Source organism: Saccopteryx leptura, chromosome 1, assembly GCF_036850995.1.
Source record: "Saccopteryx leptura isolate mSacLep1 chromosome 1, mSacLep1_pri_phased_curated, whole genome shotgun sequence".
Taxonomy (NCBI): Eukaryota; Metazoa; Chordata; class Mammalia; order Chiroptera; family Emballonuridae; genus Saccopteryx; species Saccopteryx leptura.
The window spans coordinates 294,231,712-294,808,427 of NC_089503.1; the positions used below are offsets into that span (position 1 = coordinate 294,231,712).

Consider the following 576,716-nt stretch of genomic DNA (forward strand, 5'->3'; position numbering starts at 1 on the left):
AGTCTCAAATATACTCTTAAATGACACTTAACATAGAAGTTTCACTAAATTTGGAGAACTTCTGATTTGGTGAACACATGGAGGTGCTGGGAGAGGGGTGCACCAGGAAAGGGCATGGAAGTTCCTCACCCTTTGCCACACCTTGACCTGTGCATCTCTTCCATTTGCCTGTTCCTGCATTCAGCTGTTGATGTTAAGAACATCCAAATCTACCTCTCTCCTTTCTTTTACTTCTACTCCCTTAATTATTAAGCCACCAGGACCATTAGGTTGTGTGTTAGCATCAGTCTTAGGAACAAGGTCTTGAGTCTTAATGACATGACTACTTTTCTTCCTCCCTCCCTCCCTCCCTCCCTCCCTCCCTCCCTCTTTCCTTCCTTCCTTCCTTCCTTCCTTCCTTCCTTCCTTCCTTCCTTCCTTCCTTCCTTCCTTCCTTCCTTCCTTCCTTCCTTCCTTCCTCCTTTCCTTCCTTCCTCTCTTTCTCTTTTTCTTTCTTTTTTTTCTCTTTCTTTTCCTTTCTCTCTCTCTTTCTCTATTTCTTTCTTCTTTTTTGTGTTTTTGCAACTTCCCAAAATCTCCCAAAATATCAGATTTGCTTATTTCTTGTTTAATGGTTTGAATCTGATATCATATAGACAGAATCACAGCATTTTTTCTTAATTCAAGTGAAGCCAGTTGTGGGTTTAGAAGTTGTCTATATCTTCCAAATGAGTCCTCTGGTTAACAATGAATAAATGGAATTTTTAGCCATTCTTTCCTTTATACAATTGAAATCCCTTATTAATGGCAATGCAACAGTAACATGAACAAATTCATAGGGTGATGTCTTGAACAAAGAACTTCTGTTGTCTTGCAGCTTGGGGCCCTGGCATGATGGCAAGTAAAAGCATTCTGATCCCTCCTTTTATATTGCTTTTTTTTCAATTTTAAAGATTTTACTTATTCGTTTTAGAAAAAGAAGAGAGACAGAGAGAGAGAGAGAAAGAGAGAGAAGGGAGGAGGAGCAGGAAGCATCAACTCCTATATGTGCCTTGACTAGGCAAGCCTAGGGCTTCAAACCAGTGACCTTAGCGTTTTAGGTCAATGCTTTATCTACTGTGCCACCACAGGTCAGGCCTCCTCTTATATTTCTTGATTGTTTCTTTGTATAAGTTTGGCTATAACAGCAAATGGGAACTATATATTAACTGAAATAAAAGTGGCATTGACAGTGAGTGTTTATGGTGCTGTTAATATTTCTCTAAATATTAGAATGTAGTATTGGAGAGATCCAAGGTGGAGTATGTAGAAGCTACACTTACCTCCTCCCAGGTCTAAACTAGAATTAAAACTAAAATATAGGCTAATCAACCTGAATCACCAACCAAAAACTAACTGAAGTCTTATAACCAAGGATTTACAGACGAAGCCACATCAAGACTGGTAGAAAGGATGGAAGTGTGAAAAGGGCTAGCTCTGCTCCCATGGGCAGCTGCTGAGATCCCAGAGGGATGTCTCAGCTGCAAAGGTTCCACCTGAGGAGTGTGGGTTCGCAACCCCATGCCAGGCTCCTTCACCCAAAGTCCCAAAGCTTGGAAGAGGCACTCACATAACATCTGGCAGTGAAAATTAGTGGGGATCTGTCTACCAGTAGAGAGGGGAGTCTACTAGAGACACAGGCATCCTCTTAAAGGCAAGTTGCACAAAATCTCACTTGCAGCCACTTACCTTGGGCTCTGGTAGAGGGAGAGTAGAGTGGACTAGAGTCATGCAAAGACAGACTGGGGATTTTGGCTCTGAGAAAGAGCTGTAGGGACAGCTGCAAGGATCCTGTGCCTAGTCTCTCTTCCACACTACAGATGACTTCTTTCTTGGTAGAACACTCACCTCTTACCACATCAGTCTGGCAGAATGCAAAGCCCCACCCTGCTGAGGAGTCCATTGCCTGGGAAGGGATATAGAAGTGCTGGCATACTCTGAGAGTGTCAGTGAATGAATTGTGTGGCTCTGAGATGGAGGCCACACCTCTCCCCTTCTCCCAAGCCTGACCAACGCTACCCCCATACAGTAAACCAGCCCCACCCGCCTGACTCCTGGCAGCCTCACCCTGCCAAGCTCTGGAACAAACTGAGTTGTGTGACTCTAGAATGGGCACTGCTAGGTACCCATAGACCTCTGTGGTAGGGAAGGGTCCCAGGGAATTGTCAGAGTGAGGACAGCAGAATATCAGGCCCAAACAGACCAAGATTTTGTCATGAAAAAAACAGCTCCCATTCTGAAGTCTCAGCAATGTGTTAATAGAGGGAACATGACAATCCCATTGCCAACATCATATTCAGTGGGCAAAAACTTAAGAGTTTCCCTTAAGATTAGGAACAAGACAGGGATGTTCTCTTTCTCCAGTCTTATTCAACATAGTACTGGAAATCTTAGCCACAGAAATCAGAGAAGAAGGGCTCTGGCCGGCTGGCTCAGTGGCAGTGTTGACCCGGTGTGTGGAAGTCCCAGGTTTGATTCCTAGCCAGGGCACACAGGAGAAGTGCCCATCTGCTTCTCCACCCCTCCCCTTCTCCTTTTTCTCTATTTCTTTCTTCCCTTTCCTCAGCCAAGGCTCCATGGGAGCAAAGTTGGCCTGAGCTCTGAGGATGGCTCCATGACCTCCGCTTCAGGAGCTAGAGCAGCTCCGCTTGCAATGGAGCAACACCCCAGGTGGGCAGAGCATCGCTCCCTAGTGGGCATGCCAGGTGGGTCCTGGCCGAGTGCACACAGGAGTCTGTTTCTCTGCCTCCCTGCTTCTCACTTCAGAAAAGTACCCCCCCAAAAAAGGAAAGAAATCAGAGAAGAAGAAGAAATAAAATATATTCAAATTGGAAAGGAAGAAGTAAAACTGATTATTTGCAGATGACATGATACTGTATGTGGAAACCCCCAAAGATTCCACCAAATAACTACTAGATCTGATAAATGAATTTATTAAAGTAGCTGGATACAAAATAAATATTCAGAAATTGGTTGCATTCATATATACCTATAATGAACTATCAAGAGCAGGAAACTAAGAAAATCCCATTGACAACTGCATACAAATAGTGAATTTTTTTTTTCTGAAGTTAGAAATGGGGAGTCAGTCACAGACTCCCCCATGTGCCCGATTGGGATCCACCTGGCATGCCCACCAGGGGGCAATGCTCTGCCCATCCGGGGTGTTGCTCTGTTGCAACCAGAGCCATTCTAGCACTTGAGGCAGAGGCCATAGAGCCATCCCCAGCACCCGGGCCAACTTTGTTCCAATGGAGCCTTGGCTGCGGGAAGGGAAGAGAGAGACAGAGAGAAAGAAGAGGGGGAGGGGTGGAGAAGCAGATGGGCGCTTCTCCTGTGTGCCCTGGCCGGGAATCAAACCCGGGACTCCTGCACACCAGGCCGACGCTCTACCACTGAGCCAACCGGCCAGGGGACAACTGCATACAAATAAATAAAACCTATGAACAAATTTAACCAAGAATATTAAAGACCTGTACTTGGAAAATGATAAGACAATGAAGAAATTGAAGAAGATACAAATAAGTGGAAGCATATACCATGTTCATAGATAAGAAGAAGTAACATCATGAAAATGTTCATACTACCAAAAGCAATCTATAGATTCCGTGGAATTACTATCAAGATACCAATGGCATATTTCAACAGAACTAGAACAAATAACTCAAAAATTTGTATGGAATCACAAACGACCACAAATAGCAATAGCAATCTTGAAAAAGAAGAACAAAGTTGAAGGAATCACACTACTTGATATTAGACTATACTACAAAGCCATAGTAATCAAAACAGCATGGTACTACCATAAAAACAAGTATAAATTAGTGGAACAGAATAGGGAGTCCAGAAATAAACCCATGCCTTTATGGTTAATTAGTAGTCAACAAAGGAGGTAAGAACACACAATGGGGTAAAGACAGTTTATTTAATAAATAATGCTAGGCCCTGGCCGGTTGGCTCAGTGGTAGAGCGTCGGCCTGGCGTGCGGGGGACCCGGGTTCGATTCCCGGCCAGGGCACATAGGAGAAGCGCCCATTTGCTTTTCCACCCCCCACCTTCCTCTCTGTCTTTCTCTTCCCCTCCCACAGCCAAGGCTCCATTGGAGCAAAGATGGCCCAGGCGCTGGGGATGGCTCCTTGGCCTCTGTCCCAGGCGCTAGAGTGGCTCTGGTCGTGGCAGAGCAACGCCCCGGAGGGGCAGAGCATCGCCCCCTGGTGGGCAGAGCGTTGCCCCTGGTGGGCGTGCCGGGTGGATCCCGGTCAGGCGCATGCGGGAGTCTGTCTGACTGTCTCTCCCCGTTTCCAGCTTCAGAAAAATACAAAAAATAATAATAAATAAATAAATAAATAATGCTAGAAAAATTGGACAAATACATACAAAAAAAAATTAGACCACCTTCTGATACCACACATAAGAATAAACTAAAATGGGGTAAGGACTTAAATGTAAGTCTTAAAACTATAAGAATCCTAGAAAACAGGCAGTAAAATATTGGACATTTCTTGTAGCAATGTATTTTTCTGTTGTATCTCCTCAGGCAAGGGAAACAAAAGAAAAAATAAACAAGTGGGACTACATTTGTAAAACTAAAATTTTTTGCACAGCAAAGGAAACCAACAAAATGAAAAGACAACCCACTAAATGGGAGAACATATTTACCAAAGATACATCTGATAAGGGGTTAATATCCAAAAATTATAAATAACTTATACAACTTAACAACAAAAAACAATATCCAATTAAAAAATGGGCTGAGGATCTGAGCAGACACTTCTCCAAAGAGGACATACAGATGGCCAATAGACATATGAAAAGATGCTCAATGTCACTAATCATTAGAGAAATGCAAATTAAGACCACAATGATATATATTATATATAGCCTCATTCATACCTGTCAGAATGGCTCTCATCAATAAACCAACAAGTGTTGATGAGGATGTGGAGAAAAGGGAACCCTCCTGTACTGTTGTTGGCAATGCAGATTGGTTCAGCCACTGTGGAAACAGTATGGAGCTTCCACAAAAATTAAAAAGGGAACTGTCTTATATCCCAGTGAATCCAGTTCTGGGAATATATCCAAAGAAACCAGAAACACTAATTAGAAAATATACGCACCCCTATGTTCATTGCAGTGTTATTTACCATAGCCAAGATTTGGAAGCAGTCCAAGTGCCCACCAGTGGACGAGTGGATAAAAAAGATGTACATTTACACAATGAAATACTATGCGACCATGAAAAAGAAGGAAATCTTACCTTTTGTGACAGCAGGAATGGACCTGGAGATTACTATGCTAAGTGTAATAACCAGTCAGAGAAAGACAAATACCATATGATTTTACTTATATGTGGAATCTAATGAACAAAATAAAGTAGAAACATACAGATACAGAAAACAGACTGACAACTGTCAGAGGGGTGGGGGTGTGGTTTGGACTGGGTGGAAAAGGTGAAGGGATTAAGCAAAACAAAACAAAAAAAACATAGACACAGACAACAGTATGGTGATTACTAGAGGGAAGGGGAGTTGAAGAGGGTAAAGTGAGAGTAAATGGTGACAGAAAGAGACTTGAATTGGGCTGGTGAACGTACAATACAATATTCAGAGGATGTCATATAGAGTTGTATACTTGAAACCTATATAATTTTATTAACCAATTTAGCCCAATAAATTCAATAAAAATTCTAAAAAGTACTATTTGTTAGGTTAATAAATTAAGTTGTATTTAGTTGAAAATATTTAAAATGTGAAGTTCTTTTGGAATTGTGTACATAATAAAATTCTAACAGTTGTGACTTGGACTGTCACAATTTCTCTACCTCCAAATTTGAGAAACCATGTCAGCATTTAATTTTTCTTATAAAGCCTATTTTATATTTAAAGGTAACTGAAAAATTTAAATGAGCAGTGTTATGGATTGAATTGTGTCTGCTTGAAAAGATGTTGCAGTTCTAACCCTCAGTGCAGGTGAATGTGACCTTATTTAGGAATGGGGTCTTCTTTGCAAATGTAACTGAGTTAAAATGAGGTCATTAGGGTAGGCTCTAATCCAATGTGAATGTTTATAACAGAAGAGGAAAATGCTACTGAAAGACAGACACAGGGAGACTGCCATGAGACAACAGAGGCAAAGATTGGAGTGATGCAGCTACAAGCCAGAGAACACTAAGGATTCAGGGCCCCCACCAGAAGCTAGGACGAGGCAAGGAAGGATTCTACCCAGAGTCTCAGAGCATGGCCCTACTGACACCTGGATTTCAGACTTCTGGCCTCCTGAACTGAGAGAATCAATTTCTGTTGCCTTAAGCCACCCAGTTTGTGGTATTTTGCTGTGGTGGCAGCCCTTGCAAACTAACTTCAACTCTTTTTTTGAGTCTAAATACAGAACAAAGGTAATTTATAGAGCAGTTTGCTTTTTGTTTAGGGCTATTTTTCCAAAAGAAGTTTTTCAAAATTCTGCATTCTCAAAGATAATGTCTAGGCTCACTTCTTAGTCAGTTAGCAAATGCTACATGACATAGTTCTTCAGGGGTCAATGTTGAAATCTTAAATATTATATCCCTAGATGCACGCAAATCACTTTTGTTTTACTCTTCATATTAAATACCCTTTTTCAGTTTAATAGTATAAAGCAACTAAACAGAATGGCTTATTGTCAGCCTTATATACAAGCTCACTCTTTTCTGTTGCCATGTCACATTATCACATGCTTCCAGCACAAAAGAGGATCAACAATTGTCAATGACAGGTGAGCAGGAGCCCACCCTAGGAAAAGGGCTGGGATTCTGAGAAAAGTTTTTAGTTGAGAATGCTTACTGTTTGCTATTTTATTTACTATGACCTTGTGTATGAGATGTACCTTCTCTGGATCAAGTTAGTTATGATTAATTGAATACTTTTTTCTTTAAAAATATGTGCACTTTGCAAATGCTGAAGCTTGCCACAGCTGCCATTTATATCAGACTGGGAGTTTGACTTTTTAAAATTAAAGGTATTAAAAAATGGGTTCCTACCCTGATAACATTATACTGAGTGAAATAAGTAAATCAGAAAAAACTAAGAACTATATGATTCCATACATAGGTGGGACATAAAAATGAGACTCAGGGACATGGACAGGAGTGTGGTGGTTACTGGGGGTGGGCAGGGAAAGAGAGGGGTGTGGGGAGAGGAGGGGCACAAAGAAAACCAGATGGAAGGTGACAGAAGACTATATGACTTTGGGTGATGGGTATGCAACATAATCAAATGTCAAAATAACCTGGAGATGTTTTCTCTAAACCCATGTACCCTGATTGATTAATGTCACCCCATTATTATTAATAAAAAAAGAAAAAATGGGTTCCTAAACACCAATTCAGTAATTCTAATCTAGGTGCCTAACTTCCTCAAATTGGAATTCCAGAAATTTCAGGTAGCATACTTGATTTAGTATAAATCAAAAATAAAATTGTTTTTTAGACTCTGAATTTGTTTCAGCAATTGAATTTGCTAGGTTGAGTTTTTCTCATTGCTAGATTAACATTGTCAAATGCTAGTTCTCCACAAACCTCAGTATATAAACACCAAATTAGTGCACTTTGATGATGTGTATTGTAGATACCAGTGAGGATCTCATTGCTCTCCAGAATGAAGTATGAGGGCATTGCTCACCCTTTGCACGAAGAGCGTTCTGGCCCCATGGGCCAGCTTGTGCACAAAGGGAGGACCATTATGCTGTGGATGAATGCAGTGGACCATACTTTAAAAGCACTCCCCCTGGCCTGACCAGGCAGTGGCGCAGTGGATAGAGCGTTGGACTAGGATGCAGAGGACCCAGGTTTGAGAACCTGAGGTTGCCAGCTTGAGCGTGGGCTCATCTGGTTTGAGCAAAAGTTCACCAGCTTTAACCCAAGGTTGCTGCCTTGAGCAAGGGGTTACTTGGTCTGCTGAAGGCCCGCGGTCAAGGCACATATGAAAAAGCAATCAATGAACAACTAAGGTGTCGCAATGAAAAACTAATGATGCTTCTCATCTCTCCATTCCTGTCTGTTTGTCCCTATCTCTGACTCTCTCTCTGTCTCTGTAAAAAAAACAACAAAAAAACACTCCCTCTGGCCCATACCTACCTTTCTTTATAGGTACAGAGAGATTGGTCTGGCTATTGAGGAAGAGTCATGATTTGAACCTGATTTTCCTAGAAGACAATGGCTTCTTGAAGGTGAAAACTAATTTTATAGTATTAAAATAGTTTACCTAAGAAATAGCATTATTTCAATAATTGCCGATTCTTTTTTCTTTGAAGTTGACCTCTGTTGTGAAAAATATACATTGTGTTGGGCTTAGGAATGTCATCCAGATTTCCCAAGAAAAGGCTTGTGGCCCAGATGCTGGAAGCCATCCGTGAGCCGCCTTCAGTGGTTACCTCCTGCACAGACTACCTCAGGTGGCCTTACTCAAAGTCACACCTCTTGGAGGGGCCTGTATCTGATGACTGATGTGGTAGAAGGCCATCATTTCAGCACAGCACAGAGCGGGTGATCAACTCTGAGGGGCTGCTTTAGCTCCACAACTCCCCACAGCATTGACCAAGTCTGTCTTTGGACCTGCATTGCAGCTCAGCTTCTCCTTCTGCTCAATCCCATGTCCTGTCTTCCACAAGTGTTATCTAAGAGCACTCCTTAATAAACATCCTGTATACTAAACTCCATCTCAGTGCTTCCCAGCGAACCCAATATGACATATACAACCCCAAAACTAAGTAGTATTCGATTATTCCTTAAAAACTGTGTGTGTGTGTGGGGGGGGCAAGACAGACTAGTTGCAACCTATTTGGTAATTTATAGTTACTGTGCAAAGTATTTGACATACTGCCTTTTTTTAACCAAAAACTGAGGAGGAGTGGGTGCTTTTTATGCTTCCTGCTGGAAACAGTGGAAATTCAGAATTTATAATTTGAAGATTCCGAGAAACACATTTCAGATGTCACTACTTAATGCAACCCAAGGCTTTAACTTATGTAGTAGCAATTTTCATTAAACTGGTAATTTATTGTGGTAAAAAATGGGAAATGTAACTATAAATAACAAACACTTATGAAAATAAGCTTATACCTTCATTATGGCATGTTTCTTTGGCTGAGCTCCCATTTTATTTCTTATAAGGGAAAAGCAGCTGCGCAGATTTTTAAAATAAATACATTTAAGTAGCAATTAGTTAGAAATTTCAAAATTATTGCAGATGAAACCTGGAAAAACAGCTTGGGGAGAGGGAATGGTAAGCATGCAATGAACAGAACAATTCCAGAAAGTCATCCTAGATTATCAGGAAAGTTGTGATATCCCTAACAAAACTTCCTAGTACATAAAATTAGTTTTTTTAACATACTCATGATATTTGAATATGAACTGAATATTTTCTCTTCTTGGCTGGTTAAAAAAAAAAAAAAAAAAGTACCATTTTGAATGGTTATATAACTAGTGAAATTAGAGAACTATCCCATGAATCAGTGGTCCCCAACCTTTTTTGGGCCATGGACTGGTTTAATGTCAGAAAATATTTTCACGGGCCGGCCTTTAGGGTGGGACGGATAAATGTATCACGTGACCGAGTCAAGAGTGAGTCTTAGACGGATGTAACAGGGAATCTGGTCATTTTTAAAAAATAAAACATCGTTCAAACTTAATATAAATAAAACAGTAATAATGTAAGTTATTCTTTCTCTGTGGACCGGTCATTTCAAAAGAAATGGATAGCTCAATGAGTATCTTAATATGTATAGATATCTCTGTGGTAGGATTATGGGAGATTTTTTAGATTGCTTTATTTTGGGGTAAGTTTAAATTTATAGAGAAATTAGTACAGTTCCTGTAGAACTTTCCCCATTCCTGTGAACACTATCATCATAAATTACCTTATTACATGTCAAAGCTAAGGAACCAATTAACTCTAGATCAGCCTTTATTGGGACTTTTAATGCAGGGTACTGCACTTCAGTTAGTTGTCCAGTCTCCTTAAATTTGTGACTTCCCTTGGTTTTGGCATTGAAACTTTTGAAGAGTACTGTTCACATATTCTAGGTTTGTCTGATATTTTTCTCATATGGTAAAGACTATGGATTTTGGGGAAGACTAGGAGGTGAAATGCCCTTATCACATCATGTAAGAGGGCACAGGACATCACTATTGATACTAACCTTGATCACTTAGTTAAGGTAGTGTCTGCCAGGTTTCTCTGCTATGAGATCACTATTTTCACCTTTCCAACTTGATTCTTGAGAAGACAGTCACTGAGTCGGGCCCACACTCAAAAGATTAAGTTCTACTTCCTGGAAAGTGGAACATCTACATATATATTTGGAATTCTTCTGTAAGGAGAATTATCTTTCCTCTATATTGACTTAACATACTTCTTTGAATTAAAGAAAAAGGCAAGACACAAATATTTGGGATCTTTTTTATTTTTATACACATGACAAGATTTTACACCAATAGTCAGTTAAATAGTACAAATTTACATTCATGAGGAATGTTAAAAAAAAAATTCAACTAAAAAACCCTCTTCTTCCTGTGACCCACGATGTCAACAATTTACAGTGCAGGGGAAGGGGAGCTGGGGGAAGCATCCACAACAAGTCTCTCCCAAAAGAAATGACTTAAATTTCACATTCCTTCTCCATACAGGATCCACATGGTGAGAGTGCAATTTACAATTCATCTTTCTCAGCTGTAGATTTCTGTGAAAACAAAAATCAGAAGATATTAAAAGCTAGTGGAAATAAAACCCTTAGCTCCCAGGTTTATATGGAAAAAACACAATAGGCTACATCTATTTCCATTATTTCAGCTGTAGACTAAAACCTCACCTTGCTAATTTGCAGAAAATTTTAGATAATTAGAGCCCACTAAGATCAATGGCCCCTGAATACAAACAACCAAAAACTTAAAACACACCCTAACATTATTATATAGTAAGGCAGAGCAAATGGCAGAGTCTAGAAGCACTGTGGGCTAAGGAAAATCTGTTCAAAAACTTCTCAGGAATGGATGACTAAAAGAAAAGTTGGGAGATCAAAATATACACTTTAAAGAAAAACTGTGATTTGCTCCAGCTTTTGATTTTGAGATGAGACACTTAATCAGGACTAGGTTTCTGTAAGCCTGACCTCTCTGCAGTCCTGACTTTGCCAGAAGTAAGAACGCAAGGCCCACTCCCGATCTGTTTTATACCTCTGCTGTTTCTTGTTCCTCTTCATCTGTGCCGGCATCCATTTCTTCCTCTTCGTCTTGTTCTGTATCTTCTGTGGTGTCGTCTGTTGTTTCTTCAGGTTCTTCTTCGGGTTCTTCTTCGACCTAAGGGTAACATTTATGAGCCCATTAATGGATCTATTTTCACCTTGCCCATTTAAATGTATACTATCATAATTTCATAATCCTCGAATCAGTTAATAGTCAAGCTAACAGGCAGGTTAGACCCAAAAAACCCCCAACCAAAAATGTAAAAGAATTTGTTTAATTTCTAGCATAGTGCATGACACTGGGGAGTCAAACATTTAGTAATTTCTAAAAAGTAGAAATTAGTCCAACTTCTCAGAGCTACATCACTTAATCATGGGAAACCTATCTTAAATGAAGAACAAAAAAATTAAGCCTATGTGGGAAGGTTGGGAATACAAACCTTTGCATCAGGGTCAATGTTTAAACTGAGGCGAAGCATTCTTTCTATTCTATCTCCATATGCTTTTGTGTCTGGTAAAAGATACCCTGACCTCAGTGTTGCCGTTTCAAACAAAACCACAGCAAGATCTGAAACTGTTTTGTCATCTTCATCTTCCTGAAACAGAAGAAATCACACTTGATTAAAAGGTACAAAGTATTCAAGATGAAGGAGTATGCATGGCTGTAATATTACTCACCTTAACTCGTCGAAGCATGTCTTTGATAAGCGGATGTCTAGGATTGATTTCAAATGTTTTCTTCTGGCTGGCATAATAACTGTTAAAGGATAAAAATGAACATCAACAAATATCACATTTCAGGGTCCATATATTTTTTTTTCTTTTTGTGTCAGAGGACAGATAGGGACAGACAGGAAGGGAGAGAGATGAGAAGCATCAGTTCTTTGTTGTGGCACCTTAGTTATTGATTGCTTTCTCATACGTGCCTTGACTGGGTGGGTGGGGGGCTGCAGCTGAGCCAGTGATACCTTGCTTAAGCCAGCGACTTTGGGCTCAAGTGCAAGCTCAAGCAGGTGACTTCGGGGTTTCGAACCTGGGTACTCCGTGTCCCGGTCCAACACTCTATCCACTGTGCCACTGCCGGGTCAGGCTACATTTCCTTTTTTCTATTGCTAACTTTCATAATGTACTTACAGTGCTACATCATGCCTTGCCTTTTAAAGGGCATGGTTAGACGAAAGAGTTACATAAAGAGAATTACTTTATTTACTAATGAATCCCAAGCACTAGGATAGTTTGTTGAGTGGATGAAATGATTTAATGTCTTGTTCATCCCCACATAATTTATTTTCACGACTTTAATTCCTGCTGTCTCTCAAAGTTCTGAAGTCATCTAGGCAGCCTCTGGGTGTTGCTCAAATAGCATCTTCTCCATGATGACTTCACCAATATGGTTCTAAGAAAAACTAATTGCTTCTTTTATCTAAACTCAGTTCTCAATTCTAAACATACTTTCATAACCTTTAGCATTTTATCATCAGCTATGACTGTTCTCTCTCCTACAGCTGCATGCTGAGGACAGGGAGGAACAACATATGTCCCCATCTTGGTATATACCCATGATCTGGGTGTGCTGGGCTTAGAAGATGACTTGATTTGTCACCCTGACTAGAATGAATGTCACAAAGATAGCAGTAATGTCTACTTTAGACCATCAATGTGTAAACCTAGTAGATGCTCAAATGTTTGTTGAATGAAAGGTAACTTCCTATAATGAATGACGGAAACAAATGGACATTTATTAAACGAGTACTATAGTGTTGCAATGGATAAGCAGAAACCTGTTCTCCACTTGAAGTTTATAATCTAGTTAGGAGACAAAAATATAAGCAAGATAGCACATTAACATTTTATTGTGTAAACGCATATTGGTTAATCATCCTAATTATGAAGTGTATATGTGTGTGTAAGTAATGTCCACATTTATTTTTATAAATACATTTGTGAAAAGAATCCTTAAGCTAGGCCTTGGGAAAAAGAGTATGACAACTAGGTAGCAAATATGTTATTCTAGTGGAAGAAAAAAGAATAAAAGCAGGAAGAAAGTAATTTTTAAGGCCACTGATATGACAATAAAACAAACTGGAAATATTTCTTAAAAATAGAAGGTACCAAAGACCCACTTACCTCCAGTATTTGGAGTTCAAATACTTGTTAACTCATGGGTCATATTTCACCTTTAATTCTGTGGAGCATACTATTTGGGGGAGGGGTTTGGTGGCTAAAAACAAGATTTAACTCATTTGAGAAGTACAATTGTCATTGACTTCACTGCCAGCAAATTGTCTAATGAAAAAGACAATTTGTGTAGCAGATTAAGAAAATTTGCATTTGTATATAAAATACTATAAATCATGAGTCCAAGATCTTTATCAATATATAAAGAACCCCTTTATAATCTTGTTGTCTACCTAATATATTGTGACACTTAAAACACATTAGTCCTTTTCTTTTTCTTGTGGGAGAGACAGAGTCAGAGAGAGGGACAGATAGGGACAGACAGGAAGTGAGAGAGATGAGAAACATCAATTCTTCATTGCAGCTACTTAGTTGTTCATTGATTGATTGATTGCTTATATGTGCCTTGAGGGGGGGGCTACAGCAGACTGAGTGACCCTACGCGTGAGCCAGTGACCTTGGGCTCAAGCTGGCGACCTCAGGGTCTCGAACCTGGGTCCTCCACATCCCAGTCTGACGCTCTATCCACTGCACCACCGTCTGATCAGGCAAAACACATCAGTTCTTAATGTCAGCCTCTAGACTCAAGGAAGGCTAGACAAAAGCCAAGACCCTGGCAGGGACTTTCCCAAGGACACTTACTTCGTAGAGATGTCCTTGCCTGTTTGGTATGCTTGAGCTTTCATGATTCTCTCCATGTTGCCAGACCACCCATACTGGCTGGCTACGAGAGCACACGGAGATTCTGTCAGGCGCTGAGACACCACAGCCTTTTCAATCTTAGGATGAGAAATCAAAGTTAGAGACATGTAAATATCAAGAGTTAAGGCCATTCAATAACTGCATTTCAACTCTTCACAGATTTATCACTTAAGCTTATAAACATAGAGGTAGGCCATTAAAGTAACTCTCATTCAGATCATAGAAGACACTGTCATTTAATAATCTGAATTCTTCAGACAGAAATACTTAAACACCAACTTGTTATATAAAATTTAAAACAATGTGTAAAAACTTATTATAAGAGCAATATTAAACTACAGAAAACCTTCAATTATAAAGGAAAAAACCCTCAGCACCTACATATAGAATAATCAGCTTAATCCTTGTAATCTTTGTAGTTCCTAAAGTTTAAGCTTGTCCTCCCAATAATTTAATTATAATAGTAAATGTTGTCTTGTAAGTTTTAATGGTTACAAAGTAACCAGTTGCAAAGTTTAATTTGATAAAACAAAACAAAAAGAAATACAGATACTAAAATTTTCACTTTCTAATTTCCATAATACCTTGTCCTTGAGGGCTTTATCTTTCATCCAATTGAGCAGAGGCTCAAATTCTTTCTCTATTGCTTCACGATTCTCCTTAGTTTTCTCACTTTCATCAAACTTGACTCCTTCCTTGGCAACATTCTGGAACCTCTTCCCGTCAAATTCAGGAAGAGCCTGAATGCAGTATTCGTCCACAGGTTCTGTGAGATAAATCACTTCATAGCCCTTTTTCAGAAGTCGCTCAACAAATGGAGAAGATTCCGCCTACAAAGTAAAGGGAATGTAAGTTTTCCAAGTCTAGCCGTGATGTATTTATTTATTCATTCAGTAACTATGTTTAAATAGTAGTAACAACCTCATTTACAGATGGAGAATAAAGAGATTTACAAAATATAAGTGACTGTCCAGGCCTCATAACTATATGTTCAAAACTACAATGAAGTTCTTTTTGTTCTCAAGAGTTGGCTGTAACTTTATAGCTACAAACCACAATCCCTGACAGTTGAAGTTCATCTCACCTCTTTTCTGTTGGACCCAGCCATGAAGTAGATTTTGTCCTGTTTCTCCTTCATTCTTTCCACATACTGGTCTAGACTAGTAATGTCACTTGGATGATGAGAAGTCTGGAATCTAAGAAGTTTAGCAAGACGTGTGCGATTTGAATGGTCTTCAATCACACCAAGCTTGATGTTGGTACCAAATTCTTTCCAAAAAGTATCATTGTATTTCTCATCAGCAATCTTTTTGATCATGTCGAGAGTCTTACGGACAAGCTTCTTTCTAATTACCTAAACAAAATGAAAGAATGACTGATTAGAGAACCTCAGCTCAAACTCTTGAGAACCTACAAGCTGTAAGGTAGCAGGAATGGTGAACACCCTGATGGTGGACTGAGTAAAACTTAAGTGGTCCAGTGGAAACAGTCACAAGATTGCTTTAATGTTTACATACTAACTTTAGACTAGGAAGTATGTGTGTATTGTATGTATATGTGTTCTCTATATAACTATTTTGACTCTTCAATATGTTTGAAAATTTTTTGGGATGATGTAATCAGAATTTCAAGATTTCAGAAATCCAGAGTGAAATTAAATTTATTTGAACAGCCAAAGACTAGTCTCAAAATCTGGTGACTCTACTAATGCAAACTGTCCTCTGTGGTCCAATCAAAGAGCAAAGCAGCCGGTCTCTCCTCAGAGACACTCACCTTCAGCAGTTTATGTTGCTGAAGAGTCTCACGGGAAACATTCAAGGGGAGATCATCTGAGTCCACCTACATATGGCAAAAGAAAGGTCAGTGAGCAACAGAAACTCTGGAAAAAACCCCACACAAACCAAACCAAACCGATTAGCCCCCACTCTAACCCTCCCTCCTCCCAATCTTCAGACACTTACAACACCCTTGACAAAATTCAGGTACTTGGGCATCATGTCATGGAAGTCGTCTGTGATGAACACTCGGCGCACGTACAGCTGAGCAAAGACAGAAAACGGTCACTTTCTGGAAACTGTACCTTTCAAATTTTAAATTGTTTAAATTACTTAAAAAACTCACCTTAATGTAATCGCTCTTCTTAGATCCATATTCATCAAACAGACCACGTGGTGCAGATGTGGGTACAAATAAAATTGACTTGAAGGTAACTTCCCCTTCAGCAGTAAAGTGGATATAAGCCATGGGGTCATCGCTTTCCTATAGAGTTGGTACTGAGTTACTCAACAGGCACCAAAAAAGGCAGTACAAAAGGCTAAACTATTTATTACACAGTACAGTTAGTTCCATTTAACATTTAACTAATAAAAGGCAGAGGGCCTGGAGGGAAGAAGAAACAATTAAGATTGCAATTTTAACTGGCTAGACATGTTTTTTGCTTTTTTTGTATTTTTCTGAAGTTGGAAACGGGGAGGCAGACTCCCACATGCGCCCCACCGGGATCCACCTGGCACGCCCACCAGGGGGTGATGCTCTGCCCATCTGGGGCGTTGCTCTGCTGCAACCAGAGCCATTCTAGCACCTGAGGCAGAGGCCAAGGAGCCATCCTCAGAGCCCAGGCCAACTTTGCTCCAAAGGAGCCTTGGCTACGGGAGAGGAAGAAAGAGACAGAGAGGAAGGAGAGGGGGAGGGGTAGAGAAGCAGATGAGCGCTTCTCCTGTGTGCCCTGGTCGGGAATTGAACCCGGGACTCTTGCACACCAGGCCGATGCTCTACCACTGAGCCAACCGGCCAGAGCCAGACATGGTTGTTTTGATGGTGACTGTCAATAAGGATACTCCACACTTGGGAAGGATGGATGAATCTAGGTTCCATATGTGTGAGAACATCATGGGAAAACTACTATTGTGCCTAAATGATAAAGTCACATGTAACACTTCATGAGTGTACTGGTCAACCATGAAAACTTCTCAGGAACAGATTTCTCTCATGTAATCTGGATTATGGCAGTAGACATAGAAGTATGTAAACAGGCACAAAAGAATAAAGATGGAAATTTCCTAGATCACATTGTCCATTACTGTACCCACATGTGGCTCGTTTGAACTGAGATGTGATGTTAGGTTTAAAACACACAGCCAGACTTTGAAGATATCGTATAAAAACACCCCAAAAAGTAAATTATGATTTTTTATATAGATTATGTGTTGAAATAATACTATTTTGGGTATGTTGGGTTAATAAAATATATTAACAATTAAATTCACCTGTTTTATCTTTTTAAAAAAATGTGACTTCTAAAAGCATTTAAGATATTATGTGGCTCACATTATATTTCTAATATAACTGCCCTCAGTCAAAGTATCTTTATATAAACTAGGACTTTAGAGAATCAAAGTAAAGTTTAAAGAATGGTTAGATGTTATAACATAGGGAAAACAAAGATTAAGTAATAAATCAACAGCTGGAATAAAGAGCAAAGGACAAATACATCATAGCCCTCGCTGGATAGCTTGGTTGGTTAGACTAGAGCACTGTGCTGATATGCAAAGGTTGTGGTTTCAATACCCGGTCAGGGAACATACATCAATGTTTCTGTCTCTCCCCTTCCTCTCTCTCTCTCAACTCAATAAAATAAAGTTTTTTAAAAAAAGAACAAATACAATCACAACATACTAAATTTTATCTAGTTATGTAAAGTCCATTAAATGATTCTGTTTTGTACAAAATGAGGTTTGGGAAACATTAACTTGAAATAATCTTAATCTTTGCTAGTTTTGGATTCTTAAGAGTTACAAGAAGGAACAGTAAAAAGCAGAGTTAGTAATTATTCCTACCTAGGTGTACCTCACAGTAACTATTTGATGTTCTTGTAAACAAGCTCTCTAAAGACTGCATTGAAAGCTATGCAGCACAGCTTTGTTTCATGGGCTGTACAGCGGAAACAAACACGTCCCCATGTAGGTAACATTGTTGTAACACAGACCCCTTAGCCATCTGGTGAAGCCTACAGCTTTCTGCTCAGAATCACTGTTTTAATGCAAAATATAAAATACATGGGATTAAAAAATGAAGCAACTGTTTAAAACAATAAATTGTTTTAAATTTATTTTGAAATTTAGTATTTTATTATCTCATTCTATATAATATTTACCTTTGAAAATGATTTGTAGAAAGCTTTATATTCATCATCTTCAACTTCTTTTGATGGTCTCTGCCATATTGGTTTGATATCATTCATAAGTTCCCAATCCCAGACAGTTTTTTCAACCTGAAGTTAATAATATTTCATAAGTCTCTCTGCACTAGTGGAAACCATAGCTTTATGACCATTCAAAAGAGAACATGGGAGGAACCTCTAATCTAGTATGGTAACTGGCAACTATACTGCTCACAAAAATTAGGGGATGTTTTATCGCTTCATATTCATTTTGAAATATTTCCTAATTTTTGTGAGCAGTATACTGGTATATATAAAATAAAAAGTGTTTCTCAACATTTAAGACTGACTTAAAATTGATATTTAATACAAAAAAAAGCAAATGGTTATTATAATGGATAAAAAACCAATTTTTTCATTATTTTTAGCTAAAATGTTATTTCTTAAAAATATATTTTGAGGTTAAAATGATGTTATATATTTCATGACATCGAAATCCAACATTTTAAAATAAGTATTTCTCAAAATCCATAACCATAACAGCTTCTACCAACTCTGCTTCCTAAGCAAGTCAGAGCTACTTCTATAGTTAATACCTACATGACAGAAGGTGCAGAATGCTTTTAAAAGATAAGATTCAAAACGTACTACAAGCTACCAGTCCTAAGCAATATATGTAAGTCAGAATTGCATAAAAACGAGTTGTGTTTGATGTAACTTTGCTGAAGAGGAGAAACACACAGAGTCCTTATTTTTAAAAGATGGACTTACCATTTGGAAAACAACAAACTTTAAGAATTGGAGCTTGCCTCAAATCAGTGCATACTTAGGTTTTCATGTTTTCTCTAACATAGCCTGAACAATTCTTTAAGTAGGGGCATAAACTAGACTTACTTTTTTAGTTTTCGGTTTCTTTTCTTCTTCTTCTTCTTCTACTGCAGCCTCATCATCAGATTCTTCTTTTTCTTCTTTTGCCGTTTCTTCTTCTTCTATGGGTTCCTCAACAGTTTCAGTCTGTTGAAGCAGAAAGTTGAATTATGGTTAAACTCATGCCTTGAACGATTCAGATTTCATCTACAGAATATGGAACAAAAATGATAGCTTAACAAAGTAGGTCTTCTGTAAGAAAACCCCAAGTATCCTGAACTGGAAAAAACCACATTTAAGTTTCCTTAAATATTATGTGCCAAGGTAACACATATAAATTTTTAGCAATATAGATTTACCTTGCTGCTCCATACATAAATAGGAAAGTTTATGAACTGTGAGTACTTTTTGACGAGATTTTTAATTGTATCCAATTCAAGGTAATCAGATGCTTCTTCTTTCAAAACAAGGCTGCAAGGGAAATAAGACACTTACAAAGAGATATCCATGGTTTAGAAGAGCTGATTATAAATTCTGCTTCATGATACTAATAGCCAGCAGTTCTCTTTAATCCAAGATATCCTGTTATTCAAGTTAAGAACTCTCTTCAACCAATAAGGGTTTGTGAGCTAAATACACCAAATATGGGTATGATAAAAGGAGGAATCTTCCCTGCATTCCCTCAAATGGAGAATATCCTTAGTTCCAAGTAGAAAATGAAAATGTTTTCAACCTGTAAATATGTTGGTTTTTTTCATTCAAGAACTGAAATCTTAAGCTCGTACAAGGTGAGAAAACATTCTGGAGAAAAGTGAAATTATACGCACTCTGAAAGAATCTAGAAATCAAATGATTATTTGATTAGTGGACCCCTAATAAAAACATTTCTTAAAAGCTAGAAAATTAATCTGAACTATTGTTATATCTAAACCATTCAAAACAGTAACCACCAATCAAATATAAGTATTCAAATATAATTTCAAGTTAGTTCTTTAGATACACGGCCATATTCCAAGTAGTCAACAGTCACGCGTGGCTGATGGCTGCCATATTGACAATGCAGACACAGAGCATTTCCACCAGAGTTCTACTGGACAGTACCAGTTTAGCTAACTTCAACACTGAAAACTGTAGCACTGCTTCCTCTTCTTCCTTACTGTCCCTTCTGCAAACCCTTCCCTCCTCTCACCAGAATTAACAAATCACAACATATATTGCCTGACCAGGCAGTGGCACAGAGGATAGAGTGTCAGACAGAGACGCAGAGGACCCAGGTTCAAAACCTTGAGGTTGCAGGCTTGAGCGCAGGCTCATCCTGCTTGAGCATGGGATCATAGACAAGGACCCCATGGTCGCTGGCTTGAGCAAGGGGTCACTCGCTCTGCCATAGCCCCCTGGTCAAGGCACAAATGAGAAAACAATCAATGAACAACTAAAGTGGCTATAATGAAGAATTGATGCTTCTCATCTCTCTCCATTCCCATCTGTCCCTATCTGACCCTCTCTGACTCTTTCTGTAAAAAATAAAAACCAAATCACATCATATTCACAAACACAGTAGGTAGGTACCCCGTATCTTGATGTCTGTGCTCTCCCCCAAAATGAAGGATGTTGTATCCACGGTTCCCTTCCTGCCTCAAAATGTTAATAGTTTAACAGCATTTGCCAATAAGCAGACAGACAGTATATATAACACAGATTAATGAGGTGACTGAGTCTCTGGTCTCAGAGCAGAGTATTTTTTTTGAGAGATGCTGGGTTGTAAAAGAGTTCAATTTTGGATGCAAGCTGAAGCTGATGGTTTGACATCTTAGAGATATTTATTTATTTTTTTCTTTTTCTTTTTCTTTTCTGAAGCTGGAAACGGGGAGAGACAGTCAGACAGACTCCCGCGCCTGACCGGGATCCACCCGGCACGCCCCTGTGGGCGATGCTCTGCCCACCAGGGGGTGATGCTCTGCCCCTCCAGGGCGTCGCTCTGCCGCGACCAGAGCCACTCTAGCGCCTGGGGTAGAGGCCAAGGAGCCATCCCTGGCGCCCGGGAGGGGAAGAGAGAGACAGAGAGGAAGGAGGGGGTGGGGTGGAGAAGCAAATGGGCGCTTCTCCTATGTGCCCTGGCCGGGAATCGAACCCGGGTCCCCCGCACGCCAGGCTGATGCTCTACTGCTGAGCCAACCGGCCAGGGCCCTTAGAGATATTTAAATGGCAATTAGATATATGAACAGTGTCCATTACTGAGATACAGATCAGAAGTTGAAACTATGGATGGCTGGGGTCCATAAGAAATATTATCGGGACACAACCTTGTCATATATTGTCTATGGTTGCTTTCAGCTAGAACAGCAGAGTTGTGACATGTGACAGATACTACAGTCCACAAACTTAGCTGGCCCTTTAAAAAAAAGTTTGCCGATTTCTGTTCTACATTAACAATATAGATTTGAGAGTCCTGAGAAAAATCTGGAACCTGAATCTATGACAGTGGTTAAGAGTAAATGAGGAACACAAAGATAATGAGAAAAGGACTGTAACTTAACTTTTAGAGAAGGAGAATACCAACATTTAAGAAATGAACAAAGTTACATATAAAAAGATATATAAGGTCATGGAAGCTAGGCAGTAGACTGTCTTAAAGAGTGTGTAGCAAAAAGCCAATTCTGTAGACTAAACCACAGAAAAACTAAGAAAAAAAAAAAGAGAATCTATTGCTGGGAGCAGTGTCAGTTAAAAAAAACCCTGAATCCACTGGATTTAGCAACAAGGATTACTGGTGACTTAGTTCATGTAATGGTGGTGGATTAGAAACACAGTGGGCCAAGGCATGACAGCAGATGAAGTAGCAGCAAAGACAAGTACAGTGTACTTCTTTAAGCTCAACTGTGAAGGGGGAGAGCAACTGAGTGTGTGCCCCACAGGAGGGCAGATGGCACCACTGCCAGCCCTTTAAACCAGAGTCCAGGACATGCTTACACTTTGATGGCAAAGAGGGAGGTGTATAGGAAATGCTGACTTTAAAAGATGGTGTAGGTTGTCTGACCAGGTGGTGGTGCAGTGGATAGAGCGTCGGACTGGGATGCTGAGGACCCAGGTTCGAGACCCTGAGGTCGCCAGCTTGAGCATGGGCTCATCTGGTTTGAGCAAAGTTCACCAGCTTGGATCCAAGGTCACTGGCTTGAGCAAAGGGTTACTCGGTCTGCTGAAGGCCCGCGGTCAAGGCACATATAAGAAAGCAATCAATGAACTAAGGTGTTGCAATGAAAAACTAATGATTGATGTTTCTCAACTCTCTCTGTTCCTATCTGTCTGTCCCTAACTATCCCTCTCTCTGACTCTCTGTCTCTGTAAAAACAAAACAAAACAAAAACAAAAAAGATAGGGTAGGATATAATTTTTGCTTAGTCTCTGAGAAGATGAGAGATCTTAAGTGGAGACTAGCTTTAGGGAAAAATATAGAATACCGCCCTCATTATGGTAGGAGAGGCAACTGAATCAGTTAGCATTTATTGGATACTAATTTCATGTTCTCATTTAATCCTCACAAAATTTCTCATATGGATACATCAGAGGTTAACAGGGGTACAAATAAGGCAGGGTCTTGACCTTGTCACTTCCTTGCCTTCACTCTCCCATTTTCCTTTGGCCACTCTAGACATTCAGTTCCTCAAATGGGCTTGTCTGAAACTTTCAACATGCTGTGCTTGCTGCCTGGAATAGCTGAACCTACTGCTATTTCAGAAAGGCCTCTGGTAAGGGAGGTATCCCAAGCTCATTTTTAGCACTTTGAAACAATGACTTCATGTCTCCCCTCCCCCCACTAGAATGAGCCATGTGAAAGCAGGGACCACATCTGTCTTATTCTCTACTGTAGCCTTATACCCTAGCAGGTAATAGGCACTCAAATGAGCATCTGTTGAGCCTGATGATGCACAGTGGACAGAGTCTTGACCCAGAGAGCAGAGGTCCCTGGCTCAGTTCTATTGCCAGTCAAGGCACATATGAGAAGCAATCAATGAATGCACAACTATGTGGAACAATGAATTGATGTCTCTCTCTCCCATATAAAAAAAAAAATCAAAAAAGGTATGAGTACTGTTGAGTGAATAGTGGGGCAGGAAGACTTGAAGGAAAAGGGCAATTTTGCCCAGGGAAAGCAGAACCTGTTGTCAAGTTTCATTTAATTATCAAACAGTCATTACCTTATTGATTTATGCAAATATTGCCGGTCAAGGGTTACGCTACAGGAATAGAGAGCTGTCAACAAAATTTTTTGCTTCCATGAAGCTTATGTCTAGGTCATCTTGACTGTCTCTCGGTACCCTAAAACATCAGCACCTCTTGGGACATCATTTTCTATCTCTTTCTAGTTAAGAGCTGTGATTTACTTACACTCTAACATCTAATGAGAGAGGGCACTGGGGTATGACTATTAACGATGCCTCCTGATGAGACTGGGAAATGTCCATGTTAATAACAAAGGCAGGGAAACATAAATCAGGAAAAATAAATTAGTAAAAGCACAAAAACGCAGTCCTCTAATTAGCCTTCATTAAAGGAACATCTGTGAGCATGAAGACAAGATGAAGAAAATTGGTCAAAATGGTAAGATATATGCTTCTTTCCTTCTTGAATACTTAATGTTAAGAAACTTTAGAGTTGAATTATGGGGAAAAAAGTGCCTGGTTTACTTCACAGTGCAGTTATAAGCACCAAATACTGGGCATAAGATCTGTATCATTATACAAACAATAGTTATTGGCATAAATTAAATTTCAATTATTTCCAATTATCCTCAAATGAGACATTTTCTTCCAAAAAAATTTTCTTTCATGAATTTTCTTCAAGCCCTTTATCTCTACAACCCACCCCTACCTTGGTTAGTACCTCAGATCTTGAATACAGTGGTCACCCAAAGGGTCTCTTCTTGTCCAGCCCTGTTGTCCTTCGGAAAACTTTAATCCTGTGGACACGCTGTTCCGCGAAACCATGGACCAAGCCACTTCTTCTCTGTGAGGCCCCCAATTTGCCTTCTCCCCTGGAAGAGCTAACCCTTCCTACTTATGCCCTCTGTATAGCAGCCATCATAACTCTTTGTGTCTGGACCATTGCAGGTTCTCAAAAACATTTAAGGAAATTAAAGCCCAGAATAAGCCACTTGCTCAAAGAGCCTGAACTGGACCTGGAGAGTCAAGATCCTCATTACAACTATTAATTACTATTATTATAAGGAATTAGTAACACTCACGTAATTGTCGTTCCCCGTCCGAGAGTGTTTCCTCTTGGGTCAGCAATTACAGAGAATTCATTGGAGTCAGATTCCCAGATGTGCTGGGTATCGTTGTTGTGTTTTGATGTGACAATAACCTTATCTGCTACAAGGAAGGCAGAATAAAAGCCGACACCAAACTGGCCAATCAATTCAGAAGTTGACCGGCCATCTTCTTGTGCCTCAGTCATTTTGTTTAAAAACTCGCTTGTTCCAGATTTGGCTATAGTACCAAGATTTTTAACCAACTCTTCTCTGGTCATTCCTACGCCAGTATCTGTAACATGTAGCAAGTTCTTCTCCTTGTCACACTAAAGAAAGACAAAAAACAAGATAGCTGCATTTGCTTAACATTCACGGTATGACAAGTAAATACTGAGTTATATACTGAAAAAAGTCCCAGCTTTGGGCAACATCAATTCCAATACAGAAAACTAAAATGAATTATTTTCCTTCCTATAGTATCTTATGGTCTGTACAGAAAATGCACATTGTAAGTATAAGCATCTATCTTGATAGAGAATAATTTTAAGTTTTGTATATTAATATAAAGAGGGAAAAGACTGATCTAAATGTCAAAGGGCAAAGACAGTCTAAAGAAAACAATTTTTTTGAAAAAAAATTAAGAAAAATATACTATTGTTTTGCCTATTTCTTAGATAGAAAATAAAAATTCAAAACGTAAATGACTTCTACATTTAGGATCTGTGATGATCAATGTTCTTCTGTGAATATTCCCAACTGTCTGCCCTCCCAAAACATAATGGGAATATGCTTCCTCCATTTATGATTGGGTGGGGCCATATCACTAGGTCTGGCTAATAAGTTGCAGGAGAGCATGACTCTCAGGGTGGAGCCTTCAATGGATGCAAGACCCTCCTCAAGCTGTCTCCATACCATGGCAACCAGATATACTCCAGACATAAGGATGATATAAAGCAAAGGCCGCAGGCAGCCTGTGATTGATTTAAATGAGAGTGGCAAACTTTCTTTGTGAAAGGGCCAGAAAATAAATACTTTGGACTTTGTGGGACATGTGGGCTATGTCACAACTACTCAACTCTATCATACAGCACAGAAGCAGTCACAGATAAAATACAAGCAGGAATGGCAATATTCCAACAAAACTTTATGTATAAAGACAGGCAACAGGTTGGATTTGGCCCACAGGCAATATTTTGCTGACACTTGATTTAACTCCCTGAGACTTGGGGAGTTAGTTACTTGTTACTACAGCATAACCTAGTCAACCATGATTAATATGGATTCTCCAAGGATTCTTTTTATTAAAAAAAAAACCAAAACCCCAAAACAAAAAAACCCACTTATTTAAACTTACCTTAATTTTGACTGTTAGTTCCTCATTTCCAGAAAGAGCATTTTCATCAGTCAGTGATATTAACCTTATCTTATCTAAAGCATCAGAAGCATTTGAAATCAGTTCTCTCAGGAAAATCTAAATGGAAGCCAGATTTAATACAGTTAGATTAGCCTCAAGATACACAAGACAACAAAAGGAAGAGATATACAAGACATAAAATTTAATATCAAACTTATTTCTCCTCTGTACTCTGATAAAGCACTTTACAGTAAAGAGGTGGCTTTACTATCTTGGTAAATGGAGATACAGCTCTTTACACAAAGGACTGGAGTAACTAGAAGGGACACCTGAATAGGTAAGAGCAGTACCACTATTCTACTAGTGATCTTTAGGTATGCAATACAGGAAGCTTGGTTAGTAATGGTCCTAAAGACGCACAACTGTTTAGCAGGCCATGAGCATATTTGAAGGGGAAAGGAAAAAGAAGGGAAAATCTGTAACATACTCCCCTCAACCATCTCTCATCACTCTCTCACACTCACACACTCTAGATCTAGCAGCAATTCTTGTACATACAGTACAGGGTACTTAAACTCACTACTTACTTAGACTTACTATTTAAGTATACTACTATGAAAGTAAACAAGCATGCTACCACGTAGAGAAAAAAATCATCCTAGGCACATGTTGCTTACCTCCTTATTTTTATACAGTGAATTGATGATAAGTTTCATCATTCTGTTTACTTCAGCTTGGAAGGCAAACTTTTCTGATTTCTCTCTAAGTTCTCTTATTTGGGATGCATTTAATCCATCCAATTGAATAGCTTCTTCCTCTCTAAGAAAGTAAATTTGATTAACAAATATTGCACTGCTTAGTTCTCTCCAAAAATACAGGATCTGTGATGACTGCACAGTGGTCTCTTAAGATGGTCTTAAAAAAAGAGTAAGAGACCTTGATAAAATATTACTATTATCTAGCTCATTAGTATTTTAACACGGTAGTAGGTTACTTTTAACACTTTCCTCTATTAAAAAACAAAGCCATACTCATCTATGTTCCCTCATATGTGGAACCACCCTTTTGCCTGGGAAGCTTTGGCTTCTACGGGATCTACAAAATGACGTCCTAAGAGGTCAATTTTTAAAACTGTTCAATCGACAGAAATCCTCTTTTAAAAATCATTAAGTGTATAAACTTACTGAGTACAAAACCAACTAAAAATATTTTCCAAATCTTAAGAAGGTTATAGTGCTAGTATTCTGCAATATACTATAGCACTGCTCACAAAAATTAGGGGACATTTCAAAAGGAATATGAAGCGTTGAAATATCCCCTAATTTTTGTGTGCAGTATAGTTATCAATGAAATTCATTCAAGTTTGACCATTCTTAGGGCAAGTTAGTAGATATGTATGTGTGCACATGCTTGCTACATTTTCTCTGCCCATTCAGTAAGCTATTTAAATTCAGGGTGTTAAACTTCATCTGGACGTTTGGAGACACAAATGAAGACACTATGTTGCACAGGATTCAGAAGGCTTATCTGAGTAGTTTTACATGGACACAAACCTCTGTACTACTTCATCATCTGTCCTTGAGCCTTCTCTACTTTTACCCAGATCCTCTTCTACTGTGCCATCCACATCGACTTCATCATCAGCATGCACCGACCCTGAAGGAAGATTTAACACCAAAACCTCGTAAAACATCGTTTTGTGCACTTCTCAGAAGGAAAATAAACAGGGCAAGGGCAGGGGTTGTAAAATTCGGTGGGTAAAGTAAATACGGGGGGGGGGGGGAGATAGAATGGCTCTCCTGGTTTAACTACCCAATGTAAACCCAAGTCGGCCTATTTCTTATTTAAGTTCAGATACTGAGGTTCCCCAGTTGATTCTGAAATACGGAGGCAGCTATCACTTCTAAAAAACCGCCCTCGATCCTTTGTAACGTTTAGCAGATTTGATACCAGGTCCCTTCTAGTCGCACGTGTTGCACGTAGGCCAAGAGAAGGCCTCCAAACTGCACATGCCAAACCTAGGCTTTCAACACCACAGGTCACAATACACACAGAACTCCGTGCAACCTCTGGCGAGGGGAAACGAAATTGGGCCCAGGGGCCTGAAATGGGGAAGAGACGGGAAGATGTTAAGGAGCTGGAGCACAAGTGAATCAAAACACGCTGACTTTGCCTTTGAGATGACCGGCACCTAAGAAAGGAGACGAGTGCTCACCAGGAGTCAGAAGTCAGGGGGCGGGGGTCCTCAACCTCCGACGGCCACAAACACTGAGGCGTCGGCAGGAGCCCTTGCGCCGGGCGCCCGCAATGCTCTCCGGGGAGCGAGAGCCCCAGAGGTCCCACCTCGAGATGGCTGAGATCCCCAGGCGCGCACACTAGATCAGTAAGGGATCTAAATAACTGTTCTCTTTTTTTCTTTCCGGAAGAGGAACAGTAAACGGAAGCCCCTAAGCCTCTTTCGAGGAAAGGCGATGGTCCCCATCGGCCCAGCGTAGGTCCTGTTATTTTATCCCCCTTTGAGGATCAACGGACCAAGAACCTTCGAGAAGAGGCCGCGATAGAGAGGGGTCATCCGGGGGTGCCCGCTCCTCCGGGATCACTCACCGAAGGTCAGCAGTACGCAGCAGAGGCCCAACACCCACAGGGCCCTCATGGCGCGTGGCCGGTAAGTCTCAAGTTCCTCTTAATCGCAGGAGCCGCCTCCGCCTAGCCACTCCAGGACTCCGAAGCTCACACCTTACGCCGCGCGGTCCGCCCACTACCCCCAAGCTCGTCCGGCCGCTTTTCACCCCACTTCTTGAGGGCGGGGGACGGGAAACACGAACCCGCCAATCATACCGCACCACGCACTCTCTTTACCCAATAGGGACTCGTGGGGGGGACCGCAGTACACCAATCGGACCTGTCCAGGTGCGGTGCCTATTGCCTGAAGCGTGGCTCCTCCCGATTGGTCATCTATAGCCTCTTTTCTCCAATCAAGTGGCTCCGCGGCCCCCTCTTACGCGGGACCGCCCCTTTGCTTGGGAATCTTTGGCTTCTACGGGAAACCGTCCAATAAACGTCAACTCAGAACACATCCCTCTTTTTGGAGAGGTCGCAAAGTAACTACTTCCGTATTCTAGAGCGCGTATATTCCGTGACCAGGGGAAACGGTAGCCATGGCAACGCGTTCTTCACCTTTTTTCCCTCTCTACGCGTGGGGTCACGTAGAGGATTCCAGTGCGACTTTATTCAGCTTTCTATTTGGCAGTGCATCTCGGAAAAAAGAGAAGCACGTGAGAAGCTGAAAATCTCCTGAGTGCTTCTAAATAGATGGGAGTGGTGGTAGTGATAATGTGTCTGTGTGTGTGCTTGTGAGTGTATCTACATATATATCGCTCCCGGCATGCAACGTACCAGGGATACCTGCATTGAATTCTGGGAATAGTAGTCTTTGACCAGCTGCGTAGTTTAGCTCTTTCCCAGCGTGTCTTTGAAACTCTGCGTGCTTTAGGACCTACTTTTTGTTCTTATTGCAGTAGCTCTGTGTACTTATTCCAGGACTCTCCAGAGTACACACCCTTAAGAAGCAGGACTAGAAAGGAGCCGGGGCCAAGGCAACCCTGTGTTATACGGCTCGGCCTCTCTGAGTCTGGGTTTGCCACCCCTTCCGAAACGCGCGTGTGGGAATATGGCTTCACGTGACACAGGTGTGCAGCCTAATCCTTCATTTCGAGGCCTTCCTGATTTTACTTAAGAGGGTAATGGGGTTTTTATGTTTTTTCTTTCTTTCCTTTGAGTGAAATTGCGAGCAACTTTGATGCCCTCAACTTCCTCATGAATTAGGGGTCCTAGAGTCCTAGAGTCGCTGTTGTAAGTCAGGTCGTGAAGTCCGGTCTAGCACAGAAGAGGAAAAAAAAAAACACTCTTAGATTAACCGGTGCGGGAGGATACACCTGCAGGTATTTGAAAGCAAAACCTGTGGGGCTGCAAATGAAAGGAGTACAGCTTTGTAACTTCATGGAAATACCCAGCCATAAAGCGTGAAACACCAGGTGTCTTTTCTGTGAGGGAAGTCCTTCGCACTCAGCTTGAGCCTTTGGACATATTTTCTATCTCTTTAACCTAGTCTTTACATACCCCTTACCCCGATGCACTCTCCCCACCCCGTTTCTAATAAAAACACTCCCTTTCTTATTGCTAGGAAAATTGAACTTTGAATTCATTTTCAGATAATCATCCAAATGCCTGAAGACAAGCTTTTCAGTGACAGCCTATCATAATCTTTTATAACTTCCCCTATTTACGTTTGCCAGTCTTAATTCTGTGGTTGGTGTTTACACATTGTGGTGGTGCCTTATTTACATTTGCCCAAATTACTACATTTGTTATTAGTAAGCAAAGGTAGTTTACAAAGCATTTTTTTTTGTGTGTGACAGAGAGGGACAGATAGGGACGGACAGGAAGGGAGAGAGATGAGAAGCATCAATTCTTTGATGCAGTTCCTTAGTTCATTGATTGCTTACTCATATGTGCTTTGACGTGTGCGTGCATGTGTGTGTGTGTGTGTGTGTGTGTGTGTGTGTGGGCAGTTTACTCAGTTCCCAGCCTTGCTATTTCTCACTTGTTCTCTCCTCCTCTTCTAACTTTTGATCTAGTATTTTATTGTCAGTTCAGATCTTCATCTGTCTTCTTCAGATATTACATTCCATATTGAATATCTTTGGATCTGATTCTCATGTTTCCTAATTTAATTTGTCCTTTTGACACTATATGTCTATGGACACTACTGGAAACAGCTACCTCTGTTTTATGGTTGTTAAGCATCCTCTTGGAAGAAAAAAAGCAGATAGACAAAGGGGTGCCATTAGGGAGAGTGAGTCACTCACCTGCTACAAATGGGTAGTCTGGCAGTGAGGAGTCAGGGAGAATTCAGGGGATGATGGCAGGAAAGCAGCTGGTATCAGGGAGCATGAAGGACTGGGGCGGAGCACCAGGGTGAATTTATTGGTTGGTGGTTAGGTTTGCTCATTCATTCACTTACTAACTCAGTGTATGTGCCAGGTATTATCCAAGGTGCTGGCAATGTAGGGGTAAGCAATACAGATATGGCTTCTATTCATACGGAGCTTGAACAAATATTGGCAGTGCAGTTGCATCATAAGTGCATGTGTCTTATTTAAACTAAAGCAAAAATATAAAAGAATGACTGTAAAAGAGTATGAGGGAACTTTTTTGGGTGATGGAAATGCTCTTGATCTAGATTTTGGTGGTTACAACTCATCAAACTGTACATTTAAAAAAGTGCATTTTCTGACATGTAAGTTATACCTCAAACAAACGAACAACCCCCCAAACTAAAAGCAACTATCATTCTAAACAACAAAACACTAAAACCCATTTTAGTAGGAATCAGGAATTAGAGATGCCCACTGTTGTCCGTATTGTCCCATACTGCTAAGTGTCAACAGTATGACAAGGATATGAAGTAATTTTAGAAAAGTTGAAGTCTTTTATTTTGAAATTTCTTCTTACTGGTGAAATTATTGCATTTCCCAGAAACCCAGGAGATTTTATTTAGAAAAAAATATATACATACACACGCACACACACACGCACACACACACTCACACACATGGGTTGGGGCCCAGGACCTGGTAAGTTATTGACTATAAGACAAATATATAAATATCAATAGACTTGCTCTAATCTTGCAAAAGTACATGAGTAGAAATTTTTAATTTTAATTCATTTTAGAAACAAAACCGATTAAATACGTAGGAGTAAACTTGATAAGAAAGACATATTTTTTGTATGAAGAAAACTATGAAATCTTATTGAAGAATATGAAACAAATGCAGAGCTTGGATCAGGTGCCATATCCTACATATTATCTATTGCTGGGTAACAAATTACCCCAAAACTATGCAGGTTAAACCACAAGCACTTATTGCCTCACACAGTATGTGTGGGTCAGGAATCCAGGAGCACTTACCTGAATCGTTTTTGTTGGAATCCATGGGAGTCCGAAAGACCAGAGTAACAGGCTTTATTGAAAGGAAGAAAGGAACCCTGCCGGGCACTTCTCCTGGGGGAGAAGAGCACTGGTACAAGCTAGGGGGACAAATTATATGGGATCAGGAAGAATTTTGATCATGTGGGTGTTGAATCAAAAATCCTGGTATGTCTGGAGCTCCTCCTTGGGGCGGCTTGTCAGCTTTTGGAATTCCTCTGTCTCAGGGACCATAATCCAGTAAGGATGAGGTCTGACAGATATGCGGAACATCAAGAGGGCAGTTTGGAATACACATATCTATCAGTTTTGGCCCAGGGTCTCTGAAGATCAAGGCTTGACTGGCTGGAGGATGTGCTTCCACGATGGCTCGCTCAGATAGCTATGTGCAGGAGGTCTCAGTTCCTCATCACACGGACCTCTCCAGAGGGTTGCTTGAGTGTGTTCATGGTGTGGCATCTGGCTTTCTCCAGACTAAGTGCTGATCCACGTCAGAAAACAGGGCAGAAGCTACAACAACTCATGACTAACCCTAGAAATCACATACCATCATTTCTGCAATAACCTTACACAGTGAGAGAAGGGAATTACACAAGGATGTGAATACCGGGAGTCAGAGATCACTGGGGCCGTGTTTTAGAAGCTGACTGCTGCCACATTCTTGCTTCAAAGGGAAGCTGAGACAGGCTCTGACATTTTCAGTTTCTTTTGTAAGGGATGGGCTCATAAGTTGGGGGTAAGACTCAAAAGGTGGGGATTTCCTCAAATACAGGAAGGGGGTTCATATGCTGCAAAGTCTAAAAGAATAGTAAATATTCACTACATGTTTGAATATATTATATAAACAGGTCAGTACAGCAAAACAGAAAATACAGAAATAGGTGGTGTCCAATTTAATATGTGACAGAGGGGAAGTTTCAATTTAGAGGGGAAAGGATAGTTTGTTTCATAAATGATGCTAGCCTTGCCTGGTTATCCATCTCTAGGAAAATAAAGTTGACTCCTATCTTACACCATATGAAAATAAATCCAGTTTAGAAGAAAATAAGAGAGCCTGTGGATATATGGTTAAGAGAGATCTTAACCAATATTGAGTGAGCATCCAGACAGGCCTCCTCATTGGTTGAACTCCATTTTTGTCTTTCTAGCACTAGCATTATGAGGCGGTACTTGGAGGGGAAAAGTGACAGAGAATGTAGGGCTCATGTCTCTTAATTTTCTCTTCTCTCTGGAATCTTGTCTCCTCGACTTCATGTTGCCTGGGTCTCCTCAAATTCTGGTTACCTCAGTAGCTATCTGATGCCTTTAAATAAATTCTCAAGTATATTATCCAGCTTCCTTGTTATTTTGGCAGAAGGGTTAGTCTGCTTCAAATTGTCCATCATAGTACAGTTGACCTTTGAGCAATATGGAGGTTGGGGCACTGATCCCCTGCCAAGTAAAAAATCTGTCCATGTCTTTTGACTCCTCCAAAATTTTAACTACTAAGAGCCTACCACTGACCAGAAGAAGCCTTACCATTAGCGTAATGTTTTGTATGTTATATGTATTATGTACTGTATAATAAAGTGAGCTACAGAAAATGAAATGTTATTAAGAAAATCAAAGGAAGAGGAAACTATACTCTATATATTTATTGAAGAAATATCTGCATATAAACGAGCCCATGCAGTTCAAACCAGTGTTGTTCAAGGGTCAACTGTAGAATGCAGAAGTAGATCTACATAGTAATGGAAGTCCTTGGTCCTATTTTAATGTTTTAAAAATATGAAAATTTCAACTAAGACATTAAACAACCATAGTTATTTTCCCATGTTAACCTTTTGATGGCTTTTCATTAAAGAATTTATATGATGTTTAATGTTTCCAAACTACAGAACTTGTATTATTTTTGGCTATAGAACAATAAATGTGTTTCTAGATCTTTAATGTAATTTTAACTATAGTTTATATATCTTCTTTTTGACTAGTTTATCTGCAATTTTGGATTCTTTGTGATCTCCTTATCCCTTGCTCCAACTCACACTACGTTACCCTGCTTGAGAATTGTCTTTGAATTTGTAAAAGGGTTACCTGCATTTCCTAATAAAATCCCTGGGTAGTGTAACTCCCTTATATGCAATCAGAAAGTTTAAACCTGTTGTAAATTAAATTCACCCGCAGTCTTAGAGTTTACATTTTATTTTATATTAATTAAAAACAAACATCTTCCTAGAGTCTCCCTTAATTGAATTTCAAATAAGAGATTTATTCAGTTTTTAAAAAAATTTTATTTAGACAATTAATTTTAATGAATTACATAGATTCAGAGAAAACATCTCCAGATCATTTTGACATTTGTATACCTGTCATCCAAAGTCAAATTGTCCTCCGTTACCTTTTATTTGGTTTTCTTTATGCCCTTCCCCTCCCCCCACACCCTCCCTCACCTCCCTTCCCCTCCCCCTGGTAACCACTGCACTCTTAAACATGTCTGTGAGTCTCAGTTTTGTGCCCACCTATGTATGGAATCATACAGTTCTTAGTTTTTCTGATTTACTTATTTCACTCAGTATAATGTTATCAACGTCCATCCATGTTGTCGTAAATGACCCTATGTCATTTCTTATGGCTGAGTAGTATTCCATAGTATATATGAACCACATCTTCTTTATCCAGAGATTTGTTCAATTTTAAATTTGATATTTTGCAAGATGAAATCAGCCATGTTGATGATAATTTGCTATAGGAACTTATCAGAGTTTTAAAGCTGGAAGGAATCTTAGGAATCATGTAGTTTCACAACTGTCCCTTTTGGTTTTAAATTATAAAACAATTGGTATAGAAAACTATAAGATCAAAGGTAAAAGTTACAGGTTCTTCCCACCCAACTGTTCCCATTCGTCACCATTGATAGAGGTTCCTTATGCTTCCTTCTAGAAATGTGTGTGTGTGTGTGTGTGTGTGTGTGTGTATGTATGTATTGTATAATAAAACTAAAAAGGAAATGCTTCATTTTTTAAACACAAATGAAACACACTCCTCACATATTAGCTTATTCCATTTAACATATCTCAGATATCTCATTTCTTTTTATCTACTTCCCAATTTGATGGGCATTTGTCTTTGTCTAGTTTGTTACTATAGTCAGTGCATTGGGAAATGTACTATGCGCAAGTTTTCTTATTTGCACAAGTTTATCAGGAGGATGATTTTTCAGTTTTTGAATAGTTATCTCAAAGACTATGTGCATTTAAAATTCCATGGATATTTAGTAATTCCTTTACAAAAGGGCTCTACCAATTTATACTCCCATCACAACACAAGCCTCCCCAGCCTCCCATTAAAAAAATAAAAAGCTTAAGAAATTTGAGGTCCAGAGAAATTAAATGAGGTCCCAGACTTAAGAAATGGCAGAACAAAGTGCATCTCATATTTAAAAAATTTCTTATGTTGTTCTAGCTACCACTTACTTCTTGACTACTTGAAAGTTTTAAATCATTTTTGAAAAAGAAATTTAGTCTTTATGATTTTGTCTTGATGATTACACAAATATGTATTATAAAAAATTTGGAGCCTGACCAGGTGGTGGCGCAGTGGATAGAGCGTCGGATGGGATGCGGAAGGACCCAGGTTTGAGACCCCGAGGTCGCCAGCTTGAGCGTGGGCTCATCTGGCTTGAGCAAAGAGCTCACCAGCTTAGACCCAAGGTTGCTGGCTCCAGCAAGGGGTTACTCAGTCTGCTGAAGGCCCGCGGTTAAGGCACATGTGAGAAAGCAATCAATGAACAACTAAGAAGTCGCAACGCGCAACGAGAAACTGATGATTGATGCTTCTCATCTCTCTCCGTTCCTGTCTGTCTGTCCCTATCTCTGCCTCTGTAAAAAAAAATAAAATAAAATAAAAATTGGAAATTAGCCTGACCAGGTGGTGGTGTAGTGAATAGAGCATCAGACTGGGACATGGAGGACCCAGGTTGAAACCCCGAGGTCGCTGGCTTGAGCACGCGCTCACCTGGTTTGAAGCTCAACCAGCTTGAGCCCAAGATTGCTGGCTTGAGGAAGGGGTCACTCGGTCTGCTGTAGCCCCCAGTCAAGGCACATATGAGAAAACAATCAATGAACAACTAAGGTGCCACAACAAAGAATTGATGCTTCTCATCTCTTCCTTCCTGTCTGTCTGTCCCTATCTGTCCCTCTGTCACACACAAAAAAATTTGGAAATTAAAAAATTTCAAAGGAAGAAATTAAAATAACCTATATTATTTTATTAGCTATATCACTATTAACATCTTGGTGCCTTTATTAATATTTAATGTATATATTTTTAAACTGAATTAGGATCACACAATAACTGTCTTTTTCACTTGCCAGAATATGGTAAACATTATTAGAAATAACTATATATATATTTTTGGTAATTTTTCTGAAGTGAGAAGCAGGGAGGCAGAGAAACAGACTCCCGCATGTGCCTGACTGGGATCTACCAGTCATGCCCACCAGGGGGCAATGCTCTCACCATCTGGGGTGTTGCAACCAGAGCCATTCTAGTGCCTGAGGCAAGGCCGTGGTGCCCTCCTTAGTGCCCAGGCCAACTTTGCTCCAATGGAACTTGGCTGCGAGAGGGGAAAAGAGAGAGAGAGAAAAAGAGAGAAAGAGAAGGGAGAGGGGGAGGGATGGAGAAGCAGATGGGCGCTTCTCCTGTGTGCCCTGGTTGGGAATCGAACCCAGGACTTCCACACACCGGTGGACGCTCTACCACTGAGCTAACCGGCCAGGGCCCTAGAAATTACTATTTTTTACAAAGTAGCTTTCAATGGGTGTGCGCTATCTCATGCCATGACTATGTCATAATTATCCAATTAAATTTTTTAAATTTATTTTTATTTTTGACAGAGACAGAAAAAGTCAGAGAGAGGGACAGATAGAAACAGATAGGAAGGGAGAGAGGTGAGAAGCATCAATTCTTTGTTGCAGCTCCTTAGTTATTCATTGACTGCTTTCTCATATGTGCCTTATAGGGGGGCTACAGCAGAGTGAGTGACCCCTTGCTCAAGCCAATGACCTTGGACTTAAGCCAGTGACCTTGGGCTTCAGACCCGAGACCTTTGGGGTCAGGCCAGCAACCATGGGTGTCACGTCTATGATCCCACACTCAAGCTGGTGAGCCTGCACTCAAGCTGAATGAGCCCGCGCTCAAGCCAGCAACCTCAGGGTTTCAAACCTGGGTCCTCAGCATCCCAATCTGATGCTCTATCCACTGCGCCACTGCCAGGTCAGGCTATCCAACTTATTATTATTAGAATTTAGTTTGTTACCAATTTTTAATCCATTATAAATGTTGCTGTAGTAAAAATCCTGAGATAAATCCTTATAGACAGCTAGAATAACCTAAAATTGGAATGCTTGGTAAAAATATATGACTTGTTTTAAAAGGCTTTTGATATACACTGACAAATTACTCTTGAGGAAAGTTGTAACAATTTACATTCCCACTGATTTTCATTTTAAGTATAAAAAACTTTTAAAAAAGAAAAGAAAAAGTATAATCTTGAGCTTTCAGTAAAAATCACTAAGTTAGATGCTGTGGTCATTGGGGATAGGGGGGGTGTTGTGGCATTTGAATACAGAAATTTCAAAGCCTTAAAATATCGAGGGAAATTTCTGAAAAAGGTCAGAGGGACATTTGACCAGTTAACTTTTATAACTTTTAGTTATAAACTAAAATGATAAGTAGAATGATATCACTGAGGCTGCTTTATCGCAAAATATGAAGTCAAACATTTGTGGTAGAGGTAATATTAGCATTGACGACGACAATAGCAATAGCAAACATTTACTGAGGGCTTAGTATGTACCTGGCAGATTTTAAAATGTAAATTAAACAGTGTTAACCAGCTTAAGAAATCTGTTGGGAAGAATATTTCTTAATGAGTCCACCTTAGCAGTGTTAAAAGAAAGCAAATCTTTTTTTAATAAGTTTATTAGGTGTCTATTATGCTAAGTCTCATTAAATCCTACCACATGGGTATGGTTATTATTTTCAGATTTCCAGCTGCAGGAAGTAGTGACAGAGTCAGACCTTGAGGCAGGGTTTATATGTCTCCAAAGCCCACGCTCAGTCTCTGGGACTGTGCCCAATGTGGGAGGTAGCACTGTGACGCTACTTGCTGCAGTCAGGTGGGCCAGGGATAGGCCTTAATAACTTTGACTCCTTTGTGCGGATGTTGGATCCTTTCAATTCTGTATCAGTCTTTCTGATTATGTCAAGAGAAAGTCAGTTTGGTACAACTTTGTCTTAAATTTCTCTCTAATAAGTGCATATTAATCTATGTTTTTAATAAGAGAACTGTATCTAACTAGAATTTAGTCACACTGTTTGCTTTTTAATGCATTTATTTTTACGACTACTATGTATTTGTGGAATATGATTAAGGTTTTCCACTTATGGTAATAATGACAAGTTCCTAGTTAATTTTTTTGACTTACATTGTTTTAAAGAAAAAAATAGAAAGGCATTTCTTACTTTTCTGTGTCTTCCTTCCACTCAAAAATAACTCTTCTTTCACTTATGTCTGCCATGTTTTTCCCACTTAATTCTCTCTTTCTTTAAAAACTCTATAGCAGTTGTGGAGCAAGGTATGAAGATTATTATTTTTAAGTTAATATTTTTATTATAAGATAATATAATTATAATTTACAGTCATTTTGATTAGAAAAACAGATATCCCATAAAATCATTCTAACACAGCTACTATATCATTTTTCTTTCCTGTTTTTTCCTCATGTGCCTTTGTTCTAATTAGGATAGTTAGCATTCATTAAATATTTGTTAATAGGCACTGTTCTTAGCATTCTGCATCTAATAACTTGTTTAATCTTCTCAACCATTTTTTGATATAGATATTATTATCCCTGTGGATTTAAGAAACTTATTGTAAGGACCCAAATTCAAAGAATTTTTCTTCTGAGCTTGTACTTTTCACCTCTATACTATGCTGTTTCCCATACTTAGCTGTGTCTTATTAACACTATTGTTGTCATTATTAAGGTGACCAATCGTCCTCCTTTAGAGAGAACAGCCCTTCTTTTGTAAGTTCTGTCCTCCCTTAAAAAGTGTCCTCCTCGTCTGGTTTGAACAAAAAAAGCTCACCAGCTTGAGCCCAAGGTTGCTGGCTCGAGCAAGGGGTTACTCGGTCTGCTGAAGGCCCGCGGTCAAGGCACATATGAGAAAGCAATCAATGAACAACTAAGGTGTTGCAACGCGCAACAAAAAACTAATGATTGATGCTTCTCATCTCTCTCCGTTCCTGTCTATCCCTCTCTCTGACTCTCTCTCTGTCTCTGTTAAACATAAATAAATAAATAAATAAATAAATAACGTGTCCTTCTACATGTCCTCCTTTTTGATATTGGTAGACTAATCTGTAAATGTCCGTATTCAATCGATGCAGAGTTGATCCATTGCGTGTGATGTGACATATTTGTATTTGACTTGATGTACAGTGCAGTGAGATGAGATTATGAGACTCATGCACTCCGCATGGGAGACCTTGAGAGAGAGCACAATACACCAGGCATGAAAATGGCTTTGTGTACTTCTTACTGAAACATGACACGGCACATACAACATTGTAGACTCATGATTATTTCTTTCTCAGTGAATATTCAATCATAGACAGGTAAGCACAATTCATGTTTTATTAATTCATTATTTAATGATTTCCAAATACATATAATTTTATTTACAAATATTTTCCCAAAATTTGAGTTTTAAAGTGGAAATCTAACCTCAAACTATGTCTATTAATAATGCATTTTGATTAAATAGTTGCATAAAACAGATGTTTTTAAATTAGAAAATGATAAATATACCCAAATATCAGTCCAAATTAGTGGTTTTGTTTGATAATTTAGTTTTACTAAATGAGTACTCTTTTCTTACAATTACTATTAAAAGTTAATAGTCATGTAAGCATAATTACAATATAAAATATTACAAATGTTTTTATTATGCATTTATCATATTATAGTGTATTATTGTTACGATGAATAAAATGTTTCTTTTACTTACGATATTGTTTTCTTCAATTTATTTTTGTCCTACTTTTCATTGTAAAAAAGTTGGTCACCTTATTATTATGGTCTATACTTATTTATTTTGCTTTTCACTGAACCCTTACTTATAAACTTTTTCCTCTTGCTATGTAGTTCTCAATTTTTTTTTTAAAAAAGTTAACTTTATTTTGGTATAACTTACATAAAAGAAAATTCACCCATTTTAGGTGTTCAGTTGATAAGTTTTGATGAATGGCCTATACCTAACCACCACTATAAAATAGAACATTCTCATTGCCCTAAAGCAGTGGTTCTCAAACTTTTTGAAGTCGGGGCACATTTAAAATCCTACAAATAATTGTAGGCGCACTATATACAAATTTCTGAGAAATATGTTATAATAATTAAGTCAGATATTAAAGAAAAAAATATAAAGTCCAAGCATGCTTTTATGGTAATTAAATGAAATAAATACAACAAAATTAAATTTATTCTGACATTAAAAAACATTTTTATGTTACATTTTTTGAGTTATGCTTTTTAGAATTCGTAAAAAAGAGGCATTAAAAAATAAAAAAAATCACAAAAAAGTTATCTTTTTATATATATAGATACAATCTTAGTAAGATTTCGTAATTTGGCAGGTCCCGGCGCGAATGTGTTAAGTTTTTTCATTCTTGTGTTTATAAGAAACATGAGGCTGATGTGTCCTAGCGATTTCTTTAATGTTTGGGCATATATTTGAAAGGCAAACTCTCACTTCTTCGTCAATACATTGAAGAATTCCTCTCTTTTTACTCCTGTGTTGAAGGTAGAAAATCCTAATTCACATATATAGGGTGTTGAAAATTGTAGTAAAATGTTTAAAGCTTTTTTAGATATTGCCACATATTCTTCTTTTATAGAAAACCAAAAGGCTTCAAGAGACAATTCCTTATGTTTAATCATTAATCCAAAACCCCCTCCATACATATTATCTTAACTTGACACCAAACAAAGGATAGAAGAAACTTGCCTCCAGTCTTTCTGGGGAACATGGGGGGTAGTGTAAACAATCCAGCACCACAGCTTAACAGCCTTTTGCAACCTAATCAAGCAAGTGAGGTGGGGAGTTGGGCAGACTGTCAGCTTCCAGCCAATTCCCCACCTCTCTGTCCCCCAAACATCTAAACTCCAAAAACCCTGTTGGTTTTTTGGTCCCCAACAGGCACATATTTCTCTGGAATACCATAGGGCGCACCTGGAAATCTTCTAGGGTGCACACTTTGAGAACCACTGCCCTAAAGAGTTTCCTTGTGACACTTCCCAATATTTTCTTCCCCCTGTCCTTTTGTAACTATGCTAGTATTTCTTTTGACTTCCTCTTCAAACCATGAATTATTTAGAAATATAATTTTAATTTCCAAAACTGGTGAATGTTCAGGTATCTTTCTGTTATCAGTTTCTAATTTAATTCCATTGTGGTTAGAGAACATAATGTATATAATTTAGGTTCTTTCATATTTCTTGAGTTTTTGGTTTATGGCCTAGAATGGAGGTTGGCAAATTTATTGTTTAAAAGGCCAGATAGAAGATATTTTAGGCATTTTGGGCTATATGATCTTTGTTGCGGCACCTTAGTTGTTCATTGATTGCTTTCTCATATGTGCCTTGACTGGGGAGCTCCAGCAAAGCAAATGACCCCTTGCTCAAGCCAGCGACCTTGGACTTCAAGCCAGTGACCTTTGGGCTCAAGCCATCGACCATGGGGTCATGTCTATGATCTCATGCTTAAGCCAGCCACCCCGGGGTTTTGAACTTGGATCCTCAGCATCTCAGGCTGATGCTCTATCCACTGTGCAACCACCTGGTTAGGCCCAAAATATTTCTTATAATAATAGCTAACAGTAGGCTTTGGCCTTCAGGCTATATTTTGCTAACCTCTGGTCTACAATATGATCCTTGTTCTGGTGCTTGGAAATAATCTATAGTCTATTGTTGGGTGATATGTTCTAAAAATGTAAGTAAAATCAAGTTATTTTGATACTGTTTCCCAGATCTAGTATATCCTTGATGATTATCTGTCTAAAATCAGTTACTGGGAGAGAAATGTTGAAATCTCTAACTATATTAAGGGTTTGTCTATTTCTCCTTTTATTTCTACCATTTAAAAAAATTTATTTTTGAGAGAAAGAGAATCAGAGAGAGGGATAGACAGGGATAGACAGACAGGAAGAGAGATGAGAAGCATCAATTTTTCATTGTGGCACTTTAGTTGTTCATTGATTGCTTTCTCATATGTGCCTTGACCATGGGCCTTCAGCTGACCGACAAACCCCTTGCTCAAGCCAGTGACCTTGGGTCCAAGCTGGTGAGCTTTGCTCAAACCAGATGAACCTGTGCTCAAGCTGGTGACCTCAAGGTCTCGAACCTGGGTCCTCTGCATCTCAGTTTGCTGCTCTATCCACTGCGCCACTGCCTGGTCAGGCTCTACCAGTGTTTATTTTTATTTTTTTATTTGCTTCTTTTTTTAAAATTATTTTTATTTATTTATTCATTTTAGAGGAGAGAGAGAGAGAGAGAGAGAAGGGGGGAGGAGCAGGAAGCATCAACTCCCATATGTGCCTTGACCAGGCAAGCCCCGGGTTATGAACCAGCAACCTCAGTGTTCCAGGTCGATGCTTGATCCACTGCGCCACTATAGGTCAGGCTCTACCAGTTTTTGATTTGTGCATTTTGAAGCTCTGCTGTTAGGTGCATATACCTTTAGGATTGTTATATCTTCTGGTGGAGTACTTTATCATTATGTAATGTTATTATGCAGTCCGAGTAATGAAGTCCACTTTTTCTCATAATAAATAATATAGCTCTTCTAGTTTACTTCTCTTGGGGGTCACTCCTGTATTGTCTGATGTCTGGAAATAGATTTATTAATTTAGCACCCACGATGCCTTTTCTGTTATCTTCTTTTTTTTTTTTTTTAAATTATTTTTATTTATTTATTCATTTTAGAGGAGAGAGAGAGAGAGAGAAGGGGGGAGGAGCAGGAAGCTTCAACTCCCATATGTGCCTTGACTGGGCAAGCCCAGGGTTTTGAACCAACAACCTCAGCATTCCAGGTCAACGCTTTATCCACTGCGCCACCACAGGTCAGGCTTTAAAATTATTTTTATTTATTTATTCATTTTAGAGGAGAGTCTGTTATCTTCTAAAAAATTTTTTTTTGGTATTATAGTATGAGACTATGGTCTTAATTATTTTTTTTTTCAAATTGCCACCTATTTATGACATTGTTTATTGGATAGGGGTTTCCTACCCATTGATTTATGGTATCTTCATGACCTAGAATAGTTTTTATTTATTTTTAGAGAGGGGTGAGGAGGGAGAGCAGGAAGCATCAACTTCCATATGTGTCTTGACCAGGCAAGCTTGCAGTTTCGAACCGGCGACCTCAGAGTTCCAGGTTGATGCTTTATCCACTGTGCCACCACAGGTCAGGCTAGATTCTTACCTCTCTAATATGGAGGCGGTGTAGTGTACAGTATATGTTCTGGATCAGGCTGACCCCTGTTTAGATCGTGGCTTTCCACTTACTAGCCAACTCACTTCTGACAGGTTGCATATCCTGTCTGAACTTCTGCTTTTTTTTATCTGTAAAGTAGGATGGTAATATTATCTATCATAGGATTATTGTGACAATTAAATGCAAAAGGTTTAACACCTTTTAAAAAGCTATGGCATTATTATGTAATTGTCAGGTGATCTTGAAAAATTGGCTGTATACATTATATAACATGTTTCTCTCTAGGTGAAAGCAACACACATAACCAAAACATTTGGTATGACAATGAGTTGCATCAAGAAGTTCTTTCATCTAGGTAGTTTTCTGAGCTAGATGCAAACATATCTTCCTTCACACAGTCTCAGCATGACCCCTTCGTCTTTGTTGAAGGGTATGTGTTTTACCATGAGCTCAGTGGCATTGAATTCCCAGTGCATGCAGGTGAATGGAATGTTGTGTGAACCTGCATAAATTAATATTTAAAGAAAAGCACAGAACTCTGTTAGACTTTTTCTGTGTGGCAGAGACAGAGAGAGGGACAGATAGGGACAGACAGACAGGAAGGGAGAGAGATGAGAAGCATCAGTTCTTTGTTGCGGCTTCTTAGTTGTTCATTGATTACTTTCTCATATATGCCTTGACCAGGGGGCTACAGCAGACCGAGTAACCCCTTGCTCAAGCCAGTGACCTTGGGCTCAAGCTGGTGAGCCCTGCTCAAACCAGATGAGCCCGTGCTCAAGCCGACAACCTTGGGGTTTTGAACCTGGGTCTTCTGCATCCCAGTCTGATGGTCTATCCACTGCGCCACCGCCTGGTCAGGCTCCATCAGACTCTTACAGCCAGACTTCTTTGCCTCTCAGGTGCTCGGAGGTCTTGGGTCTTACCCTACTTTGATTTGTTTCTGTTGTCCTAACAGCAATGCATACCTATTTTCATTCTTGCTTCTGGTCACAGTTAGAGGTCTCGGCTTGTCCTACTCCTAGCTATATGTTAGGTTCCTTTTCTAGATCTGTCTTCTTTTTCACATTCTCAGCAAGACCCCTTCCATCATTTTCGAATTCATAGGAGGCAGAGTAACAGCAAGCTGAAGGAACACTGGGCCAGTGGATGGGCGGTGGGGAAAAGAGGGAGGGCTTTGTGTCCAGTGCCCATTCACCTTGTGGTTCTCAGATCTTCAGCAAAAGCTTTGAGAACAGCAAATTCGGGAACTCCTGTCATCCTAAATGAATGTGGTTTTCTTTTTTAGTCCTAACTTAAACTAGATTGTTTTCAACTCTAATCTGTCTGTTCATTGGTTAGCATCTTAACCTTCAAATATCAATAGGAAAGAAGCAATCCTGGGGAAACATTTCAATCTGTTTGTAGCAGACGTAATTAGGAGGAAGTCGTAGAAGCAGTGAAGGTCGGTGGCTGCTCCAGGGTGAAAATTCTTGTTTTAAGTGTGATGTCATCCTGAGCAAAGTGACATGAGCCAGATGGCGAATGAGAATGTAGACAGGTATGCCCAATTCATCTGGAAGCCCCAGAAACCCGTTCAGCCTTACCTCTCTGCTCGACTCCGAATGGTTTTCAAGAAGAAAGAGACACTTTGGCAAACTACATCTTCCCTCAGCTCAATAAACTCCGCCATTCCCAGGGCACATATTGCAGAGCTGTGGACCTGAGGTGGCCAGCGTTGGGGGCCCAGGCACTTTTACCTTCAGCTGGTTTAAACAGCGTGTTTGTCTCCACTCCCAATAGCTGAAGCTCTGTCTTAACTATGTGAACAGTTGCTTTCCCTTTTTCATCTGCATGCTGGGCCAGACATATGGGGACTTTCTCTCTGCTGACTCACCTTTCATGTTCACTGAAGCCACTGACTTGCCAAGTTTATCCAGCATGGAACAGAATCTCTATGTTGCTGCAGAAAAATGGTTAATCCCTGGGTCCTGGATAACCCCCGCTGCAGGCTGACGAAGTTTGAGGTCATCCAAGCAGCACTTCTGAATGAGTCTGAATCTCAGTATTTTTACTTTGGGACCGGAATCACACTGCTGAAGGCTGTAGATGAGGAAAAGGAAGAAAAGCTGTCCTCAGGTTCTCTGCCTAGCAAGGAAGAAAAATTAAGGATTGGAAAGCTTAAGGCTAAGATTATTACCAAAGGGCTCCCTGTCAGATTTTATAAAGATCTCCAGGAATTGGGTGAGCTAATTTTCAAGGACTGGTCGGTTGTGTTAAAAAAACTTGACTCAGTTGCTTTCATGACTGAAAACATAGGTTAGTAAACATGATGATGGCTAAGTCTATTATCAACGCAAGGTTAATATATTTTGTATGTCTTCCTTGTGAATGGAATTTTAAAATGATTGAATATATTTCTTAAGCATTTAAAATTGTTACCATATTCCTGTAACACGTATTTCTCCATTTGAAGTTTTTTGAAACTCAAAATAGTATCATGGAAGATTATTGAGGAAGTTAAGGACCTCACAGAAGGCCTAAATATTGTAGATAAATAAAATATGGTAGATATTTTATGTATATTTAGAACAGAAGTTCTCAACCAGGGCCGATTTTGCTCCTAAAGGGACATGTGTCCATGTCCGAAGACATTTATGGTGTCCTGCTTGGAGTGCTAGCGGCATCTAGTGGGCGGAGGTCAGGGATACTGCCAACCGTTCTACAGTGCCCAGGAGAGTCCCCCATAAAAAGGAATTATCCAACCCCAAAGGCCATAGTGCCAAGGGTGAGAGACCTGACCTAAAGGTATGAGAACTAAGTTTTATTAATCATCTGATGCTTTTGTTATCATATTTAATCGTCAAGGTTTAGCCTTGCAAGGTAGGTACCATAATTCCCGTTTTAAAGATGATCAAATGAAAGCTGCTGTATAACAGTCAAGTGACTCATCTAATGTCACATAGTTAGTGAGGGATCATTTCAGAATTTGAACCTAGGTCCTTCTGACTACAAAACCCATTCTTGTTCTCCTTCACCCTTACTACTCAGAGGGTGATCATCCATGGACCAGTATCACCTCAGCTTCACCTGGGAGCTTGTTAGCAATGCAGCATCTTGGGCCCCATTCCAGGTCTACTGAATTAAAGTTTGCATTTTAGTAAGCTTTAGGCACATTGCAGTTGGAGAAGTACCACCTAATATCATATTGCCTCCACATGAAGTGATTCCCTTTATTTTTGAAAATGGTGTCATGTAGGCACGCACCAGATTAAAAAAAGGGAAGAGCAATATTAAAGCTTGACAGCGCTGCTTTACCTAGGCAGACTTCAGGAGGGATCTGTGATGCCCCTAAAATTATTTGAAGAGTAGAATATTTATATGTAATGTGCGTTTTGGGGGTAGGGAGTTGGCCTCTGTCTTTGATTATCGTCTCAAAAGGTTCAGTGAATTACTGTTGTAAAGGCCCAATTATTGTGGGAATGCACATTGAAAGGCAGGTGGTGCATTCAAATGCTTTCAGGGACTAGGCAGGTGACAGTCCTTGTAATATGATAGGAAGCAGATGTATCTGTGATGAAAGGAGAGAGTTGACCCACCTAAAGTCATTCAAATACAGTGTTGTGTGTGTGTGTGGGTAAGCAGCGGGGTGTGTGTGTGTGTGTGTGTGTGTGTGTGTGTGTGTGAAATCTCACCTGCGCTGGTCAAACAAAACTGCCAACAAACCAAATCAATTTGGAGCCCCAAAAAAGACTGTTGTAGCAATCGTAATTCTTTTGGTTTTAAATGACTTTTGGCTCCTCCATTATGAAAGGAAGACAGCTGTAGCAGCTCCAGGTTCAAGTCCAGCAGAAATGGCTCAAAGTCCTAATACTGAGTCTTTCTGTCTGATTAGCCTGACCTGGACCATATTCTTGTATCCGTCTCAATTGCTGGTACCAAGCGAATGAGAAGCTCTGATTCGCTAATGCTGGATCATATGCCGCCTTTGGAGCTGGAGGTGGAGTCAGACTCACTGGAATTACATGAACCGAGAACTAGGACAGGATGGAGTCTCAAATGATAATCTGGGGATGTTACTGAAACTAGGGTAAGGCCAGTGGATGTCAGGCAGCCAAAAAATATAAATATTTACCACAGGCTTGGAATTCTAGACTGTCTAAGGACAGACATTCTCTCAGATCCCAGATTTTTGAGTTTCTATCGTATTGAGGAGCCACTGAGCCATTTCACCTGCAGGTGTTGTAAAGTACCAAAAGGCTACAGAATTAATATTAATATTTTAGGAGGCTTGGAGAACATTTTATTAATTTGGGTTAAGGTGTGCAGAGAAATTGTGAGAATAGTCTCTGTACTGTGTGATTAGCATAACCAGGATGGCTCTTGCCATTGTATTGTAAATGAAAAGGGAAGGAAAGCATAGATTCCCTGACATTCCACCACACCTGTGGGGAAAGGAGTGAATAGCTAGGCAGGAAGGGAAAAGCCAAAATAAACCTTTTCTTATAACTATGAGCCATTTGCGAGCATTTGTCCCCACAGAAACTACCTCTCTTATGTAAATGCATGTGGTTAATACGTCTGACAGAGAGATGGCGGATGAACACTAGAAAATATAGGAAGGCCTTTTAATATGTAAAGAGATATCTTTCTACCATTGTGTTGACTTGTAAATTTTGTTTTCTCCAAAATGATGTATGGTTTGCAAATTGAACGTGGTCCTATCATGTTAAAGGACATATGGCTATAACCAATAGCGGTAAGGGGCTCCTAATTGCAATTTTTGCTTCTGTACTTCCCACTTACAAAACTATAAAAACTAAGTAGAACAAAGGGCCAGCGCGCTCTCCGTCAGATTTCTGTCGGAGTTCCCGCCACTTGGCCAAGCTAGACAATAAAACTTTAATGTGTAAACTACGGACCTTGCTCCTGTCTTCCATATTTCGGGTCCCTCCGAATTTGGATTAACAGTATGACCTTGAGCAAATGACTTAATATGGGTAAGCCTTAGTTTCTTTTCCCATATAATGTGTTAACATTAGCCACCTTGAGAGTAATAATGTGTGTAAAGAACCTAAAAACAGTGTCTGACACAGATAAGGCACAGGGTAAATAGCAATTGGGAATAAATAATAACAAGTCCTGGAAGAATATGTACACTTGGTCAAAGCCTGAAATATATTTAATAGTGATATTCTTTGACTAATATCAATGAACTGCATCTGTTGATTAATAGTTAGAATCAAGCCTTTCTGTGTATTTGGGTTAGGGAAAGATCATTTCTTCCTAGTATTAGCCTTTGTCTTTGGTTTTGGTTATTATTGAAAGATTAGCTTGTTTTAGACTTTATTTTTGAATGCTTAATACTATGTGGACTGAATGTCTGAATTAGGAGGCACAGAATAGATGGATTATAAAACAATGTGTTAGAAAGAAGTCCTAAATTATTATTGTTATTTTTTGGATATTCAATAACCTTTAACCATCCAGCTCATTCTAAAATCTCACAGCTTGGGTAGCAATAGGCTATTTGGGTAGCTATAGTTGTAAGGCAATGTAGAGCTATCAGTGAATATTCTTCACTCTTAGAAGTACTTCTGAGGTCCTTGAAGATACCTGAGATTAGTAGGTGAGGTTCAGGATTGGCTCAAGAGACCCATTGGACTATGGGGTCATTCCAAATTCTGTCTAGGGTTTTGAAATTTGAAGATGATCTCAGACTGTAGGTCTTCCAGGTCTATTCTGGCCCTAACATGAACCATGGGACAGCCCCGTTAACTATGGAGGTACAATTTAAATATCTTGGGAAATTACCAGGCTAAGCTACTTGGTGTTTGTTCCTTTTTCTGTATAACAGCTTTTCCCTTCCCCCCACATTAATTAAAAATAAAAACCCTGAGGAATATAGGGTCTCCAGAAATAGTAGAGTGTTTTGGCAATGTGGAACACCCTGACTTTAATTTGGCAATGAGTTTAGAGTCACAGTAAGTTGACACTGGAAGGAACCTCAGAGATGATCTAATTATCTTGCCAGCTCCTACAGTATTTTACCAGAAAGATGAAGGGACTTGTCCAGTAGCAGAGTTGCAACTGTACCTATGGTTGTCAGTGTATTAGGGTCTCTTATCCTAAAAATATATCCTACTTCCCCAACCCCTGCCATGGATAGATACACATATGTACCTAACAAGATTTAGCTAGGTATCTTCATTCTTAGCTGACAATCTGAAAAGATGAGGTAATATATAGAGCAAATCTATTTTTTTTCTTTTTGCTCTTATCATTCTGAAGTCATGAAATAACCTGGAATCTTAAGTAGGATTTCATGTACACATACCATTAGGAAGATTAAACCACTTGCCTATAGTTTGTTTTCATTAGAATATATGTTGGGTTGTGATATGTGGTGGCAACATGGAAAGAAGGTGACATAGATACAGAAGGGTGAATGCCTTCCTAGGTATTTATAATAACCATGTGCAACGGAAAATGGGAAACTACAGATCTAAGATATTAAAATTTATCTTTTTGACCACAAAGACTACAAGCACAACTTTGAGTATTTCTATCATGAAGAGTTAACTGAGAAGTGCCAGCAAATGTTGGCTGTTTCCAAGGAATCAGAATAAACCTTTGAAATCTTGGAGAGATTTGCCCTAAAGGATTTGGAATTGGATGCAACGGTAGCAGGTTCAAGTTCAGACTGTGTTCTCAGGGAGGATGCCAAGAAATCCCAAGCCTTTCTCTGGGCTCGAGCAACACAGCCTGGCTTTAAATAAATGTGACCTACCCCCAAATTTGGAGTGCCTTCTTTCACTTGCCCTATTCTGTGCCCATCCCTTCCTGCACAAGAGGTCCCCTGAGAGCCACCCCTGGCTTAGAATTTCCTCATCAGATATCACTCTGCATTTCCAAAGGTTTCCTGGCTATTTTGTGAACTGTCTCCCAGTCTCCTCAAGAAGATTATAAACTTTTGGAGGGCAGGTTGTTTGCCTCTTTTTTCACCCATAGATCAAAATTGGTCCAGGTAATTCCTGACAATGATGGACTAACTTTAAGGAGAAGAAATTGGATTAGGAAATATGAATAATTTACCTGTACAGTAATGTGTATTTTACAGACAGCTTCACACACATCATGAGCCCATTGTAAATTACATTAAGATCCTCTGCCGGCACTGATTAAATGCCTACTAAGGGTCATCTCATTATTTGTGGTTATGTGTAAGGAAGAGAGTTACCCGACATGGGCACTCCTTTAGTTCGTGTCTTCTCCATTAAAACTCCCATCACCTTGGGTGATGACATGCGCTGTTCACCACCCACAGTCATGAAGGCACTGAGGTGTGAAGTAAAAACTGGGGTTGTTTATGGTGTTCCTCCATCTCATCCCTAGAAATAGGGAGGTTTGGGGACACTTTCATTTTTTCTGTCCTCATTCTCCAGTTCTTACCACCAACCTCATTTATTCTGTGAGAGCTTTGTGGTTTGAGATAAACCCAGTGGCTGGATGGCTCAGGGCTGTCCATCATCTCTGGCCCCCTCTCAGCACTCACCAGTTCAGCCCACCAAGACATGGAGCTACCAACATTCTTATGGTTCTGGAAACCCATGCCAGCCAAGAGGAAGACAAGTTATTTGGTTAGTATAACATGATGCTCAGTCAAGGTTTTTAAGACTATAGGATTTGAAATGTACAGATCATATGTTACAAATTCTTAGGTTTGAATAGGCAAAGCCATAGTGACAGAAAGTAGGTCAGTGGCTGCCAGGGGAGGAGGGTAGAGAGGAAACACAGAGTAACTTTTAACAGGATGGAAGTGTCTTTTCTGGTGTGAAAATGTTCGTGAATTAGATAGTGGTGATATTTGAACAACCTTGTGAATATACTGAAAACCTTTGAATTAATCACATAAAAATGGTGATTTGGGGGGGAGGGTGTGTGAATTATATCTCACTCAGGTTATAATTTTAAGTATTTCAGAGTAGATGATACATTTAATACATTTTAGTGCACTTAAACAACTCCAGTTGTGCCCATTAAAGATACAATTAAATAAGTCCTTTACAATGAGCTATGTGGAATAGTTCAGGGCTTTGTTTGCTGATTGGAAACAATGCCATGTGCTGTAAGCTCCTGAATAGTATGTACAGGTAACAGAAAAAGGCATTCTCTTGTAGTTTCAAAGCATTGTTTTAATAACCAATCATCTAGAGCAAATAGCATTCCTTCCCCCCCCCCCTTATTTTGAAAGGAGCCACAAAATGCTTTGCAGTGTTCTCATTTTCTATTTGTTTTTGGGAAGAAATCATTAAGACCCTAGCCTGATTATGTAGATGCGTTATTTTTGTATTTTTTCTTCATTTATTTTTATTGTTAAGTGCCCAAAAGAGTTCTAGACACAGGGCACAGAAGAGACAAAAGCCCTTGTAATTATTTCCCAATATATACATATATCAGGTCATTATGTTGTACCTATAAAACTAATAAAGGGTATATGTCAATTTAAAAAAGCTAACAGAATTACATATCTATAGATATTCTATATATGTTATATATATATTCTATGACCTACTATGTAAAAGGAAAATGCATAGAAAAAGATGAAAGGAAAATAGGATGAAAAAAACAGAGAGATAAGAATCCTTGCCTCCATAGCACTTACATATGGAGACAGGTAGTAAACATAATGTGTAAAAAATGTAATAGGTCAGATGCCTTTAAGTGGTATGAGCAAAATGAAACCTTGCACGGGAATAGGCCATCTGGTAGGAGAGAAGGTAGCATTTGGGTACCTACTGGGGATAGGTGAGAGAGGAAGCTACGTGAATATGGGTTAGCAAAATGGTCCAGACAGGGGAACCAGTGAGCACAGAGGTCCTGGGGCTGGAGGAATGGCAGGGAATGCAAGCAGGTGGAAGGACGTCAGAGCTGTGGGAAAGTGGTAGGGGTGGGGTTGGAGATGTGGATGGGCAGGATGTGTGGTTTTGTCTGGTCTCACAGGTCATTGTGAGGACTTGGGCTTTCTCTGCTTTTGAGCTGAGGAATGAGCTACCTATATGACACATTTGACAGGCTTACTCTGGCAGCTTGGCTGAGGATAGACTGAAAGGAGGCAAAGGTGGAAGTGGGAAAATTCTGCCAATTAAAGCAATAAGACACAAAATCAAATTCTGCCAATTAAAGCAATAAGACACTGGTTTCTAATTCATATTAACATTCTTATGGAGTAGCTAGTAATTAAGGATCCTGCTATAGGTTTCCTGTCTTAGTGGGTGTTCAGACTGATCTTCTTGCTTTGGTAAAACTGACTATCAGGCTTATTTGTTTTATTTCATTCACTCATTCAACAGTTTATGATCAGGTACTATGCTAGTCACTAACTATCCAATAATGAATAAAATAAACCTGGTGTCTGCCCTCATGGAACTTACAGTAATGAAAAACCACTAGACACATATTTATTAAATTACAGTATATAAGGAACAGGTCTAGAGTCCATATTCAGTGATATCCACAGGCCTGGGAATCCTCTGCATATTCAGAAACTTTTCACCAAAAAATAAAGCAATGGGTCAAGTTATATTATGCTCATGTCCATTCAGAGAAGAAGTCATGTTTCTGCTGTACTACAAGCCAAAATACCATAGTGGAAGAGCAGGCTGATCCTCAATGAGTCACTAAGAATTATTGTCCCCTTATTGAGTTTCCAATGTCATGGTCATCAGGATTGATGGGTATCCTTGGCATATGAGGGCTTCAATTTTTTATTCTCTCCTAACATGATGTTATGTGGAGGACCATTCTGGTGGCGGCGGCTGTGGTTCTGGGGAGGAATAAGCTGGGCAGATACAAGGGAAGTGGACTGATTTGGTGGAGTCTCCATTCCTGGGCCATTGATGTGACCTCAGGGTCATACTGGACAACTCTTGGACTTCTGATGTTACCATCTCTCTACTGTCCTAATTTTAAATAGGGCAAAGCTAGAGCCCAGTGAGTAAATGACTTGTCTGGTGCCAACTGAGGCCAAAGTTGAGAGACTAGATTTCATATCTCTTAGAGACAAACATATGTGGGAAAATTTCCCCTCCTTCCCTCATTTCCTTAGTAAATATTCTCGATTCTATTTTATGCCTTTATTTTTTGAACAAATTCTCTTCGAACCTACAAGTCTATTTTGCTCTTGTCTGGAGAATGTGGTTTTGGAAAGTCCACGCTGATTGCCAACTGGGTGAATTATTTCAGAAAGAAATATCCGAGTATGCCGATGATCCCTCACATTGTGGGCAGCACCTGTGAAAGCAGTGACAGCATGTCTATGATACATTACTTCATCACAGAATTTCAGTACAGAAACTATGGTAATGGAACCAAACTTTCAAATTTATTCTGTCTTCTGCTCATGTGGCTGTTTTCTCTTGTTCCAATCTAAACCCTATATTTTCTCAGCTACATATGTACCCATATCTTCTCATAGAATTAGTTTTCCTTTCCTTTCTTTTCTTACTCTCTCACCCTCTCTTTCTTCCTTTTCCATTCTCACTTCCTTTTTCCCTCCCTCCCTCCCTCCCCTTTTCCTTCCCTCTTTCTTCCTTCCTCCTCCCCCCATTCCCTCTTATTTACTTATTTATTTATTTTTAAATTTTTAATTTTTTTTATAGAGACAGAGAGAGAGTCAGAGAGAGGGATAGACAGGGACAGACAGGAACAGAGAGATGAGAAGCATCAATCATTAGGTTTTTGTTGCGCGTTGCAACACCTTAGTTGTTCATTGATTGCTTTCTCATATGTGCCTTGACCGTGGGCTTTCAGCAGACCAAGTAACCCCTTGCTTGAGCCAGCGACCTTGAGTCCAAGCTGGTGAGCTTTTGCTCAAACCAGATGAGCCTGCGCTCAAGCTGGCGACCTTGGGGTCTTGAACCTGGGTCCTCTGCATCCCAGTCCGACGCTCTATCCACTGCACCACCACCTGGTCAGGCCTCCCCCATTCCCTCTTATTTCCTCTTTTCCTCCTTCCTTCTTTCACCAAATATTGAGTACTTTTATGTGCCAGGGCACTATTCTAGGCAGTGGGGATGCAACAGTGAACAAAATGGACAGAAGTCCTTACCCTCACGGAATTTTCATGTTACTGGGGAGGAATGAGCTGGTCAGGTACAAGGGAAGTGGACTGATTTGGTGGTCTCCCTCCCTGGGCCATTGACGTGATCCCAGGGTCCTACTGGACAGCTCTTAGACAGCGAGCTAAATAAAAGATATAGAATGTTTGATGCTAAGTTCTATGAAGAAAAATAAAGCAGAGAAAGAAGGGAGGTAGTATGTATGCATTGAACTGTTAGGATTTTAAAACTGTCGTCTGGGTAAACCTCATTGGACAAGAAATACTTGAATAAATACCTGAAGGAGGAAGCCAGGCCGCTGTCTCGGGGGTAGCCTTCCAGTCAAAGGAAGCAAGTCCAAGGCCTCTAAGGTGGGATGTACCTTTCAGCTATTGCTCCTCCTTCTCAATTCAAGAACCACTTATTGAGCACATTCATTTACTCATTCTTCATTCATTCATTCATTCATTCTAGAATATTTATTGGTTGCCTGTTCTCTGTCAGATACTGCTCTGAGTTCTGGGTGTATGTAAGTGAGTCAGGCAGATGAGGTCATAGCTCCCATAGATACAATGTCCCAGTTGAGAAAGGTAGAAAAATAAACAAGAAATATATAAAATTGTGATAAATGCCCTGCAAAGTGATGTGATAAGGTGACGGGTGGCTATTTAGGTTGAGTGATCAGGGACTATATCTCTGTGTTAGTTAAAGTAATTCTGGGTAATGTAACAAATGAATCCCATTTCAGTGGCTTCTCAAATCCAGTTTCTCACTCAGGGAACAGTCCAGTATGGGATTCCTAGTTAAGTAACAAGTGGCTTTCCCTCATGTAGTGATTTAGGGACACAGGCTCCTTCCATTTTGAGGTTGTGTCATCCCCTAAGGCCTCAGAATCCTCTGCTTTTGGCTAAAGCAAGAGGGGAAAAAAGTCGAAAAGACATACCTATTCCTTTAAAGTTGCAACCTGACAGTCTCGTTCTCTCGGCAAGAACTTGGCTACCCTGAGTCTGCATGGCCAACCTGGGAATCAGGTGAGGATAGAAAGCTAACACCATGCTCTGGAAGAGGGATCATGAGCTTTTGTAGGACAGGCAACCATCTCTGCAAGACTCCTGGGACATCTCCTGGGCACAGAGGTAATCACAAGAGAGAATATTCCAGGCAAAGGGAACAGTTAGGGTAATACAAGTCGTGAGCTGGAAACGGAGTTGAGTGAGTGAGGGAGGGAAAGAAGGCCGGTATGCCCGGTCTGTGGTGGGCTGCAAGGGCAGTCGTGCCGGGGGGAGGCAAGTGGGGAGGGCCTGCTGTGGGTTTGTGGGACAGAGCGTTAGGTTTGGATTCTACTGAGTGCTATGAACTCAAAACAAGAGGCCAGAGTGAAAGGCAACAAGCATTTATTTGAGATAAAAAAAAAAGAATAGCTATTTGGGAAGTACTGATTCAGTCAGAAGTCCGAAATAGTGCTCTGAATAGGAGACAAAGGCAAGGGGCACTTCTGAGAAAGGACAGGGGAGCACTTACAGCAACAGAGGGAGGCATTTCTTTTGGTGCAGATGAGCTAACACAGTGACGCTAATTCTAAACATTATTTTAAATTTCAAGTCAGGTAGACATCAGTCCAATAGTCATAATGTCTGCTTTCTTGTTATCCTTGCCAACAATTCTTTGGGATACAATGTTGCTTTAGGCTCAATCCAAAGTTTATTTTTTGCCTATTTTAACATTCCACAGGTTTGAGGTATAGATATGCAAGGCAGTTCCTCAGGGATAGCAACTCTGACTCCATTTTAAAATGGCTCCATTTGCCATATATATATGACCAGTCAAAATATATGTATATACAGTGTGTCCATAAAGTCATGGTGCACTTTTGACTGGTCACAGGAAAGCAGCAAAAGATGATAGAAATGTGAAATCTGCACCAAATAAAAGGAAAACCCTCCCAGTTTCTGTAGGATGATGTGGCAGCATGTGCGCATGCGCAGACGATGACGTATCACCGTGTATACAGCGGAGCAGCCCACGGCCATGCCAGTCGAGATGTGGACGGTACAGAGGAAAGTTCAGTGTGTTCTGTGGCTCACTAAATTCGAATCCGTGACCAAAGTGCAACGTGAATATCGGCGCATTTATAGCGAAGCACCACCACATAGGAATAACATTACTCGGTGGGATAAGCAGTTGAAGGAAACCGGCAGTTTGGTGGAGAAACCCCGTTCTGGTAGGCCATCAGTCAGTGATGAGTCTGTAGAGGCTATATGGGATAGCTACCTAAGGAGCCCTAAAAAGTCTGTGCATGAGCCCACATCGAACTGCACTGAATAGGTATGAAACTGGGAGAGTTTTCCTTTTATTTGGTGCAGATTTCACATTTCTATCGTCTTTTGTTGCTTTCCTGTGACCGGTCAAAAGTGCACCATGACTTTACGGACACACTGTGTGTGTGTGTGTGTGTGTGTGTGTGTGTGTGTTTCTTTTTTAACAGTGCAACAGGAGGTCAGTGGAAGCCTTTAAATTGGGGTGTGACATCATTTCCCTGATATTTTTGAAATATCAGTGTCTCAGGCTTTGGATGGATTGAGAATTTGCTGAGGAATTAAATGTCAGGTTGAAGGAAAGGGAGGCAGTGAGGATAGCTCCTGTGTTTTGGCTTTAGGAAACTAGACGGATGGCGAGGGCTGTTCACTGAGATGAGACAACATTGGTGGGCGGGGACAGTGGGTTCTGAGGGGAATCAGAAGTTCTGCTTTGAATATGAGGTATTAAGATCAAGCAAGGTATGTACAGGGAGTGAGAACAGTCATGTGGGGTCTACCTCTGTTCTAGCAGCAGTTGGGAAGCTTCACTGCTACTTAGCTTGTGTGACCTTGAGCGAGTTATTTTAACTCTCTGTGGTTCAATTTTCCCATCTGTAAAATGTGGTTAATAAAATGTATCTTATAGGTCGCTGAGAGGATGAATTAAGATAAAGTATGAAAAACAAAGACAATTAGCACAGTGCTTGGCATGTAGTAAGCACGGATAAACATTAGCTGTTATTATCACCATCATCATCATCAGGTGCCCACCGTGCATTTACATGTCTGTATGTATCTGACTACTTTCCTTTGGAAAGGCATCTGTTCTCATGTGGGGCTTGTGCCCACGTGTGCCTCTGGGCACAGAGTGAGTGTGCGGGGCACAGTGTGAATTGTGAAGGACGTAGGTTATCTTTGTATGAGAGGACAGATATCTGAGCTTCTTCCTCTGTGTATGGTGGGTGTCTGTGAGTAAGTAGGGTGAACATGTGGGCATGAGCTCTCTCTGGCTGCTTCTCTCTGAGCGTGTGAAGTGGATGAAGTCACAATCAGCAGCAGCAGGTGGGACTGGCTTTCGGAGAAGACAGCTGAACCCTCCTCAGCACATCCCGAAGCTGTGCAGTCTGGCCAGGCCCAAGGCAGAGACTCAACCGGACATGCCCAATTATGATTTTATTTCCAAAGCATATTATTAGTTCAGTGAGTGTGGTTTTAGGTGCTGAAAGCTTCTAATAAAAACAGTTTCTATCTTTCAAACAAATAGATCTTTAGGGTGACAAAGTAGAATAAATTCAGGGACAGCCTATGACTACTTGAGAGCCTGGTGGCACCTTCTGTCCCTGAGGACCACCCCTCCTTATTGGCAGCAGGAGGCTGAGGGGAGAGCTGTTGTTCTGGACTTGGCTACTTGTGTGACCATGGGCAGTTTATCTGTGCCTCAGTTTCTCATGTGTGAAATGAGGATGCGATTAAGAGTGCCTACATAACGCTTTAATTCCTTGAGTTTATATTACAGATCATTTTATCTCCTCTCTCTCCAAGTCATCTAGCACAGAACCTTTCACATAATAGTCAACCATTCAAAATTTGTCAAACATAATTACTTCAAATTACTCTAACAGAATCTTAATACATTTGAGAGACTTAATCCATTAAAGCTTCTTTGTATAACTTGATTTTCTAGATTCTAATATGCCTAAGTTTCTACAGAAAATGTTTTTGAAAAAAAAAGAAAAGCAAGTTGAAGTCGTGTGTAGTAAAATGCTCTTAGAAAATTAGGTAGTTGAGCCTGACCAGGTGTTGGTGCAGTGGATAGAGCATCAGACTGGGATGCAGTGGACCCAGGTTCAAAACCCTGAGGTCTCCGGCTTGAGTGTGGGCTCATCAGCTTGAATGCAGGGTCACTGGTTTGAGTGTGTGATTGTAGACATGACCCCATGGTCACTGGCTTGAGCCCAAAGGTCACTGGCTTGACGCCAAGGTCACTGGCTTGATCAAGGGGTCACTTGCTCTGCTGTAGCCCTCGGTCAAGGCACATATAAGAAAAAAAATCAATGAACAACTAAGATGCTACAACCTAGAATTGATGCTTTTTATCTCTCTCCCTTCCTATCTGTCCATATCTATCCCTTTCTCTGTCTCTCTCTCTGTCTCTGTAAAAAAAAAAAAAAAAAGAAAATTAGGTAGTTGATTATAATTTTGGGTTGCTGCTACTAGTGTATGTCACTTCATCACAGTTCAGAAGTTATTATTTTCAAATGACTTCCTTTAACCTTTGCTGGTTCATAACTTAATTCTCCCTTGTGATTCAGAATCCAGGGTTTGGGGCCCCCTAGTGTGGGTTGAGGAGTTTAGGATTGGTTATGTTAGTTTGAAGATAGACTAAGCAATGGGTGGGAGATGTTGTATGCATGCACTTGCTCGGTCACGCAGGGTGGTGGCTGTGACCTCTACACAGGCACTCAATGTTAAGGAGCTGCAGAAACTTCACAGATCACAATAGCCTGACTTCTTTCTCTTCCTTCCCATCCAACTCTTTGTCACATGATTTTTGCATTTTGAAAAATGAAAGTAATGCTTTGGATCATACAAAATATATTTTTATATAAAATCCTGAAAATGTATAGGTGACGTCTGGTGGAAAATAGCATTATCTCTTTTGTGTTGAGTATTTTGAGGCTGCTAATCACATGTATACATACATGTGTCAGCTGATAGCTGTTACAGTGTATTAGCATCCATGGCTCCCAACCCCTTCCACTTCTCCATCCTATTACCATATTCTAGCAATGATGGAATCATTTCCACCTAATTTAAGAAAATCTCTCTGCTGTACGTACTCAGCTGGAAACTGACATTCTTAACGAAGACTCGAATGTCCTGGTCTTTTCACTTCTTGTAGAAGTGTTCGTTGCTTCCATCAGTTTAAAGCCATGCATACTTGTACTAGATGGAATTGAAGAATTGATTGGCACTTATGGGATTTCGGGACAGAAGGTAATATCTTTTTAAAAAATAACACCTGGCCCTGGCCGGTTGGTTCAGTGGTAGAGCGTTGGCCTGGTGTGTAGGAGTCCCGGGTTCGATTCCCGGCCAGGGCACACAGGAGAAGCGCCCATCTGCTTCTCCACCCCTCCCCCTCTCTTTCCTCTCTATCTCTCTCTTCCCCTCCCCCAGCCAAGGCTCCATTGGAGCAAAGTTTGCCGGGGTGCTGAGGATGGCTCTGTGGCCTCTGCTTCAGGCGCTAGAATGGCTCTGATTGCGGCAGAGCGACGCCCCAAGATGGGCAGAGCATCGCCCCCTGGTGGGCATGCTGGGTGGATCCCGGTTGGGCGCATGTGGGAGTCTGTCTGACTGCCTCCCCGTTTCCAGCTTCGGGAAAAATACAAAAAAAAAAAAAAAAAAAAAAAAAAAAGGCCCTGGCCGGTTGGCTCAGTGGTAGAGTGTCAGCCTGGCATGCAGAAGTCCCGGGTTTGATTCCCAGACAGGGCACACAGGAGAAGTGCCCATCTGCTTCTCCACCCCTCCCCCTCTCCTTCCTCTCTGTCTCTCTCTTCCCCTCCCGCAGTGAGGCTCCATTGGAGCAAAGATGGCCTGGGCGCTGGGGATAGTTCCTTGGCCTCTGCCCCAGGCGCTAGAGTGGCTCTGGTCTGGACAGAGCGATGCCCCGGAGGGGCAGAGCATCGCCCCCTGGTGGGCAGAGCATCACCCCCTGGTGGGCGTGCCGGGTGGATCCCGGTCGGGCGCATGCGGGAGTCTGTCAGACTGTCTCTCCCCGTTTCCAGCTTCAGAAAAATACAAAAAAAAAAAAAAAAAGGAAAAAATAACACCTGCCTGACCAGGCGTTGGCGCAGTGGATAGAGCGTCAGACTGGGATGCGGAGGATCCAGGTTCAAGACCCCAAGGTCTCCAGCTTGAGCATGGGCTCATCTGGTTTGAGCAAAAGCTCACCAACTTGGACCCAAAGTCGCTGGCTCGAGCAAGGGATTACTCAGTCTGCTGAAGGCCCGTGGTCAAGGCACACAAGAGAAAACAATCAATGAACAACTAAGGTGTCACAGAGAAAAACTGATGATTGATGCTTCTCATCTCTCTCCATTCCTGTCTGTCTGTCCCTATCTATCTCTCTCTCTGACTCTCTCTCTGTCTCTGAAACAAACAAACAAACAAACTATTTTATAAGAAGAAAACTCCATAATTTAGAGTGCACATAACACCTTTCCATTGCATTGCATATCTGTAACTAAAGCCAGCCTTGCTTACAGTTACTGCCACACATGTTGTGGAACAGCACTTAGAGCAGGGGTCCCCAAACTACGGCCCGCGGGCCACATGTGGCCCCCTGAGGCCATTTATCTGGCCCCCGCCGCATTCCAGAAGGGGCACCTCTTCATTGGTGGTCAGTGAGACCACCGCAAAGCGTGGCGTCGCTCACATACAGTACTACTTCTGGTGACGCGGGACGCACGCCTCACGGCTCTGGAAGCGCGTCATATCACTTGTTACGGCTAGCAGTGACAAATATGGAACCGGACATTGACCAGCTCATTAGCCAAAAGCAGGCCCATAGTTCCCATTGAAATACTGGCCAGTTTGTTGATTTAAATTTACTTGTTCTTTATTTTAAATATTGTATTTGTTCCCGTTTTTTTTTTTTTACTTTAAAATAAGATATCTGCAATATGCAAAGGGATTTGTTCATAGTTTTTTTTTAATTTTATAGTCTGGCCCTCCCTCACAGTCTGAGGGACAGTGAACTGGCCCCCTGTGTAAAAAGTTTGGGGACCCCTGACTTAGAGCATACTTACAGTGAGCCAGGCACCATTCTAGGAACCTGAGGAATCTCAACACATTTAATTCTCACAATAACCCTATGAGAGAAAGTCTGTGATCATCACCCCTGTTTACACAGAGGGGACTGAGCACGGAGATGTTAGGTGGCTTGTCAAAGGCCCTAAGATAGTGGTGGACTTGGAGCTCAGACATGGGAAGTCTGGTTCTGGAAACTGTGACCTTTACTCCTGCACAGTTCTGTCCCCTTATTTTATGCTCTTAGCAGGCTTTTATTTGGCCCCTGTTGTGTTCTTTATGTTGTATATTTTGATCTGTCTCATTGATACTGATTTTGCGCTCACCAAATCCCATTGTTTCTTTAATTTTTTCACTGTTTGAAATAATGTTGGATTAATGGAACCTATAATACTTCTTGGTATCAATCATTACTTTAGGAAGCATTTTCTCTAAAACTTTAAACTGTATGTGTTTATAAATTATGTAAGCAACAAATGTTTCTCAGAGAAAATGTGGTAAAGAAGAGGAAAATAGAAAATTTAATGTACTCACAATCTCACCACTGTTAAACTTGTATAGCCCTTTTCCTATGCATGCCTATATACACGTTATAATTGTACTCATGTAAATGAAGTTACATGCCATATTGTTTTGTAATTTGCTTTTTAATTTAATACGTGGCAACCATGGTACATTCAACAAATAAATGTAGACCACTTACTTGGGGAGAGGCACTCTAAGCAGAAACGAACATGGTTCCTTCAAAGAAATGGAGCTTTCATTCTGGTAGGAAATGGCAGATATTAATGATACGACCACACAGATAAGTATAAAATTGCAACTGTGACAAGTGCTGCCAGAGATCAGTATGTGGTGTCATGAGAGCCTCTAATGAAGGGACTTGACCTTTGGGGAAGGCTCCCTGGAAGAAGAGCACGGCTCTGCGGGAGGCGAGGGGCTGCCCAGGCAGTTAGCTGAAGCAGTTCAGTGCAGTGGTTAGAATCTGCCCCTGGAGCCAGGCCCTCAGCTTGGATCCCTGCTCTGCTTACTAGCAGAGCGAGTCAGATAAGACGCTTAGCCCCTTTGGGCTTCAGTTTCCTCCTCTGCCTTTCGAGAGGGTTGTTAGGAGGACTGAGTTAATGTATTAAAATTGTACCCAGGGGTGACTGAATGGCAGTACGGACAAGCCAGTGTCATTGAAAGAATTTATCGTTGACAGTTCCTGAGAGAAGAAGACATACTATTCAGCACAGGAAGTACCAGGTGGTCAGGAGGCAAGAGGACTGGAGTCCGAGAAAAGCAGATACCGAAGTCCTGATTGGGGTTTGCATAAGAAAAGTGAGGACAGAGTGGGCATTTAAGGACTAGACAGTGTAATTCCGGTGCTTTGTTGTGTGGTACCCGGCCCTGGGATGACTTATGGCAGGGGAGATATGGGCTTGGTGAGGGAGAGTTAGATAAGAAGGTGGGTCAGGGTGCAGCCTTAGACTAGGTGGTCTGCACATGAAAGGCACCATCCAGGCAAGCTGTCCGCCACCCCTAGGAATTAGCTGGCCTTGGGAGGAGCACTCTCTCTCTGAATGTATTAGGCCCCCAACAAACGTCAAAACATCATGTGAGAGACAAAATAAAAAAATAAGTAGTACAGTTAGTACCTGAAGAGACACACAACACAGGGCGGGGCTCAGAGTAAGCCGTCAGAATACGATAGTTGCCATTATTAGACAAAGAGAGATGGGAAAGGCTGTTAAAGGAATTTAGAAGGGCCTGACCAAGTAGTGGCGCAGTGGATAGAGCATTAGATTGGGATGCGGAGGACCCAGGTTCGAAGCCCTGAGGTCACCAGCTTGAGTGCAGGCTCATCTGGCTTGAGTGCAGGTTCACCAGCTTGAGCACAGGGTTGCTGGCTTGAACACAGGATCATAGACATGACCCCATGGTCACTGGCTTGAGCTGTCCGCCACCCCTAGGTATTAGCTGGTCCAGGCAAGCTGTCCTGGTCACTAACTCTGCTGTAGCCCCGTGGGTCAAGGTATATATGAGAAGCAATCAATGAACAACTAAGGTGCTGCAATGAAGAATTGATGCTTCTCATCTCTCTCCCTTCCTGTCTGTCTGCCCCTATCTGTCCCTCTTCTGTCTCTGTCACACACACACACACACACATACACACACACACACAAGTAATTTAGAAGGATCTTATTAGGTGTTTATTTTATTCCAAAGTAAAGTCATTTAACTTAAGATAGTATCACTGAACAAAGTTACAATTCTTAAGTATAAAGCAGTTTCTGTCTTCTTTGTCAACAGAGAATGGTTCAGTTTGCACTCTTTTAGGCCCCTTTGGCCATCACTATAGTCCATTCTTCAGAAGTCTATGCTTTTGTTAAAGTACTTGCTTTTAGGAACCTCTTCTTAGAGTCCATATTTCTACTATAAAATTTATAATAGATGGGTGTCAGTCCACTATGGTTCTGTGGAGTGTGAATTGGTATTTTCCTATCAACCATAAGGCTGACTATCCATGATTCTATTCAGTATCCTTAACTCCAATACCTGTCCTATATTCTACCAACTCTTAAGTTTAAAAGCCATCAGCAGAGTAGCTTTAAAGTCTTTAAACTTTTTAAATGTCTTTGACTCCTTCAGGCAAAAGACTTTTATTGGCTGCCATGCTCGCTGTCCCCTCATTGCAAATTCATCATGAGGACCGTCTCCTCCAGTCTGTCCCACAAGTCACTGTGTGCCCGCCTGGATGTGAGGTTGGTGGAGCTCACTAGCGTAGGAGACGAAGAAGTGAAATTAAACCTCTTCAGACCGTATTTCTCCATTTCCAACAAAGACGCTTTCCAGCAGAGCAGTCCAACTTTGAGCAAAAAAACCCCGAACAACCTGAACCCTTTAAAATTCACAATCCTTGCAAATGAATGGAAAGAATGTAGACTCTACCACGATGAGTCTCAATGTCTGAGGAAGTACTTGGAGGGGCCTCTCTTCAGGAGCTCTGGGGCTGATTCTGAAACGCTGAATTGAAGCTTTAGTTGGACTTTTAAAGGAAAAAAGACAAACTCAGACACCATGTCTTCACGAGAAGGTAGGCTCTGACAACTTGTAAGTGTTCACAGGGAGAAAGCTGTGTGGTGGACCCCCAGCCCAGGCAGGAGGGCTAAGGACATGGTTGTCAGAGAAAATAGAGGATACCCACTTATCTTTGAACTTTAAATAAACAACAAATAATTTTTTAGTATAAGCATGTTCTAGATAGTGTGTAGGATGTTCTTCTACTAAAAGTTCTTTGACAGATAAACAACAATTAACACTAAGGATAAGTATATCCCCAATATTTCATGGGACATACTTCTACCAACAATTAATTTGTTGTTTATCTGAAATTCAGATTTAACTGAGTGCCCTGTATTTTTATTTGCTAAATCTGAGGAGCTCTGTGTTTTGATTGTAAGGAAAATTAGGCACACATTTCAGTCACATTTTTCAAGGTGTGTAAGAAATGGTGTGTATTTCTACAACCAGATTTAATCTCTATTGAGCCTATAGTCCAGTGGTAGTCAACCTGGTACCTCCCGCCCACTAGTGGGCGTTCCAGCTTTCATGGTGGGAGGTAGTGGAGCAACCAAAGTATAAATAAAAAGATAGATTTAACTATAGTAAGTTGTTTTATAAAGATTTATTCTGCCAAACTTAGCAAAAATCCGACATAAAGTACTTGGAAAGTAATTATTATTATTATATGCTTTAACTTGCTGTAACTCTGCTTTATAAAATTTATAAAGTACAGTTACTTCTCTACTTTATAAATCAGCATTACTGTGGAACTGGTGGGCGGTTAGAAAACTTTACTACTAACAGAGATACAAAAGTGGGCAGTAGGTATAAAAAGGTTGACTACCCCTGCTATAATCCAACTGATGGCAGAAAATCCAATTAATTTAGATTAATTCCATCAGTTTAATTTATTTTCAATTAATTCAGGGACTTTTCAGTTGAGTGAGGGTTTGTGTTGGGTTAGGCTTAGATCCGAGGGCTTCAGTGCTGGGTGTCCTTGATTATTATCTGTCCCTTCTGTCTTTCGCTCAAGTGGTCATGGTCCCAGGTGGCCCAAAGACACTGACGTCTCTCCATTTCTGGCATCCTTTAGGGTGCCTGTTTTCCCCTCTGTTCCCATCTATGCTGCCATTTGCTGCCGTATTCCCTCGTTCTTGTGTGAGGAGGACCCTCCTCTCAGCTGACTTGTGCACTCTTCGTGAGCCTACGGTCTTGTAGCTGCTCGACATTCCTGCTGTCCCCCTGCTCACAGCTAGTTTGGGGTTGGGAGGACACAGGCCCCTGCTCAGAAACCCCCCTGAGCGATGACATCGTTCTCTTCTCTCACTTCTGTACCTTTCTTGGTTCAGCAAACTAGGTGTGTTTTAGATCATCCTGTGATGGTCTGAATCTTGTTTCTGAAAAAAAATATTCCATGAGTTGGCCAGGAATTTGTCTTTTGATGTTCAACAATCAGGCTTTTAAGAGTCAAAGTTTGTTGTCACAAATCACTGTTTGCTATGAGCCTCACCAGCCTTTTTGGGAACGTGAGTTGTCCTCTCTTCTTTCTGCTATAACAGCCTCTGGTAGGGGTAGTGAATTTAGGGTGGAGCAGGGATGGGGACATAGGGCGGGGAGAGAGGAGCAGACAGCACTTGGAATGAAGGACACGTTGCTTGGTACTGCAGCAAGTGATCTTCCCCAATTTTTGCTCTAGAGTTGGCATTTTGGGGAAGAAAATTGGCTTCAAATTTAGTGTGCCCTCCACCACCTGCAAGCAGGTGGGAACAAGGCCCCTGTGTCCCTGAGATTCACTCAGGCCGAGTGGCCCAGAGCTGTGCCCATGGCCATCTCTACAACTTCAGGATTGTGCAGGGAAGTCCATCTTCTCCTCTCCCCCAGTGACTGTCCTTTCCCAGTAACTGTCTTCCTCCCAACACCGCCCACTGAGCCCTCACTCAGGTTGCTCAGCCACGGGTACAGGAAGAACCTGGTCAAACTGGGGTGAACCTCAGAGGAAGCTCATACAGCCAGGGCCGAACAGCTGCCTCTGTTTGAAGATTGCAGGTATTTTGGGCTCATTCCCCAATCTTAGCATAGAAAACCAATTTAGAGGGGGTGCCTTATTGTCATTTCTCTCCACGGTCTGGGGATCTCTTTAGAGTTGGTTGATCATAAAGCCAGTGGGAAATCCAGTTGTGGTGGAAAAATCTGAGGGTCAGGTGAGTAATTAACAGCTGGCTCAAGTTGATGCCTGCAGATGAGCGGCAGGACAGCAGGCACACAGAGAAAGCACTCACACCTGCACATGCGAGTCTGAGGTTTGGAAATCTTAATAGGGACTGATCAGCAGAAATACTGTGTGTAATAATTGGTGAGCTTGCCAGCTGGCAACCACAGCTGATATAGATTAATTGTGATAATATAGGTGACAACTTAGGGTTAAGAATATGGGCTCTGAAGCCAGGCTGTCTGCATTCAAACCCCAGAGCTGCACTTATTCCTGTGTGACCCGGGCTACATGATTTACTCCGTAAGTCCTCTGGGCTTCATCTCTCTCATTTGTGAGACGGGAAGTTAGAGTATCTGCTATACGATGATGGAGAGGAACAAGTTAGTCATGGAAGACATTTAGAATGGAAGCTGGCACCTGTGAGCTGTTCTTTTGCCGTCACCGGCACTGTGTTGTCCACACAGGGCTGGACGGCTGGGTGGCCGACACCCTGTGCTTACTGAGCATCTCACACTGTGGTCAGGCCGAGGATGAGATAGTGCAGCTTTTAGACATGCTGGGCTACAGGAATCATTACAAAGTGACCATGTTGCACTGGCCTGCCTTCTGCAACGCCACCAGGGTGTGGGTTCAGGAGCAGCCCGCAGGCTGTACTTCCGGCACCAGTCCCTGCGAACCGCTGTGGAGCGTAGGCTTCTCGGTAAGACTTGAGTCTGCGCAGCTTCCTGCTGGTGAAGGGGAGGTCAGGGTCGCGCACAGGGAAAGCTTGTCGCTGGGATTTCTCAAGTAGAGATGAATCTGTAAGCATGTATTAAAAATGGTTCTATACATTAAGACTTGGTTGGCTGACTGTAGTGGCTGAACAGCCCAGGGTTTATTCTTTCATCTGAGAGATTTCTGGAGGCAGGCAGTCCAGGGCTCTGGTGGCTCCAGAGTCATCAGGGACCCTGCTCCTTGAATGTCCCTGGCTCTCATTCTCCAAGTCACCTTATGCTCATGACTGCTAGAAGCAGCATGGCTGCTGCAGCTCCAGCCATTGCATTTCAGATGACAGGAAGGAGGAAGGGAAAAAGAATTGGTTGTTTTTCCTTTTGAGGAGCTTTCCAAAAAGTTTTCCACCAACATTTCTACTTGTGTCTTTTTGATCCAGAACTTTGTCATTTGGCTACATCTAGATACAGGGGAAGTGGGGAATAGGGGTTTTAAGTGGTGCGCTGCTACCTTGAGCCAAGGTGGGGGTCTGCTATTAACAGTGGAAGGAAATGGATATTCGGTAGGAATTAGCAGTCTCTGCCCTAATTCTGAAAACAAATTCTTATCCCCTTTTGAAAAAGACTACAAGTCTGCATCCGAGAAACTGGCAACCACAGACCCTGACAGAGCAGAGCACTCCGTGACGATTACTCTTAACTTGGGTCTGAGGACTTTAAACACCTTTAAATCACAGCCTCTGGAAGAAGTCTAAGCTCCGTGCAAATTTCCTTTTAGATTTACTATGTTCTCTTTTACTTAAAAACAGAAAAGCCTGACCTATGGTGGCGCAGTGGATAAAGCATCAACCTGGAAATGCTGAGGTCGCCAGTTCGAAACCCTGGGCTTGCCTGGTCAAGGCACATATGGGAGTTGATGCTTCCAGCTCCTCCCCCCCTTCTCTCTCTCTGTCTCTCCTCTCCCTCTCTCTCTCTCTCTCTCTCTCTCTCTCTCTGTCTCTCCCTCTCCTCTCTAAAATGAATAAATAAAACAACAACAACAACAAAAAACAGAAAAGATAAATTCTTTCTACTGTTTCCCTCATACACTGTAATTCTTCCCACCACTTCCTAAGTTACATAATTCAGGAAGAGAACATGGCGAGGAATGAGGATGTTTTTCAATGTAATGTCAGCTCTTCTGTCCACTTGCTCCGTGATGGGTTGCAATGCACACAATTTCTCTACTTTCCCAAGGATGATAACAATCTTGGAAATGCAGGGACAAAAGCATCACGATGGGGCTCTTAAAATTTTTGGATACACACCGTACATCCTCTCTGTCCCATGAGCCCCAGAATAAAGCACCGCTGGCAATATTCACTACTGTCAGAAAAAAATCAACATGTTTACATGCTGTAGAATCAGGCTGTGATATCAGTCTCTGCTAGTGGCGCCAGGAATTGTAATTGCCATAATTCACCTCCATGTTAACTGGGCATGAGACCCAGGCCCATCACACAGGGATGAAAAAGATTCAAAATCTAGGGCTATAGGACTTGAGTCACATTCCACATGTAATCAGAGGACTATAAGTGAGTGAGAAGGCTGGAATCCTGCTTCTATAGTTACAAGTCATGTGCTGACCAGAGAGAGTCCAGCCACCTGGTCTCCCTGGTTTTACATAGCTCTGTTTGCCATGTGGGGATTGTATCAGTCAGGGTTCTCCAGAGAAACAGGACCACTAGGAGATATACAGAAAAAGATGTATGACGGGGGATTGGCTCACAGTATTATGGAGACTGAGGAGCCCCGGGATCTTGCTGTCTGCTCAGGAAAGCTGGTCATGTAGATCCGGTCCAAGTTCAAAGGCCTGAGAACCAGAGGAGCCAATGATGTAAGTCCTAGTCCACGTCCGAAGGTCTGAGAACCAGAGGTGCTGAGAAGATAGATGTTCCAGCTCAAACAGAGAGCAAATCCACCCTTCCTCTGCCTCCCTCCCCCCTCAGTGTGGGCCTTCCACAGATTGGATGATGTCCATCTGCATTGGTGAAGGGGACCTTTATTCAGTCCACAGGTTCCATTGCTAATCTCATCCAGATATACCCTCACAGACACACCCAGAAGTAATATCTTACCAGCAATCTGGGCATCCCTTAGCCCAGTCAAGCAGACATGTAAAATGAACCAACACAGGGATTTTCATATCCTCCTCACTAGACTGTTTGTGAAAAGATAAAGTTGAACATGATGCTGTATAATAAAATGTTTTGCACACTTTAAGCATTGTGTTTAACACTCCAAATCTTAGACACAAGGTAATGGTTGTCACAGCTCCCTTCCTCTCTCATTCCCCAGCCCACTTTCCCAGCTCGTGACCCACAGAAATACCTGAGCCACACACATTGGGGGAGGGGAGTTTCCTCCCATGGCTTTCGTAAGCACTGCACATGCCACCTGGGCAAATTGGCACACTTTAGACCAGCCATTACAGCGTCTCCCCAAAGAGGCAGATCAATAGAAGTCATTTCAACAGAAGTGCAGAGTGGTTATTTGAGCAATGGGCTCCCCTTTCACTGTAGGTCTAACGAGCAGCTTGGCTTGGTGTGCCAGGCAGCTGTGTGATCTGCAAGAAAAAGTGTCAAGCAGAAAATTAAAAATACTTCTATTTCAGTTTTCAAGAATGGTTATCTCCAGGATTTAATGAAACAAAACGTGTTTGTTTTTGAGAAGCTTGCATATGGGTAAGATGATCTCTTGGAACTGTTTTTCTTTAGAAATGATGGTATAGTAATCTTGACTACAACATCCAATTTGCCATCACTTTGCCCAGCTACCCCTTGGCCTATGTGAGATCCAGGCAGTGGGTCCCTCAAATATGTGAGAGTACTTATGTAAGCAGGAACCGTGGTGTATATTTAAAATAGAAAAGTAGGTCACAAATACTTCTTTAGGGGAGGGAGAAGATGCAATGTGAAAAATCAACATGCTCACAAGCCTCTTCAAATCTAGGTCAGGGATCATAACTGTAACTAATTCTTTGGTAAGTTCAGACTGATTTATCGGGAGATACATTTTTAACATTTCAGTATTTTTTTTCAAGCTACCTTCTTGTCTCTACTTATGGCCACAAAATTGTTCATCTGTTTGCTGCTGTGTTTTCATCTACTACAAAGTCAGATGCGTTCAACTGCAATTGGTTTTTTCAAATAGGTGTAATCACCCCTGTCTGAGAAAGCAGTCCACATGCCTTTCAGAACCCAGCAAATCAGAAGAAAACACAGTTTCACCAAATCTTGGTCCCATACTTCCAGCGGCAAACCGCTTTCTGGAGGGTGTACCAAGAGCTGCCGCGGCACGGGAAAAGCAGCGGCTCCGGGGGGAGGGGGAGGGGAGTGGGGGGGGGGGGAGGGGTGCAGCTTCCTCTCAAGTCCCAGGTAAGCTGCATCGTTTTCACATTGTGCTTGGCAGCTTGCTCTTTTCCTTTTGCTAGCTCTACATTTAGTGGCCCATGGTTCCCTTGGGCAGGACACATTCGTTCGGAAGGGACCATCATTTGGTATCAACTTCTATGGCCGATGGACCCCCAGCTTGCTCCATGTGATCATCTGGCTCTGCAGAATCTTCTGTGCCCTTCTTGACTCCCTGTGGATTCCTCTCAAAGTTAAGAGGCATTCTGGAGAGAGGAGGACTGGTAGCTGGGCAGGGATAAAGGACTGGCCCTATTCTCTGGCTAGACCCTCCTTCCTTCCTGCCTTCCCTTCCTTTTTCCCCCCCTCCCCTCCATCCTTCTTCTTGTCCTCTTGTCCTCATTCCTTCTGCAGACATCTATCATTGACCCACTCTGTCTCCCATGCTATTGTAGGCTCTGGGGGAAGCATGAGTGACTGAGATACCGCCCAAGTCCTTAGGTGCTTTCCAGGGAGTGGTAACACGTGTGTGCGGCCTCACTGGAGCAACCGCACAGAGCCGCGCATGCCCAGAAGACGGAGGGCTCGCTCCGCCTGGCAGATCCCGGAGCCCGCTCGGAGAAGGGGCCTCCTGGACGGATGAGCGGCATTGTCCTTGACTGCTGAAGGGTGACAGGCTCGTATTTATCTGTTGGCAGACCCAAGTCATATGAGTTAACACATTTATGAATAGGCTCATGGAATGTAGATAGAAGACTAGCTCCCTTCAAGGCATGAAATACTAAAATGACTTATATTAGTGCATTGTGTTACAAGTCTCACAGACTTTCTATCAAAGATCCCAAGGCCGAGCTTCTGGACAAGGCTCCACTACTGGAGTGTGTTATTGGAAGCTGGGTGTGAGCCTGCTGGGGCCTACTTCCTCTCCGTGGCCAAGATTAAAGAAGATAAGTGTCATAGATGAGGAAGAGATGCACACTCTCAGGTACAGTGAGCAGTGATGTTTCCCTCACCTGTGTTGCTGGGATGTGGAGTGGCCAAGAATGACCGCTTTCTCGTGTCATTCTGATCCACGCTGCAGACCTCTCGAGTACTCCTCCCCGCAACGTAAGCCAAAAATTTCTGAAGACAGAAAATTGGGAAACTGTTAATTTTGAAATGGCTCCTCTTTATTGTTTTGCGGCTGTTTTCCAAGGATGTGTCCTTAGCATTTTCTCTCCGTGTATTCCGGTGCTTTCTCATGGCTTCATTCACCCCCAACATCTTCCCTCTTTATCTGCATTTCCCGCCTCAACCTCCAGTGGTGAGATTCAAATGATTTAACAGCTGGTTCTCTGCCCTAATCATCATTTTAAATATAAAAAAGATATACCAAAAGGTAGTTGATTATTTCATGCATTTAATACTTAAATAAGAACAATAAAAGAGGTACACAAAACTAGATTATGTTATAAGAAAGTTTTAAAATATTAATGAAAATATTAAATAATACCTGACAAAAAAAACAATAAAAATGTTAAGATATTTCCGTATTGCTTCTTGATTGGTGTTCTCACTTGCAATTTTTTTCACCTAGAGACAGAATGAACATTAATTACTATGGGCACTTAGAATACACAGATGAACATTAAAAAAGAGTAAGGAACTTAAGTTTGTGATTTCCACATTGGGCAGCTGCCCAGGCACCCACCTTAGAGAGAACAAGTGCCATTTTAACAACCAGTTCACTGAACTCAACAAAAAATAAGGTATCAGTTTTCCAAACCAGTGTGAACTGGCTCAATCCCACCACTGTTAACCTCCCTTTGAAACGTCAGGGTCCATACCCCACTTCCTCAGAGCTATCAATAGTATTATTGCTTCATCAACAGCTCTCCTGAGTGACCAGTGGCCAGGTCAAATTAAGTAAGTGCAAAGCCTAAATTATTTCAGGTTTTCCCCTAAAACTTGTTCTTCTGGAGCCTGACCAGGAGGTGGCGCAGTGGATAGAGCGTCGGATTGGGATGCGGAAGACCCAGGTTCAAGACCCGGAGGTTGCCAGCTTGAGCGCCAGCTCATCTGGTTTGAGCAAAAGCTCACCAGCTTGGCCCCAAGGTCACTGGCTCGAGCAAGGGGTTACTCGATCTGCTGAAGGCCCACGGTCAAGGCATATATGAGAAAGCAATCAATGAACAACTAAGGTGTTGCAACAAAAAACTGATGATTGATGCTTCTCATCTCTCTCTGTTCCTGTCTGTCTGTCCCTATCTATCCCTCTCTCTGACTCTCTCTCTGTCCCTGTAAAATAAAAACAAACAAACAAACAAAAAAACTTGTTCTTCTGTGTACTCTCAGTCTACTGATGGTGCCACTAACTTTCTCCTTCACTCAGTCCTGGAAATGTATAATTACTGTGGAGGGTAACCTCAATCCAAATTGAGACAACTTTTAGTGAGAGAGGAAGTGGGGGAGGGGGAGAGAGAGAGAGAGAGAGAGACAGAAACATGGATCTGTTCCTGTATGTGCCCTGACAGGGGATTGAACTGACAACCTCTGCGCTTCTAGACCATGCTCCAACCAACCAAGCTATCTGGCTAGGGCTTTTTTTTTTTTTTTTTTTTTAATGTCAAAGCATATTTTTTATTTTCCAATTACATTTTACATTTAATTCTTTTTGTATTAGTTCCAGGTGGCAGCATAGTGGTTGGACAACCAGGGGCCATTCTTCTTTGATATTCTGCCTGATGTCTTCGGTTTGGACAGCACTTTGATGAATATTTCCTCTCTTTGCTCTCCTGTCTCTCCCTCTCTTTCATTTCTTCTTTCGACAGATAGTAACTGCACACCTTCCCTGGGCCGTGAAACTCACTGGGTACTGCTGACGAAGTAAACAGAAGCCTTGCCCTCATGGGGTTTACAGTAGGGACCTTAATCACAGACTTTGAGCATTTGTCCTATGCCAGGCTCTAAGTCAACTACTCTGTATGTATTATTTTATTTAATTCTCATAAAACCTCAATAATACCTTTGGTAGTTTGATTAAAATGGACAGTCTCAAAGAGGTGAGGTGAGTAGCCCATGGTCTCCCAGGCAGTTAGGAACAGATGAGGGCACATACCTCCATCCATTTTGGTCCTCAAACATGTAGCCTTTATCTTTATTCTTTTTTGGGGGGGCATTTTTTTGTTTGTTTGTATTTTTCTGAAGTTGGAAACAGGGAGGCAGTCAAACAGACTCCCGCATGCGCCCGACCGGGATCCACCCGGCATGCCCACCAGGGGGCGATGCTCTGCCCATCTGGGGCATCGCTCTGTTGCAACCAGAGCCATTCTAGCGCCTGAGGCAGAAGCCACAGAGCCATCCTCAGTGCCCGGGCCAACTTTGCTCCAATGGAGCCTTGGCTGTGGGAGGGGAAGAGAGAGACAGAGAGGAAGGAGAGGGGGAGGGGTGGAGAAGCAAATGGAAGCAGATGGGTGCTTCTCCTGTGTGCCCTGGCCGGGAATCAAACCCGCAATTCCTGCACGCCAGGCCAACGCTCTACCACTGAGCCAACCGGCCAGGGCTTTATCTTTATTCTTATTACCATGTATGACTTACGTAATTTTGGAATTTGTCTGATCCACTGATCCTCCATGTGGAAGGACTCAAGGGATGCTTGTAAGGATGCCAGAGTGTTGAATAGAACCAGGACCCTGGAAACATGTCAGTGCTCAGGGACAGGGGGAAGAGGAAGGAGATGGGGGTGAGAAATGGGGTGGGGGAGTTCTGTATGCCAGAGGAAGCTGACAGTTAACCAGAGAAAGATTAGATCTCCACGGTGGGGGCAAAAATCCTTCTTAATGATGCCACAACTGCTGTCATAACATGGTTGTTATGGTGATGGAAGGGGCTGGGTTTGAACATGGGAGGAAATCACCTCGCATTTCAATGTGTGAGGGTTTTCTGGATGTGTCCAAGGTCAGAATGTGTCCCTGTGACTTAGATGCCCACAGGACTGTTCTGGTGATTCTAGCAGCAAGTAAGCAAGTTGCCTGCCACGGCCTACAATCCTCTAAGATGCTGCTGGTTAGTCTTTGTGTTACTCTAGTCCCCAGCAGCCGCTCAGCAGGGAGTCCTGGCCTCCTGTGTCACCTCTGACATCTCCCATCTTCCTCCCCACTTGTGGTCAGTCATGACCAAGTCCTGTGGTTGTGCCTGCATACGGTCTCTCACACTCACTCTCTCATATCCACTGGGTCCTCACTCCTCTCTGATCAACCTTCAGAACAAGGCTGTGACCAAGTCACTCTGCACATCGCTGTCCACTTCCTGTCTTACCTGCCTCCCTGGCTGGCTGGTCAGCCCATGGCCAGTGGAGGGGGGGGCGCTCCCCGAGGTCTGTCCCTCAGGACTGTGTTAGGTTCACTTTTCTTCCTTTTGTGTTGCTGAAAGTAGAGGTCACAAGACCAAGTACTTGTCACCAAAGCCATAGAAAATCTATTTATTGGAACTAAGTTTAATTATAGCAGGAATCCTCATTCTTCATTATCTCCATTTTGTTCTGAAAGCTAAACGGGATACTTACATTTTTGACCCCTGTCTGCTTCTGGAAAGGCAGTGAGAGTTTCCAAGGGCGCCCAGTCTGTTCAGTTTCAGTGGACTGAAGGAGAATGAATGTATTATAGTTCCACCTGCAGGAGGCTGTTGGTACGGGACTGAACGCATGCCCAGCTTCTCAGTTCCGCTCTCCAGTTTATGTGGTTTGGCTCCCCCTTGTGGCAGCAACGAGAACAAGCAGCTTAACTTTTTAGGTTCATGGGAAGATGAACAGTTTTGAATCTGGAACTCTTTTCTTTCTGGTGCTTGATGGCACTTGAGCTTGCCAGTCCTTGCTAGACGCACCCAGGGAAGCTGTGTCTCTGATTGATGGCCAGGAGAGAGGTCTTTGAGCCTAGAGCGCAACTTCTGTGGTCGAATCAGCCTTTATAGATTATTGAGACACGATACTCTTGTTTTTGTCTGGAGCCCTGGGTCACATCAAAGTGAAGAAAACCCATTCTGGCTGCAAACACACCTTTTGGACAATGTTGAAGATGAGAAGACACAGAATAAGAGCAGATGTGGCAGAAGGATGGGTTCCCAAGTGGCTCTGTCTTGACAGAGGCTGGCGGCTCTAGGTGATGGATGTGTGTGTGGGGGGGTAGGTAGGGAGAATCACCTTGTCTTTTAGGAGCAGGCTTTCTTATTAGGGCAAACGGTAAATGCATTACATTACAGGATCTTGTCAGAAGGTTGTAGTAAATGGGACAATAGCAGCTTTTCATGACTAATGTATGGAGTTTCCCTTGGTACCTTCTGAAACCTCTAAACATTTTAAGCAAATGGAACAAAATTGTTCATTGAAAAATTAAAAAAATAGCTCTATAGAAAAATAAAAAGAACAAAAGACACAATTCACAGTGGCCACAGAAAACATGAACTATCTAAGAATAAATTTAACAAGAAATGTACAGACCTTGTATTTTTCTAAAATTGTCAAAGTACTGTAAAGAGGCTTTTGGGATGTAGAGACATATGCCATATTCCTGGTTGGGGCAACTCAGTGGTGTCAAGCTGTTGATCTTCCCCAATCAATTTATAGACATCAGACAATTCCAGCGGATATTCCAATGGGTTTAAAACATTCATACATTTTCAAAACGATTCTAAAGTTCTCGGAGGAAAAAATATGTGAGAATAACAACTTAAAATAATGAGGGCAGTTTGCACAACAAGTTATTTAAACCTATTATGAAGCTATAGTAATTAAAAAAATACTACAGGGAGCAAAAATAGACAGCTCAGTGGGACGAAATGGACAGCTCAGGCCCAGATGGGGCTGTGGGGATGAGAAATTAGTAAGTTGCAGAAGTGTTTCAAGTCAGATGCACTGTGGAACGAATAGCTCTGTGATAATGGTGTACTGCTTGGTAAAAAGTTAAGTTACCTGAAACAGTATACCAAAATAAATCCCAGAAAAATTAGAGTTAAATATAGGGAAATGAAATTTTTATCTACAAAAAACAGAAAATGTAGGTGAGTCTAAGCAAGAAAGCAAAAGAGTAAATCATAAAAGAGAAGATAACTGATAAATCTGTCTAAATATATACGTGAAATTTCTTTTTCTTTTTTTGTGTGAGTGAGATAGAGAGACAGAGACAGATAGGGACAGACAGACAGGAAGGAGAGAGATGAGAAGCATCAATTCTTTGTTATGGCACCTTAGTTATTCATTGATTGCTTTCTCATATGTGCCTTGACGGGGGGTGAGTTGGGGGCTCCAGCCGAGCCAGTGACCCCTTGAGCCAGTGCCCTTGGGCTCAAGCCAGCGACCTAGGGCTTCAAGCCAGTGACCTTTGGGCTCAAGCCAGTAACCATGGGGTCATGTCTATGATTCTATGCTCAAGCCATTAACCCTGCACTCAAGCCGGTGAGCCCAGAAATTTCTATATATAAAACAAAACTAAAAGAAGTAACACAAAACAACTCTGAGGAAACCAGAAGCACAATTAAAAGGCAGGTGAGTAACTGGGGAAATGTTTGTAATATAAACTGGCAAAGGATTAATAGCTCTACACTTGATATTAGCCAAAAAGTTGCTCTTAAAATCAGTAAGAAAATGACAAACACTTCAGTAGAAACAGACAAGGTCAAGAGCAGGCATTCCAAAGAACATTTTCAGTCCTTGCTTGACTTTACTCTTCAGTATCAATGGATATTTTTTGACAATGCCCTCTTCTTCCAAATAGTCTGGTCTCTTGGCCTTGCTAACGCACATTCCTCGGGTTCATTCTCCATCTATCTGGCTGCATCTTCTCTGTCTCTTGTTACCTCCCCTTCTGCCTGGCTTCTAAGTGTTAAGAGTTCCTTATGGCACTTCTCTCAGGCTTTAATATCACAGTAAGGACCTTGGCTGATTGGCTCAGTGGTAGAGCGTCGGCCTGGCATGTGAAAGTCCTGGGTTTGATTCCCAGCCAGGGCACACAGGAGAAGCGCCCATCTGCTTCTCCACCCTTCCCCCTCTCCTTTCTTTCTCTCTCTCTCTTCCCCTCCCATAGCCAAGGCTCCACTGGAGCAAAGTTGACCCAGGCGCTGAGAATGGTTCCATGGCCTCCACCTCAGGTGCTAGAGTGGCTCCGGCACCAACAGAGCAATGCTCAAGATGGACAGAGCATCGCCCCCTGGTGGGCATGCCGGGTGGATACCAGTCGGGCGCATGTAGGAGTCTGTCTGACTGACTCCCCGCTTCTAACTTCGGAAAAATACAAAAAAAAAAACCCCAAATCACGGTAAGCATATTATCTATGTCCATGGCTTCAGTAATTGTCTGTGTGTATCTGAGCCCCAGATCCATATATCCAATTGCCTATTTAACTCTCCACTTGAACAATGTCTCCAAAGCTCCTCAAACCCAAACCCAACACGCGTAAAACTGAACTCAGGAACATCCCTCCAAAATCAGGATCTCTTCCAGGGATCGTCTCTCATTTTACCACCTTGGAGTAACCCGTGACATTTTTTTCTCTTTTACTGCCTCCCTAAATTCCTTTCATCACTGAGTCCTGACATTTTTTACTTCCTAAAAGTTTTTCAAATTTGTTCACCTCCACCACCGCTGCCCATCTTTAAGCTGTCAGGACTGCTGTATAGAGTTGTGAAAATTACTAATCTGCATTTAAGGTTCTTCTGTGTCTTTTCATGGCCTGCTATCTCATTTCTTTTTATTGCTGAATAATACTCTGTTGTATGAATGCACTCAGTTTGTTTGTCTATTCACTTATTGAAGGACATTTTGATTGCTTCCAGCTTTTGGTGATTGTGAATAAAGCTGCCAAAAATGCTTGTACTTAAGTTTTTATATGTACAAAAGTTTTTAAGGTAGTTGGGTAAATACCTAGGAGCACGATTGCTGGATCATATACTTAGCTTTATAAGAAACTGCCAGATTGTCTTCCAAACTGCCAACTGTCTTTCAAAGTGGCTTTACCATTTTGCATTCCCACCAGCAGTGAATGAGGGTTACTGTTGTTCTGAATTTTCATTAGCATTTGGTTTTGTCAGTTTTGAAAATTCTAGCCATTCTAATAGATGTGTAGTGGTATGTTGTAGTTGTTTTAATTTGCAATTCTGTAATGACGGTGTTCTGCATCTTTATTATTGTTGAGCTTTAAGAGTTCTTTGTATATTTTGGATAGAAGTCCTATATCAGACACATATTTTACAAATATTTTCTCCTAAACTGTAGCTTGTTCTTTCATTCTCTTAACAGTGCCTTTCATAGAGCATTCTCTCTGTCTTGGCCCCAATTTCATTTTTGTTCTCCAACTTGAGGCACCATAGCTATGGTTCAAAGCCTCCCAGCCTCCTGCAGGCTGAGGGTTGTAACCACATCTGCTGTGCTCGTGAACCTAGAATGCTGTATCACACACAGCTACTCCATAAATATTGACTCCATATGGGAATGGTGGTCCACAGAAGAGTCGGCAGGGGGAAAGCAGGAGAGGACTCAGGTCTGGGGGGCCTGCAGCGTGTGCAAAGGATTGGCGGAGGAATAGGAACATATTCGTGTCAAACACATTAGGTGCAATAATTTGAAATGTAACGGTTGGACAGTTATAGGAGTTTAGGTACTAGAACATTTGGAAAGAGAAATTCCAAAAATGATGACTTTGTAGTACCATGTATTTGATTGGGTCTTCAAGTTAAAAAATTCTATATATTTTCATTTGTGTTTAGTAAGGTATATAACCACACACACACATACACACACACACACACACACACACATACACACACGCACAGTAGCTCCTTATTTTGTTCTTTTCATATTTTTTTTTCTGTTAAAGCCAGTAATTCAAGATAGTTGCAACAGAGGGCAGAATTGTGTAAGAAATTAAAACGCTTTTTTCTTCTTGCCTGAAAATCACCCCCAATTACAAATTACAGCAGCATACAGATTGAGCTATAGCAATACTCTTCTTTGACCTTCTGGTTTTCAAAATTTACATAGTGAAGTTATTTAAAAGCACTAGACTTATTTTTCATGTCACTGTTTAAAATACTTGGTGACGTATGTAAACCTTAATCAACACGGAGTGCTGACACTGTGAGAGAGAACACTAAAACATGGAGAATGTATTCAACTGCTGCATCAAGATTCAGGGACGGGGCACTCTGTTCCTTCCCGAACGTGTGTCAGGCTCACTGGCTCTTCTTTCCCACCAGTGCTGGAATGCAGGCCTCTTGAAGTCACTGCCACTGACAAATGCCGGTTACTGTTCTTTATTGCAAGGTTTTTAAGCTTACGGGCAAGACCAAAGAAGCAGAAGAGCTGCTCTCGAGTGTCGAGAACATGTTAGTGCAGGTAACGTGAGAAATACTGTATAGTCTTTCAAGTATTATTCCTTCTGTTATTTTGTTAGACAGTTTTAGATATCGTTTTACCTTTGCTTCTCTGCAGTTTAGTCCACCAATGGAGAAATCGATGAATTATGTTCATCTATGAGGGAGCAATGGTTTTAATCTGTGTCCCAATTGTATATGAATGACAAGAAGCAGTAACTAAATGAGAGTCAATATAGAATGAAGGAATACTAATAGGTGTCATTTTGGGGGGAGAAAAGGATGTTCATAAAGAAAAGAGAAACTGAGTAGTGGACTGAAGTGAATGAATAAAAGACTGGTTACAGACTTGATTATCTTGTCTATATTATTTAGTTTTCTAAAATGAACTTTTGGTTTTATCGAATACAATGAAATTTTCACTCATAACGTATAACCATTAGCCATTCTTAGGATGACATTTATCTACCCTTAAAGGAAATTATAAATGTTCACTGATTTTAGTATAATTTCTGGATCAAAGATAGTAAAACCCAAGACAAAACTGTCTTTATTTTAAAGCAAACACCTTTGAATTTTCATAAAAGACTGCGTGCACTCAGCTGACACACGTCTCTATAGAAGGAATTCCAGCTAAAGCGATTTGTAAGATTCAGTATTGCAAGTCCCTTTATGACAGAAACTATTCTTATCTACCATTTTTTGTATCTTCCATGGTATATTACAACCTTTGGGGGCTTAAGAAATGTGACAGATGAATCCATGAATCAGTTTGCATTGGCAAATACTTCGTGTCCTTAGAAGGTAGTAAAGAGAGTACAGGCTGTTTTCAGACTCACCCAGATTTAAAGTTCTGCAGCCCTGACTGCTGAGTGACCTTGGCAAGAGTGTTAACCTCTGAGTCAGAGTTCTCACTGTTGAGGATTCTACTGTCTGTCTCCTGGGGCTGTTACCATGTGGAACCAAGACTGTGCACAGAGCACTTCATACGTGTGGCACATAGTGAGACCTTAAGAACTGGCAGCCATTTAGCCATTACCATCTATGGGTTACAAAGTAATTGAGGTGTAGGTATAAACAGTAAGAGAGTTTGATTAAAACTATTTTGAGGCCTGACCTGTGGTGGCGCAGTGGGTAAAGTGTCGACTTGGAACGCTGGGGTTGCCAGTTTGAAACCCTGGGCTTCCCTGGTCAAGGCACATATGGGAGTTGATGCTTCCTGCTCCTCCCCCTTTCTCTCTTTCTCTTTCCTCTCAAAAAAAAAAAAGAATAAATAAAGTCTTAAAAAAAAACCCCAACTATTTTGACCCCTCTTTCATCTTGTGGAGAGTAGAGTCCAGTGAGTCTCTGGTGTCTAGTTTTGATTGTGGGATTTCCCCCATACCAGATGATTCCTTCCCCTGTCCGTGTTTCCACCACGGACATGTGTCTGTGTGTACAACACTGGTTATTTTGTTAGGTTGTCACCGAGGGTCTGCCTGCAGTGTCACCCCCTCCTCCCTTCACTCCGCTAGCATTCACGGGGGGCCCTGCCGGACCCGAGCACTGTGCCAGGAGTTGGGGTGATAGCACATGCTGGGCTGGCTCTTCTGCTGCCCTCAGGGAGCCCCCAGCCACCCCGAAAGACCCTGCTGACGTCTCCGTCAGTGATGAAGCGTGACTTGCTACGGACACTGGCCATGAAGGGACAAGGCTGGCTTCATCAGAGGCGTGCCGAAGCTTAGACATTCAGACAGCTTCCACTCCCGAGCTCTCCTGTGGAGGCAGCAGGCTCAGGATTCCATTCTCAAGATATTTCTGAAACAGTTCTTTGCGACCAGCCACCATGGAGACTAATACAGCAGTTTTCTTTAGGCTCTGAAAGGCGCTTCCAAAAGAAGTTCTCATACTATTTTGGGCAGTACCAGCTTCTTTGGACTATGTGCTCGAGGGCACAGATCTCATTATTTGTGATGTATATACATTCTGTACCATCCCACTTTTATTTATACTTTCTTCAGCTTAGGGTATTTAAAGAGTTTAATGCAGTGGTTTTCAACCGAGAGGCAGTTTTGTTCTCCCGGGAATATTTGGCAATGCTGGACACCATCTTGTTGTCGCAACTCAGTGGGGGCCCAGCTGGCACCTTGTGGGCAGAGGTGTGGGGTGCTGCTGAGCACCCCCTGGCGCCCAGGCCAGCCTCCCTGCGCAGTGTCCTGCCCAGGTGTCGGTGCTGAGAAGCTCTGATTTGAATGGCATGTGCACCATTCACAGCAGGTGTCTCAGGCAGCAGGAAAGCCAAAGGATACATTTATGGAGCCTCCGTCTGTGTCTCAGAGGGTCACTTGTTAAGCAGATGTATAGAGCAGAGCGTTGGAGTTAGGCTGGTCTGGGGGCGGGAGGACACCTTCACTCTCCTCCTTGTTAACTATGTGAGCTCGAGCCTCAGTTTCCCCCAGCTGTAGTAGAGGGACTAATAATCCCCATATCCTAGGGTTTCTGTAAATATCCATAGAGGTCATGCCTGGCTGGAGCTTAGCTCAGTCAGTGCTACAGAGATGGTGATGGTGAGTACGAACCGCAACCTGAGAACAAAACTGAATCTGCGCTTTGCAATCTCTGTTGAGTGTTTGACAGATATTTACTGAAGGCCCACTTAGCCCAGAGCTCAGGGGTTTACTTGTGGTGCCCCCGCCCTCAGGAAATAGGTGATCTGGAGTAGGAGGAGAATATAAGGCGTGTTTCACTATAATCAGTCCTTTATAAATGCTTAGAATTTGCTGAGAAGGGCTGTAAATCTTACAGTCTTTTGCACGCTGACTGTGAAACAGGCCTTTGGGGTGGGTGTGTGGCCACTGGGCCTGCGCTCATGCTGTGCCCCTCAGGAGTGGTGTCCTTTTCATCTTCTACAGGCTCAGTCCATGACAGAAATGCTTCGCAGAGTACAGGCTGCTATTGGAGAGCTCTACCTTGAAATCGGAGTGACCCAGAAAGCATTCCAATATTTCCAGAAAGCATGGTGGAAACTGATGGAATTTTCATCCAGCGACTTAAAAGACAACCAGGACTTGGTGAAGCAAAAAGGTAAGGCGGCTATGAGCAGAGTCAGACTCCCGGGAGCCCCGCCGCGAAGGAGAGGGGAGTGAAGGCGTGCGTTCTGTTCATTTCATTGATTTGACAGGTAGGTGGATGTGAGAGGGGGACCATAAAGTGCTCCTCATGTGACAGGCCACCTTTTCGAATGTCAAAGGCTGTTGTGAGGAGCCACAGGAAAGAAGGCCTTGAGCAGTAAAGGAGAAATTCAGGGCTTAACTCTAAAGCCAGCCTCTTTAGGTCCAAATCCACCTTTCCACTTAACTAGCCCTGTGCGTTTAGACTCATGATGTAAACTTTCTGGGTCACAGTTTCCGTATGCGTGAGGGAGGGATAAAAATAGCATCTATATTGCACATTGCGCTGAGATTGAAAGTGTTCCCAGGAGACTGTAAAGCACACGGAAGTAAACCATTACTTTATTTGCCGGTATTTTGTGCCTGAGGCCACAGTGGCACCACGGATAGAGCAGCGAAAAGGAATGTCCAGTTAATGCGATATTAAGCATTTTGGACCCCTGACTGTCAGCCTAAACTAAAGGACTCTGGACTTATATTTGATTTAAATGGCTATGTCAAAACCACTCATAACTCAGCCACTTTAAACAACAGCCACTTATTATTTTTCATAGGCCTGGGGAGCTGGAGATCGCACCAGTCCAGGCTGGGCTCAGGCCAGCCTCTCAGGTCAGCTGCCATGCCGACGGGCTGTCTGTCTGAGAGGGCTTCCCTTAGACGTCTGGTGGTTGTCCGGCTGAGGTGACTTGGGTGGCCAGGTGTGTGTTCCTCACCCTTCAGGGGGCTCTCCTGGCCTGTTTGCTTGGCAGCTGGCAGGACCCCCAGAAAGAACAGAAGCCAGGGTCTCACTTCAGAACCGGCACAGCGGGCTCTTCTCTGCCTTCCATTGGTCTCAGCATTTGGGCAAGCATTTGGATTTTATTCTCAGTGTGAGAGGAAGCCATTGCAGGAGTTTAGGGTGGGGATGACATCATCTGATTCGTGTTTTGAGATCCCTTTTGCTGCTGTATGGTGGGTAAGTGTGGACATAGGGAGACCAGGTGTGTGGTTGTCCCTCCCTGATGCCCAAGTGCAAAGTGCAAGGCGCTGGATGGATGACAGGGGAGGAGTGCAGTGGGCCCGGGGCCATGAACGAGGCACCAAGAGGATGGGGAAGGGGCTTCTTCACTATTTAATGGTAGTTCTTTTTTAATTTTTTTTTTTTTTTTTGTATTTTTCTGAAGCTGGAAACGTGGAAACGGGGAGAGACAGTCAGACAGACTCCCGCATGCGCCCGACCGGGATCCACCCGGAACGCCCACCAGGGGCAACGCTCTGCCCACCAGGGGGCGATGCTCTGCCCATCCGGGGCGTCGCTCTGATGCGACCAGAGCCACTCTAGCGCCTGGGGCAGAGGCCAAGGAGCCATTCCCAGCGCCCGGGCCATCTTTGCTCCAATGGAGCCTTGGCTGCGGGAGGGGAAGAGAGAGACAGAGAGGAAGGAGAGGGGGAGGGGTGGAGAAGCAGATGGGCGCTTCTCCTGTGTGCCCTGGCTGGGAATCGAACCCGGGACTTCTGCACGCCAGGCTGACGCTCTACCACTGAGCCAACCGGCCAGGGCCTAATGGTAGTTCTTTTTTTTTTTTTTTTTTTTTTATAATAAATTTTTATTAATGGTAATGGGATGACATTAATAAATCAGGGTACATATATTCAAAGAAAACATGTCTAGGTTATTTTGTCATTAAATTATGTTGCATACCCCTCGCCCAAAGTCAGACTGTCCTCCGCCACCCTCTATCTAGTTCTCTGTGCCCCTCCCCCTCCCCCTAACTCTCTCCCTCCCTCCCTCCCATGTCCTCCCTCCCCCCACCCTTGGTAACCACCACACTCTTGTCCATGTCTCTTAGTCTCATTTTTATGTTCCACCAATGTATGGAATCATGTAGTTCTTGTTTTTTTCTGATTTACTTATTTCACTCCTTATAATGTTATCAAGATCCCACCATTTTGCTGTAAATGATCTGATGTCATCATTTCTTATGGCTGAGTAGTATTCCATAGTGTATATGTGCCACATCTTCTTTATCCAGTCTTCTATTGAAGGGCTTTTTGGTTGTTTCCATGTCTTGGCCACTGTGAACAGTGCTGCAATGAACATGGGGCTACATGTGTCTTCACGTATCAATGTTCTGAGGTTTTGGGGTATATACCCAGTAGAGGGATTGCTGGGTCATAAGGTAGTTCTATTTGCAGTTTTTTGAGGAACCACCATACTTTCCTCCATAATGGTTGTACTACTTTACATTCCCACCAACAGTGAATGAGGGTTCCTTTTTCTCCACAGCCTCTCCAACATTTGCTATTACCCGTCTTGTTGATAATAGCTAATCTAACAGGAGTGAGGTGGTATCTCATTGTAGTTTTGATTTGCATTTCTCTAATAACTAATGAAGTTGAGCATCTTTTCATATATCTGTTGGCCATTTGTATCTCTTCCTGGGAGAAGTGTCTGTTCATGTCCTCTTCCCATTTTTTTATTGGATTGTTTGTTTGTTTGTTGTTGAGTTTTATGAGTTCTTTGTAAATTTTGGATATTAGGCCCTTATCTGAGCTGTTGTTTGAAAATATCATTTCCCATTTAGTTGGCTGTCTGTTTATTTTGATATCAGTTTCTCTTGCTGAGCAAAAACTTTTTATTCTGATGTAGTCCCATTCATTTATCTTTGCCTTCACTTCTCTTGCCATTGGAGTCAAGTTCATAAAATGTTCTTTAAAACCCAGGTCCATGATTTTAGTACCTATGTCTTCTTCTATGTACTTTATTGTTTCAGGTCTTATATTTAGGTCTTTGATCCATTTTGAATTAATTTTAGTACACGGGGACAGGCTGTAGTCGAGTTTCATTCTTTTGCATGTGGCTTTCCAGTTTTCCCAACACCATTTGTTGAAGAGGCTTTCTTTTCTCCATTGTGTGTTGTTGGCCCCTTTATCAAAGATTATTTGACCATATATATGTGGTTTTATTTCTGGGCTTTCTATTCTGTTCCATTGGTCTGAGTGTCTATTTTTCTGCCAATACCATGCTGTTTTGATTATCGTGGCCCTATAATATAGTTTAAAGTCAGGTATTGTAATGCCCCCAGCTTCATTCTTTTTCCTTAGGATTGTTTTGGCTATTCGGGGTTTTTTATAGTTCCATATAAATCTGATGATTTTTTGTTCCATTTCTTTAAAAAATCTCATAGGGATTTTGATGGGAATTGCTTTAAATTTGTATATTGCTTTGGGTAATATGGCCATTTTGATTATATTTATTCTTCCTATCCAAGAACAAGGAATATTTTTCCATCTCATTGTATCTTTTTCGATTTCTCTTAACAATGCTTTGTAATTTTCATTATATAGGTCCTTTACGTTCTTTGTTATGTTTATTCCTAGGTATTTTATTTTTTTTGTTGCAATCGTGAAGGGGATTATTTTTTTGAGTTCGTTTTCTAATATTTCATTGTTGGCATATAGAAAGGCTATGGACTTTTGTATGTTAATTTTGTATCCTGCGACCTTACTGTATTGGTTTATTGTTTCTAATAATCTTTTTGTGGAGTCCTTCGGGTTTTCGATGTATAGGATCATATCATCAGCAAAAAGTGATACCTTTACTTCTTCTTTTCCGATATGGATGCCTTTTATTTCTTTGTCTTGTCTGATTGCTCTGGCCAGAACTTCTAGCACCACGTTAAATAAGAGTGGAGAGAGTGGACAACCCTGTCTTGTTCCTGATTTAAGGTAGAAAGTCCTCAGTTTTATGCCTTTTAATAGGATGTTGGCTGATGGTTTATCATATATGGCCTTTATCATGTTGAGATATTTTCCTTCTATACCCATTTTGTTGAGAGTCTTAAACATAAAATTGTGTTGTATTTTATCAAAAGCCTTTTCTTCATCTATTGATAAGATCATGTGGTTTTTGTTCTTTGTTTTGTTGATATGGTGTATTACGTTAACCATTTTGCGTATGTTGAACCATCCTTGAGATTCTGGGATGAATCCCACTTGATCATGATGTATTATTTTTTTAATATGTTGTTGTATTCGGTTTGCCAGTATTTTGTTTAGTATTTTAGCATCTGTATTCATTAGAGATATTGGTCTGTAGTTTTCTTTCTTTGTGCCATCCTTGCCAGGTTTTGGTATGAGGGTTATGTTGGCCTCATAAAATGTGTTTGGAAGTATTGCTTCTTCTTCAATTTTTTGGAAGACTTTGAGTAGAATAGGAACCAAGTCTTCTTTGAATGTTTGATAGAATTCACTAGTATAACCGTCTGGGCCTGGACTTTTATTTTTGGGGAGGTTTTTAATAGTTTTTTCTATTTCCTCCCTGCTGATTGGTCTGTTTAGGCTTTCTGCTTCTTCATGACTCAGTCTAGGAAGGTTGTATTGTTCTAGGAATTTATCCATTTCTTCTAGATTGTTGTATTTGGTGGCATATAATTTTTCATAGTATTCTACAATAATTCTTTGTATATCTATGATGTCTGTGGTGATCTGTCCTCTTTCATTTTGGATTTTATTTATTTGAGTCCTGTGCCTTTTTTCCTTGGTGAGTCTTGCCAAGGGTTTGTCAATTTTGTTAATCTTTTCAAAGAACCAGCTCCTTGTTTTATTGATTTTTTCTATAGTTTTTCTGTTCTCTATTTCATTTATTTCTGCTCTGATTTTTATTATCTCCTTTCTTTGGCTGGTTTTGGGTTGTCTTTGTTCTTCTTTTTCTAGTTCCTTAAGGTGTGAAGTTAAGTGGTTTACTTCGGCTCTCTCTTGTTTGTTCATATAGGCCTGAAGTGATATGAACTTTCCTCTTATTACTGCTTTTGCTGCATCCCAGAGATTCTGATATGTTGTATTTTCATTTTCATTTGTCTGTATATATCTTTTGATCTCTGCGCTTATTTCTTCTTTGACCCATTCATTTTTTAGAAGTATGTTGTTTAGTTTCCACATTTTTGTGGGTTTTCCCCCCTCTTTTTTGCAGTTGAATTCTAGTTTCAAGGCTTTATGATCAGAAAATATGCTTGGTACAATTTCAATTTTTCTAAATTTGCTGATATTGTCTTTGTGGCCCAACATATGGTCAATTCTTGAGAATGTTCCATGTACACTAGAGAAAAATGTATACTCTGTCGCTTTGGGATGAAGTGTCCTGTAGATGTCTATCATATCCAGGTGTTCTAGTATTTCGTTTAAGGCCACTATGTCTTTGTTGATTCTCTGTTTGGATGACCGATCTAGAGCCGTCAGCGGTGTATTGAGGTCTCCAAGTATGATTGTATTTTTGTTAGTTTTTGTTTTAAGGTCAATAAGTAGCTGTCTTATATATTTTGGTGCTCCTTGGTTTGGTGCATATATATTAAGGATTGTTATGTCTTCTCGATTCAACTTCCCCTTAATCATTATGAAATGACCATTTTTGTCTCTGAGTACTTTTTCTGTCTTGTAGTCAGCATTATCAGATATGAGTATTGCTACACCTGCTTTTTTTTGGGTGTTGTTTGCTTGGAGTATTGTTTTCCAGCCTTTCACTTTGAATTTGTTTTTATCCTTGTTGCTTAGATGTGTTTCTTGTAGGCAGCATATAGTTGGATTTTCTTTTTTAATCCATTCTGCTACTCTGTGTCTTTTTATTGGTAAGTTTAATCCATTTACATTTAGTGTAATTATTGACACTTGTGGGTTCCCTACTGCCATTTTATAAATTGCTTTCTGTTAGTTTTGTATCTAGTTTGATTCTTCTCTTTTGTTTTTCTATCATTTGTTTTTGTTTGTTTGTGTTCCATACTTCTTTCCTCTGTTGCTACCTTTTTTAAGTCAAGTGTTTTTGTGGTGGTTTTTTCAAGGGTGGTTACCATTAAGTAATGAAAAGGGTACCTACCATATTCATTGTAGTACCCTATCTTATAAGTAATTCTGCACTTCATCGTCCTTTGCTACTGTTAATCTCCATCCTCTCCCCCCTTTTTTTCCTTTGTTGTCACAGTTTAAGTTTGGTTTTATTGTGTTTTGGTGGAGCTGTTACTTGTGGTGTTGTTTTCTTTTGTTCTTTGAATCTGGTTGGAAAACCCCCTTTAGTATTTCCTGGAGTGGGGGCTTTCTGTTGATAAATTCTCTCATTTTTTCTGTATTTGTGAATGTTTTTATATCTCCTTCATACTTGAAGGATAGCTTTGATGGGTATAGTATTCTTGGCTGAAAGTTCCTCTCTTTCAGGGCTTTAAATATTGGGGTCCACTCTCTTCTAGCTTGTAGAGTTTCTGCTGAGAAATCTGATGATAATCTAATAGGCCTTCCTTTATATGTTGTACTCTTCTTTTCCCTGGCTGCCTTGAGAATTTTTTCTTTGTCATTGGTTTGTGTCATCTTTATTATGATGTACCTTGGAGTGGGTTTGTTGGGGTTAAGAAAACTCGGTGTTCTGTTTGCTTCTTGAATTTGAGGCTTTAGTTCTTTCCACAGGCTTGGGAAGTTCTCGTCTATTATTTGTTTGAGTATATTCTCCATTCCATTTTCTTTTTCTTCTCCCTCTGATATACCTATTATTCTTATGTTATTCTTTCTGATGGAGTCAGACAATTCCTGTAGGGCTTTCTCGTTTTTTATTATTTTTGAGTCTCTTTCTTCTTCTCTCTGTTGTGCCTCAAGTTGTTTGTCTTCTATTTCACTAATCCTATCTTCAATCTGGGCTGTTCTGTTAGCTAAGCTTGTTACCTTGTTTTTCAGCTCGTGAATTGAGTTTTTCATTTCTGTTTGATTTGTTTTTATAGTTTCAATTTCCTTGGTAATATATTCTTTGTGTTCATTGAGTTGTTTTCTGATCTCCCTATATTGCCTTTCTGTGTTTTCTTGTATATCTCTGAGTATTTTTAAGATTTCTATTTTAAATTCTCTGTCATTTAGCTCCAAGGCTTCCAATATGTTAAGTCTTTTCTCCATAGATTTTTCCACATCTATTTGTGTTACCTCTCTTTCTTTTGTATCCATAATATTCGATTTCCTCTTTCTTATCGGCATCTGAGGGTGGTCTTGTTGATAGCACTAATTAGAATTAATAAAGAGTAAAAAGTAAAAAAAAAAAAAAAAGGTAAAACACCCCACAAAAAAAAAAACTAATAATTTATTATTTCCCCCTTTTTTCTTTCTTCTCTTTCCCTCCTCTCCCCTCCTCAGGGAAATATCGTGCCTATAATGGAGGGCCTGATTTGGGGTGAATAGTTCAAGGGGCAAAAAAAGGGAGTAGGGACCTACTAAATGCAAAAAAAAAAAAAAGGAAGAAAATCTTAGACAAGCATAAGATGATTTGCTTGTAAGTGATGGTCAACTAAGAGATATAATGAGAGGGATAAGAGGGAACCAGAAAAAAGGACCAAAAAAGAATAATAAAGAAGAAAAAAATAAAAATAATAAGTAAAAATCTGTTGTATTAAGTGGAGCGAAGACTAAATACAATGGAGACCTTGGGTTGGGAGGACCCAAAATGCCACAAAAATAAACAAACAAGAAAAAAAATAAAAACAAAAGCAAAAAAGAAAAATAAAGCCAAAAAAAGCCTTGAGTCCCAAATTAACTAATTTGTTCGTGATTGAGGATTAAATGGGAGGAAAGTAAAATGAGAAAAGAAAAAACGAATAGAAAGGAAAAAATAAGAAAAAGAGAAAAACGAAGGAAGAAATAAAATAGGAAGAGAAAAAAAACAAAATAAAGCAAGACAGAAAAAAAAAACAAAAGAGGAGAGAGTGAGAGTTAAGTGTTTTGGAGTATAACCTTAAAGGAGGGTGAGGATGAAGAAGAGAAATAAAATGTAACACTCATGGGTAGTGTAGTTCAAGAAAAGGGAAGCATAAGATGGGCAGAGAATAGAAGGACCGAGGTGGAGGAAATAAAGGCAATAAGATAGAAGAAACAAACAACAACAACAACAACAAAAAATTAGTGGAACAAGTTGTAAAGTCTGTGGATTTTTCTTGATTTTGAGAGGTTAACTTCTTCCTTTTTCTTTTCTCTCCCTCTTCCTGGTCGGTGACTCTGTACCCCAGGCTCTGCCCCTGCGTCACACTTAGGTAGGGATTTGCAGTTGATGGGATTCTATGGCAATGTCATATAATTGGCTTTAATCTTGCTGGTAGTCAAGGCTTGTTGGCGTTTGCAGGGTCCAACGATGAGAGAGTTTGCTTTCCTGGATTCTCTCTCCTAGTCCCCCCTTCCTGAATTAGCAGCCTGGTGATCCAGCTATAAGGCTGCAACTGCTTCTGCCTGGGGAGTAAGAGGCTCAAAGAGCTGGGAAATCCCCACTCTATCCCCACTCAGTGCAAGGCTTTGGGAAAGGCTCTGGCAGTCAGGGCCTCCAGTGTAATCAGGTGGGGGTGGGAGTCAATTGTTGTCAAGGTGACTGTTCAGTGCCTATCATTCAGTTGGACCTCTCAACCCAGGCTTTCCACACTTTGTAGCCTGTTTTTGCTGGGAAGAAGAGGCACTAGTCTCTGCTTGCGACTAGTGTAGTATAGATCTTATTATCTGCCAAGTCCTTCTTGTTAGCGTTTATCCCTGAATATGGAGGCTCTATCAATCAGAAGTTGCCCCCGCCCCTTTAGCGAGAGGCACTAAAAAATATCACGCCTCTTGTCTTGGATCGCTGAACTGAGAGAGATCTTATCAATTAGAACCGAGGGTGCGCAGATTTCATGGGTTAAGTTAATTTCAGTGATTGGGTCACAGCTGTGCTCCAGAAGGTATTTTAGGCTGCCTGCGTGCGCCCCTCCCCCAATGCTTGATTGTTAGCTTGAATGGCTGGGTGAGGTGCCCCGCCCACGGAGAGAATCTCCCAAGCCTCTCCCGCTTGCCCTGCCGCTGGCGGCTGGATTGCACCGGGCGCAGGATAATGGAGCACCCTGGGTGTGCGGGCCAGTAGGGCGCTCTGGACGCGTGGAATGCCCAGGGCACGCGCGCGAATGGGGTGCTCCGGGCACCGGTGGCTGGCGACTCTCACTCGTAGTGCGCGGGCCGCTGGGAACGTAAGCGGTGCTCGCTCTGCAACCGGACCGGGCGCGCGCCCGGCGGCTCGCGGCGGCTCCCGAGTGTGGGCTGACTCACATCAGGCGCACTTCCTCGCGGCTTGAATGAACGTCCCTGCGGTAGCTTCCTCCACACCCTCGTCTCTCAGATTCAAGTGATAACAGTCCTTTCGCTATCAGTTTGTGTGGAATTCCGGAATGCTCCGAGGATAGATTTTTCTGTTTCTAGTTGATAAATTTGTTGTGATTTAGGGGAGAGCTGTCGGACGCGCTGCTCACGGCGCCATTTCCGTGACGTCACTCTCATGGTAGTTCTTTTTAATTAAGACTGGCTTCATAGCATCGAGAGTTAAATCTGCTTTGAGTAATGCTGTAACAATACCTTCTAGGAATATTATTATGGTTTTTTTCTCTTCCTAACAAAGCGTGGCTTAGAAAACACTTTCTACTCTTTAGAAGTCTATATTATTGTCAGAACATGTAACCCTCAATAAAGGGGCAAACCGCTGGGCCTCTGCAGAGGGGGTGTTCTCCAGCGGTCAGTGTCTAGGCAGAGCCCACTATTTGCGGATTGGGTTTGCGGGGCTTATTTGTGTGCCGAGCTGTGCAGGGCCACATTGTTTCACTGTTTCTTCCTACAGGACTGCACTGGCCACACTTTTCCGGGCTCGATTGCCCCAGTGACGACTGGTTTTACTGCATCTATGTCCTCAGTCTGTGACTGACCCACTCGTTTGTGAAACAGACTCAGAATTGAGTTTCAATCTGTTGTCTTAGCTCTTTGGCCCGGTAACTGCTGTGTACGCACAACTGCGTTCTATGAAAACCAAGCCCCATGCAGTGTAGGTTGGTAACTGATTTAGTAAAAAATAAAAATCAATTGGCAATGATGAAGAAATGATATTAAATGTGCTGCCTATTGTCATCTTGGCTCTTTTGTGGAAAAGAGAACTGTGTCATCTTTTTTTTTTTTTTTTCATTTTTCTGAAGCTGGAAACAGGGAGAGACAGTCAGACAGACTCCCGCATGCGCCCGACCGGGATCCACCCGGCACGCCCACCAGGGGGCGACGCTCTGCACACCAGGGGGCGATGCTCTGCCCATCCTGGGAGTCGCCATGTTGCGACCAGAGCCACTCTAGCGCCTGAGGCAGAGGCCACAGAGCCATCCCCAGCGCCCGGGCCATCTTTGCTCCAGTGGAGCCTTGGCTGCGGGAGGGGAAGAGAGAGACAGAGAGGAAGGAGAGGGGGAAGGGTGGAGAAGCAAATGGGCGCTTCTCCTGTGTGCCCTGGCCGGGAATCAACCCGGGTCCTCCGCACGCTAGGCCAACACTCTACCGCTGAGCCAACTGGCCAGGGCCTGTGTCATCTTCTTTGCCAAAATTTCTTCGCTGCAGGCAGAGTCCTGAACAACCTGGCAGAGTCCGCGTCTGGGGAGTACTTGACAGAAAACCATGTTTTGGAACGTGCTACTGAACTTTCCAGCTTCCTGGACAGCCACCCCTGCGACCGGGCTACCGTGAAATACACAGAAGGTGTTCTCAAGTAAACATGTATTTCTTTTTTTCTAAGTTATTATTGCATTGATTTTAGAGAGAAAGAGCAGAAGAGCGAGAGGGAGAGAAACAGGAATACTGATCTGCTCCTGGCGGTGCCCTGACTGGAGATCCAAGCAGCAACCTCTGCACTTAGGGATGATGCTCCAACCAACTGAGCCATCCGGCCAGGGCAACAGGTATGTTTTCCTTGAAAAAAAATCTGCTTTCTTTACTAGCTTTTATTGTCATGATTAATATACTTAACTCACACTCATGAATCCGTTTTTCACCTCACTGATTGGGTTGAGAAATGCTCAACTTAAGTATTTCCATCCTCTGGCTCAGTGGTTCTCAACCAACGGCACACTTGCCCTCAATGGGAACTTTGCCAACATCTGGAGACATTTTTTTGTTTTTGGCTGTCCCGACTGGGGGGCTTGCTATTGGCATCTAGTGGGAAAAGGCAAGATGTTGCTTAATATCCTACAATGCACAGGACAGCCCCACAACAAATTATCCAGCCATAATGTCAGTGGTGCTGAGGTTGGGCGTAGTGCTCTAGTTTCTTATAAAGATGTACAAACGTTTTCTTATAAGTCACGCTGAAGGTCTTGAATCTCTGCTATTGTGAACAGCTCTGCTGTTTAGTATGTTCCTATACACAAGATAGGATGTTTAGGAGAATCATTTTTGGTAGCACAATGAATGTAACACATGTGTTTTATTGTCAGATTTGCTGCTGGAAACAGTTCCCTTGCAAAAACAAAATTTCAAGAATGCTTAAATATCAGAAGAAGTTTGTTTGGGGAGAAAAGCATCTTAGTTGGAGAAATTATGGAATTTTTAGCAGATTTACTAATTATTCCACTGAGAAAGAGTGCAAGGCAGGTATCTGTGGAGTGTATCCAGCGGTGTATTGTCTCCCCTCCCCCTCAAACCTCGCCTGTGTCAGGGAGGTCTGGGGCCGTCCGTCGGGGGCGTCTTACTTCTTTGGAGATTGGGGCCGTCCGTCAGGGGCGTCTTACTTCTTTGGAGATTGGGGCCGTCCGTCAGGGGCATCTTACTTCTTTGGAGGTCTGGGGCCGTCCGTCAGGGGCGTCTTACTTCTTTGGTTCCAGTCCGGAGGGACTCACCATGCCTGAGAGTTCTGTCCCTATTGATTTGTCAGGACACTGACCATAATGTGTTTGCAAAGAGCTCTGAGCCCACAAATGGTGCAGAGGTTTCAGCAGCAGGAAAAGTACAAAGGAGCACGATGTCACGGTGACTGTTTCCCAGTGTCACTCACAGGCCTTGTGAGGACGACGCACCTACTCCAGGCCTCTGCAGGCCTCAGACGTTGTCTGTGGGACCCACAGCCTGCTGGTCTTTCTTCTGCAAGACCTGGGCCAGAGCCTGTAATGTCTCCAGTCACGCTTTCCTGCTACCTCTCCCGGGGCGGGGGATGTCCTCTTGCTTTCTTGTGAGGTGTGGGACTTTCCTCAGCTCCCCACACAAGGCGTTGCTAAAGCTGTTAGAGACAAAACTCTTCATGACACTTGTTACAGAAAGGTAAGGCAGCCGTTATTCTAACCCTTTGTGATGGGTGTAGGGCCCACTGTAAAGGGATTTTGCAGAAGGGGAGAGACATTAGATCAACTCGGAATACAAGGGAAAGTGGGGTGGTGTATCAGTGGGTAGAACATTACTAAGGGGGGCACTGGGGAACACAGGGGGGGTCCTGGCTAAATGGACTAACAGGAGTCCTGCTGAAGGCAGACCAGGCTGAGCAGCGTCACCTGGGGCGGAGGACGGGGAGTGTGACGGGATGCCTACCTGACGGGGTCAGACCGCGAGGATGGCCTGACTGACTTAGCAGGATGCTTACTCAGGTTGGACAATGCAGGGATGAACTCAGACGTTGAAATTTGAGGCCTGGTGCAGAAACAGCTCAGATGAGCCTGAATAGAGTTTGGTCAAGGAGAAACTCTTTGTCAGCGTCTGTGTTCAAAGGAGGGCTGTAGGTGTCACCCGCCGGATGTAATCAGTGTTAGCATCTGTCAGGTGTGACCGCTTCCCCTGACAGGCTGGTATGGGAGAAGGTTCTTTGTGAGTCCACAGAGGCCACGCCCTTCCTATGGCCTGGCTTATCCCCTTCTGTAGCCAATCCAGCCCAGCAAATGGCCGGGGAAGCTCAAGGTTCAGTTGTGAAATCGTGAAGGTTTGTGTTTATAGCTTCTCTCCCTCCCCTCCATTTCCGCTCTTGCTTTTTTCACTTGAGCTTTCCACTTTTCCCGAGATAGTGTTCCTCTCCTCTCTCCCCAGAAAACAGGCCTCTTCCTGCTCTTGCTCCTGGGAAGAATGTGATGTTGGTAATCTCTAACTTTCAATACTCTCAGAGTATTTTCCTTGAAAAGAGTAGCCCCAATAAAGGCGTGTCTAAGGGTGAAGTTCCTGGCGCTGTATAGTAGTGCTGAGATGGTGCGCTCTGGGGTCCAGCCGTCTGGGTCCAGTTAGGAACAGTGAGAACGAGGCAGTACTAAACATGTTGGTATCTCGTCCATTTCCTCTTCGGTAGAGTTTGAGTGGTAATAGTGCCTCCCTCGCAGGCGGATTGTGAGGACTTAGAGAGCCCTTGTGTAAAGAGCTGAGCAGAGTGCCTGGCACATACCAGAAGAGTTGGTAACTTGGGCTCATAGTGTTATTTCGCTCCTCAGAAGATAATTTTTTTTAGGCACTTGACACTGTATAAGCCTCCTTTTGTTTCTCTTAAGACCAGCACTGTGAGCAGAGAGCAGGGCTTTCTTTAGAGAAGCGAAAAGCTTGACAGTAGAGTCCATGCCTCGTAGAAAGATTTGAACGTGGGCACACTGAGTCATGTCTCCTGCCGGGGCTGCCCCGCCATAAAGCCAGAGACTGAGGGGCGTGAGTCACAGACACTCAGGGACGTTGCCGTTCCACAAGGGTGGCCTCTGTGTCAGGACCTGCTGTGCTCGGATGCCTTCTTCCCAGGCCTTGTTGCCAGCGGTCCGTCTTCCGGAACAACTGAGAAGCCGTTTTCCTTGTTGAAGGTTGTTCTTTGGTGACCATATACCCTCCACCTTGGTTAAGATTGGAAGATATTTTGCTGTGCAACTGGACTCACCTGTTGGATGTGTCCAGGTGGCAAGGGCCCCTTGAGATAGCTCTCACACACTATGGAAATGGTCCAAGGGACCCTGAGGGCCTTGTAGAATGGGATGATAGGGATGAATAAGTGAGCTCAAATTTAAAAACTAAAAGTAGAAAAAAAAAGCGGGACAGAGAAGAGTGAACAGCTGTCTTAAGAGGAACAGCAGTGCATTGTCAGTGACATAAATGTCACCTCTTCTAGGTTTGTGTCTATTTGTTCCCATTGTCGTTCACCAGCGTCCTCTTCACAGACAAGTTTCTGTCCTTCCTCATTTCTCATTTACTGTCACTTGACATCTACTCTCACCGACTCCATTTTCTCCACTCCTGTGGAAGCCATCAGGAACATCCTCAGTGTGCCTTTGCGCTTCCATTATGTTGGTCCTCTTGGCTGAAGTGTCTGAGGGCTGATTTATCCCCCTGGTTTCTGAGACACGCCCCTTCATGGATATCTTCTCTGGTTATGCCTTTCCACTTCCTTCTGTGGGTCTCCTCTTCCTCTCCCTGACTCTTGTCCAGTGGTGGTGCTTGCTTTCTCTCTCTCTCCTTCCTTCCTTCCTTCCTTCCTTCCTTCCTTCCTTCCTTCCTTCCTTCCTTCCTTCTTTCCTTCTTTCCTTCCTCTTTCTCTCTCTCTCTTTCTCTTCTTTCTTTATTTTTTAGAGAGAGGAGAGAGAGAGAGAGAGAGAGAGATCAGAGGGAGAAGCAGGAAACATCAACTCATAGTAGTTGCTTCTTGTATGTGCCTTTACTGGGCAAGCCTGGGGTTTTGAACTGGTGACCTCAGTATTCCAGCTTGATACTTTATCCACTGTGCCACCACAGGTCAAGTGCTTGTTTTAATTATAACATCTCAAACCTCACCTGTGCTAGGGCTTCAGGCATCATTCTATAAGGTGATGGTTCCTCGTCTCCATCTCCTCAGACCTCTGTCACCAGCTGCGCACACATGCGTCCATTGACCTACTGGGCATCTCCATTGGGTGATTCCAGAGTATTTGGGCATTTTAGAGTCGACAGTCTGAAGCCTGAACACATACATCCCCTCTTCTGACAAAATGCTTCTCCTGTCTCACTCAGTGCAGACACCAGGACATCGTCCTAATCATCCATCCATCTTAAGGATATTTATTATCAGTCACCATGTTAAACACAGTCCATACAGTTTTTCTCATTTAATCATCACAATAACTCTGTTGACCTCATTTTCAGTGTGAGAAAACTGGGGTTTAAGAGACGAAGATGCTCGCCCATCCCTGAGGTGGCGGAGGCAGGATTAGCACCCGGGAGGTCTGACTGCAGAGCCTCTGTGCCTACCCACCGTGCCACTACCACGCCTGCCTGCCTTTAGAGCCCCCGCTCCTGGCCAGGCCACTCCACTGCACGTGCGGGTGCCCACGCTCCAGCACCAGCACCACCTCATTCAAGGAGACGCCCTGCCTTGAAGATCTCTCTTCAGATCTGTGGCCACTGCAGTAGCTCAGACAGACCCTCCTCATTTTTCCTCTGGACTAAATGGCCTCACTGCCTATAGCCTTGCCTGCTTCAATTTATTCTCCATATATCCAGGCAGATGAATTTTCTAAAATGCAAACTAGATCACATCATTCTCTTAATAAAAACTGTTCAATAGTAAAGTCCCAAACCCCTAGGTTTGTGCTGAATGCCCTTCCTAAACGATCAGTCCTCTCTTCCACTCTCCCATCTCTCCTCCTGCCTCAGGAAATTCTGAGGGCAAGGATTAGCCTTACTCATGTTTTCACTCCGGCCCTAGTGCCAGAATTCAGTGAATGTTTGTTGAGTGAATGAACGACGGCAATGCTTCTTTTTTTTTTTTTGTATTTTTCTGAAGCTGGAAACGGGGAGAGACAGTCAGACAGACTCCCACATGCGCCCAACCGGGATCCACCCTGCACACCCACCAGGGGCAACGCTCTGCCCACCAGGGGGCGATGCTCTGCCCCTCCTGGGCGTCGCTCTGCCGTGACCAGAGCCACTCTAGCGCCTGGGGCAGAGGCCAAGGAGCCATCCCCAGCGCCCGGGCCATCTTTGCTCCAATGGAGCCTTGGCTGCGGGAGGGGAAGAGAGAAACAGAGAGGAAGGGGGGGGTGGAGAAGCAAATGGGTGCTTCTCCTATGTGCCCTGGCCGGGAATCGAGGAATCGAACCCGAGTCCCCCCGCACACCAGGCTGACGCTCTACCGCTGAGCCAACCGGCCAGGGCTGGCAATGCTTTTTCAATGCAAAACTTGAATTAAATTTCTCTTTTCTAGACTCCAAAGGAAGAAAGCAATTGAATATTACAAACAAGTGACACAAATAAAGAAAACTGTGAGTGCTCTGGCCAACTGTCCACTCATCAGGAAGCAGCTGAGCATCAGCTTGAGTGATACTTATTGTAAATTAGGTTATTGCTCTGATCTAGCTCTTTTAGAAGTAGGCAACTTTTCCCATTGTTTCATCTGCATACTTTGCTTATTTAAAGGATGTCTTCATTTCGGAAGCGAGCAACCATTCCACATGCTTTCAACGTTTTTTGCTACCTATTTGCCTTCCCTCATTAGGAAACTGTTTTAGTCTGCTTGAGCTGCTTCAACAGTAGGTGGCTTAAACAATAGAAATCTATTTCTCACAGTTTCAGAGGTAGGGAAGTCCAAGATCAAGGCACCAGCAGATTCATTTTCAGGTGGGGGACCTTTCTCTGGCTCATAAATTGTTGTTTTCCTGATGAGTTCTCATATGGTAGAAGGAAGGGGCTGAGAGCAATTTGGGGGTCTCTTTTATAATAAGGGCACTAATTATATTCACAAGAGTCCCACCCTTATGATCTAATCATCTTCTATAAGCCACACCTTTTATCATTTCACGGTTTATAATTTCAACATAAGAATTTTAGGGAGGACACAAACACTCAGTCCATCAGAAATTCAGATATCTTTTAAAAGTATTTTCCATCCTATTTCTCATTCTTTTGTAGGCAGAACACCATGCCCAAACCATACTTCTCTCCTGTCAGTATAGGTTCTTTCTTAAAGTCTGTTTAAGACACTGTATAGGAATAGCCTTTTCACACTTATACCCATGACGGTAGCACGTGACCTGAAGTAACAAATGGCTTGTCACATGGGCCCAGCTTTGATATTACTTATAGAACTAGGACTCAGTGCCTCAGACCTGGCCCAGAGATTTAAAGGTACTTTCTGATTAAAGATAAAAATTAAAAACTTAAAATGCCCTGGCCAGAGAGCATTGTCCTGATACACCAAGGTTGCAGTTTTGATCCCTGGTCAGGGCACATACAAGAATCAACCAATGAATGCATCAATAAGTAGAATGACAAATCGATGTTTCTCTCTCTCTCTTTCTCTCTCTTTCTCTCTTTCATCAATCAAAAAAATGAAAAAAATGGAAGTAAAGTTAAAAGTTGAAGTTAACAATCTGGCTTTACGTCTTATCAGGAGGGGAATTCGGGTCCATCTACTCCTTTTGCTGCTTGTCGCTTCTGTTACTCCCGTTTACTCTCTTTCGTGGGAGAGGTTTCCGTTCTTTCTTTGAGTTTCTTCCACCAGAATGTTGATATTATTACCTGTGGTTTATAGTAAATGTTTGGTTTCTTCTTCACTGGTACTAGCTCAATTCAGTGGAATTTATTCACATTCTAAGGGCGGTCTTCCAAGGTCACTGTTAAAGAACTCCTCAGAGGTCTCATGAGAGGCGAGGCTATGCTCCTGGCTCTGCTATTGCCAGGACCAGATAGGCTGGACCTTCTTTTCCTGCCTCCGTACTCACTTGGCCCAGTAGGCCATTAACTTGTTCTGCAAATAGTGGCCACTCAGTGTGTTCTGTCATTTGCCTGGCATGTTGCCGCCAAACTTGGGAATAGGGGAGAATGAAGAGTTGAATTGGAGGCTGCAAACTGTGCTCGGACAGCAAACTGGAGACAGGTCATGGCTAGAGAGTCAGGTGGGGGCAGCCAGAGGTGTGTGTCCCGAGGCAGTGCCTCTGCTGAGCGAGTTACTGCTGTGCCAAATAGAGACCCCTGAGCCCTTGGGTGGTTTTGTTCATTTCTTCCACTGGGCTACACAAGAAATCTCATTTTCTGTAAGTGCCTTCAGGCTTCAAAGGGGAAGAAGGTCGTTGCTGGATGCTAAGAAGAGCAGCAGGCCTGCCCTATAGATAAGTCAGAAAGGTTATCTCTGATAATCTCTGGTTATGGACAAGGCCCCTAATTCAAATTCTTCTAGGTAGGTAAGGGGGGGGGGATGCAGAAGTTTCTCTTGAGTCTGAAGATCTCAGTTGCCTTTAGCTGAAAATAATCCACATACCCTAGAGGCGCATCTTGAGTCACATAAGAGAGTTCTAATAAATATGCTGAAATAATCTGGAGTCACAAAGGAGCTGGAAGGACCGTTTTATGACACTCATTTTCTACTTCTTTCCCATATGAGTATTTTGACTTCTCAGACAGACTGAGCAGGGACCTTGTGATTTATTCTTTACCTTTACAAAGCATCAAAACAAATGGTTTTCTGGCAATGAGGAGGTGGAGAAATAGGTTCTTTCTGGGTGTTTACACAATGTGCCTGGGTATTCAAACAGACATGTTGGCTGTGCTCCAGGCCAATAACATTGAAAGAAATGGCCTAAATTGTATTTTAACCAATTGAAAGAAATCATCTTTAGTTGATTTTTCAGAATTTGGTTTGGATTATTGATTAACAACAGAATTGCTTCCTTGAAAAGCCTCAGCACCTCCCTTAGTCTTGTGTTATTACATTAGACCAACATGTAGGAAACAGTTCAGTCCTCCAAGGGGTAGGCACATAGTAGGCTTTTCTGGCTATGATAATGCAGATTTTAATTATACATTTAATTATAATGTAACATTTTTATGCATGCGATTATAGTAAGCATGTATTAAAATGATGGATTTGTGAGAGGTTGTTAAATCCTAACTCTTGTTTCTTCTGATCACAGCTTTGTGAGGCACTTACTAAAAAATAAAATCTCTTTCTGTTACACAGGCCCTTTATAGCTCATCTCATCTCAGCTGCGATTCAGTTTCAGGAACAAATCTTAACTTAATCAAAATCTTAATTCTGGAGATTTTCATACTAATCGAGGGTTTTTGTGGTCTATGTTCCAAGCTACCTCTGGCACAGTGGTCTTATTATTCTCCTTCTCTAGTAACTGTTTAAATTTGCCTGTTGAGAAATCATTTCCGTGGGAGGAAAACCAAACCAAACCAGAAAGGCAGATTTTCATGTTCTCTTAACTCAAGCTGAGAGTTCTGCATTATTTTAGATGAAGTACAGTAGATGAACATGATGTGACTTCCCTCTTCCTGGGGTTCTTTAAAAAATAAAAAGAAATGCCAACCATCTCAGTCAGTCAAACGTGGAAGGAAGAAATCAAACAAAGGCTCTAGTGGGTGACTTTCAGTAGGGTGAGTCAGTCCTTTTCTCCTCATTTGCTTTTAGAGTGCTGGGCTGAGCCAGAGACCTCTTCTCTACAGCGGGAGGGCCCTTAAACCTAAAAGTAAGACAAGTGATATAGACAGACTCCGCATTTTAATTTTAACTTAAACATATCAATGTAATTCTTTCCCCCCAATTTTAAATTCAGAATTGAAGTATTTTTCTTAATGGGCCTCTTGATTGGTATTAAGTGTCACCTTTTCCAAAATGCTTCATCTATACAATTTCTAATTTTGGCTTCTGCAGGGTGAGAAGCTAGACAATGGTGATGCAGTATGTGCAGTATCCTTCCAGATTGCTACCTTTTCCTCTCTGTTTTAATAGACAATCTTTCGTGCTTGTCTTGTCCTTTCATTTTTTAAAGACTTTATTCATTTTAGAGAGAGAGAGAGAGAGAGAAAGGGAGAAGGGGGGGAGGAGCAGGAAGCTTCAACTCCCATACTTGCCTTGACTGGGCAAGCCCAGGGTTTTGAACCAGCAACCTCCAGGTCGACGTTTTACCCACTGTGCCACCACAGGTCAGACACCTTGCCCTTTCATAATTTGAAAGAATTTCAAAGCATTCAGCCTGTTTTTTGTAGAAAAGAACTCCCTTTCACTTCATGCTTGTAACTTATTAGTTTGTACTAGACTTAATTCAATTACCAGAATTAGACTGCAAACCCATCGATTCTAGGGCATGCTAGAACCCAGCAGACGGGAACAGGTGTATGCCAGCCTGGTAGAGATGAGCCTGCTAGCTGAAGCTTTGGTGTGCCTTGGGTATCAGGTAGTATGCAGAGGGAATAGAGGGCCTGGTCAACCCAGCATTCCAGTGTATGTCTGTTAACAGAGCTTCCTTTTTACTTGTGTAGGTTTAACCAATTTTAATCGGTCATAAATTTCTAAATGCTCATGCTTGCAGGAATAAGTCAGATAGCTCTCAGAAACTGAGAAACCTTTTAAACCTGAGAGGGACTCTAGATAATTCTTCAGCTAAATTTAAAGCCGAAGAAATAGCAGATATGTCGTATGACCCACCCCAGTGCCGATGATCAGAGAATCCTGCGCTGAATTAGATACTAAAATCACCGAGGCTCAGAAAGACCAAGTGGCACTCTAGAACCTTGAAGGGAGTCAGTAGACTTAGGTCTTGGAACCCTGTGCTCTGACCTCAACCCTATGCTCTTTCCACTGTTTGTGGGCTCTCGGAGTTTGTGGTCTTGTTGGAAACATAAGCACCTAAGAGCTGACTGAAGTCCAACAGGATACGAGTTGCGACAGACACCGCTAGCGGATATGGGGAGGCACGCACGTACAAGAGGAAACAGGAGGACTTTCCCTAGAAAGTGACGTGGCTGTCAGTCCTGACAGGTGATTGTCTGCTGAAGAAGGCGAAGAAGAGCATTTCAAGCTGAAGAATCAGCATGAGAAAAGGCAAAGGAGGGTGATTCAGGGTGTTGTTTTTTCCCCCAGAGGAAATAGCAAAGCTACCACTTTATTTATTAAATGCTGAAAGAAAGGGAGAAACTAGGAAAAGTCACCCTTTAAAATTTGAGAATAGATTTTCAAGGAAGTTAGTGGACCTTTCCCCTTTTTCCACCCCTAGTTCATACTTGGTTGGAAATATGGTGGGCGTGGCTCCGTGGAGTAGTTCAAAAGGGAAATGGTCGTGGATGATCCCTTCTTAGTTGTACTTTTTTTGGGGGAAAAATCTCCTAAGGAACCAATGTAACTTCTAGAAATTATGGTCCTTGGATCCTAGGGACCTGGATTTGAATCCCACTTCTGCTATTTTCTGGGCTTGTGGACATAACCTCTCTACCAGCCAAAGAGGATAATAATGTCTGCCTGAAGGGTTACCTGAAGGTTTAATGAGATGCTGTCTGCAAAGCAACCGACAGCCTACACATCCACTGTGTGTACCTGTCTCCCACTGAAACGGGCCCATCCTGGTCTTTCCTTTGCCCTGGGTTGGGAGGGCTAACCAGGCTGAATAGTGCCCAGCTGGTACCAAACCTGAGAGGGGATGGAGTGGACTGGGGTTGGGCCCAAGGCAAAGATGTCCTTTCCCGGCGACTACTGTGCTTCAGCCAGAAAGGACCATCAGATTGTGTGCAAGAATGTTCTGGAGTCAAAGCTGTAGGCACAGGTTCATAATGGGTCATGTGGGCACAGGTCCCGAGGAGCTCAGATGTGTGGCTAAGAGAGAGATGAGGGAGCACAAGGTTGAAACAGCGTGTTCCAGGGGCGCCAGCTGCTGGCCCATGTGACAGTCTCATCCTACAGCGAGTCCGAGCCTCTTACAGGGCAGAACAGACAGTCTGAGGGATCTGGTTTTTGCCGTCCCTGGGAATGAGTTCTGGCTCAGCCAGCACACGAGACATCTTGGTTCTGGTTTTCCTCACTCTTACCTTTTAAGCCAGCGCGATGTGGCCCTCCTGAGCAGGGGACCCCACAAGAATGTTCTGCTGAGCCAGACTGGGGCAACTGAGAACATCGTAGGGAGTCATGAAAATAATTCAAAAAGAAGAAAAATGGCCACAGATTGCTAAGAGGAGACAATACCCTGAACTCTCTGTCAGATTTCCAGCAGAAGCTGCGCACAATCTGTGACCTGGACTATGACTCAAGGAGCAGAGAGAACATCTCCACAGACAGCAGCCACACCTGTACTCAAGAGGACAGCCACGGGGAAGAGGCCGCCTAATGTAGTGGTCAAGGGCAGGGGCGTGGGGGTGAGGCCAACCTGGGGTTGTTTCCCATGAACCCGAGCAAGTTACTTAACTTCTTTGTTTGCTCATCTTTAAAAGACATTGAACATATACTGAAAATTCTCTGGATGGACACACAGTTTAGCAGTTGATTGCACAGGTGCAGAGTGAGATCGGAGAGACACTTTTTACTTTATTTCTTTATATGTTTTCATTTTTGAACCATGTGGATGTGTGTCCTATTAAAAAGAGTAAATAGCCTGACCAGGCGGTAGAGCAGTGGATAGAGTGTTGGACTGGGATACGGAGGACCCAGGTTTGAGACCTGGAGGTTGCCAGCTTGAGTGCAGGCTCATCTGGCTTGAGCAAAAAGCTCACCAGCTTGGACCCAAGGTCGCTGGCTCGAGCAACGGGTTACTCGGTCTGCTGCAGGCCCGCGGTCAAGGCACATATGAGAAAGCAATCAATGAGCAACTAAGATGTCGAATGATGATTGATGTTTCTCATCTCTCTCTATTCCTGTCTATCTGTCCCTGTCTATCCCTCTCTCTGACTCTCTCTCTCTTCCTGTAAAGAAAATAAAAAAATGAGTAAATAAATAAATAAAATAGGACAGGAGATGATAATTTATTTCTCATAGCAGGGGTCGGGAACCTATGGCTTGTGAGCCAGATGTGGCTCTTTTGATGGCTGCATCTGGCTCGCAGACAAATCTTTAATAAAAAAATTAACGTTAAAAATACAAAACATTCTCATGTATTACAATCCATTCATTTCCTACTGCTCATGTTCATGGTTGTGGGTGGCTGGAGCCAATAACAGCTGTCTTCTGGGACAACACCAAATTTTTATTGGATAATGCATAACATACACAGGTCGTTGTGAGATCAGGAAATAAACTTCCCTCCTTTTAATCAAGTAGTCAGCTAGCTAATTGCAGAAACCCTTTTGACAAATAAGATGGCTAAAAGAAAAAAGATGAGGAGTATCGTACTTTTCAGCAGGAATGGACAGAGGAATTCACCTTTGTGGAGAGAGCAGGTTCTGCAGTGTGTCTAATATGCAGTGATAAAATTGCATCGATGAAACGGTTAAATATAAAGCTGCACTTCGACACATGCCGCTTTTGCATCAAAATATCCAGTGGGGGACAGCAGGAAGAAAGCATGTCAAGAACTACTGTGCAGAGTGCAAGCTAGTCAGTAGCAACTCTGTGTTTGGACCCAACAAGGTGACTGGAATTCAGCTAGCTTTACTGGTGCTTTAGCAATTGTGAGAAACGGAAAGCCATTCACAGATGGGGAGTATGCCAAAACATTCATGCTTGATGTTGCCAATGAACTTTTTGACGACTTTTTGGATAAAGACAAGATAATCAAACAAATAAAAGACATGCCTCTGTCGGCAAGAACTGTTCACGATCGTACCATCATGATGGCAAATCAAATTGAGGCAACACAAGTGAAAGACATAAATGCAGCACCATTCTTTTCTCTCCCTTTGGATGAGTCAACAGATATAAGCCATTTATCCCAGTTCAGCGTGATTGCAAGGTATGCTGTCGGTGACGCACTATGTGAGGAAAGTCTTGCTGTTTTGCCTATGAAAGAGACCAAAAGAGGGGAGGATTTATTCAAGTCTTTCACTGAGTTCACTAAAGAAAAAATCAACCGATGGATAAACTTATTTTGGTGTGTACTGATTGTGCTCTGTGCATGGTGGGGAGAAACAGAGGATTCATAGCACTTCTTTGTGAACATGAACAGAGACCCATCCTAAGTTTTCACTGCATCCTACATCAGGAGGTGCTTTGCACTCAGATATGTGGCGAGCAGCTTGGTGAGATGATGTTGTTGGTCATTCAGGTGGTCAACTTTATTGTTGCCCAAGCTTTAAGTGATCGCCAGTTTAAAACAGTGCTAGATGAAGTTGGGAATAATTATCCTGGTCTGCTTCTGCACAGCAAGGTGCGTTTGTTGTCAAGAGGGAAGGTGCTCAGCTGTTTCGTGGCTTGTCTGAGCAAAGTCTGGACTTTTCATGAAGTGAAAAACATCGAGCATCCTGAGTTAGCTAACACTGAGTGGTTCCTGAAGTTCTATCTCATGGACATGACTGAACATCTGAACCAGCTCAATGTGAAAATGCAAGGCATCGGAAATACAGTGTTATCCCTTCAACAAGCAGTGTTTGCATTTGAAAACAAGCTGGAACTCTTCATCAACAACATTGAAACAGGTCGTTTACTACACTTTGAAAAACTGAGAGAGTTTAAAGATGCATGCACAGTAAGTGACCCTGCTTAACATCTCAATCTCTATCAGCTGCAGTCATTCCAAGTGTGCTTTGGAGAATTTCGTGAGTGCACTTGTCTTTTTAAGTTCATCACCCATCCACACGAGTGTGCAGTGGACAGCGCTGACCTGAGTTACATCCCTGATGTCTCCGTCAGAGATTTTGAGCTACAAGCTGCTGACCTGAAGGCCTCAGACATGTGGGTGAATGAGTTCAAGTCACTGAATGAAGATTTGGAAAGACTTGCACGACAGCAAGCAGAGTTGGTGAGCAAACATAAGTGGGGAGAAATGAAAAATCTTCAACTGCGGACCAGCTGATTGTCAAAACTTGGAATGCACTTCCCGTCACATACTACACACTGTAGCATGTGAGTATTGCTGTACTGACAATGTTTGGCTCTACGTATGCATGTGAGCAGTCTTTCTCACATCTAAAGAATGTTAAGACCAACCTATGATCACATTTAACGGATGGAAGTCTCAATGCCTGCATGAAGCTTAACCTCATCACGTATCAACCAGACTACAAAGCCATCAGCAAAACCATGCAGCACCAGAAGTCGCATTAATGGTAAGAAGTACATTATTCATCATTGATTAGCAACAGCATAACAACGTTATTAAAAAGAATCAGAGACTTATTGTACTTTAAAAGTGTTAGTCTTACATAAAATGCACACATTTACTTGTATTTAGTGTTAAACATATTGTATGGCTCTCACGGAATTACATTTTAAAATATATGGTGTTCATGGCTCTCTCAGCCAAAAAGGTTCCTGACCCCTGTCTTACAGGATATGCAGGCCTGACGGATGGTAATTACTCACATAAATTTGCTGTTACTGTTATAAATACAGGGACTCTGGCTGGGCCATCTGTCTGTGATTTTTGTCCTATGTACCCAGCAGTCTCTATCACACACCCAGACTGATGCCCTACATGCATTAGCTTTACATTACATTTGAATCAATGGTATAATTTCAGTTGTGTAAATGGCTAAATTGAATAAATGAGTACCACTTGCAAATTAGTTTGTAAAATTCATATTTTTTACTCTTAACACATTATAGAGAATTATATTAAATTATTGACATTGGCCCCTGGCAATGTATAAAGAACACCTATGTAACCTTCACCTATACTCAGCAATTGTTAACCTTTTTACCACATCTGCATTCTCTTTCATATGCACACAAACACATACATAGTTTTATCTGAACCACTTGAATGTTGCAGATATGACATTTTATCTCTGAAATACTTCAGCACCTTCTGAGTACAAGCACATTCTCCTATACAGTGACAATGCAATGATCAAACCCTAGAGATTTAATTATGTAAGACTGTGTATAGTCCATATTCAAATGTCACCAACTGTGCTAACTTTACTTTTCGATCTAGAACCCTATATAAGATCGTTCCTTGCATTTGGTTGTGACCTTTAGCGCATTTAAGCAGGCTTATTTTGTCTTTCATGACTTTGTATATTTGAAAGGTCTAGGTCAACTTCTGTCTTACCCTCCTTGCTCCAATGTCCTTCAATTTGCATCTGTCTGTTTCCTTATAAGTAGACTCAAATAAATTTTATTTTTTTTGGCAGGGATACTACAATAGGTGATGTTTCAATGCTACCTTTGATAATTTTTTTTCTAATCCTTTTTAATGTGTGAAGTCAGGAGTAATTTTTAAACATCCAAATATTATTATTTTCAAATATCTAGCAGGTCAGTTATTGATAAGTGACTCTTGTCATCACTCCATGATGGAAGCACTGGGGGGCTATTTGTACAGATCACTTGACTTAAGGACGACTTAGTTGGGATCTTCTCATTCATCAGCCCATGGAATCCTGCAGTGACTTCCCATCCTGTATCTCCTAAAGAAATATGCTTCTGGTTATTCATGTTCTATGCATGACCTCATGACAACTTTTGATCTTTTGCAGCCTTCTGAGGGAAATTGAGCTGATCCGGGGTAGGAGCTGCTGGCCTCAAGGTGTGAGCCAACAATATTCCCAGGGTTCTCAAAATGGCACCCCATTATGAGAGCACCTGCTGAAATTAAACTACTAAAGTGCCCAGACTTCTAATACAGTGAGTTCTTCAATGTGCATGATTAGGTAAGTTTCAGGGGGCTAAAAGCACAGACCTGGCACCTCAGACAACTTCAGATAAATCAAAAGCTACTTCCGGAAAAGGGAAAAAGGTCTGGAGACCCATTTTTTCTGTATCTGCTGAAGATAAGATGCAACAGCATACACAAAATAATGTTAAAATATGGACTGGCCTAGAAAAAGAAGCATCAAAGAAAAAGAAAGATTATTTCTCTAAGATTTTATCTACGGGTACAATGAATGCTGTAGTAAAGCTTCCACGACAGAGGATTTCATCACTGAAGTGGGGCTGAAACAGAATATCACCACAGTTGACCAGCATCGCCTGCCAAGGCCCATCAGCACAAAGAATCCCTGGGAATCCATAACTGAGCTCATCTCAGAAAAGTGGCTTTTTCACAGCCCAGATTACAGTTCAGGTCGTCAGAAGTGGTTTCTGCTGAGATCTCAGTTTGAAAGACATTCGTTGAAGACCACCAGTGCTACTAATACAGAGTAAAAATGATCATGTGCTCTTCCATGTCTGTCATTTTTCTCTATTTGCCTCTTTTTAGGACACTGATGAAATATTTTATTTTGTAATTCCTAGAAGTGATCTTAATCAAGGTCTAGGGATTTGATTTTTAGCTGCTTAGAAATGATATAATAGATGTTCGCTATGAAGAACAGTTTTTAAGTGCTTCACATTTCTATGGTAGTTATGTGGTAGCAGATCTCACAGGGTTTTATATCTAAAAGTATAGTGAAGCGATGTTATAAAGTTCTAATTTGTGTTACTTTTATGTTGCTGTAGTTAATCTATTTTGAATTTATGAATTAGTTTTTTCATGTAAACAATTGCTATTATCAAAACTTTTTAATGAAACACGAATAAGAAAAGATGTAAATTAGAATGAACTAAGACTGTTAAGTAAGCTTAAAGTACCAGAGTCCATGAACTTGATATCAGATGTTTGAAACATTTTAATTCATACACATTTTATCAGTGATGTGTATGATAATACCCATTAACTGGTAAGGATTACTTACTATTGGCTACCTTCCTAACACCCAACTAAATACTACCTAGTACTATAGGAAGCCAGGCTTAGTATAATGGAAGAATAGGCTCAGCTGTGTGACCTTAGGAAAGTTATTTCACTTCTCTTAGCTTCAGTTTTATGATTTATGAAATGGGAGAAATTATGCACCCACTTTTCAGGATTACTGAGAGGATTGCATGAGATAATGCACACAGCATATCCTTCAATAAATAGTAGTTATTATTTGTCACGCTTTAATCCAGAGGGCCACCTTTTTCCATGAAGCACCTTCTGACCCCTCCCGCCCACAACTTAAGCCTACATTAATGCTTTGTGTTGTTTTACATCGTTACCCAGATTTCACATATGATAGTATGGTCTCCTAGGCAGAGTACCAGCCTCGAGATTAATTACCTGTACTTCACCCAGCCCTGCTCAACAGTAATGAGTAACCAACAGTTTGGGAAGTCCTTGCAGTTTAGTGATTCTCAAGTCATGCCCTGGGTGGGAAAGACTGATCTTTCCCGCGGGAGCAGAGACTGGGTCAGATACACGGACATACCGCATAGTGGGAGTTACTATTTATTTGACTTTGTGGAACCACAATGCATAGAACACATACAGCCTAACAGGTCCGTGCCAGTGAATGTGGACTGGAACAGGAGCTGGGTGGCAGTGTCCGGAGGGGCACCCTAGCGAGGCAGAAATCTCGAGAGAGGCACGGGCCTTCTAGGCTGTGCATGGGGTGGGGGGATGCCCTTCAAACGTATCAGCCCAGGTGTGGGGCCTGGGCCCAGCTGCCACCTCATGGGGCAGCACTGGAAGGATCCAAGCTGGGGATCTGGGGTCGTCCCAGACCCATCCCCGCGATCCAGAGGAGATCCAGAATTCAGAGCCAATAAATGCGCAGAGAGATCACCTCCTGAAGAGCAGCCAGAGGCACTGTTAGTGCAGCCAGATTGAGGGGTCAGGCACAGACCTCGGGAGGCAGGTGCCGCGGAGACTGGCGGGCGGCGCCAGGGTCATGTTTAGCGGTTCAGGGCTGGCAACGAGTCATCCTTTTTCCTGTGGCCGCAGCCTGACGGGGTGTCCGCCCAACCGCGCCACCACTTCGGTGCACCGCAGGGTCAATAATTGACTGCAGCCAACTACCGCGCGTGGCCCCCGCCGCCCAGGCCGGGCCGGGCTCTGGCTCCAGACAGGCTGAATCAGGCTCGACCCACTCCCCCGCACAGCCCCGCCCCCGCACAGGCTCCGCCTCCACCGCGGCCTAAGGGGTGGACCGCGCCGCCACGTGCTCAGACGCAGGGAACTGCCTGCCTGCCGGGCTGAGCGCGAGTGGAGCTGTGGCCCCGCGGTGTCAGTCGGAGCAGGGCGGAGGCAAGCATGGCCACAGCAGCGGTGGCGGCGGCGGCGCTAATGACCCGTGGGGCCCGGGCGAAGGCGACGGCGGCCCTGCGGAGCGGATGCGGGACTGCAGCCAGGGGGCGGCTGCGCGCGGGCTCCGCGCGGCCCTTGTGCACAGCACCTGGAGCCGCCCCGGACATGAAGCGCTACCTGTGGGAGCGCTACCGGGAGGCGAAGAGGAGCACGGAAGGTGAGTGCGACGGTGATCCCCGAGTCCCCTGCACCCAGGCCTCCTCCCACGCGGTCAGCGGGGAAGCGTGCATCCTCGGACCCGCGGATCCGCTGCTAATCTCCATGGCCCCCAGTCGTGACCCTCGGTTGCGCTGGTCGTCCCCAACCGCGGGCAACATCGCCTCTGCATTGCGATTCGGGGAATCGCGGAAAAATGCGCCTCAAGAAACTTTTCAACTCTACCTTTCTCTTGTTGGGAAAGCTGTTTTATAAATTCTTGGGATTTTTAGCCAGAAATCTGCATCGAAAGCGCTTTGGGCTCTCTGGGTTTGGGGTGGGGACCGGTCATCGATGTCGTTTGGAGATGGTCATCACCAGCACCATTATATATTGTTATTAACGAACACTAATAATAGCTGGAATTTGACAGGCAGAGGATTGCTTTGGAGCTGGGCTGCTGGGCAGGTGGCAGTGTCCAGAGACTACTCTGTTTTCCTTCTTTGTTTTAGGGGGTAGGTAGGATTCACTGTATTTGAAATATGAAGGGATACAGGTTGGCAGTGTTATGGGTTATCTACAAACCTCAGTGAGGAAGGGATTCCAAGGAGTGACTACTCTGTGGCCTGGTGAACTTAAAATTAGCTTTGTCCTGTTGTTACTAAGGGAAATGAGGAGAAACAGAAAGAGGACCTAGTATCTATTAGTGCCAGACACGTAGATGGTCTCCCTGGATTCTTCCCATGTCTCTGAGGGAGGTGCCACATCCCATTCTATAGATGGGAAAAGTGAGACAGAAGTTCAGGGAACCTGGCCAAAACCACGTCTTGACTAGATTTGTCTCAGCTCCTAACCCAGTTTTATTTCCTGCTTTGCTCTGCCTTCCAGTGGTAGCCGATCATTTGGGAACTGGTGTGAAGGGCCAGTGATATTGGTGATGCTTATTTCAAGGAAGATTTAGAAGAAAATTTAAACAGATTTTTTTTTTTGAAGGGGTAGAGGTGGCACATAGAGATAAGATGAGTTTATTTGGTGGAGGAGAACATTTTGTAGAATCACATTTTCCATTTTTTGGCTAAAAGTGACTTTAATGAAAGAAATCAATTGGGATACTTTCCTAAGGGAACTCAAAGTGGCCAGCAATGAAGAATGCTATGTATTAGAGCAGGGGTCCCCAAACTTTTTACACAGGGGGCCAGTTCACTGTCCCTCAGACCGTTGGAGGGCCGGACTATAAAAAAAACTATGAACAAATCCCTATGCACACTGCACATATCTTATTTTAAAGTAAAAAAACAAAACGATAACAAATACAATATTTAAAATAAAGAACAAGTAAATTTAAATCAACAAACTGACCAATATTTTAATGAGAACTATGCTCCTCTCACTGACCACCAATGAAAGAGGTGCCCCTTCCGGAAGTGCGGCGGGGGCTGGATAAATGGCCTTAGGGGGCTGTAGTTTGGGGACCCCTGTATTAGAGCCTTATTTTCTTAGTTTTTCTTTGCTCAGGGTTAATTTTGCATTGATTTTTGAAGTGGTTGTGTACTGTAGTAGAAAAGGGACTGGCTTTGGAGACATTGAAAATTGTAGATTTTCTGTGAAAGAAATATAGATCATGTAGCCCAGCTTGGTGGGCAGGCAAGATTTTTTTTTTTTTAAATATTTTTCTGAAATGAGAAGCAAGGAGACAGAGAGACAGACTCCCGCATACCCTGACTGGGATCCACCCAGCAAACCCGCTATGGATAGATGCTCTGCCCATCTGGGCCGTTGCTCTGTTGCAACTGGAGCCATTCTAGCGCCTGAGGCGGAGGCCATGGAGCCATCCTCAGTGCCTGGGCCAACTTTGCTCCAATGGAGCCTTGGCTGTGGCAGGGGAAGAGAGAGAGAGAGGAGGGGGGAAGTGTGGAGATGCAGATGGGTGCTTTTCCTGTGTGCCCTGGCCTGGAATCGAACCCGGGATTTCCACATGTACAGCTGATGCTCTACCACTGAGCCAACCAGCCAGGGCCAACAGGGAAGACTTTTTAAAATTGAAACTCCTAATTGAGGTAACAATATACAATTGTAAGAATTATTACAGGGAGATATGGCATACCCTTTGCCAGTTTCTCCCAATAATAACATTTTGTAAACAGTAAATAATACAGCATCACAACTAGTATATTGATTTGACACATTACATCCTCCTGTTAAAAGTCCCCTAGTTTCTCTTGTCCTTGTGTGTGTATTTAGTTCTACATAGTTTTAGCACTTGTAGATTCCTGTATCCAGCACCAGTCAAGATAAAGAACAGTTTACTACCAGAATCTTCATACTGTCTTTCTAACTATACTCTCTTGGATCTCTGGGGCATTATCCATTTCAAAAATGTTATATAAATGGAATCATACAATGTGTAACCTTTTCAAATTGGCTTTTTTCACTTAATGCGCTTCCTTGAGGAGTCATTCAGGTTATGTGTAGGATCTTTTTATTGCCGAGTAGCATTCCGTAGTATGGGTATACCCCGGCTTAACCTTGTTTAACCACAGTTCACTCATTTGACGACATGTGCCTTGCTCCCAATGTTTGGCCATCACAGTAAAGCTGCCATATAGGCCTTTTGTGTGAACGAACATGTGTTCATTTCTCTAAATGCTATGCCATTACTTGGTTTAATGGTAATTGTATGTTTACTTTTATAAAAAACTACAGGCAAAAATTTTGCCATTCTTATATCATGGATGAGGTTTGCTGCTTGCAGACTGTGAGACCCTGGGGATGCCACAAAGCCTTTGTTTCCTCATCTGTAAAATGGGATGCTGGTAGTAGTACCAGCATTATAGGGATGTGGCCAGCGATGAGTGAATCCACCCATGAAAGGTGTTTAGAGAAGTGCCTGTGAATGAGACAGTGGAAGAGTTGGGTTGTAAAGATCAGCATTAGGCCAGAGTTTGGGCTTTAGTGTACGATAATCCCAGGAGGATTTTGGAGTTGACAGTTTGGGGGAGATTTTGAGATTTATTAGCTATGTGACCTTGGTGGCAAGTTGTTTTTCTCTCTGATCTCAGTTTTTGTAACTGTAATCCAAGGATAATTTCAGTATTTTTAGTGTGGGCTTGGCACACAGCAGCAGATGCTCAGTAGATAGTAGCTAATGTTACTAGTTATTAAATAACTCTTTCAGTCTTAGGTTTAGTGAGGGTGGAGGTGGGCTAGCCAGCTCTGGAGTCTAGGTCTCCTTCACTTAGTCCAGTGCTATAACTAACTGTGTGGCCTTGAACAAGCCACCTGACCTCTAGCTTTGGTTTCTTCCTTTGTAGAATGAGGCCACTAAATGTGTATAGCTTTTCAAGGCCTGCAAATCAGGTATTTATATGCCCTGTCCCATCTTCACACCCCAGCACATGGTCCCTCTCGCCCCTGAGAACACAGGGACTTGAATATCACTTTTCTTTCCTTGCCCTGTATGAGGCTGCACCATTCCTACCCCCTTTAGCTAAGGTCAGTATAAGTGTATGTATGTGCCCAACCTGCGTTCACTCACCAAGCATTTATTAAGCACCTAGCAGGGGGTATAAAGGCTATTGATTGACAGATGGTCGGGTCTGAGAGGGACTGACCCACAGTGGCTGAGCCCTTGTCTGTGCCAAGCATGGGACCTGTGTTGCGTGAAGGGGGAGACTGGTAAACAGATAAGTGACAGTCCAGCTTGGGGAGATAACCAACAGGCCCTAGGGACTCTGACACCAAGGCAAATAACTGCTCAGGGATGCAGGAAATATTTGCTGAGAACTGTGGGAATGAGAAGTCAAAAGAAATACAAAAGCATGTAGTGTTTTTGTTTTGTTTTGTTTTGTTTCAGTTTACAAGAAGACAAAAGAATTTTGTTTTCTCATTTCCTGATTATTTCTTTCTGGCCATTTGATCTCTTGCTGTAATCCAATCAGACTCTTTGGAGGGTACCTTCCCTTTGAAAAGGCTCCCAGAACGAAGCCTGCTCCAGAAGAGGTGATTTTTATTCTTTGTTTTCCTCTTTGTCTTCCATCCTTTTTTAAATTTTTGTTTTAATTTTTAAAAAGTTTTATTTTTACAAGCTTTATTTTTTAGATCAGTTTTAGATTTACAGAAAATTGTGGCCCTGGCTGATTGGCTCAGTGGCAGAGCGTCGGCCCCGTGTATGGAAGTCCTGGGTTTGATTCCTGGTCAGGACACACAAGAGGAGTGACCATCTACTTCTCTACTCCCCCTCCTCTCTCTCTTTCTTTCTCCCTGTCTCTCTCTCCTGTAGCAATGGGTCATTTGAGCAAGTTGGCCCTGGTGCTGAGGATGGCACCAAGGCCTCCCCTCAGGCGCTAAAATAGCTCTGTTGCTGAGCAATGGAGCAACGGTCCTAGATGGGTAGAGCATCGCCCCACAGCAGGCTTGTCGGGTGGGTCCTGGTTGGGGTGCATGCGGTAGTCTGCCTTCCTGCCTGCCAGCCTCTCACTTAATAAAAAAGAAAAAAAAAAGGAAAGAAAAATTGCTGTTTCTATAACCCTATTAATTTCTCACACGACTGTGGAACATTTGTCACAGTTAATGAACCAATATCAATATGTTGTCAATATGTATCACTATTAACCACAATCAATACTTAATTCAGATTTTTTTAGTTTTTAACCTAAGTAGTGTCCTTCACTACTCCAGGGTCCCATCTAGAAGAGCACACTGCGTTTAGTTGTCCTATCTCCTTGGGCTCTTTGGCTGTGACAGTTTCTCTTGAGTTTCCATGTTTTTAATGACATTGACAGTTTTGAGGAGTAGTGGTTACATTGAAGAATGCCCCTTATTTGGAAGTTCTTCCTTTTTTTTTATTTGAAAATTTTGCAAGTGTGATATTTGTGCATCTTGTATCAAAATCAGCTCAATTAAAAGGTTCTTTGTTATTTTTAGGGAAAGAAATAGTAGTTTATAACCTCTAGCAAAAATTTCCTGTAGAGCTATGGTTCTCAACCGTAGTTGGGGGTAGGGGGCATTCCCCCTGCTCCCAGTGGACATTTGGTGATGTTTGGAGACCTCTTCTGGGTGAAAGGGGAGGCTGCTGGCCTCTAGAGGGTGGAGGCCAGGGATGCTGTTAACATCCTACCATGCACAGCACAGGCCCCCCACAGCAAAGGTTATCCAGCCCCAATGCCAGTTGTGCCAAGACTGAGAAATACTGTCCTAAGATGATGAATTCTAAGAAATCATTGTGCAGTTATAATTTAAAGGGATGGATGTATTTGTATGTGGTCTGTTCTTTCCTGTTATGCTACCTATCATGTGCATCTTCGAGCTTGATCCCTGGCCTTTCCTGTGCACTGATCAGCTACTAGCCTGCCCTGTTCGGTACAGAATGGAAGCATTCCTGTTCCAGCAGGAGCTGCTCCTGCCCCACATTTGGAGAGTGTGGTGGGCTTTCCTCCTTCAAAGTCACCTCAGAGCCTGAGAGGAAAAGTGATTATTTTCCAAAATAAAAGAACCTTAGAAGAATGCCTAAACTTTGTGCAAGAACTTCAGAAAAACTTTGAATTTTGGCAGATGTCTGTAATGTCTGGATTAACAGGAGGCAGCTAGATTGTCAGATCTGATTTGCTTCATTCTGTTGCAGTGTCAGACATGCAGACTCTGGAAAACTCCACTGTCCACTGGTGAGAACAAGCGTGAAAAAGGTAGATGCTCTCTGTGTTACATTCTTATCACCCCTGTAACAGATTACCATGATTTAGTGACTTAAAACAATACACATTTGTTTGATTGTTCTGGATATCAGCAGTCTGCAATGGGCCTTGCTGGGTGAAAGTAAGGTGTTGGAGGGGCTGTGTCCTTTCAGAGGTTCTGATGGAGAACATTGCCTTGCCTTTTTCTGTTTCTAGAGGTTACCACAGTCCTTGGCTTATTGCCCCTTCCATTTTCAAAGCCAGCAATGGCCAGTTGGTCTTTCTGAGTCTTCTGCCTTCCTCTTCCACACTTAAGGATTTGTGATTACATTTAACCCACCTGGATAATCCGGAATACTCTCTATTTTATTCTTTTTTTAAAAATTTTTTTTTTTTTTTTTTTGTATTTTTCTGAAGCTGGAAACGGGGAGAGACAGTCAGACAAGACTCCCGCATGCGCCCGACCGGGATCCACCCGGCACGCCCACCAGGGGCGATGCTCTGCCCACCAGGGGGGGCGATGCTCTGCCCCTCCGGGGCGTCGCTCTGCCGCGACCAGAGCCACTCTAGCGCCTGGGGCAGAGGCCAAGGAGCCATCCCCAGCGCCCGGGCCATCTTTGCTCCAATGGAGCCTTGGCTGCGGGAGGGGAAGAGAGAGACAGAGAGGAAGGAGGGGGGTGGGGGTGGAGAAGTAAATGGGTGCTTCTCCTATGTGCCCTGGCCAGGAATTGAACCCGGGTCCCCCGCACGCCAGGCCGATGCTCTACCGCTGAGCCAACCGGCCAGGGCCAATACTCTCTATTTTAAAGTCAGCTGATGAGCAGCCATAATTCCATAGGCAACCTTAATTTCCCCTTTGCTATGTAAAATAGCATATTCACAGGTCCCAGGGATTAGGGTGTCTTTGGTCTTACTATGAAAATAGTTTTGACCTCAAAGATCCCTCAAAAGGATTGGTGGTGGTGGTTGGGGGGAGGGTCCTGGATTATGCTGGTCTAGGAAAAATATTACTTGAATGGGTGAGTTAGGGAAAAGGAGAAGGAACTGACTGGCATTTGTGAAGCACCTACTGTGTGCCAAGTAATACGTCAGGCATTCAGCCTACATTTTATTGTTTGATAACTGTAATGTTGGACCAGTTACTTAACTTCTCAGCCTTACTTTCTCAGCTGCAAATTGGGGATAACAGTATTTACCTCCTGGAATTTTGGGGACATTCATTGAGAAAACAAATGAGAAGTGCCCAGTGCATGGCATTTGGAAGGCACTGATATTTATTACTTTTCTATGTTCTCTATACTTTTCTCATTCTTTTTATTGATTTGAGAGAGAGTGGGGAGGAAGGTAGATAGAGGGGAAAGGAGAGAGAGAAGAGAAGCACTGACCCATTGTTCCACTTAGTTCCATTTAGTTGTGCACTCATTAGTTGCTTCTTATATGTGCCTTGCAACGTGCTGGGATGATGCTTTATCCACTGAGCCACCCTCAACGTGTTGGGATGATGCTTTATCCACTGAGCCACCCGGCCAGGGCTTCTATGTTCTCTATGCTTTGATAAAAAATTCTTGATAGTTTGTCTCATGTTTCATCTTTTGATATAGTTGACTTTTCTTTTTCTAAGAAGTTTTTCTCTTTCTTTTGAGCAGTTAAATTTATTTGTTTTTTAAATGACCAATCTTAAGGTTAGGTTATCATTAAATGATTGCTATACATAATTTTATTTCAAACGTAGTTACATTTAGTTTTATTTTTGGAACTTTAGGAAGCAGGTTGGGTTTTTACGGAGCAGTCAGAATTATAGGTATTACTTACAGAGTAATAAGAGATATAATTTTAACTTTTGGTGGGAGTAGTATAAATGTCATATGTATTATTAATTATTCAGATGAGTAATTCTATTTGTCACTGCTTGATCTTCCCTGGAGATGATGCAAAATATCTAAACTAGTGAAAAAAATGGAAGCTGTTTTTTTAGATTAATAAATACAATAAAGATAGCTTTTGAATTGCCACCCCCTCTGGGGGCAGGCCCAGCCCTGTGTTACGTTCTTCCTGTCTCCACCTATCAGGGTGCCATTTCTTGGTCTTTCTCACTACCTGTGATGTTGCTCATTACATTTTGTGCTTTACTACTATTTTATTTATAATCTCTGCATAGTTTCCCATACCATGTTTGGCACATAGTAGGTGTACAGTAAGTGCTTATTGAAAAAACTCCTGAGAGTTTAGTAAATGGGAAAACCAATTTAGTAAAATACTACATGCTCTATGGTTTCATTGATATAAAATCCTAATAAATGCAAACAAATCTGATCAGTAAACAGTAGTTGCCTGGGAATAGGCAGGGTGCAAGAGAGGAGAGGTGGAATTCAAAGGGGTGCACAGAAATCTTTGGGATATTAGATTTGTTTATTGTCTTTTTTTTTGTATTTTTCTGAGGTGAGAAGCAGGGAGACAGAGAAACAGATTCCTGCATGTGCTCAACTGGGATCCACCCGGCATGCCCACTAGGGGGCGATGCTCTGCCCATCTGGGGTGTTGCTTCATTGGAACCGGAGCCATTCTAGCTCCTGAGGCAGAGGTCATGGAGCCATCCTCAGTACCCGGGCCAACTTTGCTCTAGTGGAGCCTTGGCTGTGGGAGGGGAAGAGAGAGACAGAGAGAAAGGAGAGGGGGAGGGGTGGAGAAGCAGTTGGACACTTCTCCTGTGTGCCCTGGCCGGGAATCAAACTCGGGACTTCCACATGGCAGGTCGACACTCGACCGCTGAGCCAACTGGCCAGGGCCTTACTTACTGTCTTTATTGGGCTGATGGCTCCACTGGTATTTATGTATGTCAAACCTCATCTGACTTTATACGCTATGCACGATTTATTATACATCCTTGGTACCTCCATAAAGGTATAAAGAAGAGACACAGAAATGAGGGGAGGACTTTGTTTTAGCCTGGCTTAAAGTAGTACCTAGCGGATGGGACCCTAGGAGTGGCCCAGCATGAGTCATGTGTTCTATTCTGGACCAACAACTGGGGATTGAGGGGTGGGCAGAGTCTAGAAGAGCCCCAATATATGTGTTTAGAGGTGGGAAAGGGCAATTTCTTATCCGAGGGTAGGAGTGTGCTGGGCTGATATCTGCAGATCTTCACCTTCAAAGTGAAAAGGACACCTTGGCCGTGTTGACATCTGTTACTGGGCTACTGCAGAAGTAAAAGTGACTTACAACTGAATGGTTGTTGGAGATACTGGAGAAGACAGACAGTTTCTGGCTAAGAATAGTTGTATTTAAGTCTCTAAGGTCTGGGGGATAAATGGTGACAGAGGAGACTTGACTTGAGGTGGTAAACACACACTACAGTGAACAGATGATGGGTGTGGAATCGTGCATGTGAAATCTGTATAATTTTGTTAACCAGTGTCACCTCAATAAATTCAATAAAAAGGGGAAAACCCCCCAAATCTCTAAGGCCTACTAGTAGCACACTTTTATGAATTGTCTGTATCTCAAGTCATACTTTCTACTCATCTTGATTTCCCTTACTGTAAATCCTTATTAGAAGAAAGGATATTAAATGAATACAACCATACCAAATAATATTAGTTGGCAGGAAACATAACTTTCTTATGTTTGGCCAGGCCTGGTCATATGCTTTCCTTCCAGAATGAGGAACCCTCACTGAGATTATACAGTCTGAATGTTGGAGGGGGACGGTTTCCCACAGAAATCTAGCATACTAGAGCAGTAAAAGGTGTATCAGTCAGGTTAGACAAGGTTTTGCTGCAGTGACAAGCAACACCAAAATCTCAGTGGCTTAGTAGACAGATGTCACCAAAGTTTGTTTCTCATTCATGCACAGTCTTCTGGGGCCTCGGGCAGCTCTCCAGGGCAGTTGCCCTCCAGCTGGTGGCTTAGCTTACCCAGCTTGTTCCATCTTGTGGGGTCTCCGTAGCACATTTCCATGAAAGGCTCAGTAGGAAAAGGGAAGTGTGCTCTGGTCTGGAAATAACACTTGTCACACCTGCCCTCAGCCTGTTGGCCAGAGCTGGCCAGAGCCAGGGTGGAGAGGGGAGGGGGGATTGTAATCTTTCCCATGCGCCTGGGTGAGAGATGAACTGAATGTTGTGAGCATGGGATAGGCAGCCACACAGAACGAGGACTACACCCAGTGCCCACACCATGGCTTAACACAGCCTGCCTTTAGGACCTCGTCTTGTCAGACCCTTCCCTTACACCCCTCCTGTCTATATCTGAGCTGGGGGAATGCTGAGCACAAGAACTATGCTTGGTCAACATTTAGACCTTACAGTGCTGGGGACCCAAGGACTGAAAAACAGTCACGTGATATTCTTTAGCATTTCTGAACAGTGAAGGGACGAAGTACTTGGCAAAGATTCTATTTCCCAAACTTAGATCTTTACACGGTTTAAAAAAAAGTTCTAAGTTTAAAAAAACTTAGATCTTTCCTTGACGAGGTGGGAAAGTCTGACATCTGTACCTAAGTTTTGACTTCATTCATATTCTCTGTCAGTAGTAAAGATAAAATGTAGGCAAGGAAAGAATTCTTTTGGGGTGGTCTTAAAATAAAATCAAAACAGAAGATGGCACAGTGACTGTGGAACAGTACAGAAGATCCTCAAAAAAAAAGAAAAACGAAATCACCGTGGGATCCAGCAATTCCAGTTCTGGGTGTAACCTCTGGAGAAGTGAAAGCCGGCTGAGAGGTGTCCGCATTCTGTGCAGGGCAGCATTACTCACAGTAGCCAAGAGGTGGGAGTGACCCAGGTGTCCATCCGTAGATGAGTAGGTAAACAAAAGGCTCTGTACACACACAATGGACTATGATTCAGACTTCAGAAGGAAAGAAATTCTGACACATGCTATGACGTGCATTAACCTTGAGGCCGTTATGCTAAATAAAACGAGTCAGGAACAAAATGATATGACACGATTCCCCTTTTATAAGGTACCTGGAACAAACTCATAGACAGAAAGTAGAGTGCTTGTTGCCAGAGGCAGGGGTTGGGGTAGAGTGGAGTTATAGTTTAAAGGGCACGGAGTTTCAGTCTTGCAAGATGAGAAGAGTTCTGGAGGTGGATAGGCTGATGGTTGCACAATATAAATGAACTTGAGGTCACTGAACTGTGCATTTAAAAATGGTTAAGATGGTAAATTTTATGTTATACATATTTTACTACAGTAGAAATGAGTAAACAACCCCTGCCCCCTGAAAGCTTATATATTTTGTTTTCAATATAGGTTGCTCACCAAATTTCCCAGTGCTTCATGGGATTAGCAGATCAAAAACCGGAGTGGCTAAGTGTGCCAGGGGGCCACACTGTCCCCTGAAAGGCACTCGGGTTCTAGCCAGGGTGGCTGCCTTGGAACTGGGCTTCAGCCCATCTCTCCATTTCTTTGTACAGTTGTATAGTCTTGCTGTCATCATCCATTAGGTGCAAAAGGCACTCACTGTCTAGATTCATACCCACTTTTGTTTCCTCTTTGGGAAAGTACATAACTGAAGAGTCAAGGGCCCTTCCATTTACATTTTAGAGCCTGCAGTTTAGACAGACTGTTTCTCTCTTTGTGAGTGGTTGCCATTCTTTTCTTTTGCCTTGTAAGTATTTGTTTTATTCTTAGCACTTTTTTGAAGTGGTTGCGTGGTGTGTTGAGATTCCTTTTAAGCTTTATTTTGAGTGATGACAAATTAAACGGCCGCGTTTTCCGGTGATGATGTTTATGTGATTAATTTACCTTGGGCTTTCAGTCCAGCGGAGGGTGGTGGGGGTGTGTGAATTTTTGGGCAGTTTTCGGAGATGTGCTGGCTAGTAGTGATTTTCCATTGTGGAAGCTTTTCCTTGAGAGCTTCACATAGTCTTCTCGGCTAGTAGAAGGGAGAGAGTCTTTATTGCCAACACCATTTCTAAATATAAACTTCTTATTAAACAGGCTGTTAGAACTTCCCTTGGAAAGTTCATTAGTGAAAGCAGAGCTTTTAGGCACTCTGTAAGTGATCCTGCTTCCCTTACTTTGTATGGACGATGTCAGGGGGTCACATTCAGAAAATAGCGTCATGTGCGATGGCCCACGGTTTACATGAGGCCAGAACGTCTTGAGTGTTAGAGGGCCCCGAGTTTGGGACTACTGACTTCTCCCTTTCTCATGACTAGTTCTTGCCAACTGTCTGTCTTCAGAGTTCTTCAAATGTTACAGTTTCCTGTCCTCAGCATGGTTTTATTTGTAAAAGAAATAAAAAAGCCAAGGTTATTGTTTCATTCGTTTCTTTGTCAAAATCAATGGAGAAACTTGGTGAATCTTGACTATTTGGGTTTTCAGTTGAGTCAGCCATAGCTAGGTTGTCAATGGGAAATTCATTTACCATCATTCATTCATTCATGCAGTTACCTTCATTGGATATTCTGTGTGGGGATGTAAAATAAAGGCTTGGTTTGAAGTTACAGTGGTCTCTCATCTACTATGGGGGTTAGGTTCCAGAATACCCCACAATAGGTGAAAATCCACAAAATAGTGAACTTATATTTATTTTATTATTTATATATATCTTAAGGCTTTATAAACCGTCCCCACACTCTTATAAACCTTTCCCACACTGTTATTAACCATTCCCACACTCTTATAAATACTTCCTATGCTCTTAAATACTTTCTACACTCTTAAACCTATGTAATTTTAACAACATATAAAATTCTATATGGGTACTCACCAGTGAATGGACTACAGCTTGAATGATGAGATGGTGATGAATTAGCTGTGCAGTACTGATGATGATGAAAGTGATGACGATGAGATGAATGTACTGCACAGCCAAGAAGAGCATTACTGCTAATCTGCTGTACACTATGTATTTTATCTTGATTTAATATTCTTTTAATATAATTAATATTTTTATATTGTTTTCAATTTTTTAGGCTAGAAAATGCTTATTTTACCGCAAAAATAATTAAAATAATAAATATATAAAAATACCTATATACTGCAAAATCCCGTGATATAGCGAAAAACTCTACAATACAAAATTAGATACATACAGTTTAAAAATCCATGATACAGTGAGACCGCGAAAAGTGAACCATGATATGGTGAGGGACGATTATAGTGTAACGTGGCAACTGAATTGGAGACCATGATTAGGGTTCAGGGGTCAGTCTCCCTGAAATTTTCTGCAAAGTCTCTACTTTTTGTGGGGAGAGGAGTCTATAGCTTCTGTTAGGTTTTCAAGGGATGCAAGCCCTGAAACTATAAGGGGTTTTCTGAAATGCTCAGAATTGCTCTTGGGACTGTCCCCTGATTGGCGCTGTCAGCCTGCTAGGTTAGTACCTTCTGAGTATTTCAGGTGGTCCTGAGAATGCAAGTGGATAACAGGGGCCATTCAAGTCAGAAAGAAGTGAGCAGAGGGGGAAAGGGGGAGCATCGTGGACTCTTAAGACACTGAAATTTTGCAGGGTTGAATCCATTTTATTTTTGGAAGAGAACACACCGTTCTCTGACGCTTGTTGATTCCCATAATCCTGGGGAGGGGAGCCAAGAGTGTGTATTCTGGAGCTTGACTTCCTGGGTTCCGAGCCCAGCTCTGCCCTGGCATGAGTGTGTGTCCTTCAGCAGATAACATTCAATATAATTTCTGTGTGACTCTAGGGTCCTCACATATAAAATGGGATAATAGAGTATTTGCCTCATAAGGTTGTTGTAAGGATTAAATGAGGTAACATAAAGTGCTTATGACAGCATGTAGTGCGTGGTAAGAATCAGTACTAGCTTCTATAGTGGACCCGGGAGGTTGTCCTTAGTAATGTCAAGAATAATAAAATACAGTTCCATTTAGTAGTAAGATGGACTGTTGTTTTTGTGTGCATGAGGCTGGTTGTTTTGTACCTTCAGAAAGTCACCTGCCTTCAGCATTTGTTTACTTGCTCATCAGCTGTTTCAAGTAAATTCTGGTGCCCAAACATAGTAAAAGTTGAAGGAATGCCATTACATATCCTTGTAGCAAAATAACATGGTTTGTGTTCCTGTCACAAAATGTCATATGATGTTCTTCCTGTTCAATGACTGCCTGTGAGAACTGATGAGATGATCAGATCTCCTTTTTGTCTTTTAGAAATACGGGGGTGGGCCAAAGTAGGGATATAGTTCTGAGTACATGAAACAGAGCTTATTCTTGTATTATTATTTATTTATTAATTATTGTATTTATTATTATTACCTTACTTTTGCCCATCCTTCTTGAAAGTGATGTAATACTTTGGGCAGTGCAGTGAGGAAACCAAGAATGATGTTGTAGTGAGGATTTATTTCTCTCATTATTGTCCCATCTCAAACGATCACCTCTCATTCTCCTTTCTTAATTTAGTCATTTTAAAAAATCATAGGTGGGGATAATCCATGGGTAATGACGAAAAAACTTATGCAGTGATAAAATAGCAAAATGTTTCAAGATGTTGGAAAAATAAGATCACTAACATTCCGTATTGCAGCTTAGATTTTTTTAAAAAGATCTATTGGACTCACTGAAACTTTAAGGTAAATGAGTTTTTGGAAGAGCTCCAATAAAGAGTAACTTAACTTTAAGCAAGCAGAATTGCTCAAAAAAGAAACGCTAAACTATTATTAGATCCAGGGGACACTGGGAATTAATCACACTTCTGATAAACCATCTGAAGGAAGTAATGTGAAGGAAAAATTAACCTGTGAAATACTTATTGCAGTGTTATTTTTTAACATAGGGAAAATAACCTAATAGAGTAATAGGTTGATTTGGCATAGTATAACCCAAATCTTATGTCATGATTTAAAGTTATAGTCTCAGAAAGTCTAATATAGGAGAAATACAGTCATGATATAAAATTAAATTTAGTGTATACACAGTGTAAATAAAGTCAGCTGTGTGAAATAAATACCGAGAACCAATATTGGCAGCTAATACACAAAGTGGTAATAGGTTTTTTTTTTTATGGGTGATGACAAGATTTATGATATTTAAATTTAATTATCTGTTTATCTTCTAAATTCTGTAACTGACCTGCATTATTTTATAAACAAAACATCTCTTTATGATTTGAAGCTAATATTCTTTTTTAATTAAGGTTTAGTAAGATATTATTTACATACCATAAATCCATCCACTTGAAGTATCCCATTCAGGTTTCTAGTGTATTCACCACAATTCTTCAACTATCTCCATAATCAATTTTAGAACATTTTCATCACCCCGAAAAGAAGTTCTGTACTCATTACCGATCTCTCTGTTTCTCCCTACCCTACAATCCTAGGCAACCACTGCTCTTATTTCTGTCTGTGGGTTCGCCTATTCTCGACATTTCAAGTAAGTGGAATTACACACATGTGGTCCTTTGCGACTGGCTTCTTTAACTCGGCCTAATGTTTCCAAAGCAAAGCAGATCACTCTCGCACTTTTGTTTGCTCAATTTATTTGGAAATCATATGAACCCTTATTAATAATGTGGTGTAATGTGTTTCTTTTCCTTCTAGAATTGGTTCCTTCAATTATGAGCAACTTGCTGAATCCGGATGCCATTTTCTCAAACAACGAGATGAGCCTGTCAGACATTGAGATCTATGGCTTTGATTACGACTACACCTTGGTGTTCTATTCAAAGCACCTCCACACACTGATATTCAGTGCTGCTCGGGACCTTCTCATTAATGAACACCGGGTAAGAGTGCAGGGACATTTCAGTCTCCCTTCCTTGTCACGTAGACATTGAAGAACAGCCATGAGCTGACCTGGCCTCATGCCTGACACAGCGATGATGGCATTTAGGAAACTGTGGCTGAATGAATGAGTATGTTTTGTTCCATTCCACATGACCCTGATCTGAAAGATAATTTCATTAATTAATTACTTTATTGAGGTATGATTGACAGGTAAAAAGCTGTACATATTTAATGTAAGCATTTCCATAAGTTTGGGGATAAAATATACACCTGTGAAACCATCACCCCCGTTAAGGCCATAAACTGTCCACCACCTCCCAAAGTTTCCTCCTGCCCCTTTATTATTATTATTATTATTATTATTAATTGTTATTTGGGTGTGTGCTAGAACACTTCACATGAAATCTACCCTCTTAGCAATTTTTAGGTGTATAGTACAATATTGGCTATAGGTATCGTGCTGTGTAATAGAGCTTTGGAACTTACCATCTTGCGTAACTGAAACTTGGTATCCAAAAGACTGTTTTTTTTATGCCTATGTGCCTATTAGCAGAGATTCACTTGCAGACGTTCATACTGTGAATGTCTTGCAGAGCAGTGACATAGCTTCTCCCAAAGTCTGAGGAAATGGCAGTCTGTTGAGTTCTGGTTAGAAGGAATTCTTCAAATGATAGGCACTGTGTGTTGTACTGGTTTCAGTTTATAATAACCAGTGTTGTGGCTAGACCAGCCTGTGTGGTTCTTATTATGATTGCAAGACACCCTTTTGCAGTAACCATCAGAAAATGTCTAAAAGATACAGGCTTATTCTTTATAAGATCTGGAAATTACACTGTGTATCTGGGGCCACACAGCAAGGTGGAGGGTAGAGAGAGCATGTGTGCCTGGGCCTGGGGTTCTGCTTTTATTAGGGTTGACGGTGGGGGACCTACAGTGTTTGGGTTCATTTTTTTTTAATTGAGAGACAGGGAGGCAGAGACAGACTCCTACATGCACCCCAACTGGGATCCACCTGGCAAGCCCCCTGCTGGGTGATGCTCTGCCAGTCTGGGCTGCTGCTCCATTGCTTGGCAAAAGAGCTATTTTAGCACCTGAAGTGGAGGCCATGGAGCCATCTTTAGTGCCCAGACCAACTTTGCTTCAATGGGACCTTGGCTGCAGGAGAGGAAGAGAGAGAAAGAGAGAAAGGAGAGGGGGAGGGGTGGAGAAACAGATGGGTGCTTTTTCTGTGTGCCCTGGCTGGGAATCAAACCTGGGACTTCCACATGCTGGACTGATGCTCTACTGCTGAGCAAGCCAGCCAGAGCCTGGGCTCACTCTTTATTGGTGAATTTAGAACATATGAGCCAGAATTTAAAGCACAGGAAGAGAAAACAAGTAGCCCAAATGGCCATTTATTGAAATCAGCCACAATCTCTGAAACAAAGGCAGTACTGTGGGGGAGGCGGCCTGGCTCTTTATCTAGGCCTGCGGCTGGCAGCATCTCTATTCGGGATTTGCAGGGGATGCCTCCGAAATCAAACTTTAAGTCAGGCACTTGTATTACAAAAAAGAAAAATAATGTCAGGGCTTGTTCTATACAATGTTTTACTCTCATCACTGATTGGAATTGTGTTCTTTTATAAAGAAGATTTGAATGTCCTCTGATGGTTTTGTTGAGATCTTAGAATAAAGAAGGAGAAAAGAAACACTCAAAGCCTAGGATGTTCTTCTGTAGTCTGGTTTGAGTACACCTTTTAGGAGCCGGGATGAGAAGTATTCTTGGGGGTCATCTGGACTGTGAGCTTGGGGAACCCCCACGGCATCCCGAGAAGTACTGCTCAAACCTCCATCTTGTTACTCTGGGAGGGGGCTCTGATTTGGGGGAGATTCTTCCAGGAGTTAAAAATTCTGCCTTCAGAGAGCTTTCTCCATCCATCTCTTTTCTTCCTTCATTCCTTCACACAGTCTTTATCCCTCGGCTAAGTGGCTCCTCTGTCCCACGCCCTGTAACAAGCAGGGAGGATAGGGATGAGAAGGACCCAGCACTGCCCTTGGAGACCCAGCAGTCTGGTGGGGTCAGCCGTGCAGGTGGATGAGTTATGAAGCCACATGGTGGAGGCCTCTGCAGACATATAATGGGGGAGATGTATGGAGGATGGTTGGAACAACTTTCTCTGCCCGAGGGAATTGGGAAAACATCAAAGATAGTGATATTTCAGTGGAGTCTGGAAGGAGTTTGTTAACAAAGGTGGGCTGGGGGAGCGGAGGGGTGGCTGTGAGTAGCTTAGAAGCCTAAGACTTGACTGTTGGAGTAATAAGTAGTTGGGTGTTGTGCAGCCACTGTGCTCTCCAGGGCTTCTCTTTTCCTGGGCCAGTCGTTCTTAGTTCTTCCAGCCATTCTCATGTGGGCTCCTTTGATCACCTTGGCACCCTCCTTTGTGTGTGCTCTGGTTTGTTCCTCTCATGAGAGGCCCTGAACTGGAGATGTTACTATGGGTGGGCCTGACTGGTGGGGAGTAGAAGGAGACCATCTCCTCCCTGGTCTGGACGTCATACTTTTATTAATACTGCCAAAAATTTCCATTAGTTTTGTATCCTCACCATTTGCAGTATATTCCCTTTAGCTTTTGGTTATCAGTGGATTTAATAAGCAACTCATTTTGTTCATATTCAAAATGCAGAAATGGTATTGGCCAAAGATAATTGACCTCTGTCACTAAACCATTGGTCATCTTTCTTTAGTTATGGCCACCTTGCCAGACCTCAGCCCGTCTAGCCACTTGCCATCCAGCACCATTTCTCCATTTGTTGGAGAGACTCTCTTGTGTCTAACTCACGGCCTCTCCCCTGCCTGTGAGGACGGAAGCAGGAGAAGAGCCAGGTGGGCCTGGCCTTGCTCTCCCCTCTGTCAGCCTACACTGCCTCTCCAGCTCCCCACTGGGAGGCTGAGCTGAAAGGCTGTGGTGTGGGTGTTGGCATTCTCATCCCAGGCCATCTTCTGTGACTCTGATGTCACTTCTGAAACTAAGGTCATTTGTAACAGCTCTGTCTGTTGTTTATCTGCAAGGTACCGAAAGCACACAGGTTCTAAAATCTGACTGCGGGGGTTTCAATCCTGGCTTTCATTTCTCATCTGCATGACAACCCTGCAAATACATAGATATTGTCTCTGTTTTTCTGTTGAGGAAACCGAGGCTTATGGAGTTAAAGCCAGTAGTTCCAAGGTTGTGGGACCAGTGGGAGGCAGAACCAGGATTTGAGCTTAGATCAGTCCATTTCCAAGGTGCACATGCTCTCTCCTTTATTCCATGTTCTTCCTTGTGGGGTTAAATAACACCTGTCATTTCTACTCTGTGGGGTTATTGTTCATATGGAAATAAAATACTTACGAAGATGAAAAATTAGGGAGATAAAAATTTATGAAATTTGGGGGACAAGGGAGGTGAAATAGATGGGAGGAAAAGGTTACAGTGATTATGATTAGAAAAGCTTCTAGATTTAAGATCATTGAAATTTCATTCCCTTTAGGTGTATGTGTTGCTTGATGAAAGAAATCTGTCATAACCCTAATTGTATCAGGCATATTAATAGAGTCAGTTATGCTTATGCAGATATTTCTGTTGCTTTGGATTTGAAAATAACTCTTCTAAGATGCATTTGGAAGCGTTGACTTTGGTGCCGTTTTTCCTGCCAAAGACTTACACGCATGTGTAGGGTTGACGTTTGCTTTTGAGAAGCTCAGTCACAGAAGAGTAAGTGGGCAGTTTAGCATCTTCCCAAAAAGTGAATGTAAATGTTTCAGCTCCTTAATTACGCTTTTTTTTTCTTTATTTTTAACAAAAAACAAGTTTTTACAAAAATAGAAATAGAAATTCCTCAGTAATAATTGTGTCTGTACCTTCATTTTATAAGTCCACTGAATAATTGAAAGGGAGTGTTTAGAAGAGCTCTTGATTTCATTTCCTAAATGCACACCCCAGGAGTGTTTCTTATTCTTTCTCTTCTCTTCTCTTCTCTTCTCTTCTCTTCTCTTCTCTTCTCTTCTCTTCTCTTCTCTTCTCTTCTCTTCTCTTCTCTTCTCTTTTCTTTTCTTTTCTTAAGTAAGAGGTAGGGAGTCAGAGAGACAGACTCCCGCACATGCCCCGACTGGGATCCACCTGGCGATGCTCTGCACATCTGGGGTGTTGCTCTATTGCTCGGCAACCGAGCTATTTTAGTGCCTGAGGTGATGCAATGGAGCCATCCTCAGTGCCTGGGTCAACTTGCTCAAACCATTTGAGCCATGGCTGCAGGAAGGGAAGGGAGAGAGAAAAAGGATGAGGGGAGTGGAGAAGCTGATCATTGCTTTTCCTGTGTGCCCTGACCAGGAATCGAATTCAGGACATCCACATGCTGGGCCCATACTCTACGGTTGAGCCAACTGGCCAGGGCCCCCATCAGCATTTCTAGTCATCAGATGACACCGATGTTCATATGGATTTTCAATCGAAAGTCTAACGTGCCACGACCCCTGACACTCTCCTGTCTACCACATCTGACCTCTCAGCAAATGCTGCGGATCCACTCTCTCTCCCTCTTTTAAGTTAATCTTTTAATTTTATTATTTTTTATTTATTTTTATTTTTTTGTGAGAGAGGGACAGATAGGGACAGATGGAATGACAGAGAAGCCTTCAGGAACTGAGAGAAATGAGAAGCATTAATTCTTTTGTTGTAGCACCTTAGTTGTTCATTTGCTTGCTTTCTCATATGTGCCTTGGCCAGGGGTTTAGTTACAACAGAGCAAGTGACCCCTTGCTCAAGCCAGCAACCCTGTGCAAGCTGGGGAGCCTGCGCTCAAGCCAGATGAGCCCGCGCTCAAGCTGGCGACCTCAGGGCTCGACCTGGGTCCTCTGTGTCCCAGTCCAGCGCTCTATCCACTGTGCCACCACCTGGTCAGGCTAAATTAATCTTTTAATTTTAGAAGAGCTTTAGGTTTACGGAAAAGTTGTGAAAGTAATTCAGAGAGCTCCTCTCTATAGACCTCACACCTGGTTTCTCCTAATGTGAATGTTACAGTACCATGGTACATTTATCACAGCTAAAGGCCCAGTGTTGATCAATTATTGTTAACTGAAGTCTGTACTTGATTCAGACTTCCTTAGTTTTTACTTAATATGCTTTCCCTGGTCCCAGATCCCATCCAGGACACCACACTGCATTTAGTTGTCATGGCTCCTCTGGCTCCTATTGGGTTTGGCAGTTTTCCAGACTTTTCTTGTTTTTGACTTTGACAGTTTGATGGTTAGGTATTTTTTAGGGTGCCCTGCTCTTGGGATTTGTCAGATGTTTTTTGTATGGTTAGACTGGGGGCATGGGTTTGGGGGAGGGCCACCACAGAGGTAAAGTGCAGTTGTTGTCACCTCTTGTCCAGGGTACATACCTCAACGTGGCTTACCTGTGCTGTTGGCCTTGACTGTCTGGCAGAGTTCAAGTTTATCCTGTCTCTCCACTGTCAAGTTTCCCTTTCTCGCCTTCCCATGCTGTACTCTTTGGGAGGATGTCGCTCTGAGCACCAGTGAGCTTTCTTTCTTTTTTTTTTTTTGTATTTTTCTGAAGCTGGAAACGGGGAGGCAGTCAGACAGACTCCCGCATGCGCCTGACCGGGATCCACCCGGCATGCCCACCAGGGGGCGATGCTCTGCCCATCTTGGGGCATCGCTCTGCAGCAACCAGAGCCATTCCAGCACCTGAGGCAGAGGCCACAGAGCCATCCCCAGCGTCCGGGCAAACTTTGCTCCAATGGAGCCTCGGCTGCAGGAGGGGAAGAGAGAGACAGAGAGGAAGGAGAGGGGGAGGGGTGGAGAAGCAGATGGGTGCTTCTGTGTGCCCTGGCCGGGAATCGAACCCAGACTCCTGCATGCCAGGCCAACACTCTACCACTGAGCCAACCGGCCAGGGCAGCAGTGAGCTCTCATGTCACTCATTCAGAAGATATTCATTCAGCATGTGTCCTGTCTGCATCCACTTCTCACAGCCCCCGGGCCCATCACCATCACCTCCCACCCGCCAGTGCTGTAGCCTCCTAATGGGTCTCCCTGCTTCTCTGTTCTTTTTTTTTCTTTTTCTTTTTCCAAGTGAGAGGAAGGGAAATAGACAGACTCCCACATGCACCCCGACCAGGATTCACTTGGCAGCCCCCATCTGGGGCCATCCTCACAACCAAGCTATTTTTAGCACCTGAGGCCTGATGCTCGAATCAATTGAGCCATGGCTGTGGGAGGAGAAGAGAGAGCAGTGGACGAGGAGGGGTGGAGAAGCAGATGGGCGCTTCTCCTGTGTGCCCTGACTGGGGATCGTACCTGGAATATTCATATGCTGTGCTGATGCTCTGCCACTGAGCCAATAGGCCAGGGCAACTGCTTCTCTGTTCTGGCTCCTTTGTCTGCTATCTGTGCTGCAGCAAGAGTGAACCTTTAAATATTAATCATGCCACTCCTGGGCTCAGCCCCCCTCGAGCCTCCACGTCACACTTGGAATGACAGAGAAGCCTCCAGGTCCCTCCTTCCTCATCAGCCTCTCCTCCCAGCTGCCGTCACTCTGCTCCAGCCATACCAGCCTGCTTGCTGCTCCTTCAACTCCCAGACACCTTTCTGCCTTTGGGACTTTGCACAAATATCTCCTCTGCTTCAGAATGTCCGTCCTGGCCCCAGGCAGCCCAAGCCCTTGCTTCTTATATAGTTTTTTCAGAGTTCTAAGCCCTTGGATTGCTTTTTTTTTTCAGAGACACAGACAGGAACAGACAGGAAGGGAGAGAGATGAGAAGCATCAATTCTTTGTTGTGGCACCTTAGTTGTTCATTGATTGCTTTCTTATATGTGCCTTGACCAAGGGGCTACAGCAGAGTGAGTGATCCCTTGCTCAAGCCAGCAACCTTGGGCTTTAAGCCAGTGACCTTTGGGCTTCAAGCCAGTGACCATGAGGTCATGTCTGTGGTCTCATGATCAAGTCAGCGACCCCTTGCTCAAGCTGGTGAGCCTGTGCTCAATCAAGCTGGTGACCTTGGGGCTTTGAACCTGGGTCCTCTGCGTCCCAGTCCGATGCTCTATCCACTGCGCCACTGCCTGGTCAGGTGGATTGTATTTTCTTTGCAGTACTCGTCACCACTAGGCATGGTATTGTATGTTTGTTTATTTGTAAACTTCTTAGGGGCAGAGACTGGGTCAGTTGTGTTCATGGCCCTATTCCCAGGCCCTGGCACAATGTATGTGCTTAGTAAAATACTTGACGTTTTTGCTGAATTGCACAGTTAAGTGAGTGTATTGTGCTTGGTGTGGAACTGCTCTTATGATGCAGTCATTTGCCCTCACTGCCTGTTCCATGTAGATTTCAGAGAGCTTTGCTTTTATGCCCTTCTGCCCTGCCTATAATTAGGCTCATTATTTAGGCTCCTTTAAATAGCAAACTGAGACTTCTGAAAAATGGATATATTTATAGGCATCTGGACGTCAAGAGCTCACGGGCAGTGTTTTTACCCCGAGGTCACTAGCTGTGGCCAGAGCGCTGTAATTAGCTGGGAAGAAGCACATGGTCAAGCCGTAGGTGTGTTGGAATGGCACACACAAGGACTGCTGGGTTCTTCGTAGTGTTTTAGTCTTAGCTTTCATCGAAGCTGTAAGGGACATTTCTGTAGCACTTTCAGGGGAAACCTTGATTTTTCTTGGTTGGCACACACCGGCCTGCCCAGACTGCATTCAGAATTGGAACAAATCCAGGTGCTGAGGGAGACCAGACTGGGCCCACCTAAGAAGATTTTAAAATAAAAAATACCAAGTGAAAGTGTTTTATTGTCTAAATTTCTTCCTGTTTTGGGGGATACCAGTAATCTTCTGGACACATCATGTTTTTCAGAATGGTGGAAAGTTTCCAGAAAAATCTAGCCATAGGCCAGTGGAGATAAGTGTGACCTCCTCTTGGACGATGTGAGCAGCTTTGACTTCCCCACCCAGATCTTACTGTGACTGGTTATTTCTAGAGATGCCTGTGCATGTGTGCGTGTGTGCGTGTGTGTGTGTGTTGGAAAGGGCCCATCATGGGGACATTTGCAGCTTGGCTGCTTGTATGGAGAATGACAGTTTAGGGGCAGGAGTGGAGCACAAAAGTCACCCAGATCCACTGGTTCATTTTCCATACAAAGGAAGAGGCCTGGAAGGGTTAAGTGACTCACTGAAAGTCCTCCAGCATGTGGCTGAGGCCAGGGGCGGGACCTAGAAGCCCAGGGCTCCCCACTCCCCGTCCAGTAAAGCGGCTTGTTTTCTTGAGCTCCTACTGTGTGCCGGAGACTGCCCTGACTGCACATAGGCGATGTGTGACTGAGTCCTGTTTTCACGGAGGGTAGGACTCTTGTTACCCTTACCTTAGAGATGGGAAAATCTAAGCTCAGAGAGACAGATAGATGACCTTGCCTGAGGTCACCCAGCTAGATAGAACATGGTAGGACTGGAATTTAACACCTGGTCCCTCAGCCCTGTGGCCTGTACTTTTCATCAGAGGATGTCCCCAGTGTCCTGAGGAGGCTCTTCAGCTGCTTCTGTCCATTCTCCTGGCCACCTCCTATGCTCTGGACCATTTGAAAACCATTGTGTATCTATCAGGAGTGGCTCCCCAAGAAACAGCTAGCTGGAGTGACAGATAAGCCCAGTAAGGGAGTGACAGAAGGAGCCCAGATAAGCCTTGTTCCAGGAAGGAGTTGCCAGACTTTTTTGAGCATTCCGTGTACCGAGTATACGTGCTCTCTTACGCACGTCTCAGCTAAAATAGTCAGCACCCCCTCATCACCGTGAGTCCTCTGAGCAGACTCATTTTGCCCTCTGAGTCGGCTGGCACTGCTGTCCCGGGAGGCGATGAGCGTCTAGTATGTGGCTCAGGGTGGGTTCAGAATTGATTGTGGGGTGGTAGGCTTGGGCCTGGGTTCGAGTACTGGCCTGACCTTTGTTTACATTTGTGAGCCAGGGCAGTCTCCTTGACTCTACCCATCAGATTATTCAGCGGGAAGCCAGACACGAGGTGTTCTTCATGCTGGGGGAGTGAATGACATAAATGGCCGCAGAAAGCGTCTGGAACAGTGTGGCATGTGGCTCCGTGAAAGCCCCTCTCTTGGTAGCATGTTAAATACCTCCCTCCTGTCCTCTCCCTTATTTGTCACTCCACAGTTAAAAGGAGACTGCAGTGGTGTGGAGTCCTGTGGCCTCACTTTGCTAATTAAGCAGGGCCGTGGTGTGCGTTGGGTTCTGGGTGTGTGTGTTTGTATATGAACTATGTACAGTGTTCTGAATTCTTGGGAACACTCATGAGGAGAAATATCATTTAGTGATTTCTTGGAACGCATGGCAGCTGTTAGATAAATGAGCCGAAATGTGACATTTGAGTCAGTGCTTTGTGCAGCTTGAATTAAAAGCTTGCCGCCTGTTCAGCCTGGTGGTACCAGGAAATGTTCTCATGCTAATGTGACTTTGGCCATCGAAAATCAGCAGGGCGGCCTTGCAGAGAGGTTTTCTGCGCATCTTGATTATTACCTGTTTACTTAAGCGGTTTACATCGTGATTGGAAGATCCTGGTGACACTGCCTCTCTGAACATAGGACTAGATTTTCTGTCCTGCAGGTCTGTGCTCTGAGGGCAGAGGGTGTGGGGAGAGCAGAGGTCAGAGTCTGACCTCCCACCCACCATGCCCCAGCTGTGTGGCCCAGGCCAGGTTGTTTCCTCTGGTGCCTCTGATGTCCCATCTGTGAAATGGGCATGGCAGGGCCTGTAGTGCTCAGTATACGGGTGCTGTCAGTCCGGTAGCTGGTGTTCTATCTAGGCTTGGGGAGGAGGGAGGTACTGGGATGCCTGGTGCAGTAGATAAGGAGGGCGCTGGGATTTTTGCCTGGCTTGAGAAATGGTTTAATAACTGAGAAATACCAGGGGAGGTGCGCTGCCTCTCAAAGCCATGCACATTCGAGTCAGCGTTGGAGCAGTAACTGGGAGCCATGTGTTGAGAAAGGCCCCTCCATGCCCGAGTGTGTGTGGGGGTGCTGTACTGGGTCCCCCCAGCCCATGGAGGGTGAGCAGTGGTCTGCTGTCCAGATAAGAAAAGTAATGACAGCTACAGAAATGTAATGAGAGGGGTCCCTGTGAAACTTTTTCAACTTGGGTCTCTTCATGAAACTGAGGAATGGGTCCATCTGGGGGCTGCAATATGGAGGTGCCGTTTGAGTGGAGAGCATGGCTGACAGTGTATTAATGGAGGTAGAAGCAGAATCGCATCTGGGGTCTCAGGGAGTGGGAGTCCAGGGGCGGAAGGAGGGGGGCAGGCATGACAATGAGAGAAGCTGAGGGGAGATACACAGGCAGTGGGCTGGACCAGGGCTCCGGGGCCGGGTGGGAGGGGGGCGGGGGCGGGGGTGCTAGGTCCAGAAGCAGAGGGACAGGGTGTGATTTGTCCCTTCTGACCCCAACTTCCACCAGAGTGTGTCGACCACCTCGGCCTTTGTACAAGGACCAAATCTGGACACCAACTTGAACCTCGTACAGCTAGTGCTTGACTTATGACCACGATTGGTTCCTACAGACCGGTTGTAACACGATTTGGTCATAAGTTGAGTAGGCTATATATACAGTACTGTGAAATGATGTTATAAAAATCTTTTTATTTTTTACCTTTTATTTTTTTTATTATTAATTTTATTAGGGTGACATTGATAAATCAGGGTACATATGTTCAGAGAAAACATCTCCAGATTATTTTGACATTTGATTATGTTGCATACCCCTCACCCAAAGTCAAATTGTCTTCTATCACCTTCTATCTGGTTTTCTTTGTACCCCTCCCCTCCCCACCCTCCTTCTCCTCCCCCCGCCCCCCGTAACCATCACATTCTTGTCCATGTCTCTGAGTCTCATTTTTATGTCCCATCTATGTATGGAATCATATAGTTCTTAGTTTTTTCTGATTTACTTATTTCACTCAGTATAATGTTATCAAGGTCCATCCATGTTGTTGTAAATGATCCGATGTCATCATTTCTTATGGCTGAGTAGTATTCCATAGTATATATGTACCAAAGCTTTTTTTTTTAATCTTATTTTTATTAATTTTAATGCAGTGACATTGATAAATCAGGGTATATATGTTCCGAGAAAACATCTCCAGATTATTTTGACCTTTGATTATGCTGCATACCCCTCACCCAAAGTCAAATTGTCTTCTGACACCTTCTATCTGGTTTTCTTTGTGCCCTTCCCCTCCCCCTCCCCCCTCCCTCTCCTTCCTTGCCCCCTCCCCACCCCTCCGCCCCACTCCCTGTTACCATCACATTCTTGTCCATGTCTCTGAGTCTCATTTTTATGTTTCATCTATGCATGGGTTCATATAGTTCTTAGTTTTTTTCTGATTTACTTATTTCATTCCGTATAATGTTATCAAGGTCCATCCATGTTGTTGTAAATGATCCGATATCATTTTTTATGGCTGAGTAGTATTCCATAGTATAGATGTACCAAAGCTTTTTAATCCACTCATCCACTGACGGACACTTTGGCTGTTTCCAGATCTTCGCTATTGTGAACAATGATGCCATAAACATGGGGGTGTATTTCTTCTTTTGAAACAGTCCTATGGTGTTCTTGAGGTATATTCCTAAAAGTTGGATAGCTGGGTCAAAAGGCAGTTTAATTTTTAATTTTTTGAGGAATCTCCATACTGTTTTCCACAGTGGCTGCACCAGTCTGCATTCCCACCAGCAGTGCAGGAGGGTTCCCTTTTCTCCACATCCTCGCCAGCACTTATTCTGTGTTTTGTTGATGAGTGCCATTCTGACTGGTGTGAGGTGATATCTCATTGTGGTTTTAATTTTCATTTCTCTAATAATTAGTGATGTTGAGCATTATTTCATATGCCTATTGGCCATCTGTATGTCCTCTTTGGAGAAGTGTCTATTCATTTCTTTTGCACATTTTTTGATTGGATTGTTTTCCTGGTATTGAGTTTTACAAGTTCTTTATAAATTTTGGTTATTAACCCCTTATCAGACGTATTGTCAAATATGTTCTCCCATTGTGTAGTTTGTCTTTTTATTCTGTTCTTACTGTCTTTAGCTGTGCAAAAGCTTTTTAGTTTGATATAGTCCCATTTGTTTATCCTGTCTTTTATTTCACTTGCCCTTGGAGATAAATCGGCAAATATATTGCTGCGAGAGATGTCAGAGAGCTTACTTTACTGCCTATGTTTTCTTCTAAGATGCTTATGGTTTTACGGCTTACATTTAAGTCTTTTATCCATTTTGAATTGATTTTTGTGAATGGTGTAAGTTGGTGGGGTCTAGTTTCATTTTTTTGCAGGTAGCTGTCCAATTTTCCCAACACCATTTGTTGAAGAGGCTGTCTTTACTCCAATGTATGCTCTTACCTCCTTTGTCAAATATCAGTTGTCCATAAAGGTGTGGGTTTATTTCTGGGTTCTCAGTTCTGTTCCATTGATCTATATGCCAGTTCTTATGCCAGTACCAGGCTGTTTTGAGTATAATGGCCTTGTAGTATAACTTGATATCCGGAAGTGTGATACCTCCCACTTTATTCTTCCTTTTCAAGATTGCTGAGGCTATTCATGTTCTCTTTTGGTTCCATATAAATTTTTGAAATATGTGTTCTATATCTTTGAAGTAAGTCATTGGTCAGGGGTCCCCAAACTACGGCCCCGCGGGCCGCATGCGGCCCCCAGAGGCCATTTATCTGGCCCCCACCGCACTTCCGGAAGGGGCACCTCTTTCATTGGTGGTCAGTGAGAGGAGCACATTGACCATCCCATTAGCCAAAAGCAGGCCCATAGTTCCCACTGAAATACTGGTCAGTTTGTTGATTTAAATTTATTTGTTCTTTATTTTAAATATTGTATTTGTTCCCGTTTTGTTTTTTACTTTAAAATAAGATATGTGCAGTGTGCATAGGGATTTGCTCATAGTTTTTTTTATAGTCTGGCCCTCCAATGGTCTGAGGGACAGTGAACTGGCCCCCTGTGTAAAAAATTTGGGGACCCCTGTCATTGGTATTGCATTGAATTTATAAATTGCTTTGGGTAATATAGACATTTTATAATGATGTTTATTCTTCCTAACCATGAGCACAGTATATGCTTCCACTTGTTTGTATCTTCCTTGATTTCTTTTATCAATGTTTTATAATTTTCCGAGTACAAATCTTTAATGTCCCTGGTTAAATTTATTCCTAGGTACTTTATTTTTTTGGTTGCAATGGTGAAGGGGATTGCTTCCTTAATTTCTCTTTCTGACAGTTCATTGTTAGTGTATAAAAATGCCTCTGACTTCTGAGTATTAATTTTATATCCTGCCACCTTGCTGAATTCATTTATCAGGTCCAGTAGTTTTTTGACTGAGACTTTAGGGTATTCTATATACAATATCGTATCATCTGCAAATAATGATAGTTTTACTTCTTCTTTTCCAATTTGGATGCATTTATTTCTTCTTCTTGTCTGATTGCTGTGGCTAGGACTTCCAGAACTATGTTGAATAAAAATGGTGAAAGAGGGCACTCCTGCCTTGTTCCTGATCTTAAGGGGATTGCTTTTAATTTTTGTCCATTAAGTATGTTGGCTGTGGGTTTGTCATGGATGGCCTTTATCATATTGAGGTATGTTCCCTGTATTCCCACTTTGCTGAGAGTTTTGATCATGAATGAGTGCTGGATTTTATCAAATGCTTTTTCTGCATCTATTGAAATTATCATGTGGTTTTTCTCCTTTTGTTTATGTGATGAATTACATTGATTGATTTGTGAATATTGTACCATCCTTGCCTCCCAAGAATAAATCCCACTTGATCATGGTGTATGATTTTTTTCATATATTGCTGAATTCAGTTTGCTAATATTTTGTTGAGGATTTTAGCATCTAAATTCATCAGGGATATTGGCCTATAATTTTCTTTCTTTGTGTTGTCTTTGTCTGGTTTTGGAATCAGAATTATACTGGCCTCATAAAAGGAGCTTGGAAGTCTTCCTTCCTCTTGAATTTTTTGAAATAGCTTGAGAAGGATAGGAGTTAGTTCTTCCTTGAATATTTGGTAGAATTCACTTGTAAAGCCCAGAACTTTTCTTTTTTGGGAGTTTTTTGATATGTTCTTTTTTTTTTTTTTGCTTTTTTCCGAAGCTGGAAACGGGGAGGCAGTCAGACAGACTCCCGCATGCACCCGACCGGGATCCACCTGGCATGCCCACCAGGGGGCAATGCTCTGCCCATCTGGGACGTCGCTCTGTTGCATCCAGAGCCATCCTAGCGCCTGAGGCAGAGGCCACAGAGCCATCCTCAGCGCCTGGGCCATCTTTGCTCCAATGGAGCCTCGGCTTTGGGAGGGGAAGAGAGAAACAGAGTGGAAGGAGGTGGGGGGTTGGAGAAGCAGATGGGCGCTTCTCCTGTGTGCCCTGGCTGGGAATCGAACCCAGGAGTTCTGCATGCCAGGCCGACGAGCCAACTGGACAGGTCCGGGAGTTTTTTGATAACTGTTTCAATCTCATTTGTTGTAATTGGTCTGTTTAGGTTTTCTGATTCTTCCAGATTGATTTTTGGAAGATTATATGTTTCAAGGAATTTGTCCATTTTATCTAGGTTGTCTAGTTTTTTGGCATATAGTTCTTCATAGTATTTTCTTACAATATTTTGTATTTTTGTTGTGTCAGTTGTTATTTCTCCACTCTCTTTCTAATTTTATTTATTTGAGTCCTCTCTCTTTTTTTCTTGGTGAGTCTGGTTAAAGGTTCATAGATCTTGTTACCTTTTCAAAGAACCAGCTCCTAGTTTCATTGATCCTCTGTATTGTTTCTTTAGCCTCTATGTCATTTATTTCTGCTCTGATCTTTATTATTTCCTTCCTTCTACTACCTCTGGGCTTTACTTGCTGTTCTTTTTCTAGTTCTTTTAGATGCAGCGTCAAGTTGTTTATTTGATCTTTTTCTAGCTTCTTAAGGTATTCCTGTAATGCTATGAACTTCCCTCTCAGGACTGCTTTTGCTGTGTCCCATAAATTTTGAGTTGATGTATGCTCATTATCGTTCGTTTCTAGGAATTTTAAAATTTCTTCTTTGATCTCATTGTTAACCCATTCATTATTTAATAACATGCTATTTAGTTTCCAAATGTTTGAGTAGTTTTTAGTTTTTCTGTTGTGGTTGATTTCTAGTTTCATGCCATTGTGATCAGAAAAATTGCTCGATATGATTTCAATCTTCTTAAATTTGTTGAGACCACTTTTGTGCCCTAACATGTGGTCTATCCTAGAGAATGTACCATGATCACTTGAAAAGAATGTATATTCTGTTGCTTTAGGGTAAAAGGTTCTGAAGATACCTATTAAATCGAGTTGATCTAGTGTATCCTTTAAGTCTGCTGTTTCTTCGTTAATTTTCTTTCTTGAGGATCTATCTAGTGATGTTAGTGGGGTATTGAAATCCCCTATTATTATAGTATAGCTGTTGATCTCGCCCTTTAAGTACATCAAAGTCTGCTTTATATATTTAGGTGCTCCTATATTAAGTGCGTAGATATTTATAACGGTTATATCTTCCTGTTGGATTGTTCCCTTTATCATTATGTAGTGACCTTCTTTATCTCTTACTATAGCCTTTGTTTTCAAGTCTATTTTGTCTGATATAAGTATTGCTACCCCAGCTTTATTTTCATTTCCATTTGCATGAAATATTTTTTTCCATCCTTTTCTCTTCAGTCTGTGTGCATCTTTTGTTTTAAGGTGTGTCTCTTATAGACAGTATATGTATGGGTCCTGTTTTCTTATCCACGTAGCTACCCTATGTCTTTTGATCGGATCATTTAATCCATTTACATTTAAGGTTATTATTGATATGTAGTTGTTTATTGCCATTTTATTCTTTAAAACTGTATTCCTCTTTTGCTATATTCTTTTTCCCCTTTGATTTGTTTACAACAGGTCCATTAGCATTTCTTGCAGCATTGGTTTGGTTGTAGTGAATTCCTTGAGGTTTTTGTTTTTTTTTTGTCTGGAAAGCATTTTATTTCTCCTTCAATTTTAAATGATAGCCTTGCTGGATAAATTTGTCTTGGTTTTAGGCTCTTGTTCTGCATTACTTTGAATATTTGTTGCCATTCCCTTCTGGCCTCAAGTGTTTCTGTTGAGAAGTCGGATGTCATCCTTATGGGGGCTCCTTTGTAGGTGATAGTCTTTTTTTCTCTAGCAGCTTTTAATATTTTCTTTAACACTTAGCTTTGGTATTTTAATTATGATGTGTCTTGGTATAGATTTCTTTGAGTTTCTCTTTAATGGAGTTCTCTGTGCTTCTTAAACTTCTGAGACGTTTTCCTGCCTTAATTGAGGGAAGTTTTCAGCTATGATATGTGTGAACAAAGTCTCTACCCCTTGTTCTTTCTCTTCCTCAGGAACCCCTATGATGCAGATGTTATTTCTCTTCATGTTGTCACAGAGCTCTCTTAGAGTTTCCTCAGACTTTTTGAGTCTCTTTTCTTTTTTCTGCTCTGCTTCCGTGCCTTCATTTATCTTGTCCTTTAACTCGCTGATTCGATTCTCAGCTTCATCCATCCTGCTTTTAATTCCTTCTATTGTATTCTTCATTTCTGATATTGTATTTGTCATTTCTGACTGATTCTTTTTTATTATTTCAATGTCCATTTTTATATTTGCTATCTCTTTATTTAGGTGTTCATAATGACCATCTATTGTTGTTCTAAGATCTTTGAACATCCTAACAATCATTATTTTAAACTCTGCATCTGGTAATTTGGTTATATCTGACTCATTCAGGTCCTTTTCTGGGGATTTCTCTTGATTCATTTGTGTTGCATTTCTCTGTCTTCTCATTTTGTCTGTATAAAAGAAGGTTTTGGTCACTGGAGTCCACTGGGTGTGGCCTCTGTGTTCCCTAGGTGTGGTTTGTCTGCAGGTCCACTACCCCCTCTGCTGCTGCTGCCTAGGGCATTCGGGTATGGGCGTTGCCGGTGCCAGCCCACTGGGGCTGTTGCTGTGGTTTCTGCCTCTTCTTCACGGGAGGGGCTGTGATCACGTGCTCGGGTGTACAAGCCTTGGTGGCCTCCCCCTTCGCCTGCCCCCGTGGATGGTAGTATGTACCGCACCCTGGCTGCAAGCATTGGCCCTGAGGGCAGGGGTGAGCACCTTTGCCCAGCTATGGGTCTCTGCCTGATTCTGGGCTTTCGCCCCACCCCTGCAGGAGGAGCCGGCTCCTGGGACAGCTGCAAGCCTTGGCTCCACTGGCCGGGGTGGGCTGCGTGCCCGCAATCAGTTGCGGGACTCTGTCTGTTCTGGGCTTTTGCTCCACCCCCGTGGGAGGAGCCGGCTTCCACGTCAGACCACAAGCCTCGGTTCCACGGGCAGGTGGGGTGAGGCGAGGCTCTGCCCCTGCACCCTTGCTCAAGGGTGGGTCTCTGCCCCTTCCAGGGCTCCTGCCCTTCCCCCGCAGGCTGGATTGCAGGCAGCCCGCAGCTGGGCTTGACCACTTTTGCACGTCCCCTCCTCCCCAGCCAGGCAAGACCGAGCTCACACCTGGGCCTCAGTGGTGGCCAGCCGGCTTCCACCCTTGCAGACCGAACCCCGCCTCCGCATCCTGCCGCCGCCCACCCTCCAGTGAGCCCTCAGCCGTGTGGGTGTGGGCGCTGCAGCTCAGACCCTAAGACTCACTACTGTAGTCCCGAAAGCTCCCTCCTTCTAAGCGACTCTGCTCTGAGTGCCGTGGGAGAGCTTGTTTGACTGGTGTCCCTTTGCTGGTATTGCTTTTTCCAGGAGAAATATTCACTTCAGATTTGGGGAGTGACTCGTTCCAGGGGTTAGGGTGGCTGTCTCTCAAAGTGTTTCTCCCTGTGCCTCCTAGATTACACTCTCTTCCTGCTGCTCCAGTCCTCTCCTCTCTCCCTGTCCCCTGGAGCCCCAGGTGAGTGGTTGTGAGAGAGGTTTTCTGCGCAGTCCCTTTAAGAAGAAACCTGGGTCTGAGAAATCAGTCTCTTTCCCACAAACAGTATCCTGACTTGTTTCCAGCTGAATACTGTCCATTCGCCTCTTCTAGGCTCTGGTGATGCAGGCTGGGGCTTTGTTCCTGGGGCTCAGGACCCTCCCCTCTCTGCTAAACTCACTTCCTGCCACGCGAGTCTCTCCAAGTTGCCGTTCACTCCGGGGAGCTGGGCAGCCCTCTCCGCGTTTCCGCTTTTCCTACCAGTCTCAGTGTGGCTTCTTCAGTGTTCCTTGGTTGAAGAGTCCTCTTAGTTTAGTCCAAAGTTGGTTTTTCCAGATGATGGTTCTTAAAATTAAGTTGTAATCCACTTTGGTTCTGGGAGGTGGAAGTTGGTACGTCCGCCTACTCCATCACCATCTTGTCCCCCTATAAAAATTTTTAAGTCATATTTTATCATAATTTTCTTTCATTATTGTTATATATCATAATTTTCTTTGTTCATTTTATGCCATTTGTATCATCTCTACACCATTTTGTTTTTTATTTTTATATTCGTCAGGTTTAAGTAAAACACTGCATTACCAGTACAACTGGTTTAATATTTGCAAAGACAATTTCCTCTTGGTAGACATCTTGGGAGGGGTTTGATGAAAAATATCCAGGACACAAAACACAAATTGCTGTACCGAGTCTGGGATAACAGTTGAAATGGTGCACGCGGAGATGGTAGTGCTGCCGGAAGCTGGTCCTCACTGTCGTACGCCCAGCTGGGCAACGCTTGCGCTGCCAGACGCGGAGCTGTCGTGGCTAGCGATTGTGGTCGTAAAGTCAAATGGTCATAAGTTGCATAGGTCTAAGTCGATCAATATTTGTACCTTGTTAGCTAAAACTGGTTTCTTTCTTTTTTCTTAGTATCCCATGGAGATCAGAAAGTATGAATACGACCCAAATTTTGCAATTCGCGGACTTCATTATGACGTGCAGCGGGTAGGTTTGCTCCTCGTGTTTTTCTAGTTCAGCTCTGTTTGGGGATGAAATGTACTGTTAGTGCTTTTCTCTGCTCTACACATTAATTGATTTTAACTTCATGTTCTTTGGGGACGCAGAGCTGAATTCTTCAAGAAATTGCTTTGGAGAAAGTGTTTTGGAGAAAGTGTTTTTCAAGAGACTATGCATTAGAAAAGCATAAGTACCTTTAGCAATTTGGGAGATAGCGTTTGTTTCCCCGCAGTCCTTTTGATGTTTTGAGGAAGAGCCAGTTTTCATATCTTTGTTTTGCAGATAGGCCATTCTTTAATGAGTCCACAGTGATTTAATCAGCAAGCAGTTCTTTCAGAAACACACAGGCGCTGCCTTGTTGTGACAACTTGATGTTGGTAGGATTTTTTTTTTTTTTTTTTTTTTCATTTTTCTGAAGCTGGAAACAGGGAGAGACAGTCAGACAGACTCCCACATGCGCCCGACCGGGATCCACCCGGCACGCCCACCATGGGGCGATGCTCTGCCCACCAGGGGGCGATGCTCTGCCCATCCTGGGCGTCGCCATGTTGCGACCAGAGCCACTCTAGCGCCTGAGGCAGAGGCCACAGAGCCATCCCCAGCGCCCGGGCCATCTTTGCTCCAATGGAGCCTTGGCTGCGGGAGGGGAAGAGAGAGACAGAGAGGAAAGCGCGGCGGAGGGGTGGAGAAGCAAATGGGCGCTTCTCCTATGTGCCCTGGCCGGGAATCGAACCCGGGTCCTCCGCACGCTAGGCCGACGCTCTACCGCTGAGCCAACCGGCCAGGGCGATGTCGGTAGGATTTATAATGACTCCTGGAGTTCTCACACAGTATGCAAATTGTCACGCATTATTTACCTGTGCTTGTGTTTATGTTTTTGAAGGCAATATTGATGAAGATTGATGCCTTTCATTACATTCAGCTGGGAACTGTCTACAGGTAAGAGTCAGCTCCCTGGCTCAGACACTCACTCCTTCTCTCCTAGGCTCCGTTTTCTGCAGAGTAGTTTGTCCTGGACATTGTTGCTCAACTGATTTACCTAAAGCACTTTCCTTGACCACCCCCTTCTTTCTTCTGAAATCCAGGATGGCTCCCCACTGTCTAGAGACCGAGAGCCCACACCTCTTAGGTGTTCCGGCAGCCTCCAAACCCTTAGCTTCCTCTTTCTGCACATCCAGCTCCCTCACTTCCTAGGCTGGGTGAGACTCTTAGTTGCAGGTGGCTGAAAGCCGGCTCAAACTGGCTTCAACAAGAGCACAGCACTGGCTCACTCATTGTATAAGTCCAGGGACAGTGTCCGCTGCAGGTGTGGCTGGCCCTGGGGACAAATTGATGTCACAACTCTTGCCATGTCTTGGCTCTCTTGCTCGCAGGGTTCGCTTCCTCTTGGGCAGGCTCCTAGTGTGGTGACCCCTGGAATTACCAGGCTTTCATCCCCCCAGCTCCGGGTTGAGAGGAGGAGGGGTGTGTCTGCTCCCTGCAGTTTCATCCAGTCACAGAGGGAGTGGATGCTGGCAGGTACAAACAGCAGGGGTATTCCTTTCCTCTGAGTTCCCTTGTCTCCTTGCTCAGCGCCTGCTCATGCTGGCGGCCACCTACCAGGATAGTTTTTCTTCCTTTCTTGAAATCCCAGCCCTTCTTCAGGGCTGACTTGTGGAGAGAGAGGCCTTGCCTCGCCCCTCAGCCTGAAATGGGCTTTTTCTTTACTCTTCTGTGGTCACGTGATCTCACGGCTCCTAATTGCCTTGTTTCTTTTGTAGATAAATTAGCTGTGGTGTTAAAGTGTTCGTGTGGTTGGGGCCAGGCAGGAGGAGCCAACTGAAGTGTTTATAGGGGAAGGAGTGTCCAGCTTTTAGGCTGGGGGCCGGTCGCTGTGGCCACAGTGTTGGAGGAAGGTGTGGCTGGGCCAGTGGAGGTGGAGTGTGGGCTCTGGGGTCCCACTTCCTGTGTGGGAACTCAGACCCCACCACTTACATGTGTGGCCTTGAGCAAGTGCCCCACCATCTCAAAGCCTTGTTTGCCCCTGTGTCATGACTCTAGTGCCCTCCTTAAGGGTGGCTTGTCATGCAGATTGAAGCATGCTTGGAACAGAGCCCAAAGCACTGTAGGCACAAATAAATGTCACTTGTATTCTCTTACCCCTCAAAAGGGGTAATGAGTGAGGCAATGGCTAGGAAGAATGCTTCCCCCTCAGCCTCACTCATTTCTAGACCTGAGACCTGCTGTGGGACCACAGTTTCTGTACCGAGTTGAATTTTATGGGCCGTCGGAGTGGGTGCCACTTGGCAGGAGGTGGCAGCCTGCTTTCCACTGCAGTCCTATTTTGTACCCACGGTTTCACTTCTTAAATAAAACCTTTGTGAAAAGCTAGGGCTGTTCCCATCACAGCCCACCAGCCTTTACCATGTCCCAGTCACTGTTCCTGTACAGTAACTCATTTAGTCTTTGCATTAACGCCAGGAGGTAGGTCCTGTCATTGTTCCCAGTTTAAAAATGACATTGAGACCCAGCGAGTTAAATTTCCTGTCCAGGTAATACCCATAGTCATTTAAATACAGGAGCTGGGATTTGAATCCTGGGCAGACTTGTTCAGATCTGTGCTCCTAACTTTTGTATCTTTCATAACCATATAGGGCCATGTAAAGTCGTTTTCAACACGAGTGTTGGCTGCAGTCATGTGCGGTGACAGTCCAGCTGAGCCTGTCACAGCCGTTCTGCGTGGAGTGGGGCGTCATCTGCAGGAGCTGCCTCCGTGAAATTCAGCCGACTGTAGCAGACTGACCGCTCGGCTGCTTTTGAGCTGACGTTTAGTTTCTTGTGCCAGCCGTAAGGATGGAGTCTGTGTGGCCAGGCGCCTGTGACTGTGTAGCGTAGTGGTGGCTTCCGAGGGACTGGGTTTAGTGTAGAGGCAGGGAACTCACCCTGCAGAATTCTGTTGCTCTGTCTTTCCCTTCCCAGTGTTAGAGCCTTAGGGGTGTGCACACCTGATTGCTGCTGCTGCCTTAGCAAGAGCTGCTTTCCAAGGTCACTGTCTAGAATGATCTGGTTTAGTACCTGTGTCTTATCTGATTTCTGGAGCAAAGATTAAATGGAAATATAGTGCCTCCTTTGTTTTCAAAGGGTAGTAGCTGTAACAAGTTAATCAAGATCGGGGGACAAATGTTAATGAATCCACTGGGGTATTTATACAAGTAACATGAGGGTAGAGAATGGAGGAGAGCGGCTGACATGGAATTTTCATTAAAGTTACATACCACACATGTTATTTATTGTATGTACTGTATTTTAATATTGCCCAAGCGATGTTGTATTTTAAACAACCTAGTTGTATCAGTGACTAAAATTCTTATTGAGTAATTTATATTCCTGTTGTGGCAGAGTGTGCTGTCCCATCATTCATTCTGTTTCTCAGGCGTCTTCTCTTCTAGACAAGGGGGTAGAGGAGCAGACATTTCCCCTTGTAGCACTCTAGAGTGGGCAATTCCAGGGGAGGAAATACAAGACCACTGAGCCCTGGGTGGAAGTGTCGGCTCCCAGCACTGATGGCAGAGGGAGGGCTGAAATCCAGGCACTCTGACTCCAGCATGTATTTTTTTCCTGTGTGCATTTTACAGATTTTCCCACAGCACAGGTGGATGGTGGGTGTCACCTTGGCTTTTACTGATGAGAAAGTATCCTTCACTGTCACGTAGCATTTGGGTCACCCTTCTCAGAGGGGGTGCCCAGGCATCCTGCCCTGTGTCACAGGGTTTAGTCTTGCTGAGCCTTGTGCATGACTTTTTCCATCTTGACACTGACTTGAGGGTAGAGTATCAGAGGGCAGAAGGAGAGTAGAAACAGAACCAGCCTTTCTCTCTTTAATGCATTAAAAACATTAAAAACCCACCCCAAAGTAAGGCATTGGGAGGCCTTGTACCTTGTTGAGGGAGGCAGTATAATGTAGTGGTTGAGGAGCCACAAAGCCTGGGACCCAGTCCTACCTACCACTTTCTCCTTTGGTGACCTTGAGAAAGGTGCACGACCCTGTTGTGCCTCAGTTGCCTCTGCTGAGAAAAGGGGGCAATAGTGCCAGTCTCTTAGGATTGCTGAGAAGTAAGTGAAGGACAGTGTGCAGTTCGTATGTGGCATATCCTAGGTGCCATGGGATATTAGTTATTATTTTTCTGCCCTTATTTCTAATAGAATGGCGGTAGTAGCAATAGTAACAGCGTTTTGCCTGTCATTTGTAGCAAACGCTGGTGACACGTCTTGCCTCCTTGTGACTGCATCTTTACACCTTGATTGAAAAACCCCGGCAGTCGCCAGAGGTGTGACAATCACTGCTGTCGCTGGTTGAGCTCTTAAACTGAGCTGTTTGTCCTTTTCCCAGAGGCCTCAGTGTGGTCCCCGATGAAGAAGTCATTGAAATGTACGAGGGGTCCCACGTGCCTTTGGAACAGATGAGCGACTTTTATGGAAAGGTAATGTGGAATGCTTTATTTATTTAAAGCAGCCCGTTTTTTTTCCTGCTTAAAACGTGGCCTAGTAGATTTAGGAGCTTGACTTTTCCTAGACTCTGCATGTAGGGAAGTGACAAGGAACTTTGGTATTGTGCTTTGAGTGTGATCAGTATGTTATACAGGCTCCGAGGGTTCCTTCATGGTTTGCTTCCCTAGCCCTCCTTACCTGACGAAGGCTCTTTACACCTGCCTTGTACCTACTCCTGTTGGCCTTGACCTCCCTGACGTGTCCTCACTCTCGGGGTTATGTATCACTGGGGGGCTGTTAGTGCAGCAGCTTGTCACCTCCCCTGAGATTGGGGGCAAGCAAGGGAAACCGGCTTTTCTAACTTACGTGGTTTATTCGTTCTTCGCAGTTTTGCTTCTTGTCTTATTTGCTGCATTGTCTTGCTTGCGCTGTCATGGTGCAGTGGCAGATACTCGCTCAGCTGGTCAACTGTTATAATTTGCAGGCATTCAGAGAGAGGCTCTTTTTCAAGCTCACGCATAGGCTTGTGAGGCGCTCAGCTCCAAGGGAGTGAAGTGGCTTTTTCTGTCATTCCAAGGGCAGTGACCTATTTCCCAACTCTTCTCTGAGCTTGATGAGAGTGTGAGCTGGGGGTTGGATGGAACACAAAGTGGAGTGGAAAGGTAGGGTGGTTAGATTTGGGGGGAATTGGGGCTTTTCCTTGGATGTGTCAGTTACACTTAAGAGTGAGATGTCAGCTCTGCCTTGATGAATAGTAAGAACAAGGAAATATTTTTCTTTTTATTGTTAGAATTTTTCTTTTCTCGTGGAGAAGGATGCAGAGGTTGACCTGAATTCCCTTTGTAAAGGTCAAGTCTGGCCCTGCTAGGTTGTTGGCCTCCATTCCTAACATGTGCTCCCCGCCCACAGAGTTCCCATGGCAACACTATGAAGCAGTTCATGGACATCTTCTCCCTGCCGGAGATGAGCCTGCTGTCCTGCGTGAATGAATACTTTCTGAAGAACAACATCGACTATGAGCCTGTGCATCTGTACAAAGATGTCAAGGTTGTATCAACGATGAGAGCTCATAGCTTCGCATTCTTGTCAGCTTTTCCCGGAACTAACAGAGCCCATAGGCTCCTTTGTAGGTTAGGTGTTTGAAATAGCCCTTCAGCTAGGAGCTCTTGTATTTACGGCTTATCTCTGAAGATTCTAAGAAAGTTGTTACCTTAGGAGAATTGGAAGTCAAAGAAGAGAGTGGTCATATTGTTACCTGGATACCTTTATTCTTTCTGACCAAAGGCCAGGGCCAGGGCACGTGGTCGGAGAGGCGGGTACTGACTGAGGTCCAGCCTGTACCCAGCTCATCCCCAAGCCTGGCCACGGGCTGGGGTGACTCTTTACACAAAGATGTGGTATTCACATCTCAGGCTGTGGCCCAAGGACTGAGGTGCCCACAGGAGGAGCTATTTATCTCTTGCACGCAAAGGTTCTATGTAGGTTTTCTGAGGCCCTGCAGAAGCTGTATGAAAATCCATTCGGAATGGGAGATGGATAAATATAAGTATTTCTGTGCACACACACACACACACACACACACACATACACACACACTTCATTTACATAACTGTGTATTTATATATTTTAATTAACGTGTGTATGTTCTTTAATTAACTAACTTTTGTATTTTTCTGAAATAAGAAGCAGGGAGGCACAGAGACAGACTCCTGCATGTGCCCAACCGGAATCCACCAGGCAAGCCCACTAGGGGGCGATGCTCTGCCCATTTGGGGTGTTGCTCAATTGCAGCCAGAGCCATTCTAGTGCCTGAGGCAGAGGCCACAGAGCCATCCTCAGAGCCCGGGACAACTTTGCTCCAATGGAGCCTTGGCTGTGGGAGGGGAAGAGAGAGACAGAGAGGAAAGAGAAGGTGAAGGGTAGAGAAGCAGATGGGTGCTTCTCCTGTGTGCTCTGGCTGGCTGGTAATTAAACCCAGGACTTCCACATGCCAGGCCAATGTTCTATCACTGAGCCAACTGGCCAGGGCCTGTATGTTCTTTAAACTGAACTTTTTCAGTACTTAAAAATGTTTAAAGGCCCTGGCCAGTTGGCTCAGTGGTAGAGCGTTGGCCTGGCATGCAGGAGTCCCGGGTTCGATTCCCGGCCAGGGCACACAGGAGAGGCGCCCATCTGCTTCTCCACCCCTCCCCCTCTCCTTCCTCTCTGTCTCTCTCTTCCCCTCCCGCAGCCAAGGCTCCATTGGAGCAAAGTTGGCCCGGGAGCTGAGGATGGCTCTGTGGCCTCTGCCTCAGGCGCTAGAATAGCTCTGGTTGCAACAGAGCGACGCCTCAGATAGGCGGAGCATCGCCCCCTGGTGGGCATGCCGGGTGGATCCTGCTCAGGCGCATGCGGGAGTCTGTCTGACTGCCTCCCCGTTTCCAACTTCAGAAAAATACAAAAAAAAAAAATGTTTACATATTATTTACTTAATATATTTTTTGATATTTCTAAGCATGTTATAAATGTTTATTTGTAGAAAATATTTATATATAATACAGATTTATATAAGCATATGTATTTTTATAAGATTCATATTCATATACTACCATGTTTTTTTATTATATGTTTATGGCTAATTTAAAATTTTGACTACCCTGAATCTTGGGTTTTAGGCAGATAAAAGATGAATTATAGTTTCTCAGTAACAGTATGGTGTTATGTGAACTGAAGTATTTAGTCTCCTTCTTGTGCACACACATACTTCATTATTAAGAATCTTTAAGAAACCCTATAGTTATGCAACCCCCTGTACTCACAAGGAGAGCTGTTCAGTATTACAACCAACAATAGTGAACACGTGTGCAGAGGCTTCTGTGTTCCAGGCACTATTTTTCTGAGTGCCTTATGCACATTACTAATTAAATCGTTTACATTAATGCCTTGAGGTAGATACTATTATTAACTGCCCTTATTTTATAGATAAATTGAGGCACAGAGAGGTTGAGTAACTTGCTCACGGTCACACAGCTAATAAATAGCAGACCCTAAATTTCAAGCCAGGAAGTTTGGCTCCAGCTTGCTCTTAACCACTGCCTTCTGCCCATGTGACGTTGAAACAAGCCGGTGCTAGAAGGTGATTGAGGTTGTGTGTGAAGTCCAGAGTGCTCACACTTGATGGAAATCTCCTACCAGTTTTTTAAGGGTTGTGGCCCAGTTTTCTAAGGCTTACGCAGCCCAGCCCCCTGCCACAGGCTCTGCAAGTTTCCATGTGCCTCTAGGAGTGCCACCAATGTAGAAGAGCTGCTCAGCGCCACCTGAGAGCGGGGCTGTGCTCTGACACCCGCCACACATCAGGCCATCACACCTCGGGGCCTGCCAAAGGCTTAGCCACTTCCTTCCCCCTGTATGGGCGGGCTGGACCACACCTCTGCCTCAGTTACTGTTCCATCGGCAGTTCTCACCTCACTGGCAGCACTGAAGGGAGGAGGGTCCGTCTTGTCATTGGTCTCTGCCTCTTTTTCTAAATGAATAAGTCTGCTCTTGGGACTTAAGGATGGTGCAAAGATGAGAAGAACAGTAATGCCCTTTGCCCAGCTGACCTGGAATCATTTGTTCATGATGCTGCCTATAAATGATAGGTTATCATGTGGGACTTTTTATCTACGTTATCCACATAAATTACCTCCTCCCATTGACCCTTTTGCAAATTGCATTGAAAACTGCCACTGTCACCATGGAAACAAGTTTTCCTTCCAGGGAAACCTATGAAAAATGGGCCTGAATGTAGATTTCATTTAGTGCTTGGATAGCCAGACTCCTAATGACCGGCGTTCCCATGAATGCCGTTTCACTTGCGTTGTTACTCAGGTTAATACGGTCCCTGATTAAAAACATATCTTTTGACAGGATGCAATTCGAGATGTGCACATCAAAGGAATCATGTACCGAGCCATTGAAGCAGATATTGGTATGTACTCAGCATTACCCTGAAGGTTGTCTCAGGCTTGCCCTTTGCCATGGAGCCGTGTGGGACTTTTCCTTTCATTGCAGGTGCCAAGCAGAGGCTGTAAGCATCTTTCTGAATGCCGTGCAAGGATGCTGCATCCTTGTGTCTCAGCCATCTCCCTCCCTTTGCCTTAGAAGTTGACATTATTCCGACTCAGAGGGAAAGGCGCTGGCGGCTGCAGCCCCTTAGTTTTGTCCCCTCCTGATACATCGGACACTAATAGAGCATCTTGAGCCAGGCTTCCTTAAGACTCCTTTCTCTTCGTCCATGTGCCCTGCCTGGACAGTGCTGGGCCCGCAGACCCCATTTAGTAAGCACTTTCAGATTGAGTGACCTCACCCTGCTTCTCTCTATGTGACTTTTTCTCCTGCTTTTTTAGAAAAGTACATCTGCTACGCTGAGCAGACCCGTGCAGTGCTAGCCAAACTGGCCGATCACGGCAAGAAGATGTTTCTCATCACCAACAGCCCCAGCAGCTTTGTGTAAGTGGTTCTGTGCTTCTTGGCTTGCTCCCTGCTCACTTCCTGTGTTGCAGTTAACGGTTGGGAATGTGCAAGAGAAAGTTGTGAAAACTGTTAGTCCCTCCAGTGTTAGACTAACCTGGCTGATGTGTTGTTTAGGGACAAAGGGATGAGGTACATCGTTGGGAAAGACTGGCGGGACCTGTTTGATGTGGTCATCGTTCAGGCCGAGAAGCCAAACTTCTTTAATGATAAACGCAGGTGAGTGCCTGCCTCTCTAGGGGACTAGATTTTGCTCATTTGCTGCGGTGAATGCTTGAGACGCAGCATGTCTTGGTGAAACCCAGTTGGAAATCATGAGCTTCTGACATTAAAGCTTTTGATTTTTAACTCTTCTAGCAAATACTTGCAAGGCGGTGGGGATTGGTGCAGAGCAGACACCTTACACGTGTTGCAGTCGTTCTCAGTTCAACCTGGGCTGCTTCGGTCCTGTTAGGTAGGCTTTCAGAAGTGACTGATAGCAAGAGAAAATGCAAACTTATTATCACATAGTATATTAGGTCTCTTGATGCAGGTGCTTTCAAACTACTTGGTGGGCAGCTCTTTGTATAGAGCTCGGAATGGTACCTTTAAAATCTCAGTTGGATGCTGCAAAACTTCTCTGCAGCACGTTTTGCATCAGGTGGAATAAATTTCTAACAAGACTGATAGAATGTCTTTCTGCCCCAGTAGCCTTGGGACATAAGGGGGCCCGGAAGTTTTGGGTTGTGATGGTGACTGGAGTATGCTCTTAGGATTTACTGGGTGGAGCTCAGAGGTCCCGAAATGTCTTTTAACATGTGGGACAGACATGTTCACCAGGAATTGTCCCCCACCAATGTCAGTAGTGTTGAGAGTTAGTGCACTAGGTATATAGAAATAACTCTTATTTGTAGAATAAGGACCTATTTTTGAAACACTAATCTATTCTGCAGTTGGTAACCAGGAAGCCTTCCTCTCCTCTAGGGGACGTATGTATCAGAGTGTGGTGCCCTGTAGTCAGTGTAGAGTGGCTTAAATTCCTCTTGCGGTGCTCAATTCTAGTTTTCCAGGTGTTACAGTGACTCCTGGAAAAAGAGGCAGACAAACCTGAGAACCATGTTTAGAGACTGAGGATTCGGGAGAAGGAAGGAAGAACTACAGTGTCCATCAGAGTGGCTGTAAACACTGGCTTGCTGCCTGGTCACTGAAAAACGTCTTCCCTTACTGGATTCTGGGCTGTGCTCAGGGGAGAGGCCTCAGCTCTCCTTTCACCATGGACCTCCTCCTCTCAGTCGTCTTTGTACACAGAGGCAGAAATGGTGTCTTGGGCTAGTTTTGTTGGGGGGAGGTTGTGGGGGTCCTGGGGGATCCTAACCCAGCACTCTCCCTGACTGCAGCCATTTATTTGGCCTTTGTTCTGGATGCCTGGCGTAGAGCTGAGTAGTCCTTCCCCATATCCATGCCTGTGCTATTTTATAATGATGGAAGGTCAGCAACAGTCTAAAGCAGCGGTTCTCAACCTGTGGGTCGCGACCCACAGGTTGAGAACTGCTGGTCTAAAGGAACATCCACATGATTGTATGCAGCTATAAAGATGATATATTGGGGGGGAAAAAAGCAGTGAGTATGCATTATGATGGTAAAAAATGGTGTATGAAGAATATGTAATCACACGGGAAATTTCCACATTAGAGAAAAAAAAAAAGATACAATCAGTGTACACAAATGATCCTCATTAAAAAAGAGAAAGATAACAGATGTAAAAAGACCGAAAGACATCTACTGAAACGTGTTTATGATTAGGTCCTAGAATTATGGGCGATTTTCCTTTTCTCCATTATACTTTTTTGCATTTTCCAGGTTTTTTTTTTTTTTCAGTGAGTTTATATTTTCTAATCAGAAAAACAGTTCAGGTAAGTATTACCTTAAAAAATGAAACCCTTTGTCCTTTAGACTAGCACCCCCAGGTGAGGAGTGAGGCCACATTCTTATTTCTCATCACAAAATAGTATACCTTTCCTCCGATTGGTTTTTATGTCTAGAGTGGCTGAATTTCAAGTATAAAGCTGGATAAATATACTAAGACAGTATTTGCTTTTTTTTCTTTTCTCTCTTGTGAAGCAAGAATTTGTTTTTGCAGGAACAAACACTTCCTGTACGGTCAGATAAACTTGGAAGATCTGGATTAAAGACAAATTCTTTATCAGACAGCTTTTCACAGCCATCAGTAACTTTTTTAAAAGGGACCTGCATAGCACACAGTGTTTTCCAAATGTACTTGACCCTGCAGTTCTTTTTCGATGACACATCCTTGGACCACGGGGGCCACGTGTTGGGGACATTGCGCTGGGCCAGGGAGTGCGGTGGAGTTGGTTTTGGGGCTCTCTGAGGTTTATGTAGGTCCTTTCTGTTCCCAGAGAGTAACCGTGTGGTATTCCATGCAACAGACAGCCTGCTTGACCACCGCATGTCGTAACGCTTCCTGTTTCTGTCCTTAGACCTTTCCGAAAGGTGAATGAGAAAGGCGTCTTACTCTGGGATAAAATCCACAAGTTGCAGAAAGGCCAGATTTACAAGCAGGTATCTCGTGACCAGTTCATCCTTTTTGTTGCTTTGCTTTTTGTGGACAGTAATAATGGCAACAGCGAATGTTCCCTGAGGCTCACTCTGTGCCAGGGACAGTTTTCAGTGCTCTGCTGGAATGGACTGTTTATTACTTGGTGGCAAAATTTAAGCTAAAGTCAATATCTAAATTAACTCAGAATTGAACAGTTTCTTAAAGCATTGCTTTTTAGAGTACATAACATTCACCATACCAGTAGCGAAGCTTGGATATTTCTCTTTAAGAAGCATTTAATCACATGGTACATTACTTGCCTAAATTAGTAATTATTTCTCCACAAGCTATGTTTTATCTACAGTCTTAATACGGTTTGGTATTAAATGATTGAATTGATATCTATTATTGTGTTGCTGAATTTGTTTTTTTTTTAATATATATTGATACATTCCTGGTGGGATTATTATATTAACTTGCTAGATTTGGCATTTATATTATTTTCCAGGCCTTGAAAAATTAGCTATGAAACAGCCATTCCACTTCTAGGAAGTTAGCCTTAGAAAATGATCAGGATGTACCCAGAACCCTGTTATACGAATGAAGCTACTTACAAAGTGGATAACAAAGTAAAGGACAACAGAGTAAATGTCCAACCTCAGGGAGCTGGTGAAATGAATTGGAGTACTTCTTAGGAACGGGAATTACACGGCGGAATAATATGGACCTGGAAAGATGGTCAGAGCATAAGTATAAACAGAGTGTTACAAAGGGGCATGAACACTGCAAATCCTTTTTGAAAAGTACATTTGACTTAGAACAGCGGTTCTCAACCTGTGGGTCGCGACCCCGGCGGGGGTTGAACAGCCAAAACACAGGGGTCACCTAAAGCCATCGGAAAGGCTTTAGGCGACCCCTGTGTTTTGGCCGTTCGACCCCTGCGGGGGTCACGACCCCACAGGTTGAAAACCGTTGACTTAGAGGAAAGTCGCGAAAAATTTCATGCAAAGGTGTTTGTATCTTTATATTTTGTTATTGAAAATAAACTATAAAAGCAAAATATTTTTTTTGAAGTTTAAGAAAGGTATTTGGAGTTATAAGTTATACACAGGTCTCTACCTATCACAGGATATAATGTCTGTATTGTTTTTCTTATTGCAGGGCAATTTATATGAATTTTTGAAGCTTACTGGATGGAGAGGATCCAAAGTGTTGTATTTTGGTGACCATATATACAGCGACCTGGCGGTGAGGGGGAGCCTTTATTCCCATTTCTTCTTTGGAGGGCAGACATGCTTATCCCGCTTATTATGGACTTTCTCTGTCGGTTTAGACCATTTTTATGCTTTCATAAAAATGAGGAGTAGGCCACATTTTTTTTTTTAATGTCTCGTATTTTACAGAACTGGATGGAGCAGTCATGAAAGAGATATATTGTTAGGGGAAATGATACAAGTTAGCAGTTGACTCAGAGTTGGTCAGAACAGTCTTTCCATTAAGGAATGGTGAGAAATAAAACACCAGAGGTCTTTCCTTTTCCTTATGCTCACACGTCAGTTTAGGAACACTCGGCTGCATGTGAAAGCTCAGAGATGTTCACTGCCAGCCTGTCACTTCCAAAGTGTCCCAAACTGGTCTCTCTGGGAAACAGCTATTATGTGGAATGGGGCTTTTCAGGCCTCTCCGAACGATGAGAGAGGTACCGCGGGACTTGAATTGTGATTCAGTCTATCATAGGACTCTATAATCAGAGGTAAAGGGGGTCAGTTTCCATGCCCGGGTTTAGGGACACCCTTCCCAGGTGACTCCTGCACACACCTGTGTAATCACACCTGTCCAGTGGGTTGAAGTCTCGTGGAAGGAACCGTGGGCTCAGAATTAGAGGGCAGAGGTTTTTATCCTAGCCCTATTGTTCATTAGGGCTGATACGCGTGACTGTGAACACTTCCCTCAAGCTCTGATGTCCTCATTTGTAAAAAGAGTGAAATAAGATAACGTACAAAAGAGTGCTTAGTCAACTTGAAATATAAAGTGCTACTGCCAGGATGTGGGCACTCCCAGAATGTTAGGCCACGTGACATGGCATCCTGGGCACTTGTCTCTTGCTAAGTGGGTTCTTCGGGCCCTGGTGAGATACTGGGAGCTAGCCCTAAGTCATGTGGGGTCATGGCCCTGTGAGGTGACATGCACACACACGGAGGTCTTAGCATTATGAGAGGTACTCACAAAGCAGGAGTCCTTCAAGTGTGGTCCCCTGGCATCAGCATCACCTGGGGCCTTGTTAGAAATGCCAGTTCTCAGGCCTCCCCCCAGACCTTCCGAGCCAGCAACTCTGGGGGCGGGACCCGGCCAGCTCTGGTTTAACCAGCTTTCCATACTAAATTGGATATCAGGGTAGTGCTGGCCTCAGAAAAAGGAAGTGTTCCCTCCTCTTCCATTTTTAGATGAGTTTGAAAGGGATTGATGTTAATTCATCTGTAAGTGTTGGGTAGAATTATAAGTGAAGCCATCTGATTCTGGGCTTCTCCTGGTTGGCAGTGTTTTGATGACTCATTCTCTGTCCTCACTAGTTTGAGGTCTACTCAGATTTCCTTTTTCTTCGTGATTCAGCCTTGGTGGGTTATTTGTTTAGGAATTTGTCTAGCTCGTCTAGGTTGTCCAAGTTATTGGGATACAGCAGCCCACTGTGTTCTTTTTACTCCTTTTTATTTCTGTAGCACACATAGTAACGGTACCACACTACATTCCTGATCTTACTAAATTGAGTTTCCTCTCTTTTTTCGTGATGAAGCTCTAAGTTTGTCAATTTCGTTGATCTTTTTGAAGAACCAACTCTCGGTTTCGATTTTTTTTTTCTGTTCTCTATCTCTGATCTATATATTTTTTTCTTTGTTCTGCCAGCTTTCAGTTTAGTTTTTCTAGCTCCTTAAGGTGTAAGTTTAGATTGATTTGGGACCTTTTGTAATGTCAGTGTTTATAGCTAGAGGTCTCATTCTCACACTGCTGTTGCAGCCTCCCCTATGTTTGGGTATATTGGTTGCATTTGCAATGTGATTTGTCTCAAGGTATTTTCTAACTTTCCTTGTGCTCTCTTTGACCTATTGATTAAGAGTGTGTTGTTTAATGTCCACGTATTTTAGAATTTTTCATTTTTTCCTTCTGTTGTTGAGTTCTAGTTTCATTCCTTGTGAGCTAAAAAGATATTTTGGCTAATTTCAATCTTTTAAATTTATTAAGATCACTTGACACTATTTTTCCTTGCTTATTTGTTGTTTGTATTTCCCACGAGGGCAGGGAGGTGTCAGTTTTTGTTTATTGTTTTATTCTTAGTATCTAGAACAGGGCCTGGCATATAGTACTTGATAAATGTTTGCCAAATGAGAAAGGGAACGACCTTTTAGCACAGTGATTATATATTGATAGCTTAGATTTTCTAGGACACAAGTGACATCAGATAGTTTGGCCTGTTGTCAAATCATGGGGTTATATAATACTTGAATGAAAAATGTGCTCATATGTGTTTATGTTGTATGATTGTTCCAAGTCTGATACTCCATGGCCATCTGTGGATAAATGGAACGAAGACCTTCAGTAGCCTCTTGGTCCAGCCTCTTTCTGCCCCTGACCTAATGGTTACAGGCTGTGGTTAATGATTCCTGACCCAGTGTTTCTGCAAGTGCTCTGACTCACAGCAGTTATTTCCAGAACAGAAATTCTCTTGGGGTGAAATGATCAAAGCCTTGGGCTAACTTAGTGTTAATGAACTGTAATTCATTGAATTTGGCTTGGTTAATAACTAACCATTACCATGAAAAAGTAATTCAGTGAGTGCCTCTTGTATCTGGGAGAGGTAATGGAATGGTTTGAATTCTGTTGCGGTCCCTGTTGACTTTCTGTGATCTATCTTTGTGGGCAGGATTTGACCCTGAAGCATGGCTGGAGGACTGGTGCCATTATCCCGGAGTTACGATCTGAGCTCAGAATCATGAATACGGAGCAGTACATTCAAACCATGACCTGGCTGCAGACCCTGACCGGGTTACTGGAGCAAATGCAGGTTTGGGATCTTTTTTCTCTCCTACTTTTTCTTTAAGCCTGAAGTTAGTCCACTGGTCGGAGTTACTTTGGATATTTTCTACTTACTTGTGGTTATAAAGTATGAGGTGTAGTCCTCCTGCAGAATAACTTTTGGGATTATTTTGCCCCTAAGAATTTTGCCCATTTCCCTGAAGAGACCTTTCAAACCACCCCCAAAGCCATTTGGGAAAGGGCTTTGTAGGGCCTGAGTGAACTCGGTGTTGGTTTGCCTTCCTCTGTCTGGAAATCCGGCATCCTCACCTTCCCACTAAAGCCCTTTGGGAGACGTCCCGTGGGGCAGTAGGATTCGAGAACCCAGCCCCCATTTGGATCTAGTCCTGCGTCTGCCATTAGCCTAGTCTTCTCCATTCTGGGCCTCAGTTTCCCCTAAAATGGAGGGTCCTGTGGGATGAACACTTCAGGCTAGGCACCACGGCCTGCTGGAAGGTCTCAAAGCAGGAGTCAGGTTCCTGCATGCAGTCCCCATTTGATTTTGACAACAACACCTGTAATGTGCTGGCTCACCGGAGAGAGCAGTGGCGGTTTATTCTTCCCGTAAATTAAGCAGACAGTTTTGGACAGTTGGTTCTGTTTTTGGTGATTTCCCAGCCCGTGAGGATGCTCCTCTGTGGCAGCTAGGACCCCCTTTCCAGGCTCCAGGCACTTGCTTTCTCGCCGGGTGCAGCTGCTGGGCCTGCAGCCTTCCCAGTGTGAGTGCTGGCTGTCTGGTTAAGGGGCACTGATGCCGCTTCTTTGGCTGACACCCCTGCAGCCTCTGGCCACGGCCCGCTGCCCATGGCCCGCCAGCCCACTTTAGAAGTGGCCCAGGAGCTGCCTTGCCCGGCCCAGCTGGCAGCCTGTGTGGGGGCAGCTGGCTGTGAGCTCAGGCAGAACCACGAGGGGTGGTGGCCTGGTCCTCACTCCAGGACAGGCATACTGCAGAGCCCGGGGCTGCACGTCCCCCAGGTCTTGCTTCTACATGCTGTAGCTCCCGTGGTTCTTGGCTCATCACTGACAAGGATGCTTCTATTTCCTTACCATGCTTTTCTGTGAGATGATTTTCTAAAAATAAAAGGCATTGATTCTGGGTTAATGTAGCCTGGAGTCTGTATAGGTCACCCAGTAAGAATAGTTACTCTGTGTACCAGACATTGTTGTGTTAAGCAGTGCCTAGTCCCAGCTGTCCTATGTGGGCGGGTACAATTGTTTCCATTGTAGAATAAGGAAACTGGGTGTTTGGCAGGTTAGGTAGCATGTTGAGGTCATAAGATGACACAGAAGAGCCTGACCAGGCAGTGGCGCAGTGGACAAAGCATCGGACTGGGACACAGAGGACCCAGGTTTGAAACCCCGAGGTTTCTGGCTTGAGTGCAGGCTCACCAGCTTGAGTGTGGGATCATAGACATGACCCCATGGTCACTGGTTTGAGCCCAAAGATTGCTGGCTTGAGCCCAAGGTCGCTGGCTTGAGCAAGGGGTCACTCGCTCTGCTGGAGCACCCCCCCCCCCCCCCGCAAGGCACGTATGAAAAAGCAATCAATGAATAACTAAGGAGCTAAATGAAGAATTGATGATTGATGCTTCTCAACTCTCTCTCTTCCTGTCTGTCTGTCCCTATTTGCCCCCCCCCCTCTGTCTCTGTCACAGAAAAAAAAAAAAAAAAGATGACAAAGGAAGAACTTGAATTTAGGATTGTGTGATGCCACACTTCTGCGCTGCATTAGTACGTCTCTGTGTGGTGCAGAGGTCACAGGTGTGGCTGATTCCTCACCTGGTGCCATCACTCCATGATGCTGGCATCTGGCCAGATACGCAAACAGCCTGCATGTAGATGGTGTCACTACAGTTTAGTTTGGAGGACAGTTTTTTTGTTTTCTTCTCTCTGACCTATATAAAACATTCCCTGATTCAAGGGGGTATGTTTTAGAGATTGTAAATGCTGACAATATTTTTGTCATTTAATAGAGTTAATTATGCAAGGCATAAGGTCAGGGAAGGCTGCTTGTACCTGCATCCCTGTAACTTTATTGGTGGACACTGAAATTTGAATTTTCTATCATTTTCATGTGTCATGAAATTTTTATTCTTTTGATATTTTCCCCAATCATTTAAAAAGGAAAACCCATTCTTAAGCACATGGGCTGATAGAACAGTGGGTGGTGGGCTTGATGTGGCCTTCTTGGTGTGGCCTGTCGCAGCTGGTGATTATAATATCTCCGTCCATGCAGGGGAGGAAGGGCAAGAATGGAGTATGCTAATTAGTGATTGGGACTAAAGATGGCTGAAATGTCTGGAGGCTTAGCCTCTACTATGGGTTTCTGGTAGGTCTATTGTGATGCTAACCATCCACTCTGGGGTGTGTGGTTTCACTTTAAGGCTAATCATAACTAATTAAAAGACTAATTTTTGACGTATGTGGTGGCACAGTGGATAAAGCGTCGACCTGGAAATGCTGAGGTCGCTGGTTCAAAACCCTGGGCTTGCCTGGTCAAGGCACATATGGGAGTTGATGCTTCCAGCTCCTCCCCCCTTCTCTCTCTCTGTCTCTCTCTCTCTCTCCTCTCTGAAAATGAATAAAATAAATAAAAAAAAAATAACAAAAATTTGACATATTTTAGAGTAGATTACAGACGGGTAAGACTGTTGTTTTCTGAAGTGTGACCTGGTAGGGGGAGCAGAGCTGGAGAAAGGGGGGTAGCTGGAGAGAAAATCATTTCTTTAATGGAAGAGACATTAGCTTATTTAAAGGCCGATGGGATGGATCCAGGTGAGGAGGTTGATAGTATGGGGGAGATGGTAAGTGATGGCGAAAGGTTCACGGGAGGGCAGGTGGGAGGGAGCCACGTGCTGCGTGGGTCTTTATTGGAAGGGCCCGAGGGGCGCTGGGTTAAGGTATGCGCGCATGCATGTGGTGTGGGCTCGCGCACGTATACACGTGGAGCTCAGATGCCCCTCCCCTGGGAGTGCTCCGCTTGCCTCTGATCTCTGGGGCCTTCCTCCTTTGCGTGTCCCCTTCAGCAGCCCTGGGCTCTGCTGGCGATGATCCATCATCCTTGGCAGCCCTCCGCTCTGGAAAGACTAGCCTGGAGAACGTGGCTTGAACTTGGAGACTCAGGTTAGCTCTTCATGTCTGGAGAGCCTGCCTTGGGTTGAGGGAGGTCTCCTGAGGGGCAGGAGTGGAGGGGAGCCTTCACATGGCCTGTGGCAACTAGTTTCAGAAAGGAGAGAGTAAGCAGATTAGTTTTGGTAATCTTTATTCTGGTCACCAATCAGAGAATTCTCTCCTGCCAAGTATAAGGTGGACTAGAAGTTTCTCTTTCATACTGGACACAGGTGCCTAGTTCGTGGGCTTGAAAGGGTGTGTGGGCAGAGGTGAGTGGGGGATTCCTGTTCTGTTTTATCTTCAGCATCTGGCACGGTGCTCAGCACACAGTAGATGCTGCATATATACATGTATTTGTATGTGAAAATGTGTATATATGTGTATGTGCATATGTATATATGTGTGTGCCTAAATAAATTACTTATGACAACCTATAGATTTTTTTACCCAGTCACAAACTTTGTAGAGTTTAAATTCTGTAGTGTGTAATTTGTTGATTAAAATGTCAAAGCTAATTAAAACTGCTCACAAAGCTGGCAGTGCCTCCCCAAGTGCTGGGCCAGGTTCCGGCGCTCCTGTGACACACCTCAGGGGGTGGCCAGGGCAGCTGCTTCCTGGTGAGGTAGGCGGTGCTGTCGGGCCAGATCGCAAGCTCAGGGTTTTGTCTGAGTGGCAGAGGCCCTGAGTGGGTGCCTGTCAGTCAGGCTGGTGAACTGGGCAGACGGGGTAAACAGAAGGGCCTTGGCTCCCACATCAACAGCAGATGGTTTGCTTGTTTGGTCTTTTCCTCTGGGTCCTAAGGCTGCCCCGTGACCGAATTGCAGAGAGTCACCCGTCCCCTGTGACCACGTGCACCTCTGACTCTAGCCTAGAGTTTCTGTTCAGGCACAGGAGCCTTCCAGAGAGACTTGTGTGTGGGCAATTGCCTTTTTTTTTTTTTTTTTTTTTTTTTTTTGGTGCCTTTTGGTCATATTTCAGCCCAGCCAGTGAATTCTCTGCTTTTCCATCTGGTTAAGGTGCTATACCTTTTTGTCTTTTGCCAGAAACATTTTTTTTCCTCCTTAAACATTTTTAAAGATAACATAATATTAAGGAAGACAGTTTAAAACAAAATATAATTCTACTACCCTTGCACAGATTAAAGAAAAATTTCCATGTTAACTTCTTAATATATACATATATTTTACATGTTTTCAATTAGTGGATGTACCTGCTATTTCCACCTAGCTGCCATTTTTATGTGGATGCATATATAATAGGTTGTATGTAATAAGTATATGTTTATGTAGCTAATACATATGTGTAATGGATACATTACACACATATATAGTATATACATATATTTCACATGGAGACATGTGCATTATGTTTATAGGTACCCTTTAACAACACTTTAATACCTGTAGTTTAGTAGGGTTCCTGTTGAGTACCTTCATAGTCTTCCATTTCATTTGTTAAATCATATTTCTGCTGTCAGACACCCAGAACTGTGTATTTTGGTAAAGAAGGGAGGGTTGCGACTAGGAAGTCTGAAAATCTATTTCATGCAAGTAAGTGCCTGTCTCTTAGTCTGAACACAATGTCTCCAAGAAAAGCTGCCCATTAAAAAATTCTTATTGCCTAATGAGTTTATTTGCATCCAGAACATTCTCGGTAATGATCAGCTTGTGTCCTGCAGGTTCACAGAGATGCAGAGTCCCAGCTGGTGCTGCAGGAGTGGAAAAAGGAGAGGAAGGAGATGAGGTAAGAGCAGCCCATTTTGGACGTAGGCCATCCACCACCCTGTGTGCGTATGCTCAGCCCACACACCTGCCTCAGGCATCCTTCCAAACGTCCTTTTTTAGCTCCCAGGTACAGATGTGACCGTCCCAGTGTCCAGAACCACCCACCTGCTGTTTTCCCTTGAGGCAGTGTGACATCCCTCACACCTCCTGCCGTTGCGTTTGTTTCTTTTTATAAAACCAAGCAAGTGTGCTCTCATTTCTCTCACCTACACAGACATGCAGTATGTGTCTCGATTCCACATTCCCTGCCAGGCCCCGGGAGAAGGAGCCTTTCCTTCCATCCCTGCCTGCTTGACTTTGCCATTCGGGCTGCTGGTGGCCCCCCTGTTGGTACTAACGGCCTCACAGTGTGGCTGCTGGGGTAGTAGTGGAGGCGGGTGTGGACCACAGTGAATTCCTGGGCTCTTCCCAGGTGCTTATTGTAGCTGCTGCTGTTTCAGGAATGTGCCCGCACTCAGAATCATCTGGGGATTGGTGAAGGCCCGCCTGCTGTCAGGGAGGTGTGGCAGGGGTGTGTCTTAAGGGACCGGTTGTTCAGGAGGCCCTTGGACAGCTGTGCTTCCCTGAGAGCATGCCGCTACGTGGGCACTGCTTATGTGGTCATTTCTGCTCCTGTGCTTGGCCTTTGCCCAGGCACAGCGGTCTCTAAAGTTTGGAAGGAGTGGCCACTGCCTGGGTTCTTTCCTCTGAGCTGTGGACACCCGGATTTGGTGGCAGGGCATGGAAAGGGGACAGAGACCCTCTGTCGGGGCTCCCATGGATATACTGACTCAATCCATCTTCCTCCCTTCCTGGGTCTTGGTGGTTGGGCGCTTATTCTAACTGATCACGCTAACATTAGTATAAAAAATGTTGGGTAGGGGAGGGGGCGATGGGCATATAATGTGATTTGACTCTGGGCCCCTTGCCCTGGAAGGCCATACCTGGGTCCTGTACTCACGGGACCTCAAATTATTAGATAAAGGACTCATTTCACCTATCAGAGAATTTCTGTTTTGATTTCAAGTTTCTAACAACTTCACATCTCAATGAGATATTTTTTTTTTTAGTAGTTTAAATACCATTAATGTCACTCCACCCACCGACCTTTACTTTTCTGCTTCCTGGTCATCAGCATCTGCTGTTATTGTATGATGACAGGCACCTACTACCAGCTGGTGGCTTTTATCACAGTTTTGTAAATGATTATATTTTTTCACTGTGTTTGTTACTGATGAACAGTCAAATGGAGATGTATAGTTATTGTGCTGGAATAGTCTGTGTCCAGGGGTCCTAGCCATCAGATGGTGTGCACAGTCTGTATGTGTGGGGTGTGTTTATACACAGATGCCTGGGGTGGGGTGAACAACCTTGCAAAATGCTTGTCACCTAGGCTTCCAGGAGGGAGTGAGGTGTTGGAGCCGAGTAATGGATGCTGGAGACTTGATTGACATCACTATGAAAGCGTCCTTAATTTCTCAGCTGTCGAAGTACTTTGGCTTTTATATGCTTTCACTTTTCTTCGCTTACTCAGTTTTTGCTACCTTATTAAAAGTGAGGGGTCTGGATCCCACTCTGTAGATGAGGGGTTTGGAGACCCTGAGGACACTCTGCATCTCTCTGTGTACCGTCAGAAGCAGCTCCTGCTTCTCTGTTTTGCCTGAAAGTGTGGTACGCAGAGTGAGAGGGGCCTGCACATCGCCACGCGGCCTCAACAGTGCTCTCCGGAGGCCCCGTGGGGGGTGTGAGCAGTCATTTGGTTGGATGGATGAACAGACTGTTTTTCTGATTGGAAGGCGGGGCTGCTTCTAGGCTAATTTTCCTCTCACATGATTCCTATGAGAATGTAAAAGTGGCTTTGATTTCAGTGACTTTAAACAGACTTTCGAATCATTCTCTGCTGTGCTCTCTCTCTTCTTGCTTCTTCAGAGAAATGACCAAAAGTTTCTTCAATGCCCAGTTTGGAAGCTTGTTCCGCACAGACCAGAACCCGACTTACTTCCTGAGGCGCCTGTTGCGGTTTGCTGACATCTACATGGCGTCTCTGAGCTGCCTGCTGAACTACGACGTCAGCCACACATTCTACCCCAGGAGGACTCCGCTGCAGCACGAACTCCCCGCATGGTCCGATGCGCCCCCCACCTGCAGACTGCCCCTCCTGCAGGAGGCCCAGGCCAAGTAACCCGGTGCTCACCTGGGGACAAAGCTAGAAAGCAGCCCTGGTCCCGGATTGGGCGGACGCCACAGGGTTGACTGTGTGTGGATATGAGGGTTTTGATATTTATTTCGTACTTTCTGGAGGTTACCCCCAGGTTGTTAAGACAGAAGCCAGCAGCACACCTGTCCCGCCACCTGCACACATCGGGTTGAAAGGCAAGCTTCGCATGGAAACTCGGTGATCAGTCTTGTTGACCAAGGTACTGTAAGTGGTGACGGTTTTTCAGGGACAGGGGAGACTTCTTGATGCTATCTTCATATCCCAGCAGGTGAAGTTTTGAAACTATTCCTGACTCTTCCCTGGAAAACATACTGAACATTCACAGGCCGGGCACTGGGAACAGGGCAGGGTGGGGGCACGGTGGAGTGCAGCAATGAGCTGCTCACACAGAGCTGATACTTAGTGAGCTCTGCAGGACGTAATCCTACAGGAAGTAGCAGAAGCGATCCCCAAACAGCAGCCGGTTCCCAGCCATCTGGTGTACCAGGGCTTTGGTGCTCTGGTGTGTCACGTGAGAGAAAAGAGAAAGGTCAAGAGGAGGTGCAAGTCCTCAGCCCTGGATGTCCTCAGTATCCGCTTCCTGTGTCCTGCCCGGGCAGGGGAAGGACAGATGGCGCTGCAGGGGGTGGGCGGGTCCTCCCTTTCCCCAGAGGAGGAGAGGAGAGCTCTGGTTCCCTTTCCAGCTGGCAGAGCAGACTGTGTAGAATGATGCTGAGTTAAACAAGCTGGTCTAGCCCATGCCTGGTGGTGGGTCCCCTGAAAATGTGACCCGAGCATTGTGCTCATCGGACAACAGAAAATGAAACAAAACAAAAAAATCCTTGTAATGAAATGCCATGTCATGACCCTCACTGGGTTGTGTTGGTATCTGGCTAAAACGTAAGCATGACCAGAAACCTTTCTGGAGGGCAACAGATGTGTGTGCCTGCCTCACTCAGGAGTTACCAGGGAGAAGAGGGCTTACTCTCAGCAGGGGAGGAGGGAGGCAGCCCTCACCGCTTACCCACCCCACCCCCTGCTCCCTTTGGCTTTCTTTCCTGCCACGTTTATGTGGCTATTCTGGGAGCCTGGGGGGGGGGGGTTGCTTTAGGTGTCTGTATTTAAGGCGGGAGAGGATAAAGGGCATTCCAATGAAGAGAAGGGTTAGTAATGACTTAGCTAACAGTATTGCTCATGTCTTTCTAAGGACAATGCAGGTGACACCGTATATCCTTAAACCTAATGTGTGGCAGGCACAGGAAGGGGCCTTGTGAAGAGTGCTTGCTAATTCAGTGTCTTGATTGTAATCAGTGTATCAGACAGCTATAGCCAAAATGCTAGCATCCCACAGGCTGCCTGCCAGAGACAGAAACTGAGTGCGTTCCGCAGCATGCTCTGTAACGCCGCTTATGATAATGGGGCTTTACTTGTAGTACCTCCTCGTGCTTAACTATGATAGTGAAGGTGACCCTTTAGACCAGGGGTAGTCAGCCTTTTTACACCTACCGCCCACTTTTGTATCTCTGTTAGTAGTAAAATTTTCTAACCGCCCACTGGTTCCATAGTAATGGTGATTTATAAAGTAGGGAAGTAACTTTACTTTATAAAATTTATAAAGCAGAGTTACAGCAAGTTAAAGCATATAATAATAATTATTACCAAGTATTTTATGTCGGATTTTTGCTAAGTTTGGCAGAATAAATCTTTATAAAACAACTTACTATAGTAAATCTATCTTTTTATTTATACTTTGGTTGCTCCACTAGAGCCCACCATGAAAGCTGGAATGCCCCCTAGTGGGCGGTAGGGACCAGGTTGACTACCACTGACTTAGACCCGGTAGCCCAATCACTTAGACCCCTTTTTTTCCTGCTAAATTTTATTATAAGCACAGTGGTCCATTCCTTTTCTGGAATGGGGTAGGCCTTTTGTTTACTGTTTGTTAGCTCCTGGTGTCTTAAGCATCAGAGTTCATTGAAATCTGGCATTTAAGGAGTGCTGTGTCTCTCTGTGTTGGGTCCTCAAAGGACACACTGGTGCTTTTGGCTTTCATTGTGGAGAAGCTGAGTGAGGAAGTGGTTATTATTATCTTTTTAAATTTCTTAGTTTTTATCAAATCAGATAGTCATTGGATTGCTCCTTGGTGCCAGTTACAGTATGTTTTGTTTACTCAAGAATGAAGTAGACCATTTTTAAAACCTGCTTTCATGGGTATCTGGGTTGCGTGAACCAGCCCTCGGAGGAGAAATACGTTTTCTGGGTATGATTAATGAATCGCACCGTTTATCACCAATGAGTCTCCAGCCTCTGGGCCGTGGGACACGGCAGTATTGGGATCTGCCCCATGGCAGAAGCCTGGCCTCGGTCTCAGCAGGGCTCCCAAGCGTGTGTCCAGCCCACGGCCGAGGCGTGCCGGGCCAGCAGCACGGGTCAGGACAGCGCGTCCTCGTGAAGGACAGAGGTGTCCCCTGGGGTCTGCGTTCAGCCACTCTCAGGACTCAGCTGGGAGTGGGCACACCGCACGGGCATTTTGTTCTCTCCAGCGTTCTCTGGTGCCCACGCTGGCGAATGTTGGTACAAGGGAGGTGAGTCTCTTTTCCACCCTTCAAAATAACAATTTCGGAAGTAAACAGAGTACAGTTAGTTTGCACTTTAAGAAGAAAACATTTTCCATTTTTAGTATTGGTTAGACTGATTTTCTAAGAATTATGTGAACAGAAATTCGTAGTCCAGGGCCAACCCATGCCAGCCGATGGAAGGCGCGTGGCACCCGCGCAGGTCGCCTTGGAAGGGACCTGAGCAATTGGTTTTCCAGAGCTGCTTCTGTAGAGAAACCTGGCTTTTATGGTATTTTAGGAGTCTGGCTTAGAGCTCCCACCTTCCTCCTAGCATAGCCGCCCCGGGCCATTAATGCCAAGTAACATAAACCACCTGTTACTGATTCGGGGGCGTCTCAGGCTAAATTGCTAGTTGCTTTGGCTGCATGGGCCCTCTTCATTATTGCAAAGGCGAAATGAAAAGTAATCTTTCTTCCTTGCTAATTTAGCTTTGGATGATATAAACGGCTTTCCTCCCTCTTCCTCTGGAAGACGTTTGAAGCAGTCGAGAGCTGCTTCAGAGTACTGGAACTGAAATCTGTGCGAACACTCATTTGCTGCCAAAAACACATTTGGGGACCCTTGTCTAGAATGCTGTAAAATTAATTTGGCTAGAGATGGGGCTCTTTGATTGCTTTATTCAACTGCGAGGGAGCCTATGTTTTGCCCTCTTTTTTCTTTTTTTCTTTTTTCTTTTATTAAAGCTGGAAACGGGGAGAGACAGTCAGACAGACTCCCGCATGCCCCTGACCGGGATCCACCTGGCACGCCCACCAGGGGCGATGCTCTGCCCACCAGGGGGTGACGCCTCGCCCCTCCGGGGCGTCGCCCTGCCGCGACCAGAGCCATTCTAGCCCCTGGGGCAGAGGCCAAGGAGCCATCCCCAGCGCCTGGGCCATCCTTGCTCCAATGGAGTTCCAGCTGTGGAAGGGGAAGAGAGAGACAGAGAGGAAGGAGGGGGGGTGGAGAAGCAAATGGGTGCCTTTCCTATGTGCCCTGGCCGGGAATCGAACCCGGGTCCCCCGCATGCCAGGCCGACGCTCCACCGCCGAGCCAACCGGCCAGGGCCATGTTTTGCCCTCTTATCAATTTTCTCTTTTGCCAATCTTCTCTTTTATTTGCCTTAACATTTGGGACCTTGGCTCCACGGTCAGCTAACCTTCAACACCCTAATGGGTTAAGGAAAGAGGGTGAAATTTCTTTAATTTCAGCAAAGGTTTCCTGTTAAGGGTCAGAGAGTATTTTTGGCTCTGCAGACCCCTTTCTGTTGCTGCTGCTCTGGGGAGGGACACAGCTCTGTCTGATTACAGTCTGATTTATAAAAACGGGCTGCAGGCTACACTTGCTCTCAGGTGGTCGTTTGCCGCAGCCCGATAGTGGGTGCAGACAGTAGGAAGGAGTTCTGTAGGTAAGTGAACGGTATCTCCCTGGACTCTCTAGGCACATTTACTTACGGGGCCAGTGGTGAGACTGTGTCTAGCACAGGGCATTGTCCCGTGTGATTGAGCTGGCAGGCTCAGGCACCAGTTGAATATACCTCTCGTTGTAGTTACTTGTGACCATGCTTGTCCTGGGTGATGGGCTCAGCTGCCCAGAAAACCTTTTAGGACTGAAGGACGTAGTCCTGGGGCGGTCAGCCCTCTCTGGGACTTTCCCCGGCTGGAAAGCCTGCCTCGGATGAGGTTGCGCCCCCTTTCTGAGCAGCTCTCTTCTCTTCCCCTCCCTTCCCTTTCCAGGTGTGGATCCCAAAACACACCCCATAAACTTCCTGCACGTGACTCTCCATCTCGTGTCTGCTTTCTGGGGACCCACCCCGCGCCTGCGCTTCTGCACTTTGCTGGTCCTGCAGGCTTGACCTCTGACTTAGGAAACTGTTTTCTAGTTGTTTAGTAGAATGACACATTGTGCCTCTGTGGGAGCAGGCACCATAAATGCAGACTAGGTAGACCTACTATTTATTCTGAATGTGAGTTTGCTATTTATTTGAAATGTTGATTTTGTTACATGTTAATTTGTTGGTAAATAAAAGAGAACTGTGTCATCCAGTTGATTGCAAGTCATTGGTTTTTGTGTGCTTAAGGTAGTGGCGAAGTCATAACAAATTCAAATAAAACTACAACCAAAAAATACGCCTATGAAAGGGGTGGGAGATTGAGGGTTCCTGTCTCACCACCCTCGTGCCATCGTGGCCAGCAAAGCACACTGCTTGCTTTTGGAGCTTGGAGACTGTCATTAAGCCGCAGATGGAAAGATGGTGTGAGCTTAGCTGTAGGTGGGCAGCAGGGAACCCACCTGGAAGTTTTTTCCCTCAGATAATTCCCTCCTTGAGAAACAGGGAAAAGGTGGTGATCAACATGTTTGTCTGCCATCAGATTACCTGGAAAGCTGGGAATTGGACGCAGTGATTTAAGGGAAGAAAATAATAATACTGAATTAGGAGTGAGTGTTATGATCAAGTCACTACGGGGTTTTGGATAAATTTCAATATTTTGAAGAGCTTTTTTTAAAATAAGTGTTTAAGCATATGTGTGCCCATGTGTGTGTGTGTTTGTATTTAAACACTTTGGTATACTTGACCTCTCATTGTGCTAGGACCTTGGTGTCACTCACTTTTCCCACGGAGAGCCTGCTGTTGTTCCTTCCCGAACTTGCCCTTTGGTGCCTGTGATGGCGGTATTGGCGGACCCACTAGCAAATCTGTCCCTCACTTTCTGGGGAGCGACGTCCTGGAAACGTGGCATTCTTCCCACCATGGCATGTCGTCCTAGAAGAGATGGTAAGGTGTTCCTTTGCCTGAAACTGGGACTTCTTCCCTTTCCTGGAGTTGTGACAAGCTTACAAGACACTCTGGGGCTTCCAGAACTTCGGAGTTGGCTCAGCTAAAAGCCTGATGATGGGGGACAAAGTAATGTGGGCTCTGAGGGCAACAAAGAGGAATCTGAGATCTGCTCAGCCCAGCCTGTCGCTTCTCTGTCCCCACAGAGACACCGTGCTTAGCCCAGTACTGCCCCCCTAGCCACGTTTGGACATGTTGGAGGTGGGTTGCAGGGTGTTCGGTTGTCTTGGTCATGGGGGTCTCTCCTGGCATCGTGAGGGCAGGAGCCTGGTGTCGTGGACATTCTGCAGTGCATGGAGAGTCCTGTGTATCACCACTAAAATTCCAGAACGTTTTCATCACCAACAGGAAACCACACCTCTTAGCAGTTAATTCCATGCTTCCCTTCCCCAGTCACCGGTAACCACTAATTAATCTACTTTCTGTCTCTGAATTTGCCTATTCTGAAAATTTCATCTATTTGGAATTATGCAATATGTGGTCTTTTGCGTCTGGCTTCTTTCACTTAGCATAATATGTTCAAGGTTCCTCCATGTCGCTGTGTGTTTCAGTACTTAGGTCCCTTTTAGTGTGGAATGACATTCCGTTATAAGGATATACAGTGCCACAATTTGGTTATCCAGTCATCTGCTGATGGGCATTGGGGTTGCTTCCGTTTTTTGGCTATTATGAATAATGCTCCTCTGAACATGTGTAGATACACATATAAGTTTTTATGTGGACATGTTTTCATTTCTCTTGGGTATATGCTTTGGAGTGATGTTTCTGGATCAAGTGGTAACTTTGTGTTTAACTTTTGGAGGAACTGCTAACCTTTTCCACAGTGGCTGCACCATTTTACAATCCCACCGGCAACGTATGAGGGCTCCAATTTATCCACATCCTAGTCAGCACTTGTTATTATCTGCCTGTCTGATTACAGCCATCCTGGTGGTTGGGAAGTGCTGTCTCATGTCTTCTTAATACATACACAAACAAAGCAGAATTAAGAAATCAGTCATAAGGCGGATGCTTGCACCCAAAAGACCCTATTTAGGTCAAACAAGTGAATTTTATCTTCCAAGCTTGACCCCTTCTGCGGCAAACAGTATTTTTGTTTCTCAAAACGCTAGATTTGTTCCATTAAATTTATTTCTGTTCCATAAATGTTTATGGGGCACATTCCATGTGCCAGACACTGTGCTCAGAGCTGAGAGACAAGACAGAGTCGGCGAGCCCCTGCCTTCGGGAGCTCGCCACCTGACGGGGAAAGAAGTCAAGGTCACAGTTACCATTGAGTTGGGTAGAATGTAGTGAGTGCCATCAGAAGGTACACAGGAAGGACAGCGACAGGTCAGAGGAGGGAGCAGTCCCCCTGAGTTGGTGGCTAATTTCACATGGCCTCTCACCCACAGAAATAAAAGAATCCCCCAAATCAACGAAAGAGATGAAGTACGTCTTGAGTGCTTCACGCTTCCTACAGTTAGAGGACCCGATGTTCCCCCCGGGGAGCCGGGGCTGAGGATGCACAGTTGACAGAGGAGCTGGTGCAGGGGCCCGGATGGCTGTGGGTGAGGGCTGGCGGCCCAGGTCTGGGCCCTACAGCGCTCCCAGGGGGTCACTGCTCTCCAGCAGCTGGTCTTCAGAGTCCTGGAAAAGAGAGGCCAGTGAAACCCATGGGCAGGGCCCAGGACCTCCCACTTGTTGAACCGTTCCAGGTTGAGCATTTCCTTTTTTTTAATTTAATTTTTTTAATGTTTATTTTATTGATTTTAGAGAGAGGAAAGGAGAGAGAGAGAGACAGACACAACAGGAACATTGATTTGTTCCTGTATGTGCCCTGACTGGGGATCGAACTGACAACTTCTGTGCTTCATTCAGCATGATGCTCTGGCCAACCAAGCCATCCAGTCAGGGCCAGGTTGCGCATTTCTTTTGGCCATTGGTCAGAGGCCTAGATGGGGTTCAGGACATGCTACTCCAAACTATGGCACCTTAGCGTATTAAATTTCTTAAATGGGAGGAATAAAAAAAGCCAGCAGAAGCAGAAAGGTCACTCTGACCTCTTCCACTCCCTCCTCCATCTTCCCTGAAACAGGTCATAGAACTCCCATGGGAAGGTCCCCTCCTTGTACTGGGAGGAAAGATGACGATCTTAGCACGAGAGGCCAGGAAATCAGGACAAACCTTGTTGAAGTGACTGAATCTTCCCAGTTACATCTTCACCTAAGGACCCCCGCCCAAACCTCTTTGTCTTGTCAGTTCTTCACAGATATATCGTTTCTCTGTCTAAAAGGCAGACACGCTTCCTGCTCTGTTCACTGCTTCGGGTCTTCATTCTCTTGTGAAGCCTCTCATTTTACATGCAGACATTCAGTACAATTTGTATGCTTTTTCTCTGTGAATCTGTCTTTGTCAGTTCACTTTTCAGACCCAGCCAGGGATCCTAAGAGGGATGAAGGAAAACTTTTCCCTCCCTTGAAGCCTAAAGTACAGTTCTTCCCCAAGTGCCCCATGGACACACATGTGGCGGGAACCTTCCTTCACATGGCCATCTTGTGTCTCATGGTGGGAGGCAGGATGGTGTGGCACTGAAGGCCCCTGTTCTGGGGACAGTCACTGCTGTTGGAAACTTGTGTGCCCTGGACAGATCACTTAAACTCTGCTGTAGTTTCCTCATCTATCAAGAGTCCTAATAGGTGTGAGGATTAAATTAGATATTACATTAAGGAAGGTATATGCACCCCACAAAGAGTGACTATTCATATTGATTACTATAAAACTCCCTTTAGGTTGAACGTTCATCTTGAGCCAGGGGTGGCCCTTGAGTATCTGAGAGAGTCTATCAGAAGCCATGCTCCGGGATCAGCCACCCCAAGCTTTCCACTGTCTTTAGCTCTCATCAGCACCCAGACCTTGTTAACCAGCATAATGGATGTGTTCAAGCTGTCTGGGTTCGCTACACATATTCTATAGGCACTCCCCCCCTCCCCAATATTAAAGGCATGAGATTCTAGCATGTCACTTTTGGGGATGGCACTGCTGGCTTAGGATTGCTGTTACTGGGAACGTTTTTGTCACCTGGTCTGAGTACAAACTCTAGCTGGTCCTGCACCTAGGATACTCCCTCACCTGCCTCAGGTGAATATCTTGTGCACAGTGCTGAGAAAGCATGAAGCACATTGAACAGGGTGGGTCACTTTTTCTCCTCTGCTTTTCAAATGAGGTTGATTTCAACATAATGCTTGCAGAAGTAAAATATTAATAAATGCAATCTAGCCAAACTTACCCTTGCAATTTGGAATAGAAACGCTTACACAGGTTTGATTAAAAAACAAAATAGGATTTATGATCTGGCTACTTTTCAGGCTGTTGTGATGATAGTACACCTGCTACCAGAGGCACTCAGAAAAACCACAAGGGATTTGTTGGGTTCACTGCAGAAAAGTAACATCTATTGTACTATCCAAGCTTACAATGGTGCAATGAAATTTTTTGTGTTGTTTCAGTGCAACTTACAAACACTCAACAGCCATAATACAGTCTTGTGGGAACGGACAGCATATGTCCACACAAGAGACAATGACTCTAGCTCTCTGGCGTTGGTTACTATTGCAGGAAGGTGCTAGACCCACACAAGCTAAGATCCACATGTTTTCCCTGGACCCAAGTAATGCCATCTGCTTAGTCTGCTGAGGTACAAAAAGGCGTTCAGCACAATGGCTGTCAGTTTTTATCTTTATATAAAAGGGAGTATTACATTTTATCCCCAGCTTCTCAGTCCAGACGTGGCAATACAGGTGTGGTGTACCTTCCACACTGAGTGTGAATGGGGTCCCCTGCCACAGGGTCCCCCTGGGTTGAGGTCAGTAGAGGCCCCATCTAAGCTCAAGGATCACCCACTCTCCAGAAATGAGCGCCCCCCTCTCAGAAAACCAAGGCAGAGCACACACCCCTTGATGTAAAAGAGCTCGTCAAGGGAACAAAGTCCCCAAAGCAAGCAGCAGCTCTGAGAACAGGCAGAACCATCTTGAACCGACAAGGCCAACACAAGCTTAAAGTAGAACCAGAGGAAACACCTTTTAAAGCAGCGGTTCTCAACCTGTGGGTCGCAACCCCAGCAGGGTCACCTAAAGCCATTGGAAAATACATAATGCATATCAGGTATTTACATTCCGAATCATAACTGTAGCAAAATTACGGTTATGAAGTAGCCACCAAAATTATTTTTTGGTTTGGGGTCACCGCAACATGAGGAACTGTATTGCGGGGTCACGGCATTAGAAAGGTTGAGAACCACTGTTTTAAAGAAAGGCTCCATGTCTTATTTTGCAGCAGCCATCTCATAAATGTGGCAGAATTTAGCCCATTTCTTCTTGTGATGTGTCACCTGATGATGAGCTTGGCGTGGGGGAACCCCTGGCTCTCCCCTATCTCTCATCGCCGGGGCTTCTATCACTCACCCGAAAGAACCCAGGGGCACTGACAACCACACGGCTGTCCTCCACTTGCAAGGGCGGCTTGTAGGCTTGTTTGTCTGAAGCTGCCCACTGAGGTTTGCTGAAAGACATCGTTCCCCGGTGCCCCAGGGGACCTGTTCCCGGGTGAGAGATGCAGACTCACCGTGAGGGGGTCGTAGGAAGGTTCTGGGGGAGCCGAGGTCGCGCTCTCGTACAGGGGGTTTGCGATGTTCTCAGGCGGCTGCTTGCCAAGAGCTGTGACATCAATGTCCTCTTCAGACTGCTCGGTAGACAGGCACCAGGGCTGAGAGCCGGGAGTCCCCAGGGCGGGAGCATCTCATCCCAATGGGCCGGTAAAGCAGACCCCGCCCCTACCTCTACCTGGGGACCTTTTTCTTTTAAACGGTACTTGAACATGCACCAATCTTAAGTGTTCAGCTCCATCACCTCTTAAAATGTCCACCCAGGAGTGACCACCACCCAAATCCACACACAGGGCATCTCCATCTCCCCCCTTCCCAGGAAATACTCTCCTGCCCCCCCCGCATTACACGGTCCCATCCAGCATAACTACTGTTCTGACTTCCATCATCCTGGAGTGTTTTTGCCTGTTTTTAAACTTAATATCAAAGGATTTGTGCAGTGTGTACACTTATGCTAAAAGTCATGTTTCTGAGCTTTGCCCTGGAGCTTATGCATGGGCTTGTCTGGAGGAGGCAGCTGTGGAGGAGAGGACAGGCCAGGGAGGGGTCCGAAGCTCCTACGGGAGGGTGCCCAGCTGCTGTGTCACCCCACGGTCAGCCAAGACCGCTGACCTAGATGTGGGCTCAACAGTTCAAACAGGGTGAAACGTGTTTTACTGGCTGCGGCGAGAGGCCCCACTGTGCAGGTCCCGACGCTGTCCCCCACCTCCCACTGAGCCTCGAGGCCCACATTAGTCACGGTGGGCACCTGTCTCGTGAGCCCTCCAGGGCGAGCGCACCTCCTGGGCCCTGGTGCATTGACTTCTGAGTATAGAGGCGAAGGGTCTGTGCTGTTGGCGGCCCATCACCCTCCTCACCAAACCCTGTCTCAGCCGGGAAGAGGGGCTCTCTGCTGCCATGCTGCTCTTAGGGGCAGAGGCCCCACCCCCAAGGCAGGAATTTCGTGCATGCACCCAGCAGCTGGTGGCCTCCAGGAAGCAGCCAGCCAGCTGATGTGGCCCGGGGCCAGGCTGGGCTGCAGAGAGAATCCCCAACACCAGGTTCCCATTTCTCTCATTCTTACCTCAAAATGCTGGAAGCCAATTGTTCTTCGGTTTAGTCGGAAGTAAGAATATGCAGCTAAAGCGATGGCACCAATGACCAGGATGATGGCAAAGAAAATCCCTGTTCCCAAGCCAGTGTGGACTGAAGTCTGAACACAGAAAGGGGAGGGGTCGGTACTGAAATCAGGTGACTTCCCCGAAGAGGGGTGTTTTCTGGAGCCAATCCCGTGCTTGCCGGCCTGGCCATCTTGGAGCAAGTTGGGATAAAGTTAATGATAAAATGGTTAACATGTACCTGCCCTTACTACTGCCAGAGTTTGTTCTATGCCCCTTACATGAAATAATCCATTTAAATGTGGCCTGGAGAGATAGGGACAATATCAATATTGTTTCCATTTTTACATGAGGTAACCAAAGCACAGAGAGGTTAAGCTTTTGCCTGATATCACACAGCCAGTGAGTGGTGGAGCTGGGCTTTGAGGCCAGCTTGACTTTGGAACTTGTGCACTCACCTCCTGTGCTGTGGAACTTCCAGCATCGCTGTGCTCATCCTCCCTCATACTTTTAAACAAAGTTAGGATACGAACACCACCAACCATCCAACTCTTACATAGCATGTACCGTGTGGCAGGGACTGTCCTAGTTATTTTATATTAACTCAGTCCTCCCAAGAGCTCAGGGAGGAAGGCATTATGACCCCAATTATGTAGGTAAGCAAAATGGGGCTCAGAGATGTTCTGGGACCTGTTCGAGGTCACACAGCTCTTAAGTGGAGGGGCTCAGGATTTCTTACTCCCCTTCCAGTGGTTTCTCTGTTGGCCCACCCTGTCCCTTTCATTTACAAGCATTAATGGTGACAGGTATTGTTTTGCTAATGCACAGGAGTGGGGGCAACATGAACCAGGGCCAGGCATCTCCAAGGCCAGCTCACATGCTTGGGGGAGGCTCCTCCAGTCTCCAGGGGAGGGGTGTTTAGAGCTTCCAGCAAGTTTGTCTCTGGGAGACTGGACATTGGGCTCCTCCTGGCTCCTCTTCAGGAAGCCTGGATACTCACCACTGGGGCAGGGGGTGCTTTTAAAGGCCTGGAAATGACATGAATGATCCCATTGGAGGCAAAGATGTCCCACTGCAGAATGGCTCTTCCGTCAACAAACCTGGTCTCCTAGGGAAATGAGGAGAGGGCTGATGGAGATCGGTGGTCACCTGGCTCTTTCTCCCCATGTGGTGGCCCTTCCATGGAAGCAAGCTGTTCTTCTTGCCTAGGGTCTCAGAGCTTGCGTTTCAGGCCTATCTCCAATAGGCAGCACAGGACGCTGCTCACCATCTGGACAGCCCAGAACACATGAGTTGCCCTCGTGCAAACAACTGATCTGAGAGCTTCAGAGAACCTAAGGAGTCATCTGTCCAGTCTACTTGTCCAATAGGTGAGGGTTCAGGAGGAAAATGGTTTGTCCAAGATCACCCATGCCTCTGGGCCCCAGATCCATTGCTCTGAACATCACACCACACTGTAGAAAAACAATTTTAAGTGATCTAATCCCTTGCTGATCAAAATGTGACCCACTGGCTTGTGGGTGCACTGGAGACACAGACCTGAGGCCCCACACTCCACCTGCTGAATGACAACCTGAATTTTAACAGGTTGCAGCTGACTTAAATGCCTGTTAAATTGTGATAAGCACTGGTCTAAACTGCTGATCTTTATTAATAGAAATCTTTTATTAGGTAAAAATTAGAAAGTAATACTTAACATTTGCTATATGCCAGGCACTGTTCTCACACATCACAATCCTTGACTCACTGAATTCCCACAAAAGCCTATGATTGACATCATGGTTGTCATGGTCATCATTACCACCACCACCACCACCTTGTCTAATATTATAACCATCACCGCCACCATCATCATCATCATCAAAATAACCATCACCAGCCTGACCTGTGGTGGCGCAGTGGATAAGGCATCGGCCTGGAGTGCTGTGGTCACCAGTTCAAGGCCCAGGGCTTGCCCGGTCAAGGCACATGTGGGAAGCAACTACTATGAGTTGGTGCTTCCTACTCCTCCCCCACCCCCTTTCTCTCCTCTCTCTAATAAATCAATAAATGAAATCTTAAAAATATTAACCATCTCCATCACCATTAATATCACCACCACTATTATCATCAACATCAGTACCATCACCTCAACACTATCACCATGATCACCATTGACAAAATAATACCACTATCGTCACTGTCACCATCAACATCAACACATCCCATCATTGTCCCCATTTTTCAGGTGAGGAGGTTGGGACACAGAGAAGTTAGATGGCTTGTCTAAGTTCCTATATCTAGCAAGTGGCAGAAGTAGTTTCATAGCAGGGTCATTTGACTTCAAGACTCACAGGTTAACATCTGGGACAGGCTGACACTGACAGAGACAAAGGTGATTGATAAATCAGACAACTTTAAAGTGGTTTCATTCATAGTTCCTCAGTATTGGCTACTGAGGCTGGGAGTCACTAATGGCTTATTTCCTAAGAGGCAATGGCATCCTAAGAGTGTGGTGTGCAGCTAGTCCTACCCCATGCTGCAGGCTTAGAGTATCCTTTCACATTCGAATAGTTGCTATCTATTAAGCACCTACTGTATGCCAGGAGCTTTGCATGCATTATCTCCAGTTCTAGTGAGCCCAGGAGGCTTTCCATACCAGTTGGCTCGGGTCCTGGCCGGAGGTGATGAGCAGCTGGCTTCCCAGCCGAGTTCGCAGTGTGGTACCGTTGACAAGGTCATTGTAAAAAAAGATGCTGCTGTTGGAGAAGTGCTGCTCGATGTCCCGCCCAGACAGCGTCTGCGGGGGAGGGAGAATCATGGGAGTTGTCTCTACAGGCCAAGCAATAGTTTTTCTTTCTGATGATAAGGATGACACAGGAAAAATATCATCACTTCTCATGGCCTTGGCTTTTCTGCCTCGTGGCCTCGTGTGGTCATCAGGAAAGGTCATGTTTTTCTCAGGCTTTTGATTGTCTGGGCTCGGCCAGAGGTTCCCCTCTAGCTGGGATGTGGCATTGAGAGTCATCCTTATGATCTAGGCAGAGCTTCCCAGTGGTGTCCTGGGAATAGTGGGTCTTGGGTGGGTGATGAGTGGGCAGAGAGGATGCTCCACTCAGCCCTGGGGGTGGGTGGAAGGGAGGGGTCTGGGGCCCTCAGGACCTGCAGGACACCCATCAGCGGGAGGGCTGAGTGAACATGGCAACCCCTCTGTGCCCTGGCGTGCTGAGGCATGGTGCGGTGGACTGGCTGCACCGTGGCTCTGGTTCCTCAGCCTTCCCTGTATCCTTGACCTTTGCCATGTAACTCTGAGGGCCTCCCCCTCTGCTCTGGGCTCAGTGTGTGACTTAACTGCACCAGTGGCATGTTAGCACTTGTGCCCAGACAAGGATTTGAAAAGTGCTAGCAGGACCACGTTCTGCCGTCACCGTGAGAACATGGCCGGCCAGCCTGCTGGAGGGTGAGAGCCCTGAGGCGTGCAGAGCCCGGACTCGGCAGCCTAGATCAGCTCGCCGGCAGCCGGCCCGTCTCAGACACGCGAGCAGGCCTGGCCACAACCAGAACTCACTTCCAGCTGAGGGGCAGATGTCAGAGCTAAATAAACATGTAGCTACTGAGTTTTGAGGTGCCCTGTGACATGGCATTGTGGTGATGGGTAACTGATACTGTTTAGAAGGATCAGTTTACAGCACAGACACCAGAGACCCAACTTACCTCATTTTCCCCCAGCCCACTGTTGTGTGGCACAAAGAGGGTGCCGCGGATTGACAGGTCAGTCAGGCGGTGCAGAAACGCCCGGCCTCTGGCTGAGCTGTTGGAGTAGGTCAGCACTTCCTGGGGAGGGGAAGGGAGTGATCAGATGGCCCCGCGGTGTGCAAGGACTGGGCTGGCAGAGGGGATCCCACCACCTGTCTGGGAATAGTTCTGGTCTTAGCCCCAACTCAGGGGCTTCCGACTGCAGCTTGGCAGACTTTCAGGAATGCTTTTCCTTTCTTCAGTGAATCCTGCGGTCCTAAATCACAGCCACGGCACAGACCATTCTCAACGTGGCGTCCTGCACAGTCCTTTAAAACGTTGTCAAATCTCAAGTCTCCCATGGTCAAAACCCTGCAATGGCCCCCACTTCACCCAGAGGAAAAGTCCAAGTCCTTACAATGTCCTCTGAGGCCCTAACCTGGACAACTGTAGCTCCTCTGACCCCAAACCCAGCTGTCCTCTCTGTCACTCACTCTGGTGCAGCCACACTGGCTTCCTCGCTGTTGCTCCCATGAGTCTGGCATAGTCCTGCCTTTCATCTGTTGCCCCCAGATCTGCATGTCTCACTTGTCCTCATCACTCTATGCAAAATGGAAACTAGTGCTGTCCCTTCCCCTCCCCACCCCACCTCCCTGCTCGACTTTCCCCTACACATCACCTTCCAGCATTCAATACTGTTTACTTAATTCTGTTTGTGTATTTTGTTTACTAATATAGCTCAAGCACATAGTAAAAGCTCAATGAATATTCACTGAACAAATTAATGAGAAATCACACTACCCAGCTCAACTTAGTTATTGGGCAGACAGGACTACTAATGCCCACAGAAGTTAATTAATTTGCTGAAGGGCACATAGCCAGTGGGTTTTATTCTGATGCTGTCTTTTCTCTGAAATGCTGTCACACGCCAAGCTCCCCCATAACAGAAATGTTGGTTTGGGTGATTATCTTTAGAGTATTAATGGTAACCCTGATTTTTATACCAGTTAGATGGATCTCTGTCCATTGGTCTGTGGACAGATTCACCATTTTGGGGTCCTTGGTCTAACTTCTGCCCTGATCCTGAAGGCCTTATATTTATGCCTAGTCTATTTTTGTTGGCTGTGTCCATGACCTTGCTAAGCCTCAGTTTCTTTATCTACAAAATGGGAATAATAGCAGAAGTGACCTCATAAAGTTGCATGAAGATCTATTCCTTCTAACAAGGATTTATGGAGCATCCACTACACACAAGCCACAAGGCAGAGAAAGTCCTTCCCCTTATCGAGCTCACATTCTGCGGACTGAGTGAAAAGTGCTCTGAAAGTGCTCAGTGCAAAGTAAATGCTCAGGAAATGTTAGCTTTCTTGTTATTGTTGTTATTATTAGCTCAGATCTTTAATCAGTCAACCTCAAGTCCTTCTCCAGTTGGGGCTTTCTCTTCATTGGACATAACTGGTGGACCGTGGACAAGACATTAAGTGCAGTGCAAAATACAAGCTGACACCATGTTCACAGCTTGGTTCACAGGGCGATCACCAGGCCGGCTTAGCTCACTGTGTCCCAGCCTGTCTGTGAAGACCAAAGAGCGTCTCATTTCTGCAGACCAGACCCTGAAGATGCTCTAGGTGCAGAGATAGTAACACCAGCTAACCCTACATCGCACTTTTCATGTGCTGGCCTCAGGTCTAAGCGCTTTACAAATACTGACTCATTTAATTCTCACTGTGTGAGGTTAGTGCTATCATCATCATCTTCATTTTGTAGATGAGAAAACTGAAGCCCAGAGAAGAAAGCGACTTTAAGATGATGCAACAAGTGGCAAACCCAAGCTTCAAATTCAGGCAGCGTGGTTCAGAGCCCGTGCTCTTAGCCATGGCTGTAAACCTCTGCCTTCTTTCAAGGACTCACCTCTCTGATACCTGCTTTGGGGCAACCCCTCCTTCCCTGAGGTGAACACGGGCAGACATGGTACATACCGTCAGGAAGTTTGTGAGCGAGGGGAAGGACATCAGGACCTGCAACAGATTCCCACTGCACGAGAAGCCATCTCCCACGTAGCCGACCTTGCAGGTACAGTTCACATCTGGAAGGCAGGAGCACAAAGGGTCCCACTCCAGTGAGGCAGTGGCTCGGCTGCCCACCCCATTCCTTGGAGATTGGCCGGCCAGGCAGAGGGCCAGGCGGAGGAGGGCTCAGCCACTGTATGGCCTGGAATCTGAAGTGTAGCCGAGATAATTACCTTTCATCCGGAAGCAGAAGACATCCCACATTTCACTCTTGTTGTTTCTCAGCCCGTAGTCCACTATCCCAACAACACCAGAGCCACAATTCTGGGAGGCGAAGGCTGTGGGGTAGGCAACCTGCCCACTCTCAAGCCACCCTGCCGAACAGAGGTGATACTTGGCCTGCAGGGACACAGATGTGGCCATGGGTCAGCTGCAGCTATATTTGTCGCAGAGTCCTTTGGTTAATGTCCGATTCTGCCCTCAGACTGTAAACTCTATGGAGTCAGGGGTCATGGCTCATTTTGCCTGGTACCCCTCTGCCTATAACATAGTAGGTACTCATTAAGTGTTTGTTGATTGAGCTATTGGATAGATGAAAGCGGTGCCCTCTCTTTATCACAGGTATCTGAGTCCTTCACACTCATTTCTCCTCTCTCTGCTCTTTAGACAGAATCTGGTCTCAGCCATTTTCCCCTGGGTGCAAATCCTTCTGCTTATGCATTAGTAGAACTCTAATTGATCATCATCTAATTGGCCGCTATCATCATCAATCATCACCCTTACCATGATCACCATAATTATCACCAACATCATCATCATAACACATTAAGAACTTATCTGGGCCAGGTTCTGTTCCAAGGACTTTTCACATGTCAAGACCTTTAACCCTCACATCAGCCCTTTGAGATAGGAACTTAAAAAATTTCCCTATAATATAACCGAGAAAATGGAGGTAAAGCGGAATTAAGTAAGTTATCCAAAGTCATACAGACAGCACGTAGCAGAGCTGAGATTCAAACGCAGGCGGTCCACTTCAGAGCTCTCTTAAAAATCAAGTTCCTACTGTACGCCAGTCACTGTGCTGTATTCCCTTTAGTCCTTATACAAACATGCCATGGAGGACAGAGGTTTCAATGGCTTGATCAAGGCCACACAACCCGCAAGCGAGAGAGCAGAAATTCCAGCCCTCTAATGCTGGGTCCTGGCAGCAAAGGCTCTGTTTCTCAATAAAGAAACATCAGGTGTGAGGAAAGGTCGTGAGATTTGGTAGTGATATAAGTTGGAGGTAGAGTCCTAAAATTATACCGTGTAGGCAGTTACCTCCTCCGCTCCTACTGAGTGATTGCTAGGTAACTCCAAGGTGCTAGCCTTTCCAAATGGCCAGGACTTCTGGTTTTTGAGGCTGAGAAAATAGCTTTGGTCAGAGGCCCACTTCCTACCGGGCTGTGGCTGAGAGCTGGGCCCACCCCCACTTCTCAGCCCCTCCAGACACAGAGAAATCCAACTAGTCCAGAGAAACTCGACGGCTCTGTGGGTTCTGGGAGGCCCCAGGCGGGTGGTCACTGACCTCTGTCGGGTCTCCAGCTGTGAGCTGTGCACTTGGGGTCTGTGCCTCCACCTTGGCAGTTGAATGTCGTGGTTGAGAACAGACTTCTGGAGTCAGAGCTACATTTGAATACTGGCTCTGCCACTTCTTGGCTAGGTCACACTGGACATATGACTTGATCTTTCAGAGCCTCAGCTGCCCTATCTGTACCTCCAGGGATGTTATAAGGATGGACGATCATGTCAAAAAACTACCCTTCAGCCTGACCAGGCGGTGGCACAGTGGATAGAATGTCAGGCTGGGATGCGGAAGACCCAGGTTCGAGACCCCGAGGTCGCCAGCTTGAGCGTGGGCTCATCTGGTTTGAGCAAAATATTCACCAGCTTGGACCCAAGGTTGCTGGCTCCAGCAAGGGGTTACTCAGTCTGCTGAAGGCCCGTGGTCAAGGCACATACGAGAAAGCAATTAATGAACAACCAAGGTGTCGCAATGCACAACGAAAAAACTAATGATTGATGCTTCTCATCTCTCCGTTCCTGTCTGTCTGTCCCTGTCTATCCCTCACTCTGACTCTGTCTCTGTAAAAAAATAAAATAAAATAAATAAAAATAATAAAAACAAAACAGAACAAAAAACTATCCTTCATAGTGCCTGACACGTAGGAGACACCCAATTGATGTGACAAATGTTATTATAGCTCCAGGAGCTTCCTGCACTTCCCTCCAAGAAGGCAACAGCCTGAGTGTCCCCCTGTAAAGAAGAGCCTGTAGCTCCTCCCCAGCAGGCCCTGACTGCATGGTGCCCACTAACTGGGGTCCCACCTTCTGAGCATAGGAGAGCTGGTTGTAGGTTGCCATGGTTGCAGCTTCATTTGCACAGGCCTCTTTGGCTTTGTCGAAGGTCAGCTTATACTGTCCCAGTGGGGAGCGTAGATGGAACACGCCAACAGTGGTATCTAGAGAGGGAAGGAGAGGACACACCCTGCTCAGTACTTCCTGCAGAGAACTTTGAAGGACATTCAAAGCAGAAGGCAGCTGAGTCTCTGTATGTAGAATCACACATTTGTCCTTTTGTGTCTGGCTTATTTCATGCAGCGCAATGTTTTTAAGGTTTGTTTATGTTGCAGCATGCATCAGAATTTCATTCCTTTTCAAAGCTGAATAATATCCCATTGCATGGATAGACTACATTTTATTTATCCATTCATTTGTTGATGGTCACCTGGGTTGTTTCTACCTTTTGGCTATTCTAAGTAATGCTTGCCCTGGCCCAGAACTGGTTTATGGGCCCTTTATGGCTTTCCTCCATCAGATTTCAAGATGGCCTCATAGTACCTCTGTAGTTCTTAGTTTTATTATACCTGTGGGTTTATTATAAGCCATTCAAATCATCCTTGGAAGTAACGGGGGGCCTATGCCAGTCAGTATGCTACTATCAAAAGAACTACTAAGAAATTGCTTTTGGCCCTGGCTGGTTGGCTCAGTGGTAGAGCGTTGGCCTGGTGTGCAGAAGTCCCGGGTTCGATTCCCAGCCAGGGCACACAGGTGAAGCGCCCATTTGCTTCTCCACCCCTCCCCCTCTCCTTCCTCTTTGTCTCTCTCTTCCCCTCCCGCAGCCGAGGCTCCATTGGAGCAAAGATGGCCCGGGCGCTGGGGATGGCTCCTTGGCCTCTGCCCCAGGCGCTAGAGTGGCTCTGGTCGCGGCAGAGCGACGCCCTGGAGGGGCAGAGCATCACCCCCTCGTGGGCAGAGCATCGCCCCCTGGTGGGCATGCTGGGTGGATCCTGGTTGGGCACATGCGGGAGTCTGTCTGACTGTCTCTCCCCGTTTCCAGCTTCAGAAAAAATACAAAAAAAAAAAAAGAAATTGCTTCTGCATGTGGCAGGCACTTCCTCTTTGTTATTTTGTTATTTATACCCTAAACCAGTGGTCGGCAAACTCATTAGTCAACAGAGCCAAATGTCAACAGTACAACGATTGAAATTTCTTTTGAGAGCCAAAATTTTTAAACTTAAACTATATAGGTAGGTACATTCTTTATTGAGGTAGCGCCTGCATGTGGTATTTTGTGGAAGAGCCACACTCAAGGGGCCAAAGAGCCACATATGACTTGTGAGCCGTAGTTTGCTGACCAGGGCCCTAAACTATGCTCCTTGGTGTCAAACCCAGTTAAGCTTTGCAGGGATTACTAAGCCACTTGAGAAAAACAAGTAGCAGGAAAATTCACGATGAAAGACCTTTGAGCATCCTTCCAGTTCTCATGGCTCAGGGTCCAGTTCTGAGTTCACTCACTTGCCTGCCACAGAAGTCACTGACTGCTGGGCACTGGGTCCTGGACTGGGCATGGGCTGTGTGACCCCTAACCTTTTATTTTTAAGTTTTTACTTTAAAAAAGTTTATTGGGATGACATGGTTTGCCAAACCGTACAGATTTCACATGTAAAATATTTTTTCTTTTGCTCTTGCACAGATCCCTTCCCAAGCCTGTAGACCAGGCGCATTGGGCCCACAGCCTCTAGCCACACTGACCCTGGAAGTGGAGGTCGGCGCAGTTGGCATCGGCGTTGCACTGCCCGTTGTCCTGCAGGCAGCGGTCGATAGGCAGCTGCTCCGGCTCACAGTTCATCCCGTCTCCCACGTAATGACTTTTGCATTCACACTTGTGCCTGCCCTGGTGTGGGGGGGGGATGGGTAAGGTGATAAAGCCCCTCGTCTAGGCCCCCGGGCCCTCAGGTGCTCTGCGGGTCACCGTCTAGCACAGGAGATGTTCAGAAGGATCAAGAATATATGCCTCTCCTGTCCAGTGGGCCTTAAGTGACTGCCATGTCACATGTTTGCACAGGGCGTGATGAAATGTCATCCTTTACATCTCAGCTCACTGTCGCTTGCTCAGGGACAGCCTCCTTGAGCCCCTACATAAGGCAGCTCTCCCAACCCCTTCTGCTGCCCTGGCCTGTTTATGTTCTTCCTGACTTTGGTGCTCTCTGAGGGCATCCTGTGTGTTCATTTCTCCAGGGAGCATCACCTCTCCTTCTGCTTGTGCATAAGCTTTTTATTGCGACCATCGCTGGCCCCTGCAACTGCACATAGGGGGCGCTTGATCACCAGTTGAATCAATGAATGATCTCATTTAACCCCCACAACAATCCTATGAGATCTGCATTATCATTAGGCCCACTTTGCAAATGAAGATACTGAGGATCACAGAGATTAAGGTAGCCAGCCCCTGGCTACACAGCAGGTAAGCCCAGGCGCTAAGGCTCGAAGGCTGTCTGACTTGAAGTTCATGTTCATAATCACAGTGGACGTCATCTCCCACCATCTTCTCTGCCCACTGGATAAACAGGGCAACAGGGCGCTGATTCCATTCTGAAAAGACTTGAGGCAGTGCCCAAACCTGCAGTTTTCCTGCCACTTCCTACCAACTCTTTTTGCTATTAATCAACTTTTCAGTTTGAATAATTTTAGGGTTATAGACAAGTTGCAAAGAAAGCAGAGAGAGTTCTTCCTGTATACTGTATTCCCCACCTGGGTTCCCCTAATGCAAACATCTGACATCACTGCAGTGCATCTGTCAAAGCTAAGAAGTGAGTGCTGGCACCTGTTAACGAAACAATAGCCTTTATGTGGATCTCACCACTTTTCCCACTAATGTCCTTGTCTGGTTTAGGACCCCACCTTGCAGTTATCTTACTGATTTAACAAGAAATAGACCGAGGTGGGAAGACAGCTTAGGAAGAGGCCGAATGGGAGCGGAGTGGAGGAGCAAGGTTAAGCGAGGTACTGATCTCATATTCTCCTAGGGAAGAGAAACTCACCGGGCCGGTCATCCTGCAGGTGGCGTGCTCATGACACCCACCATTGAGGCCGTCCGCACAAGGGTCTATCTCTGAGCAGCTGTGGCCGTCCCCCTGGTAGCCCTTCGGGCAGCTGCAGGAGACCTTTGTGCCCTTCTGGGAGCACTTGGCGACGCTGGCGCAGCCCCCGTTGTTCTGCTTGCAGAAATCCACCACTGCAGGATCAGAGAGGAGAGGGCCCAGTGAGCCCCTGTCTGTGTGCTGGGGCCCAGTGAGCCCCTGTCTGTGTGCCTGGGGCCCAGTGAGCCCCTGTCTGTGTGCCTGGGGCTTCAGACAGGGGTGTGGGACTAGTGGCACTGGGGTGAGTCAATGGGCCCCGACATGTTAGTGCCCTCTCTCCCTGTGGCCTCTGTGCTTGCCTTTACGAACACTAATATCCTGTGGCTAATCCCCTCATAGACCAGGCCTGATGGCATCTGTAACCTCTGCACCTTTGTCACATACTTCTAGGCTCCACTTTGGTAGCACTTTTCTGCGCGAGTTTGGGTTTTTAATGTCAAGACAGTTATGTGTGGAGATGTATGTGTAGAGTCGGCACAGAGCCTGGAACACCTGTGAGGTGGATGTTGTACCCTATTCTACAGATGAGCAAACTGAGACTCAGAGAGCTAGAATGTGGCGGGCTTGGAATTTAAACCCAGGTTGGTTTGACTCTGAAGCCCCGCTGTGTTGTACTGCCTCTTAGGACCTTGTTTTCACCCCAAAATTCCAATCCAATAATAGATTAGGTCTAGCCTGCAGAGTGGCTGGAGGGCCGTCTGATTTCTCTTGCCTGCCTTTTCGCCTTGGGTTGTGGCCACATGAGACTGTGAGAGGATGGACATTAGGACCAAAGGCCTCACCATAAGGACAGTGCAATAGAAAGACAGACCTGGGACTTCGCTGCCATTGTTGGTGCTGACCCACTGCTGGACTGCCTTGTGGCAGATTACAGAACAGCGGAATAGCCAGATCTTATTTTTGTAAAGAAAGTCTATATCTCTGTGAATAATTATTCATGCAAAAAGAAAGTACTTGTGGCCAAGACTGGTCACTTTCCCCTAGTACCTGTTGTCTCCTTTATCTATAGTAATAAATTTTTAGCTGGGCTCATGGTTGCCCAGTGAAAGACTACATTTCCCAGGCTCCCTTGCTGTTAGATGTGACAGATAATGAACATCTAATCAAGGGGATAGGAGCAGAGAAATTTTAGCAATAACTAGGTATGTCCTTAAATGTCCTCCTCTTCCTGCCTGAGATGTGCTATGGTGGTGGCCACCTTAGGGTCTGGCAACTGAGTGACAGCAGAGCAACAAGATAAAAGGAGTCTGGGCTCCCCCATGACCTTTCAGAGGGATACCCTATGTCAGCCCTGGGTGCCTTCACCCAGACAGACCGTTATATGAGATAAAAACAAACACCTAAACATCAGCCTTATTTACACTACTGTTTCTTTGGTTCTTTGTGTGGCTGAACCCATATCCTAACTACTAAAGACAGACATTGCAATGTTCAGAGTGGTCCTCACTCAGTGGTGAGAGTATGTGTAAGTTCAACTTTTTTTTTTAAGTACTGCAATATGTCTTCTAAATATTTTGAAGTAAGACTGGATTACTCATAGAGTTAGAAAGACACTGTAAAATAAAGTGCATCACAGTTTGTAAAGCAATTTCAAACCATGACTTGGGAGGTGGATAGATCAGGTCTAAGCAAACCCAGAGGGTAGGCATGGCCAGGTGGCCCAGGCAGGAGGTTGAAGGGCCAGGGTGGGGCCCAGATGCTGTGACCGAGTCCCACTCCCCTCTGTACCACGCTACTGCTTCACATGCCCCGAGGGCACCCACCTACCTGTGCACGTTATTCCGTCGCCTTCATAATGCAGGTTACATTCACACGTGTTGTTCTCCTTACAGGTAGCGTGAGCAGAGCAAGCGGGTGTGCACACTGGGGGCAGACCTGCGAAGGAAAGGGTCACCATTCATTCAGTATCATGGGGAGATGAGTGGACAACCACCTAAGGCGTCTCCCCAAGCCTCTCCCTGGCCTGCCGCTGTGTTCCAAAAGTGTCTGCTTACAGCGGGAGGACGGGCTGATTTGCTAGCATCCCTGCTCTGAGCCTGGAGATTCTGAGATTCTGGAATTACTCCTTTATACGAAGACATCATCTCTGCAGTGGTCATCAGATTAAAATGCAAATGTGTTCTCTCTGGGGGCAACCAATTAAAACTTGATACTTCAAAATTTGCCAGCAGAGATGAATGTGGCGGATGAGCAGTCTGGTCCTAAGGGCTTGGGGTTCTGGACAGAGATGGTTAAATTGGAGGGGAAATTCCATGGCCTTCTGAGGGGGAAGTGTGTGGTGCTGGTGACTGGGCAGGGGGCAGCAGCAGCAGGCTGCAGGAAGCCACGTGGCCATCAGGAGTTAGGGAGTGCGGGCGGTGGGGGAGGGGAGGCACCGAGGTTCGGGGGTACTGCTGGAATTGAGGCCCTGCAGGCTGCCAGAGCCCAGCGGAAGAGCTCCGTCTGCCCTTCTGACCTGAGGGAGGATGGGATGACAGCAATTCACATTAGATAATCCAGGCATTCTATCTCAGACTTCGGGCACAAGGGGATGCCTCATAAGACTGATTGCTCAGGAAGGATCAAGATACTGATGACAATGATAATGATGACACGATAACGGCAGCTATTGTTTTTAAGGGCCCACATACACCGGGCACTCGCAACAATCCTCCCCCTGCAACACGGGTAACACACACTTCCTTCTGAGGATGAGTGTGTGAAGACTGAGAGCGATGGCTCATCTAAGGCCATTCGTCCAGTATTGTAAGTAGCAGAATCAAGGGTCATATCTGGGTTTTCTATGAAACCACTCAGACTCCGGGCCAGGGACCACAATCCCAAGGGACCCTCCTGCCTGTCCTGTGTTCTTTGCCTAAAGTGGGCCTCCCATGATTGCACAGAATGCATGCTGGTTTCATGGGTGTGAATGAAATATTTTCATCCACTTTTCCTTCAAGTCACTGCATCTCCTGAGGCCTGGGCCACACAGTCACGTCCTCATTTCCATGTGGAAAAGGGAACACCTGCTGTGTTGTCTTTTTTCCTTTTTCATGTGTTGTTCAGATCCAACCTCAGTTGGATGCTCTTGGCAGGGTCCACTGCGGCTCAGTGCTGCCGGTGGCTGCCTGCTCCCACCACAGACCTGCCTGCGTGTCGCAGAAGCGGCCGGTCCACCCTGCTTCACAGAGGCACTGCCCGGAGCCCGTGATGCCCTCATCGCACTGTCCATGGTCTGAGCAGCCACAGGCTGTAAAGCAAATTGGAGGGTGATCAGTAATCAGTGATCCGGGACCGAAATCCCCTCACCTGTTGGCTGGGTCATCAGTGTGGGAGGCACCCTGCTTGTGCCATAGTCGTTCATTCATTCACTCATCCGTCCATTCATAAACTGACTTATTCAGTGGCTATCATGGGGAAGAGACACTGCTAGGCCATGAGGTTACACAGGGAAACATAAGACATAGGGTCCCTGTTGTCATGGAGCTTACAGCCTAGGAGTAACCAGCTAGTGAACATGTAATTAATTGTAAGTATGGTGAGTGTCATAAACACAACAGTAGAGAACATGATGGGAATGTAACAGGATAGAAGGGGAGAGAACTTTATCTGGGGCCTCCTAACAGCAAAATCTGTTCTACAGGAACATCTTCAAAATACTACCATGCCCTCCACTTCTCCCCACCCACAGCACTGCCACCATAGCCCCAGGCAACACGTGCTCTCACTTTGATTGTGTCATTAGCTTCCCTAAAGGTGGCTCTGCTTCTACGCTTACTCCCCTGCAGTGTGTTCTCCATAGGGCAGCTGGAGCGACCCTTTCTAATCTGCTCATGACACTCCTCCTTTCATAACTTTCCACAGGCCACCCATCTTCCCCAGAATAGGTGCTATAGATCTTTCTCTGGCTGAGAAGCTTCCATGTGATTTGGTCCCTGATGACCTTCAGAGTTCATTTCTTCCTCCCTTCTTCTTTGCTCACTCTGCTCAGCCACCAGTCTTCTTTGCTGTTTGTTTCATGCCAAGCTTGCTTCTGCCTCAGGGCCTTTGCACTTGCTTGTCTCTCTTTCACCATTCCCTTTACCTGCTTTTATATATATATATACCTTTAAAACTACTTTTGTTTCTTCAGTTTTTATCTGCTCCCTCCCTCTGAGAGCTGGGATTTTGCCTCCTCCTTACTGTATCCTTTCAACTTAGCAAGTCATCGAGCCTCTTTGTGCCTCTGTCTTTTCATCTGCTAAGTGGGAATAATAACAGTACTGACCTCAAAGGGTTGCTGTGAGGATTAAATGGTAAAACACATCTGCCTGGCACACAGTAGGCACTCCGTAAGTTGTTAGCTATCAGTGTTTGTAAGGACTGAGTCACACATGTTGGTCGAATAATTGGATGGATGATGTCCAGCCATAGCTTGCCTTGGTGGCTGCAGGGGATGTGAGCTTCACCGTTAGAGATGAAGCTCTTTGAGTGGATGGAGACTGGAAATACATCCAAGGAGGGAAAAAGCATGTAGGGGCAGGCAGGTAGGGGTGGATGGCCGGGAGACAAGGGAAGAGGGTATTTCCAGGTCAGGAGGACAGTGTGGGAGAGGACAGGGAGCACAGAGCGGAGCAATGGGCTGCACATGGGGAGGGGCGCCACCTACGCTGACAGTCAGGCCCGAATCTCCCTGGCCAGCACAGCTCACACGCCGTCCCGTTGAAGCCGGTGTTGCATTTACACTCTCCCGTGGCCGAGTACTGATCGAGGCAGATACCCCGGTTATTACACGGGGTATCCGGTCCTCCAGGGCAGGCTGGAAGAGAAGAAATAGCAGGGACTCCACAGTCTCCCCAGCATTGTAAATGGGCTGCTAATCCGTCCTCAGCTGTGGTTCCGACTTGCATAAACCCAGAGGGACTGTGGTCCTGGGGACATACCCACACAGTGTCTCGATGGTTAGGGCAAGCCACTGGCCTATAGGACATGAACTTAAATGTGTCTGATGGAGTTCTACCTTGGCAGGGTGCTACATGGGACTGTGCACTGGTTTTGGGGGGAGGAGACCTGGCTTGTTTAGATCTAGGCTGAATAATGAACTTGTATAGATCTGGGTTGGACTGAAGCGAAGAGCTTCAGTTCTCTTAGCTCTCAAAGATGATGATGATGATGATGATGATGATGTTGATGATGATGGTGATATAATGCCCCATATCACATTGTGACATAAGGATCACATGAAATACTATGACTGAGAACATTAAAAAAATATAAAGCACTAAACAAATATAAGGGATGACACTGGTTTTTGTGAATGGTCCACACTTCAGTGACAGCGAGTGGAGGCTGGATGATCGTGGGGACTTCCAGTCCCGAGTTTTCTCAGCTGAGCCAGAATAAATGGACCATGCCTGGTAGTTAAAATCATGGCTTTTAGAAACACATTGTGGGACCTTGCGCTTGCTTCTTATCCTCTCTGTGCCTCCATGCTCTCATCTGTAAAATGGGCATAATGTAATTTACTTCCGAGGGGTGGTTTCGAGGTTTAACTATAGTTATATATATATGGGAAGTAGCACTCAATTAGTGTGCTTACTTAACACAATGCATGACTGATGGAAGGGCCATGGCATTTGTTACACTGACGTTGTTGATATATTATTATTGGCTAGAAGTTCTATCTACACACAGGGATTTCAGGATGGAACTGAATGCCTTTGTAAGGAGCCATTTCCTGGTGAACTAAGGGAGAGTGAGATTATATATCCAATAACAGGAGGGTTTTCAGAAAATGATGGCCCCCATATATCATATTAGTATAGCAAACTGCCAGGGTAGAATTCTATTAGATGCATTGAAACTCATGTGCTTATCAGTATCAAGGACTAGAATAAAAATAAAATATGGTGTTTCTAGCACCATAGGAAATGCCTTATTCTATAATGGTAAGCAAAAAAGCATGATACACAATCACAATTTGTGCACAGTAGACTCTCAACTTTATGAAAAACAAAATCTGACAAAATAAAAAAGTAAAAACAAAGCTACTCAACTCTTCCGAATGATGGTTTTGGGATCTTTTCTTAGCAGAGTCTTTAGAAGGCTGTACCCTCCTGCTCCCTGCTCTCAAACATGCACTTTATAATCTCAGTACTTTCAAAACTTTCAAATGCTGCATATTGATGGTACGATCCATTTGAAATCTCAAGGCAGTAAGAGGTGCCCTCACCCTGACAGTCTCTCCCGAAGTAGCCCTTGCAGCACCTGGGGAGCTGAATCACCAGGGCACACAGCTGCCGGCAGCCTTCCAGGTTCCTCTTGTAGGACAGGTTGTAGAGACACTTCTGCTTCACGCCCTAAAGGAAGACAGTGAACCACTCCTCTGCCTTCTGCTGCCTGAACTTGGGCTCTCAGACTCGAGCCCGTTCCCAGTAGGGGTTGGGGTACTGGCCAAGTCGAAATGGGACTAAATGGCCTTCACCAGGAATTCTTTTCTTGGGGGTGTAACTAGGCAAAGGAATGGGGGAGGGCACAGAACTAGAAAGAATTTTCTTCAGTCTTAAGACCTTTCAAGTTTTTGCAAAGGGTGAGGTTGCTGAGTGAACGAGTTGGGAGAAGTAGCTTTCTGTCCCGGGAGGGATCATTCTACCACGGCAAGACACCAATTACATTTTGTTTCGCAGGGTGTTTCTGTGGGAGGGTTTCCTAGTAGAAGAGAAAGAACTCGGCTTTGGAATAATTAGTAACACCAATATTTAATGAACACTTACTATGTGGCAGGCTCTGTACTCACATTTTAAAACTTATGTTTCTTAAGAGCCACGTACTGAAGAGTTATTAGCTGCATTTTACAGAGGCAAGAATGTCTAGATCAGCGGTTTTCAACCTGTGGGTTGCGACCCCGGCGGGGTCGCCTAAAGCCATCAGAAAATACATAATGCATATCAGGTATTTACATTCCGAATCATAACTGTAGCAAAATTACAGTTATGAAGTAGCCACCAAAATTATTTTTTGGTTTGGGGTCACAGCAACATGAGGAACTGTATTGCAGGGTCATGGCATTAGAAAGGTTGAGAACCACTGGTCTAGATTATGTGATTTGCCAGAGATCACCCACTGGAATTTGACCCCATAATCTACGAACTCCAAAGTTCATTGGCTTAAGCATTACTTTGATGTTGCTTTCTGGGCTCCGCTCCTAGCTTTCCTCCTTACTAGGTTGTGTGACCTCGGCTGGTGGCTTACACTCTCTGACACTCACATTTTTCATAAATGGAGGTGATAATATCTCCTTATGAGGAAGAATGTCTAAGGAAAGAGCCCAGCATAGCTCCAGGGACATGAATAGCAGACAACAAAATCCAGCTATTATTTTTATCATAATTATCTCTGAAGTCCCTTCTGGGTCTATACTCCCATGCCTTTTCTGGATAGTTCCTAGCAGATGGGTAGGGGGTTGAGAGGTTGCCTGGGTTAAGAATGTTCCTCTCTCACCCATTGGCCTGGTGGTTGAGAGAATGGCAGAAATGACAGTTAGGGACCCACACACAGACGCACACACATGTGCACATACCTACACCTACCAGAAGGCTGGGGTCTGATAGTGAAACAAACCTATTGCTCTCCAGATGACATCACTGCATTCATAATTACCTTTGGTTTTGTCCACCTTGGGCAGTTGGGAGTATAAATACAGCTCCCACAATCCCCCTAGTAGTCAAGAAAAGAAACATGTAAAAATCAAGAATGTTGAGAAACACAAGGAAATGCCCCTGGTGAGTGTCTCAATGAGTTGACTAAGAATTAACCTTGATTAAGGTCCTGGCTATGATTAAGAATATCACTGCAACTTTGCCATGGAGGATTCTGAAGGTCTGTCTTGGACCTCAGCTCCTTGGGTTAGTTCTTAGAGATGAAAAGTCCCGTAATGCAGTGGTGAACCAGGGCAGCGTCTCAGGCAGGCACAGGGTATAGCAGGAGTGGGCAATGTGGAAGCAGGTGTTACTACCATTGTAAATCAGCTGTGATACTTTTGGCCAATCACATTCTTTGATCTTTACCCTTATGATCTATAAAATAGGGAATAACAATTCTTAATGCTCTTTATTTTCAAGGGGTTGGTGAGGAAAAATGATTAACTGATAAAAATGTGTGTGAATATACTTTAGAGGTTAAGAAGGTCACCACCCCTGTAGCAGAAAGGACAGCTGGGTTTTCATCTCCTGCTTTGGCTGAATTTGGGATATTTATTGAATGCCTACAAGTTGCCAGATACCAAAATCAACTGGTGACAGACTTTGCCATGTGAATCACTTCACCAGTTTGAGACTCAATTTCCAAATCTATATAACAGCACCAATGATAACTACTTCTACCATTGGGTTATTTAAGGGATAAGATTAGCATCAAGCCGAACAAAAGAAATGGTACTGGGTGGAGGAATAAGTGTGAGGTATGAAAATGCCTCCTTCAGTGCAGGGCCTAGGATAGAAGTTTAATCAGTGTTGTTAATGCCTGAACAATTGAATGGGAGGTGTGAGTGGCACAAAATATTAAGTTGAACCATGTTAAATTGCCATGTTTGTAGTCAGAGCCTGTCAAATACAGCACTTTATATGGTTTAATATAGCAGAAGCCCAGATGCTTGTTGAGTGAATGAGCAAACCATTGAATGGATGGGTGGATTTGAAAGGGATGGGCAGGGCACACAGTTGGTACCCAACTACTGGTTCCATAATGGCGAGGGATGAATGGATGGGTGGACAAGTAAAAATATGTATAGCCTGTGCCAGGCTAGGTGGGGGCTTATTGATTGGGAATCTGAAGAATGCTGTCACTTGGTCTCTGATCCTTCGGTCCCAGGCTCAGGAGCACCAGCCCTCAGTCGTTCACAGCAGAGCCCACACTGGATTGTGAGGGCTGTTACTGGGCTCAGGGTTCTCTTACCACTAACTGTTGTGTTTTTAGGACTGACCGAGACATTGAATGTAGTAAATGTGTCACAGCGGCCCCCTAGGGTAGGATCAATCAGTAGACAGTCAATGCCATAGGCCACACCCAGGTCAAATAAGAGCTCCCGTTGTATAATTCTGCACGTTTGGCCGTTCAGGAAGAGTTCACCCTGAGAAAAAGAGAGAGAGAGAGAGAGAGAGAGAGAGAGAGATATCAAACTCCTGACTCCTCTTCTTCCCAGGCCATATAATGTAGTTTTGCTTCTGGAGAGTTATCACGTGCAAGACTCAGAAAGAACTGAGATATAGATTTATATATTTCAAATGCTCAGCATGTACATTATTATGTGACCAGAATGATTCTATGTGCTTTACCTGTGCAAATTTTATTCCTCACAATAACCCATTAGGTGTAGGAACCATTGCTACCATTCCCATTTACAGATGAGGAAACTGAGGCAAGTTACTCGCCCAAGGTCTCGCAGCCAGGAAGTGGTGGTGCAGGCATTCACAGCAGGCGGAGAGCCCCGAGCCCACACTGGTGGCCACTCTGCAGCACGGGCTCTGCCCAAGTAGCAACAGCGGCAGCAGGGGGAACAGGATGGAGCCGGGGTGAGCTGGCCGTGCTTCGGGACAAGCATATGCCGGAACCCAGTTATCTTATTTCGTGCCAGCACCCAGGATAGTGCCTGACACAACTTTCTTTCCAGGATATTCAAGTGATGGGCTTTACCTTTATAATGGTGACAATCACTTCTTTTTTTTTCCATGTGTATTAAGCATTAAAATTGTGCTTTAGACACAGTGTTTCACTCTATGCTGCAACAATGCTAGCACTTTTCTTTGCTAAGGTCCACCCAGCAAAGTTGATGTGTCTATCTTTACCCCCAGGAAGCAGCATGTTTTTATAAAGTTCTATGGAGAGAAAGATAGATCTCAGCATCTATTGATGGGATGGACACTGTGTGATTCAGTGGAAAGAACACTGGAAAACTGGCTAAATCCCCACATTTCTACTTATGCACTGTGTGACTGGGCAAGCCGGCAGACATCTCTGAGGTTTCATTTTCCTCATCAGGTAAGTGGGATTAATGACTCCATTGCATAGGATTGTTATAAAGATCAAACTAAATAATACATTGTAAAATGTCTGAAAGCTGCAATAGCTCACAGAATGAGCAGTGGGCATTCTTATACTTCTTTGCTAGGTGTCTGGTTTGGTCCATGGAGACAGTACAACTGATCTCAAGTATAAGTACTTTGGGTGACTTTCCACAAGCTGGATTGTAAAGATGCTAACATTCCTCATATTTAGTTATAAAGTCAATGCAACTCCAATCCAAACACCAAAGAGATTCTGGCTGGTCCTAAGTTGTGAACAGAAAGTTATATGGGACTTCTCAGCAGGCTCCTTGAAGGGAATCAAGCCAGTTGAGAACTACATCCCTTTTGCCCTTTCTCCTTCCTACTGCCTGGAAAGTGGACGTGGTGGCCGGAGCTCCAGCAGCTCTGTTGGACCTTGAGATAAGATTGAGGCTCTAAACATGTGCTGAAGAGCAAAGAGACAAAGGACCTCCCCCCATGAGGCATCATACTAGCTCTAGAAGGGCCACCTCCTGATTTCTTTTATAAGAGAGATAAAACCTTATATATTTAAGCCACTGTCATTTTGGGTTTTCCTTTATACACAGGATATAAGATGTAGCTACTATTATCCCATCAGATCTATTCATTGTTTGGAATTACAGGAAGGTAAAATTGTTCAGGAACTAGTAAGGGAAGGTGAAGATTGCAGTTTCTCTCTGTTGCCTGACTTTAGAAGCTACAGCCCAAAGCTGGTTTTGACCACCAAGAAAGGGCTGGAGATGAGGTCACCGTGGAGCCAGGAAGGCGGGACCGTGTAGCCAGGAAGGTGGGACCGGTGACAGTCTACTTTCCTGCTTCAGGGAGGTGTCTCACACTGGAAAATAAATGCCTCACCAATAACTGAGTGACTAACCAGCTAGCTAAAAAAACCTAAGAGCTGCTCTCCACATGTGTGAGGGGAAGGGGGCTCCTTAACACCTGCCCCCAGGGCTTTGGTGGGCCAGGATCCATCAGATTTCTCATATCCACTTACTCTCAGGGGAGATACCTCTCAAGGCAGTGAGGAAGAGAGCTTGCCCTTGAATGGGCAGTGGTTGGGGAATGCACATAATGTGTTCCCAACCGCCACCTGTGTGACAATCAATACTCACGATGTCACTGTCAGCTCCGCACTGAACACTCAGCTCCGAACCTTGCAGGGTCTTCCAGGTAGCAGATCTGGGGAGGTCCACTGCTAGCACCTGCAGAAGCGAGGGTGCCACATAAATACCCCACACTGGGCTGGGGAAGGGCCCAAAGGAGCTTTGCCAACAAACCAAATTCAGACACAAGGTTTTCCAAGTGTTCTAATAATTCTTCCTTTACAATGACAGTAAGTATAATCAAAAGGAAGAATAGCCACAGGCCCTCTAGGAGCTTGGACATTCTTTCTGCAGGCAAAGTTTCACCATCTGGACTGGGTTCAGTCACACTTCTGTCTCCCGTGTATGCGTGGGAGTCCATGGGAGATGCTCTCTTAGTGTATAAAGCCAATGACAGGATGAGTGGGTTAGGGAAATGACACAAAGTGCTGTTAGGTTGAATTATGTCCCTCCCCCCACCAAAGTTAGAGTCCTGACCCCCATTATTTTTTAATGTGACCCTACTTAGAAATAAGATCATGGCACATGTAATTAGCTAAGATGAAGTCATACTGGAGTAGAGTGGGCCTTTCTTCCAATATGACTGGTGTCCTTATAAGAAGAGAAAAGAGAATGCCATGTGAAGGCACAGAGATTTTCAGGGGGAAGACAGCTTTGCGACAACAGAGCAGAGAGAATGGAGGGATGCAGCTGCAAGCCAAGAGATGCCAAGGACTTCCAGCACCCACTAGAGGCGGAGAGAAGCATGGGGCAGAGTCTCCATTGGAGTCCGGAGGAAAAACAACTTTGTCAGCAACCTTGATTTCAGACTTCCAGCCTCATAACTGTTGTTTCAAGACAGTGTGTGGTAATTTGTTAAGGCAACCCTGGGAAACTAATGCAGATCCCACGAGTTAACCACCGTTTAGACATTTGGCATTTTTGGATTAGTCTCCTGAAGAGACTCCTGTTGAAGGTCTCAGAGCGACAGGGTTTTAGCAAGACCTGCCATGTTCCTACAGGATCTCGATTCCCTGAGCACAGCAGGCGGTTCAGGAATGAACAACTAATTAACTGGTCACAGCTGAATGAATCAGTTCTTTGCCTAGAAATTCTGGAATCGGGAGAGAAAGAGTCCATCTGGAGAGACGTGGGGACTGCTGTTGGCAGCTGCTCCACCATGTGGATGACAGAGCTGGAAAAGCTGACCTGCTAGACAGACAGGAATGCTGCTGTTAGGTGTTGGTGAAAGTTAGAAAAAGAAAAGGCAGGTTGGAGAAGCAGAACGAGGGGTGGTATACCACAGGGGCCAATAATGACGGCCAGTGAGAGGACACAGAGGGACAGGGGCTGCTCAGGGCTCTGGTGGACACACAGATTTCCTGGATTGCATCTTTCCTGCACTCAGCTCTGCATGGAAACAAAATACCTTGGCATCTCGGATCACATGGAACTTTAAGTACTCCTTCAGCTTGTCTTTGTTGTCTTGGTTGAACAGGAAAGCCTGCTGTTCAGGGGGCAGGGCTTGGAGGGCTTGGTCCGAGGGCCAGAAGAGGGTGACCGGAGTGTGGATTGGATCAGCGATGACCCTCAGCAAGCCGGCATCCTGAAACAGGTTGGTCAGATACTCAGGAAAACCCAGTCGTGAGGAACTGAAGGCACTGGGGGTCCCCTTGGTAACCACCCTGTGACCCAGTCAGAAACTAGAGGCCCGTCGCACTCCAGCCATTTGGGCCCTTCTTTTCTTAGAAAGCAAAATAGGGAAGTCAAATTTTGGGCTTTCGTTAACAGGAAAATAAACGTTAGTGAGTATCTTAATTTCTTTTTTTTTTACTACTGTATTTCTGCCCAAATATTTTAATTTTCGGAAGACCCATTGAGCTCTTCTCTCATATTTCATTTAAAAAAAGTGAAACCTATCCAATACTGATGCTTCTGTGTGTTTATAAGATTTCTGGATCACATAGACCCACAAAGAAACTGCCAGATGAATGGGGAAGGATCATTTTGAGAGCCTTCTACAACCTGGGTGCATCATATGCATTTTTTCTCATAATGTTTCCAACAGCCTTGTGAAGTAGGCTTTAGTATTCTTTCATTGAGCCCCAAGGGTTTCCTAACTTGCTTTAAAAGCCTATGTTGAACCAGACCTAATACCCAGGTATGGGGGGACCGTAAGGTTTTGGGAGTGGGTGGGTGGGGAAAGATGGCTTATCTGTAACATCTGGGAGAGTCTCATTTGGAACATCTTGAAATCTCCATTTCTTAAAAGTTGCCCAGAGGGTCTGAGCCCCAGACCACTTTGAAAATCATTGGTCAAGGGGACCTTGGAAAACCTTGATCCTTCCTGATGCTCCTCTGCAATATTTGTTTGCACATAAGTTTTTCTACTCAATTTGTGCACACAGTCTCGGAAGCCAGAAAGATAAGGTTTTAATGCAACCTCTAACCATCTCATGGGCACGGATATTTAGCTCCCCACCTCAGCTTCCCCATTGCTATAATGGAGGTGATAATTCCAGATGCCAAGCACCTAATTCAGGGGCTGGCAAACCCAAGTTCTTCTCCTTGTTCCAGCCGCATGGACTTTGATTTCTAACTTGGCCATTGTACACTGTACAGCTGACAAATCATACAACATTTTAGGGATAGAGTGGCAGAGAACGACTTTGTTCCCTAGAAAATCTGGACTTCCCCAAAAGGATCCCAGAACAGCTGGCTGGTGCCCCAAGCAAACAAAAGAATAAAAAACCAAACCAACAACAAAAAACAGAAACAAACAAAACCTCTCTAAAAACTAAACCTCTATCCCCTGAGGTAACTTTTCTTCTAAGTTTTTACCTGTATTAAGTTGCTAAATTTGACGTAGCCGTGGTTCACTGCCACTGTCGTAAGGTTTTGCTGCAAAGATAATAAGAATGGGAATGATACCTTTCCTCACGCAGTTCACAAAGCACTTTAACAAAAGCTCAACTGAATACAGTGAGGGGACGATAACATGGCAGGAACCGTGGATTAGCTCATTGGCACCCACCCCCGCTCAGGTCTACCCCTGACTTTCTGTATTACAGAGGCTGGAAGGCTAAGCACTGCATTTCCCAGACTGCCTTGCAGCTAGAGCCCCATGTAATATAGGGTCCTCTAAGGAGAAGCACTTGTGCAAGACTTATTGGTGGAAAGAAAAACAAAAGGTAGCGGTGGCTGCTGGCAGGGAGATCATAAGATGTAGACATCTGTTTCTAGACCCCTGTGTCCTAGGTGGCAAGGCTGGAGACAGGTGGCACTGGCAGCTGTTACAGTGGGGAAATCAGGAGTTCTCCCTCTGCAGGTGTCCCTGGGCTGCTCTGTACCCAGCTGTGAGGCATCTGAATTAGGCTCTCTGGCTTTCTAGATCTGGGGTTGTCAATATCTTAAGACACTCCTTTTGGCCCTGGCTGGTTGGCTCAGTGGTAGAGCGTCGGCCTGGTGTGCGGAAGTCCCAGGTTCGATTCCCGGCCAGGGCACACAGGAGAAGCGCCCATCTGCTTCTCCACCTCTCCCCCTCTCCTTCCTCTCTGTTTCTCTCTTCCCCTCCCGCAGCCAAGGCTCCATTGGAGCAAAAGATTGCCCGGGCGCTGGGGATGGCTCCTTGGCCTCTGCCTCAGGCGCTAGAGTGGCTCTGGTAGCGACAGAGTGATGCCCCGGAGGGGCAGAGCATCGCCCCCTGGTGGGTGTGCTGGGTGGATCCCGGTCGGGTGCATGCGGGAGTCTGTCTGACTGCCTCCCCGTTTCCAGCTTCAGAAAAATACAAAAAAAAAAAAAAAAAAAAAAAAAAAAAAAAAAAAGACACTCCATTTTGTTTAAGTTAAATATAGCGGATTCTGTTGTCTACAATGAAGAACCCTGGCCAGTGTGAATAATAGCAACAAAAGTTAAAATTGTCTTTTCTGTCAATTGAGAAGATGTTTTACTTCAGGTCTAATTTCAGTGATATCTATTTATCTATCCGTTCATCTCCTATCCACCTATGTAATTTCTCCATCTTCCAAATCTATGCAAGACCACCTGCCATTGTGGACACTAAAGAAAACTGATGAAATCCATTTATCTATTTAAAATAGACTAAATTAGTCTGACCTGTGGTGGCACAGTGGATAAAGTGTCAACCTGGAAAGCTGAGGTCGCTGGTTCAAAACCCTGGGCTTACCGGGTCAAGGCACATATGGAAGTTGATGCTTCCTGCTCCTCCCCCCTTGTGTCTCCCTTCTCTCTCTCTCTCCTCTCACAAATAAATAAATAAAATCTTAAAAAAAAATAAAAAAATAGACTGGATTATTTGCTTCTTACTCAGAATAATATTTACTAGTCTTTTAATAGTTCAAGATTGAAGCAGCAAAATTCAACTGTCTCAAAATGATGCCTCAAAATCTGAACTGAGATAATAAATTATTAGGATTATAAGTCACTCTGTGCTGAGAGTGTGACAGTGAGTTCACCCACCAGAACCCTTCCAGAGGCATCTCTAGGGGTGATAAACAAGTTTTGGGGAGAGAGCAGTTTGTCTATGATGTGGATGACACCATTTGAGCTGATGATATCACTGGATACGATCCTCGCTTTATTATTTATAAACACTGTGTCCTGAAATCAACCAAAAAAGAAAAAAAATGAGCAGAAGCAGAAATAGACATAAAATTACTTCTTTCTGAATGTTCATCAACATGTTAAATTGTCACAGAAGTGAACGTTTACACAGTTCTGTGGGCAAAATCTGAAGATCCAAGTTTAGAACACTTTTTTTTATTATGGTTATAAAAAGGAAATTGAGACAAGAAGGTACTTTTCACCTGGAGAAGTTAATAGCAAATAATCAACTAAAACATTTCACTGTGATTCTTAAATATGAAATAACAAACAGATCAACATTGGCTTCTTGTTCACCTGTTCTATGTCACCAGCTGTCCCCTTCTGCCCTACCGCACACACCCACCCCTTTGCAATGACTTAGAGCCACCACTGGTTTCTGTGCTGTGGGGAGGGAGTGGACCAGCATGATCAAGTGGCTTTGATAAAAGCTTTGTCCCTGTCTAGCTTCTGAACAACACTGCTGAAAGCGTTCTGGTGACCTCCGGAAACTGCCTTGCCTTTGAGTTTGAATTCCAGCTCTATTATTTACTTACTGTGTGACCTTGGACAAGTTATTTAACTCCTCTGAGCTCAGTTTCCTAATTTACAAATCGAGGAAAATAACGGTATCTCTATTATGGGATTATTTTGAGGATTAGATGAGTTAGTGCTTATGAAACAGTACCTGGCATACAGAAATCACTCAACATGTGTTTTTGATTGTTGTTGTCATTCTTTTTATGACTCCTGGTACTACTCTAAGGGTGAGGAGGGGAACAGAGGCCTAAGGAAAATGAGCACCTTCCAGAAGGGGCCTCCCTTACCCGAGAGATGGAGAAGACAATTGACTCCCCTTGGAGAGAAGTAGCATTTGAGGTCACTTTCAGGTTTTCCAGGAGCAGCTGGTAGCAGGCAATCACGTGATAGCGGAGAACCTGGGACATTTGGCCTTGTTTGTCCCAGTCTTTAATCTGCAGTAGAATATCAGAGGGTTCCTGTGGAGCCACGAGCCTTCTCTCCTACTCTCCCTTTCACGGTCCTATACTCCTGGCACTCCCCAAGCTCCCCCACCCACCCTGGGGGAGTCAGCGTTGGCTTGTGGTCAGAGTGACAGGCCAGAGACTGTTCAGGCAAGAGGGAGAAAGTGCTTTCGTTGCAGAATCTCACATGGAAGGGAACTTGGAGGCCCTTTGGTCCAGCATTTCATAGCACATGTGGCAAGGATCCCAAGTCCTGTGAAATGCTACTCAGAAAAATTTCTTGGGACAGCTACTGGGAGACACTGAATTTGTTTCCCCTCTTGGAGTTTCCCAGGGCCAGACTTAAACCTTTACAACGTGTAAGATCATTATGCTTCTTCATTTGTGAATCAAAATGCAAGCCAGATTAACTGTAAGGTAGGTACAATAGAAAGCCCACACGCTTCTCACTGTTTTATAACTTCTTTGATGATTAAAAAAAACCCATCAAATGTCAAGTTTTTTCAAAAATTACTTTTGTGTCCCCACTTTGTTAGTGTCCAAAATATGTGCCTAGAGAGGCAGTCTGTGCGGCGGTCAGGAACACAGACTCTGGGGTCTGTCTGAGTTCTTGTGCCACCACTGAGAAGTCAGGGGACCTTGGGAAAGTTATTCTCTAAGGGTCCTCACCCAGAAATGGCCATAATCATAGCACTCAGTTCACAGGATTGTCATGAAGGCTAAATAGGTTAATCTAGACCAGGCACTAGAAACAGTGTCAGATACACTCAATATAGGTTTGCTACATTGTAATAAATTCATGGGCAACCCAGCAGGAAGAATCCCCGTGAATGTCAGAACATTAAAGGTTCTGATAAATCCTGCAAGGAAACAAAACAAAACCCGTATTTAAATCTTTATAAGCCAGTATTTCTTTTTCTTTTTCTTTTTTTGGCTATGAGATGTTTGGATCTTGTAAGAATTGCTGATCTTTTTCAACCTCCTGGTCTATTCTGGAATGTCCTATAGAGCAGTGGTCCCCAACCCCCGGGGCCACGGACTGGTTCCGGTCTGTGGGCCATTTGGTATCAGTCCGCAGAGAAAGAATAAATAACTTACATTATTTCCATTTTATTTATAATTAAGTCTGAACGATGTTTTATTTTTAAAAAAATGACCAGATTCCCTCTGTTACATCCATCTAAGACCCACTCTTGACGCTTGTCTCGGTCACGTGATACATTTTTACGTCCCACCCTAAAGGCTGGTCCATGAAAATATTTTCTGATATTAAACCGGTCCGTGGCCCAAAAAAGGTTGGGGACCACTGCTATAGAGTGTCTCTGGCCACTGCTCACTCCAAATCCACTTGAAGGCTTCCCCTGATAGGGCTCCCTGTGCGGAGAGGCAGCCCCTTCCCTTGCTGGTCAGCTCGAGCTGATCCTAAACCTCCTGCCCCAAAACGATTCCACTGTTGGTTCTGGGGTGCCACTGCAAGACTGCGTCCCAGTTCCAGATGCCGTCCACCTGCCCAGGCTTCACACTTACCCGAGGTTCCTCATCAAAGGCTGTAGACAAAGGTGCAAAAACAGTGAAGGGGCCTGGACCAACCAGGTCTCGTATGGAATGCTCCTGCAGGAAGGAAGGTGGGGGCCATGTGCCACATCCTTAACATAATACAGGAAGGGGCTCTGACAAAGAGCAGAGGGTAGATGGGGAAGCAGAGGGGGTTGAATATGGATGGGGAGATCTGTGCTTCATTGAACCTCAGATCAAATTCATTCAGATTTGCTGTCATTGAAATAATGTTTTTTTGTTCGCTTGTTTTTGTATTTTCCCAAAGTGAGAAGTGGGGGGCGGCAGACAGACTCCTGCATGCTCCAGACCAGGATCCACCCGGCATGCCCACCAGGGGGCGATGCTCTGCCCATCTGGGCCATTGCTCTGCTGTAGCCGGAGCCATTCTAGTGCCTGAGGTGTTGGCCAAGGAGCCGTCCTCAGAGCCTGGGCCAACTTTGCTCCCATGGAGCCTTGACTGCAGAAGGGGAAGAGAGAGATAGAGAGGAAGGAGAGGGGGAGGGGTGGAGAAGCATATGGGCGCTTCTCCTGTGTGCCCTGGCTGGGAATCGAACCAGGACTTCCACATGCTGGGCCGCTGCTCTACTGCTGAGCCAACTGGCCAGGGCCAAAATAATGTTTATTTTTATCTGATGATTCAAACCACATACGCTTATTGAATTAAAGATTTGAAAATACAGCCTAAAGAAGAAAATAATTACCCACAATCCTACCACTGAGAAGTAACCCCTGATATTTTTAGGCATTCCTTTCCAGCGTCTCCTCTTTATGTAAAAATTTTTCATAATTGGGATAATAATACAAATATAAATCGTAAGATGATTTACTTAACTGTTCTAATTGTCTTGTTGCCAACACTAACATCCTATGGTTATATTTTCTTCAAGATTTTATGATGTTGTTCTCTGGATTTTTATCTTTTATTCTTAATATATCTAGAACTTATTCAGATGTGTGATGTGCAGAAAGCTCTAACGTAATATTTTCACCCAAAGAGTTAACCAGCTAGGCCCTGGCCGGTTGGCTCAGTGGTAGAGCGTCGGCCTGGCGTGTGGAAGTCCCGGGTTCGATTCCCGGCCAGGGCACACAGGAGAAGCACCCATTTGCTTCTCCACCCCTCCCCCTCTCCTTCCTCTCTGTCTCTCTCTTCCCCTCCCGCAGCCGAGGCTCCATTGGAGCAAAGATGGCCCGGGCGCTGAGGATGGCTCCTTGGCCTCTGCCCCAGGTGCTAGAGTGGCTCTGGTCTCGGCAGAGCAACGCCCCGGAGGGGCAGAGCATCGCCCCCTGGTGGGCAGAGCATCGCCCCCTGGTGGGCGTGCCGGGTGGATCCCGGTCAGGCGCATGCGGGAGTCTGTCTGACTGTCTCTCCCGGTTTCTAGCTTCAGAAAAATACAAAAAAAAAAAAAAAAAAAAGAGTTAACCAGTTGTCCTAGTAATGCTTCTTTTTCCCCCTGGTATAGTGGCAGTTTCTTCTTCTACCACATTTTTATGTGGAGAATGGGCCCCTGTGACATTTTTCACTCTTCCGTGCTGCCAACCTGCAGCCTGAAAAGTTCACAAATGACCAACACAGGGCCCACTCCAGACACCCAGCTTTCCAGACTTTATTCTACCTTCACCCCCTCCACAGGCAACAACCTCATCTAGTATCTGGCTAGAGACTCAGCTCTTTAAGTGAGAAAGACACACATATTCTTACCATCAGCTGAAAGAAGTACTGGGAAGTTCTGGGGTTCTTGGGAAGCTCCTGCAAACGAAGGAAGGAAGGCAGGTTGACCCAATGCCTGTGAATTCTGTCCAAGAACAACCCAGGGTTATTGCAGGACAATTGTTCCAAGATCAAGAGCATCCACCATCCTTTCAACCAGGAATCTGCTGCCCTGAGCCTTTTTCAAGCCTACCTATAGGCTTGCGACTGATGCTCGGAATGACTCTGTGGACATACTGTTGAGTTCCAAAACGTTTTTGGAGTCACCATCTGATTTATTAGAGAAAGGTCTAGCCATTTCCAGAAGCATCTGTGTTTTAAGAGTACTTTTAAAAGTTCAAATACTTCTCTTTTTATTATTTTTTAAATCAACAATGGAACCCCCCCCCCCCCAACAATTCTAGAAGTTCAAGATCAAGGTGTCAGTAGGTTTGGTTTCTTCTGAGGCCTCCCTTCTTGGTTTGCAGAAACCCATAGCCTCCTTCCTTACTGTGTCCTTACATGGTCTTTTCTCTGCCTGTCTGTCCTTGGCATCTCTTTTTGTGTGTTAAAAGTTTAATATTTTTTCAAAGTGGGTTATAGGTTTATGGCAGGTTGAGTTTCTCTATTAACATGGATTTTGGATCAGCTAGAATGCTCTAGCCCAGGGGTCCCCAAACTACGGCCCGCGGGCCGCATGTGGCCCCCTGAGGCCATTTATCCGGCCCCCGCCGCACTTCCGGAAGGGGCACCTCTTTCATTGGTGGTCAGTGAGAGGAGCATAGTCCCCACTGAAATACTGGTCAGTTTGTTGATTTAAATTTACTTGTTCTTTATTTTAAATATTGTATTTGTTCTTTTTTTTTTTTTTTACTTTAAAACAAGATATGTGCAGTGTGCATAGGGATTTGCTCGTAGTTTTTTTTATAGTCTGGCCCTCCAACGATCTGAGGGACAGTGAACTGGCCCCCTGTGTAAAAAGTTTGGGGACCCCTGCTCTAGCCTCTCTGTAAGTCAAATAACGAAAGGTTCGCTTTATAATAGGTAGAAATTTACAAGTATCCTACGGCCTCATCCTCTCTGCCCAGTGCAGATACACACACTCTCCAACAGCAACCGCATCATGGTCAGAGAGAGGGACAGACAGGGACAGACAGACAGGAAGGGAGAGAGGTGAGAAGCATCAGTTCTTCATTGCGGCTCCCTAGCTGTTCCTTTGAGTTACTGTGTGCTCTGTGTCTGCTGTACATGTAATCTCCTTTAATACTTATAACAACCCGATGGGGCTGGTGCCAGTGTTATCCTTTACAGATGATAAAACTGATGCATAGAGAAGTGATATAATCTGCCCAAAGTCACGTTACTAATTGTCAGAGCTGTATCCAAACCCAGATGTTTTTGACTCTGGAACTGTTGATCTGAATCACTATATTTCAGGTCAAATGAATTCTCACCGGTTCCTTAGGAACCTGGATTCTTAGCACAGTGAGGGAAGCAGCATTTACCACATTTTTGTAGTTTTGTAAGCATGCCTTGCCTTACCTGATGGATGTTGCCACGGCAGGTAAACCCATCCCCGATGTAGTTTGGCTTGCAAGTACAGGTCCTTTCTTCTCCAGTGTGATTGCAGATAGCAAATTCACTACAGCCGCCATTTTTCTGGTAAAATTTCCAAGGAGTGAGGGAGAGGAGTCAGATCATTTAACTTGCCAGCTTTGTCAATATTCACAAAGCGATTTTGTATTGTTTATTTTTTGCTTCCTCTCTGACGGACTAGTTTGCATTATATGCCCTATTCCTGAACTTGCTTTCCAATTCCCTACAGTAGTAGGGACTACTTTCTCCACCAGCCTTGCATCCCAAGGTGGCAGGTCCCTCTGAGCAGGTCCCCAGGCCAGAATTGCCATGTGGGAAATTTCTTGAGACCTGGGGGTTAACTAGAAAGGTCCCGATCTTATTTGACACTTCCCAGCTTTAGGCTAAACTTTGATCCCATCATAGCAAACGTTAAGGTCATCAGCTAGAAGGAAATAGGTGTAAAGTGATAGACAACATTGTCCTTGTCTGCAAAGAGCTTATAAACTGTGGATGATGGGGCAGAGTCTTAAGATATGAACAAAGCAAAGTGCAGTTCAAAGCCGACATCCCGGGGAACACCCAGAAGGGCTCTGCGAGCCTAGGCAAGTTCCTTAGGGGACAGAATGGAAAGCTTCAGGAAAAACACCTGTTTAAGTTGAACAGAGAAGGAGGTCAACAAAAAGGCCAGCTTCAAAACCTCCCCTCCCAATCCCCACTCCCTCCCAAACTACTTGCGGAGCACCAGGTTTTGTCCAGGAGGGCTCTGCCACTCCGGACTCCTGCCCGGAGCTGACACGACTCCATGAGCTGTTTGAGAAAGCTGACTCCCACTACCATGAGCCACCGCCTCAGGGCTCTGGGTTTTCCAGGTAAATTCCCTGGTTTTACTTATCCCAATACCCTGCATGCTCTAAGATCATGAAGATGAATTCCCTCTTTCCCAACTTCCTGTTTATCTTCATCAACAGTAGAGGTCCAGGAGTCCTAGGTGACCCCCTACCCCATGGACACTCCCCTCCATGTTGCTGTATACACCCATGGTCTGATCCTGTACCCCACCTCTTCCACCCCCACAAATTTCTTCCTGTGTGTTCTGAAACTCCCTGCCATTAGCAAACTCCTGACAGTCTCTACCTATTCTCTGAAAACTCCTCTCACCTTCTACCGAACAGGTGTCTGTCTCCTACAAACACTGTTACTCTTGTGCCCCCCCCCAGGAGAAGACATTTCACTCCTTCCCCTCTCTCCTCAACTTTCAGTCACTGCCTGCTTTCTCTTAGTTCATGAGCTCAACCCATACCTCATGGAAAAAATAGACATAGAGACAAGAACCTCCTCATCTTCTTGTCCTGAGTTTACCACCTGCCTAACCCTGAACTTACAGTGAATTCCCAGTGCCTAACGCAGTGCCTGGTGTCTAGTGAATCCTCATCAACCCATGTGTGTCATGCTGTACCAGGTTTTCCATGGCATGTATAGAGTGTATATGGCTTCTGTCTTCATAGAACTAATGACTTAGGATGGCCAGACATAGACATTTTTTTTTTGTGTGTGTGTGTGTGTGTCAGAGATGGAGAGAGTCAGAGAGAGGGACAGATAGGGACAGACAGACAGGAAGGGAGATGAGAAACATCAATTCGTTATGGCTCCCTAGCTGTTTATTGATTGATCTCTCATATGTGCCTTGACCAGGGGGCTACAGCAGACCGAGTGACCCCTTGCTCGAGTCAGTGACCTTGGGTCCAAGCTGGTGAGCTCTACTCAAACCAGATGATCCCACGCTCAAGCTGGTGACCTTGGGGTCTCGAACCTGGGTCTTCCACATCCAAGTCCAACGATCTATCCACTGTGCTACCGCCTGGTCAGGTCAGACATAAACATTTTAAAGTTACTTCATAGTCAAGGGCCCCATGAAGTAAGTAACCATGAGTGACTCATTAAGGTGACTAGTTGACTGACTAACTAACTAACTGACTGCTTGACTGACAAAGTAATGGACTGATGGACTGACTGAGTACCTACCTACCTACCTAGCTACCACTTCCCCTGCTCCTGTGTGAGGCCCACCTCTCTACCAGTGGGCTCTGGATCCCCTTCCCCTCACCCACTCATGTACTGCCCTTCTGTAACAACCCACCTTCTCTCCTTCGGTATCAATTTCCTTCTCTCTATTGCATTATACTCAGTGGCATAAACACATGCCTTAATTCTACTCTCATCTTGCAAGAAAACAAACTTCCTTTCTCCATGAAGAGAATCCAGCGGGTGGTGGCAGTCATGGGTACAGATGGAAGAAGAGTGGCTGTGAGTTGACGACTCTAGTACCTGAGTGTCTGCTACGAATGTTTTCATTGCATTAGCTGCCAAGACTAGGTAGCCATTTTGTGGGGGGAAATGGAAATAGCCACTGGAACATCTGCTGCTAAAATCAATTTGGCTTTAGTATGAGTTGCAACAACTCCATACCCCAGCCCCCTGCCTGCTGCAGCTTCTTCCTTATTGTCTCTACACGATCATTTCATGTGAGGACATTGTTCTCCTGAGGAGCTTGCCACACCCTCACCAGGGACAGTAGGGACCTCGGAGGAAAGGGCTTTAATTACGGGGTGTCTGTGTGCTGTTCTCATGTCTGCAGCTGGAGGCTTTCAGGTGGGCAGTGATATGAACAAGGACAGTAAGGTGTGTCCGTGGGGCCTTTGTGGGGGTCACTGTCGTGGGAGGAACAAACTCCCCAAGAAGTGGTCGAGACTGGCCTTCGAGTCAGAGAGATATGGGTTCAAGTTCTGACTGCACCTGTGCTGGCTCTGATCTTGGGCAAGGACCCTCATTCTTCCCAGTTTGAAGTGGGTTGAATTTTGGCCCCCCAAAAGGTATGTCTACCTCCTAACCCCTGGTACCTATAAATGTGACCTAGCTTAGAAAAAGGGCATTTGCAGATGTCATTACAGGTCTTGAGATGAGATCACCTTAGGTTAACCAGGTGGGCCTGAAGTCCACCAGTGTGCTCATTAGGAAAGGAGACACAGACACAGGTGACGGCCACATGAAGACAGAGGCAGGGACTGGCGTTTCCCCAACATTCCTGGTACATGAGGGAGTGATGAGCCTCCAGCCCCAGGCTTCTCTGAGGAGATCACTCCCACACCACAGCTCCTAGAAGGGGTGTAGAAGGAGCCCCACGCCTGACTTCAGAGGCCCCGACCCCAGAGCTGTACTCACGGTTAAGCAGGTGTTGATGAGTATGCAGACCTTCCCATCTCCCGTGTATCTTGGCAAACAGTTACAGACGGCCTATCAGCAAGGAGAGGGACAGGTCATTTCACTGATAGGTTCTGCTGGCTCTCACACTTGAATTCCATATGGTCATGGTAATGTTAGAAGATATTGGTGATATCTCTTCTATAATGATGACTGGCATCTACATTTTAGCACCTTTGGCATACTTTACTCTAGCACTGGGATCTCCTACCTATCCTATCTTTGCTACCAAGATACTGTATTTTTAAAAAACTTTGTTACCTTATCTAGTCCCTTGCTTTCTGGATACTGAGATCTCTTCTCTCTTGCCTACTCCCATTCATACTCAGTTCTTGCTTATCTCCATCCAGGTCGGGCCCCACGCATGAACACTAGGGGACCCAGGTGATGGCTTTGCAGTCAGATCAGTTGCACACATGAAAAAAATCAGTCAAACCCACTGTTTGACCAAGGAAGTCGGTTGGGTGCTTTAAGTTGAGGGAGGGAGCACTGTCTACACCAGGGGTCGGGAATCTTTTTGGATGAGAGAGCCATGAACGCCACATATTTTAAAATGTAATTCTGTGAGAGCCATATAACGACCCGTGTACGTTAAGCATTATCCAATAAAAATTTGGTGTTGTCCCGGAGGACAGCTGTGATTGGCTCCAGCCACCCACAACCATGAACATTAGTGGTAGGAAATGAATGGATTGTAATACATGAGAATGTTTCATATTTTTAATATTATTATTATTTTTATTAAAGATTTGTCTGTGAGCCAGATGCAGCCATCAAAAGAGCCACATCTGGCTTGCGAGCCATAGGTCCCCGACCCCTGGTCTACAGGAAGCTGGGGACTGTCTACCTTACTCCTGTGCCCCACGTGCCCTGCTCAGGAACACCTTGGCACAGACGTGACTAGGGTTGAAACCAGCTATGCTTTATTCACCAAGCCGTGTGTCCACAGGAAGAGGCCCTATTCCTGGCATAGCCTCTAAGGGGTGGCTTTTCTAATTTATATGAAAGCATCCTGCACAAGAGATGTGGCTCTGGTCTGACATCTACTTATTAGAATTTGAACTCATTGGCCGAGCCAGTCAGGGCCAAGGGATGGGTTTTCATGGATTCTCCTCTTCAACCTTCATTACAGGCCCTGATCTGGGCTCAAACCTTTCACAAAATGTCCACCAGTCACCCCTCCTGGGCTATGGTCCTGTGTTAGAGGCCAGCCCTGTGTCCCTCTCATTGCCTTCTAGATCCGGAGGAGGACTTTTAGAGGTCTTGAGCACCAAAAAGCTTATAGGTTTTCCCCATCTCATATGTAGAAATAACTCTATTGAACCCCAAAATATGTATAAGGTAGGCCAACACTGTTTTGATTTTCCCTATGACTATATATGGAAACACACACATAGATAATTCTTTAAAAATAAATGGTTTTCTTTTTACTTTTGGGTGCTCTAGGCGCTTGCTTGATTTGCCCATTGGGGACCTGACACCGAGGTCTCTGAATAGCTTAACAAGGTCAATAGAACATTCCTTGGGGAACTTAACCTCATCATCCAGTTTCTGAGGTATGTAATCTCCTGCCTGACTGTTGTGCTGTTTACAGTGTGACAGAGACTGAGGGAGGCAGAGCTTGGGTCCCTGAGCCACCAGTTTCTCTGTGTCTTTTCACCTGTGACCTCTCCTCTCCTTTGGAACTCTCAGATTTTTCCACCTGCCCAAACCGGCTCATTTGGGAGGCCCTGCAAGGTTCACTGTGTTAGGGATTAGATGACCAATAGAGGGCCTAAAAGTGGTATCTTCTGCTGTGGCATATGCATTTCAGAGCCTCAGGCCAAAAAAAAAAAAAAATTGTGGGATTCTGGGGATCAGAAAGCTGAAAGAAAGAGGAACATTGTTGGAGCCCTTCTAGGTGCTTCTGGAACCATGCAGTGTTTGGAGAAGTCTGCTTCTTCCCACTCTAGGGAAGTCCCTTCTCCTAAATATCCTTTGCCTCCCCCTCCCATTTCTCCTCATTCCCAAAGAATGGCTCTTTGGGAATGCTTTCAGAGTCTCCCCTAAAGTATTTATTTTCTGCTGAGGTCTATTCTCAGCCCCCTTCTATCAGACCTGGGTCTAAAGACCGTTAGTTTGTCCCAAGAGGTGGAGCTCACCTGGTTAGGTCCTGTCTGCGTGCACTCTGCATGCCTGTGGCAGCCACCGTGGTTCTCCAAACATGGGTTGATCTCTTTAAAACAAAAAGCCAACTCCTAGCATGAGAATCGGGCCTTATTTTTAAGTAAAGTCATATTGAGAGACCAACCAGGGTGACTGACTGACTGAGGAGAACAGGTGTCAAAGTGTGATTCAGGTTTCTGAGAACTCTGAGGCAGAAGTAACCTAAGGGAGGCTACCAGATATGGTTTCTCAAAATTGACTCTCTGGGATGGGGCTGGGCCAGCAGAGGCAGAGTCTGTGGGCTTGAATCTGTCCTCTACTGAATGAATATAAACATTTGCAGCCAAAGACTTGAAATAATAGAATCTTGGAGTCCAATCCAACATACTGTGAATGATGAAATTTATGAATCCAAATATTTGTTGCAATCATCATAGTAGAATTGGTTCAGGGACAAATCATTATTAGATGCTAATTTTAGGTGATATTTTGATGAAGAGCAAGATGTTTGCTTAGTATGATATTAAAGTATCTCCCACTGACTGCTTAAGTAGCAAAGGAGAAGGAAGTGACAGTACCAGAGAGAAGTCAGACAACATCCTGACCAAGTAGTCAAAATTAACACAACACATGAGAAGCAGGTAGAAACCACAAGCTTCCAGTGTGATGTCCTGAGAAGGACACGCTGTACTAGTGTGATATTGGGTCTGGGGTGCAAAACCTGAATATAATCATACAAAAACATCAGACAAACCCCAAATGAAGGACATGCTAGCAAAAACAATGATAAAAATTGATGTGGTGAATGGTATTGTGCCAAGATATCAATGTCATCAAAGACAAAACAAGGCTGAAGAACCATCCCAGGTCAAAGGAGACCAAGGAGACATGATAGCTAAATGTAATACCCAGCCCTAGCCTGGATCCGGCACTAGAGGAAAAACTGTCAAAAAAAGACATTAAGTCACTTGATAACATTAGAATACAAATAGTAATTAGACAAAAGTATTACATTGATAATAAACTTCCTGAAGTTGATAAGTGTTGTGGTAAGAGTCTATGCCATTCCTAATTATGCTCAAGTCTTTAAGGATAAAGGAAATATTATATATATATATATATATATATATATATATATATATATATATATATATATATAAAATCATATCTAGCTTATTCTTACATGGTTTGGAATATATATATGTATATATACATACATGCATATATATTTATATATAGAGAGAAAAAAGATAAAGCAAATAGGGAAAAATATTAAGAATAAATGAACATAGGTAAAGAGAAAACTGGCCTTTTTTTGCACTACTCTTGCAACTCTTCTGTGTGTATTTTTTTTACAACTAAAAAGTTAAAGTTTAGACAGCTTACAATGGCATATCTTTATAGAAGAACAATGAGTAGCCATTAGAATACTAATTCGGAGGTATACATAATTTTTAGAGAGGGTTGTTCCTTCATATTGCTAAGCACTGTAAATATTATATATCATAATTACAATTTTTGTTTTTTTTAAAAAAAAATACATGTAGACATAGCAAAATGGAGTAATATAATAGTAGTAAGAGTGATTATCTCCAGATTTCTGCCCTAGCTTATATGTAGCCTCTAATTTTTCTATATTGAGAATGAATATATATACAAAACTAAGAAATCATCATAATAATGTTTAACCAGAAAAAGTTTCTCCCCTTTCTCCTTCCAAAGTGATCTTTGGATCACACCCTCTTTCATTCCCCTTCATGTCTTCACCCCATCATCCCTTCCTGTGCAGACAAACTGAAAGATGGCCCAGCAGTGTCCACAGGTTAGGATAATCTAACAGGGTTCTGACTCTCACCATTGCCCCCGGATGGATGAGGGCCGGCACATACCTAGACACACGATGCCATCGCCAGCATAGCCTGCCTTGCACATACACTCTCGGCTTCCGGGGGAGGTTCTTTTACAGTCAGCCTTGGCAGAGCAACCTCCATTGCTGATCTCACAGGCATTGATTGCTACAGAAGGGAGAGATGACACAGAGCAGAGCAGGGGGAGAGGGGAAAGAATATCAGTGCATTTTTACTTGAGTCATTGAGAAATGGAATACTTCAAAATGGCAGACACTGGATTAAATGTGGATAATTCAGAAGAGTGCAAAGCATCAGATATTTTCTCTGGTGGAGTCTACCAAACATTAAAAGAAGAATGAATACCAAATTTTCACAAACTCTTCCAAAAACCAGAAGATAAGGGAAGATTCCCAATTCATTTTATGAGGCCAGTCTTTCCCTGATATCAAAACCAGACGAAGCTGTCACAAGCAAACTACAAACCAATATCCTTTATGAAATATAGACACAAAAACTTCTCAAGGAAATACTTGCAAGTCAAACTCAGCAATATATAGAAAGAATTACAGAGCGGTCCCCCCTTATTCATGGGGAATATGTTTCAAGACTCCCAGTGGATGGTCAAAACTGTGGATTATATCAAACCTTATGTATACCATTTTTCCTAACACATGCATACCTATGATAAAGTTTAATTTAAAAATTAGACACAGTAGGAAATTAAAAATAACTAATAATAAAATGAACAATATTAACAATATACTGTAATAAAAGTTATGTGAATATGGTCTCTCTCTCTCTCTCTTTCTTCAAATATCTTGAATTTTCCATTTAATATTTTCAGACTGGTTGACCACAGGTAACTGAAACCGTGGAAAGTGAAACTGTGAATAAAGGGGACTACTCACACAATAGCCTAGCCAAGTAGGATTTATACAGGAACACAATGTAATTTAACATCCAAAAGTCAATTAATCTAATACAGAATTTCAATAGAATTAAAGACAAAAGCCTCATGATCATCTCAATAGAAAGAGCAAAAGCATTTGACAAAATTCAACACCTTTAATGATAAAAATAATCAGCAGACTAGGATTAGAGGGGAATTTTCTTAATCTGATAAAGGGTGTCTATGAAAACCCCACAGCTAAGACCATATTTAAGGGTGAAAGACTGCGTGCTTTCCCCTGTGATCAGGAACAAGGCAAGGATGTCTTCTCTTGCCACTACTATTCAACATTGTACTGGGGGTCCCAGACACAACAATTAGGCAAGAAAAGGAAATATAAGACATCCAGATTGGAAAAGAAGAAGTAAAACCATCTCTATTGGCAGATGATGTGATGTTGTATTCAAAAGTCCTAAGGAATCCACTAAAAACCTATTAGAACTAATAAACAAGTTTGACAAGGTTGCAGGATATCAGCTCAACAGACAAAAATCAATTGTACTTTTATATCATAGCAATGATCAAACTGAAGATGAGATTAAGAAAACAATTCCATTTATAATAGCACAAAGAAGAATAAAATACTTTGGGATACATTTAACAAAGTATAAAACCTACATCTTAAAAGTTGCAAACTTTTGTTAGAAGAAGTTTTAGAAGACCTAAATAAATGAAAGATGTTCTATGTTCAAAATCTCATTCACCTTCTATACTGAAATTGGCAAGATGATCCTAAAATTCATATGTAAATTAAAAGGGCCCAGAATAGTCAAAACAATCCTGAAAAAGGACGAAGTTGGAGATCTCATATTCCCTAATTTCAAAACACCACAGAACTTTAGTAATAAAGATAGTGTGGAACTAATGTAAGAACATATTTAAAAATATACAATCTTCTTATATCCTTATATTTCAACTATCTATATGCCATAGAATTGAGATTCCAGAAATAAACCTATACATCTATGGTCAATTGATTTTCCAAAGATGTGCCAAGATTTTTCAATGGGGAAAGGAATAATCTTTATAACAAATGAAACTGAAACACTGTATATCCACATGCAAAAGAATGAATTAGGACCTCAAACTCTCAACATACCAAAAATTAATTCAAAGTGGATTAAAGACCTAGACTCACTTGGTTTCCTAAGGTGTGTGTTTAAGTCTTGGCCTGGCCTTTCTTACTGTATGACTTTGGACCTGTCATTTAATTAATATAAACGTTGGGGTCCACCAACAGAAGTGTATTTATAGGCTTGGGGACTCATACCTGATAATCTATATGAAAGCATTATAGAAAGCATTATTGGTTGTTCTCATATGAACTTATGCCTTCTGCTTTTGCTCTTTGTCCCAAAAACTGAAGGCAAGAAAAACATTCCAATTGTTTCTCCTATCCAAGCTCACTAGGATACTGTACACTTCTAGTGCAGGGAACATCTGGGACCAGGGTCAGGGTACCTGCATGCTGGGAGAACCCTAGGGTAAGACGGTCTAGAGAGCAGACTGGTGTGACTATGGTCCAGCTCCGCCACAGTCTGGACCTCAGCCTGCCTGGACCCAGGGCTCCAGAGAAAAACCACGCTGACCATTTCCATTCTCTAGTACCAAACAGTGTTGGGCACCATAAAACTATTAGCTCGTGCTTATTGAGGGTTCTGTGCCAGGGCTGTTCTAAGCCTTCACAGGTATTTGTTCAAGTTATCACCCAACCATCCAGTAAGGGAGAGTTTTTTATGAGCTACAACTTACACAGGAAACGATGGTGTAGAGCCGTTAAACCACTTCCCCAGGGTAACACACATTATCAGAACATTTGATTCAAACTGAGGGAGTCTGATGCTGGAGCTGGTTTAACACAGCTCCATTGCACAGACAGGTCATTTCACCCACAAACCAATGCTGCAAGGGAGATAGTTTTGTTTCCTTTACAAATGAGCTACGGGGGCTCCGAGCTAAGAGACCCACTCAAGGCCATGCAGGGAGTAAGGGGAAGAAGCAAACAGAGCTCAAGTCCCTTTCTGCCCCACTCCAGAGTCCCCATGCCGAGGCCACACCCCAGGTCAATCAAATCAGTGCTTTTTAAGGCTCTCCAGTTGTGGTCCAGGTAGTGAACCACAGCTCAGAGGAAATGGCTGCAGCCCCTCGACAGTGGTTTCCCGCCCCGGGCACAGCCCACTGCCCCAGTCTACCAGGTTCACCAGCCATGGTTGGTAGCAGCGGCCATTCAGCCTGCAGGAGCACAGATCTCTCCATAGCTCCTGCTAGTCTCACGTCCCCAGAGCAGATTCCTTCTCCACTTGCCTGTGCAGATGGTCCCATTCCCTTGGAATCCTGCTGCACATCTGCACGAGGCTGTGCCATCCGGATTGAGAAGGCAGCTGCCAGGAGGAAGGGCAAATGCTGTTTGTAGAGAAACACACAACACCCACACGCCATACGGCCAGTGCTCCAGCTCCTGCCCGGGGGTACGCAGAGGTCCTGCCTGAGGACTCAGGACGAAAGTCCATTGCTAGTTTGGCCACTGGCAGCTAAAATTGCAGTCATTATCTGGCAAGCTAGAGTGTGTGCATGTGGACAGGGGCCCTGGGATGAGGGCTAGCTACCCATCTTCAGAGTTTCCCATGTGTTAGGGGCTGCACTTCACACATTACTTCACGCAACTTACACAATATCCAGTAATCCCTACAAGTAGGTACTATTACTATTATTCCCATTTAGGGACCAAGGCTTAGGGGCATGCAATCATCAAGTCAAGGTCATTTAGCCAGTGACGATGACAGAAGCCCATTTGAATTCACATCTGGCTCCAGGTGTAAGGCTCCGTGTTGAGGAAACCACTTGGAGCTTTGATGACAGCCAGAGGCCACGGGCTCCCTCTGCCTCTGTGAAGGTGTCCCTCCCCTGAACTGGGGTAATGACTGGCCTGTTGCCAACATGCCAGGTGACTTGGGGGGCAGCTTGTTCAAAAGGCTGGATCTGGCAAGTTGATGGTGGCCCCTATGGAAACATTTCTAGTTTCCCATTAAGTTTATCCTAAATCCTCAGAAATGGTCTCAGAAAACCACTCCTGTCAGGATAGGGCCTGGGGTGCACACCATTAGGAGAGTCCCCTTCTCATCGTCTCCGGAGGAGGCCCAGTGTACCTACTTGGCGCTGGTGTGGCATGTCCCATTGCAGTTGTCTTTTGTGATCTCTGAAGAAAAAACAACAGTTGCTTGGTCAGCCCTCTTTTATTACACCTCATCCAAGACCTTTCTTTTGGTACTTGGGGCTAGGAAAAGATGTACTCTCCTGATGTAAATGCTACACATCATGTTTACTATGTAAACTATGGGACTAGGTAGATTTAAAAAAATATTTAAAAATTTTCTTCAGTTACAGTTGATGTATTGTACAATATCATATTAGTATTAAGTGTACAATCAGTGATTAGATTTTTATATAACTTACGAAGTGATCACCTCAATTAACCTAGTGCCTATCTGACACCATATACAGTTATTATAATATTATTGGCTATATTCCATGTGCTGTACTTTACATTCCCACCACTATCAACTTGTACTTCTTAATCCCTTCACCCTTTTCATCCATTCCTCAACCCCTCCCTCCCATCTGGTAACCATCATAGGCATCATGTGGCTCTTTTTTTTTATATTGGCTGCCAGGGAGCTCAGAGCCAGAGCTGAAGGTCAGATATACTGACAGAGTGTCTCCTGTGTGCCAGGCCCTGTGCTCTACGGTGAGGCTGCCAGAATGGGCGACACTCAGCACCCTCCCTTCGGGCTGGGCATTGATGCAAGTCCTTCCCCATAGCTTTATTCTCTAATTCATTTACATTTCCCATGTTCTTTATTCTTTCCAGGTTTTCATCACTATTATTTATTATATAAATAAGCAAACACCTAATCACCTAATTATAACCAGTATTAAAAGGTTTATTGTTTTTTGTTTGTTTTTCAGTATATGCAGAAATATCTCAGGGTTTGGCATACAGGAGGCACTCACAATTTATTTGTTGAATTAATGCCTAAATTTCCTGGAACAGTATACATTCTTGCTCTTGAGTGCCTCACTTTTCGGATGCTCCTGGCAGGGGAGGATCCAGCAAGAGGTTGCTAGAGATGAGGACAGAATACCCTTTGCGCAGGGTGCTCATGCCAAGTGCTTTTAGGAGAGAAATCTCATTTGACCTGGCAAGTCACACAGAAGGTCCTCAAATAGGCTTGGCTGTGACAGTGGTCTGCTCCGTGTCAGAGGGAACGTTCACAGGCTCAGATGGGATCATGGGGTGCAATGCAGTTTTGTGCCTTTATGTGGGCTATACCTCGAGCCTGGGAGTCTGTCTTTCCATTCACTGTCAACTGAAACCCAATCATCTTTTAGGTCCTCCTCTCCGAAACCTGCTCTGAACCTTTGAGCCAACTTCAATTAATTGCTAGTGACTACAGGTGTGCTCTTTTAAACATTCTCTATTTATATTTAATTGAATTGATTGGGGTACAGGTTTCAGGTGTGCGACTCAATAAAACATCTTCTGCACACTGCATTGTGCACCCGCTGCCCCAAGCAGTCTCTTTTGTTCCCATTCCCCCCTTTGCCCACCCCTACCTACCTTCCACTCCTCTTTCTGTCTGCTTATACCACACTGTTGTCTGGATTTATGTGATATATATATATATATATATGCTTTTTTTTTTTTGCTTAATCCCTTCACCTTTGGTCATCCAAGTCCCACCCCCTCTCCTCTGACAGTTGTCAGTCTGTTCCATGTGTCCATGTCTGTGTTTCTATTTTGTTCATCAGTTTAATATGTTCACTAGATTCCACATATCAGTGAGATCATATGGTATTTGTCTTTCTCTGACTGGTTATTTCACTTAGCATAGTAATCTTAAGGTCCATCCATGCTGTTGCAAAAGGTAAGATTTCTTTCTTTTTTATCTTTGTGTAGTATTCCATTATGTATATGTCCCACAGCTTTTTTATCCACTCATCTACAGATTGGCACTTGAACTGCTTACAGATCTTGGTTATTGTAAACAATGCTGCAATGAACATAGGAGGGGTACATATATTCTTTAAAATCAGAGTTTTGGAATCCTTAGGATGTATTCCTAGAAGTGGAAAAACCAGGTCAAAAGGAAGTTCATTTTTAATTTTTTGAGTAATCTCCATACTGTTTTCCACAGTGGCTGCACAAGTCTGCATTCCCACCAGCAGTGCAGGAGGGTTCCCTTTTCTCCACATCCTGGCCAGCACCTATCATGTGTTGTTTTGTTAATGAGCGCACATTCTGGCTGGTATGAGGTGGTATCTCATTGTGGTTTTAATTTGCATTTCTCTAATGATTAGTGATGTTGAGCTTTTTTTTCATGTCTATTGGCCATCTGTATGTCCTCTTTGGGGAAGTGTCTATCTAGGTCCTTTGCCCATTTTTAAATTGGATTTTTGTCTTCCTAGTATTGAGTTGTATGACCCCCCCTCCCCCATCTGCCCTCAGAGGGAAGGAGTGCAATGATTGATTAGGGATGTCTGCCATGGGCTTGGAAGTAAGCAGTTTGCACACAGAGAGAATTGTTTTTCTTGCTCTAATCTAGAGGCTCTTTGCTCTATAGTCCCACACTACTATTCTTGGAACACCACTGAGCATTAATTTCCATTACTAGTCTGGAAGCTCCTTGTGCAGAGTGTGCTCTGGAGGCCAGGCTGGAAAACCAGGCACATACTAACTGGAGGATAGCTCTGCACTCCACCTTGCTAAGGGGTTCCTCCTGGAGGCAATGAGCAGTCAGAGCGGGCTGTCCAGTACTGGGGAGGAGGTGAGAAACATGATCTGATCTATTGCTATAGACTGAATGTTTGCGCCCTTCCCTAATCTATATGTTGAAACTAATCTGCGATGTGATGGTATTTGGAGGTGGGGGTCTTTGGGAGGTGACTAGGTCATGAGGATGGACTCTCAAGAATGATATTAGTCCCTTATTAAAGAGACCCCAGAGAGCTCCCAAGCCTCTCTTTCCATAACACAAGGGAATGGCAGTCTGCAACCCAGAAGAGGGCCTTCTTCACCTGACCCTGACCATGAACTTGGATTTCCAGTCTCCAGAACTAGGAGATATTAATTTCTGTTGTTTATAAAACACCTAGTCTATAATACTTTTGTTACATAAGCCTGAACAGGCTAAGACATTTGTGTTTGGGAAAGTTTTCTCTGGCTGCAATGTGCAGTATGGAATGGAAGGAAATATAACAAGAGGCATCTTGATGTATCACAAGGCTACTGGTGAGAGGGGGAGCTGGAGGGAGGGATAAGACAAATGTAAAATGATGTATACTGTATTTCCCATGTATAAGACACACCTCTTTGTGAAAAATTTGGGGTTTAAAACCTGGGTGTGTCTTATACAGTGGTTGTAGTTTTTCTATTTGCATTTCTCACTTTTTTGCTCTTGTTTTGGGCTCATTGTTGAAGACAGTGCATCATCATCAGACATGGATGAGGACAAGCTAATGGATAGGAGTTTTTTTTTATTTTATTTATTTTATTTTTTTATTTCTCTGAAGCTGGAAATGGGGAGAGACAGCCAGACAGACTCCCGCATGCGCCTGACCGGGATCCACCCGGCACGCCCACCAGGGGCGACGCTCTGCCCACCAGGGGGCGATGCTCTGCCCCTCCGGGGCGTCGCTCTGCCGCGACCAGAGCCACTCTAGCGCCTGGGGCAGAGGCCAAGGAGCCATCCCCAGTGCCCGGGCCATCTTTGCTCCAATGGAGCCTTGGCTGCAGGAGGGGCAGAGAGAGACAGAGAGGAAGGAGGGGTGGGGGTGGAGAAGCAAATGGGTGCTTCTCCTATGTGCCCTGGCCGGGAATCGAACCCGGGTTCCCCACACGCCAGGCCGACGCTCTACCGCTGAGCCAACCGGCCAGGGCCTGGATAGGAGTTTTGACAGTGATGAGGAGTTGTATGAATTCTATGATGAATAAAACTTGTGTTCAATAACTTTATGTAATATATTTTTTTTTCAAAATTTGAGCCCCCAAATTAAGGTGTGTCTTATACATGGGAGCATCTTATACATGGGGAAATACTGTATGTGAGCTGCTCATTTCAATGTTGTTTATGGTAGCAAAAAATTGGTTTCCAAAAGCTTGGTACAGTCATATAATAGAACTATATAGAATTTAAGAAAATAATGATATTTACCTATATTTATTCACATGGGAAGATAACCATTATATATATATTGTGAAGTGAGACGGCAGTGTGTAGGATACAGCCCTGTACACCTATCCAAAATGCCTAGAAAAATGTTGGAAGGCTAATACAAAATATCCATGATAGCTTTTTCTTGCCAGGGAGTATGAGTACTATTTATTTTCTTCTTTCTGCTTTTCTTTATTTTACAAATTTCTGCTGCAACTAGGTATTACTTTTATTGCTCAAGGAAGAAATAAAGGTTTCACTTCTATTTTAGAAAGGAAAAAACTGTAGCTGCTGAGAAAGGAGACCGAGAACGGGTCATGGGGCTGAAGGGCTGGCTCTTACCACTGTCACATTTCACTCCTCGCCAGCCAGCGTCACATTCACAGGAGCCGTCCCCCAAGGGTCCTTGGCTGCATCTCCCATGGACACAGGAGCACACTAGGTAAAAAAAAAAGTCCACACATTGTTAGAATTTGGAGCCGTGTTCAATATCTCATTGACCATTTACCAAAGCAGGCTCACTTTAGTGCACTCAGTTCTCCAACTTGTTTTCAGAGAATAGCTCTTTGATGGATGAGGATCCACAGGAGGGCAGAAGTGTAGGAGGTAGAGGTGAGTAGACTACAGATGAATCAGGTCATGCCTCAATAAGGACTATGGTTTTGAGACTGTGCAGAACTGTGGTCAGTGATCCAAGCAGTGAGGATCCAGGGTTAGGTGGGACCCACTGGGATCCCTGAGAGTAGAATTTAAAAGAAGCCCATTTACTGCTAGGTTTGTATAGACCTTGTATGGCACTGGCCTCTTCAACAGCCTAGAAATGCCAATTCCTCTGTTACGCAGTGGTGTCGTGAGCCTCACTGAGAACTGGAAGAAAGCTAGGATGCCTTCCCCAGGAAAAAGCATTCAGCGGGAGGGTTATCTATGATCCCAGGGTAGGAGCTCCTGCACAAGTACAAGCAGATAATCTTCCACATATCACTGACAAACTCAGCACTGTAATGTCAGTTATATATCTAATGACCCCATTATAAGAGTCAACTATGTATTTATTGATTTTGCCTTGTTTGGACCATCTGATGATAAAAGAGTGATAGCCAGGGCAAATTTATGGTTTTTAGCACAAGGTTAAAAACACATTTTGTTTTCTCATCATGAATTAGGAAAACCTTCCTCCCAAGTCAACCACATGTATGTCCCTGGCCATAAGAAAGTCAGGGTGAGAGTATGCAGATGCTTTGGTTCAAACAGAGCACATTCTTTTTTTGTGTGTGTATGAAAACAAATTAAAGCACGCGGCTTTTTGAGGGCAAATCAATAGAGTGATCTTCAAATAAAAGACAACATCATTCAAGAGCAAAGCTTTGGAGTGAAGCAAATTGTGCATTCAAATCTCAGTTCTACCTCTTTTAGGTATGACCTTGGGGAAAGTTATTCAACCTCTTTGCCTTAATATTCTCATCTGTAAAATGGGCATGGCAATGCCATAAGTATATAAGGTTCTTATGTGGATTAAATGAGATAATGTGCACCAATCTGCTTTCAGACTATCAAGCACTGCTTAAAACCAAGAGTGTGACTGTGAGGACCACCAGTGTGTACAGGTGAATGCAGAAATGTGGTTAGGATGGGGAGTCATTGAACAGACTGGGGGGGAGGTTGGTAGGTCTAGGTTAGTGACTGAAATGTTGGGAAACTCTGGCCTATGCAAATTGCACAACACAGATGATCTTATAATTCACATGATCACAGAGGTAGGATTCCAGCCAGCCTGGGAGAAGTTAGGTATGACCTTGGGGAAAGTTATTCAACCTCTTTGCCTTAATATTCTCATCTGTAAAATGGGCAGTGCCGAGTGGCTCTTCTCTGGCACTGAGGCCTGGAGGGTGGGGTGCGCACCTTGGTCACAGTGGATGCCGTACTTGCCCTCCGTGCAGGTCTCACAGGCTGTCCCATTGAAGCCCTCTCCACACTGGCACATGCCCGTGCCATTCACTCCGTCCAAGCAGATGCCGTTTCCAAAGCAGATGTTCTCAGCCTTCCCAGGGCAGGGCTGGCACTGGGGGCCGAAGAAGCCCGCACAGCATTCTCTTGTCTGAAACGAAAGGCCGATGCTGGGCCCGCACTTCCATCTCCTGGTTTCATCCAGCCCCAGTGCAGAGATCCTGCGGGGGCGCTAGCACTGTGCCCCGGGCTCTGACCCCACCACGGAGGGGTTGCAGGAACCGCTGACAACCAGGGAGGCTAAGCTATTTATAGGGGTGTCAGGAATGGACAGAGGCCTCCACTAAGGAGGCAGGAACGAGGGAAAAGAAACAGGCAAGTAAGAGAAGAGTATGAAACAAAGTAAGAGAAAAGGAGGGGCAGCCGGGTCGGAGTGAAGAACAGTATGAGTGACGGCTGAGGGGCCCGGCCCCCAGGGCTGCTCCCAGCCCAAGCCTGAGCCCTTGCCTGTGATTCCACCCGGTGCTGAAGGTGGGAGGCCAGGCTGCGGAGGCTTTCGCCTCTTCTAGTCCAGGGAAGCCTTGTGGGATGTCTGCTGGGCTTGGGTTGCTTTTATTCTTGAGAGCATTAAAACCCACCATCTCTCACAGCCCCAAGCTCTGCAGCTTAATGGCTAAACCACCTTGCCCCATCAGACAGGCAGAGGTTAGGTTTGGTCTTCTGGGAAAGAAGCAAGACAGGAAGTTACAAAGAATTTTCCTGCAGATTCCAAAGCAGCAGCCAGAGGAACTTAGCTCCGGGTCCTGTTCTCTGAATGCCCACATGCACCTTCTCTTTCCTGAGGGAGTTGGCCATGTCTCTGTCTCTTCTGCTTGCAAGCATGCTCACAGGGCATTTCACCTCCGAACTTCTCAGTCCCTTGAGTTCTTTATCATCTGACTAGTTCGTGCAGAATTTACCTATTTGCTGACTGACAGGGCTGTCCTGAGCTTTATGGGTACACTACTACTTTCAGTGACAATGATAACAGGACGGCAGAAGGCATATGTGTAAAGATACTTAGAAAAATTTCCTGATGCCACCATTATAACTAGAAGAATGATTAAATCATGATACTCACAATGACAGTTTTCACACATTTTGGCTGGCACCCAATGAATACGGAGCGCTTGCCCATGAAATAAATGGTATAGATACATTTCTTTGTCTCATCCCCCTGTGAAATAATAATGATTACATCAGCTCTTTAGTTAGGAAAATGTCTTTGATCTCTGAAAGCAAGTAGGGGGGTGACACATGGCAGTCTTTCTGACCAAAATGTTCAGGTAGGGGTGGTTTTTTAGAGTGGCTTTGTAAGACAGAAAGCATATAAACATGCTATTGGCTGCCTAAACACCAGGTGGCAAAATCCAGAGGGCACCAGGTGGCAAAATTCATAAGGTGGTATTCTGTAACAAGAACTTTTCTTTCTTTTTTTTTTTTCTGGTATTTTTCTGAAGTTGGAAACGGGGAGGCAATCAGACAGACTCCCACATGTGCCCGACCGGGATCCACCAGGAGGCAATGCTCTGCCCATCTTGGGGCATCGCTCTGCCGCAATCAGAGCCATTCTAGTGCCTGAGGCAGAGGCCACAGAGCCATCCTCAGTGCCCGGGCCAACTTTGCTCCAATGGAGCCTTGGCTGCGGGAGGTGAAGAGAGAGACAGAGAGGAGAGGGGAAGGGGTGGAGAAGCAGATGGGCGCTTCTCCTGTGTGCCCTGGCCAGGAATCAAACCCGGGACTCCTGTACGCCAGGCCGATGCTCTACCACTGAGCCAACTGGCCAGGGCCAAGAACTTTTCTTTAAACGAGCAAGTCAAGTTAGGAAAAAATTCATAGAGTAAACCAAACAAAAATGTCCTACCAGTACTGTACATTGGTTGATCAGAGCCTTGATTCCTATCTATTTATTTATTTCTATTCTGCCTTAATCTGAGAAAAGATTAAGGCTGCTAACAAAGACCTATAATGCACAAGATTAAATTAAAACCTAAGTGAGAGAATCAGCACTGTGGCCATTATAAATTATTATTATCACCCTCTGTAAGGTACGTGAGTGTTTATTCTTTCTAATGGTTGGAACATGATCAGGATTAGCTTTCGCAATATATAGCTACAAGAAATGGAGGTTGGTAATTCATTCAAAGACACACCCACCTCCCCCAAGTCTGCCACCTGTTTCTTAGAGAAAATTAATTGTATTCTTGATTGTGAAAGGAGGTCAGGCAGGTGGAGCTCATCTAGGCGTAAGATGGTTTGGGATATGGAAGCTGCCTTCTATGATAGGATGTCTTGCTCCTGGCCTCAGCTGGCTACTGGACTATGTAGAAAGGGAAAAGTCTCTTTCTGCATGGTGTGTCGATTGAGATGAACCTCTGTTTCTATTTATTTATTAATTAAGGCTTTGCTTTGGTCTGAAAGAGATGGATTCAAGACTTCAGAAAGATGCACACAACATAAGGTAAAATTAAATCAAAACCTGTGAAGGGGCCCTGGCCGGTTGGCTCAGTGGTAGAGCATTGGCCTGGTGTGCAGGAGTCCTGGGTTCGATTTCCAGCCAGGGCACACAGGAGAAGCGCCCATCTGCTTCTCCACCCCTTCCCCTCTCCTTCCTCTCTGTCTCTCTCTTCCCCTCCCGCAGCCAAGGCTTCACTGGAGCAAAGTTTGCCCGGGCGCTGAGGATGGCTCCATGGCCTCTGTCTCAGGCGCTAGAATGGCTCTGATTGCAGTAGAGCGATGCCCCAAGATGGGCAGAGCATAGCCCCCTGGTGGGCATGCTGGGTGGATCCCGGTCAGGAGCATGCAGGAGTCTGTCTGACTGCCTCCCCATTTCCAGCTTTGGGAAAAAAACAAAAACAAAAACAAAAACAAAAAACCAGTGAAGTAATGCGGGAAGTAAAATCAGAGGTGCTTGAGATTCATTGTCTAATTTGGACTTTCCTTGGGATCTGGAAACTATTTTATCAAAGCAGATCAAATACTTACTAGTGGCTTACTTCCAAATGGGCAGATCGGTTGCTGGGGACACTTCCCACACTTTCCCTTGACAAAACACAGAGGCAAAGAGAACATTTCATGGTTATTGCTTTTAGTGCAAAATGAGGCTGCAAATATTGTCCAGACCTTAGAGCTGAGGGTTTTAGGATATAGAGTCAAAAATCAGAAAGATGAGGGGAGCTCAAAGGTCAACCTCTCTAATACTATTTGAGACAAGCACTTTGACTATTTTAAGTTTGGGTATTTGAGCATCACTTTACCCCACCCTATTCTTCTGATGCTGATAATCCTTTAACACAGCGGTAGTCAACATTTTTATACCTACCGCCCACTTTTGTATCTCTGTTAGTAGTAAAATTTTCTAACCGCCCACCGGTTCCACAGTAATGGTGATTTATAAAGTAGGGAAGTAACTTTACTTTATAAAATTTATAAAACAGAGTTACAGCAAGTTAAAGCATATAATAATAATTACTTACCAAGTACTTTATGTCGAATTTTTGCTAAGTTTGGCAGAATAAATTTTTATAAAACAACTTACTCTAGTTAAATCTATCTTTTTATTTATACTTTGGTTGCTCCGCTATCGCCCACCAGGAAAGCTGGAACGCCCACTAGTGGGCGGTAGGGACCAGGTTGACTACTACTGCTTTAACATGTGGGGGTCTTATCTCATTTAAATCTGAATTTCTTTTTAAAAATGATTTTGTTTATTGATTTTACAGAGAGAGGAGAGAGAGGGACAGGGAGCAAGAAGTATCAACTCATAGTTGTTTCACTTTAGTTGTTCATTGATTGATTGCGTTTCATATGTGCCTTGGCCGGGCAAGGCCAGGATTTTGAACTGATGACCTCAGCGTTCCAGGTCGATATTCTATGCACTGTGCCACCACAGGTCAGGCTAAATCCAAATTTCTTTATCAACAACCTTTATTCATTGGTAACCCATTATTTAGTGAATTGGGCCAGATTCAGTGCTCAGCCTTGGGAGTCCATGGTCCAGCTGAGGGGACAGGGTGGAGATAATATATATACTATTACAAAGCAAAGAGCACAACTTAACAATGACAGAAATGCTTAAGTGTGACATGTTCCTAAAACAAGAGGAGGGCACTGCATTTAGCTCTTAACTCAGCATCTGTGGAGAATACAGTGTGGTTGTTCAGAGTCCTGGTTCCGGGGCCGCACTGCCTGGACTTCAACTCCTTCTCTGCCACTTGTTATCTCTGTGAGCCTGTGTGTATTACTTAGCTTTTCAGTGGCTCATTTCCCCCATTGATAAATGGGGATAGTAATAGCACCTACTCTGGAGGGTGTTGTGAAAATTATATTTAATACATGTAGAATGTTTAGAGCAGTGCCTGGCATATCATAAGTGACTACTAAATGTCAGCAGCTATTACTATTACTGAAAGATCCTACACCATCCAATGAACTGGAGTGAAAATTCTCTAATACTGAAACAATCCATTTCCCTATGTTCTCTCCTACTAGGCCAGTATTGGCCAATACCTACCGAGTACCCCTCCCTGCATCTATGATAGGCCATGGCACATTTTCCCTTTGAAGAAGACCATGGCTTCAAAATCCTGCTCAACACAACCCTCCAGGCAGCCTTTCCCAGGCATCCAAGGTATAACTTATTGCATTAGACTGTGAGCCAACCCAGAGCAGAACTTGTCTTATTTACCTGTGTAGAGCCCCGGCCAGGTACGCTGCTATGCACATCAGAGATGCTCACTCAGTGGTTTTTGAATTAAATTGAGATATCCCAATAGATGAATTTTATGCTTAAAAAATTAAAAAAAAATAAACCAACATTCTTTAGGTGCACCATTGGCCTTGGATATAACTTACTCTTAAAATAGTAGTGTCGTTAATATCACATCTATTCTTCTGAATTTCCAGAACTTTCCCCAAGCCATGGATCACTCCCTTGTCAGTGGCTATATTGGTGTAGTTTATTGGAGCTTCATTAACGTAGAGCTGTGAACATGATGGTTAAATGGAAATTTTTATTGTAGTGATTTTAAGGGAAGTGGAGAAGATGGGGATTGGAGGATATCAATATGACAACAGCCTAAGAGCTGACCAATATTCACCCATAGGGTAGGACACTGCAGTGGAAAGAGCTCTGGCTTAGGGGAGGGAGTCTGACACCACTGAGCTGTGTGACCTTGGGCCAGCATTATTTCCTCTCTGCAAAAGAAACAGGTTGCTCCAGATCATCTCTAAGGCTTCTCTCCCTCCCTCAAGCTAAGTGGTTGATGATTGGTTGAAAAATTGTGAATCATGATCATTACGTTAGTGACCATTGGCAAAATGGCTCCATGGATGTGCAGGTTGTGCTGCAGACCAGTGGTCCTGGAGGCGTGAACGCTTTCCCAGACTGAGACGTGGACGATGAGACTTGCTGTCCTTCCAGCACGTCCCTACTTCATGGCTAATTTGCAATTAACCTCAGAAAGGATAAGTGGCAGTTATATAAGAACAAAAATAACTAACTTTTTTTTAGAGTTCGTAAAAAGTGTCCCACCAGATAGCGTCATTTCCCAGAGTGTCATGAGGACTGTGCAGAGGTCCTCAGTGCCCCATGTTGCCCTGGGGTTTCTTTGGGGTTTATGGTGTGCTTGTATCCATCTTTGCCTGGTGCTTATAAGCATCCAAGATGTGGGTACTAAGTCAGTATCTATCTTCTGTCAAATCAAATTCAACTTGAAGTTGAATTAGTTTTGTTCTGATTTCTTTTAAGGAGAGGATACCATAAAGATGAATTAGTACAAAATAAGTGAATCTATTAATTTATTCATTATTATAAGTAATATAATTGGAAACAAGTGGTTCCTTGAAAAACTGGGGTGGAGTGTGTGTGTGTGTGTGTGTGTGTGTGTGTGTGTATGTAGGTTTGGTGGGGCTGAAGTCAGGAGAAGAGAGAATTCTTTATTTTACTAAGCAAATGTCAAGTTTATATTCAACAAGGGTTTGCAAATATTAATAACATCTCCTGAACTCCCCACAGCAGCAATTTAAAAATGACTCTACTAAGTGTTTGATTTACTTGGAGTCAGGTGAGTTTCCATTGGATGAACTCCACAGAGGAGTTCCAGGGTCTGTGTAAATCTGAAAACTAGCAGGAAAGTATACTGGTGGTGTCAAATGGTGATTACAACACAACTTTCATAATTCCAAGATGATGAGCTATTTTAGATTATCAAAGTGGCAGAGCTTCTGGAATATTATTGATTTGACATTAAAAAAGTAATTTTCACTATGAGACATACCCTGAAAATTGTGTGTTGCATTACAATATTGATTTGGACACAAGTCCACTCATGTAGAGAACATTTTTCTACATTTTTATTGTCCTAAGAGAAAGTGAATTATCAATAAAAGTAAAATCTTGATTGTAAGATAGAATCATTTGTTAATTGTGAGATAAAGCCTGTTACAGGATTTTTCTATATCAAAGAATTTCTGAACAAATGGAAAATAAACATGGCAATTGAAATTGATTCAACTCTGCGCTTGAATATCTCTACATGATGAAGTAAAAGATGACATGGATTAAAAAAATTGTATCTTCTTTATCAATAAAAATTGCTTTGCCTGTACAAATAAGAATATGTATTTAAAAGGATCTCCTCAAAGTTATTACACAATAGGTCAGATATTTGTAGGAGTCAGAGAAAAATATTTGGGGTTTTATTGTTCCCTAAGTGACAAAGAGTCAGAAAGACTTTTTTTTTTTTACCCAAGCAAGTTAAAAAATATGTACATAAAATTCACCTGTGATTCAATGATGAACTGAGAACATTACTTGTGAAACTGCACTTTTTAGAAAGAACTGAATAGCCGATGTCAGGGATGGGCTCTGGGGGGATTGTGGGAGGGTGTTGCCAGTGTTTCAGGGCCATTTTGGTGGCTAGGCAGGATTGGCCGGAGCTGCAGCGCTTGCCTCGCTGACCACCATTTCACATCCCTCAGAAAAGGCAGGGGAAGCCATAAAGATGGCTTTTTACAAGGTTATATTTTGAAGTTAAAAATAGTTTTTGTTGGGGGCGGCAAGATGGCAATGGAGTAGGCGGATGTGCCAAGTTCCACCTCCCAGAACCAAAGTGGATTACAACTTAATTTTAAGAACCATCACCTGGAAAAACCAACTTTGGACTAAACTAAGAGGACTCTTCAACCAAGGAATGCTGAAGAAGCCACACTGAGACTGGTAGGAAAAGTGGAAATGTGGAGAGGGCTGCCCAGCTCCCTGGAGTGAACAGCAGCCCAGAAATACTCATGTGGCGGGAAGTGAGTTTCGCAGAGAGGGGAGGGTCATAGGCCCCAGGAACAAAGCCCCAGCCTGCAGCCCCAGAGACTAGAAGAGGCAAATGGATAGTATTTAGCTGGAAACAAGTCAGGATACTGTTTGTGAGAAAGAGACTGATTTCTCAGACCCAGGATTCTTCTTAAAGGGACCGTGCAGAAAACCTCTCTCACAACCACTCACCCGGGGCTCTGGGGGATGGGGAGAGAGGAGAGGTCCAGAGTAGGAGGAAGAGAGTGTAATCTAGGAGGCACAGGGAGAAACACTTTGGGAGATAGCCACCCTAACCCCTGGAATGAGTCACTCCCCAAATATGAAGTGAATATTTCCCCTGGAAACAGCAATACCAGCAAAGGGAAGCAGGACACCAGCCAAACAAGCTCTCCCGTGATACTTAGAGCAGAGTTGCTTAGAAAAAGGGATCTTTTGGGACTACAGTAGTGAGTGTTAGAGTCTGAGCTGCAGTGCCCCCACCCACACAGCTGAGGGCTTGCGGGAGGGTGGGCGGTGGCGGTGAGAGGTGGAAGCACAGTTCTGTAGGCAAGGGCGGAAGCTGGCTAGCCACAGCTGAGGCCCAGGTGTGAGCTCAGTCTTGCCCGGCTGAGGAGGAGGGGATGCACGAAAATGGTCAAGCCCAGATGCAGGCCGCCTGCAATCCAGCCTGCAGGGGAAGGGCAGAAGCCCTGGAAGGGGTGGAGACCCACCATTCAGCAAGGGCGCAGGAGCACAGCCTCGTCTTGCCCCGCCTGCCTGGAGAACCAAGGCTGTGGCCTGATGCAGGAGCCGGCTCCTCCCACAAGGGTGGAGCGAAAGCCCAGAACAGGCAGAGTCCTGCGACCGAGAGTGGGCACACAGCCCTGCCTGGCCTGTGAAGCCAAGGCTTGCAGCTCTCCCAGGAGCCAGCACCTCTTGCAGGGGCAGGGCAAAAGCCCAGAATCAGGCAGAGACCCACAGCTGAGCAAAGGTGCTCACCCCAGCCCTCAGGGCCAAGAATTGCAGCCTGGGCATGGTGCATACCACCACCCACAGGGGCAGGGTGAAGGCCGAGGCCACCAAGGCTTGTACACCCAAGCACGTGATCATAGCCCCTCCCGTGAAGGAGAGGCAGAAACCACAGCAACAGTCCCAGTAGGCTGGCACTGGCAATGCCCATACCCAAATGCCGTAGGCAGCAGCAGCAAAGGGGGTGGTGGACCTGCAGACAGACCACACCTAGGGAACACAGAGGCCACACCCAGTAGACTCTAGTGGCCAAAACCTTCTTTTATACAGACAAAATGAGAAGGCAGAGAAATGAACACAAATGAATCAAGAGAAATCCCCAGAAAAGGACATGAATGAGTCAGATATAACCAAATTACCAGATGCAGAGTTTAAAATAATGATAGTTAGGATGCTCAAAGATCTTAGAACAACAATAGATGGTCATTATGAACACCTAAACAAAGAGATAGCAAATATAAATATGGACATTGAAATAATAAAAAAGAATCAGTCAGAAATGACAAATACAATATCAGAAATGAAGAACACAATGGAAGGAATTAAAAGCAGAATGGAAGAAGCTGAGAATCAAATCAGCGAGTTAGAGGACAAGATAAACGAAGGCACAGAAGCAGAGCAGAAAAAAGAAAAGAGACTCAAAAAGTCTGAGGAAACTCTAAGAGAGCTCTGTGACAACATGAAGAGAAATAACATCTGCATAATAGGGGTTCTTGAAGAAGAAGAGAAAGAACAAGGGATAGAGACTTTTTTCAAACATATCATAGCTGAAAACTTCCCTAAATTAAGGCAGGAAAATGTCTGACACGTTCAAGAAGCACAGAGAACTCCATTAAAGAGAAAATCAAAAAAATCTATACCAAGACACATCATAATTAAAATACCAAAGCTAAGTGATAAAGAGAAAATATTAAAAGCTGCTAGAGAAAACAAGACTTCACCTACAAAGGAGCCCCCATAAGGATGACATCCGACTTCTCAACAGAAACACTTGAGGCCAGAAGGGAATGGCAAGAAATATTCAAAGTAATGCAGAACAAGAGCCTACAACCAAGACTACTTTATCTAGCAAGGCTATCCTTTAAAATTGAAGGAGAAATAAAATGCTTTCCAGACAAAAAAACCCTCAAGGAATTCACTACAACCAAACCAATGCTGCAAGAAATGCTAAGAGACCTGTTGTAAACAGATCAAAGGGTAAAAAGCAAAATATAGCAAAAGAGGAATAGAGTTTTAAAGAATAAAATTGCAATAAACAACTACATATCAATAATAACCTTAAATGTAAATGGATTAAATGATTCGATCAAAAGACATAGTGTAGCTGCATGGATAAGAAAACAGGACCCATACATATGCTGTTTACAAGACACACACTTTAAAACAAAAGATGCACATAGACTGAAGATAAAAGGATGAAAAAAAATATTTCACGCAAATGGAAATGAAAATAAAGCTGGGGTAGCAATACTTATATCAGACAAAATAGACTTTAAAACAAAGGCTATAACATGCTGCAGATGGCTTTTCCAGTCTACCTGAATCATTACCAGCTAGAAGCAGCGGTCATTGGGACTTGGACATGAGCTGCAAAGTATAGAATTGTGACAACAATTCCAGTGCCATGCAGACTTTTCCTGGATGTGGACTTTTCCTGGACTCCTGCTCCTTGTGACAACTCCTAACAGACTGAACTGTGGTTGGGTTGCATTTTTCAGGGATGTGGCATGGTGATGGTGCCAACTTGGACTTGGTGAACATGTTAAGGAGACTACTCTTTTATGGATTCTTGCTGTATTGGCCAAGAGTTTGCTTAAAGGCTTTAATCACTGTAAAAAAAATAGAAGACTGGATAAAGAAGATGTGGCACATATACACCATGGTATACTATTCAGCCATAAGAAATGATGACATCGGATCATTTACAACAAAATGATGAGATCTTGATAACATTATATGGAGTGAAATAAGTAAATCAGAAAAAAACAAGAACTGCAGGATTCCATACATTGGTGGGACATAAAAACGAGACTAACAGACATGGACAAAAGTGTGGTGGTTATGGGGGGTGGGGGGAGGGAAGAAGGGAGAGGGGGAGGGGGAGGGGGAGGGTCACAAAGAAAACTAGATAGAAGGTGACGGAGGACAATCTGACCTTGGGTGATGGGTATGCAACATAATTGAATGACAAAGATAACCTGGACATGTTTTCTTTGAATATATGTACCCTGATTTATTGATGTCACCCCATTAAAATTAATAAAAATTTATTTATAAAAACAAACAAACAAAAACCCCACAAAGGCTATAGTAAGAGATAAAGAAGGTCACTACATAATGATAAAGGGAGAAATCTAACAGGAAGATATAACCGTTATAAATATCTATGCACCTAATATAGGAGCACCTAAATTTATAAAGCAGACTTTGATGGATTTAAAGGGTGAGATCAACAGCAATACTATAATAGTAGGGGATTTCAATACCCCACTAACATCACTACATAGATCCTCAAGAAAGAAAATTAACAAAGAAACAGCAGACTTAAAGGACACACTAGATCAACTGGATTTAATAGATATCTTCAGAATCTTTCATCCTAAAGCAGCAGAATATAGATTCTTTTCAAGTGCTCATGGTACATTCTCTAGGATAGACCACATGTTAGGGCACAAAAGTGGTCTCAACAAATTTAAGAAGATTGAAATCATATCGAGCACTTTCTCTGATCACAATGGCATGAAACTAGAAATCAACCACAACAGAAAAACAGAAAAATACTCAAACACATGGAAACTAAATAGCATGATATTAAATAATGAATGGGTTAACATGAGATCAAAGAAGAAATTTAAAAATTCCTAGAAATGAATGATAATGAGCATAGAACTACTCAAAATTTATGGGACACAGCAAAAGCAGTACTGAAAGGGAAGTTCATAGCACCACAGGCATACCTTAAAAAACTAGAAAAAGTTCTAATAAACAACCTAACCCTACATCTAAAAGAACTAGAAAAAGAACAGCAAGTAAAGCCCAGAGGTAGTAGAAGGAAGGAAATTATAAAGATCAGAGTAGAAATAAATGACACAGAGAATAAAAAACAATACAGAGGATCAATGAAACCAAGAGCTGGTTCTTTGAAAGAGTAAACAAGATCGATGAACCTTTAAGTAGTCTCACCAAGAAAAAAAGAAAGGGGACTCAAATAAATAAAATTAGAACTGAGAGTGGAGAAATAAGAACTGACACAACAGAAATACAAAATACTGTAAGAAAATACTATGAAGAAAGTATGCCAAAAATTAAACAACCTAGGTGAAATGAACAAATTCCTTGAAACATATAATCTTTAAAAAATCAATCTGGAAGAATCAGAAAACCTAAAGAGACCGATTACACCAAATGAGATAGAAACAGTTATCAAAACACTCCCAACAAACAAAAGCCCTGGGCCAGATGGCTTCACTGGTGAATTCTACCAAAGATTCAAAGAAGAAGTTAACTCCTATCCTTCTCAAGCTATTTCAAAAAATTCAAGAGGAAGGAAGACTTCCAAGCTCCTTTTATGAGGCGAGCATAATTCTGATTCCAAAACCAGGCAAAGACAACACAAAGAAAGAAAATTATAGGCCAATTTCCCTGATGAATTTAGATGCTAAAATCCTCAACAAAATATTAGCAAACCGAATCCAGCAATACATGAAAAATATCACACATCATGATCAAGTGGGATTTATTCTTGCGAGGAAAGGATGGTACAATATTCGCAAATCAATCAATGTGATTCATCACATAAACAAAAGAAAGGAGAAAAACCACATGATAATTTCAATAGATGCAGAAAAAGCATTTGATAAAATCCAGCACCCATTCATGATCAAAACTCTCAGCAAAGTGGGAATACAGGGAACATACCTCAACATGATAAAGGCCATCTATGAAAAACCCACAGCCAACATCATCATTAATGGGTAAAAATTAAAAGCATCCCCCTAAGATCAGGAACAAGACAGGGGTGCCCCCTTTCACCACTCTTATTCAACATAATACTGGAAGTCCCAGCTACAGCAATCAGACAAGAAGAAGAAATAAAGGTATCCAAATTGGAAAAGAAGAAGTAAAACTATCATTATTTTCAGATGATATGATACTGTATATAGAAAATGCTAAAGTCTCAGTCAAAAAACTACTGGACCTGATAAATGAATTCAGCAAGGTGTCAGGGTATAAAATTAATACACAGTAATCAGAGGCATTTTTATACACCAACAATGAACTGTCAGAAAGAGAAATTAAGAAAACAATCCCCTTCACTATTGCAACAACAACAACAACAACAACAACAACAAAATACCTAGGAGTAAATTTAACCAAGAAGGTTAAAGACTTGTACTCTAAAAATTATAAAACATTGATAAAAGAAATCAAGGAAGATACTCACAAGTGGACGCATATACTGTGCTCATGGTTAGGAAAAATAAACATCATCAAAATGTCTATACTACCCAAAGCAATTTATAAATTCAATGCAATACCAATTAAAATATCAATGACATACTTCAAAGATATAGAACACATATTCCAAAAATTTATATGGAACCAAAAAAGAACACAAATAGCCTCAGCAATCTTGAAAAAGAAGAATAAAGTGGGTGATATCACAATTCTTGATATCAAGTTTTACTACAAGGCCATTGCACTCAAAACAGCTTGGTACTGGCATAAGAACAGGCATATTGATCAATGAAACAGAACAGAGAAACCAGAAATAAACCCACACCTTTATGAACAATTGATATTTGACAAAGGAGGTAAGAGCATACAATGGAGTAAAGACAGTCTCTTTAACAAATGCTGTTGGGAAAATTGGACAGCTACCTGCAAAAAAATGAAATTAGACCACCAACTTACACCATTCACAAAAATAAAATCAAAATGGATAAAAGACTTAAATGTAAGTCATGAAACCATAAGCATCTTAGAAGAAGACATAGGCAGTAAGCTCTCCAACATCTCTTGCAGCAATATATTTGCTGATTTACCTCCACGGGCAAGTGAAATAAAGGACAGGATGAACAAATGGGAGTATATCAAATTAAAAAGCTTTTGCACAGGTAAAGACAATATGAACAAAATAAAAAGACAATCCACACAATGGGAGAACATATTTGACAATATGTCTGATAAGGAGTTAATAACCAAAATTTATAAAGTACTGTAAAACTCAACACCAGGAAGACAAACAATCCAATCAAAAAATGGGCAAAAGAAATGAAGAGACACTTCTCCAAAGAGGACATAAAGATGGGCAACAGGCAGATGAAGGAACGTTCAACATCACTAATCATTAGAGAAATGCAAATTAAAACCACAATGAGATATCACCTCACACCAGTCAGAATGATGCTCATCAACAAAACAACACAGCATAAGTGCTGGCGAGGATGTGGAGAAAAGGGAACCCTCCTGCACTGCTGGTGGGAATGCATACTGGTGCAGCCACAGTGGAAAACAGTATGGAGATTCCTCAAGAAATTAAAAATCAAACTGCCTTTTGACCCAGCCATCCCAGTTTTAAGAATATATCCCAAGAACACCATATCACTGATTGAAAAAAAGAAATGCACCCCCATGTTTATGGCAGTATTGTTCTCAATAGCCAAGATCTGGTAACAGCCCAAGTGTCTGTCAGTGGACGAGTGGATTAAAAAGCATTTATACATATACACAATGGAATACTATGGGGCCATGAAAAAGAAGGAAATATTACCTTTTGCAACAGCATGGATGGACCTGGAAACTATTATGTTAAGTGAAATAAGCCAGGCAGAAAAAGAAAAATATCATATTACCTCACTCATTTGAGGAATCCAAGGAACAATGTGAACCGAGGAACAGAATTAAACCTGAAGGGAAGTGGGCAGGGAGCTGTTGGGAGGAGGGGCAAGGGAGATGTTGAAGGGAATACAGGGGAGGGGGGATGCAATCGGGCAACACTAGAATCTATGTAAACACAATAAATAAAATAAAAATAAAAAATAAAATAAATAAAAAGAACCGAATAATATTATTGATTAAAAATTTCTGTGGTTAAACTTTCTTTATTTTAGTGTAGTACATAGTTTGTCCTAATAATTTGTTTTTTATTATGTTTTCTTAGGAGAAGCTATACTTGAGTAACATTGTGAACTTCTTGTTGAATTTTTATAGATTGATCTTCTTACTTGATGTTTAAAATATGTGAATAAAATTTTATATTTGAAATGTAGTGACTATTTAGTTTCACTAATTCTTTTTTAAAATGAATTCTCAACACTTAAATACTTAGGGGTTGTATGAGATAAATACTGGAATGCCCCTGTGGAGGTCAGTTGGTCCCAGGACTGTAGCCCCTACGGTCAAGCAGTGATATATTAATTCATCTGGCCGCAGTAGCCTACTTATGTCATTAGGCTCCTTATGGCCTAAAGGCCACTACAATTCCTGGGAGTAAGGTTTTGCTAGCAGGTTCCCTTCCATACAGGAGACTGCTTGGGGACTGTCTACTGGGTTTGATAGGAATCAATACTGAAGAGCACCTGTGACTTCTGGGATTCAAATACTGTGATTAGTAGAGCCACACTAGTTATCTGAAGGCCAGTGACAGGGAGAGTGAGTGGGAGCTTGACAGCCTGGCTCGGTCATCACTTTATGGTGAAACACAGACAACATTTTTTGTTGATAGGGCTAAGGAAACCCCGGTGAGATTATTCCAGCCTGGAAGTGATGATGGATGACAGGAGCCACGACGCCCATTCCTGGGTTTAGGGGTGGGGGAAGGACTGCACCTGGCCATTGCGGAGAAAGAAGCCAAGGAGGTAGGAGAAGCCCAGCATGGTCTCCCGGTGCATGCCGTTGTGCAGGTCATTCTTCAGTAGTGTCTCTTCCAAGACCACATGATACCTGAGTATGTCCTCCTCCTGGACAACACACAGAAAGTCAACCCTCAGGCCAGCCAGTCCCCAGTCACTTACCAGGCTGCTCCAAATTATCGGGCACCATGGGCATTATAGGAGCAACAGCTTGTTGAGCCGGAGGTTTTGACTGAGGCGTCAGGGCACAATAGACACTCAATACTAAGCCTGAGACAGATCACCTGTGAGAACATGCAAATTTTCCTCGTGGGGTGGTCGAGAACTCATTAGGTGATCCTAAAACTCAGGCTGAGGGTATGAGAGGTTGTGGAAGGATTTTAAAGATGACTTCTTTGGAAAAAACTGCTGTGAAGAGTAAGTCCCTATACCCCAGCCTGCCTTTCACTTTGGGAATCATGAAAGGAGGTTTGAAGGGATATGTTAAAAAGCTTAATCTTTGTCCCCTGCTGAGAGGGTGACCTGTGGGACTGGGGTCTCACTCAGGTCTGAGCAATCTCATGCCAGGGTCTGCTGGCAGGCTCTCTGACCCACAGAGGAGTGAGGAGGGCTGTCACTGCCCTGAGACCCCTGCACTCCCAGTGTTAGCTTGGGACCAGTGAACGCTTGTATCCTGTGGACACACATCAGGTTCCTTGTGCAAATGGACCCAAGTATGTGCTTCCAGGAGTAGAAACTAAATACGGCACGTGGGCAGCTCTGGGATGTATGTGGGAGAGGTTGGGTAGTAGAGCAACTCCTCGTGGCTTTATGTTAAATATCTGGGTATGGAAAGGAAGTTTTGGTGGAAGAGTGAGATGACACATGATTGATGAACTGTAAAATGTTAAGTGTCTGAATTCCCAGAAAATTATTTTCCTGGTTATTGTTACCGATACCTACTAGAGTTGTGACCTTCTTTTCCCGGATGTAGTTCTCAATGGCGTCGTTGTTTGGTGCAAACACTGTGTATGCATCAGAAGCCTCAATGGCATTCACCAGGTTATATTGCTGTGATGGAAAGAGACAAGAGTGCGTCAGGGGCTTCCATTCCTGGGGGACCTGAACAAGGGGGTCATGCAGAGAACATGGTACTTGCAATGATGTAGCCCCGGAAGATGGAGTAGTCAGGCATCTGGTCCAGCCGGGTGAGCAGGTTTGGTAAGGACCCAGTTAGACCTCTTTGGGGAATCAGAACCTGGGAAAGAAAGCCCCAAAATTCTGTTAGCAGGTATTGGTAGGACTTGCTACTGTTCCATACATGGGTTCATGTCACATAACAATATGCAATTTTCAGGGCTACTGCCAGTTTTTAGAGTGCCTCTGTCAATTTAAAAAAGGTATCTTTTCCTCTGATAGTTTGCAATACCAACAGGGGTGCATGGCTGGGGGAGCAAAGTAGCTGAATTTCAGCCTCATTCCACATTTACACCAGGAACCTCTATGCTGGGTGCAATCTGCACGGCTGTTCATGTGGCCCTGACAGAGGTGACTACGATGTTCAGTGAACAGGTGTAGGAGGATGTCCTTAGGGAGTAGTGCAATGCAGAGGCTAGGCAGAGAACTGGAACTGGTGGACAAGCATCCATGAAACTCTGTGCCCACGAAACTCCTCCTCAATCCAGGTACTTAACCGTGAGGCCTCTCAGCCGCCTGATTTGGAAAGTGAGGACAATAGCACCTACTCTCTCAGGGTTGCTGTCAGAATCAAATGAGACAATTGTGATGCACGATACTTGTCATGATGTCTAGCATCTAGTGTGCTGCAATCACTACAATTATGATTGTACACAAGGCGAGGTGCTGGGGCTAACAAGGGACACAGAGAAGATGCAGCTCTGCCCCTCCAGGACAGGCCATCGTACGGGGTTCAATTGTATTTCATAAAGAACAACTACCATAACAAGGAGGCACAGTTCGGCCAAATGAATTTTAGACCAAGAAATCCCACGACACTTCAGAGGAGGGAGAAGGGACTAAAACCAGCATTTATTGAGGGTCCCACTAGGCATCACACGTCAAGAGAGGGTATTGTTTAATTCTCACAGGGGAAGAATGAGGCTCACAGAGGCTATGTAACCTGTCCGAGGTCACGCAGCTAAATAGGTGCCTGAACTCAGACTCCATATGGCTCTAGAACTTACCCGGTGACAAGGTGTGTCAACCTTGGTGATATGAGCTGCAGGATCAGGGAAGGCTTCACAGAGGAGGTCAGTAGGAGGACTTGACTAGCCCCCCTGATAATAATGCTCAGTATAGGAGATTGGTAGAGGTGTTGTGCTATTCTACCAATGAGGTTATGTCCATCAAAAGTGTAAATTAGAAGGGGAAGTAATTTTATATATATACTCTAGAATACAGGGGTCTCCAAACTTTTTACACAGGGAACCAGTTCACTGTCCCTCAGACCGTTGGAGGGCCGTCACATACAGTGCTCCTCTCACTGACCACCAATGAAAGAGGTGCCCCTTCCAGAAGTGCAGTGGGGGCCAGATAAATGGCCTCAGGGGGCTGAATGCAGCCCGCGGCCAGCAGTAGTTTGGGGACGCCTGCTCTAGAAAGCCAGGATTAGAAAAGAAAAATACCCTTGCAAAGTAATGGTACTTTGCATAATATGAAGCCATAAACTTAGCACAGCCTCCTAAAAGTGGTAAATAACTTGCTAAAAAAAAAAAAAAGTTGTGTTTTTTAATCTCTGCATAATACAAGAGAATTGCAAGTTCTTTGCAAAATAAGGTACCCAGGAGCCTTACAAAGAGCACCTCTTTCCTGAATGGAAATAGCTGACCTTTTTTCTAGCTTAAACTAAAAAAAGTAAGTATAGAAGTGCCACATGAGAATAATTTTAGTTAATATGCAGTTAGTTGTCTTTTCTAATCTTCCACCTTTCAAAAGTTCCCAAAATACCTTAAATTCTAACTTTAATTTTAAATAAAAATCCTAGTATAGTAACCAACAATTATAGGATGGCTTCAATTTCACATTATACTTTATCTTCTATTTCATACCTTTGAGCACTACTGAATTGCATCTGAGAAGAAAATGAGAATTTCACAATGCCTATTCTAATCTTTTCCACTTTTTTCTCTAGGGCTTTTCCCACCCCATTGTTTTAGGGTACAATGACACAGAAGGGACTGCAAAAGTGATACATAAGCACTGGCCTCTCCTCCAGTTCTTGATTCCATCCCATCTGGATGGATGAACTTCCCAGCACCAAGGTTCTTGTGTGCCTTGTAAAATGTTCCCATAAATAAGAAGTATGCTCTATGTGGCCACATGTTATGTAGGCTCCACTGCAGACTGTGAGCTGAATAGATAGTAACTGAGTCTGACTGAATGAGTAAAGCCTCATTCGGTTTTAAAATAAAAGTAATGAAATACAATGCAGGTTGCTTTTATATTCAGGCTAAGTATTTACTCCTCCCCCACCCTCCTAGATACTGTCCAGGAGGATAAATGAAAGAAGAGAAGCTGTCTGCATAAGAGGATGGACATCTGTACCTTGTTGATGATGTGTATCACTCCATTTGTGGCGGCATTGTCACCGTCAACAATGGACGCTCCTTCAATTGTGATGTTCTGTAAATGCAAACCACAGTGGGAAGGTGAGTCTCCATGGAGTACACCTAGGGATCGATATTATTTCTGGGTTTCCACTTTCTGAGAAACACTGAGCTTCATCCTGTTGGACCATGACCCACAGATAAAAATATCTTTAAGTTGTGACCCATTACACATCACACAAACACACAGCCATACTCACACAATCAAAATGAAACGGTACTTTACAATGTGGAAGGCAGTTGATAATTGATCTTATTCCACTCCATTTTATTTCATTCAAAAAGTGGTGGCTACATCACTAAAATGACCCTGCTGTTTGAAAAACACTATAGGTAATGTTGCAGGTTGAACTGTCTTTCCTCTCTCCCCCAAATTCATACGTTGAAGTCCTAACCTCCAGTATGTCAGACTGTGATCTTCTTTGGAGGTAAGATTTTTATAGAGGTAATCAAGTTAAAACAAGGTAATCAGAATGGACCCTAATCTAATTGGCTGCTGTCCTTATAAGAAGAGGAAATTAGGACAAAGCTATAGGGGGAGAATGCCATGTGAACACGAGGACAGTCATCTACAAGACAGCCTGGGACAGCTCCTTCCACAGCCCTCAGAAGGAACCAATTCCAACCACCCCTTGATTTGGACTTTCTGCCTCCAGAAACGTGAGACACAAAGTTGTGTTGTTGGTGCCGCCCAGTTTGTGTTTTTTTGCTATAGCAGCTCTAGCAAATTCATACAGACAATAACTGACTTTCCTGGTTGGGATCCAACTATTGTTCGAGAATAGTAATTACAAGGGGAATGGAGCTAAGTAAAACCCAGCCTACCCACCCACCTAGCCCACCAGCCAACCATGACAATGGGCTCCACACTCTCTGTTTTCTCCAGAGCCTTCTCCTCATCTCCCCACCAGGACCCTTACTTTAAAATCCTCCCCGGCACTTTGGGTGCAGAGGGGACTTGTGTCACCTTCAGCAGCTCCAAAGTCACACCAGCAGAGGCCCTGAAGAAAACATTCTTGGCTACCTTGCACATCTTTTTTGGTTAAAGGGACACATTTACATCAGACATAGGAATAAACTCATTAAAAATGTGTCTTTGATGGTTAGCTCCTCTTGACTAGAGCTATTGATTTATTATCTTTGAATCTATAGAACCTGCGATAAGCATGCCCAGGCTGGGTGTTCACTTAATGCTTGCTAAGAGAATCAGTGGTAGGAAATAACCCCATTATCTGATATATGTATATAATGCATAATAATAATTGTGGGAGACTGCAAGCTGGCAAAGCCTTTGCAGTTTAAGGCTTAGCCAAAGGTTAAACTCTTTCCTCACACCTCCATATTGGCTATGAAGCTATTTGTACTCGTCCCATTCCCCCACCTCACTTGCTTGATTAAGTTGCAAGGAGAAATTTCCATGCCCTTCTTCTCACCCTTTGTTTGTTCTGATGTTGGTTGATTTCAGTTATGCAGTGTGGAGGGTTTTCTGCACTTGGGAGAATTCTTGGGTTGCCTTGGAAATGTGACTTTGTATCAGAGATCTCTTTGATTTGCTAATAACTTTACTCTGCCCTATAAATAAAATGGTTTGGGGGTGGAGATTTGCTCTTGCAAGCTAAAGGCTGAAAAGAGACCTCCCCATCCCATCCTTTTTTCTAAGTTTATTTCTTCATTCCACACCATTCTCACTCAGGACCTGGACAATTACTAGCCATGTTGGTCTGCAGCAAATAATAATAATAATAATAATAATAATAATAATAATAATAATAATAAGTAGAGAATCCATGAGACCCTTTGTCACTCTTTTCTGCTTTCTAGAAGGAATTATCTGGTGAAGCACAACCATTTAGGTAATACTGGTCAGAGAGCCTTTTCACAGTGCTCACACTATGTTGGAAGGTAGACATGCTTTAGTGCAGTAATTCTGAAACATTTTGACTGTTCCCCATGGTCTACTGATATAGCAGTTCTCATTCTCCAGTAGCATCTTCATTCTCATCTTGTGAGATTCATAGAAAGAGTTTAAGACACTGCCATGCGTGGCAGGGCAGCTAGACTTCCTGGGGCAAGACTAAACCCAACTCCATGACACATGGCAGCATTTGCCAGAAGGGGAGCATCTACAGGGCTTGGTCTTCCCTGGGCATTGCCCTGCCACCAGCACTTTGCTCAGTTCCCAGAGCATAGCAGGTGTTCAATAAATTTGTTGAGTGACTGACCCTAACTTAGTATTAAATTTTAGTAACCTATACTAGCTCAGTCAGTAGGTTATAGTCACAAGTTCTGGGCTAACCATGCATGAAAATCAGAGTGGTGGAATTGCACAAACTTCGCTTAGAAGAATTGAGAGTTGACCTTCTGGATCAGTCTGTGGTCTTTCTACAAAGTACCTTGTGCCCAGTGGGCAGAAGGTCACATTTTATAAGATATGTGTGTGTGTGTGTGTGTGTGTGTGTGTGTGTGTGTATCAATATATGCTGATGATTGTTATAAGCTAGGTGATCAGTATAAGCTGGGTGATGCTTACATGGACATCAGAGGTTCTATTTTTGGTCTATTTTTGCTCATGTTTGGAGATTTCCACAACACAAACATTTTATTTTTTATTTTTTATTTTATTTTTTTTAAAGATTTAATTTATTCATTATAGACACTGCCATGGGAGGGAGAGAGAGAGAGAGAGAGAGAGAGAGAGAGAGAGAGAGAAGGGGGGAGGAGCAGAAAGCATCAACTCCCAATGTGCCTTGACCAGGCAAACCCAGGGTTTTGAACTGGCAACCTCAGCGTTTCCAGGTTGACGCTTTATCTACTGCGCCACCACAGGTCACAACACAAACATTTTAAAAGTATAGTATGAACATAATTGACATGTTTCTACTAACCAGACAAATCACAGTGCTTTCTTACCCCATCTGCCTTTGCCAGGTGAAGGAAGTTGCCCTGCAAAGACGTTGCCAGCATATCAGAAGACGACAGGGTCTGCAGGTCTGCCACCGCATACGTGTCTAGCAGTGTGTGGTATCTAAAACGACAATGCATAGGGCTACAGTGAAGTGTCAATGCATGTGGCAATGTCACTGAGCCATTTAATGGTTCTGGAGCCAGACCGGCAGATTCAAAATTGCTCCCTGCAATGATCAGCCATGGAACCCTTCGGTGAGCTACTTAATCACCCTGTGCCTCAGTTTCAACATCTGTAAAATGGGAATAATTATAATGCTTATCTCAGGGTCCTTGGGAAGATTAACCATTATGTGCAAAGCAGTTAGCACAGAGTGGGCTGTCAGTAATGTTAGCTATTGCCATCCTGGGAGAGGTGAGTAGTAAACATGTTCAGTGCCATGAATCTGAAAGACGACATGGCTTCCCTCTGTGGAGCTTGTTCACACTGATGCCAATAAGACATCATGAAGAATAAAATGCATAATACCTACTTTATCAGGGCTGGAATATTGCTCTTGGACAACCAAAAGGCTTTCTCATCTTGGTTCATGTCCTCAATAGCTTGTTGGGAGGGCACGAAGACAGTGAGGTTTGAGGCAGCTGACAGCATGGGATGCAGAGAAGCATTCTGAATCACAGAAGGAAAAGAAAATGGTCTGACTCATATGAGGAGACAGAACAGGGCTCACTCCATGCTTGGCAGAGATGACAATTTCCCTTTGATCTAATTTCAGGGGCCCTGAGCAAGTCCTAGGAACCACTTTCTAAATCCTTCTTTTTATTTAATTGTGTGAGCTTTGTCAAAAGGCACATTTTCCTGATCAGTTCACATATTGAGTCATTATTGGTCATTATCCTTTAGTCTAAATGAAGAGTCAGAGAATAGTCTTGGCAGGATCATGCATGTGTTTGTGCATGTATGTGCACATCTGTGCATTGTATATGCAGAGAACCATGAGAATCCTTGGGACCTTTGTAAAAGGATGGTGGAAAGATTATAGGGACAGTTTCAGCATGGGAGAGAGACTGGACGTTGGCCTGAAATCAAACTTGACCTACTTTTCATTCTTACCTAGAGGTAGTTGTGGATAAAAGCAGTGGTGTGTTATGCTTAACCATTGGCTCTCCAGGACAAACAAACAAACAAACAAACAAGCAGCCCTGGTTTGCAGCGTTTGTTAATTTCTGTGGGGTAAATATTCCCACCATGGCTAAATTCAAGCTACCGACAGGACAGTGGAGTTGGTAAAGGTGTGCTCTTGCTAGCTGGGGGAAACTGGGTCCAGTCCACCACTGGGCAAGTTTATGCATGTGGGGTTGGTCTATACAGAAGTTAGCTTTCACAATAGGACTTTCAGTCCCTGCTTTTCCATGTGATGGGGTCAGAGAGGCCATATAAAGAAGCAATAGGGAGCTGTCCTGGAGCGGGTGCTGACCAGGTATTACCTGTCTATTTAAAGGGGATAAACCAGGTGTGTGATGGCTGTCTGGGCCGGTCACTTTAGTCCCCTTAGGCAAGGATGACAGACAATGAGGTAGCATGGGGACTGGGTTCCCTGTTATAGAACATTCCAGGAGGGAGGGAAATGCTCCTCTAGGCATGTTGGGTTGAGAGCTAGGCATACACATTTTCCAGATTGAAACTATAAATCCCAGCTCTAACTTGGTGAGTTACAGTGATGAATTATGTTGACTTCTTAAAAAAGACCTAAAAAAAAAAAAAAAGACCTCTGTGATTCATGAAGCCATACGTTTATGTTTGAATTGGTTAAAAAGTTGAACACCCCAGCTTATCCCAGACCAGAAGTCCTTAGCTCTGGTTTCATGTTAAAACCACCTGGGAAGCTTTCAGAATACACTGGCACCAGGGGCAAACCTCTGGCCAATCAAATCAGTGTCTGGGCTGGGTGCCTAGGCATGGCTATTTAAAAAATGTGTCCTATGTGATTCTATAGCACAATCAGGGTGGAGAATCTCTGCTCTAGACAATGACCCTCCCTCCTCTTTCCAGTGGCATTTTCAATTTTCCATTACATGCATTCCAAATTTCTAAAATTATATACATCTCCATCCTAAATTCCAACAAAGGTACTCACATTTATCCACTGGTTAAATATAGCTGCCGCAGAGAGAAATGACAGTTCCTTATTCAGGTCGTGCAAGGGAATGAGGGAGACATGAAAGAGAACATGAGACAAGGGACAATGAGAAGCAGAATCACAGCACATTTCTGGTAGCCTGCACTCGGCCTTCCTGGGCCAGACTCACTTCCCTGCCAGCTTCCTTGCAATAGCTATCCCCACTAGCTGAATTTCCATGTTGCCAGAACTGCTCAATTCTTTTAGGCTCAGTGGCTCAACTGTCCTCTGTATTTGAGGTAAAGGAGTAATTCCCAAAACTTCAAATGGAATGACAACCTGAAAATCTTTCAAAACAGAATTCAGGTTGTAAGAATATGGCTACCCAACCCTTAGGGGGGGTCACACAGCTCAGTAAAGACCCCTCCTTTCTGAACCAATGTTGAGTAGTGGCTTAAAACATGGAGCTGAAGTTCCTTAGGCAAGTGACTTAATCTTTCAGGGCCTCAATTTTCTCATCTGTAAAATGAGGATAAAAAAGAGCCAACTCAAAGGGTTGATGCGTGAATTGGAGAAATTGATGTTTTTAAAGTGCTCAGAATACAGCAGGGGTCGGGAAACTTTTTGGCTGAGAGAGCCATGAACACTACATATTTTAAAATTTAATTCCGTGAGAGCCATACAACGATCCATGTACACATTATCCAATAAAAATTTGGTGTTGTCCCAGAGGACAGCTGTGATTGGTTCCAGCCACCCACAACCATGAACATGAGCGGTAGGAAATGAATGGATTGTTACACATGAGAATATTTTATATTTTTAACATTATTATTATTTTTTATTAAAGATTTGTCTGTGAGCCAGATGCAGCCATCAAAAGAGCCACATCTGGCTCGCGAGCCATAGGTCCCCGACCCCTGGAATACAGGCTGGCATGCAGGAGATGTTTATTTTGAATTTATCTTATGGGATTTATTAATGAACATATATATTGAATCATCACAATTGGTACCAGGTTAGAATGCAGGGAGGATATGAGATGAAAGAGGGAAATGATGGCTTCTGCTGTTATACACCTCACAGTCATTCTGGGGAAGGGAAAGAACAGACACTCAACAGTGCCAGCAGATCTGTGACATTTGAACATGATAGAGTAAAGAAAGTTCTGGATCTTGAGTCAAAAAAGACCTGGCCCTTTTCTTGAGTTTGCCATTTACTAGCTGTGTGACCTTGAGCAAGCCACTGGACTGCTCTGAAAACTCAAGTGTCTAATCCAGTGGTTCTCAAACTTTTTGAAGTTGGGGTGCATTTAAAATCCTACAAATAAGTGTAGGAGCACTATATACAAATTTCTGAGAAATATGTTATAATAATTAAGTCAAATATTAAAAAAATATATATAAAGTCCAAGCGTGCTTTTATGGTAATTAAACCAAATAAATATGACAAAATTAAATTTATTTTGACATTAAAAAACATTTTTATGTTACATTTTTTGAGTTATGCTTTTTAGAATTCATAAAAAAGAGGCGTGCACGCGCGCGCGCACACACACACACACACACACACACACACATCGGACATGGTAAAGCACAGGGTGCTCTGGGGACCAATAGGGGGCACATAACCCAGACAGGAGCACACACATAGCTCAGCAGAAGATAGTGTTCATTTGGGAAGTTTGGGAATGGAAAGAGGTAGAATGGCAAGGAAAGGAAGCCAGGACTGCCTGGTACACAGCAAGGGCCAAATAAAAGTTAGCTCCCTTCAGCCTGTAGAGAGCACATGCCCCATGAGTCATATACACCATCTGGGAGAAGCAGCTTGCTTCGCATAAAACCTCCTGGGGCACTTGGGTTGTACAGCATTTTAAAGGCATCCAAGCTGAGACCATTTTCAAAGAAGTCCTGCCTCCAACATTCTGTACTAGAGTTCATCTCAGAGGACTTACCACTGCTGCATTCCCGTAGCACAGAGAGCCGTCCCCTTCATAGCCCTCTTGACAAACACAGCTCCAGATGCCAGAGGTAAACTCGCACGTTGCCTGATAAAATGAGGATGAAAAAAAGAAATGGCTGATTTCCTAACTAAAGAGTTAGATGAGTTACATCCACAAGATATTGGGCTCCATCTAAGGTGAGAACTGCAGATTTGGGATTGAAAGATGGTGGAAGTAACCTGCAGACCCTCCTCTGTCACAGTGAGAGGCTCCGGGCTGCACGTGCGACACAGCTCTTACTTAATCACCGTTGAGGTTTTTCCATTCCTGCCAGCTAGAGCAAGTAAAAACACAGGACACACTGCTAACCTGAATTTCAGACAAACAAATGTGCTTCAGTATAAGTCTGTCTCATGCAATATGTGGAGGCATACCTGTGCTGGAAAAAGACTCAGTGTGTATCTGCAATTGAGATTTAACTGGGAGTTCTATATTTTACCTGGCAATCATACGTTGGTTCTTTCAAGCTTTGGAATGGAATCAAAGTTACAGTAACTACTTCCATTCTGTTTAGAGACACCCTTCAGGAATAAGAGAGATTTTGCTCCCATTTCTACGCTCAGATAAGAAATAACTTAACTTTCTTCCTCAAGTCATTGTTTTAGTAAGTATAAAAGAAATCAAGAAACTCACCAGTGGGTGGCATTTCCCAGTTTGTTCCAAGCATGAAGTTATGGGTTCACATTCAATCCCATTGCCTCGGAAGCCTTTCTTGCACTCACACTCATTCTGTAATCCCAGGAACAGAGTTAAAGGGGGGCCTGGAAAACAACTGCCTTCCGTGTCATGCCCTTTCGTGGTGCTGACAAATGAACTATGGAAACCATAGCTGTTTGGCCTTCCTAGAGAACAATATTGATGTCTTTTGTTTGTTAAATTTCAGATTCCAGAGCCATTGGCTGTCCACATTCCACAATAAATTTCTCAATCTGATAGTTTCTTGGTGACTTCATTTTGAATTTATTATCCCAGAAGGGCCATATGGAGAGTCTCAGAGAACTTAGACTGTAAAGAGCATCACATTGGAAAAATTGAACCTACCATCTAAGAGGGAAAGATGATGTGAGCCATGAGGCATCCACTTGGTGGAGATCCATGCCCAGGCCCCCTGCAAGGCTAGAAGGCACTTTATGTAATTTAAGATATGCATTGCCTCTGAGCAGGTGAATTCAGAGTAAGGTGCCACTTCTACATGAACAACCAGTACCTCAGATTGTGACCTTATTTGGAAATAGGTTTGTTATTATGTAATTAGTTCAGTTAAAATGAGGTCAGACCGGAGTAGGGTCAGTCCCTAATCCAACATGACTGGTGTCCTCATGAAAAAGGAGAGATTTGTACACAGACATGCACAAAGGGAGAAAGACATGTGGACATGAAGACAGAGACCATGGTGACACATGTATAAGCCAAGGAACACCAAAGATGGCCAGCAAACCACCAGAGCTGGGAGAGAGGCATGGGACAGTTTTACTTTGTGGCCCTTACAAGGAACCAAACTTGCTGATACCTTGACCTTGAACTTCTAGCCTTCAGACATGTGATTCAGTACAGTTTTGTTGTTCAATGCCACCCACTTAGTGACACTTTGTTATGGTAGCCTTAGAAAACTAACACAGATACTGAGAATTTTTCTTTCTTTCTCAAATACAACCTGGCAACTCAGGTGAGTCAACAATTCAATTGTTTGCCAAATGCTTGGCGAGACAAATGACTGCAGTGAGCTCTTCTATGGTTAGTACTTGTCCATGGCTGCAATCCTAGTACTGTTGTCATCACCTCTCCTGGACTGGATTAATTCCTAGACAGTAGCTTTTTCTGCCTCAGTCTCCCTTAAGTGAGGCTAAGTGAAAGTGATCAACAAACTGTAGTCTACAGAAATAGGAAATGTGGTCAAGGGTGGTGACTAAGAAGGCAGCTCTGGAGTTGGACTGTTTGGCTGTGAATCTCACGCTGTGATTTATCTTCTGTGTGATGTGAGCAAAGTATTCATCCTCTCTGTGCATCTGTTATAAGATGGACTAATAATAGTACCTATGTGGCAACAAAAGCAAGATAAACAAGTGTGACAACATCAAACTAAAAACTTTCTACACAGCAAAGGAAACTATCAACAAAATGAAAAAGCAACCTACTAAATAGAAAGAAATATTTGCAAATCATTTCTGATAAGGGATTAATATAAAAAGTATAAAGAACTCACACAACTCCATAGCAAAAACACTGAGCAATCTGAATAGATATTTTTTCAAAGAAGACACAGAGATAGCCAACAGGCACATCTAAAGATGTTCAACAACACTAATCATCAGGAAAATGCAAATCAAAACCACAGTGATAGATTACCCCACACCAGTTAGAATGGCTATCATTAAAAAGACATGAAATAATAAGTGTTGGTGAGGATGAGCTCTGCTGATGAGAATGTAAACTGGGGCAGCCACTATGAAAAACAGTATGGAAGATATAAAAAATTAGAACTATATGATACAGCAATTCCACTTCTGGGTATTTATCTGAAGAAAACAAAACACTAACTTGAAAAGTTATGTGCATGCTCATGTTCACTGCAGTTTTATTTACAATTGTCAAGATATTGAAACAACCTAAGTGTCCACTGACAGATGTATGAATAAAAAAAATGTGATACCACATACACACACAGACATGCACACAATGGAATATTATTCAACCATAAAAAGAAATGAAATCTTGCCATTTGTGACAACATGGATAAACCTTGAGGGCATTATGCTAAATGAAATGAGATAAAGAAAGACAAATAAGATTCTATGCAACAGAATTGAATGACAAGATAACCTGGACATGTTTTCTTTGAATATATGTACCCTGATTTATTGATGTCACCCCATTAAAATAAAAATTTATTTATTAATAAAAAAAAAAGAAAGACAAATAAGATTCTGTATTCCAAGATGGTGATGGAGTACGTGGACATTCCAACTGCTGCTACCTCCCAGCACCAAACTGGATTACAACTTAATTTAAGAACAATAATCTTGAAAAAACAACTTTGGATTAAATGAAGAGGAGTCTATAACCAAGGATCACAGAAGAAGCCACACTGAGACTGGTAGGACGGGCGGAGATGTGAAAAGGGCTGCCTTGCTTCCATGTGCGAGTGGTGGCTGAGGATCTGGAGGGACTCTCACTGTGGGAGGTTCACCCTGAGAGGGGAGGGACCTAAGCCCCAGGCCCAGAGCCCCAGCCTAGAGCCAAATATAATATACCAAAGTATAAATAAAAAGATAGATTTAACTATAGTAAGTTGTTTTATAAAGATTTATTCTGCCAAACTAAGCGAAAATCCAACATAAAGTACTTGGTAAGTAATTATTATTATGTGCTTTAACTTGTTGTAACTCTGCTTTATAAATTTTATAAAGTAAAGTTACTTCCCTACTTTATAAATCACCATTGCTATGGAACCGGTGGGTGGTTAGAAAATTTTACTACTAACAGAGATACAAAAGTGGGCAGTAGGTATAAAAAGGTTGACTACCCCTGCTCTAGACTCTACCAGAAGTTTTTTTTTTGTTTGTTTGTTTTTCTGTGGCCAAGCCCAATAAGCAGCCAGCAGACAGAGGCTGCAGGAGGCAGTACTCAGGGAACTTTGGCCTTTTAAGCAGACCTTTTTCCAGGCCCAGTGTGGGTAAAAGCCAGCCTAGGTGTGAAGTTTGGTATTTCCATGTGCACCTGAGTTCAGTAGAGGCAGCCACAACCTCTGGATTGCTTGTAGCTCCAAGAAGGTTGCTGAAGGCCAGTCATGGGCAGTGTCTCCCAATGACTGGGTTTGTGCTGGGTTCCCTCCAGGGAAGCCCAGGAATGGCACACCCAGTGTGGCCAGCTGCAGAAAGCATCAGTTCAGGACCTAACAACCCTTGCTATTGGGGTATTCTAAGGAAGGGCTGCTCATACCTGGACCAGCTGAGGTAAGTTCTGCTTAATGTGATCAGCATTTGCACAGTGGCTCAAGTGCATTGGATAAGGTGAAACTTCACAGTCAGCCAGCCAGGTGCTGGATATTCTGTCCTGTCCTGTTGGGCTAGATTCCACACGGGGAAGGGAGAGAGGCTTGGAACATGGACATTTAAAGTATGGGTCCCTGTGAGCCTATTGTTGGGTCTGGTCAAGGGGCTTAGCCACCTTTGGAAGAGGCACAGTCAGCCGCAGGAGAGGACTCTCTCAGTCTTCCTCCCTGAAACCAGGGTCTCACCAGATGAAAGAACTTCTGCAGAGGGGACTGTCGGCCACACTCAATTTGAACCTGCTGCTCACCTTGTTGGGGAGAAAAAAAATTTGAATATCTAGCAGTGGCTAAAGGATTACGCTCTGGAGTAGGGGCCACATTCCCCATACTGAGCTCTTGACCAAGAGACCCCTGAAGTAGGGGGGTCCCACTAATGTTGTATTCTCAGCATCAGCTGCCCTAACCCACCAAACTTGCAACTTGTAGAGGGATTGGTTGGGTAAGGCCAGTCTGAGCCCACACTACAGTCTTTCTACAGAAGACTCTGTGGGAAGACCAGGCAAGAGAAGGTAGAGGAGCTGAAAAGTAAAGGCAAATCTTATAGAGCTTGGGGCTTTTATGGACCTGCTGTCATCTTTAAGCAGGAGGAAGTTGATCCTTATACACAGGTTGGCCCCACCCACACTACCCAGGCCAAAAAAAAAAATGCAGACACAAACAGTGAACAGAGCAGTAGCTACCAACAGGTAGCCCATGGCAGATTACAAACAATGGCTGATGACAACCTAAGAAGACCTAGAACCAACACAACCAGATGTGGGTGGCAGACAGCACCAACCCTAGACTTAGCTAACTACATAAGCAGCACATATAAAGGAGGAGTCCAGGAGGCACCAGACACTGTGTAGAATAAATACACCCAACAGGACAGAAACTGTACAGTGTCTAATACACATCATCGAGGTTGACGCTTAAAGCCAGCCAACCTGAAGGGATAATCATACTCATGAAAGGACCACCTGCATTCAATACTCACATACAACAGGAGAAAAAATACTACCCCCAAGAAGCATTCCTAGAGCAAGGAAATCAGCTGACCTGGAGGTCAGTACCACTGAGCCCACCTTCCTCATAAAGACACCACAACAAATTTCAAAGTCAGACAGTGATACCTAATGCACAGAAAAAATGGGAGACAAAGAAATATGACCCAAATGAATCAACAAGAGAAATTCCCAGAAAAAAACTAAATAAAATGGTAGTAATCAAACTACCAGACACAGATTTAAAATAATGATTTTTAGGATGCTCAAGGATCTTAGAGCACCAATAGATGGTCATAATGAGAACCTAAATAAAGAGATAGCAAGCATCAAAAATGACATTGAATCATAAAAAAGAACCAGTCAGAAATAACAAATACAATATCAGAAATTAAGACTATACTAGAAGGAATCAACAGCAGGCTGGATGAAGCAGAGGACTGAATCAGCAATTTAGAGGACAAGATAAATGAAAAAACAGAAGCAGAACAGCAAAAAGAAAAGAGACTCAAAAAGACTGAGGAAACTCTAAGAGAGCTCTGTGACAACATGAAGAGAAACAACATCCACATCATAGGGGTTCCTGAAGGAGAAGAGAAAGAATAAAGGATAGAGAACCTGTCTGAAGAAATCATAACAGAATATTTCCCTAAATTAATGAAGAAAAAAGTCACACAAGTTTAAGAAGCACAGAGAATCCCATTAAAGACGAACCCAAGGAGGTCTACACCAAGATACATCATAATTAAAGTCCCAAAGTTAAGAGATAAAGAAATACTAAAAGCCACAAGAGAAAAGCAGACAATTACTTACAGAGGAGCCACCATAGGATGACAACTGGCTTCTCAAAAGAAACACTTGAAACAAGAAGGTATTGGCAAGAAATATTCAAAGTAATGCAGAACAAGAGCCTACAACCAAGACTACTTTATTCAGTAAGGCTATCATTCAAAATTGAAAAAGAAATAAAAAGCTTCCCAGACAGAAAAAGATTCAAGGAATTTATTACAACCAATCCAGTACTGCAAGAAATGTTAAGGGGCCTTCTATAAAAAGACCAAGAGAAAAAAAAATTGAAAGAAAGAGGATTGTAGATTTAAAGAATAAAATGGCAATAAATAAGTACATATCAATAATAACCTTAAATGTAAATGGATTAAATGTTCCCGTCAAAAACACAGGGTAGCAGCATGGATAAGAAAACAGGACCCATACATATGCTGTTTACAAGAGACCCACCTCAGAACAAAAGATACACATAGACTGAAAGTGAAGGGATGGAAAAAAGTATTTCATGCAAATGGAAATGAAAGAACAGCTGGGGTAGTAATACTTATATCTGACAAAATAGCCTTTAAAACAAAGGCTATAGTAAGGGATAATAAGGTCACTACATAATGATAAAGGGAGCGATCCAACAGGAAGATATAACCATTGTAAATATTTATGCACCTAATATAAAAGCACCTAAATATATAAAGCAGATTTTGATGTCCATAAAGGGCAAGATTGACAACAATACTATAATAGTAGGGGATTTTAATACCCCACTAACAATAATGAATAAATCTTCCAGAAAGAAAATTAACAAAGAAACAGTGGCCTTAAATGACACACTAGATCAACTGGATTTAACTGATATCTTCAGAACCTTTCACCCTAAGGCAGTAGAATATATAATGGTCCCTTGTCTATTGTGGGGGTTAGGTTCTAGACCCCCCCTCCGTGATAGGCAAAAAGCCATAAAGCAGCGACCTTATATTTATTTTATTATTTATATATATTTTAAGGCTCTATAAACCCTCCCCATACTTTACCATCCTATCCCACACTGTTATTAACTTTTCCCACACTTATCTTGCTTATTTTACTGCAAAAATAATTAAAATAATAAATATATAAAAATACCTATATACTGCAAAATCCCACAATATAGTAAAAAATTTATGATACAAAATTAGATATATACAATTTAAAAATCTGCGATATAGTGAGACTGCGAAAAGTGAACCACGATATCATGAGAGATGACTGACTGTACATTCTTTTCAAGTGCTCATGGTACAGTCTTTAGGATAGACCACATGTTAGGATACAACAAATTTCAATAAATTTAAGAAGATTAAAATCATATGAAGCATCTTCTCTGATCACAATGACATGAAACTAGAAATCAACTATAATAGAAAAACTGAAAGACATTCAAACACTTGGAGGCTAAATAGCATGTTACTAAATAACAAATGGGTTAACAATGAGAACAAGGAAGAAATAAAAAATTTTCTTGAAATAAATGAAAATGACGTAAAACAACTCAAAATCTATGGGACACAGCAAATGCTAAAGTTCATAGCATTACAGGTGTACCTTAAGAAGCAAGAAAAAGCTCAAATAAACAACTTAACCCTGCATCTAAAAGAAATAGGGAAAGAACAACAAATAAATCCCAGAGGAAGTAGAAAGAAGGAAATAATAGAGATCAGAGCAGAAATAATGACATAGAGGATAAAAAACAATACCAAAGATCAATGAAAACAAGAGCTCGTTCTTTGAAAAGGTAAACAAGATTGGCAAACCTTTAACCAGACAATCAAGGAAAAAAGAGAGAGAACTCAAAATAAATCAAATTAGAAATGAAAATGGAGAAGTAACAACTGACACTGCAAAAATACAAAGGATTGTAAGAAAATACTATGAGGATCTACATGTCAAAAAATTGGACAACCTAGGTGAAATGTATACATTTCTAGAAACATACAGTCTTCCAAAACTCAATCTGGAAGAATCAGAACACCTAAACAGACTGATTACAACAATGAAATTGAAACAGTTATCAAAAAACTCCCAGCAAACAAAAGTCCTGGACTGGATGGCTTTACAGGCAAATTTTACCAAACATTCAAAGAAGAACTAACACCTATCCTTCTCAAGCTATTTCAAAGAATTCAAGAGGAGGGAAGACTTCCAAACTCCTTTTATGGGACAAACATTATCCTCATTCCAAAACCAGGTAAAGATATTACAAAGAAAAAAACTATAGGTCAATATTCCTGATGAACATAGATGCTAAAATTCTCAACAAAATATTAGCAAAGCAGTTCCAGCAATACATCAAAAAGATCATACATCATGATCAAATGGAATTTATTCTGGGGAGGCAAGGCTGGTATAACATTTTCAAATCAATAAATGTGATTCATCACATAAACAAAAGGAAGGATAAAAATCACATGATTATATCATAGATGCAGAAAAAGCATTTGATAAATCCAGCACCCATTTATGATCAAAACTCTGAGCAAAGTGGCAATACAGAGAAAATACTTCAACATGATAAAGGCCATCTATGACAAACCGACAGCCAACACTATCCTCAATGGGCAAAATTAAAAGTAGTCCCTTTAAGATCAGAAACAAGGCAGGAGTGCCCCTTAGACCACTCTTATTAATATAGTTATGGAAGTCCTAGCCACAGCAATCAGATAAGAAGAAGAAATAAAAGACATCCAAATTGGAAAAGAAGTAAAACTATCATTATTTGCTGATGACATTATACTGTACACAGAAAACCCTAAAGTCTCAGTTAAAAAACTACTAGACCTGATAAATGAATTCAGCAAGGAGGGAGGATATAAAATTAATACTCAGAAATCAGTGGAATTTTTTATACACCAATAATAAACTGTCAGAAAGAGAAATTAAGGAAACAATCCCTTTCACTATTGCAACAAAAAAATAAGAAACCTAGGAGTAAATTTAATCAAGGAGGTAAAAGACTTTTATATACTCAGAAAATTATAAGACATTAAAAGAAGAAATCAAGGAAGATACAAACAAGTGGAAGCATATACCATGTTCATGGATAGGAAGAATGAACATCATTAAAATGTCTATACTACCCACAGCAATCTATAGATTCAATGTAATTCCTATTAAAGTACCAATTACATCCTTCAAAGATATAGAACAAATATTTCAAAAATATATATAGAACCAAAAGAGAACACAAATAGCCTCAGCAATCTTGAAAAAGAAGAATAAAGTGGGAGGTATTACATTTCTTGATATCAAGTTATACTACAAGGCCACTGTACTCAAAACAGCTTGGTACTGGCATAAGAACAGGCATATTGATCTATGGAACAGAACAGAGAACCTAGAAATAAACCCATGCTTTTATGATCAATTGATAATTGACAAAGGAGGTAAGAGCATACAATGGAGTAAAGACAGTCTCTTTAAAAATCGTTTTGGAAAATTGGACAGGTACATGCAAAAAAGTAAAACTAGACCACCAACTTACACCATTCACAAAAATAACCTCGAAATGGACAAAAGACTTAAATGTAAGTCGTGAAACCGTAAACACCTTGCAAGAAGACATAGGCAGTAAACTCTCTGATATCTCTTGTAGCAATATTTTTGCTGATTTATCGCCACAGGCAAGTGAAATAAAGGATAAAATAAACAAATGGGACTATATGAAACTAAAAGGCCTTTTTGCAACAAAAGACAACATTAACAAAATAAAAAGACAGCCCATGCAATGGGAGAACATATTCGTCAATACATCTGGTAAGGGGTTAATACCCACAATGTATAAAGAACTTCTAAAATTCAACATCAGAAAGGTAAACAATCCAATTAAAAATGTGCAGAGGAACTGAATACACACTTCTCCATAGAGGACATACAGATGACTAATAGGCATATGAAAAAAATGTTCAGTGACTAGTGAGTCATCAGAGAAATGCAAATTAAAACCACAATGAGATTCGACCTCACATGCCAGAATGGTGCTCATTAACAAATCAACACACAATCAGTGCTGGGGAGGGTGTGGAGAAAAGGGAACCCTCCTGCACTGCTGGTGGGAATGCAGACTGGTGCAGCCTCTGTGGAGAACTGTATGGAGTTTCCTCAAAAAATTAAAAATGGAACTGCCTTTTGACCCAGCTATTCCACTTTTAGGAATATATCCTAAGAGTACCAAATCACTGATTCAAAAAATGATACTCACCCCCATGTTTATTGCAGCATTGTTAACAGTAGCCAAGATCTGGATACAGCCCAAGTGTTCATCAGTGGACAAGTGGATTAAAAAGCAGTGGTACATATACACAATAAAATACTACATGGCCATGAAAAAGAAGATCTTAACTTTTGCGATGACATGGATGGACCTGGAGATCATTATGCTAAGTGAAATAAGCCAGGCAGAGAAGGACAAATATCACATGATTTCACTTATATGTGGAATTTAATGAACAAAGTAAACTGAGGAACAGAATAGAGGCAGAGGTGGGGTCACAGGGAGCAGAGAAACAGCTGTCAGAGGGAAGGGGGAGGAGGGGATGGAATTAGAGAAGGCAAAGGCATTAGTGAAATTATATATACATAACATTAGATACAGATAACAAAACAGCAAATCCCAGAGGTAAGGGGAGAGGGAGTTAAGGGGAGGGGGACAAAGGAGGTGTAATGGGGGACATGTGGTTGGGGGGGTGAGGGTGTTATATTGAGTGGGACACTTGAATCCATGATAACACAATTAATTAAAATTAATTAAAAAATAATAACCATTCTAAAAAAAAGACAAATACTGTATGATATACTTATATGTGAAATCTTAAAACAAACAAACAAACAAACAAACAAACCACTCAAAACCGAGTTTGTGGAAACAGGGAACGGATTGGTCATTTCCAGAGGCACTTCTACATCTAGAAAAAACACAAACATTGCAGGGACCCTGTTTCCTCTGCCCTCTGCCCCAGAACACCTACCTGCCCGGGGCCCACATGCAGACAGGTTGCATTGTCATGGCAGCCACCAGCGCTGGGCAACAGGCAGTTGTTGATCTCTGAGCAATCTCTTCCATCCCCGGTCCATCCCTGCTGGCACACGCAGGTGTGGGTCCCCACGCCAGTTTTGATGCATTCTGCCTGCATGAGGATAGGGGGAACAAAACTTCAGAAACCTCAGTCCAGCTACATGATTCTGAAAGCAAAAAAGGATTTTCAGAGGTGCATTCTAGAAACGCACATTTGCATGGAGTTTAGTGGGAATGATTAAAGCACACATTTGCCTTGACATCCATGGAAGTGATGAGATAGTTTGAAGAGCACAACTGGTTGGAACTGGCCAGCTAACGGCCACCACTACCATCACTTTCATTTTATTGAGGCAGAAACTCTTCTTAATATTTTGTAGGTGTGAGCCACTATCTTGAGGAAGGTATTGTCATAGCAAGTAAGAAAACTGAGGCTTGGAGGAACTTGTCCACAGTCACATAGGTACAAAGAGGCATAAAGCCAGGTCTATATGATGCCGAAGCCCAAGCTCCAAATCACTGTACTTTTTCTTAGGACGACCACACCAGGAGGTCAAAGGACATGGGGAGAGGGGGAGAGGTGCAAGGCAAGTTGTTGAGACGAGGCTGTCTGAATGGGTGGGACTAGCCCAAGGGCAGTCTCATGGGCTGGGGCAAGGTGTTTGTGTCTGATTTCTTCCTTCGAGCCCGAGGGAGTTACTGAGGGGTTTTCAGCATGGGAGAAAATATGATCTGGCCGACTTCAAGCCACTCTGGTTGTGGGTGAACAGTGAATGTACTGTGGGTAGCTAAGAGAGGCTGCAGGGAGACCAGTTACTAAACTGTGGGTGAGTGATGAAGGTGACAAGAGCCACATGGTAGCGGCAGTGTTCAAAAGGTATTAGTGAAAGCAATGCTGGGGTTGGCTACACCCTGACAATAACAGAACTTAGGGCAAGTCTCTTAATGTCCCCAAGCTTCAGTTTCCTAATTAGTAAGATGGGGATAACAAAATCTTCTTCATTGGGTTGGTGGGAGGAGCCAGTAAGATTGCACACAGTAAAGTTGCTTGGAAGCTGTAGCATCTGAATCAAGAGTCTAATACCGATGATCTCAATGTCTGACTCTCAGGCTGTGTCTTTAAGAGCCCAAAGCCCCTGCCCATGTGGTTTTGGGAAGTGGAACCTCACAGAAGGTACCCAACCTGTCTTTAAAATGCAATGTTCAAACAGACGTGCTTCATGCGATGAGAAGCCATCAGATCCTGCTTTTTGGAAGGCCTTCCCTCAGGATTTCCTTAAAAACAGGCACTTTAGAAATAAAAAACCCAAAACTCACATTGCGGCTGCAGCCTCCTGGGGTTAATCCCACACAAGGGTCCATCTCTGAGCAGAGGCTTCCATCCCCTTCATATCCGGCTTTGCAAACGCAGCTGCCCAGAAGAGGAGGGCACAGAATCAGCCCCAGGAATATAAGCACCAACCACCCAGAAGATGGCCCACCATCCAGGGGTTTGGGGCTTGACCTGGGTGCACCAAGGTGGTCATGGGTACTTTCCGGGGTCTGCAGTCAGACAGACCCAGGGGGGGAAGCAGGCCCTACCTCTCAGCAGTCATGTGACCCTGGGCGAGTCCCTTCACCTCTGGGAAACTTTGTTTCCTCATCTGGAAAATGGGTCTAATCACACTGCTCCCCTCTTAGGGTGAAGGTTAAGTGAGCTAATGCACAAGGAGCGTTTAGCAGGGCACCTGCATCTATGAGGCTCAACAGCTGGCAGATTTTCTGCCCATCCTGGGCTGGAATTTGCCTCTTTATAATTCTAGTTATTATCTCTGGTTTAGGAGGCAACAACTCTACCCTCTCTTCTATGTGAAAATGACAGTCATGTGAGACCTCCCCTCTCCTCCTTTTCTAGTCCCTCAGGTTCCTCCTCCCCCAAACACAACATTCTCAGGTGCCTCATTTGTGAGTTGAAATAGTTTCCTGACCCCTGAGTCTCTCAGACACTCCTCTCAAAATGTTCTACCATGATTCTCTCACTATTAAACACAGGGCTGTTGGTTCAACCAATATTCATCGAGGGTCCTATTATGAGTGCTGGGACACCATGCGGTTCTGTCATACTCCCATGTTCCTATTGCAAATTGTGTGCTTCACAAAAAATAAAAATAATATATATATATATATATATATTATTTTTTTTTTGTATTTTTTCTGAAGCTGGAAACGGGGAGAGACAGTCAGACAGACTCCCGCATGCGCCCGACCGGGATCCACCCGGCACGCCCACCAGGGGCGACGCTCTGCCCACCAGGGGGCGATGCTCTGCCCCTCTGGGGCGTCGCTCTGCTGCAACCAGAGCCACTCTAGCGCCTGGGGCAGAGGCCAAAGAGCCATCCCCAGCGCCCGGGCCATCTTTGCTCCAATGGAGCCTTGGCTGCCGGAGGGGAAGAGAGAGACAGAGAGGAAGGAGGGGGTGGGGGTGGAGAAGCAAATGGGCGCTTCTCCTATGTGCCCTGGCCAGGAATCGAACCCGGGTCCCCCGCACGCCAGGCCGACGCTCTACTACTCAGCCAACCGGCCAGGTCCAAAAATAATATTTTTTATATAGCAAGGCCCCTAGAGGAACTAAATATTTTATCTGGTGCCCAAATGAAGACCTAGCTTGACCTGTTCCAACACTGACTTACTTGTATACATAGCATATACAGACCTACATCAGATAGTCCTTTATGAGGTAGTTAAGAATTTTTTTATTATTAAAATTTTAAATCTATTGTGTTAACATGGATTCAAGTGTCCCACTCAATATAACACCCTCACCCCCAAACAACATACCCCCTATACCCCTCTTTTGCCCCCCCTCCCCCTGACTCCTTTCCCCCTTCCCTCTGATGTTATGTATATAATTTCACGAATCCCTTCACTGTCTCTGATCCCATCCTCCCATCCCCCTTCCCTCTGACAGCTGTCCCTCTGCTCCCTGTGACCCTGCCTCTGCCTCTATATCGTTTCTCAGTTCACTTTGTTCATTAGGTTCCACATATAAGTGAGATCATATGATATTTGTCTTTCTCTGCCTGGCTTATTTCACTTAGCATAATAATCTCCAGGGCTATCCATGCCATCGCAAAAGGTAAGATTTCTTTCTTTTTCACGGCCATGTAGTATTTCATTGTGTATATATGTACCACAGCTTTTTTAGAGTTAAGAGGTTTTAAGGGTAGTTTTGATTACTTGAGATTTTTGCCTTATGCATTGCTATATCTCCTAACTCCTAGCAAGATGCACTGCTATTGTAAACTGTGGAGGAGAGAAGACAGTCTCTGGCCCATGCTGCCTATGTTCTAGTGGGGGTTATAGAGTAAACAGGTAAGCATGTAACTATGTGATTACAAATGAAGACAAGTGCTGTAAAAATAAGGCCAAGAATCCATACATTCTCTGCATTTCCTGGATATTTTGGGAGTGATTACTGACTCTGAACCAAATATGCCTGGAAAGGAAATTTTTTTCTGCAAGTCCAGTGAATATGTTAACATGAAGGAAAAAAAAAATGATGATCCAATGACCAAAGACCCAATTTCCTGTAAGATGCCTTTAACAGGAGAGTTATTATTAACTTTAGGAAGTAAAGGTGTTTTTAAAGGGTTGGAGAGTTGGTGGACAAATCTTAATTTCCTTCACATGAGTGATGATGATAATTATAGTTTTCATGACAAAACATCTATGAGGTGCTATGCCATGGTGCTGGGTGCACTTACAATCTTCACAACTGCCTGAGTAGTTAGGTAGCATCACTCTTATTGTACTAATGAGGGAAGTGAGGCTCAGAGAGGTTAAGTAACTTGCCCAAGGTCACACAGCTAGTAACGTTCAAAGGAGTGCAGCAATTCAAACCCACCTCAGCCTGAGGTTTTCTCCACAAAAGCCACACTGGCAATTGGAGAAAACAGGCCCTAGTATATGGGTTAGGTCTGCCTATAGGCAACAATTACCACAGGCCGTTAAGGATGGTCCGCGTGCCCCCAGACCTACCTGGCTGTCCCATTGCTGTATTCACAGGTGGCGTGGATGTGACAGAACTGCATGTAGGGCCCACAGGCTGAGGTCTGCTTGTGGCAGAATCTCCCCGCGGAACCTCCTCTGCACGTGCCGGCGACACAGGCCCCGTCGCTGTCCACCTGGTTATCACACGTTCCGTAAATGCACAGACATTCTGCAAGAGAAGGAAGAAGGACGTTCAGGGCTTGGGGACAAGCTTAGCCTTGGGCACATGTGTCATGGAGGATAAGGACCACCTCCCCTCACCCCCTACTCACTCCTGTCAGAGCAGAATCTGGGGTCGAGCAGCGGAAGCCTCTGGGTGTTATTTCTTAGGGTCTCAAGTGTTTCTCAGTGTGCTTGGGACAGCTCTTGGTGAGGCTGACTGTCCCATCGAGGGTGAGAAAACTGGGACTCAGGGCTGCTTTATATGTATGTATGTGGGGTGTGGTGAGGCCCAGGGAGGGTTGTGATGGCATGAAAGCAGGCAAGGAACCCAATTTTCATTTACCTTGTAGATGAAGAGTTTAATCTGGGAATGTCTTGCCTTTTCGTGAAGGCATTTTGGAATAAGTAGAAGTGATTTCTCATGCTGGCATAACCTCTGATGCTAGCTTACATATTTCTTCTTCCCTCTCTGTCACAGCAAACCAATGGCAGCAATGGCCCAGTTGCAAACTGGCCTTGGTCAGGGCATTGGGCCAGCATTTAACCTGCATGATTTCATTAAGAGTCACTAGCCTCAGGAGGTAGGTACTTTTATCATTCCTATTTTCCAGGCCAGAAAACTAAAGCCCAGAGCAGTGAAGCAAATTGCCTAACTGGCTGCTCAGTTCCCAAGTATGGAGTTGAACTTAGGCTTTCAAAGTCCATTTCTATTAATGACCACGTGGAAACACAATAGGTCCATATATCCACTGGCATTTCCACGTGCCTGTTGTCATTTTAAACATCAGCTGCTTATTTTGCTTTTGGTGATAAGTATGTGAAAGTTGCAACGTGAGCCAGCTCATCAGACCCTGTGCATATGGGAGTGAATGACTCTCAAAGGCAGGTGACTAGGATTTGGGGACTCGGGATTGGGCAGAAATGAAGATACCTGTGCTTTTGCCCAGAAGGGAGTGATGGGAGAGATATTTGTGTGGGTAGTTGGAGCCAACACTCAGGGAAGAGAAGAGAAACAGAGTAAGGGCGCTGGAAAAGTGTGGCAGGATTGAAAACAAAAAAGACTTTTCATAAACTTGTAAGCAAGTCAGGGCTTAATTTGCAAGGACCCCAGAAAGGAGGCTCCCCTGCCTAAGACGGTGTGCAGCCAGCCCCCCACTCGAGATAGAGGCGTTCAAGCAGGAAGCCCAGTGCCCCTGCCCCACCTTGGCAGCCTGCCCTGCAAGCCTTGTAAAAATGCCAACCTGAGCAGGCTTTGGAATAAACCCTATTCCCTGGACAGGAATCAGCAGCCCTGACTGTCGTGCTCTGGCTTCTGGTCCGTTGGAAGAGATGGCGTGACGATCAGAACAGGGAGAGCGAAGGGTTATGCGTTTTGTAACCAATGAGTGAAGCTGGTAACAGTAATAAGAATGGTTCCATTTATGGTTTGTTTGCCAGGGGCAAACTCTGTGCTGGAGCCCTAAATTATGATCTGAGTTAATCAGTGACCTGTGAAGTGGGTACCATTATTATCTTCAGTTTATTGATGGGAAAATTGAGGATCAGGAACAGACATTTTCTAAGATTACAGGGCCAGTAAGTAGCACAGTGGACATTTCACTGCAGTTGGGTTTGACTTCACATTTATCTCTGATCCATTCCCTTTATTCTTGTTACATTTTAGTCTTAGCTTAGAAGTATCTAAAAAGATACATATTATAGACATAAATATACACATAATGTCATTTTAAAGAACATAAACACATTTCTAATATTATATAACTGCAGTTTAATCATTGTCTATTATGAAACTTTCTACATTTTCTATAAGCTTCTTGACATTTATGTCACTGAACTGAGAATAGTAACAATGGTAGCAAAAATAACAGATAATAATAACTAGCATATTTGTAGTGTGTACTCTGTGCTAGGCATTGTTTTAAGGTAAGTACTTTCATTTAGAACTTATACTGACCATACAGAGTAGTTAGTATAATTATCCCCATTTTATAGACAAGGAAACTGAGCCCTAGAGAGGTGTAGGAACTTGGCTAAGGTCGCAATTTTGCAAAGGGAGGAGCTGATGGAAACAGACTGTTTGAAAGGCAGGGGGCCAGTGTGTTTCTTGATACAGAACCCACTGTCACTTCAGGCATGGGGGTGGGGCAGCTGGAGAAACCTTAAGAGGCTGGTTTTGAAAGTGTGGTTCTCGGACCAGCAGTGTTCAGCCGTTCCACGGAACTGATTGGAAACGCAGATCCCCACACACCACCCCAGGTCCACCGTCTCAGAAACTGTGGGTGGGGCCCACAGTCTGGTACGTGCTACCGCTTCAGGACAAAGTGCCTGAGAAATGCCCTGTGATGAGGGCACTCACCAAGCAAAGGGGCACAGAGCACCAGGCCTGCACTGGCGGCTTGCTGCAGAGCAGCAGGGATCCTGGCTGAGGCGCAGAGGGGAGCCCTGGAAGTGCCACTTACTTTTGTCACACCGAGGTCCGTATTTCTTGGGATCTGAGCAGAATTGACACCGGGAGCCTTGGAAGCCATCCTGGCAAATGCATGTGCCATTGCCGCCAAGGCCATCTGCGCACTGGGAGCAAAGGCAGGCCCCGCGGGCTGTCAGGACAACACCCTTTCGAGTGTGTCCTGACTTCTTTGACGTCAGATTCAACCTTGCTGGAAATGACTCTTTGTGGAAAGTGGAGTCATGTTGGTGTCAAGTAGGAAGCTTCGGTGACAAGCTTAGGATTTAGAACATTAAGGGAAGTCATTCAAGGTGGGAGTGTTACAGTAGTGAACTGGGAACCTCCAAACAATGCTTACAGGTGTGACAAGACCCTGACCTCCAGAACGAAGCCGGCACCTCTCTCCAGATGCCCACCTGCTGGGACCTGTGACCTCACACTGCACTGTTTCTCCCTTCAGTGGGGACTATGTCTGCCTGCCACCTCCCCAGCCTTCTCGTGGTTAGAGTTTTAATGATCAGCACACATCAGGGTTGGGTGCAGGTGCTTCCTGACGACCTGGCTATAGTAATTAATCAGTCCCAGCGTCATCCTTGTCTCCTCCCCTGCGAGGTGTCCCCATTCATGGTTGTACAGTTTTTTTCTTCCCCTTGAAAGAGGCATATTTTAATTTTAAATGTTGATTTCTTATATGCACAGATCTATGCTTTTCCCACATGAATCACAGCTACTTTTATTTTATATTTATATTTATTTATTTAACCTTTGTTTGTTTAGCTCTGGCCTCCAAGCTAAATGGCTTAATATCTGACCTTGACATTTCACTAGGTTTTGCAGATAGGTTAATAAAAACCAATCACTGGCCAGATTGGTTTGTTTTTTTTTATTAAGTATCATAAAAATCTTAGTCTTGGAAGGAACCTTAAGGATTCAGCCAACCCTCTATCTCCCCTGGGAGGAAAGCAGGGTCCACAGAGCCTTGTCGAGGTGCCCGGGGTCATGCAGAAGAAAAGCAGGGACTAGAAGTGACATCATGCTACCCAGCCCTCAACCCCCTTCCCAGGCAAGATTCCTTCTAACGCAGCGACCTGTTCTTTCAGTAACTGATCTGTTTTATTCTTATTTCCTGGGAACAGTGGCTGCCATTGTATCATTTCTTGGTTCAATGATTTTAAAAATAATTTTTTGACTTAAGAAAGGCCAAGCTCAGCATTCATGACAGAGTGTGCACCAAGGACCGTCCTTCTCACCTGTCCATTTCCTGAGCACGGGGTCAAGAAGCCTCCTGGACACTGGTCACAGTTGGTCCCATAGAAGCCCTTGCAGCACTTTGGTATCTGAGAAACAAAATGTGTATTCCCCTTTAAAACCCAAAGCAGAATGCCAGTTTTTCAAAGGAGATCTATGTTTCCTTCTATTATTATCATAAACAGCACTAACTCCCTGCCCCCATTATGAGCTCAACTTTTCTTTCGCAGATGACGTCATGGCTGGTGCTCAGCGATCTGTTTGCCACAGATCTGAGGGCTGAGTGTGGGACCAGCGTGGCTCTGACGCCATGTGAACAAGACAGGTGAAGGCTGGTGCTCATGCGTCTGTGTTCTGTCTAATTAGGAAGGACAACAAATTAAAAAGAAGGAAAAAGAGGAGGTGGAGGAGGCGATGAAGGAAAGACAGAAAAGTGGAAAGAGAAGAGGAGTAGAAGGAAGAGAAAAAAGGGGGAATTTCCAAGTGTGGTCAGCGCTGGGAAAACAGAGTATCCTAATATAGTGGCGGCAGGTGGAAGTAGAGGCGGGGGAGACTGGCGAGGCCACTGTGGATTGGGTAGTGATGGAGGAGGTGACAGTGACATAGAGACTTGACAGATGACAGCCCCAAGGCATTCTGGAAGAGCAGTCTAGGGCTGAGAAGGCCCAGTGGGAGTGAGGGGGAGAGGCAGGCCAGAGACAGAGGGTGGGTTGTGTTGGGGGGGCAATGAGAGCCTGGGCTTTATCTTAAGAATGAGAGGGCAGGCACCATGAAAGGGGTGGATGCAGGGACGGGGGTGACCTGTTGCTGTGCAAAGAATCGACCTGCCCTTCGATTCCCTTGCAGAAAGACATGGCCAAGACCACACAGACAACCTGTGATCACAAGGAACCCGGAGCCCAAGTGTGTAGCCTTGGTGCAGCCCAGTGCTGCTGGCTTCTGGGGGCCCTGGGGGCCCCGGCCACACACGCTCCTCACCTTCACAGTGGTGTTGCAGTATTTGGCACAGCCGCTCTTCAGGCTCCCTGTTCTGCCAGTGTAGACACATTTGTGTGTGAAGAGCGCCTGGAAGAGACCCAGTGAGAAAAAGCTTTGCCGTGTGCTCTTCCAGGTCCTCGGGCATTCCTCAGCTTCCACAGACACGGGACAGCCTACTGCCATTCCACCATCGGCATCAGGAAGCCATCAGAACTGAGTCACCTGCATTAGGTACTTCGATTCCTTGTTGATTAAATATGGGCCTGGGTTTGCACAGGGCAGGGCACATGGATCTTTATGCCCCTCTCAGACATTGCTAATTGATCGGGGGACACTTTCCTGTTCATCCTGAATATGGTTTAGCCTCCCTTTGCAATGAAAGCCATCCCTAAGCTCCTCTTCTACAGACACTTTGGAATCAGGAAAGAGTCTATTTCTAATTTTAGAAAGACTCTTCCTCCATCCCCCACCAAATAGCAACAGTTTGGTTTTTCTCTTGGGGATGGAGGCAGATTTAAATGCATCCTTCCATTCTCTAGCCCCAGTGCCCGCTCATAGTTATCTAGAACTATATTGAGAACCTACTAGGGCCGGACACATTACACATAAGAGGTTTTCAATCTTCAATTCTATGTGGATATTTTTCATCTCTTTTATAGTAGATGAGGAAGGTGAGGCCCAGACAGGTTATCATTTTTCTAAGGAATACGACTAGTAAGTGGCAGTTCCAGAGAATGGGACCCGCCTTATCACCTACTAACTTTAGGATATCACAGGCAAGTTGGGTAGTCTCTGTGGGCCTCAGCTGCCTAATCCATGAAATGGGACAATAGTGGTGATCTCAAGTTTTGTCAGAAGCATTAGTCCCTGGCTTAGATTTTATGTCAGATAAATGTTGATGTTGAGTTTACGCTCCTTCATCTAAGGCCCTTGCTCAAGAAGAAAGCACTGAGAACTTCATGGACTATAAATCCTAAAATCTTAGATGTGCTCACTGAGGGAGGACTATTCATTCCTCTGGCTGGATCTCAAGATAATTAACCATATGCAGATCCTGGGAGCCTTGGAGGGCCAGCTTCGAGGCTCTTTTGGCTCCAACTCAAGTGTCTCATCTCTCGCTGTCTTCCTCCCCCTTCTCTGGGCTGAGACAATGTGGGATCATTGTTTTGCCCCTATCAGTGGAGTGCCCTTGTGCAAAGCCTGTTATATTTCTTTGTCGTCGTGTCCTGATGACACAATGGCTGTGAACACAATATACTCACCTTACAGGTTGGCTGCATAAAGCATTATTTAGAACAATGGCTGGCACCCAGTAGTTGCTGTGAAACTGGCCAACACAATTTCCTCTTTCCCCCTCCTTTTTCATAGTCCATGGTTGACAGTGTTCCGAAGGACTAGGGGGTTATGGTTTCATCAAGCAAAATAAATATTGAATACCTGTGCCTATTTAATTATGATGTTTTGCTTTATTAAATGCTCCACAATAGGATTGCATTAAAGAGCTCATCCCCTTCCTTAGTGATTTATTCTAGAGTTGAATAAAACTTCTGGTTGGAAGTTCTTTCTCAGGGTAAACTTACAGGCCAAAATTTCTATCATCAACTTTACCTTAGGACACTTTGTTTTTGCCTCCTTTAGAGGATATGGAATATGAATTACTATTTGTACAACTCTCTGTTTTCCTTTTAGAGTAGAGCTCTCAAGACAAAAACAAAACAAACGATCTTAGTCGTCTTTTTGCCCCAGCACCAGTGCTATGATCCTCCACAGACGTGTATAGAGTTCAATCCAACTTGAAAGGGTTTTGATGGTTCTAGTATCATTTTCTTGGTATTTCTCTCTAGACTAACATTTGGGAAGAGCAGATATGAATAGAGGGGTGGTGGAACACGCCATCCCAAAGTATGCCACTTTGGTGTAAGGATTGTTTTCAGCCAGAGGTACCTGAAAAACAGCAGATGCAAAAGGGACACTCTGATCTCTTTTTATCTTTCTGAAAACAGGAGATAAAACTCCTGTGTGAAAGATCTGTCCCTGTACGAGGAGAAGAGAAGTATCTTGTCACCATGGGCAGGGAGGTGAAGCTAAGAACTGTCTGTACACACCGACTTTGTTAAAATAATTGATCTTCTGTCAGCCCTCCCATACATTTTAGTTGCTGTCCCAAAACTGCCATTCTCTGTTCAACCTACTACCTACTGTAGTTGATTGGGTTTTGCCACTTGTCTGGGTCCTCATTCTGTGGCGGCTCCCATGTGGGTGTAAAAATCTGTGTGCTTCTCTCCTGTTAATCTAGTTTATGGCAGTTTAAAGCTGAGCCTGGTCAGAGACCGTAGGAGGGTAGGGCAAGGTTTTGCCTCCCCAACACAATTGTTGGGTTTTATTTAAGAGGGAAAAGTAGAGAAGGAATGAACTTTTACTGAATGGCTACTTGATCTAGGCATTGTACTTGGGTTTTTAATTTGTGCTAATCCCGTTGTGGTTATTATTATTACTCACAGATAAATAAAATTAGAGTAAAAAGCTTAAGCAACTTACTTAGAGTTAATGAGCAAGGATTCAAACACAGATATGAAGGTTGTCTTCCCACCATCCCCAGGGGTAGGCTAAGAGCTAATTTTTTTATTGCCCCAGTTGGAATGAACTCTTTTAAGAGGGAGGTAGGAAGGACGGGAAACTACATCAGTGGGGTTGCTTGGGTGATGTGTACTTTCGTGAAGCTGTCACACTCACTGTGGGCTCAGAGTTGGCAGGACATTTGCTCCAATATACCAGGAAACAGCTCACACAAGTGCCCTGGAAGAAAAGACAGCAGATCAGCACAAGTGCCCTGTAGGAGGGAGTAGGGGACTGCCCTGTCTGGCCTCATGCTTCCTTTCTGTGAAGGTGGGTTCTACTGGAGTAACATTCCTGGCCTCTCTCCCACCCACTACTGACTCCTCCCCAGAGAAAAGGAGTAAAGACAATACTGGAGGGCGTGGGGAGGAGGAACTAACTGAGCCTGCTCAGCCCCTTCTTCTCCCTCTTTTAGGGTCAGACAGAACAACTCTCTGCCATGTAGAGAGGCACCCGACCCTCAGGGAACATTGTGGTTGTCCACCTGTGCCAAGGATGAAGTATTAGGATAAAGTCCTTGCTCTCCAATTAGCTTAGCAGTAATGAGGCCAAACACTGGAGGTCTTCCTTCCAGTCTCCTGGGCTTCGTGCTCAGGGGTTCTGAATTCAGGAGCAAGGGCAGGGGTATGAGCCTCCAGATCTCTCCTCCCCTGACCTTCTCTACTGGGCTCTGGGCTCCAGCAGGTAGACAGTGAAGGATGGTCTCTTGGGCTTCCTTGCTTGCTTCTGATTGGTCTTGGCCAATGGAAGGCACCAGCAGGATATTGATGGGTGGAAGGAGAGCAAGGTCAAGGTATTTCTTCTCTGCTCTCTGTGTACTTAGGCACCATCCCTACAGCTCCTGATAGCTTCACTTCTTCCACTCTTCCCATTCACACTGGGTTCAGATGACTCTACTCCTATTCTTGCCCCCGTCATGACTCAGGCCTAGGGTGGTAATGATTTCCTGACATCACCTACCCTGGATATTTTGCTTGCTTCCTTAGTCCTGCCTATCTCTCTGTAATAGCTTCTTCATGAAAGTCTCTCTATTTGAACCGTCGGGATAAATTCTGTTACCTGCATGAACCCTAGACCCTTACAGTACAGAGTGTTATTTATTAAACCTCTAACATTAAAAAAAAACATGCTCTCAAATCCAAGTGTACATGGCCAAAGGCAGCTATGGGTTCAGCCTGGTGAAAACTGAGACTTCTAAAAGGTGCCAACAGCTTCTATTCTCTGCTAGTCCTAAATACTTTCCAGAGAATGCATTTGTGCTTTTAATAGATAATCAAAACCACACTAAACCAGGCAGAGCAGATGAATTTGACTCTAAACTGAGAGGAAACAGTAGGAGACTCTTTTCCCCCTTTCTAACCAAAATTCTTTGGGTTGCGGTTCAGACCCACATCTTGATTCTGTTCTTTGGGGAGATGGAGAACAAACTTTTAAATAGCCTAGAATTAGGCAACCTTGAACTTAGGGCTGCCCTTGTGCCTCCATAGACTTCCTTCCCTGAGCTTGAATGGCAGCTGCTCAGGGTGGAGGAGCTTTGAGGGTATGTAATTATTGATTCCTATTGACTCTTTTCTGAAGAGGACCTATTTTCCTAATATTCTTTTCTTTGGATGAGGAGATGAGACTATTTTCATTTTCCCTGTTCTGATCTTCATCTTGGCCTATGCCAGGTGATACACCTGCCAATATGTATTTGAAGGATTGAACCAAACATAAAGCACTTCCGGGGACAAGCTGGGAGAGTGACCCAGTGTCTGCCTCTCTGAAAAGCGGTGCTCAGACCTGAGTCAAAACTGCCACAGGGGATGTGACTGCCACATGGTACTACTGCCATCACAGTAGCCTAAAACGTATCAGACTCATTACACTAATTAAGACAGCTGCAATCAAAGCATTCAGCCACAATCCTGTGCCAGCTACTCCACTGGGTATTCCCAGCCTTCTTGACAACAAGTGGGATCAATAAAATAAAATCGATAAAAAAGAGGCCATTATTCCTTGTTCAATGCCCATGTTCCAAGGCTATTGTGGAGACAATTAGTAAAGTATTATTGAAGTGTCCTGAAACAAACAAACAAACCCAGACCTATTATGGCTGTGTCTTTGGGGTTGTGGTTTAACAGCAATGTTAAAATTTGGGATGTTCTGATTAAAACCAGTGGAGTTAAAAAAGTTGCTATGGAAACAGGAAAGGCCTTTAGAAGGCACACAAACTCATGGGCAAACAGATAAGTTTGATATTTGAAAAGAAGTACAGAAAGATGGTTGATTGGCTAGGCCAGAGCCTCTGCCTGAGAAAAACTTCTATTTTAAATCTCTCTGAAAGTCCCTGGAAGTGCAATGGGTTGAATAGTGTTTCCCATCCCCAAATTTACGTTCCTGCAAATCTCAGAATGTGACCTTATTTGGAAATTGAGTTTTCACAAATGTAATGAGGTAAGATGAGGTCATACTGGATAAGGGTGGGCTCTTCATCTAAGACTTGAGTCCTTACAAGAAGAGAAGGGGACACACAGTGACACAGACAGGGAAGAAGGCCATGCAAAGATGGAGGCAGAGATAGAAGTAATGTAGTTATGAGCCGAGGGATGCCGAGGATCCCGGGGGCACCAGCAGCTGGAAGAGGCAAGGAAGAGCTTCCCCCTTCCCACCCAAACCTTCAGAGGAAGCACGGCCCTGATAATACTTTGATTTCGGACTTCTGGCCCTTAGAGCTGTGAGAGAATACATCTCTGTTGCTCTCAGCCACCTAGTTTGTGGTCATTTGTTATGGCAGCCCGAGAAAACTGATACACCCAGGCAGCATCTATCACTGTGGAAATCTCTCCAAAGGAAACTTAGTTCTGCCTGTTCACGAAGACAGGAACCCCTCTGGGATGAGGCTCCTTGGAATTGTGAGAGCTGGGAACGTCATCAGCCTTGTGGGGCTGTTTAGGTCCTCATTGACTTTCCTAGTTTTCTTACCAGTTTTATCTCTCTCTTTGTTTCGTCACATCGGTGGGGCAGGATGGGGATGATGGAGGGAGGAATTAGAACTCCAGTCAGCGTGTAAATTCGACCATTTTTGGCAGTGACCTCAAGTTCTTCCATTGCCACATCATTTGCCAGAATCTGTCCCTAGAAAGAAGCAATGACATCTTTCATTCTGTCCTGCACACCCCCTGGTGGTCCCCTGGCAGGTCTGAATGGTGGCGACCTTACTGGATACCTTCTCTTCACTTCACCTTTCAGTGAGTGGAAGACTGCTATTAGCAGGGCTTAGTTGACAGAGAAAGATGAATCTGGTACATGAATTCTTGCCTGATGCCAGGCAAGGATGTCCTTGCAGGTCCCAGAAGAGGGAAGAGGTATCACTATTCCAGCTCTACAATGTATTGCTATGCCATGTTGGGCAAATTAGTTTACCTCTCTGTGGTGATCCATTCATTCAGATACATTTATTGACCTTGTGACATATCAGTGAACAAAACCAGACACGTTCCTGTTTATGTTGTAGGGAAGGGGACAGAAAATGAAGACGTTAGTGAGGAATTCTGATCTCTAATTTTTCCCCAAATCCACTCCATCCGTGGTGCTAACGGCAACTCATCTTTGTGGTTTGCTTGGGTCACAAGCTCGAGAGTCATCCTTGGCTTACCCTCTCTTCATTCCCTGGCCAATGCATCAGCAGATTTTGTTAAGTCTATCTTCAAAATACCTCCAGAATTCAACTGCTTCTTATCATGTTCCGCTACCACCCTCATCTGAGTCATGTTATTCTTCTCTTGGTTATTGCAATTGACTCCTAACCAGTTTCCCAAAATGCATATCTAATCGCGTCATTTTACTGCTCAAAATCCTCATCTCATTCAAAGTGGGAGCCCGTGTCCTTACCTTGAGTTCTTAGGCCCTGTTTGCCCTAACCCTACTTCTCCTTCCCATTCCTGCTGCCTTTACCCTCTTTCCAACCTCTCTTCTGCCCTTTCTGATCTAGCCACACTGACCTCACTGCTCCTCACGCAGGTTGGGCATGCTCCCTGCATTGCGCCTTCGCACTTATACTGTCCTTCTTTCTGGAATGTTCTTTCCTGAATAGTCACACTGCTTCTCTCTTCATTTCCTCCAGGTCTTTCTCATTTGTTTCCTTCTCTGCAAGGATTTCTGGGACATTTTATCTAAATGTAAGCCCCATCCCTTCTCTCTATTCCGCTTCCTAGCTTTGCTAGTTTTCATCTTAGCATTTACTATTCTCTAATGTGTGACATATTTCACTTAGGTGTTTCTTGCATATCCTCATATTTACCAGAATGAAGGGTCCACACAACCAAAGACTCTTGTCTGATCATTGGTCTACCTTCAGGACCCAAAATAGTGTCTGGCACATAGTAGGCACTCAATAGATATTTGTTGAAAGGTTGAGTCGCCATCATCATCACCATCAACAATGAATCAACCAGAGACAAAAATCTCTGCACTGCCAGGCTTTGGCAGGTGTTACAGCCCCAGGGAGTTGGCTGAATAATGCTGCCTTATTTGAATTTTTAAAATTAGTCACGTGTCTCCCACCTCAGGGCCTGGCACATGTGCTCTGCTGCCTGAAGCTTTCTTCTCCTCCTCTCTGCTCAAGTTCTCCCGACTCATCTTTTGAATGTTGGCCAAAGCCTCACCTCCTCACTAAGGACCTCTGGACCCCTAGACTTGCTCAGACTCCTCCTGTCACATGCTCTCATAGTCCTCTTAACTTCCACTTGGTGGCACTTATTGCAATTGTAATTAAATAATTAGCTGGTTGCTGATTATTGTTTCATGTCTCTTTTCCTTGTTGGGATGGAAGCCTGCCTCTTTCACTGCTTTATCCTTGGCATCCAGTACACACATATAGCTGCTCAGCAGGTCTGTGCTGAAAAGGCAATGAATGAATGAAATAATCGTAAAGATTGTAAGCCTGTGAGTTAGCATAGAGGTAGGACAACGTGAAGAATGATCGTAAGAAGAGCAAAAATGCATGTAAGTCATGATGCCGGTGGTAGAACGTTCACTTACATTATTGGTTGTGTTAAATTGTATGATCTGGTTGGCCATGCTCTTAATGTGAAGGGTTGAAACGACGGTGGCCACTTCAAGCTGCAGTGAGAACAAAGAGAGAGGGATGGTTAGGGCAACACACAGAGCCCTGATGTCACAAAGTCCTCACTGGAAAAAAATAGCCAGCGAGTTTATGAATAAATAATGGAAGCTTTGATGTCATGCACTTATGGGGCTTTGAAGTGTTCTTTGATAGCAGGTTCATTATTCCTGATTAAGGGTATGCTCAGAACTATAGAAAAAGGACAATTGTCACATATTTTCTAGCATCAAAATATGACCATTTAAAACTAGGTCAGATATCATGAAAGTGGAAGGGGGGAACAGGAAAAGTGGGACCAACCTGGGTAAATGGGATAATGTGGTATCTGACAAGTTCCAGAAGCTTCCAAGATCCCTGTAGAGGGATTAAAACACTTCTTTAGTCTATGAACAAATACAGCATTTCCCAGCCCCCTCTTTTGGGAACCTCCTCAAAAGGCTTTGGACACTTAGTCAAGAAAAACAACTGACCCTTAATCTACTGGGAAGTCCACGGTGAGAAAAATCCCACCTCTGAAATAGCTAACATTTGTCAAACTCCTACTCTGGCAGGGGCTATTCTGAAAACATTATGTGTACATCTCATTAATTCTCCCATAGCCCTGAGAGGGAAGGAATACAATGGACTCATTCTATGTGTGCTAACACTGAGTTTTAAAGGCATGTTGAAGGTCACAACACTAATTTAGCATATAAGCCTAAGGATTAGCCCGAGCTCTCGGTCACTGATCCATGACCTCTCTGGATGTCCAAGGCTACCTTCTCGATTTTCTAAGACAGCCTTTGTTTATGATTCTGTTTCACTCTCACCATAACCACGTACTGGTTATTGGTGAATATACAGCCCTTATGTGGATTATCTGGTCAGGGCACTTTCCATTTTGAGCTCCCATGGTACATGGACATTTCTCTTGCAGAGCCTTAGCCAAGATTGCTCATGTTTCAGAAAATGGAATAAGAGTGGAGAAAATAGAAGGTCTGGGGTCTATAAACAGGATGAGAAGTCCCTGTAAGGGTGTCCTGGAGAGAGCATACAGAGTTGAGGAGCATGGGGACTGCTCTCTTTGGGTGAAGGAGGTGTTGACAGTGGTGGGGGTCCATTGCAGAATGTCGCAGTCTCCCAGCTGAGAATGACAGCTTCATAGCTCTTGAATTCTACTTCTCAAGTGGCACAGCCATCGTCACTAGGTGAACGATCACAAATCAAGATCATAGTAATGCTCAGGAGGCTGGCCATCCTAGGAACATGTTCCAACAGTGTGATGTGAAGTCCCAGATCAAAAGAAAACCTGTTGAGTCTGAGTTCCATTCACCCAGGCTCCTCTCTGCATTTAGCCTTGGTCCCAATGCCAAGGAAGTCACCTGTAAGTAGAGTGACCACATATCCTGGTTTGTCTGGAACAATTTGATTTACACTTATTGTCCTATCACCCAATCACTCCCCAAATTGTCCTGGCATAAATGATAAACTATATGGCTACCACATCAATAAGACAATAGCATTATATGAAGTGCACAAAAAGAGTATTGAATTGACCACCATCTGCAGTACTGGTTCTGTTACTGTGTGACCTTGTGCAAGTCACTTAGCCTCTGGATTTTAATGTTACCTTCACTAAACTTTGTGGTACCCAGAAGTGAGGCTTGCAGGGAGAAGCAATGCTATTACAAGTTTGGATGCTCAGTGGCATAAGGGGTGAGAAAAAGCGAGGAGTACTGGAGAAATTTCAGAACAAACTGGACTACATACTCCCAGAAGGGAGGAACTGGTTTTATCTAGTTTATTAATCACTGTGTCCCCAGTCAGCACAGTATGGAGCACATGGCAGACCCTGTATAAACAGTTATGCCAATAAATTAAAAAGAGGAGGGGAGGGGGCCCTGGGAAGAGCACTGAGCTGAACATTAGGATCCTGGATTCTAATCCTGGTTCTGCTTCTGTGTGACCTTGAGCAAGCCACTTAACTCCTCTAGTCTCAACTTCACCTGCAAAATAAAGAGACTGGTATAGACTCCTTCCAGCCTGCTAATTCTATATGGAGGACTTTATCAACTGGGTAATCTGCTTCTAAAGCCTCAAGAATTACTCCATGTTGGGTTTTTCTTATGAGAACAGGAGAATGTAAGGGACAGAGGCATTGGTCAGCATAACTCCACCCCGGTGTGTGCCTGCTGCCTTATCTGGCTGGGGGCCACCATGCAGCTAGAATTCAGTCTGGCACGGCTCACATGGACAGGATGTGCTTCCAGGTGCTGTTGTGGAGGAGCCTTTCGGTGAGGTGTATCCTTTCCCTTATGAGGACATTCACTTCCCCTGGCTGTGTTAGGTGACAACAGCTACAACAGTAACAACAAAATCAAACTTTCTGGTGCCAGAAACAGAAAGAAAGAGTTTTCTACCCAATTGTATGAACTTGAACTCTGCAAATCCAACTCCCTTTGCCCCATTTAATTTTCAAGGTATTTGAGAATTGACGAGAGACAGTCTTTGCCCTTTGCTTTTATTTCTGTCTGGTTCAGTGATGACGTCATAAGCTGGAGCTTATCGTCAGTAGCTGTGGTCTCTGTGAGAATGGGATGATTATAAGACTGAAATTTTCTTTCAGAGAGAAATAGAAAGATACACTGAAAAGGAAACGTGCACCCCACATGAGAATTAGAAGCCATGCTTCCAATGAGATTGGTTTATTTTCCATTTTATTGGTTTAGTTGATGGAAATTTCACTGTCTCTGGCTGAGGTTCTTCCCAGAAGATACAACCAGAGGATGCTATTAAGATGGATGGAGACAGAAGAGCTTCCCATAGGTTGAGAAATTTTAACTCACATAGGCTCTGTACCTAAGAGGCAGAAATGGTCGTTCTATCTTCACCTAGAAACTGGAGTGGAAAATCAGTTTATGAGTCGAGACAAAGTGATTTAAAGTTTTATATTCCTGGCAGGAAGAAAAATGCTACCTTTGAAAGAAAAGAGATTGAGAGCCAGGAGCAGTGGTATGTTAGTAAATCATTTTTATGGGCAAAAATAAGCCATGATTTATAGCGGCCAATTACTATAGTGTAAATCACCACGGGATGATTGAGCACTACCAGTGTGATCTCGTTAATGGTGCTGGAAGGAGATTCATACAATCCACTCTCCAGAGCCTGAGGGGGCAGCTCCAGACCTCCACTGGAAGGAGTGATGAGAGAGGAGAAAGAGAAGGGCTTTCTGAGCAAAGGTGTTTAACAGAAAAGAGGGGAGGTTAGGTTTTTTTCTTTCTATTCCAGGTAAAAGGTTTTGTTTTAATTTTAAGTGTACCTGATTAGGTATCTGAGAACTCATTTCTTCTTATTTTTTTTTAAATTTTTATTGTATTTTTCTGAAGTTGGAAACAGGGAGGCAGTCAAACAGACTCCTGCATGCGCCTGACCAGGATCCACCCCAGCATGCCCACCAGGGGGCGATGCTCTGCCCATCTGGGCTGTTGCCCTGTTGCAACCAGAGCCATTCTAGTGCCTGAGGCAGAGGCCATAGAGCCATCCTCAGTGCCCGGGCCAACTCTGCTCCAATGGAGCCTTGGTTGTGGGAGGGGAAGAAAGAGACAGAGAGGAAGGAGAGGGGGAGGGGTGGAGGAGGAGATGGGTGCTTCTCCTGTGTGCCCTGGCTGAAAATTGAACCCGCAACCCCTGCACGCCAGGCTGACACTCTGTCACTGAGCCAACCGGCCAGGGCTATTTTTTAAAAACCTGTATCAGAAGCTCATGCATTCAGAGAGGCCATATAATTTCCAGGTTTAAAATTATCTCCCAGGGCAGCAAATTACTTTTTCAGCTTTAAAATTAGGTATAGGGAGAGACAAGATGGCGCTGGAGTAGGCGGACGTACCAACATCTACCTCCCAGAACCAAAGTGGATTACAAATTAATTTTAAGAACTATCATCTAGAAAAACCAACTTTGGACTAAACTAAGAGGACTCTTCAACCAAGGAACACTGAAGAAGCCACACTGAGACTGGTAGGAAACGCGGAGAGGGCTCCCCGGAGTGAACAGCAGCAGGGAGAGACTCGCGTGGCGGGAAGTGAGTTTAGCAGAGGGGGAAGGGTCCTGAGCCCCCAGAACAAAGTCCCAGCCAGCAGCCCTAGAGCCCAGAAGAGGCGTAAGGACAGTATTTAGCTGGAAACAAGTCAGGATACTGTTTGTGAGAAAGAGTCTGATTTCTCAGACCCAAGATCCTTCTTAAAGGGACCGCGCAGAACATCTCTCTCACAACCACTCACCCAGGGTTCCTGGGGACGGGGAGAGAGGAGAGGACCAGAGTAACAGGAAGAGAGTGTAATCTAGGAGGCACAGGGAGAAACATTTTGGGAGATAGCCACCCTAACCCCTGGGACGAGTCACTCCCCAAAGCTGAAGTGAATATTTCCCCCGGAAACAGCAATACCAGCAAAGGGAAGTAGGAGAGCAGCCAAACAAGCTCCCCCGCGGCACTCAGAGCAGAGTCGCATAGAAGGAGGGAGCTTTTGGGTCTACAGTAGTGAGTCTTAGGGTCCGAGCTGCAACGCCCCCACCCATGCGGCTGAGGGCTCGCTGGAGGGTGGACGGCAGCGGGAGACAAAAGCACGGTTCTGCTGGCAGGGGCGGAAGCCAGCTGGCCACCACTGGGCTCAGGTGTGAGCTCAATCTTGCCCGGCTGGGGAGGAGGGGGCGTGCAAAAGTGGTCAAGCTCAGCTGCCGGCAGCCTGTAATCCAGCCTGCGGGAGAAAGGCGGGAACCCCAGAAAGGGTGGAGACCAGCCCCTGAGCAAGGGCACAGGAGCACAGCCTTGCCCCGCCCGTGCAACCCAGGCTTGCGGTCTGACTTGGTAGCCGGCTCCTCCTGCGGGGGTGGAGCCAAAAGCCCAGAAGAGGCGGAGTTCCGCTACTGAGCTGAGCTTCGGCACGCAGTCCTGCCTGGTGGTAGAACCAAGGCTAGTAGCCGTTCCTCGAGCGGGCTCCTCCTGCAAGGGCAGGGCAAAAGCCCGGAAACAGGCGGACACCTGCAGCTGAGCAAAGGTGCTTGCCAGTGCCATCATTACCGAGCATAACATCACACACGGGGGCGGGGCAAAGGCCAAGGCCACCAACCCTTGTGCACCCGAATGCATGATCACAGCCACTCCCGTGAAGAGAAAATGCGGAGGCAGAGAAATACAACACAAATAAACCAAGAGAAATCCCCAGAAAAGGACCTAAGTGAATCAGATATAACCAAATTACCAGATGCAGAGTTTAAAATAATGATTGTTAGGATCTCAAAGATATTAGAACAACCATAGATGGCCATTATGAAAACCTAAATAAAGAGATAACAAATATAAAAAAGGACATTGAAATAATAAAAAAGAATCAGTCAGAAATGACAAATACAATATCTGAAATAAAGAATACAATGGCCTTCCATTGTATTAAAAGCAGGATGGATGAAGCAGAGAATCGAATCAGCGAGTTAGAGGACACAATAAATAAAGGTACGAAAGCAAAGCAGAAAAAAGAAAAGAGACTCAAAAAGTCTGAGGAAACTCTAAGAGAGCTCTGTGACAACATGAAGAGAAATAACATCTGCATCATAGGGGTTCCTGAAGAAGAAGGGAAAGAACAAGGGATAGAGACTTTGTTCAAACATAGCATAGCGGAAAACTTCCCCCAATTAAGGCAGGAAAACATTTCACATGTTCAGGAAGCACAGAGAACTCCATTAAGGAGAAACCTAAAGAAACCAACACCAAGACACATCATAATTAAATACCAAAGCTAAATGATAAAGAGAAAATATTAAAAGCTGCTAGAGAAAAAAAGACTATCACCTACAAAGGAGCCCCCATAAGGATGACTTCTGACTTCTCAACAGAAACACTTGAGGCCAGAAGGGAATGGCAAGAAATATTCAAAGTAATGCAGAAGAGCCTAAAACCAAGACTACTTTATCCAGCAAGGCTATCATTTAAAATTGAATGAGAAATAAAAAGCTTTACAGACAAAAAAAAATCTCAAGGAATTCACTGCAACCAAACCAAGGCTGCAAGATATGCTAAGGGACCTGTTGTAAACAGATCAAAGGAAAAAAAGAATATAGCAAAAGAGGAATAGAGTTTTAAAGAAAAAAATGGCAATAAACAATTACATATCAGTAATAACCTTAAATGTTAATGGATTAAATGATCCAATCAAGAGACATAGGGTAGCTGCGTGGATAAGAAAACAGGACCCATACATATGCTGTCTACAAGAGACACACCTTAAATCAAAAGATGCATACAGACTGAAGATAAAAGGATGGAAAAAAATATTTCATGCAAATGTAAATGACAAAAAAGCTGGGGTAACAATACTTATATCAGACAAAATGGACTTTAAAACAAAGACCATAGTTAGAGATAAAGAAGGTCACTACATAATGATAAAGGGAGCAATCCAAAAGGAAGATATAACCGTTATAAATATCTATGCACCTAATATAGGAGCACCTAAATATATAAAGCAGACTTTGATGGACTTAAAGGGTGAGATCAACAGTAATACTATAATAGTAGGGGATTTCAATACCCCATTAACATCATTAGATAGATCCTCAAGAAAGAAAATTAACAAAGAAACAGCAGACTTAAAGAACATATTAGATAAACTCGATTTAATAGATATCTTCAGAACCTTTCACCCTAAAACAGCGGAATATACATTCTTTTCAAGCACTCATGATATATTCTCTAGAATAGACCACATGTTAGGGCACAAAAGCGGTCTCAACAAATTTAAGAAGATTGAAATCATATCGAGCACTTTCTCTGATCACAATGGCATTAAACTAGAAATCAACCACAATAGAAAAATTGAAAAACATTCAAACACTTGGAAACTAAATAGCATGTTATTAAATAATGAATGGGTTAACATTGAGATCAAAGAATAAATTAAAAAACTCCTAGAAACAAATGATAATGAGCATACATCAACTCAAAATTTATGGGACACAGCAAAAGCAGTCCTGAGAGAGAAGTTTATAGCATTACAGGCATACCTCAAGAAGCTAGAAAAAGCTCAAATAAACAACTTGACGCTGCATCTAAAAGAACTAGAAAAAGAACAGCAAGTAAAGCCCAGAGCTAGTAGAAGGAAGGAAATAATAAAGATCAGAGCAGAAATAAATGACATAGAGGCTAAAGAAACAATACAGAGGATCAATGAAACCAGAAGTTGGTTCTTTGAAAAGGTAAACAAGATCGATGAACCTTTAATGAGACTCACCAAGAAAAAAAGAGAGAGGACTCAAATAAATAAAATTAGAAATGAGAGTGGAGAAATAACAACTGACACAACAGAAATACAAAATATTGTAAGAAAATACTATGAAGAACTATATGCCAAAAAACTAGACAACCTAGATGAAATGGACAAATTCCTTGAATCATATAATCTTCCAAAAATCAATCTGGAAGAATCAGAAAACCTAAACAGACCAATTACAACAAATGAGATTGAAACAGCTATCAAAAAACTCCCCAAAAAGAAAAGTCCTGGGCCTGATGGCTTCACAAGTGAATTCTACCAAATATTCAAAGAAGAACTAACTCCTATCCTTCTCAAGCTATTTCAAAAAATTCAAGAGGAAGGAAGACTTCCAAACTCCTTTTATGAGGCGAGCATAATTCTGATTCTAAAACCAGGCAAAGACAACACAAAAAAAGAAAATTATAGGCCAATATCCCTGATGAGCTTAGATGCAAAAATCCTCAACAAAATATTAGCAAACCGGATCCAGCAATATATGAAAAAAAATCATACACCATGATCAAGTGGGATTTATTCTTGGGAGGCAAGGCTGGTACAATATTCGCAAATCAATCAATGTGATTCATCACATAAAAAAAAGGAGAAAAACTACATGATAATTTCAATAGGTGCAGAAAAAGCATTTGATAAAGTCCAGCACCCATTCATGATCAAAACTCTCAGCAAAGTGGGAATACAGGGAACATACCTCAACATGATAAAGACCATCTATGACAAACCCACAGCCAACATCATACTCAATGGGCAAAAATTAAAAGCAATGCCCTTAAGATCAGGAACAAGGCAGGGGTGCCCCCTTTCACCACTCTTATTCAACATAGTTCTGGAAGTCCTAGCCACAGCAATCAGACAAGAAAAAGAAATAAAAGGCATCCAAATTGGAAAAGAAGAAGTAAAACTATCATTATTTGCAGATGATACAATATTGTATATAGAAAACCCTAAAGTCTCAGTCAAAAAACTACTAAACCTGATAAATGAATTTGGCAAGGTGGCAGGATATAAAATCAATACTCAGAAATCAGAGGCATTTTTATACACTAATAATAAACTCTCAGAAAGAGAAATCAAGGAATCAATCCCCTTTACCATTGCAACCAAAAAAATAAAGTACCTAGGAATAATTCTAACCAAGGAGATTAAAGACTTGTACTCAGAAAATTATAAAACATTGATAAAAGAAATCAGGGAAGATATGAATAAGTGGAGGCATATACCGTGCTCATGGTTAGGAAGAATAAACATCATTAAAATGTCTATATTACCCAAAGCAATTTATAAATTCAATGCAATACCAATTAAAATACCAATGACTTACTTCAAAGATATAGAACACATATTCCAAAAATTTATATGGAACCAAAAGAGAACACGAATAGCCTCAGCAATCTTGAAAAGGAAGAATAAAGCAGGAGGGATCACATTTCCGGATATCAAGTTATAATATAAGGCCATTGTACTCAAAACAGCATGGTACTGGCATAAGAACAGGCACATAGATCAATGGAACAGAACAGAGAACCCAGAAATAAACCCACAGCTCTATGGACAACTGATATTTGACAAAAGAGGTAAGGAAATACAATGGAGTAAAGATAGCCTCTTCAACAAATGGTGTTGGGAAAATTGGACAGCTATCTGCAAAAAAATGAAACTAGACCACCAACTTACACCACTCACAAAAATAAACTCAAAATGGATAAAAGACTTAAATGTAACCCGTGAAACCATAAGCATCTTAGAAGAAAACATAGGCAGTAAGCTCTCTGACATCTCTCGCAGCAATATATTTGCTGATTTGTCTCCACAGGCAAGTGAAATAAAAGACAGGATAAACAAATGGGACTTTATCAAACTAAAAAGCTTCTGCACAGCTAAAGACAATAAGAACAGAATAAAAAGACAAACTACACAATGGCAGAATATATTTGACATTGCATCTGATAAGGGGTTAATAACCAAAATTTATAAAGAACTTGTAAAACTTAATACCAGGAAGACAAACAATCCAATCCAAAAATGGGCAAAAGAAATGGATAGACACTTCTCCAAAGAGGACACACAGATGGCCAATAGGCATATGAAAAAATGTTCAACATCACTAATGATTAGAGAAATGCAAATTAAAACCACAATGAGATATCACCTCACACCAGTCAGAATGGCGCTCATCAATAAAACAACAGGACGTCACGGAAATGGCGCCGTGAGCAGCGCGTCCGACAGATCTCCCCAAAATCACAACAAATTTATCAACTAGAAACAGAAAAATTTATCCTCGGAGCATTCCGGAGTTCCACACAAACTGAAAGCGAAAGGACTGTTATCACTTGAATCTGAGAGACGAGGGTGTGGAGGAAGCTAACTACCGCAGGAACGTTCATTCAAGCCGCGGAGGGAGTGCGCCTGTGTGCTATCAACAAGACGACCCTCAGATGCCAATAAGAAAGAGGAAATCGAATATTATGGATACAAAAGAAAGAGAGGTAACACAAATAGATGTGGAAAAATCTATGGAGAAAAGACTTAACATATTGGAAGCCTTGGAGCTAAATGACAGAGAATTTAAAATAGAAATCTTAAAAATACTCAGAGATATACAAGAAAACACAGAAAGGCAATTTAGGGAGATCAGAAAACAACTCAATGAACACAAAGAATATATTACCAAGGAAATTGAAACTATAAAAACAAATCAAACAGAAATGAAAAACTCAATTCACGAGCTGAAAAACGAGGTAACAAGCTTAGCTAACAGAACAGCCCAGATAGAAGATAAGATTAGTGAAATAGAAGACAAACAACTTGAGGCACAACAGAGAGAAGAAGAAAGAGACTCAAAAATAATAAAAAACGAGAAAGCCCTACAGGAATTGTCTGACTCCATCAGAAAGAATAACATAAGAATAATAGGTATATCAGAGGGAGAAGAGAAAGAAAATGGAATGGAGAATATACTCAAACAAATAATAGACGAGAACTTCCCAAGCCTGTGGAAAGAACTAAAGCCTCAAATTCAAGAAGCAAACAGAACACCAAGTTTTCTTAACCCCAACAAACCTACTCCAAGGCACATCATAATAAAGATGACACAAACCAATGACAAAGAAAAAATTCTCAAGGCAGCCAGGGAAAAGAAGAGTACAACATATAAAGGAAGGCCTATTAGATTATCATCAGATTTCTCAGCAGAAACTCTACAAGCTAGAAGAGAGTGGACCCCAATATTTAAAGCCCTGAAAGAGAGGAACTTTCAGCCAAGAATACTATACCCATCAAAGTTATCCTTCAAGTATGAAGGAGATATAAAAACATTCACAAATACAGAAAAGATGAGAGAATTTATCAGCAGAAAGCCCCCACTCCAGGAAATACTAATGGGGGTTTTCCAACCAGATACAAAGAACAAAAGAAAACAACACCACAAGTAACAGCTCCACCAAGAACACAATAAAACCAAACTTAAACTGTGACAACAAAGGAAAAAAAGGGGGGAGAGGATGGAGATTAACAGTAGCAAAGGACGAAGAAGTGCAGAAATACTCATAAGATAGGGTACTACAATGAATATGGTAGGTACCCTTTTCATTACTTAATGGTAACCACCCTTGAAAAAACCACCACAAAAACACTTGACTTAAAAAAGGTAGCAACTGAGGAAAGAAGTATGGAACACAAACAAACAAAAACAAATGATAGAAAAACAAAAAAGAAGAATCAAACAAGATACAAAATTAACAGAAAGCAATTTATAAAATGGCAGTAGGGAACCCACAAGTGTCAATAATTACACTAAATGTAAATGGATTAAACTTACCAATAAAAAGACACAGAGTAGCAGAATGGATTAAAAAAGAAAATCCAACTATATGCTGCCTACAAGAAACACATCTAAGCAACAAGGATAAAAACAAATTCAAAGTGAAAGGCTGGAAAACAATACTCCAAGCAAACAACACCCAAAAAAAAGCAGGTGTAGCAATACTCATATCTAATAATGCTGACTACAAGACAGAAAAAGTACTTAGAGACAAAAATGGTCATTTCATAATGATTAAGGGGAAGTTGAATCAAGAAGACATAACAATCCTTAATATATATGCACCAAACCAAGGAGCACCAAAATATATAAGACAGCTACTTATTGACCTTAAAACAAAAACTAACAAAAACACAATCATACTTGGAGACCTCAATACACCGCTGACGGCTCTAGATCAGTCATCCAAAAAGAGAATCAATAAAGATACAGTGGCCTTAAACGAAATACTAGAACACCTGGATATGATAGACATCTACAGGACACTTCATCCCAAAGCGACAGAGTATACATTTTTCTCTAGTGTACATGGAACATTCTCAAGAATTGACCATATGTTGGGCCACAAAGACAATATCAGCAAATTTAGAAAAATTGAAATTGTACCAAGCATATTTTCTGATCATAAAGCCTTGAAACTAGAATTCAACTGCAAAAAAGAGGGGGAAAAACCCACAAAAATGTGGAAACTAAACAACATACATCTAAAAAATGAATGGGTCAAAGAAGAAATAAGCGCAGAGATCAAAAGATATATACAGACAAATGAAAATGAAAATACGACATATCAGAATCTCTGGGATGCAGGAAAAGCAGTAATAAGAGGAAAGTTCATATCACTTCAGGCCTATATGAACAAACAAGAGAGAGCTGAAGTAAACCACTTAACTTCACACCTTAAGGAACTAGAAAAAGAAGAACAAAGACAACCCAAAACCAGCTGAAGAAAGGAGATAATAAAAATCAGAGCAGAAATAAATGAAATAGAGAACAGAAAAACTATAAAAAAAATCAATAAAACAAGAAGCTGGTTCTTTGAAAAGATCAACAAAATTGACAAACCCTTGGCAAGACTCACCAAGGAAAAAAGGCACAGGACTCAAATAAATAAAATCCAAAATGAAAGAGGAGAGATCACCAAAGACATCATAGATATACAAAGAATTATTGTAGAATACTATGAAAAATTATATGCCACCAAATACAACAATCTAGAAGAAATGGATAAATTCCTAGAACAATACAACCTTCCTAGACTGAGTCATGAAGAAGCGGAAAGCCTAAACAGACCAATCAGCAGGGAGGAAATAGAAAAAACTATTAAAAACCTCCCCAAAAATAAAAGTCCAGGCCCAGATGGTTATACTAGTGAATTCTATCAAACATTCAAAGAAGACTTGGTTCCTATTCTACTCAAAGTCTTCCAAAAAATTGAAGAAGAAGCAATACTTCCAAATACATTTTATGAGGCCAACATAACCCTCATACCAAAACCTGGCAAGGATGGCACAAAGAAAGAAAACTACAGACCAATATCTCTAATGAATACAGATGCTAAAATACTAAACAAAATACTGGCAAACCGAATACAACAACATATTAAAAAAATAATACATCATGATCAAGTGGGATTCATCCCAGAATCTCAAGGATGGTTCAACATACGCAAAACGGTTAACGTAATACACCATATCAACAAAACAAAGAACAAAAACCACATGATCTTATCAATAGATGCAGAAAAGGCTTTTGATAAAATACAACACAATTTTATGTTTAAGACTCTCAACAAAATGGGTATAGAAGGAAAATATCTCAACATGATAAAGGCCATATATGATAAACCATCAGCCAACATCATATTAAACGGCATAAAACTGAGGACTTTCTACCTTAAATCAGGAACAAGACAGGGTTGTCCACTCTCTCCACTCTTATTTAACGTGGTGCTAGAAGTTCTGGCCAGAGCAATCAGACAAGACAAAGAAATAAAAGGCATCCATGTCGGAAAAGAAGAAGTAAAGGTATCACTTTTTGCTGATGATATGATCCTATACATGGAAAACCCGAAGGACTTCACAAAAAGATTATTATAAACAATAAACCAATACAGTAAGGTCGCAGGATACAAAATTAACATACAAAAGTCCATAGCCTTTCTATATGCCAACAATGAAATATTAGAAAACGAACTCAAAAAAATAATCCCCTTCACGATTGCAACAAAAAAAAATAAAATACCTAGGAATAAATATAACAAAGAATGTAAAGGACCTATATAACGAAAACTACAAGGCATTATTAAGAGAAATAGAAAAAGACACAATGAGATGGAAAAATATTCCTTGTTCTTGGATAGGAAGAATAAATATAATTAAAATGGCCATATTACCCAAAGCAATATATAAATTTAATGCAATTCCCATCAAAATTCCTATGAGATTTTTTAAAGAAATGGAACAAAAAATCATCAGATTTATATGGAACTATAAAAAACCCCGAATAGCCAAAACAATCCTAAGGAAAAAGAATGAAGCTGGGGGCATTACAATACCTGACTTTAAACTATATTATAGGGCCACGATAATCAAAACAGCATGGTATTGGCAGAAAAATAGACACTCAGACCAATGGAACAGAATAGAAAGCCCAGAAATAAAACCACATATATATGGTCAAATAATCTTTGATAAAGGGGCCAACAACACACAATGGAGAAAAGAAAGCCTCTTCAACAAATGGTGTTGGGAAAACTGGAAAGCCACATGCAAAAGAATGAAACTCGACTACAGCCTGTCCCCGTGTACTAAAATTAATTCAAAATGGATCAAAGACCTAAATATAAGACCTGAAACAATAAAGTACATAGAAGAAGACATAGGTACTAAAATCATGGACCTGGGTTTTAAAGAACATTTTATGAACTTGACTTTAATGGCAAGAGAAGTGAAGGCAAAGATAAATGAATGGGACTACATCAGAATAAAAAGTTTTTGCTCAGCAGGAGAAACTGATATCAAAATAAACAGACAGCCAACTAAATGGGAAATGATATTTTCAAACAACAGCTCAGATAAGGGCCTAATATCCAAAATTTACAAAGAACTCATAAAACTCAACAACAAACAAACAAACAATCCAATAAGAAAATGGGAAGAGGACATGAACAGACACTTCTCCCAGGAAGAAATACAAATGGCCAACAGATATATGAAAAGATGCTCAGCTTCATTAGTTATTAGAGAAATGCAAATCAAAACTACAATGAGATACCACCTCACCCCTGTTAGATTAGCTATTATCAACAAGACGGGTAATAGCAAATGTTGGAGAGGCTGCGGAGAAAAGGGAACTCTCATCCACTGTTGGTGGGACTGTAAAGTAGTACAACCATTATGGAGGAAAGTATGGTGGTTCCTCAAAAAACTGAAAATAGAACTACCTTATGACCCAGCAATCCCTCTACTGGGTATATACCCCAAAACCTCAGAAACATTGATACGTAAAGATACATGTAGCCCCATGTTCATTGCAGCACTGTTCACAGTGGCCAAGACATGGAAACAACCAAAAAGCCCTTCAATAGAAGACTGGATAAAGAAGATGTGGCACATATACACTATGGAATACTACTCAGCCATAAGAAATGATGACATCAGATCATTTACAGCAAAATGGTGGGATCTTGATAACATTATACGGAGTGAAATAAGTAAATCAGAAAAAACCAAGAACTACATGATTCCATACATTGGTGGAACATAAAAACGAGACTAAGAGACATGGACAAGAGTGTGGTGGTTACCAGGGGTGGGGGGAGGGAGGACATGGGAGGGAGGGAAGGAGAGAGTTAGGGGGAGGGGGAGGGGCACAGAGAACTAGATAGAGGGAGGCGGAGGACAATCTGACTTTGGGCGAGGGGTATGCAACATAATTAAATGACAAAATAACCTAAAAAAAAAAAAGGCTATTGTGATCATAAATAGGATCTTTTCATTTTATAAATAAAATTTTAATACTTAAAAAAAAAAACCAAAAAAACCCCACAGAATAAGTTCTGGCGAGGATGTGGAGAAAAGGGAACCCTCCTGCACTGCTGGTGGGAATGCAGACTGGTGCAGCCACTGTGGAAAACAGTATGGAGTTTTGACCCAGCTATACCACTGTTAGGAATATACCCCAAGAACACCATAGCACTGTTTGAAAAAAAGAAATGCACCCTCATGTTTCTGGCAGCATTGTTCACAATAGCAAAGATCTGGAAACAGCTCAAGTGTCCATCAGAGGACAAGTGGATTAAAAAGCTTTGGTATATATATACTATGGAATACTACTCAGCCATAAGAATTGATGACATAGGATCTTTTACAACAACATGGATGGGCCTTGATAACATTATACTGAGCGAAAGAAGTAAATCAGAAAAAACTAAGAACTATATGATTCCATACATAGGTGGGACATAAAGATGAGACTCAGAGACATGGACAACAGTGTTGGGGTTACAGGGTGGGGGGAGGAGAGGGAGGGGGTTGGGGGAGGGGAGGGGCACAAAGATCATGGCTTTTCAGCATTTGCCATATTCCCCCTTTAATCTATAGACAGACAGCAAATATTTACTTATGGTGTTTCCACTATAAAGACTGCTGTCTTAGGGACAAATGCTGATGAACTGTTTCAGCAGTTCCTCCTTCTTCAAAGACTTATATGTCAACATAGAGCTCCATGTTTCATAGGACATACTCAAGCTCACTCCATGCTCCCTGGAGCTTTAACACAAGGGAATGCCCCCCCCTTTTTTCTCTTTTCTTTTTTTTTTTTGTTGTTGTATTTTTTCTTTTATTTATTTATTTTTTGTATTTTTCTGAAGATGGAAATGGGGAAGCAGTCAGACAGATTCCCGCATGTGCCCGACCGGGATCCACCTGGCATGCCTACCAGGGGGAATGCTCTGCCCATCTGGGGTGTTGCTCTGTTGCAACCAGAGCCATTCTAGCGACTGAGGCAGAGGCCATGGGGCCATCCTTAGTGCCCAGGGTGGCTTTGCTCCGCTGGAGCCTTGGCTGCGGGAGGGGAAGAGAGAGACAGAGAGGAAGGAAAGGGGGAGGTGTGGAGAAGTAGATGGGAACTTCTCCTGTGTGCTCTGGCCGGGAATCAAACCCGGGAATCCTGCACACCAGGCCAATGCTCTACGACTGAGCCAACCGGCCAGGGCCTAGGAATGCCCTTGTTGATCAAGCTACCCAAAAGAAAATTATATGGAGCAACCATGACAGACAGAGCAAGTCAGTCTCATACTATTCATCACCAGAACGCTGCAGCCTGGTGTAAACAGTTTCAACTTTCTCAGGAAGCAGCACGGCAGATTGAGAAATCCTGTCCAAGGGGTCCTATACTGCCCCTTCATTTGGAGTTAACCCTCAAGGACCCCTACCAGGACAACTTTGGCAGATGGATGTTACTCAGATACCTTCATTTGGCAAACAGTAGTATGTCTACATTACAGTGGATACATATTCTGGATCTATAGTAACCTCTGTCAGAACAGGAGAGGCTGCTAAGCATGTTATAGCTCATTGTCTGTATGCATTGTTCTATTATTGGATTTCCTAAACTGGTTAAACTGAAAATGCTCCTGCATATGGAGCAAAAGCATTTACTGTATTTTGTCATGCTTACAATCTTTAAAGTTAAGGTATTATTAAAGTGTACTCAGCAAACATTTTAAGATCAATTAAAAAAAAATTTAAAAGGGGGAGTCATATCCTGGAACTCCTACGGGTCTACCATATCATGCTTTTTACTTAAAAAAAAATTACATTTCTTTTGAATGCTGATGAACAGGAGACACCAAATCTTTTTCGCTTGCAAACTACTACCTTCTTTATTAGATCCAGCTAACAACACTGTTTTGTCTTCTTCCGAATAGCTCCAGATATATGGAAAAGATTTATATAGGCAGATGGGGATGCTCAAACCCCTCAGCGAGATCTTCTGAGCATGGCTTTTAAGATACCTAGAGGCAGAAAAAGCCCAATAGAGATCAGGGGAACTACCAGCTTTTAGGATACACCCTTAAAGGCTCCAACGCCCCAAAGGGGTCTCATAGGATGCCATCTGGGTCCTGCTTCAATAGTGGAAAGGAAGGTCATTGAGCTAAAGCCTGCCAGGCTTACATGCCTCTGCTGTGAGGAAACAGGGACACTGGAAGGGAGGCTTTCCCCTCGCTCCTCTAAGGGAAGGTTCAGTCTCTTCCAGCCCTGCTCCAGCCACCTATGACCTAACCTTGCCCAGAAAGCTGGGGTTTGCCACTGAAGGCTGAAGGTGCCCAGGGCCGTCGTCCCCATCTACGACACTGTGGACGAGCCTAGGGTATTTCTTCCAAGAAGTAGGTAAGCTGATCTCATTTGCACAAGGGCCACTTAACTATGTTTTGCCTGAATAGTCAGGTTTTTTATTCTTCCCTCAAAGATCTCTGTTGTGGGTGTTGATAGTCCTATTTTCTGCTGCTTTGCTTAATATATAGTGTTTCCTTTATCCCTCCTACCTCAATGCCCCACTCATATTTCAGGCTGGGACCTACTCCTAATTTAGAGCTCTCTTTCCCCCTTTTGCCAACTTCTATTATGAATCTACCTTTGCCACCCAGCTTAGTGTATCCCAAGGTTCTCTTTACCATGCCACAGTCGCAGAGCTCCAGGGAAAAGCTACCTGGTCTCATCTCTCCAGGCAGAGGAGAACAGAAGCTCCATATCCATGCATGCTGCAAATGGCTTTTCCAGTCTACCTGAATCATTACCAGCTAGAAGCAGCGGTCACTGGGACTTGGACATGAGCTGCAAAGTATAGAATGGTGACAACAATTCCAGTGCCATGCGGACTTTTCCTGGACTCCAGCTCCCTGTGACAGCTCCTAACAGACTGAACTGTGGTTGGGTTGCATTTTTCAGGGATTTGGCATGGTGATGGGGCCAACTTGGACTTGGTGAACATGTTAAGGACACTACTCTTTTATGGATTCTTGCTGTATTGGCCAAGAGTTTGCTTAAAGGCTTTTAATCACTGTAAAAAAAATAGAAGACTGGATAAAGAAGATGGGGCACATATACACCATGGTATACTATTCAGCTAGAAGAAATGATGACATCAGATCACTTACAGCAGAATGGTGGAATCTTGATAACATTATGCAGAGTGAAATAAGCGAATCAGAAAAAAACAAGAACTGCAGGATTCCATACATTGACGGGACATAAAAGCGAGACTAAGAGACATGGACAGGAGTGTGGTGGTTACGGGGGGTGGGGTGGGGGGAGGGAAGGAGGGAGAGGGGGAGGGGGAGGGGGAGGGGTACGAAGAAAACTGGATAGAGGGTGACGGAGGATGATTTCTCTTTGGGTGATGGGTTTGCAACAGAACTAAATGACAAAATAACCTGGAAATGTTTTCTTTGAATATATGTACCCTGATTTATTGATGTCACCTCATTAAAATAAAAATTTATTTATAAAAAAAATAAATAAATAAAATTAGGTATAGGTGTGAGTTCTAAAGAGAGGTGTAACAGGTTTCTTTTTTTTCAATAGCTGTTTCAATGAACTTTGACTGTGAATCATATGTTTAAAATAACATCTTATTTTTAAAACAATTGGAAATATAGCATTTTAAATGAAAACCTATAGCAAATCCCATCATATATTGAACATTTGTTTGCAATGCATGAGAGATTACCTTCTGATTTATCTCCTCAATCTCAATGTATATCTTTTTAATTGAAAGTTTTCTTTTTCCTTTTCTTTTTTATAGTGAGAGGAACAGAGAGAGAGAGAGACAGATAGGGACAGAGAGAGGGACAGATAGGGACAAATAGACAGGAAGGGAGAGAGATGAGAAGCATCAGTTTTTCATTGCAGCACCTTAGTTGTTCATTGATTGCTTTCGCATATGTGCCTTGATTGGGGGGGGGGGGCTCTAGCCACTGAGCCAGTGACCCCTTGCTCAAGCCAGCAACATTAGGCTCAAGCTAATGACATTTGGGCTCAAACCAGAGACCATGGGGTCAAGTCTATAATCCCACGCTCAAGCTGGTGAGCCCATGTTCAAGCTGGCAACCTCAGGGTTTTGAACCTGCGTCCTCTGCATCACAGGCTGACACTCTATCCACTGTGCCACCACCTGGTCAGGCTAATCCAAAGTTTTCTAAAAGTAAAATATCCTTATAGTACTAGAGAGTATTCTAGAAAGAGATGTATCTATGTGAACCTTTCAACCATATAGACTACAACTTTCAGGGTGCCAGAAACTGTGTGGCCTAGGCTACCTGAGTTAAAGTTAATGTTTCCTAAAATGTCTATTTCCAGGCTTCATTCTAGTACCATTAAATCATAATTCTTGGGGAAAGGTTCTGGAATATGCCTACTTAACAAGCTCCATAGGTGATTCCTAAGCATATTCAAATTTGGGAATCATTTAACCTCAAATACCTGGATTCCCCATTCTGTACAGTCGGCTCTGATCTGTAAGAGGTCACAGGTAGTCTTGCCCTATTGCCAAGGTGGCAGCATGGGTTCAGGACACTGGAAGAAAGCTGTGGCCCTTCTATAACCTGACACTTTAATGAACAAAATTCCATAATTAGTAATTTTCTCTGTGCTTTAAGGCTGTTCTTTTTGGGCGAGGAAACACTTTAAATGCTTTCAGTCATTTATATCTTAGTGTGAGGGAGCAAAAAGAGTCTTTCCAGAGGAGAATGTGTGAGAATTGAAGGCTTTTGGTTTATAAAGAGAGGGTTACAGTGGAAAGAGATGCAAGCAACTGAAAGGAAAGCCTGGAGAATCTAAAAATAACATTTATGCCCTTTCAATTTAGTCTAGATCTGGCTCAGAATAGCTTAGTTTGGACTTCATTTTCTACGTGCTTTTAGAGTTGTAGAGAATTTAAAATACTGATATTTGCTACTGAGAAATATTAGAAGAGCCAGGGAAAATCAAACCAACCATTTATATTTGGATTGCAAGTAGATTTTATTTCCTACACCCAGTCTGATTGACTGGTCACAGCTACTTGGAACTCCATTGAGGAGACTTAAGTCACAGAAACACCAGGCTTAGTTCTAGATAACTGTGATTGATTAATGATGTCTGCCTTGGTTGTGTGAGAGTAAGTGGTAATATGTGTGCTACTTATTTGCCAGCCTTAGTTTAGCACAAGCCTATATGGACACAGACTGAGGCAGTGGTGCTGACATAATACCAGCAGAGTGAGTAGCATACAATACCTCTGGAGTAAGAAGGTAATCGAGAGTGCCATCTTTCATGTTATTCAATGCTTCATTACTTGGAACGAAAATGGTGTATGGTTCACCAGTGCCACCCTCATCTAAGGCATGTCCCACATTGGTTTTCTGCATTTAAGAAATAAAATTTTTTATCTGTAATGATCTCAAACAAGTATTTGAGTAATTCCTCAACAGTTACTTATAATTGACACACTGGTTAATTTTATGAAGAACTGGGCATGAAACATTTCCAAGAAATTCATGGAAACATACCTCTAACAAAGATCTGAACTTGCTGTATCTTGGCTGTAGCATTGTCATTATGGTTTGCTAAAAAGAGACATTTAAAAACATTTAGTAAAAAACAAAAAAAAAGGTGTTTTAGGAAATATAGATACCCTAACATTAAAAGACAGATGGCAGAGTTTTTGTGTGGAAATAGATTAAACAAATGACCTGGTCAACATTATTCAAATATTTCCTGTTGTTATTGAAACGGTAGTTCAGACCTGCATCTTCTGAAATAGCCTTATGCCAACAGGTCAGAAGGGATAAATGTTATTGAAGTGACACTGCCATCTTCCATAAAGCAGGAGGGATAAATTTTCACTGGTCACTGGACTGAATTGTCAAATGTGGCTATAAAAGAGATCACAAGACCAAGATCTGTCCTACACCTACTGCATGTCTTTCTCTCTGTAGAGGTATTCAGAATTCTGTTGGAAACAAGACAAATTATCCCACCTTCTCCATGGTTAGGGCCCTAGTACAAATGAAGGACAAGTACATTTACTGCTGGCATGTATTTTCTTTTTGGATGTGACACTCTAAGGAACAAAGGAAGATGGATTTGGGTTGATGTCACTTTTATCTGAAATTCTCACCTCTGTGTTGCTCTCAAATGTGGGTGCCATCTTGTCCATGGCTCTGTCAAGAATGTGTAGGAGCCCGTTGGAAGCAATTATGTTCCCCTCTATAATTTTTACCTTCTTTTTGCCTTCATAGAGTTTAAGCTTTAGTTGACTGTCCTAAAACACCAAGGGAAAATTAAATGAAATTAGTGTGGTGGCCTTAGAGGAGTGAGCACTGAACTAGAAGTCAGAAGTCCTGAGTCCTTGAATTCTTCCACTTATTGGTTAGGTGATCTTGGATAGGTATTTGACCTGAAGTGGGGCTGATGGTAACTGCTTGACTGATCTCACAAGGTTTTCATTAAGATCAAATAAGATAACTTGTGAAATCATTGATGACTGTCACTGAATGTGACTAAGACATTATAAGTCTCCCTGATAGACTGCAAGCTCCAAAAGGACAAAACTGTTCAATTTACTATAAACACATCATCTATTTTACTGCCTTGTACAGAAAAGGCACACAATAAAAAAATATTTGTTGAGTAACAGAAGCTAATTCCTTCTTCCTCCCATGTGGTTCCAATAAGTTACAGACTTAGTAAAAATTTATTGAATGAAGGAATGAATGAATACATGTCCTTGGGAGAAAGAAAGCCACATCTTTATTTTCCTTCCTTCCTTCCTTCCTTCCTTCCTTCCTTCCTTCCTTCCTTCCTTCCTTCCTTCCTTCCTTCCTTCCTTCCTTCCATTCACCCACCCACCAACCATCTTAACACACACAGTACAACATACTGATTAAGGAATCAGGCAGACCTGCATTTGAATCCTGATTCTGGCAAAACATCCTTCACAGGGTTGATGTGAATCTTACTTAGACCCAATAAAGATTTTCCCTTGCATAGAATAAGTGCTCAATAACCTATCAACTATTGATATTTGGTGAAACATAACCATATAGTCCATAATGTACACATGTACATTCTGTTGATTAATCATGTGGACTTCAACTCAGTAAAGTCACAAAAAAACCTGTTTATGAAAGGAGAGGAGGGTAGTTTTAGTTAAAAAACAAAACAGAATTAATGGCATCAGGAAAGATGGGCTGTTATGCTGGAGAGGATGGGTAAACCATGGCAATAAAAAACAAACGCAATCCATGTCCTTTCATAAGAAGAATGCTGATCTGGTTTTGTGCTGATGCTTCCAAGGAATAGGTTTCTCCTTACTGCTGGCAGTTGAATGATAGCTGCCGTGACAACTAATTCAGACCAGAGCAAAATCAAACACTTTATAACCTCCTTTTTGTAACAGTCCACCCCTTTCTACCTGACCCTTTCTGGTGTTGCTCTCCACTTTTTCCCATGTACGAAGTTCTCTGACAAACACAGAGAGTCAGCCAGCTGTGGGCACTGACTCAGTGGACAGCTGCATTCTGGGAGTGAACATAAGAGAAACCTTTACCTTATCAGCACTGAAGATTTCCCCTGACCTTCCCGTCAAGGTATAGAACATGTCTGTGTTGTTCATACGCTCGGTGTTCATCTGCCCAGCAATTATGTGGAGCTTCACAAAGTACTGAGTAGCCTTATAGTCCATCAAAAGCTCTTTTACCTAAGAAAGGAGAGCCCATTCCTTCAGTCTCCATTGTTGGAAGGAGAAATGAGGTTTGTGATTCATACACTGACTTATTCATCAAAGACACCAAAGTCAAAATCACTGATTCAAAAGAAGATATGCACCCCCATGTTTATTGCAGCATTGTTTACAATAGTCAAGATCTAGAAACAGCCCAAATGTCCATCAGTGGATGAATAGATTTAAAAGCTGTGGTACATATACACAATGGAATACTGTGCAGCCATGAAAAAGATGGACATTTAACCTTTTGCGATGGCATGGATGGACCTGGAGATTATTATGCTAAGTGAAATAAGCCAGGCAGAGAAAGACAAATATCATATGATCTCACTAATACGTGAAATCTAATGAACAGAGTGAACTGAGGAATGGAATGGAGGCAGAGGTGAGGTCGCAGGGAGCAGAGGGACAGCTGTCAGGGGGAAGAGGGAAGAGGGGATGGGATCAGAGAAGGTGAAGGGATTAGTGAAATTATATATACATAACACATAGATACAGATAACAGGACAGCAAATCCCAGGGAAGGGTGGAGGAAGTTAGGGGGAAGTGGGAAATGGGGGGGGGTAGTGGGGGACAAGGGTGTGGAGATGAGGGAGTTATATTGAGTGGGACACTTGAATCCATGTTAACACAATAAATGGCACTTGCCATCGGTGACGAGAATGTGGCGCTGGGTCCAGGAGGGGCAAGGAGAGTGGTGGGCATGGAGGCAGGAACTTGAGCCCAGGAAGCAGATGGAAATAAAGTATGAAGTCAGGTAGAGTGGATCAATGGAACTTTTTAACAGTAAAGTTAAGATTCTTGAAATCCATTGGGCCAAATCTATATTTTATCAATAATATGTCATCAACAATCAACCAACAGAGATTGTTTTAACTTTGTGTAAACTGAATCTGTATATTAAACAGGAGACCACATGCCAAGTGCCCAGCCCAGAGGCCTGGAACATTTACCAGTTCTCCCCAACAGGAGAGGGGAGGACAGCTCTGAAGACGAATGGTAGATTCATCTCAGACACATGAATGGTGGTGGCATACTAGGGTGAAAGAATCTGAACTCACTGGGTTTTTATTCAGTGCAGCAAAAATGATCCAAAAATTGAGTAAGATAAACTGATTTTATACAAATCATTATCTGCATAAAACCAAATCTGACCATTTGATCTGATCATGTTGAAACAGCTTCTCCAGGCACTGTGAGTTTCATTCCTCCTGGATGACATTATTTCAGACAACAGCTGTTTAGATGGAAGACTACAAAGTTCCAGTTTCCCCTAACATTGTTACCATTTATGATTTTTATTTTTTTAGGTGAGAGGAAGAATAAAGCAGACTCCCACATGTGCCCTGACTGGGATCCACCCAGCAACCCCTGTTTGTGGCCGATGCTTCAGTACTGAGCTATTTTTAGTGTCTGAGGCTGACAGGCTCAGACCAACTGAGTTATTCCCAGTGCCTGGGGCCATGCTTGAGCCATTCAAGCCACTGGCTGCAGGAGGGGAAGAGAGAGAGAAGAGGGAGTAGTGGGGGAGAGAAGCAGATGGTCACTTCTCCTGTGCTCCTGACTGGGAATTGAACCTGGGATGTCCATATGCCGGGCTGACACTCTATCCACTGAGCCACACTGGTCAGGGCCCCATTTATGATTTTGAATAAATGAATGCCTAGCAAATGCATTACTTTAATTCTTCCTGTAGGAAGGGAGCAGTTTTGCATTATGCAAATCTTATTTATCACATGACAATAGTTAAGAACCCTCAGGAATTAGCCTTGAAGGGATAATGACTGGAAGAGGCATCAAGGCTCTTGAAGGGAGATGGTCATGGTCTTGATGGTTACATAAGTACATTCACTTTGTGACAATTCATTCAGTTGTGCACTCACAATGTGTATACTTTCTTTTTTTTTTTAACATTTTATTTTATTTTTTTTATTTTATTTTTTCATTTTTAGAGAGGAGAGAGGGAGAGAAAGACAGAGAGGGAGAGAGGAGAGAGAGATAGAGAGAGAGAAGGGGGAGGAGCTGGAAGCATCAACTCCCATATGTGCCTTGACCAGGCAAGCCCAGGGTTTCGAACCGGCGACCTCAGCATTTCCAGGTCGACGGTTTATCCCCTGCGCCACCACAGGTCAGGCAATGTGTATACTTTCTGTCAGGATGTTATATTTCACTAAAAGATGTTTACCAAAACATTGCCATCTTTACCATCAGTAGGTTTGATTTTAATGGGGGTTTTCTGCTTTAAAGTAAAAGAAGGTACTATCTACTAAGATTTTTTTTGTTATTATTATTTTGCATCAGCTACTTGGTGTAGGTGTATTTTAAACACTTACATTGAATCCTTTCAGTCCGTTGTCGGTCGGCAACAGCACAGTGAAGGGTCCCAGGTTACTGAGTGGCCAGGCGTAGGCTTTGTCTTAGCAGTTGAAACACACAAAGAAAACACAAATGGGTCAGTGGCACATGTAGAGTAAAACCAGGCAATGGTTCTTGTGGCCTGCTTAGACCCTTGACTCAAGAGCTTCTCTGTGCTAAGCAGCATGTGCAGGCCCGCTGTAAACTGGGAAGCTGTTTAAGAATGGAAGGCACCATGATGCCATAACTCCAAAAAGTTCCTTAGAACGCTGTGATATTCCCTGCAGCCACAGGCTTGGCTTCAAGGACCCCGTGGGATGAGAGGTTCTGTGAGGGTCATGTGACCAAATCCTCAGACAACCCTATCCCGCAGGTCCCTGACCCTGGGCCTGACTCACTGAGGTGTCACCATTTCAGCGAACAAAGCCCTGTGTCACCCAGAGCCAGTTCAGGAGAGCCTCATGCTTGGTTTATGGCTCTGCTTTTGCCATCTTGAAATGGTGGATAATTTTTTTTTTAATCAAAGAGCTCTGCCTTTTTATTTTGCATGAGGCCCTACAGGTAATGTGGCTGGTCCTGTGTCCATGCCCCTGGGGAAGCTGGGACACATGAACGTGCCCTGTGCTCTCACCCAGGAGTCCATGTGTACTTAGCACTTGATAAACGGGGCAGGCGAGAGGTTGACTGGACTCTGTTCGAGGACCTGTTCTGCAAAGGACACTTTGTCACTTCAGTTTGCTTCCATTTGATATTTTAAGAGTCTTTTGAGGAAGGCTGTGAGGAGCCTGGCAGATGGTCCTTGAGCCCTGAGGCATGCCAGTAATGCCGGAATCCCCTTAGAAGGCCTCAGAAAAAACAGGACACGTTTACAGGATGTCCATTAAGATCTGTGCCAAGAGCACAGTGTTGACCCATGGAAGACATTTCTCTATCTGTGCTCTTTCTGGGAAATCATTTTTGACTGGAAAATTTAAGATACTGATATTTTAAGACTTCTGTTGTTTGGTCAAGTGTGTCTATGGGCCAAATTTGTGTTTTATTGAAAATCTTGTCTAAGGCGACAGTCAGCTGTCATATTTGATTCTTAAGGAAATGTGGGGTAATGACCTAGAGGATACTTAGAGATGTAGGAGGGTGTTTTGGGCTGTTGTCCTTCCTGGGGGTTATGTGGAGAATATGTCACTAGAGACAGTTAGTGGCTGGGGGGCCAACAATGCTAAATATCTAGCAATGTGTGAGATGGTTGCACACAATCAAGATGGTTCCCAAAATTCAAACAGCCCCTCCATTGAGAAACACAGATACTGACTCTGGGGCTTAGTCACTCTTTATGACCAGTGTTATATGCCAACCTTGTTTCATATCTGAAGGACCCATGAGGTCAAGGGAAAGAGGATGGCCTCCATATTCATATTAGTGGTTACCCTGTATCAATGTTGTTACAGACCCATTAATCTATGGTGACCCCAGGACCCTGTCCTCAGCTCTCTGCCTCCTAATTGTTGCATTTCTGGGTCTCCTGGCATAACTCTTATTTCCATGGAAACAGCTGTCCTTTCTTTTCCACCTGCATGACCCCTCCTAGAAAGGCTTATCCTAATAGGCAAGCCTTGCCTAGCCTGTCCACCCCTTTTGAATGATGTGTCTTGCAGTTGCCCTTGCCTGAAAGATGGTTGCCCTTGATGTGGCATCTGCACCCAATAGCTGCATACCCAGGAGTGTGATGAAGGAGGTCAGCCTTCCTTGCCATTTCCCTCCGGGTTCAGTGTTTAATTCTCTGAGTCTCTCCATGATGTTTCCGTAACATGTTGATCCATCGCCCACATAACCCTTCTGGCAGGTACATCTAGAGGGTGAAAGCACATTCTCACAGTCTTAGAGCTATGCAGTGGTGAGATCTTACCGTCCAACCCCCTCACCTGCATCCTTGTCTGCAATGATGGGGAAAGCAATGCCCAAGGTCGGCCAGGGACAAGGGACCCAGGAGAGGAGAAGCACGGATTAGTGAGCACTAGCATAGTGCCTGACACAGCGCAGGACCACAAGAAATGGATATATGATAAATTATGCATATATATAAACATTGGATATATTTGTATATTCTGTCTCAGTATTTTTCAAAGTGTCATCAAGAGCCCATGTCCACCAGAATCACCTGGAGTGCTGACTATAAATGCAGAGTCTGCCACAAATAAAGATTCGGAGCTACTGACCTGCTTAGAAGACTCTTCCCCTCCCCTTCCTTCCCAGCTGAGATCTCCATTTAACTGTCCCTTCTTTAGAACAATTTTTTTCGATTATCCATCCCCTCTTCAACTCTCCACTACAGATCAGACCCCCCTTCCTATGTACTCTCATGGTCCCCTAGAGCCCTCTCTGTACCACCAGGGCCAGGTGCCATTCTGTCCTAACTGTGTGGTTTCTGGATCCCATCTAATTGGAGAAGAGAGTGAGGGCAAGGGCTCTGTGTGTGTTTAATCACCATTGTAACCCCAGGATCTAGCACAGGGTGTGGTCCATAGGTGGTACGTAATAGTTGTACAATAAGTAGTCATTGGACTAAAACAAATATATAAACAATGGTGAAGGTCACAGAAATTTTACACAGTAATTTAGTTTCATGAAAGAGAAAGTTAAAGACGCACTTAATGACGCCCGAGCTGTGATGTGCTGGTAAATGTTGAGTGGACAGCTCTCTGCACATGGGTGGGGAGAGCCCTGATGTGCAGTGTCTGTCAGTTTCCATGGTTCATGCTTTCACCTTGGCTAATCTCAAACTACCAGCATGATGCCAACCAGCTTGCAAGATTTTCAAAAATGTAACAATTAGCTCTGGTGAATCAGTAAGCCCAGACTCTAGCACAGGACTCAGCAAAGATTAGTTGACAGCTTGCTGAAAAGGCAAGGTGCTTAGAAAGGTAACAGTTACCAGGATCCTGAAGATAAAAGTGAGGAACCTGGACGTGTGATAGGGAAGAACATTTCAGAGAAGAGAGATGCACCGGCCCTGTGGTCAGCTCACCACAGAAGTAGCTGATCTTTAGAAGAGTATTCCAAAGGATAATTATATACACATAAATCCAGTTGTGCTTTTAAATATGGTCCCATGGCAAATGGGTAGATTTTGAACAAGTTTGCTGAACAAACATTTCAGAGTCTTATCACCTTTTTGCTTGGATTGCTGCAGTGACTCCCTAACTGTTTTTTCTGCCTTTAGGTTTTCTCCCTTCAAATCAATCCTTCAACTTGGTGAGGTCTCTCCAAAAGGGAACTCTGCATCTCTGCATCAAAACTCTCAGGGCCTCCTCACTCAGAGGATAAGATATAAGTGCACAGCATGGCACGCCAGGCCCCCAGAGGAGGTCCTGCTTATGTCTCCTTCCTGCCATTCACTGCAAATTACAGCTGCATCAAATTGCTTAAAAGCAAAACAGAACAAAAGAAAACAAAACAGAACAAAACAAAACAAAACCATGGTGCCCTTCTCAGGCCATGTGCCCTGCCAGGAACGTGCCCCCAGACTCACCTTATTGGTCAGATGTGACCTGCTCTAAGCAGCCTTATCTGACCTCCGGACTCTCCCCTGATAGGAACACCCAGGCCATACCTCCATCACAACCCTTCCCCACAAAATCGCCTTTTGGGAGTTGTCTCCTCTGCTAGTCAGGAAGCTTCCCCAGGACCTGGATCCCACCTGATTCCTCACTATATCTCACCACCTGGGACAGTGCCCAACTGTTGAACTGATTATTCCCTAAGAACCTGCTCAATTCTAGGAGCCTTGACTTAAGAGGGCTAGAAAGACAATAGTAACAGATACCTTGTCCTTTTAACATCTCACAGGATGGAGATGGAATTGAAAACAAGTAGTTTATTAGCAACATGACAAGGCCACTTAACTCCTTGAGTCCCAGTTACCTTACCTATGAATAAGCTTAATAATACCTTTAAGACTGGTATCACTTTTTGCTGATGATATGATCCTATACATCGAAAACCCAAAGGACTCCACAAAAAGATTACTAGAAACAATAAACCAATACAGTAAGGTTGCAGGATACAAAATTAACATACAAAAGTCCATAGCCTTTCTATATGCCAACAATGAAATATTAGAAAACGAACTCAAAAAAATAATCCCCTTCACGATTGCAACAAAAAAAATAAAATACCTAGGAATAAACATAACAAAGAATGTAAAGGACCTATATAAAGAAAACTACAAGGCATTGCTAAGAGAAATAGAAAAAGACACAATGAGATGGAAAAATATTCCTTGTTCTTGGATAGGAAGAATAAATATAATTAAAATGGCCATATTACCCAAAGTAATATATAAATTTAATGCAATTCCCATCAAAATTCCTATGACATTTTTTAAAGAAATGGAACAAAAAATCATAAGATTTATATGGAACTATAAAAAACCCCGAATAGCCAAAGCAATCCTAAGGAAAAAGAATGAAGCTGGGGGCATTATAATACCTGACTTTAAACTATATTATAGGGCCATGATAATCAAAACTGCATGGTATTGGCAGAAAAATAGACACTCAGACCAATGGAACAGAATATAAAGCCCAGAAATAAAACCACATATATATGGTCAAATAATCTTTGATAAAGGGGCCAACAACACAAAATGGAGAAAAGAAAGCCTATTCAACAAATGGTGTTGGGAAAACTGGAAAGCCACATGCAAAAGAATGAAACTCGACTACAGCCTGTCCCCGTGTACTAAAATTAATTCAAAATGGATCAAAGACCTAAATATAAGATCTGAAACAATAAAGTACATAGAAGAAGACATAGGTACTAAACTCATGGACCTGGGTTTTAAAGAACATTTTATGAACTTGACTCCAATGGCAAGAGAAGTGAAGGCAAAGATAAATGAATGGGACTACATCAGAATAAAAAGTTTTTGCTCAGCAAGAGAAACTGATATCAAAATAAACAGACAGCCAACTAAATGGGAACTGATATTTTCAAACAACAGCTCAGATAAGGGCTAATATCCAAAATTTACAAAGAACTCATAAAACTCAACAACAAACAAACAAACAATCCAATAAAAAAATGGGAAGAGGACATGAACAGATACTTCTCCCAGGAAGAAATACAAATGGCCAACAGATATATGAAAAGATGCTCAGCTTCATTAGTTATTAGAGAAATGCAAATCAAAACTACAATGAGATACCACCTCACCCCTGTTAGATTAGCTATTATCAACAAGACGGGTAATAACAAATGTTGGAGAGGCTGTGGAGAAAAAGGAACCCTCATACACTGTTGGTGGGAATGTAAAGTAGTACAACCACTATGGAGGAAAGTATGGTGGTTCCTCAAAAAACTGCAAATAGAACTACCTTATGACCCAGCAATCTCTCTACTGGGTATATACCCCAAAACCTCAGAATCATTGATACGTAAAGACACATGTAGCCCCATGTTCATAGCAGCACTGTTCACAGTGGCCAAGACATGGAAACAACCAAAAAGCCCTTCAATAGAAGATTGGATAAAGAAGATGTGGCACATATACACTATGGAATACTACTCAGCCATAAGAAATGATGACATTAGATTATTTACAGCAAAATGGTGGGATCTTGATAACATTATACGGAGTGAAATAAGTAACCAGAAAAAAATAAGAACTACATGATTCCATACAGTGGTGGAACATAAAAATGAGACTAAGAGACATGGACAAGAGTGTGGTGGTTACCAGGGGTGGGGGGAGGGAGGACGCAGGAGGGAGGGAGGGAAAGAGTTAGGGGGAGAGGGAGGGGCACAGAGAAAACTAGATAGAGGGTGACGGAGGACAATCTGACTCTGGGCGAGGGGTATGCAACATAATTTAATGACAAGATAACCTAGACATGTTTTCTTTGAATATATGTACCCTGAATTATTAATGTCATCCCATTAACATTAATAAAAATTTATAAAAAAAAATAATACCTTTAAGACTGTCAACAGAAGAGGTAATGCATGAAAACTGCCAGCGCTGTGACAGACACATAGAGAAAGCTCAATACTGGGCAGATGACAATAATGATGATGATGATGATGGCAGTGACAGTGATAATGATGGAGACGGTGGTGATAACAGCAACAGTTATGTGGAGGGGCTGGGATATAGCAGGCCAAGTCCATAAACAGGTAACTTAAGTTTCATAGTAAGTGTCACGATAGAAGCTTGAGTAAGATGCTGTGGGGTGTGGGAGGGGGAGTGCCTAATTCTGATGGAAGAAAAATGGAGCAGGTTCCAGGAGAAAGTAACATTTAAGATAATTCTAGAAGGATACATAATGAGTTTCCCAGACAGACAAATTTACTGATTGAGTTTTCAGTGTTTTTATGGAGTAGTCACTCTCAATCAGGGGCAATTTTCTCTCCCAGGGAACATTCGGTCACATCTGGAGATGTTTTTGGTTGTCATATCAAGGGTGAAGGTGCCGCTGGCATCTGGTAGGTAGAGGTCAAGGATGCTGCTACACATCCTACAATGCACAGGACTCGACCTACTGCAAAGAATTACCTGGCTCCACAGGTCGATAGTGCTGAGGTTGAGAAACCTTGTTATAAGAAATCACTAAGGCAGGTATAACCATGGAACGACAGTCGATTTAATACAATCATATATCAGTTTCCTACTTAAACATCAACTTTCACTGCAAGTACTGTGCCACAAGACGGTGAATTTAAGAAGGTCAAAGGGGAATTGGATGTCATTGCGGAAAATTAATATTGCTCTAAATTACATAAGTTTCATTGGTAGACAACTGTTAATAGCTAGGACAAGTAACCTTTACAAAGCACTAAGAATGTTTCTCTCTAAAAGTGTCCTAAGTTGATATGAGGCTGATGATCTGTTTTGTGTAAAGTGACTTGACTTGTTTTTCCTAAGAATGGCAGGAGAATTGTGTTTTAATGACCTCAGGGCTAAATGAAATGTCTGAGACATAAATATTTTTTATTTTTATTTTAAAGTCTCGGTCTAAAGTCTGAGACTTCCTGAGATCATTTTCTGACTGCAGTGTTCTCAGTTGGGTTACGACACAGCCACAGCATTGCCTGTTCTGTAAAGTGGTTCTCTATTGGGTGTAAAAGTCTCCTGCTGCCTTAAAGCATAAAAATACACTTAGGCTAAACTCTCATGCACTGTTGGTGGCGATGCAGATTGGTGAAGCCACTACGAAAAATAGTATGGAGGGTCCTCAAAACATTAAAAATGGGACTGCCTTATGACCCAGCATTGCACTGCTGGAATATATCCAAAGAATCCCAAAACACTAATTTGAAAGAACACATGCACCTCTATGTTTATTGTGGTGTTATTTATAATAGCCAAGACATGGTAGCAGCATATATGCAATGGTATATTACTTGGCCATAAAAAAGAATGAAATAATGCCATTTGGAACAGCCTGGATGTAGCTGGGGGGTATTATGCTAAGTAAAATAAACCAGTCAGAGAAAGACAAATACCATATGATCTCACTTACATGTGGAATCTAAAGAACAATATTAAATGAACACGCAAAACAGAAATAGATTCACAGATACAGAGAACAGACTGCTGGCTGCCAGAGGAAAGAGGGTTTAGGGGACTGGGTGGCAAAGTGAAGGGACTAAGCGGTGCATATCGGCAGTTACAAAATAGCCACGGGGATGTAAATAACAGCTTAGGACATATATATATAGTTAATAACATTGTGATGACTGGGTATGGTGCCCGGTAGGGACTGGAAATACCAGGTGGAACACTTCGTAAAGTATATGATTGTCTAACCACCATGTTGTACATCTAAAACTAAAACAAAACAATATTGAATGTAAACTGTAATTGAAAAGTTAGAGAAAGAAAATTGTGAGAATTCTAGCTTCCAAATAAATAAGTATATTAAAAAAATACCAACAACTGGAGGTCAGAACAGTTCCGTGCCTTGTTCAAAGGCACCCCACTGGTGAACTGTGGGCCCCACGTTAGAGCCGATTCCTCCTTAGTGAGGCTCTCTGTGCTAATACAGTATGGTTTGGAATGTTCCGTGTAAACTGGCTGCTATATTGAGGAGACATACACAAAATCCGTCTCTGTTCTAGGTGAACTAAGTTAGCTGAATCACTGGTGGCCCTTTATTTTATCAGAGTAAACTAGCCAGCCTTTAACCAAGCTCTCTATCCTGCTGAAGACAGTCCATTTTGGGGGCGGGGCAGAGAGGGTCAAGGAGATTTGTAAGTGAAACACATGCCGGTAAAATCCATGCTAGTTCCAATGACATTCTAAAAAAAGAAAGCTTTCATGCATCTTATATTATTCTGGTGTTCCTTTTCATTTTTTTATTTTATCTTCCCAAACACAAAAGAAAGAAAGTATTTAGGGCACCTGTCTCAAAGGGTGGTTGGCAATGTGTACAGTGCTTCGGTTGTCAGTGTTACCAGAATGTGCTTGTTCACTATGTATGTTGGGTGCATATATGCCTATGTAAATGGCCAGGGTGTGTTTGTGTGTTCACACATGTGTGTGGAGTGATTTCTATGTGCCAGCTTCTGCTCAGAGATTGATGAATGCAATCTCATAAAATCCTCACTATATCCCTGGTTCTTCTTGTTTAATGACAGAAAAAAAAACCCCATCAGTTCAGAGAGGATAAGGTAAATCAAAGAGTTAGGATTTGAACCCAAATGTTCTGACACCCAAGCTGTTTCCATATCACCCGCAATGAGCGCAGGCAGGACATGATGACGACCACAAACCCTATCTGAGCAAATCCACACATTCAGAACCCAACTATGAAAAGAATGAACTCCGAAGAGGATAGAAGGGGGCTTTGGAACCACAGAAACTCTTTTATAATTCCACGGTTCAATGACTTTTATGGTTTTGAGCTCACAATGGCAGCCTGGGTCCTTTTCAGATGCTGATGACAGTAAGAACTGAATATGGGACCAAGATGGAAGCCTCAATCTGGGAGTCAGAAGACTTGGAGTCTAGCCTCAGTTCACCCACTAATAACACAATACAGCTGTATAGCAGTTTCCAGAACATTCCCTCATGTAATTTTTACAACCATATGAAGTAGATACCACTGTGCTCATTTTATACTTAGAGAAACAGGCCAGAGAGATGGTGTCACTTTCTTAAAGTCATGCAAGCTGATAGATCCCAGTGCGGAGACTCAACCCCAGGTCTTTAAACTCCAAATACCACCTCTTTCCCCGCCATGAGCTGCCTCTGCCTCAGGAATTTTCACACAAATATGTTAAATCATATAAAACCCCTTCTTTTGAAACCTGGAGTCCAGGAAACACCACTAGTGTTTACGCCCTCTCCCTGGCCCTGTTTTGTACCATTAACAAGCAGTATTTCCCGGATGAGGAAACAGGCATATATGTTAGAGGTCAAAACCCTGTAATCACAGCAGACATTTGTTTCCCCCGTGACATTTGGTTTCCTTCTCTCAACACACTGACCGCTTAACACCATGTTAGCAGGCCAGGTCAGCACTGCAGACTGTTCTAATGGTCATTAGAAAGGAAACAATTTTTAAATGATTCATTGATTAAATGGAGATTTATTATCTACCGTGTCCCTTGTACTGTGCTATGTGGGGGTGGGGTGGACACGGGTGGCGTAAGACACATTCCCTGCCCTTCAAGAAACTTACAGCAGGAACTGGCCGCCCCTTTCACTGCTTGGAAAGAAGGTGGTGGAACTGCAAAGACTTACCTGGTTTGGCCCGGGGCGATGGTGGAGCAGTTAGCATTCTTGTGACAGGGGTTATTGGACTCACAGACATCGGTCACACTGCACCCCACGCCGGGTTCAAAGCCGTGGTAATGTTCCTTACACTCACAGTGAGACTTCAGTGGGCGGGGAGAGAAAAGCAAATAGGGTTGTAGTTAGTCACTGAAGCTGACATTCTACTTCAATTCTGCCATAAAAACTAACTCAAGGTAGGTCCCAAAGTGGGGCTTAAACTAGAACTTTGCCAAAGTGTCTGGAATGGGAAGCCCTGTGGCTATTATCTCATTTGTTTGAAAACTCAGACATCTTGTTGGTAAGTTTACCCTTCAGTTTTCTTGGTTGCTAACCCTGGGTTTTGCTGGCACCATAATTCCTGATTTTAGATTTTCTACAGCTGAGTAGAGAATGAGAATCAGATGGAAAGTATCAATGGTCTAGAAACCTGGTTTTCAGCTACTAAACTCAAGTGACATTCGGGAAAGTCTGGAGATTTTTTATTTTTACAGTGAGATGGGGGGCAGTGTCACTAGAGGTCAGGGATGCAGCTAAACATCCTACATTGCTCAGGACAGCCCCCGCCAACAAAGGATTATCAGCCCAAAATGTCATTAATACCGAGGTTGAGGAACCCCACTCTGGAATAAGGGAATGATGAAAGCGCTGCTTCTGTGTGAGCAGTGGAGGGTGTCTAAGACTGGACAATCTGCCTTGGGACACATTTTTAAGTGACAAACTATATTTTTAACCTCACTCCCTTGTTCCTGGGACCTTGGTTCAGAGTATAACATGATTTTGCCAATAGAGGACCTCATTTAGAAGATGGTGTTCAGCCCTTTGAATTTTGTGCAAACCTGCTTCAGAAATTGATAGCAGAAATGTCTTGTGATATGTTCTTTTTCCTGGGAGATAAAATTGGGTAGCTTCTGTGCAGGGGACTCCAGGAGCATTCCTGTGGGGTGCCAATGTGACGACCAGGATCCATCGCTAAGTTTGGGTCCAGCACCAAAGCCTTTCCTCCTACCCAGGCAGGCCTGGCTTTGTGTATGGATGGATTTCCTCCACTGAACACTCAGTGTGCAGTTCTGGGTGCAGCAGGCACCACTAAATATTTGACAGGTGAGTGAGATATTAGGAAAAGTGTTCTTTCAACTGAAGTTCTCAGCGAAGGTCTACTGACCAGATGTGATTTAAAGGGTCAGGGTCTCACCCCAGAATATCTTCACTGCTCCTTATAGTCTGGAATTTGGATCAGTGTTCATCCCTTTGGGACAAAGTATTTTTGGTTCTAAGGGTCTGCTTTTGAAAAGAAATTAGAGAGACTGGAAGATTGTTGGTGAAAATTAAATACACAGTCACCCAATACTTGGCCAACAGTTAATTTGTTAATCTAACTTGAGTTGTGTATGTATTTGTCAATCACCATATAAGACTAGGCTAAAAGAGAAAATAAGACAGTTAGGTGTTGACTGGGGAGCTTGGAAAGTGTGTGTGTAGAGGATGGACTGGGGAGGGGACACACTGAGGTCACTCCTGCACACGTGCAAGTCTGTCTGAAGAGGAAGCCCAATTGCACATTGAAAGGGAGTACGGGGTGGGGGGCACAGAGGCAGATTATATCCATGGCCTGTTTTCCCTTTGGTGGGGTGCCCTACTTCCATTAGCATCAGTTCCATGCATCAGCAGCTCACCTGTCCAGGCCCATCATATCTGCACACTGTCGACTTTGTAGGGCAGTTTCCAAAGTTGGTTTGGCAGGGGTCCACTGGCAAGCACACCTGGCCATCCCCATGGTAGCCTTCTTGACACGCACAACTGTGCTGATTTGGTCCCAGGTATGTGCAATGAGCGTGAGGGTGGCAGACGTTTTGTAAACATGGATTGATGGCTTGAGAGGCAAAGACAAAATAAGAGGCAGTTACCACACCCGGGGTGGAGAAGGAAAACTGAGCTGTGGAGTGACTGCCAATCACAGCTCATCAAAGCTGCGCAGGCAATCCAACAATTTTAAGAGAAGGAGTGAGTAACATTTCGTCTTACTGCATCTGATCACCCTCACCTACCAAACAGATTTACATGTGGCCACCAGGGACTATCCCTACAAATATTGTGTTGATATATTATTATACCATGTGATGCATGGATTTAATTACAAAAGATCAGGAAAGAAAGCACTGAGGCTTAAAGAGTTTATTATATGTACTGGGCTCTGTTCTAAGCATTTGTCATACATTAACTCAGTTAATCCTCACAACCTTCTAGAGTACCAATATTATCCTCATTTGATAGCTAGGAAAATGGAGGCACAGGCAGGTTAAAGAATATATTCAGGGTCATGTAGTTAGCAATGGGCAGATCTGGGATTTGAACCCAGACACTCTGGCTCTAGTTTCATGATGAGAATTTTGCTTAGATCTTTTTTATATATTTCATTCAGTGACATAAAGAGAAACAGAAGTGGTCATTGCATTAAAATTAGGGAGGTTGTGAGTTATTTCTTTTTCCTACTGAGTAACCTAAACAACTCAACTCATAAAATGACAGGATGTAAATTCTACTCACGCTCGCAGTACTTGCTGTCGCCTTTGTAGTTGGGAAGGCATTTGCATTCTAGCTTTGTTTCATCTTCGTTGGAAAGCGAGCATCTGGAATGTTCTGGGCAGAGCAAGGCTGCACATTCAGGGATGGCTACAAAGGAAGGTTGTTGAGGTGACTGCATCAGTAGAATAACCAGTTATAAAAAACTCAACAAATGTAATATTCGCTCTTATTAAGATGGTAATGTAGGTTTGTTGTAAAATTAAAAAAATACAGAATGCATAAAGTAAAACTTAACTATCTTCTTATTCTCAGTATCCCATCCTACTCCTAAAATAACCAATGTCAACAACTAATATATTTATTTATAAATGTATTTACATGATTTTAAAGCAAAATAGAATCCTGTTAAAATATCTAGAAACTTGTTTTTTAATTTAACAATATATTATGGAGGTTTTTAAGAATTTATGTTAATCTCTAATAATTGCATAGTATTTTGCAGTATCAATGGGATACAGATGGTTCTTAAAAACTGTTAAGAGTCTGGCATATTAGTCAACGTGCAAAGCTAACAGGTTGGGCTGATACAGTTTCATGGATGCTCGTAGAAGATACGAGATTCTTGGGTTAGAGATGAAGGGCAGTTTATTACTCATGTAAAGAGCAGTAGCCAGACGGTCAGCATTTTTGCACCTAGCCCTAATTCTTGTGGGGCAATGCAGAGTCCCAGGTGGAGACCTGGACACACAGTGGATTTCATTACAGAAGAAGAGCTCTGATCTTAGGGAACCTAAGGCCTTTCTTTCTTTCTTTCTTTCTTTCTTTCTTTCTTTCTTTCTTTCTTTCTTTCTTTCTCTCTCTCTCTCTCTCTCTCTCTCTCTCTCTCTCTCTTAAATCATAGGCAATGAATTAGTTAGGGCAGGCAGGAGAGAGAAAACACACAATAACCAGGGCACTTACGCTGGTCACAGTTGGGGCCAGTGTATGCAGAGTAGCACTCACAGGTCCCATCGCCATCTGTCCCACTGTTGCACACGCCGTGCACACAGCTGCACACTGCAGAAACAAAGTGGGGATTTTCCAGTACCTGGTATAGACAGCTTCTGAAGATTCTGGACGAATAATGTTTTCAGATAATTTATTGAAATTTGCATGATGAGGCAGGAAAACCCATGGGTTTGAAGTCCTAGAGACTCTGGCTTGACTCTTGACTTCATTTTCCTTTTAATGGCTTTAATTTAATTGTGTGTGATGATGCCTATATGGTGGGATTTCTATAGAATTAAATGAGATAATATATATAAGGCATACTCAGCCTATCACGTGCACTGGAGTGCCTTTCTCTATTTTTAAAAGAGTTACATCATCCTTAGACACCTCCCCCAAAATTTAACTTGATGTCTAGATACATCTATCATGTTTAAAAGAGAAATGCTACCACTGACTCAATCGCTGTTGGTAACAGGGAGCTATGGAAATAAGTCCTACTTCCCAGATGATGAGGCAGTGCAAGTAAGAAAAGAACTTAAGGAGGGCAGAGAATAGCTATGCCATGTTTTATACCTTGAAATAGGTGACTTTTCAGCTCAGAGACAGATCATTTCAGGAATGAGAAATGAAGGGCATTTGAAATAAATACTCTTGAACACCTAGTTTGTGGCTCATTTGCAGCCAGATTTACTATCTGGCTGGGCCATCAGCATCCTAAACCCAGCTCTCTGTGAAGGATATTTATATTAGTTTCCTTCCTTTGCTGCTATAATAAATTACCACAAGCTTAGTGGCTTCAAACAACACAAATTGATTTTCTTATAACTACGGGGTCAGAGTCTGAAATGTGTCTCACTGGGCTAAAATCAAGGTACAAACAGCCTGTGTTTATTCTATATACCCCAGGGGAGGGTCTATCCTCCTGCCTTTCCCAGCTTCTGGAGGCCACCTGCATTCTTTGACTCATGGCTCCTTTATCCATTTTCAAAGCTCGCCATGTCCGACCAAGTCCTCCTCATGCTGCCATCTCTATTGGTCCTCTGTCCTCAGCCTCCCTCTTCCACTTACAAGGACCCTTGTGATTACATTGGACCCACCTGGATAATCCAGGACAGTATCCCTAGCTTAAATCAACTAATTAGCAACCTTAATTCCACCTGCAACCTTAATTCTCCTTTGCCATGTAACCTAACAGAGTCACCAATTCCAAGGATTAGGACACGGCCATCTCTGGGGGGCCACTGTTCTGCCTACCATGCATATGTTTAGTGCATGTGAGCCAACTTAATATTAACTCATGTGAAACATAATGAAGAAGACATAACTGCTTCGAAATCTAACCAAACACCAGAAAAGCAAAGATGAATAAGGTTAAAATATTCTAAACATCTAATAAGCCATCAAACCCTTTGTACTATTTATGTGTCTCCCCTCGATTCCTGCTGTACATCTCTACCGGGACTGATCCTGTTCAGGTCCTCACCATATTCTGCCTGGACTATGGCAGTAGAATTTTAACTGAATTCGCTGTCCCATTTCTCACCTCTCCATCCCATCCATTTTATTTGATCAGTAATGGTGTCATGATGAGTCTCTCCAAAATATCTCAGTGACTCCCAATTGCTAACCAAATGAAATCTAAATTCCACTGGTAAACAAGACGCTCTCCAGTCCAACTCCAACCTCTTAAATTTTTCATTGTCATCTTCTGTCACTTTATTTTAGACATCTTAGGCTCTTAGCACCTGGGATGACTGAATAGTTGACCTTCCTTCCTAAAAATATGTAATCAACATCTATGTTCAGAGTGCTGCACTCAAGATTAATAACCCAAAGACCCTGCCATCAAAGAGCTCACAGTCTAAGGGCAGAAGAAAGCAGCCTGTCACAATGCAGTATGATAAGTACTATGGCATGATAGGTCAATGGCAGTGGGAGTTGTCAGGGAAGAGATGGCTTGGGTTGGCCCAGGGAAACCAACCAGGGTCAAGAAGCAGGACCTGTATTCTGTGCTGTCACACCTCCCTGCTTTTGCCTCTGCTGTGCTCCCTCCCACATGTCAGTGGATCTCCTCCTCATCCTCCAGGGCATCCAAAGCCCCCCCTCCCCGCCCTGTGTCTGTGGTGCCATCACAGCAGAATCTGTGCTCTGGGACCAGCAGCACTTCCTTTGTACTGTGTCCACGATCACATCCTACTGCAACTATTAACTTTGTTTATTCCAACAGGCCAAAGGCCACCAGGAACACACTAGTGGTCAAACAAAGCCAGCAGCAAGGGCGGGTAGTCACTGGAGAAGAAGTAGTAGCCACTCGTGTTGCCAAGAGAGGCAGCAGCTAGATGATGTCCATGGCTGCCCCTCATCACTATTTATTTCTCTGTTCAGAAATGGTTATGCAGTGGCCTAGTTACTGTCTTGTTTCCCATGGATATAGTGAATCTCGATGGTGATGTTCTGTGAACTTGTTTATGCTCAGCAGGACAACACCATAGCTTAGCTGGGAACAATGAGGTAGGCCATCGGCCAACAGCTGTCTGGGCTGGGCTGCTTTTTCCTGTCACTGTCTGTATATCTTTCTCCCCTGTTAGACTGGGATTCCTTGGAAGACCTTTCCCCTGCCTGCGCTTCCCCATAGTATCTTTTACAGTGACTTATAACTGTACCAAACATTGTGCAACTAACATTTCAATTGAGACAGCATCCTACAGATTCAGGAATAGGGTGAGGAGAGTGAGGCAGGGTACAGAGTCATTGCAGAAGTAATTAGTTGAGATCATACTAGAATGGAATGGCTTTCTTTCAGCATGACTGGCATTCTTATAAGACTAGGGAGGACACAGACGGATGAGGAGAAGGCCAAGTGAAGACAGAAGCAGTGACTGGAATAATGCTGCCACAAGCCAAAAAAGCTTGGGGCCACCAGAAGCTGGAAGCAGCCAGGAAAGATCTTCTCTTGGAGGCTTTGAAAGGAGCCTGGTCTGGCTGACATGTTGTTTTGGGGTTTCTAGTTTCTAGTACTGAAAGATTAAATTCCTGATTTTTTTTTAATTTAAATTTTTTATTTTTAGTGAGAGGAGGGGAGGCAGAGACAAACTCGGGCATGTTTCCTGACCAGAATCCACTTGGCATGCCCACTAGGGGATGATGCTGTGCCCATCTGGGGTCTTTGCTCTGTTGCAACTGGAGCCATTCTAGTGCCTGAGAGGGAGGTCACGGAGCCATCCTCAGTGCCTGGGGCCAACTTGTCCTAATAGAGCCTTGGCTGCAGGAGGGGAAGAGAAGAGAGAGAGCGGGAGAGGGGTGGAGAAGCACATGGGAACATCTATGTGCCCTGACCAGGAATTGAACCTGGGACATCCACACTCTGGGTTGATGTCCACTGGGCCAACCTGCCAAGGCCCATTCCTGTTTTTTAAGCCACAGTTTTGTACTTTGTTACAGCAGCCCTAGATAACTAATGAAATGGTTTATCTTGATCATTGAGGTTTTGATGCCTGCTTAAAATCTGCACCCAAGGCATGTTTCTCATTTTTCTCACCCTAGAACTGGCTCTACACTCCTTTTATTGAGCACTTACTATCTACCAAGCATTTTGCCACATGCTTTATGTGCATTATTTCATTTAATGCTAACAGCACCCTGTGAGGTGGGGATCATTAACCCTGTATTACAGATAAATGAGAGTTGACGAGCTCAAGAACCCATTCACATGAGTAAAGAATTAAATCAGATTTGTATTTGTCATTTTTCCTTCAAAAACTAATTTCTAGTTTAGCAAAGCGCTTTGACACCCACCTATGGCTGTAGCTTTGGGACAGATGAATCCCGGAGGGAAGTGAAAGTGGTTACAGAGATAGCTGCAGTGAGGGGACAGGGACACCACGAGCTCAGCAGGGAAGACTCAACTCAATTCAATTCAATTAAAAAATATCTATCCAGCTCCTACCTAGTGGAAGACACTATACTAGGCTCAAGGCATACAAATATGAATAATTCACAATATCTAAAGTCAAGGAGCTCACAGTGTAGTACAGAAGCCAGACTCTAAGAGATACAATGACCTGAGTGTTGTCATGTGGTCCATGGAAGAGGGCAAGGGGCCAGAAAGGGGGAGTTGAATGTGACTCAGCCCCTGCTCCCAATTCCCAGCTCACTGTAAGAGCTGTCCTTGTCACCAAGCTTCCCCGTGATCTGTGTGGTGTGAGCCCGAGAATCTGGCATGAGCGTCTCCCTGTGTCCTGTCTTCTAGTGCAGCCTCTGTATTGGATTAACTGACTTGGCACAGCTTTTGGGAGCATTGCAGAGCTGCCAGCTGCTGCCAAAAAGGTGTCCTTGAGAAGGAGAAATGAGTGGCAGGGGGATTCCCAGCTGTCATTTAAAGAGCCCTTGATGTTTGTTGCAAATCTCTAGAGACCCTCAGGATGTGGGGTGTGTAACTTTCAAGCGGTCGAAGGCATGACCGTTTGGGTCAGAGGGACCATGCACACCACCCCTGTGCTGGGCCCCTTGGCAGATGAGCTGCTCCCTCTCCTGTGTTTTCGTAGCATCCTGTGATGCTGTGTATGCTGGGCTATAATTCTCACTGAGTGTGCAGCTCCTTGGGGTTGGGGGTCTAATTATCTCTTTGTTTATTGGATCCCTATCACCTGTCAGGGGTCTAATGGGCATGCTTGCCAGGGGCAGAATGGTGCAGAGCTTGGGCACCCAGGCTCGGGATTCAGACATTTGGGTCAAATCCTGCCTCTGTCCATGGAATAGTTGAGTGACCTTAAAAAAACCTCTCTGCTTCTTCATCCATAAAATGAAGACCCCAGCTTGCAGAGTTGCTGTGAGGATCCAAAGATATCATGCATGCCAAGCCTCTTCCCACACTGCCCAGCACACAGCAGGTGCTCAGCAAATGCCGACTGCTATTAACAAGACATGACTGTGGGGCTGATTTGGAGGTCAGGTCAGAGAGAGTGGGCTTTGCATTCTGCCCTGACCAGGAGTGAGGCATGGAGTGGGCTAGGGCCCTGGCAGCAGGGATGAAAACCCTTGGCTGATGCAGTTCTAAATCATGTCTAAATTAATCAGCACTTGGGTGGGAGAGTGCTCCAGCAGCAGGTTAGAGCCAGTGTTAAAAATAAACCGCAGCTAATAGAGCTGTCCTACTTACAGGCAGAGCGGCCACCTCCGAGGGCCATCGTCCCATTGGATGAAACAACACTGGCACCCAGTGGATGCCTGGCTGAAAAGGTTTGCAAGTTCCCCTATTCTTGCCAATGAGACATGACCAGCCATCTCTCAGCCATTCATTAATTCATTTATAGGTGAAGAAATATTCACCTTCAGGTTGGATTGCTTTTGTCTTTGCTTATTACTTGCTTCCATTGACTAAGTGCCTGTTGCTGGTGCTAAGAGCTTTGCTACATTGTCAGCCCTGTGAGGCAGTTAGTAGTCCCATTTTATAGTTGAGGGAGGCTTAGAGAGGTTAAATAGCTTGCCCCAGGTCACAGAGCAGCTTTTCCCCTCTCATTTGTCCTTTCTCCACAGCACAAATAAGTGTGAGGAAACATCATTTTATTTAGAAATGTCTGGAAGCTCCACATATATCTACCTCTGATCACAGGCAACCAACATCAGTTTCTTGGAGGCAATCTAGACCAGGGGTCCCCAAATTTTTACACAGGGGGCCAGTTCAATGCCCCTTAGATCGTTGGAGGGCCGGACTATAAAAAAAACTATGAACAAATCCCTATGCACACTACACATATCTTATTTTAAAGTAAAAAACCAAAACGAGAACAAATACAATATTTAAAATAAAGAACAAGTAAATTTATTGGTAAATCAACAAACTGACCAGTATTTCAAGGGGAACTATGCTCTTCTCACTGACCACCAATGAAAAGGGTGCCCCTTCCGGAAGTGTGGTGGGGGCCGGATAAATGGCCTCAGGGGGCTGCATGCGGCCCACGGGCCGTAATTTGGGGACCCCTGATCTAGACTAATCTTCCTTTTAAAGGCTCATCCCAAAGCAGTGACTCGGCCTTCTCGGAAATAAGCAATGCCAGAGACTGTCTTCTTTCCTCCTATTATAATATTTGTTTAAAATATGTGATTGAAATTCTGGTATTATGGTAGGGAAGGGCCAATTTAGGAAAACTGTTAGTTCTAAATAGTTGATTGATTATATTTTAGTTTACTGTACTTTAGTATAATGTATAATCTTAAAAATACACAGACTATCAACCTATGTTTTTAATTTGCTTTTGCTAACACTCATAAAATAATCTTTTATGGAGTGGTGGATGAAGAAAGTCCTAAGATTGGGGGCCACTAGGGAGTAATAGGTAATAATAACAATTGCTAACATTTATCGTGCACTGATTATCTCATTAAATCCTCATAATAATCCTAAAGAAGACAATATTATTTCTGTCTTTACAGATGAAGACTCAGACATAAAATGTGCTTGTAAACTTGAGTTTCCACAATGAGCAGCCTTGAGACTGAAACTTAGTCTGAGTCTAAAGCCAGAGCTCTACCTGCTGCCTCTCAGAACACGGTTCTGAGTCAGGACAATGTGGCTGGAGCAAATTAGATCACTTGCACACTCACTCACTCACTCGTTCACTTATTCACCCAGCCAACAAAAGTGGGACGAGTGTCTACGTGCAGGCAGCACTGTGGAGGTATAGCAGTATCTGCCTTCAAAGAGCCTATGGATGATTACAACAAGATTATCTGTTGCAGATAAAACTTATCACAGAGTGTGCACACGGGTAAGGGGGCGATGTGTGTGTGTGTGTGTGTGTGTGTGTGTGTGTGTGTGTTTTCTTCAAGAAAATTTGAATCAATGCAGTATTTACTGAATTTGATTTTCCTATAAAAGCCAGAACCAAGGTGGTGAAGGAGAAAGGTCACCCAGTATGTCTTTTTTGGGTTACTATGGATGTGGTGAACACCGTCCCTACCATGACCACATTCTCCACCTTACCAATTCTGTGCATCCCAGCGCATTCCAGACCCCGCGAATGCTTCCTAGGAGGGCAGCTCCACCGGAACACTCACTGGGGGCTCGAGGTGCCAGGGAGTGAACAACTCCCCCGCCAGGACTGCATGCATTCATTTCCTATTGCAGCCACAACCAATTACCCCAAACCTAGTGTTTTAAAACAACACAGATGCATTGTCGTACATTTCTGGAAGTCAGAAATCCAAAATTACTATGCTAAAACCAAGATGGAAGGCACATGTTCTTTTCTGAAAAGTAATAAAATGTTTGCTTGCTTCTTCCAGCTTAGAGGCTGCCTGCATTGCTTGGCTCCTGGCCTGCTTCCATAAGCAAAGCCAGCAGAAGCTGGTGAAGTCTTTCGTCACGTCTCATCACTCAACACTGCGTCTTCTTCCTCTGCTTCCCTCCTGTCTGTTCCCCTTGTGATGAGGCCAAACCAGGATACTCTCCCTTTCTCAAGGTCAGCTGATTAGCAAACTCAACTCCATCTGCTACCTTAATCCCCCCTTGCTTTGTAAGGTGGTATACTCTCAAATCCAAGGGATGAGGATGTGGACAATTTTTTTTTTTTGCAGGGAGGGGGTCCTTTATTTTGCCTTTCTCACTGCGATTACCTTTCTCCTCAGGTGAGATAACTCCAAAGTGAGTGTTTGACGCTGACTCCAGAGGTCTCCAGGGCATCCGGCCCTGGTCCTCACACTGGCTTCCGCCTTGACAGCATGCCCTCTATTTCCCTCGATGACCCCTTCTGAGTGCTCCGAGGTCACCTCCCAAATATGCTATTTCTACTGGAGTCCTGTTCCAGGGCCTACTTCTGAGGGGAAGGGGAGCCAAAACTAGAGACCCCAGTGTTAGGTTTGTTTGTTTAACCTGCAAAATGAAGCCAACAATCTCTGATCACCTGGTGTAATTGCTCGTGAATTTCCACAAGGAAGGGAGAGATTAGAATGTGATGGGACTATGGTAGAAGTAAAGGCCCTTGGGGAGAAGATCAATGCTGAGACCAGGGTCTGGTAAGATCTCAGGGGGAAGCTGGACAGACAAAAAACAGGGGATGTTGGACCCTGGGGTCTGAAGGGATGGAATTGGACACCCCCAAATTTGCCAGAAAGCATTACTGTTGAGTAGCTGACTGCAAGTGCTGAAAATCAAAGAAAACACTGTCTCTTTTTTCAAAAACTACATTTTATCAGATTTGTTGTCAACTCTTTGTTTTGCCTTTGTAAATGTGGTTTTACATAACTGTTACATGTTTTTCCTCCACAGACCAGTCTTTCTGGGGTCTTTAGCTATATAATCCATGCTTGACTTTCAATCTTTCCAAATGTACTGGATTACACAAAAATCAGACATACCTCCTGCACAGCTGGGTCCAAATAAGTTGTCATCAGCACAGGTTTCACAGGCTGTTCCACCAAACCCTTCCTGCAAAACACCCCCGGTGGATGACATGAGACCCTAAGTGATCAGCATTACCTAGGAAGCCCACAAATTTCTCCCTGATGGTCTGGCCAGTGGTTGCTTCTCAAATACACCTTCCCGCTGAACCTATCCTGAAGCTCTCTTTATTTTTTCCTTTATTCTTTGCTGTTTTGGTGTTATAATGTGTACCTTAATCCCTACATCATTTTGTTTTACTGTGAGTCCGGAGCTCTTCAGAAGAAAGCTGCTCTGTCAAGTCCAAGGTATACACAGAGAGCAAGTCCTAGCAGCCACAATATAATTGCACCCAAGGATGAAATTAAAACTCTTTCAACCTTGCATTTCTGAAGACTGTTGAACTCAGTCGAAGAATTTCTTTGTATTTTAACAAAACATTTGAAACTTGCAAAAAGTCACTTCCATGGGATAATAGAGAAATTCTTCAGTTGGCCAACCCAGTGGGTGCTTGGATCTCACTGAGAGCAGCCAACTGGTCATGGTGATTATTATCACTAACAACAATTTCTATAGCCCTAGACAGTTTCACAAAGTATTTTCACATATATAATCTCTTTTCACTTTTCAATAAATGTAATCATATAAGAATTATTATCAAACCCATTTTACAGATGGGTACAGTTAAGGCTGAGCAGTTAACTGACTCACTGAAAGACCACCAGCCTCTGAGAAGTCGTTTTGTTGCAGCATTGCTACTCTTTATACTGATATCACTACTTTTTAGGGACTTCATCTAGTGTGTGTGTGTGCATTTACAAAGGGACAAGAGGTAAGGAGAGGGAGCAGAGTCAGGGAGAAGAACACATTTCTGAACTTACTTGGCATGAGCAGCTTCCGTTTCCTTCAATGCCTTCGGCACAGCTGCCCCTGCCACTGCAGGGAGACCTCGCTCCTCCGGGGCACTCTAGGAATCAAAGGGCTCAGATTCATTCATTCTTAATGGCACATGAACGTTCTACAAGGATGCATTCAGCACCAACTATGTGCCAGGTAGTGTGCTAGTTTCCAGGGATACAAAATAATTGAAGAGGCCCTGGCCGGTTGGCTCAGCGGTAGAGCGTCGACCTGGTGTGCGGGGGACCCGGGTTCGATTCCCGGCCAGGGCACATAGGAGAAGTGCCCATTTGCTTCTCCATTCCCCCTCTCCTTCCTCTCTGCCTCTCTCTTCCCCTCCCGCAGCCAAGGCTCCATTGGAGCAAAGATGGCCCGGGCGCTGGGGATGGCTCCTTGGCCTCTGCCCCAGGCGCTAGATTGGCTCTGGTCGTGGCAGAATGACGCCCCGGAGGGGCAGAGCATCGCCCCCTGGTGGGCAGAGCATCGCCCCTGGTGGGCGTGCCGGGTGGATCCCGGTCGGGCACATGTGGGAGTCTGTCTGACTGTCTCTCCCCGTTTCCAGCTTCAGAAAAATACAAAAAAATAAATAAATAATTGAAGACCCTGCTGGCATTGCCTAGGGTTACATAGAGGAGGCAAGCGAGTCACAATGTAGTCAGGGGCTATAATGGAAGGCATCACTTCATCTATCATTTCTGGAGCATTTACTATCTATCCACTTGACAATTGTCCACTTAAATCATTCCTATTGCAACCCTCAGGGGTTGCTACTGGTGCTGGTTAGCAGATGAGGAGACTGAAATTCAGAGAGGTCATAACCTGCCCAAGGACTCACAATCACTTTGTAAGTTGCAGAGCTGGGAATTTAGCTTGGCTTTTAGCATGCCTCTAAAGCCAGGCCTCTTAGTCAGTGTGCTAGGCAGGGCTTTGAGAGAGACCAGAGAAGGAAGATACTGATGCTGCTTTGGAGAGTTTAGGAGACCTCCCTGAGGAGGAATCATTTAAATTGGGGGTTTGAGGGCTCTGTAGGAGTTGGCCATGCTTAAAAGGGCATCATGAGAGAACTGGGACTTTGCACTCAGAATGCTCTGGGTTTGAATCCCAGGCCACCTCTTTGCTAGCTGTCTCCCTTTGGGAAGTCAATGCCTGTCTCTGATATTCAGTTATAGCATTGCCATTATTTATAGTGGATACTATCCATCTTCTCCAGCTTCTGTTCTTTCAGATTGGCAGTGTAACAGGTAACAATGCTCAGGAAATGAATTACTGGGTACCTGTGTGAATCAGGACCCTATAAGGTCCTAGATACACAAGGTGAGCACACAGACCTGGTCTCTGTTTTCATAATGCTACCTTTCCAGTGGGGAGGGAGTCATGGGTTCACAGACAATCAAATAAATACTGGTTAAAAACTGGGATAAAGGTTGTTGGAAGGAAGAGATCCAGAGCTCTCAACACTCTCTCTCCTGGAGGTTACCAACATTTAGCAAAAACAGCCTCATCCTGAATGTCCCAACTGACCTAGATCTGGTCTCAGCAGAAGGCAACAGACAGATTATTCAGGAAAGGCCTTGTTGAAGCTTGTGGACTTTATTTTTAAAAGAGCAGCAGGAGGTGAGGATGAAGAAGAAGAGAGAGGGCCTCACCCAGCAGGGACCAGGTAGTACTTTGAAGTTCATCTGAAAACCGGGGGAAGCACTTGAGTTCCCAATGGTGGACACGGTGTGCTAAGAGAGTGTTCCCGGAGATCACTGACTATCAAATAGCTCTTCTCCCATCTCCTTTTGATATCAGGCCTTCCTTGGGCTGAGATGGTATTTTGAAAACCAGGCCTAGTTCTGGGCAGGACCAGAAAGATAGAGAGGTGACAGCCTGCCACTTGTTATTTCCCTTTGTATACTACTTAGGGCTAGGCATGCAAGGGGCTCTCTGAGAGACCCCAGCCTGCCTCCTGGCCTGGCTCAGAAGGTCACAAAGCCCCCTCCACTCTGACTCGGAAATCAGTGCCCCTTGCAGAACTGCCCTTCCAGACACTTGCACTTTAGCAGGCAGTGAGCATCTCCTCTGTGCGTTGAGCCCCTCCTCTCCCATCTCACACTCCTCAGCAGACTGCCCCAGATGTGCCCTTCCCTCCACATCTTGCCTGTGCCCTTCCCACTGGCAATGATGCTCTCTGCTGAGGCAGATTTGACTTTCCTATCTTCTGAGTGTCCCTTTCACATGGCCCATACCTTCTGATAACATATAGAGAAGAAAATGGGTCAAAGTCATCTGTTGAGAATATAAGCATATTCTAGGCAAGGGGTCGGGAAACTTTTTGGCTAGGAGAGCCATGAACACCACATATTTTAGAATATAATTCCATGAGAGCCATACAACAACCTGGGTACCTTATGCATTATCCAATAAAAATTTGGTGTTGTCCCGGAGGACAGCTGTAATTGGCTCCAGCCACCCACAACCATGAACATGAGCAGTAGGAAATGAATGGATTGTAATACATGAGAATGTTTTATATTTTTAACATTATTATTTTTATTAAAGATTTGTCTGTGAGCCATATGCAGCCTCACGAGCCATAGGTTCCCGACCCCTGTTCTAGGCTGATCAAGGAGGAATTGGGGAGTTTCCCCTATCCCAGCACCCAAGATTGTGACATTGTATCCCTTTTCCTTAAGGGAGAGTGAGCAAGCCTTTCTGCTTAAAAATATAAGCAGCTGCTCCTCTAAGGGTATTCACTGGACCACCTGTTTCTAATACCTGGGAGTGGGGACTGTCACAAAGGCAGACTCTTAAGGCCCCCCTCCCTAGGAATAGTAACCATGGAAAGGCACCTCTCAGGTCTCTATGGTGGGAACATACTTTTCTGAACTACAACATTCTGTTCATGGGGCCACAGTTTTCGTGGCTGCTTCTAGCAGTGACTGAGCTTGGCAGGGATATCAGGGAAAAACTGTTCCTGCAAGGTGGGGAAATACCCTGTTGGATGACTCTGGCTGGAGGACTCCCCATCCACTTTGCCTAATTTTCCTGGAACTACATGTGATCTAAGACCTTTCCGTCCAACCCTCCCGGGCTCCCTCTCTCATTCACAAGGGTCAGACCCGCGTGCTTGTCTGATGGCTCCCTCTTCGTCTCCTGGCTTCCCTTTCATTTTCCCTTACACGCACTTCTTTCGATTAACCTCTTGCATCTCTAGTCCTGTCTTGGCATCTGCTTTTCACAGGACATGGGTGAATCCACCAGGTCATAGAGAGCCTTTGTGCAAATCAGAAAGAGCTTCCCCACCCCACCGCACTTGACCACATGTCCCCACAGACACTATGCTTGGCAAGAAGATGGAAGTGAAGTTGAGAGTGGCCCTTCCTTGGGGTGGACCAGGCCCACACCAGACTGTATAACTCGGTGAGCCAAGAGTGGGCTGGATTTTAGTTCATACTCAGCCTGTTGATCAATAATAACCTGTTATAATTATATCCCATGTTTGGATTTTTACACCAACAGAAGAGGGGTTTCTGGGTGTGAGACCCAGGGATTTGTATTATATTTTCACAGGCTTTGCAGTAATTCTACTGCAGATTAATGTTTGAGAAGACTGGGTAACTGGAAAAGTCAATGTTGATTGTCCCAGGCAGGAAGGGGGTGAAAGTTTTTATGCAAAAGTGTGTTTCTTTCCTGCTTCTCAAATCATTTGCTATCACCTCAGGCTCCCATTAAGAACAAAGATGGTAAAATTGACATTCTCAGCAACCACACTTGAGAGAGAGATTACAGACTTTGCAATAAGGGCACATTTCTGACTCATTGTGAAGCTCAAGGAGCGAGGAGGCTATTTTAGGTTATTATCACATTTCCCTTTGGTCACTGCCACTCTGGTGGTCTCTTGCATTATGACTTTCCTAGTGCAGGAGGCTCACCCTTTATAAGCTGTCAGCAAATCATCAGCTGTCTGCTTCTTTAAAGGGAGATAATAAACTTCCGGGCCAGCAGGAGGCCAAGGACCTCCCTGTAGCTTTATCTCCCAAGGCCCTCTAGAGTTACCCACTCCACGACACCAGCTTTGTTGAAAAGCCTGGCTCCCAGCGAGGCAGAGACTATGTCCTGGCTGAAGCTGTCTGTCCGGGAAACCGATGGGAAATAGTTTCCTCATGTAAACTAAGCATTATTGGCCACTCAGAGCCATAAAGGACAAGGCTAAAAGAGCGCTTTCCACATGCACAGTCTGTTACTTCCAACCTGTGTGGCGAACGGCAAGGAACATACAACGGGAAAGAAAAAGTGGTCTGGAAATGCAAATAACATGACACAAAAGATAAATGTGCCCAATTCGATGACACTGACCTCAAACAGGAGAACTGAGGTCACTTCCCTTTGAAAAAGTCAGATTGTTTGGCCACATTCTTTCCCCCTTACTTGGAGGTTGTGGCCCAAACCCGTCAACGCTGGCGGAGGAACAAAAAGAACTGGCATGTTCAAATAAAAAAGTCTATTTTATCTCAAACAGAAATGGGTTGTGTGAATATGTTAAGTTTCAAGGTTAAATATATGTTTTCGAGTTAATGAGAAAAGGCTTCCATATGCAGAGCTGGTAAAGCAGTGCCAGTTTTAACGAGAGAGAAGCACATTAAATAAGGGCAGAAGCACCTTTCTTAGGTCCGGATGAAATAGTGTTTTCCTCAAGTGAGTATGCATGCCTTCTTTTTTATTTTTGGCTAGAAAGATGTTTATTTGGAGTTTTAACAAATGGAATACTGGAAATAACGTAAATGTTCAAAATAATGCATTTGTGAACTAAATGATAGAACATTCATGCAATGAAGCATTTCTTAAGAAGTCATTAGAAAAAGTGTCACTAAACCATTTCTATTGGCATGCGAAAATTTTAAGATACACAATTAAATGAAAGGGACAAATTACCAAAAAGTATACTTAAAAGTATGGTGTTTTAAATAAAGGCAGTGTGTAGGTGTAAAAATGGTTACATACCAAACAAACAATAGCAAAAGGTGATACTAATAACAATAATAACAACAATTAATAGCAATAGCTACATTTTTTTTCTACAAAAAGCTCCCAAACAAACAAAACCCATGCTGATTATTATCTCCATTATGCAGGTGGTAAAGCCAGCCTTAGTCTGGTAAAGTAAACAGATCAAGAGTAATGGAGCCCATCAACTGTGGAGCAGCTGTTACATCCAGATTGCTGAGCCTCCAAAGTACAACTTTTTATTATTCTATAAACTCATCAATATTTTAACAGTGGACATCTTTGGAAGCTGACTGATGTTTATTTTCTTTATTTGGTTTCTTAGGGTTGCCTAATTTTCTTTGGCAGAAACATTATTATTTCTGAAGAATAAATGTTTTAATAATTTTTATTTTTCAACAATTAAAGTTGATGTACAATATTAGTTTCATGTGTACACCCCAGTGATCAGACATTTATATAACTTATGACGTGATCAGTCCAATGTCTAGTGCTCATTTGACACTGTACATTGTGATTATAATATTAGTGACTAGATTCCTTATGCTGTCATTTTATATTTTATTTTATTTTTTTCTTTTCCAAGTGAGAGGAAGGTAGATAGAGAGACAGATTCCTGCATGCACCCCGACCAGGGTCCACCCAGCATCCCTGTCTAGTGTTGATGTTCCACCCATCTGGGGCCATGCTCACAACTGAACTATTTTTAGTGCCTGAGGCAGAGGCTCCATGGAGCCATCCTCCACGTGGAGCCAATGTGCATGAATCAGTCAAGCCATGGCTGTGGGAGGGGAAGAGAGAGAGATAAAAAGGGGTGGGTGACAGGTGGAAGAACAGATGGTTGCTTCTCCTGTGTGCCATGACTGGGAATCAAACCCAGGACATCCACATGCCCAGTCAATGCTCTACCACTGAGCCAGGGAAAACCTATGCTGTCATTTTAGATAATGGGTGATTTTTTTTCATTGTGCTTTTCTGTGTTTTCCATGTTTTCAGAATGGATCATAGAGTAATTTCCTAATTTGAATAAGGCACTATTAAAATAATGTAAAAAGTAACCCAAAGGTGGAGAGTAGGAATGCATATCTCAGGGCATTAAAGAGGAAGTTGGTGCTGCTCTGGCCCGAGAAAGAAGGTCATTCCAGAGCTTGCACTTCCTCAAAAAGGAGGACGGACGCCTGTCAGCAGCTCCGAAATGGCCTTTTCCTTGCGGAAATGGAAAGCGATAGGCCAGATCTTTCTTGTTATCACCACAAAATGTGAGAGGTGAAACATACAGCTGAGGAGAGGACTTATCTCTTTCCTGAACTAAAGGAAGGAAGTCTTCTGAGACAGTATGTTTGGAAGAGGAAGATAAAGGGTTATATATATTTTTTGCCTCAATGAGAGGGCAGCAGAAAGAATGGCCGAGCCTTGGTTTTCACATGTTTTGCTGCCATGGCCTTGAGACTTATCACAAGGAAACGCCCGACTGTCCACGGGGTCCTCTAAGACTCCTCCGATCTCAGGCGGGTGCCCTGCCACATCTGCACGTAGCGCCGTGTGACGGCAGGCGAGGTTAGGAATCATGTTTGCCTGCTTACATTTGAGAAGTTAGCCACTGCTTAAAAAGGCCTCGGAGAAAGGGTGTCATTTTATCTGTCTTTCATTATCAGAAGTCTACTTTGACAGTGATTCACTCACTCATTCATTCATTCATTCATACAAAAAACCTTTATTAAGTATCTTCTTAGTGTCATATGCTTTGCCTAGTACTGTCACCTCTATCAATGTATATATTAGAGTCTCTACTATATTTTTGTAAAGAAGGATTTTTTTACCTCCACAGACAGCTAAGGAGGCTGAGGCACAGGCATAAAATAACTTGCCTAAACCAGTAATGATGGAATTAGACTCAAATCTAAAAGTTGGTAGCAGGCTCGGAGTTCCTTTGCTCTCCTGGCTGTGATCTGCCATTTGTTATGTTGAACACGCTGACTTTTGTTCCTGTACCTTGGACAAAGCCTTTTCTTGTCTATGATGTGTCTGATTAATAACTTAGCATCAGATTAGTTTTTGTGGGTTAGAAAGAGAAAAGTAAGTAGAACAGTTATTTTTATCATATCAGAATGTCTATAAGAACGGGTTGTGATACGACTGCATTTGACACTAAAAAAGTTCTTGAAATTGGACATCCGGGCCAATTGCTTAATTCTGATCTAATGAACTCTTAGAAACACATTGTGCCAACATGCTGGGTAAAACCGAGAGGAGAACAGTGAACAGAGAGGGGCCAGGATATCCTAAACCCTGAACCTTGACCTTTCCAGGTAAGCCCATTACCCAGGCATGGACTGGGAAGGCTGAAGGGGCTACCCACTGAAAGAGAAATTAAAAAGAAATGAAAGGATACTAACTATCCCCCTCTCCTTCTCTCTCTGGCGAATTTGGTGCCAGCGGTCCTGAAGGTGAACTTGTTCGATCACTTAAAATATAATCATCAAATATTGGATTCCTCATACACAAAATGGAGATAAAAAATGTCTAACTCAAAAAGATATTTTTTAAAGAATTAAATCTGGTTATATAGAACAAAGACCTCTCTAGTAACTAATACCAGCACTGTTGAGTAAATGGAAGCTGTTTAATCACTAGTTACAAAAAGAAACTGGAGACAACATCCTGCACACAATATGGACTCAACTATTTAGAAGTCATCTGGAATTAAAGACCAGGAAAATAAGCCAAAATATTTATATGTGACAAATGCAAGTTGCTATTTTTCCCCCTTTCTTTGTACTTTTCAAGCTGTATACAATTTGCTTATGTTATTTTAAGCAGAGAAAACCCAACAAAGCCCTGGCCGGTTGGCTCAGCGGTAGAGCATCGGCCTAGTGTGCGGAGGACCCGGGTTCGATTCCTGGCCAGGGCACACAGGAGAAGCACCCATCTGCTTCTCCACCCCTCCGCCGTGCTTTCCTCTCTGTCTCTCTCTTCCCCTCCCGCAGCCAAGGCTCCATTGGAGCAAAGATGGCCCGGGCGCTGGGGATGGCTCTGTGGCCTCTGCCTCAGGCGCTAGAGTGGCTCTGGTCGCAACATGGTGATGCCCAGGATGGGCAGAGCACCGCCCCCTGGTGGGCAGAGCGTCGCCCCTGGTGGGCGTACCGGGTGGATCCTGGTCGGGCGCATGCGAGATCTGTCTGACTGTCTCTCCCTGCTTCCAGCTTCAGAAAAATGAAAAGAAAAAAAAAAAAAAAAAAAAAAAAGAAAACCCAACAAAGCTAAAAGAACTAATCTCTTCCCTTAAGTGTGCACTTGAGATGGTTTCATTACATTTTAGAAGATGAGAAACAAATGGCAAAACATTTGATTTCTTACTCTCCAAACAAACAAAAAAAAAGGATCTCACATAATTTGCATGTCATAGCAAGGACGAAGTCACTATTTGAAAGCAAAGATCTATAATTAGGATAGAAGTTAAATTTTGGCTAGCAAATGCTATGCTTGAGCACAGGAGTCTAACTGTTGACTCAGACTTGGCTAATAGTTTTCCTTAGAGTGGAAACTTGTCCTTATAGAGTTTGCTATTCTAGCTTAAAATTTAAATTTTTAGAAGCTTGAATGATGATTTTGGTTGCCAAGCAGTCTTTGAGTTAGTGTCGTAAAACTGCTTCTCACAGTAAATTGTACTGAGGGTCATAAGAATCCAGCATTCTTATTTCCTCTCTGTAGTCAGTTACCTTTCTTTGTAAAAATAGATAGCCTTCAACTGTCCCTTTGCTGAACTGAAAAGGAATTCTCTTAAAGGCAGAGCTCTAACTGGAGGAAAGGAGATCTCTTTAGAAAGCTTGAGAGGGCAAGGGAGATTTTTCTACACAAAGACAGAAGTGTGACTTTCTAGAAAAAGATGCTGACATTCTCCTTTCATCGGGTTTCCTTCCTCTCAATTTTCTGTTAAATGGGACATTGATAAGTAAGTATCCGAGTCCTAGAAAAGGGGTTGCCACTTACCCAAGCAGTCTGGGCCCCAGTGGCCCGGACAGCATTGAGGCTGGAGGTAGTCCGTCCTACAGATGTGGCGGCATCCAGGGAGAGACAGCGAGTGTGATCTGATCTCAAAGGTGTACCTTGAAGGGTAAAGAGAGATATTACCCATAATCAGAGCAATGCGTTCACTCTGGGCAGTGAGATTGCCTTTTTAAAAATCTTCACAGTTGCTTATATTAAAAAATATATATACATCAAACACTTTTTACTTTCTCGGTAGAAAAATGTGTAGCCGTGATTTATCTTTAATTGTAAGAAGTGGATGGAAAAAAATTAGGGCACAATGAAAATAGGGGTGAAATATCTAAACTGATGTTAGAAGGGGAGTTAGTGGATGAAAATAATGATGCTAGGTTCTAAGCATATGCTAGAAGTGGACTTCAGATTTGTCACTGGGTGTCCTAGCAGCCAATACAAGAAGAGAAAGATCATGAATTATGTGGTTACAGGACCTGTGTGTTTAGAGTAGAATGGGGTGGGATATAACCAAGTGCCAACCTTGGTAGTAAAAAAAAAAGTAACCAGTACAAAGCTCTCACTGAAGTCGCTGTCTGATTTTAACCTTGAACCCTAAGTCTTTCTGATATACTTTCTAAAAGAATCTAGCCTCAAATGTGCACCCACTTTGATAATTGAGTGGTCAACTATATGCTTGCTAATTCTAGACCAGTTAATGATGGGAAACTTCTATTAAATATGATGATTTGGGTTTAGAATATAGTGTAGTCACATTAAGCAAACACAAATTTAAAATGGTGTGATATAACAGTGTTAAGATTTCATTTTATGCAAAGCAAGAAATCATACTAATTTTTTGTCCATGAATACAAAATGAAACTCATTCAGTACTGCTTAATTTTTTAAATCAGTAGACTAAGTGGATAAAAATAATTGCGTTTGCACTTGAGCTGCATGGCTGCATCCATTAGCCGGGGAGCAGAATTTTGCAAGGATTAGCCTTGAATCAGGAGAGAATTTCAGAATTTCAGCACTCGCATAAAATGCAACAAAGCTGTAATTCATTTATCTCCCTTCTTTGGATTCTAATTCGTATCAGGGTCCATAGCTAGTTAGTAATATGACTGTCAGACCCAAGACTTTTTAACATGTTCTTGTCTAGACCCCTTTTCACATGAAACAAAACCAAGATTTTCAAACTAAAAGAAGAATGTTTATGTGCAACGTAATATGTGCAATTTTGTATTAAAATGTGAATCAATAACAATACATTATTTTTAAACTCAAAGTCCTAGCTGTGAGTTGCTTAAGTTTGGGCTCAATGTAAGCTTGGAGAAAGAGAAAATCATGGAAATGCTTTGTAGTTTCTGAGATGGAGGATTTCTATTTTGATTCACAATCCCTTGGGTTTCAAGACTCGAGAACAACTATTTTATCACAATGAGTACCTGCAGTCGCGAACCCCCATGGAGCCATTGGTAACCTTGGTGTAACCATCTGGGCACTTAATCCCAAAGTTGAGTGAGCATGATTTGCACTCAGTCCTAATGACAAGCAGAGACTTTTGATCACATCTTTTTGTCTGTGAAAACATAAAAAAAGAAAAATCAGGTTCCATTATCAGAGCCTTGCTTGGTCAATCTTCTCCTTCAACTTTATGTCAATGAAAAGGCAAGGATGGCAATGAGGTTGATTAGTAACTGCTGGCAGGCCCATTTTATCTGGAAAGAGTGTTGGGATCAACAAGTAATGTCTGGCATGGCTGTGCAAGGGCTGCTTATACCACTTGTTTGCCATCCCTGATCTAAAGTCTGGAGTCCAGCAAGGTAAGGTAACCTCACTTCTCCAAATGGGGAATCTGAACTATATTGCAGAGTACTCTTTTCAAATGAGAAATTGTTAAGGCAGGTCATTCAAGGTCAATAGGTCATAGATCGACCGGTCTCAAGGATATCCATTCAGAGTTAATTCCATAGGAATAGGCTAGTCTGGATGCTAAATGCCATGGAGCAAACAGTTCCTACTCGAGAGATGTTTGTATTCTTTTGATTACAATCTAGCTAGAATGTAAGCTCCATGAAGGTGGTGATATTTCTCTATTTTGTTGTTTGCTGCTTGGTCTGAAGCACCTGGAACAGTGTCTGGCACACAGCAGTGCTCAATAAATATTTTTGATTGAATGAATGAGTTGTAGAAGGTCAGACAGGCACACAAAAACAACAAGTGACATCAAGCAGCAGGGAACTGTTACAATGAATGATGCAGAGGTACTTTGATCTTGCCTTCAGGATCCCTCATTGCCCATGATGCTGGTACTGATCCTCCCAGGTGAATTTCCTCACATTTTTCAAATTTCTTTTATTTTCCCATCAAACTTAAAAAGAAGCAGATTTGTACAATGAAGAGAAACTGATCTTGGGAGTCAAAAGACCTAAGCATGGGATCAAGCTCAGTATCTTCCTTAGAGTACAGTCTGGCATGAATTCCTTACTCTTTGCCATCATCTATAAAGGGGATATATTGACAACCAGTCTCGAGGATACTGAGAACTTTGTGATGTAACACGTGCCAATTGCCTGGCCCAGTATTGGAATATCATAGGCAATAATTGCTAATTTCCCAACCCTTCTGTATTCCCATCTCTGTGTTTTGCTTGTAGCCTCTCCTGATAAGAATATTGTCTCCCCTCCCTTTGGGTCCCAGACCTCAAAGCCTTCAAGGCCCTGTGTAACATCACCACGTACACAAAACCACACTCATCTCTCTTCCTTTTCTCAGTGGTTGGCCAGTAGAGCACCTTTGTTGTCTTCGCTCTTTATTTAAAATCCACCACTCTCACTCTTTTTTTTTCTTTTTGGTCATTCCATGGGCCCAGCACTAGGTTAGGGGTCATGGGAACATTATAACTACTTCTAAGTTTACTGAGATTTGTCAAAGCTGTACAAGAAGAAACCTGGCATTTACAGGGCAGTTCACAGTTACACTACTTCCAAAGACACTATCGTAACTGTTCTAGAACACTCTAAAGATAACTAGAGCCAGTATCATCACCCCTGTTTTAGAGAGAAGCAAACTGAGGTGCACAGAGTTTCAGGGACCTGCCCAAGCCACACTGTAAGTTAGAGGTCTTCTGATTCCTTGACCGGCCATTTCTTTTCCCGGTGCACTGTGCAGTGGTGGATGGAAAAACAAAATCTCTGTTTTTCCTGGCAACTTTCATCTGACGGTCACTCTGAACCAAAATAACACTGGAATGGTTTTACAGAAAGTAACAAAAACTACCCTTAGATATAGTTTTAATTAATCCCCTTTAATGGTCATAACACAGCTGTATTTTGTAAGGCAGAATTTTCTTTTTTTTTTTTTTTTGTATTTTTCTGAAGCTGGAAACGGGGAGAGACAGTCAGACAGACTCCCGCATGCGCCCAACTGGGATCCACCTGGCACGCCCACCAGGGGCGACGCTCTGCCCACCAGGGGGGCCGCTCTGCTGCGACCAGAGCCACTCCAGCGCCTGGGGCAGAGGTCAAGGAGCCATCCCCAGCGCCCAGGCCATCCTTGCTCCAATGGAGCCTCGCTGTGGGAGGGGAAGAGAGAGACAGAGAGGAAGGAGAGGGGGAGGGGTGGAGAAGCAAATGGGCGCTTCTCCCATGTGCCCTGGCCGGGAATCGAACCCGGGTCCCCCGCACGCCAGGCTGACGCTCTACTGCTGAGCCAACCGGCCAGGGCCAAGGCAGAATTTCCTTTACATTTGGGTTTCCCATGTGGGTAAGTACACTGGTGACATTATTTTGTCTTTTCTTTCTTAGTAGGTCAGGGTTAATGTTCTCTTTTCAAAAATCATTTGACCATCAAATTATCCTTTTCCAATGGAATGGCTCATTGCCCTTCTTGAAAAGTAGACTTAGCTGTAAGCAGCAGCCAACATCTGCTTCGTTCACTAAAGCAATCACTCACTATGATGACAGGGATGGTGATGATGAGGATGATAATTACTGCTGTTTGTGGAGCACGTCAGGGGAGAAACTGAAGCTCCAAGAGACTATGTAACTTGCTCATGGTTGAACAGCTAGTTAGCTGAGGAGCAGCAGTCAATGATCCTCAGAATTATTTGTTAAACAAATAAAATCACAGTTTAAACTCATCCCTACCTAACCTCAGAGTGAGTAACCATTGTGTTATTTTTCAATGTTTCTGTAAAAAATATTATTAGACTATACAGCCCACTGAAATTAAATTGGTGTTGATCATTTGCCTGGCAAAGAGGCAGAATCACATTTAAGTTTTACTATTAATAGAGCACAAATCATACCTTGTGAAATGCATTTTAAATAAATCACTCAGATTGACCCCCCCCCCCCAGCTGGCCTTGTTGCAGATCTGACACTGAACTTGCTCTCTGATGACAATTCATGTGAAGCTTGCTTGAAATACTGTTGTGCTGGTGTAAAAGTATCCTGGGACCTTTTATGGAAACTTGGGAAGGTAGAGAGTGAATACCTAATGCATTTTGTAATACTGTATTTCTCAGCCAGATGTCACCCCACCTGGAATTCCCCAGAACATCTTTCCACAGCCATTGTTATGATCTACATTCAGAATGGTGCAATGGGAGGTGATGAGACTATTAAAACAAACAAGCAAAAAAACCCCAGGATACCATAATCCACAATGGAACAGGGACTGTTAGCACTAAAATCGAGATTCCCAACGATGACGTTTTAGCATTGAAATAGCACACCGGGTTAGCACACCTTCAGAAAGATGGTGTGTCACCACTAGGAGCCTATTTTCCACCAGCTGTTCCATTATTTTATGAAGCCCCAGCATTACTCTCTATCCTGACAACATAGGAAAGCAAAAAAGTTTTGAACATATTCTGAAAATTAAATGAAAAAACAAAACAAAACCAAACCAACCAACCCTGAAGTCTCATCTTACCTGTTCAGTAGCATCCGGTGGGGAGCAGAAATTTTGTACCACCAATCCAAGAAGAAAAAGTATTAAATTTTGTAGCATAGTGAGAAAATATTCGCTCCTTCTCTGTACCAGAACTCTTTACCTATTTAAACTTCGTCGGATAAACTGCCAGTGAGTTCTTTCTCATTTCAGTGTCTGTTTTTAAATCCTTCTTTCTCCTTTCCCTGGATTGAACTAGATGATATGTGAGACCAGCCTCTAGACAGGAAAAATGGCAAATCCAGGGGTCGTGGGGACATTGGCCACTCTCGACTGTATATAGGTCCTGGCTAAATGACAGGATATCCTGAAGGGGCTGGGCAGAGACACGATCTGGAATTTTTGTGCGTTGTGAAACTCCCAAGAACAAGCTCCCGCCTCCCCCTGCTCTGGCACATATTAAAACGGGTATGCTACTGCTCTGCCCATGCTGCCTCTGGTCCTGCCTGCTCCTGGACCCAGAGGCCCACCCACTTTTCCACAAGCACACCGTGGAAAATGGCAGGCCTTTGGCCTCATTCCAAGCATGCTGTCTGGCAGTATCTGTGGGAGTGCCCATAAATGGGCTCAGTCTCCTGGAGGGATTGTTGCTGAAGCTCGGGTCCTTGACTTTGAAGGCTAGTGGTGGCCTCACCTGGTATGGTTGGCAAACTACTCCAAAGAAATGTCTCTGCAGATGCTGACAGTGGGTCTTTGACTCGTCCTTTCTCATCTTCCGTGTCACTTCAGTAGCAAATGACTGAGCCTATAGTTCTTATCTTAGCCAGCAGGGCCATCTTTTCAAGATCAAATGCCACCTCCTCTGGGAAACCTTCCTGTCCTGCCCCTCCAAAAGGATCTTGGAGACCCTCCTAGCATTATGCACAAAATGGTATGAAAGCCTAGTCACATATCACTGTTCATCTGTCTGTATGACTGCCTCCCAGGCCCAGTTGTGGATTCCTTGAGAACAGGGGCACAGCCTTCACCGTCTCTGTACCCCTGGCAGCCTAGAGCAGAGACTTGCATTTGACAATAATAAAAATAAACAACAACAGCCAACATTTGTTGAAAACTTAGTATGTATGGTCATTACTCTAGACCTCTCTTTGGATTAACCTGTTTAGTCCTCAGTACATGTCATAGAATATTTATAATCATTCTCTCCATTTTCCAAATGAGGAAACTGAGGCAGAGAGGTTAGGCAACTTTTTCAAGGTCACATGGGTAGTGGGTGGGGATCCACTTTTCAAAATGTGTGACTCCAGAGCCAATACTTTTAACCAAAACCCCCTCCTGCCTAAAATAGTAACTACTTACGCACCAACAAATAGTGGTTGTACGTGTAAAAGAACTGACACAATGAAAAAGTGTCAGAAAGGATAGAGTGTAGGCTCATCAACAAGATGGACTTATGAGGGTACAGCTCATGTCACAGAGTTAACCCGGGGACTCATGCAGTTATAGAAACTAGTTTTTGTAAGACAACTTATTTCTCTGTTATGTCTTTCTCTTGTTAAACTTTTGAAACAGCATTATATTATATTGATCAGTCACCTAAGAAACTTTAAATACCAACCACCTTCGGAAGCACATCAAGAGATCTGGATGAAAAGATACCAGATGAGGAAGCCCTCACATCCCCTTGATTCAGTGGGTTTCAACCATGACTTAGAATCCTGGCGGAGCTTAGAAGAAATTCCTTGATATTCTGCACACTATTCTAGAACCATCAAAGCAGAACTTCTGGGTGTGGAGAGCAGAAGGAGTATTTTTCCAAGCTTCCTGGACAGTTCCACTCACATGGGACTGCTGCTTGAGAAAAAATGAATTATTATTCTGGGAAGCCGATGAGGGTTTGAAGTTTATCTGTTAATTAACATAGCTGTGTCACCTTAACTGCTACACTAGGGAAAGTAGGTGGAAGCTTCTTTCTAATTCTTTTCTCTTTGAAGTACCTGAATAAATATTTGGGGCTTGGAATGTTCTAGATCCCTGAGGAAGTATACTGCTCTCAAAAATTAGAAGATATTTCAAAATGAATATGAAGTGATAAGATATCCCCTAATTTTTGTGAGCAGTATAATAAAATGAACCCATACCCGCATTTCCTAAATAGTTCTGAAAGATGCCACAGGGAATGCTGGGGAAGAAAGAATTCTCTCATCAGATAATTTGGAAAAACCTGCCTCTGATGATCCTTTCTTATTGACTGACATGCTCATTTGTGTATTGAAAGTTCTGAAAACTCCTGCAGTAAAGCATAAGGGGGAAAAAACCCCAAAGAGAAACAGTTCCACTTTGCTTAAAGCAGTATTTTCCAAAATTTTTTTAGACTAAGAGATGCCTTTTCCCTTGGCAAACTAGCCTAGCAGCCTCCAGATTTTGTGTTCTATTGATCTATCCTAGGTAAATACTGGCCTAGACTTTAGCAGGTTGAGTATTCTATTGTTAAGTTGCTAGGGAATAGAAGTTAGCCTGCCAATAGCCATGAGGACTCCACAGGACCTGTGCATACACTTTATCAACTAGTTGCATTAAAAAAAATCTGTATAACTCACATAACTTTGTTCAGAAATGGTCTAAGTAGTGTTGTTAATTTTATTTCTGTTTGACTTATTTGGACAGAGATGTTTCAAATTATTTCAAATCCTCACCACTGTTTTCCCCAAATGCAGTCAACAAAGCAAGTGCTTAGGATGATGCTTAGCACATGGTGGGCACTCAGTCACTCTTAATCCTTATTATCACATAATTAAAATTTACCAGTTTCAAAGACAACAGCTACACAAATGTCTGCGCTGGTCCAGCGTGGCTGTGAGTGGGTCTGGGTTTCCTCTGTCTCTGGTTGCTCCCATCCTGCTGATCTGTGTGTCCCTGTGGGGTGAGAGGTCATTTTCCTCACTGTGATTCATATTCCACCTTGCAGATTGTTTCATCTCTGTCGCTAACCATTCAAAGTTGTTTTGAGACAAGAGTTTTTAATCAACAGGATTTCACAGGCAGCTTGCTTCCTCCAACATCCCCTATGGTGTGGCTGTCACTTACCTAAGACCTGGGGAAGGCTTTCCTTCAACGAGACTGCCCCTCTGCTCTCTCGCTGCTTCCTTCCGGCTTTCCTTCAACGAGACTGCCCCTCCGCTCTCTCGCTGCGTCCTCCCGTGTCCTCCTCCACTGGCACTCCCCTCCCTGGCCCCTGGGATCTGTCCTCAAGGGGTGGCAATGAGAGAAGTGATAGCTTGCTCTTGGGTGAGAGGATTAATTTTATGATTGGAATCTGCAGAGACTTTTCCCACATTGGAAAAAGAAAAAAGAAAGGGACTAGGACACTCTCTGGGTAACACTGTTGAGCATCACAGTGGCTACAGGATTCTGGGTTGTTAGTGTTTAATGGCTCCTTTCTATATATCATGCCAGTTACCAAGATTCTAGCCACTTTGAGTTATAAAGCACTTCATGTGAGCTGTGAGTAGCATTCCAAAAAGGGGGAGATTATCGTCTTCACCATCACCGTCATTACCACCAACACCACCAACTCTTCCTCTTCTTACTCCTCCTTCATCATCATCATCATCACAAACCGAGGCCACTCTTAATCTTCAACTAATTTAATTTATCTTACAAGTGCCAGATACTCTTTATCTTTAATTCTATTTTATTACAACCTTGTGAAACATGCTGGGCAGAGGGATGTCTATTGATTTGGTAGATGTGAAAATTGAGACATAAGGGAATTGAATGATTCATACAGGGTCAATAAGTTAGTAAGAACCAGCAATAGATGAACTAATAATCTTAACTCGACTCACATGCTGTGCCTGATATGGTAGGCCACCATTATGCTAGCTGATGCCTAAGCTACTAACCGGATTATCTGTGGTTTATCTAAATAAAATTTGTCATTTGTCATTAAAATGCTGAACTGCATCGGGTGCTGTCTGTTGTCACACTGAGACAAAGCCATGGCGACAGAAGCCCTGAGAAATGGATCTAAATAACATGCTTGAGATTCACATAACATCAGGCATCCCTGGGTCACAATTGAATGTTGGATCACTGGTTCCTAGTGGTCTATTAGTCTTGTTGTTTATTACATAGTACTCCTCTGCTGAACTGCTACAGGCGTCCCTCCCGCAGCCCTGCTCCTCTTTCCCCGACCTTCCTTTTCCCTTTCCCTGGCACGTGCCACTTTCCAAGTCACCACACAATTTGCTTGCTTATTATAGTTATTGTCTGTTTCCCCAGTGCTCATTAAGGACAAGGTTTATTGTTTGATCAGTTACCTGATATGTCTTAACTATCTGGGAGAGTGCTGGAGATATATATATATATATATATATATATATATATATATATATATATATATACACACACACACACACACACACACACACACACACACACATATAGTAAGTGCTCAATACAAATGACTGACAGAATGACTTACCAACATATTTCTCAGCTATATATATATAGATGAGCAGGTTAGATAGTTCAAGTAAAATACCACCATCCTCAAAAAAACCCCAAAACACTTATTGAAACATATTTTTCTTTTTTCTTTAAATTCCCAAACCACTTACAAAATCAGCTCTTTCTGCTCTTTATGTCACTCAGCTCTGCCACTGTACCCTCCTCGACATGAGTCATTCTAAAATCTCCTTGTTTCTTGCTGAGTTTTCCTAGTGGATTATTATTTTGGTATCTGGGATATCAAATTCTTGTAACTTGTGTCGAATATTTTTTCTATTTCTTACAAACAAAGTGGTTTCCATCCACAAAGTCCCAGACTCTTCTCATAGGTAATAGCTATTGATTCAGAAAAGGGTTGTTTCAATACATGTAAGGGTGTGGCTCCAGTTCTTCCCCAAACTGCTTACCCTGACCTTAAGCAAGTCATTGAGCTCTATGATAAAATAAGGGTGTTGGATGACATGATATTCAATCTTCTTCTCCACATTTCTAGGTTTGTAAATATTTCTTTTCACGTTTCTCACCCTACAGAGATTTCTTCCCCTCCAAATTTCTTTAAGTCTTGAACATTTTGGTGGTTGGCTTGTATTTTGAGCACATCCTGGAGAAATATGGGTAAATTATTTTCTCCATCAAGTAATCTGAAATTGCTTTAATGGCTTAATATTACTTTTCAAAGGCTATAGGACATTCTATAATTTTGAGGAAAGGGTCAGGGATATGTTTAATTAACCTGAGATTCATTGCCAGGGTGGCATTTGCCTAAACTATTTAATCAGGCTGCAGAGGTGGATACCTTATTGAATCATATGAAATAGTCATTCTTTTTTTTTTTTTTGTCAAAAATGGACTGATACTGGCAACTGCTTAGGGGGTACCTTAATGTGGGACCTGTTGAGTACTATACATGATTAGAAAAGAGTCTAAGCTTTCAATCTTCATAGAGAGGTACCCTTTTAATCCACTTCTCAGGGAATGAATTTTCTAGGAAGGTAATTATTGGGGGTACAAAATACCAAGACCCAAGAGACTGTCAGTTTTGATTGAAATGTGATGTCTCCAAGTAACACATATATTAAAGTCATGGCTTTGCCTCTCTGTAAACGCTTGCCATCCTCCAGAAAGGGCTGCACAAACAGCTAGAGAAATGTCCATGCCTTCACCTGTCCCCGAACACCCCTCTTGGTTCCTCCTATTATGCTTTGAGAGGGTAAATAAACGCACCCACTTGTTATTAGGAACTGACAGGGCAAAAGGGTTTCCTGCACACTCATCAGGTCCTGGCCGCTCCGGAGTCAGCTTCCCAAGCGGGGGATGTGTCCAAGCATGTGCGTCCCTGCCACCCTGGCTCTTTCCTGTTCCTGTGTTAGTTCAAATCTTTCCACGCAGCAAACTTTCTTTTCTCTGTGTGTGTGATTTTTGTTTTTCCTTTTTGTGGAGACCAGTCAGCAGGTCCTGCTTTAGGCAAAACTGTAAAGTTGGCAAAGTTTCTCTTCAGTTTTCCCTTCTACTTCCCCATCAGCATTGCCTGACCCCGCCAGTTCCTTCACTCAACCAACACTGACTGGGTGCTCAGCACACCTGTTGTACCTTCCTAGTTAGGATGTTATTTCATGAAAACATCCTAATTCTTAGTTCGGATTACTTATTAATTAATTAATCAACCAATACTCGTTATTAATCATTTGGTATTTACTTAATCATCTTTGGTATTTACATGATCACCATGAACAATTTATCCAGCCAATTGCTCAAGGATCATTTTTGCTTCTTTTCCTCATCACCAACATTAGTTTCTATTGCTTCTACCTTCAACAAGCAGAGTCCTATCCTGAATCTGACACCTTCTTTCCATCCCCACCACTGTCACCTTGGTTCAAAGCCACTGTCTCTTGCTTATATTACTATAATAACATGCTACTTGAGCTCTCTCTTCCATCCTTTGCCCCTCCACCCACATCCATTTTTCAAACAGCAGATATGAGGGTTATCCTGGTCAGCCACAAGATGAGTACATCTCCCCATGTGCCGGCCAGAATCTTAAAGTTTACATAAAGGTCTTAAACTGGGTTCAGTCATGTATTCTGTCCAGGTGGTTTCAACAACACCCTACTCTCTCATGGCTCTATCCCCGGAACAGCTCCCACTGTGGGAATGTGCACAGAATGTATAGTTCAAGGACCGGGAGGAGTGAGGACCATCTGAGCCAGGGTCTAGCTCTCTGGTCATGTCCTCTGGATGATCTCCTCTGATAGCAGAATCATCTGGTAATTCTGCTTAATTCTTTGAGGAAATCCTATAATGTTTTCTATAGAGGTTGTGCCATTTTATATTCCCACCAGCAGTGCACAAGGGTTCCAATTTCTCCACATCCTTGCCAACATGTATTACTTTAATTTTTTTGATAGTGAAAAGCCTAATTGAGATAAAGCGGTATCACACTGTGATTTTGGCTTGCACTCCCCTTATATTTAATGATATACAGTGTGTCCGTAAAGTCGTAGTGCACTTTTGACTGGTCACAGGAAAGCAACAAAAGATGATAGAAATGTGAAATCTGCACCAAATAAAAGGAAAACCCTCCCAGTTTCTGTAGGATGATGTGGCAGCATGTGTGCATACGCAGATGATGACATAACACCGTGTATACAGCGAAGCAGCCCACGGCCATGCCAGTCGAGATGTGGACAGTACAGAGGAAAGTTCAGTGTGTTCTGTGGCTCGCTAAATTCGAATCCGTGACCAAAGTGCAATGTGAATATCGGCGCGTTTATAACGAAGCACCACCACATAGGAATAACATTACTCGGTGGGATAAGCAGTTGAAGGAAACCGGCAGTTTGGTGGAGAAACCCCGTTCTGGTAGGCCATCAGTCAGTGACGAGTCTGTAGAGGCTACACGGGATAGCTACCTAAGGAGCCCTAAAAAATCTGTGCGTGAGCCCACATCAAACTGCACTGAATAGGTATGAAACTGGGAGAGTTTTCCTTTTATTTGGTGCAGATTTCACATTTCTATTGTCTTTCGTTGCTTTCCTGTGACCGGTCAAAAGTGCACCACGACTTTACAGACACACTGTAGAGCAGGGGTCTCAAACTCGCAGCCGTGCGGCCCGCCCACCAATTTTGTGCAGCCCGCAGACTAATCAAACTTCGTGGATTAATCTGCGGGCCAGTTTGCGGGCTGCACAAAATTGGTGGGCGGGCCGCACGGCTGCGAGTTTGAGACCCCTGCTAGAGCATCCTTTCATGTGCTGATCAAACAACTGTGTATCTTCTTAAGAAAAAAATCTATTCAAATCTTTTGCCCATTTAAAAATCGGGTTGTTAGTCTTTTGTTGTTGAGTTGTGGATGTTTGTTATATAGTCTTTGTATTAATTCCTGATCCTGCGATTTACAAATATTTTCTCCCACCCCCTGGGTAACCTTTTTACCCTGTTTACAGCATCCCTTGATGCACAAATGGTTTTTAATTTGATGAAGCCCAATTTATTTTTTCTCTTGTGGCCTCTACTTTTGGTGTCATATCTAACAAATCATTGCTGAATCAGTGTCATGAAATTTTTCCTGTATGATTCAAAAATTTTTTAAAATTACTTTTTTTTTTTGTATTTTTCTGAAGTGAGAAGCCAGGAGGCAGAGAGACAAGACTCCTGCATGTGCCTGACCAGTATGCAACCCGGCATGCCCACTAGGGGGCGATTGGCCAGGAATTGAACCCAGGGCTTTCCCACGCCGCACCGATGCTCTACCACTGAGCCAAGTGGCCAGGGCCTGTATGATTTTTTTTTTTAAAAAGGGTGTTACAGTTTTAGCTCTTAGAGTTTCATAATTTGGTTATGTTTGTATCTTTTATGTAGCAAAAGTTCCACTGGGGCTGTTTCTTAAAGAACAGGGAACATTACATTATATTTAATAAATACATTTATTAAAGCAGTTCCGTTGAATATGACCAACAATCAAGGAGGCAAAAATCTCAAAGACCAAGAGAGTAAAAGCTCAACAAGGAAGAAAAGCAGAAAAGGAGAAGAAGGTAGAGAAGGGAAAACAGGAAAGAACCCTCATCATTGAAAAAGCAAAGACCTGATTTATTAATCTTACTCTTAAAAACACACCTGCTGCCAACATTTGTTATAATGGAGGGGTCATTTTAATGGTTACCTAAATTTTGTATGCATAAAGGTTGTTGAAAAAAAGTTATAATAAAAAAAGTCACTTACTACATGTTTTGGGGAGCAGATGAGGTAGAAAACAAAAGGCTAAAAAAATCTAGAGTCCTTCCGTTGTGGCTCATTTTGTGGCCTTTTGCGGCTGTTCTAAAGGCATAGGAGCCACCCTGGAAAGTACACACACTACACAAAATGGTCCGAAAAGGAGAGTCAATGGGATTGTAGCAAAAATAAGCACAAAAACGTAGATTTAATAAATTCAGCTGAAGGAGTTGTATCAGCAGACAAGCAATCTCTTAAAGGGAGAGCTCCTAAAAAGTAGGGGTGGGAGGCAAAAGTTGAAGGGGACAAATTCAAATTCCTTCCCTTCTTGCCCTCAAGGAGTTAGCAAGGGGCAGCCGGTCGCAGGATGCGCTGCCTGATTTTAAATGTGGTGTTTGCCCTTCCCTGTCTTAGAGAGGTGCCTTCTGGAATCACGGAGGGCAATGCCCCTTCTAAAGGCATGGCCCCCAGAGCCAGTGGGGAAACTGAGGAGCCACTCCTCAGGTGAGGGGGTTGAGGCAGACGGCATAATGCCACCACTTTGAAAGGCAGGTGGAAGGCGATTTTGTCCTTAGGTGCCAGATGCTAGAACGAGTACCTGATTCCGTGAGCCTGGGCTGGCTGATGTTCTGGAAGACAACGCTGGGCACGAGAGCTGACAGAGCCAGTCTCTGAGAGGGGCAGCCCGGGAGCGCAGCAGGTTCCCCTGCTACACTCAGCACGAGGGTGCACTTCCATCGGAAACCGGGACGCGACAGACTGCGCGCGAACTGGAACTGGGATCGGGGCCAGCGGCTGTCACAGCCGCGAGGATCTATAGCATCGGCCTTTAACAGTGACCCCGTGTGGCCGCAAAAGCCAATGACAGTGTCTGAGACTCCAATTTTCTCCCAGCCTGAGTGTGGGAGTCACATGGGCCCCCCTTTTGGATTATTCAATTCCCTGGGGTTTGTGGACAATCATGAGTAAGGGTGGGACAGAATCTTCTAGAAAGAGACGCTAGACTTCTCGACAAGGCTCATGGGGCACTGAGAGGTGATCGGAGGAAATAAGCGGCTGCCACTGGTTTGTGGAGCTTACATTTTAGTAGAGTGAAAGTGACATTTTGGACTTTGTACTTGGGTCCCTTCCTGCCACCTTTCAAGAAAGGATTTTGAGTCACAATAGATGGAAAATGCAGCTTTGGGCCTTTGATAGTTTTGGTTTATGTGTGTCTCTGGTTGCTAATATATGACACCTAGAAGGTCCCCTCTCCCCCAAGGATCTATTTCATCCAGGGTGAGCTTGATCTATTTTGTGTAGTAAAATAATTTGTTTTGTACCCATAGTCCATGTCAACTGAGCTAGGAGGAGCTGTGGCTGGGAAGGGTAAGACAGAGAGAAGAAGGGCATCCGGTAGCTGAAAGGGTGACGGCTTCTTTGAGGTGAGGGCAGAGGACAACATAGGTCTGGTACCCATCATGGTAATAATGGCATGTATTTTTATGTCTTATTAATCATTCTGCACTATTCCCACCACTTACATAAGTTATCTCACACATTTTCAACAATCCTATGAGGTAGGTACTATTATTACTCCTCATTTATCCATAAGGAAATGGAGGCACCAAGATGTCATGCGCCCAAAGGTGGTGGCAGAGTCTGGGGTTCAAATCTAGATGGTTTGGCCATACACCTGAACTCTGAACCTTTCTATTTTACTGTCTCTTTGCCATCAACAGATTTGGGAGGGGAAGAGGGACAAGTTCATGGATATCCAATGATAATGGGATAACTCATTCAATTTTAGTAGCAAGTAAAAGAAAATCCAAGTCAAACTGGTTTAAATCAAAAGGGAACGTGCAGAGAAAAATGCTAAGCTCTGCGGTGGACACAGAAATCAGAGATGAGCCTGGGCCTGCACAGAGCCCCTGTCCTGATGGGGAAGACCAGGCATTCTTAGTTCCGCTAAAGTTTTGACAGAAGTTTTAGCAGATGATTGTGTTCACATAATCAAGTCCAACCCAAACTCTAGCCAAGTGGCTATCTTTCCTTTTCCCCCACAATGAATGTGCTCATTTTTCTCTCTGAATATGAAGGTTTGCTTTTCTTACTGCATTCTGCATGGTTTAGCAGGCTTAGTAATCTTTTCCTTTCACTACAACTAGAGATGAATGTGCCATCTTAGAGTCTTCCTTTTTGCTCTCTATTCTCTATGGCATCTCGATGTGAAGTTCCATGGATTTTCTGCTATCACCAGCATCCCTTCCCTTGCTTGAATAGGGAAGAAGATGGAACACTTGGAAACCAACTGGCAGGAACCCAGTACTGTTGTGTCTGACTTACAGAGTGATATTTATGCCTTATTCATTCCCAATAATGGCTCAAACAATTCCCCAGGACAATAAAAGGGCTGACACATCAATATGAAGTGGTCCTGACTTCATGAAGACCTTGATAGGTCAGGGCCACCAATAAATCAGCTGCTTCCTGCCTATTCATTTGTTCAGTTCTCTCATTTATTTCAACACATATTTACTGATGACCTACTCTGTGCCAAATGCTGTTCTAGGCCCGTTCCCTTCTTTCTAGTTCAGAGGTCAAGCAACTTCCTCTGGAAAGGGCTAGAGAGTAAATATTTTAGGCTTTGTTGGTCATGTGATCTCTTTGGCAGCTACTCAACACTGCCACTGTAATATAAAAGCAGCCATAGACAATATATAAACTAATGAGTAGGGTTGTGTTTCAATAAAACTTTATTTACAAAATAAAAAGCTGGATTTGTCCTGTGGGTTGTAGTTTGTTGGCCCTCTCACTGTAGCCCGATTCTAACCAGTCTATCTCCATCCCTTATAATCCTTTTTCTTCCAAAATTATAGAGCAGAAAAACCCGTAAGTTAATTGGCCTGTTCAGTTACTTGAGTTCTTGTTCCAAAGGTTCTGTAGTTTGTTTCTTGTTCAACAACAATTATATTAATAATGTGATCAACAACAACAATACCGGTAGCTAGCTGACAATTATATAGCACTTACTATGTTTCAATCACTGCTTATAATCGCTTTCCAAAAAGTAACTCATTACATATATGTATATATGAATACACATAATTATTTTTGGCTATTGTTTTCCAACATCCCATATATTTTTGTAAAATCAATAATACCTGATATTTGTTGAGCTCTTCCAAGATAGTAGATGTCAGGTAAGCATATTTGTGTGGTATCTCACTCTGCCTCCCAGTAGTCCTTTGAAGAAGGCATAATATTTTTTTATATCCCTTTTATAGCTGAGAAAGTTGGAGCTCCAAGTGGCTCAAGAACTTGTCGCAGCTAGCAGGTGTGGATGTGGGACTTGTTTGTACCTCTCAATCTAATGCTGTAACCGCTTCTCCATAATAACTTGCTTGGGCTAGAAGAAAATTAATACATTAATAAATTCCAGACAGGAATGTGGGTTTTACTGTGATTGAATTTTATTTTTTAAATTAAGAAGAAAATTTCCTTTAACAGTGCGGACTTCTCAGAGGGCAGAACACAAGACAGTGATTGTGTCTCCCATGCTGTGGCATTTTGATGACTGTCATTTACAAAAACAGTGCCCAAGAGACCTCATTAAATCAACAGCACAATGGGACATGTTAAAGCCTGAGTGCAGCTGCTCTGCGGAAGAATGTCGCCTGTGGGATGAGCCAGGCCTTTATGGGGTGGAGCAGGGGTGGCGCTGGGCAGAGGGCACAGGCTGCTCCTCCAGCCTGCACTGTGGCCCTGCCGTTGACAGCTGATAGCCATCCCGCCCTCCTGGGAAGGGGTGGTCTTACCCATGGATTAATCTTGAAAGCTACCTCTTTTTGTGTCTTTTTATTGTGTGGTTCAAATGGGTGGCTCAGCCCGTGCAGTTGCGGTCGACAAAAGGAAGCTGTGTTTGAACAGGAGCGGGTCAGGGCTGCCTGGAGAGGCACACCGAACCGGGTGGGTTTGCGCAACGTGGATGTTGAGTGAATCTGAGAGTTCAGGTTCTCCTGGACTTTGCAAATTAGGGTTGTACTGGGTCACTGGCATGTTTTGAAGAGATCCCTAGCCTTCACGTCACCAGTGCTTTTGTGGATGCATTGCATTAGTGTTTCTGGTGGACCTGCGCTTATTGTGATGCAGAATGGAGGTAATTCTCTCTCAACTCTATTTAAAGTCCTACAAAATCAGCCCCACATGACTCCCCCTGCCCCTCAGAAGCTACATCAAAGATGATCGGAGGAATAGTGGAAATGACAATGATTAGGTTTTAGGAAATCTGAACTTTAGACTCAGTTCTGTCCCAAAGAACGGTATCACTTTGAATTGGTCTTTTCAGCTGAGTCTTTGCAACTTTATCTGTTAAGGAACGAGGTTGACAGAGATGACTTCTAATTTCCTTTCTTGTTCTGAAATGTTATGGTTACATGTAAATGACTTAGGAAAAATCTTTATTGTTTTAAGTATTGCTACAGAGAACCAGGATGAGAGAGAAGAGAAAGGATACCTCCCTGTGTCTGGTGAGCCCTGGGGACTGATATGTCTTGAATATGAGACAGACGAAAACCAGTTTCCCTTTGCAATGGAGCTGTTTATTCTTTCTCTTTCTCTCTTTTTCTTTCTTTCTCCCCTCCCTCCCTCCCTCCCTTCCTTCCTTCTTTCCTTCCTTCCTTCCTTCCTTCCTTCCTTCCTTCCTTCCTTCCTTCCTTCCTTCCTTCCTTCTTCTTTCTTTTGTTCTTTCTGACTGGGTGTCTTGTATTTTATTTGCCAGCATTGCCTTTTGGGAGCCAGATCTTTCCCATGGGAGTCTATGTGCTTTGCATGACAGGATTTCCACTAGACTTGGAGCTGTGAGGGGTGACTACAGAGTGAGTCCCACAGGCCACCTTGAAGAGAACCCATGCCTGAAGGAAGTCACTATGGGGAGAAACAGAATTAAGAGGAGAAAATGGCAGTAATCATACTGTACCTGAAAATAGGTCTTTAACAAGCACTACTGCAGGATTCTCAGTTCATTGAGCTCAGAATTAATTTTTTGCTTAAGCTGCTTTGATTCATGTTCTCTGTCTCTTGCAAATGAAACTGTTCATACAGATCCACTCCTCTTACTTTAGAATCTTCTTCCCCAGCCCCTCCTTGTGGTGAGCAGAGGGAATGGGGAGGTTTGGAGTTGATGCTGGCCACTTGCTGCACAATGTCTCATTTAGCATTCACAATAGTCCTCCAAATAGAACATCTTTGGTCTTTGCACATAAGGAAGCTGAGTCTTGGAGACGGAATGTAACTTACCAAGAAAGCATGACCTTTAAGTGAATCAGCTAAGAAGCTAACCAGGGACGGTTTGACTCAAAACTTGTACTTTTCCTAACACACAGCATTGATAAAATGAAAAAGAGGCCCGGGGGCAGCCAGAAAGAGGTGCTAACCGAGAGATGACTCAGATGGGGAAGAGGACATCGAATGCACCAAAGACTTTGGCCACCACTGTGACTTCCCTCTGCCACACCCCATTTGTGTTTTCCTGTCCTGTTTCTTATAGAAAGAACAAACAAATGTCCAGGACAAAAAAAAAAAAAAAAAAAAAAAAAAAAAAAGGGAGAATGTGGTACCCATCTGACAGGAGTAAGAAATCTTGAAATAAGAAAGAGGATCTATTTTCCTGTATTAAACAAATTGTTTATAACATCCAAACCCAGAGACTGTACCTTATGGGGTGGAGGTTTATTTTTATGGGGAGCTGTACAGAAGCATGTGCTCTGAGGCAGCAGTCTGGAAGAGAGGCCATCATCTGGTCCCTGTCCTTTACCTCTCCTGACATTCATGCCATTTTCCATGTGACTTTGTAGTGAACCTCCTTGCTTAATGCCGGCTTGGACAGGTGACTTGCTTCAGCCAATGGGGTGTTAGCAGATGTAATGAAAGCAGTGTCCTGAAATTACCTTGAGCACTGAGACTTGTCCTCTCATCCTCTGCCATGACAACAAGCCAGGGCCAGGCTGCTGAAGGCTGAGAGACAAGTGGGGCACAACTGAGTCACCCCAGTAGCCTCAGAGGAAAACAGTCTAGACCAGCTGGTCTGCAGCAGCTCTCAGAAATGTGAGTGAGCTGAGAGGAGAGGGAAGAACCCCCAGGCCAGACCCCAGCTGGACTGTAGTATGTGAGAAGTAAATGTCTGTTGTATGACAGTGAGGTTTTGTGGTTATATTATACAGGAAAAACTCACTGATATATGAACCCAGGGAATTTCATTTCTGTCCCAGACCTTAAATACCAGGCTTGTTCTTAGTACAAAAGGGATCACCAGGTTATGCTAGATTTTTTCTAGAAGAGACCATAATTGGCTGTAGCATACAATGGTTACAATCAAGGGGGACAAGAGAGTATCTGGGATTGGTCCAGGATTTACACTCCTGGGGCTGAACCAGAACCAGATTGACCTTGAGGCAGGGGCCCTAGAGATACACTAATTGTTGGTTCATTGCTTGATGGACACAGGCCTATGAAGATTTACTTGTTCAAGGGAGAATATGGGAACACACTGGGAGTATACACTTGATATATGAGAAGCCAGGAATCAACTGCCGACTTTTGGAGGAGACTGTCAGAATACCCTGTTGATCAAGCAAGTTCAAATGCATTGTTTATTGCAGTAAGGGAGACCACTACATTGACAGTCTTAGTAACATCACAGAAGGGGAATCAGTCTGTCAAGGGCAGGATATTGATAGTGTTGTAGGGTTTTGGTCAATTTGGGTTTTTCAAGCAGGTGCCTGACTGAGGATGGACTCTCTTTGAGAAGAAATGGTGTAGGGTTGACCTGCACAATGAGGTGAGATTTGGAAGTGAACCTTGAAGAGGAAGCATTGGTTTGATACCCTTGGTTAAGCATTCTGAGAAAGGGCCTATTCACCTTGATGAGTGCTAGCTAAGGAGTCCATTGTTCAGATAAATGGATTTTCAGGAAGGTCCTTGAACAAACCACACAGTTATTTGGATCTTCAGTTTCCAGGACAAGAAATTTCTGAAATAGTGAAGTCATGCTGGTGCCGAGCGTGGAGGGCTGATTCATGCTGACGGGGACAGCAAGCTGTGTCGTGGTAGACAACGTCTGTTCCCTGGAGTCAGTAAAACCTGGGTTTCTCCTGTGTGATCAGGGAAGTCACCTGACTTCTCTGAATGTCCCTTTTCGCTGGTCCAGTGAGGATAACAATGGTTCTTTTGGCAAGATATTGTAAAGATGAGAGGAGACAAATCATGGGATATGTTAACACAATCCCAGGTATAGAGAAAGTGCTTGATAAATGAGGACCGTTTCTAGGTTCCAGTGGCCAGAGCATCAGATGACTTGAGTAGCAGTTCTGAGGTGTGAGACTTTGGTTAATCTAACTGTTGGAGAAGAAAGGGAAGAAAGTGCCACAGTTCTACATGGAACAGATACTCTGGGACCAGCAGTTGAGTTTTAATGGCATGAGATACCTGGATAAGCTGAAAAGGTGAAAATTAAACTTAAGCACTAAGCTTTACAAACATGGTGTTGCTGCCATTGAACTAGCCAAGTAACTACATTTGATTAAGCAAGTGTGAGGTATTGAGAGACGATTATGGGTCACATATAATTGCCAATAATAATCACCTTTGCTATAAGGACATAACATAAACCTCAGATTCATTAATTAATTCACTTACTCATTTATTCATTTGTCCATTTGCTGTTCCTTTATTTGACAAATATTCTTTGAGCATCTATGATGTGTCAGGCATCACGTAAGAGCCTGTGATGCCACAGTGAGTAAGAATGTCTTGTGTCCGCCTGTACGGAGCCACCATTTATTGATAAAGAAAGAATGTTGGCACTTTGGGTCACATTCCCACTTGCTTTGGGTAAACCTCTCATGTGACGTTCAGGGCTGTCACAGGACTTCCGGGGCTCTGCCTTGAATGCTCTTTGGTTCTGTGTCTAAGGGCCCCAAAATGTTCTCAGGCTAGATGGTTTTGTTAGAAGAGTTCACAGGACTCAGCAAAGCTGTTAGACTCATGGTTATGGTTTATGACAATATATCTATATATTGTCAAAATATATCTCAAAATAAGAAAAGGAAAAAGACTCCTGGGGCAGAATCCAGAAGAAAGCAGGCCAATTTTCAAGCGTCTTCTCTCAATAAAGCTGTATAGGTGCATGCCATTTTCCTGACAAGAATGAGTGACCAGGCCTTGGCCGGTTGGCTCAGAGGTAGAGCGTCGGCCTGGCGTGCGGAAGTCCCGTGTTTGACTCCTGGCCAGGGCACACAGGAGAGGTGCCCATCTGCTTCTCCACCCCTCCCCTTCCTCTCTGTCTCTCTCTTCCCCTCCCGCAGCCGAGGCTCCATTGGAGCAAAAGATGACCCAGGTGCTGGGGATGGCTCCTTGGCCTCTGCCCCAGGCGCTAGAGTGGCTCTGGTCGAGACAGAGCGATGCCCCGGATGGACAGAGCATCGCCCCCTGGTGGGTATGCTGGGTGGATCCTGGTCGGGCGCATGCCGGAGTCTGTCTGACTGCCTCCCCATTTCCAGCTTCAGAAAAATACAAAAAAAAAAAAAAAAAAAAAAAAAAAAAGAATGAGTGACCACACGCATGAAGGGGCAGGGCAGGGACATTGACTCAAGTGGGTCTAGCCCCTCTGTGACTGGACTAATCTACCAGACTCCAACCTCCCAGAACAGAACCCTGGTGCTCACCATAAATCTCATTGCTGCAATAAACCATTTGATCAAACTGGTCTCATGTGATCCAAGGCTTCAGGCATTTAAAAACACTCTTGTTAGACAGAACATTCCAGGGGCTGAAGGCTCATCTTCCAGAGAATGTCCTGAGAATAGACCTTTCTTGGGAATACACAGAATTTGAACAACTCTGGTCCGTTGAATTAACTGTTTGCTACATAGATCCTCAATTCATTTTTGACCATGGGTGAGACATTTGAACATTTGGGGCCAGTAAGTTCCAGCTCTAAAGTTGCATATTAGTGTTTTATTTTAACAGTTGTCTCTCTCACTAGACTTTATGCCTGATGGTAAGGCCATCCACTTTTGCTCACTGTACCCCTCTCACACCTGCTAGGGTGACTGGACCTGGCACCTAATAGGGGATGAATACATATAATGAATGAATGAATAAACAAATAAATGAAACCATTAGCACTGGTTATCAGTTCTATGAAGGAAGTCAATAGGGTGCAGTGCTAAAGAATGACACTCTTTAGTAGGCTATGTGGGTGGATGATTTGGATAAGAATTGGAGAAGATCTTCAGAGAAAGAGATCTAAAATATGGGAGGACTCATACCAACCCAGAGTCTGAGTAGAGTACTTGAGGAGAAGGGAGAAGTGGACACAAAGTCTGGAGGCTGGCAGAGGCTGAGCCCATTCCAGGAACAGAGAGGAGACAAAAGTTCTTGGAGCATTGTGAGTGAAGAGGACAGTGGCTTAAGATGGAAGCTGTTGAAGTCTTGTGGGCCAAGAAGAGAAGTTGGGAGTTCATTGTAGGTGTAGTAGGAAGCTACTGAAAGTTTGCCTGAAGGGACTGACATGAGCTAGTCTGTATTTAAATTATCTCTTTCATTGCTGTCTGAAGGGTTGGTTGCTCCAAAGGGTTGAGAGTGAAAGTAGGGATGGACCCTTCAGGAGGTGATCACGGTAGTTTAACGATAAATGGTCAGAGTAGCAGAAGATGGGGATGGAATGGGCCAGGGATGTAGCAGTGCAAATGAACAGTAGTGGACTGGCATAGGTATGTTTTGGAATTAGAACTCATGTCTTAGAGGGTAAGCTTAATAGAGGGTATGCTTGAGGTTGGGAAAAAGGAAGTTTTGTATTGTTTGGTGTATATTCCCTTGGAGTAAATGGGGCAGATGTCGATGTCAAGAAACACCAGTCCAGGCCCTGGCCAGTTGGCTCAGTGGTAGAGTGTTGGCCTGGCATGTGAATGTCCCGAGTTTGATTCCTGGTCAGGGAACACAGGAGAAGTGACCACCTGCTTCTCTACCCCTCGTCTTCCCCTCTTTCTTTCTCTCTTCTCGTCCTGTAACCATGGCTCTATTGGTTTGATCAAGTTGGCCCCGGCGCTGAGGGTGGTTCCATGGCCTTGCCTCAGGCACTAAAATAGTTCAATTACTGAGCAATAGAGCAATGGCAGAGCCCCGCATAGGGGGCTTGTTGGGTGGATTCCAGTTAAGGTGCATGCGGGAGTCTGTCTCTGTGCCTCCCCTCCTCTCACTTAATAAAAACCAGAACAAAACAAAAACAAACAAACAAAAAAAACCCACCAGTCTAGAATTTGAAGTTGTTTTCTAATAATACTGTACAATTGACAAGCAGTTCAGACTGATTTCTTAAAGAAGAAGAAGCAAAAGCTTCACATTCTGCTCTTTGGTTCTGACCTGCTTCCAATTCAGTGTTTTTGCAATTTCTTTTAGTTTGGGTTTCTTAGAAGGAGGCCCTCAAGAGAGGGATGCAGAGGGAAGCTATTTCATTGGGAGATGATCCCAGGAAACACTGCTAGGAGGAGGAGCAGGGAAGGGAGACGGGACAGGAAGCACACGCCACAGAGCAGGTTAGTATTCTGGCCACTCAATGGTCAGAGACTCCCAAGCATTGCTGGGGTGTATATACCTTGACTCCAGTCCAACATGGCTCGAGGGATGCCCCTGGGGGCTTATTTCCCAGCACTGCACCTGCCATGTTCGGAGGCTGAGTAGGCTCTGGTGGCCAGAGGAGAGCCCCAGGCAAAGAGATGCAGATGTTGGCAGTTGGGCCAAATTGCACTGTGGTGGTCAGACCCACATGGTGGGACCTCGCCAGAATTGTCCCATAGTGGAAATTACACCTGCAGTTATTGAAGTACTCTATGAACAAAATGTGCTGTGGTTTTCTTTCAAAAGATTAGCTGATTGCATGTCTGAGCAGTGAGAATTTTTTTTTTAGTTTTGAGGGTTGTTTTTGCCCAAACCAAATTCTTTTTCAAGTTAAAAACATTATGATGTATTTCCGGTGATTTCTAAACTTTGTGTCTTTTGCTACGCTCAGAGTTTCTTCCTATCATTTTATCTTTCCCCTTGCATGGCTCTGGAGGAGCTCACAGGGTTTCTCCAGATTGAAGAGTGTTTCTTCTGCTCTTAGGTGCTGCATTAGTGTTCTAGGACTGGCGTAGCAGATTGCCACAAACCAGGTGACTTAAAAGAACACAATTTACCCTCTCACAGTTCTGGAGGCCAGAAGTCTGAAATCAAGGTGTGGGCAAGGCCTGGCTCCCTCCAAAGGCTCCAGGGAAAATTTTTCTCTCCCCTCTCAGGCATTCCTCGGCCTGTGGCCTTGTAACTCCAATCTCTGCTCCGTCTTCATGGCCCCCTTCTCTTCTCCCTCTGTCTCTCTTTTGTGTACCTTTTAGAAGGACACTTGTCACAAGACTGAAGGCTTATCTGGGTAATAATCTAGGGCAGTAGTCGGCAAACTCATTAGTCAACAGAGGCAAATATCAACAGTACAACGATTGAAATTTCTTTTGAGAGCCAAATTTTTTAAACTTAAACTATATAGGTAGGTACTTATCGAGGTAGCACCCGCATGTGGTATTTTGTGGAAGAGCCACACTCAAGGGGCCAAAGAGCTGCGTATGGCTTGCGAGCTGCGGTTTGTCAACCACTGATCTAGGGTGATTTCATGTTGAGGTCTTTAACTTAATTATACCTGTAAAAACTCTGTGCACAAATAAGGCCACACTCACAGGTTCTAGGGGTTAAGACATGGACATAATATTTTGCAGGGTTGCTGCTCAACTCACTACAGACCCTAACTGGTTTAAACCTGTTAACATTTGCAAGGGCCAGAGTTCTCATCTAAATGCGCCTAATGCATATTTTCAGGATTGGTTTGCATGACCTCTCCGCAACCAGATTAATTCTGCTAGGCTGCTTCTCTGTTCTTTTTCAGAGCTATTGCTACAGAATGTAGGCAGACACTTTTCAAACAGAAGAAATCTAACTTTTTGGAGGAGAGTTTGATGATTAATTTTTTGTGTCAGTTTGACTGGGCTAGGGTAGGCCTGGATGGCTGGTAAAACATTATTTCTGGGTGTGTCTGTGATGGTGTTTCTGGGAGAGATTAACATTCGATTCCATGGACTGAGTAAAGAAGGTCACCCCCAGGGTGAGTGGGTACCATCCAATCTGTTGAGGGCCTGAATAGAATAAACAGGTAGAGGAAGGGTGAATTTAGTCCCTACTTACGCTGGGACATCCATCTTCTCTTGCCCTTGGACAGTAGCACTGCTGGTTGTGGGCCTTACATAGACTGAGACTCACACCATTGGTTCCTCTGGGTCTCCAGCCTGCAGATTATGGGGCTTCTCAGCCTCCATATTGTGTGAGCCAACCCCTTATAATAAATCTCTTTCTCTATATCTCTATATAGTCAATTGGCTGTGTTTCTCAAGAGAACTCTGACTAATACACATGATTTCTCTGAGTTCTTACTCTGATTTTCAGTCTATAAGATTCCAGTGTTGAGTGGCACTGAGTGACTTCAGTGTTGAGAGGTTCATAGCTTGACAGAAGTAACAAAGAAATAGTAATAGGTGTTATTTTTGAGTACTTAAAATGTTCCTGACAGCAAGGAATCAAGGAGGGTGTAGATATTCCCATTTGCAGATGAAGACTGAAACTTAGAGTGGTTGCAATTCTTTGTAGAGTGTGTTGCTCCCAGAAGCCTTTTTGTTTTGTTTTGTTTTAAGGACTGCAGTTCTACTTATTCCATTTCCAGGGGAGGATGGATAATGAAGCCTGAGAGTCCCCCGCTTTCTTAACTACCCAAACTGTCATTTTTGCTGTCAGAAGGATAAGAGATAGGATTCGGCCAAAGGTTCTCAATCAGGGGTGTTTTGTGTCCCTACACAACATTTGGCCAAGTCTGGAGACATTTTGGGTTGTCACAACTGTGTGTGGGGCAGGTGCTACTAACAGCTAGTGGGCGGAGGTCAGGGACACTGCTAAACCCCTCAGTGCTGACAACAGGGAATTATCCAGTCCTAAATACCAATAGTGCTGAGGTTGAAAAACCCTGGATTAGACCCTGGTGGTTCCCTACCACATTTTTCAGGTGTCAGTGGACCCAGTGTTTGTAGTGAGTGTCCAGTAGTCCTACCTGGAACACGGACTCTTCCATGAAACCTTTCTTGATCTCTCTGGATCTCTACAGAGGCACCTTCTTACCCTTCTTTTCTAACAAGTATTTACCTCTCCAGTGATACCAATCACATGCTGTGGCAATTATTTATTTGTATTTCTTTTTTTTTTCTTTTTTAAATAAATTTTTATTAATGGTAATGGGATGACATTAATAATTCAGGGTACATATATTCAAAGAAAACATGTCTAGGTTATTTTGTCATTAAATTATGTTGCATACCCCTCACCCAAAGTCAGATTGTCCTTCGCCACCCTCTATCTAGTTCTCTGTGCCCCTCCCCCTCCCCCTAACTCTCTCCCTCCCTCCCTCCCATGTCCTCCCTCCCCCCACCCCTGGTAACCACCACACTCTTGTCCATGTCTCTTAGTCTCGTTTTTATGTTCCACCAATGTATGGAATCATATACTTCTTGTTTTTTTCTGATTTACTTATTTCACTCCGTATAATGTTATCAAGTTCCCACCATTTTGCTGTAAATGATCTGATGTCATCATTTCTTATGGCTGAGTAGTATTCCATAGTGTATATGTGCCACATCTTCTTTATCCAGTCTTCTATTGAAGGGCTTTTTGGTTGTTTCCATGTCTTGGCCACTGTGAACAGTGCTGCAATGAACATGGGGCTACATGTGTCTTCACGTATCAATGTTTCTGAGTTTTTGAGGTATATACCCAGTAGAGGGATTGCTGGGTCATAAGGTAGTTCTATTTTCAGTTTTTTGAGGAACCACCATACTTTCCTCCATAATGGTTGTACTACTTTACAGTCCCACCAACAGTGAATGAGGGTTCCTTTTTCTCCACAGCCTCTCCAACATTTGCTATTACCCGTCTTGTTGATAATAGCTAATCTAACAGGGGTGAGGTGGTATCTCATTGTAGTTTTGATTTGCATTTCTCTAATAACTAATGAATCTGAGCATCTTTTCATATATCTGTTGGCCATTTGTATCTCTTCCTGGGAGAAGTGTCTGTTCATGTCCTCTTCCCATTTTTTTATTGGATTGTTTGTTTGTTTGTTGTTGAGTTTTATGAGTTCTTTGTAAATTTTGGATATTAGGCACTTATCTGAGCTGTTGTTTGAAAATATCATTTCCCATTTAGTTGGCTGTCTGTTTATTTTGATATCAGTTTCTCTTGCTGAGCAAAAACTTTTTATTCTGATGTAGTCCCATTCATTTATCTTTGCCTTCACTTCTCTTGCCATTGGAGTCAAGTTCATAAAATGTTCTTTAAAACCCAGGTCCATGATTTTAGTACCTATGTCTTCTTCTATGTACTTTATTGTTTCAGGTCTTATATTTAGGTCTTTGATCCATTTTGAATTAATTTTAGTACACGGGGACAGGCTGTAGTCGAGTTTCATTCTTTTGCATGTGGCTTTCCAGTTTTCCCAACACCATTTGTTGAAGAGGCTTTCTTTTCTCCATTGTGTGTTGTTAGCCCCTTTATCAAAGATTATTTGACCATATATATGTGGTTTTATTTCTGGGCTTTCTATTCTGTTCCATTGGTCTGAGTGTCTATTTGTATTTCTTCTCTGCTCTATTAGTAAGAGTTCTCCAGAGACACAGAACTGATAGGATCTATGAAGATATATAGAAAGAGATTTATTTTGAGGGATTGCCTCATGTAATTATATTTTATTTATTTATTTATTTATTTATTTATTTATTTTTGTATTTTTGTATTTTTCTGAAGTTGGAAACGGGGAGGCAGTCAGACTCCCGCATGCACCCAACCGGGATCCACCCGGCATGCCCACCAGGGGGCGATGCTCTGCCCCTCTGGGGTGTTGCTCTGTTGCAACCAGGGATATTATAGCACCTGAGGCAGAAGCCACAGAGCCATCCTCAGTGCCCGGGCCAACTTTGCTCCAATGGAGCCTTGGCTGCAGGAGGGGAAGAGAGAGACAGAGAGGAAGGAAAGGGGGAAGGGTGGAGAAGTAGATGGGCGCTTCTTCTGTGTGCCCTGGCTGGGAATCAAACCTGGGATTCCCACACGCCAGGCCAATGCTCTACCACTGTGCCAACTGGCCAGGGCTGCCTCATGTAATTATAGAGGCTGAAAATCCCACGATCAGTCCGATATGTGATGGCACAGTGGATAAAGCATTGACCTGGCATGCTGAGGTCACTGGTTCAAAACCTTGAGCTTGCCTGGTCAAGGCACATACAAGAAGCAACTACTAATGAGTTGATGCTTCATGCTCCTCCCTTCTTTCTCTCCCTTTCTTTCTCTTCTCTCTAAAATCAATTAAAAAAAAGCCCTGGCTGGTTAGCTCAGTGGTAGAGCGTCGGCCCAGTGTGTGAAGTTCCACGTTCAATTCCCGGCCAGGGCACACAGGAGAAGCACCCATCTGCTTCTCCACCCCTCCCCCTCTCCTTCCTCTCTATCTCTCTCTTCCCCTCCTGCAGCCAAGGCTCCATGGGAGCAAATTTAGCCTGGGTGCTGAAGATGGCTTCATGGCCTCTGCCTCAGGCACTGGAATGGCTCTGGTTGCAATGGAGCAATGCCCCAGATGGGCAGAGTATCACCCCCTAGTGGGCATGCTGGGTGGATCCTGGCTGGGCACATGCTGGAGTCTGTCTCTCTGCCTCCCTGCTTCTCACTTCAGAAAAATGCAGAGAAAAAAAGTCCCATCATCTGCCTATGCAAGCCGGCAACCCAGGAAACCAGTGGTGTAGTTACACTGCAAAACAAAGAAACAATCAAGAAATTGATTCTTAAATTCTTGTGAAAGGAAGCTATTCAAGAAAAAAAAAATGAAACTACAGCAATTCACCTTATACCATAAGTTCTTAGGTGTTAAAATTTGAATATAAAAATAAAATCATAAGTCAAAGAAAAAAGTGTACATAAATATTTAAGTAATTCTAAAGAATGGATTTCTAAAAATAAAGAATGATAAAATATTAAGAAAACTGTAGGTGATGTAAATATTATAAAGAGAAAAACTGAACAATACAACAAGGGTTTATATCCATAATACATAAATTAATATGGTATTAATAAGAAAACATTAACACTAATAGAAGTAATGAGCAAAAACCAATTTGTAAATATATCATGCTATTTGATAAATATATTATTTGATAACTGCACAGAAGTTTAACTTTATTATTCTTTAAAGAAATATGAGCCTTACCAGGCAGTGGCACAGTGGATAGAGCATCAGACTGAGACACGGAGGACCCAGGTTTGAAACCACGAGCTTGCCAGCTTGAGTGCAAGCTCATCTGGTTTCAGCAAGGCACACCAACTTGAGCCCAAGGTTGCTGGCTTAAGCAAGGGGTCACTTGCTCTGCTTTAGCCCCCCAGTCAAGGCACATATGAGAAAGCAATCAGCGAACAACTAAGGTGTTGCAACAAAGAATTGATGCTTCTCATCTCTCTCCTTTCTTGTCTGTCTGTTCCTCTCTGTCTCTGTCACACAAAAAAAAAAAAAAAAGAAAAGAAAAATATGAATAAAAAGGAGATATATAAGTGACGTCACGGAAATGGCGCCGTGAGCAGCGCGTCCGACAGATCTCCCCAAAATCACAACAAATTTATCAACTAGAAACAGGAAAATTTATCTTCGGAGCAAACTGAAAGCAAAAGGACTGTTATCACTCGAATCTGAGAGACGAGGGTGTGGAGGAAGCTACCGCAGGGACGTTCATTCAAGCCGCGAGAAAGTGCGCCTGTGGTAAGTCATCCCACACTCGGAAGCCGCCGCCGGCCGCCGCCGCCGCCGCCGCCGGCCGCCCCCGCCAGCCGCCGCCGCCAGCCGCCGCGAGCAGCGCCCGGGTCGGTTGCAGGGCGAGCGGCAAGCAGCCGCTGGCGCGCTCCCGGTCTGGTTGCAGACCGAGCATTGCAGACCGAGCACCGCTAACGTTCCCAGGGGCCCGCGCACGGGGAGCGGGAGAGGCCCCAGGGCGGTATTCCCTACTTGGGAGATTCTCTCCGCGGGCGGGGCACCTCACCCGGCCATTCAAGCTAACAATCAAGCGTTGGGGGAGGGGCGCGCGCAGGCAGCCTGAAATACCTTCGGGAGCACAGCTGCGACCCAATTACTAAAATTAACTTAACCCGTGAAATCTGCGCACCCTCGGTTCTAATTGATAAGATCTCTCTCAGTTCACCAACCCAAGACAAGAGGCGTGATATTTTTTGGTGCCTCTCGCTAAAGGGGCGGGGGCAACTTCTGATTGATAGAGCCTCCATATTCAGGGATAAACGCTAACAAGAAGGACTTGGCAGATAATAAGATCTATACCACACTAGTCGCAAGCAGAGACTAGTGCCTCTTCTTACCGGCCAAAACAGGCTACAAAGAGTGGAAAGCCTGGGTTGAGAGGTCCAACGGAATGCTAGGCGCTGAACAATCACCTTGACAACAATTGACTCCCACCCCCGCCTGATTACACTGGAGGCCCTGACTGTCAGAGCCCTTCCCAGAGCCTTGCACTGAGTGGGGATAGAGTGGGGATTTCCCAGCTCTTTGAGTCTCCTACTCCCCAGGCAGAAGCAGTGGCAGCCTTGTGGCTGGATCGCCAGGCTGCTGGTTCGGGAGGGGGGGACTGGGAGAGAGAATCCACGAAGGCGAACTCTCTCGTCGTTAGACCCTGCAGACACCGGCAGGCCTTGACTACCAACACGACTAAAGCCAATTGTGTGACATTGCCATAGAACCCCATCAACTGCAAGTCCCTGCCTGGGTGTGGCGCAGGGGCAGGGCCTGGGGTGCAGAGTCGCCGACCGGGAAGAGGGAGAGAGGAGAAGGAGGAAGAGGTTGACATCTCAAAATCAGGAAAAATCCACAGACTTTGCAGCTTGTTCCACTGTTTGTTGGTTTTTTTTTTTTTTTTTTTTTTGTTGTTGTTGTTGTTTGTTCCTTCTATCTTATTGCCTTTATTTCCTCCACCTCAGTCCTTCTATTCTCTGCCCATCTTATGCTTCCCTTTTCTCGAACTACACTACCCATAAGTGTTACATTTTATTTCTCTTCTTCATCCTCACCCTCCTTTGGGGTTATACTCCAGGACACTTAATTCTCACTCTCTCCTCTTTTGTTTTTTTTTGCCTTATTTTGTCTTTTTCTCTTCCTTTTTTATTTCTTCCTTCGTTTTTCTCTTTTTCTTATTTTTTCCTTTCTATTCGTTTTTTCTTTTCTCGTTTTACTTTCCTCTCATTTAATCCTCAATCACGAACAAATTAGTTAATTTGGGACTCAAGGTTTTTTTTGGCTTTGTTTTTCTTTTTCGGTTTTGTTTTTGATTTTTTCTGGTTGGTTTGTTTTTGTGGCATTTTGGGTCCTCCCAACCCAAGGTCTCCATTGTATTTGGTCTTTGCTCCACTTAATACAACGTATTTTTACTTATTATTTTTATTTTTTCTTCTTGATTATTCCTTTTTTTGTCCTTTTTTCTGGTTCCCTCTTGTCCCTCTCATTATATCTCTTGGTTGACCATCACCCACAGGCAGATCAACTTATGCTTGTCTAAGATTTTCTTCCTTTTTTTTTTTTATTTTTTTATTTTTTTTATTTTATTTTTTTTTTAATTTTTTGCCCCCTTGAACTCTTCACCGCAAACCAGGCCCTCCATTATAGGCACGATATTTCCCTGAGGAGGGGAGAGGAGGGAAGGAGAACAAAGAAAAAAAAAAGGGGGAAATAATAAATTATTACTGCTTTTTTTTTGTGGGGTGTTTTACCCTTTGTTTTTTTTTTGTTGTTGTTGTTGTTTTTTTTTTTTTTGTTTTTTTTTGTTTTTTTTACTTTTTACTCTTTATTAATTCTAATTAGTGCTATCAACAAGACCACCCTCAGATGCCAATAAGAAAGAGGAAATCAAATATTATGGATACAAAAGAAAGAGAGGTAACACAAATAGATGTGGAAAAATCTATGGAGAAAAGACTTAACATATTGGAAGCCTTGGAGCTAAATGACAGAGAATTTAAAATAGAAATCTTAAAAATACTCAGAGATATACAAGAAAACACGGAAAGGCAATATAGGGAGATCAGAAAACAACTCAATGAACACAAAGAATATATTACCAAGGAAATTGAAACTATAAAAACAAATCAAACAGAAATGAAAAACTCAATTCACGAACTGAAAAACGAGGTAACAAGCTTAGCTAGCAGAACAACCCAGATTGAAGATAGGATTAGTGAAATAGAAGACAAACAACTTGAGGCACAACAGAGAGAAGAAGAAAGAGACTCAAAAATAATAAAAAACGAGAAAGCCCTACAGGAATTATCTGACTCCATCAGAAAGAATAACATAAGAATAATAGGTATATCAGAGGGAGAAGAGAAAGAAAATGGAATGGAGAATATACTCAAACAAATAATAGACGAGAACTTCCCAAGCCTGTGGAAAGAACTAAAGCCTCAAATTCAAGAAGCAAACAGAACACCGAGTTTTCTTAACCCCAACAAACCCACTCCAAGGCACATCATAATAAAGATGACACAAACCAATGACAAAGAAAAAATTCTCAAGGCAGCCAGGGAAAAGAAGAGTACAACATATAAAGGAAGGCCTATTAGATTATCATCAGATTTCTCAGCAGAAACTCTACAAGCTAGAAGAGAGTGGACCCCAATATTTAAAGCCCTGAAAGAGAGGAACTTTCAGCCAAGAATACTATACCCATCAAAGCTATCCTTCAAGTATGAAGGAGATATAAAAACATTCACAAATACAGAAAAGATGAGAGAATTTATCACGAGAAAGCCCCCACTCCAGGAAATACTAAAGGGGGTTTTCCAACCAGATTCAAAGAACAAAAGAAAACAACACCACAAGTAACAGCTCCACCAAGAACACAATAAAACCAAACTTAAACTGTGACAACAAAGGAAAAAAAAAAAAGGGGGGGGAGAGAATGGAGATTAACAGTAGCAAAGGACGATGAAGTGCAGAAATACTTATAAGATAGGGTACTACAATGAATATGGTAGGTACCCTTTTCATTACTTAATGGTAACCACCCTAGAAAAAACCACCACAAAAACACATGACTTAAAAAAGGTAGCAACAGAGGAAAGAAGTATGGAACACAAACAAACAGAAACAAATGATAGAAAAACAAAAGAGAAGAATCAAACTAGATACAAAACTAACAGAAAGCAATTTATAAAATGGCAGTAGGAAACCCACAAGTGTCAATAATTACACTAAATGTAAATGGATTAAACTTACCAATAAAAAGACACAGAGTAGCAGAATGGATTAAAAAAGAAAATCCAACTATATGCTGCCTACAAGAAACACATCTAAGCAACAAGGATAAAAACAAATTCAAAGTGAAAGGCTGGAAAACAATACTCCAAGCAAACAACACCCAAAAAAAAGCAGGTGTAGCAATACTCATATCTGATAATGCTGACTACAAGACAGAAAAAGTACTCAGAGACAAAAATGGTCACTTCATAATGATTAAGGGGACACTGAATCAAGAAGACATAACAATCCTTAATATATATGCACCAAACCAAGGAGCACCAAAATATATAAGACAGCTACTTATTGACCTTAAAACAAAAACTAACAAAAATACAATCATACTTGGAGACCTCAATACTCCGCTGACGGCTCTAGATCGGTCATCCAAACAGAGAATCAATAAAGATATAGTGGACTTGAACGAAATACTAGAACACCTGGATATGATAGACATCTACAGGACACTTCATCCCAAAGCGACAGAGTATACATTTTTCTCTAGTGTACATGGAACATTCTCAAGAATTGACCATATGTTGGGCCACAAAGACAATATCAGCAAATTTAGAAAAATTGAAATTGTACCAAGCATATTTTCTGATCATAAAGCCTTGAAACTAGAATTCAACTGCAAAAAAGAGGGGGAAAAACCCACAAAAATGTGGAAACTAAACAACATACTTCTAAAAAATGAATGGGTCAAAGAAGAAATAAGCGCAGAGATCAAAAGATACATACAGACAAATGAAAATGAAAATACGACATATCAGAATCTCTGGGATGCAGCAAAAGCAGTAATAAGAGGAAAGTTCATATCACTTCAGGCCTATATGAACAAACAAGAGAGAGCCGAAGTAAACCACTTAACTTCACACCTTAAGGAACTAGAAAAAGAAGAACAAAGACAACCCAAAATCAGCCGAAGAAAGGAGATAATAAAAATCAGAGCAGAAATAAATGAAATAGAGAACAGAAAAACTATAGAAAAAATCAATAAAACAAGGAGCTGGTTCTTTGAAAAGATCAACAAAATTGACAAACCCTTGGCAAGACTCACCAAGGAAAAAAGGCACAGGACTCAAATAAATAAAATCCAAAATGAAAGAGGAGAGATCACCAAAGACATCATAGATATACAAAGAATTATTGTAGAATACTATGAAAAATTATATGCCACCAAATACAACAATCTAGAAGAAATGGATAAATTCCTAGAACAATACAACCTTCCTAGACTGAGTCATGAAGAAGCAGAAAGCCTAAACAGACCAATCAGCAGGGAGGAAATAGAAAAAACTATTAAAAACCTCCCCAAAAATAAAAGTCCAGGCCCAGACGGTTATACTAGTGAATTCTATCAAACATTCAAAGAAGACTTGGTTCCTATTCTACTCAAAGTCTTCCAAAAAATTGAAGAAGAAGCAATACTTCCAAACACATTTTATGAGGCCAACATAACCCTCATACCAAAACCTGGCAAGGATGGCACAAAGAAAGAAAACTACAGACCAATATCTCTAATGAATACAGATGCTAAAATTCTAAACAAAATACTGGCAAACCGAATACAACAACATATTAAAAAAATAATACATCATGATCAAGTGGGATTCATCCCAGAATCTCAAGGATGGTTCAACATACGCAAAACGGTTAACGTAATACACCATATCAACAAAACAAAGAACAAAAACCACATGATCTTATCAATAGATGCAGAAAAGGCTTTTGATAAAATACAACACAATTTTATGTTTAAGACTCTCAACAAAATGGGTATAGAAGGAAAATATCTCAACATGATAAAGGCCATATATGATAAACCATCAGCTAACATCATATTAAATGGCACTAAACTGAAGGCTTTCCCCCTTAAATCAGGAACAAGACAGGGTTGTCCACTCTCTCCACTCTTATTTAACGTGGTGCTAGAAGTTCTGGCCAGAGCAATCAGACAAGACAAAGAAATAAAAGGCATCCATATTGGAAAAGAAGAAGTAAAGGTATCACTTTTTGCTGATGATATGATCCTATACATTGAAAACCCGAAGGACTCCACAAAAAGATTATTAGAAACAATAAACCAATACAGTAAGGTCGCAGGATACAAAATTAACATACAGAAGTCCATAGCCTTTCTCTATGCCAACAATGAAATATTAGAAAACGAACTCAAAAAAATAATCCCCTTCACGATTGCAACAAAAAAAATAAAATACCTAGGAATAAACATAACAAAGAATGTAAAGGACCTATATAATGAAAATTACAAAGCATTGTTAAGGGAAATCGAAAAAGATACAATGAGATGGAAAAATATTCCTTGTTCTTGGATAGGAAGAATAAATATAATCAAAATGGCCATATTACCCAAAGCAATATACAAATTTAATGCAATTCCCATCAAAATTCCTATGAGATTTTTTAAAGAAATGGAACAAAAAATCATCAGATTTATATGGAACTATAAAAAACCCCGAATAGCCAAAACAATCCTAAAGAAAAAGAATGAAGCTGGGGGCATTACAATACCTGACTTTAAACTATATTATAGGGGCACAATAATCAAAACAGCATGGTATTGGCAGAAAAATAGACACTCAGACCAATGGAACAGAATAGAAAGCCCAGAAATAAAACCACATATATATGGTCAAATAATCTTTGATAAAGGGGCCAACAACACACAATGGAGAAAAGAAAGCCTCTTCAACAAATGGTGTTGGGAAAACTGGAAAGCCACATGCAAAAGAATGAAACTCGACTACAGCCTGTCCCCGTGTACTAAAATTAATTCAAAATGGATCAAAGACCTAAATATAAGACCTGAAACAATAAAGTACATAGAAGAAGACATAGGTACTAAACTCATGGACCTGGGTTTTAAAGAACATTTTATGAACTTGACTCCAATGGCAAGAGAAGTGAAGGCAAAGATAAATGAATGGGACTACATCAGAATAAAAAGTTTTTGCTCAGCAAGAGAAACTGATATCAAAATAAACAGACAGCCAACTAAATGGGAAATGATATTTTCAAACAACAGCTCAGATAAGGGCCTAATTTCCAAAATTTACAAAGAACTCATAAAACTCAACAACAAACAAACAAACAATCCAATAAAAAAATGGGAAGAAGACATGAATAGACACTTCTCCCAGGAAGAGATACAAATGGCCAACAGATATATGAAAAAATGCTCAGCTTCATTAGTTATTAGGGAAATGCAAATCAAAACTACAATGAGATACCACCTCACCCCTGTTAGATTAGCTATGATCAACAAGACGGGTAATAGCAAATGTTGGAGAGGCTGTGGAGAAAAAGGAACCCTCATTCACTGTTGGTGGGACTGTAAAGTAGTACAACCATTATGGAGGAAAGTATGGTGGTTCCTCAAAAAACTGCAAATAGAACTACCTTATGACCCAGCAATCCCTCTACTGGGTATATACCCCAAAACCTCAGAAACATTGATACGTGAAGACACATGTAGCCCCATGTTCATTGCAGCACTGTTCACAGTGGCCAAGACATGGAAACAACCAAAAAGCCCTTCAATAGAAGACTGGATAAAGAAGATGTGGCACATATACACTATGGAATACTACTCAGCCATAAGAAACGATGATATCAGATCATTTACAGCAAAATGGTGGGATCTTGATAACATTATAAGGAGTGAAATAAGTAAATCAGAAAAAAACAAGAACTACATGATTCCATACATTGGTGGAACATAAAAATGAGACTAAGAGACATGGACAAGAGTGTGGTGGTTACCAGGGATGGGGGGAGGGAGGACAGGGGGAGAGTTAGGGGGAGGGGGAGGGGCACAGAGAACTAGATAGAGGGTGGCGAAGGACAATCTGACTTTGGGCGAGGGGTATGCAACATAATTTAATGACAAAATAACCTAGACATGTTTTCTTTGAATATATGTACCCTGATTTATTAATGTCATCCCATTACCATTAATAAAAATTTATTTAAAAAAAAAAAAAAAAAAAAGGAGATATAATTTTCCAACTAAATAATTTCAGGCAAAGTTTTTAAAAGTAAGAATTATTTTAACAAAGGTGTAATAGATGTATGCACCTGTTCTTGGCAGAAATGTACATGGGAATATAATTCATCAATATAGTCTTGACCCAATAACAATACAAACATGCTCATATCAGGTTTATTTATAATAGGAAACAGAGGGGAGTAAATGTCTAATAATATGAACATGAATGAAATACATTAGCAGTATATCGGAATGATGGACCACTCTGTGAACATTGGGAGACTATTTTGTGGTCTGAGGCAACACTTTCAAGATAATTTCATAGAAAAATACACTCAACTCAAAACTTCTGGGGATCCTAATGCCGCCGAACTTCAGGCACATTTTGATGCCCAGTGAAGTCAATATATTCTCTTTCTATCGGTATTTGTATGTATATATAAAACTACATGAACAAGTGTAGAAAGGGCTGCAATGTAAGTACATGCTTCAAAATAGCAACTGTGTCATCAGTAAATGAGATGTTAGGTGATTTGAATTTTCTTTTTCAATACATTTTTTGGCACTTTTATAACAAGCAAATATTTATTAACTTAAACGTAATGAAAAGAGTAGTTTTGAAAAGAAAGTTATGATATCCTAGTACCATAGAATCACCAGAATATAATTTCTGAGAGGAACATTTACCTGTTTTTCAGATGGAAAAACTGAGGCTCAGAGAGTGAAGTCACTTTAAGGAAAAACTGTTTTTTTTTTTTTGTTTTTTTTTTAAAGGAAAGGTGTATTGTTACAGCCTCACCAGCCTCTGGCATGTTGAATGATCCACTGTGTAAAAAAAAACAAAAAAAAACCAAAAAACTAATTCTGAGTAAAAAACTGTTTTAACACTGAGCTGTGTTTTTTTTTTAAATAATTTTATTTTTTTAATGGGGTGACATCAATAAATCAGGATAAATATATTCAAAGATAACAAGTCCAGGTTATCTTGTCGTTCAATTATGTTGCATACCCATCACCCAAAGTCAGATTGTCCTCTGTCACCTTCTATCTAGTTTTCTTTGTGCCCCTCCCCCTCCCCCTTTCCCTCTCCCTTTCCCCCCTCCCCCCCATAACCACCACACTCTCATCAATGTCTCTTAGTTTCACTTTTTTTTTTTTTTTTTTTTCATTTTTCTGAAGCTGGAAACAGGGAGAGACAGTCAGACAGACTCCCGCATGCGCCCGACCGGGATCCACCCGGCACGCCCACCATGGGGCGATGCTCTGCCCACCAGGGGGCGATGCTCTGCCCATCCTGGGCGTCGCCATGTTGCGACCAGAGCCACTCTAGCGCCTGAGGCAGAGGCCACAGAGCCATCCCCAGCGCCCGGGCCATCTTTGCTCCAATGGAGCCTTGGCTGCGGGAGGGGAAGAGAGAGACAGAGAGGAAAGCGCGGCAGAGGGGTGGAGAAGCAAATGGGCGCTTCTCCTGTGTGCCCTGGCCGGGAATCGAACCCGGGTCCTCCGCACGCTAGGCCGACGCTCTACCGCTGAGCCAACCGGCCAGGGCTTAGTTTCACTTTTATGTCCCACCTACGTATGGAATAATGCAGTTCCTGGTTTTTTCTGATTTACTTATTTCGCTTCGTATCATGTTATCAAGATCCCACCATTTTGCTGTAAATGTTCCGATGTCATCATTTCTTATGGCTGAGTAGTATTCCATAGTGTATATGTGCCACATCTTCTTTATCCAGTCATCTATTGATGGGCTTTTTGGTTGTTTCCATGTCCTGGCCACTGTGAACAATGCTGCAATAAACATGGGGCTGCATGTGTCTTTACGTATCAATGTTTCTGAGTTTTTGGGGTATATACCCAGTAGAGGGATTGCTGGGTCATAAGGTAGTTCTATTTTCAGTTTTTTGAGGAACCACCATACTTTCTTCCATAATGGTTGTACTACTTTACATTCCCACCAACAGTGTATGAGGGTTCCTTCTTCTCCACAGCCTCTCCAACATTTGCTATTACTTGTCTTGCTAATAATAGCTAATCGAACAGGTGTGAGGTGGTATCTCATTGCAGTTTTGATTTTGAGCTGTGTTTTAACATTACCTCAGAAAAATCCATTTAAGGACTACTTAAGTACTATTTTTAATTTACTGATTGATTTGTTTTGATAATTGACAGGAATCCTTTCTTTCCTTCCTTCCCTTCATCCTTCCTCCCTCCCCCTCTGCCTGCCTCCCTCTCTCCCTTCCTTCCTCCCTCCCTCCTTTCCTCCTTCACTCCCTCCTTTCCTCCCTCCCTCTCTGCCTCCCTTCACAACATACAGGGAAATGACATTTATTTTCAGGCACCCTACTAGGAACGAGGGGAATCTAAAATGATGGAATATGGGAAACAGTGTGGGCATCCGAACCAGAGCGTATGAAACTGATGACATCTGAACATACTCTGTGGATTGCACTAGGGCCCACTTCCTGTAGGGCTTATGCACTACAGTTACATAAGATGCTACGACCACTGGGGGAGTTGAGAAGCATGCATGGGACCTCCTTACACACGTCCCCCCTCTTCCTGTGAATCTACAATTATTTCAAAATAAAAAGTAAAACATAGCAAAGCAAAACAAACAAACTAAAGTTAAAAAACAACAATAAAAGCCGTAAGAGATAGACATGTTAAAAATGATTAGAGAGGACAGTTTAGGTGACATAAACGTTAACTCTTCATGAAGCAGGCAGTCTCTGCTCCTGAGGGCCCAGAGAATTGCAGAACAGGGCAGAAGGCAGGAAGCTTTTATAGGACAAAAAAGGAAGAGGAAAATAAAAAAAGAATAGGAACAAGGAAATACATAGAGAGCCCAGAGTTGGCTTGGTGTTGGGAACGGGCTCCCTGGACATACAGTACTTCATAAACGGTCAGATATAACACAGGGATCTGAAAGCTGTCTGATTTGGGTTTGCTGACATGGCACTTTGGCCAGAGCAGCTCCATCTTGGGCCTAGAAATTTATGTCAACACACGTGTAGTAGAGAAGGAGGGACTACTCTGAGACTTTTTTTTTCTTTTAAGAAAAAAAATTAAAAAAAAATTTTTTTTGAAGTGAGAAGCAGGGGGCAGCAGACAGACAGACTCCCGCATGCATCCAACTGGGATCCACCCGGCATGCCCACCAGGGGGCGATGCTCTGCCCATCTGGGACATTGCTCTGTTGCAACTGGAGCCATTCTAGCAGCTGAGGCGGAGGCCATGGAGCTGTCCTCAGCACCTGGGCCAACTTTGCTCCAATGGAGCCTTGGCTGCAGGAGGGGAAGAGAGATACAGAGAAAGGAGAGGGGGAGGGGTGGAGAAGCAGGTGGGTGCTTCTCCTGTGTGCCCTGGCTGGGAATCGAAACTGGGACATCCACACACAGGGCCGAGGCTCTACCCTCTACTGTTGAACCAACTGGGCAGGGCCTACTCTTAGATTTTAAAACTTCTTATGGAGATGTAAAGAAAGGCTTTTAACGCTAGTAAAATGCAAAGTGAAGCTAGATTAACATCATAAGCATTTTAGAACTGGAAGTGTTTTTGAAGTTCACCAAGAGTTTGAAAATCATCAACATTTTACAATAAGGAAAGAGGAGTCCAAAGAAGTAAGGTAACCTGCTGAGGTTGTAAGACCCTGATGTGACACTTAATTCTGTTGTCAAATTTTCTAAGTGATATGGCAATGACACTCATGAAAACTCAGATTCTTTTCTCTGGGTTCTAGAATCCCCAGAAATCTGGAGCTGACTGGTCTGAACCAGTCCTCCTGACTGTTCCCAAAGGCATGTTCTTAGTGTGCTTACCACGAGGTGGCAGTAGATCATAAGCTTTCCAATCAGTTATTGCTGAGGGGCTGTAGTTAGCAATTATGGAGTCCACATGTGGTTTTAACTGTGGCACTGTTCTAGTAACATATGTACATTATAAAATACACCAACAAATAAAATTAAAAGACATAAAGATAAAACAAATGTCAGTTTGATGTCTTTGTTCTATCATTAATGTCTTAAGGAAGTATATGTATTTACAGTGATGTTCAGAGTTAAGGATAGTGGATATGCTTTTATATTGCAAATGATATTGATAATTCACCTTCTTTGGCTTGCTTTCTGTCAAGTTTCACTAGATGGTCATTATTTTTGCCTTATAATGTGGCTGATTGGCTGGTATAAGGAATCATGTCACTTTCTTTTTGTTAGCAAGCATTAATTTGAACCATGTTAAATTGCTATTCTTCTTATATAAAAATGGAGCAAATGTTGGCAATTTCATGTAGTTCACCTCTAGATATTCTTGTATTATATTTTATCTGCTTTTTTTTTGAACAGAATTTTCTTAACCACTTGTCCATTTGGGAAGCATTTATTATCTAATTTGTATAACACATATATCTCCTAACAGGGCCCCCAAATTTAATGTCACCATACGTTTGAGGCCAGGGGCTGTGGTTCCTCCACGCTGTGGAGCTCTTGCTCCTCCTTCGAGATTCTTCCCTCACCTTCTGTGACCACAGACCCTCTGACACAGAGCCCAAGTCGGGGCCTGGCGTCAATTGAGATTAGCAAAACTATGCTTCTCTCTTATGTTTTCGGAATTAAAAAAAAAAGTTATTCAAACATAATCTTTTTGGGAGTGCAAAGGATTATCTTGTATTCCAGCTTGCTCATTTTACAAATGAGGAGATAGCCAAGACAAGCTTATTTACATTCCTTCTTTGAAGGAATGTGAAAATATAGTTTCACACAATGAACCCCATTAAACATGTGACATCAACCTAACATTCTCCCTTTCACCCTGAAAATGGCTCGTGAGAGAAAGCTATGAAAGAATCCTGGTCTTGGATTTTCATTGGAGACCTATGTTGTCACAGGTACAAATGTTATTCCATTGTCCCCAAAGTTCCAGAAACCTTTATTCCAACCCTAAGATTAGAGAATTTGGAATGTGGTACCCTTTACAGTTCCGGCCATGGAAGAAGTTGTGCTTAAGGGACAATTTCCTGAGTACTTATGGCTCCTGAAGCAGGTCACACATCTTTCATCCTCCCTAGGTTATAAACTTGAAAGCAGTAACCATGTCTTAATTTCTTTACTGCCCCCCCCCCCCCCCGCCAGTGGTTTGGTTCAATGTCTGGAATCAAAAAGGTGGTTAGTAAATGTGTGTTGAGAATTTCCACACAAGACATTTAACTTTAGACAGACACGACCTACATTGGAAACTATATCTGTAAATGTGTAGGGGGACAGACACATTTCAGTCCAATAGAACTTTCTACAATAACAGAAAATTTCTATACCTGAACTATCTGATGTACTAGCTGCTATCTACCAATATCTACTGACCATTTCAAATATGGTTAGTAAGAAGGAGAAATTTAATCTTTAATTTTATTTAATTTAAATTTAAATAACCATATGTGGCCAGTAGCTACATATTGAACAGCATAGAAAATCTAGATGATAAATTATGAAGTTGTAGTACAGGGGTCCCCAAACTTTTTACACAGGGGGCCAGTTCACTGTCCCTCAGACCGTTGGAGGGCTGGACTATAAAAAAAAACTATGAACAAATCCCTATGCACACTGCACATATCTTATTTTAAAGTAAAAAACCAAAATGGGAACAAATACAATATTTAAAATAAAGAACAAGTAAATTTAAATCAACAAACTGACCAGTATTTCAATGGGAACTATGGGCCTGTTTTTGGCTAATGAGATGGTCAATGTCCGGTTCCATATTTGTCACTGCTGGCCAGTGATATGACGTGCTTCCGGAAGCTGTCACTGACCACCAATGAAAAAGGTGCCCCTTCCAGAAGTGTGGCGGAGCCGGATAAATGGCCTCAGGGGGCCGCATGCAGCTCGCGGGCCGTAGTTTGGGGACCTCTGTTGTAGTAGCTTCAAAATTCAACATTCTTTGTTCATCCTATAGTGACCTCTTTCAAAACACCCCGCCATTTTGTGCCACCCCACCATCAGGTGACTGTCCTTTTCTTTTTTTTAGGTGAGAGGAGGGGAGATGCTTTCCAACTGGGATCCACCTGGCAACCCCATCTGAGGCTTATGCTTGAGTACCAAGTTACTTTTAGCACTTGAGGCTGACATGCTTGGACCAATCAAGCCATCCCCAGTGCCCTGGGCCATACTTGAACCAATCAAGCCACTGGCTGTGAGAGAGGAAGAGGGAGAGAAGGGAGAGAGATGAGAGGATGAGAAGCAGGTGGCCACTTCTCCTGCATGCCCTGACCGGGAATTGAACCCAGGATGTCCATATGCAGGGCTGACACTCTATTCACTGAACGGAACAACCAGGGCCTAGGTGACTGTTGTATTTCTTTTTCTTTTTGTATTTTTCTGAAGTGAAAAGCAAGGAGGCAGAGACAGACTCTCACATGTACCTGACTGGGGTCCACCTGGCATGCCCACTAGGGGGCGATGCTCTGCCCATCTGGGCCATTGCTCCATTGCAACCGGAGCTGTTCTAATGCCTGAGGCAAAGGCTGTGGAGCCATCCTCGGTGCCCAAGACAACTTAGCTCCAGTGGAGCCCTGGCTGTGGGAGGGAAATAAAGAGATAGAGAGAAAGGAGAGGGAGAAGGGTGGAGAAGCAGATGGGGTGCTTCTCCTGTGTGCCCAGGCCGGGAATTGAACCCGGGACTTCCACATGCCAGGTTGACACTCTACCACTAAGCCAGCCGGCCAGGGCTGACTGTTCTATTTTCTTTAATCTTCCATATTTGTTAAGATCCCCAGGAAATAGTCTTTCTCTTGTGTTAATTTTTTTAATACATTGTTTAAACAACAAAATTATAATAAAATCCTCCAAAAGCAACCCAGAAAATTATGATAATTTAAAAATGGAATTGATCCTATTATCCCTTTAGGGAAGATGTGTCATGAGTCCTTCCAGAGGGAGCAGTGACAGGACTATTTGGGCAGAGCCTTAAGCTCATTGGGACTCTAAACATTGGCTCCTTTTTAAAAGCACATTTGTATTCTGGTCGTTAAAAATATCTATATAGTGTCCTTTGTTAATTGAAAGGTTAGTGTTGAGTTACTACATGATGAGTTTCCTGGACTTAGTCCCTGGATATGCAATCACCAGTTTAACTCCTATCTCATTCTTCAGAACTTGGCTTCGTCATCAGCACCTCAGGATGACTTCCCTGATCTCTCTCACTAATTAGATTTTCCTAGGATGCTTTTAGCATTTACATCTCCTCACCGATTGATATAAATACAAATGAAATAATGCACAGAAAGTAAGCATTTAGTGCCAGACACAAAGTAAGTGCTTGACAAATACTACATAGTTGTCCCTAGTCCTGTAGTAGAGGCACCCTAACCAGATAAAAAATACTGAGCACAGTGAAATTCCAGCTATATTAAGCTTTGGGTCTAATGATCAAAGCAGAATTGTAAATAAATGAAAGAATTCTAAGGTCATAAGCAGGCCAAGATGGGCACTGTGGCTGGTCTGAAATGTAAGCATGGAATAAGGCAGAAGAAGTTGTTCAGGACTGAGTCTGGGAGAGAGAACAGATTGCCGTGGGTCTGTTGTAATTCAAGGCTACTTAAATGGCAATTACGAGGATATATGCAAAGTCATCTGTCAATTGTTTTATAGTTGGGCAAGGTAACACCTAAACCATTGAGACATTCATCCATGTTACCTTTTAGTCTTTGTTTATATACTTATTAAGCTTTTTATATATTTGGAAGAATATTTTGCTGTACATTTTATTAACTTGTATATTTTCATTCTTTTTATAGTATTTCCCCCCTTATTCTTTCATAACCTGTCCTAGACATTCTGAAGTAACCAGGTTTTGTTACTCTTTACACTTTCTCTATGATCATATACAAATATATATTTAAAGTTTTTCCAAATGTTTATTTTTACACAAATTGTGTTATACTACATACATTTATTTGCAACTTGCTTTTATACATCACCTGTATTCAACATCTGCTTGAATTGCTCATAAAAAACCTGGGATGTGTGCAAGATTTGGTGTCTGTTTTTATTCTCAATTTAAAACAAAACAGTTTTCCATTTCTGGAAGAATAGTAGGTAAGATATTATGACTTACCCTCTCAGCAAAATCCTCAAATACAGAATAAAAATTTTAAAAATCCTAAAATACGTTAATGAGCTTTTAGGAGGTAAGAGAATTAAACAGATCACAAAAGACACTTTCATTCTGAGGACATTTCCTGAAACTTCAAAGAAGCTGAATTTTTATTATAATAACCTCTTATATATGAGAGAAAGGAGAAAAACTAGATCCCACCCAAAGTAGGAAACATAAGGGATACCTCAAATGTAGCTGAGACCCCACGTATATATATAGACTGCATATGTAAAAGTAAACTAAAAATGAAGCTGCCAATTTTCCTAAACAGGGAACAGTGATGGAAATGGTCTGCCTTGAGACTTGGTACCAAATAAAGAAAGAAAAACAATCAATAGATGGATTTTAATAGTAAATTAGACATAGTAAAAGAGAGACTTGATTAATTAAAAGTAGATCGAAAGAAAATATTCAAAATAAAGCACAAAGTAATAAAAAGCTGAAAATATTTAGAAAGGTTAGGAGACACAAGAATAGAATGAGATGATCTAATATTTGAAATTTCAGGAGAAGAGATATATGAGGTAGAGGGCATGTTTGAGAAGTTAATGGCTAAGTATTTTCCAGGACCAACGAAAACAACAATCCTCATGTTTAGAAATCTAAACATTCCAGTCAAGTAAAGTAAAAAACAAAACAACAACAAAAATATACTTTGAAACTTTACAAAGTTTAGAATCCTCAAAGAAAGATATTACCTTAAAAGGAACCTGAAAAAAAAATAGACTATAAAAGAATGGCAATTGCATAGAACTGACTTCTAAACATCAACAAAAAAAGCCAGAATAAAGTAGATTTTGTGATTTTACATAGAAAATAACTGTCAAGTTAGAATTACTCAGCAAAATATTTTAATAATCAAGTAAAATAAAAGTTATAAGGAATAAAAACCTGAGAAAATTTACTACCAACAGACTGTTATTATTAAAATTCTAAGAGGATGTACTCGAGGAATAATGAAAGTGTTTCTGGTTGGAGTGTTCTTAGATGCAAGAAGAAATGGTTAGTGAAAAATTTGTAAATAAAGAATAAGATTAAAACAAACATCAATTGTATAAAACACTTAGGAAGATAAGCCAAGACAGAATTCAGTACCCAGAACAATAACAGCATGCAATTGGCAAGTGGCTAATTAATTAAAGCATTTAAAAACCTTTGTATTGCATGAGAAGAGATATGGTGGTTCCTCATCTATCACAGGGGTTCTGGAACCTAACCCCTGTGATATGCAAAAATCCATGAAGTAGCAACTTTATATTTATTTTACTATTTATATATATTTTAAGGCTTTATAAACCCTCCCCACACTCTTATAAACCTGTTAACACTGTTAACATTTCCCACACTTATTTTGCTTATTTTACTGCAATAATAATTAAAGTATTAAATATATAAAAATACCTATATACCGCAAAATTCCACAATACAGCGAAAAATCCACAATACAAAATTAGAAATATATAATTTAAAAATCCACGATACAATGAGACCACGAAAAGTGAACTGCAATATGGCGAGGGATGACAGTAAATATATGTTAATTTTAGACTTTAATAACCTAAATATGCATGCAGTAATTGGTGGAATTGATGGGAATGTAGAATAATACAAATGTGATTATAAATTTCAAATTGATAGAAAAAACAGTGGAATAAGAAAAAAATTGAATCCAAAAGAAGGCAAGAAAGGAGAAAAATTATACATAAGAGGTGATATAAACAGAAAGTAGAAAAGAATTTGATGAAAATAAAGCCAAATACTGTGGACAAAGCCCACTAGGGGTGAAGAAGAAGGAGATGCAAAGACCCGACTCTGGGGACCAGGTTCAGTGATGCAGATCCACTTTATTCAGGAAGTAAACTAGCTTATATACATGGGTTCAGCCAATAGGATGTTATGGCCAAAGAAGGTCAGGAGGTTGCCTGGCTAGCACTGAGTCATTTCTGTATAACGGGCGAGCTCCCTTCCTGGGTGTGCCCAGGAGGGTTCTGAGAGCTGGAGTATTCTCACAGCATTGCGTCAATCACAGCTGCTAGGTAAATGCTCTGCATTCTACTTACATCTCCCCCTTCTTTTTAAATTAAGACCAGTTGCACTTGCTTGATGACTGCTTGTTGCTGTTGTAGCCTCTGAATGCTACACATTATGCAATGGAACCCTAGTAGAACTAAAACAACTATAATACTTATTATACTATATGCTAATAGGTTAGCTGGATTAAACAATGAGACAAGCTTCTGTAATGTTTGACTAGTTAGGAAATAGAACAGGTCCTAAACAGAGGATTCCTCCTAGGGGTTGGGATGTCATTTCCCTCCCATTGTGTTACAGAGACCTTCCAGGTGCCATTAAACAAAGTTCCATTTTGATTGTAAAAAATAGACGTAGGTCCATGCATGCCCCCTTCCCACAAAGGTCCCAGCGTACAAACACAGAATGGATGGCTTGCTGTGGGCTGCATACTGCATATAGTTGCATTCCATCTCTCAGCTTCCGATGCCAAACTCCGAGGTTGATGGTCTGTGCATCTGGGCCAGAGGCAATGTGGCAGTCTCTCCAGGGAATTCCTTCTCTTGGGAGTGTTCTTAGATGTTCATCATACAGGAACAGGCAAAGAGGCGACTCTGGGAACGCAAGGTTAGTGGGGCCAGCCCAGCTGTTGGTAGCTAGGGGGAGGGGGGCTTGTAGGCCAAGTACTGAGCCTTGGTTGGTAGTATCGTTTTCAGCAAAGTTCCCTGTAGTATGATTTTGAAGGAGGACCCACCCCTCTGAGGGATGGTGTTATTTATTCAGAGCAAACTTAAGTAGCATTGGGTCACTGAGGTTACCCCATATAGTGCCATTCCACCGCTGGGATTCATGGCTACTATTGTTACAAGGGAGACTAAGGGAGCAGTTACTGGAATATACTGCTGGAAACTGTGGGCTATTAACTTCAACAGGCATAATTATGCCAGGGTGGGGAAAAGCAGCCCAGACGTGGGGGTCCGCCCGCCTCTGGGAGTCAGCGGTCACTATAGCACACACAAGCAAGAACATGGCACCAGGGCCTGGGGGCCCGTCAGGGGCCATTCTCTGGGCCTGCCCTGCCAAAGCCTCCACATCCCCCCAGATGATGGGGCGTGCACACCGGCCTCAAGGTCTTCTTCTGGAGCGCCGAGGACCTCCTCCCCTCAATGTGTAGTCAATGTGTAGGAGGCCAGGGCTGTGGCTTTGGACGGGTGAAGACTACCACTTAGAGGGTGCCCAAGAAACCCTGTCAAGCAGGTTGGGGGGTTCCTGGGATTCAAATTGGCTGAAAAACACAAGCATAACCTCTCCCTTGTGTTAAAAGAGGGTGTAATCCCAGCCACTGTGCCATGGCTGGGTCCTTTCAGCATCATTTCAGAGGGAGAGAGAGAGAGCGAGAGATACAGAAAAATAGACAAGACAGACAGATAAATGAGGGGGGAAAGGAAAAAAGACACATGGGGGCGTATAGGCTGGCCCATGGGTCCGCAGCAGGAACATGTGTTGGAGTTAAAGCTGGGGTAGAAAATGGCATCTGAGAGGCTGCGGTGGGGCATTGAGCCCCTGCAGGGAATGCGGAAGTAGCAACTTCAGCTTCTTCGGGTGGCGGAGCTGATGGCGTGGTTTCTAATGTATCTAGTTTCATTTCTGCGCACTCAGCTGCAAGTCCATCAAACTCGGTGGCTAAACTACTGTCCTCCTCAGTGGAGGGTGACGAATAGGGAGGTAGGGGCTCCCCAGAGAGAGGGGTAGCCTGTAATATCTTTGGCACTGATGGAGGGTCCCCAGCAGGAGCACTGGTCAGACAGGCATGTATTGCTAACAGGGCAGGAATGAGGCCAAGGCAAGATCGGGCGCATTCAGGGTGGTATGGCCATAGACAAGGAATGAGGCCAAGAGGGAAGGTTTGTCCTTCATGTACTTTGGCCGAACGAATGCACAGGAAAGCTCAGGCCCAACTATCAGGGTCCCAGAGAGACGCGTCCTGGTGCCAAGGGTTGAAACCTGAGAGGATTTCCCAGTAGGTACAAAGATCCTTTTCACTAACTTTAACTTGCCTACTCTGCAATAGATCGTGTAGGGCTTGAGCTTGCAGGGCTCAGGAGTGAGGGAGAAGGTTTCCCATTGCAGAGGGTCACTCACTCGTCCTTTGAGTACCAGCTGGGTCCCTGTTCGAGGTGCCAGTATGTGGGTAAGGCCCACCGGGGGTGAGGACGATGGAGACGCAGAGACCCGACTCCAGGGACCAGGTTCAGTGATGCAGATCCACTTTATTCAGGAAGTAAACTAGCTTATATACATGGGTTCAACCTATAGGATGTTATGGCCAAAAAAGGTCAGGAGGCTGCCTGGCTAGCGCTGAGTCATTTCCATATAGCAGGCGAGCTCCTTTCCTGGGTGTGCCCAGAAGGGTTCTGGGACCTGGAGTATTGCTCTGTGCTCTATCTACAAAATACATTTGTCACTGCAAAAAAAAAAAAAAGTGATAAATATTCCAGTTAAAAGACAACGGTCACCTGACTGGGACATAGAGGACCCAAGTTCAAGACCCCGAGGTCGCCAGGTTGAGCGCGGGTTCATCTGATTTGAACAAAGCTCACCAACTTGAGCCCAAGGTCACTAGCTTGAGCAAGGGGTTACTTGCTCTGCTGTAGCCCCACGGTCAAGGCACATATGAGAAAGCAATCAATGAAGAACTAAGGTGCCACAACGAAAAATTGATGCTTCTCATTTCTCTCCCTTTCTGTCTCTCTGTCCCTATCTATCCCTCTCTCTGACTCTCTTTCTGTCTTTGTCAAAAAAAAAAAAAAAAAAAAGACAAAGGTTGTCAGACGGGATTTAAAAATATATGCCATATACTGTTTAAAAGAGACATTTAAAACATCATCATACAGAAAAATTAAAAATATAGAAAATTAGTTAACAGGCAAATGCTAATTTTTAAAAAGCCTGTGTAATAATATTAATAACTTTTGTAAGGCAAAGAACACAAAAAATAATGGAAGTTACTGTATAATGAAAAAAGGTTCAATTCATGAGAAAGATATAAAATTCGAACTGTGTACTTGCCTGGCAATGTACTTTAAAAATGCATAAAGCTGAAATTAACTAGATGGAAAAAGTGACAAATAAAACATCACTATGATTTTAATATATCTTTCTCAGTAACTGATAGGTCAAGTAGGCAAAAATGTCAATAATATAAAAAAATGAAAAAATATAAATAATATATATGATCTCATGTTTAATAAAGTATGAAGTAAAAAACTAAGTCTCAGAAGATTACTTAGCATGTCACCTTTATTAAAATTAAGAAAAATTAACATTAATATATACATAAATATATCATAAGACTGTATTTTCAAAATAAAGATATGATAAAGACAAGATTCAGTATAATAGTCATTTCAGATGGGGAGAGTCATGGAAACAGAGTTGGGGAAGCACATAGGGAAATGTAACCTGTCAATATTCTTGCTTATATATTGGGTGGTGGGTAGATAGGTAATTTTTTCTTATCAAAATAAAAAATGAATAAGAACCAAGGATAATATTAATCCAGTTCTGTGCAGCTGAGCACCTATACTTATACCTATATGTATGTGTGTATCTATAACTATTTGGAGATGGGCTGCCCAGGTTAAAATTCTGGCTCTGCACTCAATCTTTCTGTACCACAGTCCCCTCCTTTCTAATACAAAGGTAACAATAATTTTGCTTATCTTATCATATCATGGCAACCATTACATGAGCTAATACACTTAAAGTCCTTGGATCATTGTTTGACTTGTATTAAGGATCAATAAATGTTAGCAATTATTATTATTGCTCCTGAATAAGAAAAAAAGTACAGGACGCTCTGCCCTTCTGTTTTACAGTGATTAATTCATACTCATCCTTGATTTCTTCTGGATGTAATTAGGGAAGAATTCTTTCACCTCTTTAAGGCCTATTTCTCCATTTGAGCTCTGAATTCCATGCTCATGTCCATTACTGCCATGTCCACTCTCCACAGTCCTGGCTCTGTCTTGCTTCTCTCATCCCTTTGTATCACTAAGGTCAGAGTCAGGACAACAGAAACCACTTTAGGTATGTCAAGCAATGAGCAAAATATCACAAGGAATTGGAGGCTCGCAAAACTATTGGAAGGGCTGGGGGTGGGTCCTTAATATATCTTTGTTGATTGAATTAAATACTTACATTTATTGAGTACGCACTGTATGCCCAAGTATGGGGCTAGGCACTTATAAGCTTCATTTAAATTGTATAATGACCCTGTGAACTAGGTGCTACATCAGCCCCCTTTTCTGACAAGGGAAGTGAGGTTCAGAGAAATGAAGGCGTGTCCACGACTGCACTGTTAGTTAAGTGCTGGGCTGGTGTTCAGACCTAGGTAGTGACTTCACAGAAAGCATCTCTCTGCCCATAAAGTGCCAGTGCGGTAGGGTTGTCATTTATGCAGAAAGAGGGTGGTAGAATATTCACCTCTGTTCTGCATTTTTAGTGGATCATGGTCTGATCCTACAATTTGAAAATTTGTAACTTGGCAAGTATTGTGTGCTTGAACAAAATCAAATGGCTGATTTTTGGACCTTTTGCCCCTACAAAATGTCAATTTCATGTTTTCAACCTCAACTCTGTGTGATAAACATCATCTCAGCCATGCTGTTTTCAAAAAGTAGCTTCAGCAGCAGTAAGTGTCCTGAGCACAAGGTGTGCTTTGGCTCCTCACATTTCGCCTAGCACCACGGGTTTACTGTGTGCCCAGGCCCTGAGGTCATCCAGGAGGTTTTTTTTTTTTCATGGAAAATGGGGACTAGGGAGAGGAGGCTTAGAGAAGAACAACAATAAAGACTGCAGCAGCTGCAGAAGACGCTGAACTGGTGACCATCAGATTAGCCAGAGGCCTTCAGGGGTATTGTGAGTATTAAACTTTATACTGTCAGAATGAATTCCCAACTAGAAATCTGAAGGGACAATTTAAGAAAACTCAAGTCCCCCAAAATGAATCTGCTGTTTTCAGCAGTGACAAATCACCATAGTATTCAATAAGTCCCGTAATTACTGAGGGAGAGGACATAACCAGCATTGTTGCTCCAAGTTAATCTTCGGGGCTAACTATGCATTTACATCATTATGTTATGAAACGCAGCCAGAAACTATCCAGGAGCTCACTGTGCTGACCGAGTCAGCCCGAAAGGAATCGCATCCTGTCAGGGGCCGAGCTGAGCTGAGCTTTTGTTTGATTGGCATTGGTTCCAGTCGTGCCAGCAGACGCACAATTCCCTGTTGTCCCTGTGATCTGCGCTTCACCTTGCCTGTGGGGCACGAGTGGTTTGATGTGACCTCTTTGAAGACTCAATACTGTGTCTCTGCCCGTTGTTTGAGGACGCTGGCAAGCGCAGATGCTATAGTAATGGCCAAAGCGGGTCACTTGCATTTTTCTGCATTCTGTCAGTTAGTAGGTCACACATCCTAATGATAATTTAATAAGCATATCATTCAAATGGCAGATGACAATGTTTGATTTTTGCTGTGGAGGTCGGAGATCGAGAATTCAAGAAGACTCTGTGTCACTGTGTCAGGAGTTCGCAGAGAATCAAACAAAATCAAATAGGGCCATTTTCCTTCCTTATTAAATTTCCTTTCATTGAGAACATCATTTGTGATCAGTACTGTCAATCAAATATTTTTTTTTTGATGGATAAAATACAATCTTATGAGTTTATTGTATGAAATGTTTTAAATACAAAGTAAGCATAGCAAAAGTAAGATTCTCAACATTCAGTGATAATCACAATGATTATTTCTGTAACTATTTTTGATCTAGCCATATAAATAAATCCATTTATAATGCAAATTATTATCCTACCATACACACGTTTGGTATCTGGCATTTTCCCATTTGATGTATTGCAAACATTGTCTCACTTTAATAAGTATTCTGCTATTCCTTGTTTTTCATATTTGAGGTTGCATGGAATTCCATGATGCAGATGGGTGTGAAAATCAATGGGATTTTCTTTCATAAGGTAGAGAGGCACTGGGTGTTAGGGTTGGAAGATGAAGGTTTAAATCTGAACTCTTAGAGGGCGTCAATGTCTTCAGCTGTAAAACGGGTATACTGACGCTTGCCTGGTTGCTGTGTGGTTGTGAAAGTTAAGTGAGTCTCTCTGATGCATAGAACAGAATATGCCAGAAAAGGATTTCTTAAAAAAATTTTTTTTAAATTTATATATTAAACTATTTTTAAAACTACAGGTGACATACAGTATTGTGTTAGTTTTAGGTGTACAACATAGTGGTTAGTGATTCTATAACTCACACAGTGATCCCCACAGGAAGTTTGATACCCATCTGCCTCTTGTCTAAGGTGTGTTTATGGGACATGCGGGTCATGCTTCTCAGATAGGCCCTAACACTGGAGTCAGCCTTAACTGTTTGGTCTTACAAGTAGAAAAACAAGCCAACCAAACGTCACGACCCAAGTTATGGCAAAACTGTCACCCCATAATGCCTCATCATGCAGTTCTTAAGGTTGAGGTTACAGTGAAATTTTGTAAGAACCAGCATGCTGTTGTAGGGATTTGTCTTCTCTTCCATCAAGATGAGAAACTCCCATTTGCAGATGTGGCGAGGGCTATAGTCTTCAAACAAAATCGCTGATGGGCTTTGATCCTGGGTGGGAATTAATGTTTTGATGAATGCTAATTGGTAACAGTTCCCAGGCTAATAGTCTTTTACCTAAAATATGATTAAAAAGAACTTGCCACTCAAACCAGTAAAATCATGAGCTGGGAAAACATCCAATGTTCTCACTATCTCCAGTTCCAAAACCTAACTCTTGGCTCTCTTATAACAATAGAAAACCCAGTTTAGACATACTGCTCCCAAGGTAAGCAGTCCTTGACCTCGTCCTGTTGTTCCACATGGCCCTCGTGGGTTAGCCTAAAGTTCTGACAACAGGGTTGAGTGGCAAGAAACCATGCTTTCCTTCCTATGTGGTGCAAAATTTTAGGTCCTGTGTTGCTCACAACTCAGGATGAGGCAGGGCTTATTAAAAAAAATAAGAATTTAAACTCTTCACATTGCTGTCCAGACTAAAAGTTAGCCATGCACTATTTTCAAGGATAGCAAGAAACCCTCTTGTAAAAAATAAACATACGTGAATTTTTGTTGCAGAGAAAGACAACTTTAGGATTAGGTTACAAATCATTTGACGTGGAGGAGATGACCTTGAAGGATTCTGCCTCTTTCTTGTGACAGTGATTTTTCCCCTTTTCTTTTTGCAATAAGCCCCCTGGAATTGTTAGGCGATGTGGGAAAATATTGTGACAAACATGCCTGTTTACGTTTGCGGTCGGGGCCACGGTTTTGTTTGCATGGCTTGTTGCCTTGGCCCCTCCTTTGCATGGTTGGCGGTTCCCCGACAGCTCGGATTCCTCTGCTGACATCTGTTATAATGAGAGCTCTGACGGGAATAGATTTGCAAAATGATGGACTCACAATAGGACGGGAGCTGTTCCTCAAACTTTCCTTGAGATAAGCAGATGGGATTGGAAAATAGAGCGTTTGAACTGATTAGGTCGAGGTGAACGCATTTATTCAGTGCACACTGAAGAGCTATTCTGCTCCTACCCCCCACCCCACTCCAACTTCTTTCCCTACCCCCTTCACCCTTCACCTCCCCCCGTGCAGAAGTAAGAGGGTTTCTGATGGCTTCCTGAACACTTGCCTGGAGACAGGCCTTTCCAGTTCGTAAAAGCAGAAGCATGCTGGGTACTTACCTTGTGCCAACTGTTGGAACAACAGAGAAAAACCACCCCTCATGCCTCATAAAGAGAGACTGGGGCAACACATGGGGCTTTCCCACTCATCACAAATGATGGCTGTTTGTGCTAGTTAACCTCTTCCAAGCCTGGGTCAGCCCCTGCTGGGAGGCAGGGGCAATCTGGGGAGAGTGAAAGCCTGGCAGACCCAGGAGTCGCCAGCACGCCTGGCCCCCGAGCACACGGCACTGCCTTTGCAGAATACCAAACGATCCTGCGTCCTGCTCTTCACAAGGCAGCCAGGCCCCATGTGCTGGTGACAGTTCAGATTCCAGAAGGGAATGGCCCCAGCCTCCAGCAAAACTCTGCACAAGCTTCCTGATAACTTTATTTCCTGGGGCGGTTTGCTTTTCCTTCTCAGAGGACTCCCTGAGCAAGGACTTAGTTGACATTTTTTCATTTCAGTCTTTCTGATTTTCAGTATCTCTGCTACTTCCACTGGTATAAAGAAACGATGTCTTTGTATTTTTAAAGCCTACAGTCAAGTCAGTAATACACATTCTATTAATATTAGGTCAAATTGATGGAAGCAAAAGGAAGACAGGGCAATCGTGAGAAATATATTTCTAAGACCCATTCTATGGCTCCCTGGAGACAATTTGGACAATGTCAAAGGGATAATGCTATTTAATGAAGTATGATGAGGAAAGGTGACTATAAAGGGAAATTTTGAAAGTAGCTTTTCAGAGGGAAAAGACCAGAAGTTTTAAAAGTGATGGAAGTTCAATGCCCAAGTGAAGGAGTGGTTTGACCTCGTCACTGAAATAGCCACACATCATAAAAGGATTAAGATCAGTAGAAATGCATTTATTACAGCCAACCAGGTTTTAGAGAACAGAATTCATGCTTTCTAGTTCATAGCAGACAAATCCAACAGTCTGTAGAGCTCAGATTCTCAAATCCCCCCATCCCTGACTACCTTCTGCTGCCAGCCCAGAACTGTGGGTTTGGTGCTAACTCAACACAATCTGTTTATAAGTGGAATTGTCCACAACAGGGTGTCTACCTGGCAACCACTATCCGGAGAGTGAAGAAGGAGCTGAGGCACAGTAGAAATAGTTCCTGAATCATAAAAGCAGTTAACAGTGAGGTGCTCCAATGCTGAGCCACCAAGTATTTGATGAATAGATCAACAAAATCTAACAGTTCAGCTCTTACTTTCTGAAGAAATCTACCTGTGAGTGATACTCTTACTTATCAAAAGAAATCATAGGGGATCCACTGGAACTTGATAGTTGTGGCTATTAATAGTGGTAAAGAGAAGACTGAAATAGGGAATGCAAAGGTTGAAACCTAGAGCTACTTTTCATTGGGATTATTTGAACAAGATATATGTAAGGGATAAGAAACATAGGTTGTGTCCTTCATGGAAGCTCTAAGGTGCTTGGAGAAGAGACATTTATTAAGTTTTATAAGATCATGGGGAAAAATATTAAATCCAATTTGTACTGGTGCTTTTTTAAAGGTACATACTCATAATCCTTTTAAAACATTAAAGGTAGAAAGAAGATTGAGTCCAAAAGTTTTGACCTTTGGCTTTACCTCTCATTGGTTATGTGGTTTTGAATATGTTTCTTAGCTTCTTTGATTCTTGGTGATGTTGTGTCCCCCTAAATTTAACCTATTGAATACCTAACCCCCAATGTAAAGGTATTAGGAGATGGGACATTTGGACGGTAACTAGGTCATGAGGGTGGAGCCCTTATGAATGGGATTAGTGCCCTTAAAAGGAAAGACATGAGAGTGATGATGTCTCCTTCTACCTTAAAAGGATGCAGCAAGAAGGTGGCTATTGCAAGCCAGGAAGCCAGAATAACTTAAATATGTTTTCTGGTTATTTTTTTTAAAGAAAACTATGTTTTATTCTGCCTGAGGATTGTATCATTTCATCTCAAAAGTAGCTTGGTAATTCTGTTGATGCCTAGAAGATATGCCACTGAAAGTTTTGCGTACTTGAAATATGAAACGAACTAAGTGGCTGGTTCCTCTATTAGCATAGCTGGCTAATAGAGCCGTCTCTGATGCCAGGTGGTAAGGGCCACAACCTCAGTTCTGTCTTTTACTGGCTGTGTAATTTTGAGAAATTATTTAATTACTTGATATCTGTTTCCTCATTTGTAAAGTGGTAACAACAATAACACTTATTTGATAGGGCTGCTATGAAGACAACTGAGTTAATATGCACAAAGTCCGTAAGCTAGTGTCAAGCTTGATCTGTCATCATCACCACCACCACCACCACCACCACCACCACCACCATCATCATCACATGTGATGAAGATTTAGAAACTAAATCTTTGCATGCATTATAAGATGAATTCCTAGAGGAGCTGAGTTTTGGGGTCAAAGAGCATTTGCCACACTGCTTCTTCAAGACTTGAAAATTCCATCTAATAGAGCTAAATAGCTCATGTCACAGCTGCACCAGGTATATTTTGTGGTTAGCATCCCTTGGACTCAGAAGAAGGCAATTCTAATCAAAACCAGATCCAGATACTGCAATGCTGAGCTTCCCTTGAAACTGGCATCACAGGTGTCCTTGAAAATATTTCCTTGAGGTGTCCTGTGACTATCTTAGAACTACATTCACCCATGCCCTGTCTGTTGATGGATCTGCAAACAGTGCTTCAGTCCTTTCTGCCCCTGAGCAGCCATTTGTCATGAGACACCCTGTCAGGGAACAGCACTGGCCATTGTGACAGATAAAGGTGTTAGCAAATCATACATTTCAAATAAATCAGAATTGCTGTGGTCCAGTCTTACTGTGTTATGGGGCTGACAGTCATTCTGATAAGTGGCAGGGTTGTTGGCTGCCTGGGTTTCCTGGGCTTGTTCACTGCTGGCATTATAAGGGAGGTCTTGCCAGGCTTAACTGTCACTTAGTGTGCATGGGTGGGGGAAACATGCCTGCTTAATTTTCAAGCAAAAAGGGCATATTTAGAAAATGGAACCATGCATTTGTCCCTTGCCCCTACTTTGTGCCTCAAGGAAGCATTTTGTGATCCTGTTTTCAGTTCTTCTCTGTAGACTTGAGCTCTCTTCCCAGGCAAGAAAAAAAAAAAAAAAAAAAAAAAAAGGAAGGGTGATGGTCAAAGAGATCAAACCACTGCTTATTTCTTCTTTCACCTTTCTTCGTGGGTGAGCAAAAGGCCAGAGAACAAACAAATGATAAAAGAGCAAGAAATCCTTGAAAAAGGATAGGCAGGAAGGGTGTGAGGGAGGGGCTGCAAAAATAAGCTAAGAGAGAAGGTCAGGTTCTGTAACATTTTAAGCCCGCTTAAGCTGGACAGAAAGACAGAATGATTGAATTAAATTGACAGAGGGAAGTTGTTTTGAAGAGAAAGAGGTAGGTAATGACTATGTTTGTCCAAAGTATACAGCACATACCGTGTCCCCAAACATGCCTGTTCAATGAGTGGATGAGTGAATGGATGATGGTAACAATAGGTCTCATAGGCCTGGATTCAGACCTTACCTTTGTCACTTATTATCTCTGTGGCCTTAGGCAAGTCTCTTACACATTCTAAATTTACCTTTAAAATGAGACTAATAAGCCCTGGATGATCTGCCCAGGCAGTTAGCGTGTCAACCCAAAACACCAAGGTTGTGGGTTTGATCCCTGGTGAGGGTGCATACGGAAAGCAACCAATGAATGCACAGCTAAGTGGAACAACAAATTAATTCTAATACTTCTTCCTCCTCCTTCCCCTCCTCCTCTTTTTCTCCTTCTCCTTCTCCTCCTCCTTCTCCTTCTTCTTCTTCTCTCTTTCTCTCTCTTTCTCCCCCTTCCTCTGTCTCTCTAAAACCAATCAATAAAAAATGAGTAAATAAAATGAGACTAATAATACTTTCTTGCTGAGTTGTTGAGAGATTTAGGATAATATATGTAGACATTCAGTGCATAGAAGCTATTGTTATTTTATATTACTATCACTTAAAATGGAGTTTTCAAACTCTTGGAATATGTGCATCCCTTAATAATGTTAATTTACAGTAACTCCTCATGTTGGGATATGTATTATTGACAGAGAAAACACATACTGACTGAAATCAATAACATTTTTTTTAACAAATTTCTATTAGACACATTTACATACATAGGTAGCCCAATGAAAATGATGAGACATTTATTCTCTCTGCAGACTAGTCATGATGCTTATATAAATTATTATGGGCTCTTGCAAAAGTCCCACAGACCTCCAGGTAACTGGTAGCCACTGTCTGAAAGTAATGAACTCTAACTATAGGTGGGTCTTTTAGAAGAGAGGATTAAATTACCTTGCTATGGGCGTTATGTCAAGTTAGATGTAGGCGATGGCCTCCCTACACAAAGATGGTCCTTCAGGCTGACATAAAACTGATACTGTTCTGTCTGGGACTAATAAGTTATATTTTTCTAGCCACAAGAGGCTGCTAGATGCTGTCTCCTTTCATAATCCTCTTAACAGTGAGACCTGTTTCCAAGTGACCTGTTGAGGCTAGAAAAGTAGTCTTTGTGGATGTTTTGTCCCCTTGTGAGCTTTGCAATCCACCCATTGTGAATTTATATCTTATCAAGCCTGAGATGAAGCCTTATTTATTTTGGGAAGTAATTTCAAGGTGTGTTTGGGGCAGTGGCTAAACAGAATGGAACTGGGAAGGAGTGAAAGCCAGTTGAAGACTATATTATTAGCTGGTTACTGCTGGGGACAATTGACACACAATCCCCTTGGGGACCTTTTGTGAGCTGTGTAAAATTGTCCCCTGAGACATAAAAGAGTGGTGCACTTTTTTTTCTCTAGTTCTCATCTTCTGATGGTAAAGGAATGTCACATGGGGTATTAACTCCCTTTTCCTTCTAAGTTTGCACATGCATCAATGTGGCTGGATGGGGCTGGGATGGAGAAATGTGAGAGATGAGGGTATAGTTGAGATACAAGATTGCCAGGTGATTCCTGGGCACAGCTGGTGCCACAGAAAAGGCTGGATCAAAAAGGTGAGCCAAGGAAATGGGAAGTGGAGCCCAATAAGTGCCCAACTAGTGAGACAAAATGCAACCAAAGGAGAAATAGAACCAAGGTCAGGGCTGGTCACTTCATCAACATCTGTTGAGCAAAGTCTCTGTACCATGCATTGTGTTTGCTGCTGGAGCTAGAAGATTGAATGAAACACTGCGTGCCATAGCCTACAACCTATAGTACATAGAGAAGTATGACATGACAACTAAAGGAGGAGTTTACTGCCTTGTAGGGGAAAGAAGTGAGCACTGTAGTAGATAGAAGCTTCCCACTGAGAAGATAGTGACTTATTCTGTCTGTAGTCCTGGGGGAAGGCTTCACAAAGAAGATGATTAGTAATTAAGCTGGCTCTTGAAGGATGAATAGGAGTCTACCAGGTAGTGACAGAGATAAAAGACAATTCACACAAGACAGAGAAAGGTGAAAAAACATGTGTCGTTGGGCATGCTCATGAAGTCTTCACATTTCTAGTCTTTCTCTCAAGGGTTCCTGATTCAGGCCACTATTTCAGTTAGTTGTTTGTTTGTTTTTTTTGTTTTGTTTTTTGGTTTGTTTTGCTTTTGATCATAAAAAATAGTTAATCTTGAGAGGGGTTTGTTGTGTGGTGTAAAGCCAGTAGCTACTGCCACCATTACAGCTGCCTGGCCCATGCAGGATCTCATTTGATTTGGACAGACAGTAATGAAACAACGGAACCAAGAACTGGTGGGCCATTATCTTTAATCCTAGCTTGCACCCAGTGGGCAAGTAAAAACACACACTGGGCTCCAAAACCCACTCATTCAGCGCTCACAAAGCTACTGATTTATCCGAGTTTCCTAGAATCAAAGGCGTGTACCTCACCAGCCTTATTCATCTCTGTTCCTCAACTCCTTCTCTCTGCACAAACTCTGCACTAACTGGCTTCTCCTTCAGCCCTCCGCCATCTTGGCTGCTTCTCCTCTCCTCCATGTGACCTTTCTCTGCTCTCCTCCAGCATGGGCTCCTCTGCCTCATTTTATAGTGTAGAAATCAAAACCTTTAATCCAATGTACAAACAAGGAAGTCTCTGATACAAAGTCACTTAGGGTGGGAAAAGCTTAGTCTTAAAACTAAGCGTTAGGGTATAACGACCCTGCCTACTTACCGCCTGACCCCCACACCCAATGCAAGCTATAAGTGAGCAAACATATATATCATATTTATAAACTTATTTAACCAGCATGTGGCAATATGTAGGAAATCAAGGGTTTCACATAAAAGGAACATTTCATAGGCCAGAGATGATGAACTGTACACTCTTCCCTGAGGTCCAAAGAGAGTGAAATCTCCTCCAGGTCCTCCCACCCCTGACTTGGGACAACCTGTGCCCAGGAGCTATGAGTAGTCTGTCCCCCTTATAAGGTGACATCCTGACAGAAAGTGTTTCAATTTCTTCTAGGCCATTGTTTCAATTTCTGCTGGGTCTTCAATGGCATTAAAATATTTCTATTATCTTTTGAATATGCTCAAAAATTTTATTTTGCTTTCTGATTCATGATGACAAAAAAAATGTAGAGGTATAATCTACAAATATGCCAATAATTTATATCTGTTCTCAGAAGAAACTAAAGTTATTTTAGTGTATTTTCAGTGAATTTTCTTTCAAATCTTAAAAATGTCCTCTATGACTCTATATTCTTTCTTCCAAGCTGAGGGCCTTGTTAAAGGCTGTCTTTAAAAATGAAGTGCCTGAGTTAGAGAAACATAAGAATCATATAATCCAGTTTGAGAGCAAAGATATTCCCATTAAAAATTAATAATTCAAAGCATAGCTCAGGTAATACATTCCCCAAAGGCCAGCCTCTCTGTGCCTCTGGGCTGTCTCGTGGGTATCTTTTAATCAGAAAAAGCAGAAAAGAAGTTTCGGTTCATGTATCTTTCCAACCACTCAGCTGAAACGAGGTATTTAATTCATGGGTCATCCATCAGGTAGATCATGCCAATCTTGAACTCGAAGCAGGCCGACTACATTTCATGTTTGGTGCTAGCAAAGACATCCCAAAGTCTTCCTTCCTACCCTACTCTTGGTGCTATAGTCTTGACTACTTCTACTAAAATCTCTTGTGTGAGTCATCCAGGCTGTAGGCTGCAAGCTTCTTACTCCATAGTTTTGTTGGTACCAGGGTGTTGACTTGCAGTGAAGGTGGGGCAATGTGGATATGCAACTCCAGTAGGAGAAGCTTTTTGCCTGTTTTGCCCAGAAAGTTCTCAGGTAGATAGACATGGATGTATGTATAGTTACAAAAGAGAAACATGTATTGGACCTACCTTACTCGGTCATCAACCTGGTTTGCCCAACATTTTTCCTAAGTTATCATGTCATACTGTGGGGAATGGACTGACTGGACAGGCTGGTCTGGGCAGCCGAGTCTGACTGCTGTCCCGATTTTCCTTGCTGGTCCTTCTAACAGACCTGTGGCTGGTTGGTTCTCTTCTAAGGGTTTGTTGCACCATGGATTTTGCCTGTAGTAAAGGCTAAGTGAGACCCTGTATTTTCTCTTTTCAATCTGGCAAATATCAGTTGGTATCAAACTCATAAGTATGTTTTTCAATTTTTTTTGTCATTTTATTTACCTTCTTATTGTACAACCCTCTTTTTCTTCAGACTTTTTAAACAAGTTTTTACTTATTCATTTTAGAGAGGAGGGAGAGAAAGAGAGAGAGAGAGAGAGAGAGAGAGAGAGAAGGGGGAGGAGAAGGAAGCATTAACTCCCATATGTGCCTTGACCAGGCAAGTTCAGGGTTTTGAGCTGGTGACCTCAGCGTTCCAGGTCAGCACTCTATCCACTGCGCCACCACACGCCAGGTGCTTCTTCAGACTTTAAAGCGTATTTATTTATAAAAATGTTACTTGAACTTCAACATATGTTGTACAGTCAATTTTACTCTGTATCAAGCTTACTCCTAAATTCTTTGTATGTGGAATTTTTGTTTTAGTCCCCCTTTGAGAAGAAAATGGCAATTTGCATAGAAACAAAACCAAATTTTCATCTCTTCTCACTCTCAGTTTGTTGTTAAACATCAAGAGAAAAACATAAAATGATAGTGGCTTTTTTGAATGATTGCCTATTCACAGGTTGATTATATATATTATGTCTTTTAATTATGATAAGAAAATATTAAATAGCCCATCAAGTTATGAATTTCTTATGTTTTCCGGTCCTCTATTAAGGCTTTGCTGAAGCACTTTTTAAAGTTTCTCCAACTTTTTTTAAAACAAGTTTTTAAGGACTAACTGTAACCAGCAGAAAGCTCAATCCAATACACATATTTTAATTATATAAAATGTTAACTAGAGCACAATGTAAAATATTGTTTAGCTTTTCTCTGAGTGAAATCAGCAGAGAGCTAAAAATCCAGAAAGCATTTTTTTCCAGATAAAATAAAAATAGCTCTGTTCTCTCTTTTAAAAATAGATTAGCATTCTATTGTGCATAAAATATCATATATGATAGTTTGCTTTTTTGTTCCAAATAAACATTTCCTTTTTTGAAATACAGTTTGCACATAAAATTTAGCATATCATTAGAAAGCAGGCAGTTTGAAAACATAATATTTAAAAAAAATTGTTCTTTATTTTTGGAATGATCCCTTCTGTAGCAGTTGAAGGCCTTGATTTACACTTCACTGATGAGGGGCCAAAGCACTGAGGGATTTTGCTTTTCAAGCTCAGATTCAACTCCAATGTGCTGGAATGGAATATAAAGTACAGCTCTGCATTCATTATCACTTAATTATACAACTAGTTGGGTTTTCAAAGGCATTTCCCTCCCCAAAGCCAGATCTGTGCCAGGTACTTCTGTTTCCCTGGAATGACATTTTCATGTTAAAAAAAAAAAAAATTAAGTCTTCCTGTTGCAAATTTAGGAATATTTTTATGTCAATTTCCTCCCCTCAACAATCCATTTGAGAGCATAGGCCACTATTCTTTTTTTTTTTTTTTTCTCCAATAAGCTGTTCTTAAATGTAAAATAGCAACTCTAGTCTTTGCCTTTCAAATAATGAGCCAAAGAGGAAAATGGCCACACTCAGATTGTGTTTCTCTGATTCTATATCTATTGCAAGTTGAAGAGTCACTAACACAGAAACTAAGAACGCTGAACTTTTACATTCTCCAGGTGCTGGTTTTCCAATTTAGGCACTGTTGATATTTGGGCTGGATGGTTCTCTGTTGTGGGGCTGTCCTGTGCATTAGAGATGTTTAACAGCCTCCTTGGCCTCCATCCACAGATGCCGGCAGGATTTTCTCTGTTTCTGCGCCCCTGCCAGTTGTGACAATCAAAAAGCTGTCCAGAAACATTGCTGAATGTCTCCTCGGGGGCAAATGGCCCTTGATTGAGAACCGCTAATCTAGAACTATGAGGGACAAAAATAATAATTATGTATATGCTATAGTTTTGAACTCTTTCTCTTCATGTATACATGGGAATTGTTTTTCAATACTCAGTTCTTCATGTTAGAGCATATAGTAGAGTTCTAACAGACTATTTGGATTTAGAGAATTTATATCAGTTGCATCCAAAAGTGTATGTGGAATTGCCTAGGGACACTCTCTCTCAGCTTCTGTCTTTGTTCCCCAGTTACTATTTGTTATACTGCAACTAGAGTGAACCAACTTGTAAGTGACATCAGCTCACATGTCTCCTCTTTCCAGAATCCTTCAATGGCTGCCACCTCACTTGGAGCCAATGTAAAGTCCTTACAATTCCTAGTGGGCGCTGCAGGATCTGACTGCCCCCCTCTTAACTCACACTGTCCAGCCTCTTAGCTGTTCTTTGGCCCTGCCCTGTACCCTCCTACCCAGAACTTTTGTATTTGCCCTGGTCTCTGCCATGGACACCTTTCTCTCAGAGCTGCTCACACCTCGCTCTCACATCCTCTGGTTCCTGCTCAGATGAGAGGCCTCTCTATCAACACATCCTCACTCTCTATGCCCCTCACTCCACTTTATTATTCAACAAAACACACGTCACTGCATGGCAATGTACTTTTTATTTTCTGCTTCTTTCCACTGGAACATGAGCCTCAGGAGGTAGATTTTGTCTCTTGTTCAGAGTTGTGACCCATGCCTGTCACACTGACTCGTCTTGCTTGCATTTGGTGCTCAGTAAATACCTGTTAAAGGATTAAACATTCTTTCTGTTAATATATTTAGTTCAAACGAGTCTTAATTTTCTTCCCAAATAACCCAACCTTAGAGAAAGACCCTACTTCCTAATCTCAGGGTAAAATTTTTTCTTCTCTTTCTCTTATTACTGTTAATAAAGGGTAGGCTGATCATAGAACCTGCTTTCAATAATCAGAACTTTTGCAGTTACAAGAAGCAGAAAACCCAACTCAGGTAGACTTGGGTTTACCTGAGGTAGCCAAGAGGGGAAGGTATTTGCTCATATAACTGGAATGCAGGGGCATAGATCTCGCTTCAGGCATGGCTGGATCAGTTATGAAGTCACATCTTCAGGAATCTTTTTTTTTCTTGGCTTTGTCTCCTTCCCTGTGGCTTGCTCTTTTCATGTGATGGCAAGAAATGGGGCTATAGTTTCCTTCTACTGCTTAATGAGCCCCATGCAAAAAGAATTCCCTTTTCCTTAGGGTTCATGCAAACATATCGACTCCTGGCCTGGCTGGGGTCACGCATCCTTCTTTGAACCAGTTCCTATGCCAGTTCTGGAACACATGCCCCATTGGACACATGAAGTGAGAGTGGAGGATGAGCATTTCCCCAAAGGAATGTCAGCAAACCCTTCACTGAAGAAGCAGGAATGAATGCTGGGTGGACAAAGCAATAGGTACCCACTGTGCTGCCGGACCAGCTTTCCCTTCGCCCCCCCCCAATAACAATCCTAAGAGGGTCCCAAAGCCTTATTGGAAGAAGGCAGGTCAACTGGTCTGTTTGCTATAAATTCCATAAAAGGAACCAAAACATCACTGAAAACATAATGAGCAGGAGAAAATCAAATATACTGGTTCTCCTCAGGAAAGTACGATGTGATGGGAATGAAAATATGGGTCATCCACAAGGGAAGGGCTGGCACATTCAGTAAAGTGAGGGCTGTCATTGTCATCTACCTCCAACCCCATGCCAAGGAAATAACTATGTCAATTTTAAAAGTATATTTATGTTTTTAAAATGTAAGGTAAATAAGAATGTGAAAAACTTAAATACTTAAAGAATAGCAGTTTGAAAAGATATCAAAGCATTTCCGTACCAGGAATGTCACATTATTGACCAACTTGTAGGCCAAGGAACATCTCTGCCTGGCCCTGCTTTTTGTATTAACTTTTTTGCAGATGAACTAACCTGAGAAATTGAATTAATTTATCTACGGCAGTGGTTCTCAAACCTTTTGAAGTCAGGGCACATTTAAAATCCTAAAAATAATTGTAGGCACACTATATACACATTTCTGAGAAATGTTATAATAATTAAGTCAAATATTAAAGAAAAAAATATAAAGTCCAGGTGTGCTTTTATGGTAATTAAACAAAATAAATACAACAAAATTAAATTTATTCTGACATTAAAAAACATTTTTATGTTACATTTTTTGAGTTATGCTTTTTAGAATTTGTAAAAAAGAGAGGTTAAAAAATAAAAAAAAAATGACAAAATAGTTATCTTTTATATATATAGATACATTCTTAGTAAGATTTAGTAAATTCGGCAGGTCCCCGGGCAAACGTGTTAAGTTTTTTCATTCTTGTGTTTATGAGAAACATGAGGCTGATGTGTCCTAGCAATTTCTCCAATGTTTGGGCATATATTTGAAAGGCAAACACTCATTTCCTTGTCAATACATTAAAGAATTCCTCTCTTTTTACTCTTAATTGTGTTGAGTGCAGAAAACCCCCACCATACATATCATCTTAACTTTACACTAAACAAAGGATAGAAGAAACTTGCCTCCAGTCTTTCTGGGGAACATGGGGAATAGTGTAAACAATCCAGCACCACAGCTTAATAGCCTTTTGCAACCTAATCAGGTGAGTGAGGTGGGGAGTTGTGCAGACTATCAGCTTAGAGCCAATTCCCCACACCTCTGTCCCCCAAAAATCTAAACTCCAAAAACCCTGTTGGTTCTTTGATCCCCAACAGGCACATATTTCTCTGGAATACCATAGGGCACACCTGGAAATCTTCTAGGGTGCACCAGTGTGCCCTGGAGCATACTTTGAGAACCACTGATTTACGGTGCCAGAGAGCATGAGAATGAAGGTAGGAGAAAGAAGGAAAAGGAAGTTGAGCAACGGAGTGACACATCTTGAAATAGCTTATACCCCCAATTGAGGGTTAGAAGGTATATTTATAGTGTAACAATTTTTTTTACCTCTCAATTGTATACGTATAAATTAATGCATGTACACACAAATGTAATTTTATTACAAGTTATACATTATATAAAATACCTTATTAAATACATATAACACTCATTTTGGTTCACTTTTAAAATCATAATGAGATACCAGCATCTTGGGTCTCTCATTCTCAAAGATGTTTCTATCCTCCCCTCCATTCTTTCTCTGGGGTTTTAAAATTTAGAGCTTTACCTGTGAGCCTCTTGAAAGTTAAGATGCTTAACTCTCCTCATGGAGGCAGACCTATAGACATTTCAAAGTGACTGGATAATTAATGTCTTTTACTGTCTAGCTTGGGAACACCCAATAGTGTGCATTCATTCTAGTCCAGGCCACTGCCATCTTGTGCCTGGATATGTAGAATAATAACATAGCTGGTCTAGATAGATTAGATAGATGGATTGGATTAGATAGGTTGGACTAGTTAGATTAGATTAGACAACTGATAAAGTCACACATCTGATTAAGTTAAGCATCTGATCCATTCAGACCAGGGGTCGGGAACCTTTTTGGCTGAGAGAGCCATGAACACCACATATTTTAAAATGTAATTCCGTGAGAGCCATACAATGACCCATGTACGTTAAGCATTATCCAATAAAAATTTGGTGTTGTCCTGGAGGACAGCTGTGATTGGCTTGCTCCAGCCACCCGCAACCATGAACATGAATGGTAGGAAACGAATTTATTGTAATACATGAGAATGTTTTATATTTTTGTTATTATTATTTTTATTAAAGATTTGTCTGTGAGCCAGATGCAGCCATCAAAAGAGCTACATCTGGCTCATGAGCCATAGGTTCCCGACCCCTGCATTTAGACAGTTGTTTAGATCAACAACTGATTATATTAGCATTTGTTTTAAATTAGCAGCTGATTATATCACCCTGTGGATTAGATTAGCTGCTGATGAAATTAGTGCCAATTAGGCCCTGGCCAGTTGGCTTAGTGGTAGAGCATTGACCTGGCATGTGGGAGTCTGGGTTTGATTTCTGGTCAGGGCACACAGGAGTCTCCCTTTCCCCTTCTGTCTGTCTCTCTCTCTCTTCCTCTTCCACAGCCATGGCTTGATTGATTCAAACACGTTGGCCCTAGGGGCTGGGGATGGCTCCCTGGAGCCTCTGCCTCAGGCACTAAAAATAACTTGGTTGTGAGCATGGCCCTAGAAGGGCAAAGCATCAGTCCAAGACAGGTGTCACCAGGTGGATATGGGAATGGGATATGTTGGGGTGCATATGGGAATCTGTTTCTCTATATCCCCTCCTCTCACTTGAAAAAAAAGAAAAAAAGAAAGAAATTAGTGCCAATTAGATCAGCAACTATTTAGATCATTGACTGATTAGTTTAGCAAACTGATCAGATCAGCAGTTGATCAGGTTTGTGGGTGCTAGGACCAGTACCCAATTAGATCAGGCTTTTTGTTTTGGTTACCGGCCGATTACAGTAGTGGCAGATGATTAGATCAGTGTAGATCCTATTGGCAGATTAGGGCGATTAGTTTAGCAGCAGATGAAATTAGACATTGATTAAATCAGCTGCTGTTTGAAAAGCAATTGATTAGATTAGTGGCCAACCAGATCAGCAGATAATTAAATCAGCAGCGGATTTGGATCAGCGCCTGATTAGATTAAACACGATGATTAGATTAGCAGCTGACCAGTTGGTGGTTGATTAAAATAGCAGCTGATTGGTTAGGGCCTGGTCATATGGGGAGTCAATTGGATCAGCTGCTGATCACATTAGCAAATAGATTAGATTAGGTGGTTTATTAGGTTAAATAGTTGAATAGATGAGCAGTTGATTGAATTAGCGGTTGTACCATTTTGCTTGCTCATCATTTCTTAAACAATATGTTCTGGAGCTTTAGTTTATACTGTGATATCTTTACTTGAACTATCTTCTCTTTGTCTGCTTGGAAATACATGATTCATTCATTTAACAATTATTTATTGAGCATCTGTTATGTGCCCAGTTATAGGTGTTGGGGACTCCTACCTCATCACCCAGTTTATGATATCTCTACAGTGCTATCCAGGCAAAGTTATCTGATGCTTCCTTTAGACTTCCATACTGATATTATATTCTAATTAATTATAATGCTCTGTTTTATTGATTTTCTCTTTTTGAGAGAAATAGTCATTTCTTATTTAGATATACTTTTCTTTCTTATAGTAGTTGATTAGGTGCTCAAGAAACATTTGTTGGGTAAATGAATAGAGAGTTTTTATTTTAAACTCATGCATCCCTGTTAAACAGTGAGCTCCACAAAGGTGGGATCTTTGCTTTGCCTGACATGTAGCAGGTGTTTGATGATTTTTTGCTGAATTGATGAAGATTCTCATCTCTGCTGTGACGCCAGCTTCTGGAGGAGTGGGAATAGAATGGATAAAGGGCATTTTTAGGTGTTTTTGATGTGGGAGCTCACTAGGGTTGAATGTACCCTGGGGACGCCCAGCACTGTCTGTAACAGTCTTGGCCTGGTCACTCTTCTTTTGGTTTCAATCACTTTGTCTATAGATGGATGGTTGGACTCAAATTTATCCTTGTTTAAGTGGGAATTATACCATGAGTCTATCTGGAAGTACTCTGTGAATTAAACAGCATGCTTTCTTAGAACTCTTAACTTTAACTCATGAAAGTCATAACTGAAAGCAGTTTTGGAAGGGTAGAATTTTCTTTATCTCTTGAGCAAGCTTATACATTACACACTTGTTCTTTTTCTTCACCTGTAATGTCAAAGTATATAGATATGGTTGACTTCTTTCTCTCGCATATAAACGATAGAAACAGCAAATAAATGAGGTAACAGTACATCTTTTAAAGCTTGCTTTAATCATAAAATTACAGGTAGTCTAATTCATGGTGTTTGAGGAGCGCTGAGGAGCCACTGCGTCACCTCACCCGCAGGTGTTGTAAAGTACCAAAAGCTACAGAATCAATATTAATATTTTAAAAGGCTTGAAGAACATTTGATTAATTTGGGTTAAGGTATGCAGAGAAATTTGTGAATAATCTCTGTACTGTGTGATTGGCATAAAACCAGGATGGCCCTTGGCATTGTATTGTAAATGCGAAGGGAAGGAAAACATGGATTCCCTGACATTCCACCACACCTGGGGGGAAAAAGGTGAATGGCTAGCCAAGTGCAGGAAGAGATGGCGAATAAACATTAGAAAATATAGGAATGCCTTATAATATGTAAAGAGACATCTTTCTACCTTTGTGTTGACTTGTAAATTTTATTTTCTCCAAAATGATGTATGGCTTGCAAATTAAACATAGTCCTATCATGTTAAAGGGCATATGACTATAACCAATAGTGGTAAAAGGCACCTAATTACAATTTTTGTTTCTGTACTTCCCGCTTGCAAAACTGTAAAAACTAGGTAAAACAAAGGGCCAGCACGCTCTCCCTCAGATTTCTGTCGGAGTTGCCGCTGCTTGGCCAAGCTAGACAATAAAGCTTTGGTGTGGAATCGACGAATTTTGTTCGTGTCTTCACTGTTTCGAGTCCCTCCAGATTAGGCTTAACAGTGTTCATCTCTAGAAATCAGAAAAGTATGGGAGAAATTGTATTTAATGATGAGACTTTAGTTGCAGAAGATACATAGGCCAACCCCAAAAACTTGTATTGTTGTAACTTGAAATACGGGTTTTGTTAAAGAAAAGGAAAATGACTGGAGTAAAAGAAAATTTGAGAAGGTTAATGAATAGTTTAATAATGTCTTCAACACAAAGTGTTGATTTGAAAAGAGGCCAGTTTTTCTGTTTCTTCAGAAAGTAGAACTGCAAGAAATGGGTTTAGTTACTAAGCTAGTCAAAGAAAGACTGCTGGTTCCTCAAGAGTTACTAGACCCTGCAATGAGACCTGACAACAAAGCTTTGGTGTTTTCTTGACCCAGAGACCATTCTATACAAGCTGGTGTTTTGCTTGGCTAAAAATGTTTTATGTGTGTGGGTGTGTGGGGTGGGGGAGGGAGGGTGTAGGGTTGTCCAGTTTGGGAGTCTGTGAATCTCAACTTTCTGCTGCTTCTGTTATTCTATAGAGGAATACAGTAATTAGCCAAATTAGAAAGAAAAATAAAAAGGCACATGAGTTGTGATTAAAACTTAACAACTCCTTGGTTCTGTGTAGTTTACAGAAAGCTTATGAGGGGGTAGTTAACTGGTCCTTCTTTGTTTGGGGCCCAGGAATCCTCTAGCTTGGAGATGAGGGTGAGGGGGTGGGACATAGGGCAAATTTTCCTGTAAGTTTCTAAACTAGTGAGCACGCCTGACCAGGCGGTGGCGCAGTGGATAGAGTGTCGGACTGGGACACTGAGCACCCAGGTTTGAGACCTCGAGGTCACCAGCTTGAGCACGGGCTCATCTAGTTTGAGCAAGTTTCACCAGCTTAAATTCAAGGTCGCTAACTTGAGCAAGGGGTCATTCTGTCTGCTGTAGCTCCCAGGTCAAGGCACATATAAGAAAGCAATCAATGAACAACTAAGGTGCCGCATGAAGAATTGATGCTTCTCATCTCTCTCCCTTCCTGTCTGTCCCTCTCTCTCTCTGTGTCACAAAAAACAAACAAACAGAAAAAACCCCCGAAAAAACCCCTAAAAAACCCAGTGAGCACGTCCTTGGATCAACTGTAATCCCTCAGTGGACACTGCTGCCACATACAGCCTAGCTCTGCCCCTTGTTGACACATCACTCACTGCACTTCTCCTGTACTCAAAATAATTTAGTGTGAGAAGAGGAGTAGGTGGATTCTGGGGCTTTTTATCTCCAGAACTACTCCCTCCCTGGAAAAATCAACACGTTTTGATAAACCTCAGGACCCTCCACTCCCAAAGGACAGGTGTCACTCATATTCTGATGTCGAAGGATTTTCCCAGTCTTGACATCTGGTGGCAGACCAGAATGTCAGATGAGAGCTGTGGAATTTATCTGTGATTTGGGTGGCTGGAGCCAGGCAAATTCTACCCAAGATGCTGGCCCCATTGTGGTTGCCCAGCGACTGCGGGGTGCTCAGAACGAAGCTGCTCGGCGTCCCAGGACCGGGTTCCGCGGGCCAGCCCCCCTGGAGGAGGCCTGTCGGCGGCGCGCCTGGGACGCGGCTCTTGCAGCTCCAGGTACGCGCCGGGGGTGTGGTTCTCCCCTCTGGGTAGGTTCGCAGGGCCAGACCTTCTGCTCTCTTCTCGTCTGGACTCCAGCTACCTCCTGGAGCGGAGTCAGCTCGGGGCCCTTTGCAAAGCACGAAGCACAGCGGGGAGTGGGGGAGCCCGTCTTGGTGGTCGACTGCCCCTCCTCCTGGCAGGCAGACCAGTCCTGCAGCTCCGGGCAGCGGAGGACAGCCCAACGACCCCCCCACCCCCCGCCCCCGCCCGCCGATGCGGCCCGGGTTGAGACACACACGCTCCTTAATCCCCCCCGACCCTCCCCCCCCTCCCCCCCCGTTGCCCCGGCGACGGCCCAGACGAGCAGGTGATGCATTGACAGCGAGCAGATGGTCCCCCGCGGAGGCGAGCGCGGCCCACAATGCGCCTGGCGCTGCGATCCCACTGCCGCCCTCCCCTGCCCAGCGAGCCCTCGGCGGCCAGCATGCTAATACGGGGGCGTGGGCGGGGCCACGGGGGGCTGCGAAGGGCACGCTCCGCCTCGCTCTTTGCTGGCCCGTTCACCTCATTTTTGTGAATGTCCTCCCCAAATCCTCGCTGGAGAAAAGTTCCTCTCTTTAAATTCTCTGAGACACTCTCCATACACTGCCCCCACCCAGCCCGGTCCAGTTTTCCAAATTCTCCCCAAGTGGTTAATTCCCATTGAGATAAACGCTTAACCCCCTCTGTCCAGGCCTTTTAACCCCATTCTGCAGGCTCTACCCACATCTGCTCCCTGCTAGCATTTAATATTCAATCTTGGAAGAGCAGAGGAATGGATTTACCACTGCTCACCCTCCACCCCAACTACCCCACCCCCCTCAGGTCTGTCCCTGCTTCTAGAGTTGGCGTTGACACTTGCAAAATGTGTATGGACATATTTATCTCACATCCCCACCACATGCTCCACGATCTTTTAGGCAGCTTTGCTTGGCCTTTTTTCTGGAATCTAAAAAATAAATCACTCTTCTCCCCTGACTACCATGCAGCTCCCTCCAGGGGAACTCTCCCATTCACACACTCTCCTGCTCCCATTAATTTGATACCCCCAGCTCTTTACCCTATTCACCGCTGTGTGGCAAATTGAGGTGATCTTATAGTAAGGGCCTGAAAACTGCTAGGCACTATTCACAATCTTAATACCAACTTCATAGCTGTCACATAAATTCATTCTTGAGCTTATTCTATAATGGCCAAGAAGAAACTTTAAGGGAAGAAGAAAAAAAAAAATTGAAGACACTGCTATGGTGTCTTTCTTTGCTTTGCAGGTGTTTTTTGAAACCATTACTACAGTAACTGCAAATAGCTTTTGCTTTTATTTTTAGCTGCCACATAGAGTGCTATAAAAAAAAGCACCCATCCTCTTGCTTTTTATTTTACAGTAGATAAAAAATACCAATAAAAGCTTTTTAAAAAAAGAGTGGAGAGAGAAAGAGAAAAAGAGACTAGTGAATAAAGTTGGGACAATACAGGGGTCACAGAGCTGTCGAAACTAATGTCATAGTGCGGCTGTTGAGCAGGAGTACAGAAAACTTCTTGTTTTTTGATTTTTATGGAGATTTGGTCTAAGGCATGGAGGACTCTCTGAACAGGTTTAGAACAAGTAGCAGAGAAAGAACTCTTCACAATAAACTCCCTTCTGATGGGCTTTATGCCCACAAACACCTGTGGTTTACAAAGAGGCATTGCAGAGGACAAAGGGAGGCGAGAGGGTCAGGCTATTGTGGGGATATGATGCCTCATGTAGCCATGGCCGTAAGAGAGGGTTGTTTTATTTTAAAACTTGTCTTGGATGCTTACTATGCAAACTTACAATAAGAAAAGAAGCATTAGACTCTTCTAATGGCTCATAATAACTTTTTAAAACATCTCTAACTCATTCTGAGCCTTCATTTTGATAAGTTCTCAAACTAGAGAATATAGTAGTCAACAGAATTCAAGGAAAATTGACATGCATAAACCCTGAAAGCAGGGAAGGTAGAAATCATTACATAAGCTTAGATGTAACTGGTTAGAATGTTATTCACTTGAGGGGTATACACCATTTATTTTAACATTTTTATGAATTTTTTCTCCAATAAGGTTAATAATTTTATGCCTCTTACCTTTAAATTTCTTGCTTTTTCCCCCTTTTTCTTTTGAAGGTTATCTTTCTTCTCCTTTTGGTGTTTGATTTTTTTTCTCTGTTTTTTGTAGTTTCTTTTTTAATAATTTAGGGAGACAGACAAATATATGAAAACATGAGGCAATAAAATGAAGAATTATAAGATGTGAGGAATTTCTTTGGATAAGGTGGTCAAGGAAAGGCTTTCAGAAAAGATCACATATCCAAAGCAAGTGAGGCAAATATGATAATCACTGTACTATAAATACCTTTACAATAGTCAAGACCTGGAAACAGCCCAAGTACCCATCACTAGATCAGTGAATAAAAAAGCTGTGATACATCTACAGAATGAAATATTATATGGCTGTAGAAAAGAAGGAACTCTTACCTTTTACAACAGCATGGATGTACTTGGAGGTTATTATGCTAAGTGAAATAAGCCAGTCAGAGAAAAAAAAATCATATGATTTCATTTAAATGTGGAATCTAATGAAGAAAATAAACTGATTAACTAAGTAGATTCAGAGCCATGGACACATGGAACAGACTGACAGGTATTAAAGGGAAAGGGATTGGGGGTACTGTATAAAAGAAGGTAAAAGTATTAGTCAAAAACATATATACACAACAGATGGACACAGTTAATTAACAGTGTGGTGATGGCCAGAGGGAGAGGAAAGTGGGGGCTGGATGGAGGTGGGGAAAATGGGAACAGAAAGAAATGTTGCTTGGTACACCATGCAGTGGGCGCTCGTAGTTTGTTGAGTTGTGCACTTGAAACCTGTATGGATTTGTGAACCAATGTCAGCCCAATAAATTCAGTAAGATAATAATAAAAAATAAATGAAAAAAACAGGATTTTTATTTTTTATTTTAAAAAAGTAAAGTAAGTGAAGAAGCAGAGAGAGAAGAAGAAGCAAATAGAGGCTTGTGCAGAGGCCCTAAGGCAGAATAGAGCTTCAGGTGTCCTGAGACCTGAAAGAAGCCAGCATGGTTAGAACATTGTGAATGGGGGAGTATATTGTGAGATAAGGTAGAGAGATTAGTCAGGACCAGATCATGGATAGCCATGTCAAGCATGGGAAAAGGCTGTATTTATTCTAAGAAAAATAGGAACCCCACCCTTGAAGGATTTTAAGTGAGGGAGCTCCATGACTGAGTTTATACTTTAAGAAGATTCATACTGCTGTGTGTGGATGTGTGGTATAGATTGAATAATGAGAAGAATAGGAAGTTCAGTGATTAGTTAGGGAGCATTAGGAGACTGTTGTAATAACCTAGATAAGAAATAACTGTGGCCTGGATTAAGGTGATATTAATGAAAATGAAGAGAATAGGAGAATTTAGGATCTACTTTAGAGGAAAGATGGATGAGACTTGATGAGTGGTAGTGTGGAAGTGAGGTGATGAGAGATAAGGAGGGACCAAGAAGAGCACATAGGTCTGAGCAACTGGTCAGATGGTCATCTCCATTATGGAGATGGGGGAGAGGCAGAGACAGGAGGACAGGCTTCCATTCTAGTTTGACATGTTAATTTTGAGTTACCAAGGTGGGCAAATGGAGATGGTGGGTTTAGGTGCAGACACTTGACCTGTGCTAGGCTGGTTACTCCCTCGGCTTCCTGGGACCTATAATGTGGCTTAGTAGGAAGGCATGAGCTGGACTGAGAAAAGGTCTCTAATAAGTTGCAGTTATGTTTGTGAAGTGAATATTTCCTTCTTCCCCTTCAGAGTCCTGCTTTGTAAAGGCCTGTTTTGCATCAACTTCTGAGCTGTACTAAACTAATATAAGGCCAAATGCTTCACCAAGCAAAGGAAGGGCTTACTGGTAAAGTGATTTGGGATTGAAGCTTGACTTTCCAATTCTTTCCAGTCTGAAGATAACTCACATGTCACAGTGGAGAAGCTGAGTAGATAAATAGTGACTGGCAGTCTTATTTGCCAAAGTCTGTGAAGTCTGCTTGCCATATAGAAGTCAGAAACTTTCCACATAGAAATCAGGCCTGCTGTGTCTGGGCACAGGAAGGCAGAAGAGGAAGCAGGATGAAAACAGAGAGTGAGAGAGACACCCTTATTACTTTTTAATAGTGTAACTTCTGGTTAATTTGTCCCAATCAATATAAGCCTTTCTCTAGCCTCATCAATGATCTCTTTGAAGAGAGGTATTTGTTTCTATACTTCTTCTTAATGAGTAGAACAGAAATGACTACACCTACAATTCTGAGGAAATAGATCAGATGAACCAGTTTCTTCTTGCTATAGTACATATAGAGATTTAAAATATATGATATCACCATGTGGAATTTTGTGGTGATACATTTAAAAGCCTTAACAAAATTATCATATTAATAAGCAAAAACAATTAAAATTAGCTCAAAGAGAGATGTAAGACCTAATTAGAATAGTAGTCATGGAAATGATGAAAAATGATTTCAAATTAACTTCAAACAAGGCTCTGAGCCCAGAGAGTTTACAAGTGAGGTTTTTGTGTTTTAAGAAAACACAAGTTTCACATTATACAAATTGTTATAGGACATAAAAACTGGTGGATTTCTGTATGCATTTGATAGCTACACTTGGCATAGGTAATTTAAAAAGTCAACAAACTATTTTAGTTGTGCATATGGATGCCAATGTCCTAAGAACTCCATGAACACACTGAAGTCCATAGTGTACATAAAATAAATGACCTTATATAAGTATGCAAATAATATAAATATTTTACCTTATATTTTATGTCCTCAGTAGATATTATTCCAGGATAGTTTAAAATTAAGAATTATAGAAAGCAAATATATCACAATAGTTGGATGAACAAGAAATATTGAGAATGCTATTAAATACCTAACATTTTGATAACATACAACAATTATTCCTTATAAAATTTTTCAATAAATTAGAAACAAGTAGATACTTATTTACTACAATAAAGAATTTATTTTAATGTAAGAGCCATTATTATGTTAAAGAAAAACCCTGAAGGACTTGAATTACAAATAAGATAAGGATACCTACAGTGTCACTATCATTTAGTTTATCAATTTACCAAAAACAATTTTCAAAAGAAGTAGAAAGCATAAATAGTCCTATAACTAGTAAATGAATTGAATCAGTAGTTTAACATTTTCTCACTAAGAAAACATCAGAATGTTTTCACCAATTTAGTCATTCAAATATTTAAGGGATAAGCAATTTCAATCTTATTGAAGCAATTTCAAACTCTGTCAGCAATTAGAAAAAGAAATTATTCTTTAGTAATTTATTTAATTACTTAAGTAATTTTATGAGGCTTTATAAATTAGTATAAAAGCAAAGCAAGGATATTTTAAGGGGGAAGAAGTCATTTTCATTCGTGATCATTAAAAAAGTAAGACAAAATTAAACATAATATTAACAAACACAACTCAGTAATTATACTAAAAAGAGAATGCATTATGACCTACTTGTTTTCATTCCATGAATATCCAGTTAATTTAATATTGGAAATTTGATTAATGTAACATCACTTTAACAGATTAAAAGGAAAACTATGAACATTTTAATAGATGCAGAAGACATTAAATAGAATTCAGCATCTAATTCTAATTGAAAACAACCTCCCCTTGCCCCAAACCAAATACCTTTGCAAGCTAGTAATAAAAGGGAACTTATTTAACCTGACAAAACAGTGTACAAAGAATAAATAAATGAATCAATACATAATAAATGAAAATGCAGCAAACATTGTACTTGATGGAAGACGTATAATTTTTTTTTTTTTTCTACAGAGACAGAGAGAGAGTCAGAGAGAGGGATAGACAGGGACAGACAGACAGAAACGAAGAGAGATGAGAAGCATCAATCATCAGTTTTTCGTTGCGACACCTTAGTTGTTCATTGATTGCTTTCTCAAATGTGCCTTGACTGTGGGCCTTCGGCAGACCGAGTAACCCCTTGCTTGAGCCAGCGACCTTGGGTCCAAGCTGGTGAGCTTTGCTCAAACCAGATGAGCCCGCACTCAAGCTGGCGACCTCGGGGTCTCGAACCTGGGTCCTCCGCATCCCAGTCCAATGCTCTATCCACTGTGCCACCACCTGGTTAGGCTATAAACTCTTGTTAACACCAGGAACAACCAAGCATATACAATTTTTGTGAAGGCTAAAACTTACACTATTTAGGGTACTTCATTACATGAGTGTTAGCACCTTATGATTTGTATCACATCCTCTTTTTTTTTTGAACTTTATGCCTCTTTTTCAACACCTTTGTAAGCAATTTCCTGTGTTAACTTCCTTTTGATTGAAATATATTATAACTCAAGAATCAATTCTATAATTAAAAATTATCTATTAAGCCTGACTTGTGGTGGCACAGTGGATAAAGTATTGACCTGGTACACTGAGGTTGCAGGTTCGAAACCCTAAGCTTGCCTGGTCAAGGCACATATGAGAGTTGATGCTTCCTGCTCTTCCTCCTTCTCTCTTTCTCTCTCTCTCTCCTCTCCTCTCTAAAATGAATAAATAAATATCTAAAAAAAAATTTAAATTATCTATTAAAATGAATACAAAAAGAAAACATGCAAAAACAGTTGGAGTCTTAGAGATTTAGTCATTTTATTCTGAGATTTTTTTTAAAAAGAAAATTTTTAGAGTAAATTTATGTTTATAGCAAAACTGAGAGTAGGTATAGCGATATCCCATATGCCCCAACACCCACACATGCATAGCCTCCTACATGATCAATATCCCCCACCAGACTGGTACCTTGGTTTGAACTGATGGACCTACATTGTCTCATCATTATCACATCAACTCCATAGTTCACATTAGGGCTAACCATGGTGTTGTACATTCTGTGGGCTTGGTCAAATGTATCAAGTCATGTATTTATTATCATGGCATCATATAGAGTATTTTCACTGCCCCCAAAATTCTCTGTGCCCTGTCCATTCATGCTTTCTTTCTTCCCTCCACCAGCACCTGGCAATCATCTTTTTCCTGTCTCCACGGTCTTGGTTTTTAAGAATGTACATATATAGCACATATGGTTGGAATCATATAGTAGGTAGCTTTTTCAGATATTTCTTTCACTTAGTAATAAGCATTTAATTTCCTTCATAGCTTTTCATGGCTTGATTATTGATTGCTGAATAACATTTTATAGTCTGTATATACCATAGTTTATCCACTCACCTAGAGAAAGACATCTTTATTGCTTCTATGTTTTGGCAATTATGAATAAAGTTTCTATAAACGTCCACATCCATGTGCAGGTTTTTGTGTGAAATGTAAGTTTTTCATTTCTTTGGGTAAATACCAAGGGGAGCAATTTCTCGATCACATTATAAGAGTATGTTTAGCTTTGTCACCTTTTAAAACAATTTATGATAAGTGCTTCCCAATTTCACTGGGCTTTCTCTCTCTACCTAGAATACTTTGAAATTTCTAATGGTCCCCAGGACTCACTGAGGCCTATGCAAGCTAGCTTTATTTGCTTCAGTGAATAAACTGTAAATCTGTTTTGGGGGAAAATACCACACTGTTCAACACAACTGTTCAACTCTCTTTTAGAGATGTAAGGTAGTGCAACAAAAAAAATTTAAACCTTAAAAAATGGAAAGAAAGCTGTCATTATTAGTAGTATATAATTGTTCATATGCAAACCCCAAATAATTTGCAGACATATATTTCAGAAATAATATTAGATTTTAGCTAACTTGATGTTTTAAAACAATGCATAAAATCAAATCAGATTTCTATGCCCTAAAAAAGTTTAGAAAAATATAATTTAAAAGATGCCACTTATAATGAACACCAGCCAACCAACCAACCAACCCACAAACTCAACAGTATTTAGGATTAAGTCTTTAAAAAGATGGTCAATAATTTTATGTATAAAAATATAAAATTATAGTGACAATCCCTGGGAAGAAATATGTTCATAGTTAAGACCATTCAGTGTCTTAAATATGTCAATTATTCCCATTCTTGCATTATTTTAAACCTTCTTGTCTTTCTCCATCCCGTTTTTATGTGGAGTTGAATTCACCAGATGAATGTCTAAAGTTACATATTATGGAGCAATGGGAGGAGAAGCATTCTCATTGACTCAAACCAGACCCTCTGCAATCAGGATACAGGTAGTATATGAAAAATGTACATTTCTCACATTTTTTTTTTAGGCCAGTGAGTTTGCTCCATTTTAACTAATAATTTTGATTCTCAATGCAGTGTTATTGGTCTTTTAGTTTGGAACATCCTCTTAGTTTCCGTTTTTATCCACATTATTGTGCATCACTGAGAAATTTTATGTGCCTTCATGACATTATATTTTTACTACCCCAAGGACACATTACATCTCTGCTAGAAAAATCTGGAGACACAGCCCATGTTTTCTTTGCTATTCTTTATTTTGTGTGTTTGTGAGGTGACTCCAGACCATTGGTGTGGGACATGTGAACTCACTCTAAAGTGATTGGTGCTGTTCCTGAGAAGTTGCCTATGTTGAAGCTTTCAACAGAAGACAGAAACTTTTCACTGACATGTAAGGAAAGTAAGAATCATCTGTTAATGTTAAAAATGATATTTTATTAGTTTCCTACTGCTGCTGTGATGAATTACCCCATACTTAGTGACTTAAAACAACACAAAGTTGTTATTGCACAGTTCTGGAGGTCATAAGTCTGACAGGGATCTCAGTGGGTTAAAATCTAAAAAGTCAGTAGGATTGCATTCCTACCTGGAGACTTCAAGGAGATTGTATTTCCTTGGTTTTCCAGCTTCTGGAGGCTGCCTGCTTTCCTGGGCTCATGTCACCTTTACTCTACCTTCAAAGCCTGAAATGGCAGGTTGAGTTTTTCTCATATTACATTACTCTGACCTCCTCTTCTGCCTCCCTCTTCAACCTTTAAGGACCCTTGAGATTACATTGGGCTCACTAGGATAATCTAGGATAATCTTCCCATCTCAAAGTCCTTCAGATAATCACATCTGCAAAGCCACTTTTCCCATGTAAAATAGCATATTCACAGGTTCCATATTCGTGTCACATGAGCCTCCTGGCATGGGGGTGGACAAGCTGTCTAACATCACTTTCTTCGTCACTCTGCTCATTCTGCTCTGACCATATTGTCACACTCCAAACTCAGTACCCACCCTTCCTTTGTGTGGAATGCTGTCCCCCATGGAATCTCATTGTTGACTCCTCTATTTTGTTCATCTCTCTGCCATGTGTCCCTTCCTCAGAGGGCCTGCCTGTATTTAAAATCCATCCTATGCTTTCTTAGCTCTTAGCATGCTGCCTTTTCCTTCATAGCACTTCTGTTCTCTAGCGCCCCTTCGGGACACTGTGCTCCTGGAGGACAAGGACTCAGTCCCTTTTGCTCCCCTGGGTCACTGTGTCTAGCTCAGTATCTGGCACATAAGAGCTCAAGTAAATGTATGAATGAATCAATTTCTTAATTTTATTCTTTTCATTTTTTTTTTTTTTTTTTTTGTGAGAAGAGAGGAGCCAGAGAGACAGACTGCCACATGTGCCCCAACTGGATCCATCTGGCAAGCCCTTTAGGGGTTGATGCTCTGCTCATCTGGGACTGTTGCTCCATTGCTCAGGAACAGAGTCATTTTTTAGTACCTGAGGCAGAAACCATGGAGCCATCCTCAGTGCCTGAGGCCAACTTTGTTCAAACCAATCAAGCCATGGCCATGGGAGGAGAAGAGAGAGAGCAAGAAAGAGAGAAAGGGGAGGGTGGGGGAGCAGATAGTCGCTTCTCCTGTATGCCTTGACCTGGAATCAAACCCAGGTCATCCACATGCAGGCCAATGCTCTACCACTGAACCAACTGGCCAGGGCATTTAATTTTACTCTCTAGTAAAATATTTTCTTCAGTGAGCTGGACCAAAGTGAAATCTATAAGTTAAATTATGAGCTAAATTCAATTTGAAGTATGCAAAGTATGATTACTACACTTAGTTATTTCACCGATAATGCTAATTGAGGGTGTAATCTGAATAGCCAGATTTAAAGCTGACATCAGTAAGTGATGAACTCAATGTGAATCATTGAGTATCTTTCTGTGAATACCCCCACTATTGGTTGTACCTTTGGAGACTGAAAATAATGATGATAATAATATCATTATCTTTGATACCATCTGTGGAATACTTATTATCTGCCAGTAACATAGTCCTTTACATTATTTTATGGAATTTTCTCACTTTATGAAGTCATATAGTATAACTTTACAGTTCTGTCTACCCCAGAAAAGTATTCCCCTGACTCAACACTTTCTGTGGGAAACTGCTCCTACCACACTCACCAAGTAGTTCTCAAAATAGCCCAACCACAGTACCTTGGCTGTGGATGGGCATGTGGTGCAGTCTGGACCAATCAGAGTCCCCAGAGTGGAGTCCAGTGGTTGACATACAATCTCAGTCAAGCCAATTAGAATTCTTTCTCTCAATTTTTGAACTCAAGTTGGGAAGAGAGGGATTTTTTTTTCCTGTTGGTTAAAAAAAGAAGAAGAAGAAGGCATGGATGTGAACCTAGATTCTCCATTTTACAGACATATCTCAGAGCACTTAAAAACTTGCAAGAGGTTGTACAGCTAGTAAATAGCTAGTAAATGGGAGACTTTGACCCCAAGTCAGCCTGACTTTAATATCTTTATATTCTTTCTCTTTGTATTCTGCATCCTGGCCTCACAGATTCATGAACAGCCATGTACTGTTCCAATTCTGCCTGGTTTCACAAACCACACTTCAGGAATATGTGTGCTCTCTATTGCTAGCAGGGAGTGTTTTCAAAAGTTCTTGATTGTCTGTATATTTTATAGTCTGATAAATTTGTTCTCTTGAGGCTCTAGAGCTGGAACGACAAATAAGGTCCATCTTTTATGCTAATTGCAGTAGATTAGCAATGGCTATCTAGGGATTTGTGTTGAGAAGGATTCTGAGGTTTTATCTGTACAGTACTAGTAGAAAAGGAGAAAAGTGGAGTGAGGAAATGAGCTACTAAATTTGCTCAAAAGGTTTGACAATTCAGATTACATTTTGGAACTAGGGAGCTATACACTTTACCATTCAAGGAACAGTGAGTCAAGGACTCTGATTTTTGAGCTCAAGGAATGTTTTAATTGTTAGCTAGGGGCTAATCTGTGTGCCAAAGCAAATCCAAGAGTCCCTTAATTAACACAATGATGGCATCTTAAATCGAACACTTTCCTCTATAAAATGCCCAGACTGTCCTACCCCACAATGATTGAAACAGTGACATGACCTGAATTTAGATTCTGGAACTGCATGTCATTTATTGGGACCACTCTTTTCTGGTGAGAAGGATGCTAAATCACAGCCACCCTGAAATGCACTGGTATTGTTGAACATTTTCTAACAATCAAACTGTCCTCACATTTTGCTGGTTGGATGTTCCATTTCTTAATTTCTGGCCCAAGTTACTTAGCAATGGCCAATCAAACTATGCGCCCACCATATTGTTTTGCATGTTTGACTAGAACATTGACAGATTAATAGGAAGGGTAAATAGCAGAGCACAACTGCAGCAGCCCAGTGTGAGGTGGCAGGATTGACTGCTCCGGACCTTGTTGTGTTTGCTCAGAGGAAGCCGCAGCAAAAGCCTGCTGGGACGAGGTGACTTGGGTCATGGGCATTTGTTTCTTGTCTCTATAGAAAACAATTGTCTTCTCAATGGAAGATAGTTTTTTCTGAATCTACATGGCTCCACCGACGAGGAAGCATTTGCCATTCCAGGATGCTTGCTAACACACACACGTACCAATAGAAAGGCCACACAAAAGTTCAGGTCTACTAAATTGCCCAGAGAATCCTTTGGTTAACCAGAAGAGAAGCCTGACTTTGGAAAGTTTATCTTGAGGGTCACCTATTCATGGCTGACTTCCACAATTTGATGTTTATAAAGTTTTTATGAAGTTTCAAAATGATCCAGCCACTTCCCCATACCCCCGAGATCCATGAGGGAAATCCATAAACATTTAGCCCTATTGACTTTGCAAACTCTGGCTTTGGTGAAAGGCTATTTTGATCTCTAAACTGCTCTACTCAAAATTGATATAAATGATATATAGAAATGATGAAGAAAGAGCCACCTTGGGCAAGGTTTAATCAACCAAAAGTGATGGTTTTATTTAAAAGCAAGAACTATGTTTCCAGTTGATAGATTTCTTTGAACATGGCTGATTTTACATTTGCAAAGTTATTATTTTCTCAATTCATTCTGTGCTTTTTTACTTCCAGCAAAAGACTCCAAAGGGTTCAACTTCATTTTCTCACCATAAGTGAGCCACAGATCAGTCTAGAATAAAAGCCGGGAGGATTCATTTATATGTGATTTTGGATTGTCACTTGAGATCTGCAGAATGGAATAACTTCCTTAATGACACTTTGCTCTGATTAATTCTAAAACAGATTCACACTTGGTGACTTTTTTCTTCCAAAAGGACCTTTTATGGAGGCAGAAGGTGACAATAGATGAATTGTTGGGTGGCAGGCATGCCAACCTGGTAGCACAGTGAGTAAAGACATGAAAAATTAGTGGGGAAAAAGTGTCTTTACCAAACAACACTGGAAAGTCTCCCCCATCTCTCCATTCTTTCCAGGTTTTAAAGTAGATTTTATTTTACAAAAAACCTCTACTTAGAAACACTGGGATGGGAATGAGAAATATTCTTGGGTTTTAGTCCCCAATTCATCACTGAAATGTCACATGATCCTGGCAAACTACTTCACCTAGGTATATGATATGCTCTTTGAGGCCATTTTCCAATGACTAATTTTAGGGCTTTTCAAATGGACCAAACATGTTAATTTAATGAAGAAACCAAACTACAATGTATTTTGTATTGAGAAACAAAAAAAGTAAACTTCAGCTTATAATTTTGCTTTTCATATCAGCATAGGTTAAAAATGAGTGTTGGAGAAAGTGCTTTGATAGGACACTCTCCTAGTCTGTAGCTGAGCATGCTGTCGAACTGCTGCAGCTTCTCTGGAAAGCAGGCTGAGCTGACTTTATGTATCAACTATATTTAAATGTCCATATCTGTTGACACCACTCATCCCTTCTGAAAATACATTTAAAAAAATAATTATTGTATGAGGCTAAGATTTATGTACAAGGATGATCACTACAATGTAATTTATAGTTATTCAATAATGGAAGCCACCTATGTTGTCCAACAATAGGAACATTCTATAACTTACAGTGCATATGATGACATCATGTGGCTACTAGGATATTTTCAATGAGAGATATTTATACACAATAAAGGTGCATGGAATAATTAAAATCTGCATAAATAAAAACTAGGAGGACCTAAATCAAGATATCTAGATAGAATTATTGATGATTTTGTCCCTTTTTGGGTGATTCTGTTTTTCAAAAATCTATGAGTTATATTTTCTTTATAATTAGAAAAAGGAAATGAACGGTATTGACAGATGTTTTTACTCGTCATTTTTTCCCTTATTCCTGATAGATTGCCCCCAAAAGAAAAAGTTGCCAGGTTCACAACTCCCAGAGTCTGAATCTATGAACACCATACCTTCTGCCTGACCCCTTCTTAAATCCCCACTTCTTCTAACCTCACCTGGACCTCCCATACTGGGCACTAGTTTGAGATTGTGAAAGTTGGGAAGGTAGGTCAGAAGGTGTCAGGGGTCCAGCTAGACCAAAGTTTGGCCTGTAAACCTTTGAGTGGCTGGGGGACCTGCAGGCACTAGATGGCCTAAAGGCTTGCACATGGACCCCGAAGAAGGCCTTAAAGCTACAAGGCTATTAGCTGGATTTTACTGAAGTGAATTACTTCTGCTTTGCAAGAATCTCAAGGTAATTTGGACTTTGGGTGAATTCATCAGACCCATATTTTTCCCATAAGTTTTGTGTATATGTGTATATTCAGGCTTATGTACAACTTTTGTAAATGGTGGTAGCAGTTCAGTGGGCACTTGAAATGGGAAAGAATTCCAAAGTCACTGCCTCCAAGAATGGAAGAGGTTGTTGCCTCTTAGTCAAGAGTTTAAGAGTCAGCCACTGTGGAAAGCAGTACAAAGTTACCTCAAAAAACTGAAATGGAACTGTCTTATAACCCAGTGATCCCACATCTGGGAATCTGTCTAAAGAATCTTAAAACACTAATTCAAAAGAATATATGCACCTATGTGCTCACTTGCAGCTTACAATAGCCAAGATTTGGAAATAGCCCAAGTGCCCATCAGTAGATGAGGGGTATATTTACACAATGGAAAACTACATGGCCACAAAAAAGAAGGAAATCTTACCCTTTGTGACAGCATGGATGGACCTGGAGAGTATTTATGCTAAGTGAAATAACCAGTCAGAGAAAAACAAGTACCATATGATTTTACTCATATGTGGACTCTAAAGAACAAAATGAATTAACAAGTAATAGAGACTGATTCATTAATAGGAAACTGACATATTCATAGGTATAAGGCTGACAGCTGTCAGGGTAGGAGTTATTTGGGGCAGAGGGATTAAGCAAAATAAAAAAAAGAGGAAAAACTCAGAAACTTTGTACAGGCTAAGCTTGGGATTCAGAAGGGCAGGCCCATTTATGTGGATGAAACCTGCACTTCATACATCAACTCCTCTTTAAATGTTTGAACACTATATCAAATTAATGTTTAAAAGTGGGCTAAATAATATCAGAAAGGTGGTTAGCAAATTTATTATATAATAATAGCATTCAAAATAAACATTTAAAGGTTGAACTTATATTACCAATTAGAGTTTTGTGCTTATAATGCAATCACACACAAGAAAAAATGACTTTTCAAGGAACGTTGTATGTGGCTTTACTTATTTGTGTTTATTAACTAAAGTTTGTTATTAGTATAGTTTGCTTCCATTTTGAAGCAGATGCACCTATTTATGTCAGTCAATGAAGTCCAGGTTCCTTGGTTGCTTAAAATAGCAATTTTGCTGAGAGATATTTTCTCAATTCAGTCTGTGCTCTGTGATCATGGGGTAGGGATTGTGGTGGTGAGGGGGGACACAGTTACTCTTTCCAAGGGAAGCAGGGCAGAGAAATCTTAATTCTTCCCCATGACAAGCCAGTGTCTTTGACATGATGGGGAGAAACAATGCATAATGATCCCAGCTGCTTGATTTGGGATGAGTTCAGTGACTTCCTTTCATCGTATTCAGAGATGGGGAGCAGATCATTTAGCGGAGATAATCCCCTTTCAGGGAGTAAATACTTTCCTGTCCACCCTCCCCCTCCCCATTAATATCATGTTGGATTTTGATTGTATTCTATACTATACAATGGTTACACAATAATTAGATCTTAAGTGCATATCTTATAATTCTAGTAAATATTTTAGTGGCTGCCTACTATAAAGTTCTCCAGGAGATTCTGATGCACTTAAACTTTGAGAAAAACTTTGAGAACCAATAAGTTCTAGAGAGAGGTCAAGAGGACCATGCAGAAGAGTTTAGAGATGTTCATCGTAGACTATGGATTCCAGAGGGCACAATGGAAGGGTCTAGGGTTGTGGTTTGGAAAGAGTTTAGATAGAATCCACATTAGAAAATACATTTTTCATCCCATCTCAGTAACACACATGCACACCCCTGCTCTCAAAAACTGCATATAGCAATAGTAATCAAAGAACTTAAGTGCTTTGTCTAATTTCACAGAGCTGGTAAGTGAACAGCCAGGATTCAAACCTGCTTGAAGTGGTTCCAAAAGCCCAGGTGTTAACCATAACTACGTTCTTGCCCAGGACACTGTCTGGACCATGGTGAAGCAAGAAACAAAAGGTGTGGATACATTCATATATAGGAGATTCTTCATTGATGGGCTGTAGTGAGTAATAAGAGCAATGACCCTGCCATTCCTTCTAATATTTAGCCATCACACTGACAGTGCTGTCACTACCGTGCAGACAGCCATAGGGTTCTTCAAGTCAAGTTGATTCCCTGGACTTTCTATGCCTTTTCTTGGGATTATATAGGCCTGGTGTTTCTTTGGATTTTATAGGCCTGGCTGCCTCATAGTAAATAATGCATCACTTACTTTACCTTTACCTAAAAAGCTCACTTTCTCATAATTTTAGTCTTTGCATACACATGGTTTGTGTGTAGCTTTTAGGGACATTCTGGTTTGAGTTGCTCAAGAAGACAGCCTACCACAGCAACCTAGTGTGTACTGTCCTATTCTGAGGATTCATCACTTCCTGGCTGTAGACAATGTTTCTTTGGATGTTAGGCTAGCTTCCATAGTTTATCAGAAATGGAGCTGACTCCCAGCTTTCTAAGTGGTGTCTAGGTGGATCAACATAGCTGAGTCTTAAACTCCATTGTATTTACTTTTGAGTCCAGACTAAGTAAACATGCAGAAGTTGGACATTATAAATGTGATTATTTTTCCTTAAAACATTTTATGTTTGCATAGCCCTTTGCCATTTCTTAAGCACTCTTCCGTATGATTTTTTTTCTTTTGATCCTTAAAGCAATCCTAAGATGAAACTTGGGAGCTAGTTCTAAAACCATTTTTCTATTTTTAGAAATGGAGACTCAGGAAGTTTAACGATATCATATAGAAACCTGAAGGTGGATGAAGCCATTTAATCCAATCTCAGTTTTACAAAGGAGGGAACCAAATCTCTGAGAAACTAGGTGACTTGTTCAAGGTCACACAGGTAGTGAATGCAGACCTGAGTCAAGACTTCATCTCTGGATACCTATATCATAGCTCTTTCTACCCTGGTGTCTTTGATTTAATTTTATGGGCAGAAATGAAGACATGGGAAATATGATATCACTTATGTCCACATGTCTATAAATATTATGGAAATATTTTATAAATACAAAATGCATCTGGAAGACAGTCTATGCATATTTTGTCTAATCAAGAATCTATTGTTCAGCTTCTTAGCAGACCTAAAATTTCCTGACTTTAATCTGTAAGCCCACAATATTGTCTGTTCTCTAAAATGGACAATGTAGTGCAGGATTATGTTGTTAGGAGATTCTGAGGAGCTATTTATCATCTTCAAAGGAAGAGGAAGCTCTGATGTAGTGTTAAAAAAAATACTATTGTTTGTTGTCTGAGCATTCTCTCCAAGCACATGTTTGAAATGGCATATTTGCATATGTACCAGAATATAGAATAGAATTTCACTATAATGCAATAAATGGAGTTCAAAAATTTTATTTTTATAAAATGTGTTGCTTCACTGGAGGGTAATGAAAGACAGTATTTTTGTCAGTCTACTGTCCCCAAAACCACAAAAGTAAAGGTCAACTTAATGATGTTTACAGCAAACTGTGGATTATAGAGAGTCAAACCCTAATATTTGTCTGATCCACTCAACCCACTAATAAGAATTTAAGCTTTAAGCTTTTGGAGGATGGGAGCCAATTGCCAATTACCAATTGCCTTATATCCCAACTCACTTGTATATGTTTAGCTTCCAATTTACAGACAGATTTTCTTACTAATATCTGTGTATAAATAGGTTGTTTATAACTCAAAATACATTTTCTCAGAGAAATTTTCCACTTGAAAACTTACTGAGCCCCTGATTCTGAGCCTGCAAGCGACGTGTTGTCTTGTGATTATGTTCTGAAGTCAACCTTAGAAAACTTTTAAAGAAAAACTACAGCTGCTGTTGCACAGATAGATAGTAGCTCAGTTAGCCTGAGTCCCCAGTCCTCAGGACCCAAGACTGGAGCCTTCTTGGCAGAGATGGACACATGCTCACCAAATTTGTTTGCTCTAGAGCTCATAGCCAGACTACATTTCCCAGCCTTCCTTGAAGCTGGCTGTGGAATTTGCTCTTGTCAACAAAAAATGCGTTATAGTAATGGATTCCATGTCCAGGCCCATGAAAACCTCTTCCAGGAATTCCTGCACTTTATTATTTTCTGTCCATTGGCTGGAAGAGAAGATTCTCAAGTCTCTAGGGCAGGGGTCCCCAAATGTTTTACACAGGGGGCCAGTACACAGTTCCTCAGACTGTTGGAGGGCCAGACTATTAAAAAAAAACTATGAACAAATCCCTATGCACACTGCACATATCTTATTTTAAAGTAAAAAAACAAAACAGGAACAAATACAATATTTAAAATAAAGAACAAGTAAATTTAAATCAACAAACTGACCAGTATTTCAATGGGAACTATGGGCCTACTTTTGGCTAATGAGATGGTCAATGTCTGGTTCCATATTTGTCACTGCTAGCCGTAACAAGTGATATGACGCACTTCTGGAGCCGTGACGCATGTGTCCAGCGTCACTGGAAGTAGTACTGTATGTGAGCAATGCCGTGCTTTGTGGTCCTGTGCTCCTATCACTGACCACCAATGAAAGAGGTGCCCCTTCTGGAAGTGCGGCGGGGGCCGGATAAATGGCCTCAGGGGCCGCATGCGGTCTGTGGGCTGTAGTTTGGGGACCCCTGCTCTAGGGGCTGACCAAGCAGAGGTCCCTGTCTCCTTGTGTTGAAGGCTGCCTGCTACATACTTGCATGAATTTTTGGATATATGAACAAATAAATTTCAATTGTATGAAGCCACTGAGCTTTGAGGTTTATTAATCACAACAGCATTAGTGCTAACCAATATTCCTTATAAATCCTGTGCCCTTGAAGTTAAGCCACTATGTTCTGAGCTTTTCAGGATGGCAGGATGACAACAAGAGAATGAAACCTGGGCGGAGGCTGCCCAGGGTATGCGGCACTCTCAGGGTAGCTGAGGAAGGAGGCTCTGGCCTCAGAAATCTGGAGAAAGGCAGGGATATAAGGATCCTTAATGCTGGGTGTTGACTCAGCATGAAAGGCTGCCTTCTAGCTGTGGGACGGGCTCCAGGTAGAGCAAAGGCCATGTCATGGCAGCTGTTTGTGTATAGCTTGTTTCATGGAAAGACCTTATTCATTAAAGGGATTGGATTTTAAAAAATATTTTAGTGCTCTTTTTTGGAAGCATCTAAGTTTTAATTTAAGGCTGCATTCACAACTGAAAAAAGTGTGAAATCTAATTAGGAAGCTGTGGCAGCCTTGAGAATTCCCATCTCCTGTCTGTCATGAGGCTGTGTGGTGGGCACACTGAGGCCTATCCGGGAGATAAGAGACTCTTCTGATGGCTGATCTTGGCTTGCAGACTCTCCAAAGTTCTAGATGCATTTTCCTTAGATTGCACCCAACTTTCCCTCTTCCCTTTTCTCTCTTCTTCCATCAGATTCAGAGGTATCTCACTCTATTTTCTTCCACAGGTATTTCCTCTAGTAAATTTCTTATAAATTTAATCCATCTTGGCATCTGCATCTCACAGGATTTGAACTAACCTAGAAATCATTCCAATTTTTCTGTTTGGAAGGATAAAAAGGGACCAATTTTTTTTTAAAAAAAATATGAGGGCCCTGTGTTCATCTTGTCTGGGTTCCAGAGTAGGAGCAATTCCATCATTAATCATGAGTGTTTGACCTTGAGCTCTGTTGGCCTCCTGTGTAAGGTGTGTTTACAGAGACCCTGTGATTCACCCAAGAAACTGGATGATCAAGTTGCAAGAGCCACTAGGAAATAGAATTTCTTGCTTTGAAACTCATGGATTCTTGATGGAAATGGAAAAACAGGTGAACACTTCCTGAAACCTTGCTAAGCTGGGTGTTTTTTATAAGGCATCTCATTGGGTGGTTAAATCCATTTCAGGGAGATATTTTTATCCCAAAGAGGGAATGAGGTTCAGAGAGGGTAAACAATGTGCCCAATGTCACACACCTGATGAGAGGCAGAGCTGATATTTGAACTCGGAGTTTCTCCCATCATACCCTTTCTACTTTACCACATGCCTTTTCAGAGAGCAGTTCTGCAGTGAGTTCATGGAAAAGTGCTGTTTTTTTTTCCCTTATAAGCTATTGCTGGAAACCTACCAGCTTCAGAATCTGTGGAAAAGGAAAGGCCTCCGCTCATGGTTTGCTAGGTTCCCCCCACCCGCACCCCCAGGTCTTCTTTATGTGAAATGTCTCATAATTAAAAAGTACAGATTCTATATAGACACAGAAGCTTTTCAGTATAGACCACATCTCCAACAGCGGTTATTATGCATGGACGTTCTTGGAGAATTAGATTTCTGTGTCTTGACTTTAATTGCCCTGTCTAGATATGTGATTAAGCTTTTGTTCTTTGTTTCAAGATGACCAGTCAATGGACTTGTGCAGTTTCAATTTTATCTGAAGTGTAGTTAAAGAACAGGCAATAGAGCTTAATGCTCCCCCCACTTCTCCCTCTCATTTACTCCGATGATTATTTCAATATTTTTCAGGTCGTATTAAACACCAAGAGTGATATGAAATCTCATTATGTTATAGCCAAACTTTTGAGTGCAGTGTGGAGTCTTTTACAAAGGAGAAATAAAGATTGAATTTTGCTTGGGATGGCAGGGAGCTTATACCCTTCCCCCAAGACAAAGCATATAAATGTGAAGCTTGTGGAAGTTAAGAAAAACATAGTTTAATATAAAATTGTAGGCCCCTGTCTTTGAACATCTGTTACCATGGCAACTGATTTAAAAGCTTGAAAGACCCAGCTATTTAGGCAACTTAACTAGATGTTTTTTGAAAGTATGGGAACTAGACATATTTCAAAAACAGATACATGTAGACCCCATTCAGCTGACCTGGCTGACACAGCAGTAAGACATGTCTGTGACAACTGGACGGATTGTACAAAGAAACATAGTTAAGAAACAACAGCTTCCGCCGGGAGACGGTCAGCTGGACGGCGCTTGCAGCACGCCTGCTCCACAGATAAGAGGGCACGCCGAGCGGCTTCTCTCTGTCCTCTCAGCCGCAGATGAAGGCGCGGACTAACACTTTCCAGGATGCAAACGTAACCAGGAGAAAAGTGACTTTTCTAAGGGAAACACAGTATCCACCCTGCCAGGAACTTCTTTTACTAACTATAATAAAAGCGACAGCTTTGGGGGCGGGGTGGAAAGAGGACTGATAGAGAAATTCAGTCTTATATACATGTTCATCTGGAGTTGCCAATTCCCAGAAATATCCCCTTGACATCAAGTGCATTAAGTTCCAAGTAGTAAATAAAAAAATAAAAGTTTCCAGTGACTTAAAAGCGGCAAGGTTGACGTTCTCTGAACATAATTCTTCAGTACCTATTTGTGGACGAGTTGGTTAGTTGAGAAAAGGTCACAAAAGGGAGAGGAAACCTTGGGCTCCGGTGATCTTTTCCTCTGTCTTACGTGGGAACTATTTTAGGCTTCCTAGAAATGGCATTTTTAGGACTGCTGTTGGACAGAAAAGTCTTTTCATCATCCTGATGAATTTTTCAAACCAGGTTATATTACTTTAAAAGTCAAAGAAAACATAGGTAACAACTGTATAAAGGATTTTTCTAGAGGGTTAGTTTATTTGATTAAGTATTAAAAAAAAAGGAACATCTCTGAATTTGTGAGAAAATTTCTAAACAAAAGAATGCAGGTGGGATGAGAGTGAAAAGGAAGACCACAGCCCAGAGGTCTGCTACTACACCTCAACCTTTAAGGCAATTTGATCTTTACGGAAACGTGTGCATTACCAGGTACCCACGCAGACATCAGAGGACAGGCCCAATGTTAATTTCCACATGCGTATGGGTTCTCTTCTTCTGTGAGCTCTGAGTCTGTTATTTGTATAATGAGAACGCTGGAGAAAATTAAAAGTCTAATTTTCCCAATACAATAAACAGTTCTAAAACTGTGGCGTTTTAAACCCAAACATTAATGAAATAAGGCAGTCTTTGTACTGAGAAAGTTTGAAAAACTCCTTTTGTTTCCAGGAAATGTCCTCTAGATGTCAGGTCTTGATATCCAAAGGGACTCTGTTTAGAGATATCAGTGACAACAGCATCAAGTAGACAAAGAAGAATATGTAGATCTGGGATTCTTAGTAGGTGGAGTTTATCCTGGGTAAAGTAAAAAGAAAGTAAAAAGGAATATTGTCTGAATAGATATTTTTAGGAGAAAACAAATTGATGTTTCAAATGTCTCCAATTTATAAATACTTAAAACTTGATAGGGTAAAAATTGACATGTAGGTTTTCATCTTTCTCCTCCTTCTCTCTAAGGAGAGAAAAAGAAAAAAAGATGCATGGGTTTATTATTAAAAGAAAAGTCAATGAAAGTAGAAGAAGAACCACATACCTTAAGGACACTAGTGGTAGAGAGATGAGACTTCTCAGACATTGTTGAGAGGAGCAGAGAGGAAATGACAGACCATAGTGGTGGCATGAGACCAGGGTGGTAGAGATAAGAATTTATTTGAGGAAGAAGAACAAAAAATTACTAGAGATCAGAAAAGATAGGGAAATTTTAATAAACATTGTTTTGGACCAAAGTGTTGAACTCCCTTAAAACTTGGCGAGGGTTATAGAGAAAGGCATTTCTGCCTATGGCACCCTTCTTTAAATTCTGTATGCATCTTATAATCAATGTCACATAAAAATTCTTTACTTGTGTGCCATGTCTCTTCTCTCTTTACTACCTATGCCAAAGGTTCATTTTACTGTTCTTTACAAAGACTTAACTTTTGGTTTTATGGTTCAACCTTACTTGTTTTTCTTTCTTTTTTTAAATTTTATTTTACTGAAGTGAGAAGCGAGGAGGCAGAAAGACAGACTCCGGCATGTGCCTGACTGGGATTCACCCAGCAAGCCCACCAGGGGGCGATGCTCTGTCCATCTGGGTGCTGCTTCGTTACAACTGGAGCCATTCTAGCACCTGAGGCGGAGGCCATGGAGCCATCCCCAGTGTCCAGCCGACTTTGCTCCAATGGAGCCTTGGCTGCAGGAGGGGAAGAGAGAGACAGAGAGAAAGGAGAGGGGGAGGGATGGAGAAGCAGATGGGTGCTTCTTCTGTGTGCCCTGGCTGGGAATCGAACCCAGGACATCCACACACTGGGCCAACACTCTACCACTAAGCAAACCAGCCAGGGCCGAACCTTACTCATTTTACATTTCAGTAACTGGTACTTTTATCTTCACTAACTGTAATCATTAGGGTTGGTTTGTTATTCACTTGCTAGCTTTTTAAATTGAAAGCTTGATTCTCACCCCTCCCCACAGTGTTTGTTTTTTATATAAAATGCCATTTAAAGCTATATATATTCCCCTGGGCCTCACATGGGTGATCTTCAATAAGTTTTGATATGAAGAGCTCTTATTCATTTTTACTTAGTTCTTTGTTTATAACTTTCAAGTTAAAAATTTAGAATACAATTAGAACATTTTCTAAATTTTTGTTGCATAATTCTTTGTCATCAGTGTGGACTCTAAGATATTTGTTGAATGTTCCTGTATACTTAATACATAAATACATAACTGAGTTTTGTAAATTTTTCAAATGTGTTTTAAAATAGTGTTTACTTTCTATTTGTATTTATATGTGCACATGAACACATATATTTAGGTGTATATTTGTCAATTGTGTTACTTATGTCCTTCATGGCCAAACTAATTTTTGTTTACTTAATTCATTTATTTATTTTTTTATATTTTTTAAAAAAATTAATTTAATAGGGTGACATTAATCAATCAGGGCACATAGGTTCAGAGAAAACATCTCCAGGTTATTTTGACATTTGATTATGTTGCATACCCATCACCCAAAATCATATAGTCTTCTGTCACCTTCTATCTGGTTTTCTTTGTGCCTCTCCTCTCCCCCACCCCCTCCATTCCCCTCCCCACCCCTGGTAACCACCACACTCTTGTCCATGTCCCTGAGTCTTGTTTTTATGTCCCACCTATGTATGGAATCATATAGTTCTTAGTTTTTTCTGATTTACTTATTTCACTCAGTATAATGTTATCAAGGTCCATTCATGTTGTTGTAAATGATCCAAAGTCATCATTTCTTATGGCTGAGTAGTATTCCATAGTATATATATATATGTACCACATCTTCTTTATCCAATCCTCTATTGAAGGGCTTTTTGGTTGTTTCCATGTCTTGGTCACTGTAAACAATGCTGCAATGAACATGGGGCTGCATGTGTCTTTACGTACCAATGTTTTTGAGTTATGGGGGTATATTCCCAGTAGAGGGATTGCTGGGTTATATGGTAGTTCTATTTTTTTTTGAGGAACCACCATACTTTCTTCCATAATGGTTGTACTACTTTACATTCCCACCAACAGTGGATGAGGGTTCCTTTTTCTCCACAGCCTCTCCAACACTTGTTATTACCTGTCTTGTTGATAATAGCTAATCTAACAGGTGTGCGGTGGTATCTCATTGTAGTTTTGATATGCATTTCTCTAATAGCTAATGAAGGTGAGCATCTTTTCATATATCTGTTGGCCATTTGTATTTCTTCCTGGGAGAAGTGTCTGTTTATGTCCTCTTCCCATTTTTTTTATTGGATTGTTTGCTTGTTTGTTGTTGAGTTTTGTGAGTTCTTTGTAAAATTTGGATATTAGGTACTTATCTGAGCTGTTGTTTGAAAATATCATCTCCCATTTAGTTGGCTGTCTGTTTTGTTGTCAGTTCCTTTTGCTGTGCAAAAGCTTCTTAGTCTGATGTGGTCCCATTCATTAATCTTTGCCTTCACTTTTCTTGCCTTTGGAGTCAAATTCATAAAATGCTCTTTGTAACCAAGGTCCATGAGTTTAGTACTTATGTTTTCATCTATGTAATTTATTGTTTCAGGTCTTATATTTCGGTCTTTGATCCATTTTGAATTAATTTTAGTACAAGGGGACAAACTGTAGTCGAGTTTCATTCTTTTGCATGTGGTTTTCCAGTTTTCCCAGCACCATTTGTTGAAGAGGCTTTCTTTTTTCCAGTGTGTATTGTTGGCCCCTTTATCAAAAATTATTTGACTATATACATGTGGTTTTATTTCTGGGATTTCTATTCTGTCCCATTGGTCTGAGTGTCTATTTTTCTGCCAATACCATGCTGTTTTGATTATCATGGCTCTGTAATATAATTTGAAGTCAGGTATTGTAATGCCTCCAGCTTTGTTCTTTTAATATTTTCTCTTTATCACTTAGCTTTGGTATTTTAATTATGATGTGTCTTGGTGTAAATTTCTTTGGGTTTCTCTTTAATGGAGTTTTCTGTGCTTCTTGAACTTGTGAGAGTTTCTCCTGCATTAATTTAGGGAAGTTTTCAGCTATGATATGATTGAACAAAGTCTCTATCCCTTGTTCTTTCTCTTCTTTTTCAGGAACCCCTATGATGCGGATGTTATTTCTCTTCATGTTGTCACAGAGCTCTCTAAGAGTTTCCTCAGACTTTTTGAGTCTCTTTTCTTTTTTCTTCTCTGCTTTCTTACCTTCATTGAAGTTGTCCTCCAACTCGCTGATTCGATCCTCAGCTCTATCCATCCTGTTTTTAATTCCTTCCATTGTGGTGTTCATTTGTGATATTGTATTTGTCATCTCCAACTGATTCTTTTTTAATATTTCAATATCCTTTTTTATACTTGCTATTTCTTTATTTAGGTGTTCATAATGACCATCCATTGTTGTTCTAAGATCCCTAAGCATCCTTACAATCATTATTTTGAACTCCGTATCTGGAAGTTTGATTATTTCCATATCACTCAGTTCATCTCCTGAAGGTTTCTCTTGTGGTTTCATGTGAATTGCACTTCTTTGTCTTCTCACTATCTGTGTTTAGGTGTTTTGTTTGTAGAGTAGGTTGAGTCTAGGCTTGGTGTTGTCTACCTCCAGTTTTCAATTGTGTTATTTCTAGGTCTTCTTGGGTTGGTATCAGCTATTATTTGTAATACACTTTTGGATTTGGGCCCCTTTGAAGTCTTGGTTTGTTTGTTTTCTTAACAGGTGATAGTCTTGTTTACTGATCTCAGCAGGGGGCTTCCTTGAAATTGTATCCAGGAATGCGATGGGTGTAACCTGAGACTCTGAAGGCCTCTTCCACCAACTAATCTCTCTGGGGGCAGGGTGTTTTCTCAGCTTCAGTAGGGGGAGGTGTATCTCAGATCTCCATGGAGACCTGAGTTACTGCCCCTCCTCCCCACTTCTTGTTTTCAGCTGTGTCTTGTTGTGCTGATTGGAGCTGGAGAGATGTCTGGAGACCTGTGATCCGGAAGCAATTCAGTCTTCTGTTTTGTGGAAGAATCAGTCCCTCCCCCAGCTAAGGCCGCCTCCTGCATGGATGAGTCAGCTTTTTAGGTCGTCTCCTGCATTCCTTTCTCCCTCACAGTCTGTCCCTCTCTCTCTCCTATCCACTTGGGAGATAAACTTGGTCTTTTCAACACACCTCACTCCCTGGTCGCCAGGCAAGTGGCTGTGAGCAGTATTTTCTGCTCTTTTCCCTGGAATGAAAGCCCCTCTGGGCTCTCAGCCTCTCCCCCCCCCCTCTATTCCTGTAAGCAGGGGAGATTCAGGCGCTCCCTACCAGGTTTCTTGTGACTTCTTCTTTGCTCCTTGGTTTTTGAGAGCTGTTCTTGTAGTCCAGAGTTGGTTTTTCACGCTGATTTTTCCTAAATTGATTTGTATTCCAGTTTGGTGGTGAGAGCTGGGTGTCTGTGCATCTGCTTACTCCGCTGCCATCTTCCTGTTCCAGCTTTGTTCTTTTTCCTTAGGAGTGCTCTGGCTATTCAGGGTTTTTTAGTTTCATATAAACCTGATGATTTTTTGTTCCATTTCTTTAAAAAATGACATTGGAATTTTGATGGGAATTGCATTAAATTTGTAAATCGCTTTGGGTAATATAGTCATTTTGACTATATTTATTCTTCCTATCCAAGAACAAGAAATATTTTTCCATTTCATTATATCTTTTTTGATTTCCCTTAACAATGCTTTGTAGTTTTCAATATATAGGTCCTTTACATTCTTTGTTATGTTTATTCCTAGGTATTTTATTTTTTTGTGGCAACCATGAAGGGGATTGTTTTGTTTTTGTTTTGTTTTTGTATTTTTCTGAAGCTGGAAATGGGGAGAAACAGTCAGACAGACTCCCACATGTGCCTGACTGGGATCCACCCGGCATGCCCACCAGGGGCGACACTCTGCCCACCAGGGGGCAATGCTCTGCCCCTCTGGGGCATCGCTCTGTTGCGATCAGAGCCACTCTAGCGCCTGGGGCAGAGGCCAAGGAGCCATCCCCAGTGCCTGGGCCATCTTTGCTCCAATGGAGCCTCGGCTGCGGGAGGGGAAGAGAGAGACAGAGAAGAAGGAGAGGGGGAGGGGTGGAGAAGCAGATGGGCACTTCTCCTGTGTGCCCTGGCTGGGAATCGAACCCAGGACTTCTGCATGCCAGGCCGACGCTCTACCACTGAGCCAACCGGCCAGGGTGGGGATTGTTTTTTTGAGCTTGTTTTCTGATGTTTCATTGTTGGCATATAGGAAGGCAATGGACTTTTGTATATTAATTTTGTATCCTGCAACCTTACTGTATTGGTTTATTGTGTCTAGTAGTCTTTTTGTGGAGTCTTTGGGGTTTTCGGTGGATAGGATCATATCATCTGCAAAAAGTGAAACCTTTACTTCTTCTTTCCTAATATGAATGTCTTTTATTTCTTTCTCTTGTCTGATTGGTCTGGTTAGAACTTCCAGCACTATGTTGAATAAGAGTGGAGAGAGTGGACAACCTTGTCTTGTTCCTGATTTTAGAGGAAAGGTCCTTAGTTTTATGCCATTTAATGTAATGTTAGCTGATGGTTTATCATAGATGGACTTTATTATGTTGAGATATTTTCCTTCTATACCCATTTTGTTAAGTATTTTAAACATAAAATTGTGTTGTATTTTATTGAATGCCTTTTCTGCATCTATTGATAAGATCATATGGTTTCTGTTCTTTGTTTTGTTGATATGGTGTATTACGTTAACCGTTTTACATATGTTGAACCATCCTTGTGATTCTGGGATGAATCTCACTTGATCATAATGAATTATTTTTTTAATGTGTTGTTGTATTCGATTTGCCAGTATTTTGTTTAGTATTTTAGCATCTGTATTCATTAGAGAGATTGGTCTGTAGTTTTCTTTTTTTGTGTTGTCCTTGCCGGGTTTTGTATGAGGGTTATGTTGGCCCCATAAAATGTGTTTGGCAGTATTGCTTCTTCTTCAATTTTTTGGAAGACTTTGAGTAGACTAGGAACCAAGTCTTCTTTGAATGTTTGATAGAATTCACTAGTATAGCCATCTGGCCCTTGAATTTTATATTTAGGGAGGTTTTTATTAGTTGTTTCTATTTCCTCTCTGCTTATGGGTCTGTTTAGGCTTTCTGCTTCTTCATGACTCAGTCTAGGAAGATTGTATTGTTCTAGAAATTTGCCCATTTCTTCTATATTTTTAAATTTGATGGTATATAGTTTTTCATAGTACTCTACAATAATTCTTTGTATATCTATGATATCTGTGGTGATTTCTCCTCTTTCATTTTGGATTTTGTTTATATGAGTCCTTTCTCTTTTTTCCTTGGTGAAATCTTGCCAAGGGTTTGTCAATTTTGTTGATTTTTTCAAAGAACCAGCTCCTTGTTTTATTAATTTTTTCTATAGTTTTTCTGTTCTCTATTTAGTTTATTTCTTCTCTGATTTTTATTATTTTCTTTCTTCTGCTGGTTTTGGGTTGTCTTTGTTCTTCTTTTTTCTAGTTTCTTAAGATGTGAAGTTAAGTGGTTTAATTGGGCTCTCTCTTGTTTGTTCATATAGGCTTGTAGTGATATCAACTTCCCTCTTATTACTGCTTTTGCTGCATCCCAGAGATTCTGATATGTTATTTTGTTATTTTCGTTTGCCTGTATGTATCTTTTAATCTCTGCACGTATTTCTTCTTTGACACACTCATTTTTTTAAAAGTATGTTGTTTGGGTTTTACATTTCTGTGGGTTTGTTTACCTCTTTTATGCAGCTGAATTCTAGTTTTAAGGCTTTATGATCAGAAAATATGCTTGGTATAATTTCAATCTTTCTGAATTTGTTGATGTTATTTTGTGGCCCAATATATGGTCAATTCTTGAGAATGTTCCATGTACACTACAGAAAAATGTATACTTTGGCACTTTGGGATGAAATGTCCTGTAAATGTCTATCATATCCAATTTTTTCTAGTGTTTCATTTAAAGCCAATATTTATTTATTGATTTTCTGTTTGGATGAACGATCTAGAGCCATCAGCAGTGTATTGAGGTCTCTAAGTATAATTGCATTTTTGTTGGTTTTTGTTTTTAGGTCAGTCAGTAGCTGTCTTATGTATTTTGGTGCTCCTTGGTTTGGTGCATATATATATTAAGAAGTGTTATGTCTTCTTGATTCAATGTCCCTTTTATCATTATGAAATGACCATTTTTGTCTCTGATTATGTAGTCAGCATTGTTAGATATGAGTATTGCTACACCTGCTTTTTTTGAATGTTATTTGTGTGGAGTATTGTTTTCCAACTTTTCTCTTTGAATTTGTTTTTATCCTTATAGCTTAGATGTGTTTCTTATAGTCAGAAAACAGTTGGATTTTCTTTTTTAATCCATTCTGCTACTCTGTGTCTTTTTATTAGTGAGTTCAATCCATTTATGTTTAGTGTAATTGTTGACATTTGAGGATTTCCTATTGCCATTTTATATATTCTTTCTGATAGTTTTGTATCTTGTTTGGTTCTTCACTTTTATTTTTATATTATTTCTTTTTGTTTGGTTGTAATCCATATTTCTTTTTTCAAGCCATGTACTTCTGTGTTGGTGTTTTCAGGGGTGGGTACCATTAAGTAATGGAAAGTATACATATCATGTTCATTTAGTACATTATCTCATGAGTGCTTCTGCACTCCATCCTCCTTTGCTACTGTTAATCTTTGTCCTCTCCCCTTTTTTGCTTCTTTGTCACAGATTTATCTTGTTTTTATTGTGATCTTGATGGAGCTTTTACTTGTAGTTTTGTTTTGTTTTGTTCTTTGTGTCTGATCAGAAAACCCCCTTTAGTATTTCCTGAAGTGGGTGTTTTCTGGTGATAAATTCCCTCATCTTTTCTGTATCTGTGAATGTTTTTATTTCTCCTTCATATTTGAAGGATAGCTTTGATGGGTATAGTATTCTTGGCTAGAAGTTCCTCTCTTTCAGAACTTTAAATATTCTAGCTTGTAGAGTTTCTGCTGAGAAATCTGATGATAATCTAATGGGCCTTCCTTTATATGTTGTATTCTTCTTTTCCCTGGCTGCCTTGAGAATATTTTTTTTGTCATTGGTTTGTGCCCGTTTCATTATGATGTGCCTTGGAGTAGGTTTGTTAGGGTTAAGATAATTCAGTGTTCTGTTTGCTTCTTGAATTCGAAGTTTTAGTTCTTTTCACAAGCTTGGGAAGTTCTTGTCTATTATTTGTTTGAATATGTTCTCCATTCCATTTTCTCTTTCTTCTCCTTCTGATATACTCATTATTCTTATGTTGCTCTTTCTGATGGAGTCAGACAATTCCTGTAGGGCTATTTCATTTTTTTTTTTTAATTCTTGAGTCTCTCTCCTCTTCTCTTTGTAGTACCTCTAGTTGCCTGTCTTCTATGTCACTAATTATCTTCTCTATCTGGCCTGTTCTATTGGCTAAGCTTGTTACCTTGTTTTTCAGTTAATGAATTGAGTTTTTCATCTCTGTTTGATTCATTTTCATAGTTTCAATTTCCTTGGTGAAATATTATTTCTGTCTATTGAATTGTTTTTTGAGCTCCCTAAATTGCCTTTCTGTGATTTCTTATATATCCCTGAGTATTTTTAGGACTTCAATGTCAAATTCTCTGTCATTTAACTGTAAGGTTTCTAAGCTATTAAAATTTTTTTTATATATTTTTTCCTCATGTATCTGAGCTAAATCACTGTCTTTTGTATCCATGATATTTGATTTATTTTTCTTTAATGTCATTTGAGAATGCTATTGTTAATAACACTAATAAGAGTTGATAAAAAAATTTTTTTTGAGAAAATGCAGTGAAAAACTGAAAATTCTATTGTGCTAGTGGAACAAAAATACATAAAACGGAGGGCCTTGGATTGGGGGGAGTGACAAAGAGGCAAAAAACGAGGCAAGACCCCACAAAATGCCACAAGGAAAAAATTTGGATCAAGAATAAAATAATTTGTTTGTAAATCATGGTCAGTGAGAGAAATAGTGTAAGAGAAAAGAAATACAGTGAAAAATGAAAATTCTATTGTATTAAGTGGCACAAAAAGTATAGAATGGAGAGTTGGAGTTGGGGGAAATGCTAAAGAGATAAAAAGTGAAATAAAAAGCACACAAAATGCCACAAAGAAAAAATTTGAATTCAGAATAAAATAATTTGTTTGTGGGTGAAATTTGAATGAAAGAAAAGTGAAAGACAAAAGAAGAAACAAAAGAGAGAGAAAAAAAATTGAGTTAAGTTTTTTGCAATGTAACACTCATAGAGAAAAAACAAAGAATGGAAAATGTAACACCTATGGGTAATAACATTCAAAATGAAAAGAAAAGAATAAAACAGAAAGAGGATAAAATGACCAAGGTAGAAGCAAAAAAAAAAAGATAAAAAATACAGGGAAAAAAATGGAAAAAATTAAAAAGACTGTGGATTTTTCCTAGCTTTGAGAAGTTATCTTCTTTTTTTTTCTTTCTTCTCTCTCTTTTTGGCCGGTGGTGCTGTACCCCAGGTTCTGCCCCTGTGGCACTCTTAGGCAGAGATTTGCTGTTGTGTCACTATGATGATGGCATAAACTAGACCTCAGTCCCATTGGTAGGCAGGGCTTGTTATTGTTTGCAAGCTCTGACAATGGGACAGTCTGTTTTCCTGGACCCTCTCCCCAAATCTCTCCTTTCTGAACCAGCAACCTGGGACCCAGCTGTGAAGTTGCCCCAGCCACTGCCTGAAGAGCAAGAGGCTCTAAGAGCTGCCAAATTCCCCCTCTATCCCCACTTAATGGAGGGTTCTGGGTAAGGCTTTGCCAGCCAAAGCTGCCAGCATAATCAGGCAGGGCTGGGGGTTGATTGCCTTTCAGGTGTCTTTCTATGAGCCTCTGGGCATGTCTAGTATGCCTCAGCACTCTGCAGGTCTGCTCTCCAGAGGTTGACTGCAAGCTGCCTGCATGCCCTTCCCCCCACCACTTCTGCAGTTCTCTTCTCCAGAAGTGTGCTTGGTTAGCCTGTATGGATGGCGGAGGTTCTGTGCCCAGACAGGTCTGGGTGTAAAGAAGCCGGCTTTAATGCACTTCCTGCACGCTGTTGTTTGGGAAGCTGGGATTATTCAGAAACTCTGGTCATAGCCCACCCAGAGGGTCACTAATGACAGTCTCTGACCCAGCCCCTCTGTCTGAGAATGCAGGCACCCACACCCAAAGTGCCAGGTGGATCCACTTGCACACTGCCCATGCTTGCCAACCGTGATACTGGGCGTAAACAAGGCAACTGCTCTCCCACCTCTGTTGGGGTCTGCCACTGGCATTAGCTCCGTGTGGGCTGAGCCACAGGCACATTTTCTCCTCTGCTTGAACATCTCTGCCCTAGCCCAGCTTTTTCCGCACCCTCAGCCTTGCTTTCTCTCTTGAGTTCCAAGTGAAAGCAACCCTTGCTGAGGTCAGTGAGGAAAGTGGAATACTCCATTCTCCATCTTATTTCCTTCAGAGTGGGTTATGTATTCAGCCACCCTTTCACCCAATTTTAACTTTGTTTGATGCATGTTTATTTCAGATGCTCCTGAGATTGTTTTTCTGTCTCTAGTTGTTGAAATTTTTGAAGTTACAGGGAGAGGTATCAGGAGCACTCCTCACGGCGCCATTTCTCTGACATCACTCCCAATTCATTTATTTCTGTTGAGAAGATTAATCTATGTTTTGTATTGGTGAGTTTTTCTGTTGTGGACCGTTAATGGCAAAAAGCCATTATAGATTCGAGGCTTGGCAGGGGGCTAAGTTCTCCCCCCTCCATCTCCATATTTGGCTTTGATGCGGAGTATTTGCACCCACTCCACTTCCTTCCTTGGGTTGCAGGAAGCAATATACATGCCCTTCCTCTGACTCTTTGTTTGTTTCAGATGTTTGTAAATTTCACTAATGTATCCTGTTTTTGCCTTGGGAGAGTTTCTGTCTTAGCCTTTGATGTGCAACTTTGTATCAGGGTCCTTGATTTGCATAGGTCTATATAATAAAGCGAACTGGGGCTGTGGGGCACTCAGATACTGCCAGGCAGTTTGAGGAGTCCTCTTGGTCCCATCGGTCTTGTTCTGACAAAGTGTGTTTCCTCAATTCCACGCCATTATTAGGAGCTGCGCTTGTCTGCGGCAAGTGGCGCCAGAACAGGGACTTGAATATGAGTACAAGGAAACTAAAACTGAAGGAAGGTGACAGAACTCCCCAAAGTGAAGTGCGCACAGTGAGTAAAGAAAGATTTTGGGGAAAGTGTAGTTGGGAGTAAAAGAATATGGGACAGATAGGGTCAAAAGTAAGGGACCTTTATGTAGGAATGTTTCCATATGAAGACAAATCATTGTCTGAAGAGTATCAGGGTGAGCTGGAAACAGAGGGATGTGAATACAAGGATAACTTGGAGTCTCAGGATGACAGGGGGGATGAAAAATCTGTGGCTATGGCTGCCTTAGCCGCGAGGTCTCCGCTGCCCTCAGCTCCTTCCTACATTCAACCCTCTGCTCCTCCGCTCCCTTATCAGGCTGATTACCAGGCTTGAAATGTAGGGGAAACAATAAATGATGGCTTTACCCATTTTCCTGTTGTAGAAATACAGGATGATATGGGGAGACTAGTGCGAGAACATGAACCTGTACCTTTTAAAACTCTGAAAGAGCTTAAACTTGTTTGTGTTCAGTATAGGCCTACTTCCCCTTTTTTTACTTGGTTTATTAGATACTATTAGGGCAAAGGCTCTTCCCCCAAATGACTGGAAGGTGATTGCTTGTGCTTGTCTCTCTGGGGGTGATTATTTGCTGTGGAAGTTGGACTTTCATGAAGCGGCTGTTGAGGTAGGAGAAAAATCTCAGCATAGTCAACCTGAGCCGCCATTACAGCGAATATAGAATTTGAGAATGGATAGGAGACACAGGTATTAGGAAAATTACAACCTTTTTTGTCATGGTCTGATTTTCTTTAATGTTTTAACTATGATCTTCTGAACTATCATTTTGTTTCTATTCTTGTTCTTTGCCTGGAGGTTGAGGTGGGGGACCTGCGTTGGATCTGACTATAGGAAATATCCCAGCAGTTGCCGAGAGCAAATTTTCTTGGGGAGATTTTGTTTAGTCACATCCTTCAGTCTCTCTGTCAGAAAATGCCCTGACTAATATCCGGCAGGCATCTTTCTAATCTGGATGTCCTCTGAAATCCTGAGTTTCTCTCTGGCTTGTCTGGTTCATCTAATTCTGTCTTGTTTAGTCTTTGTTTAATGTTGTCAAAATGTGTCTGTTTTTAAGGCCTGAATTAAGTTTGTTTTTGCATACAAAAATTGGAAATGCTGGCTCTAATATTTAGAAAAAATAAAATGTTTTTAGAACTTGTAAAGAGTGCTCATTTAAATTTAAATAGAATAGAATGTAGATCCTTAAGTCTTACTGATTTGGCTAGTGCATTGTGAGGTGTGTTCAGAGTTAGGAGCCAAATAGCAACTTAAGTATTAGGAAACTCCTGCAAATCTTTGTCATGCTCTTTATACTTTAAATTTTTTGAATACTGATGTATAGGGTCATTCATCAGCAGAGAGACTCTGGAACCCTGCAAGAAAAGCCTTCCCTGAAGTGCGATGGAGGGACCCACTCACAGGAATCTGGCAAGGGCCAGACCCTTTTCTCTTATGGGGCCGAGGATATGTGTGTGTTTTTCCTAGGTCTGCTGAAGCTCCTTGGTGGATCCCTGAACGACTGGTGAGACACCATGATTCTAGATGAGAGACTCACTTCACAAGAACAATTAAATGAGGCTTATTTTACTATACTCTCTTCCCTTTCTCAATTATTATTATCTAAATTTTTTTAATGTTTTAGATCATTTTATTTCTTTCCTGCTCCATTGCCTGAAAAGAGGGTGAAAGGAGGGCCTGCTTTGGGTGTTGCTGAACAGAAATCTCATACGGCCGTCTTGAGATTTTTCGAGAGAGATCTTTGTTTAGAATATATCCTTATTACGTTCCTATTAAGGTAGCCCTACTTAAGATCAAGCAGGCCATAGTTTATTTAATCTCTAAAACCCCGGGTTTCACTCTTGATTTGTGTGATTGTATGTGAAGTCTTTCTTTAATGTCTAAGTGTTTTTGTTTATAGGCCTGAATTAAGTCCTTACATGAAAAGTAATGATGATAATAGTTTTGGAAGTGCCGGCTATAGTATTGAAAACAAAATGGGGATAATTTCATTTCCCTACATGGATATGATTTTGTTTGGAATAAGTAAAGCGCGCTCATTTTGGATCCAAAAAACTTGCTGGTTTGGCCAGGCTGCTCCAGGCCACAAGTGAAAGGCTTGAAGCAGCATAGATTTACATAATAAAAGTGTAAAGATTTTTTTTACTATAGGATTATAATGAAGATCACACTGGGATTTTTCAGTTTTGATATGTACTCTTTAAGGTGCCTATTAATTAATATTAAGGGGGTGTTTTGATAAGTGTGGGAATGTTTGAAGGTGCATTTGCTCTGTTTTTGTTGAAAGTTAACAAAGTCAAGAATTTCTTGCAATATTTGAAGTCAAAATATTGTAAAGTGTGCTTAACATTTGCTTGAAGATTCAATTGTAAATAATAAGAAAGGGGGGGGGGGAGTCATGTCCTGGAGCTCCTGCAGGTCTACCCTATCATGCTTTTTACTTCAGTTTCTTTTGAATGCTGATGTACAAGAGATGCCAAATTTTTTTTTTGTCCTGCAAACTACTACCACCTTTTTTTAAATTTGATTCCAGCTAATAACACTGTTTTGTCTTTTTCCAAATAGCTCCAGATATATAGGCAGATAGGGACTCTCAAGCCCCTCAGCAAGATCTTCTGAGCATGGCTTTTAAGGTACCAAGAGGCTGAAAAAGCCCAAAGGAGATCAGGTAAAATACTAGCTCTTGGCATACGCCCTCAGAGGCTCCAATGCTCCAACTGGAACTTCATCAGGACCCTGCTTCAATAGTGGGAAGGATGGTCATTTGAGCCAAAGCCTGCCAGGCTTACATGCCTTTGCTGTGAGGAAGAAGGGACACACTGGAAGGTAGGCTTCCCCCTCACTCCTCTAAGGGAGGGTTCAGTCTCTTCCAGCCCTGCTCCAGCCACCTGTGACCTAACCTTGCCCAGAATACTGGATTTGCCACTGAAGGCTAAAAGGTGCCCAGGGCCGTCAGCCCCATCTACGACACTGTGGACAAGCCTGGGGTATTTCTTCCAAGTAGCCAGTAGACTGGTCTCATTTACACAAGGGCCATTTAACTATGTCTTGCCTGAATATTCAGGTTTTTTATTCTTCCCTCGAAGATCTCTGTTGTGGGTATTGATAGTCCTGTTTTCTGCTGCTTTGTTTAATATATAGTCTTTCTTTTATTCCTCCTGCCTCAATGGCGCACTCATATTTTAGGCTAGAACCTACTCCTAATTTAGAGCTCATTTTTTCCTTTTTTTTTGCCAATTTACAAATTTACCTCTGCCACCCAACTTAGTGTATCCCAAGGTTCTCCTCACCACCCCATGGCTGTAAAGCTCCAGTATAGGACCCCTGGGTTCATCTTTCCAGTTTAAAGAAAACGGAAGCTCCGTCTTCATGCGTGCTGCAGATGGCTTTTCCAGTCTACCTGGGTCATTGCCAGCTGGGAGCAGCGGTCATTGGGACTTTGACCCTAACTGCAGAGTGTGGAAGTGTGATGGCAATTCCAGTGCCATGTGGACTTCTGAATGTGGACTTTTCCTGGACTCCTGCTCCTGTGACAGTTTTTGAACGACTGAACTGGGGTTGGGTTGCATTTGCAGAGATTTGGAATGATGTTGGTGCCAACTTGGACTTGGTGAACACTTTAAGGACATTACTCTTTTATAGATTCTTGTTGTATTATTAGCTTAAAGAGTTTGCTTAAAGGCTTTAATCACTGTGATGTATTAGTATACTTGTTTTGGGTATCTGTTAGCATTGGCTATACTAATTTTGTGTTTGTTCTGTATTTTTTCTGTCTGCCTCCAAATTAGAAAATCAGATGAGTGCAAATCTCAGCACACAAATTAAAAAGAAAAGGGGGATATGTTGTGGACCATTAATGGCAAAAAGCCATTATAGATTCGAGGCTTGGCAGGGGGCTAAGTTCTCCCCCCTCCATCTCCATATTTGGCTTTGATGCGGAGTATTTGCACCCACTCCACTTCCTTCCTTGGGTTGCAGGAAGCAATATACATGCCCTTCCTCTGACTCTTTGTTTGTTTCAGATGTTTGTAAATTTCACTAATGTATCCTGTTTTTGCCTTGGGAGAGTTTCTGTCTTAGCCTTTGATGTGCAACTTTGTATCAGGGTCCTTGATTTGCATAGGTCTATATAATAAAGCGAACTGGGGCTGTGGGGCACTCAGATACTGCCAGGCAGTTTGAGGAGTCCTCTTGGTCTCATCGGTTTTGTTCTGACAAAGTGTGTTTCCTCAATTCCGCACTATTATTAGGAGCTGCGCTGGTCCGCGGCATTTTTCCTTATGGGTATTTCAATTACACAAGTAAGTAAGTTCTTTTCTTCTCTATTAGTTTTTGATATATATGTACATGCTCCTATATTACGCTATCATACCTTCTTAAATGATTGATTCTTTTCACAATATCAGAATTTTCCTTTTTTCCTTTAAATGTCTTTTGCCTTGAAATTCTGTTTTATCTAAAATTAATATCAAGAATAAAATAATACTTTTCCTGTTACATTACCTGAGATAGTCTTTTCTATGACTTAACTATATTATCTTAAAAATTTTAAATATCTATTTGATTTGAATGAAAAATATTTATAGTCATACATAAATTAGTAGGCATAATAATAAACATATGTGAACCATACCCACAATCCTGATTATATGGAAGAATATACCAATAATGTTGGGAGGAAATAATATTGCTTTTGAAACAGATAGTTGCTTATTAATGAAAAATGATGATGGTCACATACAGTCAACCACATCCCAAAAAAATAGATTTATTATCTTCCCATTTAATGGTTTGCATTAATATTTCCAAATTTAAAAAATGGTGGAGAAATAGTAAGATTTCACCCACTGCTAGCATAGAGCAATGGAGCATTTCTCAAGGTGTGCTCTGTGGGCACAGGTTAGATTAATAGATTTTGAATAATAAAAAAGGTCTGTGGTTAAAATTTCACAACTTTGGCAACACCAACGTATGTTGCAACTCACCAGGAGGAAGTTGCAGTGTGCAGTGATTGCCACGCTGACTCAGCTCCATGGCCCAGGACCTGCATTCCTTATCTGAAGTGCAGTCAGACAGACCTGGGTTTGAATCTTACTCCATTTTGGGCAAATTACATAACCTCTTTGAGCTCCAGATTATCTGCACAATGGGTCTGTCCAGTAACTCAGACTTCATGGTTTTGTGGTGAAGATCAAATGAAATAGTGCATATAAAACACCCAGCTAGAATACATGGTAATTTATTACATTCAAATAAGTGATAATTTAAAATTTATGTCTTTATCCCTGATGTTGGAGTGAGGGGTCTGAAGTGAAATACCCATGTGCAGTGGAGTAGCAGTTAAAAGCAGAGCCTGTCATTTCCTGACAGTAACCTTGGCCAACCTCTTAGTCAAGAGAATTGGGTTCCCAATATCTTCATCTTAAAAACAACAACAACAACTGCCCTCTTTTATGGAGTTTTTATAAGAATCAAGTTAGTTTAAAAATTATTATGTAAATTCTCAAACATCATTCCATTTATCCACAAATTATTCATTATGCGTCATTAGTTGGTAAGGATATCTATCATTTATATCTGTTTGTATTTTTACATACTGACTATGCAATTATTATACAATAATTCATCAATACAATTCAGTGTGAGTCCACATTTCTTTTTCTTAGATTGTCTCAAAAAATGCCATTTTTACATTTGGTAGAATTGAATCAAGATGTGAACAAATTGTACATGTTGCATATGTTTCTTAAGTTCACTTTAATTTTGTGACACTGCTATTTCTCTTCTCTCCAACCCACGTTACAGTTTTGTTAGTGAAAATGGGTCATTTTTTTGTGAAATGTCTCATACTCTGGATCTTGTTGATTCCTTTACTGATGTGCCTTTTAATGTGTTCTGCTCTCTTCTATATTTTTGTAAACAGGTAGTTAGATCTAGAGCAGGGATCGAGAAACTTTTTGGCTGAGAGAGTCATGAACGCCACATATTTTAAAATGTAATTCTGTGAGAGCCATACAACAACCCATGTACATTACGCATTATCCAATAAAAATTTGGTGTTGTCCCGGAGGACAGCTGTGATTGGCTCCAGCCACCCACAACCATGAACATAAGCGATAGGAAATGAATGTATTGTAATATATGAGAATGTTTTATATTTTTAACGTTATTATTATTTTTATTAAAGATTTGTCTGTGAACCAGATGCAGCCATCAAAAGAGCCACATCTGGCTCGTGAGCCATAGGTTCCCGACCCCCTGATCTAGAGGTTCAGTTAGACATCGTTACAAAGTTTCTAGGGAAGATACTTCAGAGTTAGTGCTATGCCATCCTTATTACATCGTATTACATACTATCTCACCATCTCCTTTTTAAATATCTTAAGATTGATCAAGGAACACAGGTGGTGTTAAAATGATCTTTTTCATTGTAAATTCCCCATCGACCATTTCCTAATAATTTTAGTATCCACTTGTAATCATAGGCTAAATTCATTTTTTGCAATAAGGAATAAAAGATAATAATTGCCCAATTCTGTTATTCCTTCTGCATATATTAGCTATAATATTTCTATAAAGAAGAACTTGCTTTCATCAATTATATGGTTACCCTGAAACAAAGGAAAAAAGTATAAAGTATAAAACATTTCTCATCATTTTGTTTATTTAATGAGTATTTATTGGGTTCCAGGAACTACTATTGTTGTGTTGGAGACACAACAGTAAACAAATCTACATCCTATTAGGATGCTTACTCTCTAGGTCAATGTTTTTCAATTTTTTTTAATCTCATGGCACACATAAATTAATTGCCAAAATTCTACAGTGCACCAAAAATATATTTTTTGCTGATCTGACAAAAATTAGATATAATTTTGATTTATTCACACTGCACAGCTATTGTGTTGGCTATTCTCATTTTTTAAAAATTTGACAATCTAAGGAAAAAGAGGTCCATGCCCCTGAATAAATAGTCAGGTATTGCATGTTTCAAAAATTCTTCTGGCACACTGTTGAAAACTTCTGTTCCAGGTAATACAAATGATTAAGTAAACAATTACCATATTTTGTGAAATATTATAAAGAAAGTACATAGTTCTATGGAGTCTTTCTGGGCTTGGGGTCATTTGTTCCTGTATTATTGTTTTAAAATTATTTTGTATAATGTATTAATTCTCCAGGGCTGCCTTAAGAAAATACCATACACTGGGCGCTTGACCACAGGAATTTATGTGTTTACAGTTCTGGATAATAGAAGTACAAGAACAAGGTGTTGGCAGAGTTGGTTTTTTCTGAGACCTCTCTCCTTGTACTTCTCTCTGTGTCCTCATACAATCTTCCCTCTGCATGAGTCTGTGTCCTAATCTCTTCTTTATAAGGACACAGCTCAGATTGGATTAGGATTCACCCATGTAACCTCATTTAACCTTAGTTACCTCTTGAAAGGCCCTATCTCCAAATACAGTTACATTCTGAGGTACTGGGGGTTAGGACTTTGACATATGAATTGTAGGGGAACAGTGCAGCACATAGAATATAATAAGGCTGCATATTTACATATTTTCTCCCTCACTAGCTGCAAAACTCTTTAGGGAGCAGGGACCTTCTATTATACCTCATGAATTTCTAACATAGTGTTCTAGTAAGAGGTTGCTAAAAAGTTAAATCCTAACAGGAAAGATTTATTGAATGCTTGTATGAATGAGAGAATAATACAGCTATTGTTTCTTGAGGACTTATGGACCAGGCTAAGTAGTATATATATAATCTTTTTCCATTTTCAAAATGACTGTCAAATTTGGCTGCTGTTGTTACTATTGTTACTATTCCCCCTTTGAGGGTGAGGGACTTGGGAAGTAAGAAACTTTAACTTGTCTGGACTGCCATCAGAAATGAGGGCATGGTGCAGGATTTGAACTCAGAGCTCATGGTCATACCACAATATTATGTTGCCCATGAACTTTAGGACAGTGTTTCATAAATGATAGGTCTCCAGAAACGGTTAGATTTTATTGCAGTTTGATAAAACTAACATGGACTCTAGAGTCAAAATGTTCTTTATTTAATTTTTAACTTCATCACTCCTAGTTAATTCCTCTGAGCTATAGTTTCTCAATCTAGGAAGTGGAAATAATGGTATCTTACTTGCTGGATTGTTGTGAGCATTTGAAAGACTGTTTAGGAGGACCCTACACAATGTCTGAAAGGTTACATTCTAGGTCAATGATAACTCCTATTACAGTTTTCTTACAGTTCCTTGACATTCTTTTATACCCAGTGATTTTTCTCATTCAAGGCTAGGAAGTTACCACAAAGGAATTAAGGAAAGGGGTTGTAGTAACAGATTACATTATTATAGCTGATCCCAGAGATACAGACCAAGTGTGTAAGTTCACTGATCAGTTCACCCCCCCTCATCACACTTATTGTGTGCCCACAAGGTGTGGGAAGCTGGGAGTGGCCCTGTTTTCAGGCCAAGCAGGAGTCATAAGTGGAGCCTATCCATAAAGGGCTTTTGTGTGGTGACTGGAGTAGATGTAGTCTAGTAAGTTAAGTAGCACTGCTTCCCATCCATACATTTGCTGAAGTGGCTCTGTCATACAGCACAGGAAATCATAACAAAAACAGAAACTGAACAAACCACTGGGGTCATGCTGTTTCCTTTTAAATCCACTTTAGTTTATAGGGTTGAGTGAATTTTTATATTAAGCAAATAAAAAATTTTGTGATTGGATATCCATCACAAAATTTTTTGTTCATATACTCATATACAAGGTGGGGCAAAGTAGGTTTACAGTTGTGAGTAGATAAAACACAGTTTGTTCTTGTATAATTATTTATTAATTATTGCATTTTTCCATACAAACAACTGTAAACCTACTTTTGTTCCACCCTACGTCTGTGTGTGTATCCCCCCCCCCCCGTGGAATTACCCAAGAGTATAATTTTCAACTTATCTTTAAAAGGGATCCTGAGAGTTTTGACATCATCTGGAATGTTCATTTGCCATATATATATATATATATATATATATATTTTTTTTTTTTTTTTTTTTTTTTTTTTTAAACTCAGTAAGTTTTAACTAGATACACACACCCTTTCTGTTCAACTTGGGGGAAGAACATATTTTAAATACCAAGTCCGTCATCATTACTCATAGAAATGAGCCTCATTGGAGGCCTGCAAATGATCTGCTGGGAGGGATACCACACGTGTCGCCCCGGGAACATGCCAGGGCTGCACATGGACACAGAGGGGAGTGCCGAGGGCTTCCCAGAAGTTTCCTGGTGCCCTCATCCTGGACGGCTTGGTTTGGAAATTTCCCATTTAACCCTAGCACAGGGTTGAGGGTGGGGTGGGGAGAGAAAACCCACTTATCTTAAAGATTCATGATTCAAGCGCCTGATAGAATCTGCAGTTTCCATAGTGCTGGGCCCTAGATTTCCCTTTAATGTAATTAAGCCTCAAGATTTATGAATACAACAGGCCAGAACTTGATCCGTGTTCATTTTCAATTACTGCAGTGAAAAGGCTCCATCCAGATGTCTCTATTTACAGCATTCAGGCAGGCCGGCCCAGGGGCCGAGGGGGGAGGGCCCGCAAATTGTCACACTTGTTAATTCTTCACAGAGGATACTCAGCCGAGGTCCTGGCTTTGACCCTGTGACAAAGGGCTGGGGGCCCCCGGGGCAAGGGCATCAATGCTTCTAGGGACAACACGGTGACCCACTGGGGTCACTCCCTCTGCTTTGTAGGTATTTGTGTAATAATGGGGTCCATTCCTTATTTTTATTTCTGTTACAGTTCTGGAAGCATCCAAGGGAAAAGACTGGCTCTGATGTGAAAGACAAACATATATAATGAGAGCATCAAGTGTCCCCTGGCAACAGTAACTGCGATAAAATGCTACAGGGGAAACACACAGTATGCGGTGACCCACATAATCGGGCCTATTTTGGGAGCATTGTTTTATTTTTCTTTTGAAGGTTTTTTTTTTTTTTTAATGTTCCTAGGTCTGCAATTTAGTTTTGACAGGATTATTGGAACACAAGTGTCTTTTCTCTTGTTACAGTTCTAGTCCTTCTTGTTTGAGAGCAGGTTTTCAACCACCAAAATACCCACCTGCTAGGGCAGCCTGAAATATTCCATTTTGTTCCCTTTATTTGGGCTTTAAAAAATTTCTGTGCTTTCCATGACCATTCTACAGGTTTCTTAGGCGTGTGCTAAGTGCTTTCTTACATAATGTCGACGTTTGCATTGAGGTATCATTTTAAAAGGAAAATCCCACACAATGAGCTCAGAAATAAGAGCCCAGCAGGAGACTCAGAATCTCTAAGGAAATGTATCACATCCAGTAAAAAGCCCCAAATCCTACCCCACACTTTTCTTCTGGGGCGTGTGTCTAGTTCATCATTTTATTTTCTCAACTCACAGACCAGAGTCGTTACCTTGTGAAAAAGAATGAATTGGCATATTGCTTTTGTGGAACAATAATTGGCTGTTATATTAACATGCAAAATGGAATTGTTGGCCAATTCTCTTCCATTTCAGAACGTTGTTTCTTGAAAGTGCTGCCAATGTCCTCCTTGATTAGCCCCTTTAAATCCATTTTGGGTTTTTCTTTTTTTGAGTCATGACCTTTACAGGATTCAGATTCATTTCAGTGAATTCAAAGAGGTTTGACTGGAACAAGGGATTGTTCAAAAATAGAGCTTTCACTCAGATATATTCCATTCTTGCCCTTCGGAGCAACATGTCTTTATTTTTTCTTTCTTTAAGAAATAATTTAATAATTCAATACCAAAGCTAATCAAGTTCAGTACTTCATTATGCATAAATTTATCCCTCTGGCTCCAATGAATATATTTCAGATACAAATAGCACAATGTCTTAGGGTCTTATTTCCTCTTTTGAAAAATAAATGTACCAGGTGTATAGGATTGGAGACAAGGACTAAAGCAATTAGTCATTCCTTCTGAAAAGCTGTTATCCTGACAATTTTTAGCAATTAGTTTGTAGTATTTGGTATTATATGAGTCTCCCTTCAGGCTTTCAGTGAAGGCTGTGTACCCCTATCTGAGAAGAGCACAAGCCTGCTGAGATCAGGCTTTTCCCTTCCTTGTTTTGAAATCTCAGAGATTTGTGCTTAGATGTTGATGATTCCAGAAAGCTGACTTTTTAAGATGTTAAAATTATTGTATAGAGGCTCAAGCTGGTTGGTTCAGTGGATAGAGTATTGGCCCGATGTGCAGACTCCTGGGTTCAATCTCTGGTGAGGGCACACATGAGAAGCAACCATCTGCTTCTTTCCCCTTCCCTCTCTCCCTTTTCTCCTTTTTCTCTTCCAATGCCAGGGATAGTCAACCTTTTTATAGCTACCGCCCACTTTTGTATCTCTGTTAGTAGTAAAATTTTCTAACTGCCCACCCTTTCCACAGTAATGGTGATTTATAAAGTAGGGAAGTAACTTTACTTTATAAAATTTATAAAGCAGAGTTACAGCAAGTTAAAGCATATAATAATAATTACTTCCCAAGTACTATATGTTGGATTTTTGCTAAATTTGGCAGAATAAATCTTTATAAAACAACTTACTATAGTTAAATCTTTTTATTTATACTTTGGTTGCTCTGCCCACCATGAAAGCTGGAACGCCCACTAGTGGGCGGCAGGGACCAGGTTGACTACCACTGCCATAGACAGTGGCTTGATTGGTTTGAGCATTGGCTCCAGGCACTGAGGACAGCTCAGCTGATTCAAGTGTTGACCCCAGACAGCAGTTTTCTAGTGAATCCTGGTCAGGTTGCATACTGGAGTCTGTCTCGCTATCTTCTTTCCTCTCACTTAAAAAAAAAATTACTGTATTGAGAAAACAGTATATTTTATGAGTCAGTGAAAGAAGGATTTGGTTAGATAGTATTTTAGAAATACATCTTGGTTGAGATTCATTTAAATGTCATTCCCATTCTAACTATAGAAATAAACAACTATTCTACATAGCTCTTGGTTGTAGGACAGAAATAGCAAAATTATTTTCTAAAAGTGTCTTTATGAACAAAGTTAAACTGGACCAGAGTTCAACTGACATTCTTCTTTTTTAATTTATTTTATTTATTTTAATTTTTTTAATTTTTCTGAAGTGAGAAGTGGGGAGGCAGAGAGACAGACTCCTGCATGGGCCCGACCAGGATCCACCTGGCATGCCCACCAGGGGGCAATGCTCTGCCCAGTTAGGGCTTTGCTCCTCTGCAACCGGAGCCATCCTCAGTGCCTGAGGCAGAGGCCATGGAGCCATCTTCAGCAACCGGGCCAACTTTGTTCCAATGGAGCCTTGACTATGGGATGGGAAAAGAGAGAGAGAAAGGAGAGGAGGATGGGTGGAGAAGCAGATGGGCGTGTCTCCTATGTGCCTTGACTGGGAATCAAACTTGGGACTTCCACACGCTGGGCTGACACTCTACTGTAGAGCTAACTGGCCAGGGCCTTCAACTGACGTTCTTTACCAGAAATTTCTTAGGGTTCACTGACTATTAGATGGTGTTTCTCTTAACTTGAATCTCATGTAACAAGATATACTTCATTAGTTCATTCATCAAACCACTGAATCAACCATCCTTTCATCCAGTTATTTCTTCATTCATCAGCTTCCTGCTCGCCCCTTAATTTAACCTTTTTTTCCTGCTCATCTCTTCATTCATCTATTTATCTATCCGGTAAGTATTATGCAAGCATCTCCGCAGTATAAGGCATTCTTAGTTACTAAAGAAGATTTAAAAATAAACAAGACAGTTTGTCTTCTCAAAGTATGTAAATGTTATTGATGGTCTCTTACATCATTAAAATTAGGACCTTGGCCTTGGCCGGTTGGCTCAGTGGTAGAGCGTCGGCCTGGCATGCAGGAGTCCCTGGTTTGATTCCCGGCCAGGGTACACAACTCTCCCCCTCTCCTTCCTCTCTGTCTCTCTCTTCCCCTCCTGCAGCCAAGACTCCATCAGAGCAAAGTTGGCCCGGGTGCTGAGGATGGCTCTTTGGCCTCTGTCTCAGGCTCTAGAATGGCTCTGGGTGAAACAGAGCGGCGCCCCAGATGGGCAGAGCATCGCCCCCTGGTGGGCATGCAGGGTGGATCCTGGTCAGGTGCATTCAGGAGTCTGTCTGATTGCCTCCCCATTTCCAACTTAAGAAAAATACAAAAAAAAAAAATAAATAAATAAATAGGACCTGGGCACAGATAAGGAGTGGCAAAGCAGAAGATAATATAAATGTTAGAAGGCAGCTGGAAGGGTGGGAAGCATGGTGGGAAGAGAGAAGTGTGTGTAAGGGGGAGCTGAGAGTATATCCAAAGAAAAGTGGTGGCTATGGCTGGAAAGGTGGTTTGGTTAAAGGTGCATGAGGTCTTAAATGCCAAACAAAGGAGTGTGGAGAACCTTTTGTGATTTCTGAGCATGGAACAGACCTTGAGGGCTAACTATTCTTTAGGAAGATCAATCGAGGTCAGTTTGGGAGATGAATTGGAGGAGAAGGATAAGAGAGAGATAAGAGGCAGAGAGACTAGTTAGTGCCTCAAGATAATTACGTTTACTCTGATTTGGGTCACTTACAACAAATGGACCGTGCCACAGTTAAGTTAGGGGACTTTCCCATTAAAACTACTCAGGAACTGGTCATATTTCAAGGATAGAATAACAAAGTTATATTTATGTTACACTTTCTGGTTTATGTTCAATATTGACTTTCTCCTAAATATCGAGGAGGGTGATTTATACAGTCAAAAAGAACTCTTCTTGAGCTGGGACATTCAGGTAGCTTTTATTGTAGTGGCATATGAAGGCTTAGGGGGAAGACAAATTAACAAAGTCCATATCTGAGTGTGGGGGAAGGAGAGGGCCTTTCTCTTAGCAAAATAACATCAACATTAGCAGTTAGTCCTTTGTCTTTGCACATACTAGTTGTGACATCTTTTATGTAACTACCGTGAAAACAAATATTTGACTCATTAGTGATGTAGCTTGCTTTGAAACACCATGCTCAGAGTATGGAAGGATCAAACAGAGGTGTAGAATTCTAATTCAATTCTCAAGGTCACTGATTTGAGAAGGAATCAAAATCTTTTGAAAAGAAACAAAAGAATCAAAATCAGAATCATGCAAAGTATGAGACAGTGGATTCTTTTTACAGAGTGGACAGAGTGTAAAGATGTCACTTCAAGGAAAAAAATCTTAGCTCCTTTTGAAGCAAACTCTATTTTAACTGCCTGCATATAATAGTAAACATAATACATATATGAATAAATTTTTTGGGGGGGAGGAGTGGGCCGCTTTAATGCTTATTTTTAGTTTCAAGAGAATATCTTGTCCCTATGAATTTATCATTCCTGCATAGCCTTGCTGAAAAGAATGAACCTAAAACTTCATTGCAGAAACGTTCTCTGGCTATTACAGCATTTCCAGCCTCCCAAGGAAGTTGCCTCTCTCTCCAGTAGGTTGAGTTCTGTCCAGTAATACACACCACCCACTCTACCCCAACCCCTAAAATGCACTAAACCTTTTGGTTCCTAGAATGTTCAGATTTTTGAGGGTTTTTCTAGCTCTTCAGATCAACTGTAAAACTCTGAGAGTCAAAACTTTTTCTGCAATTTTTAAATATCAGTTTCTGTATTATTTTATATAAATGTGCATGCCCTATTGAATAATGTAGATTTTAATTATAATAAAAAACCCAAGCAATCCAGTGACCCCCACCACCCACATGCACACACACTCAGTTGCACAAGGCCAATAAGAAACACTTTGAGACAAAGAGAGCAGTGCCTCTGTCATCATGGCTAAATCATAGGGACCCATCTGAGGAGAATAAGGAGGCCTAAGGAAGAAGGCAGAAAGGTTTTATTCTTCCTGGAAACGGGGGAAAATGAATAAAATTTGGCACATTCTCAGTGTAGCAGCTGTGCTTGTCTCCTCAAGAAAACTCCATCAAGCAATTCGTGAATTCATGTTAATTGCCCTTCATATGAGGTGTCTACTGTGTTCGTCCCTTGTTATGCCAATCTTGTGGTCAGATTTTCAGCACATTAGATTCTGTTTAACACCAAATTAAATTCTGAAAGCATATGTTACTGTAAAGCATGAGTCACAGACTGTCATGATATTTGGCAGATTATTCATCAGCTGTCTTAAAAAATAAAACAGCAAAGAGCTACATCTACTCAGTGCTTATGATGTGTCAGAGGCTGTATTAACTGCTTTATGGGCCAGAGTTAGGGGAGTGTGGTGGGAGAGGCATGAGCTCTGCATTCAGGGGTCTGGGATTAGAATTTAAGGAACCATCTCTTGCAAGATATGAGAGCAGAGCTGACCTGTTAAAAGACCTTCTTTACTGTAGAGAATGCAGGCTATAGTCCCTTTGGCTGAGCCTTCTGGGACAGGGCAAGAGTGGGGGTAGGGGGGGCAGAGGGCAGCTAGGTTCCTGCGTAGTGCTGGGAGAAAGGGAGGCAATCATAAACAGCTGCTTATTGGCTCTGGTGTCTCAGTCTGTGGCTTTCTCCCAGTAGCAGAGTTGACTGATTTGAGCCGTGTGAATGTATAGTTAATGTAATGTATTAAGTTCATTGTCTTAACCAGAATGCACACGAAAAAGAAAGGGGTCTCTAATAACCAGGAGTTTTCAGAAATGCACGCTTGCATTTGTAATAGAAACAAGTTACTCCCCTATTTTTATTTTCTTTCTTTTTTTTTATTTTTATTTTTTGTATTTTTCTGAAGCTGGAAACAGGGAGAGACAGACAGACTCCCGCATGCTCCCGACCGGGATCCACCCGGCACGCCCACCAGGGGCGATGCTCTCCCCTCCGGGGCGTCACTCTGTTGCGACCAGAGCCACTCTAGCACCAGGGGCAGAGGCCAAGGAGCCATCCCCAGTGCCCGGGCCATCTTTGCTCCAATGGAGCCTTGGCTGCGGGAGGGGGAGAGAGAGACAGAGAGGAAGGAGAGGGGAAGGGGTGGAGAAGCAAATGGGCGCTTCTCCTGTGTGCCCTGGCCGGGAATCAAACCCGGGACTTCTGCACGCCAGGCTGACGCTCTATCACTGAGCCAACCGGCCAGGGCCTATCTTTATTTTCTTTATAGCTCCTTTGTATTCCCATGAGGAGCCCCATCATCATCCTCTTGGGGAGTCTCACAGGGCTACCTAACCCTTTGACCAAGGTGGGCATACTCAGGATCGCCTTTATGACCGTATATCACAGCGTCCTAGGCCATCTTCAGTGCTGACTGCGCAGTCCTCTCTTGGCTGTAGCCAAGTACATACAACTCAATTTTGCTTCTGTGGTTGAAATCATGCGACAATCATTTGCTTAATTCTATTATATCTTATATATCTTATCTTGGTGTTAAATTGACATTCACAGTTTTCCCCTGTCCTGATATATTTGGTTCTAATATTTGGTGAAAGCTGGCTTTTCTTCAGATTGTAAAAAAGATTTGTTTTAGAGACACAACATTAACTTGATCACATTTATATATATATATATGTATATATATAACTATTGTAAGTTTTAGTTGCATTCTCTGGTATCTACTATTTCAGACTGCGATTAAAGGAGTCATTAACTCCGGAGTCTTACCATTTCAGTTCTGTTTAGTTTGGGTTTTCAATTTTTTGCTTATTAAAGGATGATGGTCTCCCTGAAAATGGGTGACTGCAGGAAGCAGTGAGTTTGAAGTGTCGTGGAATCATTCAGCTACATACAGACTGGATGACAGGGAGCAGTGTGGGGGTGGTGTTAAGGAAAGGGTACTGAAATGTCAGCTGGGATGTTAGATTAAATGCTCTTTAATATGTCTTTTACCTTCAAGATTCTCCTTACAGTGTCCCTTAAGAGTACAATTTCCTAAACATGAAATATCTCAGGAAGTAAGCTCCATGTCGGGCTCATTTGTAATGAGACATTCAAGACTCTAAATAACATTTTGCTTAATTAACTTTAGTCTGGTTTCATGAAACACGTTTAGTGCTTCTGACCATGTTACTCCATTTGCTTGTCATAAGATTGTTAGTAGACTTGTGAAAATTATAACATTTGGAAAATAGAATTCCTAAATAAATACTTAATATTTTTAAAGTCAAGGAGCTTTCAAATATATAACTAGATATCATATTTTTTTTTTTGGTAGAGAAAATTTTTTTATTTACCTGAATATCTTTTTTAAAAAGAATCTATAAGAAAGTTGAAAATTTAGGATAGTTTCAGACATGAAATTTCAGAAGTGCACATCTGTCCATTTCTGACAACAATGAATGCTAAGTAGATCTTCAGGTTTTTTTTTATGGGTATCAAAGTGATGTTCTTACTGAACCTTAAAAGCCATAGTGAGCCTCTCTTGTCTCTTGTCTTCCCTGTGCAACGCTGTAAATCTGACTTCTGCCTGTTTCATTGTTCAGGGAAAAGCAGCCATATTGTGCTGATTGCTATTAAATTAAAGCATAAAGGGTGAGACACAACTGTGGAAGCCCATCTTACCAGCAGGGATACCGCTATCTTTTATTTGGCATTTTGGGAGGGTCAGAAAGTCATGACAGGCATCTGACCTCTGATAACCTCTTTTGGGCTTCTGTGTGCCGTTTTTGGGGGAAGAACTTAATTAAATACAATTGAATTTCCCTGCTAACATTGCTGCTGAAAGGCCTCCTTTTAGATGGCGTGGTGTTTGCTGGTGAGGAACAAACAGCGATGCTTCTTTTGTTCCTCAAAGAAAAGTTAGCATATGTTAGTTAAGGATTTGTGATTTCTTTTGACGATACTGGCGGGTTCCTAAACATTGAATGAGTCTCATCTTTTGAAATAATACCACAATAAAAGATGAAAATATAAGACTGACTAAAACCCTAACTTTTGTTATCCCTGATAATTATTGTTAGAGCTAATATTTTAGAGAGTTTACTACATTTATTTATAATAAGAAATGATGATTCTAGATTTATAATGAAGTTGCTAATGTTTGGCCACACAAAACAAAACTTGTCCAATTCCTGGATTCTCTGATTATCAGAGGAAGAGAAGAACTTTTATCAGATATATTTTTAGTACATGTTAGAGAATTGTTACAACAGGTATTGACAGAATGTACAACTTTTGGTTCTTAATTTGTTATGAATATTAATTGTTGATAAGAAGCTTGTCTATCAGTTTCACTTCAATACAAAGGAACCATTATATAACTATGAGTTTTGGAAAGCCATTTTCCCATTGTCATTCTTGGGCTTCTGAAATGAGTGGCTGACTGACGACTAGAAATCGAGGAATCAATTTCACAATCATGACACACAGAAAGAATACATTGTTTTATTCAAGGGTGAGTCTTAGTGCCTATTTTTGGAAGAATCAGGTTTATATCTTCAATGCAAGGAATCTTTTAATACTAGATGATTTTGTTTTCCTTGAAGAGGATTAGAATAAGGAATTGACACTTTTGAATGTAGAGTTGATTATTGTGTGTGTTCAGCTACTTCCTTACCTTCATAGCCCCTTCCTATGTTTCTAAGCTTTCCCAGGTCTCCCTAATTTATTTAGGGGAAAAAAAGTCAACACTTGACCCCACTGCCCTGTCTGGCGTCTGTCCCATCTCTTGTTTTCTATTCATTGGTTCAACTCCTAACAGTAGTTTGTACTAGGCCCATAACCTTTATTTCCATATCACTATCTTTCCAGAATCTAGTTTTTATGTTCACCCCTGTGTCATGTACTATGTACCGCAACTGAAGCCACCAACATATATATTGTTGGAACAGTGAAGCTAAGGGGATAAGTGGAGGCTAAAATCCAGGTGCATTTGCTGGCCAGCTGAGCCTTGTCCTAGGCCTGTATCTGCCCAGAGGGGCTGGGGAATTTTTGTACTTTGCTGGAAGCCTTCACAGGCCTCGCTGTGGCTTTGTCAGTAATTTCCTTGGTTTAATGTCAGCATTTACTCACTGATTTTACTCTTCAAAATCTAGACCTTTAAAAAATATTAAATAAGCATGTGATTAAGAGTAAAATTATTTTTTTTTTCTTTTTCTTTTAATTTTTTTACTTCTGAAGCTGGAAACGGGGAGAGACAGTCAGACAGACTCCTGCATGCGCCCGACTGGGATCCACCTGGCACGCCCACCAGGGGCGATGCTCTTCCTACCAGGGGGCGATGCTCTGCCCCTCCGGGGCATCGCATCGCTCTGCCGCGACCAGAGCCACTCTAGCGCCTGGGGCAGAGGCCAAGGAGCCAACCCCAGCGCCCGGGCCATCTTTGCTCCAATGGAGCCTTGGCTGCGGGAGGGGAAGAGAGAGACAAGGGGGGGGGGGTGGAGAAGCAGATGGGCACTTCTCCTATGTGCCCTGCCGGGAATCGAACCCAGGTCCCCCGCACGCCAGGCCGACACACTACTGCTGAGCCAACCGGCCAGGGCCTAAAATTATTTTTTTTAAGAGTGTCAAATTCTTTGTCAACCAGAGTCTGAACAAGACTGTTAAAATCTTAAATTACTATGGGAGTGGGGTGAATTATTTTTCTGTTTATTTAGTGCAATGGTCAGCAAACTCATTAGTCAATAGAGGCAAATATCAATAGTACAATGATTGAAATTTCTTTTGAGAGCCAGATTTTTTAAACTTAAACTATATAGGTACGTACATGGTTATTAACTTAATTAGGGTACTCCTAAACTGGTATTTGCTAAATAATTACAATTCTTAAATTGATGACAAAAATACCTGTAGGATTTGCAGCTGGTTGGAAAAATACAGGTAACTTTATGCTTCAAGTAGGTACTTTTGTCACCCGCATGCGATTTGCGGACGCGACTAGCACTAACCACTGCACTTGAGACTGCTGACTGACTGGCTCACTCAACTCGTGGGTGAATCGCCCGTACTGCCCTGCGCTGCATATCCCGCGGCCCGCCTGCACTGCACCTCCCGTGGCGGACTGACTGATACCCCTGCGCGTACCTGTGCGCCCGCACGTGTTATTTTGTGGTAGAACCACACTCAAGGGGCCAAAGAGCCGCACATGGCTCGTGAGCTGCGGTTTGCTGACCACTGATTTAATGAAATACTAGTTGAGGAAAGAAAAGATTCACGGCTAGAATTCTTATGGGCAAAACAATGTCAATTTCTTATCAGATCACTCACTGCCATACATCCCACAGTCCAGTCATACTGAAATGGTCACCGGAGGCCCCAGAACAAAATGAATGAGCACAGGCTTTATAACGGGGCAGGTTCATGCTGTAGTCTCAACCCCACCGCTTACTCAGTAATTCTGCATTGGGTTGTCATTCAGTTCTCTGGGCTTCAGATTTCTCATCTACTACATAATGATAAAAATAGTTGCTTGTCAATAGCTTTTTTGTTTGTTTTTCCTGTCAGTAGTTCTTTGGTGGAGCATTAAGTGAGTTACTGCAAGGACACACCTGCTAGTTTACCTAGGGTCAGAATGTTCTCAAAGTCTTGACTTTTTCCCATGCTGATCCTCTGCTAACAACACTTTTATTTCCTTTTCTTCAAGTAAATTATATTTTGCTGCTGCTTTCATATTTGGCCCAGCTGACATTTCTTCCAGGAAGTGTTTCCTGGTACCTCTAACTTGTCCCTTACGCATATTTTTTTTGTCACAGTTTTAATCCTGCTATGTTGTAATTGTGCTGGGGGAGTATTATGGGGATTATACCTCATTTATTTTATTTATTTATTTTTAAAGTGTTTTTTTTTTATTGATTTCTAGAGAGAGAAAGAAAGAGGGGAGAAGGGAGATAGAGAAGAGAAAGAGTGTGAAGCATCGACTCGTAATTGCTTCACTTTAGTTGTTCATTGATTGCTTCTCATATGTACCCTGGGGTTAGGGGGCTCCAGCTGAGCCAGTGAGCCCTTGCTAAAGCCTGGGGATCATGTTGATAATACCACGATCAAGCCAGTGTCTGCCTGCATCAGGCCAATGAGCTTATACTTAAACCGGTGACCTTCGGGTTTTGAACCAGGGACCTCAGTGTTCCAGGTCACTATCCACTGAGCCACTACCAGTCAGACTATACCTTATTTATTTTTATATTCTCAGTGTTTAATATAATGCATGGCATATCAATACTTATTTGGTAAGCTGACTCCCTAGATTTCAACAACTGGAGAGGTGGACAAAAGCAATGGCAGCTGTGAAGCACATACACTGCTCACAAAAATTAGAGGATCAGGGAACATGCAGATACTCCAGTACTTTCAGCCTTTTGTATGGTGCATTTTCACCAATGAAATAAAAATTGGTTTTGCATCTCATTTGTGTAATTGAACAACTTTTTTTGACTTGTCGTTTGCTTTTCTGATGTTCTTTTTAATAAAAAAATCAAATGCTTTTTTTTATTGTTTCATATTCATTTTGAAACATCTCCTAATTTCTGTTAGCAGTATATTAAAGAGTCATGGTGACTAAACCACTTTCCTTGTATATTTCATTTTTCATGGGTAATTCATTCCTCTGTTGCTTAATTTCTTGTCTATTACACTTTCCAGATTTCTTCTTGGAGAGGTACTGATCTGATCCTAGTCTTATAACATCTTAATTATTTTTTATTCTGTTTCTTATTTATTATTATTATTATTATTTGTATTTTTCCGAAGTGAGAAGTGGGAAGGCAGAGAGGCAGACTCCTGAATATGCCCGACTGGGATTCATCTGGCAAGCCCACCAGGGGGCGATGCTCTGCCCATCTGGGGTGTTGATCCGCTGCAATCAGAGCCATCCTCAGTGCCTCGGCCAACTTTGCTCCAGTGGAGCCTTGGCTGTGGGAGGGGAAGAGAGAGAGATAGAGAGAAAGAAGAGGGGGAAGGGTGGAGAAGCAGATGAGCACTTTTTCTGTGTGACCTGGCTGGGAGTTGAACCTGGGACTTTCACACACTGGGCCGATGCTCTACTGCTGAGCCAACTGGTCAGGGCCTCTTTTTCTTTTTTTATCTACTTATTAAATTTATTGGCATGACATTGGTTTGCAAAATCATACAGTTGTTTTGTTTGTTTGTTTGTTTGCTTTTACAGAGACAGAGAAAGAGTCAGAGAGGGGGGTAGATAGGGACAGACAGACAGGAACTGAGAGAAATGAGAAGCATCAATAATCAGTTTTTCGATGCGACACCTTAGTTGTTCATTGATTGCTTTCTCATATGTGCCTTGACCGTGGGCCTTCAGCAGACCGAGTGACCCCTTGCTCGAGCCAGCAACCTTGGGTCCAAGCTGGTGAGCTTTGCTTAAACCAGATGAGCCCGCGCTCAAGCTGGTGACCTTGGGGTCTCGAACCTGAGTCCTCTGCATCCCAGTCCAATGCTCTATCCACTACGCCACTGCCTGGTCAGGTCAAAATTATACAGTTTTTAAGTGCACAACCCAACAAATCACCATTTGCTCATTACATCATGTGACCTCTGCTTCTAGCAACATCTCTTGTCATCTTTTCCACCTCTCCCCCTTTGCTCACCTCCACTGAAACCTCAACCCCCTTTCCCTCTGGTTATCACCACACTATTGACTGAGTCTATGTGTTATGTATATATGTTTTTTGGCTAATCTCTTCATGTAACTTTTTAAATCAGCTACTTAGTACAAGGATCAATAGATCAGTGTCTTGTTACAGGGAAATCAACATCGCCTGGGAGCTCGTAACAAAAGCAGAATCTCAAGCACCACTCTAGACCTCCTAAATCAGGCTTTACGTTTTAACTAGTTTCCGGGTGATTTGAATACGCTATGAAATGTAAGAAGCACTGGATTAGAAGCAGGTACCTTCAAGAACAGTCTAGTCTCTGAATATCCTGATTTAGAAATGTATTTGTCAATGAAGGTTCAGGAAAAGATGTTGGAACAGTTGCAAAGAGAATGGAATATTGATGAGGTCTTGATTAAAATCAGAAAGTAATTTTCTGACCAAGAAAATCTCAATTGAAACACTTTATATTAGATTAGGACTAAGTAGAGATGATCTAAATATTTTAAATGGTTTCAAATATGTGAGACATCAGTGTTTCAACCTAATGTTTGATCCTCTGCTTAGAAATAAAATGTTTATCTTTTTTCAAGAGAGACCACATATCTTGAAAGAAATGTACACACCCCATCATGGCAAATACATATTTTATTTGGTAGCAGTTAAGTGAGCTAAGTGAGGATTTCAAAAGCTATCTCCTGGTTCCGTTTTCCATTCCTATCCCGAGGCAAAAAGCAAGTATTTGCTTTTAGCATAGTTGATATCCAAGCTCTTCGCAAATGTTTCCACAAAGCCAGCTGCTCTCTATAGATCCCCCTGGGAACCTTTCTTTTGGTTACTAACCCTCAAACGCCTACTACCCCTATTTGCAAAGATGTTTGTCATATGGGAAGGGCTCATGAATCTTCTGAGCATTTGCAGAAAGATGCTAAAGCTCCAGTTTGGAAAAGTTTGCTCCTTTGCTCAGACCATTGGGCTCATCTGAAGACTTGCTCCTCTTGCCAAAGCATCCCATTGCAGGCCCAGGAAAGCAAATATCAACGCATAAACTCAAACAGCCCCATTGTAATATTTCTTGGCTGACTGTTTTAGGATAAAAAATTCTGACAAAATTCATCTGTCATCTTGAAAGCTTCACAGGAGTTTGAACATATTTTTTTGCAGCAAAGTTTCTGTTTATGAATGTGTGATCACATGATGTTTTGTATTTACTGCCTGTGTTCTCTCATTAGTTCAATAATAATTTTTCCCTGAGGGTCTCCTTCTTTTTATTTACCACCATGCCTCCCTCACTCCTCTCTAAAAAAATTTCTCTGAATGCAATTGATGACTGATCTTTAATACCAAAGTGCTAAATCGGGGCGGGGGGGGGGGGGAGGTAAGCACCCATTTGGAAAATCAAGTTACAAAATTGTCAGTGACAGAGACACGGTAACCAATGAGATGGAGTGGCTGTCCAAGAAACAGGTAGTGGATTCAGTCTTTACTTTTCATACAGTTACTAGTGAAAGCATGTAGACTTGTGTGTGCACGAACATTGTGTGCGTGTGCTGTGTGCACACGTGTGTGCATGACTATATACACAAATAGAACAAAATCTTAAACTCCTCAGGACATCTTCACCATATCATTGTGGTGACAAAAGGTGTTTTTTCCCCTTCTATTTTGATTTTAATTAGCTGAGCTGTCTTATTTTTCAGGAACTTGCCTCTTCTCTAACATATGGGCTGTAACCGGCTTTCTTTTCATTAGACCTGGGACTTGCTTGTCATTTATACCACACTTTTGCCTTTTTTTTTCCATTTTGAAGGGAAGAGAGGTTTTTCTATTATTTTAGAGCAAAGCACCTCTGGTTTATGTGGCAACTCTCGTGGCTTTCTAAATGCACTTGATTTAGCTTTCAATGTGTAATTACTGCCAAACAAGTTAATTGCTTTATAAGTGTCCAAAATTCCCTGTTCTAATTTTGCTTTCATTTACCAACCTTCATTATACATCCACTATTCAACATAAACACAAATGATTGTTAATGAATGCCTAATGCCACATTCATTAGAAAATCAGGTTAATGACTGCCAATGACTATCCCAGCTTTATTCTTTCAAGCCTTTTTATTTTGCTTGTTGATTACAATAGCTTTTTTGTTTATAAAGATATTCTACCTGCATCACGGGCTTGCTTAAAAGTTTAAGATAAAGCTTTTCTAAGGAATCAGATAATCCCCATCCCTGATTCTTCTTTTCTCTTGCAGATGCCTCTACTAGTTAGAAATAGTTACCTATTAAAATGAAACTCAGAATGTATATGATTCCTTGGACAATTGGCTATCATGAAGCCTTACTGTTTGGAGGGCAGAAATCTCAAGACTGTTGTGTATAGATGTTCACATGGTGCACTGAACAATCTTAGAAGGCATTGTTTGCATTATACTCTGTGAATAATGCCACCAACTTGCACTGTCCGTAACCTGCATACCTTTGAGTGGGGCCTTTAGAAATCTCCACTGAAATAAGAAATGTTACAGCAGCGTAGTTTGGGAACAGAATTGTGTTCTTTGTTTTGATTACCCTGGGCAAGGGTTGTCTACACTTAAGACAGCAGATATGTGAAGGTACCTGGTTGAAGTGAGAAACAGGAAGTCCACTAAGGAAGAGGACTGAGATGTACATTATGGAGATGGACCTGACTCTCTGCCTGATGACTCTCACTTTAAATGAGATCCCTTCCCTTTTCTGCAGACATGGGGTCGCTTTTCCAATCAAACGTGAGTTAGATTTTTAAGACCATGTGTGTGCTAATGACTGAATAGAAGATTGTGGGCTGGAACAGAGCCCTGACTCTGAAATTAATTACCGGCTTGTCACAACATGCTTGTGTAATCTTGGGCTGTTTCCTCATCTATCAAATGAGAATATTGATGATTTAGGATTCCTTTTAGTTCTTATGTTCTGTAACTCCTTTTGGGATCATGGGAGAGTCCACCTCACCTGTATTCTTTAAACACATTGATCAGGTGCTTACTATATGCCTGGCATGGAGTCGATGTCAAGGATATTATGTGACACATTTCTTGACTCAAAGGAAGGCAGATAAGGGTGGCCCACATGCCCCCAGCTGCCCCTGTCAGGTGGTATATGTGTGCACACTTACAGGATCATGCAGTTTCAGTGTTCTGAACCCCTTGTAGGCTTCTCAGGGGTTCCCTCCAGATTCCAGTCGGAACCTCTTCCCATGTGTTTGGTCAGGTTCCTTCTTTCCTGGTACTTTGATCACAGAGACGCTGCCTCTTCCAGTTTTGTCTCTTTCTGGGGTCCTCTTGTCTGTCAGCCAATAATCTACACTTCTTGGCTCTACATATGTCTGTTCCCTCTGTGTGTCTCCTTCATAACCTTATCGTTAAAAATTTGCCTTTGTTTGTGTGAGTCTTTGGTTACTATCTTCTTCTTTAGACTAATCACCTTAAGGAAAGGAAGTGGTGGGCACACCATGGTTTTTTTCATATTTAGACATCTGCTTATATCCTAGTCATAGGCCTGTTGGGGTCTCTCCTTCATGACCCCAGATTCCCCAGACCAATGAAAGGCCAAGGCATAATTTTAGCAAATATTGACCAAAGAAAGGTCAAAGACCCTATGGATTGTGGCTAACCAAACAAATAAAAAGTGTCAAATTGAAGAGTAGAAGTATATAAATGAATTCTGTTATTATCTTATTGAGGTTTGACATTTTAAGTAACAATACAAAATTCTCAACCATTGTCATAGGCTCAGGGGGGCTTTTCCTGACCTCCCTGAATGAAGTGATTGTATGTATATATATATTATATATTTGTGTCAGTTAGGTTTCTGCTTTAATAATTTTACATTAGAAGCAACTCCAAAATCAGTGGTTTTCAACCATCAGCATTTGTTTCTTATTCATGTTCACTGGTCTATGTGTTGGCTGTGGCTCTGCTGGGCTAAGCAGGCACCAACTCAGGGCTGTGGGTTAGGTTGAAGTTTATTACATTTGTCTTCTTGTTCTGGGACCAGTGATGACCTGAGGCATTTTTTTCTTGCTAAGACAGAAATGCAAGTGGCCAAGAGAAACCCAACATGTACATTTAAAGCCTCTGCTCATGTCTTATGTGTGAATATGTCACTGGCCAGAGCAAGTCGTAGGTCCTAGCTCAGCATCAATGGGACAAGGAAACATGCTTTATTTACTCAAGTAAGAAGTACATTAAAGCCACATGGCAAAGAGTGTAGATGTTTAATTCTATTTCATCCCAATACATCACAATATTCTCAAAATACATTGTCTCTCATTCATAACACGTGTCGCAGTTGAAATTTTGCATTTATTTGTATGATCTTTCAATTACTACTTGTGTCTTCTTCTAGCATTTTGAGGGTTGGAATTATGTCTGTCTGGTCTCACCATTGATGCCCTAGCATCTAGGACAGTGTTCTGGATAATATCAAGTACTCAGTAAAAAAACAGCTATTTTCTTTTTGAATGAATTAGCTTCTGATCTGCTTCAAAATCATTTCAGGAATGGAAATATATTTTTGTGAAAATTAATAAGTTAGCACTAAATGCTTTGTTTCAAATCTTTCAGAAATCCCCTTGCTATATTTCCATTGTGAGAAGAGCAACCCTGTGGGAGAGAAGCATATCACATACGGATGTAAGGAAGCATGGTGTTGCTCTGTGGGACTTTCTCTAGTTTCATCTTTTTGGGTTCAGTTGCTTGATATATGAGGTTTGATTCTTTATATCTATATTTTTACTTTATAACTTGTGAAAGATTTATTTTTAAATTTAAAAATAAGGTTAAAATACATTTCCCATAGAAATGTATTGGTTCTCCATTTGAGATTCTCCCTACATTTTTATCCTGTACATAGAGATATGTACACTGAGAATAAGTATACTCACCATTCATTTGATGAGCAGCAGTAGAAATCACAGTACATTAGGTATCTTTGCAGTGCTTGTATGTGGGACAACATGCAGAAACTAGGACAACAATTCCATCCTCGTACAATCAATAAAGAAATAAACAACTGAGCTCATCCAGCAAAAGGCTGATCCGGTAAAAAATGTTCTCTCCATTTCACCTTCTGCTTACTGGTTGCTAACGATCTCTTCTTGGTGAGAGCTAAAGTGAGTGTTTGTTGCTACAATGTGCATATGCATGTCTGTGAATGACTGTGATGTGCACATGGCGATGGTCACCATGGCTGGCCCATCCAGTTGTCATGGAGCCATGTAACTTCTCAGGTTTAGTCCCACCAGAGCTTTGTTTACAAAAGTCGGATTGGGAAAAAAGAGCCTTTCAGCCAACACTGAAATTTACATCCTAAGAGCTCTAATTGCCTTCATTTCCTTCCTATTTACCATGAAAGGAATGGCAGTGCCCTTTAGGGAGGATCATGTAGCTCAGTGACTTTGATGAAATCAGAAAGTCTAGCACAGGGGAGAGGGGTCATTCTAGCTTATCTTCTATAGTCTCTACTTTCCAAAATTTGTGAGCAGGATTGCTCTAAATTACTGCTTGCTGAAAAGTAGCATATGGTAACTGAAAATAGAATTTGAAAGTAGAAATCAAGAGATGTAGAAAATCACATTTTTAAGATGGAAGAAAAAGGCCACTATGAGAAGAAGAAAAACATTACCTAGTTAGCAAACCTGATCTGGTTTTCTGACTGTTTTTAGACCACTAATGCACAAAAAAATATCTAAATTAGGCATCTGCAATATGCTGTTTCATTAGTTATTTTTCCATTTGGGCTTCAAGTAATTGACCTCTTAAGAATTCTTACAAATAAGGGAGTCCATGACTCCCACCATGGACTATTTAAGGAGGAAATGGACCCCAGTGAAGTCCCTTTATTACTGCCATGCCACCATTAGTACAGTAAGGCCCTGAGAAGGCAAAGCTTCTTGAAAGGGGGCTACAAGCCCATTCACTTGGCAAGGAGTGATGCAGGTGACAGTGAGACTCATACATTGCTAATTAGCTTATACTACAGCAATACAGTGCCCCTCAAGCTCATAGACAAGTGTCCCCTGGGTGCCTGCCAGGAAGTCTTGCAGTGGATAGAGAGTTGTCCTAGGTTGCAGAGGATCCAGGTTTGAAACCCAAGGTTGCCAGCTTGAGCATAGTTTCACCAACTTGAGTGTGGGTTTGTTGGCTTGAATGTGGGATCATAGATATGACCCCATGGTCACTGGCTTGAGCCCAAAGGTCTCTGTCTTGAAGCCCAAAGTCACCAGCTTGAGAAAAGGGTCACTGGCTTGGCTGGAGCCTCCTTGCCTTCCCTGGTCAAGACACATATGAGAAAGCAATCAATGAATAACTAAGGTGCTGGAACTATGAGTTGATCATCTCTCTCCCTTCCTGTCTGTCTGTCCCTGTGTACCCTTTTCTCTGTCTCTCTTGAAAAAAATGTGAAGTATTTATATATATTAATAGATTAAAGGAGTAAAATTATATAAGCATCCCAACAGACACTTCAAAGTTAACTCTGGCTTCCTTAATCAAATCTCTCTCTCTCTCTCTCTCTCTCTCTCTCTCTTTCATACACACACACTCACACGGCCTACAGAAAAACTAATCAGACTTAATAGTGAGTCTTTGGAAGTATTTCTATTAAATTAAGTAAAAAACCAAGAATGTCTACTATTATTGCTTCCATTTAACAATTTCCTGGGGGTCCAAAGCAATAAAATATAAAAAAAAAGAGGTTTAAGAATTGGGGAAAAAGGATAATATACATATATCACATATCTTGAAAATTATCTCCAAATTATTACAATGTGTAAATTATTAAATCTAAAATATAAATTAGTTTGGAATAAGTCTAACATCATATTTATAAGACATATATGGAGAAAAGTACAAAACATTACCTAAGGATATAAAAGAGGGTCTACACTGAGGAAGAGATACTATGCTAATGAAAGAGAACACAGTTGCAGTGTTTATGGTGAATAAAGAACTGATTCTACAAGTTATATAGGAGATCAAGGACTCTGTAATGATAAAATAGTGGAAACAAAATGTAGGAACTTGTCCTTTCACATATCAAGACTTTTGTAAAATTTAGAAATAAGCCCTGACCAGTTGACTCAGTGGCAGAACGTTGGCCCAGCAGTAGGGCGTCAGCCTGGCATGTGGATATCCCAGGTTTGATTCCCAGTCAGGGCACACAGAATAAGTGCCCATCTGCTTCTCCACCCTTCCCCCTCTTGCTTCTGTGTTTCTTTCCCCACCCCTCATGCCATGGCTCAATTGGAGTGAATTGGGCCTGGGTGCTGAGGATGGCTCCATGGCCTCCACCTCAGGTGCTAAAAAATGGCTCTGGTTGCAGCAAAGAAAGAGCCCCAGATGGGCAGAGCATCGCTCTTGAGTGGGCTTGCCAGGTGGATTGCGGTCAGGGTGCATGTGGGAATCTGTCTCTGCCTCCCCTCCTCTCACTAAATAAATAAAAAACAAAACAAAACAAAAAACAAAAAAAACTATAGGAATAAGAAAATGAGCCATTGACTCAAGAATAGTCCAATGGAACAGAATAGAATATATAAATATGATATATGAAAGGCAAGACATTAGAAACTGATGGGAAAAGAATCATCTAATGAATGATGCCTATTAGGACAACTGGCTATCTCTAGAGAAAAAATAGGGTGAAATTATATGCCTACTTTTTACTCTATAGAAAAATAAATTTGGGGTGAGTTTAAGATCTGAATGTGAAAAGATAACTTTTAGAAGAAAATAAAATTGTTATAACCATAAACCCTTAGGAAGAGGTTCTTAAACAAGATATAAAAAAGACTTTAAAAGTATATTGATAATTTTACTACAACAAAGTTAAAATGTTTTATTCACCAAGATCTGTAACAAAAGTGAAAAGACAAGTTAAGTTAATAATAAATGTTTAGAAAGCAGATAATAACCAGGGGTTGGTACCAGGAATTTACAGGGAATTCCTACCAGTTAGTAAGAGAAAGGAAATGGGGTAGAAAAATAAGCAAAGGATATGAATTGGCAATTCACAAAGAGGAAATGTGAATATACAATAAATATATAAATAGATATTTAGGATTATTGACATCGATTAAAAAGTCTGATGATAACATGCTGGCAATGGTGTGGAGAAATGACCAGTCTCTGATATGGTGTTGCAGAATCACATTGGAGAGCATTTTCATGATCTAATACTATTGTAGAATGCAGACACATTTGACCTAACAATTCTCACTAGGTATAAATTTAACCTTTTGAGTAGTGAGTTATTTTCATGCTTGCTGACCCCTGGGAGTGAGTTTTTTTTCCCAAAAATGAAATTATTTCCAGTTATAGTTTTATTAACTTAAAATCATGTTTGTTTGATAACCAATATATGGAAACAAGAAGAACATACATTTGCCCTTTTTTAGTGTTGCCTTACACATTTTTGAAATAAATCCATCTTACTCTGAATGGTCAGGAGGCCCGAGGATATACATGAACGTTAGTACTACTCAAAGGGTTAAAGACTGTATGTACTCAAGGAGACATATACATGGTTTCTGTTGCATTGATTTTTGATCATAGAAAACTGAAAAGACATATATGTCCATTAACTAGAGAGTGGATAACTACATTATGGTCTACTTATACAATAGACTATTGCAAGTAGTTTAAAGAAATGAGATGAACTACACATATCATTAAGAATAAATTCAATAACCTGATGCTGAGGGAAAAATCAAGTTATAGAATTAATCATGTATTTAGTGTGATAGATATTGTCATTTAGGGGATAGATTTATATGTCTTTGCTTTCCCTTACCAGTTTAGAGTCAGTTGAGGCAGATACACAAATCAGACTGATGGTGGTAAAAATATATTCCAGGTCAAAGACGAATTGAAGAATTTCATAATGTTTCTAGAAATATAAACAGATCATATCATTTTCTGCTCAAAAAATCTCCAAGGGGTTTCAGTTTCACTGCCAATAAAGGCCAATGACTTTATTATAGCTCTAAGACCATGCATGACTTGGATCTCACTATCTACCTAGTTTGTCACTCATCCCTTGCTCTCCTGCCTCGTGCTGCTCTAGCCCACCAAACACACTTCCCTCCTAGACCCTGTTTACTTACTGTTCTCTCTACTTGGAATGCAACTTGCTCCCTCCCTTCTCTCAAATCTCAGCCCCACTTGCCTCAGAACAAGTTGAACCTGGTCTGGTGGAAAATCCAGGTTTAGAACTCTCCTAAGAAAACCGATTTTGAATTACTCACCAGCCTAGTTTGTGCCCAACGCTCTAAAACAAAGGTGTCCAAATTCTCACTGCAAACTCCCAGCAATGAAAAAAAAATTGAGTGCCTTTCTTCCATCTACTTATATTTATTTGTGTATATCTATTATTCTTTTCATTAGAATATTATAAATTATATTATATTGTATTTCTAAATTATAACTATATTATAAAATACATATTTCATCAAATTGAAAAATAAATGAGACAAATAAGTGAATCTTATTTTTTCATGTTCAGTCATGAGTTTATACTATTTTCATATGTCAAGAACATTATATATAAGGGTTATTATTAATTAGAGTGGAATAAATTCTTTATAGATGTAGTCTTTGTAAATATAAAGTCTTTAGTAAGTCTTCTTGCTAAATTTCAAATGTCTTGGTCAACTTTTTGACAACTCATTTGACATCATTTGTCTCCCTTTGGATCAAGGGGCTGAACTCACTCCATGGAGCTGGAGAACCCAGGATATAGAAATCCCAGCCCATCCCTGAACCTGCTTATATGGAGCCTGGGTCACCACCCTTTTCAGAATCCTTTCAGTTCTCAGTCAAGGCCCCCACCAGCTGCCCACATGACCTTATTCTATCTGGTCCTGAGAAGAGGAGGGTCACAGTGAGTGGGAGAGTGACGTAGGATTTGACCAAAGCTAGAAAAGCATGAGTGTATTTTTTTTTATAAATAAATTTTTATTTTAATGGGGTGACATCAATAGATCAGGGAACATATATTCAAAGAAAACATTTCCAGGTTATCTTGTCATTTAGTTCTGTTGCATACTCATCACCCAAAGAGAGATCGTCCTCCGTCACCCTCTATCCAGTTTTCTTTATACCCCTCCTCCTCCCCCTCCCCCTCTCCCTCCTTCCCTCCCCCACCCCCCATAACCACCCCACTCCTGTCCATGTCTCTTAGTCTCACTTTTATGTCCCACCAATGTATGGGCTCCTGCAGTTCTTGTTTTTTTCTGATTCGCTTATTTCACTCCGCATAATGTTATCAAGGTTCCACCATTCTGCTGTAAGTGATCCGATGTCATCGTTTCTTCTAGCTGAATAGTATACCATGGTGTATATGTGCCCCATCTTCTTTATCCAGTCTTCTATTTTTTTACAGTGATTAAAAGCCTTTAAGCAGACTCTTGGCCAATACAGCAAGAACCCATAAAAGAGTAGTGTCCTTCACATGTTCACCAAGTCCAAATTGGCCCCATCACCATGCCAAATCCCTGAAAAATGCAACCCAACCACAGTTCAGTCTGTTAGGACTGTCACAGAGAGCAGGAGTCCAGGAAAGGTCCACACAGGAAAAGTCCGCATGGCACTGGAATTGTTGTCACCATTCTATACTTTGCAGCTCATGTCCAAGTCCCAATGACTGCTGCTTCTAGCTGGTAATGATTTAGGTAGACTGGAAAAGCCATTTGCAGCATGCGTGGATATGGAGCTTCTGTTCTCCAGCATGAGTGTATTTTATTAAACTCGACTACACGCTCTGTATCAGAGGAAATAATATAACACTCATTCTTGGGGTCTGTGTATATGGGACCTTGTTCCTTTATTTCTTTTGATGTTCATCACCCCTTCTCTGGGCCAATGCAAGACATTTCTTCCTGAAAAACTCTACACTGAAAGGGAAGAGTAGGCAGCACTTTTGAGAATAGAGACAATTCTGAAAATGACTGAACTTTGAATTGTTTGGAGTTAAATTCTGAATTGGCTGAGCAATTTATCTAAAAGAGACTTAAAAAATCTACAAGTCTTGTTAAAGTTTTCAGGTAAAGTGTTTACTACAAGTTGAATTTGGTTAAGAAAGTAAAGTTTAATATGTTTAAAAAATAAAAAGAAACAGAGAGGTAGGAAAATTAAACTTAGATAAAAAAAGTAGGAAGAACATCTTAGCATCTGGAATTGTGATAACAGCTCAGTCTTGTTTTCATTCATTATTTATTGGCCAAATGTTTTCCAGCATCTATTATAGGCAATACTACTTTTTTTTTAAGGCAATGGAGATAGTGAGCAAGTAGAAAGATAGGTTTGAAGTCATAAAGTTTATATCCCAGTGGTGGGGAGACCAGGGCCATTGCTAGGATATATGACACCTTTGTACAGTTTGTGAACAAGTGTCACCCCAATAAATTCATTTAGAAAATAACCACTTTCATCTTGCTTTTTCTTGTCATATCTCAGTAGATAAAGAATAATTTTCTGTGTGCAGAATTCATGTGTCTGATACACAGAGGACATTCAATAAAGAAATTACTAATCTATTAAAAAATGGTGCTCTCTATGGGTAGAAGGAAATGCCTTCACCAGGCTGATGCCAACCCCAAGCCATTGTATGAGGCTTGACTAGTGGAATGTGGGCTTGAGGTCAACCTGCATGATCATCTGTGGAGACCCTGGAGAAGACAGATAATACACAAAATAAATAACATAGAATATATAATAAAAGAACCTAAGGGGGATCAGTGTATGTGTGCATGGGGCTCACTCACTTGGTCATGAGGTTTATAATAATATATAATAAAGAGGTGAAGGAGATGAAGGACCAAGCCATGAAAGTATTAGAAGAAGCATGTTCCAGGCAGGGGGAACAACATGTGCGAACCCCCTGAGACAATAATTGGTCTGGGTATTGATGGGGTAAGAAAGGCCTGGAGTAGAGTGAGTGAGGCGGAGCAGTAAATAAAGAGGGATAATAAGAACATCCTTAGTAGGTTTCCCTCTGAGAAGTCATATCCTGCCAACTCTGATACTCAAAAATGTCTCAAGTTGGTCAAAGCAGTTATGGGGTCTCAGATCCTATTCAGTCTAGTTGGAAGCCATTGGAGATTGTACTCAATGAGATGAGGAGCCACTGGAGGGCTATGATTGGCAGGTTATGACTTAAGTTTAAGAGGACCAGTCAACTTGACTTCGTGGAGGTAGAAGAAGAGTTAGCAGGTCTGAATTTCCTGCCTGGAGATCGGAGTTCTACAGGGATGGGGCCTGGGCATCTGCCTTGGTCCTCAGGACACCCTCCCCAGTCAACACTCTAGGGTGCATGTGGGTGTTCAACCCATTTCAAACTGGTTAACTTCATGATGGTTCTAACACAACATCTGGGGAGAGGGAGTGACACTTCAGCCTGCTCTTCTTTCTTAAAGCAAACCCATACTGGAGGAGAGGTTTCTGTATTGTGGATCATGTTAATGATCTTCTGTGATCATTTCTATGCCTGAGGGTCAAAAGCTCACATTAATGGTTTCAGGAAGACTGTGCCTGACAGAGGACTTTGAGCACAGGGTCCCAGTAGCCTCCTTTACTCACAGGGGATGTGACATTGATCAGATAAGTTTTAAGGCTTAGAATGTTGAGAAAGGGGGGATGAATCCATGTCAATAAAGCCAGAGATAACTTGGGGTCAGACAAGATGAATTTTCCAATGGTCAGTTCAATTTCAGAGTAGAGTTTGGAATTACCCCAAGTTCTTCACTGTCTCACAGTTTACTTAGAAATGTGACGCTGAGGTTGCTGGAACCTGCTTTCAGAAGGCTATTGCTGTAGTGGGTGGCAAATGGAATAAATATAGTAGTTAAGGATAGTGATTATAAAAACCAACCCTGGACTCAGATAGCCTCAGTTCAAATCCTGGTTTTGCTGCTTTCTGCCCTGTGACTTTGGGAGATACATCTCATCTTTCTATGCCTCAGCTTCTTCATTGGCTAGGTGGGATAATAAGAGCATCAGCACCCCATGTTGTTGAGGGAATTGTGTGAGTTCTGTATAAAATGCCCAGAATAGTTCCTGGCCCACATGGGAAGCCTGCCATGCACGCTGTCTTTTATACTACCATTTCTTCTGACTAATACACTGTATATTTGTGTCTCTTTTTTTCAGGGCTAGAACTTTTCTTTTCTTTTTAAAATAAAATATCCTTTTGAGCCATAAATATAAACTAATATTGAATCTTAGAGACTAATACATTGAAGGCTGGTCTTTTTTGATAACAGTGATTGGCATACTGTTGTCTTTCTGTTTTGGGAAGTAATCAATTAACTTCCTCTGAGGTTCTTTCTAAATCCTTCAGCAAATGTTGTTGGTTTTAGACAAAGGCTTAGCCTTTATCTCAAGTTTTCATTTTCATTTTCAATATGAAAAAAAATTAAAGTAAACTTGGTCAAATTTCAAAGTAAAAAGCAATTTGGGGGAGGTTTAAATTTGATTAGAAAGCTAAAATTAGAACTCTGGTAAAAATGATGAAATTAATCATTCTAAAAAAATTAGGTGAGAATTCTCTAATAAAAAGGAGGAGATCTTTGCAGTTATTATAACCATTTAAACATTTTATTGAGTATTTTATGGGTATATTTATGAATCCTGTTTTACCTGAGTAGCTTTCATATTGTATTAATGGGTTACTTATTATGTAAGAATGAGTACATCTCAAGGAAAAATATATTTGGGTTTATTACTCATCACAAGTGTAATTATTATTTAACAATATTATGAAGGGCTGATGATGAGATGCAGGTGTTTAAACATGCAATGCCAATAGATTTGACATGGTATTCTGTGCTAGGCATATACATTTTTAAAGGTTTCTATTCATTGGTAGGACAATAAAACCACACACAATGGGAAGTGTGTTTGCTAAAAACATGAAGTAACTGGTTAATTTTTAGTCCTAAGATTTTAAAATGGGATTTTCTTTTGCAGTGCTTCTGAAGTTACTAGTTCATGCACTATACTTTAGAGTGAAATATAAAACAGAACTACATTGATAAAGTCCACCTCTAGCTAAAACCTCACCATAGATTCAGGGAGTAGTATATCAAGGAGGACATTTCCATTTTCAAACTGCAGAGGGGCATTAGAGATTTATAGCTTCATGTGAGTCTAAAGGGATGAGTTTGAAAAACAACATCTAAGGTACCTCTTTAGTTTAAGGAGCAAAGACACGTGCATCATGCCAAGAATTGAGGAGGTAAGTTTCCACTGGGTACTACCCCCCAATGGTGGATTTCCTCCCTGCATAACAAAGAATTGGTTTGATGCTGAGTAGACCAGAAAACAAAAAAGTAAACAAAACACTATATTGTTGTCCGTGTCTATATGGCTATGCATGCACATTTTTTGCTTAATCCCTTTACTTTTTTCATTCAGCCTCCCGCCACAACCTCCTGACAGTTGTCAATCTGCTTTATGTATCTATGCTTCTGTATCTATTTTGTTTGTTAAATTACTTTGTTGATTAGAGTCCATGTATAAGTGAGATTATGTGGTATTTTTCTTGTTTCTGATGGGCTAATTTCACTTAGCATAATAATTTTCAGGTCTATCCATACTGTTGCAAAGGCAAGATTTCTTTTGTTTTTATAGTTGCATAGTATTCCCTTGTTAAATGTACCACACTTTTTTATCTACTCATCTATTAATGGGCACCTGGGTCAGAGAGAAAGGGTCTGGGGAGAGGTAAAAGTGGACAAAGGGAGATAAACGAGAATGGAAAAAACTGGACTTTGGGTTGTGAGTGCATGATGCAGATGATATTTTATTGATTTATACATTTGAAGCTGTGAATGGTTTCATTAACCAATGTCACCCCAATAAAATAAATAAATAAGTAAATAAAAACTTTAAAAAAGGAAACAAAATGAACAAAAACCCAAATAATTATTCATAATGAGGTCTAAGGAATCAATACCTAATATTTTTCTTTTCTTTGCATGAAATTCAAACCAGTGAGAGAGACAAAGAAGTTAGCCAACAGAGTTGAAATACCAGATAGGTTAAGAATGTCACCTGGTTGTGTGGCAAAAATGAGTTTTTTATTCTGACCTCTAGAATGGCAGACTTGCTCAAACCACCATTGGTAGCTCTTGGAAATGGCAGAACTCCCCTATGGGTTGGGATGACAGATTCTTTTCCTAATGTTTACCATATAAATAAATGCACACTGAAGCAACTTGCTTTCTGTTGACCTCAAAGACAAAAAAAAAGTATAAGGTAAAAATCCAACTTCATTCTTTTGCATGTGCATATCCAGTTTCCCAACACCATGTATTGAAGAGGCTGTCCTTTCCCCATTGAGTGGTCTTGGAAACTTTGCTGAAATTCATTTGATTGTATATCAAGTGTTTATTTCTGGATCTCTATTCTATTTCATTGGTCTATTTGTCTGTCTTCATGCCATTACCACACTGTTTTTATTACTGTAGTTTTTAAAGATGTTTTAAAATCAGGAAGTGTGAAACCTACAACTTTATTTTTTTCTTTTCCAAGATTACTTTGGCTATTTTAGATGTCTTGACAACACACATAAATTTCAAGATGGATTTTTTTTTAAATTTCTGCAAAAATGTCATTGAAATTTTGATAGGGATTGTGTAGAATATGTAGATTGCTTTGGGTGGTATTGACATTTTAAGAATATTGAGTCTTCTTATCCATGAATATGGGATGTCTTCCATTTATTTGTGTCTTCTTTAATTTCTTTTAGTGATATTTTGTGGTTCCCAGCACAAAGTCTTTCACATCCTGAGTTAGGTTTATTCCTAAGTATTTTACTCTTTTCACTGCTGTTTTATTTTATTTTATTATTATTTTTTTACAGAGACAGAAAGAGAGAGAGTCAGAGAGAGGAACAGACAGACAGGAATGGAGAGAGATGAGAAGCATCAATCATTAGTTTTTCGTTGTGAAACCTTAGTTGGTCATTGATTGCTTTCTCATATGTGCCTTGACCACGACCTTCAGCAGACTGAGTAATCCCTTGCTCAAGCCAATGATCTTGGGTCCAAGCTGGTGAACTTTTGCTCAAACCAGATGAGCCCACGCTCAAGCTGGTGACCTCAGGGTCTCGAACCTGAGTCTTCTGCATCCCAGTCCGACGCTCTATCCACTGTGCCACCACCTGGTCAGGTTTCACTGCTGTTTTAAATAAGATTTTTTCTCCTTAATTTTCTTTTGGGATGGTTTATTGTTAGTACATAGAATGCAACTGATTTCTGTAATTTAATTTTGTATTTGCAACTTTGCTGAATTCACTGATTAGATCTAAAATTTTTTTGTGGAATATTTTGTATTTTCTAAACATAAGATTATGTTGTTTATCAACAGAGATAATGTGATTTCTCCTTTTTCAATTTAGATGCCTTTTGTTTCTAATTCTTGCTTAATTGCTCTGGCTAAGACTTCCAATTTTGTGTTGAATGGATGTGGTGGGAGCAAGCACCTTTGCTTTGTTTCTAATCTTACAAAAAAGCTTTTGGTCTTTCATCACTGAATATGATGTTAGCTGTGAGCCTTTCATACATGACCTTCATTTTGTTGAGGTAGTTTCTTTCTATTTCCAGTTTGCTGAGTGTTTTTATTACAAAAAGCATTGAATTGTGTTAGGTGCTTTTTCTGCATTAATTGAGATAATCATGTTAATTTTTGTCTTTCATTATGTTAATACAGTATATTACATTGATTGATTTTTATGTTGAATCATCCTTACATTTGGGGAATAAATCTCACTGATCATGTTGTATAATTCTTTTAATGTACTGTTGAATTTTTTTTTGAGTTTTTTATTTGCATTAATATTCATCAGGGATATTGGTCTGTAGTTTCTTATAGTGTCTTTGACTTTGGTATTAGAGTAATGCTGATAGATAAGTTGTTTTAATCAAAGTTGATATTCTATTAACAGAAAGTATTTAGTTTAGGTCTTCAGTTGCTCAATATTCAGTTTTAGAAATATGAGAAAACACTACAAGAAGTTTTAAAGGTTTCTGAGTTGCTTGCTACTCAATCATTATGTGCAATGCTGAACCACCAACAGCATAGAACCCCAGCTCCCCCTTCAAATATAGGTGGTTTCTCCCTGTGGTTCCTTCCCACTCCATTGTTGGCTGACCCCTGGCAAGTTTAGTCACCGACTCTCACCCACAATTTCTATACTTGTAAAATGGTCACAGTATACTTCATATAATAGTAGTGTAGTGAGCATATTTGTTCTTTCTACTTCATATGTCTCATGAAGGTTGGAGCTAGGCCAGAGGGGTTATGACCAGGGGTTTTGGGACAGGAGATCTGCTGCTTATCTGCTCTTTTGTTCCTGCTACATGTGCCTGCTGCTGCCTTAGGATCTCCAGAAACACAGCCCCCATAGGACGCCAAAGTCCCAAGTAATCAAAGAGGGTTCTACAATGCTCAAGAGGAGTTTTTGTTACTGAAATATAAAAATAGGCAGAAGTAGATGAAATCAACCACATAAATTGTGAAATGTAAGTTCCTATTCTAATTGGAAAAAAAATCACTAACTTTTCATCAGAATAAAACATGGAGACAAGGAAAAGCAATGATTCCATCTTTTAACCTGTTTTAATAACCAATGAGTCAGTGGCATCTGACACTGAACAAAAAAATTACCTATTACTATTCACAACTCTCATGTATACATGAGTCTCCTTACCAGATTCTTCTAAATTCTTTATGAATATTGTCATTAAATTGTCATAAATATCTTATCAGATAGAAATTATCATCCTAATTTTATAGAGAAAATCCAATCTACAAATTGGGTAAAGCAATTTTCCCAGATGTTAGGTCCAGGGTCCAGCTCAGGCAGTCTGTCTGTGTACTGTTGTCCTTTGCACACAGGTTCTCTGAGCTGGTGAGCACATCTATTTATTATTATTCTTGCTGTCATCATTATTGTTATCCTGAATAGTCTTCTTCATTTCTTCCCCATCCCTCAAGTGAACCTAGGTTGCTAGTAAGAGCTCTGGAGAAGAGTGAGAGAGTGAGGCAAGTGTGATAGGTAAGGACTCTGAGAGCTGTTGACACTTTCCCCCTCTGCTTCCAACCTTGGCCAGTGGCATTGTCCTGGCAGTGTGCGCCTCTCTGTACAGCACTGCACACTTCTTGGAGCTCTTTCAGACTCCCCTGCTCCCAAAGACTGGGGAGATAGACAGGGGAAGCAATATTGCTCCCATTTGACTTCTGTTCAACAGAAAGTTTAGTGATTGCCCAAGGCTGCAGACCTGATCATTAGTGTCTAAGCCAGCACTGGAACTACTCTAATGGGTCTTAACATGCATTTCCTTTTGCTTCAGGACATGTCAGGGTGAGCACCGCAGTAATACATATAAATCCTAGGAATCCAGCAGAGGCAGCAAATTATTTGAACTAGAGGTTAGACATTTAATATATAAAACTGCATCTAATTATGAGGATGAAAAAAATCAAGTGCCCTGTATATAAATTTTGGAGTAGTGGAAGTGGGTTGAGCAACTTATTTAACCTCTCTGTGACTCATTTTCCAGCTCTGTAAAAAGCAGAAAAAAGAGTACTGATTTCATAGGGTTACTATTAAGATTTGATGAATTATCATGTCTAAGGTGTTTAGAATAATGCCTGGTCTGTGATTTGTACTCAGTAAAATGTTAGCTGCTGCTGGTAGCTAATGAGTAGTAAACAATAAAATGTATTTCTACAAAAAGTCTATAATTAAGGACAATTATGCTATATTGCTCTTCCAAAAGCAGTTGCTTCTTTATGTTTTAGAGGATCTCAGTATTCTAACTTTGGAAATTTCACAACTTTATTGCTGAAGTGTGTTGTATAAAGCCAGATCAAATTATCTTTGTAATTTGATCTGGCTTTATACAACACACTTCTAAACCCCATTTTAAATGCCTCTTTACCCTCTGGTTCTCAGAATTTATTCTGTGTGGTATATACACTCAGGTTGCTTGTATTACAACAGTGCTCACTCTGACACCATCATCTCTGCTAAGAAGTGCTTTCCAATTTTTAGACATTAAAATTTTTTGGGAGGGGGGTGTTGTTTGGTAGAAAGCATTGCATTTATTATCGACAGCTCAGGATTCTTAAATAACATTTTATGAAGGAAAAAAATATCTCACCATAGAAGCTTAACATCTGTTTGTGCAAATGACCTCAGTATGTAGCTCTGAATCCTCTGGTAAATTTCCTATTAACATTCTGGCTGGTTGTCTTCTTATTTGTTAGAAATAACTTTTACTGGAGGAAATTGGGCATAAACCTTGCCAGCATATTTAACTTCTTGTCCTTTAAGAAATTATACTTTGATTTTAGAGGTTTGACTTTGCTAGATAATGAAATTATCATGGTGGAACAAGCCATAGAAATAATAAATACAGTAATTCTTCTTTGCCTATTGTGTGCCTTTGCTATTCATAAATTTTAGGGCCTTAGATATTAGATACACTTACGTAAGGCCTCACGAACGGTAATTATCTTTCGGCCAAAGAAAAAGGCCAAACGAATGCTAAGCTGCATTATCGCTTGGCTTCTGACATGAGCTGATAATCAGATTTTCTTGCTTAAATCCATGGTGCTTGAACAATGCTACCCACTGTCTGTGCTTCCCGATATTACCCTTAATTAGAAAGAACAGAAACACAAATCTGAATTATTTCAAAATCTGGTTTCCATGGTCAGTGGCTTGAAGGGCTTAACTTTATTATAAATAAACCTGGCTTTATTGGCTAATGAAATCTGAAATGTGAAGCCTGGGATAGAGGGAGTGTAATACTCTGATGTTTACACATCAAAATATCCAGTGTGGGCAAAGTGTTTTGTAATAAATCATTGGATAATTGAATTATGATTCCTTTGTCCAAACATGACCTAAGCCCATCATGAAGAAGATCTTGGAAGGACCTAGAGTTTCTGTTTTCTTGAGAAGACACATTTTTAGATTTAAAAATATATGTACAATACCTGTAGCTGTTAAGGAAGCATTGACTATTTATTTATTTTACCCTACTTTAGTTTTTTTCCTTTGACACGTTGGGGCACATAGTCACAAGTGTGTGATGGTCTGGGCTTGCACACTTATACATCCCTCAGTGTATTAGTCTCAAATATTCACATTGGGACTCTTTTTGCCACATAGAATATTGTGTGGGTTGGCATTTGAGTGAGACAGGTGAAAAAATGAGAGATTAGTTGTATTTTTATTTAGGATCTTATAAAAAGAGGACTTAACAATAAGTGAGGAAGCCTGACCCCATTAGAAGGTCTATTGATAACTAAGTGGAGATAGTAACTTGGTTCTGGAAAACATCAGAAAGAAAATGCCTAGAACCACTATCACATACAAGGACTACAGATGCTGCTGTTGGCACTCCCCCCCCCCCCCCCATACGCTTAAGATAATAGGTTGGTGAGAATCTGGATACAGAGCTTCATTTCCCCTTGGTTCACCCTGTTCAGTCAGAACGAGGACTTATTCTCTGGCAAAATTAAGTTAGAGAGGCTCCCAACCCAGGGACACTGGGCTCAGAGATGAAGGTGGGGTCTCCAAACAGGGGTTTTATGAAATCTGAGATGGTGGCTTGTGGGACTTTCAGGCCCTTTCCCAGAATGTGATCAGCCAGGTCAATAGTTCCTAAACTGGTATTTGGAGGCTTCTTCTCTGGAGAAATCAGGGAAAAGCCCTTCACATTCTGACACTGTGGGAGGGGTCTGTCATGGGAAAGGCAGGCTCACTGCCTCCCGCTCCAGGAAGCCCAACAGGCCTTGCTCAAGTGAATCTGGGGTTCGCTGTCAGTCTTTCGGTGCCTTCTGATTAAATGTGAATGATTAGTCAAATTGCAAGGGAGTTGTGATCATTTTTAATTTTGAGAAGGATCCTTCGGCTGATACAAACTACTAAAATTTTTTAGGAAATTATATAGATTGTGACAACATTGGGAATACATTTATGATAAATTATTTTGAAATATAAATTTAATGCTTCTAGACCTGATGATTCTCACAGAACAATTTCTGTAAAAAGGATTGAACTCTTCATATGAGTCTGTTTTGTGTAAATCTAAATTTAACTTTAAATTTATACAATGGGATTATATAATAATATTTTCTCTTATGTTTTTTGTAATTTTGGGAGGTCTTACAAGAACTGAAGGTGGCTCAATGTTTTTATATAATTCAAAGCACTTGTTACACAATTCCATGAAGATTTGCCTAATCAGTGCTGACTGGGAGGCCAGTTTCAGCTCAATGCTGCACAGCTCACTCCATAAAACCAGAATACCTCTTTATTTTAGTTGTGTTTGTGCAAGTATCAGCTGCTTCATTTTTAGGATAAGTGAAATACCTAGGATTTTTTGGCGAGGAGGTTGAAGAATAATGCTGACTAAGGCAAAGTGGCCCTCATCCTTATCCATGCTATCTTTATCAGAATTGGTCAGTTTTACCCAGAGTGAAATAAGCTGTTTCATGACCACACACTGCATTTTGAATCCTCATATCACAAATATAGGTCTCTGGATAAAAGACAGATCAAGAAAGAGAGTACAGCTCACCCAGCTCAAGCTGTCTTACAAGAAAAGTGATTCAAAGCCCACAGGTGTTTGCCTCGTGCTGGGAAGGTGGCTGTGGTAGCCTCGGACTCCGCTGTCTCTCACAGTCAAACCTTGATGTCGGAAGCTTCACAAAATCTCATTCTATGCTATTAGTCCTGAACTTCAATCCTTGTAGCCAACAGAATGTAATGTGCTCAGATCTGCTTTACGGCGGAGGGTTCACTTAAACCATATGGATCAAGATTTAGAGTCATTTAGACACCCAAACACTCATTTCTGAAATTAGAATAAAAGTATATAGGGATTGCAAAGTAACAAATATTCTCCCCAGTGGTGGTAATAGAGGTTGTAACTCTGAAAAGAGAAGTCAGCTTCAGGGAAGAGAAGGGGCTAAAATTTTACACATAGACCATTTGTCACTATACCCAGTTTGTCATCTACATAGATCAGATAGATCACAATAACTGATCAGATGACTCTAATGCTGGATTGTCATGTGGTTCATCAGCAAGAGATTAAGAGCAGTGATAAAAACCACATAGGAAATGATCCTACTCCATCAAATGGTGAATAATGCTTCATGTAAAAGAAATTACAGTTTTCTGTAGTCTTTGTATTCAGACTTTTGGAGTAAGATTCTCGGTGGCTATTCTCAATTAAAATGTAAATTTCCATAGTAGAAATCCCATTCTTATTTCTTATAACAGGCCTTCATGTTCAGTTAAAGAATGATTCTGGACTTCAATAAAACCAAGTTTAAAAACTTTCTGCCAGACAATAGGCTGTTGGGGGACATCCAAACCTTCTTTTTTTTGGTCTGCGGTGGTGGTCCATTTCCATTGTCATACAGGGCCAGTAGTCAGATAGAGGAGCTCCAATTTCTGTTCATCTCTTTCCATGTGCTCTAATTACAGTTGCTGGTAGGTGTCCCGAGCTGATGTTTCCCCTACAGATTGCCAAGAAAGAAAGAAAATATACCTTCATTGGCTACTGTACTCACAATGGTTCCTAAAGCCAAGCAAGAAAACCACAGTGATCTTGGCAAGCAAACAATTGAAAAGTACAGGTGCTGGCAGTATGCACAGACCCAAAATCAACAGGACTTGGGAGGAGAAGGGGTTGGAGAACAAAGAAAGGTGCTTTTCATTCAGAGAAATTTATTTCTTTTAAATATTTGCAATCTGCAGCCGATAGCACAGGAGGCCACTTGGCATTGTTTCCCCACAAACAGGAGGGCTGGGTGGTCATGAGCAGATGCTTGAGTGGACTGTGGCGTGAGGTGCACCATCCATCAAGAAGTTCGATATTTGCTATTCTTGTATCTTTGCGGTGAAAGTTTGCTCTTCTTGAACAAAAAAGAAAAAGGTGGGGGTTGTGCTTTAATATAGAGAGCATGGGTTTGACTTCAGGCAGTAAATCAACTGAGAACTGCAAGGATCTGACAGATAGATCTTACAGACAGTGCTGTCCCCTGCCCAGTGACAGCCCGTTCAGTGCTTTAAGGTATAAAATGCATCTGGGCTCAGGACATTGACAGTGTTTTTTTTTAATCAACCTTTTTTATTTCAGTTAAATCATACCCTGATGAAAGGTATAATGTGTTTTAAAATATAAATTAATCCAGTTCAAATGACTCAGGCTGTGTCAATAAAGCAGTATGTCTTATGGAGTAGCAACTGTGCTAGTCACTGGGGTGACCAAAATGGAGACGATGAGGTCATGCTTTCAGCTTTTGGTGCCTCAGTTTCTCCAGTTTGTCATAGGGAGGTCACAGAGGATCCTGTGAGACAGGGGGAATAGGTGATGAATAAGGAGAAGCCTCCTAAGCCACAGATAAGATGCTGTATATTATTCTTTAGATCGAAGTGTGGTCTACATCTTTAATGTGCATACAGATCATCTGGGAAATGTGTTAAAATTCAGATTCTATTCAGTAAGCCTAAGGTGGGGCTGAGAATCTGACATCTAACAGGCTCCCAGGGGATGTTCTCGGTGCTCTTTCATGGACACACTTGGAGTGACAAGAATCTACTTATTACTTGTATCAATCACTTGTGCATAATTGTTAACCATGCACGTTCCTAGGCCTCACCTTCAACATTTTGAATCAATGTCTGCATTTTAACATGTCCTCCAGGTGATTTTTATGCATGGTAAAATTTGAGAACCATTGTTTAAATGATGGGAAGCCATTGAACACTATTAAGATGGCGAGGGCCGTATTTATCATTATATTTATTAGATTGGGTTTTGGAAAGTGAATGTGAAAAGAGAAGGTCACTGAGGTGAGTTGCAAGAAGGGTGTGGCTGGGAAGGTAGGCAGAGGGACTACAGAGGAAAGGGTGAGTCTGGAGGACATTGCAAGGTTGGGTTGACAGGATTTGGTTAGGAGTGGATCTGGGGGTCAAGGGCACAGGAGGAGGCTAGAGTGACCTTCCAGGTTCTTATCATCACCACTGCTCCTTTCCTTTTGCAATTTTAGAAAGTTAGTTTTTTTCAGATGAGAGTCACAAAGTACACCTCTGACCTTTCCTCAGTTAATCTCCTCCATACTGTCACTGGGACAGCTGGTTCGGGCCACTGCTTCCAGCTCTCTTTCTGCCTTTGAAGAGGTGTGTGTCCTCCTAAGCCTCCCTCCGAAGTCTGTCCTGTCTCTGTGGTGGTTGGTGATTTCCTTCTGAGTCCCTCCCACACAGTTTAAAGTTCCTGTCTTAAGATACAAACCTTTCCTCATGAATGGGTGGGGCTGGGTGAATGAATGACAGGATGAAAACTTCACCCTTTAGGTATGATTGTATCTCTCACACAGGATGGTTTGATCTCTTGATAAACCCAGCAGGCTAACACCACCTTAAACACATAATATACAAACAATACTGTACATAAAATGATATCCAATATCCAAACAATAATATCCAATCATATCTAAACAACAAAAGTTATAAACAAACACTAATGGGCATTTGGTACTGACTTCATGTTTGCTGAATTGTTTTGAATTAAAATCTAATCAGATTGTCCTTATTTATGACTTTATTTTATATTAATTATCCAATACTCTTGTGTCTCTTTCTCCTCTTTATTTTTGCATTTGGTTATTTCAAAGTGACAAAGCTCAACTTGTGACCCCCACAACCCCACAATCTTCTGACCCCCTTCCTTGTGCCTATCTCTCTTTCTCCTGACACATAGCTGTGCTTGGAATGACCCTATCCCAGGAAATCACATAGCTATGTCCTTTGTGTTTTTCCAACTTTGTTTTAATGACACCCTATCCATGAAGCCATCCCTTATTTCTGCATATAAATTAGTACACCATCCTCAATATTTTTCTGTTCCCTTTACCTTTTCTCATTTTCATTTCTTAGCAATATAGGAAAAAATCACCATCTGATATATTATAGGATATATTAACTTTTCTGTCACCTTCACTAAAATGTCCATTTCATGATGACTGAGACTTCATTTATTATTTCCCATTTTTGGAACAATGTCTGCAACGTAGTGTAATGTAATAAAGATTGCTTGAATGAACAGATCAATAATTTAATTAGCCACTTTAATGAAATATATGGGAAGGATGTGTATGTATAGGTAACTGGATCAATGGCAATTGTTTCAGGATTGTTTCATTGAAAGAATAAAGAAGCAAAATAGTTTCATAATATTACTCATTTACTGTATTTTTCACTCAATAAGAAACACCTTTTTCCACCCATAAGTGGAGGGAAAAATGCCCTTGCATCTTATGGAGCAAAAAATGTGGTATTTTATTAAATATTTTAGCACACCATTAGGTTCAGAATATTTTTTTTCTTATTCTCCTCCTTAAAATCCTAGGTGTGTCTTATGGTCAGGTGCGTCTTAATGAGTGAAAAATATGGTAGGTAAATAAGAATGGCAGGTGGCATAGATTATTTCTGGAGCCACAGACCTGATTTTGTTTTGTATATTTTCCCTCTACCTTATAGCCCATCCCCCAACATGAAACACCTGCCTTGCCCTGCTCCAGATTCACTGCTCACATGAAGAATTAAATGAATATCTTAAATTAGCAATCTATGTTTTCTGCATTTTCCAGGTAAATTAAAAAATAATCTAAAGAAAGACCAGGGTTTCTAAAGAAACTCTGGAAAATATGCAGGTAAAAGCATAAAGAGTTTATTGAGGAACACTTGAATTGTGTTTCAAAATAGCAATAAAAGAATTCACTGGGTGTGAAGTTGGTAAATCCAAGGGGTGGACTGGCTCAAAGCATGGTTGGATCCAGGATCCATCAGTATTTACATGATTTTTTCTTTTCTTTTTAAAAATCTCCTGTTGACTGAATTCGCAGTGAGCTTTTATTTTCAGAATGAATAGCAATAATGGGTCCTAGTAGGTTCAGGCTTATATGATTCTTAAAGCTTGTGATTGCAAAAGTAAAGAAACTCTCTTTTGCTTTGCATTTATAATAGTCTCCACCTCCTATCCAATGGCTCTTGATTGCCCAAGCTTGAGTCTGATGTTCATTCCTGAAACAGTCAGGTAGCTTGGGGTACTGAGGCACACCACCCCACTTTTGCTACTCCTGCATTTAACCCTGACAGCTGCATTTAAATTACACAAAATGTGTTTGTGTGTACGTGTGTCTGTTTGTAGAAGGAGAAGGAAGAGAGAACAGGAGGAGTGGTTTCCCCAAATAAATTAATATGGAGCAAGAAAAAAGTATCAGTTTGTGTCAAGTCAAAATAATACGTATATGGTGACATTAGTTGTATTCTTTATGATACTGGCAACACAGATTATTAGTACAACCTGTGACCATTTCACTGACCTTAAAGGGTAGCTGAATTTACATGTCTAATTTCTTATCTAGAACAATTGATAAAGTAGATGACAGCTATAGTTTTTTTTGGATGATGTATTTTAGAATGTATTTGTTTATATGTATTTATATATTAAGCTGCTGCATGTGAAGTGATATCAGAGCCATTGAAAGGTTTTGTTGATTTTTATGATCACTTAAAAGATTTGGAGTAATGAAATTTTAATAGGGCCTTTTTAGAATCACATTATAGTATTTCTCAAACTCTCCTTTCATCACAAAAATTTGGAAATTGAGAGGGATAATGGATTCACATGGTTCAAAATCCAGAAATACAAAGAAGAATACAGTGGAAAATCTTGTTCCCACCTTTCTACCAATCTGCCTCATGTTTAGTCCAGGGAAAACTTTACCATCTGATCTCTTCTGCAAAAACAAAACAAAACAAAAAAACAAAAAACCAACCAGTGAAGCAAGTATAGCACCTTTTCAAACTGACCAAAGAAGGGCTTTAACACTTATTCCCTTTTGCAACTTGTTGGAGTTTTTGGTCAGGATCAACTCTGTTATTCTGTTATCAGTGGAGTGTCAGCCTTCGGCATTCCTTTCCCAGCTATGCTCATGAGGTCAGGTGCCAGGCTCACTGTGATGGCAGTGGGAAAAGGAATTTTTTTGAAGTTCTGACTGGCTTCCTGAGCAGTGGGGACCTTGCCTTAAGCAGACAGGTGAAGTGTTCCTCTTGTTAAACTATCTCACGACATGGTAAAAGCAACAAATACACATTCACTGGGAAATATAAGAAAGAATTAGATTGCAATTTTTGCTTTAAATAAACCAAACCCAAGTAGCATGAAGACAAGAGAAAATGGAATACTATAAAGTTTATCCTAATTTCTTAGTAGTTGAGCAGAAATTAGCAAAGGAGCCAATCTGTTGAGTGGACTTGAATTATATATATATGTCTGTGATTGAGAGTAAAGTCATAAGCAAAAAGATTATAGTTGTAACAAGGTTATAAGGAAGTCTTGGGAGCGGATGAGATGATCAACAGAAGGGAGAAGATATGAAGGCTGGGACTGGGACCCAAAGGAACATAAAAAGGAGAGAAACTGAGAAGGCATGCGACCTAGAAAGGTGAGAAAGAGACAGGATCTAATAGGAGGCACTGTACTTAGAAGCGCTCAGTCTGCTATTAGATTTTTGAGTTTAAATTCCAAGGTAATTATTGACTAATGGTGCGACCTTGGGCAAGTTACTTAAATACTCTTCTCTTCAGTTTCTCTAAGTTAAAACATGAATAATGATATATAAAATTCCTAGGGTTTATTATGAGAGATAAATATCACAATATAAAATTCTTGGAATGGTGTCTGGTGCATATTAAATTCTCCATAATCATTAGCATCACTATTACAACATTTAAAGGAGGTTGTGGGTTTCAAAACAAGGGAAAGGCTAGTTGGCAGGAAATATGAAGGATAGACAAATAGAAATGTACAAAGGGTATTCATTTGATTTAACAATGAGGATGTCTTGGTAACTTTGGCAAAAACAATTTTTTTTAGAGCAGGGGTCAGGAACCTATGGATCATGAGCCAGATGTGGCTTTATTGATGGCTGCATCTGGCTCACAGACAAATCTTTAATAAAAAAATAATAACGTTAAAAATATAAAACATTCTCATGTATTACAATCCATTCATTTCCTACCGCTCATGTTCATGGTTGCGGGTGGCTGGAGCCAATCACAGCTGTCCTCCGGGACAACACCAAATTTTTATTGGATAATGCATAATGTACACAGGGCATTGTGAGGTCAGGAAGTAAACTTCCCTTCTTTTAATCAAGTAGTCAGCTAGCTAATTGCAGAAACTCTTTTGATGAAGAAGATGGCTAAAAGAAAAAAAGATGAGGAGTATCGTACTTTTCAGCAGGAATTGACAGAGGAGTTTGCCTTTGTGAAGAGAGCAGATTCTGCAGTGTGTCTAATATGCAATGATGAAATTGCATCGATGAAATGGTCAAATATAAAGTGGCACTTCTACACATGCCATACTACATTTGCATCGAAATACCCAGTGGGGGACAGCAGGAAGAAAGCATGTCAAGAGCTACTGTGCAGAGTGCAAGCTAGTCAGCAGCAACTCCGTGTTTGGACCCAACAAGGTGACTGGAATTCGGCTAGCTTTGCAGGTGCTTTAGCAATTGTGAGAAACGGAAAGCCATTCACAGATGTGGAGTATGCCAAAACATTCATACTTGATGTTGCCAATGAACTTTTTGACGACTTTTCGGATAAAGACAAGATAATCAAATGAATAAAAGACATGCCTCTGTTGGCAAGAACTGTACACGATCGTACCATCATGATGGCAAATCAAACTGAGGCACCACAAGTGAAGGACATAAATGCAGCACCATTCTTTTCTCTCTCTTTGGATGAGTCAACAGATGTAAGCCATTTATCCCAGTTCAGCGTGATTGCAAGGTATGTTGTCGGTGACACTCTACCTGAGGAAAGTTTTGCTGTTTTGTCTATGAAAGAGACAAAAAGAGGGGAGGATTTATTCATCTTTCACTGAGTTTGCTAAAGAAAAAAATCTACTGATGGATAAACTTATTTTGGTGTGTACTGATTGTGCTCCATGCATGGTGGGGAAAAACAGGATTCGTAGCGCTTCTTTGTGAACATGAAAAGAGACCCATCCTAAGTTTTCACTGCATCCTACATCAGGAGGTGCTTTGTGCTCAGATATGTGGCAAGCAGCTTGGTGAGGTGATGTCACTGGTCATTCGGGTGGTCAACTTTATTGTTGCTCAAGCTTTAAATGATTGCCAGTTTAAAACACTGCTGGATGAAGTTGGGAATAATTATCCTGGTCTGCTTCTGCACAGCAATGTGCATTGGTTGTCAAAAAGGAAGGTGCTCAGCCATTTTGCGGCTTGTCTGAGTGAAATCTGGACTTTTCTTGAAATGAAAAACGTTTAGCATCCTGAGTTAGCTAACATTGAGTATCTCCTGAAGTTCTACTATCTCATGGACATGACTGAACATTTGAACCAGCTCAATGTGAAAATGCAAGGCATTGAAAATACAGTCTTATCCCTTCAACAAGCAGTGTTTGCATTTGCAAACAAGCTGAAACTCTTCATTGCCTACATTAAAACAGGTCGTTTACTACACTGAAAAACTGGGAGAGTTTAAAGATGCATGCACAGCAAGTGACCCTGCTCAACATCTTGATCTCCAGCAGCTAGTGGGCTTTACATCTAATCTCCTGCAGTTATTCAAAGCACACTTTGGAGAATTTTGTGAGCGCATTAGTTTTTTTAAGTTCATCACCCATCCACACGAGTGTACAGTGGACAGTGCTGACCTGAGTTACATCCCCGGTGTCTCCGTCAGAGATTTTGAGCTACAAGCTGCTGACCTGAAGGCCTCAGACATGTGGGTGAAATAGTTCAAATCATTGAATGAAGATTTGGAAAGACTTGCATGACAACAAGCAGAGTTGGCGAGCAAACACAAGTGGGGAGAAATGAAAAAACTTTAACCCGCAGACCAGCTGATTGTCAAAACTTGGTGGCCCTGGCTGGTTGGCTCAGCAGTAGAGCATCGGCCGGGGACCAGGGTTCGATTCCTGGCCAGGGCACATAGGAGAAGCGCCCATTTGCTTCTCCACCCCCTCCTTCCTCTCTGTCTCTCTCTTCACCTCCCGCAGCCAAGGCTCCATTGGAGCAAAGATGGCCCAGGCGCTGGGGATGGCTCCTTGGCCTCTGCCCCAGGTGCTAGAGTGGCTCTGATCGTGGCAGAGTGATGCCCCTGGAGGGGCAGAGCATCGCCCCCTGGTGGGCAGAGCGTTGCCCCTGGTGGGCGTGCTGGGTGGATCCTGGTCGGGCGCATGCGTGAGTCTGTCTGACTGTCTCTCCCCGTTTCCAGCTTCAGAAACATACAAAACAAAACAAACAAACTTGGAACGCACTTCCTGTCACATACCAGCATGTGAGTATTGCTGTACTGACAATGTTTGGCTCTATATATGCATGTGAGCAGTCTTTCTCACATCTAAAGAACGTTAAGACCAAGCTACGATCATGTTTAATGGATGGAAGTCTCAACGCCTGCATGAAGCTTAACCTCACCACATATCAACCAGACTACAAAGCCATCAGCAAAACCATACAGCACCAGAAGTCGCATTAGTGGTAAGAAGTACTTTATTCATTATTGGTTAGCAACAGCATAACAACGTTATTAAAAAGAATTCAGAGACTTATTGTACTTCGAAAGTGTTGGTCTTACATAAAATGCACACATTTACTTGTATTTAGTGTTAAACATGTTGTATGGATCTCATGGAATTACATTTTAAAATATGTGGCTTACATGGCTCTCTCAGCCAAAAAGTTTCCTGACCCCTGTTCTAGAGTCATGGAGCTCAGACTTTGCTGAGCCTTGGAATTTGAAGAGGAAGTGAGGCCCTGGCTCAGTAACTAGCTGTGTGACCTGCTCACCCTCTCTGATCAGTCTCTGCTAGAAAGCAAGAAGAGGATTAGACTGCATTATCCAGTCTTCTTTTTACAGTAATTTTTTAATCAACTGGTGAGTCTGTCAGCAAAATATTATAGAAATGATTTTTTTTCCAGATTGGAGTGTTGACGACGAGCCAAAGGTTATTCCTTTCAGAGCCAGGCATAGGCACCAAGATAGATGTAAATGCAGTCTCGAGGGGATGCATATATGTAACATGTCCACACACAAACATACATCCTGCTCTCCAGAGACCTGTGCAACAAGACTGCACATAAGCAGATTATAGCCCAGACCTCAGATTCAAATACCACTTTTTTTGTGTGTGTGTGACAGAGACAGAGAGGGACAGATAGAGACAGACAGGAAGGGAGAGAAATGAGAAACATGAATTTTTTTGTTGCGGCATCTTAGTTGTTCATTGATTGCTTTCTCATAATGTGCCTTGACTGGGGGGGGGGGAGCTACAGCAGATTGAGTGACCCCTTCTTTGCTCAAGCCAGTCACCTTGGGCAATAGCTTGTGAGTCTTGCTCAAACCAGATGAGCCCACACTTAAGCTGGTGACCTTGGGGTCTCGAACCTGGGTCCTCCGCATCCCAGTCCGACTCTCTGTCCACTGCACCACTGCCTGGTCAGGCCAAACACCACTTTCTAACAGCCTACCATGTTCTGGGTGCTCTGCAGCATACTGGGGGACACACAGATAAATCCATCAGGGTGATTGTCCTCAAAGATTTTATAATATAATAGGGAGATTAAGAATTTACCTAAAGGACAAAGGAGCTGGCTGGTAGTGAGTTCTAGGATACAGTTTAATAAATATTTATTGAATGTGGACTCCACCCCAAGCAGTGTGCAGGATGCTGGAGAGAGCCTTAAGAGAAAGAAGGGGAATGTACCATTATTTCTGATTTTAAAATGGACTACATTGGCTAATAACAACCAGGAGACCTCAGCCTGTCCATTGGAAAGGCTCCTGCTGCTCGGCCTGTCTTTGCAGCTGGATTAGGAATGATCGCTTGGAGGACTCCCGGAGGGTAGGGGAGAGGAGGGTGACAGGGAGAGCTGGGCCTTGTTCTCTTGTCCTCACCCAATTTCACTTACAAGCTACAATTCTTTCTTTCTAGAACCTATAGTCCAATGCTTCCTGTGTCCCTAAACGAACTCGGGAAGGTCTCTGATTAGTACCCTATGCCACCATTCTGTTGGCACTGCGAGCAGCCTCAGCATAACCTATTGTCTGGAAAAGTCTCCATGACTTCGGAGACCCCTTATATTACAGACCCCAGAGGCTTCCTGGAGGAGCCTCATTTTTGCTCCTCCCAAGTATAATAAGAAGAGTTGAAATGGCTTCAGAACGTCTTTATTTGTTTAGACAAACCTTGTGCCAGTTGTCAGAACCACGTTCAGGCTGCCTGGAGCTGGGCAGCCTGGCAGGTCTTTGCCTGGACGACGCCCTCCCCATTCCCCTGATGCTTCCTTGGTCTTTATTCACCACACCCAAGGGCTCCCTGTCCTCTCACGCTAAAGCCTGTGAGAAAACTCTCAGCCTCTGACAGGACTCTTTCAGGTTATTTACTCTTGGGAAGAAATGGTAGTTCCCACTGGAACCTTGAAGGCTTCTGTACCATTGTCACCATTTTCTTACAAAAGAGCTTGGGTTGGGATTTGCCATCCACCCATCCCTTGGTGAAAACCACTTTTCATAAATTGACATAAATCTGCACTTGGGGGCATTGGATGGGATTTCCAGTTGTTTGGCTTTAGGAGGAAACTATTCAAATACAAACTCAGGGCTTAGTTCTTGGGAAATTCAGGAAACGTCATGCGGAGGGGTGGGGGAGAAGGACATTTGTCAAAGTGCCTCTGCTGCTAGTTCTTGTATAAATGCTCTTGCTCTTTTGTTCCTACCAGACTCCAAAGAATACAACTCCAGCCAAAGCAAAGGAGGCACTGGCAAGTGAATGCAACAGTGTTTTCTAATCCATGAGCATCAAAACCACGCAAGTTTCCATTCCATAAAGAATCTTCCTTAGCATGCTGGATTAATCACAAGGATAATAAAACACAGTCGCTTTCACTCACTGGTGCTTCCTAGCTTTTGTATTTGCCTCCCTCCCACCCCCACCCCCTTTTTAAATTCTATGGAACTCTGAGGGAACAAAAAGAGTGGTGTTTTCTATGAGTACCACAGCCATTGGTCCATTGGGCCAACCCCTCCAGAAGGTAGGCTCCCTGAATTTCTGTGTGTAGAACTCTTGTTTCTGCCTTTATGCTAACCTGTGTGTCTTAGGGGAATATCAGGGTGTCTTTCAGACCCAACAATCTGCATAATTTGCTGAGTGGAAAGTAGCACGTTATATTTTTTTACATGTAAACAACCACAAAGACTAAAGGCAATTAGTACATGTTGAAAGATATTAGATCAGGGTCTTGGTTAGATACATGTATGTTGATTTCAACATTTTTTTTGTCTGTTTAACTTTCATAAACCCATGACTTCCTATTTTCTTGGAAAAAACCCATTGGCCTATGTCTAATTCAACAACAGCAAAAGTAGCAACAACAACTAATATTGTCTGAACTTGACAATATGCCAGGAATCGATCTAACACTTTACTTGTCGTGTCCATTTAATCCTTGCAGAAACCTTATGAGGCTTTCCTGTTATTACTTCTATTTCCTGACTATGTAACTGAGGTCAGGTTTGTTCGCTATCTGACTGGCACATGCTCAGTGGGAGAGTAGAGGCAGCTCAGATCTGGCACCCTCCAAAGCCAGTGATCCTAACCTTTGTTGCTGCTCCTCTTTGCTAAACCAGTTTTCTTAAGCCTCATTTAATTGCTCCTTTAACAATTAGATATATATTTTCTAACCAATGTTTAAAGTTTTCTTAATGAGTTGTGTCTTCTTCAAAATGATAAAAAAATAAAATGGAGGACAGTTTTCTATTTTGGCCCACAGCTTATAGTTGCTATCACTCGTAAACTGGAAAGCCCTGCTTCTGCTCAGTATGGTTATGTCTTTTGGTCTTCATTAAGAATGGCAAAATCTGCTAAAATTCCCGCCATGACTAGCTGCAGGAGGTTTTTCTGGGTTTTCAGGATGACACATTCTCTCCCTTATTTTGCTCTTTGTAACTACATATCTATTAATATATGACATTATATAAACTCATATTTTCCATTTTGAGTGAACAGCAGTCTCTCTGGTCCTTGGTGCCTTCTACAGGATGTGTTGGGCAGGTGTCATTTGCCTCTGTTCATTGTTCACTTGGAAGCTAATTGAATTCTTTTCATGCCTACTACTGCTCCATGTCAACTTCAGAAAGATATAAGCAGCCACGTCGTTCCTCTTGTTCTTCTTCCCTCCCTCCCCACCCTCAAATGTTCTGTTTTCATGTCAAAGAAAAATAAATTACTTGATTTCACCCCCTCCCTCCACAAAAATAAGTTGATGATTACAGGACTAGGACTGATCTTAAGCTTTAGTCTATATCCTAACCCTACCTGACCCTTACTCTAACACTAACCCTAACCTTCCACCCATTTAGCGTTGCCCAATTCTCTGGTACTCATGAATTATAAGAAGATTTACAACTCCAGCAAGCGTTGTCACTTTTCTGTGACTTAACACTTTGCATGCAGAATTTGTATCTTCAGGGACAGAGTACACAACTGCCATTCTCCTCTCTTCCTTGTACATCTAGGCAAGGTTCTAGAGCAGGGATTAGAGAAGTACCTGACTGGCCTCAAAAGCCAAAGTGCACAATACAGAGAGTGGCTACACTTTTTAAATTTTTGGCCACAGACCTTAGTTCACTGGGTAGGGGATAGACAAATGTGTGTGGCAAAATGTCTTCCTTTTTTTTCCATCAGTAAATATTCCTTTGTCAATCATCCAAAGTATGTACAGTGGTACCTTCAGATATGAGTTTAATTTGTTCTGTAACCGAGCTCGTAAGTCAGTCAACTCGTATATATCAAACAAATTTCTCCCATTTAAAATAACTGAAATAGATTTAATTTGTTCTAGCCCTGTGAAACATCCCCAAACCATCCTAAATTATGAAAAAAGACATGTTTTTAATTAAGAAATACACATGCATACTTTACCAATGCATAACAAAATATATGAAATAAAGTGTTATTTAGAAAAAAGTGTTATTTAGTACTGTATTCTGACCTTGGAGACAGACGAGTGCAGCTAACGGAAGTAAATGGCAGAGAAGGAGGGAGGGAGGGAGGGATGCAGGCACTGTAGACACGTAAACTAAAACTGCACTTTCTTAACACTAAATGTAAAGTAAAACTGCATTTTTTTACTTTAAACAAAACTAAAACTGCACTTTCTTTACTTAAAATGAAAACACAAAAACTTAATTGTAAAAAAAGGTAATTTCTTAACTTTAAACTTAACCTAAGCTTAACATTACATATTTTTCATTTAATCATCACTTGTTTTTGCCTTTTTGGCTGCACTTTTGGCACTTTCACTTGCAGGACTTTTGAATAAAAATCTATCCAAAGAGGTTTGCTTTTGCCTGCCTTTTAAAATGTTACGGAAATGTGACAAGCAAGTGTCATTAAAAAGTGCTGAAGCATGACCAGTTGAAACTTTTTCTGGGTGTTTCTTTTCAATGAAACTTGAAAGCTTCTCCCACATTGCCAGCTTGTCTTTAATTTCACTTGTAGAAATCACTTTCTCCGACTCTACCTCCTCCTCACTACTAATCTTTTGCAGAAGCTCCATATGTTGCATCCTCTGTAGCTCCTTCAACTCCTCAGTTGAGAGTTCCTCCTCATGTTCCTTGATGAGCTGCTCCTTTACGTCACCCTCATCTATCTCCAGACCCATCGACTTTCCGAGGGACACAATCTCCTCCAATGCTTCTACCTCAGTCTTGGTCTCTGGTTCAAATCCTTCGAAGTCCCTGTCTGCAACAATATTAGGCCATAACTTTTTCCATGCCGAGTTCAAGGTTCTTGTAACCTCTTGCCATGCCAAGTCAATAATGTGTAAACATATCACAATGTTGTAGTGATCTTTCCAAAACTCACAAAGGGTTAGATTTGTATTCTCAGTCACCTCAAAACAGAGGCAGAACAAGTACTTTGTGCAAAGCTTTTTAAAGTTGGAAATGACCTGCTAATCCATAGGTTGCAAGATTGAAATCATGTTGGGTGGGAGATAGAGGACTTTCACAAATATGAACTCATCGAGAATGTCATCTTCAAGACCAAGTGGGTGGGCTGGAGCATTTTCAAGGATTAGTAATGCTTTCATTGGGAGTTTATTTTCTTGAAGATATTTCTTCACTGCAGGACCAAAGACGAGATTTACCCATTCAATAAAAGACTGCCGCGTAACCCATGCCCTAACATTGGTGTGCCACATAACCTGCAGTTTTTCTTTAAGAGTCTTGTGAGTCTTAAGGGCTCAAGGATTTTCGGAATGATACACTAGCAGTGGTTTTACTTTACAGTCACTGCTAGCATTTGCACACAATGCAAGGGTCAGATGGTCCTTCATGGGTTTATGGCCTGGCAGCTTCTTCTCCTCTGCAGTGATGAAAGTCCTCTGGGGCATCAAAACAATCCTGTTTTGTCACGGCTGAACACTTTTTGGGGAATGTAGCCTTCCTTTGTGATAAGCGCAGCAAAACGTGTGATGTACTCCTCAGCTGCCTTAATCTCAGCACTCACAGCTTCACCATGCCTCACCACTGAGTGGATGCTAGATCTCTTCTTGAAAATTTCAAACCAGACATAACTTGCCTTAAACGTATCTTCTGCTGCCTCTTTTGAGGTAGATGGTTATTTCTTCTTCAAGTCGCTGTAAATAATATGTGCCTTTTCGCATATTACAGTCTCCGTCACTATATCTCCTGCCAGCTCTTTCTCTTTCACCTATACCAGCAGAAGCTTCTCCATTTCTTCATGGATATTTGTCCTTAATTAGGACAGAATTGTAGTTCCTTTTGCTGGATTTGTGCTTTTGATGGCATCCTTTTGTTTAAGGATGGTACAAATTGTAGATGTATTGCGGTCGTACAGCCTTGCCAGTTCCATCACTCGTACACCACGCTCATGTTTTTCTATTATTTCTTGCTTTACTTCTATTGACATCATTCTCTTCTTCTTCTCACCACTGTCCTTTACACTCACTTTCTTTGGCCCCATGATAGCACACAAAAAAAGTTAGTAAAAAAATGCAAAAATGATGCAAGATCAAGTACAGTGCATGAGATTCGACTTGATTCAGTGAGTAACACATGAGAAAGAACAAGATACTGGTGTTGTGCTGCCAATACTGAACCCGTGCGCCAATGCGCCAACTAGTGGCAGCTTCCTGAATCACGACTCGTATCTCAGAATTATGCTCGGATCTTGAACAAAAATATGGACTGAGGCCCTGGCCGGTTGGCTCAGTGGTAGAGCATTGGCCTGGTGTGCGGAAGTCCCAAATTCGATTCCCGGCCAGGGCACACAGGAGAAGCGCCCATCTGCTTCTCCACCCCTCCCCCTCTCCTTCCTCTCTGTCTCTCTCTTCTCCTCCCGCAGCCAAGGCTCCATTGGAGCAAAAGATGGCCTGGGTGCTGGGGATGGCTTCTTGGCCTCTGCCTCAGGCACTAGAGTGGCTCTGGTCGCCACAGAGTGACGCCCCGGAGGGGCAGAGCATCGCCCCCTGGTGGGTGTGCCGGGTGGATCCCGGTCGGGCGCATGCTGGAGTCTGTCTGACTGCCTCCCCGTTTCCAGCTTTGGAAAAATACAAAAAAAAAATATGGACTGAGTCGCAGCTCATATCTTAAAAATTTGTATGTTGGTCTGCTCGTATCTCAAGGTTCCATTGTATACAGTAATGACAATTGTTCTCATTCTTTTGGTAAATGCATTTTAGAATCCAGCATAGGATGTCTTCAGGCTTATATTTTAGTGAAAAGTGGGGAGTGTTTGCACCTGGATAGGATTAATGGCTAGAAGCTCGCACTGTTCTTCTAATAATGGAGTTTCACTTGGGGTTATTAAGATTATGAAATTTTTGCCATGTAATAGTATTTGAATTTCAGAGTATCCATAAAAGTGGTAATTACAAAAAGATGGTACAGACTGTCAGTGATGCTGTGATGTCAACTCTGAGAGGGGCTGACCAACAAGCTGTTCCTTGTGTCTCACCACTTGGTAAATACATTGAACTCATCACCCTCTTTTTTTACCATCAATATTTAGAATAAGACTACATAGATGAGCAAGGATGCATTTTTCAATGTTGTGTAGTTTGAAACTTGTCTTCATTCATAAATATCTCATGGACTAGTCTTTGCTTCAACCTGCAGTTCCATCAGGTTAGCAACTGACTTTATAACAGAATTCACAAGATCAATGTCACCTAACAATCTGGATACAGAATATCTACTCTAGTGAAACCATGTCAATCAATCAGTGGCTCGGGATTCTGCCACTGGGTGGCCAAGCTTTTGGAAACAGTTGCCTCTGTGTAGCAATGCCTGCTGAAGTCACCCTGTGGCTTCCAGAATGCAACAGAAACCTTTTTGCTAACTGCATGTGCTAAAGGCTTCCTTTATTTCAACATTGTCTAGCATGGCACAGAGATGATTTAGAAAAAGTATGCTATGTTATATGCAGTTAAGTGTTAGAGTTTACTCATTCATATACCACAGTTATATGCTGCAATATATTAGGGTTGGTTAGCACATATAGTTATAGCAGCAATAATGTATTATTTATTTAAAGATTTAACCTTTGATAAATTCTAATTTAATATTTAATGGTATGTAATTAAGGAGAGTGACCACAGTCAAAACTGTACATTGTCATCTGCTTCCTCTGTGTTTGAAAACAATAGGACTTATTTTCTATGACTTTTTTTCACTTAACAATGAAGAAATCAAAGTAATAAAGTGTGGTGCAATTATTTCTATTATGAAAAATTTGTTAAAGAAAGAGTGGACAGTGAAGTAATAGCCCTCATATCCTCATAACTTGACAGAACTTATTGCTTTGAAGATTTATCTAGACCCTCCCCATATGCATAGCCATTATCACAGAGTTTCAATATTAGGAAATGTACAATTTTATATTCTGCTTTAACTTGCCATCACATCATTTTCCTATATTGCTTCATAGTTCAGTACAACAAACCTTTTTACCTACTTTTAAAATATTGCACCAGTATTATCTCAGTTGACTATCATTGAATTAAGCATTTTTTCCCTTATAGAATATTTAGGTTGCTTTTACTTATCCTTTTCCTTTTATGAATAACTTTGATATTCTTGGTTCTATAGAATTCAAGAACCACATTAATACAAACTATTGCTTTTTTCTGCGTGTTTAACAAGAGGATCAGTAAACATTGCCCTAATGAAGCACCCAAGATAAACAAAACTCTGCGCAGAGGCAGACATAATCCCATAATTTTCCTTTTTTGTGACAGGCAGAGAGAGAGAGACAGAGAGAGAGAGAGAGAGAGACAGATATGGACAGACTGACAGGAAGGGAGAGAGAGGAGAAGCACCAATTCTTCATTGCGGCTCCTTAGTTGTTCATTGATTGCTTTCTCGTATGTGCCTTAACTGGGGGACTGCAGCAGAGTGAGTGACCCCTTGCTCAAGCCAGCAACCTTGGGCTCAAGCCAGCGACCATGGAGTCATGTCTATGATCCCATGCTTAAGCCAGAGACCCCTTGCTCAAGCTGGTGAGCCTGCGTTCAAGCCTGATGAGCCTGTGCTCAAGCCAGTGCCTCAGGGTTTCAAACCTGAGTCCTTTGCATCCCAGTCCAATGCTCTATCCACTGTGCTACTGCTTGATCAGGCTAACCCCATAATTTTCTGATTAACTAGCTTAATCTGTAAAGGTGGTGATGTTAAAAGTGCTGCCATGTCTGGCAAGACACTGGGATGATGGAGATAATAATAATAACAACAACAACATCAACAATAATAGTAGTGATAAAAATGGCAACTAAAATTTATTGAACTCTTACTATGTGCCTGGCACTACTCTAAGTGCTTCATGTGCATTAACTCATTTGATCCTCACAGCAACTCTGTGAGTAAAACACTATTATTATCTCTATTTTATAGAAGAGGAAATATGCTCAGATAGCTTAACAATTCTTTATTATTTTAGTGCTAATATTTCTTGGGCACCTTATGTCAATGACTGTTCTAACTGCTTTTTATGTATCCTCTTATTTAATATTTTCAAAATCCTTGTGAGGGATATAACAATTACTTCAATTTTACATGTGAAGTATTTAAAGTCAAAGAGGACAAGTCAGGTGACTGAAGTCACAGATCTTGTAAATGTCAGAGTACAGAATCAAACGCAACTCTGCCTGACACCAAAGTTGCTAAAGTCTTAACTACAAGCTATACTGTCATCATGGAACTGAAATCTAGTGAAGTTAAATGATTTATCCCAAGCTGCTTCATGAACAATAACAAATCCTGGACTGGAAACCATGTTCTTTCTCCTCGTTTAGTGTCCTTTCTAATACACTGTTGTAACTTACTTCTGGTACCTTCTCTGTCACCTTTTTTCAAGGGCTCTTGTCCTTTTCTCTCTCTCTTTCTAGACCCTGGTGTCCTCACTCCACACACATCTGCCTCATTCTTCTCTTTCTGTAAACCAGCTTGCTTTACTTCATTTGCCTTAAACTATTCTGAACAGCCTCTAAATGTGCCCTTGTTCTCTTTGTTCTCTATGTCCACTAGTCTTCCCAGCCAGTCAATTTAGTTTACGTGTCTGTATTTTAGATTTCTGAGGATGGAGATTCTGATTGGCCCAATTTGACCCAGGGTTTATCCAAGCACCTGTGGTGTGTGTGCGTGTATGTGGTCAGCTGGTACAAAGCTATAGGTGGGTCCATTTCTTTAAGAAGGGTTTATGTACAGCAAAACAGCGATTGACATATTTGTTACTGATTGGAATCAGGTGAAAACCAGAGCTTTCCAAATATTGGAAAGGGGCTGTGTGTTTCTTGCTCTCTGCTAGTGCCTTTGCTGGTCAGCCTTGGCACAGAGTTCTCAGGTGTAGTTCTGCATGGGGGGGTTAGTGTCTGCTGGCTAACCCGCTGGCACCATCATGACCATTTCAGCATCTTCCCTCTTTGTCCATGAGAACAGCTTTGGGAATTTAAAATTGAACTAATTTTCATCTTTGTAGGTGAAGTCGAAAGGGCTTCATCTGTGTGTGTGTGTGTGTGTGTGTGTGTGTGTGTGTGTGTGTGTGTGTGACAGAGAGAGAGAAAAAGAAAGAGAAACAGAGAGAGGGACAGATAGGGAGAGACAGACAGGAAGGGAGAGAGATGAGAAGCATCAATTCTTCGTTGCGGCTCCTCCATTGTCTATTGATTGCTTTCTCATATGTGTCTTGACTAGCCGCACCAGTGACCCCTTGCTCAAGCTAGCGACCTTGGGTTCAAGCCAGCGACCATGGGGCCATGTCTATGATCCCACACTCAACCCAGCGACCTCATGCTCAAGCCAGTGACCCCGTGCTCAAGCTGGTGAGTTTGCACTTAAGACGATGGGTCTGGGTTCAAGTCGGTGACCTCGGGTTTCAAACCCGCATCCTCTGCATCCTGGTCCGATGCTTTATCCACTGTGTCACCACCTGGTCAGGCATGATTTCTTCATCTTGATCCAAGATCCAGCTGTTCTGGCCTCCATCTTTATTGCACAACAAAAACAAAAATGGCTGAAAATGACGGAATTTTACACAAATAAAGGAAGGCCTTCAGATGCACAGCCTTTCCCTATTTTGGTTACATCAGCTGACAACTGCTTCTTGGCTGGATTCAAAGATGACAAAGATAAAAATCTTCCTTTCTGGAGGTATACATTCAGGGCACATGAATACACTAAATGGTGGTGCTTATTATGATGCTGATTCAATGAAATCGCACATTTAAAACTAGCAGGCTTGGAGAAAAACCCTGGACTTTCTCTTGTGCTTCAATTTGAGCATCGCTGAAAATTCTGGCTTCTGAGATGCCACTGAAGTACATGTCAGAAAGTATTCCTCTGCTGATGATATTGCTTCTTTACAGATCATTCAACTACTTAAGGACTTTTATAAATATTCCTTTTGAAATACAGAACTTTGTCCATGGTCTAACCCAGGGGTCCCCAAACTTTTTACACAGGAGGCCAGTTCACTGTCCCTCAGACCATTGGAGGGACAGTGCTCCTTTCACTGACCACCAATGAAAGAGGTGCCCCTTCTGGAAGTGCAGCGGGGGGGGGGGGGGGCTGGATAAATGGCCTCAGGGGGCCGTAGTTTGGGGACCCCTGGCTAACTCGAGGAGAAAATATCTTTGATTTTAGCATTTCCCCCCTTTAATGCAATGGTTTAATTTTACTGCACTGAATTATTTTTTATTATGGTAAAAAAAACCACCCAAAACTGAATTGACTGTGTGGGTCAAATGCCTATATAGAAACAAAATTTTTAAAAAGATATGATATATCTCTGCTTTAGAAGGAAGACATTTGGGGGAATTATTTTGTGCGTACTTGGATATAGAAGAGTTTTATTTTCATTTGCAAACGTTAGATTTTTTTTTTTTTTTTTTTTTTTTGTATTTTTATGAAGCTGGAAATGGGGAGGCAGTCAGACAGACTCCCACATGCGCCCGACCGGGATCCACCGGGCACGCCCACCAGGGTGTGTTGCTCTGTCGCTACCAGAGCCACTCTAGCGCCTGGGGCAGAGGCCAAGGAGCCATCCCCAGCGCCCGGGCCATCTTTGCTCCAATGGAGCTTCAGCTGCGGGAGGGGAAGAGAGAGACAGAGAGGAAGGAGAGGGGAGGGGTGGAGAAGCAGATGGGTGCCTCTCCTGTGTGCCCTGGCTGGGAATCAAACCTGGGACTTCCGCACGCCAGGCCGACGCTCTACCACTGTAGAATTTTTTATTTTGTGAGTTCACATTGGCAGCAAACACTGATATTCTGAAAATGAATTAGTCCATTTGGATTTGTACTAAAATTTTGATACTTGTATATTTTCTTTATATATTTTTTTCAATGTTAAAATATCTCTAACAGGTTATTCAAACTCTCTGTGTACTGGATGCAAAGTTTAATCTGAAAACGTGGAGAAGGAGCAAAAGATTCTCAAACAGCACCCTTGAATCTGCCCCTAGCACTTGCCTGTTTTTTTTTTCTTTCTGACATCTGGAAAGGCGGCAGAAACCAGTGACAAGACAATGAGGTTTTCTATCAATGCTGACCCTTGGAAACTGACGTCATTTCTCTAATTCAACGCAGTCCAGCCGTCTCTGCACTTTGTTGCTTCTCTCATGGAGTTTAAAGAGTAGGCTTGTTTGTATAGAAAGTCAGGAAAAATGCACATGTAATTCTTGAATCGGCATCCCCCTTATTTTTAAACTTAAAAGAGCTAGAATGTTTTCTAATTTAAAAGCTTTCTGATTAATTTTGCTTATGCTTCTTAAGGAGTCTGTATTCTGGGATGCTATTGCACGTGGGCGTATCTGAGTAACAGAAATTAGAACACTTAGCACAGTGTCCAGCACTCTGTAGGTACTCAATGCATCCTTGTTTTCATCCATCACCCTCTTCACTTGAGCCCCTGTTATGATGGGATCCGATAGGCAGCACTCCTTGTCTGGGTCTATGTAAGGGTACACTAACATATCCTAGAATCTAGGACAGGGGTCCCCAAACTTTTTACACAGGGGGCCAGTTCACTGTCCCTCAGACCATTGGAGGGCCACCACATACAGTGCTCCTCTCACTGACCACCAATAAAAGAGGTGCCCCTTCCAGAAGTGCGGTGGGTGGCTGGATAAATGGCCTCAGGGGGCAGGCCGCATGCAGCCTGCGGGCTGTAGTTTGGGGACGCCTGTTAGAATCTAGGACCTAGACTAAGGGGAATGAGAGATGAAGTCAGAAACTGTCACTTGATATTTTTACAACCTTTCCATTCTTAGAAAGCTAATTCTTTTGGTAAAAGTTAAAGAGTAAGAAGGGCCATCAAGTGTTTTGAGTATATGCTGAGTCTTTGAAATTCATCATGTGCCAGAGATATCCAACCCAGGAACTCTTTACCTTGGTGATCCATGACAAAGCTGACATGCCTGATAACGGATCAGCTTGCTGTGGGTATTTTATCCATCCATCCATCTGCCCATCCCTTCCCATCAATCTATCTATCTCACCATAATTATCTACTTATTTATTTAAAATATTGACAATACATTCCTAATGAATGCATGGCAGGTGGTGATGATTATAGGACAGGAAGAAACTGAGAGATGATATACCTCTGGCACCACAGTACTTTCCTTCTGCTCTAAGTGATTTTTTCTTTCTTTATTTTCTTTTTTTCTAATGCAAAACAAACTTAAGCTAGGCAACTTTTTATTGAGGCAAAGTTGGCATACAGTAAGCTGAACATATTTAAGGTGCACAAATATAATGTTTTGACATATACGCACACCTGTGAAACCTTCACCACGCTCACTGTAGTGAACGTAGCCATTGCTCCCCGGAGTTTCCTCATTTACCTTGGTCATTTCTCCTTCTTGTCTAAGTTCATTCACTTTTCTGATTTACATATCAACTTTTTATTCTAGCAGCATTTGTCTTTCTCACTTACCAAGAAGCATTGTCAAATGGATTTTATAATATGGCAGTAGTTTATTTTATTAAAATTTTGAGTGAATTGTTTGAGGGCAGATGATCTTCTGAATATTACTTGAAGTTCCAAAATACCATGACCTTGCTTGAGTACCAGGAGCATATAAATGACATAGAAATTTAAATGTATATTTGAATTTACACAATAATATATGTATCTTAATAGGTCATCCTGGCTTAGAGTTCTAAAATGCAAATAATTGTTTTTGAAAATTTTAATCTTTTTTTATCCCCCTTTTAATTGACTGTATTGAAATAGCATTGGTTCACAAAAATCATACAGGTTTCAAGTGTATTATTCAACAAAACATCATCTGCACACTGCATCATGCACCCACCACCTCCAGCAGTCTCTTTTTATTTTGAAGGTTATAAAAGAGAAGTCTTCTGAATCTAATCTACTTGAAGTTTAAAAAGTCTTCTGACTCTAATCTATAAAATGATGAAAAACAAATATTCATTGTTTTATGTGAATAAACATTCCCATTGTTTTGATAAAATGTGCTTTCCTATGTATCCTTGTAACAGGAGAGAAATAGGTTTGTACCTTTGAAGCTAGATGGCTGTATCTTAAAAGAATTGGATTTAACTAATGATTTAGTAAAAGTGCTGAAATCATTCGAAGTGGCTCCTGCCTTCCTCCTCTGCGCATGTCCCCACTCTTGCTGAACTGCTTCCCTCTCCCAGCCCTTTCAGCAAATGCTCGCACCACCAGCCTTTGTGAACCGAGAATCAGCCAGAGAATGCACAGAGCAGAATGCACTCTTAGTTGACAAGTGCTAAGTAAGCATCTAGGAATTGTAGTCTATGGGGATGAAGCTATGGTCTGAAAACTCAAGAGGTGAAAATATTGGGACAACACACAAACACTTTAGGAAGCTCTTACCTTGGGAAGGGGCTTTATGAAGAAATCTAATCTGGCAGAGGGAATCATAAAGAGTAAATGCAACAGAAAAATTGCAAATGACCAGGAAACACTTCTTCAGGACTCCTCAGAAACCCGATGCTGCTCTGAGCCTTCTCGGGATGACATCACTTTCAGGTGCATGAGTACAGCTGTAAAATACAGACTCTGAAATGTTGAATTCCTGGTGTTGTCTGGAGAGGTGGTGTAGATTCTCAAAAAAGAACCTGGGTTTATGAAGAAGTTTCTTTGTCCTATTCGAGAGCTTTGGTCATTTTCTGCATAGAGGAGATGGGGCAAGCAATAGGAGAAGCGAAAGTCCCATGAGAGGATGCACAAAGGAGGAGACAGAACGAGGTAGCTGCACTGCTTAAAATACTAGCCACTGGCCACAGGTCGTAATTAAAATATAAATTAATTAAGATAAAATGAAATTTATTTAGGCACACTAGCTACATTTTAAGTATTTTATTGGCTACATTTGGCTGGTGTCTGAAGTATCAGACAGCACAGTTATAGAAGATTTCCATCTTTGCAGAAAGACCTTGTGTCATGCTGCCTTAGGGGATGCTTACATTTCAGAGATGTGGATGGTTGGACAGGACAGAGGGAGAAACAGTGGGCAGAAAATGAGAAAATAAGAAATATGGTGGAGAATTAGAAAGAGCAATATCTAAGGAGACAAGGAGAATTATGCAAGTCAAGAGCAAACAAAACTGGGAAATGCAACCTAGTGGACAAGAAAGAAGAGGATGCAGAAAAGGGTTTCAATGATTAAGTTTCAGTGACTGCCATCTAGATAGAAGTTTCAGTAGATGGAGGTAGAATTCAAATGGAGGATTAAGGAATAAATTGGGGATGAGAAAACTGAGGCAATTGGAGTAGACTACACCCCTTTTTTTTTTAAAGTTTGATTGTAAAGGGAAAGAAAAGATAAGGTTGAACATTAGAGTGAAAAGATAGGATTCATTAATAGGTATAAAAGAAGAAATCAAATTTTTCTTTAAGGGCAATTTCATTCATTGATGAAGCACCACCCCCTTTTCCTCAAGGTCTGTACCTAGAACCAGGTTTGATGAATTCTTTGTTTAACCAAGTTATTGTTATTCTCCTCAGGATGGGAAGCAAAATGAGACTTGTTTCTATGCACTGTTTGAACCATAACGAGATCTACTTCAAGCTGTTTATTTTTCCCAGAGATGCATTTTTAGTGTTATGGGAGTACGTATGAGGATAAAAATGTCTTTGCTTAAAATAAGAGGGTAGACTTGTTATCAACTCCTCTCATGTTCCAAATTGGTGTTTATTAATGGTTCCTTCCAATCTGAAGTCCTAGGATTAAGAAGATTTGATGCTCTGGGGATATATTAATTGACTGTTACTCAAAAATAGCTGCATTTTATGGATGACTTACGGTGTGTTCAGCATCATATGAGGTATTTTGCACAACTTACTTTTTAATCCATAAAATGCCGCAAAGCAGGTAGGGTGTTGTCTCTTTCCTCCCATGTTTTATAAACAGATGAGGAAATTGAGGTGTGGAGGAACAAAGAAGGAGCTGGTCAATGGTGAAATGTGAAGTGAGACCAGGATGCATGACTTCCAAATTATGCTATTGCCCCTAAATTTTCTGGCTAAAAGTATATGGAAAATACTAGGTCAGCTGCTCTTTGACTCCAAATGGAACATTCCCGCCCCCCCCCCCCCACACGATTAGAATTTTAGAGCAGAAACACATGAAGACCATAATTATAGGTCAGTGATAGGCAGAGGGACAATGCTAATGGGATGAAATTGAAAATGTGGCTGGGTACCACGTTCGGTATCAACTTGAAATAACCACTTGCACGGCTTTTCAAACTATGATCTCCAAAATCCTTGCTGGTCCTATGTAATATTCAAAATTTGTTAAAGTATTACTCAACAATTGCTTGTTGAAAATTTATTCACTGTAGCCCTGACCACCTAGCTGGTACCGAGCTTTCGGTACCGAGCTACACAGAGCAATGAACAAACAGAAGCAATCCACATCCTCAGTGAGTTTATAGCCCAGATGTTGATGCAGGTATTCTTCTCAGTGATGACAAATATAAAAAGTGACAAGTCGTCACTGCGTCTAGTGCTAATTCACTTTGCCTGTGAGATCGTTAGACTACCTCATTAAGTCAGCACCCCTTTGCTGATTTATTCCTGCAAGACATTTCTTTTTTAGCTGCAAATAGGGGGGAGGATCTTTAGGAGCTTCTGCCATGGTAGGATGGTCTGCAAACTAAACATATTTGAGAACCACTGACCTATAGCAAGACTCTGAGAATTGCATTAGAGAACATTTCAATTTCCCATCTCTTTTTCTCAGGGTTTGTATGTTTGCATGCAGGGAATGTGAAGGCCAAGGTCAGAAAGCAATCAGATTCAAAACTAGTCAGGAACAAATCAGGGCTTCCCTGCCCTCCAGCATGCAAAAGTGGATACAAACTTAGGTATTTTTATCTTGTACCATGTATGTTAAGTAAATGCGTATTTTCTGACTGTACAAAGATCTTTTTCTATTAAGAGAAGGAATCTGCTTATTAAGGCTTCTACCCTTGGCGTAGTGAACTTGAGATCTTTACTGGGTTCTTAAATCTTCCGGCTATGATAGCAAGTGTATTTTCTGTTGGAGTGAGGAGGAGGTGAGTGTTTATTTAAAAAGGTTGAAAACTGTGTTCTGCTGGACATGGTGCTAATGACAATGACACTGACTACAAATTTATGCTTACCTGTAACCATCAAGGGCTGAGAGCCTTCTGGAACTCAGCTATGACACCTTGATTTTCATATGGATGGATCATCATTTTGAGAAAAAGGAAGATTAAAGCCACTTTATTAAAAGAAAGACATTTGATTGTGAAAACTGGGCATCTCTTACTGGGTTTCAGCCTCTCATTTAAAAAAGAAAAGTGCTGTGGGCTCTAGATCATCACCTCCTTGAAAGGAGGCAAAGTGAAAGGACAGAGCTTGAAGCTAGGGAAAAAAATGTCCCAACTTTTGTTAATGTATAGGCATTCAGCTCCCACTGTTCATTAACACACATATTGCTAAGGCTTGGCAATGCAGCAGACATGTTTCTTGAGTGGGGTCGAAAAACTAATTATTCGCCATATGGTGGTTGGCTCAGCAACAATTACCAAAGCTGTGGAAGCGAAGAGAAGTTGGCTGCACGATTTCTTTGGGCGGTTTGCACAGCTCTGACTCTCTTGACATATGCCATTCATGTGGCCTCTGGAGAACAGATGGGCCAGGCTGGGAACGGAGGGGAAATCGTGGCTGGGATCTGGTGGCAGCCCCTGTCTCTTTATCCTTCAGAATGACTTGGAGTCACATGGCATGTGAAAATAACAAGTAGGGGATTGTCCTGGGGGGGATTTCCCTGCCTTCTTTTATAAAGCCACAGGGTAATTTTGACTGCCTTTTCGTATTTTGTTTATTAAAGGGATCAGGGTTTTAGATGAAAGAGATTCCTTGGTTGTGGGTAGGGTCTATGCCAATGACACTTGCTCATTGTCAGCAGGAAAAACGCTGCTAGTTTGATAAGGGATCAGAAAATAGAGGGTTTTTAAAATTAAAATTTAAATTACTCCTTATTTGCTCTCTTCCTGTTTGTAAATCCACATAGGAAAGTTAAGGTAAGAGCTGGTTTAAATTCAGGATACTTCTTCTCCAACCTGATAGTGTGGGTTATATTTTTTCCTCTCCAGAAGATTTGAGGCAGCAATGCTGATTCCTGTGGACACTGAACAGGCAGAATTTGGGGGCTTTCTGGATTTTACATTGTTCAAAAGAAACAAAATCGAAGAAGGAGGGGAAAGTGATCAATTAGAGATTAGCTGGGCATTTACATGCATAAAAATAGATTAAGCTAAAATTGTTTACTCAGCAACTTAAATTTTAATTAAGAAGCATGTGTAGTTAGAATGCCAAATGTACAGCCCTGGGAAGGTACTCAAGCTGCCATCCTTGCTTTTTGATTGTAGCCCTGGTACTCATACTAAATATGAGGCATTATTTTTGGTCTTAATTCTGGAGGTTGGTTTCCAAAGCTGACTCCTCACAGAGAGACACATACATCCAAATGCCAACGACAATGGATCACAGTTTGTGAGCTTTTAATAGCAAAATTTCTTGGTGGTCTGAATTGAAACTGAAGAATTATAGGCTATTTTTTTTCCTTCTAACATCCAAAAGTTTTTTATTATTGAAAATATGATCATAGCACAGCAAGATCATGTTGAAGGAGGACCCTGGGAGTTTTGCAACTCATCTTGAGTGTGATATTCTGAATTGTTAGAGCCAGGGCACAATTTATCTGCTAGAGCTGGAAAAAGAAAAGAAAAGAAAAACAGATTTTTATTTTTCTTTATGTTTCTTCCTTGTTTCTGAAATTTAGTTTTAACTTTTGGTAACTTATTAGGCAAAATTCTGTCACCCTGTTCTCAAATTTGTATAGTTTCCCTTTATGGCCCTATGAGATAGGTATAGTCAGCATTTTATATTTTTATCCCTGACCATCTGACATTCTCCATGTTGTGTAACAAGTCTTCCTTCTATGTTAAGCAGTTTGGAGCAGCTTTTTAAATATTTGTTTGATTTTCAAAACAGAGAGGCAAAACTGTTAATCCTAGGTCAGCCAACTTTTTCTATAAAGGTCAAGACAGTAACTATAAAGACACAGGGAGGCTAGATTTGGTCTGTGGGCTATAGATTGTAGATTCATAGAACGTTGAGAGGTGAGTGTTCTGTTTCTCTCCAAACAAGCATTACTGTATTTCTGGTCAGGCTACTTCTCATGTTAGCCTCTGTGGTTATACCAAATCCATCCTTCAGATTCTCTTAAAGGGGTCCCCAAACTACGGCCTGTGGCCGCATGCGGCCCCCTGAGGCCATTTATCCGGCCCCCACCGCACTTCGGAAGGGGCACCTCTTTCATTGGTGGTCAGTGAGAGGAGCATAGTTCCCATTGAAATACTTGACAGTTTGTTGATTTAAATTTACTTGTTCTTTATTTTAAATATTGTATTTGTTCCCGTTTTGTTTTTTTACTTTAAAATAAAATATGTGCAGTGTGCATAGGGATTTGTTCATAGTTTTTTTATAGTCCGGCCCTCCAGTGGTCTGAGGGACAGTGAACTGGCCCCCTGTGTAAAATGTTTGGGGACCCCTGTCTTAAAAGATTACGTTCCCGAGCCCCTCGGTACTCAAACTGTGGTCTGAAGACCAGTGGCATGGGTATCACTAAGGAGCATGTTAGAAATGCATAATCCCATGCCCTAGTCAAGGCCTCTTAAAAAAGAGTCTGCACTTTATTTTATTTTTTACTTGAATTTACTGGGGTGGCACTAGTTAACATAATTATACAGGTTTCAGGTGCCCAATTCTATAACACATCTCTGTACAACACGTTGTGTGTTCACTCTCCCAAGTCAAGTGCTTGTCCATCATCATTTATCTTCCTATACCCTTGTCCACCTCCCCCATCACCACACTACTATTTGTGTCCATGAGGTTTTTGTCCTTTTTGCTCAATCTTTCCACTCCCTTTACCCAACCTCCCCCATACACCCACAGTTGTCAGCCTGCTACCTACCTATAAGTCTGTCTCTATTGTACTTGTTAGTTTATTTTGTTCATTAGATTCCACATATGAGTGAAATCATATGGTACTTGTCTTTCTCTGACTGGCTTATTTCACTTAGCATAATGCTCTGCAGGTTCATTCATACTGTCACAAAAAGTAAGATTTGCTTCTTTTTTATGGCTGTGTGATATTCCATTGTGTAAATGTACCAAAGCTTTTTATTCACTCTTCCATTGATGGGCACTTGGGCTGTTTTCAGACCATTCTTATTGTGAATCATGCTGCAATGAACATAGGAGTGCATATTGAATTAGTGTTTCGGGATTCTTAAGATATAGTTCCAGAAGTGGGATCACTGGGTCATAAGGCAGTTTCATTTTTAATTTTTTGAGATAACTTCATGCTGCTTTCCACAGTGGCCGCCACATCCTGCATTCCCATGAGGGTTATAGTGCACGAGGGTTCACTACTCTCCATGTCTTCACCAATGCTAGATGTTTATAGGGGGATGGTCACTCATTCCTCCCCACCCAACTGAGAGTAAATAGACACAAGGAGCCAGAATAAGATCAAAGTCACAGTTTCACTAACCAATGGCAAGGATGGGTGAGAGAATGTGGTAGTTGTGCCTGGTGTGCTTATAGCATAGACATAGAAAACATTGGTGAGCCAGACTCATATGGGAGTAGGCATAGAAGAAAACAGGAGTGTGATGAAATGCATAAATCCTATTTTACTGCTTTAGGGTCCAGCAATTTCTGTACTGATAAGCTCGCTTATCCCATACTGTGAAGAGTAATAAGCTTGGAGGGTAAGAGAGAGGACTGGTGAGAGCATGACACTCCTCTTACACTTAAGTTTAAACACATGGAAAAAATAGATGAGAAAGGTAGATAATTTTTGAAAACAAAGGAGTTAGGTAAGGACACATGTGACTATAATTCAGGATAATACACTTGGTAGGGAATAAAGTTCTATGAGGAGTAAGAGCATAAAAAATAATAGAATAGGGAAAAAAAGATGAAAATTTAGGAACAGTAGTTATAGTGGACAATGGCCTTCATTTTCCCCCATGGAAGCATGCTTGTCCTCACAGAATATCTGAAATAAATTCAGACCCATATAGTGCCTTCATGTTGTGAGCCTGAGCAGCCAAGCACTTCAGTGTAAAGTAATGGTTACTGATTATCCAGACTTTGACACAGGGGATTTATGGAGACTAATGGGTCTAATCCTATTAGAACTCCCTGTGCACTCCTGGGAGTAATATCTTCACCTTCAATGGAACTACCTCCTCATTCTTAAATTTACAAAGAAAGATAAGACAATCTGAAAATCATTAGTGGTGTTTAATAGAGATGTAGGTCTATAAAACCAAGAACCACATCTTCTGTATTGTATAGGTCCATCCAGAATAGGATCAGCTCATTAAGTTCTTTTAAACATAGTACTAAATGTAACTGATATTCATTCTAACTCAACACTATATATATATATATATATAATAAAATTTATATATAATAAAATTATTTATATATAATAAAATTCTCTGATGTTGTTCTGAATGTGAAGGAAGACATAAAATCACATGATAGTTATTTGTTATTATATTTTATAGATGCTTCTATAATTGGAAAAGTAAATGAGCAAAGCAAGTCTAACAACATTTTTCTCTTCCATAAAGCTTATGTTGCTTAATTTTCTTAAATTTTTGGAGTTGTACATCTCAGTCTGTTTTGAAATTTGACAGCTTTGCCTGCCAAAATGAGTCATTTCACTTGAAAATTTCTTTTTTTGCTTGTCAAAAGGACTGTCCAAAATAAACAGTGATATTACTGTACAGTAATATTATTACAGAGTCCTAACAAAAGTCTTCAAAATATTTATTGGTGTGAGAAATGTCTAATAATAGAAAGTTAAGTTAAAAATAGAATATAAAATCATCTGTATTACTATAGGTGTAATATATAAAGAGATCTCCATGGCTACACATATATATTATACATTTTATATGTAGCCATGGAGAGCTTTCTATCAATGTATATTTTATTAATATATAAATTATAATTATCTATTTATTTATAGAGAGAACACAGTTATCCATTTTTCCTTTTCTCACATCTTTCCTTTATTTGCCTAATTTTGTACAATATGTTTAATCTTATTATTAACAAACTAAAAGCTTTTGTGTTTTGTATAAAGCGACGGCATTTTGTTTAGCCCTTCTCTGGTGGTGCTACAGAGAACAGACTGAGGAGAACGAGAATGGACATCGGACCCTGGCTGTGCGGTAACTGAGGAAGTCCTGGTTCTTGCCTGTGACAACCTGTTCTGTGTGGGTCTGATTCCAGTGCTTCCAAGAGCAGCATAGCATAATAGTGAAAGAATATGGACTCTGAGGTCAGCTAGCTTTGGGTTTGAATACCATCTCTGTTAATTACTGTCTGTGGAATGTTGGTCAAGGTTCTGAACTATTTTGAACCATGTTTTCTTAATTTGAAAAATAAATGAAAGTAATAATTATACTTACCTCATTAGGTATTAAATTAGTTACTGCAAATAAAATGCTTTTAACAGTGCCCAGCAAATATTAGGTCCTAATATTATTGAACATAATATACTTTTTATTTTCCCCTACTCAGGCTCATTTCTGCTATTCTTTCATGTTGTCATAAGAAGCCTTCCCTACCCCTTTCACCACATCCTATCGGGCAAAATAAATCACAAGGCTAACCCAGGTTAAGGGGCAGGGAAACACACTCTATTTTGAGATGTGGCAAAGTCACATCATAAAGAAAGAGTGCAGAATTGAGACCATGTTTGCAATCTACCAACACAGATGCCAAGAGAACCATGCCAAGGGAACTATCAATATTGCCAGTGCTGCTAAAACACACACACTTTGGGTCATTAAACTACCCAAGGGACCCTTTTCCAAGACAGCTTCAGCATCATCTCGTGACCTTCAGCCTTTGTATTACAAAACCCAGTTTTCCTACATGCAGTTCTCTTGGCTGTATTCACCACCCTGTAAATGGGAAAGTTACAGAAAGCAGTCTGAGTGGATGAGCGTGTGATGAGAGGAGTGAGAGAGAACAAGTACCCCAGCAGACTCATGCACTTTGAGCCATGTTAGGATTTCTCAGTGGGGAAAACTGCAGTCGGTTGGCAGATCCAAGCAACGAGGGGCCATGGGGCTTGAGGTCTGGAAGCATCAGATGCTTCGAATGCTGCCATTCTTGCTTTGCACAAGAGTGTTGCTCAAAAAGGGAGTCCCTCCCTTTGCTCATGAATGAGGCCTGCCTGCCAACACCAATTCCAGCTGTGAACATGTAATCAACTCTTCTATGGCCCCAAAAGGGGAATCTCAGAGGCCTAAATTTAATTTTCATGCATATTTGTCTTCTCCCTCTACTTTTATGCAAATACTATTTTTTTTTTTTTTTTTTTGCCAACACAGTCGCCAACTGTTTTGTTTGGATAATTGCTCAAAGTCAACCCCAAACTACAGGGAGCTGCCTTTTTCAAAAAGCACATTTTGGTTAATTTTCAGTTAACCAAATTATATCATCCTTCAGTATTTCCTTCAGGGTTTCAGCGATGATTTCTGTAAACAGTTGATTCATTCTGAAGCAGTTCGACACCAATGTTGGTTGTATTATCCTCCGCACTGGATTGACTGGAGCGAGCAGAGAAACATGAGGCCTGCTGCCCCATGGATCGTCTGCTGTTGCTTTTTTTTCTCCCAAATAATTCCCTATTCATGTGGCCACAGTTGGCTGGTCCTTCAGTGGTTGTAATATCTCAAGTAGAGCTCTGTGGCCATAATCGGGTAAGGGGAAAGAGCAAAAGGAACTCTCATAAAACAAAGATCTTATTTTTATGGAAATGAATAAGAACTCTGAAGTAAATATGAGACATGGAAAGGCATTATATACGAAGAGAACATTTACAAATAGAAGGTCCTCAGAAATATCCCATATGGCCCAGAAGCATTTAAGGTAACAGAAAACAATCTCTGTTGTAGTTGCAAGTGTTCACTCCTGGGGTTCAGGACTCAATTCACAAAACTGTATTTTCCAGATTGTTTTAGAGAATGCTTTTTTTTTTTTTTTTTTTGATCTAATTCCCGGGGCTAATGCTTTAAGGGTTAGGGGGAGAGTTAAATTAATACATTATTAATTAAGATCTGCAATCTTAATTGACTGTGTTTTGTTTTAAAGGAAGTGATATATTACTCATCATCTCTCCTCTTATCCCACTTAAGAGTCAATAGTTATGAGATAGTTATGAGTCAATAGTTATAAAAACAATGCAGTTTTAGAGCTTATATAGAGCATGTGGGTTTTAAATATTACAGCATAATAATATTGCAGTGCTTGTAATTGAAACATCAATCCAAAAGTGATACAAGACATTAAAATGACACCTCTAAAAGCATTAATGCTAGTCAATGACTGCTATCTAAAGAATCAACCAAAAACTTACACATTTTACAAAAGATTTTCCGATGTTTGCCATAGTATTAAAAATGACTTGGGAAAACCAGTGTGAACGTTAGATGAATTTTGTTTTTTAGAATTCTCCATAGATAATATGTATCTCAACATAGATGCATATTATGTAGAGAATAAAGGTATTTAATCCATCAAACATAAAACTAAGTTGTGTTGCGTGATTGCATCATAATATGTCATATGCCAGACTTACCAAAGGAGAGAGCCTTTTTTTAATATCCTGGACTAGGGTGTAACTCAGATCTTTGGATAGTGGCTTTGTTTTTTCTTGATTTCCATCTTATATTTGAATTCTTAAAATGAAACAAATAACAGAGGAAAGAAAGCCACATATAACTCCACACATAATCAGTGAATCTATTTTTATATTTTTATAACTCTTACTTATTCTCTCCTTTGTTTGTAAACTCTGCCAGGACTTTTACCATTGCATTTATGTTTTATTTTATTTTTTCTGCACAATCCTAATTAACTAATTTCATTTTTCCCTGTTGCTAAACTGTACTTTTTTTCCCCCTTTTTTGGCTGAATTGACTGGATGTTTGGCTTTGTGTAGACACAGTCTTGCTGTAAGTTGGCCCCTAATTCAATAATTCACCATGAAGACTTGTTTTTATCCTCAGTGTGCTGAACAGGCATCTAATCAACCATTAATTTCCCTTTTTGTTTGATGAATACAATAACTATTTCTGTCTTCCTTTCTGATGGGAAACAGAGGCAGAGAGAATTAAGGGCTACCCTAAGTCTGATAAGGAGGTTATAGAATTCAGCTTCAGGAATCACCATAGTATTCAGGAGTGATATGATGGGAGTAAGGCCAGAATTTGGGGGGGAAAGAAATGGAACTGAATGAGTGGCTGTATGTATCTGTGGGGTCCTAGACATTGTGGCAGGCATTTTCAGTCAAGCCTAGGAGATTGCTTTTCTCAACAAAGAGATGGGCAATCTTAGACAAGTGTCTTAACTTCCCTAAGCTATTTCTTTATCATCTGTAGAGTGGAACAGATAAAGTATAACTGAGCAATATTTTTTCAAATTATGCATAATCATAATATTTCTAGTGGGAAATAAACAATTATTCCTTATTATTACCTGGGGTCTTTGGCTATCACTCTTGTCTTCTTAATTCAATAAAATATGGTAATAAATTTTTCCATATTTATGAGAATGAAAAGTCTTCATAACATTTTTTTACAAGCACTCCATTTATTTAAGAGAAATAGCAGGTGAATCTAATAACATCCTTATAAATTTAGACATTTATGGCAGAGAGACCAGTTTTAACATGTAAGGAATTATAGTTTTTGCTAATACAATAGTGGTTAGTTTTATTAAAACCATTTTCAGTAAATATCACAATGACCATTTTGAATTACACTTGTCAAAAAGAGAGAGGTTTCTTATCTATCTAAAGTAAATAGAAAATGGAGCCATGCCTCATAGAAGAGCTAAATCAGGGAAAATGAGAACCTCTAAACCATCTAGTGTCTCTTATTCTTCCACTCACAGAGTGTAACCTGCTAGGCACTGGGATGGATTCAGAAAAGCATAAATATGCAGATTCTTCCCTCAAATAATTTATAGCTTCTTTGAAAAAAAAAGTATACTCATTTAAGACTCAATTATAGTGTGGTTCATGTCCAGTGAGAATGCAGGAACAAGTACAGTAGATCCTTTCAGAAGTCAGGGGCAGTGTTGTGAGCATGAGCAGCAGGGGAAGACTTCACAAAATGAGTGGTACTTACCTTGGGCCTCGAAGGCCAATGAGATGTGGACAGGTAGATAACACTCCAAGTGGAACACATTCTAAATGGTGTCAATATATAAATGTGGAAAGGAGGACTCAATACCAAGACAAGTGACTGAGTATTTTACAACACCATTATTTTGAGTAATTTTGTTCCAGAGTTACTGATATATTAAGTAACTTCCTGATATATTATGTACACAGTTATTTTACCTAGCAATGTCCTTTTTAAAAGTAAATTAAGCCTGACCTGTGGTGGCACAGTGGATAAAGTGTCAACCTGGAATGCTGAGGTTGCTGGTTCGAAGCCCTGGGCTTGCCTGGTCAAGGCACATGTGAGAGTTGATGCTTCCTGCTCCTCCTCCTTCTCCCTCCCCTCTTTCTCTCTCTCTTCTCTAAAATGAATAAATTAAAAAAAATATTTAAAAGTAATTCAAAAGTTGACTTCTTCCTACTCTTTATCTGATTATGCCCTGCTTTGAAATTATAGCTATGAATTGGTAAGTTTGTATTATTTGCAATAAAGGCAGATTGCTCCAATGCTGAATCCTCCCTTTCATGTGTATGAGAATTTCTTTTACATATTTAACAGAAACTTACAAGTCAAGAGGTGATGAATTCAGACTTTGATCTTGCTTTATGATTGGAAGTTACTATTTCTGTACAAATTTTCATGGAGAACCTTTGATAATAAAATGAACATGGCCTGTCTCTCTCCCTATGGAGTTTGGAGTAATTTTGAAATAAGATAATTCAGTAAACAATTTCAAGTATTATGATATGAGTGTTGTGATAAAGTAGGTCCAAGGAATTATGAGAACAGAGAGCAGAAGGATCTAAGCAGTTCAGGGGGCAGGAAGCAGAATGGAAAGAGCAGTAAAAATTGGTCAGAGGAACAGGGACTGTGAAAATTATTCCAGATAAAAAGAAAATGTCTGAGTTTCAAGAGAGAGTATGAAAATAATGATGTATCCAAGGAACTAGAGAGAACTCTTCTTTCTCTTCCTCTCTTGTCCTTTCCTTCCCAACCCCATGACTTTGACAGGAAGGTCAGAATGAGGGAGCCTAGTCACAGGCTCAGTCACTCTTTTTTTTTTTTCTCTTGATTAAATTCTTTTTGGATCTCTCAAATAGAAATAAATTCCATTTAAAAGAAAAAAATATGGTTCTTAATAACCAGAACCTCATATCTCTAATAGTCCAATACAGAACTGGCTCTATCAAGATTGTCAAGTAAGAGAGCTTGTTATCTGCTCTCAGGTTTAGTATTAAACACATGTGTCACCTTTTAGTTCCATTCAATTCTGCCATCATACTTAACTTTGTATAGCCAAGATGCAGGGTTGTCAGTAAATCCAGGCCTTTGAGTTCCTAGACCAATTGTATTAGTTTAAATCTTATGGATAGAATTTTCATGGACTTATTTTTCCATTTATTAAGATCACGCAAGATTCTGAGAAGTTAAAATATGTGTTTTCTCTGTTCACTGCAGAAAGTTATGCCTGTTAGAAGGAGATGGCATTTGGTCTTATGATTACCAGTTATTAAATAAATATTTTAATTGGGTTGTCTGGTTATTTAAACCCCCTGTGGCCTCGAGGTATATTTCTTAAGCATGCTCTCTCACCATAATGCCTACTGCTGCTTCAAAGAAGTGAAAGGATGTTTGTTAAAAAAGGAGATCATCACTCAAGATCATTTGCCTTGTTGGTGTCAGCTGTCAGCCTAACACATTTATTTGAACAACAGTAGGTTTTGACAGAACTTACAAAGTTCTCCTTCTTGGTTGTGGAATATGATAGATGTGCCATCCTGGTGACCTTTACACAAGGCCACATGTTAATATTCAGGACCTCCCTTTTGTTGGCCTTGAACAATGGCTGTCATTAAGAAAGCTTGGTTTGCCAATATGCCCTCTGTTAGGATGCTGGACCACTCCTGATTGGTCACCAGGAAGTATCATGTGCCTTTGATGGAAATGACATGGAAGATGTATGGTCAAAGTGCTGTGTTCAGCACCACTGCTGTGCAGGGGAGAAAACCACTATGACCCAAAATAGCCCTTCACTCAAACAATGTCGCACCAACCAAAGACAACATATTGGGAAGAAAAATGCTTGTAAACTGCGTGTGTTAGAAGATGTATTGGCCAAACGGCCATAGGGCAATCTTTGAACTATTGAAATCTTTAGAAATATTGTTGGGTTCTGAAACAATACTTACAAACCTAATTAATCAAGCATAGATGGTTTATTTTCAGGCTTTCCCCAGTGTGTTGCTTTAAGTCAAGAATAGGGCCTGTAGGGTTCTTTTTGCTGTTTCACAGAGGCACGCAGAAACTCAGCATGGGCATTCATGTTCATACAAGTTGAGGCTCTAAATTTCAAAATAATATCAACATAGATCTCTGGTGATCCCTTCAACAAAGGCCCACGTTGGGAGTTGAGTAGTAGCCTGGGTTCCTTTTTCAATTGTTCCTGACTCTATGTGTGACTTCCCCTCCCACACCCTTCCCCTTAATTTTATTCATCAGAATCATTTATTCGTAGAATCATTTAAGAAAGATATCATTCTTCTTGTGTTCTCCAGCTTAAGGGGAAAACAGTTTTGCTTTTTTTCTTGTAGAATAAATACAATGAAAGGTTGCTTTCCTTAATAGATACTATTGAATGATGTGGTTTACTATCTTTTCCAAACTCAGTATCACATTTAAAAAGGATAACCGAGAAATTGCATATTCTCAAGGTGACAAACATAAAAATCATTTCATGTTAGAAGGCTAAGGTGCCATCTGGAGTGACAACACAGGCAGGTAGCACAAGCCTTTTGTGTCTCAAGCAAGCTGTGGTTGAAATAAGCTAATCATTCAAATGAAAGAATTGTCCAAGTTACTTGGTTGCATGCAAAATAGCGCTTGGCTGGAGTTTTAGCAAGTCATGAAATATTACACTGGGTCATGGCAGTTGAATTGCATGAGTAGAATCTCTGAGGGTCAACTCCTGGTTATTTATTTAGGGGCAGATTATCGACTCTGTGGATTATCTAAGTGCTCCCCACTGTGTCCTCCAGGGCTGTGTCACTATTCACCAGCTGGTTAGAATACGAAGGGCAGGAGAAAGGAAGGGGCCTGAAACTCAACCCACAATTAAATAGTTTGAAAGCAATTACGATGAAAGATTTTGTAGGAGGGAAGATGCTCAAGCTCATTATTTATCAGGAAAATGCAACTTAAAACCACAATGTAGTATAGTTTTATACCCACCAGAATGCTAAAACTTCAAAACACAAGTAATAACAATTGCTGGTAAGGAAGTGGAACAAGAAGCCTTATAGACTGATGGTGGGAGAGTAAATTGGTAAAAATCACTCTGGAAAAGAGTGGGCATTGTATAGTAAGATTGAAGATATGTTTACCCTCTGACTTGGCTATTCCACCCCTAGTGAAACTGGAGTAAATGCAGCAGAAGACATTGCAAGAATGTTCGTAACAGCCTTGTTTGTAATATTAAAAACAAAACAAAACAAAATTGGACTTCACCCAAGTGCCCGTCAATAAGAGAATGGATGAATAAATTGTGGATATTTATGCAGTGAAATTGGGTGAGCCTGTGGCTCTTTGTTTCCTTTAAACCATGTGTATGTATGTGTCATGTGTACTATTGTAAGCATTATGTTAAACTGTAATATATAAAATTGTCTACATTTGACTTTTTTTTGTCTTACAAAATAGCAATTTCTCATGGTAACATCATATTTCAAAAATTAAAAAGTAATTAAAAATGTTCAGTGCAGTTTAAAAAGTCAGAGGCTCACAAAATTATTGGGGTAGAAAATAATTTAGAGATCATTTTAATTCTTCTATAGATGAGGAAATCAAGGCCTGGAGAGATATTCATTCAGTGAATCCACCAGAAACCAAATGTGTTGGTTCACAAATTATAGCTCATGGTTGAAATGATTTGTAGTCTAGCCCAAGAGTTTAAAAACAAAGCATTCCAATGAACATCTATGTTCCTGGGCTGGAAATTGTCTGTTATTTAAGTGCAACTGAGTGAGGCTGATGGTGTCATGGGAGAAAAGTGTAGGACATCTGAACAGTCTTCAGCTACCTTCTGATGTATGCTGGAGGCTGACTCTACAGATTCCCTTACAAAGAAAGAGGTTGTTGGGTGATTTTAAAAGAAGGAACATCCCTTTTCCATTTGACAGGGACAGACACCCTGATACTTAGCACACTGCCTGAGCTATGATAAGTGCCTGATCCTCCCATTCTCCTACATCCACGGTAGACATAATTACCTCATGAACTAGGACACAGCTGTAGAACTCTTTTTTAAAAAATTGATGCCACAACTAATCAGGGCATAGGTGTTTGACATGAAACTTTTTTGCCATCCTTGGTGGAGATAAGTAAGGCATTAGAGTTGTAATTGGTGATTATGGTGAACATGAATTTGTAAACAATTAGATATATAATCTGTTGTTAATGTTATACTCAGTAAAAATACAGCAAGGAAAAGAGACAATGGAGAGAGCTATTTGGCAATGAAGTGGGCGGAATAAGCTTCTTTTAAAAGCAGTTATCTTTTAGATTAATTAAAAATTTAAAAAAATAAAATATTTTATTTTATTTATTTCCTCTCTGAGTTCTTTTTAAATTTAGATCTGAATTTATAACCTATATTATTTTATTTCTCCCTGAAGAATTTCTCTTCTCATTTCTTGCAGAGAAGGTCTGTGAGTAATGAATTTTCTGTTTTTTCTTTTTTCCTTTTTCTTTTTAATAGGAAAAACTATTTCTCCTTCAGGGTCAAAGGATAATTTTTCTGGGTATAAAATTTTAGGTCGGCGTTGTCTTCCAACACTTTGTAAATATATTTTTTTAAAAGATGATTTCTTATTTATTTATTTATTTATTTATTCATTTATTTTTCATTTTAGAGAGGAATGTGAGTGAGAGAGAGAGGGAGAGACAAAGGGGGAGGAGCAGGAAGCATCAACTCCCATATGTGCCTTGACTAGGCAAGCCAAGGGTTCCAAACCGACCACCTCAGCATTCCAGGTATACACTTTATCCACTGCGCCACCACAGGTCAGGCCACTTTGTAAATATTTTATTCCACTCTCCTTGCTTGCATGATTTCTGATGAGGAGTCCACTTTAATTCTTATCCTAATTCTTCTGAAAGGTGTTTCTCCACATACCCACCACCCTAAACCTCTTTCTAGATTTTCTCTGTGTTTGGTTTTTTTCAGTTTAAATACAATATGCCGAGATGTAATCTTTTTCTCTTCTTGGCATATAACTTGCTTAAAGTTCTCTGAGCTGCCTGGATCTGTGGTTTTGTGTTTGTCACTAAGTTTAGAAAGTTCTTAATCATTATTCTTTCAAATATTTCTTCTGCCCCATTCTCTCTTTTCTTCTTCTGGTATTCCAATTAAGTTGTGAATGTTCTATCTTATAAAATTATCCCATATTTCTCATTTGTTCTGTTCTCCCCCCCTCCCCCCATTATTTTCTTTCTTTTTATTTAGGAATTTATACTTACCTATAGTCATGCTTACTGATTTTTTCCTTGGCCATGCTCAGTCTCCTGATGAAACCAGCAAAAACATTCTTCATTTCTTTTAGCATTTTGTATTTGTAGCCTTTCTTTTTGTTGTTGTAGTATTTTATTTTTTAATTGCATATATTTAAAGTGTACAATATGATGATTTGATGCATATACGCATAGTGAAATTATTGCAGTCAAACTAATTAACATGTCATCTCCAAAGTTACTATTTTTTTTTGTGTGTGTGATGAGAACATCTGAATATACATGAATAATAAATACGGTATTATTAACTATAGTAATCATGCTGCACATTAACTCTCCAGACTAACGTATCCTATATAGCTGCAACTTTGTACTCTTTGACCAATATCTCCTCATTTCACCCACCTTCCCATCCTTGATATTTCTTGTTCTACTTCATCTTTTATTTATTTTTTATTTTTTGGATTCCATATATAAATGAGATCTGTAGCATTTCTAAAATTCTTCCTTAGAGTTACCGTCTCTTTGCTTACCTTACTCATGTGCTCTAATTTCCCTCTTGGAAACCTTAGCATATTAATCATAGTTACTTTAAGTTCCTTCTCTGATATTTCTAACATCTGTATAAGAGTTGAGTCAGGTTCTTATGCTTGTTTTGTCTCTTTGATTTTTTTCTTGCTTTTGGCATACCTCATAAGTTTTTGTTGAAAGTCAAGTATGGTGTATGAAGTAATAGAAAATGTGTCAAATAGACCTTTGGTGTGTGGTCTTATATTCACCTGGCTAAGTGTTGGGCTGTGTTTAATGTTTGTTGTAGCTAGAGGTGCCAGAAGCTACATATTTCTCCAGTGTCCTCCCTTTTGTCTCCCCTCTGTTTGGTTGTAGATATGTAGGAAATGAAATCAATTAGTTTTAGCCCTTATTTGTGTCTATAGGAAAGGGAAAAATGAGCTTCAGGGAATTGTCTTTTGATTTCCTTTCTCCTTTTAGGAGAGTTTTCTCTAGTCTTTTTATAACACGAATATACTGGAGTTAGAAGCTCGAAAGAGTGGAAGAGGCTGGGTGGGAATGCAAACCCACAGAAGTTATATATCAAGGGACAGCTGCCAGGAGAGGGATGAAGGGGAGCAGCATCATGTTTGCCAGTATCTCAGGGGCTGAATGTGCAGGAGGTACCACTTTTTTTTCCCTAATAAATAGAAATGAACAAATCAACCTCTGTCAATATTTATCATGAGCTATTTTGCAGCTCAAGAGAAACATAAATTTCTTCTGTGAAATACATTTAACTCCGAGGCTGATTTTATTGTTTCTTGCAATCTCCTGTCTGCCACAATGTTATTTCAAATGAAATTAGCAACAGATGGAAGACCTGTGCTGCAAAGTAAGAGGCTGTGTTGCCTACACATTAAAAGAACATGCAAAACTTGAATATGGGGAAGAACTTTTTTTAGTTTTTTGTTTTTTTTTGTGTGTGCTTTTTTATTAGTTTTACTAGGGTGACATCAATAAATCAGGGTACATATGTTTAAAGAAAACATGTCCAGGTTATCTTGTTGATCAATTATGTTGCATACCCATCACCCAAAGTCAGATTGTCCTCCGTCACCTTCTATCTAGTTTTCTTTGTGCCCCTCCCCCTCCCCCTTCCCCTCCCCCCTGTAACCACCACACTCTTGTCAATGTCTCTTAGTCTCGTTTTTATGTCCCACCTACGTATGGAATAATGCAGTTCTTGGTTTTTTCTGATTTACTTATTTCACTCCGTATAATATTGTCAAGATCCCTCCATTTCGTTGTAAATGATCCGATGTCATCATTTCTTATGGCTGAATAGTATACCATGGTGTATATGTGCCACATCTTCTTTATCCAATTTTCTATTGAAGGGCTTTTTGATTGTTTCCATGTCTTGGCCACTGTGAACAAAGCTGCAATGAATATGGGGCTGCATGTGTATTTCTTCCTGGGAGAAGTGTCTGTTCATGTCTGGAAGAACTTTTTAATACTAGAAAACAAGTGCCTCATTTGTTGGGAAAAAGTGAGCTCTTACCTAAGTGAGTGAACACATGGAGAGGTAGCCTGAGAGAGAGGTGGCCTGGGGGAGTGGTGCAGATGTGGGTTTTCATGGGTGCTTATTTCAGTCATTGGGTCATGGGCAGGGTACTCAACTAACGGTGACCTTTCTGCCTCTGTACATTAGAAGTAATGCTGATAGCATTTACTACAGACCAAGGCATGGACTATAGAAGTGTGTCTGGATGGGTAACAGTGCCCATTCCTTTAATTTTTATTGTGGGCATTTCCATCCTTTTTCATCAAGCTCAGTTCACGGTAGCTGCATGTCTCCTCTGGCACCACTGGTATTGATTGTGTAGTGAGAAAATAAAAACCCTTCAAGATCTAAGACCTGGGTCCCAACCGCAGCTTCTCTGATGTTTGACTAATGGTATGAACAAGATGCTTACTCTCTGACCTCAATTTTCTCTTCAGTAAAATGAAGAAGCTGAAGTTTTTTGGGGGGGAGCTCAAGTGGGATTACTAGCATGAAAGCAAATAAAATATGAAGGAATATATAAGTTGTAAAGGGATGTGTAATACTGGTGTCTGAAGTGAAGGCTGCCCACAGAGAGGTAATGCGCTTAGGCTCCAGCATGTTCATGATTTTTTGGACTGAACAAAGCTTTTGAAACCAGTACCTGAAATCTCTGATGAGTGAATTAGACCAGTGGCTCCTTGATTACACATTATAATCTTAGAGGGGTATACAAGCTATAGACTGGATTTCTGGGACCACATATCTGAATTTTTTAAGGTATGCCAGATATTGACTAATGTGTAGCCAGGGTTGGGAAACACTGAATTAGAATTAAGTGATGGCTAACTTAACAAAGATCATTGGACTTTAAATCATGAGCAATGGATTTTGGCTCACGATCTGTCACTATCTTAGTAGGTAAATTTTAAAAATAATAGAAAAAAAGACTAGAAGCCATTGGAGATTGCAAAAGACCCTTCCATTCCCAACAGCCTCAGCTTAATGCCAAAACCCACTGATTGTTCTAGGCAATTCAGGCAACCTGGTCATTGTGTCATACAGAAAACCTGAAATCATTAGCGGGGGGTAGGGGGGGTGGAGGCGTGTCTCTGAAGCTAGGAGGCTCTGGGTTTTTGAGCGGAAGTCCATTTTGCTATAAATCAGCTGGTTAATTTAGTTTCAAAATGATCACTTATGTTGGCCTGAGTAACATTTTGTCATTGGAGTGGTAGCTAGTAGCTCAATATGTAGCTCAACAAATATTGGTCAAAAAGTTAAATAAATAACCAGTCATCACTTGTCTCACTATTAGATAAATGTGGCTTTGGTAATTATTTCTTATGTAATATTATTTATATCTATCTATCTAAATAGTGTTTTTTATATTGCAAATACAAAATTACTTATTTGTTCTTCTGATAAGCAGTGAAATATCTGATGCAAAGATAGTGAGATTCTGGCCCTTGGAAGTATTTAAACAGAGGTGGGTGATGAGGGTGGTAAGGTCTCTTTCAACCTATAACTTCTGGGATGTGATGTGAAGCTATGTAAAGTGCTGTCAGGCCTTTATATTTTTTATATTTGAGGAACAGAATGAGGGCAGATCAAATACCATTGGTTCTGGTGTTGTGAATTTTCCTTTGGGATCAAGAGTCCCAGGGCTACTGTTTTAAAGGATTCTAGATATTTCTCTGCATTTGGGAAAGCCTAATTTGTCTACCATTTCAAATTTTGAGCTCTATGATGAAGTGGGGTAACTAATTAAAATAAAATGAAAAGCTCAGTCTTCCAAAAGTGCTGGAGGTAGACAAGACTTCTAGAGCTCTAAAATCTGCTTATTCACAGAGTTTGCAGTTGCATGGTTCCAAGCTGAATGTTCAAATTGAACACTGAGGCTGAATAAACAGATTACATCTAGTGAAACTGAAGCAGTAATCAATTACCCCCCCAAAAAGCAAAAGTCCTGAGCCAGATGGCTTTACCAATAAATTTTACCAAACATTTAAAGAAGACTTAACACTTATTCTTCTAAAAGTATTCTAAAAAGTTTAAGAGGAGGGAAGATGCCCAAGCTCATTTTACAAGGCCAGTATTATCCAAATTCCAAAACCAGATAAGATACTACAAAGAAAGAAAATTATAGTCAATATCTCTGATGAACTTAGATGCTAAAATCTTCAAAAATTATTAGCAAACTAGATCCAGCAATACATTAAAAAGGTCATACACCATGATCAAGTGAGATTTATTCAAGGGATGCAAGGTTGGTACAACATCCTCAAATTAATAAATGTGATATACCACATAAACAAAATAAAGGATAAAAGCCATATGATCATAGCAATAGATGCAGAAAAGCATTTGATAAAATTAAGCACCCATTTATGTTAAAAACTCTCAGCAAAGTGGGAATAGAGGGAACATACTTCAACATAATAAAGGCCATATATGATAAACCCACAGCCAACATTATACTTGATGGGCAAAAACTGCAAGTATTTCCCTTAAGATCAGGAACAAGACAGGGATATCCACTATCACTACTTTTATTCAGTATAGTACTGGAAGTCTAGCCACAGCAATCAGATAAGGAGAAGAAATAAAGACATTCAAATTGGAAAGGAAGAAGTAAAACTGTCATTATTTGCAGATGACATAATACTGAATATAGAGAACCCTAAAGATTCTACCAAAGAACTACTAGAACTGATAAATGAATTAAATAAAGTAGCAGGGTAAAAAAAAAAATCCAGAAATCAACTGCATTTTATACACAAATAATGATCTATCAGAAAAGAGAAATAAAACAATTCCATTCACAACTGCTTCAAAAAGAATACTTAGAAATAAATTTAATCAAGGACATAAAAGACTTGTACTCAGAAAATTATAAGACACTAATGAAAGAAATTGAAGAAGAGACAAATAACTGGAATCATATACGATACTCATGGATAGGAAGAATTAACATCATTAAAATATCCATATTACCCAAAGCAATCTATAGATTAAGTACAATTCCTATCAGATTCCAATGGTGTATTTCACAGAACTAGAACAAATATTCCCAATATTTATATGAAACCACAAAAGACCTCAAATAACCACAGCAATCTTGAGAGAGAAGAATAAAGTTGGAGGAATCATGCTGCCTGATACCAAACTATTCTACAAGGCAACAGTAATCAAAACAGTATGATCCTGGCATAAAAACTGACATTTAGATCAATGGAACAGAATAGAGGGCCCAGAAATCAATCCACACCTATATGGTCAATTAATATTTGACAAAGGAGGCAAAAATATACAATGGGGTAAAGACAATCTATTCAATAAATGGTGTTGGAAAAATTAGACAGTTTCATGAAAATAATGAAACTGGACCACCTTCTTATACCACACACAAGAATAAACACAAAATGAATTAAAGACTTAAATATTAGACTCAAAACCATTAAAATCTTAGAAGAAAACATAGGCAGTAAAATCTCAAACATTTCTCATAGCAATATTTTTTCTGTTATATCACTTCAGGCAAGGGAAACAAAAGAAAAATAAACTAATGGGACTACATCAAAGTAAAAAGTTTTTACACAACAAAGAAAACCAACAAAATGAAAAGACAACCCACTGAATGGAAGACCATATTTGCTGACACATCTGATAAGGGATTAATATTCAAAATTTATAAAGAACTTATAAAACTTAACATCAAAAGAACCCCAAACAATCCAATTAAATAATGGGCACAGGACCTGAATACTCCATTTTTCCAAAGAGGACATACAAATAGTCAATAGACATATGAAAAGATGCTCAAAGTATTAATTATCAGAGAACTGAAAATTAAAAACACAATGAGATATCATCTCGCACCTGTCAGAATGGCTATTATCTATAAATCAGCAGTTAACAAGCATTGGCGAGGGTGTGGAGAGTAAGGAAACCATGTGCACTGTTGGTCAGAATGCAGACTGGTACAGCCACTGTGGGAAAGCAGTATGGAATTACTTCAAAAAATTAAAAATGGAATGGCCTTACGACCCAGCAATTTCACTTCTGGGAATTTATCCAAAGAAATCCAAAACACTAATTCAAAAGAATATATGCACCTCTATATTCATTGTGATATTTACAATAGCTAGCATTTGAAAGCAGTTCGAGTGTGTACCCATCAGAATAGATAAAAGAGCTGTGGTACTCTTACACAATGGATTACTACTTGGCCATATAAAGAAGGAAATTTTACCTTTTGCGACAATATGAATGGGCCTAGAGAGCATTATGCTAAGTGAAATAAGCCAGTCAGAGAAAGAGAAGTATCATTGGATTTTACTCATACAAGGAATCTAATGAACAAAATGAACTAACAAAATAGAAACAGACTCAATAGATAGCAAGCTGACATCTGTGTGTGTGTGTGTGTGTGTGTGTGTGTGTGTGTGTGTGTATGTTGGAGATGAAAAGGGTGGAGGGAGTGAGCAAAAAAGGACCAAAAAAAAAGAAAAAGAAAAAACACTTGAACACGGACAACAGTGTGGTGATTGCTGGGGAAGAGAGAGGTAGAGAAGGGTATAAAAGGGAGTAAATAGTGATGTACGAAGACTTGACTTGGAGGTGTGGACACGCAACACAGTGCACAAAGATATGTTGTAGAATTGGGCACTTAAAATCTGTATAATTATGTTAACCAGTGTCACCCTAATCTACTCAATTAATAAAATTATTCCTTCCTGTCACTGATTTAGTAGGTGATATTGAAGTGATATTATTTCAAACTAATGAGTTTACCTGTGCAGGATGTATTCAGACTCCAATGGCAGGTAAGAAACTGCTTTGTACTCATCAGTGCAATATTCCCAGGACGCCTACTGTAAGTATAGCTTCTTCCAAAGAACAAAGCCATAGAGAAGCCAGTCTCTCCACAACACCATCCCAGTGAACAGGACAAGACCTCACTGATTTTCACCATCCGAGGAAAAATTGAAAGTGACAGACAATCAATCAAGAAGGCCTGGAACAGTCCATTTTTGGAACAGCAAATAACAGAAAAGTCTATTCGATCTTACTCAGTACACCCTGTGCACCTGGAGGCTGGAGGCATGCACATCAGTAGACAAATACAAATTTAAAACCAGCCCTCTTACAATTTCAAGAGAGAGTCTGTCCATCTGGTAAGTTTCACTTTGTAGTTTGTATTTCTTTTTTTTTTCTCCTCTTTTCAATTGGTCGCATTTTATTTTTAACGTTCATATAAACAGCAAAGTTACTGACTTGATGGCAGGTCCTATTCTAGAAGGTTATATAAGAAGTTCATGACAGTTCCTAATGGAAGTCTGCTTGTTGCCAAGTATTGCATTGGAGGAGAGGACAAGTGTGAGCAGATAATAAGTAATTTGATGATTCAGGCATCACACCAGTTAATTATGATAATGATAATTATTATCATCATCATCATTCCAACTCCCGTTTATTAAAGCTTTTACCATATCACAGATGTTGTGCTGAGCATTTCACACTATTTTATAAAATCCTCCTATAACACTCTTAGGCATATAATATGATTATCCCTATTTTAAAGATAAGAAAGCTGTGAATTCTTAGCACAGGATAAAGTACATGATAATGAGGTGTCTCAAAATCATTAATAGGAGGAATGATTAAAAGTAACCAAATAACCCAGAGGTAATGACCTTTGGAACCAGGGAGATCCAGGCTCATATCTCTCCTTTTCTCATTTTAGTTCTGTAGCCATGATGAAGTCCCACAAATGTTCTTTGAGTCCAGTATTTTCATCTGTAAACTAATTAGAATTCCTGCCTTGAAGAGATGTTATAATTAGAGGATTGATATAAAGTTCCTGGAACAGCAGGGACTGAATGGTGGTGGTGATGATGGTGGTGTTGTTTATGGTGCTGATGTTCTGACTGGAGGAGAGAAAGTGTGAAAAATCAGTGCATATATACAAATTTTCTAGGAACTACCATGAATAAGGATTAGACTGATTTTATGTAGTCTTTTTTTTTTTTTTTAAGGGAATTTTGGGGTAGATTTTTCTCCAAATATTTGACAGTTTGTTCGACTTGACCAATAAGAGAAAGAGACAGATTCTGACTCAACAAAACAGAGGACTTTCTTTGAACTAGAGGACAATGTACAGCTCTGGCTAGCTGGGTTAAAGCAGGGGCTGAGGGACCATCTACAAAGATGCCGAGTCAGAGATTCCTTCATCTCTGGGAAACTGGGCTTGGGAATAATATGCTGAGAATGTTGACTGGTGAACAGTTTTTAAGTCTCATTATATATAAGACAATGTGCTAAAATCTGAATGTGTGTCTTCAGTTTTCATTCTTGTGGCCATTCTCTGATATAGTAACTGTTATTTTCCCATGGTTTAGAGACAGAATCAGAGGCCCAAAGAGATTCTATAATTTTAGGGCTGGAGCCAGGTTTCAACCCTTCAATTTGACTCCAGGTCAGAGCATTCCTATATTAAGATTCTAATATGACAATGACAGCTCTTGGGTGTTGAGCACTCACTATATACTAGATGCTTTGCATTTTTTCATGCTCTTCCCTCAGATACTTAACTAGTTTGCTCTTTCATTTTCTGTAGGTCTTTAGTGAAATGTCACCTATGTGGGTCTATCCTAACCTTTCCTGTTTAATTTTTCTCCTTGGGATTTACCACCAGCTGACACTCATACATTTATTCATTTGCTTATTTTGTTTCTCTTCCCACAACTATAATGGAAGCTCTATAAGTGCAGAGATATTGGCATCTTTATTCTGTTCTCTATCTCCAGTGTCTAGAATACTGTTAGGCACATAACAGCCACTCAACTATTAATAGATAAATAAATGAATGAACAAACTTAATCCTACTAGCAACCCTGTGAAGTAGGTAATATAATGCTCATATTTCAGGTAAGGCTTAGGTGATGTGCTAGGATTTGAAGCCTTGATGATCTGAACCCAATACCTTATTTATTTCATCATACCACATTGCCCCTGTAAGAACAGTTTGTTTCAAAAATGAAATGCATCATTATCACAGTGTATTCAGGGAATAAATCCCTATTTTTTTGGTTCAAGACAGAGGGTGGTATATTCTGCCTAAGTCATTTTCTGTTGCTCCAAATTTCAGAGCAACATCCACGTTCTCTGGTGGAATCTTCTTGTACTGATTATTGACTACAATAAGTGAGTCATCTGCCTAGGCTATAATTCAAATCAGCAAACAGCTGTTAAGCATCTAGTTTTCACAAGGTCATGTGTTTGGCTCTCTGAAAACTTTTATTTACCTGCAGGTATTGAAAGGCCATTCTACCTTTATTTCCAGGAAATGATTCTCACATTGAAGAAATCAGATTCACTAAAAGAATTTTTACTCGTTGACTTGGGTACGTTGAGTATGTAGTGGGAGATGTTCAATACATACCGGGCATAGAACAGTATGTGATAAACCAAATTGAATGACAGAAACATAAACTGGCTATGGACATCCCCTATTACAAAGCTAATATTCATTTTAAATCTTTTATGTATTTTTTTGGATTTGCAAATGATGCTGTATGTTGTTCAAATATTCTAGACATTGATATGCTATTCAAAGCTCTTTAAAAACTAATAGAAAGTAATTTGAAGCATGTAAATTTTCTTAACTACTTTAAGATTAGACTAATTTGTATAGGTCAATGGGCAGAATTTTTCTGGTAAAAACTTCAAGATTGCATATGTATTTGATATATATGTTTATACATATGGAAATACAGGTAAAAAATATATATTTCTTTTACAGTATTGGCTGTACTGTTAAAAAAATACCTCATCATCCTTAACAAGTAAAAAATGATTTGGTTACATCAAGAAATCTATTATTGTTAGTATGTATGTATGTGTTGAGTAGACCCAGCATCAGATTAAATCACTAATTGTTTTTCTTTTCAGCTGATTTGAAATTCATAATAAAAGCCATAAAGTAATTGCCTTTCGGATTTTTAAATTTTCGGTTGTAAGTCTAACTGGGCTGTGAATTGTTCGTTTTGCATGAGATCTAACTTCAGTTAATAATTTTCCATTCACAGACTTTCCCCAACGTTAGAACTTGAAACTTTATTTTAGTCATCAAGCCTCTGGTTCTCTCTCTTTAGAAGTTTTCAAAAGTTCTCCTTGAAATAAAAAGTTTTATTAGGATTCTGTAAAAGTTATTTGGACGAGTGCTTTCAAACAACAGAAAGGGATAGTATTTTGTTTTCGTAAATAAATGTAGGGAGTGTGTGAGGGTAACAATGTCAGGGGATTTTTTTTCTTTCTCAGCACATTGCAAAGGTTGATTTCTCAAACATTCAGTTATGAAGGAGAGATTTTTTTTTAAGTCCTGGTGGGGGCGGGTACATTCTGCACATTTGAGTGCCATTCCCACCCTTTTTTACCCTCCAGGCCCTGCTGCGAGGTCTTCCGCCGCCATCGGGCTCTGTAGAAGAAGACAGACTTCCTTCGCCCCTTTGAGGGTCCCCCGGAGTTCCTCAGCGGCCCAGCTGGATGCAAGGAGGACAGCCACACTAGGCGTCCTGGCCAACCCGAATTCCCAAAGCAGACTGCAGGGCGCGCATGCAAATCCAGTCGGTAAAGGCGCAGTTGCCATGGCACCAGAGACGCTCCCCAACCATCCTCGTCCTCCAGGGAAAAGGAGGCCCAGGGCAGACGCCTCCCTGCATGGCAATTTGGCAGGAGCGCCACTTCCTCGGTTTGCGGGGGCTCCTTACCCATCTCCCCTCAAAGAGCTTAATCAAGGCTTGCTTTTCTCCCCTCTCCCGCCCACCCCTGCGCTTCCATACGGCTCGTTCACAGGCCCCTCGTGGGCTGGAGGTGAATGCTCACTTGCACTGACCGCTGCGAGGGAATTGTTCCGCGAGGGCTGCCCATCTTCAAATCAATGCCTGCCCAGAACAACAGGAAGGGCCTCAGATGTACTGGTTTCCACAGAACCATTGTTAGGCTTTTGTGAAGTAGTTTTGAACCTAATAAATAATGTCAAAAGTCTCTATCGCAGCCAAAAATGTTCCTTTTGAAGCATTTCTAATAGTATTTTTGTTCTGCGGTGTCTCCCAGTGTCACAAAGAATTTGTGCCTCACAATGGGAATGCGGTACATCGCGTGCCACTTTGCAATGTGCCTGCATGACTGCCAGGACCTCCCTTTGTTCAGCTCTCGCAGGTAACCGGTTTCACTTGCCAACTTGGGCTTTGGTTGAAGGATGTTTTCTAAGGGCCTTTTGAATTTCTAAACAGAGATTTGCAAAACGTAAGTGCATGTTTGTAATTGAATAGTTAACATGAAATTTGATTACTCTTGAAGTGCCGAGGAGAGGTCTCCAGGCTATGTTAAGGTTTTAATGTCAGAAACTTGAAGCTGGACCCTCCTTTGTGGCCCTGAAAACACTGGAAACTAAGTTTAAAGCAAAAGAGATACTGAATATTTTAATTTTTACCGGAGCAGCTTAGGGAATATTTTTTTTATCAAACTGGTTACTTTAGGCACTTGTTTTTTTATTTTAGTTAAGTTAAACATAGCAGAGATTGACTTTATCAGATGATTTTATGGGTTTCTTTTTCTTTTTAATGTAGTATATTTTGTCAATATTCAGAAACACAAATCAGTGTGACTAGTACTTCCATATACACTCAGGCTCTTTGAAATTTTTTCATAGACTTACATGCATATAGTTTGCTACATAGAAGTTGTAAACTCCTACTGTACTTTTGTCCTTCAGTTCAAAATAATATATATAGTATGTCTACATATAATAGTATATATAGTCTGCATACATATAAGACATCATCAAGTCTAAAATCTAAATTTAAGTCTCAAAGTTTCAATAGGAATGAACTGTTATAACCAGTAACTGCCGAAGATTTAGGAGTCATTTAGTCTTCTGAGAATAATTTGATTTCTTTGAATATTTTCATTCCTTAAGAGTAAAGGAAAAAAAAAGGTATCCCCCCTCACACTTGTTCCGTAGTAATATGATTTTATAATAAACGTGTTTTTGCTTTTATTTATTATTTTTATTGTTTATATATGACATGATTTTATTATAAGTGAGTGTATAGGTTATCAGTGGTGGTTGCTGGTGGTCTCCTATTATGTATGGGGTCTGCTTCCAGGAGTCATAGCAAAACTGGGCTCAAGCCAGCCATGGTCACTGGCTTGAAGCCCAAGGTAACTGGCTTAAGCCCAAGGTCACTAGCTTGAGCAAGGAATCACTGGCTGGGCTGGAGCCCCCCGGTAAGGGATGATGAAAAGCAATCAATGAACAACTAAAATGCTACAACTACAAGTTGATGCTTCTCATCTCTCTCCCTTACTGTCTCTCAAAAATACAAAAACAAAACAAAACAAAATAAAGAAAACCCCCAAAGTCATAGAGTACAACATGCCAGTTAGCAGTATCTACTGCCATATGATCTCTCAGCCCAACTCTATATAAAAGTCTGAAACTACCCAGACAAGGGAATAAATAAGGCAACGTGCTTATAACTACAAATGAGATGTTGAGTCATGCAGAGACCCAAGAAAGAGGTTATTATCAGGAGAAGACTTGACATTAAGGAAAATTAAGGTGTGTGGTAGACCTTTAGAATAGCCCAAAGCCTTTGTGAAATGCTCTTCAATGCATCATTACTTTTCTAGAACCAGTTTTTGCCACATCTAGGCTCCTTCTCCTACTGTTCTCTCCATATCCTCCAAGCTGTGTTTTTCTCCCCTATGGAAAGCAATTTGATTTTGTAAATCAGTGATATTGGGGTCAATTGTGAAATGTTTATGGGGGTACTTACGATCCTAGGTAGTTATTGTGAGAGATTTGAGAACAGTGATTAAACTCAATCAGCATTTTTCTGAGTATTCACCACATGCCAGGCACTGGCTTTGGTGCTGAGGATGTTGACTAAAAGGAACACAATCTTTTTCCTTGACAAGCTCAGCCTGGTTTAAGATTTAGTCCTTTAATTCATTCATTCTATCCAATTTATTGAACACCCACTTGCATGCCAGGTACTTTTAGCTGGGGACATACAGGTGAAGAGCCATTTTAGCTAAGTAAAACCTAGCTAGTAAGACACAGAATAATGATACAATAGTATTCAGGTCTATATTCCTTTAGCCATAATTCTGAAATCCAAAATCTCTGAAAATTGAAAGTTCTTTTTTTAGAACTTATTTTGTGTTAGTTATCACCCAAACTGAAGTGAGGTTATTTCTAGCCTTTATTTATCTCGGTGTTATTCATGTGTTTTGATGAAGATGTGTTAATAAATTTGAGACCCTGATGGATAATACTATACATGATTTCTGCACCACTACACAATATATAGTCTATGCACCATACTATATAGGCAAATTTAAGTTCAAAACTTAATTGATCTGAAGGATTTTGGAAAAAAGATTTTGAAGTTGTTTAGTGGATAAATACAATGGAAACTTAGAGAAGGGAAGGACAATTTGGGCTGGAACAATCATAGAAGGCCTCATTTAAACTTGATTTTGGAGCATGTATGATTTGAAAGTAATAGGTCATACTGGCAGTAGCAACCAGGAACAGATCAATGTGTGCATGGCCCAACTTTATATAGTTTGAGGGTTGAGGACAAGAATCATGAGTACAGTTAGGTAGACGCCCTTGGAAAGACCTTTGCAAATGAAAGGCCCTGAACTTAAATTTTATTAGTTTCTTAGTAAATTTATCTTTGAGCAAGGCCAAGGGCATAAATAATTTATTTTATAAAGTGAAATATACCTGTAGATCTATAAATAAATGCACATGTTGATACATTGTGGAGAGAAAGAGAAAGGTTGAGTTCTTATAAAAGAGGGAAAGTAATCTTACTATTTTTATCCTTTGGAATTGTTTGAGATTTTGAAAATTGATAACAATAAAGACTTGCTTTTTTAAATTTAATCTAGGCATAATATGTATGACCTTTGGAAAACAGTCCAAAGATTTCTTTTTAAAGAATAAATCCATTTGTGAGTATATTTCAGAATGAATGACCTTTCTCCATTTTCTCCTGTTTGAAATTGACTAGCTAGTCAATTTATGAAGCTTAAAGAAGATTTGACAATTGTAAATAATTTAATATACTTGTTACAAACTCATAAAAGAAAAGGCTGAATTTTATTTTGAAATCTTTCTTTTAAATAGCCTATGTATACATAGATTTTCTTTAGATTTAAGGGGCTAAGTTTGAATTTAAAAAATCTTTAATGATGAATACTTTAATATTAAAATGAAATTTTCAGTCTACTAGGCTACATAGCAATATGTTTTCCAAAGCTATACACAATGATTTATATTTATGCATAAAAACAATACTAATAGTCAATGTTTATTAAGTAGTGTTCTGATTCCTTTATTACAGTATGTCTCCACCCTTCTTTAAAAAATATTTTATTTTTTTGCCACAAATGTTTGACCATCATTCTTTCTTGGTTTTATTGATTTATAGATTGATTGATTTAAAACAGCCTTATTAAGATATAATTTACATACTATACAAGTCATCCGTTAAAGCAGGGGTCCCCAAACTTTTTACACTGGGGGCCAGTTCATTGTCCCTCAGACCGTTGGAGGGCCAGACTATAAAAAAATTATGAACAAATCCCTGTGCACACTGCACATACTTTATTTTAAAGTAAAAAAAAAAACAGGAACAAATACAATATTTAAAATAAAGAACAAGTAAATTTAAATCAACAAACTGACCAGTATTTTAATGGGAACTATGCTCCTCTCACTGACCACCAATGAAAGAGGTGCCCCTTCCTGAAGTGCGGCGGGGGCTGGATAAATGGCCTCAGGGTTCCACATGTGGCCCACGGGCCGTAGTTTGGGGATCCCTGCATTAAAGTATACAACTCACTGGTTTTTAGTATTTTCAGATATATGTAACTATCATCACATTTACTCATACATTTTCACTCACTCAAATAGAAACCCTGTACACTTTAGCAGTCATCTTCCTATACTTCCCTCTACCCCCATCCCCACAGCTCTAAACAATCACTAATTTACTTTCTGTCTCTAGAGATTTCCTTATTCTGGACATTTAATATAAATGGAATTATGTAATATGTGGTCTTTTGAGACTTCCACCAATTAACGTAATTTTTCAAGAGTCATCCATGTTGTAACATATGCCAGTATTTCATTCCTTTTTATGGCTGAACAGTGTTCCATTGCGTGGCTATACCACATTTGTTTATCTGTTCTTCAGCTGATGAACATTGGGGTTGTTTTCACTTTTTGGCTGTTATGAATAATACTTCCATACATTTGTGTACAAGTTTTTGTGTGAACATATGTTTTGTTTTCTCCTAGGCAAAAGCTCTCCTTTAATTTTCCCAATACTTCTGTGGCCTGTTGCACTCCCCTTAAGTGGAAACTGAGAACAATGAGGTAAAGTTGCTTGTCCAAAGTCACCTGACCTCCACAAGAGCCAGGCCATAAACCTAGGCAGGCTGACTTGAATTTGTTATCTTGTTTCTCTCTAGATTAGCTTTTCTCAGAGGGGTTTCTAAGCTTTCCTCTTAAGGATATCTAAGAAATTGCACAAAAGTAATAACTACTGTTTAAATATACCCACCCATACTCCCAGCCATTTACCTATCATCTGACTAAATGTCAGATGCATTTCCTAAAGTGCATCCAACAAATAAAATTTTTATGAATGTGACAGTCTGCATGGAATTAACACCACTTGCATATTTTACATCATTTTAAAAATCACATTTTTCTCACTTTGCCTTAAATTATACTTAGCTTTTTAATACATAGTGTAAGTGGACGTTTGGAGTGGCAAAAACCATCCCCAAACTGTCTATTAATTAATCCTCTTTGGGTAGCTTCCCTCCCCCTAAGTCTTTGGGATGAAATCAGTATCGCCTGTTAGTTCTTTCCTTCCCACACCTCCTCTAGGTTAAAGTTGAATTCTTTGAGATCGAGATTGTTTTTGTGTGTGACTTCAACAATGCTCTGTTCACATGTCCTTGCATAAGCCCAACAATTGCTTGTTGACCCATTTTAACCCCTTTTGAGCATCATCTTCAAAGTGTAACTGTCCTTGACAATGAAAGAGACCTTCCTATTGTTTGGTCCTTCCAGGCAATCTTTAGCATGGAGCTAAATGGCTTTCAGATGGAGGAGTTGGCCAGAGGAAGGAGACAAAGTAAGCTGTTGTTTTTGAGTGACTTTGCTAAAGTTTCCCTTTTCTCTCTCAGAATGGTGCACTTCTATAGAAGATGACAGACGTTTTGACAGGTGCAATATGCTTTGAACTGTTGTGCCCAATAATTCTTTTGTCTTGGGTTTTCCCAGCAGAGTGGTACATCTTAGGACGCTGATATGCATATTGCTTGCTTTTTATTTAGTGTGATGAAGCTTTCCTTCTTGCTTACCCTCCACCTCTCTCTTTAGGCCCTTTGCACACATGTCACTAACCCAGATGGAAGGCAACCGTTGGTGCAAGAAACCCTCCCCTAACCTTCCCCACCCTTTTCCCCTCTCAAAATGGACATTACTTCTTGCATAGTTTTCCCCATTATTGTTTTAAAAAAGAATGAAAAGAAAAATAAATTACTTAGAAAGCTACAAAACACAGTGGCACACAAGAGGCAATGGCTGGCAGAGCTAAAACCCTAATAACAATAATACTTAATATATATTAAGCCCAGACATGTGTCAGGCATTATGTTGACCTAGACATTGACATGCATTGTCTATTGTGAAAAAAGGAAAAATTACTTATGACCTAGTAACCCAATGACAATGACTGTTTATATTTTGGAGCATATCCTTTAGTGCATTTTTGTCAGCATATTACATTTTAGGACCATTTTTTTTTTTTTTTTTATAAATGAGCTCATATTGCATACATTGTCTCCCCCATCACAGTGAACTGTGGATAGCTTTGCAATAATAGCCAATGGTGATCTTCATTTCTCTGCAGAAAATTTCATCATATTGTAATTTAGTTAACCAGTTCATTATGTTGGGACATTTTAGGGACTTCCACATTTCACTATAGTAAATATTTTTGTGATGGATATGATAAATATACTTCACATATTCTTAGATGTACTCTTATGATTATTTTTATAATGTAAATTCTTAAAAGTGAAATTATTGGTCAAAATGCATGCAAAATTTAAATTTTGATTATATCTGCACTTAGAGAAGGATTCCTAAGCATATCTGACATGCTCTCTGACTTCTAGAACTAAATGAACTAATGGTAATATTAGTTTAAAAAGATTTATCCTAACCTAATAATGGACACCAGAGATCCTAAATTAAGTAATTTTGCCTCTTTACCTTTTGTCATGGTGAATAAGATCTAGATAGATTTTTCTGCTTTGCTATAATTGTGAAAAAGTTTTTATTTGACAAAATACAGGACTGTTTACTTCAGAAGGTAAAACTGGGGGCTTTCAAGTATATAATAATAGAACAGTCCAACCTGTTCCATTTTTAAACTGGTATGAAAACGGAACCTTAACATTGCCCAATTTTTTTCTCCAGATGTCCCTTTGTGTGTTTCTACTAAATGTGGCCATTGCCCAGTGCCCTATTCCAAGTGTGACAAAGAATGATAGGTTGAACCAACAGAGGAAGGAATCGTGTTTAAAATGAAATAAAAATCACCCCGTTCTCTGTGATAAGTGATTTTACCTTTTTGTTTCAATTTCTCTGTTTCCTTAGTATTAAAATTCTAGAATGAACTAACAGAGAGGTAGTTTGGGATTTCTGGGTTTTGCTAACATAAGAAATAGGTAAAGGAGATGTTGAGATGTTTATGTAGCTACCTTTCAAAGCCATCTAAAGCTACTTACAAATAAAATGCCTTACCATGGAGGCAGTATCAAACAGTAGTCAATGAAGAGCAAGATCTGTCACAAGTGTGACAGTGATATTTAGTTTACAGGACATCTGCAAAACCAAAATACTCCGCCTTGAAGAAAATAATGAAATACAGCAACTGTGGTTTGGATTAAAAAAGGGGGAGGGCAGACAAGATTAAATTGAAATGTTTCTTGAAAATAATGAGTAAAAGTACTTGCAATTTTCCAGTAAGGACACGTTAAATTAAACTGCAGAGAGTGCTAAATGTAATTTTTATTCCAGTTTCCCCCCACTGGTAAATTGTACAATGTATGCTGTTCACTTGGTGACTTCCTCCTACCCCCTTACCCACCTCAGTCTTTTTTTCTTTGTTTTGCTGAGTGACTCTCCACAGTCTGAACTGAACCCTTGATATGAAAAATCAGCTGAGGTTGTGAGTTCTGCTAAGCGGGAATACTTAGAAAGTCACTTCTGCCTTAGTTTTAGCAGCAGGACACTGGCAGCTTGGCATGCCTTGGGTCATGTGATCTGCTGACCCCTATCTGGGTTCCGTGACTTTGCCTAGTAACAATTGATTAATGGTGTATGGTAACTTTGAGAGCAGATCTCATCAGTTCTCCTGAGTTTGAAGACTTCCTCATTATCTTGGGCCTTTCACCGCTGCCCTGAGGAAATTTTACTCACAAATTAGGTTGAACAAAGTCTTTTCAAAGAAAATTATTTTCGGTGTTTGGTCATCGGGGAGCAGAAGGCTTGATGGTCATTTACTTCGTTGAAAAGGGTATGGGAGACAAGTGGTGATTAGAGAGCCTGGACCCGTCGAGGCTTCTTCCCTCTTTGCTGCCGGGCTGGGATTTCAGAAGAAGCAAGCACTCCGGCGCTGAGTTGGACTCAAACTTTTTTTTTTTTTTTTTTGAGTAGGAAGTAGAATTTCTGATTTTGTGCTGGGATAGAAGTCATGAACACATTTACTTATAGAACTTTAGCATCCAGTAGCCATCTGGATTCATGACTGGCACTGTGATTTTCTACCAAATATCCGTTCTCTGCTTCTTAGTAACAGAAACCCATTTTTATTCAGAGCAATATACTAGTTTAAAAACATTGCCATCTTCATACTTTCTTGTAGCCAGAGTAGCTGTGCTAATCCATTCTGTTCAACTAGTTGCTCACAGAATTCTTCTGGAAAAGCTACCATTTTCTTCATCAAAAGAAACAGATTCAGCTGGTACGTCCTTTGTCCCTTGCTTTTCTCCTTCTTCTTGCTTTATGACAGTGCAGTGCCTTGAGGTGGAGCAGCCACCTCCCAACCATGAGGATAACAACCCCATGCTAAGGATGGTGCAGCTGGAAACCAGAGGGTCTTTGATGACTTCCTGAGCTAATGTATAAGCCCTAATTTCTCTACCCCAGGAATTCTTGTTATGTCAGGAAAGTTAAACCCTTATTTGGTTAAAACAATGAAGTCTGGTTTCTGTTATATGTAGTTGACTGTTGCTCTAATTATTTTCTATTCAATACTTGGGAGATGCTCTCTGAATCTCAGTTTCTTCATCTACCAAATAAGGTTGAAAATACCTGTCTCCACTCCAGAAGGTTGTTGTAAGGATTAAATGCAATAGATAATGCCCATCAAATGCCCATATATATATAAGGTCTACCGGAAAGTTCTGTCTGTTTCTATCACAACAAGTTTTGACACGTAAGCACATGTTTATTTGGCGCATGTGTGCCTCTCTATTTTTATCACTTAATGTATACATACTGACGTAGCAAATTAACTAAAACAAAGTTGATTCACGTTAGTCTTATGTGTGAAGCGTTAGTGTACTCATGGCTACTGATAAATTTCATTTACGCCACTGTAATTTTTATGAATTTGAACAAGGAAGAAATGCTACAGAAGCATGTCTGTCGCATCCACCATATTCCCCGGACTTAGCAGTCTCCGACTATCAATTGTTTTTGTCCTTACAAAATTTTTTGAAGGGCAAAAAATTCAAAAATGAAGAAGATATCAAACAAGCACTGGTTCAATTTTTTGCATCAAAAGATAAAACATTTTCCAGAAATGGGATATACAAATTGCCCTCATGCTGGCAAGAAATCATTAATAATAATAACAATTATATTATTTAATAAAGTTTATTGACGGTAAGAAAAATTTGTATTTTGTTTTATTCCAAAAATGGACAGAACTTTCCGGTAGACCATATATATATAATTTAGCTCTGGCTGCCATTGCTGCTGATGGGTCATTGTATTATCTCTCTCCCCTTCAAGTTAATCCTCTCCTGTTAGAATCCAAAAGATGATCAGACATTTATTCATTTATGTTGAGATAGCATTTGACACAGCACTTATTTCCTATCTACTACATATATATATATATATATATATATATATATATATATATATATATATATATATATTTAGTCCATGGACAAATTGCTAAATCAATAAACAAAGTCAAGTACAAACAGTTAAATATCACTGAACTGTGACCTAAGTGGCTGTTTCCATTCCCAGAGGGATGAAGAAACCAGACTTAATTTCAAGAGGAAACAAGCTGTGATTGAATCCAGATCCTCCTTAACCTCTTTTAGATTGTGACGAGTTCTCAGGCTTTCCTTACTTTTGATGACATTGAACATTTTGAGGAGTATTGGTTAAGAATTTTGTAGAATGCCCCTAAGTTAAGATTTGTATGATTTTTTTTTTTATGCTTAGACTAGGGTTATGGGTTTTGGAGAAGAACACAGAAACAAAGTCCCATTCTCATTGCCTTATATCAAGAGTAGATACTATTAACATGACTTAACCTTGATCACTCAGCTGAGGTAGTCTCTGTCAGTTTTCTCCACTGTAAAGTTATTCTTTTTATTCCTCTTTTCATACTGTACTCTTTAAAATGAAATCTCTATGGGCAACCCACACGTAAGAAATGGAAAATGGTGGTCCACTTCTTTGAGTAAGGAGTATTGCTTGTATCGTTTTGCTGGTGAGGGATGTTAATGTTCTGGTTGATTTTGTATCCAGCAACTTCCTTGAATGTTATTAGTTCTTTCAGTGTTTTGCATTTTTTTTGTTTTTATTATAAATTATTGGATCATCTAATTATGAGGATAATGCCTTTTCTCTTTCAGTCTGTAAATCTAATACTTTTTTATGTTGGAAAAAAACTTCAGGAATGTATTGGTCAGCTTTCATTAGGTTATGATATGATAAGAAACATTTCTAAATCTGAACGGTTTACAAAAATCACATTTACCCATCAGTAGCAGGTTGGTTGTGGTTGGCTGCAGCTCTGTCTCCTTTTTTCTGGGATCCAGGTGGAAGAAGAAGCCCCACCTAAGAAATGATCTTCTATGTCAGAGGAAAAGGAGCAATAGAAGAATGATGTCATAGCTCTTAAAACTTCTTGTTGGGTGTGGCATGGCCACACTTGACGTCAGTGCGCAGGAAGTCTGCTACATGGAGGGTCCCAGGGAATAGCTCTCTTGAGATGGGCCTGGTAAAGAGGACAGGAAATAATTAGAAAGTGTATTATAATCTTCTACAATACTATGAAAAATAATAATGACAACAGTAGTTATTCCTGTCTTTTTCCAATGTTAAAGAAAATGAGTGAGAAGTTTTTTCATTAAGTATAATTAATGTTTGCTCTAGGTTTTTGATACGTAACTTGTTATCAGGAGACAGATGTTTTCTCCTATTTGTAGTTTTAACTTTAAAAAAATTACCTTGGTATTAAATTTATTAATTTCCCCCCCAATATTTACTGAGGTAAACATGTATTTCCCCTTCTTTAGTCCATTAACACGAATTACATGGCTTTAGAAAATGTTTACCAAGCTAACTTTTTTTTTTTGAAATAAAACCTACTTGATCATAAGATATTTTAAAATATTCTATGGGATTCAGCTATCTAATAAATTACTTGGGGTTTTTGCATCTATTCTATTAAATAAAATTAGTCTATAAGTTTTCTTACATGTTCTTACCTAGTTTTTGGCATAAATTCATAACCTCATAAATAAATTTGTCTGCTTTTCTTATTTTTTTGTTCTGGCACAATTCATCTAAATCAAGATTATTGGTTCCTTTGAAATTTTGGCATAAAACTGTCTGAACATAGAACTCTGTTTTGAGGGTGAGAGAAAAGATCTTATGCATATAATTTTAATATTTTTAATAAGTTGGTTCATTCAAGTTCTTTGTTTCTTCTTGTGTCAATATTGGCTTTTTACATTTTTTTCTGAAAATTAATGTGCTTATATAGGTTTCAAAATTATTGGTTATTCATGATACTTTTTATGATTAAAAAAATTATACTCTATTTTCCTAATTCTATCAACTTTTCTTTTGTTTGTGTCAAGTTTTCAAAAATTATTATTCCTCATGCTTCTAAATGAATTGCCCACAGAAATAAGGTGCTTCTTTTTAAGGTATCAGCTATAAGAAAATGAAGATGTGGGAGACGCCAATGAAAATATGGAGTTGGTATTTAAGGCTTATCATTCAACTGAACTTAGGTAAGGCATTAACTGTAAACCCTTTAATAAACTTTAAATGGGGGAAAAGTGGTGCTTTATTTCCTCCAAAAAATGGCTATTTTCTCTTGAAAGAAAATTCTAAAATGTGCCAACTGTGGGTAGAACCAAGCAGTTAAGACACCAGAAGGAGTGTCCAATCTGGCGTATCAATTAGGATCTTGGAAACGAAAGGAAATGAATTTCAAACTGAGCATGAAGTGTTTAGCTAGATCGAAAGAATAACAGCTGAAAACTTCTGTTTATCACATTTGAAGCTGGTTTTTTTTTTCCTTTTTTTTTTCAGGCAGCAAAATGCTAAACCTTGACAAAGATTTATTTATTCAGTACATACAAAAATGTTCAAAACAAGTGCATACACACACACACATACCAGAAAAACAGACACCTTTGTCTATGCTCAGACAAACCAATTTATGACAAATCAGGTTTCCAAACCAGCCACAAGGAGCAAGGGTCACAAAGAACAATGACGCATAAGAAAAGTTATATACAGCTCTGTAGGCTATGAAATGCAGAGATCTAACTTGAGACTTCTAAGGAGAAGAGAAAAATATTAAGCCCTTCATTTCTACTGAGTTAAAGTCACATAGCTGAGCCGTGTCCTCTAGCAGCAGAGTGGCCAGTGTTCAATGCTGTGTTAATTTTTAAATAATTACTAAGAAGCAATCATTATGTCTATTAAAATTTTATTTATGGTTTCAATTATTTTGTTAATAATATTCAATTAATGTTCAGTTAATATTATTATGTTAATTACCATATTTTTCACTCTATAAGATGCACCTGACCATAAGACATACCTAGCGTTTTAAGGAGGAAAATAAGAAAAAATATATTCTGAACCAAATGGTGTGTTAAAATATTTAATAAAATACCATATTTTTTGCTCCATAAGATGCACAGGCATTTTCCCCTCCACTTTTGGGGAAAAAGAAATGTATTTTATGGAGCAAAAATACGGTAGTATATTATGTACATGCAACATATACTTTTGTTATTGTCCTGTTTTGTTTAACCTTTGTTTAACCCTGTACAAAAAAAGGGGCATGCTCTTTCCCTTATCAAACTGAACCTGGACACAGGCTTCCCAGCAGCTCCTGCAGTAAGTCAGTGGTAAATTTAGGTTGAATTCCAGCTCCAGCTGGTCCAATACTGAGTCACGCCAGAACCGAAAAAATGACTAGTATCCTAACAGCTAAACATCTCAGGTGTTGAAGATATGGGGAGAAAATTACTTCTGTTAAAAATATTCTTCTACTTAGTGTCTGATAGGGAACACACAGGTAGCATAAAAATAAACTGGGACGAATGAGCAAACTAGACTTTACATGTGAATACAATGAACTTGTGATTTATTGGAAGCAGAGAGCCTGGCAAAGTACTGAGAAGAAAGCATGCTTGGGTGACCTTCAAGAGACAGAAAGGCAGGTCACCCACTAGTCAAGAGGCCTGAGCTGTCCTCACCATGGCCTCTCTCCAGCTGTGTGTCCTACTGTTATGGACCTAAATTATTACCTCCCTGGGCCTCAGTTTTCTCCTGGGTATAATGAAAGGTTCAGAGTCACTGGTCTCTAAATTGTCTTTAGAGAGAGATTTTCAAATATTCAAAACCTACAATTCTATCCTTGATCTTGCTCTATTTCTCATGAGTCTATTTTTTTGAAGGAAAAAGAACCCCACTACAGTCTCTATATCAGATGTCAAAAGTAGTGCATTAGAGAATAAGAGTGCTCTTTATTAGGAATGTATAATTTTTATAACCAATAATCAGAATCTAAAATGAAGTTTTCTTTAGCATTTCATAACCACAATTCTTTTTTCCTTTTCTTCTCTTCCCCCTTCTTCTTTTCGTTCTCTGAAACTCTCCTCCCCATAACCGTCCACCTCATCTGGTAGAAATGCTCTCCATTCCCTTTGTTACTGGTGAACGGCTACTGATCCTCAAAAACCCATCTGAATTGTAACCCCCTCTGGGAAGCATGACCTTACCTGTCATTGATCCCAGAACAAGTAGTTCCTTTTCTGTGTTCACACAGCACTTAGATCATGTTGCCATGACAGTGCCCACCCTGTGATATTATAAATATTTGCTGCTAAACACTAATTGATCCATGGCTCCCCTGCTCAGAGTCCTTTAATGACTTTCATCGTTCACTCCTGAATAAATTCCACACCTGAGAACTTCTTGTTTTTTGTCTTACCATCTACACTTTCATCCTGAGTTCTAGACATAAAGCTGGCATGTTGAAAATGGCTCTGTTTCTCACATCTTTGCCAGTTCAGAAGTCACCACTCCTAGGAGCCCTTTCTGGAGCCTGCCGGCTCCACCCCATCTCATGACACTCCACATGCCATTACTACAGTGCCGAGCACGCGGCATTGGACGTGCCTCTGCCTACTAAACCGTGATCTCAGGGAAGGGCCTGCATCTTCTATCGTGTACCCCCAACACGTAGCCGAGTGCCAGGTACTTCTTAGGTCAGGGGTCTCAAATTTGCGGCCTGTGGGCCACATGCGGCCCGCCGAACAATTTTGTGCGGCCCACAGACTAATCCACGAAGTTCAAAATATTTTGGATAAAATTAAGTAAGCCTAGGGGCCTACTTGTATTTTTCATTTCTCTAGCATCCTAGCTAGATATTAGCTTAGTTAACAGCAGTTGTGATGCAAACTACAGTTTCTGGTCGTTTTGTGACACTGAAAAGTGTTGCGTAACAGTTGCCTTTTGTAGACCTAGTGTGGCCAGCCGAATGGCTGTGATCTTGCTCTGCGGCCCACATGCTGAGTTGAGTTTGAGACCCCTGTCTTAGGTGCTCAATAAATCCTGGTTGAATTGAATTAATTAAGAACGGCCATCGCCAATGGGTATTCTGATAGAGTCATTGCCTGAACATTAAAAACTGATTTCCAAACTTGTAATCATGTAATAGAAAAGATAACCTCAAGACCGGAAAAGTTAATGAAACAGCCTGATTCTAAAAAATGCGATAATAATCATTGCTATTGTTATTTTTTATTTTGAGTCTTGGAGGGTAAAACACAACAGGAGTGTGCCGTGTTCAATGCAGCTAGCTTGGGCCAGAGCACTCCCCCCCGAGCTCAGCCCGGGTGCTCTCTGCAAACCACACTGCGCCCACCCTTCACCTCTGCTTCACTCTTTCATTTGCTGTCTTAGGCCGTTTATTTGCTTCCACTGTCCAGTCCTCTCTCAATTCTGATGTTTTATTTGACCTAGACAGGTGTAATACAATATTTCAAGGTAGTGTCTGATTGTTTTAAAGCAGCACTTCATTTTGAAGGTTACAAAACTAACAGAGGCCCTTAAAATACCACAAAGATAATGAAGACCAAAAGTAAACAGCTCTCAACTCGTTGTCAGAAGTCATTTCCCCCTCGTTTCTGGTTACTCTCCGTCTTAATTCCTGGCAGCCCTGCGCTCGGAGCGCTCTGGTCTCCAGCACCAAATGGTAATTTATCATCTTTCTTGGCAGGCTTCCTGCTCCATCCTGCACCTGCCTTCCTGAAAGAAAACAAGACATCAGATACTTAGTCAAATAATGGAATAGCTGATCAACTAGATCTCCACACAATGGTGAGTTATCCACGATAAAAGAACAACTTTTTTATGCATTATATGTGGCATATGCGTCCTTTCTCTTAAGATTTATGAACCCACGACTATTAGTATTTTTAATATAATCAAACCTTTTACTGCCTCACTCCAAAGCTTAAATTTATTATCAATTGTCTGCTAGAGGGGAGTCAATCGATTTCATAAATGCTTAAACACCTGCACGGTCTTTGAATCAGGCGGAAAAAAAAAATCAATACCAAGTCCTCACTTTTCTCCAAGTAAAATGCAACCAAATCTTGCTTACAAGTTCAGGAGGATGTGTCATTCAGACAGCCACCCTTAAAAGACATCGTGATCTTGATCTTCAATGCTGTTTTTTTTTTGTAATCATACTCTCCCCCCACCTTTTTTTAAAATTCCTAAATCCTAGTAAAAGAACAGGCGAGTAAAGGGGGAAAAATAAATGAAACAGCCTCTGCTAATAACCACTTAGAATTAAATCTCCAGTTTGTGACATGCTTGTGTGTACATGTGTGTGTGCACAACACACTTTTGCTAGGTACTTATTAACTAGGTGTGAGGTCAGTCCCTGAATGTGCAAGGGTGACTGGAAAGGGGGCCTGCCTTCAGGAGGCTCACATCCATGACTGCATGAAGACCTGACTCGCTCTGATTGTTATATAAACCAGAATGACTTAATATGAGGAAAAGAAGAAAAGCAAAGAAGCAAAGCAAAGGGGAGGAAAGGAAAAGAAAGGACAGTTTAGGAAATGCTGCTGCTGTTAGCCGGGCTCGACCCCCTTTTTCCATGATCGCATTTAATTTTTACAATATGTTTAGGACGAGGTGTATTTAAGGAGTATTCTTAAAGTGCTTTTGATTCCCTTTTTGTTGTATATTTTTCTTTTGTTGTTTTGAAAATATTTCTTTTTTGAAATGCAGAACAGCCGAGTGTAACAGAAAAAGAATTGTTTACTCACCCCAGAGAATGAACGAAGGTTCTCTTTTTGCCCCTTGTGCGTCACATTTTCTTTAAGTGAAAGAAATAAAAGAGATGCAACGTTACAAACAAACTTGGAGTCACCTATGCTTTCTTCACCCCTCATCCTCGCTGTGTCTTTCCAGTTCCTGTCTTTCTGTGTTCCCACCCCTTGCATGTCTCATCTGTAAAGTGAAGTCATTAAAACTAGCTATCTTATCCCATTAGGCTTTTCTGAGCATCCTATCAGATCCTGATGTGAACGTGCTTTGTAAGCTGTAAATTACTATTAAAATGTCATCATATTTTAATAATTCTAATTGTAAATGATTGGGATACTGCTTAGGTGCTTATGACTTGCCTAACTTCACACACACGTACACGTATCACACTGCCTTTCTAAATTTTCAGTGTGGGGCTTTGCTATCTCCCCATGTTAATGTATCTATTAGAACAGTGCCTGACCCGCAGTGGGCGCTTACTGGATGCTTGTTGAGTGCGTGGTGTGTCTCTTTGCATCAGACATTCAGCAATTTGAGACCAATGTCTGTTTTCATTAGTGCTGACCCCTCAGTACCTAGTGTTTGTAAGTTAACTTGAACCAGAGGAAGCTCCCTGGGAATGATGGTATTTTATATATGGGATCGGGTGAACATGCAGGATTTGCAGAGGTGAGTGAAGGAAAGATGAGCGTGGCAGGCTGAGGAATAACCTCAGAAAAAGCTGGGGATGCTGAAAGCAGGTGCCCCCTGCTTCTCCTCTGCTACACCCATAATTCTTCCTGGTTTTAGATCTGAAGGTATTTCTAATTAGCATATATCTTTTCACTAGTTGCATTTTCTTTGCAGTTAGGTTACAAAGCAAAATGGCTGCCAGGGGTTAAGGTAGTCATGGTCTGAGCTTTCTTGGAATTTTCCCCAGATACCCTCCAAGATTATTTCTCCACTTTTTACACCTGGTGTGCTGTTTGATAGTGTGACACCTGGTGAATGAAATTTTTTTCTAGCTTTCCACCTGCTCACAAAATATGTCATTTCTTTAATCTAAAGATACTCGATTTTTTTTTTAAGATGTAGAACACACAAGAGCCAAATTAAAATGTTTAAATAGTCAAATTAAGCAAGAAACATTCAAGATTAACCTGTGTTTCACCTGACTACTGTTTTTCCACCCTAGATCTCGAGGGAAACGGGTAGAGAGCCCCGTTTTTGGACATGCTCATCTTGACCAAATCAACACTCTCTTGCTTTGACTTTTGTTCTTTTAATTTCTTCACAATTTAAAAACCACAAAGGGTCACACAGAAAGCTCCTTTAATTGTAGAGAAAAACAATTTGCAAAGAGGCTGCTCAGACTAGATAATTTCATAGGCATTTCCCATCCCTGACTTCTCTGCTAGCACAATACATACACACGTTCCTAAATGATCGTTGGCTGGACAGCCCAGAGCTGGGCCATCTGTTTTATAACATACAGATACAGACTCAGATACAACCAATCCTGCAGATTTGTTTTATGGGATTTCCTTCCTCTATTTTGGATATCTAGTTTTCAAAACTTTGGTATTATATTAAAATTAAAAAAATATTTTTTCTAGGTAATTATCACGATTTGATCTTAAAGAGATCTCTTCAGTAATGCTTTTGTTTGATGCTTCTGGAATCTTTTTCTAGAAGTTAATGAAAGAAGGACGAAGTGCCTGTCCTCAAGGAGTGTAAACCCTGCCGCACACGATGCTGATAAACTTGTCTGGGTAACGATCATGTTCCTTGCTCTCAAGGCTGGTAGATTATGTGGTGAAAGGGGTCTTCCCACTATATGCCAGTGAGAAGGATGTCTGTTTAAGGTGCATATCAAAGGTAGCCTTAGTCAACAGACCTCCCAGCACAAGAGGTTCAAAAACACAGAGAAACCAGCCTAAGAAGTTTCCAAACAGTGATGGTGGGCAGGGTGTAGGGAATTTATTTTCTCCACCACATGCTGGCTCCTGCCTTTATTCCTGCCATTTCCCAGGTTCCCCTGTTCCATATTGTTTTCATTTTCTATAGACCCTTGGAACAAGGCCTGCTAATATCGTTATCTTCAGCATCTTGACATGAGTACAATAATTCCTCTTTAGGCATCAAATAAGATAGTAGATATGAAACTATTTTGTTAACTTAAAATTACTATTTGAATAATTTATTATTTTATTATATAGTTCTAAGCCTATTAGAATAGAACAGAATGAAATAGAATTGAATTACCTGCCACTTTGCAAGGCATTTACCTGCCAATTTGGTAGAAGGTAAACAAGGCAAGGACATTTTCAGTCTTGTTTAGTGTTACCTCCCTAACACCTTGCACAGTGCCTGACACATAGAAGGCCCTTAGTAAATACTTGCTGAAGAATCTAAGTCAGGGGTCCCCAAACTTTTTACACAGGGGGCCAGTTCACTGTCCCTCAGACCATTGGAGGGCCAGACTATAAAAAAAACTATGAACAAATCCCTATGCACACTGCACAGATCTTATTTTAAAGTAAAAAAAAAACCAAAACGGGAACAAATACAATATTTAAAATAAAGAACAAGTAAATTTAAATCAACCAACTGACCAGTATTTCAATGGGAACTATGCTCCTCTCACTGACCACCAATGAAAGAGGTGCCTTTTCAGGAAGTGCGGCGGGGGCCGGATAAATGGCCTCAGGGGGCCGCATGTGGCCCGCGGGCCGTAGTTTGGGGACCCCTGATCTAAGTGCTCCGAAAATGAGAGACAATGTTGCTTGTGACCATTTGCATAGGTAGCCAGATAAATAAGGGAGGGGAGGAGAAACCATAAGAAATAAAAGTAATCATCCAATCAGATGAAAACACCATATGATCACAGTGTGCTTTAACTTTCAAGTTCAATTTTGGAGTTATAAACACAATTATTTTTTAGCTTCCTACGTCCACTTGTTTGCTTTTATTCTTCTATGGGACAGACCCTACAATTCCAGTCTGTAAGTAAACCGGTCATACCAAAAGGTCTAATAACATGTTAGCTTGTGGATGGTTGGGTAGAAAACATTAGCTGCAGGAATTTATAGGCTAAACCAGTTTGGAATATGTGGTGTGGCATTAAAATCCATTAGCTAATAAATACATGTAGAGAGCCTACTGTGCTGAGAGCCATGGATGTCAAGGTCCACAGAGCTCTCCCGTTGGCTTGTTGGAAGTTGTCTGGATGGTGCCTCATTTCCTTTATTTTTCCCCCCTTTTGAATTGTTTATGTCTTTTTAAATTAAATTTATTGGGGTGACATTGGTTAATAAAATTATATAAGTTTTCAGGGTACAATTCTGTGATTCAACATCTGTATATGGCATTATGTATTTAAAACCCACAGTCAGGTTTCCTTCTGTCCACCATATTTTTGACCCCTTTATTCTTTACCACCCCTGCCCCCCTTTCCCTCTGGTAATCACCACAATGTTGTCTATGTCTAGACTCATTTTCTTCCTTAATCTTCTAATGGGCCACAGTAGCCAAATGGGCAGTCCACTCTGAATTAAACCCCTTTCTCTTCTAACCATTTCAACAGTTATCTATGGAGAACATCCCTTCCTTTTACCATGGATACCAATGGCAGAATTTATCTTACCAGCCACAGTGCTCCAATGCGCCGATGACATAGAGTCAGGTGAGCCTTTTAAGTACAGGTTTGCTCTAGGTAAATGATTCAGAAGCATCGTCACTCCCTCAGGTTTGAAGCTAACAATGCAGAGCATTAAATAAATATATTTGCAAGATAGAGTATGTTATGGTGGCATGAATCGACAAGAATGTTTTATAGTTGTTTTTGTTTTGGGAGAGGGAGGACAATGTTTTGTGAGTCCCAGTGAAAAACTCTGAGGACACCTGACCCACCCTCAGGTCCAGTGGTAGAGGATGGGAGAGAAAACCGCCCCTCTCTAGTAAGGAATGGCCGCAGGAGACAGGTTTCTGTTAAAGAATGAAAGTGAAGGGGATGTTCAAAGAAGCGGCTGACAGTGCTGGATATTGTGCTGCTGACCAAGCAGGCTTCTCCAGGCAGCAGTGAAAAGGTTTGGAGTTAGTAAGGAGTATGGAAAATTGGATCCGATTATGGGATGTAGAGATATATAAGAATGAGAGGCCGTATTTCATAGGATGATCTCGGGTCATAAACAGGTATGTAGGGGATAAACAGGCAAGATGGGATTAGCCTGTGGTCTCAAATGCAGGTTAGGGTGGTAAGGCTGAGAGTGCTTGGAAGGGAGAGGAGCTCCTTGCCAGGGATACAAGACCAGGCAGCCAGGGGACAGTACTATGATCGTGGAGCATTTCTAGCTCTATTGGTGTCCTGTCATCATCCAAGTTCAGTCCAGATAGGAAACATAACATGATGGCAGACCAATGTTGCAGAGATCACTAAAAAATTTAACACAGAGAGATATTATAGCTTCATTTAAGTCAACTTTTTCCTTTTGGGTGGCGGCTCAGCTTGTACAGGGCTTCCCTTCCCTAGAAGATATTCTTTTTAAGATAACATTCTTTTTCGCTCGCTTCATGATACATATATACACATTTGTTTTGTAAAATTAGAGATGCAGAAAAAATAAAAGAAGAAAATAAAAATCACTGGTAAACCTGTTATTCAGAAATAACGATAGTTATGATTTGGGTCTCTTTTCTTCAGATGTGAATGAACTACTACACACATCCAACTTCATTTTACTAGTGAAATTAGCCTGTATGTATGCGATGAAACTTTTCAAAACTTAATATTATATTTAATTATTTTGCTACTTGACTATATATTCTTTGAAATAGCATAATATTCTATTAGGTAGGTATAGCATAATTTTGGTTAAAAACCTGCAATGCATAGTCTTGTACATGAATTCTTGTTTGTGTTTCTGATTATTTCCCATGGTTATATCCTTAAAAGTAGAATTATCGAATTGAAAGGTAGAAATGATTTTAAGTTTCTTGATGGTGATTATATACATTCTTAATATAGACTTATTTTTCTTGTATTAAAGTAAAGTCACTGTGGCAAGCAGTAACCAGTAACTATTCCAGGTACAATAAGTAGTATATTCTGATGTTTCTCACCTATAAACATACTAGAAAATTTAAAAAAGAACTCATGACAAGGGAAAGTCCTGGCACCAAAGTCAAAAGATTATAGTTCCCATTCTGTCATCAGCCAACCATTTTTCCTTAGGCCTGACATTACCTTTGCAAAATCTTGCAAAATGTCCTCATCATCTTTAAAATAAGTGTATTGAACTAGGGATGGCCAAGGCTCTATCTGACTGCCAAATTTTATGATCTTACTATTTATACTTCTGTGAAAAATATGTTTCAAGAAAAATATAGTAGTATGTTGCTGGTGAATAGTAGAGAGAGGAAAAATGAAAGTTATAAAATTTGGCATATAAAGTACAATTAAATCTTTTTAAAAATTTAACAACTTTGGCCCTGGCTAGTTGGCTCAGTGGTAGAGTGTCGGCCTGGTGTGTGGAAGTCCTGGGTTCTATTCCCGGCCAGGGCACACAGGAGAAACACCCATCTGCTTCTCCACCCCTCCCTCTCTCCTTCCTCTCTAACTCTCTCTTCCCCTCCCACAGCCGAGGCTCCATTGGTGCAAAGTTGGCCTGGGCGATGAGGATGGCTTCATGGTCTCTGCCTCAGGTGCTAGAATGGCTCTGGCTGCAACCGAGCAATGCCCCAGATGGGCAGAGCATCTCCCCCTGGTAGGTATGCTGGATGGATCCCTGTCGGGCACATGTGGGAGTCTGTCTCTCTGCCTCCCTGCTTCTAACTTTGGAAAAATAATAATAAAAAAAAATTAATAAGTTTAATTCCACACATAGTATCATTCATTGTATGTCTCTTCTGGGTAATAATCTATATTGTTTTATGGAAGACAGAAATATAAACAGAAAAGTTCTAAATTTTTGCATGAAGAATCATGTATGAATTTTGATGAGAAAATTTACAAAGAAATAAGAATGATAGCAACGACTCCTAAGGTGACTAGAATGTCATAAATAGAGACAAAGTTTGTGAACTTTGGTGAAATAGCTCAAATAAAAAAGTAAGAAAATTTTAAAGATATAAATGATACACTTAAGAAATGTTGTAGGAAAACAATATGTTAATCTTAAATGTAATACTATTAATGTTTTTTAAGGAAAATGTCAGAAGAAATAGTATTCTATTATTAGAAAAACTGTACCTTCAGTTTTGTTAAGACAATAATTCAGGAGACTAATAAGAACACAAAAACTACGTGAGTTTGACACTAAAGCCTGAAGGCACTCTTTGACATGGATTGATATATTAGAGTGGCAAAACTCAACTTCTTTACACGGTTTCTGAAAATATTGTGCAAAAACAAATACTCATTTTGTAACTACCAGTCTATTCTTTTCAATCCCTTCACCTTTTCATGGGGATTTAAATAATCTTGTAATAACTATGTATGGTGCCAGGTGGATACTAGAAATATCAGGAGAGCACTATGAAAAGCCTGTGGTTGTTCAACTACTATGCTGTACATCTGAAACTAATACAAAATAATATTGAATGTAAACTGTGATTGAACAATAAAATAAAATAAACAGATGTGCATTTGCATGTTATACATAATTGCCAGTTTTATCTTTTGCCAAGGCTCTGAAGATCTTTGTCCACCTGTAGTGAGGATCACATGATATTCAGCAAATTAATCTCCTGGGTATTTTTATTATGGCTTCTGTGGTTTATTATTATTATTATTATTATTATTATTATTATTAGTTTTTAATTTTCTAGGTCACCTTGTATTCCCTGCCACTGGTTACCATATCTTAATTTTCCCAAAGAACACTCGAGTACAAAACCACTTACTTAAGGCAGCCTTAATTCCCATGATTTAGAAGGTTCACTCAAAAGCCAAAAGAGCAGAACTAATATACAAAGCTTAGTGTATCTGGTTGCCTGGACAAGTTAACTTGCCTTGCATATGTGAAGATATTAAATTCCTACCCAGTTAATTAAAAGAGCTTCTTCATGTGTCAACGCAAGACCTAGTCCATAAACAGGGCATTAGGAGTTTACTCTTGTTTCAGGAAACAGCATCCTCTTCAAGTTTCTCACATTTTTAAACTGCATTTGTGTTTTAGAAGAGCCTACTGGTCACCTCTGCCTTTCTGGTCAGCAGACTAACCATTTTATCAAAAAGGAAAGTGGATTTAGGTCTATAGAGATGTTTTGGGGAGAGGTTTACTGGTTGGTGTTAATGAATTCAGATTCTATACTTTTTATTCTTTATTCTGACTTTAAGGCTAAAAATTAACCAGTTCAATTTCAGAGAATATCTTATAGAGAGACTGTGGAGTAGTAACTAAGAGACCAGACTTGGCTATTCAAGAGACACAGATATAAGTCTTAGCTCCCTTACTTACTGCCTAATTAACCTTGACATTGGGAAAGTTACTTAATTCCTTCTAACCTCAACGGGTCAACCATAGATGAGGACGATAATTGCATTTTTCTTACAAGGTTTGTTCTAGCAGTAACACCTATACTACATATAAGGTATTCAGTACAGTCCCTGGATCATGATAAAGGCTCCAACAGCTATTATTATTACTTTTGACCATGAGACAGAGGGACACTTAAGATTTTTGAAAATGCTTTTGTAAATTTTTATTGCATTATACCTTCAAATAAGAAAAGAAGGTTGGAGTCCCATACAATAAGCCATGGACAAAAAGTAACAATGCAGTTAACACCTTCTGCTTACCATGCCAAGTTTTCTCACTCTATTGTAATAGATAAGCGAAGGAAACCCTGTATAAGAACTGAACATCATAAAATTTAGTTATTTTTATGTATAACAAGGTAAGACAGCAAAATTAACTTTAGGAGAATAGGTCTTATTATAATCCAATTCCATTTCAGGATCTTGGAATAGAGAAAGCTGAGCCCTGACAAAACGCTGAATTCCTGACTCCAAAGAGAATCAATTAAAATGATTCTGACTCGAGAGTTAAAGTTTTATGGATGTGTTTCTGTTTCTGGATTGTTTAACCTATTCAGTTGATCGATTGGTTTATCCTGGTACCTAAACCTCACTATCTTAATTACTACAACTTTCTAATAAATCTTGATGTCTGGTAGCGTGAGGACATTGTTTTGTTTTCCAAATTGCTTGGCCAATTGATTGCTAGTGTAAAATTTAAGATCAGCTTGTTAGTAAGGTTTGAACTGAAGTTATGTAAAATTTATAAACTAATTTAAGGAAATTTGGTATCTTTATGATGTCTGACCTTCTCATGCATAGACATAGTATAATTCTTTTATTTCAATCACTTTTTGTGTCTGAATACACTTTTATGATTTTTTCCCCCTTAAAGTCTTGTGCATTTTCCGTTATATTTGTTTCTAGGTATCAGATGATAGGTTTTGATGCTATTTTCAAAGGTGACTTGAAAAATTACATATTCTGAATGTTTTTGTTGATATATAAAACATACATTTTTTGTACATTGATCATATATCCAGGGTTTTTGAATCCTTATTAGTTCTAATATTTTGTATAATCTCTTGAACTATCATGTCTGATTTATAACATTTTCTTACTTTTTAATTAGTAAAATTTTTCCATTACACTTTTGAACTGGCTTAGAGCACTGATATAATGTTGAATACAAATGATGATGGGCATCTTTGACTTGTTCATGACTTTAATTGAATGCTCATTCTGAAATATACATTTACCTCAGGGTTTTGGTAAATGACATTTCTCTTGCCAGTCTAGTAGTGTAAGATATCTATGTTATCAGAGCATTTACCTACTACATATTATACTCTCTCCCTCAAGCTCTTATGTGGTCTCAGTCCTTTATTCATTTTGGTTGTTTGAAACTTATTCTCTAGTAAATTCCTCAAGAAGGGCTCATTAGAATATATTCCAGTAGTCCTTGCGTACTGATAATACTTCATTTGTGTCTTGTATTCTTTAAAGTCATTTTAAAAGAATATGAAAACCTTAGTTTATGCTTTGCTCTCTTAAATATCTTAATGATACTATTCTATTTTCTTTGGGAATAGAATGTTGAAATTAAAAGTCTGGTATAAATCTAATTTTATTTCCTTTATAAGTTACATAATCCTTTTTCTAGATGCCCAACGTTTTATTCTTTAAAATTTTTCAATTTTACCAAAAGTTTTCTTGCTATTGATCATTCTGAATCTACATGTGTAATACTCCAATAGGTAGTTTCAAATATTTTTCTTAATTTCAGAAAAATTTTCTTTAATTAAAAAATTTTATTTTTCCCCTTTTGCTTTGATTTTTATTCTAAAGTTCTAGTACCTGTATGTTAATGCTTTCCCATCTTTGTATTTGTCACTTTCTCTTGAACTCTTGTTAATATCTTTATTTCCTTAGATTAAAAAAATATTTTTTCTCATCATCTAATTCCCTTAATTCATCATCCTTCAGTTTTAATCTTCATTTCTGAAAGGATATTCTCTTTTATTTATAATTCTCTTCTGAGTTGTGTTATTTCAGTTCTCAGCTATAAAGATTGTGTTTATATTGTTTTTCATGCCTTGTGTAATTTTCTTGACATCTTTTAACTAATTTGAAGTAGTAAATTGCATTTTAGTCTGCTTGTGGACATGTTTGTCTGATATGCTTTCATTATCTCTGAAAACATTATTATGCCCTTTTATTTTCTTATTTCTTAGTATAGATTTGTATGAAATTTGACCTTGATAATTCTCTTGATAATTCATTTTTACATGAAATTAGTTTTCCTAACCTTTTCGAATGAGGCAGGATTCAAGAAAGCTTGTCTAATGTCACAAAGTCCTTTTTCTGTTGTTTTTATGTAATGTTTAAAAATATGGCCTCTTGCTTCTTGAAATTTCCTGTCTTCTTCATTCTACTTGAGTCTGAATCTTCTCTTGTTATATCTTAATTTTTTCTAAATTCATCAATTTTATTCTGCTTCTAGTATTTTCTTCACAGTGTGGTTCCTGTATTAGAAGGAAGCCTATTTCAGTTTTGAGAGTCCATAAAGATCAAACGGCTCTCATCGCTTCAGTCCTTACTTCATGCTCCTTAAATGCACTTGAGATTAGAGAGAGAAAATCTGTTCTATTTTAGCCAGTGTTCTCAAACTGGCCCACTGCACTTTCCAGTAAATAGCTGTTGGCCCTTTTGAGGTTCTGTTTTCCATTAAACAGGACTATCTATATCTCCTGCTCACTACTTTCTTCTTGTAGATACCGATTCCATGAGGGTCTTGAGGCTGTTGGTGGTTTGTCCCCATTTGCTTGTTGTGTTGTCCACGGATCATTGATTTTGCTATTTAATTTCTCTGTCAGCTTTAATGGGGGATTCAAAATATGGAAAACTACGCTGTCACTATATTTACTATAATCTCAGAGTGTCTGGGTCAAACTGTAAAGGCAAAAACAACTACAACCACAGCAAATTCAGTTATATATTCTTTGTAATAGATATACCTAAAACATATTTATGCAGAAACTTTTGACATAAAGAAATGGAAACATATATGTCATAGAATTATAAAGCAAAGTATAAGTAGTAGAACAATATTGATTTCAAATTAAATAACCCTCAAGACAAAATCATTATTAATAAAAAAGAATATAATTGTGTAGGAAACAATTTACCAAGAATATATAATCATGAACCTGTATTCCCCTAAGAAAATAACTCAAAAATCAAACAACAAAAACAGTGAATTGCAAGAAGAAATTGACAAATTTGTCATGTAAATGGAAATTTTAACATATCATTTTTGTATACAATAGAACAATCAAAGTTGATCTGATGAATATATATACATAGACTTCTGCATAAAACAATTACAAAATACATATTTTTTTAGAGATACAGAGAAATTTACAAAATATAAACTTGTAAAAGACTACAAATGAAAATTCAATAAATACCAGAACTGACATACAAGGATCACAGTCTTCAACCACAAAGTGAAATAATTGGACAAAAAGATTATTCCTCTCATATGCTGAAATTTTTCAATAAAACCACCTGTAATATGCTGTAAAACAAAGAAGAAATATAATGAAAGTTTTAAATATTTATAACTTAAGAAGGGAAAACTGCCTGACCAGGCGGTGGCGCAGTGGATAGAGCATCGGACTGGGTTGCGGAAGGACCCAGGTTCGAGACCCCGAGGTCGCCAGCTTGAGCGCGGGCTCATCTGGTGTGAGCAAAAAGTTCACCAGCTTAGATCCAAGGTCGCTGACTCCAGCAAGGGGTTACTCAGTCTGCTGAAGGCCCACGGTCAAGGCACATATGAGAAAGCAATCAATGAACAACTAAGGTGTCGCAACGAAAAACTGATGATTGATGCTTCTCATCTCTCTCCGTTCCTGTCAGTCTGTCCCTATCTATTCCTCTCTGATTCTCGCGCTGTCTCTGAAATAAATAAATAAATAAATATTTTTTTAAAAAAAGAAGGGAAAACTTACTGGATGTTACTAAAGCTGTAGTCTTTTTAAAAAATATTTTTATTAATTTTAATTTATTGTATTAACATAGATTCAAGTGTCCCACTCAATATAACTCCCTCACCCCCACCCCCTTTGCCCCCTTTGCCCCCTCCCCGTAACTCCCCTCTCCCATTCCCTTTGGGATTTGCTGCCCTGTTATGTGTTATGTATATATAATTTCACTAATCCCTTCACCTTCACAGATCCCATCCCCTAATCCCCCTTCCCTCTGACAGCTGTCCCTCTGCTCCCTGTGACCCCGCCCCTGCCTCTATTCTGTTCCCCCATTCACTTTGTTCATTAGATTCCACATATAAGTGATATATGATATTTGCTTTCCTCTACCTGGTTTACTTCACTTAGCATAATAATCTCCAGGTCCATTTATGCCATCACAAAAGATAAGATTTTCTTTGTTTTCACAGCTGCGTAGTATTCCATAGTATATATGTACCACTGCTTTTTAATCCACTCATCCACTGATGGACACTTGGGCTGTTTCCAGATCTTGGCTATTGTAAACAATGCTGCAATAAACATGGGGGTGCATATCTTCCTTTGAATCAGTGATTTGGTATTCTTAGGATATATTCCTAAAAGTGGGAAAGCTGGGTCAAATGGCAGTTCCATTTTTAATTTTTTGAGGAAACGCCATATGGTTTTCCACAGTGGCTGTACAAGTCTGCATTTCCACCAGCAGTGCAGAAGGGTTCCTTTTTCTCCACACCCTCGCCAGCACTTATTTTGTTGATTTGTTCATGAGTGCTGTTCTGACAGGTGTGAGGTAGTATCTCACTGTGGTTTTAATTTGCATTTCTCTGATGATTTGTGATGTTGAATATCTTTTGATATGCCTATTGGCCATCTGTATGTCCTCTTTGGAGAAATGTCTATTCAAGTCCTTTTCTCATTTTTTAATTAGATTGTTTACCTTCCTGGTGTTGAGTTTTACAAGTTTTTTTATACATTTTGGTTATTAACCCCTTACAGACATACTGGTGAATATGTTCTCCCATTGTATGGATTGTCTTTTTATTTTGCTCATGGTGTCTTTTGCTGTGCAAAAGCTTTTTAGTTTTACATAGTCCCATTTGTTTATTTTGTCCTTAATTTCACTTGCCTGTGGAGATAAATTGGCAAAAATATTGTTACCAGAGATATCGGAGAGTTTCCTGCCTATGTTTTCTTCTAAGATGTTTATGGTTCGCAACTTACCTTTAAGTCTTTATCCATTTTTAGTTTATATTTGTGAATGGTGTAAGTTGGTGACCTAGTTTCATTTTTTTGCATGTACCTGTCCAGTTTTCCCAACACCATTTATTAAAGAAGCTGTCTTTACTCCACTGTATGCTCTTATCTCCTTTGTCAAGTATTATTTGACCATAAAGGTGTGGGTTTATTTCCGGGTTCTCTGTTCTGTTCCATTGATCTCTCTGCCAGTTCTTATGCCCGTACCAGGCTGTTTTGATTTCTATGACTTTGTAGTATAACTTGATATCAGGAAGTGTGATACCTCTTACTTTATTCTCTATTTTCAAGATTGTTGAGACTATTCATGTTCTTTTTTGGTTCCACATAAATTTTTGGAATATTTGTTCTATATATTTGAAGTATGCCATTGGTATTTAAATAGGAATTGCATTGAATTTATAGATTGCTTTGGGTAATATAAACATTTTAATGATGTTTATTCTTCCTATCCATGAACATGGTATATGCTTTCACTTGTTTGTAACTTCCTTGATTTCTTTTTATCAATGTTTTATAATTTTCCAAATACAAGTTTTTTACCTCCTTGCTTAAATTTACTCTTAGGTAGTTTATTTTTTTGTTGTTGCAATAGTAAAGGGCATTGTTTCCTTAATTTCTCTTTCAGACAGTTTATTTTTAGTATATAAAAATGCCACTGATTTCTGAATATTAATTTTATAACCTGCCAGGTTGCCAAATTCATTTATCAGGTCTAGTAGTTTTTTGACTGAGATCTTAGGGTTTTCTATTTACAGTATCATGTCATCAGCAAATAATGATAGCTTTACTTCTTCTTTTCCAATTTGGATGCCTTTTATTTCTTCTTCTTATCTAATTGTTGTGCCTAGGACTTCCAGAACTATGTTGGATAAGAGTGGTGTAAGGGGGAAACCCTGCCTGGTTCCTGATCTTAAGAATCAGGAACACTTTTTATTTTTATCCATTCAGTGTGATGTTGGCTGTGGGTTTGTCATAGATGGTCTTTATCATATTGAGGTATGTTCCCTGTATTCCCATTTTGCTGAGAGTTTTGATCATAAATGGGTGCTGGATTTTATCAAATGCTTTTTCTGCATCTATTGATATAATTATGTGATTTTTCTCCTTCCTTTTGTTTATATGTTGAATCACATTGATTTATTTGCAAATATTGTACCAGCCTTGCCTCCCGGGAATAAATCCCACTTGATCATAATGTATGACTTTTTTAATGTATTGCTGGATCTAGCTTCCTAATATTTTGTTGAAAATTTTAGCATCTACATTCATCAGGGATATTGGTCTATAGTTTCTCTTATAGTGTCTTTACCTGATTTTGGAATGAGGATAATGCTTGCCTCATAAAAGGATCTTGGAAGTCTTCCCTCCTCTTGAATTTTTTGAAATAACTTGAGAAGGATAGATATTAGTTCTTCTTTGAATATTTGGTAGAATTCACCTGTGAAGCCATCTGGTCCAGGACTTTAGTTGGTTGGGAGTTTTTTGATAACTGTTTCGATTTCATTTGTTGTAATTGGTCTGTTCAGGTTTTCTAATTTTTCTAGATTGAGTTTTGGAAGATTGTATGTTTCTAGAAATTTATCCATTTTACCTAGGTTGTCCAATTTTTTGGCATATAGATTTTCATAGTATTTTCTTACAATCCTTTGTATTTCTGCAGTGTCAGTTGTTACTTCTTCATTTTTATTTTTAATTTTATTTATTTGAGTCTTCTCTCTTTTCTTTTTGATGAGTCTGCTTAAAGGTTCATCTATCTTGTTTACCTTTTCAAAGAAACAGCTGTTGGTTTTATTGATTTTTTGTATTTTTTTTAAGCCTCAGTGTTATTTATTTCTACTCTGATCTTTATTATTTCCTTCCTTCTACTTCCTGGGGGCTTTATTTGTTGGTTCCTTTTCTAGTTCTTTTAGATGCAGGGTCAAGTTGTTTATTTGAGTTTTAACTTGCTTCTTAAGGTGTGCCAGTAATGCTCTTCCTTCTCAAGACTGGTTTTGCTGTGTCTCATAAATTTTGATTTGTTGTATGTTCATTTTCATTTGCATCAAGGAAATTTTTTATTTCTTCTTTGATTTTGTTAACCTTTTCATTATTTAATAATATGCTGTTAGCCCCCAAGTGTTTGAATGTTTTTCAGTTTTTTTATTGTAGTTGATTTCTATTTTCATGCCATTGTGATCAGAGAGGATGCTTGATATAACTTTAGTGTTCTTAAATTTATTGAGACTTGTTTTGTGTCCTACCATGTGGTCTATCCTAGAGAATATTTTATGTACACTTGAAAAGAATGTATATTCTGCTGCTTTGGTTAAAATGTTCTGAAGATATCTATTATATCCAGTTGATTCAGTGCCATGATGGTGGACCTTTTTATAAAAACTGCCCACTTTTGCAGTGCTGGTCAACCTGGTCCCTCCCACCCACTAGTGGGCATTCCAGCTTTCATTGTGGGCCAATCACGGTGCCATTTGGTTGCTCCGCTACTCCATTGATGTTAGTGGGGTATTAAAATCCCCTACTATTATAATTATTGCTGTTGTTCTTACCCTTTATGTCTATCAGAATCTACTTTATGTATTTAGGTGCTCTTATATTATGTGCATAAATATTTACAATAGTTATATCCTCTTGTTGGATTGCTCTCTTTTTTATTATGTAGTGACCTTTTTTATCCCTTACTATAGCCTTTGTTTTAAAGTCTATTTTGTCAGATATAAGTATTACTACCCCAGCTTTCTTTTTTTCATTTTCATTTGCATGAAATATTTTTTCCACCTCTTTACTTTCAGTCTGTGTGTATCTTTTGTTTTGCGGTGGGTCTCTTATAGACAGCATATGTATGGGTTCTGTTTTCTTGTCCATGCAGCTACTCTATGTCTTTTGATTGGAGCATTTAATCCATTTACATTTAAGGTTATTATCAATACATATTTATTTATTGCCATTTTTGTCTTTAAATCTACAATCCTCATTTTCTAGATTTTTTTTTCTTTGTTCTTTTTACAGCAGGTCTCTAAACATTTCTTGCAGTACTGGTTTGGTTGTAATGAATTCTTTGAGTTTTTTTCTGTCTGGGAAGCTTTTTATTTCTCCTTCAATCTTAAACAATAGCCTTGCTGGTTAAAGAAGTCTGCGTTGTAGGTTCTTGCTTTGCATCACTCGGAATATTTCCTGCCAATTGCTTCTGGCCTCAAGTGTTTCTGTTGAGAAGTCAGATGTCATCCTTATGGGGGCTCCTCTGTAAATAATTAACTGCTTTTCTCTTGTGGCTTTTAGTATTCTTTCTTTGTCTCTTAACTTTGGCACTTTAATTATGATGTGTCTTGGTGTAGGCCTCCTTGGGTTCTTTAATGGGATTCTCTGTGCTTCTTGAACTTGTGTGACGTTTTCCTTCACTAATTTAGGGAAATTTTTAGCTATGATTTCTTCAAACAGGTTCTCTATCCCTTATTCGTTCTTTTCTTTTTCAGGAACCCCTATGATGTGCATGTTGTTTCTCTTCATGTTGTTACAGAGCTCTCTTAAAGTTTCCTTAGTTTTTTTGAGCCTCTTTTCTTTTTGCTGCTCTGTTTCCATTTCTTCAATTGTATTTGTCCTTTCTAATTGGTTCTTTTTTATGATTTCAATGTCCTTTTTGTTGCTTGCTATCTCTTTATTTAGGTGCTAATTATGTCCACCCACTGTTGCTCTAAGATCCTTGAGCATCCTAAAAATCATTATTTTAAACTCTGCATCTGGTATTTTGGTTATTTCCATCTCGTTCAGTTCTTTTTCTGGGGATTTCTCTTGTTAATTTATTTGAGTCACATTTCTCTGTCTGACCATTTTGTCTGTGTATTAGGAAATGCTGTATGACTTTGAAATTTTTGTGGTGTCTGTATGAAGAAGACGGGCTTGGTGGTACTGTCCTCCAGGCCACCTGTTTTCCTTGTTCTAGGAATGCTTCTTAAGGGTACTATTTTCCCTCTTGTTGTATATGAATATTAAATGCAATTGGTCCT

General features: G+C 41.7%; 4 protein-coding genes and 1 pseudogene across 5 annotated transcripts; 3 read left to right on the forward strand and 2 right to left on the reverse strand.

The window, feature by feature from the left end:
- Positions 1-10,440: 10,440 nt before the first annotated feature.
- On the reverse strand, positions 10,441-28,523 carry HSP90B1 (heat shock protein 90 beta family member 1). Its single transcript, XM_066356419.1, has 18 exons — positions 28,348-28,523; positions 27,297-27,399; positions 26,421-26,562; positions 25,744-25,860; positions 24,384-24,715; positions 19,501-19,612; positions 19,169-19,288; positions 18,269-18,385; positions 16,237-16,374; positions 16,077-16,154; positions 15,889-15,954; positions 15,200-15,469; positions 14,700-14,945; positions 14,056-14,192; positions 11,914-11,992; positions 11,676-11,831; positions 11,228-11,350; positions 10,441-10,734 (listed from the first exon to the last, which is right to left on the reverse strand). The coding sequence occupies exons 1-18, from the start codon at positions 28,394-28,396 to the stop codon at positions 10,705-10,707; spliced, it is 2,415 nt and encodes an 804-aa protein (XP_066212516.1). The 5' UTR covers positions 28,397-28,523; the 3' UTR covers positions 10,441-10,704.
- A 16,264-nt stretch (positions 28,524-44,787) lies between these two features.
- Positions 44,788-110,038, forward strand: LOC136388378 (putative tetratricopeptide repeat protein 41; annotated as a pseudogene).
- Positions 110,039-111,872: 1,834 nt separating this feature from the next.
- Positions 111,873-175,440, forward strand: NT5DC3 (5'-nucleotidase domain containing 3). Of its 2 annotated transcripts, XR_010747827.1 has the most exons (15): positions 111,873-112,158; positions 127,310-127,494; positions 146,373-146,447; positions 147,343-147,398; positions 150,829-150,919; positions 151,836-151,973; positions 154,815-154,875; positions 155,294-155,396; positions 155,535-155,636; positions 157,895-157,976; positions 159,115-159,201; positions 161,870-162,010; positions 166,811-166,875; positions 168,825-171,777; positions 171,811-175,440. XR_010747827.1 is itself a non-coding variant. In XM_066356433.1 (14 exons), the coding sequence occupies exons 1-14, from the start codon at positions 111,948-111,950 to the stop codon at positions 169,075-169,077; spliced, it is 1,650 nt and encodes a 549-aa protein (XP_066212530.1). In that variant the 5' UTR covers positions 111,873-111,947; the 3' UTR covers positions 169,078-175,440. The 2 variants fall into 2 exon arrangements, 1 of the variants encoding a protein (XP_066212530.1); XM_066356433.1 differs by having other exon boundaries at positions 168,825-175,440.
- Positions 175,441-175,513: 73 nt separating this feature from the next.
- On the reverse strand, positions 175,514-345,628 carry STAB2 (stabilin 2). Its single transcript, XM_066356444.1, has 69 exons — positions 345,357-345,628; positions 341,864-341,997; positions 340,422-340,537; positions 331,427-331,512; positions 330,524-330,593; positions 322,139-322,234; positions 321,200-321,325; positions 320,329-320,525; positions 318,623-318,756; positions 310,593-310,726; positions 308,859-308,941; positions 306,349-306,498; positions 304,918-305,061; positions 304,307-304,363; positions 304,034-304,159; positions 283,930-283,983; positions 283,545-283,625; positions 281,487-281,639; positions 278,640-278,702; positions 275,907-275,993; positions 274,931-275,017; positions 273,694-273,805; positions 271,061-271,241; positions 268,361-268,454; positions 266,997-267,155; positions 256,810-256,905; positions 256,129-256,221; positions 254,193-254,240; positions 252,588-252,724; positions 252,061-252,175; positions 249,089-249,166; positions 246,684-246,782; positions 246,488-246,595; positions 245,522-245,653; positions 235,229-235,357; positions 233,360-233,416; positions 231,456-231,551; positions 230,291-230,486; positions 228,734-228,829; positions 224,331-224,376; positions 223,485-223,561; positions 220,271-220,396; positions 218,378-218,451; positions 216,198-216,269; positions 212,943-213,059; positions 211,413-211,460; positions 209,684-209,767; positions 208,001-208,147; positions 207,051-207,191; positions 205,413-205,472; positions 204,001-204,177; positions 202,602-202,691; positions 200,388-200,534; positions 199,067-199,123; positions 197,640-197,766; positions 196,077-196,226; positions 194,574-194,678; positions 193,217-193,324; positions 191,351-191,544; positions 190,062-190,203; positions 188,355-188,488; positions 186,221-186,386; positions 185,958-186,064; positions 183,958-184,077; positions 182,903-183,043; positions 181,265-181,372; positions 180,231-180,359; positions 179,128-179,244; positions 175,514-176,154 (listed from the first exon to the last, which is right to left on the reverse strand). The coding sequence occupies exons 1-69, from the start codon at positions 345,432-345,434 to the stop codon at positions 176,104-176,106; spliced, it is 7,644 nt and encodes a 2,547-aa protein (XP_066212541.1). The 5' UTR covers positions 345,435-345,628; the 3' UTR covers positions 175,514-176,103.
- Positions 345,629-539,739: 194,111 nt separating this feature from the next.
- Positions 539,740-543,815, forward strand: C1H12orf42 (chromosome 1 C12orf42 homolog). Its single transcript, XM_066360265.1, is given in 5 exon segments — positions 539,740-539,859; positions 539,861-540,035; positions 542,234-542,326; positions 543,366-543,688; positions 543,690-543,815. Coding segments are annotated over 5 exon segments (837 nt in total).
- Positions 543,816-576,716: the final 32,901 nt, after the last annotated feature.

Coding starts and splice junctions, on each gene's coding strand:
- HSP90B1 (XM_066356419.1), bottom strand. CDS start 28,396: ATGAGGGCCCTGTGGGTGTTGGGCCTCTGCTGCGTACTGCTGACCTTC. Junction 18,386..19,168: donor AGAAACCGAAAACTAAAAAA/GTAAGTCTAGTT, acceptor TATTAACTTCAG/GTTGAAAAAACTGTCTGGGA. Junction 15,955..16,076: donor TGAATTTTGTCAAGGGTGTT/GTAAGTGTCTGA, acceptor TGCCATATGTAG/GTGGACTCAGATGATCTCCC.
- NT5DC3 (XM_066356433.1), top strand. CDS start 111,948: ATGGCCACAGCAGCGGTGGCGGCGGCGGCGCTAATGACCCGTGGGGCC. Junction 150,920..151,835: donor TGAGCGACTTTTATGGAAAG/GTAATGTGGAAT, acceptor CCCCGCCCACAG/AGTTCCCATGGCAACACTAT. Junction 155,397..155,534: donor AACAGCCCCAGCAGCTTTGT/GTAAGTGGTTCT, acceptor TGTGTTGTTTAG/GGACAAAGGGATGAGGTACA.
- STAB2 (XM_066356444.1), bottom strand. CDS start 345,434: ATGCTACAAAATTTAATACTTTTTCTTCTTGGATTGGTGGTACAAAAT. Junction 283,984..304,033: donor ATTACCTTCTTACTCCAGAG/GTATTGTATGCT, acceptor ATCCCTCTACAG/GGATCTTGGAAGCTTCTGGA. Junction 220,397..223,484: donor GAATGGGACCATCTGCACAG/GCAAGTGGAGAA, acceptor TCCCTTCTGTAG/CAATCAATGCCTGTGAGATC.